The 537441-nt window shown below is 44.3% G+C and overlaps 2 protein-coding genes across 5 annotated transcripts; one reads left to right on the top strand and one right to left on the bottom strand.

The window, feature by feature from the left end:
• Window positions 1–186997: 186997 nt before the first annotated feature.
• Window positions 186998–189464, top strand: HMGB2 (high mobility group box 2). Its single transcript, XM_073577426.1, has 5 exons — window positions 186998–187151; window positions 187775–187931; window positions 188006–188154; window positions 188589–188763; window positions 188895–189464. The coding sequence occupies exons 2-5, from the start codon at window positions 187782–187784 to the stop codon at window positions 189063–189065; spliced, it is 645 nt and encodes a 214-aa protein (XP_073433527.1). The 5' UTR covers window positions 186998–187151; window positions 187775–187781; the 3' UTR covers window positions 189066–189464.
• Window positions 189465–254034: 64570 nt separating this feature from the next.
• On the bottom strand, window positions 254035–516846 carry GALNT7 (polypeptide N-acetylgalactosaminyltransferase 7). 4 transcript variants are annotated; one of them, XM_073577415.1, is made up of 12 exons: window positions 516664–516846; window positions 403285–403742; window positions 328021–328187; window positions 324698–324828; window positions 315383–315462; window positions 309649–309831; window positions 297220–297337; window positions 286631–286753; window positions 283882–284100; window positions 263996–264094; window positions 261396–261524; window positions 254035–259584 (listed from the first exon to the last, which is right to left on the bottom strand). In XM_073577415.1, exons 2-12 carry the CDS (start codon window positions 403548–403550, stop codon window positions 259447–259449), a joined length of 1653 nt encoding a protein of 550 aa, XP_073433516.1. In that variant the 5' UTR covers window positions 403551–403742; window positions 516664–516846; the 3' UTR covers window positions 254035–259446. The 4 variants fall into 4 exon arrangements, with proteins under 4 accessions (XP_073433516.1, XP_073433506.1, XP_073433501.1 ...); XM_073577405.1 differs by lacking the exons at window positions 309649–309831; window positions 516664–516846 and adding exons at window positions 309991–310173; window positions 488119–488432; XM_073577400.1 differs by lacking the exon at window positions 516664–516846 and adding an exon at window positions 488119–488430.
• Between the last annotated feature and the right edge of the window lie 20595 nt (window positions 516847–537441).

Raw genomic sequence — 537441 nt, 5'->3', positions numbered from 1 at the left:
TGACATCAGAGCCGCCGCCGAAATCAGCATAGGAGGAGAGGTGAGAATAGTTTTTTTTTAGTTTATATAGTGAGTACTGGTTGCATGATTATAATACCCTGTATGGGGGGCAGCATGATACCCGTATGAGGGGGCAGCATGATACCCCATATGAGGAGGGGGGCAGCATCATACCCACAAGAGAGAGAAAGGAAGAACAGAGAGAGAGAGAAAGATTAGAGAGAGAAAGATTAGAGAGAGAAAGATTAGAGAGAGAAAGATTAGAGAGAGAAAGATTAGAGAGAGAAAGATTAGAGAGAGAAAGATTAGAGAGAGAAAGATTAGAGAGAGAAAGAAAGAACAGAGAGAGAAAGGAAGAGGGGAAAGAAAGAACAGAGAAAGGAAGAAAGATTTTGTAAAGATACTATAGCAGCCCAGCTCCCATTGTAGTGCCCACCTGAGCCTCCCGGTGCAGGACATATCATGATCCGCTCACATGGCTGACATCCCAGAGTCCAAGGCAATCCCGCTGTCCCCTTTCGTAGGAGACGGTGATGTATCTGAAGTATTCCCTGAGGTGCTTCCATGGCTCCGTCACAATCTCCTTCCGAAATTACCTCATTTCCAGTCAGCTTCCAGCACATCACTTCCGGTGGAATGTCACGTGCAAATTTTAAAGTGCTCCTCGGGGCTCTGCCGTTTACTCCTGTGTCCGCGGGAAAAGTAAGCTTCCGACCAGTGCAGACTCTCTCTCAAAATCGAGAAGGTTGGGAGGTATGAATGCTCCCCACCATACACCTTGTACACGCATTGCTCTGCACACCTCATACACACATGGTTCCGCTTTCTATGCCTCGTACACGAATGGCTCTGCTCCATACACCTCGCACACGGCTCCACTCAGTACACACATGGCTTCACTCCGTAAACCTCGTATACATACGGCTCTGCTCCGTACACCTCGTACACACGCGGTCACGCTCCGTACACCTCGTACACACATGGCTCAGCTCCGTAAACCTCGTACACACGCGGCTTTGCTCCGTACATCTCGTACACACACGGCTCCGCTCCGTACACCTTGTACACACGCAGCTCCACTCCGTACACCACGCACACTTCATACACATGCGGCTCCGCTCCGTACACTTCGTAAACACACGGCTCCGCTCCGTACACCTCGTAAACACGCGGCTCCACTCCGTACACCTCGTACACATGCTGCTCCGCTCCGTACACCTCGTACACACGTGGCTCCGCACCATACACCTCGTACCGACGCGGCTCCGCTCCGTACACCTCGTACACATGTGGCTCCTGTAAGGTAGCGCTTATCATTCAGTTTGGGGATACTCGCTTTGCAGCCAAATAACCAGATCCGGCACAGGTTTTCCATAAAACATCAACAGTCCATGTGGTTTATTCAGGCATCATAAGCCAAAGCAATAGAAAGTTCATATCAAACAGCATAGCTTCCATGACAGAGCTCCACTCTGTTAACCCTGTAGTCACACAGGTTATGCAATGCCCAGTACGCAGGCTCTCTAGCCTCACAGTTATCTCACCCCGTCAGGGTTACCTCGTGGCTGCTTCATACTCCAGACATTCATTCCCTCCCCTGGGAACTGTCAGACACTTGCAGCCATAAAATACAGCGTCCACACGTGCTGTTAGGAAGGCAGCCACATCTTCCAGCGAGACCTTCCATACGGACCAACCGGGTCCAAGCATTCACTCATGTGACCTACCCTGGCCACCTTATATGGTCCATAGCCACGCCCACAGGATCACATTGCTATGACCTCATCACAGGTCCTTCAATCATTCACACACATATACGTTACTATGGCATCCTAGATACCCACCCCTAGGTGGGTTTGTAGGTAGCTGGTATCCGCCCGTCTCACCAGCTACCTGGAAAGCTCTCCCTGACACAGTGTAATGAAAGCTCAGCAGTACCTCTGCTGATCAACACACATATTCAAGCTTCCATCCTAAGGCCACCTACCTTGGAATACATAACGATCATTCAGCACCCTGCCACTCATCCTCTCTCCTGGAACACCCACACAACGCCCCCTGGCGGACACAGTGTTCACTACACCACACTCCGTACACCTCGTACACACGCGGCTCCGCTCTGTACACCTCGTACACACCTGGCTTCGCTCCGTACACCTTGTACACACGTGGCTCAGTACACCTCGTACACACGCGGCTCCGCAAACCTCGTGCACACGTGGCTCTGCTCCGTACCCCTCGTGCACATGCGGCTCCGCTCTGTACACTTCGTGCACACACGGCTCCGCTCCGTACACCTCGTGCACACGCGGCTCCGTACACCTCGTACACACACGGCTCCCCACCGTACATCTTGTACACACGCGACTGCTCCATATACCTCGTACACACATGGCTCTGCTACATTCACCCTGTAAACCCCTCCTGACCCCACACAGAAACTTCCCTTCATCCAGCACCATGGCAACCAGCTAGGCAGAGTCCTGCATACAATGAGAGGCCCCTGATCATGTGACCCCTGAATCCTCCTTTCCTGTGACCTCATCACAGGTCCTGTGGCAGAGAAGAGAACATATGATCGATGATCAGAGATGATCGATTCTCCCTGCCCTGCTGCAGATACAGTTACAGTAACGTAAATCCTGGTGGGCCCCCTCAGAGCGCCGGGTCCGGGGAGCTATGCTACTGCCTAGTACCTTTATATTTTTAATGTTACAGACAATAAAAACACCTTTTTTTAATTCAAAAAGTCCATTTTATGTTTCATAACACCTGGCGAAAGTGACCTCCACATGTGAAATGTTGATCACCTATTTTAAAAAAAAAAAAATTACATAGGTGATCATCAGTTCACAAATAGAGTATGGATGTAAATAATGCACCTCATAGCTTTGGTCACCTGGCCATGTGTTCAAACTATTGTCCTCTGGATGCTGTAAACTATCCTGATGACAATAGTGCTGACACCTGGCATGGTGACCTGACCCCTGACCTTTGTTTTTTTAAAAGAGGATTTTCTCTCATGTTTGTGCTGTTTTGGATACCTCATACCTCCATGAAAGACACAGAAAGCTGCAGAGCAAACAAAGAAAAGTATGAGTACATTTTACCTTTTATCTGACATGGAGATATGAGGTGTCAAAAATCTTTTGTGTATACGGCGCAAAGACCAGTCATTGCTTGGGGGAAAATCAGAACATTTATTTTCACTAATTAACTAGGTGGCTGAAAAAAAGGAGAAACATTTTGGGCAAAGTGGGATTGGAACGGTGGAGATTGGGTTGGGTTGGGTGAAGGAGAGGGGCCAAGTAAGCTGGATGTAAGATCAGGGATAATGGAGGTGGACACATTTGCAGGGGAACATGGGAAGGGAAAGACAAAGTGGGAGGTGATGGTGGAGGAGGTGATGGTGGAGACAGATGGACAGTTCTCCTTTTAGTCCTGTGGCTTTGCTGTCTTTTACGGTTTGTCCACGGCCTGGTGGTGGGTGTGGTCACTGGACCCGGCTTCTGCTCTCTGTGGTGGGCCAGCCGGGTGGTGTTGGACGTCCTCACAGGAGCAGGACCCAGCGTTTGCTCTGTGTGTTGGGCTGGCCTGGTGGTGGTGGACCTCCTCACAGGAGCAGGACTCGGCAGCACGGTTTAGTGGCGGTCCTCAGCACCCGGCATGGTGTAGTGGTGTTTGGCGGCTGTGGTCATGGTGGTGGCCGCACAATGATATGCAGCAGAACGCGGTATGGTTAGCCTTGTCATCTGTGGTATTGGTGGAAATGCAGCCGCTGGTGGTGGCTGCATGAACCGAGTCTGCTGCATAGCATTGACATATGCAGCATTGCAGGCCTGCATCTCAGCAAGCTGGAGTTCCGGTGTTAGGTTTTCCGACATGCCCTTCTCTATGGCACTAAAGAAATGTCTTGCCGGTCTCTGGAGCTCAGCTTCCAGTTTGTCAAGGCGTCGGGTGACATGGGAAAAAACAGTTTACACTCTGTCATCCAGCGCCTTGAAGCAATTCTGGAATACCGTGCTCAAATGTAAAAACTCGGGCATGACTGGCCTGTCCGAGCCCTGCTGGTGGGAAGAGCCAAAAAAAGGAGCGGCAGAGATCTCGGAAAGGGGAAGACTGGACGGACCGGCTGCCGGTTCTCCAGACTGTGCTGCAGGCCTACTTACCGCTTCGCTGTGGGATGGCTGGGACGGATCCGATGGCGTTGCATGAAGGACCGCTCCTGATGCCGGTGCAGGTTCTACGGTGCTGCTATGGGTTCTGTGAAAAGAAAATGAAAACATTGGTATCCAAAAATTTAAATTTTACATTCGCCAACTCCTGTGGAATATAAAAATTCAGATTAGGTAACACAACACAATGGAATACAACAACAAAATACTTATGCTCAGCGTGCAAGGACTGGTCTCAGGAAGCTGAGGAGACGATGATACTTGTACTTGGTTCTTGCAGCAGCAACACTGCTTCGAACCTGGCCCTCCTGCCTCAGGTCCCTATTGAAGCGGTCCTTCATGGAAAGCCATCTAGTTTTGACTTTCTTCACTGTGAAAGGAAAAAAAAACAAAGTTAAAAATTGCACTTTTGGCCGGGATAACACAACCGTGTGTGATGCAAGAAACTCGCAGGAGTTCATCACATCACACACGGTTGTTGATCCCGGCCTACTGTTTCAATGTCCTTTTGACCCCTAGCGCTTTGGCCACCTCGTTCCACAGCAGCCGGATCACCAGTGCGTTGGAATGTTGGGGATCACGGGTGTCCCACAACGGAACTCGCTCTTGGACAGATGTGATGAGGAGGTCGTTATTGACCTCCTCCTCCTTGTCCCGTTGTGGAACCTAGAACTGAAAGAAAGACATTAATGTTTGAAAGATAAAACAGTTAAAAAAAAACAAACAAACTAAAAAAATAATTACACGCCGTGTTGCCACCGCAGCTTGGCCCCGAGCTGCTTGCTCCTTCGGTTCCTCACCACTTGAAGAGCTCTGTGAAGAAAAACAAAAAATTTGACACGTGTGAATACTTATCAACAGTACATAATGTACTCACTTCACTGGGGTGTCCGCTGTGGGAATTCTCACTGGTTGATTCTCCTGTTAATGAATTCTGCAAGAAGAAATACACAAAAAAAAATTACACACTGCAGGGATAAAAAACAGACATCCATTAGCTGGTATACTTACATTACCAAAAGCTGTGCTGTCCTCTCCAGAGTCTGTAGAATAGTGATGTAAACAATGCCCACCCCCAATTTTTATTTATCTTGGTTTGGGGGGTGGTCTAAGGAACTGGTCTAGACAGTTCCTAGACTTGTTTACTCAGACAACGCATGCGCACGCTAACGCAGTCGTGCTCATGTCTCTGCGCACATATGCACTACCATAGACTGTAATGCTTTTTATTGCACAGTCCGTGCTCATGCGCTTTTTTGATGGAAATTCGGCGCCAGAAAAATGCAACATGTTACATTAGCCGCGCCATGTCGCACACACCCAGACGACGCATGCGTTCGATAACGCATGCTAACGCATACAAGCACATGTCCATGCGCCCCCATGTTAAAGATAGGGGTGCATGACGCATGCGCACGTATGTGCCGCAAACGCTGCGCAACAAAACGCCAAAGTGAAACCGGCCTAAAAGAGAGGTGCTGTGCGCCCAGTGACTCTAAGTCTACTTGCACACTTGCGCTCCTTGGAGCTACGTCAGGCTGCGCACGGCCGCCGCTAAGCTCTACCCCCTGGCGTGCCTCCTACGGTTAGCTCCGCCAATGGGCGCATGACGCTGCATGCGACCTGCGTACCCTATCTTTAGCATTGGGTACACAGGCCGTGCGCAGGTATGCATTTGCCGGCGCATGCGACCTTTTGACAGTGCGCCGAGCGCACCAAAATGCGTCAGGGTGCGATTGGCGCAGGTCGATGCACCGTCAAAAGGACGCATGCACTGGCAAACGCATACCTGCGCACGGCCTGCGTACCCAATGCTAAAGATAGGGTATGCAGGTCGCATGCAGCGTCATGCACCCATAGGTGGAGCTAACCGGAGGAGGCGCGGCAGGGGGCGGAGCTTAGTGGCGGTCGTGTGCAACTCCAAGGAACGCAAGTGTGCAAGTAGCCTAAGAGAGAGAGGTGCCATGTGCTCCATGGCTGTAAGAGAGAGAGGTGCCATGCGCCCAGTGACTAAGAGAGAGAAGTGCCTTGTGCCCGGTGACTGTAAAAGAGAGAGGTGCCTTGTGCCCGGTGACAGTAAAAGAGAGGGGTGCCGTGCACCCAGTGACTGTAAGAGAGAGAGGCGCCGTGCGCCCAATTACTGTAAGAGAGAGAGGTGTCATGCTCCCAATGACGGTAAAGGAGAGAGGTGCCGTGTGCCCAATCACTGTAAGGGAGAGAGGTGCCTTGCGCCCGGTGACTGTAAAAGAGAGAGGTGCCTTGTGCTCAGTGACTGTAAGGGAGAGAGGTGCCGTGCGCCCAATGACTGTAAGGGAGAGAGGTGCCATGCACTCAGTGACTGTAAGAGAGAGAGGTGCCATGCACCCAATGACTGTAAGGGAGAGAGGTGCCGTGCGCCCAATGACTGTAAGGGAGAGAGGTGCCATGCGCCCAATGACTGTAAGGGAGAGAGGTGCCGTGTGCTCAATGACTGTAAGGGAGAGAGGTACCGTGCATCTAATGACTGTAAGGGAGAGAGGTACCATGCGCCTAATGACTGTAAGAAAGAGGTGCCGTGTGCCCAGTGACTGTAAGAGACAGAGGTACAGTGCGCTCAGTGACTGTAAGGGAGAGAAGTGCCATGCACCCAGTGACTGTAAAGAAAGAGAGGTGCCGTGTGCCTGGTGACTGTAAGAGAGAGAGGTGCCGTGCGCTCAGTGACTGTAATAGAGAGAGGTGCCGTGCGGCCAATGACTGTAAGAGAGAAAGGTGCTGTGCGCCCAATGACTGTAAGAGAGAGATGTGCCGTGCGCCCAATGACTAAGGGAGAGAGGTGCCGTGCGCCCAATGACTGTAAGGGATAGAGGTGCCGTGCGCCCAATGACTGTAAGGGAGAAAGGTGCCGTGCGCTCAGTGACTGTAAGGGAGAGAGGTGCCATGCGCTCAGTGACTGTAAGGGAGAGAGGTGCCATGCTCTCAGTGACTGCAATGGATAGAGGTGCCTTGCGCTCAGTGACTGTAAGGGAGAGAGGTGCCGTGCGCTCAGTGACTGTAAGAGAGAGAGGTGCCGTGCGCTCACAGACTGTAAGGGAGAGAGGTTCCGTGCGCTCAGTGACTCTAAGCGAGAGAGGTGCCGTGTGCTTGGTTACTGTAAGGTAGAGAGGTGCCATGCACTCGGTGACTGTAAGGGAGAGAGGTGCCGTGCGCTCAGTGAGTGTGAGAGAGAGGTGTCGTGCGCTCAGTGACTGTAAGAGAGAGAGGTGCCGTGCGCTCAATGACTGTAAGGGAGAGAGGTGCCGTGCACTCAGTGACTGTAAAAGAGAGGTCCCATGCACCCAGTGAGTGTGAGAGAGAGGTGCCGTGCGCTCGGTAACAGTAAGGGAGAGGTGCCGTGCGCTCAGTGACTAAGAGAGAGGGGTGCCATGCACTCAGTGACTGTAAGGGAGAGAGGTACCATGCGCTCAGTGACTGTGAGAGAGAGGTGCCGTGTGCCCAATGACTGTCAGAGAGAGAGGTGCCGTGCGCCCAGTGACTGTAAAGGAGAGAGGTGCCATGTGCTCAGTGGCTCTAAGAGAGAGGTGCCATGCGCCAAGTGGCTGTAAGGGAGAGAGGTGCCATGTGCTCAGTGACTGTAAGGGAGAGAGGTGCCGTGCGCTCAGTGACTCTAAGAGAGAGGTGCCATGCGCCCAGTGACTGTAAGGGAGAGAGGTGCCATGCGCCCAGTGGCTGTAAGGCTATGTACACACGTAGATTTCGGACCTGCGGATTTCTCCGCTCGGATTTGGAAAAATCCACAGGTAAATACTGAGGTCAAACGACCTCTACAATGGAGGTGTGAAACCGCAGCGAAAACCGCACAAAGAATTGACATACTGCGGATTTGAAGCCGCAGCAAATCCGCGCGGAAAAATCCACAGCATGTGCACAGCGTTTTTCAGTTTACCATTGAAAACAATGGTACTGTACAACGCACCTAAATCTGCTGCGGATCTGCTGAGTCAGAAACGCTGACGAAAAACTAGCAGATTTTAGTATTATGATTTGCTGGTGTCATGTCACATTGGCAGAGCCCCTGTGGTGCCAAAACAGCAGATACCCCCCCATAAGTGACCACATTTTACAAACAACACCTCTCAATGAATTCATCTAGGGGTGCAGTGATCACATTCGCACCACGGGAGTGTCAGAATTTTATAACATTGAGCAATGAAGAAAGAATTACACTTAGGCTGGGGTCACACTAACCTGCGCAAAATACGGTCAGTATTTTACATGCGTAATACGGATGAATGACCCCTAAATAGTGCTCCGTATGTCATCCGTAATCAAGGTGTGGTCGCGTATTTTGCGCATGTAAGCATCCGTATGTAATCTGTATGGCATCCGTATGGCGAGATTTTCTCGCAGGCTTGCAAAATGGACATATAATGGAGCCCTATGACAGGGTTTATAACAGAAACCAAAGAATAGATATAGACACATAGAATGCATATATTTATATATATATATATATATCCTATGTGTCTATATCTATTCTTTCGTTTCTTTATTAAACCTGTCAGTGTGAGTTTACTGTATAGCGCACTGAATTGCCAGCTTTGGTAAAAGACACCGGGTGCTTATTTCTCACAAGTCAGATGTGTGGTCCGTGTGTAATCCGTATTTTTTGCGCACCCATAGACTTGCATTGGCGTACTACGGGCGTAGTACGCTGACAATCGCAGTATGCTGCGATTGGCACGGACCGTAGAATACGGATGAGAAATATACGGCTGGTGCGAGGGACCCCATAGAGAATCATTGATCCGTGTGTAATGCGTGCTTTTAACGCCTCTCACTCATCCGTATTCCTCGCCAGTGTGATCCCAGGCCTTATACTCCATACGTTGCTGTACACAGGCTCTGACTGGCCCATAGGGGAATCCCCGGTGGGCTCCTGTGCAGACATGGGCCCCCAATCCCACTGTATAGGCAGTACTTGGCATCACGGCTGCCACTAGGAATTTCGGGACCCCATATTGGCAAAATTTTCGGGGCCCCCTTGAGACTCCGCCCAGGCTCCACCCAGTCCCGCCTCCACCTCTCAAACTGTCCACAGCCCCATCACTCTCTCTTGGAAAAACTCCACTTCTCACCTATCACACATTAACAGTTCCCATCACCAGATCACACATGTAGCCAGCAGCTTTTGCTTTGGACAAAAGATTTTTTTTAAGCTGCCACTATAACAGGGTAGACACTTTTGGCCGGGCTCTACTCTACTGTAACCTATTAAATATTTGTTAAAATATGCAATACAATTTAGGTATATTTTTATTTATTTTTCAATTTTTAAAATGACCAATAATACCACATACAAGGAATAAATACCGCCACACCATGACCAGACCACATATTACTACCATAGTGACCAAATAATTTCACATACAAGGAACAAATACCACCGCACCATGACCAGACCACGTATTACCACCACAAAGTGACCAAATAATAGCACATACAAGGGACAAATACCACTGCACCATGCCCAGACCACATATTACCACCATATGGTGACTGAATACTACAATACTGATCATTAATAAAAAAAAAACATAATACTATCACCATAAGTGGCATTATATCCAGGAGATCTGTATTTAGTATGCAGTGTCTGTGTACAGGTAATATAGTGATCAATGACATTATACACAGGAGCTCTGTATATAATGTACAGGTAACACAGTGATCAATTGGTGACATTATACACAGGACCTCTGTACATAGTATACAATGTATAGTGTCAGTGTACAGGTAACACACTAACTCACCAGTGATGTCTCTAGGTGAAGTCCTTCATCCTTGCTTTTCATTCATCCAGCACAGATTGCCATCACGTCTTCCAGCCAGGACTCGTCTCTGCAGGAAATAACACAGTTACCTAGAGCTCCACTTGCAGAACACATTACTTATTTTTTTCCAATTTCTACATTATACCACATGAAGAAAAAAAGGTGACATAGTGTCACTCTACACAGTAACAGGACCTCCCCCCATTTAAAACAGTATCCTCAAAAAATTAAATATATCACTGCAGTAATAATATCCTTTAATTAGCCCCTATGGTAATAATATCCCCCATCCTGACCCCCGTGTGTCTCATTCCTGCCTTTAGCCATATGTTCTCCCATCCCGCCCTCATGAGTATCCATTCTTCCCCATATGATCTCCATCGTATCCGTCCTGCCCCATGATCCTGTGCGATCTGTCTCCAACCCTGCCCCATCTGTCTCCAAGCAAGGCCCGTATCTCCATTCTGCCCAGTGTCTCCAATCATGCCCCATGTCTCGCATTCTGCCCCCATGTCCAGCATTCTGCCCCCATGTCCAGCATTCTGCCCCAGTCTCCATCATTTTGCCCCATGTCCAGCATTTTACCCCATGTCCAGCATTCTTCCCCAGTCTTCAGCATTCTGCCCCATGTCCAGCATTCTGCCCCATGTCCAGCATTCTGCCCCATGTCCAGCATTCTGCCCCATGTCCAACATTCTGCCCCAGTCCAACATTCTGCCCCAGTCCAGCATTCTGCCCCATGTCCAGCATTCTGCCCCATGTCCAGCATTCTGCCCCAGCGTCCAGCATTCTGCCCCATGTCCAGCGTTCTGCCCTAACATCCAGCATTCTGCCCCAGTCTCCAGCATTCTGCCCCAGTCCCCAGCATTCTGCCCCATGTCCAGTATTCTGCCCCGTGTCCAGTATTCTGCCCCGTGTCCAGCATTCTGCCCCATGTCCAGCATTCTGCCCCAGTCTCCAGCATTCTGCCCCAGTCTCCAGCATTCTGCCCCAGTCTCCAGCATTCTGCTCCAGTCTCCAGCATTCAGCCCTAGTCTCTAGAATTCTGCCCCATGTCCAACATTCTGCCCCAGTCTCCAGCATTCTGCCCCATGTCCAGTATTCTGCCCCATGTCCAGTATTCTGCCCCATGTCCAGCATTCTGCCCCAGTCTCCAGCATTCTGCCCCATGTCCAGGATTCTGCCCCATGTCCAGCATTCTGCCCCAGTCTCCAGCATTCTGCCCCATGTCCAGTATTCTGCCCCATGTCCAGTATTCTGCCCCAGTCTCCAGCATTCTGCCCCATGTCCAGTATTCTGCCCCCATGTCCAGCATTCTGCCCCCATGTCCAGCATTCTGCCCCAGTCTCCAGCATTCTGCCCCATGTCCAGCATTCTGCCCCAGTCTCCAGCATTTTGCCCCAGTCTCCAGCATTCTGCCCCGTGTCCAGAATTCTGCCCCATGTCTAGCATTCTGCCCCAGTCTCCAGCATTCTGCCCCATGTCCAGCATTCTGCCGACATGTCGAGTATTCTGCTCCATGTCGAGTATTCTGCCCCATGTCCAGCATTCTGCCCCAGTCTCCAGCATTCTGCCCCAGTCTCCAGCATTCTGCCCCAGTCTCCAGCATTCTGCCCCATGTCCAGCATTCTGCCCCATGTCCAGCATTCTGCCCCATGTCCAGCATTCTGCCCCATGTCCAGTATTCTGCCCCAGTCTCCAGCATTCTGCCCCATGTCCAGTATTCTGCCCCATGTCCAGTATTCTGCCCCATGTCCAGTATTCTGCCCCATGTCCAGTATTCTGCCCCATGTCCAGCATTCTGCCCCAGTCTCCAGCATTCTGCCCCATGTCCAGGATTCTGCCCCATGTCCAGCATTCTGCCCCAGTCTCCAGCATTCTGCCCCATGTCCAGTATTCTGCCCCATGTCCAGTATTCTGCCCCAGTCTCCAGCATTCTGCCCCATGTCCAGTATTCTGCCCCATGTCCAGCATTCTGCCCCCATGTCCAGCATTCTGCCCCAGTCTCCAGCATTCTGCCCCATGTCCAGCATTCTGCCCCAGTCTCCAGCATTTTGCCCCAGTCTCCAGCATTCTGCCCCGTGTCCAGAATTCTGCCCCATGTCTAGCATTCTGCCCCAGTCTCCAGCATTCTGCCCCATGTCCAGCATTCTGCCGACATGTCGAGTATTCTGCTCCATGTCGAGTATTCTGCCCCATGTCCAGCATTCTGCCCCAGTCTCCAGCATTCTGCCCCAGTCTCCAGCATTCTGCCCCATGTCCAGCATTCTGCCCCATGTCCAGCATTCTGCCCCATGTCCAGTATTCTGCCCCATGTCCAGTATTCTGCCCCAGTCTCCAGCATTCTGCCCCATGTCCAGTATTCTGCCCCATGTCCAGTATTCTGCCCCATGTCCAGCATTCTGCCCCCATGTCCAGCATTCTGCCCCAGTCTCCAGCATTCTGCCCCCATGTCCAGCATTCTGCCCCAGTCTCCAGCATTTTGCCCCAGTCTCCAGCATACTGCCCCGTGTCCAGAATTCTGCCCCATGTCTAGCATTCTGCCCCAGTCTCCAGCATTCTGCCCCATGTCCAGCATTCTGCCCCATGTCCAGTATTCTGCTCCATGTCCAGTATTCTGCCCCATGTCTAGCATTCTGCCCCAGTCTCCAGCATTCTGCCCCATGTCCAGTATTCTGCTCCATGCCCAGTATTCTGCCCCATGTCCAGCAATCTGCCCCATGTCCAGCAATCTGCCCCAGTCTCCAGCATTCTGCCCCAGTCTCCAGCATTCTGCCCCAGTCTCCAGCATTCTGCCCCATGTCCAGCATTCTGCCCCAGTCTCCAGCATTCTGCCCCATGTCCAGTATTCTGCCCCATGTCCAGTATTCTGCCCCAGTCTCCAGCATTCTGCCCCATGTCCAGTATTCTGCCCCATGTCCAGCATTCTGCCCCCATGTCCAGCATTCTGCCCCAGTCTCCAGCATTCTGCCCCCATGTCCAGCATTCTGCCCCAGTCTCCAGCATTTTGCCCCAGTCTCCAGCATACTGCCCCGTGTCCAGAATTCTGCCCCATGTCTAGCATTCTGCCCCAGTCTCCAGCATTCTGCCCCAGTCTCCAGCATTCTGCCCCATGTCCAGTATTCTGCTCCATGTCCAGTATTCTGCCCCATGTCCAGCAATCTGCCCCAGTCTCCAGCATTCTGCCCCACGTCCAGCATTCTGCCCCAGTCTCCAGCATTCTGCCCCATGTCCAGCATTCTGCCTCAGTCTCCGGCATTCTGCCCCATGTCCAGCATTCTGCCTCAGTCTCCGGCATTCTGCCCCATGTCCAGTATTCTGCTCTATGTCCAGTATTCTGCTCCATGCCCAGTATTCTGCCCCATGTCCAGCATTCTGCCCCAGTCTCCAGCATTCTGCCCCAGTCTCCAGCATTCTGCCCCAGTCTCCAGCATTCTGCCCCAGACTCCAGCATTCTGCCCCAGACTCCAGCATTCTGCCCCAGACTCCAGCATTCTGCCCCGTGTCCAGCATTCTGCCCCGTGTCCAGCATTCTGCCCCAGTCCAGCATTCTGCCCCAGGCCCCCCGGATCGCCGCTGTAAAAAAAAAAGCAAACAAAAAAAAACAAGTTCTCCTTACCTGGCCGCGCTCCAGCGGCGGGCGAGGCTCGGGCTCATCATTCATTTACCAAACTACCCAGTTTATTATTATACTAGCTGCTGACCCAATTCTAAAGCATCGGTTACTCTAGAATATGGCCAGCGGCAGATTATAATAAAAAATGTGATATACTTACCATCCGACGGCCCCAGGAATCTGTCCCTCCTCTCCATGCTGCTGGCATCTTCCGTTCCCAGTACTGCTTTGCGCCAAACACCGCTGCTGACGTCCTCTTGCGAGAGCGCGACGTCATCGGCGGTATTTCGTGAAAAGCAATACTGGGAACGGAAGACGCCGGCAGCGTGGAGAGGAGGGAGAGATTCCGGGGGCCGTCGGAAGGTGAGTAGATCACTATTTTTTATTCTAATTCTATTTTTTACACGTTTATGGTACCGAGGGTCTGAAGAAGTCTCTTCTCCTCCGGACCCTGGGTACCGGCTAGCGCCGGGTATCTCCGGCTGCGTCGCCGCTGACGCCCGTGCGCCCGGAAATGATCTGCGGCAACCGTCGGGAGATCAGCGGCTAGCGCCGCTGATCTTCCGACGGCACGGTAGCGGTGGCGTGCGTCCTGCTAATCAGCGCAGTGGGATTTCGGTTACAGACAGACATGATAAGGCGTTTATATATATAGATAGAGATATAAGTAAATTTGCTAATGAGGCTAAGGTAATATTTGCATGTAGGTGAAAAGTGGCCCCTCCAAGTCAATGTTACTGGTGGGCCCTTGGCACACCAGTCCAACACTGGCTGTACAGTACTGTTTGCCTACATGGTGAGACTCAGGAGGGACAGAGAGCTATTTTACTCTTGGAGAACAAATATTCATGGAACAGTTTGCGGACTCCATATACAGCACTAATAAATTCCAGAATAGCTGAGTTCCCCCTCAAGTGACCCCATTTTGGAAATTATATCCCTTTCGGAATTTATCTACAGATGTAGTGACGATTTTGACTGCACAGGTGTTTTCCAGAAACAAGTAGCAGTGGATGTTGCTGAGTGAAAATGCAAACTGCCGTTATAGTGCCCATTAAGTTGTAGTGTCAGTACATTATGTCCAGCCCGTGCTTCTGGAGGCATGCACCCATAATTTATGCGGGCTCTTATCTCTACAAAAATGCCAAATGTGGACCCTCTATGTGGTTTAGGCACACTGAGGCTCAGTAGGGAGAGTGCATTTGGATTTGGATGCTCAGAATTTGCTGAATTTCTTTTGAGGGGCGAAGAGCCATTTCACTTTTCCAGATCCTTTGTGCTACCAGTAACATGGAAGCCCCCTATATTTCGATTAACAGATGACAGATCTGAGTGGGAACTTGCATTTTTTTTTGTAGATTGAGTTGAAGCTTTTTTTTGGAAACATTTTACATAAGGTTTGGGATCACAGTTATCCGGCACTCTACGCTGAGCACTTACTTTGGGGTTTTCATCTAAATCACCGAGTGACGTGATTTTGATGAAACCCCTGATGGATCCATTCACTATAATGAGACAGCAGAGTTACTCTGGACTCCGTCTGGCCTCTGTTCAGCGTTGTCCTTCTTTTCAGAGGTGCACAAAACTGTGGCTGATGACACTTTTATGCACACCTAAAAAGACGGACACCACCGGATCACTGGTCAGACGGTGTCCACAGTGTCTCCATCTGCCTCATTATTGGGTATCTTCCATCGATGCTCCGTCTGAATCACGTATTTCAAAGATTTACACCTAGACCCTGTTGTAAGTGCTCAGTATAGAGTGGGGGATAAAGGTGCTCCAAGTCTTACTGCAATCTTTGGGAGGCAGAATGAAAAAATCAACAGCAGGTGAAGAATTGGTTTTATTTATTTTTACGCCATTCCTCTTGTGGTATAAGTGATTAAGCGACTTTATTCTTCGGGTCGGTGCGATTACAGCGATACCAGATTTCAGATATCAGGTTTTTATGCTTGGCTGCTGTCACACTCGAAAAAAAACACTTTGTTTTTCAAAATAAAGTTTTTACATCCCCATATTTTTATAGCTATAATTTTTCCTTATTTCTGCTGACAGAGTCATGTGATGGCTTGCTTTTTGCGGCACGATTTGACGTATTTATTGGTAGCATTTTCAGGCACATGACATTTTTAGATTGCTTTTGTATTCAAATTGTATTTTTATTTTTTTTATGGTAAAACTGATAACACAGCTTTAATCTGGTCAGTATGATTACAGTGATACCACATTTATATCAGTTTTTTATGGTTTGCCTCTTTTACCCAATAAAATTTTTTTTTTTTAGAAAAAATTATTTGGCATCGCTTTATTCTGAGAGCTATAACGTTTTTATTTCTCCACTGATGGAGCTGTATGACGGCTTGTTTTTTGTCAGACGAGATGTTGTTTTTATCGCTACCATCTGCAAAGAGTCACCCTTTGTGTAGGTTTTCCCAAAGACATACTGATAGGGAATTTAGATTATGTGCCCCAATGGGGACAACAATGCTGAAGTCCGTAAAGCGCTACAGAATATGATGGTGCTATACAAGCGAGTAAAATAAATACTCTCCCCACACAGCATGGAAAATGTGACACAAAATCTCCACTTTGACATGGTCAATGAAACGTGTTTCTTAGCGTCATTTTTGGTGATGGCCACAGCCCTGAAAGATAAAAAATCACTGCCCAACAAAAGCACATTGCGCCCAGAATAAGGGTTCATTCAGACAAGCATCTGCACTCTTAGAAAAAAAAATAGGACAGCACATATATCACCATTTGAAACATTGCCATTCAAGTCTATGGGTGTGTGAAAAAAAAAATTTGATTACATATTGATCATTTGTGTCGCATCCAACTTCAAGGACACATTGCCCTGATTAACCTAGGAAACTGGTTTTAGTCATGTATATTTTGAAATGCTGATGATTATTAAAACAGATGTCACTCAGACATAAAAGACAGACACACGGATAACAATATGGAGTTAAAATACGCGGATGACATCGGTGTCCGTGTCACATGACCGCGGGTCACCGATGGGTTGACATGACAACCCGGGGTCTGCAGCATACTCCTCTGGTTGTCATTGCTGGATTGTTATGAGGCCTGAAGCCCTGCTCTATGTAGCGCAAGCAATCTGATGATTGCAGCTTCTAGTCTCCCATGGAGACTGTTGAAGCAAGTGTAAAGTGAAAATAAATGTTTTTAAAAATATGAAAAAAATTAAAAAATTATTAAACCCCCGTTCAAAATGAAACAATTTTATATATATATATATATATATATATATATATATATATATATATATATATATCGCTACATTCAAAATTGCCCGATCTATCAAGCTATGAAAAGAATTAATCAAATAAACGACGTAGCGAAAAAAAGTCAAAACGCCAGAATTACGGTTTTTGATCGCTGCAACATTGCATTAGAATGCAATACCGGGCAATCAAAAGATTGTAACTACACCAAAATGGTATGAATAAAAACGTCAGCCCAATGTGCAAAAAATAAGCCCTCACCTATCCCGAGATCACGAAAAATGGAGACTCTACGGGTATCGAAAAATGTCACCATTTTTTTTTAGTTTCTTTAACAAATTTTAATTTTTTTTTCACCACTTAAATAAAATACTAGCTAGACATGTTTGGTGTCTACGAACTCGTAATAACCTGGAGAATCACAATGGCAGGTCAATTTTAGCATTTGGTGAGAATGGTAAAAAAAAACATTTGTGAAATTGCACTTTTTTTTGCAATTTCACCGCACTTGGAATTTGTTTGCCATTTTCCAGTTAACAATATGGTAAAACCAATGTTGTTGTTCAAAATTACAACTCGTCCTGCAAAAATCAAGCCCTCACATGGCCATATTGACGGAAAAATAAAAACGTTATGGCTTTGGGAAGAAGGGGAGCAACAAACGGAAATGCAAAAACAAAAATGGGCTGCGGCGTGAAGGGGTTAAACAGTGAAAAGCAAAATCACTAAACTGCTATCTGTGTGCCCTCTGAGTTTTTCACTGACAAATAGACTTGCATTTGAGTTTGACCTGACCGACAGTGAAAACGGACATGTCTCCATATTTGTTTAAAAAAGATAAAATGACATATGAATAACCCCATAGACTATTATAAAAATCCTAAGAGCTCATGCACACAACAGACGAGTGCAATCTGATAAAAAAAAGGTATTGCACAAAGTCAAATGTTATTCAATAAGGCAGTGAAGATGAAGTTTTTTTTCTTAGACCTAATTGATGTGCAAGAAAAATCTCACCATGCTCGAACTAAGGCCACGTTCACACATTCAGTATGTGGTCAGTATTTTACCTCAGAATTTGTAAACCAAAACCAAGAGTGGGGCAATCAGAGTAAAATTATAATAGAAACACGTCACCTCTTCTGTATTTATCACCCACTCCTGGTTTTGGCTTACGAACACTGAGATAAAAAAACTGACCAAATAATGAAGGTGTGAACTTGGCCTTACTCTGAAAACCAGAAAACTGAGACTCAGCCATTCCAGTCTACAGGTGTCAGAAAAAGTCAGATGCCTTACAGAGCCATACAGGTCTGCCACTAGGAATTTCGGGGCCCCATACTGGCAACATTTTTGGGGCCCCCTTGAGGCTCCACCCAGACTCCACCCCAGCCCCGTATCCACCCCTCAAACTGTCCACAGTCAAAACATTTTTTAAGCCGCCACCACGACAATGTAGATTCTTTTGGTCTGGCCCTACCCTACTCTTACCTATTAAACATTTGTTAAATTATACAATACAATTTAGGTATATTTTTACTTATTTTTCAATTTTTAAAATGACCAATAATATCACATACAGGGGACAAATACCACCGCACCATGTTCAGACCACAAATTACCACCACATGATGACCAATAATACCACATACAAGAAACAAATACCACCACACCATGACCAATTACCACCACATACAAGGAACAAATACTGGCCGGACAACATATTACCACCACATAGTGATTGAATACTACAATACTGATCAGTAATAAAAAAAAACACAATACTAATATTACCATAAGTGCCATTATACACAGGAGATCTTTATTTAGTATGCAGTGTCTGTGCACAGGTGTCATGATCCATGCTGGATCATGACAGATAAAAGCACATGTAACCTTTTTTTTCCTTAAGCTGTGTGCTTAAGTTTGGTTTTGCCCCCGGTGGCCATTAGGGTCATTGCACAGTGGTGTCTTTTGTTCTAGTTTGCCCCCGTTGGTGGTTAGCGTTATTATACGGGAATCACCAACAGGTGTGATTGCTCTGGCTCTGCTATAAAAGAGTGTCAGGTGTTGCAATCACTGTTGGTGATAGTGTTCATTTCCAACCATCCTTGGTGGAGAAAGGAGCTAGAGAGAGTTCCTTGCAGCACAGTCAGAGTCTGTGTGGAAGGAGTCAGAGGGGATTTCCTTGCAGCTCTGACAGAGCTTGGTGGCAGTTATTCAGGAGGAAAGCTGCATTCTGGTGGTGGACTCTGTTGCTGGGAGGAAGAGCAACAGAGCAAAGCTAAGTGGTGTTTCCCTGTTTATATTTTTCCCTGGTGTGTATTAGTACAGCGGTGGGGCCAGTGCCTGCACCACCCAGCTCCCTAGCAAGGGATAGGTGTAGGGTGTGCTAGGGTCACAGGTTTCGGCTCAGTGACAGGTGAGGAGCCTGTATAGGGAACGTTAGGAGTGTTAGGGACACTGACTCAGGGGAGTGCAGGAGGTCTCCACGTCCCTGTTCCCTATCACAGGGCCCACCATTGTAACTGTTTCCCCTTCCCCCGTGTCTTGTTGTTTTAGTTACTGGCCTGCGGGTCGTGTCACACAGGACAGTTACTCGTGCCGTGTCTTGCTGTTTTAGTCACCGGCCTGCGGGTCATGTCACACAGGACGGGTTCACGCGACAACAGGTAATACAGTGACAACCGGTGACATTATACACAGTAGCTCTGTATATAGTGTATAGTGTAAAGGTAATACAGTGATCACTGGTGACATTGTACACAGGACCGCTGTATATAGTATACAGTGTATAGTGTCAGTGTACATGTAACACACTGACTCACCAGTGACGTCTCTAGATGAAGTCCTTCATCTTCGCTTTTCATCTTCATCCATCACAGACCTCCGTCAGTTCTTCCAGCCAGTGCTCGTCTCTGCAGGAAATAATACAGTTATCTAGAGCTCCGCTTGCAGAACAGATTACTTATTTTTTTCCCAACTTCTAAACTACACCAGATGAAGAAAAAAAGGTGACAGTGCTGCTCTGCACAGTAACAGGACCGCCTCCCCCATTTAAAACAGTATCCTCAAAAAATATAATAAATACATCACTGCAGTAATAATATCCCATAATTTGCCCCTATGGTAATAATATCCCCCATCCTGGCCCCTGTGTGTCTCATTCCTGGCTCCAGCCATATGTGCTCCCATCCTGTCCCTATGTGATGTCCCATCCTGCCCCATATGATCTCCCTATCCTGCCCCATTGGTCCCTTGATCTTGCCCCATCTGTCCCATGATCCTGCCCCATCTGTCTCCATCGTATCCATCCTGTCCCATGCTCCTGCACCATGTGTCTCCATCCTGCCCCATCTGTCTCTATCATGCCCCATGATCCTGCACTGTTTCCATCCTGCCCCGTGTCTCCCATCCTGTCCCCATGTGTCCATTCTGCGCCCTGTTTCCATTCTGCCCCATATCCATTATGTCCCCCGTGTCGCCAATCCTGCCCCCATGTCTCCAATCCTGCCCTGTGTCTCCAATCCTGCCCCGTGTCTCCAATCCTACCCTCGGGTCTCCAATCCTGCCCTGTGTCTCCCATTCTGCCCCTTGTGTCTCCAATCCTGCCCCCGTGTCTCCAATCCTGCCCTGTGTCTCTTTTCTGCCCCGTGTCTTCACTCCTGCCCCTTGTCTCCAATCCTGCCCCTTTGTCTCCTATTCTGCCCCCTGTGTCTCCAATCCTGCCCCCGTGTCTCCAGTCCTGCCCCCATGTCTCCATTCTGCCCCGGGCGGTGGGTGAAACATATTGCGGCTTGCCACTTTCAATAAAAAAACATTTGTCCTGTGGTGATGATCTCTCCAGCCGTTTCAAGCACGCACTCGCCAGCGAATGACAATGATGTCATACACTGGCGATGTGCGCTCTGACATCAGCTGCCAGCCTCTGATTGGCTGGCGGCCCGATCGGCAGAAGAGACCGGGCCTGATGCGGGCCCCCACTGCTGATCGGGCAGAAAACGCCAGTCAGGGCAACAATGCCCTGATGGTGGCCCTGGAGCCACAACATAATGTGATTTTTACAGATATAGTGCAAACTGTAAATGGTCTTGTAAATAATTAATAGCTGTTAAATGTTCCTGTAAATAATTAATAGCTGTTGAGTAAAAAAAACGGATTGTATATGGACTGCACATGGGTGACAAGTAAGAAAAAAATCGTTCCACTTCTCGAAATAAAAATCTGACCCATTTTTTATACTGTCATGTGACCCCAGCCCAATACTGTATCTTTTATACATGTGTTGCATTGTACATTTTGCTCCTAGATTATTCCTGTTGCTCTTCTGAGTAGTCCTTTTTTCTGTGTGTATTTTTTTCACAGTTGCAGATATTTGTCCCTTTTTGTTTAGTGGTCATTTTATGGTCTTTATCAATGGGAAGTGATTCACATAATTCCTTGGGGGCGTGTCTTTAGGCTGCGCTGCATAATTATCCTGTGAGCCACACCCATTTAAAAAAGAACACATAAAAATTAGCACTAAATGAAAAAGCTCATATCTCCAGCATGAATAAAATAAGAACACAAAATGGGCACGTTTACCTGGTGACAGGATCTCGTTAATGGATAGTAAAAATTTGGACATTTTTTTTGCATACAAGAAAAACAGTTTCCACTCTGATGGTAAACGCAGTCGCACTCAATGGCTTACCACCATTGGCAGCAGGTCAAGCTGCCATTATGAGACCCGAGTCCACCCAACCCCCCCTTCTCCGTTCGGCATCTCACTTTCAAATTTATCGGCACTGTGGATAGGATACAATTAAAAGCAATGATGGAAGAGGGAGCATCAGCTGACATTCCCTCCTCCATCATTATCCCTCTGTGCTTGACATCTCAGCGCAACAGGCACGATGATGTCATTACAGTGCAGAGCTGCAGAAGACACGTTGAGGAGACCAGAGGAGCAGCGGAATGACGGAATGAGGAGAGGTGAGTATTTTGTTTATTTTATTTTATTTTTTTAAATCAATGAAATCTTTGTGGGGCCCATTACATTATATGGAAGGTTATGTGGGTCCATTATCCTATAAGGCAATGTAGGGCCCATTATATTATTGTACATGGAAGGTTATGTGGGGCGATTACATTATATGGAAGGCTATGTGGGGCCCACTATATTACTGTATATGGAAGGCAATGTGGGTCTATTACATTATATAGTAGACAATGTGGGGCCAGTACATTATATTATATGGAAGGCAATGTGGGGCCTTTACATTATATAGAAGGCCATGTGGGGCCATTATGTTATATGGAAAGCAATGTGGTGTTCATTATATTATATGGAGGGCTATTTATGGAACATTATATTATATGAAAGACAAGGTGGGGCCCATTATACTATGTGGTAGGCAACATGAGGCACATTATATTATAAGGAAGGCAAATGTGGAGCCCAATATATTAATGGAAGCATATGTGAGGCCATTACATTATATTTAAGGCACTGTGGGACTTATATTATATGGAGGGCTATATGGGCGTCATTATATCATATCGAGGGCTATTTGGGGCCATTATATTATATGGAAAGCTATGTGGGGACCATTGTACTATATGGAAGATGATATGGAGACATTTTACTGTTTGAAGGGCTATGTGGGGGCTATTATACTATTTGCAGGGCTAAGTGGGAGCCATTATAATGCTTGGAGGGCTATGTGGGGGGCATCATACTTTATGGAGGTGATGAAAGGGGAACCTAGGGCTTCAGGAGAGAAATTACTCTGTAAGGGTTACAAAGTTGTTAGCTATGCTCTTTTGTGCCCCATTAAATATATTTTTTGGGGGGTAGCTTCTTATTCATTCCTCAGTGGATTACAACTGGGGCGGTCGCATTAGCACCGCTCCCGGTTGTAAACTATTTAACCCCCAGATATGGATTATGGCGTGGGACTGATCACTGGACAGGTATGGTATATTGTTGTTTTTTTTATTTATTACAGGAGATCAAGGTCATCGTTTGGATTAGCAGAAGAATAAAGATGACAAAACTGTGTGTTCTTTCATTTCATTAAAATACTTTATTCTGCATGTGTTTTTGTGTTTATTTAACCCTTTACAAACTTTAGGATTAGTAATGGATAGATGTCTTATTGATACCTCTCCATTACTAAGCCTGGCTTAATGCCCCCTTCAATACAAAGGTGACATTAACCCCTTATTACCCCATATGCCACCGCTACAGGGCAGTGGGAAAAAAGAAGCTAAATGCCGGAATGAGCGCATCTTACAGATGCACCTTTTCTGGGGTGGCTGGGGGCATATTTTTTTTAGCCAGGGGAGGAGGCAATTACCACGGTCCCTTTCTAGGCTATTAATATAATATCTGCCCTCAGTCACTGGCTTTTTCTCTGGCGTAGAAAATTGTGCGGGAGCCCACGCCAGTTTTTTCCGTGAATACATTCTTTTAGTAAACACGTACAGGTCCCAAATTTTACACACACATACTACTAGCAGTATTCGTCACTGACATCTATAAATCTAACTGTTCTGCATGGGTTTACTGTATGTAAACCATGTCTCCTATCCTGTCAGGTTATATATATATATATATATATATATATATATATGTGTATTCTATGTGTATATATCTATTCTATCTATTCTATTCTAACCTATTCTATACTGTATGTGGCATCTGTCAGCTTTTAATCTATCTATATATATGTTTTGAAGATTATTTGGTTTTAAAAAGATGTGTACATTTGTATTTTGCAATGCGATTTTAACATGAGCTTTTACATACAGAGAACTGCTGTATGTAAAACCTCATGTTAAAATCGCATTGCATACATATTGCATACACATGTCATACGGATGTTCCATAGAAAAAAATCGCATGGAAATCGTATTACACTCGCATAGTGCTCGTCCGTTTTTTCGGTCCTGAAATCGGACTGTTTTTTTCCTCACATATGGGTATGGGCCCTATGAGTGGTAATAACCATGGAAACATAAGCTACTGCAATTATCAAAAGACTGACTGTCACTTACAAACATAATACTGGTCTAAACAGGTGCATACTGAGTAGCCATCTCTATCAGGGCCGCCATCAGGCCATTACTGCCCTGACTGGCGTATGGGGCCCGATCAGCAGAGGGGGCCCGCATCGTTGCCGGCGTCTGACGTCATTGTCAGTCGCCGGCGAGTGCAAACTTTCAGGTTGGGGTACAGATCGCTCGCCGCTGGAGCGCACCAAGGTAAGAGGAAAGGTGTTTTTTTTATTAATATTGAAAGCGGCAAGCCGGCAGAATGGAGACGGGACAGGATGGAAACGGGGCAGGGTTGGAGACACAGGGGGCAGAATTGGAGACACAGGGCAAGGTTGGAGACACAGGGGGCAGGGTTGGAGACAGATGGGGCAGGGTTGGAGACAGATGGGGCAGGATGGGGAGATCATATGGGGCAGAATGGATACTCATGAGGATGGGATGTGAGAACATATGGCTGAAGCCAGGAATGAGACACACAGGGGCCAGGATGGGGGATATTATTACCATAGGGCTTAATTAAGGGATATTATTACTGCAGTGATGTATTATTTTATTTTTTGAGTATACTGTTTTAAATGGGGAGGCGTCCTGTTACTGTGCAGAGTGATACTATGTCGCCTTTTATTCTTCATGTGGTGTAATGTAGAAGTTGGGAAAAAATGAGTAATGTGTTCTGCAAGCGGAGTGTCGAGGTAGCTATTTAGGGAGGGCTAAATTAACCCTTCACGGTTGATCCAGTGATTTCCAAATTATTCCAGTGTTGCTAGCAACTCAAATGACCACACGGAGACTGGGGTCTCTGTACGGGAGAATCGAGGCAGATCACTAAGCCCCTTTATTTTAGTCACTTCTTTTATATCATTTTGCTTAATTATGCAAAGTTCTCATCTACCAATAAAATCATTTCACTTTATAAGCCAATAATATTGCAAGAAAACCGGAAACTACATATATGTCCATACCTAAATAGCGTAGAAAGTAGTATAATGGCATATTCTTCAGAGTTTTACACCCCCGCCTCCCTTATCTTTGTACCTGAGGAGAACAGTCTGGTTTCATGACAGCCCAAGCCAATTATAAAAATTTATTTTACAACAACAAAAATTAAGAAACGAAACCTTCAGAGAATGGACAAAACAAAACTTCAGCTCTGATTTTAGTATTAACCCTTCACATTCCCCCCTAGATAAATTTTTTTAACACATATGCAGCATCAGAGGTGCTATCCCAAGCTAACAGCTTGAGGGGTACTGGTCTTCACATGACTAATGCCGTGTGTTACCAGTCATGGCTGTCGCGGCGCACCTGTCCCCCCTGTATACTGCAGTTCATGAATAACAATTTTTGATGACGGTGGTGGAGAACTTTTGTAGGTAGCCATGCGCTTGGGTTCAACATCAAGTAGCTTTTTGAGATCGGTGGAGAGAAAGGCAGGGGAAACGACACCTTTGGTATCATCATTAGCTGTCTTAGTGCAGAATTTCCTAATACATACAGAAATACACCAAAGAACAAGTTTTAGTATCACATATACAACAAGGATACAGGCAGCAATGTGTTACAAGCTTTGTAAGATCCCAGCTATCCAGCCCCCAATTCCCTTAAATCAATTAGCTGGATTGAGAAAGGAGAAAGTGTCTGACCACCAACTGTCCCTATTACAATCATTGTCTTTATCGTATTGATCTTAGAGTCTTTGAATATCTTCTAACTTTAACTTTAACTTCTACCAATGATAATATGGAAAATGCGAAAAACCAAAACATTATGCCCCCTTATTTGCTATTGGCTCGTTTGACCAGCTTGCAGTGCGATGCGTGAATCCAAGTCGGTCTTCCTTCTAGCTTCACTGATGTAGGGGTGATGAGGAGGACTTGATAGGGACCGTCATACAAGGGTTCTAGTCCGTGCTTCCTGACATGCCTTTTCACGACAACCAAATCACCAGGCTTCAGGTTATGACAAGTGTCGGTTTCTGCTGAATCTGGAATAGAAGAAGAAACTAGAGCATGGGTGTTAGCAAGATTTTTACTAAGCAGAATAACACATTGAACAGCACGGTCAGTTTCTTCTGATAACTACTGAGGCTGGAAATTTGCAACTGGGGGCCTAGTACCAAACAATATCTCATATGGGAATAGGCCATATTTTGCAATAGGGGTTGTACGAATGTGGTATAGTGAAATGGGTAGGAGCTCTGGCCATGGAGCTGTAGTCTCCTGCATCATTTTGGTCAATTGTCCTTTCAGTGTGCCGTTCAGCCTCTCAACTTCACCACTGGATTGTGGGTGGTACGGAGTATGGAGGGCTACAGTGGATCCAAGCATTGTCAGAACTTCTTAGTACACATGAGAAGAAAAGGCCAGGCCTTGATCACTTTCAACAACTTCTGGAACCCCATATCTGCATAAAACTTCAATCACCAGTTTCTTCGCTGTAGTTTTTGCAGTCATGTTGGTAACAGGGAATGCTTCCGGCCAACTGGAGAACCAGGGCCCAGTAGAATTTTTGCACCAGTGCGAGTGCCTGATTCTTTCCTCGATGTGTAGACCCATGTGCCCATGTGGCAATAGCAGGGTACATCCGCTTAGGGAGACACACAAGTTGGTCTTTTTTCCAGAGACCATTATCCATTCGTGCCCCATCAGTCTTCCATTGCTTCACCTCTTCCTTTGGAGACATTCTCTGCATCGTCATTAAGTGGTCTCGCGGGGTCCGACAGAAAACTTCAGTCTGTTGTAGATCATCAGGTTCTTGTAGGGTTAGTGCTTCTTGTAACTGTTTACGCTGAGAGCGTGTGGTCACCATAGTTGGTATGGTTGGTTCAATGGGTAAGAGAGCGGCGGCTTTTGCTTGCATATCCGCAAATATGTTGCTAACAGTCTGTGGACTGGTCCTAGGACCGTGCACCTTATCTTTGATAATAGCCACCTGAGTAGGTAATTTGATCGAGTACATGAGGGTTTTAACAGCTTCAGCATTTTTCACTGGGGTTCCGGCAGTAGTAATAAACCCTTGATTGGCCCATAGAGGACCAAAATCGTGAGCAATACCAAATGCATACCGTGAGTCCGTGTATATATTAGCCCGTCTGTTCTTGGCCAAAGTACATGCAGTAGACAGAGCCTGGAGTTCTGCTTCTTGTGCTGAGTGTGAGGGCGGGAGCGCAGCTGCGTGTACTACAGTGTCCTCTGTGGTAACAGCGTATCCCATGTGGGAACTACCAAACTCGTCAGCATATCTTGAACCATCCGTGTATAACACCAGATCAGGATTTGGTAGTGGATTCTCACTGACATTTGGTGGACTGGCTGTTTCTTCAGTCAGAAGTTGGGAACAGTCATGTTGGAGGTAATCCTCATCACTGCCATCTTTCCTTATAATTCATTATACCATCTTTCAAGGTGTTGTAAAGGGGTTGCATTATGTGGGATGCATCCGGTATCCACTGACAAAAATACTGTAAGTGCATAGTCCAAGAAAACGCTGGAGTTCAGTTTCATCTTTTGGGAAAGGAAGGAAGCTGACAGCTATTTTTCTTTCTTCTGCGAGATATCTGGCACCCTGAAGGAGACAGTGACCCAAGAATATCACTTGACCAAGGCAGAACTGAAGTCTCGAGGCCGAAACCCGATAGTTCAGTGCTGCCAGATGCTTAACGAGGCTAACATTGGCAGAAATGGCAAAAGACACCTGCTCATATTTTTTTTGAAAACTGGTTGGGACTGTTTTGGGCCCCTTGTGACATAACTGTCCATGTTAACTGTAATTCCTGATAAGTGAATGCAAATAGAAACTGGCAGTCTGGGTGTAACGGAATGCTAAAGAAGGCATTGGTAAGATCGATAACTGTAAACCAAGCAGCATCCTGGGGTATTTGGGACAAAAGAGTATGAGGATTAGGCACCAGGTTTGAGAAACACTTTTACTGGTTCTACAGGCATTTTCCCTATATCATTTGGCCCTTTTGACCAGAGTTTAGATGGTATCTCTGAGAGGTATGGGGTGAGTCATTGATCCTCTGGCAATATTGGGGATGGATCTGAGCCTATCAGGGCCATCATAACCGTGAGAAGGGCATGCAAAATACAGATTTCCTCACTGTCTTCATCTACATAGGGATTATATAACAAAAAAAAACATCTGACCATCATCTTGGAATTGTATGTATTCTGGAGCAGAACTGTGATAATAAATCTGTCCCTAATAAATTTACTGGACATGTGGGAGAGATCACGAACTGAGCAGTAACGAGAATTAGCAGGGGGGGTCTGAGGAGCAGGGTTCCCACTAGCTGAAGTCTGAGGGGAGGCGAGAGTTTGCTGTGTGGGCTGAAGGTCACACTGTGTGCTCGCAGCTGCGGTGGGGGCGAAGGGGGATTTGGTGTGGGCTAAGATGGGAGGGGGTACTGAAGCAGCTGCAGCTGCTAGCTTGCTAGTTTGCTCTTTTTTTTCTCTGTCTTCTGAACAGAGCGGGTTAAAGTCTTCTGAAAACTTTTTTTTTTCCTCTGGAGCTGGTAAATGGAAGGGGTGGCTACTCATAACCACTAGCAATAACGGGGACTAAGGCTGGCGGCGGATGATAATAGGTGCCGTCAGCAGAGGTGGAGGCTGCAGCTCTCGGTCTCCTTGTACAATTGTCATCTAGCAGGGAGACCTCTTGTTTCAAATCATCACTTTTAATTATTTCCCTGACACATTAATATCAATCTTAGTTCCTTCTTAACCAATCACATTCTCAATTCTTTCCTGTACCACAACACTTGCTTGAACCACAAAACATCCCGTCCCTGTCATAATAGACAATTTTTCCTTCTTCAACATAGCAGTAACAGAAACAATCAAAATTCACTTGCTGTTCAATTTCCACATAACCTTCATATACAATTTATGTGCCAAGCCACGGAATTCCTCAGCACCTTCAAGTAATCCATCATCAGTCAATCTTCCTTTATTCTTTTTAACTGAATCGAAAATATTTTTCCTGCATTACTGACAAATTTCTTTCCTCATCTTTGAATCATAAGACTAACAGTATCTGATCCTTCACACAATTCTAAACTTTTCTTTTTCTTCCACAGAAACATAATTCTCTCCTTTAGAGCCAAACATCCTGACTTAAATTGTGCACAGATCTGGCGGCCATTTCAGTCTCTGTTCCACTGGGTCTATCCCCCTCTGGGAAGCCCAAAATTCGCAGTACTCAGTGAAAGGAGGAGGGCGTCTCAGACTATCCCTCCGGACACCTCTGGTTATATCTATCTATCTATATATACCTGAGTTACGTATCCTACCCATCTTCGATCACTCACCATGCCAAATTACTAATAATGATCGGGAATTTCAGGATATTTTGTCTATAAAGAGAGCCACAATCACTGGTCAATACGGGGTGTCCGTCCCTTATGAGGTATGGTTCGAGCACTGGGCCCACAACAGGACTTGCACCTCTATATGATTCCACCCATGAATCACCCCACCAGGGGACAAACCTCAGATCCTCTTTGCAGCAACAAGCACAGGAAAACCACACCAACGGTCAGTCTGAACAGTATAACTGCCAACTTACCATGGTTGTCGTGGGGGGGTGATCAGTCCCAATTTTCCAGCACCTGTGTCCGCTCCGAGGGTCCTTTGTCTTGTTGTCCTCCGGGGGCAGAGGCGTCCCTGTTCAGGGCCCCCACGTTGGGCACCACTGTCGAGGTAGCTATTTAGGGAGGGCTAAATTAACATTTCACGGTTGATCCAGTGATTTCCAAATTATTCCAGTGTTGCTAGCAACTCAAATGACCACACGGAGACTGGGGTCTCTGTACGGGAGGATCGAGGCAGATCACTAAGCCCCTTTATTTTAGTCACTTCTTTTATAACATTTTGCTTAATTATGCAAAGTTCTCATCTACCAATAAAATCATTTCACTTTATAAGCCAATAATATTGCAAGAAAACCGGAAACTACATATATGCCCATACCTAAATAGCGTAGAAAGTAGTATAATGGCATATTCTTCAGAGTTTTACATCCCCGCCTCCCTTATCTTTGTACCTGATGAGAACAGTCTGGTTTCATGACAGCCCATGCCAATTATAAAAATTTATCTTACAGCAACAAAAATTAAGAAACGAAACCTTCAGAGAATGGACAAAATGAAACTTCAGCTCTGATTTTAGTATTAACCCTTCACAGGAGCTCTAGATAAATGTGTTATTTCCTGCAGAGATGAGCCCTGGCTGGAAGAAGTGATGGCGGTCTATGCTGGATGAAAGATGAAAAGCGAAGATGAAGGACTTCACCTAGAGACGTCACTGGTGAGTCAGTGTGTTACCTGTACACTGACACTATACACTGTATACTATATAATGTATAATGTCACCAGTGATCACTGTATTAACTATACATTAAATACAGAGCTCCTGTGTATAATGTCATTGATCACTGTATTACCTGTACACAGACACTGTATACTAAGTACATATCTGCTGTGTATAATGGCACTTATGGTGATAGTATTGTTATTTTTATTACTGATCAGTATTGTAGTATTCAGTCACTATGTGGTGGTAATATGTGGTCTGGACATAGTGTTGCAGTAATTGTTCCTTGTATGTGCTATTTGGTCACTTTGTGGTGGTAATATGTGGTCTGGTCATGGTGCGGTGGTATTTGTTCCTTGTAAGTGATATTATTCGGTCACTGTGGTGGTAATATGTGGTGTTGTGAGTTCATTTTTCCCTTCACCAGTGAGGTCTGATGAACTCCCTCTTCTGGCGAAGGAAGGTAGTGAGGCTGATCACCAAACAGCTGAGCAGGTAGATGATGACTGGGTCACAGGAACTGATGACTGGATATAAGGCAGCCGACGCCCTGCTGCCTCGCTGGTGATTTCCTGCTGGATTCTTGGAGACCAGTCTGATTTCTGCTTCTCAAAGCTAAGTTTTGCTCTGACTTTTGTACACTTTAGTTCTGGTTTTGTTTGCCTTGTTTTTTGGAGTTCAGCCATCCCCGGCCGGGGGTGAGCTGAATTCAATTTTTGTCTCTGATCTGTTGATCTCTGGCTCTGGCTTCAGAATATACCTGAGTGCTGATATAGTCTTTTTAAAGCCTAGCGACTTCAGGGCCTGTTTTTCCTATCAGTCTGTTGGTTCATTTTTGGATAGGGTTTTTGCGGATTGCAGACAGCAGCTTTTCTATCCTGTCCTATTTAGTTAGCTTGGGCCCCATCATTTGCTCAACCTATCTTTCTATCTGTGTTAGTGTTTTTCATCTTGCTTCACAGTCATTATATGTTGGGGGCTGCCTATTGCTTTGGGGTCTGCTCTGGGGCAGTTTAGATTTCCCCTTTCTGTCTTTAAGCTAATTTAGCTCTCCAGCTGTGAACGAGGGGTCTAGGGCACCATAGGAACCCCCCACGGCTACTGCTAGTTGTTGTGGATAGGTTCAGAGGTCTGCAATCCGATAGCTTCCAACTTCTCTGGTTTTCGGGACTTAGCTACTATTTTTGTTTTTTCCTCCTTCGGTGACTCATCCATAACATTGTGGTCTGGTCATGGTGTGGTGGTATTCCTTCTATGTGATATTATTCGGTCACTGTGGTGGTAATATGTGGTCTGAACATGGGGTGGCGGTATTTGTTCCTTGTATGTAATATTATTGGTCATCTTAAAAATTGAAAAATAAATAAAAATATACCTAAATTGTATTGCATATTTTAACAAATATTTAATAGGTTACAGTAGAGTAGAGCTCGGCCAAAGTGTCTACCGTGTTGTGGTGGCGACTTAAAAAATCTTTTGGCCAAAACAAGAGCTCCTGGTTATATGTGTGATCTGGTGATAGGAACTGTTAATGTGTGATTGGTGAGAAGTGGAGTTTTTCCAAGAGAGAGTGGTGGGACTGTGGACAGTTTGATTGGTGGAGGGCGGGGCTGGGGTAGAGCCTAGGTTATCTGCATAGATAGACAATTTAACATGATTCCAACCAACCTGAAGGCCCATGATATCTGGAGCATTCCTCAGTGTGATTGCAAGATGCTCCATTGCAATAATATAAAGTAAGGGCGAAAGAGGACACCCCTGGCATGTGCCATTAGCTATTTGTAAGGGGGATGACAAAATACCATTAACTCTAAATCGGGCTGTGGGGCCTTAATATAGTGCAAGAATCTTACCCAGCATGTCAGGTCCCAAACCAAGCTGTGCCAAGGCAGAGCTCATAAAGGTCCATCCTAGACGATCAAACGCCTTTTCTGCATCAATGGACAATAGACATGCTGGAATTTTATGTTTACGCATATGAGAGGCAAGGAGCAATGTTTTTACAGTATTATCTCTAGCCTCCCTGCGTTGTACAAAACCAACCTGATCTGTGTGAATGGAGCTAAGGAGTAGAGGGCTTAGTCTGTTTGCAATTGCTTTGGGGTATACTTTTACATCAACATTAATTAGGGAGATAGGCCGATAATTAGCGCATAATAAGGGGTCCTTTCCTGGCTTGGTAATAACGACAATCGTGGCAGCTAAGGTTTGGGGATCAAAAGGGCAATTCTCAGAGATAGAGTTGAAGAGTTTTATCATCAGTGGAATTACATTTGCTGCAAATAGCTTATAAAAGTTAGCCGGGAATCCATCCGGACCAGGGCTTTTGCCATTTGCCAGAGACCTGACTGTATCCAGTATCTCCTGTTCCGAAAATGGGGTCTCAAGGGCCATTACGTCCTCAGATGGAAGAGGAGGAATCGGAGCGCTATTTACGTAGTTATCCACTCTTTCCTGGAAGTCGGACACAGCCATGTCTGCCAATGGTCCTCTAAGGTTGTAAAGGGAGTTGTAATAACCCCTAAATGAGTCTGCAATCTCCAAGGGGGAGTGGAGAGATTTACCTGACCCTGACTTAATGGTAGGTATATAGGTAGTAGGAATTCGTGGCTTTAAAAATCGTGCTAAGGCCCTACCAGGCTTGTCAGAGTATTCGTATAGGTATCTGCAGAAGCAGTCTCTCTGTCTTGCTGTTGCTGTATCTAGCAATAAGCTTAAGTCAGTTCTAGCTTTCAACAGATCAGTCATGACTTGTGGATTTTGTGACCTTTTGTGTTCCGACTCCAAAGCTTGGATGTGCGTCAACAAATTAGGAATGGCAGAAGCCCTTTCTCTCTTTAATCGTGCCCCCTGTTGGATGAATACTCCCCGTATAACTCCTTTTAAGGCCTCCCACTGATATGGCAAAGCTGTGGGGTCATCTTTGTGAATATTGAGAAAATCTGTGATTGCCATCCTGATTGCCTCCTGACAAGAGGGATTTTTGAGAAGCCCCGGGTGTAGGGACCAAGTCCATTCGCTCAATGTGAGTTCCGGAACCGTCAAGGATAGTAAGACTGGGGCATGGTCCGACCAAATCATCGTGTCAATATGTGTCATCGGGTGAAACGAGAGCAGCCCGTGACTAATTAAAAAATAATTATACGAATCATGTACCGCAGAATAGAAGGTATAGTCACGTGTAGTGGGGTGGATCAGTCTCCAAACATCAACCAGTCTATATTCCGTTAGCTTAGATTTCAGACTCTCCAACTGGGAGGGGGAGACGGCCAACCTACCCGTAGATGAGTCCAGGACTCGATCCAACGTAAAATTGAAGTCTCCTCTGACAATTACCGCACCCTCTGCGAATGCCGAGAGGTCGCGTAGGTAAGCTTTACAAGTTCTGATCTGATCCTGGTTAGGGAAATAAAAATTAGCAATGGTAAATACATCTCTGATAATTTTAATCTTTAAAAACAAATATCTTCCATGCGTATCAGATTTAGAGGCAATTACTTGGGCCTGTAGCGACTTGTGTAAGACAATACTAACTCCTTTGGATTTTGAGTCTGGGTTGCCGCTATGGAACCATTGTGAGTAAAATTTATGGTTAACTGAAGGTATCCAATCTGATCTAAAGTGGGTCTCCTGTAGAAGCAGCACATGAACCCGTTTCTTGTGCACGTGATAAAGAACCTGCGAGCGTTTTTCAGGAGTATTAAACCCTCTTATGTTCAAGGAACAAAGGTTCAAGGTGGCCATCGTAAACTAGTACAAGAATCAGTAGTAGGACTGGGTGGTGGTAGGGGGGGGGGAGAGGTGTTGGGTAAAGAAGTGAAATCACTCAAGAAAAAGGATATAGAAGGAAGTTATGAGAGAAGGATAGAAGAGAGCAGAATATAATGTATGAAAAAATATAGACAGAAATTTCAGACGGAGCAGAATGTCCCACCTTATTAGACCACAGGTAGCTACTCCTATGGGCTAAGAGGTAATCAGAGAAATTCTCTGAAGGAAGTGTCAAAGACACACCCTACCTTGGGAGGTGACTGGACTCTAAAACAGAGCGAACAGCCAGGCCCCCACAGCAAGTTAATTATACATATTAATTGATTTAAACAACCAAACAGATTCAGTGCCCCAGGCCTCAAGGCTATTCTGACTATGTATTGGATCCATACAAATACCCCACAAACACAACATAATACCAGAGGCAACTCGGAGGTGATGAGGATCCCTGTAGACTATTTTTCTAGTTATAGTAAACCACTACAATACATAATAAGGCTCCACCCCGGGGCCACAAGGCCCCCTGCTAGAAATCCACCAATATCCAAGAAAAAGGACAGTGGAGAGAGCAAGTGATTAGTATAGGACAAACTCCACAGTGCTCAGGCGTCACCAGAGCGACCACCGGAATCTCGGCGTAGATTTCTTCTCCTCTTCTTCCCACGTTCCAATGTACTCTCCCACCTCCTCGAGCTCCCCCGAACCAAAAAGAGGAAAAACGGGGCCACTCCCCCAGGATGACTGGTGGCAACCCCGGGCTGATGAGAAATCTAGGAGATCCGACGGGGATCTCAGGATCACCGTGCCAGTATCCCTCCGAGCTTGTAGTTGAAAAGGGTATCCCCACGTGTAGGCAATGTTTTTCACGTGCAGAGCCTCCAAGAGAGGTCGCAGGGCCCTTCTCTTAGCCAAAGTTACAGGGGAGAGGTCTGCTAGAAGTTGAATATTTATGCCTTTAAAGTCTATAGCGTCGTTCTCTCTAGCGTTACGCATAATGTCCTCCTTAATTTGGAAAAAATGGATCCTGCAAATTACATCTCTCGATCTAGATGGGTCAGGTTGCCTCGGGCCCAGGGATCGATGAGCTCTGTCCAATTCGATACATTCATCCGTGGATCTACTCAGCAATGAATTAAAAACATGTTGTAGGGCTGAATTCAGGTCCCGTGGGGCCTCCGACTCTGGGAGACCACGCAGTCTAATGTTGTTTCTCCTGTTTCTGTTTTCAGAGTCTTCTAGCATGTCCACACTAGATCAAAATTCTGTGAATGCTGATCTAAAAGTTGCTGCTGAGTATGAAGCTGGGAAGATAGCTCATCCACTTTAGCCTCTAACACAGTGATGGCAGAATTTATGTTGGAAACGTCCTCTTTGAGGGAGCCAATTTCCCCGTTGCATACTGCTTCCAAACGCTGGCTGTAACCTTCCATGTCAGACTTGGTGGGGATGGCACTTAAATGGGCACATAGTTCCCCTACATTCATAGTCAGGGACGAGGAATCCCCTGAACCCATAGGGGTCTCAGGGCCATCCTGGGTAGCCTCACCCCTGATCCCCACTATGCCAGTGTCAAATGTAAAGGATCTATTAAGTGTACTGTCTGCAGTCCCTGCTCTCCTCAGAGATTCGTCTGAAGCAGAGGAATGAGTTAATTGTTTAGCAGCAGAAGCTGGCCTGGAGGGGGAGGGGAGGGACAGGGAGTCTTCCACTCTCTGAATGTCTGTATTGCTACCGACCTTATCTCCAGTTTTGTTCTGTCCAGCTTCGCACTTTCTGTGGGTTTGTTTTCCCTGTCTGCGTCCTCCATGTGATGATCCGGCTGCAGCATCAGATAAGCGTGCACCCTTCGGCCTCGCACATCAGATCTCTCCTCAGCGGCTGCCATAACTGCACGTGTGGTCTGTTTTCCCGCGCTGCTTGGGGCTGTTAGACACCAAATAATTCCAGGGTCAGCAGGTCCAGAGGAAGGCTCCCGTGGTGCCTGAGAGTGAAGAACAACTTTATCTCTCATGTAGAGGCCGGGGGATTGCCCGTGCTTGCTAAATCTTTGCTGTAAGGGCTCTGGGAAGCAAGAGCTCTCTCTATGTGCATCTGCCCTGCTCCATGACCAGGCCACACCCCCAGTATCAACTTTATTTGTTAGTTAAGATACTGCAATTCCCTGTACTTGGGGTAAGCGACATAGTGAATCAGAAGAACTATACTACATTTCTAATTGGTGGTATTTGCTAATATTATTATTATTATTACACCTACTACATATTGGAATAGCATCTGGAAGATGGCAATACCCCTTTAAACGTTAAAAATCGAAGATGCAGATAAAACTCGGATAAAACATGGATGGCATGTCTGTGCTGTCCATTTTTTTCACTAAACGATTCATTTGAATTTGAATTGGTGATTCTGTTCAGCAAATCCATACAACACTGATTTTCAAACTAAAACATGCAGTCATGTCCATAGACTATAAGGCCATGGTCACACAGCAGTATTTTGGTCAATATTTCACAACAGTATTTGTAAGCCCAAACTAGGAATGGGACAATCAGAGGAAAAGTATAGAAACACGTCACCACTTCTGTATTTTTCACTCATTCCTGGTTTTGGCTTACAGATACTGATGTAATATACTGACCAAATACTGAACTTGTGAATGTGACCTAATGAGAAAGAAAATCAAGAATGGAACACGTATGTGAAACACAGAAATCTGGAAGAGGCCTTACTTGACTGTTTTTAAATGTATTATATGTTACACATGGTCATTGTGAAGTGAGTGGCAGGAGGGTCAGGTACAAAATCGCCTATTTTAAATAGCGGATTCTGTGTTATCAACTGTGTATAAAGGTGTTATCTGTCATTGTAATTATACTTCTGCCCCTACTGATAAGGAAACTGCTGTAAACTCTACCTTAAGGGACAAGAAATGTGGCCTGGATCGATCAAAGCATTTTCACCAGAATTGTGTTGAAAATTGCTTTAGAAAGTCACAATTTTTTTGCCCAAAGCAGAATTGCATAAAAATGTTGCCATTTTTTCATGCTTTCATGCCAGTATCTCTCAGGTCTGCCAAAATTGGTGGACTGGGGAAGAGGGGGGATGGGGGGGCAAGATGCAACCGGTCATTCAAATCATAATGAGCTGTGGCGTTCCCTACACCGGAAATCTTACTTCAGTAAAATTTTTGGTGGGGCGCACGGAAGCGCACACCCCTCATCAGACACTCCTGATTCATGAAAAGTCAAATGCCTCTTCATGAATCAGGAGTGTCTCCTACACAAGCCCTTAAGGAAATTTTGCTCAATCTAGGTCAGTGAGTCTAAAAAATGAGTCTAAAAAAAAGCCCCAATGACCGGTATGAAAATTGCAAGATTACTAATTTATTCATTTTTTTATGAAGATTGTGAAATCAAAAAAAATTGCCCAAATTTTCTAAAAATACATGTAATACAAAAACCTGATTTAAACAATAGGTCATTTTCTGATGACAGCTTCCCCTTGTTAGGCCGGGGTCACACTTGCAACTGTAATGCGAGAAGCTCATGCAAGTCTCTCGCATCAACACCCAGCAGTGCCGCTGGTACTCAGGACCGGAGTGTGCGGCTGCATGTACTTCTATGCCGGCGGCAGTGCCGGCTATTGACGCGCGACTTTCTCTCATTGCAGTTGCAAGTGTGACCCCGACCATAGAGTCTTAGTGAGCTGATGAATTGTCCTGTGCACATTGTGCTGTTTTATTTATTTGGGACAATGTCCTTTATTTTATATACTACATCCATAATAACTTGTAGAGAAATATTAATTCAAGTAGTCTCAATGCAATTTAGTTCATGAACATTTCACACGTCTCTCCTTTTAAACCACCTCAAACACCATGTGTCAGATGTCATTTTTTTGCTGGGGTTCTCACACCATCTGCTCCATCTCTGAACCCAGTCAGTTACTGATATGGCAGTCATGAGCTCTAGCAGTCTACTAGTCGTTGCTGCACGAAGCTTTTGTATGCTGTGATGGTAATGGAGTGTCCTCCTGTCATGGAGGTTACATTCTTTATCCTGCATAATGGCGCTCTTTGTCCTACATGAGAGAGATGATTGTGGTCTAGGCCCAGATTAACCCTGCTACAATGTCCATGACGTGATTTAGTAGCACTATATCAGAATATGGTAAATATTAAAAGTTTATAATTTATTAAATGTAGCAAGTTAACTTTAAATCTAAACAGCAAAAATAAATAATAGAGTGTGATATAGTAATTACATTAAAAACAGAGCTTTAATAGATTGTTTTTTTCGACTTGAAAAATTATTTTAAATGAGCCCAGGTTAGGTTAACAATAAAAAATAAAAATTCTGTACTCACTTTCCAGACTCATGAGGTCAATAATTGGGAAGTGGGGTAGAGAAAGTTAATGGCATACTTAATCCTGTTGTGCTAAGTACACACCTGGGTCCAGGCTCCAACATGTTAATCAGAAAAAATCCAAGTCCAGTGTAATAAAAAATATATAAAACATAAAACTTCACATTTACTGAGTAGGTTTAAAGTACAATGAATCCATTCACAGTAAGAAAGTAATCCACATCTAAACTACTGACCTACGCTTTTCATTGAACAGCCTTTTCCAATCTTAAAAGACTGGATAAGAGTAGGCGGATGTGCAGTACCCAGCCACGGCCACTATCAGACAGAGCAACCCTGCAATTGAGCATTACCAGTTGGCAGCCAACACCTATAACAGCTGATCGACAGGGGTGCCAGGTCTCGGATCCCGACTGATCAAACATTGATGACCTAGGCCTTCAATGATAAAGGAGTTGACAATCTCTTTAACCCCTTACGGACCGCCAATATGCCTTTTAATAGTGGCAGTTAAGGATACTTATTCCGCACCACCTCTTTTTAACTGCGCTGAGAAATAAGGGTATAGCATCCCCGCATGTTGGAAAATCTCAGGGCCGGTTTTCACGATCCCCTGTCACGTGATGCCAAATTTTCATTTTTTTTTCAGAAAATAACGTAAGTTATATCAAAGACATTTTACCACATTCATGAAGTACAATATGTCATAATAAAACAGAATTGGTGAGATCTGTTGAAGCGTTACAGAGTTATTACCTCATAAAGTAACACTGGTCAGAATTGTAACATTTGGCCTGGTCATTAAAGGATTAAAGGGAACCTGTCAGCAGTTTTGGCAGATATAAAATACGACCATCACCTTTCAGGGCTTATACACAGCATTCTATAATGATGCATATCTGTCCCCAACCCAACCTGTAAGAACTGAAAAATAAGTTTTATTATACTCACCTGCAGGGCGGTCCGGTCCGGGGGGTGTCACTGGTCAATGTCTGGGGCCTCCCATCTTCTTATGATCGCCACCCTCCTTCTTGCTTCTTGTGGATGATGCACCCCTACATCATCCCCACAGGCTCTGCGGCATCACGAGCCTGCGCAGGTGTACTTCTCTGTCCTGTTGTGGACAGATCAAAGTACTATAGTGCGCAGGCGCTGGGCTTCTCTGACCTTTCCTGGCGCCTGCGCACCGCAGTACTTTGATCTGTCCTCAACAGGACAGAGAAGTACTCCTGCGCAGGATCGCGATGCCAGGAAGCCTGTGTGGATGATGTAGGGATGCATCATCCACAAGAATCAAGCAGGAGGGACTGCAATCATAAGAAGATGGGAGGTGCCAGATCAAGACTAGCGCCACCCCCCCCGGACCGCCCTGCAGGTGAGTATAATAAAACTTATTTTTCAGTTCTTCCAGGTCGGGTTGGGAGGCTTACAGTAGTGGCCAAAAGTATTGACATCCCTGCAATCCTGTCAGATAATACTCAGTTTCTTCCTGAAAATGATTGCAAACACAAATTCTTTGGTATTATTGTCTTCATTTAATTTGGCTTAAATGAAAAAAACACAAAAGAGAATGAAGCAAAAAGCAAAACATTGATCATTTCACACAAAACTCCAAAAATAGGCCAGACAAAAGTTTTGGCACCCTCAGCCTAATACTTGGCTGCACAAACTTTAGCCAAAATAACTGCAACCAACCGATTCCGGTAACCATCAATGAGTTTCTTACAATGCTCTGCTGGAATTTTAGACCATTCTTCTTTGGCCAACTGCTCCAGGTCCCTGATATTTGAAGGGTGCCTTCTCCAAACTGCCATTTTTAGATCTCTCCACAGGTGTTCTATGGGATTCAGGTCTAGACTCATTGCTGGCCACCTTAGAAGTCTCCACTCTCCAGTGCTTTCTCTCAAACCATTTTCTAGTGCTTTTTGAAGTGTGTTTTGGGTCATTGTCCTGCTGGAAGACCCATGACCTCTGAGGGAGACCCAGCTTTCTCACACTGGGCCCTACATTATGCTGCAAAATTTGTTGGTAGTCTTCTGACTTCATAATGCCATGCACATGGTCAAGCAGTCCAGTGCCTGAGGCAGCATAGCAACTCCAAAACATCAGGGAACCTCCGCCATGTTTGACTGTAGGGACAGTGTTCTTTTCTTTGAATGTCTCTTTTTTTCTGCTGTGAACTCTATGTTGATGCCCTTGCCCAAAAAGCTCTACTTTTGTCTCATCTGACCAGAGAACATTCTTCCAAAACGTTTTAGGCTTTTTCAGGTAAGTTTTGGCAAACTCCAGCCTGGCTATTTTATGTCTCGGGGTAAGAAGTGGGGTCTTCCTGGGTCTCCTACCATACAGTCCCTTTTCATTCAGACGCCGACGGATACTACGGATTGACACTGCTGTACCCTCGGACTGCAGGGCAGCTTGAACTTGTTTGGATGTTAGTCGAGGTTCTTTATCCAACATCCGCACAATCTTGCGTTGAAATTTCTTGTCAATTTTTCTTTTCCGTCCACATCTATGGAGGTTAGCCACAGTGCCATGGGCTTTAAACTTCTTGATGACACTGCGCACGGTAGACACAGGAACATTCAGGTCTTTGGATATGGCCTTGTAGCCTTGAGATTGCTCATGCTTCCTCACAATTTGGTTTCTCAAGTCCTCAGACAGTTCTTTGGTCTTCTTTCTTTTCTCCATGCTCAATGTGGTACACACAAGGACACAGGACAGAGGTTGAGTCAACTTTAATCCATGTCAACTGGCTGCAAGTGTGATTTATCTATTGCCAACACCTGTTAGGTACCACAGGTAAGTTACAGGTGCTGTTAATTACACAAATTAGAGAAGCATCACATGATTTTTCGAACAGTGCCAATACTTTTGTCCACCCTCTTTTTTATGTTTGGTGTGGAATTATATCCAATTTGGCTTTAGGACAATTCTTTTTGTGTTTTTTCATTTAAGCCAAATTAAATGAAGATAATAATACCAAAGAATTTGTGTTTGCAATCATTTTCAGGAAGAAACTGAGTATTATCTGACAGAATTGCAGGGGTGTCAATACTTTTGGCCACAACTGTGTATACAGCCGTAGGCCTCTTTCACACATCCGTGTCTCCAGTACGTGTGGTGACAGTTTTCACACATACCGGAGACACGTACACACGTAGACCCATTCAAATGAATGGGTCTGTGCACATGTTAGTTTGTTTGCACGGACCGTGTGTCCGTAGACAAAACACGCCGACATGTCCGTTTTTTATCGTCAGCACGGATGGCAAAACGTCCTGCACACGTGCACACGGACAACACACATTGATGTCCTCCATGTGATACGCATCGGTGCCGGGGAAGAAGCGCTACAGTAAGCGCTGTTCCCCTATGGCAGGTGCTGAAGTGGGCTCTCATCATTCTTCCCCGCTCTGCTGGCAATCGGCACGAACAGGGGAGAATGATGAGAGTTATATCAAAGTCCGAAAGATGACAGCAGGTGGGGGCTTTTGGGACAATTACTCCCATTATCCGACACTTGCTGCCGCTAATAACAGTGACAGCAGAAGCAGATGATCGGGGTTTTCCTCAGCCTCCGCCTGCGATCCAATGAAATAAATGAATGAAAAACCCAACGTCTGTTCCCCCCTATTTTCTTCAACAAGCCAGGCAAAACTCACATCTGGTTGCAGTTATCAAGAATAGAGGGGTCCCCACATTTTTGCTTTTTTAAAATTATTTAAATAAATAATTTAAAAAAACCGCATGGGGTCTCCCTGTTGGCAGCGGAATGTTCAGGATACTCTCCAAGTGTGTGACAAAAGATCTTCTTTATTCAGGAACAAACAGGAACAATATATGATAAGCTTAACAGATCAGGAATAAATCACTTGTGTGTCTCTATCTATGCAGCATCTGCAGCAGGCTGCTTCTCTGATAGACACAGGAAAAACAGGAAATACAGTCATATGCTATCCTTGTGTGAGCCTCTGGGAGTTTTTTTTTGTTCTAACTTTATCAACAGCATACAAATCTAGCAACTATACACTCATAGACAGGAATGGAGTTGTTGCACCAAACACATTCCAACACCCCCCATTTTTGACAACCAGCCTTGCTAAAGCAGACAACTGGGGGCTGTTATTCTCAGGCTGGTAAAGGGCCATTGATATAGGACCCCCAGCCTAAAAATATCAGCCCGCAGCTGACCAGAGAAGGCGCATCTATTAGATGCGCCATTTCTGGTGCTTTGCCCAGCTCTTCCCACTTGCTCTGTAGCGGTGGCAAGAGGAGTTCATATTTGTGGGGTTGATGTCACCTTTGTACTGTTAGGTGACATCAAGCCCATGGATTAGTAATGGAGAGGTGTCTATAAGACACCTCTCCATTACTAATCCTACAGTTATACAGTGCCTTGCAAAAGTATTCTTTTCAACCTTTTCCCACATATCATGCTTCAAACTTAAAGATACCAAATGTAAATTTTTGGTGAAGAATCAACAAGTGGGACACAATTGTGAAGCTGAACGAAATTTATTGGTTATTTTAAATTTTTGTGGAAATTCAAAAACTGAAAAGTGGGGCGTGCAATATTATCTGGCCCCTTTAACGTAATACTTTGTTGCGCCACCTTTTGCTGCGATTACAGCTGCAATTTGCTTGGGGTATGTCTCTATCAGTTTTGTACATCGAGAGACTGAAGTTCTTGCCCATTCTTCCTTTGCAAACAGCTCGAGCTCAGTGAGGTTTGATGGAGATAGTTTGTGAAGAGCAATTTTCAGCTCTTTCCACAGATTCTCGATTGGATTCCGATCTGGACTTTGACTTGGCCATTCTAACACCTGGATATGTTTATTTGTGAACCATTCCATTGTAGATTTTGCTTTATGTTTGGGATCATTGTCTTGTTGGAAGACAAATCTCCATCCCAGTCTCAGGTCTTTTGCAGACTCCAACAGGTTTTCTTCAAGAATGGTCCTGTATTTGGCTCCATCCATCTTCCCATCAATTTTAACCATCTTTTCTGTCCCTGCTGTAGAAAAGCAGGCCCAAACCATGATGCTGCCACCACCATGTTTGACAGTGGGGATGGTGTGTTCAGGGTGATGAACTGTGTTGCCTTTACGCCAAATATATTGTTTGGTATTGTTGACAAAAAGTTCAATTTTGGTTTTATCTGACCAAAGCACCTTCTTCCACATGTTTGGTGTGTCTCCCAGGTGGCTTGTTGCAAACTTTACACAACACTTTTTATGGACATCTTTGAGAAAAGGCTTTCTTCTTGCCACTCTTCCATAAAGGCCAGATTTGTGCAGTGTACAACTGATTGTTGTCCTATGGACAGACTGTCCCACCTCAGCTGTAGATCTCTGCAGTTCATCCAGAGTGATCATGGGCCTCTTGGCTGGATTTCTGATCAGTCTTCTCCTTGTTTGAGATGAAAGTTTAGAGGGACGGCCGGGTCTTGGTAGATTTACAGTGGTATGATACACCTTCCATTTTAATATGATTGCTTGCACAGTGCTCCTTGGGATGTTTAAAGTTTTGGAAATCATTTTGTATCCAAATCCAGCTTTAAACTTCTCCTCAACAGTATCATGGACCTGCCTGTTGTGTTCTTTGGTCTTCATGATGCTCTCTGTGCTTCAAACAGAACCCTGAGACTATCACAGAGCAGGTGCATTTATACGGAGACATGATTACACACAGGTGGATTATATTTATCATCATTAGGTATTTAGGACATCATTGGATCATTCAGAGATCCACAATGAACTTCTGGAGTGAGTTTGCTGCACTGAAAGTAAAGGGTCCGAATAAAATTGCACGCCCCACTCTTTAGTTTTTGAATTTCCACAAAAATTTAAAATAACCAATAAATTTCGTTCAACTTCACAATTGTGTCTCACTTGTTGATTCTTCAACAAAAATTTCCATTTGGTAGCTTTATGTTTGAAGCATGATATGTGGGAAAAGGTTGAAAAGTTCCAGGGGGGCGAATACTTTTGCAAGGCACAGTATGTTAAATAAAGACACAGCCAGAATAAAGTCCTTTATTTGAAAAAATGACACAGACTCCTTTATTAATCTCAATTAAACCATACTTACTGCATTGCCTAATCCAAGCGAAGCCCTCGATCTCCTGTAATAAAAATCAAATAAAAAACAACAATATACCATACCTGTCTGTGTCCCACGTCGTAAACCATGTCTGGGGGCTAAATAGTTTTCAACGTGGACTGTGCCAAGGCCCTGGCTGAAAACCACTGGTGAATGAGCTGCTGAGAGTGCAGCATCATTCACCAGCCTGAGAAGAACAGCCCCTAGTTGTCTGCTTTAGCAAGGCTGGTTGTTGAAAATGGGTGGACCCCACGCCGGTTGTTTAATTATTTATATAAATAATTTAAAAAAACAGCGTGGAGACACCCTCTATTCTGGATAACCAACCTTGCTGAAGCTGACAGCTGAGGGTTGCAGCCCCCAGCTGTGTTTTGTCTGGTTGGTTAAAGAAAATAGGTGGGAACCCACATTGGATTTTTCATTAATTTATTTAATTAGATCGCAGGTGGCGGCTGAGGAATACCTCGATTATCCGCTCCTGCTGTCACTGTTATTAGCAGCAGCAAGTGTCTGATGATGGGAGTAATTGTCCCAAAAGCCCCCCACCTGCTGTCATCATTCTGTCTTTAATATAATGCTTATCATTCTCCTCTGCTTGCGCCGATTGCCGGTAGAGCAGGGAAGAATGATGAGATCCATCTTCAGCAACTGTCGCCGGGGAACAGCACTTACTGTAGTGCTTCTTCCCGGCGACCGTCCATGTGGTACTGATGCGGCACACGGTTGCCACACATGGACACAGATATCTCCGATACTAGAAATATCAGGACATGTGAACCAGGCTTTATAGAATGCTGTATATCAGCCCTGAAAGGTGATGGCTAGAGTTGAGCGAAATGGGTCGGTCATATTCAAAAGTCGGCGACTTTCGCTGAAGTCGAATTCATGAAACGAAACCTGACCATAGCGTGAGGTCGGCCACGAGGTCGGCGACCAGAGCGCCAAAGTCACATTACAAAAGATGCTTCCAGTGCCCTTTTTGAGCCAATGATGGAGGACGCACACTGTGGGCACCACCATCTTTGAGAAGGGCATACAAGTGATTGGCTGGAGTCACCGGGGCTATAAAAGGGCGTGCACACCGACCGCCATCTTACTTCTGTCAATCTTAGCATTAGGGAGAGGTTGCTGCTGCTGATTCAGAAGAAGGAAGAGCATTAGGCAGGGAAGAAGAACCAAAAAACTGCTTCTGCTGTTAGCGATTTCCACTTACAACACACAACACTTTGTGTGCAGTGACAGGGGAGGCTCTATTTTTGTGCATCAACTCTGTTGGTTATTAGGCTGCCTTATAAGGCTCCCTGATAGCTGCATTGCTGTTTGCACACTGCTGTGCAAACTGCTTTTTTAAAAGCAAAAATACTTTTCTTCTTCTTTTCTGCACAGTTACCAAGCGTTCATTTTTCCACCCTTTTGTGTGTGCAGCAGTCCTGCTTATTAGGATGCCTGCGTCCATACTTGGACTGAGAGCATCATTGTCAGCGTCCTCAAATCTCTAGTGAGATCCAAATTCTCACCAATCCTATAGAAACCCTCCACCTTGTCATACACCATCCAATTTCAGCCTGTTACTTTGAGGTGTAATCTCTCCTGGGCCTGAGAGAATAGTTCAGTGTCCTCAAATCTATAGTGAGATTCAAATTCTCACCAATCCTATAGACACCCTTCACCTTGTCATACACCATCCAATTTCAGTCTGTTACATTGAGGTGTAATCTCTCCTGGGCCTGAGACAATAATTCAGCGTCCTCAAATCTATAGTGAGATTTAAATTCTCACCAATCCTATAGACACCCTTCACCTTGTCAAACACCATCCAATTTCAGCCTGTTACATTGAGGTGTAATCTCTCCTGAGCCTGAGACAATAGTTCAGTGTCCTGAAATCTATAGTGAGATTCAAAATCTCACCAATCCTATAGACACCCTACTCTTTGTCATACACCATCCAATTTCAGCCTGTTAAATTGCGGTGTAATCTCTCCTGGGCCTGAGACAATAGTTCAGTGTCCTGAAATCTATAGTGAGATTCAAATTCTCACCAGTCCTATAGACACCCTACTCCTTGTCATACACCATCCAATTTCAGCCTGTTACATTGAGGTGTAATCTCTCCTGGGCCTGAGACAATAGTTCAGCGTCCTCAAATCTATAGTGAGATTCAAATTCTCACCAATCCAATAGACACCCTACTCCTTGTCATACATCATCCAATTTCAGCCTGTTACATTGAGGTGTAATCTCTACTGGGCCTGAGACAATAGTTCAGCGTCCTCAAATCTATAGTGAGATTCAAATTCTCACCAATCCTATAGACACCCTTCACCTTGTCATACACCATCCAATTTCTGCCTGTTACATTGAGGTGTAATCTCTCCTGGGCCTGAGACAATAGTTCAGCGTCCTCAAATCTATAGTGAGATTCAAATTCTCACCAATCCTATAGACACCCTACTCCTTGTCATACACCATCCAATTTCAGCCTGTTACATTGAGGTGTAATCTCTCCTGGGCCTGAGACAATAGTTCAGCGTCCTCAAATCTATAGTGAGATTCAAATTCTCACCAATCCTATAGACACCCTACTCCTTGTCATACACCATCCAATTTCAGCCTGTTACATTGAGGTGTAATCTCTCCTGGGCCTGAGACAATAGTTCAGCGTCCTCAAATCTATAGTGAGATTCAAAATCTCACCAATCCTATAGACACCCTACTCCATGTCATACACCATCCAATTTCAGCCTGTTACATTGAGGTGTAATCTCTCCTGGGCCTGAGACAATAGTTCAGCGTCCTCAAATCTATAGTGAGATTCAAATTCTCACCAATAGTAGATACACCTTCTACCTTGTTTTACAGTACCATATAGCTGGTGGTATTTTGGGTACATTTTTACAAAAATGAGGAAGTATGGTGGAAGACGCCATGGAAGTGGGCGGGGGTTGCAAGCTGGTCCCGATGGTGGTGGTGGTGCATCTGTTGGTAGTGGCAAAAGCACAATAGCACCTAAGGCAGGTGGTGTTCAGCCTGCGTCATCGTCTGGCTCCACAAAGCCTCGAAGGCTCTCTTTTCTGGGAGTAGGTAAACCACTTTTAAGGCCGGAACTTCAGGAACAAGTTTTGGCTTACATTGCTGACACAGCCTCCAGCTCTGTCGCCTCCTCTTCTGAAGTTTCAAAAAATAAAAGCACTGAGTCGTCAGTAGAGGCTCCTGGTCAGGATCAACACCTTTCCTTGTGTCATTCACCCCTACCAAAAGTGAAGGATGTGGCAGGCCACACTACCGATTACTCCATGGAGCTCTTTTCACATACCATGCCTGGGTTAACAAGTCAAATCGTGAATTCCCCAGTCCAAGTTGAATCTGACATGGAGTGCACTGATGCACAGCCACTGCTAGATTTTTCTGCTGGTACATTCAGTCAGAGCACTACATTGTCCTTGCAGAGTACCGAGGCAGAAGCAGACGCTGATGAACCACCTTACACGGTGACACAGAGGAAGGTGCACATGAAATTGAAGAGGAGGTGATGGATGACCCAGTTGTTGACCCAGATTGGCATCCATTGGGGGAAGAGGGTGCTGCTGCCAATAGCTCAGAAGAGGAGGAGTAGGATCTGCAGCAGGCAATGACATCGCAACAGCTGTTATCTGGCATGACCGTAGCAGTCCAAAAACATGTTACAAAAACCAAAAGAGTTGCAGTAAAGCTTGGCCAGACGGTCAAATTAGCACAGTGTGGAAGGTCTCAAAATGTCTTCCATAGTAGGAAGAGTGCAGTGTGGCACTTTTTTTTAACAAAATCCTAATGATCAGGCAAAAGTTATCTGTAAGAAGTGCTCAAAGACCTTTAGCCGAGGGAAAAATCTGAGAAATCTGAATACCAGTTGCATGCTTAGACATTTAACCACCATGCACTTGCAAGCATGGACGGACTACCAAACCTCACGTACCACATGTGCACCTGCTCCGAATGAAGGTAGTCAGCAACGCTACATCGCTTCCCCCACTGTAAGCCCACCGTTTAGCACACCACCACCAGCAAATGTCGAGGTGTCATCGCAAGGGCAAACCAGTCATTGGAATCACAATGTTATTGCTACGAAAGACTGAATCTAGGCCATCAGCAACACCACCAACAACACCATCGCCATCACCAACCCTCTCTCAGCCCGCCATGTCCACCGCTAGTTCCACCATATGCAGCTCTCAAGTCCAGCTCACCCTACCAGAGACTCTGAGTAGGACAAGAAAGTACTCATCCTCTCATCCACGTACACTGGCTTTGAATGACCACATTGCCAAACTAATCTCGTTAGAGATCATGCCCTACCGGTTGGTTGAAAGCAAAGCTTTCCGCGAGCTCATGGCCTACGCAGTACCACGCTATGACCTACCCAGTCGGCACTTCTTTTCACAAAAAGCCATCCCAGCCCTCCACGTGCATGTGAAAGACCGCATTGTCCATGCACTCAAGCAATCAGAGAGTGGAAAGGTGCACCTCACAACAGATGTATGGTCCAGTAGGCATGGCCAGGGCCGTTACGTGTCCATCACTGCACACTGGGTTAATGTGGTGGATGCAGGGTCCACAGGGGACAGTGGCGGTGGGACAGTGCTGCCTAGCCCACGGTATAGGAAGCAGTTGGCTGTAGGCGTTCGACCCTCCTCCTCCAGAAGCGAAAGCTCGTCCACAGAGCGCAGTCGCATGAGCACTCCATCTGCAGCTGCCAGTGTCGAACACGAGTTGTTCCACTATCGAACAGCTAGTGGCAAGCGTAAGCAGGCTGTGTTGAAGATGATGTGTTTGGGTGACAACAGACACACCGCGGAGGTACTAGCCGACTACTTGCAGTGACAAACTGAGTCATGGCTGGGCAGTCTACATCTTGAGGCAGGCAAGGTAGCTAGTGATAACGGCCGGAATTTTGTGGCAGCCATAGCCCTTTCAAAACTCAGACACATACCTTGCCTGGCTCATACCTTGAAGCTGGTGGTGCAGTGCTTCCTCAATAATTATCCGGAGTTAACACCCCTGCTCCATAAGGTGCGAAGACTGTGCTCGCACATGCGCCGGTCACCCGTACACTCCAGTCGTATGCAGAAGCTGCAGCAATTGCTCCACCTTCCCAAGCACCGCCTAATTATCGACATTGCAACAAGGTGGAACTCCACCCTGCACATGGTTCAGAGCCTGTGCGAACAGAGGCAGGCTGTAATTCATTTGTGGGAGGATACACGGGCAGGCAGTTTAGAGGCAGACATGGAGTTGTCTGGTGTGCAGTGATCGAAGCTGAAAGACCTCTGTGAAGTCCTTCAGTGTTTTGAGGAATGCACACGGCTGGTAAGCGCAGACGACGCCATCATAAGCATGAGAATCCCACTTATGCGTCTGCTCATGCAAACTTTGACGCACATTAAGGAACAGGCATCTGCAGCCGAGGAGGAAGAGGAGGAGGGAAGCATTGATGATAGTCAGCCATTGTCTGCTCAGGGAAGTCTCGAGGACGAGGTGGAGGAAGAAGAGGAGGAGGAGGAGGAAGAAGGGGATCATTATTTTGGGGAGGAGGATGCTTCTCGGGGGGAATTAAAAATGTTGGCGTGGCAAGGTCAGGTACAGGGTTTGTGTGTGACTGGAGGGATGTTGATTTGCCAGAAAGTGCAAATCCACCCTGCACTCGCAGTGCATCATTGACACCTGGAACACTGGCCCACATGTCTGATTATGCCTTGCAGATCCTAAAAAGGGACCCCCGCATTGCCAAAATGATGAATGATGACGACTACTGGTTGGCTAGCATCCTGGATCCATGCTATAAATTCAAATTCCAAAACATCATGCCACAGGAGAACCTATAGCTAATACTGGCTAGCAAACAAGCAACTCTGGTAAACCGTTTGTTTGAGGCATTCCCAGCACACAGCGGCGGTGATGTTTTTACAACGAGCCGTAGGGGGGCGACATGGAAGAGGAGTTCGTGGTGCACACAGTCGAAGTGGCGTTGGACACAGGGGTTTCATGACCATGTTGTGGACTGATTTTTCAAGTACCGCTCACACAAATGGTAATACTGCATCGATCGAAAGTGACAGGAGACAGCAGTTGTCAACTATGGTAACAAACTACTTCTCCTCCCATATCGATGTTCTCCCTCACCGATCATTCCCCTTTGACTATTGGGCCAGTAAACTTGACACCTGGCCTAAATTGGCACAATATGCCTTACAGGAGCTCGCTTGCCCTGCTGCTAGTGTATTATCTGAACGAGTCTTCAGTGTTGCTGGATCAATCCTGACAGGAAAAAGGACCCATCTGTCGACCCAAAATGTTAATGATCTAAGCTTCATTAAAATGAACCATGCATTGGTTTCAAAGGATTTTGTCCCACCCTCCCCTGCTGACACGTAGGTTGCCAGAAAAATGGCTTGCTTTTGTCCTCCTCTTCCGCGGACTTCTCCAATTACTCCATTTGCAGCTGCTGAATGTCCAACATCAACATATGCCATTTTTTCCACCTCCCTAACTGGGCTGCCTCCCCCCACAGGGCCGTTGCTGTTGCCCTGGACAGGTGGGTGGGCACACTCTTTGGCAATGGCACTGGCACAAGGTCCCTCATAGTCGAATCAAGTGTCTCTGACTGTGGGGGTGCACACCCGCCATCAGACACACCGGCGTACTATGAGGGGCCCTGTGCCAGTACCGCCGCCCACGAGTGGGCCCTCTCTGCTTGCTCAGGGCACCAGCACTTGCAATACTTACCTCTCCCTGCTCCACCACTGTGTAGTCTGGCCTGTTAAATACTTCACTGGTACTGCCAATGCAAATTTGGTGAAATGATAGATGATGGTTAAGACGTAGCTATGCCCTCTCCTGCTGGGCTCTATCTTCAGATGATCAATGGCTTCCATTTGTTATGGATGTCGACTCACAATGAGATGCAGTGGTGGTTTATCATCAGCTTTCACGGTCTTCCGACTCACAGACGTGTGAAATTCCTGCCCACATTTTTAAATGTGTCCTCTCATGCCAATCCAATAAAATCGCCTACGGCCTGTGGCTTGTGTCTTTTGCACTCCAAAGTTACCTGACAGATCATGATAGGCAGGGAGGACAATGTCTACATCTGTCCCTGTGATCACAATTTGATGGAGATGAGTAACGGTGATGGGTTCCACGGTACTGCGATACAGCAAATCTTTCTTCACAAGAACTGTTTTCGCTGTCTCCACAGACAAAGTAATTGAGGGTCAACATTGCCTCTGAGAATTTTCCCTGGAGTTTTTACCGTGATGAGTAATTCTAAAATTTCGGCAATCAGTCGACTTTCCTTCTGTACTTGTATCCATCTAGTTTCCTCTTGCGGAGAGTCTGGACTGTCTTACTGAGACTGAAATATATATGAAGATTGAAAAATACCCTAACAGTGTATACTGGTGTACGCTTCGAATACATAACCCTTTTTCTACTTTTTAGATTCTTGTCTAATCCATACTGAGGCTGTGAGTGTCTTTGTCGGACTCCGGAAATATACACGCAGATGTTTAATGTTTAAACTATGCTATATATACCTGCTATCCAGTCATACTGTACCCTTTCTCAACTTTCTACAGTCACGTCGAATCCATACTGGGCCTGAGACCGTCTGAGTCTGCCTCCTGATATATAGACATAGGTTTTTAATGTTTAAACTATGCTATATATCAGTTATTGGCTGATACTGTACCCTTTCTCAACCTTGTACAATCTTGATGAATCCATACTGGGCCTGAGAACATCTGAGTCTGCCTCCTGATTAGAGATGAGTGGTATTTGAGTCGACCTGTTCACCAAGTTAAAATTCAAGCTGTTTTGGGCAGTGTTCGAGCCGTTCGTTGAAGTCGAACACTTTGCTTAAAATTCGGCTGTTCGAGGTTCCATTCGAGAACGGTTCGTTCACCAAAAGCGCAACTTCATTTTCACATTAATAATGGTTTTCAATGTTAATAGACTGTTTCATGTCATAGTAGCGGTGTGTGGTAGCAACGGTGTTGTACACCTGTCAAGGAGCTACACCGTGTGTGTTTCTATTTATTTTTTACCACATCTTGTCCAGAAAATCCTTTTGGGCCTTGTAGCACTGTCTGCTACTCAGCAGAGGAGCCCACCAGTGAACCAAGCTATGCAGCCTGTTTATGTAAGAACTGCGTGCTACTCAGCATAGGAGCCCAGCTGTTAAGCAAGCTACAGCACCTGTGGTTTGGACACTTAATTTTTTCATTTTTTCTGGAATGCCGGTTAGGCCTAATTCCGGAATTCCGGTTGACCTACACTTACTGGGAAATCCTCGTTCGCGGGGAAGAATTGTAATCCCAGATCCCCATCAGTAACAGGGTTCAGCGGATTATCTGCACCTGTAAACGACACACGCTGGACCTTTCAGTGTAGCGCGCATGCAGCCTCTGACATGTAAGGGCATGACAGAACTGTTATTGATCGATCCTGCGTGCCAGAGCCCCGCGTGTCCCTCTAGTAAGCTTGACGCGTACCGCGGGGGGCATGCCGGAGTCTCGTTCGTTAACGGAATTAAGCTGACAAATCGCTAGCACAACTAAAAACGGACATCCACCACCACCCACAGAATCAACAAAGCTTGCAAACTGTCAATCTTTTCTGTAGCTGGCATGGTTGAAGTTTCCCGGGTGGACATTCCTTTAAGGTTCAGCTTTGCAACCATACTGCCCCTGGAAACCAAACACTTTGCCTTCATGGACGCTGTTCGGAGGATCATGGGAATAACGCCGCCCGATCAGCAGTTGGCCTAATTTATGGTGGGAAGTCCGACGGTATATGATCGTCTTCAATTTCAGATTTTTACTGTTTTTTGGTATTTTAAATTTTTATTCCAGCCTTTCTTGACTTCATAAGGGCATGACATGCCTATATCTGTGTCTCCTCCTCCTCCTTTTACTCCTCCATCTTTTTTCTATATGTAGTTGCTGTTTTCCATATGTTATTTTTGTATTCTGAGCATTTTGTCTGCTTTGGGACACCTTTTAAGGTGTTTTGTAATTGTTTTCTATGTGTTTATATGTGTTTGTGTTTTCCTGCCATTGTTTTCAATGGTGTTCGACGTTGTTCGTCGAACGTTCGACAAACATTCGACGAACTTGCCTCGTGTTCGACGAACCAAAACAAACTGGAACACTAGCGGGGTGGCTTAACACTACTCCTGAATATATAGACGTACATTTTTAAAGTTTAAACCATCCTATATATACCTGGCATCTGGTGATACTGTACCCTTTCTGCCAGGAAGTCCTCCTCCACCCACCACTCTAAGTGTATCATTGACACCTGGAACATTGTCCCACATGTGTGATTATTTCTTGCGGATCTTCTTGTTATATTGTGGTGTGATCCATCCTGAGCATGTGACAGTCTGTGGGTTACTCCTGTAATTTAGATGTACATTTAAAAATTACCCCAAAACTAGTGTATACAGCTCTACGCTTGTGATACATTACCCATTTACTGCTTTTTATATTCTGGTCTAATCCAAACTGACCAAGTGAGAGTTATTTTCTGACTGTGGAAATAAATACTGAGATTGACAACAATGACCCCTACACTGTGTACAGCTGTACTCTTCAGATCCATTACCGTTTTACAGCTTTTTATATTGTGTTGTAATCCATACTGAGCCTGAAAGCGTCTGTGTCTGCCTCCTGAAATATCTACGGAGATTTTGAATGTTTAAACTGTAATATATATACCTGCTATCTTATGATACTGTACACTTTTTCTACTTTTTATATTCTTGTCGAATCCATACTGAGCCTGTGAGTGTCTCTGTGTGACTGATGGTATATATAGGGAGATTGACAATCATCCTTTGACTGTATAGAGCTGTACACTTTTGATACAGTACCATATATCTGATGTTATTTTGGGCTCATGTTCTGCAACATTTTGAAGTTTGGTGGAAGAGGCCGCGGATGTGGGCGTGGAGGGGGCAGCTGGTGCTGATGGTGGTGGTGCATCTGCTGGTAGTGGTAAAAGCACAATAGCAGCTAAGGCAGGAGGTGTTGAGCCTGCGTCATGGTCTGGCTCCAGAACGCCTGGAAGGCTACCTTTTCTGGGAGTAGGTTAACCGCTTTTAAAGCCGGAGCATCAGGAACTGGTTTTGGCTTACATTGCCGAAACAGACTCCAGCAAATATGCCCTCCTCTTCTGAAGTTTCAAAAAAATGCAAGCACTGAGTCGTCAAGTGCTGACTCCTGGTCAGGAAGCACCCCTTTCCTTGTGTCCTTCACCCCCACCAAAAGTGAATGATGCAGCAGGCCACACTTCACATTAGTCCATGTAGCTCTTTCTATCATACCATGCCTGGGTTATCAAGTCAAATCGTGAATTCCCCAGTCCAAGATGAATCTGACATGGATTGTGGGTGGCCAGCCAGGGCAGTGGGGTTAATCGGTATCGGGCCGGTGTCTCAGAGGGATGTGTCACGTTGGTGGTGATGACCCGTTCCGTGGCCCTGGGTGTCCATGCAAAGGGGTGAATAACGTTTATAGGTGAATGATACGTGATGTCACCAGTGGTTTCTGATCAGATTGACCCGCGCTGCAGTGTCGCTTCTCTGGGACAGATGTTGTGGTGCAGCTAAGATGTAGAAGCCCTGCACAGGTAGGGCCGTAGTCGCAGGGCTGATGAAAGAGTTGGTAGATGGTGTGCAGTGCAGGATATAGCAGAGCCGTGCGCCAGGCGCAGGAGAAAGATGACAGACACAGTCGTGCAGTTCCTTTACCTGTACTTGGTAAGTGCCGTCCAGGTCCCAGAAGTACAGATAGAGAAGTAGTTGGTCAGCCTGGAAGCAAATTTGGAATTCTCTCTCTGCAGATAGGTAGTGTGGCCTCCGTTCTAGCGCTTATCTGAAGTACTCACAGTACTGAGTTCACTGAAGTTCCCCCTGTTGACTGTCTTTTGGAACTTTCTCATATGGCAGGCAGCCATAGCCTTTTCCTTCTGGCTCACACACGTCGCTGCTGGGGCCTCCGAGTCTTAGTTGGGAACAGAGCATTTACAGCTGCTACTTCCTCCGGTTTCTGCTGCAGGACCGTCAGTGTCCCTACAAACTCGGAGACCGGAAACCAGACCATGCACTCCAGCTAGGAGTGAGCCTTAACTCTGCTCATCCTCCAGTTCCCCTTCTCATGTCCACACACTTCCCCTTCCCTTCACAGACTGCCCTAACTAACCTCCTCCCAACCACAGAGAGCAGCTCCTCAGCAGTCAGGTTCAGAGGTCTCCCTGCTGGCCTGGAGTGGCAACTGTGTTGGTTTAACTGCTAAAAAGATCCTTCGTTGCTCCCAAGCATGACATCACACTCCCTAGGAGGAAGGTAATGCCACTGTGGCGACCATACTCCTGGGGGCGCCACAAGTGCATTGATGCCCAGCCACTGCTAGATGATTCTGCTGGTTCATTGACCCACACCACTACATTCCCCTCGCACTCGACTCAGGTTCCCCTTCTCGCATACTATACCACCTTACACGGTGACAAAGAGGAAGGTGCAGATGAAAGTGCAGGTTCCTTGAGCAGGTGGGGGGGCATACTCATGGGCGACGACACTGGCACAGGGCCCCTCATAGTACGCAAAAATGTCTCTGCCGGTGGGAGGGCTGGGAGGGCACACCCCCACCCCCACCCCCACCCACCGTCAGACACACCGCCGTACTATGAGGGGCCCTGTGCCAATGCTGTCGCCAACGAGTGGGCCCCCCTTGCTTGCTCAGGATCACAGCACTTGCAAAGTTGAAATACTTACCTCTCCCTGCTCCACCGCCGTGACGTCTTCCGACATTGACATTCTGGTCAGAGAGTGCGATGACATCACGTCTGTACGCCCTCTGCCTAAACAGTCCAAGTGCAGTGAGATGGAAGATGGGGACGACGAGGAGTCCAGACTAGTACAGGGATTCCCTAGCTAGGAGACTTATTTAATTGTTTTCAATGTTGGGACAGCTATTTTTGAGGAGCACTATACTCTGGAGAATGATATATGAGGCCCACCATACACTGGAGCATTCCAAAGGTGGACATCAGACACTGGAGCAGCATTTACAGGGCCCATTATGCACTGGAGCATTAGAAATGGGGCCCATTATATATGGAGCATTATTTGGGCCTACAACACAGTGGTGCTTCATCCATGGGGACCAAATACTGTAGCATTATGTGGAGCTCATCATATACTGTTTCAAACATTATATGGGACCAATGATTCTGTATGGAGAAATATATGGGCCTCATTACTCTGTATAGCGCACTATGTGGTGGCCATAATACTGTATGGAGTAATATACTGTCCGTTTTTGGAGCTATTGGAGAATTTAAAATGGATATCAGTCATGAGATGTAAGAAGTGAAGTATTTTTCATTGTAATATACCACTAATTCTCTACAGTATCAAAGGATCATGAATTGTGGCATGTGTTAAAAGATCCCAGTGACACTCTTTGGCCCAGGGCCCACGAAAATCTGGAGCCAGCCCTACCCCCCCACAACTTTAGCCAAATAACCCACAGTTTTCAATGCCTAACTATTATTATAAAGTAAATTAAGGTTGACAAGCTTAAGTAATAAGAATAGAGGTTTTTGGCATTAAAATGGGCACTGTAGGTGTGTTTCCTGTCCAAATAGGCCAAACATTGTGACAGGTTCCCTTTAAGCTTATACCTGTTTTCTGTGGGTGAAAGTGAATAGGTCTTCGCCTGAATTCTTGGCAGCAGCTTATCTCCCACTGTAACAAATGATTTGCCACGTTCTAATCTAACATGCCTGATACTGCTTTCCCCTCACATCTGCTATCAGCGGAGATACATCATACACATTAGACCAGAGGTGTATCTAGGTTTTCTGGCACCTGGGGCATGAATTCCATTTGGCACCCTCTCCCCAAGCACATAGGTGATTTGCACACTTTATTTATTATGCTTTGCTTATATAGTGTTATCTTATTCTGCAGAGCTTTACAGACATCACTGTCCCCAATGGGGCTCACGATATAGATTCCCTATCAGTATGTCTTTGGAGTGTGGGAGGAAACACGCAAACACGGGAAGAACATAGAAACACCTTGCAGATGTTGGTAGGATTTGAACTTAGCGCCGCAAGGCTGCAGTGCTAACCACTGAGCCACCGTGCTGCACTAACTTACAGTCACATGCCGACCAGCTGCTCTCCCTAATTCTCTCAATGTCCAGTGGAAAACTGAAAGAAGCAGGAAGAGAAACTCGTTGTCACATGACCATAAGCATGAAAATTGCATATGAATGAAATGACTGGAACCAGCGAGCAGAGCTAAATCCTGACAGTGAGTATATTACACTCTGTTAGGATTGGCTACAAGGTTTTATTTTATAAATAACAGGATTCAGCTGAAAGTCTGCAGTCACACTAAGGGCCCCATTACAAGCTTCAATGTCCCAGCGATCCCATCAACGATCCGACGTGGATGGGATCGCTGGGACATAGTTAGCTGATCGCTGGTGAGCTGTCACATAGACAGACTCACCAGCAATCTGGACCAGCGAGCAAGCTGGTATCCAAGGTAAACAGCGGGTAACTAAGAGCGGCGTGGCTCTTAGATACCGGCTGTTTACCTTGGATACCAACGTGCACGCTGGTTTCCAGGGTAAACAGCGGGTATCTAAGAGCTACGCGGCCCTTAGATACCCGCTGTTTACGTTGGATACCAGCTCCCAACGTCGCTGATCGTTGGTCTCTCGCTGTCACACGCAGCGATGCATTCTGCCCAGCGGGAGACCAACAATCAAAAAATGGCCCAGGACACTCCTGCACGATCAGCGATACCCGGCGGGGGGGCCGGTCGCTGATGCGTGTCACACACAGCGATTTCGCTGGCGAGATCGCTGTGGCGTCAGAAAATCAGCGATCTCGCTAGCGATCTTGCCTTAAGCAACTGCAGGCTTCTGAATTCTTACAGTGCATGCAATGCACACTTTTAGGGTTCTCCCTTGCCGATGGCAATAGTGGACGGTCATGTGAGCAAATGTATGCGATTTGAATACTTCTGGCCACATTCCAACCAGACTTGTCTGGCCTCGCTCAATTCATTTTCATTAATTAAGGCTAGTTTCACACTAGCGTTTTTTTGCCCTGCGTTTATTTGTAGCATTATTGTGCGCATAACGACCAAAAATCGCAGCGTTTTTATGTGTTTGTAAGCGTTTTTCATGCGTTTGCATTTTTTATGCGCAATAAACTAGAGAAAAAATCCTTGGAAAATTCTTGCAACACACTCAAGCAATGGGAAAGCAGTGGGCGTGTCTTATGGAAATTCTTTATATAGCCCCTTTTTACAGCTGAATTCTTCACATTTGCTTGCATTTGACTTGAGAAACATGGATCTGCGCTGGAAGAGCTTTTATTTTGACTTGGATCTGGACATGAGGATGGCTCAGGCTTATGTCGTTGCTTGCCATGAACAGAGGGAGAGAGAGAGGCAGCGAAGACGGCAGCAGCGGCGTATGTGGATACATCCCATTATTGAACTCAGGGAGAGCCGTGGAGCGTACCACACCCTCTACAGCGAGCTCCAGGCAAACCCCGAGAAATTTTACGGATTATACCCGGATGACCCAAGAAACCTTTCACTATTTGCTTGGTCGGGTAAAAGAAGTCATCCGGAGACAGGACACGCAGCTCCGGCGTGCGATTACTCCTGAGGAACGGCTCCTGGTCACATTAAGGTACGTAGTTTTCATAAACCAATGGCTGCTGATTTTTCTTGGTTGTGACATGTACTCTTCCAAATGTTGCAGAATCACAGTTCTGCCATGTCGTTAACTAATAAAAGCTGTGGTAATTTTTTCATGGCATGTATTGAACCAAAGGCTGCAGAATTTTTTTTGGGGGCGGGGGTTTAATTAAATGTGTGTAAAAAATTTAAGTATACACAAATATTATTGTTTTCTTTGTGTTACAGATTCCTGGCTACTGGAGAGACCCTCTCATCACTGCACATCCAGTACCGGATTGGAATCTCCAGGTTGTCTGGGATTGTAGCGGACACCTGCCGGGCTCTCTGGAACATTCTTTGTCCCGCATTCATGCCCATGCCCACTGCAGCAAAGTGGTTGGAAATCGCAGAAAGATTCTGGACTGTATGCAATTTCCCAAACTGTTTAGGAGCGGTGGATGGGAAACACATCCGGATTATCAAGCCAAAAAGAACTGGCTCTGAGTTCTATAACTACAAAAAGTACTTTTCTACTGTACTGATGGCCATTGCGGATGCAGACTGTAAGTTTATTGCAGTGGACATTGGGGCATTTGGCCATGGGAATGACTCCCAGGCTTTTAAGACATCGGACATGGGCAGGAGGTTATATGGCAACAACTTCGATTTCCCCATGCCATGGCCTCTTCCCAACACTGAAGGTCCACCACAGCCATTTGTAATGGTTGGTGATGAAGCGTTCCAGATGCGCCAAAACCTCCTGAAACCCTACTCCAGCCGGGAATTGGACCTACAAAAAAAAATTTTTAATTACAGGCTGACCAGGCCCAGGAGAACAGTGGAGTGTGCTTTTGGTATACTTGTATCGAGATGGCGCATTCTTGGCACAGCTATTAATCTTAAACTGGAAACAGTGGATGAGGTGGTCAAGGCCTGTGTTGTTCTACATAATTTTGTAATTTCTCGAGAGCACCTGAACTTTGATCTTGATGATGTTGCTCCTAATCCTTTGCCAGAATTTACACAGCACCCTCTCAGGTCATCCGTTGAAGTTGGCCAAATGAGGGACCAATTTGCGGCCTACTTCAACTCAGATGTAGGATGGGTGGAATGGCAAGAGCAAATGTTGTAAAAAAAATTTATTGCATGTTGTCGGTATGTTAATAAAAAAAACTGTTTTGATACCTGTACTGAGTGCATTCTCTGTTTTTACACTCCCAATACCATTAGCAAGTAGCCAGGTGTATCAGTGAATTTATGATGCTGTGTTTTGTGCATCATGAATTCACTAATACTCAAGGTTCCCCAACTTCAGTCCTCAAGGTCCACCAACAGATCATGTTGTAATGAAATAAAAAGAGGATTCCATACAACATGATCTGTTGGTGGCCCATGAGGACTAGAGTTGGGGAACCGTGCAGTATTACAAGAATGTAGAGATTGCTGTGGAAAAGACAAGTCATGTAGATTGGTTTGGTTTTTTTGAAACCAATCTATATGATTTGTCTTTTCCACAGCAGTCTCTAAATTCTTGTATATTGCACAGACTGGATCCACCAGGGTTCCCCAACTCCACTCCTCATGGTCTACCAACAGATCAAGTTGTAATGAAATAAAAAGAGGATTCCATACAACATGATCTGTTGGTGGCCCATGAGGACTGGAGTTGGGGAACCGTGCAATATTACAAGAATGTAGAGATTGCTGTGGAAAAGACAAGTCATGTAGATTTGTTGCGTTGACAACACATACTGTTATCTCCAAGACTGACACAAGAAACATGTCAGTAATGGAGATATCTGGTGGCAAAAATGCTAAGTGTATGGCACAGTGTGTGTACGGCGCAGTGTGTGTAGTTGGCGATAGACACAGAAACCAATCCAGATTTTGTGAAAGCACAAGTGCACATTTATTTTATAACAAACAAACAAAAAAAAATATTTTATTAGGAATGACCTTTGGGGGAAGTTTGGGATACTTTGGGTGTGTGGAGAGACGAGGAACGACTGGAGGTTGAGGAAGGGGTTCTAGGAGAAGGGGCGACGAAAGTACTAGGGGAAGGGAGCTCTGGAATGGACAAGGAGGCATGTTGAGAGACATTAGGAGGAGATTGTGGATAGACGAACAAAGTTTTTTTCTTCTTTTTCTTTGGTGCAGGAATATCCTGCCCGGACCGACTGGCAGCCTGTGAACGCCTTACTTTTGTTGACCGCCTGGTGACGGTGGACTGTGGCGTTGCCCTGTAAAAAAGGGAATGCGGATCCCCACTTTGCTGCTCTGTGGTGGCGGTGGCGGTGCTGCTGGAAGTGGCAGTGGCGGTGCTCCTAGAAGGGGAGAAAGTTGGGTCGGTGCTCCGAGCAGGAGGCTGCCTGTCTGGGATCTCAAGCAAAGTTCTTTGGGGACTCTGAGGAGAAGAATTGGTGGCGGTTATCTTTTGATGAGGAGTGGTGGTGGTGCTCCTTTGATGAGGAGTGGTGGTGGTGCTCCTTTGATGCGGAGTGCTGCCGGTGCTCCTTAGATGAGGAGTGCTGGTGGTGCTCTTTTGCTGATGAGTGCTGGCGGTGCTCTGTTGCTTAGGAGTGCTGGCGGTGCTCTGTTGCTGAGGAGTGCTGGCGGTGCTCTGTTGCTGAGGAGTGCTGGCGGTGCTCTGTTGCTGAGGAGTGCTGGCAGTGCTCTGTTCCTGAGGAGTGCTGCCGGTGCTCCTTAGATGAGGAGTGCTGGTGGTGCTCTTTTGCTGATGAGTGCTGGCGGTGCTCTGTTGCTTAGGAGTGCTGGCGGTGCTCTGTTGCTGAGGAGTGCTGGCGGTGCTCTGTTGCTGAGGAGTGCTGGCGGTGCTCTGTTGCTGAGGAGTGCTGGCGGTGCTCTGTTGCTGAGGAGTGCTGGCGGTGCTCTGTTGCTGAGGAGTGCTGGCAGTGCTCTGTTGCTGAGGAGTGCTGGCGGTGCTCTGTTGCTGAGGAGTGCTGGCAGTGCTCTGTTCCTGAGGAGTGCTGGCGGTGCTCCTTTGGTGTTGACTGTTGGTGTCAGTGGCCCAAGCAGGTTCTGTGGTGGTTTGGCTCCAAGCTGGTGGTGCTTTGGCGGTGGTGGTGCTCCATATAGGAGCAGCGCTTGACATAGTGGTGGTGGCGGAGTGTCCAGCAGCACTCAGACTTGGGGTGGTGTAGTGGTGTCCGGCTTTGCTGGGAATGCGGGTGGCCGTGCAGTGGTATGCAGCAGAAGTCGGTAGTGTGGTAAAGCGAGTCAGCAGTGGAACTGTTGGAAATGACACCACTGACTGCTGAACATACCGATTCTGCTGCATAGCCTGCAAGTAAGCAGTGTTGCAGGCCTGTAACACACTCAGCTGTTGCTCAGGACTAAGGTGTTCCGCCATGCCCTGTTCAATTTTACTGAAAAAATGGTGCGCCGGTCTGTTGAGGTCGGCCTCCAGACGGTCAAGGCGCTGGTCGACAGAGTGGAAGTGGTGTTCCATGTGGTTAAAACCACGTTCCATCAGGGAAAAACCGCTTTCCATTCTGGCGGACAGCATTTTGAGGCTGCCCTTAAAGGCCTCGCTCAAGAGCATGAACTCAGGCATGACTGGCCTGTCCGAAGCCCTCTGCCGCTGGCGTGTAGTGCCCGCATAACCAGTGACAGAGACCTGGGACAGGGGAACACCTGATGGATCAGCTTCATGGTCACCAGCTGTCTGTGTTGCTGACCTGCAAGATGCTTCCTGGCTGTCGGATGGCTGGGACGGGTCCGAGATCGATCGATGAAAAAACGCTCCCGGGACAGGTTGCAGGGTGCTGCTCCAAGTGCTGTGGAAAGAAAGGGAAAACATTAGTATCACGTATTTACAAGAAGCATCACCTGTTGAATTGAAAAGCACATAGTAATAACAAAAAAAAACAAAAAAAAATACTTACGCTCTGCTGGCAAGGACCGATCTCAGGAAAGCCATCTCTCGATAGTAGCGGTACTTTCTTCTGCACCTTGCCGCTGAACCACTCCGTACCTGTCCCTCAGCACAAACATCAATGTTGAAGCGGTCCTTCATCGAGCGCCAACGTGTGCGTATTTTGTTCACTGTTGGGAAAAAAAAATAAAAAAAATTATAAAATGCACTTAAGGCAACTTAATTATCAGCAAACACACAACAGATTGAACTTTTCACTACAATATATCTTGCCAAAAAAACACCAGCACCATCAGGACCACTCCATTAAGGGTTACTTTGACGAGGTGGAGTAGCTTGGTATACATTTTTTTGCAAAAAAACGTATCGACTAAATACCCTGTATTTGTTGCCATCTTTTTACCAGCACTTGCTGACTACTGTCATATTTGTTACTGCAGGGTATTTCTGCACATTTGTCATTCTGTGTATTCTTGTTGTGTTTCACTCAGTGGCCGACTTGTTCACATTTGTGCATGTCACATGTGTTTTTAATCCATAAATCAATATATATCTTGCCAAAAAAACACCAGCACCATCAGGACCATAAATCAATGCAGCAGTTGAAGACCAAAATCAATCAGTGTGCCACATGGCATTGGTGTTTTCAATGCAAGAATATATCTTGCCAAAAAAACACCAGCACCATCAGGACCATAAATCAATGCAGAAGTTGAAGACCAAAATCAATCACAGTGTGCCACATGGCATTGGTGTTTTTCATGCAAGAATATATTTGCCAAAAAAACACCAGCACCATCAGGACCATCAATCAATGCGGCAGTTGAAGACCAAAATAAATCACAGTGTGCCACATGGCATTGGTGTTTTTAAGGCAAGAATATAGCTTGCCAAAAAAACACCAGCACCATCAGGACCATCATTCAATGCGGCAGTTGAAGACCAAAATAAATCACAGTGTGCCACATGGCATTGGTGTTTTTAAGGCAAGAATATATCTTGCCAAAAAAACACCAGCACCATCAGGACCATCAATCAATGCGGCAGTTGAAGACCAAAATCAATCACAGTGTGCCACATGGCATTGGTGTTTTTAAGGCAAGAATGTATCTTGCCAAAAAAACACCAGGACCATCAATCAATGCGGCAGTTGAAGACCAAAATCAATCACAGTGTGCCACATGGCATTGGTGTTTTTAATGCAAGAATATATCTTGCCAAAAAAACGCCAGCACCATCAGGACCATCAATCAATGCAGCAGTTGAAGACCAAAATCAATCACAGTGTGCCACGTGGCATTGGTGTTTTTAATGCAAGAATATATCTTGCCAAAAAAACACCAGCACCATCAGGACCATCAATCAATGCGGCAGTTGAAGACCAAAATCAATCACAGTGTGCCACATGGCATTGGTGTTTTTAAGGCAAGAATATATCTTGCCAAAAAAACACCAGCACCATCAGGACCATAAATAAATGCAGCAGTTGAAGACCAAAATCAATCACAGTGTGCCACGTGGCATTGGTGTTTTTAATGCAAGAATATATCTTGCCAAAAAAACACCAGCACCATCAGGACCATCAATCAATGCGGCAGTTGAAGACCAAAATCAATCACAGTGTGCCACATGGTATTGGTGTTTTTAAGGCAAGAATATATCTTGCCAAAAAAACACCAGCACCATCAGGACCATCAATCAATGCGGCAGTTGAAGACCAAAATCAATCACAGTGTGCCACATGGCATTGGTGTTTTTAAGGCAAGAATATATCTTGCCAAAAAAATACCAGCACCATCAGGACCATCAATTAATGCGGCAGTTGAAGACCAAAATCAATCACAGTGTGCCACATGGCATTGGTGTTTTTAAGGCAAGAATATATCTTGCCAAAAAACACCAGCACCATCAGGACCATCAATCAATGCGGCAGTTGAAGACCAAAATAAATCACAGTGTGCCACATGGCATTGGTGTTTTTAAGGCAAGAATATATCTTGCCAAAAAAACACCAGCACCATCAGGACCATCAATCAATGCGGCAGTTGAAGACCAAAATAAATCACAGTGTGCCACATGGCATTGGTGTTTTTAATGCAAGAATATATCTTGCCAAGAAAACACCAGCACCATCAGGAACAAAAAATGTAACATGTAGCGTTCGGCGCGTCTGGGCGCACACAAGTAAAATGCGCAGCACACGCTAAACACTGATGAGCGCGTACATTCGCAAGACCCTGCGATCACCATGTTAAAGATAGGGGAACATTGCGCGTGCGCCCGATAGCGCACGATGCACTGCGCGATCAAATGCTAGTGTGAAACCAGCCTATGGCTATGCATGTCTTGTCAGCACGTGACTGCATGTATGTAAATCGCCAGCACAAAAGAATCCTGACAGTATTTACTGTGCAGTATGAGAAATCAGAAGTCTTCAGTCATATAGAATGACTGCAGGCTCATCACAAATCTGGACAACCCCTTTAATGTTCCTAACATAAATAAAAAAATAAGAATTAGTATCACAAAAAATTTTTTGACATCCAGGTACCTTTTTAAATGAACGACTCCAGAGACAGTGTCTCTTTCGTTTTATCTTGATTTTGTCCAGACACCATGATGACTCCTCTCCCACAGCTCGTCTCCGCAGACTTCCATCTTCTCTGGTCTTGTGCAGCACATCCTCACACAACGCCCTTAAAGATAACAGTGTCATTATAATGCTCTTAAATAAAAATATCTGCCGTATGCTAAGCCTCTGAATAAATAATTGCCCCTCACTATATTCTGTGCACAAAATATGACCCCCACACTGACCCTTTTATAGTACATGCCCATCACACTGCCCTCTCCTTTCTATATTGGGGTTCCTCTTCACTCTGTGTCTCCCCTTAAGGGCCCAGTCTTTATACTTTGGCCCCTCATCACACCCCCCCTCCATGGCTGTGACCTTACACTTTTCCCTCAAGCCACCCCGCCACACTACTCAATCTTTATTTTGTGCCCACTCACACTCCCTCCCATATTGTCTCCTCACATTATTTTCCTCAATAGTCTACTCATACATTTCCCCTTGCCTCCTCATGCTGTCTTCTCTCACATCCCCCCCTGCTAACCATACTGTCACCTCATAAATCCCTGACTCCCCATACTGTGTCTGCAACCATCACCCTCTTCTGTGTCTGCACCAATCCTCCCACTCCCCATATTGTGTCTGCATCTATCTCTCCCAATTACCTTACTGTGAATGCACCTGGAGTGCCCCGCGGGGCCTGGGGGTACTCGGTACCAGGCCCGTCGACTTCCATGGGGGACGATGTCACAGCGGCGGCGACCCGGTCCATGGCCCAGAGGCGTCCAATAATAAAATAGGGGAAAGTTGTGTGGTATTTATGTGGTAAAAATTAAAATAATGTTATTAGATGGTGAAATACGTGACGCCACCTGTGGTATTCTAGTCAGAGGTGACCAGCGCTGTGGTGTTGCTTCTCTGGGATGGATGTTGGGCTCAGCTATGATGTTGTAGCCCTCCACAGGTAGGGCTGTAGTCCCTTGGCAAAGATGTTAAATAAATAGTAAAAATGACTGTGAACGTTGGGGTGCAGAGAAATGAGAGAAAGACACAGAGAGGTGCAGTTTCTTTACCTTTTACTGGTAATTGGTTGCAGTCAGGAGTACCACATACAGGTGATGGAATGAGTCCGGCTCGCCTGGAGGCATTCAGGGGATCCACCTTGCCAGGTGGGGATTTAGGACCTTCCTTTCTGCGCTATGTGTGTGGGTCTCCGCTGTATATAACTATGCTGCGACCCTCTATTCGTGATGGTTTCACTAACCTGTACGGCTGTCAGCGTGAACCTATTCCACGGGTACCATCCTTTTCACCATCAGCCCCGGGCTCCTTATCCGCTGACATGCCCTCAGGTGTTCAATGTGCACAGGAATTTATAATCCCCTGTACTTTCAGATTCGGCTATCAGGGCGTACATCTCCTGTCAGCCTAAGACTCTGATGTCCCTTTTCTCTTATAGGCACTTCACTCAGGGGTCTGCTATATGCAGTATTTTAGCTTCCCTAGAGTCTCTCAGTCTCTGCTCTTGTCCTTTCCCTCTTCACAGATCAGCTGCCTGTCTTTATCTCCCCTCCGATCAGCTCCCTGTCTTCATCTGACAGGATCTTCTAGAAAGATCTCTTTACCTCACGTCCTCACATTTTAACTGTCATTATCATTTCTCCTCACAGCTCACAGCTGCTTCATTTCCATGACAACCCCCTCAGCTGATTTCTAGCTGACTCACCAACCACCTCTGCTGGCCAGAATTTATAAGGCATCTCCCTTTTCTGACCTGCAGCAGGAAATTGTGATTACATCTATGCTGCCTGGCATGGGGGTCCCTTTTCTGCCTCCAAGCATGACTTTACCCATTAGAGGGAGGTAATGTCACTGTGACAACTGGACTCTGGGGTGTCACATTCCCCCCCAGTTAAGTTCAGTACTCCTGGACTGAGGAAAATATAACAAGAATTGTTAACAACAACAATTAATGAAAATCTACGAAGTCTTAAAATTATAAAAATTATCAAAAACCAGACAAGAAAAAGAAAACAATAGCACAGTTACTGCAGCGACCAGTCCTTACGCTGCTGTCCATTAATTGTCTTTGTGCTTGTACCTGGAGATTAGTTGGTGGGAACCGCCTTAACCCACTTTGTGTGTCTCTCTGGGCGTGGCTACAGGGCACTCTGTAGATGGGCCTGTTTTTCGGCCACGCCGGCGGCTTATTTCAAAGGCCTTTTTGGAGTAACTATTTACAAATACAGTTCTGACCACACGTAGTCCTGTGGCCCAATTGTCCTTTAACTGGTTATTGCGAATACTTTAAAAAAGGTTCTTACAGTAAGTCTCTGTAGGCTCTCATGCTTAACGGTTACTACTATACATTGTTATTACTTTATTTACATTATGTAATCTCTGTAACGGGCAGGGATCTGACCTCTAGTACTACGAGTGGATCTACGCTGTATAGGTATTTCTGATGACCTGACCTGTTCTCTGATGTCTACTGTTGGTACATTAGTCACTACGCTATAAGTAGACTTGTGTAAGATAGGTATTCTAGATTGCCTTCTCTCTACTCCAAGACTCACCATGAGATTGTCAGATTCGCTGTTAGCAAGGGACAGATTTCCGCATTCCTCTGCATATGTGGTATCTGTTACTGGAGCCATTTCATTTAGAGTCTCTTCTTCATCTGGTGCAGTAGGCTGATGAAAGGTTAGTACTGGTACTACTATTGCCTGATTTACTTGTGTCCACGTCCGAGGAAATTCTCCAAGTATAGTTTGAATCTTTTCTTCCACCTCTACTATGGGTTGTGGAGTGTCTTGGACTTCTTTCTTGTCCTTTAATTGATCAGGGCACATCTTTAGATGATCTCTTGAGACTGCTTCGAAGGTTTCTCCTCCATCTTTGCTGATGATACATACTTTGGTGTTATTAAAGTCTGAAGGTATCACGGTGTATGGCTCTGCTTCCCACTGGTCATCTAGTTTGTGAACACGTCTCTTTCTTTTAATACTTGTTCTCCTGGTGTCAAGGGAACTGCAGGGGTGTGTTGGTTGTAATTTCTTTCCTCTCTCTGTCTTGCTTGGGACAAACTTATCTCCACACATTCTTGTACTTTGCGGTATTGTTGCTGCCGCTCTTTATCCCAGTCTGCATCTGGTGATGTTGTCTCAGGTGTTAAGACTCCCATGTCTAAATCAATGGGTAACTTGCCAGGTCATGCTCTCATCAAGTAGGCCGGAGTGCAATTTGTAGAGTTTACCGGTATATGATTATATAGGTCTACCAAATCTGGCAACTTCTCTGGCCACTGGTTTCGTTCTTCCAGAGGTAAGGTCTTCAATAAGTCAATGACCACTTGGTTCATCTTCTCACACATGCCATTTTTCTGTGGATGGTACATCTGCCTCAAAGGCTGGACCTTGGTCAGTGAGCACTTGTTCAGGGTATTTGTGCGGTCGACAAAAGTGCTGCTGAAATGCCTTGGCTGCTGTCTTCGCTGTTTGGTCTTTAACAGGCACAACTACCAAGAACCTTGTGTAATGGTCCACAATGGTCAAAGCATAGGTGTAGCCATTCCTACTCAGAGTTATCTTCACGTAATCCAAGGCTACCAGTTCATGTGGCTGTTTTGTGATGATCGGCTGTAATGGGGCTCGCTGGCTGTTTCGGTCTTTTCTGCGCAGGTTGCATGAGCCACATTCTCGGCACCACTTCTCAATGGAACTCCTCATGCCAACCCAGTAGAATCTTTCACGAAGTAGGACCTCCAACTTCTTCCAACCGAAGTGTCCTGCTCCATTGTGGTACGCCTCTAAGACCATTGGCACATCCCTCTTCGGGACTACCACCTGCCAGACCAGTTCGTGTGTGCGCAAGTTGATGTTCCTCCGACACAGTTTACCCTCATAGATGAACAGCTTGCCTCTCTCCTTCCATAGCTGCTGTGCTTCCTGTGGGTCATCTGGACCAGGGTGTGCATCAGCTTCTGCCAGCCACTCCTTTATGAGGCCAACAGCTGGGTCACTGTCTTGTGTCTCTGCCCACTCATGATGGGGTAATGGATTCAGCGTTACCTCTCGTACAACAAAGCGCTTATTCCTTACTCCTTGAGAGCGCTGGGCTGCAATTGGACGGTGGAAGGCTAGTAACTCGATTTCTTCGAGTTCTTTTGGATCTTCTCCCCCATCTGGTGAATTGGGTGTCCTGGACAACGCATTCACATTAGCATTCTTATGTCCTGCTCGGTACTTGATGGTGAACTCGTAGTTGGACAGCCGGGCCATCCATCGCTGCTCAAGTGCCCCAAGCTTTGCCATTTCAAGGTGGGTTAGCGGACTATTGTCCGTGTAGATGGTGAACTTTGCGGAAGCCAAGTAGTGCTTGAAGCGCTCTGTTACCGCCCAGACTATGGCGAGGAACTCCAGCTTAAAGGAACTGTAGTTGTCGGGGTTCCTCTCAGTGGGACGAAGCTTCCTGCTGGCGTAGGCAATCACTCTCTCTCTGCCTTTCTGTACTTGTGACAGCACTGCTCCCAATCCCATGTTGCTGGCGTCAGTGTAAAGTACAAATGGTTGGTCATAGTCAGGGTAGGCCAGGACCTCATCTCCTGTGAGGGCCAGTTTCAACTTGGTGAAGGACTCTTCTATCCTTTTGTTCCACTCGAACGGAAGATTTTTGTTCTTGGCCTTCTTGGATTGGCCCACCAGAAGATCTTGCAGCGGTGCTGCTATCTTGGTGAAGTCCTTGATAAATCTTCGGTAGTAGCCTACTAACCCAAGAAATTGCCTCACTTCATGGATAGTGCTGGGTCTTTTCCAGTCCCGGATAACGGTGACTTTGTCAGGATCGGGTGCCACACCTTCCGCGCTCACCACATGGCCAAGGTACTGCACCTTGGGTTTCAAAAGGTGACATTTGGATGGTTTTATTTTCAGGCCAAAGTTTGACAGGGCTTCAAATACCTCGGCTAGGTGCTTCAAATGGTCTTCGTAGGTTTTGGAGAAGACGATGATGTCATCCAGGTACAGCAGAACAGTTTCAAAGTTTTTATATCCAAGGCAGCATTCCATTAACCGCTGAAATGTTCCTGGTGCATTGCTGAGCCCGAACGGCATGTACACTGTGTTCCAAATTACTATGCAAATTGGATTTAAGTGTCCTAAAGATGTAATTTTTTGTTTTTCAAATAAACTCATAGATGGTATTGTGTATCAGGGCTCTTTGGATCACTGAAATCAATCTCAAACGCCTGTGATAATTAGTTTACAAGATGAGCTCAATTAAAGGAAAACTACTTAAGAATGATGTTCCACATTATTAAGCAGGGCACAGGTTTCAAGGAATTTAGGAAAGAAAAAGGATCTCTCTGCTGCTGAAAAGCTTCAAATAGTGCAAAGCCTTGGTCAAGAGATGAAAACATTAGATATTTCCCAAAAACTTAAACGTGATCATTGTACTGTTAAGAGATTTGTGGTTGATTCTGAGCACAGACATGTTGTGCTGATAAAGGCAGAATGAGGAAAGTTTCTGCCAGGCAAGTTCATCGGATTAAGAGAGTGGCTGCTAAAAAGCCATTACAAACCAGCAAACAGATATTTAAAGCTGCTGGTGCCTCTAGAGTCCCTCGAGCCTCAAGGTGTAGGATCCTTCAAAGGCTTGCTGTGGTGCATAAATCTACTATTCGGCCACCCCTAAACAGTGCTCACAAGCACAAATGGTTGCAGTGGGCCCAGACATACATGAAGACTAATTTTCAAACGGTCTTGTTTACTGATGAGTGTCGAGCAACCCTGGATGGTCCAGATGGATGGAGTAGTGGATGGTTGGTGGATGGCCACCATGTCCCAACAAAGCTGCGACCTCAGCAAGGAGGTGGAGGAGTCATGTTTTGGGCCGGAATCATGGGGAAACAGCTGGTAGGGCTCTTTAAGGTTCCTGAAGGTGTGAAAATGATCTCTGCAAAGTATATAGAGTTTCTGACTGACAGCTGTCTTCCATGGTATAAAAAGCAGAAACATGCCTTCAGGAACAAAATCCTCTTCATGCATGACCACGCACCATCTCATGCTGCAAAGAATCCCTCCGAGCCATTGACTGCTATGGGCATAAAAGGAGATAAACTCATGGTGTGGCCACCATCTTCCCCTGACCTCAACCCTATGGAGAACCTTTGGAGTATCATCAAGCAAAAGATCTATGCGGGTGGGAGGCAGTTCACATCAAGACAGCAGCTCTGGGAGGCTATTCTGACTTCATGCAAAGAAATACAAGCAGAAACTCTCCAAAAACTCACAATTTCAATGGATGCAAGAATTATGAAGGTGATATCAAAGAAGGGTTCCTATGTTAACATGTAACTTGGCCTGTTAGGAATGTTTTGAAGTTAAATAGCATTTTTGTTCAGTGAATGTGACCTCCTAATGCTGCAAATTCCACAAATGAGCATTTTCAGTTCTTTAAAACATATCAAATGTTTAGAAATTCTAATGTGCCTAATAATTTGGAACAGTGCAATTTGAGTTTTTATTCATTTTGGAGATTATACTGTTATCATTGGGAGGTTTCTTCAATAGAATTTGATGTATACTCTAACTGGTGATGACCTTTATTAGACTGACTGTCATTTGTACCGACTATTAAGGAAAATCAGAGAAAAATATCATTTGCATAATAATTTGGAACGCAATGTAGTTAAACTCGCAGAGGCCCATTGGTGTTGTAAACGCCGTCTTCTCTTTGTCTGCCTCTGTCACAGGAACCTGCCAATACCCACTGGTGAGATCTAAGGTAGAGAAATAATTAGCAGTTCTCAGTGCAGCTAGTTATTACTCAATTCTAGGCAATGGGTACGGGTCTTTATGTGTAATGCTGTTAATCCGCCTGTAGTCTACACACATCCTCATAGTACCATCTTTCTTCTTAACGAGGACTAATGGAACTGCCCAGGGGCTACAACCATCTCTGATTACCCCAGCCTCCTTCATCTCCCGTAACATACTCTTGGCACATTGGAAGTGTGCTGGGGGTACAGGCTGGTGTCTCTCTTTAATGGGTGGATGATCTCCGGTGGGGATATGATGTTGAACCCCTTTTGCCTGCCCAAAATCTAGAGGATGCTTGCTGAAGACCCGTTCAAATTCTCGAGCCACCCGGTAAGCCCCATGCTTTTGGTGTGAAGGGGTGGAGTCAGTGCCTACCTGTAGCTGCTGACACCAATCCTTCTGTTGCCCTTCAGAGCCATTCTCTTCCACCTTGTCAGATGGAAGCAGGGGTACTAGTGTCTCGATTGCATTGTTACTGACGGTGAACAATTTAGCAAGGGTGGCATACCGGGGTAACTGGACCTCTCTCTCCCCACAATTTAAGATGCATATTGGTACTCTCCCCTTGCGGACATCAACTACCCCTCTGGCTGTCAGGATAGTGGGCCTACTATCAGAATACATGGGTTCTACCAAGGCTTGGTAATCTTGACCCCTGAGGCCTATTGCTGCCCGACACCAAATTAACATTTCACTTCTGGGAGGTACTGCAATGGGGAAAGGATCACTTATGCTGACACTGCCGACTTCTCCACCAGACAGCTCTACCTGTTGTCTCTGCATCAGGGCTCTGATCTCCTTTTGCAGAACCCGCTGCTGACTGGAGCTGGCGGTCTCGGCTACGTGTTGTAACAAAGCAATAATTTCTCCAAGCCAATTTTCAATTACATTAGTGCCTAAAGTGATCATAGGATGGCATTCTCGTTTGTCAATATCAACTATAATCAAACCTTGCGATTGCAATTCTACTCGGCCAATGTTGATGGTCACCTCTTTATATCCCATCTGAGGCAAGGGCTGACCATTGCTGGCAAAAATGGCAAGGTCTTTATCTGGGCTATGAGTAATGTCTGAATCTGCCCAGTACTGCTTAAAAAGAACATATGGTATCCTTGTCACCTGGGAGCCAGTGTCCAGTAAAGCGTTCATTGGAAAACCGTCAATCACAAAAGGCAAGACTGGTCGTCCTCCTACGTACTTGTCTCGCCAATTTGGTGGGCCTGGTCATCTTACTCCTGAGGGTTGGCCCTTTGCCCCAGGGGTTGCTTGTTTAAATGACAGTATCTTGCTAGGTGTCCTGCCTTGTTGCAGCGGTAACAGATGGGCTGTCCGTCCTCGTCGTAATGATCACTGTCTCTCCCTCTGGTCGGTGGGATCCTCTTCTGCTGTCGCCATGGGACGTCTTCTGGACTGGAGGCCAGCTGGATCTTCTTCTTTGGAATCACTTGCAGGGACTGCACAGTTTTTGTGAGTGTAGCCACACTTTTAGTTAGTTCCTTGACTTGGAGACGTAAGTCTGCAGCAGAATCATCATCTTGGGACAGCTTGTCAGTCTCAATAGGGGTCTTTGGAAAAGATGCTGCCTCCTGCTTGTATGTAATTGCAGGATGCTGAGAGGGCTCTGTGCTGCTAGGGTTCGGTTCACGCAGCACTCTGATGGCTCTATCCTTAAAGTGTGCAAAGTCCAATTCAGGATTTTGTAGGGCCATTATGCGCAGCTGTGTCCTTTGGTTGTTAGACTGGAGTCCCTCTATGAACTGCTCTGTTAATAATCTATCTTCATCTTGCACGCTCTCAGGATCAACCTGCTTTATAGCCCGTAGTGCCTCCTGAAGATTAAGGGCATAGTCCCGTATACTGTCCTGCACTCTCTGTTTGCACCCAAAAAATCTCATTTTTATCTCTGTTGCAGTACTGGTATCAAAAGTGTCTTTCAGTCTTGCTAAGATTTGTTTGACAGTTCCTTTATCAGTGTCCGGCCAGGACTTTACTTCCCTCTGAGATGCACCAGTTAACTGGCCAATGAGGATACTGACTTTTTGGCTTTCTGACAGGGGGTACACTTTGAACAAAATACATAGTCCTTCTTTAAAATTGCTCAGGGTGTGCGACTCCCCGGAGTACTGAGGTAACCAGGCTGCTCCTGGTATATATGGCATTGATAGCGGCATTATGGAGGCTGCAGCTGCGACCGCCACTGAATCTTCACCCGCATTGGGCATTTTCTTCCTGTTTTTCACTCACAATAGAGCGCAGCTCCAGCTTCACTGGCACGCCCCTCTCTGCTCGCACGCACTGTGTGACGCATGTTATGGCGGTTATTTGAAAGCACATTAAAGTCTTTAGCACACAATTTAATAAAGTCTATGGCACACAGTACCCAGCTTTGCCAGGCTCCTTTTTACCCAGCTTTGCTAGGCTCGCTAAATCCTGTTCGTGATGCCAGTTGCAGCGCCCCGCGGGGCCTGGGGGCACTCGGTACGGGACCGTCGACTTCCATGGGGGACGGTGTCACGGCGGCGGCGACCCGGGCCGTGACCCAGAGGCGTCCAGTAATAAAATAGGGGAAAGTTGTGTGGTATTTATGTGTTAAAAATGAAAATAAAGTTATTAGATGGTGAAATACGTGACGCCACCTGTGGTATTCTGGTCAGAGGTGACCAGCGCTGCGGTGTTGCTTCTCTGGGATGGATGTTGGGCGCAGCTATGATGTTGTAGCCCTCCACAGGTAGGGCTGTAGTCCCAGGGCAAAGATGTTATATAAATAAAAATGACTGTGAACGTTGGGGTGCAGAGAAATGAGAGAAAGACACAGAGAGGTGCAGTTTCTTTACCTTTTACTGGTAATTGGTTGCAGTCAGGAGTACCACATACAGGTGATGGAATGAGTCCGGCTCGCCTGGAGGCATTCAGGGGATCCACCTTGCCAGGTGAGGATTTAGGACCTTCCTTTCTGCGCTACGTGTGTGGGTCTCCACTGTATATAACTATGCTGGGACCCTCTATTCGTGATGGTTTCACTAACCTGTACGGCTGTCAGCGTGAGCCTATTCCATGGGTACCATCCTTTTCACCATCAGCCCCGGGCTCCTTATCCGCTGACGTGCCCTCAGGTGTTCAATGTGCGCAGGAATTTACAATCCCCTGTACTTTCAGATTCGGCTAACAGGACGTACAGCTCCTGTCAGCCTAAGACTCTGAAGTCCCTTTTCTCTTTATTAGCACTTCACTCAGGGGTCGGCTATATGCAGTATTTTAGCCTACCTAGAGTCTCTCAGTCTCTACTCTTGTCCTTTCCCTCTTCACAGATCAGCTCTGCCTTTCGAGCTCCTCTTAGATCAGCTCCCTGTCTTCATCTGACAGAATCCAGAAAGATCTCTTTACCTCACGTCCTCACGTTTTAACTGTCATTATCATTTCTCCTCACAGCTCACAGCTGCTTCATTTCCATGACAACCCCCTCAGCTGATTTCTAGCTGACTCACCAACCCCCTCTGCTGGCCAGAAGTTATAAGGCATCTCCCTTTTCTGACCTGCAGAAGGAAATTGTGATTAAATCTATGCTGCCTGGCATGGGGGTCCCTTTTCTGCCTCCAAGCATGACTTTACCCATTAGAGGGAGGTAATGTCACTGTGACAACCGGACTCTGGGGTGTCACACACCCATCCCCCAAACTGTTTCCTCATACATGTCCCCCATCTCCCCACTGGCTCTGCATATTGTGGTTTCAAATCTTTCCCATTTTCAATATTGTGTCTGCACCTGTCACTCCCTCCCTCGCTCTCCAATCTTGTGTCCTCAAATCTCTCAACCCGTTACACTAAATTATTCCCCCCACAGAATAAATCTTCCTCCCACAGAATAAATCATCCTCACAGAATAAATCCTCCTCAAAAAGTAAATCTTCCCCCCACAGAATCAATCCTCCTCACATAATATATCCTCCTCACAGAAAAAATCCCCCCACAGAATATATCATCCTCACAGAATAAATCACCCCCACAGAATATATCCTCCTCACAGAATAAATCCCCGCACAGAATAAATCCCTCACCCCACTTTATAAATCCCCCCACAGAATATATCCTCCTCACAGAATAAATCCCCCCACAGAATAAATCCCCTCCCCAAAAGAATAAAGTCCCCACCTCCACAGAATAAATCCCCCACCCCCACAGAATAATTCCCCCAACAGAATAAATCCCTCCTCACAGAATAAACCCTCCACCTGTCACGCTGCAGCTATGCAGGTAGCTGCAAGCTCCACTAGATGGCAATAGAGTGGAAGGTGATAGCACATCTGCAAGAGCAAATCTGCAGTGCTGCAGTGAGACTACCACCAGGTGGCAGCAGAGTAGTCAAACAAGCCAAGTCAAAACCTAGACCGTCACGCAGTACAAAGGGAAAAAACAAGCACAGAGTCAGCGGAGCGCCAGAGGGTCAATACCAGTCAAAAAGCAGAAGTACCAGAAGCAAGAGACAAAATCAGGTTAAGGCCAAAGCCAAGTCCAACACCGGGAAATACAAAAACAAAGGGAAACACTAAGACGGGACAGGCAGAGAGGAAGGAACAGACAGAACCAGAGTCAGATACTCACGCCGTAGGCAGAAAATATAACTGACATCACCTGCAGGATGCAGTGAGGAGAAATAGCAGACCTGAAACCAAAAAGAGGCAAGGCAAAGTTAACCCCTGACATGACCAGACTGGGAGAGGGGCAAACAGGACTCAAAACCCGGTCTGGATCATGACACCACCGTAACAGAATAAATCCTCCAAACAGAATAAATCCCCTCACATAGTGAATACCACACCCCCACAAAATAAATCCCCCCAAAGAGTAAATCTTCGCCCACAGAATCCTCCTCACACAATAAATCTCCCCCCACAGAATAAATCCCTCCACATTTAATCTTTGGTGTCTTCAGCTCCAGAGTGGAGCACTTACCACTGATGCTTTTCGCGCTTCTGGGTGCCGGTGACAGAGGTCAGTAGCATGATCGCATGACCTAATCACGCTGCTGGCATCACTCTGACCCGGCGGTCAGAGCCCCAATTGTACTTGTTTCTGTAAGACGCGAGTACAATTGAACACTGGGAGCTGGCACACTGCAGCTCATCTGTGCCAGCTGTCAGCTTGATGGTCGGCACAGAGAGCGGCCAACTCCCAGTCCGGGGAGCAGTAGAATGCAGCTGCCAGGGGAGACACTTTGGACCACCACATTAGGTGGCCCGACTGTGCCCCCCTGTCGGCTACGCCCGTGGCACATGCCCCTGCTGCCCCCCCTAGATACACCTCTGCATTAGGCCGGGATCACACATGCGAGGAATACAGCCAAGTCTCACATGTTAATATCCGGCACTGCTTCTTGCACTTGGGAGCGGAGCGTTCAGCTCTATGTATTGCTATGTGACCGCACGCTTCGCTCCTGAGTGCCAGCGGCAGTGCCAGGTATTAACTTGGCCGTGTTTCTCGCAAGTGTGATCCCGGCCTTAGACAGTCGTTTGGCCATACTAAAATTGTTAGGTTTGTTCTACTAAAGGTGGCAATAAACAGCAGATGAATGTTGGCAGAAACTTTTTGTATAGTAAAATGTATCATATTCATATCTTGTATATTAATTAACTCCAAGGCAAAGGGAAAAAAAAGTATGAACTCTAGGAATCACTGATTTAAAGCACATCCTGAAAGAATACAGGAAGTCTGTAACCAAAAGTCAACATGCAATCTTAAAATATTTGTCTCTGCAAATGGAGTTTCTGGTTTTGCTTCTTATAAGAAGTCATCTGGCAAGATCCTTTAGGTTATGTGCACACGTGCGGAATTGCTGCGGAAATTTCTGCGGCATTTCCGCAACTCCCTGCCTCGGGAAATTCATGGGAAATCCGCATGCGCAATTCCCGCAAATAGCGTTTTGCAAGCGTAATTAGCTTGCAGAATGCTAGCGTTTTCGTAGCATTTCCGTAGCATCGCTTGGAAAACTGACAGGTTAGTCACACTCGTCAAGCATAGTGTTTGACAAGTGAGACCAACTTTTTACTATTGAGGCTGCCTATGCAGCATCAGTAGTAAAAAGATACAATGTTAAAAATAAAAAATCATGCTATTCTCACCTTCCGGCGTCCCCCGCAGCATTCATGATCCTGACGAAGCTCCCGGCAACTCCCGTTCCCAGCGATGCCTTGCAACAATGACCCCAGATGACGTAGCATCGCGAGACTGCTACGTCATCACTGGTCATTGTCGCAAGGCATCACTGGGAACAGGACTTGCTGGGAGCATCGCTGAGGCCTTGGGAACGCTGCTGGGGGCCGCCGGAAGGTGAGAATATCACGATTTTTTATTTTAATTCTTTTTTTAACAGGCTTATGGTACCCAGGGCCTGGAGGAGAGTTTCCTCTCCTCCAGACCGTGGGTACCATCCGCAAATGTTCTGCTTACGTTGCCCATGTTGGGCACAGCCACATGCGGAAAGTAAGCGGAACAATGCATTCCTATCTGTGCGGAATCTCCGCCATTCCGCAAAAAGAATGAGCATGCTGTGTATTTTCCCAAGATGCGATTCCGCCACAGAAAAATACGCAGCATTAGCACAGTATGTGCGGAATGCCAATGAATACAATGGGTTGCTTATTGCATGCGTTTCCGCCGCGGAAAAACGCATAAAATCCTCAACGTGTGCACATAGCCTTAAAGGGTCGATACTGATTTTTAGGATAGCTGGTAACAGTAGGTGGCACCAGGGTTCCAGTCTTCTCTCTCTCTCTCTCTTTCTGAAGAGGATATTTGTATATTTCATTTCCCAGTGGAGCAATGCATTTCTTACAAGTCTCTCTAGCCCAATATGGCGCTCTCCACAAGAAAAATACTTTACCCCTTTGTGACGGATCACACAGGGAAAGGGGTTGTCGACTTCGCTCACCTCGGGGGAGGGGAGAGAAGGACCCAGCAGAGATCGGCTCTCTGGCACCACCACTTGCCCCAGGTCAGTCAGGGAACTGCACAGAGGGCAAATAGTTGCCAGAAAGGCTTCACTTATAGGTACGAGTTATTGAGGCACTCCCAGTGAGGTAGAATATACATCACCAGTCCAGGCTGGGGATATATATAAAAAAAAATCCCGACTGTGACTGTCATGGCTCCTCACTAAGGCTAGTTTCACACTAGGTATGTGTTTTATCATTAAAAAAAACACAAAAACTGATAGACTATGTACCTCAAAATCAGACAAGTGATTACGGTTTGAGAGGCACTGGTAACGCTGTAGTTGTAACTACTGTGTTTCCTGCTGTTGCCAATTTTCATTTTTTTGCGCTTTTGTTTTCCTTCTCTGCCTTAAAGAGCCATAACTTTGTTTTTATCATGGATATATCTAAATGAGGGATTGTTTTTTATGGGCCAAGTTGTCGTTTTGAATTACACCATTTCCTTTCCCATATTATGTGCCGTAAAATGAGAGAAAAACCTATTTGGGGTAATATGTGAAATAATGCAATTCCACCATTGTTGCTTAGATTTTGTCTTCGCATTATTTACGGGGCATTAAAAAAACAAGGGTAATTCACGGCAAGAGCACGTGTTCTTTCTGACCACCTGGCAAACTATCAAGATGTGGAACAGCTCCCCTGTGGATGCCAAATAACTGCTTCTTAACACCTGGAGTTTGTTCGGAGCCATAATACAATCATCTGCAAAAGTCCTCACTCTTCTAGTTCACACAGTTCACCTGTATTATGTTTCTTAGCTGCACATTTGTGCATTTTTATGGCATTTCTGTGCAGTTGTGGAGCAGATCAAAACGGTTGTAAAAGAAGCTATTTCCTGCACTCATTTCTTCATAGTAAAATTCTCTTTGATAACTCCATTTTGAGAAAACTTTTGTGCAACTGAATCAGAGACAAGTAAAGTTTTGTGGTCAGAAATGTAGCAATGAGACTTGTGTTGGTTCACGGGTATAAGCAGGCGGGAGAGGTTCACTGACTGACAATTGAGCTCACAAAGCAGTTGGTGATGAGAGGAAGCAGACTGTTCCTGTTTGCCCTCTGTCTTTAGTATTGTCTGAGCTAGTAGATAATTGAAATTTTTACAAGAAAGTTGAAAAGGAACCATGGAAAAGTCATAAAGGAGCTATTGTGTATGTGAGCTATAGTTCACGTGTCATGTATAGTATCATTATACACTACTGTACTACTTTTCTTTTGATAGAGCAATGGCAGTATAGTTTTCTCCTATTCACACTCAGTAGTTCTTTCCCACCAGGTTTACGTTGGCTTTTAAAGATCAGAATAGAGTAGTGTGCTGCTCAGTTCTATCCGGAAAGAAGGCATAGCTAATGGACCCAATCTACTGAAAATTAGGGACTAAAATCTAGTGGAACACAGCAGATTCTCTATACCTGTAATGATTACTGTAACAACAGAAATTATCATACCAGTGTGATCAGAATCTTATGTAAAAATGGTGAGAACTAACAACCGACACATGCAGAGTATGGCTAGATCTTCCTCAGCCTCTGAAACGGACATCACGGATGATGCTGTGGCACCCCTGAGGGTCCGGTTGCCACAGAAGTACTGCACCTTATCCAGAGGTGTGGTATCCCACCCTCGGGTATGGAGGGATCACCACCCAGGACTCCTAACACTCGCACCCAACACACAATAGTTAGTCAGGGCATCTGGGTGTACCTTTCAGGAGGATGGCCTCATCCCAGACTGGCTAGGAAAGGGTGTTGGGGAGTTAGTGTGGAAGGTAGGTGGAGTGGGAGGAGCTTAGATAGTGGAGTGATTGTGGGCATCCAATCAAAGAGTGAAAGGTGACAGTTGGTGGGTGGAGCTAGTCTGAGGTAGGTAAATAGATCTTTCCAGAAACTAGTCAGTCGGTGACAGGACAGCATAAGAGCAGGATTGCCGTGAGAGGACTGAGGGTCAGAGAAGAAAGAAACATCTTGACCATGCTCCTAAACTGAAGGAAGGGTCCTGGGGGCACGAGGGGTGCGATTAGCCACCCGTGGGGCCCGCATCCCAGAAGGGAAGGACCAGGCCACGGTGGAGGGAGCCAGCCCCTGAAGCTAGTGGAGAACTACAAGGCTCAACTAGGAAGCCGGAGGCTGAGGTACCTTTAAGTGCCTCAGCCACAACCACAAACATTCTGCAAAAAGGCAGCAGTAGGGATAAAGGACCCCAGGGCCTGACCCACGTCGCCCAGTGTGATCTGTGGCTGTCGGCTTGGGACACTGCTTGTGAAGGCGCAGGGCAGAAAGGAAGGGGGTGATCAGCGCAGAGACACGGCCTAGAGAGGAGAACACAAAGAGGAGTCTTGAACAGGTGTTCATGATCTACCTGCAAGTTTGTCGGACCCCTCCCTTGGAGGACACAGTACCAAGCGGGTCATCTTGTGCACAAGACTTGTGAGTAAAAACCCAGAAACTGCACCTAACTGTGTCCATGGAGTCATTTACAACTCGCCTGCCAAACACTGCATACACCACCACCATCACCGGCTCAACTGCCCTGGGACACAGCTCTGCCCGTGGGGAGCTTCACCATCTTGGCTGCTTTAACACCGTCCCAGAGGATCTGCATAGCAGCGTCGGCTACCCTAGCCGAGTACCACTGGTGGCGTCATGTTTCCCCTTTTCCTATTAATCATCCCACCATCTGCCCCTTCATCTAAACTTCCATCTTCTTTATTGGACACCCAGGGCCACGGACCGGGTCACCATCACCACCGTGACACTTTCCCCCTTAAAAGAGCCTGAAAGGCCCGGGACCGAGTTCCCCTGGCCCTGCGGGGCATTCCAATTCCCTCTTTCAGGGTGGTGACTGCAGCGCCAGCCTCCTGATAACTCATTTGAGAATATCCAGTGCATGCCGGAATAAACACATAAAAAGTCATGGTAAGTTAAAAAAAAAAAAAGTTAGGGAACAGTTTTTAATTGAAATATATTAGAAAAGTGGTTACACAAATAGCGTGAAATTCACTGTTAGTTTAGGACAATCCCTTTGAAAGTCCACCAAGGCTGGCTTACAGAAGAAGTTCTGAAAGATTCTAGAGTCACAACATTGCTTGACTTGAATCCCATGGAACAGTTTTGATGGGATTTGAAGAATCAGCTTGCAGTACAGAATCCCAAGAATATTAGTGAATTGAAGTCCATTGCCTATAAAAGATGAGCTATGATTCTTCAGGAACTGTGCAAAAAGCTGGTGTCTGACCATCACGTTAGGAGAGAAGGTAATAACAGTCAAAGATGCCCTACTAAGCACTAAAGACACTTGTCAGGTCGGTGTTGAACTACTTTGAGATTATAGTAGTCATTAAAAGTGAGTTTTAGTCATAAGCTTAGAAAAAAAACACTTGTTATATTAGTTGTGTTGAGGAAATTTACATTGTTCTTGTTTGACTCCTTTAATGCAAACAACATTTGTAAATTTTGCTAATAAACCTAATTTGTAACAAGGGAAGAGGTGAATAATTTTGATTGCAGCTGTAAATATTTTTGTGATAGTTTACCATTCTAAGTGTATATGTAGTACTAGATGGTGGCCCGATTCTAACGCATCGGGTATTCTAGAATATGTATGTAGTTTATTTAAAGGGAATCTGTCACCCCATTTTTGCTCCATAAGCTGGGGCCACCGCCATCAGAGGCTTATCTACAGCATTCTGTAATGCTGTAGATAAGCCCCCAATGAAACCTGAAAAATAAGAAAAGCACGTTAGATTATACTCACCGGGGGGGCGGGGGCGGTGGATGTCGCGGCCCGGCCCGGCGCCTCCCATCTTCATACGAACTATAGCTGAACTTCAAGCTGAGGATCTAAAGAAGAGATTTTTTCCTTCTCAATTATACCATTACATAGAGCCCTATCAATGATAGCATTGAGTTGATCCGTATAGGTCGACAAGGGGTTGAACGAAAGTTTTTTATAGCATGTTTCATGATTAAGTTGGCGAAAGGCCTCTTTTTCATACATGCATGTGGGCCAAATAACTATATTCCCCCCCTTGTTGGCCGGTTTCAGCGCAATATCTTTTAACTCCTGTATGGCTTTGAGGCGCCCACGTTCTCCATTAGTCAAATTATCATGTGGAATCATTCTTGGTATCTGCATCAGATCGTTAGTAACGACCTGAACAAATAACTCAATACTCGCACAGGACGACAGAGGGGGGAATTTCTTGGAGTGTGGTCGAATCGATGAAGGTATCTTACCCTCGATTGGTGTAAGATGTTCAGTGGATAATTCTTCCAAAATCCTCAGAGCGGATTGTTCCTGCTCTGTTGGAAATAAAACATGCGCATTACCATCATGAAAATTTTTTTTAAATAATGAAGAACGAGCAAAAACATATAAATCTTTTATGACAGAAAATGTGTCAGATTTAGCAGACGGTGAAAAGGATAAGCCCTTACCTAACAAAGATAGATCATCATTGGAAAAAACATGGTCACTCAAATTAATAACTCTGTTGTCATTTATAGTTACCTTATTATCTTTTTTAAGATTCTCGGGTCACCTACGCCCGTATCTCCTATACGGATGAAAATTCCTCTCACGTGTTCTCCTATAATTAGCACCAGACCTTGTCATCATAAATATAGATGTTGAATCAGATATATCGCTGGTAGAGGAGGCTGATGTTATAGATGGAGTACGTTTGATATGTGACGGTATAGATTTTTTCCAGAAATATATATTATTTAACTGGTAGTCTCTTATATCACGATTAAGTTTAGATGTTTGAGTTTCATTAATCTTCTTAACTACTGCATCTAAAGTTTTTTCCAATTGTCCTTCATAATTCTTAAATATTTCAGAAGGGCATTGAGTCCTCAGCTAAGGAGGAATCAATGGAAGAATCCAATGATGAAATAGAACTAGAATTCAAATTAATCAAGAGCTGCATCATTGTAAAAGAACAATTGTTGCATGCCTCCTCTCACTGCAAGACAAAGGATTCGTCCTCCACAGGGAAGGCTGGAATGGTGCGAATGCGCAGACCTCTAGGTATATATTTTAAAGATTTATATTTTTCCCGGAATGCGTGATTCCACCAAATCTTTGTTCTCTTCACTAAATTATTTTTCAGAACCGAAAATTGGTTGTCCCAATTAGGATTATTAGACGGCTGGGAGTCAGTGGTGTTTACACCAAACTCTTGTTCAAGTTGGTTCTGCCAAGTTTTTTCTTTGGCTTTGTAGTCCATTGTGTTGAAATGACACGCACCTGTGCAAAACACAGCAGTTAAAGTAAGAAAACAATTCAACACACACACTGATATCATACTTTTAGTAATTTATATATATGGAAAAGTATCCAATAATTATGATATTATAATAATGGGCTAATAGGGACTGATCTTGAATAAGGATAAACACAAAACAAAAGAACGATCCAAAAGTCCAGCAATTGATGTGGAAAATTTATAAAAAGTTCTTTATTATAATAGGAACATAAGGGAAAGGCTTAAAACACCACAAAGTGATTATGGCTGACAAACTAATAACGCTGACTCATCCTGCAAAATTCTCATATATAAAACCAATAGAAGCCCAATAGCATTACATATAAAGACAAAGTAATCTCTCCTGAACCTATTAACATATCATGTGCCAAAGTGTATGTGCCTAAAACAGAAGGCACTCATGTTAGCATAGAAAGTGAACAATCCATGAAATAAACATACCTAAGGTATCCACTAATTGCAAAAGCGGCAGCAGGAGAGGAGAAGTAGAAGCGGTCAGAGTACAAGCGTCTCCCCCGACGTGCGTTTCGGAGCGCTATGCTCCTTCTTCAGGGGGCGTGGTTAAAGGCACAACAGGTGGAACTAAATAGTGCGCACACCGGAAGTCCCATGAGCGCTCCCGCTGTCCATCAAGCGTGGGCCGCGCCTCCACTCCAATGAACACCAGAAACATGCGGGCCCCACATGATCAGGTGTCATTAGGAGGTGGAGAACACAGTCCGAGCGATGCACAGCGCGTGCACACAACAAGGGGATTCCTAGGAAGCCATATTAAAAAAGGGCAAATGGTAGGGAAAACTTACATATATAAAATAATAGCGACAGTGCAATAAAAGTAGGAAAATAACGTCCTGCTTACACAGCCTAAAAGGGCAAGCTGGATATAAAAGTCTCAAACAAAACTGTCACTAAACATGTAACAAAAACAATCAGAAATTATAACTAAACATATAAACCCTATACAGCCCTAGTCCTGACAACCCAAGAGGGAACGTGTTCATATAGAGTGACCAATTATATAGATCTCAAAATGTATCTCATACTAGTGCAAAATGATATATATCTCTCACACATATATTAAAGCGACAAATAACAGTTTCTTGACTAATATACATTGTGAGGTAGCGCTGTCATTCAAGGTTGGGGGACACTCACTTGGCAGCGAATAATCACGCCCGGCACTGGTTTTCATAAAGCAATATCACAGACCATGAGGTTTATTCATTATCATAAACCAAAACGATATGCAACAGTCTTATAGCAGGGTATCTTCACACTGGAGCTCTGCTCCCCTTTAGCCCTCCTAGTCACACAGGCTGTTTCATCTAGCCAGCAGGCTATACAGTCTCTCAGTTGCAGTCCCGTCTCCGGGTTACCTTGCATGCTGCTTTACACTGCTAACATTCATTCCCTCTCCCTGGGAACTTTCAGGCACACTTCGCCATTAGTCACAGCGTCCACACGTGCTGTTAGGCAGACAGACATCTCTTTGCACTAGACCTTCCAAACGGACCAATCGGGTCCCTGCATTCACCACATGTGACCAGACCTCAGGTACCTTATATGGTCCATAACCACACCCACAGGTGATCACATGGCTATGACCTCACCCAAGGTCCTATTACACACAGCCACACACAGGCTTCCCTGACACATTGTAACAGAACGTACTACTCAGCAGTACCTCTGCTGATCATTATGATCTTTCAGTATCCTACACCTATCAGGGCAATGGAAATGCTTATACAGCTGTCCTGGGACACCCACACAGCGCCCCCTAGCGGACACAGCGGACACTGCACCACATACCTCCCCCTATGTTCAAACCTGTGGGGTTGAACACACAGCATAACCCTCGGCTCTCAAGACTGGGCACTCACTACACCTTGCCCACCAGGTCGAGAGAACCGTCTCCATTTGTCATACGGCCTCATCTCTACGTTAGGCCTCCCCCGCTCCCAGCGGTCATAATACCGGTCATTGTCTTTGACCCTCCAGTCACGGTTTGTCTGCGTCATCAGACACGCTCTAGTCTCCACCTGTCTGCAGTACGCTTCGTCACCTGATCTTTCTCTCACTGACCGTCTTTCTCGGTTGGTGCGGTCATAAGTCTTAGTAGAGCCTGCTGTCTGGTCTGAGTCTGACTCAGTCAGCGTCTCACAGGAACTATGATCTTTCAACGTCATCCTGCCAGTCGAACTACCCCTTGCTGACACTCTTCTGCCATCTGCCCTGTCACTTCTTGGAGGAACCGTTCTGGTCCTTACATCTTGGGTTGGAGGCGGCCGCCACCTGTTATTCTGTATTTCTTTATTAATTCACCGACGGTCCAGCCTCAACTGCTTAATTTCTTGCAGGTACTCCACGAGCATCCGAAAGTCTCTCAGGCTTTCCACATAGCCAACCACCATGATGGAAATCCTATCCACTTCCCTGGATACCTGGTCATCATCAGGAGGGATCCTCACACTCACCACACCGGAGATATTCACAAGGTCTTGCATTACCTTCCCGGACCTTCCAATGATTCTCCCAATCAGAGCTTTGGGTACCGGAACCACATCTTTCCTCAAACCCAACCGATCCATAGCCTCTCTTGCTATCTCTAGGCGTCGAGCAGCCTTCATATTACTCTGCCTAACCAATTGTTTGACACGTAGACACTGCAAATGCATCTCTTTCAGGACAGCTACTCGGTTTGATGTATCTTCCCTGGCTGATACTATCACCAACTGCCGAGTCTCAGGTGCCCAGTGCACCTCACACGCTTTGACCGCCTCTTTGAAAGCCTCATGTAGACCTTCCTCTGCACAGGCTTCTTGCATGTCTTCGGGTACCTCGATCACAGATTTGAAGGTCGTGGTCTTGTTCTCTTCCTGAACAGAAGACTCTGGCTTTGCCACGGACACTTCCCTCACTACAGTTGACCCGACCTGGTGACTGTCTTCTTCGGCTCTTTGTTCACACTTTGCCAGGTGGACAGGTGACCTCTGAGCTCCAAGACTTCTTTCTCGATCCCCTCCACCTTGTGCTCGGCCAATTGTCTCAAGATTCTTTCTTGTTTGACATGTTCTTCCACTGTCTCTTTTATTAGTTGTATCTCCTGATCTTGTTCTCTTTTGGCCAGCACGTGTCGCAAAACTAATTCTTTAATTATATCGTCAAAGGGTACCACTGAGTCAGTCCTATCAGTCGAGTGAACCCCCCGGTTACCCTCTGACTGTGTTTCTATTCCCGTTATCTTCTCGATCAGGTTACCACCAGTCCTGTCACGAGTTTCAGTCAGCACAGCATTAGATTCTGTCCTAGTGGTGGCTACTGGCAATAACACGTCACAGTCACACCACACTGTACGGTGAACCCCCAAGACATTCTCTATCCGTGTGTCAGCTCCGCTCTTTTTGTTTACCACACCATTCTCATTCACACTGTGGTACGCTTCAGGTGACGTCAGGTCAGTAAATTCGTCTGACGCAATTCTTTCTCCGGTCGCCCTTACGTCTGGCCTGTCCACGTTAGGAGGTGTCAGCGTCTCAGTGTCTGCTAGCCCTACAGTAGAAACGTCTCTATCGTCCTGCCCCACTCTTTAAAATATGACAAAGTCTCGGCGCCTCTCAAAGGTATGCACTAAGTTTGGTGGCATACTACCACCTTGGCACTCCCCCTTTGTCATCTCAATTAGGACTCTGTCCACCTTATAATTCACAATGACCCCGTGGAGGCAGCGAACTCTGACGTTTTTCTCGGTCAGAGCTAAAACGAGCGGCGTTCCTGTCAGAGTCACCTGACTCTTTGAGTCCAGCATACCAGGGACTCCTTCCCGGTGCAGCACCATGGTACACACCTGTGGCTCGTCGTTATCAGGAAAAGACACACCGCATTCCTCCCAAGACATGCACTAACACTGCGGTTCCACAGACAAACCCACTGAGGCAACCAGTGCTGCTATTTCCTGAACCTTACCACTTTGGGTCACCGCCCCCTTTTGGGCTACCACCCTGATTTGGGTCACCGCCCCCTTTTGGGACTCCACCCCCCTTTTGGGTTACCTCCCCGCTTTGGGTCACCGCCCCCTTTTGGGACTCCACCCCCTTTCGGGACTTCCCCATGTCCGTTAAACCGGTCTTCTCAGACCACAGTTCACCCAACCCAGTTTATGTCTTAACGAGACCACACAAGTCCTTGTCGGCACCACCACAGCTCCTGCTGTCACCGATCACCGACACTACCGGCTGCTCACACACACACAGCGGCTGGAGTCACTGTAGCTCCTGCTGCGCCATCTTCGTGGACCCGCCGATCCACCGGAAGCCGCTTGTCCCCTTCGTAACCCCGCCGGGTTACCGGAAGCCGCTTGTCACCCTCGAAGATAAAAGAAACCACAAAAGCGCGCCCATAGGGCCTTACCAGTGCAGGTATAATGGGTATAAAGAAATAATACAGGGTACTCACCCTTAATAGTTGTGTAAAGCCACAACTACTGAATCCGCTTAGTCACATGCAATAAAGCTGCAGCAGGATGGTGTAGACAGACAGCGTCTGCTACCAATGCTCAAAGAGGAGATCCCAAAAAGAAAAAACACCAGGTCCCTGTGCTGCGAGACCTTCATGACCCCACTGAGCCACAGCAAGCACCTTCAGGTTTTTTTCAGAGGAAAAAGAAAAAACACGCACGAAAAACTCCAAAAAACTCACATATCCTGTCTGTGCGCTATTCAGGACGTACCGTCTCCGCCTGAGACCGTCCAACACACAGGGCACACCGGGTGCTATTCAGGGAGCCGACCCTCCTCCCAGGGTCTCCCAACACACCGGCCTCACCAGGTCCAAGGTCATATCACGCGTTCCAGGGATCCGATTCCCCTCCCAGAACCTCCCAACACTGACCCTCCAGGACCTTGCTCACTGATCCAGGTCAGTACAACAACGAACACCTGTCCGTTACCTGTGTCGGCCACACAGGTCCTCGGGTACCTCTTATCCGCAGAGGCACCCTAGTAATCACCAGTCTCTTTCACTGAGCTGCTGTCAGTATACGGCTTTCACAACAGTCAGCCCTCCTGGCTCAGCATTGCCAGCACTGCAACATGTGCTGTTGGAACAAAGTTTTTTTTTTTGGCAGTCCTTTTCCGTTGCCCCCAGCACCAAGGCTACTATATTGCCCGCATTCTCCACCATTTGTGAGGTAGCGCTGTCATTCAAGGTTGGGGGACACTCGCTTGGCAGCGAATAATCACGCCCGGCACAGGTTTTCATAAAGCAATATCACAGACCATGAGGTTTATTCATTATCATAAACCAAAACGATATGCAACAGTCTTATAGCAGGGTATCTTCACACTGGAGCTCTGCTCCCCTTTAGCCCTCCTAGTCACACAGGCTGTGTTTCATCTAGCCAACAGGCTATACAGTCTCTCAGTTGCAGTCCCGTCTCCGGGTTACCTTGCATGCTGCTTTACACTGCTAATGTTCATTCCCTCTCCCTGGGAACTGTCAGGCACACTTCGCCATTAGTCACAGCGTTCACACGTGCTGTTAGGCAGACAGACATCTCTTTGCACGAGACCTTCCAAACGGACCAATCGGGTCCCTGCATTCACCACATGTGACCAGACCTCAGGTATCTTATATGGTCCATAACCACACCCACAGGTGATCACATGGCTATGACCTCACCCAAGGTCCTATTACACATAGCCACACACAGGCTTCCCTGACACATTGTAACAGAACGTATTACTCAGCAGTACCTCTGCTGATCATTATGATCTTTCAGTATCCTACACCTGTTAGGGCAATGGAAATGCTTATACGGCTGTCCTGGGACACCCACACAGCGCCCCCTAGCGGACACAGCGGTCACTGCACCACAACATATATATTAATATAAATCTTTCTTGTCGCTCCAACAGGCAGAGCTACACATACATGCATATACATCATGAACCACACAAATGTCAGTTAACAACAGTCATTATTACATACAGAGAGATTACATACATGACTGAGTCATGTAAATATATAATAACAGAGGTGTTCAATAATTAACAGGTTCCATCATTGTTTCAACACTCCACGTGCGGTCGGCAGAACTATCATGATGCAGGATGTTAGAACTCCATAGAATAGAGGATAACCACATATAAAACGGAAGAGACTCCAAAAGACTCACCTAAGATAACAAATAAAAATAAAACATAATTAAAAACAAAGCTATTAATCACAGATGGAAATTGACTCTAAAGCCGCCATATATAATCACAGAAATGGAGCAAAACTATTATGCTCATTTAATCCATGTGGATGAAGCGTGTTGAGGGTCCAGATCCAGCGGGATTCTAACTGGGCCAGCCTCCGCGACGTCCCACCACCCCTAGGACTGGCATCAATACAATCAATGCCCCTAACACGGAGAAGGGAGGCATCGCAGGAATGACACAGCCAAAAGTGTTGCGGTATAGTTTTTAGGGAGGATGCATCCCTGTAGTCGACTGCCGCCATAATACCCAAGACGTGTTCTCTCACGCGAACCTTGAAGGGACGCGTGGTTAGACCAACATACAGTAGATAAGTCCACACGGACATGTGGCAAAATAAATGACATTATGAGTACCACACATAATACTCTTCCTTATGTCATATGTCCTTGATCTATCAGCATTAAAAAACGTATTACGCGTACATCTTTCTATATTGGAGCATGCAACACATCGACCACAAGGAAAACACCCTCCCCTAGGACCTGTACCACCATCCAAAAAGGTTGGTTTGGGATTGCCAACGTAGTGACTTCTAACTAGGAAATCATGCAAATTTTTAGCGCGTCTGGTGGAAATGGTTGGTCTTTCAGAAATATACTTAGACAGAACCGGATCGGCTCTTAGTATGGGCCATGACTTGGTAAGAACATCCCTCACCCGAGCCGATTGGGCATGGTAATCCGTGACAAACCTCACTTTGTTATCAGTTTGACATACTGTGGATTTATACAATAACTCATGTCGTGAGGAATGTTTAGCGCGATTATAAGCACATTTGCTTCTCCCTTGGCTCCTGCGCACACGTACTTTATCTGCCCAGTTGAAAGGTCAGAGAGGTCCGGCGCCTGCACACTGCAGTACTCTGCTCTGCCCTCAACAGGGCCGATAAAGTACACATGCGCAGGAGCTGAGAGAGGAAGCAAGGAAGAGGACGTCATCGTATGAAGATGGGAGGTGCCGGACGGGACGGCGACACCCATCGGACCGGACGCCAGGGTGAGTATAATCTAACTATTTTTTCTTATCTTTCAGGTTTCATCGGGAGCTTATCTACAGCATTACAGAATGCTGTAGATAAGCCCCTGATGGCGGTGGCTGCAGCTGATAGGCCAAAAATGGGGTGACAGATCCTCTTTAAATTCCGTGCCAATATAGCTGATTGCGGCAAATCCGTGCGGCAGATGACCCGCGGCAACCGTCGGGAGATCATCAGCTAGATTATATAGTAGATATGCACAAAGCAGCATCAATATATGATTTATAATAATAAATGTCTGCATTCTCACACATTGCTCTCATCCCTACCTAGTAATGATTGTGCTGTGACATACTTTATACCCTTTCTGCTAGTACATTATTTCTGTGATTCCTGAAAGCTTTTGAAATCTGCTCAGTACTGAAGCATTCCTTTACATTGCCAGTAAGACGCTTGGAGGTCACAGCCCAATTAATCTGTACTGAGCAGCAAAAACGCAATGTACTTAGGAGGATTACCTTTTGAAGCTTGCAGCTGATTAAAGGAGAGAATTACATTTTTGTAAGAAGTAGGTCCCCAGGAGTGGTTAATATTTGTATTCACTTATTTTCACCAGCTTCCAAATAGTTTTACATCTAATTCATTTATCATTGTCAATTCAGCTCTGACCTAAAATAGATAAGACATAACCTTTATAACTATGATTTTAGGTATATGTTTCATTTTCTGCTGTACATTTGATAGACTCTACATATCAATGTATAAACAGGAAATATTTAGTTTAATCTAAAATCAGTGCACCTTGTGGTTAGTTTTCCATACCCAGGCTCGGACTGGCCCACAGAGGAACAAGGGAATCCCCCGGTGGGCCCCTATGAAAATCTAGGCCCCATCCTTACTGTATAGGCAGTACTTGTCATAATTAACTTGATTCTCTCTGTACAGAAAAAAGCAGCATCTCATTCATTAACCAAACTACCCAGTTTATTATTATATAGAGATATAGGTAAATTTGTGAACCAGGGTCATGTATGATTTGTATGCAGGTGAAAAGTGGGCCCCAAAAATCAATGTTGCTGGTGGACCCTTGGCACCCCAGTCCGATGCTGTCTATACCCATTACATAAATGGCCGAACACACTGATACTGGCAGGACTCAACAGCTATCTAACCATCTAATGGCTGTGCCAACTCTCCCCTTGCAGCAGATGTTGGTTTTAAAAAAGGGTTGGCATGATAGATTTCTATTTCGCCGAGTCTTGTTCTGTTAAACAGAATCTGTCAGTGGGATCAACCCTCCTAAGCCAACTATATGGGTATGTAGGTCATGGAAAGTTGAATAGAATGATACCTTGATATCTGCAATCCCATGAATGGTTTCTGAGAAATCTACACTTTTCTTATTACGTAAATGAGCTGTTAAGATCTACAGGAGGGTTTTAGATGTCCCCAAGAATTTGCATCAAGAGCTTATATGCAAATGTTTATATATTGCCACTTCTACCTCCTTCTATCTGTATGTGGTAACTGGGTGTTGCTGATTCCCTTATTTTTTATTATGTGATTGATTCATTATAAATTTGCATTTTATCTATTTTTGGATATTAATAAAGTTAGATATTTTATTCATTTGCTCTTGGTTCCATTTTTTTTCTTTTTGGTGTTTCCATAGAGTTGCAGACTGTCTAAGAGAGGACTGGCATTGTTAGGTCCTGGTATGCGGGAATCGCCTTACCGCGACTACCAGGTACAATTAATTGGCCAATTTATGAGCTAAGCATTCTCAATTTTTCATATTTCTAGTGCAGTAATGCAATTCAATTTTCATGTTTCATTTTTACATGCTATAGCGCTGCAGTGTGCTGCCTTGTTTGCTTGATTGCACTGAGGAGAGGCTTCCGTCAGGCCACTCTGCCATGATGGCCTGACTGGTGGAGGGCTGCAGTGATAGTTGACTTTGTGGAACTTTCTCCCATCTCCCTACTGCTTCTCTGGAGCTCAGCCACAGTGATCTTGGGGATTTTCTTTACCTCTCACCAAGGCTCTTCTCCCACGATTGCTCAGTTTGGCAGGACGGCCTGGTCTAGGAAGACTTCTGGCGGTCCCAAACTTCTTCCATTTAAGGATCATGGAGGCCACTGTGCTCTTAGGAACCTTGAGTACTGCAGACATTCTTTTGTAACCTTGGCCAGATCTGTGCCTTGCCACAATTCTGTCTCTGAATACTTTGGCCAGTTCCTTTGATCTCATGAATCTGATTTGGCCTGACATGCTCTGTGAACTGTGATGTCTTATATAGACAGGTGTGTGCCTTTACTAATCAAGTCCTATCAGTTTAATTAAACACAGCCGGACTCCAATGAAGGAGTAGAACCATCTCAAGGAGGATCACAAGGAAATGGACAGCATGTGACTTAGCTTGTCCTCAGAAACCAGGTGATATCATGTTAGGGAAAGGGGCTTTGTTGTCCCTATTTTATTGTATTTGATTTAGTGGTAACATGTTGAGAATTTGATGCATACACATGGCGTTTATTTTGCCTGTGTATCCCTTATGCAATCACAGTGTTTCCCTATAGGACTTGATATGTAGATATTCTGGTATATTTGTATTAACACCATGATATTATGACAATGAATAAGATTGGGATTGTTAACCTGTGGTGTTAGATCCCAGATATTGAAATTCAGTAGATATTTGTTATTTGATTAAATGGTTAATTCTGGGGCCCACAGTATTTAACTGTCTATTAACATGACCCATTGTTTTTGTTTGTCTATGTGTGTCTGTGAGTTCAGACATTTTAATTGTTTTTAAACTAAGTGTTTGCTTGTTGTGTTCACTATAATAAAATTTGATTCTTGATTATATTAGTGTGTGGTGATCCCTATTTATGTGCACATACTTTTCTCTTTATTTGTCACTGCTTTAGCGATATTGCTAGCGATATCACTATGTGTAAAGCCCCCTTTAAATATGATTGTCTGAGCAAAGGGTCTGACTACTTATGACCATGTGATATCTCAGTTTTTCTTTTTAAAAAAATTGCAAAATATTCTACATTTCTGTTTTTTTTCAGTCAAGATGGGGCGCAGAGTGTACATTAATGAGAAAAAAATGAAGTTTTTTGAATTTACCAAATGGCTGCAATGAAACAAAGAGTGAAAAATTTAAAGGGGTCTGAATACTTTCCGTACCCACTGTACATTAACTGGGAGTATAATTGGGAATTAACATATCAGAGAAGGACTTGGATATTCTAATTACAAGTAAGTTGTGCAGCAGTGTCAATGCCAAGCAGCAGCCACAAAAGCAAGCAAGATTTTAGGAAGTATAAAAAGAGAGACAAAATACCTCGATCCCAACATATTGTTAGCCCTTTATAAATCACTGGTGAGGCCACATATAGAATATGGGATCCAGTATTGGACTCCACATTTAAAAAAGGACATTCAGAAATTAGAGTAAGTTCAAAGGCGGGCAACTTGATTATTATAAGGGAAGGAAGGTCTCTCATTTCATGAGAGGTTGGAAAAGTTGGGCTTGTTTAGCTTAGTAAAAAGGCTCCTCAGACGGAATCTCATCTATATGTATAAATATTTGTGTGGTCAGTACAAAGGTTTGGCGCATGGCTTATTCCTTCCAATGACCATACTAAGGATCAGGGGGTAATCATTACGGGTGGAAGAAAGGTTATTATGGCAGCTAAATAGGAAAGGGTTATTTACAGTTAGAGCAGTCAGACTGACCACAAGAGGCAGTAATGGCTGACACTATAACAGCTTTAAAAAGGGCTGGATGATTTCCTCAACACACATAACATTGTGGTTATGTAAGGGGTTAACGAGACTGACCTGTATTGATGTGCATATATTAATGTATTGTTATACAAATGTATATTGTTATATGGTTGGGAAAGCATAGTACCCCAGTTGGTCCACTAGATGGGGGTAGTCTGATGCTCAGCATGTGAATAGTTAAAAGTAGGAGGGGCTAACTGTGGTTAAGTCGGGGAGTATCTGACATTTTAGTCAGTTGGGCTTAGTAGCCCTGGCAGGGCAGGTAAACCCCGTAATGTTTAAGGACATGAGCCCAGCCGTTCAGGGCCTGAGGGCCACAGATGACAGCAGTGCACAACATTGCAGTACCAAGCACTACACTGCAGATGGTAGTGAGACAGTTGGCAGCAGTACAGCAATGCAGATCGCTCATTATGAGGCAGCTTGCTACGTGGGCAGATGCCCTTATGTCTGGTGTGAAACAGACAGGGGAACTCCCAAAGATGGTGAAGCTGGACAGGGAGGATGCTGTGATGCTGACCGGGACGGGACGACATGGGAATTTTCTGGAAGGTGAGAGTGAGAAACTAGGGAAAGTGAAGAGGGCAAATTGTTTTTTTACCTGATGTCAATGCTGTAACTGAAGAGAATGGACAGAGAATACAAAAGAGTAAAGTTTCTTGTTTAAAGTTGGAATTGGCCTGTGTCTTCGTATTTGCCAAAAGAGTTGGAAAAAATGCGCAGCCACCTGGGGAAGGCCCTGAAGGTGAGAATAATGGAGCAACAGGTATGCTGACAGAGAACTGTCATGTCTATTTGAGGGAAGACCAGGGCGTGCCTGAGCTGCTTACCTCAGCCACAACTACCGCCCTGGCCGACCCTTACAGTTATAGCTAATTTAGTGACAATAAAACAATTGGTGGAGAAAAGTTGAACTTGATGGACCTGTGTCTTTTTTCAACCTATGTAATTATGTAGTTATGGATGCATAGCATATGTGAAAAAGACGGGTATACTAATAGATCATAAACTGAACATGAGTCAACAGTGTGATACAGCAGCAAAAAAGGCAAATGCAATTCTGGGATGTATTAACAGAAGTATACAGTCTAGATCACGTCAAGTCATTACTACCCTCTTCTCCTCTCTGGTCAGATCTCATCTGGAATACTGTGTCCAATTTTGGGCACCACATTTTAAAAAAGACATCAACAAACTGGAGCAAGTTCAGAGAAGAGCGACCAGAATGGTGACCGCTCTGCAAACCATGTCCTATAAAAAGGGGGGGGGGGGAATCCAACAACAACCTGAGGTCTATCAATTAAAATTGCTTTATTGTGAAAGGCAGAAAAACAGTAAAAGCTGTCAATAATCATCCAAAAGCATGGAGGGCAAAATGGACCATCGATACCTAAATTGTATAGGGGGTCAAACATTCAGACACCATTTTCAATAAGTCCATAGTATTTATTTTGCTTTTGAGAATTAGTATATTTTTGATTTTTCGATTTATACTTTACATACATTATTTACCCAAATGTTACAATTGCTTATGTTCACCACCCAGTTTATTTGTTAAACCATATCCTATGAAGAATGGTTACAGGATTTGGGAATGTTTAGCTTGCAAAAAAGAAGACTGAGAGGAGACTTAATAGCTGTCTACAAATATCTCAAGGGCTGTCACATTGTAGAAGGATCATCTTTATTCTCATTTGCACAAGGAAAGACTAGAAGCAATGGGATGAAACTGAATGGGAGGAGACACAGATTAGATATTGGAAAAAAAATGTTGACAGTTAGAGTGATCAATGAGTGGAACAGGCTGCCACGGGAGGTGGTGAGTTGTACTTCAATAGAAGTCTTCAATGAAAGGCTGGACAGACATCAGTCTGGGATGATTTAGTGAATCCTGCTTTGAGCAGGGGGTTGGACCAGACGACCCAGGAGGTCCCTTCTAACTCTACCATTCTATGATTCTATGCATTATAATTAGCAAAAACACCAAAAAAAGGAAACAGCACAAGCCATATAACAACCATACTCAATTTTTATGTAATAAATACATACAATAAAATTTAAAAACCATATTAAAAAGAAGGAAACATCAAAGGTAATGAAAAAATGTGGAACAGCTGCCGATAATCGTGGTAGCAGGTATCTTGCCAAGAGGAAAATCTCTGTATACCTTAAATGTAAAAAAACAAGCACAGGTGCATAACAAACAAATAAAGTTGCACTCTGTAATGCTATAGAATGAAAACATGAAATATAGGACATTTGAATAGCATTGTTGAAAATAGCTCCTGGGACATTTTGGAAAAATGGCCATACCACTAGCTCCATGACGCCAAGCTGTGTACATGAAATGAAGGCTAGTGGGGCCTGGCCACTGTACATTATGCAACCTCGCACCATAATCCTGGGAGTAGGATTGGTGTGTCAAGTCCTCTTCATAGTGTTGCCCATATACTGTAGTTCTAGGTAGACTTGCACACAGTTTTTGAAGGAATTCAGTGGGGAGATTGTTCCAAACATAGCGGAGAACTAACCACAGATCATCTGTGGATGTAGGCTTATGCAAATCCTTCCGTCTCATCATGTCATCCCAGACACACTCAATGATGTTGAGATTTGGGCACTATGGGGGCCAAATTATCACTTCCAGGACTCCTTGTTCTTCTTTATGCATAAGATATTTATGAATAAACTTGGTTGAGAATCCTCTTTGCCATAAAAAACAGCCAGACAAAATTTCAGATAGCAAAAGCATTGAATGTTTGTAGAGGCCTCTAGCGCTCCTCCCGTAGATACTGCATCCTGAAGAGGCGCTATCCTTGTGTACAGGTTCCACATCAGCTTCTGTATTTACAATAGGAACATCATTCCCCGCTATCTGCATGTAACACATTTCTGTCTTTTACTTTTCTACTATAGTAATCAGCATTAAATACTTGGATGCAAGAAAAGATCAAATAAGGCCTCCGCCTCCACCTGAGACTGTCTATATCAGCAGATGTTCCTGCCTTTATAAGAACTCATGTGACTATTTTTAATTTTTCTTTATTTTTGTACATCTACAACCAAGTAGACATTGCACAATAAGCAAATTCTACATATATCAATGTATGATTCATCTATTATATTTGACCTTTGGTCTCTTGATTAGAGATGAGCGAATTTGTTTGGATTCGGTTCCGACTATGATTAGAATCAAATATTGTTTTTGCAATATTTGGCGAACACAGCCGAACGTCATTAGAGGTAAACCGGGCCCTTAGCTCGGCGCTGTGGCAGCTAAACGCTATTGACATGCAGGCACGCTGGCCCGCACGTCAATAGTTAACAGCCGCCAGCCAATCGGAGGCTGGTAGCTGACGTCAGCCGCAGCGTGCACATCACAGGCATCTGATGTCACTGTCAGTCGCCAGCAAGTGCACGCTTCAGCTGCGTGAAGGAACGAAGCCTCACCACTGGAGCGCGACCTGGTAAGAAGAACATGTTTTTTTATTTTTTTTTTATTTTTGAGAGCGGCGATCCGGGAAGCCCAGGGCAGACTGTGAGACGGGGCAGAATGCTGGACGCTGGGGCAGAATGCGGACACGGGGGCAGAATGCGGACATGGGGGCAGAAGCAGACACTGGGGTAGAATGCTGGACCCTGGGGCAGGATACTGGACGTTGGGGCAGAATGCTGGACGCTGGGGCAGAATGCAGACATGGGGTAGAATGCTGGAAACTGGGGCAGAATGCTGGACACTGGGGCCGAAGGCAGACAAGGGGGAAGAATGCTGGACACGGGGGTAGAATGCTGGACACTGAGGCAGAATGCTGGACACTGGGGCAGAATGCAGACATTGGGGCAGAATGCAGACACGGGGTAGAATGCTGGACACTGGGGCAGAATGCAGACACGGGGGTAGAATGCTGGACACTGGGGCAGAATGCAGACACGGGGGTAGAATGCGGACACGGGGGCAGAATGCGGACATGGGGGTAGAATGCGGACACGGGGGCAGAATGCGGACATGGGGGCAGAAGCAGACACTGGGGTAGAATGCTGGACCCTGGGGCAGGATACTGGACGCTGGGGCAGAATGCTGGACGCTGGGGCAGAATGCAGACATGGGGTAGAATGCTGGAAACTGGGGCAGAATGCTGGACACTGGGGCCGAAGGCAGACAAGGGGGAAGAATGCTGGACACGGGGGTAGAATGCTGGACACTGAGGCAGAATGCTGGACACTGGGGCAGAATGCAGACATTGGGGCAGAATGCAGACACGGGGTAGAATGCTGGACACTGGGGCAGAATGCAGACACGGGGTAGAATGCTGGACACTGGGGCAGAATGCTGGACACTGGGGCAGAATGCTGGATGCTGGGGACAGAATGCTGGATGCTGGGGACAGAATGCAAGACACGGGGTAGAATGCTGGATACTGGGGCAGAATGCTGGATGCTGGGGCAGAATGCTGACATGGGGCAGAATGCAGACATGGGGACAGAATGCAGACATGGGGCAGAATGCAGGACACTGGAGCAGAATGCAGGACACTGGGGCAGAATGCAGGACACTGGGGCAGAATGCTGGACATGGAGGGCAGAATGCTGGATGATGGGGCAGAATGCAGACATGGGGGCAGAGTGCAGACATGGGGGAAGAATGCTGGACACTGGGGCAGAATGCTGGACGCTGGGGCAGAATGCTGGAAGCTGGGGCAGAATGCGGACGCTGGGGCAGAATGCAGACACGGGGGTAGAATGCTGGACACTGGGGCAGAATGCAAGACATGGGGGCAGAATGCTGGACACTGTGGCAGAATGTAGGACATGGGGCAGAATGTGACAGTGAGACACAGGAGGGGGCAGAATGTGACAGTAAGACACAGGAGGTGGCAGAATGTGAGACATGGGGCAGAATGCGAGACACGGGGCATGATTGGAGACACGGGGCAGAATGGAGATACACGGGGCATGATTGGAGACAGATGGGGCAGGTTTGGAGACAGATCACGCAGGAACCTGGGGCAGGATGGATGCGATGAAGACAGATGGGGCAGGATGGGGAGATCATATGGGGCAGAATGGATACTCATGAGGGTGGGATGGGAGAACATATGGCTGAAGCCAGGAATGAGACACACGGGGGTCAGGATGGGGGATATTATTACCATAGGGGCTAATTAAGGAAATTATTACTGCAGAGATGTTTTTAATTTTTTGAGTATACTGTTTTAAATGGGGGACGGTCCTGTTACTGTGCAGAGCGACACTATGTCACCTTTTTTTCTTCATTTGGTGTAATGTAAAAGTTGGGAAAATAATAAGTAATGTGTTCTGCAAGTGGAGCTCTAGATAACTGTGTTATTTCCTTCAGAGACGAGCCCTGGCTGGAAGACGTGATGGCAATCTGTGCTGGATGAAAGATGAAAAGCAAGGATGAAGGACTTCATCTCGAGACATCACTGGTGAGTTAGTGTGTTACCTATACACTGACACTATACACTGTATACTATATACAGAGATCCTGTGCATAATATCACCAGTGATCACTGTGTTACCTGTACATTATATACAGAGCTCCTGTGTATAATGTCATTGAGCACTATATTACCTATACACAGACACTGCATACTAAGTACAGATCTCCTGTGTATAATGCCACTTATGGTGATAGTATTATGTTTTTTTATTAATGATCAGTATTGTAGTATTCAGTCACCATGTGATAGTAATATGTGGCCTGGGCATGGTGCGGTGGTATTTGTCCCTTGCATGTGCTATTATTTGGTCACTTTGTGGTGGTAATATGTGGTCTGGTCATGGTGAGGTGGTATTTGTTCCTTGTATGTGATATTATTCGGTCACTATGGTAGTAATATGTGGTCTGGTCATGGTGTGGCAGTATTTTTTCCTTGTATGTGGTATTATAGGTCACTATGTGGTGGTAATATGTGGTCTGGACATGGTGTAGCGGTATTTGTTCCTTGTATGTGATATTATTGGTCATTTTAAAAATTAAAAATAAATAAAAATATACCTAACAAATATTTAATAGGTTACAGTAGAGTAGGGTCTAGCCAAAAGTGTCTACACTGTTATGGTGGCGGCTTAAAAAAATCTTTTGGCCAAAGCAAAAGCTGCTGGTTATATGTGTGATCTGATGATGGGAACTGTTAATGTGTGATAGGTGAGAAGTGGAGTTTTTCCAAGAGAGAGCGGTGGGACTGTGGACAGTTCGAGGGGTGGAGGCGGGGATGGATGGAGCCTGGACAGAGTCTGAAGGGGGCCCCGAAAATTTTGCCAGTATGGGGCCCCGAAATTCCTAGTGGCAGCCCTGAGGAATACTATACAGGGAAGTGGCCTTTTCTCTATTCTTTTTCTTCTGTAAAAAGGGACTGTTCAGCTTCTGCTACGTACAGTGTCAATGTAGGATGGAGGAAAAAGTTTAAGCAACAGGGATGGGGGTGACCCGCTTCTTGCCGCAGACAGACACGAGACTGAGACAGAGTTTGTATTCAACAGGTCCCTTTTATTGGCCGTCCTTCTAACGACCACCGCAGCTCATCACAGCAGTTTACACTTCTCTGTGTACAGGCCCGGGTACCTTCACTTCCCTTGCTATTATAATCGTGGCGTCCTCTGTGGCTCTTTTCACTGTGGCTGCCCTAGGCCCATCCACCACAGCACTTCACCAATCTGAGTACACCGTCCATCCAATACCCACAGACCGTCTTTGTCTGCGGCTACCATCCTCTCGGTCACCCCCTCGTGAATGCCTCAACTGTCAGTCCTCTCTGGAGCTTTTCTACTGTCTCTATCTCCGCAGCAGAACCTCCTCTCAAGTGTGCTCCAATCACTGACTGGACTTTCCAGAACATTCCCTCAGCCTTTTATACTCCCAGTCCTGCTAGCTCCGCCCACTATCACCTGACAGTTTCTCTGACCAATGGCAGTTATTCAGTCCCACTCTTACACTCTCCACTGCCCTCTAATGGTCAAACTATAATACGGCACCCTTTCTCTTTATCTCAGCGCTTTCACACCTACACTGCGCTACCCCTCTGCCTCTCACTACAGGCAGATCTGTCCATCAGTCCAACTTCCCAACATCAGCATACCTTATATTTTACAGGATCAATAGAAGTTCCATCAGACATTTATGGCATATCACTCAATGCACCAAGAATGTCTCTGCAAGAAAATCACTTTAAAAGGGAATCTGTTTGCAGGATGTCACACGCTACACTATTTATATGTGCATGAAGCTCTTCCAAAGACAAGCCCAGCAATACATTTACATGGCCAGTCCCTTTGTGAAAAATCAGCGTTTGAATTGATATGCATCTGAGGCTTTAGATCGGAAGTCTCTGTCACTCCAGCTCTATTCAGCGCCCAGCACAAGCTTCTCCTGTTTGACTTGGATGACAATCTATGTACACAGAATGATCTATTAGCGATCATTCTCTGCGCATGCGAAGTATGGTTGGACTATCTAAACAAACTATTAAACAACCACCAAATGGCTTGAATGTAGCCAATCAGGGATTATTTATGGTCATGTGACTGTAATATATAATTATTATTATTATTATTTATTTTTAAAGCACCATTGATTCCATGGTGCTGTACATGAGAAGGGGTTACATACAAAATACAGATATCACTTACAGTAAACAAACTAACAATCACAGACTGATATAGAGGGGAGAGAGGACCCTGCCCTTTCGAGCTTACGGTACATGCAACAGGATGGTGGGGAAGGAGACAGTAGGTTGGGGAGTTGCAGCAGCCCCAGTGATGGTGAGGCAGTAGCTCCAGTAGTGGGGAGGAGGCAGCGGGGATCATTGCAGGCTGTAGGCTTTACTGAAGAGATGGGTGTTCAGGTTTCGGCTGAAGGATCCGAGTGTGGTTGATAGCCGGACGTGTTGGGGCAGGGAATTCCAGAGGATGGGGGCTATTCGGGAGAAGTCTTGGAGGCGGTTGGGTGAGGAGCGAATAAGTGTGGAGGAGAGAAGGAGGTCTTGGGAGGACCGAAGATTACGTGAGGGAAGGTATCGGGAGATTACTTCAGAGATGTATGGAGGAGACAGGTAATAGATGGCCTTGTAGGTCAGTATTAGTAATTTGAATTGGATACGCTGAGGGAATGGGAGCCAGTGAAGGGATTTGCAGAGGGGAGAAGTGGAGGAGTAGTGAGGAGAGACATGAATTAGTCGGGCGGCAGAGTTGAGGATGGACTGGGGAGGTGCAAGGGTGTTAGCAGGGAGGCCACAGAAAAGGATATTGCAATAGTCGAGGCGGGATATATAATACATGTGAAGGTTGTTGGAAGGCTTATGGTTAAAGCATCCCATCAGTACCCCATAATCACATTGCAGAGGTGCATATGGACTAACAGAGGAAGCACTTTTCCTCTGTCAAACTCTATATATGCCACTGCCACCATTGACAGTAGGGATTAATGTCCTGCTATCCATGCTAACTTCAATCCCAGCACATGCAGTAGAAGTTCAGCTGTATATTACAGCTGGCTCCTGCTACACATGTCATGGGAACAATTCCTCTGCCCTTGCTATCTCTAGAATTAATTTACATAGTTAGTTACTAAGGTAAGAAAGGGTTAAGGGGAATCTGTGAACAGGTTTTTGCTAATCTGCAAGCAGCATAATGTAGGAACTGGGAGCAGGGATATGTCACTTGCTCAGCAGCTTGCTGTAATTTCAATATAATGAGTGTCTTATCAGCAGAAACTAAAGGCCCCTTTACATTTAGCGATGCACCAGCGATCCGACCAGCGATCCAACCCGGTCAGGATCGCTGGTGCATCACTAAATGATCGCTAGTGAGCTGTCACACAGGCAGACCTCACAGCGATGCAGCAGCGATGCAGCAGCGACGCAGCGCGCGATACTCACCTTTCACACACAGCGATCCTGACGTCCTCCCGCCCGCGTCCACGCATCGCTCGAGAAATGAGAAATGGAGCCGGACATTCTCGTGCGATCAGCGATGGACAGCGGGGGAGCCGGTCGGAGGTAAGTATCACACATAGCGATATCGCTAGCGATATCGCTATAACGTCACAAAATCGGTGACATTACAGCGACATCGCTAGCGATATCGCTATGTGTAAAACCCCCTTTAGACTAGGGGCCCCGTTACACGTATTAATGTCCCAGCGATCCCACCAACGATCCGATGTGGATGGGATCGCTGGGACATAATTAGCTGATCGCTGGTGAGCTGTCACATAGACAGCCCCTCCAGCGATCAGGACCAGCGAGCAAGTTGGTTTCCAATGTAAACAGCGGGTATCTAGGAGCCGCGCAGCTCTTAGATACCCGCTGTTTACCTTGGAAACCAGCGTCGCTGATCGTTGGTCTCTCGCTGCCACACGCAGCGATGCGCGCTGGCCAGCGGGAGACCAACGATAAAAAAACGGCCCAGGACGATGGAGCGCGATCAGCGATACCCGGCAGGGGGGCCGGTCGCTGATCCATGTCACACACAGCGATAACGCTGGCGAGATCACTGTGGCATCACAAAATAAGCGCTCTCGCTGGCGATATCGCTGTGTGTGACGGGGCCTTAGGTGTCACCTGCAGACCAGTCAGTGTAACCCAGTCTTCACCACTGATTGGCAGCTTGCACAGTGTAGACAAGAAGCTGCTAATCAGGGGTGTGCGTAGGGCTATGCACAGTTCAGAATTCTGACCACTACTACATCTACAACAGAGAAACTTGCTCCAAGCAGTCCAATAAGTGATACATCACTAGAATGAGGGTCTCTGCCCCTACGCCAAAGTTCCAAAGTGAAAAGTCCCTACAATATAGCAGGTCCGCCCACTCAGGATAGTGTCTGGTTCTTTAGGCCTTAGCACAGACCAGCACACAGGAGATCCACACATCTCCAGACACTGAATGAGACACTAGGTCATTTTATCTGCCAAACCACGACCCTGGGGATGGGATATGTGAGCAGTCATTCCCACCCATCTCTTATGACTGCTCGTAAAACCTGGCCCTGGAATGGCCTAATGACTCTCTCAGCACTATATGTGCTGGAGCATGCTTTCTAAGTTCACATCACCGAAGCTACCAACCACAATGATACATATCTCCCCTCAAGGACCCGTCCTGTGGCCTTCTTACAGTATAGAGTAAATAACGATCCAGAGAAGATAATCAGATAAAGATCATATAGACCTTGTTAATGATCAATAAGTGCTTGATTCTTGATATCCTAATCTGTAAATAGTAGTCAAAGAAAGTGCAGATTGCAGAAATATGAATGTAAAGATGTACAATAAGTGCCAGTGCACAATAATTACATGTGTAGGGTCGGTGGGCCGAGCTGGGGGGTGGTCCCTCTCTTACCGTGCAGAGACGTAACAGAGACACGATGGAGGCAAGTGCCGGGTACAACAGGTCCAAGTTTATTTCACTCGCCGTCCGCCTGACGGCCTCAGAAGTACACCGCACTTTACTTCACCTCATGGCCCTCTTTTTCTAGGGCCCGTTATGCACACCGTACTTTCACACCAGGGACGTACATGTACGTACCGTCCCTTCTTCACTTTTTGACGCTCCTGACAGGTCCGTCACTGTGGCCGCCTTAGGCCCGTAAACCAACAGCAATTTTACTGGTCAGTCATCTTCCTTAATACGGTCTGTTTCACCTCTGTGCCTCGTCTATATTGTGGTACCTTGTGTCAGGACCACCCCCTGACTTCCTCTCTACTCAGTCCCCCTGGTTTGGTTTTCCTCACAGTGCACAAACTGTTGTAGTCCTCCTGTCACTGGAGCTCCCCCTGGGGACTGGAACTTTCTGGAACCCTCCTGTCAAATTTATAGCATTCCCGGTTCCCTGTAACTCCGCCCCCCATGACCAACGGTTTCCTAAGCCCTAAGCTGATGTTAAGTCCTTTGCTCACACTCTTCCCTGCCCTCTAATGGTCAACCCATTCTGAAGCTTCACCTACACTCTGTTGTCGGACCAGTTGTTGGGCCAAACCCACTACCCGCGAGGGGCGAAAAAAACTAGTAGCACCAATCTCTGAGCAGCCTACTGCTACTCACCAGCGCGCACGCCACATGACAACGTCTTTCAAATTGGGCTAGGTACACCCATATTCTCTCTATGGCGTGTACCTTCCCCTACTCTCTTCTTCTGTCACCTTCCACTGTCCGGTACGCCAGGATCGAGGTCTCACTCCTACCAAATCATTGCCTGCGTCCATCTTTCTCCTTCAGGGGTGTTCGTGGTATCAGGGACCTGACCTAGGATGGCTGTCTTTCTCACGTCTTCCATCTCTTTTACCTTTCTTTCAGTTACATGTCATGGTCGGCGTCTCGGTCTCCCAGACCTTCTCCACACATAGACCCCTTTCGGATCTCACACTTCCCTGTGGTCACACAGACCTTCCCTTACCCGGACCTGTTGCATTTTTCTTGTGCATATTATACAACAAAACAACTTTATAATAGCACAAATACCCCATTTTCATATTTTTTTTTTTTCTTTTCTATTGCTTCAAAAATCAACATACAACAATAAAAACATCACATGTTCTCCTCCCCCCTTCCTTGGACATGGACACTCTCTCTTCTTGACATCCCCGCTTTGCCAGGCTTAATACCAAAAAGAAAAACCCAAACTTCTATATTAAACTCTTTCTTATTTTTTTTTTAAACGCGGGCGCAAACTGTCCTTGTGATTTGCACAACGGTGAAACGAAATTTTGAAAGTTCAAACCACTTCTTAGAGGCCGGCAGCAAGGGGCCCCACAGCCGTGGAGCTCCCGGGATGTAGGGAGTGTCCGCAACAGTCCTCTTTACGGGGGCTCGTGTTCTTATGGCTCAGCAATCACAGCTACCGCGTAGTAGCCGCGGGGACAGTACTCTTTGTAGTAAGACACATAGTCTCCTTCTTTCAAAGCCCGGCCGTGACGAATGGAAGCCACATTTACATAAACTTTCTGGCCAGTCTCATCCCGAATTAAGCCGTATCCTTGAGCGATGTTGGTATACGCCAGCCGTCCCTTAGACCTCTTAGCCGCCATTCCAGCCTCCTCCCCTGCGTGGAGCTGGTTCCATATCTCCCGCTCCCGGGCCTTCTTCTTCCTTATAACCTCTGCGACCCAAACATAGGGTACACTACAGGCTCAGGAGTACGGTGGGCGGGACTCCGCCGAAGAAGGGAGCGGGACAGAGGCGGCCAATGATGTCAGTGGCTCAGCAGCCGCTGGGGCCGGGTGGCAAATGGGAGCGGCCGTGTTCTTAGGAGATTGGGCCACAGGGCCTGTCACACAGGCCGCAGTCGATTCCAGTGCCGGCATAGCAGCCGCGGCCGCAGGGTAGGCCGCACCTGAAATCTCATCCGGAGCCAAGGCAGCCGCCGCCTTTGAAGATGCGGTCGCTAGCGGCAGAGGGGATGCAACAGCATCGCCTATGGTCAGACTCCGCACCGGCAACACCGGGCGTGGCGCCACCGGGTGGAGTGGTTCGGGACCAGGAGCAGAGGCCCTGCTCAATTCTGCGCATATGGTAGGGCCCTCCTTTGCCGGGCTCTCGGGGACACAGGATGCCGCGCGCTGCGGCCGAATGGTAGGGGCCGCTTGCGGAGCCAGTCGGGGCCGGGGGGAACTCTCACCTTCCCTGGCGCCGTGGCCTCCGTCTCCTCATCACGCGGCTCCTACCGCAGTCTCCGCTCTTCATCCCGCCTTCCGGCGGGGCTAGCCTCCAGGCTCAGGGGCTCCGCAGGGAGGCTCTCCGCTGGTAACTTAAGTGGCCGCTCCCGGTGGTTCTGCACAGGCTCCGCTCCTTCACTCCACATCCAGCTGCCTGCCCGGGGTCCTGAGGAGAACGTTTTCTGGCGTGACTCGACCTCCCGGCGCCACCGCCACTCTAGGCGCCCAATGCCCCGACATCCACAGCGTCTCATATCGTCCGGTGGGCAGCACTCGAATGGCGCCAGACAGCCGCAGCCAAACTTTTTCCTTGTGCCACCCCCTCTGCTGGGTGGGGCGATGGCAGACCTTTCCACCCACTTGTCAGGGTCCAGTACATGGGGGCGCCGGCCTCCTGGTACATATCGCTGGCTCCAGGGGTACGTAGGAGGGGGCCTCAGTCCATTGGGAACAACAGCAAACACCGGGAACTCTCCTCTGCGCTGTAGCAGCACCGCCATCTTGCACCAGTCCTGGTACCTCCCCGGATCTCCTCCAGGCGACGCAGATACGCCACAGCACTTCCAATTTGTAATCCACAGGTGGGTAATTTGTATTCCACAGGTGTTTGTAATCCAAGCAGTGTAGTCCAAGTCTTTAGGGCAGGCCTGCCGCAGAAGATGACGTATTAGCGTTGGCGATCCTGCCGACTACACCAAGTGTAGGGTCAGTGGGCCGAGCTGGGGGGTGGTCCCTCTCTTACCGTGCAGAGACGTAACAGAGACATGATGGAGGCAAGTGCCGGGTACAACAGGTCCAAGTTTATTTCACTCGCCGTCCGCCTGATGGCCTCAGAAGTACACCGCACTTTACTTCACCTCACGGCCCTCTGTTTCTAGGGCCCGTTATGCACACCGTACTTTCACACCAGGGACGTACATGTACGTACCGTCCTTTCTTTACTTTTTGATGCTCCAGACAGGTCCGTCACTGTGGCCGCCTTAGGCCTGTAAACCAACAGCAATTTTACTGGTCAGTCGTCTTCCTTAATACGGTCTGTTTCACCTCTGTGCCTCATCTATATTGCGGTACCTTGTGTCAGGACCACCCCCCTGACTTCCTCTCTACTCAGTCCCCCTGGTTTGGTTTTCCTCACAGTGCACAAACTGTCGTAGTCCTCCTGTCACTGGAGCTCCCCCTGGGGACTGGAACTTTCTGGAACCCTCCTGTCAAATTTATATCATTCCCGATTCCCTGTAACTCCGCCCCCCATGACCAACGGTTTCCTAAGCCCTAAGCTGAAGTCCTTTGCCCACACTCCTCCCTGCCCTCTCATGGTCAACCCAAGGTACTGCACGTCCACTACACTTTCTCAGCTGTTTCCCCACTGTAGTAACTGACACCTGTCTAAACTGTGCAAACCTTCCTTTCTCTATTCTGACAAGTCCGTCTGTCAGGTCACCTTCCCTACACATGCAGCACTTAATTCATAAAAAAATAGAGTTCAAATCATAATGAATGATAGAATACCAAGAATCTGGACACCCGCACTGGCTCAGTGAGCAAGTGCAGTGCGGGGTTCCTGACACATAGACTATAGATCATGTGAAGTTATTATCCCCCCTCTATTACTCCTTGGTCAGACCTCTTCTGGAATACTGTGTCCAGTTCTGGGCACCACATTTAAAAAAAGACATTGAAAAACTGGAGCACGTTCAGAGAAGAGCTACCAGGATGGTGAGCGGAGTGCAAAGTATGTCTTAGGCTAGTTTCACATTTGCGCTTTATAGCGCAGCGACGGCCTGCGCACAGCCGCCGCTAAACCACGCCCCCTGCCGGCTCCCGGCCCGCCCCTTCCGGTCATCGCCGCCTTCTAGCGCACATGGGCGCTTGCGATCTGCGCACCCTATCTTTAGCATAGGGTGCGCAGATCGTGCGCTAGCAGGATTTTGCCGTGCGCTGCGCACTTTTGAAGGTGCGCCGTGCGCGCCGAAATGCAACACGCTGCATTCGGCACACACGGGCGCACCTTCAAAAGTGCACAGCGCACAGCAAAATCCTGCTAGCGCACGGCTAGCGCACGATCTGCGCCCCCTATGCTAAAGATAGGGTGCGCAGATCGCAAGTGCCCATGTGCGCTAGAAGGCGGCGATGACCGGAAGGGGCGGGCCGGGAGCCAGCAGGGGGCGGGGCTTAGCGGCGGCCGTGCGCAGGCCGTCGCTGCGCTATAAAGCGCAAATGTGAAACTAGCCTTACGAGGAATGGTTAAAGGATCTGGCAATGTTTAGCTTACAAAAAAGAAGGCTAAGATGAGACTTAATAGTTGTCTACAAATATTTGAAGGGATGTCACAGTGTAGAGGGATCATCATTATTCTCATTTGCACATGGAAACAAGAGAAGCAATGGAATGAAACTGAAGGGGAGAAGATACAGATTAGATATTAGAAAAAAACTTTTGACATTGGGGGTGATCAATCATGGGAACAGGCTGCCACGAGAGGTGGTGAGTTCTTCAATGGACGTCTTCAAGCAGAGTCTGGACAGACATCTGTCTGAGATAGTTTAGTGAATACTGCATTGAGCAGGAGGTTGGACATGATGACTCTTGAGGACCCTTCCAACTATAACGTTCTATGATTCTACGCGGTTACATATTACATGTCATGGTTTTCATGTTGAATCTATCTTGTTTTATATTTAAATACATTTTTTGTATTTTAAATCAGCATTTAAGAAATGAGGTGGCTCTACACTATGATTCCACAGCCAGCACACATTCAGTTCCATAAGGGACGTATCCTGGATGGTGCTCATGTACATATACATGAAAAAGGATAGTATTCATAGACTGATATCACTGTTAAAAATATATCCAAACATTATTCTTCATTAGTCCATATACAATAAAGACGGATATGGTTAAGACCAGTCAGATAGGCAAAAGCAGTAATCCTTCTCAGTCCTCAGGGGTCCGGTCTAAAATTACACAAATACAAATTTACCCACACAAAACCACAAACCTATAGCAGACATTTACAAACAATAATAGCAGTGTTAGAGTCTTCTAAGAATATATTTAATTAATTTTAATCCGGTCATTAAAAGTGGTTTTCCAGTGCTTTAATATTAATGGCCTATCCTTAGGATTTAAAATTTAATATTTCAGTATTAGACTTTTTCTTTAAACCAAGAAAGGGTCTTATTAGGCATCTTTTAGCCAGTAGAGGGAGCCCATTGAGCTTTCACAATTCTAGAATAGCAATAGAAATCCTTGACTTTTTGTCATTTCATAGTAAAACTTGTCTTTTTATAATACGGTACTTTAATGTTCATTGTCTCTGTTCTCTTACATTTTATTTTATTCATACGCAAAATCTAAGTGACCCTTTATTATTGGAAAACTGGAAAGCTTACTGTACAGCGTCTATAATTAGACTGAGGAATGTATACAGTTCACATGCAGAGAAAACATTGTGAGTAATTTTCTGGCTCTCTTGTAATAATCTTCCATGCTTGTCAGTGATCTATTCTCAAGACAGAGGGAGAACCTTTCTGTCTTTATTTCTGTTTCTCTGTAATGAACACTTCTCAACATTGAAATTGCAACACCAAGAAGAAAAAGTTGTGGAATTATGAAAATCACAGGACTGATAGACATGTTAATGATATGAAAAAGATAAAAAAAATGGAAAACAAACCCAAAACATTTTGATCATTCAGCATTAAGCTTGAACTGGCCCGTAGGAGAACAGGAGAATCCTCCAGTTGACCCCTGTGCAGGAGTGGGCCACCAGCTTCTTATCTGAGCAGTCCTTGGCACAATATTCTTACATCACTGTGCTCGTTATCATATAAATTTGTGATCGAGGATAATGTCACATTTACATGTAGCTGAAAAGTGGGGCCCTGGAGTTGATTACTGGTGGGCACTTCAGGCTGCTCACAATAGAACAACAAACAAGCAGTCTGGTGTCATCATGTTGAAAAATGGCTCCTGGGACACTTGGAGAAATGGCTTTACCACTGGTTCCACCATCCAAACAATTTCAGGGATGATCCGTCCTCTATAAAGTATGGTATGATATGGTATGGTATGTACCTGAGGAAGGGGATAGATCATCCCTGAAACATGTAGTCCATTAAAAGTAATCATATTCCCGGACAGTCTTGTCTCCTCTATTAGAGCAACCGAATGACATTGCATACACTTTTCCTGTTTATTCAATTCTATGATCAACTGTCTGCAGAGGGCATCTGGATTTCGTGGTCAGAGCAGTAGTAATCCAGTGGAGATTATTGTACAACTTCCAGTGTTGTGCCTTTCCAGCACAACCAAGTTGAGCACAACTCACATGTTTCTCCTCTAACTGGCTATATCGATCCACACATGAAGTCCTTTCCTTTTTCAGCTACCACAGGATCAATGTAAGGCTAAGCTATTATGGTATCTGGCATGATAACTAGAGGGGTCTGACTACTATATTATATGCAACCCAACACTATAATTCCAGGAGTAGGACCAGCATGACGTTCCCTCATGAAGACTCTTCATGGCTTAACTACGTGATCACTTCAGATTCAGAAAATGGCACTTTGTGATCAATTCTGTACTGCCAGTTAAATTTGATGTTAAATACCAAGCCTAGTTTGTCAAAGAGTATCTACAGAAATCATCCCAAGGCGTTTGCACAACAAGCTAGACATCTATCTATAGATGTGTAGGTAATAGCTGGTACGCAGGATGCAGTGACAAGACGCGAGACTGAGTTGTACTTTGGGGAGAAACTTTTATAAATTTATGCCGCTAGGGCTATACTAAGCAACCAAAACACAGTAACAGCTATTGTCCTCGCAGGGACTCAGCACAAACAAACACTTTTAAAGAGAACACGACTAACCCGGCAAAGGCCGGTTACTATAGAGCCACGATATGGCCGACTACGGGTCCTTATTTCCTATAGTGTCACTTATCCGTCCTGACGTCCCTCGGCGTCTCTGATGAAGCTGCTTTGGCGTTGCAGCCGCTGGACCCAGCTGCTAAGGATCTGTCATAGTCTTCGGGCGCCCTAGCGTCCAGGAGGAGTTGGGGCACAACAGGCCCTGAGGGAGTCCTTTGATGAGGTAACCCCCTGTAGAAACAGCGGGGTTCTGCTAGTTAGCAAGTTCAATCAGACTCCAGTCCCCAAGCAGGGTTGTGTCACAGTTACTTTTTATATAGCGGGGGTGTCTCAAACCAATGTCAGATATTTAGAGGTAGCAAATTGGTATATCATATACAATAAAACATAACCTTTAATGATTCTTTAAAAACCATACATCAAATCAAAACAAACATGTGCCAAAGTGCAATTGTGCAGTGTTCTATTAAAAACAAACCGTTTTGTACTAAATAAGGTACCATATGGCCCTAGACATTAACGTATTTCTTGTCAGGTGTTTCAAAACCTGGAATCTCCGACCATATGAGCCTTGTATATTTGTAATTGTGTGCCGACCAGGCCTTTATGTCATCAGAATTAATATTATTTAATAGACATATATCCAGCCCGTATATAAATTAGCACATCATATGTACAGCATCGGTCAAATGCATAAGCATAAAATCACCTCATGAGCAAATTGTATCCATTTATGATACCACTATAGAAACTGAGACCGCTGTACTTCAGCTCCCTCTTGGTCTTGCCGATGTATTCAAGGCGTTGGGTGACAAGTCTGGAGATCGGGTCACGATTTTGGGTTTTCAGATGGACCTTACCTGATCATCCGTTCTTTATAGAAGCGTTTAAAGATAAGTACAGCGGTCTCAGTTTCTATAGTGGTATCATAAATGGATACAATTTGCTCATGAGGTGATTTTATGCTTATGCATTTGACCGATGCTGTACATATGATGTGCTAATTTATATACGGGCTGGATATATGTCTATTAAATAATATTAATTCTGATGACATAAAGGCCTGGTCGGCACACAATTACAAATATACAAGGCTCATATGGTCGGAGATTCCAGGTTTTGAAACACCTGACAAGAAATACGTTAATGTCTAGGGCCATATGGTACCTTATTTAGTACAAAACGGTTTGTTTTTAATAGAACACTGCACAATTGCACTTTGGCACATGTTTGTTTTGATTTGATGTATGGTTTTTAAAGAATCATTAAAGGTTATGCCTTGTGTCACAGTTACCAGGAGTGGCGGTTGGCAGGCCACGTGCACGGCCTGGGCCTGGGCAAAGAGTTTCTCCCTAGGCAAGGAGTAGGCCCCAACTGCCGACTGCAGCGGGGTGATGTCAGCTGCGGGCGATGATGAACAGGCTTCAGCTGCGGACTGAAGCGGGGCGGCAGCGGGCAGGCCGCAGCTGCGGGCTGAAGTGAAGCGGCAGCGGTCGCGAGAGGCGGCGGACAGGCCGCAACGGGCTGGAGCACAGCGGCAATGGCTGCGGACGACCGCGGGCAGGTCGTGACCTCGGATTGGAGTGAAGTGGCAGTCTCTTGTCGGTAAGTTCGGCGCTTCCTCTCCGCAGGCCACTGTAAATCTGCCGCTGGTCTCCTCTCTGGTCACCGTCTGTCACTCTGGCCCTCTCAAACTCCCACAGTCTCTTGCTTCGTGTCTGCCGTTCCGCCAACTGACTTCTCTGCGCGCTCCCTGTCCCTTTTATACTCGCCCCTCCCCTTGCTGTCCTGTCACTCCCAGCAGTCCACTCTCCTCCTCCGCTCCCCGGGTACAGTTCCCTTAGGAACCTAGATGGCGGTCCCATTGGTTCCGTCCCAAACACTCTCCGGGGGGCCCTCCTCCCTACGCTCCCCCTTCCTGTATGCTCGCCAGTCCTCGGGCGAGGCCCTCAGTATACTTGGGTTGGTCTGCGGAGATGTCAGTTTTTGTTGCCATATGAACTGGTCCTGTTCGTATCGTTCGGGGGGTTTGCCGGCTGTTGACCGCTCGGAGCGTCTTAGTTCGGCTAGGGTGGAGTCTTCTGGGATGGTGGACGGTGGTGGGCTGGCTGGTTCAAGCAGGCTAATTGTGTCAGTTGGGTTGTCATTGAGTGGAGAGCCCCTGGATATTGTGGGGAAGTCTCCTTCGTCGTCCGGGTCCCAGAACACTGGCAAGGGTTCAGAGACCTGAGGAGTAGGTTCAGGTTGTACCGGGTCGGTGGAAGTACATGGACGTAACATATTATGGTGCACAATGCGAGTGGGCAGCGTTCCGTCTTTCTCGGGTCGTATTTCGTACACAGGTCCTTCAGGGTTTATACGGCGTAGGACTCGATAGGGACTCTCTTCCCAGCGTGGCTCTAATTTGTTTTGGGGGCGTTTGTCTAGTATGAGTACTCGGTCTCCGATTTGGAGGTTGGGAGGTGGGGATAGATTCTTTCCTGGGTGTTCTAAGTCTTGGAGTTTGGTATGTACAATTTGATGGAGAGTTTGCAGCCGGTGCCGGTGATTTCGCACCCATGATGATACCCTGGTCCAGGGCTGGGGTTCCTCTGGGTCCAACTCTACCTCCGTGATCCCTTTGCCTTCTCGTCCGAATAGCAGGGAGTAGGGGGTATAGCCGGTAACTCGGCGCACCCGGTTGTTATAAACCCATACTAGTTCAGGGACATATTCGGGCCAACGAGCCTTCTTGTCACTCTCCAGAGTACGCAACATTTGGATTAATGTCCAATTAAATCATTCGCAGGCCCCGTTTCCCTGCGGGTGGTATGGCGTGGTCCAGGATTTGTCAATACCGTAGAAACGGTGTAGTTCCTCCATAATTTTTCCCAAAAAACATGCTCCTTGGTCGTAATGTATACGTTGAGGGCAGCCGTATACTTGTATGAAGTTTCTACAAATTGCGGAGGCGGCCGACTCCGCGGTCTAGTCTCGGGTGGGAGTGACCGCAGCGAACTTAGTGAAATGGTCTACCATGACAAGGCAGTGTTCGTACCCCTGGAATGCTGCACCTATGGTCAGGTAATCCACCGTCAGAAGCTCGAGGGGCGCTGAGGTCACTATTGTTTGTACTGAGGCTCGCTGTGCGGGCGGTTTGGCTAATTCGCATAGGCGGCAGGCCTGACAAGTCTCGTCCACAACAGCATGCAAGCGTGGATGGTAAATTATCTGTTGCAACCATTGCAAGGTCTTTTGAGCTCCGAAATGAGCCCCATTTTCGTGGGCTTCTCGAGCCAGTTCGTTAAGTTGGACTCCGGGCGCAACTACCTGCCAAATCGTCATAGATGTTGTCCTTGATGTCATTTTACAATACAATAGTCCCTTTCTGATAACCAGCCTCTCCCATTGTCGTAACATCAGCGACATGTCTTGAGTCAAAGTCTGTCTTTGGGAGTCAGTGGGCAGTTTGCCAGCGGCTACCCATTTCTGGAGAAGCCCAATTTCTTCATCTTCTTGCTGCTGTTGGATCCATTTATCACGGGATTGCTCCAGCATGCCCCTTAGGGTCTCCGAGGGGAGTACTTTCTGGGTGGCAGCTGTGACCACGGCAGCGGCGAGGGCGAACGGTATCTCTTCCCCTTCCAGTTCGTCGTCTCGATTCTTCCCTGGGGTTGTATGTCAGATCCTGGAGTGGGCGTCACCGTGTACATTCTCGGCCCCTCTTTTATAGATGATCTTATAGTTGAATTTCAACATCTGAGCCACCACCTTTGTTTCAGAGCCCCCAGTTTGGCGTTCTCCAAATGAGCCAGCGGGTTATTGTCGGTCCGCACCATTACTTCGGAGCCTGCCAGGTACTCTGCGAACCGCTCCGTCATTGCCCACACTACTGCGAGGAGCTCGAGCTTAAAGGAGCTGTAATTGTCAGGGTTGCGCTCGGAATCATGAAGTGAGCGGCTTCCATACGCGATCACTCTCTCCCGGCCGTCTTGAACTTGTGACAACACAGCCCCTAGCCCGTGAAGACTCCCGTCAGTGTGAACGGTTGCGAAAAATCCGCATAAGCTAACACCGGGGCACCCGAGAGTGCAGCCTTAAGGTCTTGGAAGGCCTCTTGTTGGGGTTGTAGCCACTGGATTTTCCATCCATTTGCCCCAGCGGGAGCCCCTTTCAGCAGGTCGTGCAGGGCTCGAGCTCGACATGCAAAATTCTTTACGAAACGATGGTAGTAACCGGCCAACCCCAGGAAGGCCCGCACGTCTTTTATCATCTTGGGGGTAGGCCATCCCTGGATGGCAGCAACCTGTTCCTGGGACGGCCTTACTCCCTCCGCTGAGATGATATGGCCCAGATATTCGATCTGGGTGCGGAATAGGTGGCATTTTTGGGGTTTTACCTTCAACCCGTACTTTTGCAGCCGGCCGAGTACCTGCCCCAACCGCCTCAGGTGGTCCTCAAACGTGGCAGCATAGATGATGATATCGTCTAGGTATATTAACGTGGCCTCGAAGTTGAGATCTCCCTGACACTGCTCCATCAACCGCTGAAAGGTCCTCGGGGCGTTGGCCAGCCCGAACGGCATCTGATTGAACTCAAATAGTCCCATGGGAAGTATGAACGCCATCTTAGCCCTGTCTTCTTCTGACATGGGCATCTGCCAGTACCCACTGGCCAGGTCCAAAGTCAAAAAAATACGTCACCTTCCCCAAGGCGGACAAGGATTCTTCTTCTACGGGGTAGTGGATACGAGTCTTTGATGGTACTAGCATTCAGCTTTCGATAGTCCACGCAGAACCGTAGGGTGCCATCCTTTTTGCGGACCAACACAATGGGAGCCGCCCAGGAGCTTTGGCTTTCTCAGATAACTCCCTTCCATAGCATTTGTGCCAGCAAAGTTTTCAGCTCTTGGTAGAGCTGTGGAGGAATCTGTTGATATTGTTCGCGGATAGGGGCCGCTCCTGCCGTGGGAATTCCATGGGTGATGGCGGTGGTACATCCAAAATCTTCCTCATGACTAGCAAATACCTTGTGGTACTGTCCGAGCAGTGTTTTTATCTGGGAAAGCTGAGCTGAAGTTAGTCCGGGGAGCTCGGCCCACATTTGTTCCAGGATGTCTCGACCCTTCTCCTGAGTTGAGATCTCGGCAGCCTGTAGAGTCCGTATAGTTACTGCCCAAGGGTCCTCGGATTGCACTCTCAATTGAACCGCAGGAGCCGGCAGCACTTCTTCCAAAGGCCTTACTAGCTTGGCCAGTTCGATCAGGGGCTTCAGGACGATGTCTTGGTCTTCAAGGTTCACGCAGCGCACCAGGACGGTCCCATTTTGCACTGTGGTCAGGGATCGAGCCACCAGTTTGCCAGGAGGCAAGCGCTCAGAGTAGCATGGTTCCACCTGCATCTCTACGCCCTCCAAGGGTATCGAGGCTCGAATTGGCAGGGCCATCACCATCTGCCCAGGGGGGCAGTACAAGCAGGGGAGCCACTGGCACGATGACTTTGCCCAGAGCCTCGTCCTCCCGGCAGTCCTGATGTACTCGCGCTTCCCGCACCAACTGCTGGAATACCTGTCCTTGGGCCGTGCGGGAACCCCACTGCTTCAGGATCTCATGCGTGGGATCATTGAGGAGCAGATTGCTGAATTCCCGTAGTATGTTCGTGCCCAGAATGATTGGATGCTGCTTGTCGGTTTCCCCTTGGGTCAGAACCACTCCTCTGCGGCCGAGGGATTTACCGCACAGCGTCACTTGTACTCATACCACCCTGGCAACAGGGACAAGTAGTTGATTGGCGGCTACCAGTCTGATCATGGGTCCCCACTGGGGTCTCACTGCCTTGGGGAAATTCTGCCAGAAATAAGCTGCAGGCATAGTGGTCACTTGTGACCCCGTGTCCACTAGGCACCAGACGGCACGGCCCTCTACTTCTGCCCATACCACCGGACATTTTGCGACCAAATCTTCGGGACTTCCACCACCCCTAATTGTGGTTTCTGGCTCCGAGCGGCGTCCCCCCAGCCCGGAGCTCTCTAGTTTAATGGCCGCCGAGGTGGGTATATCCCACGCCCCGGACACTCTCGGGCGAAGTGGCCCGGCTCCCCGCACTCATAGCACCGGGTCTGCAAAGACTGACCACCCCAGGTGGAGCGGGGCCCCCAGGGGCCAGGATTGAAACTAGGCCGTCCAGTCCCGGACTCAGTCCTTCTTTTCACTTCGACCAACTCGCCCTTGATGTTCTTCAATTCTTGTTTCATCTCCTCCACCCATTGAGGCTCTTCAACTGCGTTCACGGAAGCCTCCACACTCCGGACCTTCCCCACGGGGACCGCCATCCCCTGCTCCTGCTCTTAAGTGCGTGCTTGACTTCCCACCTCTGAAAAGTCCATACGTGGATTCATTCTGACCTGCTCCCGTAATGCCTGCTTTATTAACGGGGCCCGCAGTCCAGTCACCAACAGGTCACGTAGTGTAATGTCAATAGGTCCCACCCCTACGCGGTCCTTCCTTTCGATGGCCGTGTGCAACTCTTGAAGGACATTCATATACTGGGTGATGGTCTCCCCCTCCCCCTGCATCCGACTGAACAACCGGGTCCTTAACTCTCCCACATTGGTTGGGTCCCCATGGGCCTGTTCTAAAATCTGTAAAACTTTATCAAAGGTGTTGCGATGTCCCGGGGGCTTCAACATTACTGAATTCCAAGCCTCCCCGTCTAACGCCATGAGAGCTACTTTGGCTTCCAGGTCAGGAGTCATCGGGAGCATCCGAAAGAGCCCCCACATCCGTTCTGTCCATCTCCATAGCATGGTATTAGAGCCGGAAAACCTAGGCATGTTGCTCAGCATAGCCCCCAACGAAATGCTGGAACGGGGGCCCTCATTATCTGTCGAGTTCACTGCCCTGCCCTGGTCTGGGGCGTCGTTGTCCGCGCTCGGAGACTGCAAACTGCCGACTGCGCCAAATGTAGGTAATAGCAGGTACGCAGGATGCAGTGACGAGACGCGAGACTGAGTTGTACTTTGGGGAGAAACTTTTATAAATTGAATCCGCTAGGGCTATACTAAACAACCAAAACAAAGTAACAGCTATTGTCCTCACAGGGACTCAGCACAAACAAACACTTTTAAAGAGAACATGACTAACCCAGCAAAGGCCGGTTTCTATAGGGCCACGATATGGCCGACTACGGGTCCTTATTTCCTATAGTGTCACTTATCCGTCCTGACGTCCCTCGGCGTCTCTGATGAAGCTGCTTTGGCGTCGCAGCCGCTGGGCCCAGCTGCTGAAGATCTGTCGTAGTCTTCAGGCGCCCTAGCCCCCAGGAGGAGTTGGGGCACAACAGGCCCTGAGGGAGTCCTTTGATGAGGTAACCCCCTGTAGACACAGCGGGGTTCCGCTAGTTAGCGAGTTCAATCAGACTCCAGGCCCAAGCAGGGTTGTGTCACAGTTGCCAGGAGCGGCGGTTGGCAGGCCACGTGCACGGCCCGGGCCTGGGCAAAGAGTTTCTCCGTAGGCAAGGAGTAGGCCCCAACTGCCGACTGCAGCGGGGTGATGTCAGCTGTGGGCGATGATGAGCTGGAGTGAAGCAGCGGCCGCGAGAGGCAGCGGACAGGCCGCAACGGGATGGAGCACAGTGGCAATGGCTGCGGACAACCGCGGGCAGCTCATGACCCCGGATTGGAGTGAAGCGGCAGTCTCTTGTCGGTAAGTTCGGCGCTTCCTCTCCGCAGGCCACTGTATATCTCACCTCTGCCGCTGGTCTCCTCTCTGGTCACCGTCTGTCACTCTGGCCCTCTCAAACTCCCACAGTCTCTTGCTTCGTGTCTGCCGTTCCGCCAACTGACTCCTCTGCGCGCTCCCTGTCCCTTTTATACTCGCCCCTCCCCTTGCTGTCCTGTCACTCCCAGCAGTCCACTCTCCTCCTCCGTTCCCCGGGTACAGTTCCCTTAGGAACCTAGACGGCGGTCCCTTTGGTTCCGCCCCGAACACTGTGCAGGGGGCCCTCCTCCCTACATATGTTTCATTGCCCTCATGCCACTGTTCTCAAAGACTATGGTGGTGTAGAGCAAGTTCACAATGGAGGCTGGAACTGAGGCCTATCATCTTCATCAATAAGTTCTGTTTTTATCTTGGACGCAATGATAGCTGTATATTGGTCTGGAAACCATGTGGGAAAAGCCATAAAGAGGACTTCCCAATGGAACATGAAAGGAGCTGTTTTTCAACATGAAGCCAGGCCACATAGTGTTTGTGCTATTATGATCAGCCTGTGTGGTCTAATCATGCTACCATTGCCTGCAGTGTCTCTGCAGTGTCTCCTAGCAAGAACATTTGGGATGTCAATGGTCAGCAATTGCAAAAGGAGCTGCAAGCAGTATATCTTGATGATATGCATGCATAAGTGAATTCAGTGTGGCAGAATATCATTCAGTCAACCATTAATATCTTCAGTAATAGGATGCCAAGGCGTTCAAGTGTGGGCATTTCTGCTCGTGGAAGATGCTTTGAAAATGTTGTTGCCATTTTTTCATCATTTGCATATCATTACATGTTTATCAATCCTATGATTTTCATGAATCCACAACTTTTCTTTCTTGGGTTTGCAATTTCAAGGTTTAAAGGTGTATTATAAAATGTTTCTAAGACACATACAATTATGTCTACATTAAGTCATGTGCACAAATGACAAATTTTGTGAAAATTTAATTTGCATTTTCTCTAACAAAGTACTGTGTCGTACATGAAAATGGAGTTTGAAAATATTTTCAGCATACTTTTATTATGGCTTTCATCCACTACTATGGAAAAGGAGAAATCCTCTGAAATATCGGTATGTTTTTCATATTTTCCATGAATTTCAGACCCTCTTGGCAGTATATTTGCTGTGTGCCTTTTGGTACCCAGGCACCTTAGTTATAGTGGGTACGGAAAGTATTCAGACCCCTTTAAATTTTTCACTCTTTGTTTCATTGCAGCAATTTGGTAAATTCAAAAAAGTTCATTTTTTCTCATTAATTTACACTCTGCACCCCATCTTGACTGAAAAAAACAGAAATTTTTGCAAATTTATTAAAAAAGAAAAACTGAAAACTCATATAGTCATAAGTATTCAGACCCTTTGCTCAGAAACTCATATTTAAGTTACATGCTGTCCATTTCTTTGTGATCCTCCTTGAGATGGTTCTACTCCTTCATTGGAGTCCAGCTATGTTTAAGTAAACTGATAGGACTTGATTTGAAAAGGCACACATCTGTTTATATAAGACCTCACAGCTCACAGTGCATGTCAGACCAAATGAGAATCATGAGGTCCAAGGAACTGGCCAAGGACCTCAGAGACAGAATTGTGGCAAGGCACACATCTGGCCAAGGTTACAAAAGAATTTCTGCAGTAATCAAGATTCCTAAGAGCACAGTGAACTCCATAATCCTTACATGGAAAAATTTTGGGACCACCAGAAGTCTTCCTAGACCTGACCATCCAGCCAAACTGAGCAATCATGGGAGAAGAGCCTTGGTGAGAGAGGTAAAGAAGAACCCCAAGAGCGCTGTGGCTGAGCTACAGAGATGCAGTAGGAAGATGGGAGAAAGTTCCATAAAGTCAACTATCACTGCAGCCCTCCACCAGTCAGGCCTTTATGGCAGAGTGGCCCAACGGAAGCCTCTCCTCAGTGCCAGACATGAAAGTCTGCATAGAGTTTGCTAAAAAACATATGGAGGACTCCCAGACTATGAGAAATAAGATTCTCTGGTCTGATGAGATAAAGATAGAACTTTATGGTGATAATTCTAAGCGGTATGTGTGGAGAAAACCAGGCACTGCTCATCACTTGCCCAATACAATCCCAACAGTGAAACATGGTGGTGGCAGCATCATGCTATGGGGGTGTTTTTCAGCTACAGGGACAGGACGACTGGCTGCAATTAAAGGAAACATGAGTGTGGCCAAGTACAGAGATATCCTTGATGAAAACCACTTCCAGAGTGCTCTGGACCTCAGACTTGGCCGAAGGCTCACCTTCCAACAAGACAATGACCCTAAGCACACAGCTAAAATAACAAAGGAGTGGATTCAGAACAACTCTGTGACCATTGTTGACTGGCCCAGCCAGAGCCCTGACCTTAACCCAATTGAGCATCTCTGGAGACTGAGACCTGAAAATGGCTGTCCACCAACGTGCACCATCCAACCTGACGGAACTGGAGACGATCTGCAGGGAAAAATGGCAGAGGATCCCGAAATCCAGGTGTGAAAAACGTGTTGCTTCATTCACAAGAAGACTCATGGCTGTACTAGCTCAAAAAGGTGCTTCTACTCAATACTGAGCAAAGGGTCAGAATACTTTTTCAGTCAAGATGGGGTGGAGAGTGTGCAATAATGAGAAAAAAAATGAGCTTTTTTAAATTTACCAAATGGCTGCAATGAAACAAAGAGTGAAAAATTTAAAGGGGTCTGAATACTTTCCGTACCCACTGTAAATGTCAGGCTAGTGCTCATTTAGCTGACAGCTATTTGATGCGACTTACCCAGCAGAGTTCCCCTTGGCCCATCAGGTATGTTTTTTAATGGAGTTAGTAGAGTAAGCCATTGACAGATACCTCTGTGGACAGAAACCTATCTGGTATGAGAACAAAAAAATTGGGAGCTGAAATTCCTCATTGGTAGTGTCTGACTTTTCCCTATTTTGTAGGACTTTAGATATTAAGCAAAAATAGTATGAAAACTCATATAGGAGCCTATAGAAATGCACAGATTTCATAATGCCATTTTTTTAATGCCACATTTACAATCATACAGATGAAGAAAAACTCAGTCTGATTAAGCACAGTCTATGCATCATGAACTTAAAGGGCCCATTTTTGGAGCTCCTGTCTCACCAACCCATGACTGACCAGAATTTAAGGAGACTATAAAGTAATCCTAGCATTTTCCTGGAATACCATACCTCATAGATCTTTTATAATCGGGATGTCAAACTCAAATACAAAAAGGGACAAAATTAAAAGCTTGGACAAAAATTGAGGGCCAACCTTGGTGTTTATTAAAAAAAAGTCTACAATTGAGGAAGGTTATCTTTATTATCAAATATAACAATATTGCAAACAAAAGTGCTCCCATACACAGTATTCTAACCCCACAGCGAATCATATTACCCTACCCACGTTATGATGACCCTACTATACCCCCCTCCCTTAATCCCTCTGGACATAGAATGGTGACCCCATCACAGTATGATTCTCCAATCCCCACATAGTGCTCCATACAGTTTAATGGCCACAAAAAGTGCTCATACAGTATAACGGGCCCCACATAGTCCTCCATACAGCATATTGGGCACTGCATTGCTTTCCATACAGTATAATGCCTCAAAAAAGTTCCATACAGTATAATGGGTCCCATATAGTGTTCAATACAGTATAATGGCCACAAAAAGGGCACCATACAGTGTAATGGGCTCCACATAGTCCTCCATACCCTATAAAGGGGCCCTGCATTGCCTTTCATACAGTAAAATGGCCCCACATAATGCTCCATGCAGTATAATGGTTCCACATAGTGCTCCATACAGTATAATGGTCACAAAGTGCTTCATACAGTATAATGGCCCCACATAGTGCTCTATACAGTATAATGACCCCCCATAGTGCTTCATACAGTATAATGGCCCCACATAGTGCTCCATACAGTATAATGGCCCCACATAGTGCTCCATACAGTAAAATGGCCTCACATTGTGCTCCATAAAGTATGAAGGGCCCTTCATAGTGCGCCATACAGTATTATAGGCTCCACATTAAAAAAAATTAATACCAACCTCTGCACACTCCCTCACTGCGCTGGTCTCTAATTGGTGTCTTCAAATCCTCTGCATATCTTGGCATAGCCGGCACGTTGTAATGACGTCATCACATCTGTTGCACTGAGATGTCAGACGCAGAGGGGGAATGATCAGAGAGGGAGTGTCAGCTGAGCTCCCTCCTCCATTATTCCTTTAAACAGTATCCGCATTTAGGATGCCTACTGTATATAGTTGAAAGGGCAGTGTAGGGTGAAAGTACGATGCTGAGTGGGGCACCCGCCTGGTGTCACGGGCCAAATAAACTTGTGGGACCCGCCTGTTCTCGCAAATCAAATATTCTCACCCTGCAGGCCAGAATTTGACATATGTGTTTTATACCAAAGGGATGTAACCACTCACTGACTATATATATTGCTAGGGCTTTCTCACGCAATCGTAGAGTTTCTCATGCGAGAAAATCGGATTGATGATGCTAATGACTCTCAGCAAAAACTCGCAACAGAGTTTATTGTGATCCGATTCTCCCGCATGAAAGGATCGGAGCATGGGTGTGGAGGAGATGGTGAACAATATTTCTCCATATTCTCCATTATCTGAGTCTGGCTATCGGACTATCAGACTATTTCACATGCCCCTGTAGATTTAAATGGGTATGCATGATCCGAATTCCGGAGGCTTTCACAGCATGATGCGATTTTTTTCCACAGACCAATTAGAAAACAATTGCAGATCTGCACTGCCCCATAGTATAACATTGGTCACTTGGACATGTTATGCGCTCATGTGAGCGAGCACTTACATGACAGTTCCAAATTAATTTCTAGTTAGTGGAGTTGATAGAAAAGCCAAAAGAAATTAACTGGAGTATAATTTGTATACATGTAACGTGCAGGAGCATGTTCACACTGGCCATTAAACAGACAAAACCTAACATGTGAGCTCCGACCAAGTATTGAGTGCATTTACTGAACGTACATTTCAGTAGGCTAACATTTCGGATTTTAAAATCATTTTTCCATCTGGTGTTATAAAGTATTCTAATTTACTGAGATAATGACTTTTGGGTTTTCATTGGCTGTAAGCCATAATCATCAACATTAACAGAAATAAGCACTTGAAATAGATCACTTGGTTTGTGGAAACTCAAATTACAGATTCATCCAACTTCAGTGGAAATGCCTCAAGACAAGGAAATTATGCTCAATAGTGTGTGTGGCCTCTTCACGTGCCTGTATGACCTCCCTACGCCTGGGCATGCTCCTGATGAGGCGGTGGATGGTCTCCTGAGGGATCTCCTCCCAGACCTGGACTAAAGCTTCCGCTAACTCCTGGACAGTCTGTGGTGCAATGTGACGTTGGTGGATGGAGCGAGACATGATGTCCCAGATGTGCTCAATCGGATTCAGGTCAGGGGAACAGACTGGCTAGTCCATAGCTTCAATGCCTTCATCGTGCAGTAACTGCTGACACACTCCAGCATCATGAAGTCTGGCGTTGTCCTGCATTAGGAGGAACCCAGGGCCAACCACACCAGCATATGGTCTCATACTGGGTCTGAGGATCTCATCTCGGTACCTAATGGCAGTCAGGCTACCTCTGGCGAGCATTCAAAGAAATGCTACCCCACATCATTACTGACCCACTGCCAAACTCGTCATGCTGAAGGATGTTGCAGGCAGCAGATCGCTCTCCACAGCGCCTCCAGAGTCTGTCACGAATGTGACATGTGCTCAGTGTGAACCTGCTTTCATCTGTGAAGAGCACAGGGCGCCAGTGGCGAATTTGCCAATCCTTGTGTTCTGTGGAAAATGCCAAGCGTCCATCAAGGTGTTGGGCTGTGAGCACAACCCCCGTCTGTGGACGTCGGGTACTCAGACCATCCTCATGGAGTCTGTTTTTAACCGTTTGCGCAGACACATGCACATTTGTGGCCTGCTGGAGGTCATTTTGCAGGGCTCTGGCAGTGCTCTTCCTGTTTCTCCTTGCACAAAGGCTAAGGTAGCGGTCCTGCTGCTTGGTTGTTGCCCTCCTACGGCCCCCTCCACATCTCTTGGTGTACTGTCCTGTCTCCTGGTAGCCCCTCCAGCCTCTGGACACTAAGCTGACAGACACAGCAAACCTTCTTGCCACAGCTCGCATTGATGTGCTATCCTGGATGAGCTGCACTACCTGAGCCACTTAAGTGGGTTGTAGAGTCTGTCTCATGCTACCACAAGTATGAAAGCACAACCAACATTCAAAAGTAACCAAAACATCAGCCAAAAAGCATTGGTACTGAGATGTGGTCTGTGGTCCCCACCTGCACAACCACTACTTTATTGAGTGTGTCTTGATAATGGCCAATAATTTCCATCTGTTGTCTATTCTATTTGCACAACAGCATGTGAAATTGATTGTCAATCAGTGTTGCTTCCTAAGTGAACAGTTTGATTTCACAGAAGTTTGATTTACTTGGAGTTATATTCTGTTCCTTTTATTTTTTTGAGCAGTGTATATCCTTTGTTGGCAATGACAGAGGTCAAACATTCTCTGTAAGTCTTCACAAGGTTGGCACACACTGTTGCTGGTATGTTGGCCCATTCCTCCATGCAGATCTCCTCTAGAGCAGTGATGTTTTGGGCCTATCGCTGGACAACACGGACTTTCAAATCCCTCCAGGTTTTCTATAGGGTTGAGATCTGGAGACTGACTAGGCCACTCCAGGACCTTCATATGCTTCTTACGAAGCCACTCCTTCGTTGCCCTGGCGGTGTGCTTGGGATCATTATGCTGAAAGACCCCATCCATGTTTCATCTTCAGTGCCCTTGCTGATGGAAGGAGGTTTTCCCACAAAATCTCACGATACATGGCCCCATTCATTCATTCATGTACACGGATCAGTTGAAACAGACCCAAAGCATGATGTTGCCTCCACCATGCTTCACAGTAGGTATGGTGTTCTTTGGATACAACGCAGCATTCTGTCTCCTCTAAACACAACGAGTTTTGTTTCTACAAAACAGTTCTACTTTGATTTCATAAGACCATATGACATGACGTAAGGGGTACACGTGATTCATGAGGGCCTTTCTTACCAATCTCCCATCTACTCCTTAGTTTCTTTGAAAGATTATCTCTTAACCGATAACCTCCCCCTTTTTCACAGAAAACACAAGACACCAAATGGATTAAATGGCCACTGCAGCCTTTTATTAAACATAAATTACAAACAGTTCAATAGCCTCCCAGGAGGGGTGGTCCTCGAAGCCTGAAGTATCTCAACTGCAGATATGTAAATTCCACTTTGGCCTCCAGGATTAGTTTTACACCCAGCTGCTATGCACCAGTTCGGAGGCAAATAGTAACCAAACCAGGCCAAATCCAACCACTTAACAAGCCCCGTAATCATCCCAATCCACGGTATTAATTGCCCCATCCACTTAAAATCACACAGGGGGAGTCCAGGACCAATTGAGATCCCCTCATCCTCCAGTCCGCCATTCCCCAATTCCACCAACTTCGAGGACCTCCCCCCACGCCCCACTGCCATGACAGATTATACATGACATGCGTAAATTTTTGTACCACAGACCACTATACCAACAAAAATGGAGGTTGGGTGGTCGCTTCTTAGTGTCGCAGGGATCCACGTGGAATGGTTGGCCCTGCAATATGGCTGATCCCCTATGTAGTGCCCCTGTGCCCCACCTCTGACCCCTCTACTCTCATGAGCTAACAGCCTTACAACACCCTTGCTTTTATATTAACCCCGAATGCCTCATAAACCCATAATGTTCCCTATATTCCCACGTTAACCCCGTCATGACGGCCTCCCTTGAAGGCCAGGGGCCCCGTACGGCCTCTATTGACGTAAGGGGTATACGTGATTGATGCGGGTATTTCTTACCAATCTCCCATCTACTCCTTAGTTTCTTTGAAAGATTATCTCTTAACCAATAACTTCCCCCTTTTTCACAGAAAACACAACACACCAAATGGATTAAATGGCCACAGCAGCATTTTATTAAACATAAATTACAAACAGTTTAACTTGAAACTCGGGCAAAAATTGACTCCAGACCATCCCGCGTTTACCGATCCAACGCAGAATCGCCGTCTCCCGAGGGATACCCAACTTACGTCCGTCCGGACGAACCGCGGCCCGTATCGCATCCCAGAAAACAAATGAATGTCCCATTATCCAAATAAGCCATTGACCGTCGCCTGAAACAAAATTGACAACACATTCTGTAAACCACAGGAATAACCAGAGACCGCATCCTTAAACTAAATTCGGGCGGATATACAACCTAAACCTTGCCGATTCCCACCGCTCAATCCTCTTCACCATCTCCTCCCCTAAACCCCTCCTGGCCACCTCCGTGGCCGCATCGATCCTAAAGGAGTGTTTACTGTAATCCTTTACTGATATTCCACCCAATTCCAAACCACGTTTAAATACTGCTACAAATTGAAAACGTGATAAAAATGAGCCGTCCTCATGTACTAAAAATGGGTTATCCAACCGGCCACCCCGCTTCATAAAGTCATTGACACAAACTACTGGACACAAAGGTGAACCAATAACCCCAAACACCACCTTACATTCCTTTCCCTCCACATCTGTTTCGGAAGACCGAATAAACACCACGACTATCACTATAAACATCCAAATCTTCCCTCAACAAGCCCCCTTTTTTAAATTTGGATGGGCTAACCAACTCCCCCAAACGAAAAGGTCCAAAAAAGGCCAATGCAAAAGCCACCCTAAATAAATCCACCTCCCACTGCGACGAACACACTACTAGCAGCTGACTACTCAAAACTAATAATACCTCATACGAAACTGGCCGTCTCTTATCTTCTACTCTCCAAAGGACTAGTCACATCTCTAAGACCTCTGACCTTGAAACCAAAAGCAAGACCCGCTAACATCTTATTCAGTTTAGGCACTGATCAACCCGATTCCTTGCAATGTCCTATCAATAACAGCAATCTGCCTTCATCATCCATTCCCTCACCTAAAGAAACCCTCCAACTCTTCCAAATACTCCAAGCCTGACCGTATTGCCTCCATGACCTATCCGATAAGGACTTTGAAAACAAATGCCCTACTGCACGCAAGGAAGATTCCACAACTCCAATGGACTTTCCATGCCCTATGAATCCACTTGAGGTGCCAGCTCCCGAAAGTGTTCCCACTGTAAATAAGAAAGAGCATCAATGACAGGATTAAAAACTTCCAACTTGACCTCCGCCACAACCCATATAATTTGGCAGCACATGGGGGGCAACTTACTTGTTAACATGTGAAGATCAATGTTCTTGTAAGGAAAGGATTTGTTGTGCAATTACCCCAACATGCAATGTATCTACTAATTCAAAAAAAAAAATATATTAGCACCATATCTTGTTGACTATCTGGCAGATTATTTCAGGACCATATCTTGTTGATTACGTTTAAAGACATATATTGGCACTAATGGAGCTGGCTACAATTTTTGTTTTTTAAAATGATGAGCCAGCTGTCAGTCAGTGCCTGCCAGGGCCAGGACAAAGTATTTTGGAGCCTAAGGAAGATGAAGCCACTGGTCCCCCCTTCATCCCAAAGTAAAGGAATGGCTCAGAGACTAAGGTAACAGGACCCCTAATGCACATCCCCCTTCCCCTCCGATAGGTTAGGTAGCAAACTCTGATGACCACTTCCACCAGAATGGTTACCTTTTTCACAAAAAAGTTAACAAAAGCAAAAAAGAGTGGTGTATTTAGGGATGTGACTTAGCAGTGAGTGCAATTTCAAAGTTAGATACAGAATCAATCATTTTTTGCTGACCATTTACACAATACAGGGAAAAAATAACGATATTCATCCCTGATGTCCTATATTTTAAATGTAGAACTCAAAGATAGTTATGGAAACTAATAAAACATAACTATGATTGGGGCTATTTGGTTTCAGTAAGGCTATGGGCCCAAGTAGCATTTTAAAACGCACAGTGAAAACCGGACTCCTTCCCAGAAATCGCGCGTTTTTTTCCCGCGCGATTTCACCGCGATTCTGTTCGCGATTTTCTCAAGCACTTTCTAAGCGTTTGAAGCATCGCTTGGAAAGTGATTGACAGGTTGGTCACACTCGTCAAACATAGTGTTTGACAAGTGTGACCAGCTTTTTACTATTGAGGCCACCTATGCGGCATCAATAGTAAAAGATAGAATGTTAAAAATGATAAAAAAATTAAAAAAATTGGGGTATATTTACCTTCCGACGTCCCGCGCTGCCATCCCGGGCCTCAGCGTTCCCAGCGATGCCTTGCAAGACCTGTGATGACGTTGGCCTCGCGTTACTATAGCGATCTCGCGAGAACGCTAGAGTCACGCGAGACTACGTCATCACAGGACCTTGCCGCAAGGCATTACTGGGAACGCTGAGGCCCGGGATGGCAGCGCGGGACGTCGGAAGGTAAATATACCCCGATTTTTTATTTTTTATTCTTTTTTTTACAGGGGTATGGTACCCAGGGCATGGAGGACAGTCTCCTCTCCTCCACACCGTGGGTACCAACCGCACATGAGACGCTTAACTTCCCGCATGGTGGGCATAGCCACATGCGGGAAGTAAGCGATTCTCATGCATTCCTATGGGTGCGGAATCGTGGCAAATTCTGACTCATCTTTCATCGTTTTTAAGAAATCTCAATATGGAAGAGGCCAGGAGCCATTTGGTGAGCTGCATTTCTTGCTACATGTTGATAGACTTACCAGTGGAAAAGCCAAACTTCACATGCCACAAATGCAAGCTTGTGTCCCTGTTGGAGGAAAAGTTGCAAAATCTCGAAGAGAGGTTAGCTACATTGAAGATCATTAAGGAAGGTGAAGAGTTCTTGGACAGAGCAGAATTATCTCTTCATGTTACAGAAAGAGAAGAAATTCGAAGTGCACCTGAAGAAACAGAGGAATGGAGACATGTGACCCAGAGAAGCAGGAGGATCAGGAGGCAGTCAGCACCCATACTGCTCAGGAACCAGTACCAGGCTCTCACGCAGGAAAACGATGAAGAAATACATCAGGATAAGACTTTGCCAACAAACAGCAACCTTGTACGCCTTCAGAGTCCTCCTGGATGGAGAAAGAAAAATGTTGTGAAGAAGAAACGGAGAGTGGTGGTCATGGGGGATTCCCTGTTGAGAGGAACAGAGGCCGCTATCTGCAGAACGGATATAACTTCAAGATAAATGTGCTGTCTTCCAGGTGCAAAAATTAAAGATGTGTCTGACAGGATATCAGGACTCTTCAGACCTACAGATGACTACCCATTCCTGCTACTACATGTGGGGACAAATGACACCGCAAGAAATGACCTGGAAACCATCTGCAGAGACTTTGAAGACTTAGGCAAGAAAGTGAAAGAACTGGGAGCGCAGGTGGTCTTCTCTTCCATCCTCCCAGTGGATGGCCATGGAACAAGGTGGTGGAATAAGATTCTGCAGGTGAACAACTGGCTACGTCGATGGTGCCGTCAGCAAAGATTTGGATTTCTGGATCACGGAGTGAATTACTTATACGATGGACTACTTGCTAGAGAAGGGGTGCATCTTACGAAGACTGGAAAACATGTATTTGGAAGTCGCCTTGCTACACTTGTAAGGAGAGCTTTAAACTAGAACAACATGGGAAGGGAAGCAAAAGACCAGAAAAAGCCATACACCTGACAAATGCTATTGAGAACTCTGCTATTAGAAGTGGAAAGGAAGAACAAAGACAAAAGAATCTAATTAATAAAAATATTGGAGAAAGAGAAACCTATCACAAACTAAAATGTTTCTATACTATTGCACAAAGCATGGGCAACAAACAAGGAGAATTGGAACAACTAACACAGGAAAAGAAACATGATGTCATTGGAATCACTGAAACTTGGTGGGACAATACACATGATTGGAATACAAGACTAGAAGGATACAACTTATTTGCAAGAAACAGACTTGATAAACGAGGAGGGGGTGTCGCATTGTATGTTAGAAACGCGTATATCTGCACAGAGATTGAAGCTTCAGAGACTGGGAGTTCTGTGGAAACTGTTTGGGTAAGAATACAAGGACAGAACAATGGAAAGGACACCATTGTAGGCATTTACTACAGGCCGCCTGTGCAAGCTGAAGACATGGATGAACTCTTTATGCATCAAATGGCCAAGTTCTCCAAAAATATGACATAGTTGTCATGGGAGATTTCAACTATCCAGACATTTGTTGGGAATCTCTCTCAGGCAAAACTAACAGGTCAAGGAAATTCTTATCCTCTCTTGCTGACAACTTTATCTTCCCAAAGGTAGGGGAGAAAACAAGGGGAACTGCTACCTTGGATCTAATCCTTATAAACAGGGAGGAAATGGTTGAGGAGGTAAAAGTGGCTGGATACCCTTAAAGACAAAAATATCCAGGAAGGATGGGAAATCTTGAAAAATGAAATTCTCAAAGCACAGTTGTTAACAATTCCGAAAAGAGGGAAGAATAGGAAGCATTTAAGGAAACCAGGATGGATGAACACAGAACTTAAGCACATGCTAAAAAGGAAGACAAAAAATGTTTATAAAATGGAAAGAGGGAGGCATATCTAAAGAAGAATATAATGCTGTCTGCAGAACCTGCAGGGCACAAATCAGATTATCTAAAGCTGAAAATGAATTGAGGCTTGCAAGAGATGTCAAAAGCAATAATAAAGGATTTTGGGGATATGTCAAAAGTAAAAGAAAAGTCAAAGATGCTATAGGATTTTTACAGGATGAAAATGATGAAATGGTAAGACAGGATGTTGAGAAGGCTGAACTTTTAAATTCCTATTTTGCATCTGTTTTCTCTCAGAAAGGAAATGTAACATCAACTGTTCTTCACTGTCCTATTAAGGGAATAGAAGAATCCAGGATATCTATAAACAGAAAGATAGTGAGGAAACACTTAACTAACCTAAATTAATTCAAGTCTCCAGGTCCAGATGAATTACACCCCAGAGTACTGAAGGAGATAGCAGAAGAAATTTTTGAACCCCTCTCCATAATCTTTGAAAATTCTTGGAGAACAGGAGAAGTGCCAGAAGACTGGAGAAGAGTAAATGTTGTTCCCATCTTCAAAAAGGGGAAGAAGGTGGACCCAGGCAACTATAGGCCGGTGAGTCTGACTTCTATACCAGGAAAGATCTTTGAACAAATTATTAAACAACATGTATGTAAGTACCTGGATAAGAATGAAGTGATTAAACAGAGTCAGCATGGGTTTGTAACTAATAAGTCATGTCAGACTAACTTAATTTCCTTCTATGACGGAATCACTGATTGGGTGGATCAAGGAAATGCTGTAGATATAGTATATCTTGACTTCAGCAAGGCATTTGACAAAGTATCTCATACAATCCTTATTGAAAAAATGACCAAGTATGGAATGGACAAGGCAACTGTTAGGTGGATTCATAACTGGCTTAGTGATCGGACCCAAAGAGTGGTCGTAAATGGCTGCACATCCAGTTGGAAGAATGTCTCAAGTGGGGTACCACAGGGCTCTGTCCTGGGCCCTGTATTGTTAAACATCTTTATCAACGATTTAGATGAAGGAATTGAGGGTAAACTGATTAAATTTGCTGATGACACAAAGCTAGGAGGGATAGCTAATACTAGAGAAGAGAGAGAGAGGATTCAAAAAGATATAAATAAACTGGAGAAGTGGGCAGCAACTAACAGAATGGTTTTTAACAGGGAGAAATGCAAAGTACTACATCTGGGCAATAAAAATGAAAAAAGCATATACAGAATGGGAGGAATAGGGCTAAGAGACAGCACATGTGAAAAAGACTTGGGTATACTAATAGATCACAGACTGAATATGAGTCAACAGTGTGATGCAGCAGCAAAAAAGGCAAATGCAATTCTAGGATGTATTAACAGAAGCATACAGTCTAGATCACGTGAAGTCATTATTTCCCTCTACTCCTCTATGGTCAGACCTCATCTGGAATATTGTGTCCAGTTTTGGGCACCACATTTTAAAAAAGACATCAACAAACTGGAGCAAGTTCAGAAAAGAGCGACCAGAATGGTGACCGGTCTGCAAACCCTGTCTTATGAAGAAAGGTTGCAGGATTTGGGAATGTTTAGTTTACAAAAGAGAAGACTGAGAGGAGACTTAATAGCTGTCTACAAATATCTAAAGGGCTGTCACATTGTAGAAGGATCAACTTTATTCTCATTTGCACAAGGAAAGACTAGAAGCAATGGGATGAAACCGAATGGGAGGAGACACAGATTAGATATTAGAAAAAACTTTTTGACAGTTAGAGTGATCAATGAGTGGAACAGGCTGCCATGAGAAGTGGCGAGTTCTCCTTCAATGGAAGTCTTCAAAGAGGCTGGACAGACATCTGACTGGGATGATTTAGCGAATCCTGCTTTGAGCAAGGGGTTGGACCAGATGGCCCAGGAGGTCCCTTCCAACTCTACAATTCTATGATTCTACAAAAGAATGATCATGCTGCGATTTTTTTCCGCGATGCGATTCCGCCGCGGAACAAAGCATAGCATTAGCACAGCATGTGCGGAATGCCATAGGAATGCACGGGGGCGTTCTGTACACGATTTTTAAACGTTTTCGCTCCGAAAATCGCGGCAAAAACGCTTAAAAATCGCATCGTGGGCACACAGCCTTAAGGTGTCCAGCATTTAACAAATACTCTAATGGAAAATAAATAGACCCCAATTATAAATAAAGAGATACATATGATGGTTTTTGCGTCCGTCATGCGACAAATACAGCTTGCACAAAACTGATGGTGGTTCTAGTGATTTATTCTGGTTCTGGGACATATTCATGTAGTGATGGTTGTTTTGGTGATGTATTCATGTAGTGATGATGGAAGCTCATGGAAGAGATCTATAGTAGCTATAACACATGGTCCACCTACATTTTTAGGTGAGGAATAAAGGCGTGATACGTCAGCTAAATGTAAGAAGGTGAGTGGAAGGAAATAAGGGTCCCGTTACATTTAGCGATGCACCAGTGATCCCGACAACGATAAGACCCTGTCAGGATCGCTGGTGCATCGCTAAATGGTCGCTAGTGAGCTGCCAAATGGGCAGATCTCTGCAGTGACGCAGCAGCGATACGTCGGGGGTAGCTGTTACCTGTTACATTGCAGCGATTCTGACGACTTCCGCCTGCGTCCATGTGTTCTGCGATGTCGCTAGTCGGCGCCGAACACTGCGATGCATGCCAGCGGGACGCCAATGATCAGAAAATGGCCTGGGACATTCGAGCACCATCAGCGATATCCAGCGGGGGGGGGGGCGGTCACAGGTACGTGTCACACAAAGCGAGATTTCTGGCGATATCGCTGTTGCGTCACAAAATCGGTGACGCTTTAGTGATATCGCTAGCGATTTCGCTATGTGAGAAAGGCCCTTAAGCATGTGAGTAACAGCAAAACATCTACAACAAAGTACAGTAATGACACAAGTGGTTTCTTGATGTATTTTCACACCATGTGTATATTGTGCATATCAAAAGGGCAAGGAAAGTTTTACATGAAGAAGGTATTTTCTCAGTGTTTTTAAATGATAATATAAAAAATTGGAATCCGGCTCAATAGGCCTGGGTTTTCATTTCCCCTAATTTTTCAAAAGAAATCATAGTGCATACAAAAGAAAAATGTACATGGTCGACATGATCCAGTCGACGAGTTTCGACTGCACTAAGCAGTCTTACTCATGACTCATGAGTAAGACTGCTTAGACTTTTCATGTTGACATATACATTTTTCTTTTGTATGCACTATGATTTCTTTTGAAAAATGGGGGGAAAGGGAAAATCCAGTACTGTTGAGAAGGACTACAATTTTTCCTAGTGTCCTTGATGTGAGGCTGAGGCGGGGCTGGTGTCTGAGCCCCAGGTGGATGAGCATGGAGCAACTGGGTGAGCTGGAATTAATATTTCAGAATTTTTAAATGATACTCCCTTTGAGCTTGCAGACCAATGCAAATTGGTTTTCATGTCCTTCCAGATATGGGGCATGGAATAATACTTGTGCTCCCACCCCAAACATGAGATCAGATTGCTTGAAGGTTTGACTGACAATACTCTAGGGCTTAACGTGCACCTAATGGATGGCTGCACATCAGAGTGTATCAGGCATCCTTTTTTCAGTTGAAAGGTTAGTCATTGCTGAAAGGGTTTTCTAGGACTCCCAAATTGCAGGCATATGTTCCAGCATTGTGAATGCTGAAATTGTTTTACACATCCTGCTGCAATTTGGTCCCTGAGCTAAGATCTTAGAGACTGTGCCATATGGTGTTGCCAAGTTTTTAACACATGATGGGCATAACGTAATGGAATTGTGCGAAGCTCCAACTATACGATGTTACGAAAATCCAATTGATAGTATGAATGGAAATGTTAAAAAATTATGAAAAATTATGGAAAACATAGAAACGCGGTTTACCCTGTAACAACTGTTAAAAGCCACATAAACAACCAATCTCTTCATGAACAGTAAAAAGCAATCACTCCAGTTAATAGCAAGAACAAAATGAAAAAAAATCAGGAAGGTAAAAATATGATTTTAACTTAAATTAAAGAATGCTTTAGGGCAAAGCCATGTAGCTGCTGAAGTTTGTCCAAAATGGCAAACGCTGATACAGTAAACTATTGTGGTTTTTGATGGTTTGTTTATTATCTATGCTGTTTCATAATAAAAAAAAAATCAGACTGACATAAGCGAGCATTGGAAAACCTCAGATTTGTGGTTAAATCTCCATAAAGGTGAGACTTTCAGCTGCTGTGTGTGGCCTGAGCTCAGAAGTTGAGGTTGCAGGCTACCTGAAATGTCGCCAACTTGGTGATTGGTTTGATTTTCACATGAAATACATCTAGAAGCAATGTGACGTAACAGCGGTGCTGCTGTGCACTGCCATTAAGCTGCAAAACTACGTGACCATTAACTTTTAGGTGCAATCAATTTGAAAAACGAGCGTTTTCACATGGTGTTCCTGTGACATGCGATCCCACTTTATGCCTCCTTCACATGTTCATGTTTCAAATACATGTTGTATTCATTTTTTATGGATACCACACGCACCCATTATAAATTATGCTGCTGTGCACATGTCCGTGTTTTTACGTGGAACGTATATCCATGCAAAACACACAGAGATATGTCTGTTTTTTTCTAGCAGCATGGGTGGGTGACAAAGGCCAATACAAGTCTATGGTTCCATGAAAAACACATAAAGTACACGGATAGCATCCTTGTGCCATCCAAGCGCTATCCGTGTACTGTACATGTTAAACATTGCAAGTATAGGAGAAACTTTCTTTATGCATACCAGAAAAACACTGATGAGTGATGGTTAAACAGACACACGGATGACACATTGATGGAAAATACTGATGACACTGGTACCGAGTTTTCACGTACGTTTTTATACGGACGTTTGAAGGGGGGTTTAGTGCAATCTACATCCCAAATACAGACTACAATAACTTGCTACCAAGGGGCAGAGGGGGTGGTTTCCCAGGGCCCTGTGCTCAAAGAGGCCACCAAGACCTACGTTACCCTTAAAGGGAATCTGTCACCTCATTTTTGCCCTACGAGATGTGGCTACCGCCATCAGGGGCTTATCCACAGCATTCTGTAATGCTGTAGATAAGCCCCCGATGTAACCTGAAAGATAAGAAAAATGAGTTAGATTATACTCACCCAGGAGTCCGGTCCGATGGGCGTCGCGGTCCGGTGCCTCCCATCTTCTAGTGATGACTTCCTCCTCCTTACTACTGCCACGGCTCCTGCGCAGGCGTACTTTATCTGCCCTACTGAGGGCAGAGCAGAGTACTGCAGTGGGCAGACACCGGGAAAGGTCAGAGAGGTCCGGTGCCTGCGCACTGCAGTACTTTACTCTGCCCTCAATAGGGCAGATATAGTACGCCTGCGCAGGAGCTGTGGCAGAAGTAAGAAGGAGGACGTCATCGCTAGAAGATGGGAGGCGCCGGACCGCGAGGCCCATTGGACCGGACCGGACCCCTGGGTGAGTATAATCTCTCGTTTTTCTTATCTTTCAGGTTACATCGGGGGCTTATCTACAGCATTACAGAATGCAGAAGAGTTGGCGCAAGTGTGGGGAGTTAGAGTCCTGGTGCAGTGACGTCATGCCTCCCTACCCAGACTCTGATGTCAAGAGGCAGCGCTTTGCAGGAGAACTTTTCAGGATTAGGTGAGTATATGTTTTTTTATTTTAATTAAAATGTGGGGTGGAACTGTAGGGGCATCGAAGTATGTGGACCCCTCATATTGTAGGGACTATTGGGGGGCCTCCTACCAGTGTGGGGCCCAGTACATAGCATGATAGCTAATGTAGAGGCCATCGAAAGGTTTGGAGTCATTATACTGTGTAGAGGGGGAGCAGTGAGCCCATCATATTGTCACACACACAAAGAAAAAAAGGTCTTAAAAGGAACCTATCACCAAAATCACCATCACCAAAATAAACGCTGCTAATCAGTCCACACACACTCTGGTCACTTGACATTATATAAATTACTGTATATACTCGGGTATAAGGCGAGTTTTTTCAGCAAATTTTAATGCTGAAAAAGCTCCCCTTAGCTCATACTCAAGTCAGGGTCCCACAAAACAAAGGGGGAGCGGCGGAGCAGTGGGTCACCTGTGCCTGCTGTTAAAGAGAAATGAATATTCACTGCGCTCACAGTGAATCTTCATTTCTCTTTAATAGCGGGTACAGTAGTCACAGCGCATAGACGTGGAGAGCAGTGAATATTCATTCCCTTTAGTAGCAGGCACACGTGATCGCCTGGCCACTGCAGCAAGTCAGTGGCTGAGGTTACTGTGCTCGCTATTAAAGGGCAATGAATATTCACTGCTCTCCACTCACACAGTCCTGGCGTGTAGAGCAGCTGTCCTCTGCTTGTAATCAGCGAATGACATCACTGCCATGTGCTGCTTACAAGCATAAATCAGCTGCTGGCATCGGAACAAGATGCTGCGAGGGAACGCAGGGAAGGTTAGTAGGTTTTTTTTTTTTTTTTTAATCTTTAAGGATGAGGAATTTGTGCAGGTTGGCGATAGATGAGGACGGCGTTGTAAATGTGAGAAGTCAGATGTGTCTTTGTTGTAATCTCTGCAGCCGAGTCGTGGCTGGAGAAGTCGTCATGTCAGTCTGAGCCAGATGGAAAAGACAAGAAAAGTGACTGACTCCATGAGAAAGAATGTCAGCTGTAAGTCACCATCTATAACTGTGCTGTAATCTCTTATATGTTCTGCAGCACTGGTATCTACCAGTATATGTCACTATATGGCGATAATATCAGTGTTGGTCTTTGCATACAGATTTTCAGCAATAACCCAATCATCTGCTGATGTTCCTCTAAGGCTGGCTAGCGATTAAATCGGACGAATGAATGCGATAAAAAAAACAAACAAACAAAAAAAAAAACCCATTGCATTCGTCCCAATGTTATTCTATGGGGCAGCTCCCATCATCCGATTTTTTTTCTGAACGTTTTCTCAGACTGAGACAATCGCAGATTTTCGGATCAGACTCGCCAATGCAAGTCTATGGCGGCGATAAAAAATGTTAATTTAAGGGGTTAATTCGTTGTAAAAAATTGCGGGGAATTCCGCTGACATCACTGAGGCTGCAGGGAGTTCCCGCAATTTTTTAAAACGAATTAACCCCTTAAATTAACACCTACAACTCCAAAATTTTACACAAAAACCCTCATCTAATTACTAGTGATAGACATAAAAAAAAATGAAATGAAATTGTTAACTATATGTAAACCATGTGTCATTTCATGTCGGGAAGGGGAATGAATTTACAGAAGCCGGCAAATGTTACAGTGGCTATTCTGCTATGAAGAACTGCATGAATTATATATATGTATTCTATGTGTCTATATCTATTCTTTCCTTTGTGTTTGAAAACCTGTCATAGGGCTCCATTAGATGTCCATTTTGCAAGTCTGCGAGAAAATCTCGCCAGATGGATGTCAAACGGATGATTACATGCGAATAAAATCGGTTCTACGCTGGAAAATCGTGCGATTTCGGACAGTTAAAATCGGACTGATTTTTTAATCGTTGTGTGTGACTCCAGCCTAAATACACTAATAGGGTGCGCCACCACAGTTGTAATCAGGGTTACCTGCAGGGTCTTACTGGCTCACAGGAGAACCGAAGGATTGGTGGGCCCAGGCACTGACACCTGCTGGCATATTGGTTAGCAGCTGTCTAGGGCCCCCACTGCTTCAGGGGCCCTGCAGCCAGTAGCTTGTCGCTAATAGCAGCACACACAGCTACTATGGTGCCCCTGAGTCAAGGTGGGCCCTCCTGGTGCCAGAGAGCAGCAGATGGAGACAGGAACCTGTCCCAGCTGCTAAAGAGAAATGAATATTCACACTTCCCCATGCCCCCATGGGCGTGGAGAGGAGTGAATACCATTTCACTTTAATAGCGGGCAGCGTTAGCCGCTGTCACGATCCATTTTTGGATCTGTCAGATTATCGATTCTCTTTTATAAACTTTTTTCCTCTCTGGCCCTCGGGGGTCAATATGGGTTTTTGCCCTGGTGGCCGCTGGTGTTACTACAACTGTAGTTGGTCGGCTGCTGGGTTTCCTCCCCCCCGGTGGCCGCTGGTGCTCTCTACCTCTACCCTCACCACATGCTAACCCTGGGTGTCGGAGTCCTCTTAGGAGGAGGGGTCAGAGGAGGGTGGTGACTCCTTCTGAGCATTGTGGGGGTGTGAGTGTGACGACACAGGGGAACGCCTCTGTTGTCGGTGCTGTGAAGAGTTCACCATCTTGTGGCAAACGTGTTCGTGGCAATAAACGTTCAGGTCCGGACCTGTGTGTGAATGAGTACGTATGTCTGTCCACCAAAAACATCCGGTGGAGATGTGCGGCTGGGATCTGGAGTACTCGGGTGATCGGTCCATTTCGGGTGTCGGCCATTCTCGGCCCGGGGACTTACCAGCTGGAGCTACCCCCAATAATGCCCATACACAACTCATTCCCCAGATCGGCACTCTGGAGATTTGTGGTGCCTTCGGAGCATGCATTGCCACTTCCATCTGCCCACGTTTGCCATAAACCTGCGAGTCAGGTGGTTGCTGAGGTGAACTCTGGTGAGTCTAGGTGTCCTCACCGTAGGTGTTTTTCTGGTGAGAGCAGTGTTGAGGGTCCAGAGGCCCCTCATTGAAGGAGGGGTACTGTCACCATCCATTTTTGGATCTGTCAGATTCTGGATTCTCTTTTATAAATTTTTTTCCTCTCTGGCGGGTTCCTCCCCCCCGGTGGCCACTGGTGTTACTACAACTGTAGTTGGTCGGCTGCTGGGTTCCCCCCCCCGGTGGCCGCTGGTGTTACTACATGTTTAGTTAGTCAGCAGGTGGTGACTACTCCCACTTCCCTTTATAAGGCCACCTGGTGCTGCAATTCACTGTCGGTAATACTGGCCATTTGCTAACCAACTTGGTGAAGACTGGACCTACCTGGTGCAGAGGGGGTTCAGCTTATTTGGAGCAGTGGTGATGCTTCTGGATGCTGATTGGGTGCCGTACTCTGCTGCTGGGAGTATTAGCAGCAAATAAAGCTAAATTTTGGTTTTTAGCTGCTTTAACCCCGTGGTGTCTGTTTTATGTTTCCTTTGGTTTGCGGTGCAGTTCTCTTTATTCCTTGTCTCTCCTCCTGGGGAGGGGGTTGGGGTTTAGCTCAGGGCTAAACAGGAGATAGGGACAGGTCGGGGCTTTGGGCCTCACTACCATTAAGTGTACCCTGTTGTGAGTTCATTTTCCCCTTTGTCACTGAGGTCTGGTGAACTCCCTATTCTGGTGAAGGAAGGTAGTGAGCCTGATTATCAGGCACCTGGGACTAATGATGACTGGCTGAGTGGAGTCACTGACTGGATATAAGGCTGCCGACGCCCTTCTGCCCTGTGGGTGATTTCTCTGTGGACTCCTAGGACACCAGTCTGATTCCTGCTTCCCTAAAGCTAAGTTTTCTGCTTTGCCTTTTGCATTTATGTTTTGTTTTTGTTTTCCTTGTTTTTCTGGATTCTGCCATTCCCTGCTGGGGTGAGCTGAATCTCCTTTTGCCTGTTGCTCTGTCTTCAAAATATTCCTGAGTACGGACATAGCTTTTTTGAAGCCTAGCGTCTTCAGGGCCTTTTTCACTGTCAGTCTGTTGGCTTTTATTTTCATAGGGTTTTTCACGGATTGCAGACAGCAGCCTTCCTGTCCTTTCCTATCTAGGTAGTTTGGGCCCCGTCTTTGCTCAGTCTATCTTTCTGTCTGTGTTAGTGTTTTCATCTTGCTTCACCGTCATTATATGTTGGGGGCTGCCTATTGCTTTGGGGTCTGCTCTGGGGCAGTTTAGATTTCCCTTTTCTTTCTGTAGGCCTATTTAATTCTCCGGCTGTGATCGAGGGGTCTAGGGCATCGTAGGAACCCCCCATGGCTACTGTTAGTTGTTGTGATAGGATCAGGGGTCTGCAATCCGATAGCTGCCAACTGCTCTGGTTTTCTGGACTTAGCTAGCATTTCTGTTTTTGCCTCCTACGGTGACTCAATCATAACAGTACCCCCAAGTTAAGGAAAGTCAGGGCCCTCCTTAGCCTGAGGGGTATTTCAGGGGCCCAGGTTCCTCTTCCCCTGTTTTCCCCACTAATGCCCTGTGACAGCCGCAGGCTGAGGCTAACACTGCCTGCCAGTGGTGCTGAATCGGGGCCCCAGAGGTGGGCCCCTAAAGGGTGGCAAACCCTGATTGCGATCCCTGCTGCTTGGGACCGGAGCGGCAGGGATCCGACGCCGTCCTCCTTCCTGCCCGCCTGCCCGGCAAGTCCTGTCTGACTCAGCATGGCTGGAGGCTGGATGACGTCATCATTCAGAGCAGCTGTTTCAGAGAGGAAACAGCCGGGATGTGCTGCAGCTGCGGGGAACCTGCAGAGAGGCGAGTGGGTGCTGTGTTTGTGTCTGCAAGCCTGTCTGTCTGTGTGTGTGTGTGAGAGTGGTGCTGGATGTGTGATAGTGGTGTCGTGTGTGTATTGGAGATATTGGAGATTGGCAATGATGTGGGTGTTGGAGAGAGCAGTGATGGGATGGTGGGGGAGAAGGCAATGTTGGTGGTGAAAAGGACAATGGGGGTGGTGGGTGAGGAAGCAGTGATGGAGGTGATGGGGAGAAGGCAATGATGGTGGTGGGGAAAGACAATGAGGATGGTGGGGGGGAGGCAATGATGGAGGTGGTGGAATGGGCAATGATGGGGTGGTTGGGGAGAAGGCAATGATGGTGGTGGGGGAGACAATGATGAGGGTGGTGGAATGGGCAATGATGGGGTGGTGGAAAGGACAATTTATGATGGTGTTGGAATGGGCCATGATGGGAGTGGTGGGGGGAGAAAGCAATGATGGTTGTGGTGTAAAGGACAATGATGGTAGTGGTGGAAAGGACAATTGTGGTGGGGGAGAAGGCAACGATGGAGGTGGTGATGAGGACAATGATGGGAGTGGAGGTGGAGAACAATGATGGAGGTGGAGGGGATGTATTATATCCTTTCAGGGGGGCTGCATTATACCCTATGAGGGGGCTAGATTATATTCTGTGAGGGGCTGCATTATTCTCTCAGGGGGCTACATCATACTCTATGAGGGGAGCTGCATTATGCCCTATGAGGGGGCTACAATATATACTATGGGGGGCTGCCTTATGAGGGGGTTGTATTATACTGAGGGGGATACATTGTATTCTGTGGAGGGGCTGCATTATACTATATGAGGGGGGATGCATTATTCTCTCAGGGGGTTACATCATACTATAGCTCATAGAATCTCATGGCTTTCAGTATCATCTCTATGCTGATGACACACAGATCTACATCTCTGGACCAGATATCACCTCCCTACTAAACAGAATCCCTCAATGTCTGTCTGCTATTTCATCCTTCTTCTCTGCTAGATTTCTAAAACTTAATGTGGACAAAACAGAATTAATCATCTTTCCCCCATCTCACGTGACCCTCCCAATGGACCTATCCATTAAAGTAAACGGCTGCCCACTCTCTCCAGTCCCACAAGCTAGGTGCCTCGGGGTTATCCTTGACCCTGATCTCTCTTTCAAACCTCATATCCAAGCCCTTCCACTTCCTGCTGACTTCAACTCAAAAATATTTCACGAATCCGTACATTCCTCAACCAAGAATCTGCAAAAACCCTAGTCCATGCCCTCATCATCTCCCGCCTTGACTACTGGAACCTCCTGCTCTGTGGTCTCCCCTCTAACACTCTCACACCCCTCCAATCTATTCTAAACTCTGCTGCCCGACTAATCCACCTGTCCCCCTGCTATTCCCTGGCCTCTCCCCTCTGTCAATCCCTGCACTGGCTCCCCACTACCCAAAGACTCCAGTTCAAAACCATAACCATGATATGCAAAGCCATCCAAAACCTGAGTCCTCCATACATCTGTGACCTCGTCTCCTGGTACTTACCTGCACGAAACCTTCGATCCTCACAAGATCTCCTTCTCTACTCCCCTCTTATTTCCTCTTCCCACAATAGCATACAAGATTTCTCCCGCGCATGCCCCCTACTCTGGAACTCTCTACCACAACATATCAGATTCTCGCCTACCATGGAAACCTTCAAAAAGAACCTGAAGACCTACCTCTTCCGACAAGCCTACAACCTGCAGTAACCACCGATCCACCAAACCGCTGCACAACCAGCTCTTTCCTCGCCTACTGTATCCTCACCCATGCCATGTAGATTGTGAGCCCTAGTGGGCAGGGTCCTCCCTCCTCCTGTACCAGTTGTGACTTGTATTGTTTAAGATTACTGTACTTGTATGTACTATGTATACCCCCTCACATGTAAAGCGCCATGGAATAAATGGCGCTATAATAAATAATACTATATGAGGGGAGCTGCATTATGCCCTATGAGGGAGCTACAGTAAATTCTGTGGGGGCTGCCTTATGAGGGGGTTGCATTATACTCTGAGGGGGCTACATTATATTCTGTGAAGGGGCTGCATTATACTATATGAGGGGCTCTGCATTATGCCATATGAGGGTGCTACATTATATTCTATGGGGGGCTGCATTATACCTTATGAGGGGGTTGTATTATATTTTGTGGGGTGCTGTATTACCTATGAGGGGGCTGCATTATATTCTATGAGCGAGGCTACATTATATTCTGAGGGGGCTACTTTATATTCTAAGAGGGGGCTGTCCCAACCTCTGCTACATAATTAAGACGTGTACTACCTTATATTATTCCCTGATATTAGCGCGTTTTACCACACAATTGGTGGTCTTGAATTTATTTCTATGTAGCTACATAATGGGCCCCAAGAATCATTTTCTCTGGTGGGCCCAAGGTGCTCCACTCTGACGCTGGTTACCTGGTTAGGGGCTCACTCAGATGTTTCACCCACCCCTCCAGCCAAACCCCTAGCTACACCTTTGCTTTCTGACCATGACCTCATTATTGAGACTAGGGACAGCTACAAATATAGAATCATTTTTCTATTGCTGGCAGCCCAAATGATCCTGTTTACAACATGTATTAGTGAATTGCTGTTCACCTAGTATACAGATCCATTCTGAGAGTTGATTTAAGTCAATTAGTGTTGATCAAATGTATACAAGTCGATCAGTGCTCATTATCATTACCATTCCAAGTTATACCTATTTCCTGAGTTTTGTTCAAGTTTAAAACTCGGATCTACAGTATGCATCTCTGTAAGGCTACTTTCACACTTCAGGTTTTTGCCGTTAGGCCGGCGTCACACTAGCGAATAAATCGGACGAATGCAATGCGATAAAATAAGAAAAAAAAAAAATATCGCATTGCATTCGTCCCAGTGTTATTCTATGGTGTAGCTCCCATCATCCGATTTTTTTGTCGGATTTTTTCCTCGGACCGAGACAATTCCAGCATGCTGCGATTGTCACTGATTTTCGGATCGGACTCGCCAATGCAAGTCTATGGGTGCGATAAAAAAATCGGATTACAAATGGACCACATGTGTGACTTGCGATAAAATCGCAACACTTCTCCAGGTCACAGGAAAGAGCATCAGACATTTGTAGGAAGCTTTGGCATGCAAATTTCACTTGCACAATAAAAAAAAAACCAGGAAGAACGCCTCCACGGATTCCTCCATCATGTCCACGCAAGTAAATGTAGAAATGCTGATAGTTCTGGTCCAGGAGAGGCCAGAACTATGGGACCAGAGAGATCCCCACTATGTTGACCGGGCACGCAAGGAGGCAGCGTGGAGAAGAATCTGTTCCCAGATGTTCAGTGGTTATGCGGCCAGACCTCGGGAGGAGCAGGAGCAAATTAGTAAGTTAAATATTCCCCCAAAAATTCAATTGCACTGTAAAAATGTGGACACAATTAAAAAGGCAAATATAATATGCTCAATGTAAGTTACAATATGTGGCCTCCTTGGCCAAATAGCTTTCAGAAATTACTACGCCAATAATGTCTGCATATTATCCCAATCTAAATTACACATCCCTGACTGGTGGCCCCATTAATATTTTCGGACAAATATTGCAATCCTTAGCTAATTGTTCTTCCACCAAATGCAGTGCTCTCCTTGTTTTTTGGTCCCTATCTTAGCCAGTATATATCTCTTTTTTTTATTCAAAAAAATAATAGATGCTTGCATCCATACATCATTACTACAGGTTTTTCTACATTTTGGTTTAAAGTAGGTTGGTTATAAGGTCCTTTGCAGTAGGCCTGAACCCGTTACTCATTTTTGGTGTAGAGCCATCAGAAATCGAATTCATATAAGTTTAAATATGGTTGCCTAAGCATATTTAAGCCGTTGATAACATAGCCATATGTGTGGTCTTAAATCCTGTGTTTTGCTTTACATTGTAGTGACTGATGTGACGAGGCGTTGGCGCAGCTGTAGGGACACATATAGGAGGGAGAGACAGCTGAGGGCCCGTAGTGGAGCAGCCGGAACCACCAAGAGGAAATACCTCTACTTCGACCGCGTACATTTCCTTGCTGCTGTGATGGATCTCAGACCGTAAGTGCAGGGTTAAATTTTGGAATTTTTATTTTTTCAATGCAAAATATTAATGTATTTTTTTTTTAACATTGTAGCACTGAGACAAACCTTACAGAGAGGGAGATGGGTTCTGACTCTGAGGTGGTGATAGATCCAGTGTCTGATGTTGCTGCAGGGTCAGGTCCATCTGCAGAACTTCCCAGAGCCACACCCCCACCACCAAGATCACCACCACCACCACCACCACCAGAATCTGGTATCCAGGCAGCACAAAATGAGGACCAGGGCAACAGTAGCAGCCCCACCATGCCACTGGATACCTCTCCACAGCCTTCCGCCCTACCACGATGAGGCCGGCGCAGGAGAGAAGGAGCAGCTTCAGGAAGAAGGAGGCAGGTTGACCGAGGTGTATTGGACTACTTGTCCACAGCTGCTCATGATGATGGGGAGGAGACTTATGGGCGCATTCTTGCACAGTACTTGAGGGCAATTCCCCGTGGGTACATGCTGTGTACCAGAGGGGCTCTACAAATAGTTCTGGATGCCAGCACACCACCAAATAATCCCCGCATTCTGTTTCAATTTTTGGAAAGGTGGCAGCTGTCGGAGGAAGATCAAATAGATAGGCTGGTTGGACTTGAAGTGGCAAGTCAACCATCCTTGGAACCTCTTCCTCCTCCTCCTCCGCAACGGGTGCCAACACCTCCACCATGGGTGCCTCCGCCTCAGCCTGCACACATCCAGAATGTGGATCCACAGGCCCAATATATGGGCCAGGACGCACATGCACAATATGGCCACTTTAACTTACCCAATGTTGGAGGGTGGCCCCAACATGGGTATGTTGGACATGGCCATATTGGGGGATATGGGCAATTTGGGCAGCCCTACCATCAGGACTACCCCCAGCAATTTCCTAATTACCCCTACCCAAACCCCCAAATTGATCCTGCCAGGATGCAACAGATACCAGAGCCAACTGGCAGCGCACAGGGGGACAGTGATTTGGCCCAGCAACCAAGGCCAAATGTCCAAGCAGGACCCCCACCTTCACCACCCCCAACCTACCATGACTTGTAGGTTTTCCTTTGGTACTCATTTTTTTTTGCTTTTTTTATACAGTATGTATATTATTTGCGCAAACTTTTGACATCATAATGTGCTGCTAACATTATGCCATATACTTATATGGGTATTTTCTTTTGGCATTACCAAAAAAAAAAAAAAACAAGTAATAAACTTGTTAATTCACAATGTGTGCTTGTTCATGTTCGGATATGTTCTGTAATGTGTTAGATACATCTAAAACATTAAACTGGTCACAAAAACACACAAAAGGGCAAGCAAAACATCTTTATGACAACACAACGAAAACACTACTTACAGTTGTGGCCAAAAGTATTAACACCCCTCCAATTTTGTCAGATAATACTCAGTTTCTTCCTGAAAATGATTGCAAACACAAATTCTTTGGTATTATTATCTTCATTTAATTTGTCTTAAATGAAAAAACACAAAAAGAATTGTCCTAAAGCCAAATTGGATATAATTCCACACCAAACATAAAAAAAGAGAGTGGACAAAAGTATTGGCACTGTTCGAAAAATCATGTGATCATAGAATCATAGAATCGTAGAGTTGGAAGGGACCTCCTGGGCCATCTGGTCCAACCCCCTGCTCAAAGCAGGATTCGCTAAATCATCCCAGTCAGATGTCTGTCCAGCCTCTGTTTGAAGACTTCCATTGAAGGAGAACTCACCACTTCTCGTGGCAGCCTGTTCCACTCATTGATCACTCTAACTGTCAAAAAGTTTTTTCTAATATCTAATCTGTGTCTCTTCCCATTCAGTTTCATCCCATTGCTTCTAGTCTTTCCTTGTGCAAATGAGAATAAAGTTGATCCTTCTACAATGTGACAGCCCTTTAGATATTTGTAGACAGCTATTAAGTCTCCTCTCAGTCTTCTCTTTTGCAAACTAAACATTCCCAAATCCTGCAACCTTTCCTCATAAGACAGGGTTTGCAGACCGGTCACCATTCTGGTCGCTCTTTTCTGAACTTGCTCCAGTTTGTTGATGTCTTTTTTAAAATGTGGTGCCCAAAACTGGACACAATATTCCAGATGAGGTCTGACCAAAGAGGAGTAGAGGGAAATAATGACTTCACGTGATCTAGACTGTATGCTTCTGTTAATACATCCTAGAATTGCATTTGCCTTTTTTGCTGCTGCATCACACTGTTGACTCATATTCAGTCTGTGATCTATTAGTATACCCAAGTCTTTTTCACATGTGCTGTCACTTAGCCCTATTCCTCCCATTCTATATATGCTTTTTTCATTTTTATTGCCCAGATGTAGTACTTTGCATTTCTCCCTGTTAAAAACCATTCTGTTAGTTGCTGCCCACTTCTCCAGTTTCTTTAAATCTTTTTGAATCCTCTCTCTCTCTTCTCTAGTATTAGCTATCCCTCCTAGCTTTGTGTCATCAGCAAATTTAATCAGTTTACCCTCAATTCCTTCATCTAAATCATTGATAAAGATGTTGAACAATACAGGGCCCAGGACAGAGCCCTGTGGTACCCCACTTGAGACATTCTTCCAACTGGATGTGCAGCCATTTACGACCACTCTTTGGGTCCGATCACTAAGCCAGTTATGAATCCACCTAACAGTTGCCTTGTCCATTCCATACTTAGTCATTTTTTCAATAAGGATTGTATGAGAGACTTTGTCAAATGCTTTGCTGAAGTCAAGATATACTATATCTACAGCATTTCCTTGATCCACCCAATCAGTGATACCGTCATAGAAGGAAATTAAGTTAGTCAGACATGACTTATTAGTTACAAACCCATGCTGACTCTCTTTAATCACTTCATTCTTATCCAGGTATTGACATACATGTTGTTTAATAATTTGTTCAAAGATCTTTCCTGGTATAGAAGTCAGACTCACCGGCCTATAGTTGCCTGGGTCCACCTTCTTCCCCTTTTTGAAGATAGGAACAACATTTGCTCTTCTCCAGTCTTCTGGCACTTCTCCTGTTCTCCAAGAATTTTCAAAGATTATGGAGAGGGGTTCAAAAATTTCTTCTGCTATCTCCTTCAGTACTCTGGGGTGTAATTCATCTGGACCTGGAGACTTGAATTCATTTAGGTTAGCTAAGTGTTTCCTCACTATCTTTCTGTTTATAGATATCCTGGATTCTTCTATTCCCTTAATAGGACAGTGAATAACAGTTGATGTTGCATTTCCTTTCTGAGAGAAAACAGATGCAAAATAGGAATTTAAAAGTTCAGCCTTCTCAACATCCTGTCTTACCATTTCATCATTTTCATCCTGTAAAAATCCTATAGCATCTTTGACTTTTCTTTTACTTTTGACATATCCCCAAAATCCTTTATTATTGCTTTTGACATCTCTTGCAAGCCTCAGTTCATTTTCAGCTTTAGCTAATCTGATTTGTGCCCTGCAGGTTCTGCAGACAGCATTATATTCTTCTTTAGATATGCCTCCCTCTTTCCATTTTATAAACATTTTTTTCTTCCTTTTTAGCATGTGCTTAAGTTCTGTGTTCATCCATCCTGGTTTCCTTAAATGCTTCCTATTCTTCCCTCTTTTCGGAATTGTTAACAACTGTGCTTTGAGAATTTCATTTTTCAAGATTTCCCATCCTTCCTGGACATTTTTGTCTTTAAGGATATCCAGCCATTGGATCCCTCCAATTCTCTTTCTGAATCCCTTAAAATCTGCCTTTCTGAAATCTAACCTTGACGTCTGAGTCTTCACAGGTCTTCCACCTCTAGTAATCCAAAATTCTAAAATAGCATGGTCGCTACCTCCTAGGGTCCCAGCCACTTTTACCTCCTCAACCATTTCCTCCCTGTTTATAAGGATTAGATCCAAGGTAGCAGTTCCCCTTGTTTTCTCCCTTACCTTTTGGAAGATAAAGTTGTCAGCAAGAGAGGATAAGAATTTCCTTGACCTGTTAGTTTTGCCTGAGAGAGATTCCCAACAAATGTCTGGATAGTTGAAATCTCCCATGACAATTATGTCATATTTTTTGGAGAACTTGGCCATCTGATGCATAAAGAGTTCATCTATATATTCGGCTTGCACAGGCGGCCTGTAGTAAATGCCTACAATGGTGTCCTTTCCATTGTTCTGTCCTTGTATTCTTACCCAAACAGTTTCCACAGAACTCCCAGTCTCTGAAGCTTCAATCTCTGTGCAGATATACGCGTTTCGAACATACAATGCGACACCCCCTCCTCGTTTATCAAGTCTGTTTCTTGCAAATAAGTTGTATCCTTCTAGTCTTGTATTCCAATCATGTGTATTGTCCCACCAAGTTTCAGTGATTCCAATGACATCATGTTTCTGTTCCTGTGTTAGTAGTTCCAATTCTCCTTGTTTGTTGCCCATGCTTTGTGCATTAGTATAGAAACATTTTAGTTTGTGATTGGTTTCTCTTTCTCCAATATTTTTATTAATTAGATTCTTTCGTCTTTGTTCTTCCTTTCCACTTCTAATAGCAGAGTTCTCAATAGCATTTGTCAGGTGTATGGCTTTTTCTGGTCTTTTGCTTCCCTTCCCATGTTGTTCTAGTTTAAAGCTCTCCTTACAAGTGTAGCAAGGCGACTTCCAAATACATGCTTTCCAGTCTTCGTAAGGTGCACCCCATCTCTAGCAAGTAGTCCATCGTATAAGTAGTTCACTCCGTGATCCAGAAATCCAAATCGTTGCTGACGGCACCATCGACGTAGCCAGTTGTTCACCTGCAGAATCTTATTCCACCTCCTTGTTCCATGGCCATCCACTGGGAGGATGGAAGAGAAGACCACCTGCGCTCCCAGTTCTTTCACTTTCTTGCCTAAGTCTTCAAAGTCTCTGCAGATGATTTCCAGGTCGTTTCTTGCGGTGTCATTTGTCCCCACATGTAGTAGCAGGAATGGGTAGTCATCTGTAGGTCTGAAGAGTCCTGATATCCTGTCAGACACATCTTTAATTTTTGCACCTGGAAGACAGCACATTTCTCTTGTAGTTATATCCGGTCTGCAGATAGCGGCCTCTGTTCCTCTCAGCAGGGAATCCCCCATGACCACCACTCTCCGTTTCTTCTTCACAACATTTTTCTTTCTCCATCCAGGAGGACTCTGAGGGCGTACAAGGTTGCTGTTTGTTGGCAAAGTCTTATCCTGATGTATTTCTTCATCGTTTTCCTGCGTGAGAGCCTGGTACTGGTTTCTGAGCAGTATGGGTGCTGACTGCCTCCTGATCCTCCTGCTTCTCTGGGTCACATGTCTCCATTCCTCTGTTTCTTCAGGTGCACTTCGAATTTCTTCTCTTTCTGTAACATGAAGAGATAATTCTGCTCTGTCCAAGAACTCTTCACCTTCCTTAATGATCTTCAACGTAGCTAACCTCTCTTCGAGATTTTGCAACTTTTCCTCCAACAGGGACACAAGCTTGCATTTGTGGCATGTGAAGTTTGGCTTTTCCACTGGTAAATCTGTGAACATGTAGCAAGAAATGCAGCTCACCAAATGGCTCCTGGACTCTTCCATCTTGAGATTTCTTAAAAACGATGAAAGATGAGCCAAATTTCGCGCGCCTATCGGCGCGCGGTTTTTCCGATTTCCTCTTTTCAGCTGCAACCGCCAAAACCCAGTGATCGTTGAGCTCGCGGAGACTCTTCACTTATCCCAGAAGGCACTGGGAATATGCAAACGATCTCCTCAAGACTCTTCCCCTGGTTTTCCGATTTCCTCTTTTCAGCTGCAACCGCCAAAACCCAGTGATCGTTGAGCTCGCGGAGACTCTTCACTTATCCCAGAAGGCACTGGGAATATGCAAATGATCTCCTCAAGACTCTTCCCCTTCTCTAATTTGTGTAATTAACAGCACCTGTAACTTACCTGTGGCACCTAATAGGTGTTGGCAATAACTAAATCACACTCGCAGCCAGTTGACATGGATCAAAGTTGACTTAACCTCTGTCCTGTGTCCTTGTGTGTACCACATTGAGCATGGAGAAAAGAAAGAAGACCAAAGAACTGTCTGAGGACTTGAGAAACCAAATTGTGAGGAAGCATAGCTCAAGGCTACAAGTCAATCTCTAAAGACCTGAATGTTCCTGTGTCTACCGTGCACAGTGTCATCAAGAAGTTTAAAGCCCATGGCACTGTGGCTAACCTCCCTAGATGTGGACGGAAAAGAAAAATTGACAAGAGATTTCAACGCAAGATTGTGCGGCTGTTGGATAAAGAACCTCGACTAACATCCAAACAAGTTCAAGCTGCCCTGCAGTCAGAGGGTACAACAGTGTCAACCCGTACTATCCGTCGGCGTCTGAATGAAAAGGGACTGTATGGAAGGAGACCCAGGAAGACCCCACTTCTTACCCCGAGACATAAAAAAGCCAGGCTGGAGTTTGCCAAAACTTACCTGAAAAAGCCTAAAACGTTTTGGAAGAATGCTCTCTGGTCAGATGAGACAAAAGTAGAGCTTTTTGGGCAAAGGCATCAACATAGAGTTTACAGGAGAAAAAAGAGGCATTCAAAGAAAAAAAACACGGTCCATACAGTCAAACATGGTGGAGGTTCTCTGATGTTTTGGGGTTGCTTTGCTGCCTCTGGCACTGGACTGCTTGACCGTGTGCATGGTATTATGAAGTCTGAAGACTACCAACAAATTTTGCAGCATAATGTAGGGCCCAGTGTGAGAAAGCTGGGTCTCCCTCAGAGGTCATGGGTCTTCCAGCAGGACAATGACCCAAAACACACTTCAAAAAGCACTAGAAAATGGTTTGAGAGAAAGCACTGGAGACTTCTAATGTGGCCAGCAATGAGTCCAGACCTGAATCCCATAGAACAGCTGTGGAGAGATCTAAAAATGGCAGTTTGGAGAAGGCACCCTTCAAATATCAGGGACCTGGAACAGTTTGCCAAAGAAGAATGGTCTAAAATTCCAGCAGAGCATTGTAAGAAACTCATTGATGGTTACCGGAAGCGGTTGGTCGCAGTTATTTTGGCTAAAGTTTGTGCAACCAAGTATTGGGCTGAGGGTGCCAATACTTTTGTCTGGCCCATTTTTGGAGTTTTGTGTGAAATGATCAATGTTTTGCTTTATTCTCTTATGTGTTTTTTCATTTAAGACAAGTTAAATGAAGATAATAATACCAAAGAATTTGTGATTGCAATCATTTTCAGGAAGAAACTGAGTATTATCTGACAGAATAGCAGGGGTGTCAATACTTTTGGCCACAACTGTAGATAAGGCATCATCTTGCCAGGGAGTAGCACCCTGAGGTGTAAGAAAATAAGTAGTGAACACATCACGTACTTTGAGTCCCGAGATTGGACGGGTGGGATTACATGTGTTCTAGGCCAGACACATTGCCAGACTCAACTTGAGCATCATCATGTGAGGGGCAATCATAGAATCATAGAATCATAGAATCGTAGAGTTGGAAGGGACCTCCTGGGCCATCTGGTCCAACCCCCTGCTCAAAGCAGGATTCGCTAAATCATCCCAGTCAGATGTCTGTCCAGCCTCTGTTTGAAGACTTCCATTGAAGGAGAACTCACCACTTCTCGTGGCAGCCTGTTCCACTCATTGATCACTCTAACTGTCAAAAAGTTTTTTCTAATATCTAATCTGTGTCTCCTCCCATTCAGTTTCATCCCATTGCTTCTAGTCTTTCCTTGTGCAAATGAGAATAAAGTTGATCCTTCTACAATGTGACAGCCCTTTAGATATTTGTAGACAGCTATTAAGTCTCCTCTCAGTCTTCTCTTTTGCAAACTAAACATTCCCAAATCCTGCAACCTTTCCTCATAAGACAGGGTTTGCAGACCGGTCACCATTCTGGTCGCTCTTTTCTGAACTTGCTCCAGTTTGTTGATGTCTTTTTTAAAATGTGGTGCCCAAAACTGGACACAATATTCCAGATGAGGTCTGACCAAAGAGGAGTAGAGGGAAATAATGACTTCACGTGATCTAGACTGTATGCTTCTGTTAATACATCCTAGAATTGCATTTGCCTTTTTTGCTGCTGCATCACACTGTTGACTCATATTCAGTCTGTGATCTATTAGTATACCCAAGTCTTTTTCACATGTGCTGTCACTTAGCCCTATTCCTCCCATTCTATATATGTTTTTTCCATTTTTATTGCCCAGATGTAGTACTTTGCATTTCTCCCTGTTAAAAACCATTCTGTTAGTTGCTGCCCACTTCTCCAGTTTATTTAAATCTTTTTGAATCCTCTCTCTCTCTTCTCTAGTATTAGCTATCCCTCCTAGCTTTGTGTCATCAGCAAATTTAATCAGTTTACCCTCAATTCCTTCATCTAAATCGTTGATAAAGATGTTGAACAATACAGGGCCCAGGACAGAGCCCTGTGGTACCCCACTTGAGACATTCTTCCAACTGGATGTGCAGCCATTTACGACCACTCTTTGGGTCCGATCACTAAGCCAGTTATGAATCCACCTAACAGTTGCCTTGTCCATTCCATACTTAATCATTTTTTCAATAAGGATTGTATGAGAGACTTTGTCAAATGCTTTGCTGAAGTCAAGATATACTATATCTACAGCATTTCCTTGATCCACCCAATCAGTGATACCGTCATAGAAGGAAATTAAGTTAGTCTGACATGACTTATTAGTTACAAACCCATGTTGACTCTGTTTAATCACTTCATTCTTATCCAGGTATTGACATACATGTTGTTTAATAATTTGTTCAAAGATCTTTCCTGGTATAGAAGTCAGACTCACCGGCCTATAGTTACCTGGGTCCACCTTCTTCCCCTTTTTGAAGATAGGAACAACATTTGCTCTTCTCCAGTCTTCTGGCACTTCTCCTGTTCTCCAAGAATTTTCAAAGATTATAGAGAGGGGTTCAAAAATTTCTTCTGCTATCTCCTTCAGTACTCTGGGGTGTAATTCATCTGGACCTGGAGACTTGAATTCATTTAGGCTAGCTAAGTGTTTCCTCACTATCTTTCTGTTTATAGATATCCTGGATTCTTCTATTCCCTTAATAGGACAGTGAATAACAGTTGATGTTACATTTCTTTGCTGAGAGAAAACAGATGCAAAATAGGAATTTAAAAGTTCAGCCTTCTCAACATCCTGTCTTACCATTTCATCATTTTCATCCTGTAAAAATCCTATAGCATCTTTGACTTTTCTTTTACTTTTGACATATCCCCAAAATCCTTTATTATTGCTTTTGACATCTCTTGCAAGCCTCAATTCATTTTCAGCTTTAGATAATCTGATTTGTGCCCTGCAGGTTCTGCAGACAGCATTATATTCTTCTTTAGATATGCCTCCCTCTTTCCATTTTATAAACATTTTTTTCTTCCTTTTTAGCATGTGCTTAAGTTCTGTGTTCATCCATCCTGGTTTCCTTAACTGCTTCCTATTCTTCCCTCTTTTCGGAATTGTTAACAACTGTGCTTTGAGAATTTCATTTTTCAAGATTTCCCATCCTTCCTGGACATTTTTGTCTTTAAGGATATCCAGCCATTGGATCCCTCCAATTCTCTTTCTGAATCCCTTAAAATCTGCCTTTCTGAAATCTAACCTTGATGTCTGAGTCTTCACAGGTCTTCCGCCTCTAGTTATCCAAAATTCTAAAATAGCATGGTCGCTACCTCCTAGGGTCCCAGCCACTTTTACCTCCTCAACCATTTCCTCCCTGTTTATAAGGATTAGATCCAAGGTAGCAGTTCCCCTTGTTTTCTCCCTTACCTTTTGGAAGATAAAGTTGTCAGCAAGAGAGGATAAGAATTTCCTTGACCTGTTAGTTTTGCCTGAGAGAGATTCCCAACAAATGTCTGGATAGTTGAAATCTCCCATGACAACTATGTCATATTTTTTGGAGAACTTGGCCATTTGATGCATAAAGAGTTCATCCATAGCTTCAGCTTGCACAGGCGGCCTGTAGTAAATGCCTACAATGGTGTCCTTTCCATTGTTCTGTCCTTGTATTCTTACCCAAACAGTTTCCACAGAACTCCCAGTCTCTGAAGCTTCAATCACTGTGCAGATATACGCGTTTCGAACATACAATGCGACACCCCCTCCTCGTTTATCAAGTCTGTTTCTTGCAAATAAGTTGTATCCTTCTAGTCTTGTATTCCAATCATGTGTATTGTCCCACCAAGTTTCAGTGATTCCAATGACATCATATTTCTTTTCCTGTGTTAGTAGTTCCAATTCTCCTTGTTTGTTGCCCATGCTTTGTGCATTAGTATAGAAACATTTTAGTTTGTGATTGGTTTCTCTTTCTCCAATATTTTTATTAATTAGATTCTTTTGTCTTTGTTCTTCCTTTCCACTTCTAATAGCAGAGTTCTCAATAGCATTTGTCAGGTGTATGGCTTTTTCTGGTCTTTTGCTTCCCTTCCCATGTTGTTCTAGTTTAAAGCTCTCCTTACAAGTGTAGCAAGGCGACTTCCAAATACATGTTTTCCAGTCTTCGTAAGGTGCACCCCATCTCTAGCAAGTAGTCCATCGTATAAGTAGTTCACTCCGTGATCCAGAAATCCAAATCGTTGCTGACGGCACCATCGACGTAGCCAGTTGTTCACCTGCAGAATCTTATTCCACCTCCTTGTTCCATGGCCATCCACTGGGAGGATGGAAGAGAAGACCACCTGCGCTCCCAGTTCTTTCACTTTCTTGCCTAAGTCTTCAAAGTCTCTGCAGATGGTTTCCAGGTCGTTTCTTGCAGTGTCATTTGTCCCCACATGTAGTAGCAGGAATGGGTGGTCATCTGTAGGTCTGAAGAGTCCTGATATCCTGTCAGACACATCTTTAATTTTTGCACCTGGAAGACAACACATTTCTCTTGAAGTTATATCCGGTCTGCAGATAGCGGCCTAAGTTCCTCTCAACAGGGAATCCCCCATGACCACCACTCTCCGTTTCTTCTTCACAACATTTTTCTTTCTCCATCCAGGAGGACTCTGAAGGCGTACAAGGTTGCTGCTTGTTGGCAAAGTCTTATCCTGATGTATTTCTTTATCGTTTTCCTGCGTGAGAGCCTGGTACTGGTTTCTGAGCAGTATGGGTGCTGACTGCCTCCTGATCCTCCTGCTTCTCTGGGTCACATGTCTCCATTCCTCTGTTTCTTCAGGTGCACTTCGAATTTCTTCTCTTTCTGTAACATGAAGAGATAATTCTGCTCTGTCCAAGAACTCTTCACCTTCCTTAATGATCTTCAACGTAGCTAACCTCTCTTCGAGATTTTCCAACTTTTCCTCCAACAGGGACACAAGCTTGCATTTGTGGCATGTGAAGTTTGGCTTTTCCACTGGTAAGTCTGTGAACATGTAGCAAGAAATGCAGCTCACCAAATGGCTCCTGGCCTCTTCCATCTTGAGATTTCTTAAAAACGATGAAAGATGAGCCCAAATTCGGCGCGCGGTTTTTCCGATTTCCTCTTTTCAGCTGCAACGGCCAAAACCCAGTGATCGTTGAGCTCGCGGAGACTCTTCACTTATCCCAGAAGGCACTGGGAATATGCAAACGATCTCCTCAAGACTCTTCCCCTGGTTTTCCGATTTCCTCTTTTCAGCTGCAACGGCCAAAACCCAGTGATCGTTGAGCTCGCGGAGACTCTTCACTTATCCCAGAAGGCACTGGGAATATGCAAACGATCTCCTCAAGACTCTTCCCCTGGTTTTCCGATTTCCTCTTTTCAGCTGCAACGGCCAAAACCCAGTGATCGTTGAGCTCGCGGAGACTCTTCACTTATCCCAGAAGGCACTGGGAATATGCAAACGATCTCCTCAAGACTCTTCCCCTGGTTTTCCGATTTCCTCTTTTCAGCTGCAACGGCCAAAACCCAGTGATCGTTGAGCTCGCGGAGACTTCACTTATCCCAGAAGGCACTGGGAATATGCAAACGATCTCCTCAAGACTCTTCCCCTGGTTTTCCGATTTCCTCTTTTCAGCTGCAACGGCCAAAACCCAGTGATCGTTGAGCTCGCGGAGACTCTTCACTTATCCCAGAAGGCACTGGGAATATGCAAACGATCTCCTCAAGACTCTTCCCCTGGTTTTCCGATTTCCTCTTTTCAGCTGCAACGGCCAAAACCCAGTGATCGTTGAGCTCGCGGAGACTCTTCACTTATCCCAGAAGGCACTGGGAATATGCAAACGATCTCCTCAAGACTCTTCCCCTGGTTTTCCGATTTCCTCTTTTCAGCTGCAACGGCCAAAACCCAGTGATCGTTGAGCTCGCGGAGACTCTTCACTTATCCCAGAAGGCACTGGGAATATGCAAACGATCTCCTCAAGACTCTTCCCCTGGTTTTCCGATTTCCTCTTTTCAGCTGCAACGGCCAAAACCCAGTGATCGTTGAGCTCGCGGAGACTCTTCACTTATCCCAGAAGGCACTGGGAATATGCAAACGATCTCCTCAAGACTCTTCCCCTGGTTTTCCGATTTCCTCTTTTCAGCTGCAACGGCCAAAACCCAGTGATCGTTGAGCTCGCGGAGACTCTTCACTTATCCCAGAAGGCACTGGGAATATGCAAACGATCTCCTCAAGACTCTTCCCCTGGTTTTCCGATTTCCTCTTTTCAGCTGCAACGGCCAAAACCCAGTGATCGTTGAGCTCGCGGAGACTCTTCACTTATCCCAGAAGGCACTGGGAATATGCAAACGATCTCCTCAAGACTCTTCCCCTGGTTTTCCGATTTCCTCTTTTCAGCTGCAACGGCCAAAACCCAGTGATCGTTGAGCTCGCGGAGACTCTTCACTTATCCCAGAAGGCACTGGGAATATGCAAACGATCTCCTCAAGACTCTTCCCCTGGTTTTCCGATTTCCTCTTTTCAGCTGCAACGGCCAAAACCCAGTGATCGTTGAGCTCGCGGAGACTCTTCACTTATCCCAGAAGGCACTGGGAATATGCAAACGATCTCCTCAAGACTCTTCCCCTGGTTTTCCGATTTCCTCTTTTCAGCTGCAACGGCCAAAACCCAGTGATCGTTGAGCTCGCGGAGACTCTTCACTTATCCCAGAAGGCACTGGGAATATGCAAACGATCTCCTCAAGACTCTTCCCCTGGTTTTCCGATTTCCTCTTTTCAGCTGCAACGGCCAAAACCCAGTGATCGTTGAGCTCGCGGAGACTCTTCACTTATCCCAGAAGGCACTGGGAATATGCAAACGATCTCCTCAAGACTCTTCCCCTGGTTTTCCGATTTCCTCTTTTCAGCTGCAACGGCCAAAACCCAGTGATCGTTGAGCTCGCGGAGACTCTTCACTTATCCCAGAAGGCACTGGGAATATGCAAACGATCTCCTCAAGACTCTTCCCCTGGTTTTCCGATTTCCTCTTTTCAGCTGCAACGGCCAAAACCCAGTGATCGTTGAGCTCGCGGAGACTCTTCACTTATCCCAGAAGGCACTGGGAATATGCAAACGATCTCCTCAAGACTCTTCCCCTGGTTTTCCGATTTCCTCTTTTCAGCTGCAACGGCCAAAACCCAGTGATCGTTGAGCTCGCGGAGACTCTTCACTTATCCCAGAAGGCACTGGGAATATGCAAACGATCTCCTCAAGACTCTTCCCCTGGTTTTCCGATTTCCTCTTTTCAGCTGCAACGGCCAAAACCCAGTGATCGTTGAGCTCACGGAGACTCTTCACTTATCCCAGAAGGCACTGGGAATATGCAAACGATCTCCTCAAGACTCTTCCCCTGGTTTTCCGATTTCCTCTTTTCAGCTGCAACGGCCAAAACCCAGTGATCGTTGAGCTCGCGGAGACTCTTCACTTATCCCAGAAGGCACTGGGAATATGCAAACGATCTCCTCAAGACTCTTCCCCTGGTTTTCCGATTTCCTCTTTTCAGCTGCAACGGCCAAAACCCAGTGATCGTTGAGCTCGCGGAGACTCTTCACTTATCCCAGAAGGCACTGGGAATATGCAAACGATCTCCTCAAGACTCTTCCCCTGGTTTTCCGATTTCCTCTTTTCAGCTGCAACGGCCAAAACCCAGTGATCGTTGAGCTCGCGGAGACTCTTCACTTATCCCAGAAGGCACTGGGAATATGCAAACGATCTCCTCAAGACTCTTCCCCTGGTTTTCCGATTTCCTCTTTTCAGCTGCAACGGCCAAAACCCAGTGATCGTTGAGCTCGCGGAGACTCTTCACTTATCCCAGAAGGCACTGGGAATATGCAAACGATCTCCTCAAGACTCTTCCCCTGGTTTTCCGATTTCCTCTTTTCAGCTGCAACGGCCAAAACCCAGTGATCGTTGAGCTCGCGGAGACTCTTCACTTATCCCAGAAGGCACTGGGAATATGCAAACGATCTCCTCAAGACTCTTCCCCTGGTTTTCCGATTTCCTCTTTTCAGCTGCAACGGCCAAAACCCAGTGATCGTTGAGCTCGCGGAGACTCTTCACTTATCCCAGAAGGCACTGGGAATATGCAAACGATCTCCTCAAGACTCTTCCCCAATCATGAATTTGTGTGAAGTTATGTAGGACCACACAGGCTTTAATAACTTCATTTACATTAGCTTCACTCAGCTGATTGGCGGACTGTAAGACCCTCCATTTGGCCAAAAGAATACCAAAGGCACACTCCATCAGTCGCCAAGCACGTGATAGGCGCGAGTTAAATATTCAACTTCGGTGGTCAAGGTTTCTTCTTGGATATGGCCTCATGACATGTCAGCTCAATTGAAACGCCTCATCTGCTACAAGAACATAACGCATCGGTTCAAGATTTGAGTCTGGAAGCTGACGTGGTGGTGGTAGGTCAAGATGATTATTACGCAGCCGCCGACCCATAATGGAAGAATTGAAGACTCTGGAGTCTCCAGTTCTTCCATAGGCCCCAATATCTACAATTATAAACCTGTAGTGAGTGTCGACCAGGGCCAAGAATACTACTGAAAAATATTGTTTATAATTATAGAATTGGGACCCTGAGTTCGGCAGCTTACGCACACGGATGTGCTTTCCCATCCAGGGCTCCAATACATTGTGGAAACTGGCACGTGGCCTCAAATCCAAGGGAGATATGCAACCAGTCTGCCATTTGGGCTCTGGCATTACCACATGATGGAGTCTAGACCAGATTTCTGAACAGGTAGACCGGACAATGCCAGAGATTGTTGATTTCCCAATTAAAAATTCTAAATGCAGACCAGCATATGAAAGGCCAGTTGAAAGGAAGCTAAAAAAAAACCAAAACACATGAGTACACAGCCCAACAAACAACAGATAAAGCTTAAATCAAATTTATAGTCTATCAATTCTAAAGTACGCATGGTCAACATTAAATTAAATGCCATGGCTTTGTTCAGTAAAACACAAGCATATCATGCATCTTGGGAAATGTGCTTGTAAATATATATTACATGCCAAAAATCTATAAGATTCAAGGTCTGGAAATGAAATATGCTGCATCATCAACATATTGCTTTAATACATACCGTAAGGTGAGGAGAAGCGGCTCCTCTGCAGAAATAGCTTTGCGCATCCTTGTGTCCTGAAACGTGATCCCAGGGCGAACAATATCCAGCAAAAGATCAAATGTAGCAAGGCTCATCCGACAATATTGAAAGAACGTCTCCGGATGGCTACGCAGAGATGTATAGAGACGGTGGAAATGGCCTTTAGATATCCTGCGCAACAAAAGCGGATGGACCCACATTCATCTACGCCTCCTCGGATCAATAATCACAGGGTATGGCTCACCAAAACGTCGGGATATAACCCAAAAGAAAAGAACACACTCGTTGTTAAAAGTCAGCCTGTCTGTCATGTTTAGCACAAAGCAGAGATAAAAAAAATCCAAGCACTGACTCTATGGCAAAGGTAGCAGGCTCCCACCTGTTGGAGAGCCCATAAATATAGGGCTGTATGATGATTTAAATTAGTTTCAGGCCTAAAAACCATCGTTTGTCCATTTTGCAAGCCTCAGAGAAAATATCGCCAGATGTCAAACGGATGCTTAGATGAGAATAAAATCGGATCATCGCAGGAAATTCGGATGACAGACAGATCCCTGGTCAAGAAACCTTTGTGCGATTTCGGTCCGTAAAAATCAGACCGATTTTTTTATCGTTGTGTGTGACTCCGGCCTTAGTTGCAAAGCGGCAGAGTGTGAAAAAACAGATCCGTTTCCTTTTTGCAACAACCTGATGCAACCGGATCCGCTTTTTGGACGGATACGGCGCACTAGAAATTTAAAGGAACAGTGATACGGAGAGAGAGAGAGGCTACTTCGCAATTCCTGCTTTTTTAATCCGGCACCCCGCAACGAAAATTTGCAAAACTGGATCCGGCGATATGTGGTGCCGGATTCGGGTTTTTCCCCATTGACATACATTAGTGCTGCATTGCGTCGCATGGATACGCGCCGCGTCCGGCTTTTGCCGGATACGACAAAAAGTGATGGTGCGGCGTCATGAAAAAACGTTCCATGCAACCTTTTTTCCGCTTTTTTCCACTGCGCATGCTCGGCAAATTTACTCTGGCATGAATGTTAACTCTGGGGCGGAAAAATCTCTCTCTCTCTCACTCTCTTCCTTTAAATTTCTAGTGCGCCGTATCCGTTCAAAAAACGGATCCGGTTGCATCAGGTTGTTTGCAAGAAGGAAACGGATCCGTTTTTTCACACTCTGCCGGTTTGCAATTGACGGCAAAAACCTGAAGTGTGAAAGTAGCCTAACCTTCCAACACTCAAGAAGTACATAAATGTACACACCTATGACATACATGATTTCATGGCTGTGGATGTAGAAACGCTACGTGCTGTGTGCAGATTGCTTTTCATTGTGTCTCTGGAGTGGAAACTACAGAAGGTCTCTCCTGGAGACAATGCACAGCAGGAGACTCAGAACACTGAGAAAAGAAGGGTGTGTTTGGTAGGTGTGGGCAGGAGGATGCAGCTCAATGAAAATGTAAAGATAAAAAGCTGGAATGCTAAAAAGGCTCAAGGTGAGATGCAATTAAATTCTCTATAGTGAGTCCAAACAAGCAGATTATATAGGTAGGCTAGTTTTTCTGGCAGCAAAAGATTTTAAAAGGCAAAATTTGCAGACAAATGTATGTGATAAAAAATAATGTATGCAGCTACAGAACAGCTACTGGTCCTGTTTCCTTACAAGCTATGCTCAGATGTATGAGGAATGTGCACATGTTCAGTGCATCCGTCCTGTTTGTCTAAAACCATGTCACTAAGGCTGAGTTCACACGTGGCGTTTTTTTCGCGTTTCCGCGGCGGTTTTAACCGCGCGATTTTGCCGCGAAAATGTGAAAAATAAGCATCCCATGCATTCCTATGGGATTCCGCAATGCTGTGCTAATGCTGCGGTTTTTACCGCGGCGGAATCGCTTTGCGGTAAAAGCCGCAGCATGCTCATTAATTTGCGGAATCGTGGCGATCCCGCACCCATAGGAATGCATTGTTCCGCTTACATCCCGCATGTGGCTGTGCACACCATCCGGAAAGTAAGCAGAACATTTGCGGATGGTACCCCTGGTCCGGAGGAGAGGAGACTGTCCTCCGAGCTTTGGGTACCATATCCCTGTAAAAAATAGAATTTAAAATAAAAAATATTGTTATTCTTACCTTCCGACGTCCCACGCAGCCTTCCCGCCTCTCTCCACGCTCCCGGTCCCAGTAATCCTTTGCGAAAATGCCCGCGATGGAGTCCGTTCTCGCGGGATCGCGAAGTCTCGCGGTCATTCTCGCGACGTCATCGCGAATTACCGTGAGACATCGCGATCCCGCGAGAACGGACGTCATCGCGGGCATTTTCGCAAAGGATTACTGGGAACGCCTGCGCGGGATGCCGGAAGGTAAGAATAACACCATTTTTTTTTTTTTTTTACATTTTATCTTTTACTACTGATGCTGCATAGGCGGCCTCAGTAGTAAAAAGTTGGTCACACTTGTCAAACACTATGTTTGACGAGTGTGACCAACCTGTCAATCAGTTCTCCAAGCGATGCTACAGATCGCTTGGAAAACGCTAGCATTCTGCAACCTAATTACGCTTGCAAAATGCTAGTTTTTTTTCCCCGGGAATTTAAAATGCGATTTTCCCGCGGAATGGAATTCCGGAATTCTCGCGGTAATTTCCGCGAGAGTTCCGGTACGTGTGCACTTAGCCTAAATGGTGAAATAAGAAGTCTGCTGAGTGCAGAGGATCAGGATATGCCAAAGTATGTGATAGGTTGGTGTCTCCTCCCTGGAGACCCCCACTTATGGAGCCAGTAGGGGTCTCCTATCATAAACCTGTCTCCTGCACCTACTAACATTACCTTGTAGACTTGTCTTAAGCCCCCCGTCACACACAGCAAGATCGCTAGCGAGATCGCTGCTGCGTCACAAGTTTTGTGACGCAGCAGCGATATCGCTGTGTGTGACACTTATTAGCGACCGGCCCCCCTGCCGGGTATCGCTGATCGTGCTCAAATGGCCTGGACATTTTTTGATCTTTAGTCTCCCGCTGGCCAGCACGCATCGCTGCATGTGGCAGGCGGGAGATCAACGATCAGCGAGCTGGTAACCAAGGTACACATCGGCGCTTACAAACCCGATGTGTACGTTAGATACCAGCGCGCTGGTGCAGGGAGCTGGTAACCAAGGTAAACAGCGGGTTTCTAAGTGCCGCGCGACGCTTAGAAAGCCGATGTTTACCTTGGTTACCAGATCCCTGCACCAGCGCGCTGGTATCTTAACGTACACTGCAGGTAACTAAGTGACGTGCGTCGCTTGTTACCTGCGTCGTCACTGTCCTGATCACTGCTGAGATCTGCCTGTTTGGCAGCTCACCAGCGATCATATAGCGACACACCAGCGATCCTGACAAGGTCATATCATTGTCGGGATCGCTGGTGAGTCGCCATGTGTGACGGGGCCCTTAGAGAAACAGATTCCTTCAGTAAATTTAGTTTCTAGTTTCAAAACTTTCTGATTCCCGCAATCAGAAACTCAACTTGGCACATTTCTTAAAACCAAACTGTACATTAATTCCATAACACTTACAATTAAAGGAATATACCTTATTCTCTATCCCTCTAAATGTTACACCGCCATCTACATGCCAAGCAATAATCTTGGTTATGCTTTTGGACTTAATGTTTCTAGAGAAATTAGAACATTTTAATTGCAGAAGAAGGCTCGAGCTTTCCAAATGCAAAGTGGGAAATGAAGTTAAAAGCTCATCCAAACGTATAGTTCTGTCTGGTGCTAACCTGCGTAGACTTAGGTCATGCATTCTATACAAGTAGGTACAAGCTTAGCTCCCTTCTGTGCAAGGAAGGTGATGGGATTGAATTAAAATGAATGAAACACTGTCTTTTTTCCCTTCTTTGAAAGACGTGTGGATTTTTCTGTATACCAGTAACAGAAGTGACTTGCATAAAACCAACTCCCTGTTTGTGTCTATGGACATGAGTGAGCAGGAAATGTGCTGGGTTTCAGTTTACACAATTGTAAGTCAATGAAGAGAGTAACAGAAGCCTGGGGGGAGGAGTAAGGAACAAAGAAACAGGAAAAGCAGCTGTGAGCTCCACATTGGAGACATTCCCAGAGTTTGCAAACATCTTCACTAAAGTCGGGGCAAGATTTTATCAAATAAAGTCTTTTACTAGTACAACAATAAATTATAGCTGGAATGACACATAGAACAAGAGCTCATGAAGGTAACTATAGATCTGATCTGTTTCATGTCCCACTAGTTTCCCTTCTTTTACTACTACACCTAGAGGGAGTGTTCCCAATAACAATATTACAATTATATTACATAGAATATCAGAGAGGATTGCAGAATATTAAGGGTGAGTGCACACAGTGCGGATTCAGCTGCGGATTTGCAGGTAAAACCACAGGTAAAGTGACCTGCGGTTTATCTGTGGATTTGCCTGCGGTTTGACACCTGGACAATGGAACAGGTGTCCAACTGCTGCGGAATCCGCAGGAAGAATTGATATGCTGCGGATTTAAAACCGCAGCAAATCAGCCCAGAAAAATCCACAGCATGTGCACTGCGGTTTTGAAAACCCATTGCTTTGCATTGTACTGTACAATGCCTGCGGATCTGCTGCGGATCCGCAGGGCCAAATCCGCTGCGGATCCGCAGCAGTATCCGCAACGTGTGCACATACCCTTAGAGTTAAGAGTCCTCAGTGGTTGATACCTGTTAATGGCTAACTGAAAAGATGGTAACAAATTGCAAGCTTTCCAGATTACTCAGGTCTCTTCATCAGGCTAGACTAATACAAAATCTGAAGAGTCACATATTTATGCACAATACAGCACAGAAATAATGCAATAGAAAAGACAAGTGATGTGAAGCAGAATTATCATTATGGGAGAGGGATAAGCATAAATATTGGAACAATTCATAGATAAGCAGTGTGAAGGTTTTATTGCCCTCTGATTGGGGTCTGGTTCTGTGTTGTGTAATGACCCCAGAAGGTCTGAAGAGCAAATTCCTTAATTGATGTAAAAAGACATAAATCCATGAGACACATTCATTCCTGCAATGAGAGTGTCAAGTTTTCATAAATTTTTACTCAGAAACTCTTCTGTCTCACTGAGACTTGAAGTTACCTTTTAATACAAGTAATTTAATGTCCATCATGCTATTACCAGGGATACAAAAATGTTTTGCCACAGGTAGATCCATTCTTTTTTCTCTTAGGCTATGTGCCCACATAGTGTTTTAAACCGGACACTCAAAACCAGACTCCTTCCCAGAAAACGCGCGTTTTTTTCACGCGATTTTACCACGATTATGTTCGCAATTTTCGCGTGCGAAATTCAAGCACTTTCCAAGCGATTTGAAGCATCGCTTGGAAAGTGATTGACAGGTTGGTCACACTCGTCAAACATAGTGTTTGACAAGTGTGACTAGCTTTTTACTATTGCGGCATCAATAGTAAAAGATAGAATATTAAAAATGATAAAAAAATAAAAAATCGGGGTATATTTACCTTCCGACGTCCCGCGCAGTCTCAGCGACGCTCCCGTTCCCAGCGATGCCTTGCGAGACCTGTGATGACGTTGGTCTTGCGTTGCTATAGTGATCTCACGAGACCACTAGAGTAACGCAAGACTACGTCATCACAGGCCCTTGCCGCAAGGCATTACTGGGAACGCTGAGGCCCGGGAAGGCTGCGCGTGACACCGGAAGGTAAATATACCCCGATTTTTTATTCTTTTTTTTTTACAGGGGTATGGTACCAAGGGCCTGGAGGACAGTCTCCTCTCCTCCACACCGTGGGTACCAACCGCACATGAGACGCTTAACTTTGCGCATGGTGGGCATAGCCACATGCGGGAAGTAAGTGGTTCTCATGCATTCCTATGGGTGTGGAATCATGGCAATTCTTTGCGATTCCGCAAAAAGAATGAGCATGCTGCGTTTTTTTCCGCGATGCAATTCCGCCGCGGAAAAAAGCGCAGCATTAGTACAGCATGTGCAGAATGCCATAGGAATGCATGGGGTGCGTTCTGTACGAGTTTTTTAAACGTTTTCACAGCGTTTTCACGCTAAAAATCGTGGCACAAACGCTTAAAAATCGCATCGTGGGCACACAGCCTTATTGTGTGACGATGAGAATTCATCCTTGTTCTCAGTTTTTGCCCTGTCTCCCCCACATACAGACCCCCAGTTGGACATTTAGTACAAATGATTAGGTACACCACATTAGATGTGATGCAGCTGAAACTGCCAGGGATCTTGTAGTCCTGATGTGAATTGGGGAGTGCCTGGGATCTTGTAGTCCTGATGTGAATTGGGGATCTTTATCTTGTCCGTGGTCATTATAAATGGACAGGTTTTACATTTTTTCTGGTTGCAAGGAAAGGTTCCTGCCTCTGTTGGGGAGGACAGGGAGCTTCTAACAATGATACTTCTTATATTAGGGGGCTGCCTAAAACACAGTAGTGGGGGGTCAGGAAATATGGATTGTAATCGGGCATCTTTTTGTAGAAAAGGTTGTAATTTCCGTGCAGCTCCCCTTAGCACCTTCAGATTTGGATTGTAGGATTGCACCGTTTTGTGCCCTGTCTGCTCACAGCAGGCGCGGCCATCCGTTTATGTCCATATGGAATGCAAATGCACTGCATGAGGCCCACACAGCCTCCCCATATACAGCATGAGCCCCACACAGCCTCCCCATGTACAGCATGAGCCCCACACAGCCTCCCCATGTACAGCATGAGCCCCACACAGCCTCCCCGTGTACTGCATGAGCATCAGTTTCCCCATATATACTGCATGAGGCCCCACACAGTCTCCCCATATATTGCATGAGCCCCACACAGCCTTCTTATATACAGCATGAGGTCTACAGTCTCTCCACACACCGAATGAGGCCCCACACAGCCTCCCATATACTGCATGAGGCCAAAACAGCCTCCCTATATACTGCATGAGCCCCACACAGCCTTCCCATATACTGCATGACAGTATAGAGCCTTCCCATAGCCTCCCCATGTGCAGAACGTCACCCCCATAGAATCCCCCATGTGCTGCATATCACCCCCATAGAATCCCCCCATGTGCTGTACGTCACCCCCATAGAATCCCCCATGTGCTGTACGTCACCCCCATGGAATCCCCATGTGCTGTACGTCACCCCCATAGAATCCCCATGTGCTGTACGTCACCCCCATAGAGTCCCCATGTGCTGAACGTCACCCCATAGAATCCCCATGTGCTGTACGTCACCCCCATAGAATCCCCATGTCAACCTGCATAAAATCCCCATGTTACCCCTATAGAATCCCCATTCTCGCATGTGTGATTCCGGCCTTAAATAAACACACACACGAAATCTGCGTTAGGCCGGGGGTCACACTTACAAGAAACTCGCATGAGTCTCGCACCTCAATACCCACAAGGCAGTCGGGACCCGAGTGTGCGGCTGCATGTATTGAGGTGCAAGACTTGTGCGAGTTTCTTGCAAGTGTGATCCCGGCCTTAAATGCAATATCTGTTTAATTTTTTAAAAAAAATGGCGTGGGCTCCCGTACAATTTTCTGCACCAGACAGGCAAAGCCGGCGACTGGGAGCCGATGTTTATAGCCTGGGAAGTGGGTAATACTCATGGCTCTTCTTAGGCTATGAATATAAGCCTGCAGCTGTCTGCATAGCCTTTACTGGCTATTAAAATAGGGAGGCCCCCCAAAAAATGAAATGGTGTCTCCCTATAATAGCCAGAAAAGGCTATGCAGACAGCTGCGGGCTGATATTCATAGCCTAGGAAGAGGCCATGGATATTGGCCACCGCCTGGCTACAAACACCAGCCCGCAGCCACCCCAGAAATGGTTCATCTCTAAGATGCGCCAATTCCAGCACTAAGGCCGGTTTCACATTAGCGCTTTTTAAGCGCACGCACGGCCGGGGGTAGCTCCGCCCCCCAGCCGGCTCTGCCCGGCGTGCCCGCCCCTTGCTTGTAGCGCCGCCTACTAGCGGACAGCGGCGCCTGCGATCGGCGCACCCTATCTTTAGCATAGGGTGCGCAGATCGTGCGCAGGCCGTGCGCTAGTTGCGCTTTGACCTGCGCTGCGCACTTTTGACGGTGCGCCGTGCGCGCCAAAATCAAACTTTTCGGATTTTGGCGCGCACGGCGCACCGTCAAAAGTGCGCAGCGCAGGTCAAAGCGCAACTAGCGCACGGCCTGCGCACCCTATGCTAAAGATAGGGTGCGCCGATCGCAGGCGCCGCTGTCCGCTAGTAGGCGGCGCTACAAGCAAGGGGCGGGCACGCCGGGCAGAGAGCCGGCTCGGGGGCGGAGCTACCCCCGGCCGTGCGTGCGCTTAAAAAGCGCTAATGTGAAACCGGCCTTAGCCTCTCTCTTCCCACTGCCGTGTAGCAGTGGCATATGGGGTAATAAGGGGTTAATGTCACCTTTGTATTGTAAGGTGACATTAAGCTCGGTTAGTAATGGATAGGTGTAAGTAAGACACCTATCCATTACTAATCCTAAAGTTTGTAAAGGTTAAAACACACACAGGCAGAATAAAGTATTTTAATGAAATAAAACACCACAGTTTTCCCATTTTATTATACTCCTAATCCATGCAAAGCCCTCGATCTCCTGAAAAAAATAAAAATAAACACAAATCCTTCATGTCCGACATAATCTAATTAATAACGAGTGTCCCACGACGAGTCCAGCTCTGCTACATTTGGATGCATGACATCCAGACATAGCAGAGCTTGTAGATGACCACCGGAGATCTCCGGCGATCACCTACACTCTAGTTCTCGCGGTCAACTGACCAGGAGAACTAGCCAAGTGTGACCGGAGATAACCCCCGGTCACGTGCATGGCAGTTCTCGCGATAAGCTAAGTTATTGTGAGAACTGCAGTGGACACGGACTTCTGTCGGTGGGACAGGTAAGAACTTATGTAAATTAGTAGACATGCATAGTAAGCTGCGCTTTCGCAGTTATTACGCATGTGACTAATCATTAGATGTGGTTTTACTGCATCTAATGATAGTCTATGGGAAATTTATGCTGCGGGGACGGCACGTCTCCGCATTGTAAATAGATATGCTGCATTCTAAAAAGACGCGCCGCATATCCGGATACGCGGGTCTGCCGCCTGCGTCTCTGAACGCATAGTGGAGATGGGATTTGACACTGCGGATGTATGCGATCTCAGCGCTGCGAGCTCATCTCCCGAGATCTTGGTGCCGAGATCTCCATCTGCGCATGTGCCGCTCCCGGTAGCCATTTTACCGGAGTCCACCGCACAGTAAACCATGTAAGTGCAGCGGCTCTGGGCTTTCACAAATTGTCGGCAGAGCCCCCGCACCACTGAACACCAGCAGTGGCGCACATCGGAATACCCCCTCATCCCAGCCTGAGGCCTGCAGCAACGCTTCACTCTTGCCTCCTCCAGCAGCGACCCCGGGACTCTGTTCCACCGTGACTGATAAGGTATATCCGCATAGCGTAACAATATTGTATCTTACAGTTATTAGGTTCTTTACAAGGATGTAGATCTGGGGATTTATTCTGACGGAATACAGGCTGAACTGGATGGACAAATGTCTTTTTTCTGCCTTGCTAATTATGTTACTATGGTATTATAAGACGCGCCCCCACCCCCCCAAAAAAAAGTGCATCTTGTAATCCGAAAAATACGGTATTTCTTACATTACATAAGTGATATTTATTGTAATTTCTCCAAAAGCTCAGAAACCGTTGAATCCTTGCAGCGCATAATGCGTGCCCTGGGGGAATTCAAAAGTTTTAATTTTAGAACAGACAGTATAGTCCTCCATACAGTATTATGGACACCACGTTGTCCTCTATACAATATAATGGGCCCGATATAGTGCTTCATAAAGAATAATAGGCCTCATATAATGCTCCATACAGACTAATGGGCCCGATATAATTCTCCATACAGAATAATGAACAACATATATTGCTCCATACAGAATAATGGGCCTCATAATACTCCATACAGAATAATGGGCCCCATATAGTGCTCTATACAAACTAATGAGCCCCATATAATGCTCTATGCAGAATAATGGACCCCATATAATTTTCCAATACGGAATAATGGACCCCATATATTGCTCCATACAGAATAATGGATCCCATATAATGCTACATATAGAATAATGAACCCCATATAATGTTCCATACAGAAAAAAGGACCCCATATTATGCAGCATAGAAAATAATGGGCCCAATATAATGCTGCATACAAAATAATGATGTAATTGCGCCCTCTGCCCTGATACGTCACAGAGTCAGAAGACGTGGAAGAGGCTGGACCTGCAGCCAGCAGGAATGAGGGAGGAAATGGGTCGCCCTTTACACCCAGGGCAGCGGGGTACTCAGTACCGGGCCGGTGTCAGGGGGAATGTGTGTCACAGCAGCGGCGACCCGGTCCGTGGCCCTGGGCGCACAACATCAATGGCGGTGATGTTAATGGTGTAATAGTTTATTTGGATAGTTTGTGACACCACCCGTGGTGTTTGGCAAGTAAGATGTTGAGCCAACGCTGCATGCAGATCCACTGGGACTGATGGTGTGGTGCAGCAAAGATGGTGTAGCTCCCCACAGGTGGAGCTGTAGTCCCAGGGCAGTGTAGGAGCAATTGATGAGGAGAGGCGCAGAATGGTATAGATGCTGGTACTCAGGTGTAATAATTGGAGGACACCAGAGTATGCGGTTCCAAAGCTTTACGCACTGTTTGCAGTTCACACAAATGCCTGCCTCCGCACTGTGTTCTTCAGGTCAGGGCCCCAGCCAGCCTCCAGGCAGGATAGAATTCTCCCCCCCACACTCCGCCAATATGTACCTTACTGAATGACTCCTCCAATGCGCCTTTAGGTGTGAAGCACTCCAGTACTTAGTTACCCTGGAATGCCTCTCTCTAGGTGTTCCTAGTCTCTACTTGTATGACAGACAGCTGTAGCCTGCTTCGGGGACTCCTCTCTGCGTCCCGGCTCACTATCCAGTTGCTGTTGTGTCCCAAGTCTATGATGGGAGTAAGGCGTTAGTGGCTCATTACTCCTCCGGTGTCTGTTGCCGGACATAAAGATCCAATCAACCTCGGGGACCGGGCCCCGGCCTTTGCGCTCTGGACTAGAAGGGTTCTCTCTCTTTCTCAACCTGCTTCCCACCGTCCTTCTATTCTCCTTCGTTCCGATCTGTTCTACCTCTCTTATGGAATCTGTAGTCTCCAGTCTACGTCTCCTTCCTTCTGTTCCTTTCCAGTGCCAGCTGGCTCAGGTCACTGAGGCAGCTGCAGCACTCCTTCCTCTATCCCTCTTCCAGGGAGCCACACTCCTGTCTGTGACTTCCTTTCTCTATCACCCTCTGTCAGACTGACCTGAAATCCTATACCTTCCCTCTCTTTTACATCTAACTCCACCCGCCTCCCCAGCACCTCCCGTGTTACGAAGCCAGGGACCACAAAAGGCATCCTATGACCTTTCCAGCATAAAGCATGGATGGGTCCCTGCTGAACTATCCTGTGTGTGGGGTGCAGGTGTTGGAATGTGAAAGGGAGTTCCCACCCTACCTGGATGGTGGGGTACCACACCTTAGGAGAAGGTGCAGTACCTCTGTGGCGACTGAAGCCTCAAGGGCGCCACAGAAAGTATTTCAAACAGCTTAAGCATGGAGGGGCCCGGTGCCAGTGCCCACGCTGGCACCAGGCCTCGTTGACTCACGGGCCCCAGAGCTTGACAGTGTTCCTGACTATGAGTGGGCCCCCCACTTGCCCAGGGCCCTAGTATTTGGCCAGGTGTGTTGGATGGTGACACCAGTCCTGCCTCAGACAATACAAGCTGGACATTTCTGCAGGCGTCCTTTTCTATCATCAGCAAAGTAATAAATGAACTGAAAACCTCAAACTCTAACTCTAAATTAAGCAATCAAAACCTCTCCAAATATAATCACATTTGAAGAAAAATGCCATGAAAAGCAGCATATAAATCTAGCTCTTCAAGGGCAGCGGTATCAGATATCCACTGGGAATCACAATGTAACGATTCTTATGGAGTACAAAAGTGCAATTAGGCTGGAATCACAAGAGTGTATAGCATCGGAAGTGATAGCTAATGACACTTGGCCCCTCTGTAAGTATCAGCTGAGTGTCAGTGCACTGTGATCTGATCCTCTTGTGTGAATCGAAGCACAGATGCGGAGGACACAGAGAAAGTAATATCTCCATCTCCTTGATTGCTAGCATCTGCAGGAATCGCACTGCACTCCTATGATATCTGAGTGCAATGTGTTGTTTCACACGTACCCATAGACTTGTATGGGTGAATGCGATCTGATTCTCACAGCATGCTGATTGTTTTCACATGCCAAATTGGCATGAGAATATAATCGCAGAAGTGGACTGACGCATAGTATAACATTGGGCTGAGTCCAATCTGATTTTTTTGTAGGATGGCACCGATCCGATTTCGCTCATCGGAATGAGCCCTTAGGATCTTATCTGGTTTAAATTTAAAAGGTTAAAAAGGTTTTTTCTAAACATGTAGAGCTGTGTTCACACAACAAAATAGAGGCATAGAAATACAGTGGGTACAGAAAGTATACAGACCCCTTTAAATTTTTCACTCTGTTTCATTGCAGCCATTTGGTAAATTCAAAAAAGTTCATTTTTTTTCTCATTATTGTACACTCTGCACCCCATCTTGACTGAAAAAAAACAGAAATGTAGAATTTTTTGCAAATTTATTAAAAAAGAAAAACTGAAATATCACATGGTCATAAGTATTCAGTCCCTTTGCTCAGTATTGCGTACAAGCACCCTTTTGAGCTAGTACAGCCATGAGTCTTCTTGGGAATGATGCAACAAGTTTTTCACACCTGGATTTGGGGATCCTCTGCCATTCTTCCTTGCAGATCCTGTCCAGCTCAATCAGGTTGGTGGACAGCCATTTTCAGGTCTCTCCAGAGATGCTCAATTGGGTTTACGTCAGGGCTCTGGCTGGGCCAGTCAAGAATGGTCACAGAGTTGTTCTGAAGCCACTCCTTTGTTATTTTAGCTTTGTGCTTAGGGTCATTGTCTTGTTGGAAGGTGAACCTTTGGCCAAGTCTGAGGTCCAGAGCACTCTGGAAGAGGTTTTCTTCCAGGATATCTCTGTACTTGGCCGCATTCATGTTTTCTTCAATTGCAACCAGTCGTCCTGTCTCTGCAGCTGAAAAACACCCCCATAGCATGATGCTGCCACCACCATGTTTCACTGTTGGGCTTATATTGGGCAGGTGATGAGCAGTCCCTGGTTTTCTCCACACATACCACTTAGAATTATCACCAAAAAGTAATATCTTCGTCTCATCAGACCAGAGAATATTATTTCCTATAGACTAGGAGTCCTTCATGTGTTATTTAGCAAACTCTATGCAGGCTTTCATATGTCTTGCACTGAGTAGAGGCTTCCGTCGGGCCACTCTGCCGTAAAGGCCAGACCAGTGCAGGGCTGCAGTGATAGTTGACTTTGTGGAACTTTCTCCCATCTCCCTACTGCATCTGTGGAGCTCAGCCACAGTGATCTTGAGGTTTTTCTTTACCTCTCACACCAAAGCTCTTCTTCCACGATTGCTCAGTTTGGCTGGCAGCCAGGTCTAGGAAGACTTCTGGTGGTCCCAAACTTCTTCCATTTAAGGATTATGGAATCCACTATGCTCTTAGGAACCTTGAGTCCTGCAGATAATCTTTTGTAACCTTGCCCAGATGTGTTCCTTGCCACAATTCTGTCTCTGAGCGCCTTGGCCATTTCCTTTGACCTCTTGATTCTCATTTGGTCTGACATGCACAGTGAGCTGTAGGGTCTTGTATAGACAGGTGTGTACCTTTAGAAATCAAGTCCTCTCAGTCCACACAGCTGGACTCCAATGAAGGAAGGAACCATCTGATTGAGGATCCCAAGAAAATGGACAGCATGTGACTTAATTATGAGTGTCTGAGAAAAGGGTCTGAAAACTTATGACCATGTGATATTTCAGTTTTTCTTATTTAATAAGTTTGCAAAAATTTCTACATTTCTGTTTTTTCTTCAGTCAAGATGGGGTACAGAGTGTACATTAATGAGAAAAAAATAACTCTTTTGAATTTACCAAATGGCTGCAATTAAACAAAGAGTGAAAAATTTAAAGACGTCTGAATACTTTCCGTACCCACTGTAGAAAGGCTGCAGGTCCACGGGTCATCTGATCCATAAAGGAATAAATGTGGATATTTCGTGCTGCTGATAGGTAGAAATGTAGATTGAGGATAAACAATAGTATGATTGAGATTTGTATTAGTCGATGTGTTTTGAAGTTTTCATTCTTCTCCCTCAGGACATAACCATATTTTTAATGTTTGAACAGCTGGTTATGTCCTGATGAAAACATATGAAAACTAATGTATGGACTAATAAAAACTGCAATCATACTCTTGCTTATCCTGGATCTGCATGTCTACCTACCAGGAGTGATGATTGTCCACGTTTATTCCTTTATTCAAGATTCTTATGGTAGCAATGGGAATAGGAAACTGTCAAATGCCCCTAAAAATGCCCAAGGAGGGGTTCAAATGAAATACAAATCTCCATACCACATAAACAAAAATATAGCTATCACCCCATACCAATTCTCCCATTCACTTCCAAACTCCTTGAGCAGCAAGTTCACGCTGAACTTTCCTTGCACCTTTCATCTAACTCGCTCTTCGACAACTTACAATCTGGCTACCGTCCCCACCATTCCACTGAAACTGCCCTGACCAAAATTACGAAAGACTTATTTACAGCCAAAGCAAATTCTCTATACTCATTCTTCTAGACCTGTCCTCTGCCTTCAACACAGTTGACCACTCCCTCCTACTATAGATCCTCTCTTCGTTTAGCGTCAAAGACCTTGCCGTATCCTGGATCTCCTCATATCATTCCAACCGCACATTTAGGGTCTTCCACTCCCACACTACCTCCTCATTACGCCTTCTCTCTGTTGGAGTCCATCAAGGCACCTTCTCTTCTCCATCTATATACTTGGCCTGGGACAACTTATAAAGTCCCTTGGCTTTCAGTTCCACCTATATTGATAACACTAAAGGGGGTTTTACACTAAGCGATATCGCTAGCAATATCGCTAAAACGTCACTGGTTTTGTGACGTTATAGCGATATTGCTAGCGATATCGCTATGTGTGATACTTACCAGCGACCGGCTCCCCCGCTGTCCATCGCTGATCGCGCGAGAATGTCCGGCTCCATTTCTCGTCGGGCGCTTCCTGCTGGGCTTCCTGCTGTGACGTCCAGCGACGCGTGGAGGCGGGCGGGAGGACGTCTGGATCGCTGTGTGTAAATGGTAAGTATCGTGCGCTGCGTCGCTGCTGCATCGCTGTGAGGTCTTTCTGTATGAAAGCTCACTAGCGATCATTTAGCGATGCACCAGCGATCCTGACCGGGTCGGATCGCTGGTGCATCCCTAAATGTAAAAGGGCCTTAAGATCTACCTCTCTGGCCCAGACGTCACCTCTCTGCTATCCAGAATTCCAGAGTGTCTATCAGCCATATCCTCCTTCTCATCTCGCTTCCGCAAACTCAATCTGAACAAGTCTAAACTCATTTTCTTTTCTCCATCCGTATCTTCCCTACCTGACCTATCCATCAGAATAAATTATATCACACTTTCCCCTGTACCGGAAATCTGCTACCTCGGAGTAATCCTTGACTCTGCCTTGTACTTCAAACAGCACATTCAAGCTCTCTCCATCTCCTGTTGCATCCAGTTCAAAAATATTTCCAGAACCCATTCCTTCCTCAATCTACCAAAATGCTTGTGCATGCCCTCATCATCTCCCGCCTCAACTACTGTAACATCCTCCTCTGTGGCCTGCTAACACTCTTGCACCTCTCCAGTCTGTCCTTAACTCTGCTGCCCGACTATTTCATATCTCTCTTCATTAATCCTCCGCTTTTCCCCTTTGCAAATCCCTTCATTGGCTCCCAATTCCCCATCGTATCCAGTTCAAACTACTAACATTGATCTTCAAAGCCGTTCATAACCTGTCTCCTTCGTACATCTGAGAACTAATCTCCTCAGTTATACGCTCAGTTATGTCAAAAAAGGAAACTCGGTAATACAAATTACCAAATAGCATAATAATATGGTTAAACATACAGTAGATACACTGATTGGATGTGTGCTGAGCCGCTGACATCATGAAGTCAGTGTCGCAACTAATTCCAGACCAGGGAGCAGTGGAGGAGACCCACGAATGGGGATGGGGAGTACCGTGGGGTTTGTATCTATAATCACCTGCAGCCGGGGACATTCATTTGCTGAAAAGAAAAAGCCCTTTAATCTATGCTAGTCTTCAAAAACCTTCTCTTCTACAAAGGATTGAGCACACACACCAGACCTCCTGCTACCAGATGAGCAAATCTGTAAATTCACATTGCTGACAACTTGGCAAATTCCCTTTTATAGACATGCATCTGCTGTAAGGACGCCAGATCCAAATTTTATCCTCCATTGGTTTTGGGTGCATTTGTGGCGCCCCAGAGGGTTCAGTCGCCACAGAGGTACTGCACCTTCTCCTGAGGTGTAGTATCCCACTCTCCAGGTAGATAAGCCTCCCATGTAACCTGAAAGAGAAGAAAAACACATTATATTATACTCATGGAGGTGGGCGGTCAGGTTCGATGGGTGTGGCGGTCCGGTCCGGCGCCTCCCTTCTTCATGCGATGACGTCCTCTTCTCCCGTCCTGAAATGGCTCCGGCGCAGGCGCATTGCTCTGCCCTGTTGAATCTGTGCTGCAATTTATGTACATGCTCAGTAGTGAGGAAGAGCTGTGGAGTCATAGCTGAGATGAATCTTTGCTGCACTTTATGTACATGCACAGTAGTGACCAGTGCTGTGGAGTCGAAGCTGAGATGAATCTGTGCTGCACTTTATGTACATGCTCAATAGAGAGGCAGTGTTGTGGAGTCGGAGCTGAGATGAATCTGTGCTGCACTTTATTTACATGCTCAATAGTGAGGCAGTGCTGTGGAGTCGTAGCTGAGATGAATCTGTGCTGCACTTTATGTACATGCTCAGTAGTGACCAGTGCTGTGGAGTCGAAGCTGAGATGAATCTGTGCTGCACTTTATGTACATGCTCAGTAGTGACCAGTGCTGTGGAGTCGAAGCTGAGATGAATCTGTGCTGCACTTTATGTACATGCTCAGTAGAGAGGCAGTGTTGTGGAGTCGGAGCTGAGATGAATCTGTGCTGCACTTTATGTACATGCTCAGTAGTGAGGCCGTGCTGTGGAGTCATAGCTGAGATAACTCTGGTCATCAGCAGAACAGAGAGCACGGGTAGGATGGTATACTGAAACAAGGGAGATGTAGGGTGGTGCTGAGCCATGAAGAGCTTTGTGGGTGAAGGTAATAAGTTTGTACTGGATGAGTCTGTGCTGCACTTTATATACATGCTGTGCATGTCAGATTTCTGACTCTGCACAGGAATCCAGAGCTGTACATCCAGCAGTCTCCCATTCCTCTCTGACCGCTCAGGGTTCTGCTCAGCAATCTCAGCAATCCAGGCGTCCTGCTCAGACCCGCTCTATGAGTCTGGATGTTGCTGCCACCTCTGGTGCAGCAAAGATAGCGCAACCTGCTTTGCAGGGAACCGCTCCAGAGTCTAAGTCCTCTCGCCGTGCTACTGGGCATGCCCGCAAGATGACCTCTCAGTGGAGAGCAGGGGTCACATGCTCAGGTCCTGTGTCAGATCTGATTGGTCCTTCCCAGAGTACTGGAAGGTCCCGGAAGCGCATGGCTATAAAAAGCCCGCATGGCGGCTCGGCCATGTGCTAGTGTAGACTTATTATGCTATGTGTGAATGGTGATGGGTGCACGTGTCTGGTGACTGACTTATTTGAAACCCCTACCCTCGGATATTACAAATGGTGACAGAGTGTTGGTTTAGTCAGCGCCAGGTAGTGGCTAGCTTTGCGCCACTGAGCTACCATACCATACTCTAGTGTCCGTCAGTGACCGCTTCCCCGGCACTGACGTTAAGCGGCCTCAGTTTACGCCGCGCTGCAGTCAGCAGCATCTCTTGGCGTTCGCGGCTGCGGCGCCACACGCCGGCAGCCTGTGAGGTTAACAGGTCCGGCGCTTACGCCTTATTTCCTCTAGGGCGTCTCTGTGCCTGTAACAGAGCCGCGCCTAGCACCTCGGGTGACGCTAACCCGAGTGTAGTGCGCCGTCTCCTAGCTAGTCTGTCATTGTCCAGCAGCGGTCTTCTCACCTACCGCACGGTGGACCACGGGCGGCGAACGCACCTATTATTTATATTTGGTGCGTTCTGCTGTCCATAACATTACACTAGTGCCAGGGTCTGGCTGGTAATGGCAGACCTGCAGCAGCTGCAGCGCTACATTCGGCAGCTGGAGAGCAGGTTGGCGGCTATTGAGAGCGCCAACTCAGCTGCGAATGCTGCGCTAGATGCTGCCCAGACAGTCGCTGAGGCTGTCTCACGTGTGCCCGCACTTTTGCCCACGCTGACAATCTCTCGCCTCCCGCTTCCCGACAAGTTTTTGGGTGACAGCGCCACCTGTAGGGGATTCGTGAGCCAGTGCTCCATTCAGCTGGAGTTGCTGGCAGCGCGGTTCCCTACAGAGCGGGCTAAGGTGGGGTTTATCGTCTCATTGCTGTCTGGCAGGGCATTACAGTGGGCTACACCATTGTGGGAACGTGATGATCCCGTGGTTCAGGGTGCTGCGCAGTTCCTCACGGCCCTCAAGCAGGTCTTTTTGGGATCATGCACGATACCTCACTCCAGTTATCCCTGACACAGGGGTCGCTCTTGGTTAGCCATTTTGCCGTCCGGTTCCGGACATTGGCTTCCGAACTAGAGTGGCCGGACAAAGCATTAGTCCCAGTGTTCTGGAGTGGGTTAGCTGAGCACGTCAAGGATGCTCTAGCTACCAGGGAGGTTCCCACAAGTCTGGAGGAATTGATTGCCGTCTCCACCCGCATAGACCTCCGGTTTACGGAGCGCGGGTTGGAACGGGCACAGTCCAGACGTAGGGTAAATTTGGCTTCCACCTTTTCTGAGCCGCTAAAATATCCCGCACAGGAGCTCTCACCCTCCGAACCGATGGAGGTGTCTCGCACCGACACTAAGCCACGTCCGATGCGAAGCTCCATACGTTGCTATCACTGCCGACAGCTTGGTCATTCGGCTAGCACTTGTCCACAGCGGTCGAAAAGACGACCACGTCCAGTGGCCGTAGGTGGTGGTCAGTCCAATATGCAGCCCTTATCCCCTAAACCGGTATTCCAGGGCACCTTAGATAGTGGGGCTTCCACCTGGCAGGCAGAGGTTACCGTGGATTCCGGGGCCGAAGGAAACTTTATGTCCTCGACCTTCGCCCAGAAACCTGCTAATCCACTGGTGTTACTGCTCCAACCTCTGCCCATCAGGGTGGTTAATGGTGCACCTTTACCATCGCAGGTGACCCACCAGACCGCTCCACTCGGGCTCTCTATCTCACCCTTCCATCGTGAGATCTTGTCCTTGCTCATTCTACCAGATGGTATCGACCAGGTGCTTCTCGGGGTACCCTAGCTGCATTGCCATTCCCCTCATATTGATTGGGCTTCAGGAAACATACTGGGTTGGAGCAAAGACTGTGAGGGAAGGTGCCTGCGGGGCAGTGTTCAGGTGGCTTCCACCAAGGTGCCTGCGGATCTCTCCACGCTACCTAAACCCTACCACCAGTATGCGGACGTCTTTTCTAAAAAGTCTGCGGAGACGCTCCCGCTGCATCGTCCTTACGATTGCCCGATAGACCTCCTGCCAGGCACAGAACCTCCTAGAGGCTGTGTGTATCCGCTATCACTCCCTGAGACAGAGGCGAGATGAATCTGTGCTGCACTTTATGTACATGCTCAGTAGTGAGGCAGGTCTGTGAAGTCAGAACTGAGATGAATCTGTGCTGCACTTTATGTACATGCTCAGTAGTGAAGCAGTGCAGTGGAGTTGGATGCTTTGTTTACCGACTCAACAGTCTTGCACTCAAGATCGCTTTTTCTTTTTTTTTCAGTTTTCATGTGCAAAGGACCACACATGGACCAATAGTGACCTATGTGCTGACACTGGTACACATGGGCAATTTTCTTCATGGACTTCAGGTCTGAGTGGGGAAAAGAAACCCACAGCATGCTCTAGACTGGTTTTATGTACAGACCAAACTAGTGAACAGAGCACTCAGGGCCAGTCATGTCCGCAATTTGTGAATGTGACCGGCCAACAAAGATCAGTGCTCATCGGAACCTTGTCTTAAAGGGCTTGTTCCCTTTTACCTAATGTTCAGCCCGGCTGCAGTTTGATAAAAACAAATAGTACTGTACTCCCCTTCCTCTGGTCCATTGACACGTCACTGCCATTACTCCCAGTGTCTGGCACTGGCTGTAATGCTGACCTTACATTGACTAAGCATTAGCCAATCAGTGAGTTCCGCAGCTCTCACCCGTGTAGACGGTACGTTAGGGCAGAGACACACTGGCGAATTTTTCGTCCGAGGCCGGCACCTCTCCTGACCTGAGCATAACAGCGTGATGGATTACTATGCAGCTGTCAAGTTCAGGTCAGGAGACGTGCCGGCCAGGGCAAGTTTTACGATACGATTCTCGGACGAAAAATTTGCCAGTGTGTCTCTTCCCTTACTGTCAGAGCTGCTGAGCTCTCTGATTGACTGCTGTGCTGTTGGCGTGATGTCAGCACTGCAGCCAATGCCAGATACAGAGGATTTTTTTTTAACCATCTCAGCCAGAGTCAACCATCATCTGAAAGTAAACATCCCCTTTCTATGTGCACACGTTGCGGATTGTAAGCGTTTTTGCCACGATTTTTCCGCTACGAAAACGCATACCATTAAATTCAATGGCATTCCGCATTGCTGTGCTAATGCTGCGTATTTTTCTGCAGCGGATTCGCATAGCGGAAAAATACGCATGTTCATTCTTTGCATTGGAACGCTCACTTTCAACAGGGGGCTATGCTATGCATAGGCAGCATCAATAGTAAAAAGTTCGTCACACTTGTCAATCACCTTTACAAAGCGATGCTTCAAATAGCTTGGAAAGCGCAAGCATTTTACCCATGGTGGGAGTTGTAGAAATGCTGTGGACTTTTCTGCACCATTTCTGCAACGTGGGCACATAGCCTTAAAGATCTTATACACACTACACAGCCACCAGACGAGCCATTATTTGGCCGACCGCTATCTCGCCACTCTCCCATAGGGCAGTTTCACACGTCAGTGTCTCCGGTATGTGTAGTGACAGTTTTCTCACGTACCGGAGACACTGACATACGTAGACACATTCGAATGTGTCTGTGCAGATGTCAGCGTGTTTTCACGGACCGTGTGTCTGTGTGCAAAACACGCTGACATGTCCGTTTTTGTGCAACAGCACGGATCACACGGACCCATGCAAGTCAATGGGTCCATGTAAACACGTACCGCACACGGATGCTGTCCGTGTGCGTTTATAAAAGTCAAAGGGTTAACACTGAAAATAATTTTTCAAAAACACAGACAGGAACAGCACACGGATGGTACACAAGGACATACGCATAGCACACGGATGGCATAAGTATGCACACGGACAGCTCCGGTACCAGAATTATCTGGATGTGTGAAACTGCCCATAGACAGCACGTGTTCTACTGTGTTCTCTACAAGAGAGCGGCTGCCAGATCTCTCTGGCCTATCTGTAGGGAGCAAAAGCATAGGCAGTCTGAAACCAGACATCCCGAATCCCTGCCTGTTGTATGTATGGGTCACCAGCCACATAAGGCCTGCACGACATACGTGAAAACCATATACACTTCATGGATAAATCATTTGCTCAGATAAATACAGCTAGAATGAAGATGCAATCACTTATTACCATTGTAAAAGCTGGAGCAAAGAGATGTATGAAAATAGGACAATATTGAGAAAGTCGCACTGAAAACTAAATAGAAGGAAAAAACAAACGACCAAAAATCTCACAAAAGAATAATACAAAATATAATTTATTGAACAATCAATAAGACCAGAACATGTGAGGAACACAGTGACATGGAAAATCCAAGTCTGCTTGTGCATGCAGAAAAAACACCAAAGGACACACATATGTCAGGAAGGAGGAAGCATGCCTGGTGATGTGGATTCCATGAGGCTCAGTGTGGGATGTGCAATTTTGCTATGAGCTAGTATAATTAGATTTATCTCTGCTAACAGGCACTACATATGTGCTTTATGCTTCCTCCTTCCTGACATATATGTGTGTGCTTTGGTGTTTTTTCTGCATGCACAAGCAGACTTGGATTTTCCATGTCACTGTGTTCCTCACATGTTCTGGTCTTATTGATTGTTCAATAAATTATATTTTGTATTATTATATTCTTTTGTGAGATTTTTGGTCGTTTGTTTTTTCCTTATATACGTGAAAACCAGCAGCGGTGTTTTGGATGAGTGTGTCAGTTTTTACCGTGTCTTTTTACAGTATGGATAAAGAATGAAATGACAAAGCGCCGCCATACGCAGGCAGCAGATATACAGCACAGGTACACTGCCATCAGCGCGCTCTACACGGCCCCACAGACCTGTACTGGCATTCATGCTGCCAGAAATAACGGGGACACGGCTTCTGAGAAAAAACCATCCACCACGGGTACTGGAAACACGGAGGTGTGAAGGAGGCCGTGGACTGCTGGCCGGACCGGGCACTCTCCGCCGGTGTGTGGCCTGCAGGCTCTGGGACCAGGGTTTCTCATGGTGAGGAATTCCCACAGCTAGCTCCCGTGTAGTGACGGCCAGGCAGTGGGCCGTGTGCACACGGATACATTGCTAGCCCCTCCCCGTGCGGCGGCTGTCCGCGGGTGACCCGGGCTCGCAGCACAGGGCAGGAGGCGCCGGGCCGCGGCTCATTCTCTTTGTTTCTCCACAGCTTTTATCGCTTGTAGTTTTTCGAAAAGCGCGGCTGGGCACGGCTACAGCCAATCATCGATCGGTTCCCCGACGACGTCCAATCAGCGCCGCACCCGCGAATATTTAAACCTCAGCTCTAAGCCAATCAGATGCAGGGAGCCCGCCCCAAGCTCCCTTTAACCGGTTCTAACTAGAGAAGACTGCGGCCGTTTCTACTCCTCCTACGGATAAAGGATGTGGGCGGGATTAGCAGTGAAACATGCTAGCACTTAGAAGCCAGCCTTCTCGGTGACGCATTAAACATTATCAGCCACTAGTCTTTGAGGGGCGTATCTAACATGCTTCCGATACGAGCCGCCCGTCCAATCCGCTTGCAGGGGCGGCAGTAATTGCTGGGCTCATCAGGTTGGTGTGAGAGGCGCAAGTGTGGAAAACAAGAGGCGGTATTGCGTCCTAGTCATAGCATTTCATTGCAGGCGCACACCAGGAGCGGTCACCCTCTACTGCCTCACAGCTCAGGTAAGCGGCCGCGCTCTCCCCTCAGGTTCTACCCCGGGAATCCCCGTCTACTCTCAGGTGGAACTTTATTCCAGCATTGACGTTCCCGCGTTCTCTTCGTAACCGCCTCATTTACTGTAAGGTCGTGTTATTTGGGGTTTTCCGTGCTTTCCCTGCCCGCCCTGGGCTGAGCTCCGTGTGACTTTCTATGCGGGCTTTATATACCACCCGGGGACGCTGCTGGGCCTTTGCCTCAGCGCAGTGAGGTTGCAGGGCGACTATGGGGTCCAACCTCTGCCTGCTGTGCGGAGGCAATGGCGGCAGCCGGTGGAGGGTTGTGTCATCGTCTCCTCGGAGCAGGGACTACTTTTATGTCACGAGACGGTAGGGAGGAGGGGCGGTCACGTGTCCGTCGTTGAGCCGCGGCCTGCTGTAACTTCCGCGTCCGGGGCACGGTGCCCTGTCCTCAGCGAGCAGCTGAATGGCGTCAGTGGCTCGTAATTTGGGCGGGAAGCCAGTTCGCCGAGTGCGCGCGCCTGTAGCGGGTCGGCCACGCCCCTCGCAGTGACTTCCTCGTTAAGGCCCCGCCCCGCCATTTTCCCGGGTTTTCTGCTCTCGCTGAGCTTTGCTGTTCCTTTCTTCAGGTACATCATGGGTAAAGGAGATCCCAACAAGCCTCGGGGGAAGATGTCCTCCTATGCCTACTTCGTGCAGACGTGCAGGGAGGAGCACAAGAAGAAGCACCCCGACTCCTCTGTCAACTTCGCAGAGTTCTCTAAGAAGTGCTCTGAGAGGTGGAAGGTGAGGGCTCCCCCGTGCAGCGTTAGGGCCAGGTGTGCTCTGGTCACTCTATAATGTGGTGTTTTTTATTTCAGACAATGTCTGCTAAAGAAAAGGGCAAATTTGAAGACATGGCGAAGGGCGACAAGGCTCGCTACGAGAGGGAAATGAAAAACTACGTGCCATCCAAGACTGAGAAGGGCGGCAAGAAGAAGAAGGATCCCAATGCACCAAAAAGACCACCGTGAGTATCCCATCCAACCTAGACCACCTGGCGTCGATGAGGTGTAGTTATAAAGAAGCTATTGTTTTCTGGTAGCGGCCATCTTGGAATGTCACTGGGATTGAGTCCTGAGGAATCTGCAGTGTGGCCACTTGTCAGCACGGAGACATCTGTTACACTGGGGCATGGTTACAGCTGCTGTTATTGCTCTACATGACTTGCTATAGGTTTATTTTACTCATTTATATAGTGCCATTAATTCCACAGCACTTTACAGATATTATTGGCACTGTCCCCGATGGAGCTCACAATCTAGAATATCGTTATGTCTTTGGAGTGTGGGAGGAAACCCACGCAAACACGGAGAAGAACATACAAACTTGCAGACGTTCTTGTAGCTGTGATGTGTGGTCAGGGTCTTATAATTATGTGGGATTTTTTTTTCCGTCCTGCAGCTCTGCCTTCTTCCTATTCTGTTCCGAGCATCGACCTCAGATAAAAAGTGAAAATCCCGGTTTGTCAATTGGTGACGCTGCTAAGAAACTGGGAGAGATGTGGTCTGAACAGTCACCGAAAGACAAGCAGCCGTTTGAGCAGAAGGCTGCAAAACTAAAGGAGAAATATGAGAAGGTAGGTTGTTTTCTCTCAAACCCCATGGTATATCATTAGTTAAATTCGCTTTGTGCAACCTTGATTCTGACAAAATGTGACACAGTATAAACCTGAAGCGTTACATTATTTTTACTTTTTTTTTTTTTTAGGATGTTGCTGCATATCGGGCAAAAGGCAGCAGTGATGCTGGAAAGAAAGCACCTACTAGCAGGTCAGCAGGGTCCAAAAAGAAGCCTGAACCAGAAGATGATGATGAAGATGACGAGGAGGAAGAAGATGAAGACGAAGATGAGGAGGAAGATGATGACGATGATGAGTGAATGCTTTGCGCGCTGTATAAATTTTGTTTGAAGCTTTGTGTTTTGTGTTTTGTTTTTTTTTTTTTTTTGTTTTGTTTTTTTGCTAAGAATGTGAACTCAAGTGCAGCTCATTTTGTTAGCTTGGTTATAAGAAAAAAAAAAACTGTACAGAATTGTGTATAGGTAATGTGATTCTTTAGGGGAAAACCTATATTTTTAATATAAGGAGTAGTTGGAGGGCTGTTAAGAGTTTAAAGCTTCTTATGTGGGATGTTTCTGCATATTTAATGGATTCTAAGGTTAGCCCAATATTAGTTATGACACCCTATATACTTTAGTCCTGTAGACCTCTGGTGCATTGTACTTTTTTCTAACTTTTTTAGCAACTTTTTTTTTTTGTAATAAAACTATATAATTATGTTTTCTGTGTGTATTTTTGGTGGGTGGAGCTACACATTGCTCCTAGTATTTGTAGAAATCTAAAGAACCCAGTAATGAAGCGTGGTGTTGGAGGCATACCCAGATTGTCCAAACTACAGCTGAATACTGCAGGTAATGCACATGGCACTTCCCACAGCCAAATCTATACAAGGTTATTCATTACAGAGAAATGGCAAGCAAGGCAGAACATTAGCTGCTCTTGCAGTTAATTGCTGCAGTGGCCTATCATCATAATGGTCTTTAAAAAGGCCATGGTCACACTTAGTATTTAGTCAGTATTTTTACCTCCGTATTTGTAAGCTGAAACTAGAGTGGATGACAAGTTTTTATTATACTTTTCCTCTGTTCCACTTCTGGTTTTAGCTTACAAATACTTGTGTAAAATACTGACCAAATATTGAATATGTAAACGGGGCCTAAAATATATTTTCTAACCATTACAGATGTTCAGTAGTGAGACAATTCCTTTACCATTGAAAGTGGAGTAGACCGGTATGTCTTTTATACTCCTTGTATGCAATGCATTGTCCATGAGAAGTTCAAATAAAGGGCCCATATTGCTTTATCTTGGTTAAAAAAAAAAAAAACAGTGCCAGCTAAGTGGATATTTTAAGTGTCTTTAAAATGTATTGGATGGATTTTTGAAATATTACTGCAAATGATTTCCCTAGCTGTTGCAAAATGCAGTTACACAAGCTGTGTTTTTGCTGTTTTGAATTACGTGACTATTTAACAACTAAGGACACCTATGTCTGTATTTGGTCTGTTTGGCTAGGTACACACTGGTGGGTTAATATACTGCACCAGCAATGACATTACTCTGGTTTCCAAATTGACTGCATCTAAAAGGCCATGTGTAGTGGCTTGTGTGACCATTAACTATCTATTATGGCAAGTTTTAACAATCCTACTTGCTTTGTACACTCAGCCTAAATGTTCCCTTTTCTTATTAAATTTCCTACCTAGCTGCAGTTTATATTAAAACAACTACTACCTTGCCATATCAGGCAATTTTCTGCTTCTAGTGTCTGTCACCTTCAGGGTGTGTGCACGCGCTGCGGATCCACAGTGGTTATGGCCCTGCGGAACCGCAGCAGTTTCTGCTGCGGTGTACAGTAGCATTATAATCTGTGGAAAATGAACACTGCAGTGCAGATTTTTCCGCACGGTTTTCAATCCACAGAAAGAAATGACATGTAAATTCTTTCTGCGGATTCCGCTGCAGTTTGCCATCTGCTCCATTGTAGAGATGATAAACCGCAGGTCTAATGACCTGCGGATTTTACTAAATCCGCACGGACGTATCCGCAGAGCATTCTGCAGCGTGTGCACATACCCTGAGGGTATGTTTTGCTGTCATTTTGGTGCCAAAACTTGATGAAGTTGTAGTACACAGACTATTTTTTTCATGCACAACGATAAAAAAGTTGTAAAAATAGCCAAAAACTAGAAGTGTTTGTAAGGGCTCATTCACATGGTATTCAATTTTTTTTTTTTTTTTTTTTTTTTTTTTTCTCCCCCTCACAGATGACACTTGTACCCATGTCTGTCTATGGAGCTGTTCTTATATCAGATTTTTGGTGGTCTGTCAAAAATCATTAGATATGTCTGATGTTGATCCAATTGTCACTAAAATCAGGAATGCAAATTTATGGGTGAGAAAAATCTCAGCATTTGAATACCATCTGACTGCTGTCCATTTTTCACAAACTTACAGGTGAAGGGAGAGAAACTTATCTGTGGAAAAAAACAAGAATTTGGCAATACGCTTGATTTTAAATCTGTTGAACATCACAAATGAAGCCCAGTCTGGTTTTCCCCTCATATAGTAAAAAAAAAAGTCTGCATGAGACCTAAGGGTATGTGCACACACTGCAGATTCACCTGTGGGTTTTTACCTGCGGTTTCACACCTTTACTATGTTAAAGGTGTGAAACTGCAGCAGAATCCGCAGAAACAATTGACATGCTGCGGAAAAAAAAACCGCAGCTTTTCCGCAGGTAAAAAAATGCAGCGTGAGCACTGCGGTTTTGAAAACCCATAGGCTAACATGGTAAAGTACCATGTCTGTGGAAATGCTGCAGTTCTGCAGGGGCAAAACTGCAGCGTGTGCACATGGCCTTATAGTTGCCTTGTGTAAGTTGCGGTCTCCAGAATGTTGCCAAAATGTCAAATGTGTTCTCTGGTGGGGGCGGCAAGCTGTTTTTTTATATTATGTGGTGGTAAGAGTTCATGTTGAGGTTCTATTGGTCGTGTTAGCACAGGAGAAAAAAACAAGGAACACAAACAGTCCAGAACTAACATACACACCAACAAATTCATTATTTAACTCCTTCCCGACACACGCAATAGTATGGCGCTGTGGGAGCTGAGCTCCCGCAAACTGTCGTACATATACTTCCTGAATATTGCGCCGCGATCAAGTGTGGGTGTCTGCGCTATATGAGTGGACACCCTGCAGCAACGCCCATGAATGGTGCTTTCACCGATCAGAGTCATTTAACTCCTGATGTTGCTGTCCATAGTGACGGACTTGGATCGCAGAGGCAGGAAGGTGCCTCTGCTCCCATCGGCACAACTCGATTGCGATCACGTTCTGATCATTTTCCTAGTGACCGAAAGATGCAGGAGCGGACACACCTCACCGTGCAATATGCTGATCTAATGTCCTGCAATGCATTGCAGAGTATTAAACCTGAGTGGAAAGTTGATTTCCCATACTGGGACGGTAAAACAAAAATTTTTTTTTTTAATAAAATTGTAAATATTTTAGAAAATGACAAACCACAAAAAAATTAAAAATATTAGTCCAATAAATACATTCATTGCGAAAACAAAAAAGTACATATATTTGGTATCGCCGCGTCCAAAACCACCCAACCTATAAAACTAGTTAACCCCTTCAGGGAACACCGTACAAAAAGACCCTCAAAAAAACGAAGCCACACATCAGCAGCTCTCAGACGTTTTCCTTCTGCAGCTCTGCCTAACGGTTTGTTCCTAAGGCCTCTTTCACACTTCAGTTTTTTGCATCAGTTATAATCCGCCAAAAAGGCGGACAAGCGGATCCGTTGTCAACTGATGTGAGAGAGAGAGAGAGAGAGAGAATTTTTTTTTTTTTTTTTTTTTTGTCCGGCACCCAGAAAGAATTTCGGGTTAAATCAGTGTCTGGAGGATCCGCCACAGAAAAAAAACCTTACAAGCTCCGTTTTCAAATCTTTGAGGATGGTGACGGACAGCAACTTTTGGCGGATCCTCAAAAAAAACGGATGCAACGGACAGCAATCCGTCACAATCCGCCATTAATGCAAGTCAATGGGGAATAAAACGGATCCTCAAAAAAAAAATTGAGGATCCGTTTTTTTTCAAAACCTGGCGGATTGTGACTGATTGTAAAAAACGGAAGTGTGAAAGAGGCCTAACCAGGTTCCAGGTCTCTTAAAGGGAATATGTCACCCTTTTTTTCCCCTATTGGCTGCTGGCATAGACATTGGGGGCTTAGCTACAGCATTCTGTAATGCTGTAGATAAGCCCTCGATGTAACCTGAAAGAAGAAAAACGTTATACTCACCGAGGTGGGCGGTCCAGTCCAGCGCCTCCCTTCATGCGATGGCGTCCTCTTCCATCCTGAAATGGCTCCTGCGCAGGTGCACTTCTCTGCCCTGTTGAGGGCAGAGCAGAATTCTGCAGTGCGCAGGCGCCAGACCTCTCCTGACGCCTGCGCACTGCAGGACTCTGCCCTCAACAGGGCAGAGCAGTGCGCCGGAGCCATTACAGGACGGGAGAAGAGGACGTCATCGCATGAAGAAGGGAGGCGCTGTACCGCCCACCTCGGTGAGTATAATATAACGTGTTTTTCTTCTCTTTCAGGTTACATCGGAGGCTTATCTACAGCATTACAGAATGCTGTAGATAAGCCCCCAATGTCTATGCCGGCAGCTGAAAGCCCAAAAAAAGGGTGACAGATTCCCTTTAAGCTCTGTCACTGGGGGGTCGGCTCTCATCCCTGGCAGCTTAGGGAGCCTCACTCCCATCCTACTCCCATTGTACTACACTTCGATTGTTCATCCTGTAACAAGAAGTTACCCTCTGATCAGATCTCATCTCTTCCATAATTGCAGACCATCTAATATGTCTTCCCAGGAGCCACCCACTGCTTGGCGAGAGTGCGCCCTTTCCTGAGTGAGTGACATCTCTATTTCAGTTGGTAGCTGACCTAACCAAGGTGTCTCGGTTTTGGAGCGGCTTTCTAATCCTGCCCCTGCTAGCGGGTCTCTGTTACCCCTCTCGGATGCATCGGCTGTTAACTCCTTGGCATACCCAAAGGGATTCCCCTCGCAGGAAGTCTAGAATGCCAAAGAAACGTGCCCATATTAGCTCACTGTCCAGCTCATCTCCATCACCACCTTTCAGGACTCCAGCTCTCTCCCTGTCTCCATCTGACGCTCCAGAGGCGCTAGAGTCTGACCTACGTTCTGAGTCAGATTCAGATCTGGACTCGGCACAGGTCTCTAAACTGCGCGACACGGTGGATAGCTTGATTGTTGCTATTAATGAGACTCTTAACATTAAAGACTCTTGAGTTTTCTCCCTCTGAACAGACTGTTTTTCTGGAAAAATAAGCGCACTCCCCGTGCCTTTGCCAAACGCGACGAGCTCAAGAGGATCTTCACAGTGGAATGGCAGCACCCAGGCAATCATTTCCAGAGAAGAAAATGCATGAGCATCCTGTATCCTTTTGAGCCTGAGCTGCTTAACAAAGAACCCTCTGACAGACACATCGAATCTCTAGCCAAGTCCGCCTTCGAGGCCGCGGGCACTTCCCTCTGCCCGTCTTTCGCGGCTACCTGGGTGGCCAAGGATGTTTCTGCCTGGGCGATCCATCTCCGTCAAGGTATCGTCGCTGGTGCCTCGACTTACGAGATGGCAGATCTGACGGACCAGATTGGCTACGAGGGTAAATACCTCCTGTCTGCAGCCCTCAATGCAGCCGCCTGTTCAACTCTAGCAGCCGGCAACTTCGTCACTATCCGCAGGGTCCTGTGGCTAAAAGCCTGGAACGCGGACTCCGCATCAAAAAAAGTCCCTCACAGGTCTACCCTTCCACGGCTCTCGTTGCTTCAGAGAAGAGCTGGACAAGATCATTTCCAACGCCACGGGAGGAAAAAGTACACTTCTACCACAACAGAGGGTCAAGCATACACCACGTCGCACAGTTCCTTTTCGCTCCTTTCGGAGGTTTCAACAACATAGTGTAACCCCCGACAGGACAAGATCCCAGTGTGCCAACAAAGGAAAGGACCCTCCTTTAAGCCAGCACCGTCCTGGCGCTCAAGATCCACTCAACACCGGCCTACCACATTTGGCACCAACAGATTCTCCTCAGCTTGACGGGCCGCCCCCACCTGGGAAGTCTCAGGGTTAGCGGTTGTCTCTTTCAGTTTCGCGATGAGTGGCTATCCGTAGTTGACGGTGTCTGGGTTCGAGATGTGTCCTACGGTTACAAGATAGAGTTTTCTTCTCTCCCTCGATTTCGTTTTTTCGAGTCCCATCCACCGAAAAATGCCTCTCATTCCAGGTTTTTTCAAGGCTATCGACTCCATCCTCAAGGCCTGTGTCATTGTCTCCATTCCCACACGAGAGCGCTTCTCAGGTTTTTATTCCAACCTGTTTGTGGTCCCCAAAAAGGACAGCTCAGATCGCCCCATTCTGGACCTCAAATTGCTGAATAGATATGTACGCATGCGTCACTTCAAGATGGAGTCCCTTTGATCCGTGATAGCCTCCATGGAGCCAGAGGAACATTCAGAATGCCTACCTGCACATTCCCATTTTTCCCCCCCGCACCAGAGATTCCTTCTATTCACCATTCAGGGCCTTCACTTCCAAATTACAGCACTGCCCTTTGGCTTAGCCACAGCCCTCAGAGTCTTTACGAAAGTAATGGCAACAGCGATGGCCATTCTACGCAGCAGGGGGCATCCTCGTCCCGATCTAGACATCCTCATCAAGGTGGCAACCCCCTCAGCGTGCCAGGAGAGTCTGCAGATCACCCTGGATATGCTGGGCAGGATTGTCAACACCGCAAATTCCTCTCTGATCCCGATCCAAACTCTCGTTTTTCTGGGAATGCTCTTCGTCACCGCCCAAGCAAAGATCTTCCTACTCAAGGAGAAATCTCTAGCACTCGGGCACGGAGTTTGGTCTCTCAGAAATTACTCCCCTCGCTCCCTCCGCTTCTGCATGTGCGTACTAGGCAAGATGGTTGCTTCAGTGGAAGCAGTTCTGTTCGCTCAGTTTCACACACGTCCTCTCCAATTCTAGCGAGATGGGACAAGTTGATGCGTTCTCTTGATCGGGTGGTCTCTATTCCCCCGCGGATAAAGCAGTCCCTGAAATAGTGGGAGTGTTCCCAGTCGATCCATCTCGGGAGGTCGTTCCTCCCCATTCATTGGAAGATAGTAACAACGGACGCCAGCCTTCTCGACTGGGGATCAGTGTTCCAAGACTTGACGGTACAGGGTCAGTGGTCAGCTCAGGAATAGCTGTTGAAGCCACGGTTTTGAGATCGGCTGGTTTCTCCGACCAGGTTTAAATGTTTTTAACAATTTGTATGTGGTGTTTACAATAAAAATTGTTATTTTTGAACCAAATTATTAATGTGGTGATCCCAATTCTTTGATGCATTTACTTTTATCTGGTTTGATTTTTTTTCCCGCTACGTCGTTTAGCGATCAGATTAATCCTTTTTGTTATTGATAGATCGGGCGATTCTGAACGCGGCGATACCTAATATGTGTATGTGTTTTTTTATTGTTTTAGGCTAGTTTCACACTAGCGTTTTTGAGCGCAGCGACGGCCTGTGCACGGCCGCCGCTAAGCCCCGCCCCCTGCTGCGCCTCCGCCGGTAGCTCCGCCTACCGGCCTATGAAGCATGCGCCCTGCGTCCCCTATCTTTATCACTGGGGGCGCAGGCCGTGCGCAGTATGCGTTTGGCGGCGCATGCGTCCTTTTGACGGTGCGCCGACCTGCGCCAAACGCAACCTGCTGCAGTTTGGTTGCGCCGGCGCACCGTCAAAAAGGCGCATGCGCCGCCAAACGCATATTGCGCACGGCCTGCGCCCCCAGTGATAAAGATAGGGGACGCAGGACGCATGCAGCGTCATGCGCCGGTAGGCGGAGCTACCGGCGGAGGCGCGGCAGGGGACGGGGCTAGGCGGCGGCCGTGCGCAGGCCGTCACTGCGCTCAAAAGCGCTAGTGTGAAACTAGCCTTACTTTGAATGGGGCGAAGAGGTGATTTAAACTTTTATATTTTTTTTAAATTTTTTTCATATTTTTTAAAACTTTTTTTTTTAATTTCGGCATGCTTCAATAGCCTCCATGGGAGGCTAGAAGCATCCACAACTTGATCGGCTCTGCTACATATAGGCGATGAGCAGATCGCCTATATGTAGCAGAATTACAGCATTGCTATGAGCGCTGACAACCGGGTGGCGCTCATAACAATGCCTCATCAACAACCATAGAGGTCTCGAGTAGACCTCTGGTTGTGATGGCAACTAGAGTTGAGCGAATTTGGTCGGATCGGGTTTCGTGAAACCCGAATGAAACAAAATTTGATTCGGATGAAACAGGTCCGACTAGGGCAAAAAAAGTCGGAGTTTCGTCCGAAACCCGACCCCAATGCAAATCAATGGGGAATAAAAGTCGGCATTGAGTGGATGAATGTCATCCGAAACTCCCGACTTTTTTGCCCTAGTCGGACCAGTTTCATCCGAATCAAATTTTGTTTCATTCGGGTTTCACGAAACCCGATCCGACCAAAGTCGCTCAACTCTAATGGCAACGCTTCGCTGAACCACTGATCACGTGACGGTTCAGCGATGCCTATTGAGTGCACATCAAAATTTGAGAAAAACAGCCGCACTCAATCAAAACATGAAAATTGCTTTTATTCATGCGTTCAAACATGCTCACCGCCGGAGCCCTCATCAAAGTGGGGGATCTGACTTTGGACGTACTATTGCGTCTAAGGTCAGAAAGGGGTTAAAGCAAGGAAGCCCTCATATTCCTTCATGAACATGGAAGGCATTTTTCTGCTGGTGTGAGACTCACCAAATCGCTCCAATGATTTTTCACCTCCCATCCGTCTTGTCTTTTTTGCAGTCGGGTCTGGAGTGAGGACTGTCCGTTAGTTCTATTAAGGGACAAGTTTAGTCTCTGTCCATTCTATTCCAAAGGAATTTGGCAGTTCGCCGACAGCTCAAAACGATCATCCAGGGAATTTCTCACTTCGTTCCCCCCTACCAGCCTCCAGTGGATCCCTGGGATCTTAATTTGGTACTCGACGTCTTACAGGAATCTCCGTTTGAACCACTGCATGAGATCTCTTACACTTTCCTTCCCTGAAAGATGGCTTTCCTGGTTGCGATCACTTCAATCAGACGGGTTTCAGAGCTAGCAGCGCTCTGTTGTCGGTCTCCTTATCTGGTCTTTCACAAGGACGAGGTGGTCCTACGTGTCCGGTTCCATTCTTTCTTCCCAAGGTGGTTTCCAGTTTTCATCTGAATGAGGACATTGTACTTCCATCTTTTTGTCTGTCTCCTTCCCATCCCCAGAGCAGTCACTACACAATTTGGACTTAGTGAGAGCTCTGCGTGTTTATCTGTCCAAGACCGAGCTTTTACGGTGCTCAGATTCTCTGTTCATCATCCCAGAGGGTCCACGAAAGGGTCTCCCTGCGTCCAGATCTACCATTGCTCGATGGATCCGTTCTACCATTCTGGAAGCTTACCATCTAAGAGGTAGAGCACGCCCATCGAGGATCACAGCACATTTCACACGTTCGGTGGGGGCCTCCTGGGCAGTTCGCCATCAGACGTCAGCCTCACAGCTCTGCAAAGCTGCTACATGGGCTTCCATTCATACTTTCACCAAGTTCTACAGGGTTCACATTTATGCTTCATCGGATGCGAACCTTAGTAGAAAGGTCCTGCAAGTAGCAGTGGCCTGAGCTCTGACCTGAGGATAATATACTTTTTCCCACCCTTGGGACTACTTTGGGACATCCCATGGTTTCCTGTGTCCCCAATGAAGTGAGAGTGAAACCAAGATTTTGGGTTCTCATGGTAAAATTTTTTTCTCAGAGCCTTCATTGGGAGACAGCACCCTCCCTCGTTTATTGTTGTATCAGGTTCTGTTGTTATCTGTTACATTCATTCTGTTATGCTCTCTACTTCTACTGCTTTCTCACTGATTAGCTTTCTGCCAGTTGGTGGGTATACACTGTTGGGGAGGAGCTAACCCTTTTTTTTGCATAGTGTGAACCTCCTAGTGGCCGCAGCATACCATTGTTTCCTGTGTCCTCCAATGAATGCTCCGAGAAAAAGATTTTACGGTGAGTACCCAAAATGTTGGTATTAGTTGTGCATAAAAGCACAGTCGACAAGTTTTGTGCACTCCTGAAAAAGCATAACATAAAAATCTTGCTAAATCAGACAAAGTGATTTTCTGGATTTGTTTTCTCATTTTGACTCTCATAGTTGTGGTCTACCTATGATGTTAATTTCAGACCTCTCATATTTTTAAGTGGGAGAACTTGCACAATTGGTGGCTGCCTAAATCCCTTTTTTCCCCACTGTATATACACATGTGCTTGTTTAGCTTATATTATGTGTATTAGTGCTGGTTAGCTGATATGATTAGGTATAATTACAATTGTATATCTGCATTTATTTTATTCATATTGTCCCTTTTTATTATATTTGAAAAGTAGCATGGATGCATATTGTGCACTCAAATAGCATGCTTTATACATTAAAGCTTCTCATTGTTTATATCCATAAAACTAACAATATTGTGTTTACCATTGAATCATGTATATCACTATGATATTCATGCAATGCATTGGCCCCCTACTTGCCTCTGGGGAATATTTTCCATCTTTGAGATTGTATATACTTGTTAGTATTGATGACATCACACATGTATAAGTACATAGCATACCAACATTTATTTTTTGTAATCCTTTTTCTTATTACATGTTCCTAGGCAATGATTCTGTGTGCAAGTATTTTTGTGCAAGTGCTGTTCACAAAAGACATGGGCAGTATTCTTATTTTCTCATTTGCTGACACACAGACATGCACAGTCAGAGTAAGTTCATTGTGAGGCTTGTAACAGACCTGCTGTGACTATTTATAGCCACGTTGACCCAGAACTTCCATCTATTTCTGGATACCATCAGGCACATGAGATGTCATGCAACAGTATGTTTAGTAAATCTTTTACTCTATCCTTGTGTACAGATTAATATTTATTTTTTTACTCTTTCCATGGGATATATATTTTGTGCTTAAAGGGGTATTCCCATCTTCAAGATGTAACAATAATAATATTAGCAAATACCTCCAATTGGAAATATAGTATTGCAGGACCTTAGGTATCCATGATTATGAAAACTAACAACTGACTAATTAACTGTGACTATATGAGTAGTCATAACCATGGATACCTAAGCTACTGCAATGCCCTGGAAATGTCGCAAGCGACAGCGAATCATTCTAATTGGAGGTATTTTCTAATAATATTACACTATTATATATTGGGATTAGATCTTGGAGATGGGAATAACCCTTTAACGGTGATAATCTCACCCTTGATGAAGTTGTGATTGCAACAATATGCATGTATGCATGGTGCTTCTTTCTGCCCTAAGTGTTTCCTTCTACCCCACGCTAGCCTTTTACTTATATTGATAAGTAAATCTTTTGGGTAGGTGAACATGCAAATCCCATTAAAAAATACAGTTTAATTCAATATTTTGTCAAAAAACACCTTCCCAGTGCAAAAAAGACCTGGCAAATGGTTGAGGAGGTAAAAGTGGCTGGGACCCTAGGAGGTAGCGACCATGCTATTTTAGAATTTTGGATAACTAGAGGCGGAAGACCTGTGAAGACTCAGACGTCAAGGTTAGATTTCAGAAAGGCAGATTTTAAGGGATTCAGAAAGAGAATTGGAGGGATCCAATGGCTGGATATCCTAAAAGACAAAAATGTCCAGGAGGGATGGGAAATCTTGAAAAATGAAATTCTCAAAGCACAGTTGTTAACAATTCCGAAAAGAGGGAAGAATAGGAAGCATTTAAGGAAACCAGGATGGATGAACACAGAACTTAAGCACATGCTAAAAAGGAAGAAAAAAATGTTTATAAAATGGAAAGAGGGAGGCATATCTAAAGAAGAATATAATGCTGTCTGCAGAACCTGCAGGGCACAAATCAGATTATCTAAAGCTGAAAATGAATTGATGAATTGAGGCTTGCAAGAGATGTCAAAAGCAATAATAAAGGATTTTGGGGATATGTCAAAAGTAAAAGAAAAGTCAAAGATGCTATAGGATTTTTACAGGATGAAAATGATGAAATGGTAAGACAGGATGTTGAGAAGGCTGAACTTTTAAATTCCTATTTTGCATCTGTTTTCTCTCAGAAAGGAAATGTAACATCAACTGTTATTCACTGTCCTATTAAGGGAATAGAAGAATCCAGGATATCTATAAACAGAAAGATTGTGAGGAAACACTTAGCTAACCTAAATGAATTCAAGTCTCCAGGTCCAGATGAATTACACCCCAGAGTACTGAAGGAGATAGCAGAAGAAATTTTTGAACCCCTCTCCATAATCTTTGAAAATTCTTGGAGAACAGGAGAAGTGCCAGAAGACTGGAGAAGAGCAAATGTTGTTCCTATCTTCAAAAAGGGGAAGAAGGTGGACCCAGGCAACTATAGGCCGGTGAGTCTGACTTCTATACCAGGAAAGATCTTTGAACAAATTATTAAACAACATGTATGTCAATACCTGGATAAGAATGAAGTGATTAAACAGAGTCAGCATGGGTTTGTAACTAATAAGTCATGTCAGACTAACTTAATTTCCTTCTATGACGGTATCACTGATTGGGTGGATCAAGGAAATGCTGTAGATATAGTATATCTTGACTTCAGCAAAGCATTTGACAAAGTCTCTCATACAATCCTTATTGAAAAAATGACTAAGTATGGAATGGACAAGGCAACTGTTAGGTGGATTCATAACTGGCTTAGTGATCGGACCCAAAGAGTGGTTGTAAATGGCTGCACATCCAGTTGGAAGAATGTCTCAAGTGGGGTACCACAGGGCTCTGTCCTGGGCCCTGTATTGTTCAACATCTTTATCAACGATTTAGATGAAGGAATTGAGGGTAAACTGATTAAATTTGCTGATGACACAAAGCTAGGAGGGATAGCTAATACTAGAGAAGAGAGAGAGAGGATTCAAAAAGATATAAATAAACTGGAGAAGTGGGCAGCAACAAACAGAATGGTTTTTAACAGGGAAAAATGCAAAGTACTACATCTGGGCAATAAAAATGAAAAAAGCATATATAGAATGGGAGGAATAGGGCTAAGTGACAGCACATGTGAAAAAGACTTGGGAATACTAATAGATCACAGACTGAATATGAGTCAACAGTGTGATGCAGCAGCAAAAAAGGCAAATGCAATTCTAGGATGTATTAACAGAAGCATACAGTCTAGATCACGTGAAGTCATTATTTCCCTCTACTCCTCTTTGGTCAGACCTCATCTGGAATATTGTGTCCAGTTTTGGGCACCACATTTTAAAAAAGACATCAACAAACTGGAGCAAGTTCAGAAAAGAGCGACCAGAATGGTGACCGGTCTGCAAACCCTGTCTTATGAGGAAAGGTTGCAGGATTTGGGAATGTTTAGTTTGCAAAAGAGAAGACTGAGAGGAGACTTAATAGCTGTCTACAAATATCTAAAGGGCTGTCACATTGTAGAAGGATCAACTTTATTCTCATTTGCACAAGGAAAGACTAGAAGCAATGGGATGAAACTGAATGGGAGGAGACACAGATTAGATATTAGAAAAAACTTTTTGACAGTTAGAGTGATCAATGAGTGGAACAGGCTGCCACGAGAAGTGGTGAGTTCTCCTTCAATGGAAGTCTTCAAACAGAGGCTGGACAGACATCTGACTGGGATGATTTAGCGAATCCTGCTTTGAGCAGGGGGTTGGACCAGATGGCCCAGGAGGTCCCTTCCAACTCTACGATTCTATGATTCTATGATTCAAATGCCAAAAAAAAATTGAAAAAAGACCTTGTCTAAAGTGCTGCACAGCCCTATATTAGGCCTCACTGATACCTTCCTAGCCGTGGAGGTTGGCACCCTAAATAGTATGATATTGGCGCCCCCACTCAACGAGGACTGTCCCTCACTTCCCTAACAGTCCCTGATATCACAGGAAGGAAAACAATATATCAAATAGTGCAGAGATGAAGACAACAAAATGCCCTAGAGCTAATGCAGACAAAAATATAATAGTAAAAATTCCATATCATGATACTAAATGACATAAATACCCTAACATGGCAAGGTACATTGTTCTTCCCGCTAAAGGGGATACAGGCAGTAAATTACAAAGATTGGTCACTTCTCATGTTTATAAAGACCCCTCATAATAAAGGTACATATATCAATGTGACACAAAAAATCTTCACATGGTAAGGTACATAATAACCTCCACTCAGTGAGATATAAATGATCAGATACACTATAAAGACTGTTATCGTCCTTTCTTATGCCCAAAGAACCCTCACTCGGGGATATAAACAATCAGATACATTATAAAGATTGGTCACTTATCATGTCTATGGAGAACCCTCAACGCGTTTCCCCGCCGTGGCGGTTCATCAGGAGGTATAACCAATGCTTTCACCGATATCATTGAGGGGTCTTTATAAACATGTGGCCTTATAGACTAGGCCTGTCGATCTGCAATTTTCAAAATCTCTAATATAGCTTCCATTATCAAGATATCAGGCATGGAGCAGCAACAATATCGGTGAAAGCATTGGTTATACCTCCTGATGAACCGCCACGGCGGGGAAATGCGTTGAGGGTTCTCCATAGACATGATAAGTGACCAATCTTTATAATGTATCTGATTGTTTATATCCCCCTGAGTGAGGGTTCTTTATGGGCATAAGAAGGGACGATAACAGTCTTTATAGTGTATCTGATCATTTATATCTCACTGAGTGGAGGTTATTATGTACCTTACCATGTGAAGATTTTTTGTGTCACATTGATATATGTACGTTTATTATGAGGGGTCTTTATAAACATGAGAAGTGACCAATCTTTGTAATTTACTGCCTGTATCCCCTTTAGCGGGAAGAACAATGTACCTTGTCATGTTAGGGTATTTATGTCATTTAGTATCATGATATGGAATTTTTACTATTATATTTTTGTCTGCATTAGCTCTAGGGCATTTTGTTGTCTTCATCTCTGCACTATTTGATATATTGTTTTCCTTCCTGTGATATCAGGGACTGTTAGGGAAGTGAGGGACAGTCCTCGTTGAGTGGGGGCGCCAATATCGTACTATTTAGGGTGCCAACCTCCACGGCTAGGAAGGTATCAGTGAGGCCTAATATAGGGCTGTGCAGCACTTTAGACAAGGTCTTTTTTCAATCTTTTTTTGGCATTTGCCAGGTCTTTTTTGCACTGGGAAGGTGTTTTTTAACAAAATATTGAATTAAACTGTATTTTTTAATGGGATTTGCATGTTCACCTACTTCTTATTCAAATCTCTTTGAATTTTGATTTTTTTCTTTAAGTAAATCTTTTGGCATTTTTACATTATTTTTCCTGTAACAATTTATTCCTTATATTTTCATCTATTTTTCTTTTAGGGTGGTGTTACACTATTAGTGGATTGCCGTAATAGTCTATAGGACTGGCAGTTTGGAAACAACCTTTTTTGCCTGATATTCAAGGTTCAATACATGGTTTTAGTTTTTTTTTTTAAATCGGTGAATGTTTTTGCATGGTTTATGTTTTCATGCATGTTTATGCATGTAGTTTATTTTTTCTTCCAATTCTAAACAAGCAGTGTTCTTGTGCATACATTTAGATAATCTCCAAGTCAAGTTTTTTGTTCAGTTTCAAAAATCTCAATAAAAGCAAGTTTTGATAGTTTGCTTGTTTTCAAATATCTAAATACAAATATCTAAAGGGCTGTCACATTGTAGAAGGATCAACTTTATTCTCATTTGCACAAGGAAAGACTAGAAGCAATGGGATGAAACTGAATGGGAGGAGACACAGATTAGATATTAGAAAAAACTTTTTGACAGTTAGAGTGATCAATGAGTGGAACAGGCTGCCACGAGAAGTGGTGAGTTCTCCTTCAATGGAAGTCTTCAAACAGAGGCTGGACAGACATCTGACTGGGATGATTTAGCGAATCCTGCTTTGAGCAGGGGGTTGGACCAGATGGCCCAGGAGGTCCCTTCCAACTCTACGATTCTATGATTCTATGAAACATTGGAGATCTATCAAAGGCCCCTTGGTTTCACTAAGTAACCACTAGCCATTTTTGATGCTTCCAAACAAAAAGGACCTGTTGTTTTATGGCAGCTACTATTTTTTCCGGTGTATAAGACGACTGAGTGTATTAGACAACCCCCAACTTTTCCAGATAAAGTATAGCGTTTGGGATATACTCACTGTATAAGACTACCCCTCTTCCAACGCACATACGTTAAAAATTAAAAAAACATCAGATTTGATTTCAATATGGTACTTTTAATTCAAATGCTTATGACATGCAGGTACTTAGCAGGAAAACTGTCACTTATAAACATAAGGCTGTTTCTTATCAAACATGTAAACATAAAACAGTACAAGTGGATTAAACTTTTCCTAATTCACTCTAAATCTGAAAGGAAGGGTGAGACAATAAACCCATGGGAGCTGCCATGCTGTTTGTTTTCTAAGCTGTCAACCAAACTGGAACTGATGATGATAGGAGGAAAATAAACAATAGAGAGCAAGTGCCGGGCAAGTCCTTGGCGAGATAGCAACGCCCATCATAACTGCAAGCTATGGTATCTTTACAGGTTTTGCCTGCGTGACAGTTTCTCTTTAAAAGCCTTCAAAATCCTCCTGTTTGTCATCTGATATCATAAGTACATCAATGACATCTTGTGATACATTTGTAAGGCAGTCATCGTATGGATCGAATTCCGCATCAGATGGTGTGGTCTCAGCTTCGGCTTCCTCTTCATCTTGCCACAAGTAGTCGTCCGCCATACCATCTAAAGAATTTTATATGCCACACTTCTTGAAAGACTTGATTACTATTTCTGCATCAATATAATTCCAGACTTTTATGACAAATCTGCACAAATCATCCAACTGTGGAGCACGCATGTTTCCTCCTTTTGTGAATGACTTCGCCGCTAACCACATTCCACTGTTCTTGAATGCGATCTTTAAATGGCTTGTTTAGGCACACATCCAGTGGCTGTACCAATGATGTCATTCCTGCAGGAATAACTGCCACATGTGTGTTTAGTCTTGCAAGCCTTTGCTTGGTGCTGGGAGTTCAATGAGTTCTGAACATATCCCACACCAGTCGACTACATTTTTTAATAAGTCCACCTGGTCGCCTGCTCCATACATTATCAAGCCATAGCTTTACCCCTTCTTCATCCATCCGGGCTTTTTCATACACATGTACAAAACAACCAACAGGGAACTTGAGTTTCGGCATTGTTTTTCTTTTAAAAATAATCATTGGTCTCAGTTTGGCGCCATCAGCTGTGCATCCTAATACCACTGTAAAACTGGACTTCTCATGCCCCGTTGTTTTAATTAAAATTGATTTTTTCACCTTTTTATGGACAGTTTTATTTCCAACCGTATATAAAATTCATTGGTGTTTCATCCATATTTCCAATACTACTTAACGGATAGCCATGTTTAGTGCGCTGTTGTATTACGTATCGATGGAAACTATTTACTTTGCTATCAAGATTTGCGGGTAATTTTTGGGCAATTTTCATCTTATGCCTCAGTACCATATTATGCCTTGCCATGAACCTAGTACACCAGGATACAGTGGCCTTAAATCTGTTGCTGTTATCTGGGTTATATTTGGCCCACTGAAGTGCAAACAAACATTTTATTTCGTGTCACTACATAACCGTTTTGGCAATGCTCATTCACCATGTCTGCAGCATATTTTTTGAGTTCTGGCCAATGTAGGGTGCCTTTTCTTAATGCACACTTACCCCTTGGCATACTCTTTAGGCTGTGTGCCCACGTTGCGCTTTTTAAGCGTTTTCGCCGCGTTTTTCCCGCAGTGGAAACGCTTAAAAAATTCATTGCCATGCAATCCTATGGGATTCCACAGTTGCTGTGCCCATGCTGCGGATTTTCCCGCTGTGGAATCGCATAGGGGTAAAATCCGCAGCATGTCCATTACTTCTGCAGAATAGTGGCAATTCCGCCGCCATAGGATTGCATTGAAACACTCACTTTATGCATGTGGCTATGCCCACCATGCGAAAAGAGAGCGCTTCATGTGCGGATGGTACCCAGGGTCTGGAGGAGAGGAGACTCTCCTCCATGCCCTGGGTACCATAATCCTGTAAAAAATAGAATTAAAATAAAAAATAATGATATACTCACCCTCTGACAGCCCGCGGAGCCTTCCCGCCTCAGTCACGCTGCCAGCATCTTCCGTTCCCTGGGATGCATTGCGCGAATCACCTGAAATGACGTTGCGGTCTCGCGAGCGTGACGTCACAAAGGTCCTTCGCGCAAAGCATCCCTGGGAACGGAACGTACCGGAAGCGCCGCTGAGGACTCCGGGGGCTGTCAGAAGGCGAGAATAACCATATTTTTTATTTTTTTTTACCATTCTATCTTTTACTATTGTTGCAGCATAGGCAGCATCAATAGTAAAAAGTTGGTCACACTTGTCAAGCACTATAATTGACAAATGTGACCAACCTGTCAATCACTTTTCCAAGCGATGCTTCAAATAGCTTGGAAAAGTGCAAGCATTCTGCAAGCTAAAAACACTTGCAAAACGCTTGTGTTTTGTGGGAAAACGCATGCGAATTCCGCATGCGTTTTACCCGCTGCAGGGAGTTGCGGAAATGCGTACATTTCTGCAGCATTTCTGCAATGTGGGCACTTAGCCTTAATGCTTTTTCATTTGCTTTCCAGTCCTGAACCATCTTTTCTGTTACTCCATATTGGCTTGCAGCAGCGCAGTTATTATGTTCCATGGCAAGGTTTACAGTCATGGCCAAAAGTTTTGAGAATGACACAAATATTATATTTTCACATGATCTGCTGGCCTCTGGTTTTTATGTGTGTTTATCAGATGTTTTTATCACATACAGAAATATAATTGCAATCATATTATGAGTAGCAAAAGGTTATATTGACAGTTAGAATGAGTTAATGCAGCAAGTCAATATTTGCAGTGTTGACCCTTCTTCTTCAGGACCTCAGCAATTCTCCCTGGCATGATCTCAATCAACTTCTGGATCAAATCCTGACTGATAGCAGTCCATTCTTGCAAAATCAATGCTTTTATTTTGTCTGAATTTGAAGGTTTTTGCTTGTCCACCCGTCTCTTGATGATTGACCACAAGTTCTCAATGGGATTAAGATCTGGGGAATTTCCAGGCCATGGTCCCAAAATCTCTATGTTTTGTTCCCTGAGCCATTTAGTTATCACCTTTGCTTTATGGCAAGGTGCTCCATCATGTTGAAAAAGGCATTGTTGATCGCCAAACTGCTCTTGGACAGCTGGGAGAAGTTGCTCTTGGAGGACATTCTGGTACCATTCTTTATTCATGGCTGTGTTTTTAGGCAAGACTGAGAGAGAGCCCATTCCCTTGGCTGAGAAGCAACCCCACACATGAATGGTTTCAGGATGCTTGACAGTTGGCATGAGACAAGACTGGTGGTAGCGCTCACCTGGTCTTCTCCGAATAAGCCGTTTTCCAGATGTCCCAAACAATCGAAAAGGGGATTCATCAGAGAAAATGACTTTACCCCAGTCCTCAGCAGTCCACTCCCTGTACCTCTTGCAGAATATCAGCCTGTCCATAATGTTTTTCCTGGAGAGAAGTGGCTTCTTTGCTGCCCTCCTTGAGACCAGGCCTTGCTCCAAGAGTCTCCGCCTCACAGTGCGTGCAGATGCACTCACACCTGCCTGCTGCCATTCCTGAGCAAGCTCTGCACTGCTGGTAGCCCGATCCCGCAGCTGAAACACTTTTAAGAGACGGTCCTGGCGCTTGCTGGTCTTTCTTGGGCACCCTGGAGCCTTTTTGGCAATACGGGAACCTCTCTCCTTGAAGTTCTTGATGATGCGATAGATTGTTGACTGAGGTGCAATCTTTCTAGCAGCGATACTCTTCCCTGTTAGGCCATTTTTGTGCAGTGCAATGATGACTGCACTAGTTTCTTTAGAGATAACCATGGTTAACAGAAGAGAAACAATGATGCCAAGCACCAGCCTCCTTTTAAAGTGTCCAGAGGTGTCATTCTTACTTAATCATGACAGATTGATCTCCAGCCCTGTCCTCATCAACACCCACACCTGTGTTAATGGAGCAATCACTGAAACGATGTTAGCTGGTCCTTTTAAGGCAGGGCTGCAATGATGTTGAAATGTGTTTTGGGGGATAAAGTTCATTTTCTAGGCAAATATTGATTTTGCAAGTAATTGCTGTTAAGCTGATCACTCTTTATAACATTCTGGAGTATATGCAAATTGCCATTAGAAAAAATGAAGCAGTAGACGTTGTAAAAATTAATATTTGTGTCATTCTCAAAACTTTTGGCCATGACTGTACAACTTTAAGTTTGAAACTGGATTCATATTTCTTTCTTCTTGCTGGTGGAGCCATGATGTGGTTTTGACTGTTGGGCATTTGTATACTCTACTGTATGTACTGGTGGTTCTATACTGTATGAACAGGTACAGATACTGGTGATGTACTGTATGTGGTGCCCATTGTACAATAACCAGCCAAAAATGACAAGCGATGTAACTTACCGGCGATTGGCTGGTTGTTGTAAACAAATCCTGCTTGGATTGGTCAGTTCTCCCTGCCTGCCAGCCCTCCCTGCCTTCATGACTATCAGAGCGGTAGCGCATCCCTCTGGCCCACCCTTGTATCCTATTATCGGTGCCTCCTTCTCTGCCTCTCAGATCTCATTCCTGAGGACTGCAGTGACAAGGTGAGGGGCGCCTCACCAGGAAGGTGTGAGTGAAGCAAGCTGCAGGTGTCCGGGATGCCCGGAGTATGGAAAAAAGATTGGCACTGTGCCCAGAAAAACACTCCTCTTTCACCCATCTGGCCCACCCTTGTATCCTATTACCTCCTTCTCTGCCTCTGAGATCTCACTCCTGAGGACTGCAGTGAAGCGCCGCAGGCACGCATGTGTGAGATCTGAAAGGCAAACAAGGAGGTAATAGGATACAAGGACAGGTCAGACGAGTGAAATAGGCATGTTTTTCTGGGCACAGCACCACTCTTTTTTCCATACCTCGGGTGTCCCGGACGCCTGCAGCTTGCTTCTCTTACAATTTCCTGGTGAGGCACCCCCTCACCTCATTATTGGGACTGCTGCCCCCACTATATACGGCAACCGCAGATTGCTCCGCACCCGCCCTATAGGACGACACCCAATGTATAAGGCGACCCCCGACTTTTGAGAAGATTTTCAGGGGTTAAAAAGTCTTATATGCCGGGAAATACGGTAGTTTTGCTACAACATTTGAGTATTTAGACTGACGACAAAAAAGGTGCCATTTTAGCTTGAAAGAGTTTTTTAAAGGACTTTTGAAGACTTTTAACCAACCTAAAGATCCTGCTACAAATATGGGTGCATTCACACTTCGGTTTAAACACAGGCTTGAAGAAATTGGTACCGGTGTCATTAGTATTTTTCATTGAAGGATAAATGACAATGCTCATTCTGTGTAATGTTCAATATGGCCAGCACATGGACCATATACATATATGTATATATGTATATACAGTGGGGCAAAAAAGTATTTAGTCAGTCAGCAATAGTGCAAGTTCCACCACTTAAAAAGATGAGTGGCATCTGTAATTTACATCATAGGTAGACCTCAACTATGGGAGACAAACTGAGAAAAAAAAATCCAGAAAATCACATTGTCTGTTTTTTTTCCTTTTATTTGCATATTATGGTGGAAAATAAGTATTTGGTCAGAAACAAGCAATCAAGATTTCTGGCTCTCACAGACCTGTAACTTCTTCTTTAAGAGTCTCCTCTTTCCTCCACTCATTACCTGTAGTAATGGCACCTATTTAAACTTGTTATCAGTATAAAAAGACACCTGTGCACACCCTCAAACAGTCTGACTCCAAACTCCACTATGGTGAAGACCAAAGAGCTGTCAAAGGACACCAGAAACAAAATTGTAGCCCTGCACCAGGCTGGGAAGACTGAATCTGCAATAGCCAACCAGCTTGGAGTGAAGAAATCAACTGTGGGAGCAATAATTAGAAAATGGAAGACATACAAGACCACTGATAATCTCCCTCGATCTGGTGCTCCACGCAAAATCCCACCCCGTGGGGTCAGAATGATCACAAGAACGGTGAGCAAAAATCCCAGAACCATGCGGGGGTACCTAGTGAGTGAACTGCAGAGAGCTGGGACCAATGTAACAAGGCCTACCATAAGTAACACACTACGCCACCATGGACTCAGATCCTGCAGTGCCAGACGTGTCCCACTGCTTAAGCCTGTACATGTCCGGGCCCGTCTGAAATTTGCTAGAGAGCATTTGGATGATCCAGAGGAGTTTTCGGAGAATGTCCTATGGTCTGATGAAACCAAACTGGAACTGTTTGGTAGAAACACAACTTGTCGTGTTTGGAGGAAAAAGAATACTGAGTTGCATCCATCAAACACCATACCTACTGTAAAGCATGGTGGTGGAAACATCATGCTTTGGGGCTGTTTCTCTGCAAAGGGGCCAGGACGACTGATCCGGGTACATGAAAGAATGAATGGGGCCATGTATCGTGAGATTTTGAGTGCAAACCTCCTTCCATCAGCAAGGGCATTGAATATGAAACGGCTGGGTCTTTCAACATGACAATGATGCAAAGCACACCGCCAGGGCAACGAAGGAGTGGCTTCGTAAGAAGCATTTCAAGGTCCTGGAGTGGCCTAGCCAGTCTCCAGATCTCAACCCTATAGAAAACCTTTGGAGGGAGTTGAAAGTCCGTGTTGCCAAGCGAAAAGCCAAAAACATCACTGCTCTAGAGGAGATCTGCATGGAGGAATGGGCCAACATACCAACAACAGTGTGTGGCAACCTTGTGAAGACTTACAGAAAACGTTTGACCTCTGTCATTGCCAACAAAGGATATATCACAAAGTATTGAGATGAAATTTTGTTTCTGACCAAATACTTATTTTCCACCATAATATGCAAATAAAATGAAAAAAAAACAGACAATGTGATTTTCTGGATTTTTTTTTCTCAGTTTGTCTCCCATAGTTGAGGTCTACCTATGATGTAAATTACAGACGCCTCTCATCTTTTTAAGTGGTGGAACTTGCACTATTGCTGACTGACTAAATACTTTTTTGCCCCACTGTATATATATGTATATATACATATATATATATATATATATATATATATATACTGTATATATATATATTTCACGGACGTATAGACATGTATTGGCATTTTTCATCCCTGATACTTGAGAAAATTGGACACGTCTTTGTGAGTTTTGCACGACCAAATGGTCCGTGAAAAAACACGGCATATGAATAAGCACCATAGATTATATGTATCTGTGAAAAAAGTGGATAGAACATGGACGTCTGATTGAGGCCTAAGATATAATCCAGACTAAAGTTTATTTTTGTGAAATGGTACAATTTCCATAATTTTGTTCCTGACCTTCATCTTTTTTCAGCCTTGGAGTTTTTCCAAGGATTTGAAATAGGCCTTAGTCCTTCCACACTTAGGGTGTAGCTTGCAGTCCTTCCATTGTGTTTTGGGATTACTTTTTGTTCTGATCCTCTAGTTAAAAGCTTTCTTTTAAAGCAATTTTCATATTAAGACCCAATATATTGCTTTGGTAGTTTCTTGGGATCTTCCACTGCGTCTTGGGGATCTATCTGGTTCTCTCTTAGTACCTTTAGAGAGTTATCGTCAGATTTTTTTTCTCAAAAAGTATCTTCAGCCAAAATAATTGTGTATACAAAAGCTTTAGGTTCTCATGAACCATACTTTCTTCTCAATAAAGTTTCAGGTTCCTTCCTCAGTTCAGACATAAGATTCCCTTAACCCCTTCCCTACCGCCCATGGTAGATAAATGTTGATGCTTGTTGGGCTCTGTGCAGCGCCGACATTTATAAGTGGTCAGTGGTCTCGCAGTTCTCAGGACCTCCATGGTCCTGGAAGCGCTGCTATTCCTGTGCTGCTGTCTCTAGAGTGGAGCTTTTTCTAGGTTCGATTCCTGTGCAGAGCGGTAGCTGACAGGTGACATTGGGACCTGATTAGATCAGATCCTAACGATGTTAACTCTTTGCTATCTTCTAGATGCTGCTATCTCAGCTTTTAGAAGATAGCAGAGGGAGACCACAGCTATACTCAATTCTCCGATACCCCCCCCCCATGATGAGATCTGATCACATCACGGGGGACCCCGCACTGTCCCGGCATTTGGAGGTCATGTGATGGCTTCCAGGGCTGCCAGTTCTCCTGCTATTGATTTTTTTCATTCTGCCTCCCAAAGATCACAGTAAGTCTCGGAGCACATTTATTCTGTGCTTAGTGTTTACATCGGGGTTTCTGTGTAAATCTCTGAAATATGTGATTCAGACGGAACCCCCAGCAGAGGATTCTCTATAATGAGGCCAATGGAGGCACTGTGGACGCCATAAGACTTGTGATTAGGCGGTACCGTCTTTTTAGTCATACAAAAATGCGCAGTCCGCCAGTTTTGTGCACCTCTGAAAAGAAGAATACTGCTGAACAGAGGCCAGACGGAGTCCTGTGTAAAGCTACTGCCTCATTATAGTGAATTGGGGGTTTCGTTTGAATCACATCAGAGATTTAGATGGAAATCCCAAAGTAAGTGCTCAGCGTAAGGCTCTGGATAAATGTGATCCCTAACGTTATGCAAAATGTTCACAATTAAAGCTTCAACTCAATCCACAAAAAAAAGTCATTACTCAGGTCCATCATCTGTTAACGGATATATAGGGGGCTTGCACGTTACTGCTAGTACAAAGGCTCTGGAAAAGCGTTATGGCTCCTCACCCCCCTAAAAGAAATTCTGCGCTCCCAAGTTCAAAAGCCCCCTTCCCTTTTGAGCCCCAGTGTGTCTTAGGCTGGTTTCACACTTGCGTTTTTTTGCGCTGGATTTTAGCGCTAAAAAACGCATGCTTTTTTTCCCTATATTTTGCATGGGATGCGCTTATGTGCGCATACACATGCGTTTGTATGCGTTTTTCCACGCATGCGTTTTTTTGTGGTGTGCGCTCAGGTGCAAAAAATGCATCCTGTTGCATTTTTTGGGCGGCCGACTTGCCTCAAAAAAACGCATGCGCGCGCAATGCGTTTTTTTACAGCAAGACACCCATTATAAGTCTATGGGTGCGCATATGTGCGCATTGCCATGCTCATGTATGCGTTTTTTTGCGCATGCGTTTTTTTGTTGACCATTAGTTAGACAATGTAATTTAGGGGTTTGGGTTATAGTTAGGGTTAGTTAAGGGGTTAGGGTTTAGGGTTAGTTAGGGGTTAGGTTTTGGGTAGGGTTTGGTTAAGGGTTAGGGTTATGGTTTGGTTAAGGGTTAGGGTATGGTTTGGTTAAGGGTTAGGGTCAGGGTTAGTAAAGCCATGGTTTGGGTTAGTGTGAGGGGCCAACTAATGTTGGAAAGAAACGCAAACGCGGTAAAAACGCACTAAAAACGCATACAAACGCATAAAAACGCTGCGTTTTTTTCATGCATGCTCATAAAAATGCTTGAAAAAAACGCAGCATTTGTATGCGTTTTTTTGCGGGAAAAACGCGCTGCAAAAAAAAGCAAGTGTGAAAGTAGCCTAAACCACATATAGTGTCCACATGTTTGGCATTTCTGCAGTGATGAGAGCCCGCCTAATTTACGGGTGCATGTCCCTAGAAACGTGCACTGGGCATAACATATTGGTGACTGCAACGTACTGGTCACTACAACGGCAGTTTGCAATTTTCACTTCGCAACATCCACTGCTGCTTGTTTCTGGAAAACACTTATGGAGTCAAAATCATCACTACACCTGTAGATAAATTCCCAAAGGGGTGTAATTTCCAAATTGATATTAATAGAAAAAAGCCAAGCGCATTGCCATACATGAATATAAATATACAGGGGTGCAAAACCAGTAGTGAATAGGGGAAAAAAACTAAAAGGAAAAGACACTACTGTAAAATATGCACACCACAAAAATTCATAATAATAGACAAAACAATTTTATTGGTACACAAAAAAAACATGATAAAAACAATTAAAAACCATGAAATTGTACCCACGCAGAGTAAATAACACAATAGCATGAAAAACAAATTGCACAAAAAAGAAAAATATATACATAAATCAATATCCAAAAACCTGCTTCCCCACTCAGGGCCCTGATTCTCGGGATTTGTCCATGCATATGATTCTTCTTGGGTAAAATACCTTACTATGGTTTGGGCTCCTATGGGATGCATAATAAATAATATACCGTAATAAATTATAAGACCAATGCAAATACATATAGTGTGCCATATAATGAAAATGGCTAAAACATCATATAATGCCTGTTACAACACACCCTATATACTGTATGATGGTGTATGGATATGGCAGTATAATGGTAATGTGATTATTTATGCACTTTATTGATTAACTTTTTCACTTTCATTTATACACTTTCTATCTAGTTTAGCACTTTTCTTTAATACTTTTGAAACAATATTAGATCTGTACAGTGCTGTGCAAATTAATTGGGACAAAGCATTTTTTAAGTAAAATCGTAAGTTGGTTACCAGTCAGTGATTCAAACCAGTTTTAACTGCTTTGAACAGGCACTCACACCAACTTAAGATTTTACTTAAAAGAATGCTTTGTCCCAATTAATTTGCACAGCACTGTACTTATATGGTGTGTTGTAACAGGCGTTATATGGTGTTTTAGCCATGTTCAATTTATGGCACACTATCTGTATTTGCATTAGTCTTATAATTTATTATGCATAGTATTTCACAATATTAGGAGCTTTATATATTGTTATAAATGTGTTAATTTTTTTGTGGGCACTTTTTCACTTTGCACTTTTTATAAAAATATATATTTTTTTGTAAAAAATGTATTTCTCTTTCATGATATAGTTTATAGCACCACAAATTAGTGCTCATATTTATTTTTTCTTTATTGGCTTTATCATCCCGTTTACAGTTTTTAATAAGTGAGTCCGGTTATGGGATGATGCGCATGCGCGTCTAGTCATCACTCCGTGCACTTCCGACAGCGTTAATAAAATGAACTGCATACGTTCCACCATGCGGTTCATGTAGCGTGTGTCAGGAAGTGCTTTCACTATGCAGGAGGAGTTTGACAGGCGCATGCGCCTTAGAATCTCTTTCGAACTTAGATGTATACTCTTTCAGTTTTTGCACTACGCACTTTCGGAAGTGAGCTCCGGGGGAGGGGCTCACGTCGTCTTCACAGTGTTACGTCACATGACAGCAGATTCAGCGTATCTATTGGCCCGATGTACATATAAGAACACGTCCGTAGCCTGTTAGGACACGCCCCTGGAAGAAGCTAGAGGGCGAAACGTGTATTGGGGCGTGGGGTTTTCTGCAGCAGACCATGGGCACTATTTTAGTCCTGAGAAGGTAATTATGGTTTATACCTCTGTTAAATTTCTCTATTCTTACAATGTTCCTATTATAGGCGTTTTTGATATATAATCAAACCACTTAAGTTAATTTGAGCACATGTACTTTATGTATAAAATACTTTGGTTTGGTTGATCATTATACCCAGAATTTTTTAGGGACACTGAATTATAGCTGAGAATAGTTGTTCAGTCAGGTGGGTTTATAGGAGATTGCGGTTTACAATATATTAATATTAATGACACTTTTGTGCATATATATTTGAATATTTTTCTGGATTGAAACCCTCCTTTCTTGGTCTGCTGTATATTCCTCTTTGGGGTATGTTATTGGTGTAATAATGATATGTAGCCATTTTTACAAATTTTTTTATTTTTGAATAAAATTATATGGTTTTAGTATACGTCATCGCGCCCTCTGCTGAACGTCACAGCAGGAGGACACGGAGACAAAGCAATGCACGGCGATGTAACGAGGACAGGTGAATATTGCTCTGCCCCCATCATACTCACCCCCTCCTGGTGCATGGTCTTCTCTGCAGCCCCTGCTTCTCGGTCGTCTTCCTGTGTTCAGCGGTCACGTGGTACCGCTCATTAAACTCATGAATACATGCATATTCATGAGCTTAATGAGCGGTACCACGTGACCGCTGAACACAGGAAGAAGACGACCGAAGAAGCAGGGGCTGCAGAGACATGCCATGAGGGGGTGAGTATGGTCTCTGACACCCCTGCTCCCCCTCCTCCCGCCCACCCCCGGTATATGACTCGCGTATAAGCCGAGAGGGGGGACTTTCAGCCAAAAAAAATGGGCTGAAAATCTCAGCTTATACGCGAGTATATACGGTAATTTTGGTTCGCTTCTTTTTGGGTAATTAAGGAAACATTCTTTGCCCTCAAGTGTGTACTTATGTTTGGAAGTGCCAATTGAAATATTTTGGACATAATTGTGGTCCGAATCTCATACAGTCTGATTTCACTCAGCCTTTTATTGTAGAAGTTGACTCGTCTGAAGTGGGGGTGGGGGCTGTATTGTCACAGGGTGCGTCTCCTGGTAAATGGCATCCATGTGCATACTTTTCTAAAAAAACTCATCTGCGGAGAGAAATTTTGACATCGGTAACAGGGAACTATTGACAATCAAGTGGGACTTTGAAGAGTGGCATCATTTTCTGGAGGGAGCAGTTCATCCGGTTGTGATAATCACAGAACATAAGAATCTCGTATATCTAGAGTCTGCGAAATGTCTAATGCCTTGACAGGCAAGATGGGCATTGTTCTTCACCAGGTTTAACGTTTTGGTTACATTTAGGCCGAGGAACAAGAACATTCAGGAGGATACCTAATCTTGTTTTCCAGGGGGGTGGAGATAATTGTGAACCGATTCCTATACTACAAATAGTGGTGGTTATTGTGTCTATATGCTCTGTTCTTAAAAAAAGAGGTTGTTGACGCTCAGGAGGATACCCCTGCCGTCTGTCCATTAGGTAAACTGTTTGTGCCTGTGAATCTCCATCTAAGAGTTCTTAGTAAATATCATGATTCGGTCTTGGCTGGGCATCTCGGTAATAAAGCCACCACAGATCTTCTTACTCTGCATGTCCACAGCTTCTTTTGGTATCTTGTTGATTTCAGTATGTTTCAATAATTATAATATGGAGTAGGGGAAAGAGGGTGTCAGAAGAGGCTACAAATAGTATTGTAAAACTAGTAATTTCCACAAAAGACATCTCCCAAGAAATTTTATAGGTAATTGATCCCATTTTTTTTACGTTTACCACACATTCTCAAATATGTGATGATAGCTTAAGATTTAAAGTTTGCCCACTTTGATATGCAAGTAAGCAATATATTTGTCCACCGGTCTTATGCCCAGCACCCACCCTTCCCAGATCTCAGTATTTATCTTTCATTTCTCAGTTCCTAAAGATCACTTTTGTATCTGGAAAGCTTTCTAAAATACTTTATAAACCTGAAGACTGGTTTTGGATGTTCCAGTGGATTGTACGTAAACTATGTTGTTTGAACACATGGCTAATCTAGTAAACTTCTCCCACCTTAATTCTGAGGTAAAGTTCAGAGTCCTCTATATTCTTGGCCAGAGACTGACTACAGTGTCAAGTTATAAAGCAATGTAAATTGTGGGCAGCCTTGCCACATGCCCTTGTTGAGGCAAACCGGGATGACAGAAAGCATGGAGTGTAGAGTCTTGCTGTCAAGTCATATTATATGATCATGTATAGTCTCTGAATAGTCCATAATCATACTGTTCAGCACTGCGCACAGCCAGCCCCACCACATTCTGACAAATGCTTTTTCAGTATCTGATGACAACAAAATGGGTTTTTCCCTTGGCGTGGGTGACTGTCAATAGTAATGTTTACAATCTTAATACCTCCTTCACATTAACTTTTTTTTGTCATTTCATTTGCAGTACCCATAAGATTTCGGTAGAGGCGAATTGTAGAACAGTACATGGTAAAAAAGCATCAAGTAAACAATTTGCTATAATGTAAAATGTTTTGTCCGACTTGTCCATCATTCGATTATTTAGGAGCTTTAAAGCAGCCTTGTTTTTTATACCTGTTCTCTGCTGGGACAAAGGGATTTATAATCTAAATCTTAGCCATTCTCTTTGATTTATAGGCATGCGACTGGATACTTTAGCTATGAAAGTTTCCTGCCACCAGAGAAGATATTTGCCATTCATTCTGCGCAAAATCATTTCAATAAAAAATGTTATGAGAGTCTTAGGTCTCCTGACGGCCTCAATAAATCCTGTGCCAAAACCGATATCGGGACCTTTCTCTGGAATGTAAGTTGTATGTATTACTAAATTCCCTGCCTAAACAGCCCTTTATAATGATATTCACTTAAATTCATGTTTTAAGAAAGTATTTATAACCTCCATTTTTCTTTTGCTAATTAGACCTTTGACTAGTTGATGGGACGTTAGTTTCCCTGGATTATTCTGAACTCTCCACGTATTATCATGCCCCTGTGGGGCGCATGCTCGCGACTCCTTTTGTCAGCTGGTGAGCTGGCATCGTCTTTGAGTCTCTGAAACCAGGTGTACACTTCCCGGCTTCAGAGGTACACTGAGCATAACTGGAAGTGCAGTAGACGGCTCACCTACATTGTCTTCACTATCAGTCATGTGCAGAGCACCTCTGAAGCAGGGATGCTTGCACTTTAACCCCCTAAATGATGCGATCGCAGCATTTAGCGAGCAGGCAGAGGGAAGGAAGCCCCTCTGCCCTTGGGTCGCCGACCCAACGATGTCATTACATGGTCCCGATCGTTGCCATGGTGACCCGATGTCTTCATGACGACATCAGGGTCACCACGCACTAGCAAGTTAGTTAGGTCATGCATAGTGCACGATCTAACTAACTTGTGTTGGCAGGGCTGACAGGCTACAAGGTATAGCAATGCTCCTGCGATCAAAATGCAGAAAGTGAAAGTTCTATAGTAGAACTAAGTAAAAAAAAAAAAAGGGAAGACAAGTTTTAAAAATGTAAAAAAAAAAATCACAAGGTAAAAATAAAATATATATATATATTGTACGCTTAAATAAATATTATTCTGAAAAAGCCCAAAACAATAAATGTACAGATATTTGGTATCACCACATCCGGAACAGCCCATCCTATAAAATTGTATCACTAATCAACCCCTTTAGCGAACACTCTGAAAATGTAAATACAAAAAGAAGCAAAAAACTATGCTTTATCATCATAGCTCTGAACAAAAAGTGAAATTAAACGTGATCAAAAAGATGAATGTAATTAAAAATGGTATTTCTGAAAACGTCATCTTGTCTTGCAAAAGACAAGCCATCATACAGCTCTGTCAGCCAAAAAATAAAAACATTAATGGCCCTCAGAATAAAACTGTACAAAAATGTTTTCTATAAACATTTTTTTGTGTAAAAGCACCAAAACATAAAAAAAAGATATAATTGGGTTATCAGTGTAATCGTACTGACTCGAAGAATAAAGCTGCTTATCAATTTTACCATACGCGGGGAGGTATTTGTTTTTTCTGCCTCCCAAAAATCGGAATAGAAAGCCAAAATTAAGCACATGACTCTTTCAAACGAAATATGAAAAAATTGTAGCCATCAATATATGGTGATGCAAAAATTAGGCTTTTTTTTTTTTTTTTTTTAAAAAAAAGCATCTTTTAGTGTGTGACAGCAGCAGCTTGGAGGATTCCATTTCAAAATAAAACATAACCTTTAATAATTCATTAAAACCTGAGACATCACATAAATAACACAACACATAAACAGACATAATAGTGCCCAGGTATTACTCCTGCCCTGACAAGGACAGGCCCCAAGAAGGGGTATTTGCTGCCTACACGTTTCCTCCCCAATAACGGGGATTCATCAGGGAAGTTACACAAATAGATATAAGGGGGTTTAAATATATTTGTCAATGAAGAAAAAAAAAAAGGGGACTTACTTTTTGGCAGTGATATGGACAGTCACTCTTGCTAGTTGAGGCCCCCAGACGCCTTCTTTTTTTTTTTTTCTTTATGGACAAATATATGTAAACCCCCTTATATCTTTTGTATAACTCCCCTGATGAATCCCCGTTATTGGGGAGGAAACACGTAGGGAGTAAATACCCCTTCTGACGACTGGGGGTGACACTATAGGGTCCATTTGGGGCCTGTCCTTGTAAGGGCAGGAGTAATACCTGGGGACGACAGGGAGGATAGGGAAAACTGCACACCTGTAACCGTTTAACCTACTTTTCCACATGCTGTCTTGTGCTGCTATATGGACCTGAATACCCGGCAGGAGACCTCTGAAAAATACGCTGGGGCGTCTATGTCCATGAGTAATGGTGAGACCGAACCATTTTTTAAATGAGCACTGATACGCACGAGCACTATTATGTCTGTTTATTTGTTGTTTATGTGATGTCTCAGGTTTTAATGAATTATTAAAGGTTATGTTTTATTTTGAATGGGAATCCTCCAAGCTACTGACATTTAACCCCTGAGGGTTGTACATGTGGTATTAGGCATTCTTGCCACAGCTGATCTTGTGTGACAGCAGCCAAACATTAAAGAAGGTATAAATCCAGTATCGCTGTAACTACACCAAACCAAAGAATAAAGTCATCTAATCACTTATACTGCAGGAGGAATAACAAAAAATAAATCAAACCAATTCTTCACCTGCTGTTAATTTGTTCATTTTGCCTCCCAAAGATCGCAGTACAGCTCGGCGCATATTTATCCTGCGCGCTACATTGAGCTCTTACACCGGGGTTTCCTTGTAAATCTCTGAAATACGTGATTCAGACGGAACCTCTGGCGGAAAATTCCCTATGATGAGGCAGATGGAGGCACTGCTGAACAGAGGCCAGATGAAGTCCAGAGTAACTCTATGCCTCATTATAGTGAATGGATTTCTCTGGGGTTCCATCTGAATTACGTCATTCGGAGATTTAAAAGGGAAACCCAGATGTAAGCGCTCAGCCTAGAGCACCGGATAAATGTGATCCAAAATGTTATGTAAAATGTTTCCAATAAAAGCTTCAACTCAGTCCATTAAAAAAAAAAACAGGTCGCCACTCTGGTCTATGATCTGTTAACGGAAATATAGGGGGCTTCCACGTTACTGGTAGCACAAAGGCTCTGGAAAAGTGAAATGGCCCACGCCCTCAAAAGAAAATTCAGCAAAGTCTGTACTCCCAAATCTAAATGCCCCACAGTGTGCCTAAACCCCAGTTAGTGTCTATATGTTTGGCATTCCTAAAGCGATGAGATCCCCCCCTAATTTACGGGTGCATGAGCTGATCACAATGTACAGGCACCACAACGGCAGTTTGCAATTTTCACTCAGCAACATCCACTGCTGCTTGTTTCTATAAAACCCATGTAGACAAAATCACCACTACACTTGTAGATAAATTTCTAAAGGGGTATACTTTCCAAAATGCGGTCACTTGAATGAGGATTCTGCTCTTATAGCACTTAGGGGCTCTGTATATGAAGTCCACAAGCTATTATAGAAAATTCTGCACTCCAGGGTGCCTCCTGTATAACAATAACACTCCATCCCTCCCGAGTCTTGCCATATGGCTTAGGCCTGTTTCCCATTTCAGTTGTTTGACGTCAGTCAAAATCCGCCGTTTTGCAAAAAAAACGGATCCTCCATTTTTTTGGCAGATCTGTTTTTTTCCCATTGACTTGCATTAGCGGCGGATTTTGATGGATGGTTATCCATTGCATCCGTTTTTTGACAGGTCCGTCATAATTTTGGCGTCCTCTGTCTGGAGTAGTCAGACAATGAAACGTTTTTTGTCTGCGTTAAAACAGCGGATAGCAACGGATCCTTCGTGTTATAATGGACGCCCATGAGCGACGGATCCGGTGCCAATCGTTAACTGACGGATTCCGCCAACAGATCCGCCTTTTTATACTGAGCATGCCCGGAAGAATTTCCTTTCATACTATTTAACCCCAAAACCAGTTGTGGCAGCAAAAAAATCTCTCTCTCCCTCTCGCTCTCTTTTTCCAGAGTCCTAACCTTTTCAAGAGTCCTATTGCTTTAAATTTCATTCATTGGTGGCTAAAACGGATCCGTCAAAAAACGGATCCGATGCATCCGTTTGTTGTCAAACGGAAACTGGTCCGTTTTTTTAATCCTTGGCGGATTTCAACTGACGTAAAAAAACTGAAGTGTTAAACAGGCATTAGCAGTACTGTACAGCTACATATGAGGTTTTTCTACATTCAACACAAATTGTGGGACACATTTTGGTGCCATTTTTATCCATTTCCCAGGGTGAAAATTTAAAATCCGGGGCTGAAACAAAATTTTGGTGGTAAAAATGTAATTTTTGTCTTCATTGCCCAATGCTATAAAATTATGTGACTATATGACCCACCTGTGGTGTCAATATGATCACTGCACCCCTAGGTGAATTCATTGACAGGTGTAGTTTGTAAAATGGGGTCTCTTATCGGGGGTTCTGCTGTTCGGGTACCTCAGGGGCTCTGCCAATGTGACATGGCATGCTTAAATCTGTCCAACAAAATGTGAACTGCAATATGACGCTTCTCTTCTGAGCTTTGCTCTGTGCCTCAGAATAGTTTTCGACCACATATGGGGTATTAGCGCATTCAGGAGAAATTGCACAACAAATTTTGAGGTCTATTTTCTCCTGCTATCCTTGAGAAAATAAAAAAATGGGGCTAAAATAAAATTTTTGTGGGAAAAATTAGATTGTTTTTATTTTCACGACTCTACGTTATAAACTTCTGTAAAGCAGCTGGGGTTTCGAGGTGTTCACCACACACCTAGATACATTCTTTGAGGGGTCTAGTTTCCAAAATGGTATAAAATAAATTTTTGGCACTCAACTTGAAATGATTGGTAGAATTTTATTCGCAGTCATAATAGACGTTTCGGTCAATTCATTCTGACCTTTCTCAATATACTGCAACGGTACAGAAGTTGAAAAGAATATATAATAACAATAAATCAAAACTATGAACAATAATGTATGATCATCACATCAAGAAATAAAGACATCAAAATCATGTGCATGAGTGGTGGGAAGACCTAGATATAAAATGTGAACAAGAGGTAAAAGTCACAGAAAACGAAAAAAAGGAGGGGGGGGAAATAAAGTATGAAACATACCCGACTGCTCTTGAGATGTAGAGAAAAATTGTGTGGCAGATATCTAGATTCAAATATATGTTCATGTCAGTCAAAACAAGAAACCGGGGTGAGGTAAATATGTTCAGTATATGGGATCACTTACATAAAAGGTATAACAGGGAGCAAAAGGGTCCGTGAATCAATTGCCTACGGTCCGAATGAGGCCTAAGTCGATATGAAAAAATAAGCCTTGTTATATGTTGACTATGGTAGGATCATCGGTTTAAATATATATAGCAATCTGTGTATGAGGAAAATGACCAACCTGTGGTATATCATACAAAATTTCGTATGTCCTGCGACATGGGTCACTGGTATAAATGTACCTAGGCAATAAATAAGGTGTAGATAGATCTCTCCAGATCATACATTGATTGTTGAAGAAAATATATATACAGAGGATATATAATGAAAACCGTACCATATATGTCTCTATATGCAGGGTGATGGGACCCGGACCATAAATACACTAGAGATAAGTCTGTATGTCCCTGATCATGATATCCTTGTAAGTACTCGTCAATTCAAATCTGTATTGCCCCGTAATTTCCTTTTTCTATCTGAAACCATGATCAAAAAATACGTCTTAGATGTCTGGCTTTCAGCCAGAATAAGTCATAAATATCTGACATCCAGCGTAAGAGAGCATGTCCCAAGAAAAATGTGTACCCACCATCAATGAACTTGGTAATGAGGCCCGGGTCCAGAACTCTGATTACCAATGCGGTCTATATAAGAGAATGTGGGTCAAAAATGCGTCCCTACCGAAGGAATGACAGTATATGAAAAGGTAAACTAGTGAGGTCCCTTACCAGTAGTAGATAGTAGTGTCTCCTGCCACAATGTAACTCGGCATCCACCGCTTGTTCATGGGCAAGGTGACAGTGGAAGGCGCTCATTTTTAAACATTAGGGGCGGGACTAACAATCCGGCCGTAAAACCGGAAGTAAGTCACCGGAAGTGACGTCGCGCTATATGATAGTGTCAAATGACACTCGAAAGGGAATGTAAACATGAGATCCCTCATGATAAGTAGTGTACATGGCACAATGGCACAAACACAGACATAGGAGTGTATGAGAAATGTTATTTATTGGGAAGAATACGATATTTAGAGCAAACTATAATGTATATATAAGGCAGCGGGTAAGGAGATAGGAGAAATAGGAAAACGAGATGAGGAGAGGTCAGGGATCCAGAAGGAAGGGTCGGGAGGTGACAAATTGCATGTTGTCTATTCAATAGCGACGGCTCTGTAAAAGACAAAACTGTATGTCAATGAACATATATAAAAAAAGGATATGTATAAATGACTACATAGTAGTAGTATATCAGTGTTTCCAATGTATAATATATATGCTGCAGAATATACCTGGTAAAACACAAAACTATGCATTACCCATGAGTTAAGTATCTATAACGTCCTCACATCGGTGAAATAAGTCCGTTAGGGATTTGCAAATAATGAAGATACCCCATTGTTATAAGTTCAAATAAAGGACAAAAGATCGTATTCCCTATTGAGACCCCTTGGAGATAGGGTCTCCAGCTCGTGTATCCAGTAAGCCTCTCTCTTTTTAAGAGTCTGGATCCGGTTGCCCCCTCGTCTTGGCAATGGGATCTGTTCAATAACCTGGAATTTCAATTGGGGTATCGTATGTCCTGCACTAATGAAGTGATGGGGTAGAGGTAATAATGTGTTGCTGCATCTTATGGTGGACTTGTGTTTACTTATGTGGTCTTTTATGGATTGTGTGGTTTAACCAATATAAAGGAGACCACATGGGCACTTGATCAAATATACCACGTATGACGTTTCGCAGGTGGAATAGTCCTTAAACTTATAGCGTTTACCTGAATGTGGATGATGGAAGTAATTCCCCTTGAGGACATTGCTGCATTGATTACAATGTAAACATGGGTAAGTACCGGTTCTTGGTTGTGATAAGAACCTCTGTGTGGAGGTGCGTGGTCCAGATCCTATATCAGCTTTGATCAGAGTGTCACGTATGTTACGAGGACGTTTGTAACACGGTAGGAAATCTTGTTGAAATTCTGGTATATCAGGATGTGCTTCCCTTAAGAGATTCCAATGTTTCCTAATCGTATGGTGGAGGATGTGAACATAGGGATGGAACGTGTGAACAAAGGGTATGCGCCCAGTAACGGGTTGTTTGAGTGATGGTGAGGGTTGTAAAGCTTGATGTAATACATTAGGGGGATAGCCTCTCCCTAAATTTCTGAAACATCTCCTCCCTTCTCACATCATTAGTAACTGGATCCGTGACAATGCGTTCTAATCTTTTGAATTGAGAACGTGGTATGGATTTCTTTGTGGATGGTGGGTGAAGACTCTGGAAATGAAGTAGACTGTTACGGTCTGTAGGTTTTATATATAGATCTGTACTAAGTACCCCCTCTCCATCCTTGATAATCATGGTATCAAGAAAACTGACTCTGTATGAGTCCATAGTAATAGTGAATCTAAGGCCCGGCCAGGCTTGATTCAGTGGGGCAAAGAAATCTTCCAATGTGTCAGGTGGACCTGTCCAAATACAGAACACGTCATCAATGAATTGTTTCCACATAATGCAATGTGTCATATAGCGGGGATCAGGATACACCACCTCATCTTCGAAGGTGGCCATGTATATGTTAGCATATGGGGGCGCTACGTTAGACCCCATTGCGGTCCCTTTCGCCTGTAGGTAGAATGTCTCCTCAAAAAGAAAGTGGTTTTTGGTGAGAACCACTGTGAGTAATTCGAGGCACATATCGATCATATCAGGGTGAAGACCCGACCGTGTCAGCAATTGTCTTACACATTGAATTCCCTGGTTATGGGGAATGGACGTGTAAAGATCTTTGACGTCAAAAGAGACCAAAATGGACTCTTTGGGTATGGTACCAATGTCCTTAATAGTGTCGAGAAAATCACCCGTATCAAGTAGAAAGGATTGTGCTTTCCGTGTCAATGGGGTTAATATCTTCTCCAAGAAGATTGATATGGGAGATAAGATCGATTCAGAAGACGCTACAATGGGTCGGCCCGGGGGGCATTCTAAACTCTTGTGTACCTTCGGAAGCATGTAAAATACCGGTATAATAGGATGTGTTTTTATCAGGTATTCTTTTGTTTTGGAGTCTATGGGAATACGATCTTTTGTCCTTTATTTGAACTTATAACAATGGGGTATCTTCATTATTTGCAAATCCCTAACGGACTTATTTCACCGATGTGAGGACGTTATAGATACTTAACTCATGGGTAATGCATAGTTTTGTGTTTTACCAGGTATATTCTGCAGCATATATATTATACATTGGAAACACTGATATACTACTACTATGTAGTCATTTATACATATCCTTTTTTTATATATGTTCATTGACATACAGTTTTGTCTTTTATAGAGCCGTCGCTATTGAATAGACAACATGCAATTTGTCACCTCCCGACCCTTCCTTCTGGATCCCTGACCTCTCCTCATCTCGTTTTCCTATTTCTCCTATCTCCTTACCCGCTGCCTTATATATACATTATAGTTTGCTCTAAATATCGTATTCTTCCCAATAAATAACATTTCTCATACACTCCTATGTCTGTGTTTGTGCCATTGTGCCATGTACACTACTTATCATGAGGGATCTCATGTTTACATTCCCTTTCGAGTGTCATTTGACACTATCATATAGCGTGACGTACTTCCGGTTTTACGGCCGGATTGTTAGTCCCGCCCCTAATGTTTAAAAATGAGCGCCTTCCACTGTCACCTTGCCCATGAACAAGCGGTGGATGCCGAGTTACATTGTGGCAGGAGACACTACTATCTACTACTGGTAAGGGACCTCACTAGTTTACCTTTTCATATATTGTCATTCCTTCGGTAGGGACGCATTTTTGACCCACATTCTCTTATATAGACCGCATTGGTAATCAGAGTTCTGGACCCGGGCCTCATTACCAAGTTCATTGATGGTGGGTACACATTTTTCTTGGGACATGCTCTCTTACGCTGGATGTCAGATATTTATGACTTATTCTGGCTGAAAGCCAGACATCTAAGACGTATTTTTTGATCATGGTTTCAGATAGAAAAAGGAAATTACGGGGCAATACAGATTTGAATTGACGAGTACTTACAAGGATATCATGATCAGGGACATACAGACTTATCTCTAGTGTATTTATGGTCCGGGTCCCATCACCCTGCATATAGAGACATATATGGTACGGTTTTCATTATATATCCTCTATATATATTTTCTTCAACAATCAATCAATGTATGATCTGGAGAGATCTATCTACACCTTATTTATTGCCTAGGTACATTTATACCAGTGACCCATGTCGCAGGACATACGAAATTTTGTATGATATACCACAGGTTGGTCATTTTCCTCATACACAGATTGCTATATATATTTAAACCGATGCTCCTACCATAGTCAACATATAACAAGGCTTATTTTTTCATATCGACTTAGGCCTCATTCGGACCGTAGGCAATTGATTCACGGACCCTTTTTCTCCCTGTTATACCTGTTATACACCAATTTGTTGTGCAATTTCTCCTGAGTACGCCAATACCCCATATGTGGGGGAATACTACTTTTGAGACACAGTGCAAAACTCAGAAGGCAAGAGGGGCCATATTGGAGTTCAGATTTTGCTGGACTGGTTTGAGGGTGCCATGTCACACTGGCAGAACCCCATATCTGTGAACTAATTTTACAAACTACTCTCCCCAATGAATTCATCTAGTGGTGCAGTGATCATGTTGACACCACATGTGCCTCACAGAATTTTATACCATTGAGCGGTAAAGAAAGAATAAATTACAGTTTTTTTAACCACTAAAATGTTGGCTTATCCCCAAGTTTTTATTTTTTCTAAGGGCTAATAGGACATATTAAACTGAGGTCCATTTTTTCCTGAGTCCGCCAATATCCTACAAGTAACTGCAAAATATTTTTCAGGCACAGTGCAAAGCTCAGAAGGCAAGGAGCGCCATACTATAGTACAGATTTTATTGTTATGGTTTGTGGGTGACATGACCCACTGCGAGAGCCCATGAGGCGCCAGAACAGCAGAACCACCCATAAGTGACCTCATTTTACAAACTACACCTCTCAATGAATTCAGGGGTGCAGGGATCATATTGACATCACTGGTGTGTCACAGAATTTTATACCAATGGGCAGTGAAAAAAAAATGTTATAGAAAAAAATAATTATTTTGCATCGCTTTATTCTGAGAGCTATAACATTTTTTACTTTTCGGCTGATAAGTCGTCATACAGCTCTGTTTTTTGTGGGACGAGATGATGTTTTCAGAAGTATCTGTCTTTTTGATTGAGTTTTATTACAGTGTTTGTTCGGTGGTATGAAGATTAAGCATTATTTTTTGCGGTTTAATTTTTTTTATAGTGTTCACTAGTGATGAGTGAGCATGCTTGTCACTACTCAGTGCTCATTCGAGCATCGCAGTGCTCCAGATGCTGGGAGCTCGCTGAATAATCCCAGGGTTGCTCGGTGGGAGCTCGGGTCCCCGCCCTGCATGTTTGGCTCTCTTTAGGGAGCCAATGAGCATGCAGGGATTGTCTGCCACACACTGTAGTGCCGCAGTCATGTTGGTGGTGGCATTACAGTGATTGGCTGGCCGCACATCATCATTAGGTCTATAGCAGACCGGGCGGCGCCATGCTCGGCACATTCTGCTCGGGACTCAGGCAGTGTAGGGAGAGTTGCTGCTTAGCTAGGGAGAGATTTGGTTGTTTATTAGTAAGTGTGGGTATACCATCTCTAATTCACAAATCCATCTCAACCAACAGTCCTTCTGAGGACTAATAAAGATGCATAGAGATCAGTGGTAGGCAGGCAGAGTAAGTGGCATACTTCATTGCATACAGCAAGAGGTCCCATTCCAGTCCTGTCAGATGCTGCTGCCTGTTACAGATATTTATAGACATAGCCCCCGGTATCAGGGGCCAGGAAGAATTTTTTTATTGGATCTTAATCCTGATTATTTGCTTTAAAAGCAGTCTAGAGAACACTGTTTTTCTGCTCCATTTGCTTTTTGGCACGGCAGAATACAGACAGATCTTTTCTATATTATAGTGTAAAACTCCAGCTATTTTAAACGGGTTTGTCCGTCACATGGATCACATCTCAGTGTGCTAAAAATTGTGCCATTTCAGGTCTCAATTTCATAGAATAGTAGAGTTGGAAGGGACCTCCTGGGCCATTTGGTCCAACCCCCTGCTCAAAGCAGGATTCACCAAGTCATCCCAGACAGATGTCTGTCCAGCCTCTTAAAACAATGAAATTGTTTTGGCAGAGTTTTAGGCAAGTTATTGAGACCAGTTTTCTAAAAAAAAAAAAAAAAAAAAGTTACCTACAGGCCAGATATTTCAAACTAGTTTGCCAACACACAGATCACATAAGTTCGCTCCAAATTCAGCCATTTGTAGTGTGAACATGGAAAATATTGTCCTCCATTTAAAATGGGCAAGGCGCGTGGCAAGGGACAGGGAACTGGATGTGATGGTGATGGTGCATGCAGAGGCCAAGGCCATGGGCAAGCTGAAATTGTGCCACAATAAATACCAACATCTTCTCGCCCGACCTTCCTGTCCCAATTACTAGGGGACCGCAGCAGCACACCACTATTGTAGCCAGAGCAGTGTCAAAAGGTTGTTGGTTGAATAGCGGATAATGCTTCCAGTCAGTTTGCAACCACATCCACCACCCTGCCTTCCACACTGTCAAGTCTCAGTAGCCGTGAGTCTGGACAGTTTATTCCTCACCCTCATCCTCCTTCCTCCCACCATGCTGAGTGCCAGGAGACAACTGATCCCACACTTGGACACTCCGAAGAGCTGTTCACTTTTCCATTTATAGATTCGGGCTTCTTGCCCGGTCCACTTGAAGCCACGATCACACGAAGGAGACAGTGGGAACGCGTCACAAGAGGTGGACGATGAGGAGAAACAATTGCCAGAAAGTTAGGGGGAGGACCAGGATGCGGACGTGGAAGACGAAATGGCGGATGATATAGTAACTGACCCAACCTGGCAGGAGGACATGCAGAATGAGGACAGCAGCACACAGGGGGAGGGAGGCATAGCACCCCAACAGGCAGGAAGAAGTAGTGTGGTGACCACAGACAGAAGGCGGGCAACCGTTTCCCATAACACCAGCATAACGGAAGTTGCTAGTATAACTTAGGTCTTACAGAGTCTGGTTGTTTTTTAAATATATAAAGAAACTCGGCACTCCACTTAATATGATCAAATGGCAAATTTGTGTCCACAACGTAGTGAACAGAAACGTTTCGGTCTAAAGCAAAACCTTCATCAGTCACTACAAAATAAGTTAAAAAAAATTATAAATTCAAAATTAAATTCAAAATAAACATAAACAAAGTATATACAATAAATATGGTTATTTTCTATAAGATCCATTATTCAAACCAACCATATTTATTGTATATTCTTTGTTTATGTTTATTTTGAATTTAATTTTGAATTTATGATTTTTTTTGAACTTATTGTGTAGAGACTGATGAAGGTCTTGCTTTAGACCGAAACGTTTCTGTTTACTACATTTTAGACACAATTAAATTTGCCATTTGATCACATTAAGTTGAGTGCCGAGTTTCTTTTTATATACTCGTGGTGTGGGAACCTACTCTGGCACCCTTTATTTGTCGTGCACACGTCATTTCATTCTCTGGTTGTTTTTAAAAACTCTGCCGATAACTCCAAAAATGCCATTTGCACCACCTGCCAGGCCAGCATCAACAGGGGTAGCATAACTGCCAGCATGACCACCACCAGCATGATCAGGCACATGACAGCACAGCACCCGACTTTGTGGGCCAAACCCCAGGGTCCAGGAACAGTGTCTGCGGATGATGCTACTGCTTCTTCCGCTGTTGTGCGTGCAAGCCCATCCCCTGTCCATGGTGCATGCAAAAATTACTCCTGCCCTGTTACTTGTTGTTGCACACATTCAACTAGTACCATCATCAAGTACGTCCATGTCCTTGTCACAGCGCAACGTTCAGTTGTCCATACCCCAGTCCTTGGAACGCAAGCGCACGTTTTGTGACTGCTTGCGCTCAAAATGTTGCCCTTTAGGCTTGTGGAGACGGAAGCTTTCCGCAACTTGATGGCAGCAACCATCCCTCTGTACTTGGTCCCCAGCAGCCACTCTTTCTCCTGGTGTGCTGTCCATGCATTACACAAGCACGTGTCCCACATTAGCCGCGCCCTCAACATTGCAGTTACTGGGAAAGTCCAGCTAACCACGGACACAATGACAAGTGCTTGTGGGCAGAGATGGTACATCTCGCTGACGGCGGCACAATGGGTTAAAATAGTGGAAGCCAGGACCCAGTTGGACCTTGGGATGAAACAAGTCCTCCAACGCCGGGGATTGCGGGCACTAGGTCAACCAGGGTTGCCCCCACAGTCTACAGCTCCAGCACCTCCTCCTTTTCAGCCTCCATCTCTGAAATGACCACATAAGTCACAAGTTGGAAGCACTGCAGTACTGCCTCAGCCAAGAGGTAACAGGCTGTGCTAAAGCCAATATGCTTAGGTGACAAACCGCACAATGCTGAAGAGTTGTGGACCACTCTGAAAGAGCAGGCAGATCTGTGGCTGACACCGCTAAACCTACAGCCAGGCATGGTCGTGTGTGACAATGGCCGGAACCTGGTGGCGGCTCTGAGGCAAGGCGAGCTCACACGTACCATGCCCGGACCATGTGTTTAACCTCATGGTTCAGCGGTTTCTCAAAATCTACCTGGAGCTGCTGGATCAGCTTGTCAAAGTTTGCTGCCTATGTGCCCATTTTAGAAAGTCAGCTACAGCTTCCACCGCCCTTGCCATGCTTCGGCAGCGTTTGCAGCTTCCGGCTCACTGACTGGTGTGTGATGTCCTTACGCGTTCGAACTCTACACTGCAGATGTTGGGAAGGATTTGTGAGCAAAAGAGGACAATTGTTAACTACCAGCATCAACAAGGCCATCAGTATTCAGTTCAGACTCCACACATAAGACCTCAAAAGTGGATATGGATGTCAGACATATGTACCGTCCTCCAAAACTTTGAGGACTCCACCAAGATGGTGAGCGGCAATGACGCCATAATTAGGGTCACCATCCCGCTTCTCTGTCTTCTGAAATGCTGTCTGCTCACAAAGAGGATTCATTGCAGGTGGAGCACGATGAGATGGAGCAAGGAACCATACAGGGTTATTACACACAGCCCAGCCTCATCGCCTCCCAATGTGGATTGGGTGACAATGAGGAAAAGGAGGAGGAAGAACAGGAGCTAGTTTCAGGCGCTATAGACGGTACTACCTGCACAAGTGTCATACCGTCTGTTCAGCGTGGATGGCCTGAGGACAGGGAGTAGCAGAGCATGGTCAGTCGTCCTCTTGGTGAGGACACGGAAGTCTTGCCTGTTTCAGTCTGGCAGGCATGGCTGAGTTTATGTTACGCTGCCTTGACCGTGACCCTCGCGTTCTCAAAATTTTGGGTGACAGTCATTACTAGTTGGTATGCAAATTGCCTCTTCAGAGAAAAATAGGAGTTGAACTCTATAGCGCCACCTGTTGGTAGTAGCGATCCTAAAAGTCAAAATCAACCCTTTAACGAGTCTTGTAATATGACTCAGGATAAAAGCCAAATCAGAATCTCAATTTGCAGACACAGTGTTTCGGGCTATTGGCCCTTGTCAGTGCAAAGTTTGAGAACTGATTTGGCTAGGTGAGAGGCTCTGGACTGAGGTCTAAGGGGTAAAGTTTCTCCTTGTGGAGAGTGACATGCCAGCTCTGGCTTGTCAAGGTAAGAAGGCTTATTCGCCGTGCAATGCTCCTCTGGGAAAATTAATATGCAAATTGCCTCTTCAGAGAAAAAGAGGACTTGAACTACTAGTTGGTGACACTTCTAGACCCACACTACAAGGAGAACTTTCTATCACTTATTCCCGAGGAGGACAGGTCTACTAAAATGGGGCAGTCCCAGAAGGCCCTTGTTGCAGAATTATTAAAGAAAATTCCCATTTGAAAATGCTGGCGGCAGTGGTCACAGTTTTGGACAACCAAGGAGTACAGACGAGAAAGACAACTCCAATACATCAGAGGCAGGGGAATACTGTCAAAGTTCTGGAAGAGTTTTCTCAGACCCTCCCATAGGCACAGGCCCTGAGGTGTGGGATACCCTCACAAGGAGTGCAAAGTTTGGGAAGATGGTGAGGGAGTACATTGCTGACCATACCAATGTCCTCCATGATTCCTCTGTGCCTTATAATTATTGGGTCCAAGCTGGACACATGGCATGAACTGGCTCTCTACTCCTTGGAGGTCCTGGCCTGCCCTGCCGCTAGCGTTTTGTCAGAGCGGATTTTTAGTGCAGCTGGTGGAATTATAACTAATAAGTGCATTCGCCTGTCAACTGAAAATGTTGACAGGCTAACTCTTACAAAAATGAACAAGGGCTGGATTGGGCCAGACTCCTCTATACCACTGAATAATAGCAGCGTAACAAACTCAAATCCAGTGTCGTTTTTTTGGGAGGTCTATTCCCATGCACCTCTTCACACCCACACATGGGTATACGCCTCCTGATTTTGGCTATTTGCCGTTGTCCTCCTCCTTCTCCTCATCCACCACCACTATATCACCAGGGTGACCATGGTCCGTGATGCAACTCCCACATAATTTTTTTAAAGGGTGTTTATGATGCCCGTAACAAAAATTTTTATACAATATGTTCATGTATACCCCCCAGGGGTAATTGTTTGGAGCTCATACACTTAGTGTATGGGCATTACAAGTATAGGAAACTCACTCCTTTCTAATGGGAACATTTTTTAATGAGGCCCTCCTCCATGTCTCCACCAAGGGACATTGTAGTGCCTCCAAATTTTTGGCAGCCCTTGCATTCACTGCATAGGCAAACATTATGGGAGACTTGCTCCTTTCTGATGGAAACAGATCCTTGGAGAGGAACTGCAAGGAAGAATGGCAGAGCTTCTCCAAATCTAGGTGTGAAAAACTTGTTGCATCATTCCCAAGAAGACTCATGGCTGTAGTAGCTCAAAAGGATACTTCTACTTAATACTGAGCAAAGGGTCTGAATACTTATGACCATGTGATATTTCACTTTTTCTTTTTTAATAAATTTGCAAAAATTTCTACATTGTTTTTTTCAGTCAAGATGGGGTGCAGAGTGTACATTAATGAGAAAAAAATATGAACTTTTTCAAATTTACCAAATGGCTGCAATGAAACAAAGAGTATAAAATTTAAAGGGGTCTGAATACTTTCCGTACCCACTGTATCTCTATTGCATCTATAGGCCGTGATACTACACCACTGTATCCTTATATAGAATACAACAGCTTCTACATGGCATATTTTAGGCAATACCCAGCGTTTATGGTAGAGGGGTTTGTTTATAATTATTTGATACCCTTAACTCATTTTTATCTAGTGATATTCATACAAGATATCTATTACTCATCACTAGCTAGGTGTGTGTTTTATTGTTATTTACAGAGACACTTGATCCATCACATGGGTCTTAGTGCATCTATATTTTTGTTGTGTTTCTGTGTATATACAAGTGCTTCACACTAAATCACCTCCTTGGCATGCTGCATTAATTGATGTAAAAGGAGCCCCGACCTAGTATTGAGTGCATTTACTGAACATACATTCCAGTAGGCCAATATTTTAAAATCCCAAATCATTTTTATAGCTGGTGTTATAAAGTATTCTAATTTACTGAGATAATGATTTTTGGGTTTTCATTGACTGTAAGTCATAATCATCAACAGAAATAAACACTTGAAACAGATCACTCTGTTTGTAATGATTCTATATAATATATGAGTTTCACTTTTTGCAATGAAGAACTGAAATAAATTAACTTTTTGATGATATTGTAATTTTGTGAGAAGTGCTTGTATGTACATTTATAGGGATTGAAGGGACAGTTGTGGAATGGGGGCGCCACATTGCAAAATTAGGGAGCCAACTGTGATGCTTTGGGGAACTGCAGTGTCCAAGAGTGGACCCTCTGGGTCAGGGAATTAAGGCCCCCGAGAGCGAGCGCACCAGGTGGAGCCGACCCCTATACAGGGATCGTTAGGGGCAGGCCCGCGGGGGTTAGAAACCGCGACAGCTGGAACCAAGAGGGGCGGCTCAAGGGACCGGGTATCCTAATGGCTGATGTATGCCAGACAGGGCACAGAACACAGACCAATAGGCACAGGAGTACAGGAAAAGGAGTAAGACTGGCACGGTACAGGAAAACCGGAACACAGGGCAGGACAGAGCACAGGATAGAGGAACCCGGACAAGGAGCAGGACGGACACAGGGCATGGTAACCAGGGCAAGGATCAGGACGGAGCACAGTACGGGAAAATACAACTTATACGGAGAACCACTATAAGGCGGCCAGGATTAGCACCGGAAGTGCACATGATAATCAGGCGTCTCCAACAAGTTGGAGACGCCTGATATACCCTGCGCCGGCGGTTGATTGGCCGGCCATAGCCTCTGGACAGACGCTGCAGTGTTAAGAATCCTGCAGAGCGCACGCCCGCGGCCTAAGGTGCATGTGCAGGACCGCAGCTGGCCGGGAGGAAGGAGACAGGCGGGACCGCGCAAGTGAGGAGAGCGGCACGGCAGGACGCGGCCCGGTGAGAAGTGGCGGCGGGCACAGCCACCGACGTGACACAACCTCCGCTGTCTAACACTCGCGCCCTGACTGGTTGGTGCTAGTGTGGGATTGTGGCTCCACTGTGCCACAAACCAGACTACCCTGGAAGGGGCATGACTAAGCAGCTACCTTGGTGTTCACTGGAGCCTAACATGGTGAGGTCAGGCTTGTGTGGCAGGTAGCTACCAGATACCACTCCAGGGCGGTGTTTGGCTGTAGCAGCTGATCCCACTGAGGGACTGAGCACTGATAGCAGATGCGAGCAAGTAGACAGGCACAACTGGTACTCTCGCAGGACAGGCGGGCAGGGCTGGCACTCTGGCAGGACAGGCGGGCACGGCTGGCACTATGGCAGGACAGGTACTGACTCGGTAGGGACAGGAACACGGGCAGGTATGAGTGATATTTGGGGACAGGTAGGGACCTGTTTAGACAGGAGGAACTGGAACTGCTTCAGGAAGGACAGGTACACAGACAGGTATGAATAGTGTGTGAGAACAGGTAGGAGCCAGTCCAGTCAAGAGGGACAGGAACTGTTAATAGTTCAGACAGGAGGGATAAAGACCCGCAGGATGTGCAACGGAAGCAGAGCAGGACTGCAAGATTGCAGTGCAAAGAGCAGAACCGCAGAGCAAAAACAGCAAAGAGCAGAACAGCAGAGCGAGAGCAGGGCAGACGGGTAAACACAAGGATACACACAGCAGGGAAAGGAAGCCACAGACAAGGATACAAACAGCTACAGGTTAGGACTGCGTTCAGACAAGGTCAGGTACAGGATCTAGGATACAAACCCGAGTATGAAGCCCTCAGGAAGGCAGGAAACAAGATACTTAAAGTAACAGAAACAGGTCTGGGTATGCAGCCCCCAGAGAAGGCGGAAACAGGACAGGACCTGGCACCTCAGTAGCAAGACACTGACTGAGAGAAATAGTTGCACAGGCATCCTCCTCACTTGGGTGTTTATTTGTGCACTCGTTTTTGTCCTTATTGTAATATTAATAACATTTGTTATTTTATGGGGGTTTTTGCTCTGTTTAGGTTTTTAGCATCATTTACTCCCATTTTGGTTATTCATATTGGTTTTACTGATTGCTTGTATCGCTTGCAGCAGCATCCCTATGCTATGCAATTTGTCAGCTCTGCACTGACAGACAAAAGTTGCTGATCATGCACTGCACATGAACAGTAACTTTTCCTAGCTCTGGTGACCCGGATTTCACCATGGCAACTATTGGGACCCTGCTTGACGCCGTGGGTCTCCAATCCAAGGACAGAGGGGCTCTCATCCCTCTGCCTGCTCCCAATATGCAGTGATTGATTTCGATTGCAGCATTTAGGGGGTTAAAGTGCCGGGATCAGTGCGTGACCATTCCTGGCACTTAGTGCCAGGTGTCAGCTCTCAGAATCAGCTGACACCCGATGGTGATCGCACTCTCACAGCGTGTGAACGCGCGATCCCAGAGATGTATCATATGGCACAGGTCAATAAGACCCAGGTTACAAGGAAGTATGAGGTATGTCGAGTGGAAAAAGAGTTAATAAAGAGGTTAAAAAAAATCAGTCCTAGCACAGATCCATGCGGTCCCCACTGCTGACTATCCCATTTCGAGAATGTACCATTTATCATAACTTTGTTTCCTGTCATTTAGTCAGTTCCTTACCCATTTGCATGTAGTTTCCTCTAGTCCCTGCTTATGGAGCTTCAGTATAAGTCTGTTATGTGGTACAGTATCAAATGTCTTTGCAAAGTCCAAGTAAATCACATGAGCTGCATTACCAATATGCAGATTTGCACTTACCTCATAGAAACCCAACATGTTAGTTAGACATGACTTATTCTTCGTGAATCCATGCTGGTTGTCAGTTATTATATTACTATTTACAAAATATATTTTTGCAGGTCATCTCTTATAATTCCCTCAAAAATTTTGCATACTACTAATGGCTTACCGGACGGTAGCTGCCTGGATGCACCTTCCTACCTTTCATAAATATTGGTACCACGAGTCATCCTACAATCCCGTGGCCCCACCCCTGTTACAAGAGAGTCTAAGAATCTGAGCTACAGCAGTCTGTCAATTATTGAGCTCAATTCCCTCCGTATCCATGAATGAATGTCCATCTGGGATTTAGGATTTGTCAGTGTTTAAGCTTTGATTTTTGCCTTGTTGAATTATCCTTGTAAGAGACAGTTCATTGGTGAACACAGATGAAAAGTGCCTGTTTAATATCCCATCTCAGAAGAAATTGCATAACAAATTGTATGGTGCAATTTCTCCTGTTACCCTTGTGAAAATGCAAAATACGGGGTAATAATCATTTTTGTGGGGAAAATGTGATTTTTTTTTTTCACGGCTCAATGCTATAAATTTCTGTGAAGCACTTGCGGGTTCAAGGTGCACAGCACACATCTAGATAAGTTCCGTGAGGAGCTTAGTTTCCAAAATGGTGTCACTTGTAGGGGTTTTCACTGTTTAGGCACAGCAGGGGCTCTCCAAATGAGACATGGCATCCGCTAATTATTCCAGCAAATTTTGCACTCAAAATGTCAAATGGCGCTCCTTCCCTACCAAGCCATGCTGTGTGCCCAGTACTCAGGAGAAATTGCACAACAAATTGTGGGGTCCTTTTCTTCATGTTACCCTTGAAAAAAATAAAAAAAAATAGGGATTTAAAGTAAAATTTTTGTGACAAAAAGTTAAATCCTTCCACATTCCAAAAATTCATGCGAAGCACCTGAAGGATTAATACACTTCTTGAATGTAGTTTTGGGCACCTGGAGGGATGCAGTTTATAGAATGGTGACATTTTTGGCTATTTTCTGTCATATAGGCCCCTTAAAGTCACTTCAATGTGATGAGGTCCCTAAGAAAATTGTTTTGTAAATTTTGTTATAAAAATGAGAAATCACTGGTCAAGTTTTATCCCTTATAACTTCCTAACAAAAAATAATTATGTTTCAAAAATTATGCTGATGTAATGTCAACAAGTGGAAAATGTAATTTATTAACTATTTTGTGTGTTATAACTCTGATTTGAGGCCATAAGAATTCAAAGTTTGAAAATTGCTAAATTTTCACCAAATTTACATTTTTTCACAAATAAACAGAAGTCATATCGAAGAAGTACAATATGTCACGAAAAAAAAATCTCTCTCAGAATCAGTAAGATCCATTGAAGTGTTCTAGAGTCATTACCTCATAAAGTGATAGTGGTCAGAATTGTAAAAATTATCCTGGTCATTAATGGCCTGTACCGTACAAGAAACGGCATAAAAAAATAAATAGAACCAATTCTTGACCTGCTGTTGATTTGTTCAATCTGTCTCCCAAAGATCGCAGTGAGGCTTGGCTCATATTTATCCTGTGCTCTACGCTGAGTGCTTACACCCTTTGTTTTCGTGTAAGCCTGTGAAATATGTGATTCAGACGGAACCCCTGCGAAAGACTACCTATAATGAGGCAAATGGAGACACTGTGGCATACAGTACTGTTCAAATAATAGCAGTCCAATATGACTAACTAGATTAATCACTGTTTTGGTATAAATTACATTACCAAATGTTAAACAACTTACCAGTTTGTGCATGATTTACGATGATCTGCATGTTTAGGAGTCTATGTATTAGAATAATTAATTAAAAGGGGGTGTGTTAAAAATAATAGCAGTGTGGAGTGTAATTAGTGAGGTCAATTATTCTGTGAAGAAACAGTTGTGAATCAGGTGGCCCTTACTTAAGAGTGAAGCCAGGACATGATGTACATGCATTTTTACTTGAAAACCTGAGAAATGTAGGTTGTTTGAGACATTGTTCAGAAGAACAGCGTACTTTGATTAAAAAGTTGATTAGAGAGGGTAAAACTTACCGAATATACTCGTGTATAAGCCAACCCCCCTAATTTTGCCACAAAAAACTGGGAAAACTTATTGACTCGCGTATAAGCCTAGGGTGGAAAATGCAGCAGCTACTGGTAAATTTCAAAAATAAAATTAGATACCAATAAAAGTAAAATTAATTGAGGCATAATCTATGGAGCATTTTAGGGGGGCATAATCTATGAAGCCTCCTTTGGGGGAATAATCTATGGAGCATCTTATGGGGCATATTCTATGGAGCATCTTATGGGACCATAACCTTTATGGAGCATTATATGGGGCATATTATTCTATGGAGCATCTTATGGGGGCATTATTAACCTTTGTGCAGCATTATATGGGGTGTATTTTGTATGGAGCATCTTATGGGGCCATCACGAACTGTATGGAGCATTATATGGTGCTCCTGATTCGATATGGATATTCAAAAGCATTTAACCTACTGATGTCTCAATTAATTTTACTTTTATTGGTATCTATTTTTATGTTTGAAACTTACCAGTAGCTGCTGCATTTTCCACCCTAGGCTTATACGCAACTCAATAAGTTTTCCCAGTTTTTTGTGGCAAAATTGGGGGGGGGGGGGTCAGCTTATACACGAGTATATACAGTAATTATTTTTTCTTTACTGCCCATTGGTATACAATTCTGTGAAATACCTGTCTTGTCAATATGATCACTGCACCCTTTGATGAATTCTTTGGTAGATGTAGTTTGAAAATTGGGGTCACATAGGGGTGGGTTCTGCTGTTCTGGCACCTCAGGCGCTTTGCTAATGTGACAATGAACCCTCAAACCATTCCAGAAAAATCTAAACTCCAATATTGAGCTTATTCCTTTATGAGCTTTGCACTGTGCCTCAAAAGTAGTTTTTGACCACACATGGGGAATTAGCATAATCAGGATAAACTGCGTAACAAATTGTACCATTTATTTTCTTCGATTATCCCTTTTGAAAATTGAAAACTTGGGGCTAAAGTAACATTTTAGTGGAAATAATGGTAATTTTGCATTTACTCAGCCTAATGTTGTACAATTCTGTGAATTGCCTGAAGATTAAAAATGCTTGTGATACCCCTAGATGAATTTCTCGAGAGTTGTAGTGGCGCTTCTTTCCTTCCGAGCCCTGCCGTGTGCCCTAACAGTAGTTTTCCATCACATATGGGTTATCTGTGTAGGAGAAATTGCACAACAAATTGTAATTTTTCATTATCTATTTCCCCATGCCCCTGTGAAAAAAATTTGGGACAAATCCAGCATTTTTGCAGAAAAAAAAAAATGTATTCTTTCATTTTTACGACTCAACACTATAAAATTCTGTGAAGCACCTATACTCACCACACCTCTAGATAATTCCTTGTGGGGTGTAGTTTTCAAAGTGGCATCACTTATTGGGAATTTCCACTGTCTAGGCAAATCAGGAGCTCTGCAAATAGAACTGTCACGCTGCTGCGATGCAGTTAGATGCAAGCTCCACTAGATGGCAATAGAGTGGAGGGAAGACTGCACACAGCAAGAGCAGACCTGCAGTGCAGCAGCGAAGCTGCCACCAGGAGGCAGCAGAATAGTCAAACAAGCCAAGTCAATATTAGTCTGTAGCGCAGTACCAAAGGAATAAACAGTCAGAAGCAAGCCAAATGGGTCAGTACCAGTCAGGAGCAGATATGCCAAAGACAAGAGACAAACAGCAGGTCAGGGTCCAAGCCAAGTCAGATACCAGGGAGTCCTAAACATGAAAGGGAGGAAACACTGAGTCGGGACGGGGAATGGGGGCAAACAGACGGGAAAAGTCAGCAACAGCAGGAGGACAAGTCAGGGTACTATCAGAGTCAGATACTCACACCGTAGGCAGAAAATATAACTGACATGGCCTGCAGGACGCAGCAGGAAGAAATAGCAAACCTGAATCCAAAATGATGCCAGGCAAAGTTCACCTTGACATGATGAGCCCGGGAAAAGGGCAGACAGGACTCAAAACCCAGACTGGATCATGATAGCAACTCAAATGGTGCTCTCCTACCCTTCAAAGCTCTAGTGTGCCAAAACATTAGTTTTCCACCATATTTTCTCCTGTTACGCTTGTGAAAATGAAAACTGAGGCGAAATCAACATTTTTGAGGGAAAAAGTAAAATTTTCATTTTTTTCTTCCACATTGTTCTAATTTCTGTGAAGCACCTGAAGGGTTAATAAACTTATTGAATGTGGTTTTGAGCACTTTGAGGGGTGTAATTTTTAAAATGGTATCACTTGGGTATTTTCTGTCATATACGGCTCTCAAAGTAACTTTGAATGTTATGTGGTCCTTTAAAAAATTGGTTTTGTAAATTTTGTTGGAAAATTAATGATCAACTTTTAACTATTCTGTCTTCCAAACAAAATAAAATTATATTTAAAAAATTATGGTTATGTAGACATCTAGTACATGTTATTTGTGAACTATGTTGTGTGATATAACTATCTGGTTTAAGAGCAGAAAATTAATAGTTTAAAAAAAATTTTGAAAATTTTGGCCTATTTTCCAATATCACAATTAAACGTAAAAAAACATTGTCCTAAATTTACCAATAAGATGAAGTACAATGTGTCACTAAAACAGTCTCAGAATCACTGGGATACAGTGAAGCGTTCCAAAGTTATTAACACAAAAAGTGACACTGGTCACAACTGTAAAATTTGGCCTGGTCAGGAAGGTGAAAACAGACTGGGGTGCAAAGGGGTTAGGGCTGGGTTCATATTGCATTAAGGGGGTGCGTTTAAGGCATCAGTTACATAGCGGCATTAACGCTATGTAACGGATGCATTAACGCACCCATAGACTGCTATAGACGAGCCCATCGCTAACGCATGTCATAATCGGCATGCGTTAGCGATGTGCCGTTATTCTATGACGGACCCTCGGACGCGGTCTACAGCGTCCGAGGGTCCGTCAAAGCTAGCGCAGATGATGCATCTGTGCTAGCGGGATCGCATAACTATTGCGTTAACGCAGTCTGTCAACGCTATGCGTTGAACGGACTGCATTAACGCTATATGAACCTGGCCTTAGCATCACAGAGATTGACTACATCAGGGGTCCCCAACCACCGGTCCGCGGCCCAGCACCGGGCCGTTGCAGTGCCCTTGCCGGTCCGTGGACAGGAGGGGAGCCGGCGGCAGTGCAGCAGCTGATACTCACCCTGCATCCCGCGGCGGCTTCATCCAGCGCTGAGCGGTCAGGTGTACCGCTCATTTAAGGTCATGAATATGGACGCCACTCCTCTCCCATAGGCGTGGCGTCCATATTCATGGACCTTAATGAGCGGTAGCACGTGACCGCTCCACACAGGAGCTGAAGCGCCGCGAGATGCAGGGAGGGAAGTTCAGCGACAGGAAGGAAGGTCAGCGATGTGAGGGTAAGTATGATGGGGGAGGATGGGGGAGCCAAGCGGAGCCCTATATATAAGGGAGGCCGGGAGACTGGGAGCAGAGCCATAGATACAAGGGAGGCCGGGAGACTGGGAGCGGAGCCGTATATACAAGGGAGGCCGGGAGACTGGGAGCGGAGCCATATATACAAGGGAGGGAGAGTGGAAGCAGAACCATATATATAAGGGAGGGAGAGTGGAAGCAGAGCCATATATACAAGGGAGGCCGGGAGAGTGGGGGCGGAGCCATATATACAAGTGAGGCCGGGAGAGTGGGAGCGGAGCCGTATATACACGGGAGACTGGGAGCGGAGCCATATATACAAGGGAGGGAGAGTGGAAGCAGAGCCATATATACAAGGGAGGCCGGGAGACTGGGAGCGGAGCCATATATACAAGGGAGGGAGAGTGGAAGCAGAGCCATTTATACAAGGGAGGCCGGGAGAGTGGGAGCGGAGCCATATATACAAGGGAGGCCGGGAGAGTGGGAGCGGAGCCATATATACAAGGGAGGCCGGGAGAGTGGGAGCGGAGCCATATATACAAGGGAGGCCGGGAGAGTGGGAGCAGAGCCATATATACAAGGGAGGCCGGGAGAGTGGGAGCGGAGCCATATATACAAGGGAGGCCGGGAGAGTGGGAGCGGAGCCATATATACAAGGGAGGCCGGGAGAGTGGGAGCGGAGCCATGTATACAAGGGAGGCCGGGAGAGTGGGAGCGGAGCCATGCATACAGGGGAGAGAGAGTGGGAGCGGAGCCATGTATACAGGATGGGACAGGGGAGCCATGTATACAGGATAGAAGAGTGGGAGCAGAGCCATGCATACAGGATGGGAGCGGAGCCATGTATACAAGGATGGGAGGGTGGGAGCGGAGCCATGTATACAAGGATGGGAGGATGGGCGCAGAGCCATGCATACAAGGATGGGACAGGGGAGCCATGCATACAACAGGGGGAACCACACAAAGCTGGACAGGACGGGGGGGGACCACACATACATTTTCTGATGATTAGAAAATAATCAGCATGTACAGTACTCCAGTACAATATTTCTTAAGTGTTCAATGCTCCATTTCCTTGTAGGTTCCAATCATCATTAGCAGTGACGGTCATCAGTAGAAGTAGCCGGTGCTCCCACTGAAACAGAGAAACAAGCCAGGTGCTCCCACTCATTCAAAACCTATGGTGAGTTGAGTCACATTAAAAATGTTATAATTAAATGATAAGTATGCACTGCTAAACTACAACCGTGTCCATAGCCCTGCCCCCTTATGACCAAAGCCCCGCCCCTGTCACACCTCCATCCCCGCCCTGCTGGGCCATGGAAGAATGGTCTTGGTTCAAGCCGGTCCCTGGTGCAAAAAAGGTTGGGGACCACTGGACTACATCATCTACAATTTTTGGGTTGACACAGACACATTTTAGTAATTCTGCCTTTTCTTGATCCTTCAGTGACCCAACTCACCATTACCTAGGGGAACCTTTTGTGTGAAAGTTGGCTTTTTTTGTATATATTTTGAGAATTTGTAAGGATTTATCTTGCTTTACTTGGTTATCTGCTGTTAATTTGGTGCTTCAGTTTTATTTTACAGATTCTGTTTAACTCTTAACTAGAACTGACCCCTCAAAGATTTATATATTGTGAATTTCTATGTGCCCTTTTTTTCATTAACCTCTTTACACACACTGCCATACATACTGTGCCTTCTCTATACAGGGTAGATGATGACTATATTATACATAGCGGGCTTCTGCCCATCACAGCAATTAGTGTTATGGGTCAATCAGCAATCAGTGTTTAAATGAATGTCAATTACTGACAGAGGCATTTAAATAGCATAATCCTTGGTGTGTGTGCTCAGTCATTGTGTTATCATGGCAGCAGGAGGCTTGTCGAAGGCCCCATTGCTGCCATCTTGGTACTTCCCTGAAGTTTCTCTATAGAATGACTTTCAAAGGAGATTGTGATTTAAACTACATACTGCAATACTGGTCGGTACGTCTCCTTACACAGGCTTGGCAATCTCCATAAGGAGAGACATTACCTCTTAGAACCCTGTCAGATGCTTCTCATTCTACCAACTCTACCCCCCAGCAGTGCAAACCAAGAGGTCTTAACACCCCAACATGTGTCAGCAAATAGAGCGTCTGGTGTGGCTTCAGCCCCAAGTAATGTGCTAAGTAAGGCTTGATATTGACTGTTAAGATTGCTAAAAGTTGTCTTCCTCTCAGTCAAGATTTGGCCCAGAGCCGATATCTTAGCATGCCAGGGCAAAAATAAAATTCACACAGCAAATATCGAGTCCATAAACTTGATGTATATGTAATTAAAACATTTTAACCCCTTTACCCCCAAGGGTGGTTTGCATGTTAATGACCAGACCAATTTTTACAATTCTGACCACTGTCCCTTTACGAGGTAATAACTCTGAAATGCTTCCATGGATCCTGGTGATTCTGACATTGTTTTCTCGTGACATATTGAACTTCATGATAGTGGTAAAATTTCTTTGAAATGACTTGCGTTTATTTGTAAACAAAAAATTTTCCAACTTTGAATTTTTATGCCATTAAATCAGATATGTCACACAAAATACTTAATATGTAACATTTCCCGCATGTCGACATTACATCAGCACAATTTTTTTCTTTTAGGAAGTTAAGGGTTAAAAGTTGACCAGCGATTTCTCATTTTTACAACAAAATTTACAAAACCATTTTTTTTAGGGACCACATCACATTTAAGATAAGATAATCCTTTAATTGTCCCACCATGGGGAAAATACCCAAAAGTGACACCATTCTAAAAACTGCACCCCTCAAGGTGCTCAAAACCACATTCAAGAAGTTTATTAACCCTTCAGCTGTGTCACAGGAATTTTTACAATGGTTAAAAAAAGGAACATTTAACTTTTTTCACAAAATTTACTTCAGATCAAATTTGTTTTATTTTACCAAGGGTAACAGGAGAAACCCCAAAAGTTGTTGTACAATTTGTCCTGACTACGCTGATATCCCATATATGCAGGTAAATCACTGTTTGGGCGCATGGCAGAGCTCGGAAGGGAAGGGGCGCCGTTTGACTTTTCAATGCAAATTTGACTGGAATTGAGATCTAACGCCATGTCGTGTTTGAGAGCCCCTGATGTGCCTAAACAGTGGAAACCCCCCTTAAGTGCCACCATTTTGGAAAGTAGACCCCCTAAGGAACTTATCTAGATGTGTGGTGAGCACTTTGAACCCCCAAGTGCTTCACAGAAGTTTATAATGTAGAGCCGTAAAAATAAAAAATCAGTTTTTTCACAAAAATGATCTTTTCACCCCCAATTTATTTTTCCAAGGGTAACAGGAGAAATTGGACCCCAAAAGTTTTTGTGCAATTTGTCCTGAGTATGCTGATACCCTATACGTGGGGGTAAACCACTGTTTGGGCGCATGGCAGAGCTGGGAAGGGAAGGAGCTCCGTTTGACTTTTCAATGCAAAATTGGCTGGAATTGAGATCAGACGCCATGTCGTGTTTGGAGAGCTCCTGATGTGCCCAAATAGTGGAAACCTCCCAATTCTAACTCCAACCCTAACCCCAACACACCCCTAACCCTAATCCCAACCATAATCGTAATCCTAACTTTAGCCCTAACCCTAGCTCTAATGGGAAAATGGAAATAATTATTTTTTTTCATTTTATTATTTTTCCCTAACTAAGCGGGTGGATAAAGGAGGGTTTGATTTACTCTTTATAGCGGGTTTTTATGTTTGGCAGCTGTCACACACTAAAAGACGCTTTTTATTGCAAAAAATAGTTTTTGCATCACCAAATTTTGAGCTATAATTTTTCCATATTTTGGCCCACAGAGTCATGTGAGGTCTTGTTTTTTGCGGGACGAGTTGACGTTTTGATTGGTAACATTTTCGGGCACAAGGCATTTTTGATCGCTTTTTTTGAGGCAGAATGAGTAAAAACCAGCAATTCATTTCTTTTTTTTTGGGGGGGGGCGTTTATACTGTTCCGCGTGTGGTAAAATTGATAAACCAGTTTTATTCTTCAGGTCAGTACGATCACAGCGATACCTCATTTATATCATTTTGTTATGCTTCGGCGCTTTTATACAATAAAAACTATTTTATGTAAAAAATTATTTTTGCATCCCTTTATTCTAAGAGCTATAACTTTTTTATTTCTCAGGTGATGGAGCTATATGGCAGCTTGTTTTTTGTGGAACAAGATGACATTTTCAGCGGTACCACGTTTATTTATATCCGTCTTTTTGATCGTGTGTTATTCCACTTTTTGTTCGGCGGTATGATAAAGCTTTTTTTTTTATGGTGTTCACTAAAGGGGTTAACTAGTGGGACAGTTTTATAGGTCAGGGTTGTTACAGGCACGGCGATACTAAATGTGTACTTTTATTGTTTAGATTTTTTTATTTAAATATTTATTTATTGATGGAATAAATAGATTTTTTTTAAACTATTTTTTAAAATATTTTTACAATTATTTAATTTTTTTTTAAATTTAGTTCTTACTTTTCCACTGTGTCCCACTATGGGACACTCGTTTTGTGCAGGCTGATCGCTAATATAGCTTGCAGATCTGCATGGCATAGAAGCTGTCAGCGCTGCAGCTTCTATAACACTAACCTGAGACTTCCTGACATGCACTGCGCATGACAGGAAGAGTCTCTCAGCTCTGGAGACTTGGATGTCGGACAACATCGGGTCTCCATGGCAGTGATCGGGACCCTGCGTCATGACGCAGGGTCTCCAATCCAAAGTCAGCTCTGACAGCCCCTCTGCCTGCTCCCGGAACGCTGCAATCATATTTGATCGCAGTGTTCCAGGGGTTAGGCTGCATTCACACGTGGCGTTTTTTTCGCGCTTCTGCGGCGGTTTTAACCATGCGATTTTGCCGCAAAAACTAAGCATCCCATGCATTCCTATGGGATTCCGCAATGCTGTGCTAATGCTGCGGTTTTTACCGCGGCGGAATTGCTTCGCGGTATAAAACGCAGCATGCTCATTAATTTCGCGGAATCGCGGCGATCCCGCACCCATAGGAATGCATTGTTCTGCTTTTTTTCCGCATGTGGCTGTGCACACCATGCGAAAATTAAGCAGAAAATTTGCGAGACGTTGCGATCCCGCGAGAACGGACGTCATCGCAGTAATTGTCGCAACGGTTTACTGGGACCGGGAGCGTGGAGAGAGGCGGGAAGGCTGCGCGGGACGTCGGAAGGTGAGAATAACAATATATTTTTTTTTTATTATTATTTACATTCTTTTACTATTGAGGCTGCATAGGCGGCCTCAATAGTAAAAAGTTGATCACACTCGTCAAACACTGTTTGACGCATGTGACCAACCTGTCAATCAGTTCTCCAAGCAATGCTACAGATCGCTTGGAAAACGCTAGCAATTCTGCAAGCTAATTACGCTTGCAAAATGCTAGTTTTTCTGCGGGAAAATTGCGGGAATTTAAAATGCGATTTTCCCGCAGAATGGAATTCTGGAATTCTCGCGCTAATTTCCGCAAGAGTTCTGCTACGTGTGAACCCAGCCTTAAAGTGCCAGGAGCGGTCCGTGACCACTCCTGGCACTTAGTGCCGGGCGTCAGCTGTGAGAATCAGCTGATCGCACATGATGTACTATACCGTCCATGGGCTTTAAAGCCCAGGGCACATGGATGGTATAGTACGTCAAATGTCGTGAAGGGGATAAAAACCATATGATATGCTTTTAATTGTACTTCAGTAACTATACAAACATCAAAAAGTTCTTAAAACACAAAAATAGCAAACTTTGTGAAAACGAACATTTGTGTCAAGTTAATGACCAGTCCAATGTTTACAATTCTGACCAGTGTCACTTTATGGAGATAACTCTGGAACGCTTCAGCGAATCCCACTGATTGAGATTTTTTTTCCATGAGATATTGAACTTCATGATAGTGGTAAGATTTCTTCAATATAACTTGCATTTATTTGTGAAAAAAAGGAAATTTTGGAAAATTATTCGATTTTCAAACATTGAAATTCTTATGCCCTTAAATCAGAGAGATGTTAATAAACAACATTTCCCATAAGTCTACTTTACATTAGCACAATTTTGTTAGCAAGTTATAAGGGTTAAAGTTGCCCAGCGATTTCTCTTTTTCCAACAAAATTTACAAAACCATTTTTTTTTTTAGGGACCACCTCACATTTGAGGTGATAGAAAGTACCCAGAAAGTACCCAAAAGTGACAACATTCAAGGTGTTCAAAAACCACATTCAAGTTTATTAACCCTTCAGGTGCTTCATAGGAATTTTTGGAATGTGAAAAAAACTTAACTTTTTTTTTTTTTTTTTCACAAAAAAATTACTTAGACAGATTTTTTTTTATTTTCACAAGGGTAACAAGAAAAATGGACCCCAAAATTTGTTTAGCAATTTTTCCTGAGCATGCCAATACCCCATAAGCGCAGGGAAACCACTGTTTAGGCACACAACAGAGCTCAGAAGGGAAGGAGTGCCATTTGACTTTTTGAATGCAAAATTTGCTGGAACAATTATCAAATGGTAGCTCTTGGAGTCCCTCTTAACTTATGCTTGTGGATTTATAACTTCCTGACAGCCAGGATACAGAGTGTAAAAGTTGGACCATTCACTTCGGACACCTTGGTCACAAACATCGGGGCACCTCAGGGGTGTGTTTTGTCCCCGTTACTGTTTTCTCTCTATACGAATGATTGCATCTCTTCAGCAGACTCAGTAAAAATCTTGAAATTTGCCGATGATATGACACTGATTGGTCTCATCAGGGGAAATGCTGAAGACTTGTATCGGAGTGAGGTGGAAAGAATATGTGACTGGTGTAAAGCCAATAATCTTGTACTCAACACTAAAAAAAACTGCTGAGATGGTTGTGGATTTTAGGAAAGATCAACATGAGATACTTCCAATCTACATCCATGACGAAGTGGTTCTTAGGGTCACAGAGACCAAATTCCTTGGTGTTATCTCTCATGATCTTAAATGGGGGAAAAACGTGGATGCTGTTATAAGAAAAGCACAACAGAGGATGTTCTTCCTGCGTCAGCTGAAAAGATATGGTTTGTCTAAGAATCTGCTGATCTTATTCTTTAATGCTGTCATCAGATCTGTGATTTGTTCCTCTCTGATAGTCTGGTATGGGGGAGCCACTGCGCATGACAAACTCCGCTTACAAAGGACTTTCAGAACAGCAGAGAGAATTATAGGTTCCCCCCTGCCTAAAATCCAGGATCTTTATGATAAGAGTATTCGATCCCACGCATTGAAAATTTCATCCGATCCCTCTCACCTGGGACACTCCTCATTCCAACTACTCCCTTCAGGACGTCGCTTCAGAGTCCCCAAATGCAGCACCAACCGCCATATGAACAGCTTCTATCCACTCTCTGTTCAACAATTAAATCGTCATGTGTAGACTATATACTGTATCTGTCTTGTTAGATGTTACTTGTTGTATCTGTTATATATTATGTTGCCTCTTTGCCACAAAGAATTCCTTGTATATATGTAACATGTACTTGGCGATAAGTTTGATTTGATTGATTTTGATTGATACACTATGTCGCATTTGAAGAGACCCTGATGTACCTAAACAGTGAAAATCCCCCACAAGTGACAACAATTTGGAAACTAGACCCCTCAGGGAACTGGATAAGGCTAGTTTCACACTAGCGTTTTTGAGCGCAGCGACGGCCTGCGCACGGTCGCCGCTAAGCCCCGCCCCCTGCCGCACCTCCGCCGGTAGCTCCGCCTACCAGCGCAAGACGACGCATGTGTCCTGCGTCCTCTATCTTTATCACTGGGGGGCAGGCCGTGCACAGTCTGCTTTTGGCGGCGCATGCGTCCTTTTGACGGTGCGCTGAGCGCAACCAAACTGCAGGAGCTACCGGCGGAGGCGCGGCGCTTAGCGGCGGCCGTGCGCAGGCCGTCGCTGCGCTCAAAAACGCTAGTGTGAAACTAGCCTTAGTGATGAGCGAGTATACTAGTTATTTGAGATTTCCAGAGCATGCTCGGGTGATCTCTGAGTATTTGGATGTGCTCGGATGGTTTCTGTCGCCGTAGCTGCTTGATTTGCGGCTGCTAGACAGCCTGAATACATGTTGGGATTTCCTGAAAAAGGGTCAATCCCCTCACGTATTCAGGCTGCTGGCTAGCAGCCGCAAATCATGCAGCTACGGCGACAGAAACTAAATCTCAGAGCACATCCAAATACTAGGAGATCACCCGAGCATGGAAAATCTCGAGTAATGAGTCTATTCGCTTATCACTAATCTTGATGTGTGGTGAGCACATTGAACCCTTAGGTGCTTCAGAGAAGTTTATAATGTTGAGCCGTGAAAATAAAAAAAAAATCTAATTTTCCCCACAAAAATGTTTTTTAGTCTCAAATTTTGCATTTTCACAAGGATAACAGGAGAACGTGCACCATACAATTTGTAGTGCAATTTCTCCTGAGTACACCAATACCCCATATGATGGAGAAAACTACTGGTTGGGCACACGGCAAGGCTTGGAAGGAACGTCATTTGACTTTTTGGATGTAAAATTTTCTTTAGCAGACACACCATGTCCCATTTGGAGCGCCCCTTATGTTCCTAAACAATGGAAACCCTCCACAAGTGACCCAGTTTTGGAAACTAGACTCCTCAAGGAATGTATTTAGGTCTGTGAAGAACCTGGGGGTTCAAGGTGCTCACCACATAAGTCCAATTACAGCAATACCTTATTTATATATTTTTTATGTTATGGTGCTTTTCCACAACAAAAACTTTTATAGAAAACATAATAATTTTTGCATCGTTTTATTCTGAGAGCCATAACTTTTTTATTTTTATACTGATGGAGCTGTATGGTGGCTTGTTCTTTACGGGACAAGATGGCATTTTCATCAGTACCATGTTTATTTATATTTGTATTTTGGATCGCATTGTATTCCATTTTTTGTTTGGCGGTATGATCATAAAGCATTCTTTTGCCTTGTTTTTTATTTTTTATGGTGTTCACTAAAGGGGTTAACTAGTGGGACAGTTTCATAGGTTGGGTTGTTCCAGGCACAGCGATACCAAATATGTGTACTTTTATTGTTTGTATATTTTTTTTCCTTAAAAATATTTATTAGTATTTTAAAAAAAAAAAAAAAATTTTTTAACGTTTTTTAACTAGCGCCTATGGGACTTTTATTTTTTGCAGGCTGGTTAATGTTGTCACTATTCTATCGGACAGCAGACATAGCCGGATGGGACTAGTAGTCCCATCAGACGATGCCTGCCTACACACAGACCGCACGCACACACACAGCCGCGGACACACCCGCAGACACATGTACACACACACAGATACACAGACACCAGCACATCTTCTCCGCCCACACATTCTTCCTCCCTATCTGCAGCGTATTTCGCACGCAACTCCGCAGCAAAAACGCAGATCTTTTTAAACCTGTGGTTTTGCTGCAGATTTGACTGACTCAATGGAAGTCAATGGGTGCAGAAATGCTGCAGATCCGCAAAAAGAATTGACATGCTGCGGAAAATAAAACGCTGCGAATCCGAGCGGATTTTTCCCATTGATTAACTTTGGTTGTGCACTACACTGCGGATCCACATCAAAATCCGCAACGTGTGCACATAGCCTAAAAGTCGGAAAAAAAATTAGGCCCATACAGAAAATATTGAGCCTTTGACCAAACTTGATGTATCTTTCAATAAAAAAAGTAAAAGCTTATGATTTGCTTACAATTGTAATTCAGTAACCATAGAAAAAATGACTTAAAGATCTAACCACTGAAGCAGTAAACTTTGTGAAAATCAACATTTGTGTTAGTCTTAGAACGCTTGGCCACAACTGTATGCCTATGAGGTTGTTGCGTTTGGGCGAGGAGAACTGCCCATTGCGGTCTGTTCTTGGACCACGTATGTTGGACGTGTAAAACTGGACTTTTAAAGGAAGATATTATTTAATATGTATATAGAAAACAATGACAAAAAATTAAAATATTTATTCTTGCACCTAGAAAAACAAGCAACCCCCAAATTAACAGGAACACCCCAATACCCATAGTAAAATGCATCGGTATCTGTACAATTTCTACAGAAACATACAGTGTATCAAAAATCTGCATAAATCAAACTAAACCAATGAAGAAAATGCATAGTGGTGTTATCATATAACGCAAAAAGCATGAGATTTCTTATAGACAACAGAACAGAAAGCAGAGGTCTGCAACCTGGGAGGCTCCAGTTTTTGTGAAACGTCACACACATACGTTGTCTGGACATGCTGATTACTGTAGTTTCACAAATATGGGCTGTGGGTGGCAGACCACTGTGATACACAATTCACTCACTGTGGATTTATGAGATGCTGGACTGTCTCAATATACCCAATAATTTCACAGATCGCTGTAATTGCACTCAATACCCAAGTTACATACAAACTACCTGCACAATGTTTTCCTTCCATAATCCGTGAACGTATAGTGCATGGGTTATACAAAAAATACTATTTTGTTTATAGCCTGATCTCTTAGATTTTCCTCAATTGTTATGTAATGCGTATACTAGGACACTGTCAATCTCTCACGCCTGTTCACACTGGTCCCTTACAAGCTCCAGCTACGTGCTGTATTTTCGGGTGTACTGCGGAGCTTAGGCCGGGGTCACACTTGCGAGTGCAATGCGAGAAACTAACGCGAGTCTCTCACATCAATATCCGGCACTGCCGTGGGCACTCACACCGAAGCGTTTAGCCGGTGGCAGTACTGGGTATTGAGGAGAGAGACTCGCGCAAATTTCTCGCGTTGCACTCGGCCTTACTCTTGAAATTAGCTTGTGGTGTAAACTGCTCCAATCCACTGGGACTTGCATACTTGAGGACTACTGAGCCGCATACATATGGAAACTCCATTTTAGGTTGCAATAATATTTAGTGGTCACTAATCATGCAAGATTTGAATGACACAGTCATTAATAAATGAACCCAGCACAGACAGGGGCACTTATAGAAGTAGCCGTTATATAAAACATTTCCATCCGACAAGATAGCTATGAGAGAATCTCACCCGTTAAGCAGTTGCAATTAACATCTTTGGTTTTCTTGTTTGACATTAAGAATTGTATTGCTTTCAACTATGTTGTTTACCTTGTTTAACCCACTATATTCGGGGTAAGGTAGTAGTCCTGTCTATGCTTTATGATCTAGTATGTATTAAAAGTTTCCGCATCCCATGTCTCCTTTCAATAAGTTCCTGTATTGATTAAAAAGACAAATTGAGTCTACAACATTTTTAAAATGACATTGTCAACAGATAATGCTTTTAACTCACAATGTAAAGACAACCTGTCATCAGTATTTTATACCCCTAACTAATGGCATCTATGTAGAGGTGCTTTAGAGCTATGAAAATCCTGATCTTTCTCCTAGAAATCCTTTTTACTGCTTTAGAGAAATCCATTGTTGAGATTGTATGCTAATGAGTTGGACGTGCAGTGGGCGGGCCCTGCAGCGCTCCCTACTCCCCAGCTGCAGCCTCCTGTCTGTGAATGACTGGACATTGAAACATGAAGGACAGGAGTCAGGCAGCGGGTGGTGAATAGGGACAGAGGCAGGAGAGCTGTAGGTGCAGGGCCCGCCCACTGCACTTCAAACTCATTAGCATACAATCTCAACAGTGGATTTCTCTAAAGCAGTAAAAAGAATTTCTACAAGAAAGATCAGGATAATACTCAGACACAATCTATACGCCAGGCGATTCATGACTGCTTCCAATTTACAGATTGGTACATGAGAGAGCAGATTGATGGCAGAACTCCGGTTAAGCTGGATTAAAGTTATTTTTTGAAAATGCGGATGTGTGCCCTGGGGTGGGGGGAATTGGTTATAGTTATAAAACACTGTCTAATAGTCAAAGTACTGTAAAATTTTTACTTATCAGATGTTTTTCTGATGCTTTTATTTTATGTCTATTGCTCAATAAAGACGGTTTAAAAAAAAAAAAAAAAAAAAAAAGATCAGGATTTTCTCAGCATTAAAGCACCTCTACATACACGCCATTAGATTGGGGTATAAAATCCTGTTCACGGGTTCTCTTTGAGTTCACCTCCAAGCACAAGCTGAAATCATTTAGACTGAAGTTCCATTCATTATTTTTTTTTTTGTATATTTAGTTCAAATGTCAAAGAAAGCGTTTGACATATGCGGTAAATGTGTTTATAGGGGTATTTAGTCAGAGCCCAGAACAAGTCTTGTTGGCCTTCATCTGATTGGAATTTATAAATATCACAAAAAACAACTGTATAATGCGATATGCTTTTTTGCTGGTTTTTTTTTTTTTAAGATGATAGCTAATGGGGACTGATGGCATTGTGTGGCATCTAGTAAATATATACATGAGTGTCTCGTTACATATCTGTTAAATGGATAATGTAAATGGATAATGTAAAAGTGTATTGGTAATGGATGCCTTCCAGTGGCACCCGACAACAAAAGGCTACAACGGCTTTCATTCATTAGATAAGTCATAAGCAATGATTTATATGTTAAACAGACGCCATTATAATCTATAAAGTGACGGCCACTACAGTCTCTTTATACTGTATATGTAAGAAGCCTTTCCTCGTGCATCTGCTCATAGGAACCAAATCAGTTCTAGATTACATACCTGCTCAAAGAGGTTTGTTCTGACTGGAGATACACCTTCACAGTTCACCATGAATGTTATTTTCTTCATTAAATGGGTGTACATTTGCATGTCAGGTGGTGTGAATGGGCTTACAACATAAGAGACTTGTGGTGACGTCATAGAGAAGAGCAGCGAGACTGCGCTGGATCCAGAGAGTGACAGTAGCCGAGTATATTAATACATTCACTACATTACATGCACACACATTTAATGGAAAAAAAAATGTTCATGGGAGTGCTTCTTTAAGACTAATGTGGCTATATAGCCAATTTTGCAATCGTTGGCGTTTTCAGGGATCACTTTGTAGAACCTGTACATTTTATATTACCAGCTTAACAAGTGTGAAACAGATTATGGTGTCTTCTAATGTGCCCATCAATAAATAAATAAATTACAAGCACAATATCTTCCCATGGATATGTACCTACATAGAGGTAACTTGTGACTTTCTACTAATTTACAGGATTAAAAATTGTGTACTTAACAAATTAACAATTTTGGGTCGTACCGTTTATTCTGCCAGTCATGTAATAATGTTGGCACACGGTGTGAGAATTGAGCTGTAATGGCCATATTGAGGACATCCATCAGCATTCTGTTATAGGGAGAGCACAAAGACCACCAGTGGTCATGAATGACAGTAGGGTAGAAGGTGCACACCGATAAAGGGTCAGCTGCAAGAGGTGTCTGTATTTTAGCATTTGTGCAAATATTCTGAGTTATCCAGTAAGGGCTCATGCAGCCGTGCATGGATCTTGGACCGCAATGCATGGACTGGCCGCGGGTCTCCTGACTAGAGAGTGACCGCTTCATAAGAACTATATCAAGCTGTCATGTTCCAGTTGGGAGACCTGTGGCCAGTCCGTGCATTGTAGTCAGTCATCAGACCGAGAACCACACAGGTCTGCAAAAGCTCTTAGACCGATCAAAGCCACAATCAATTTATTTCATTAGCTCGTACGGATATAATTATCCTGTTATTTGTGCCATGAAACAGTTATATGATACTCAAGAAAAACGTTTTATGTACCGACAGTGTACATTACTTGTCAATCATCAGTTGTGTTGAGACAACGCAGCTGGTAACAGGCGCATTGTATAAAGAAGTGCATATTACAAAAGGTGAAGCAGGGATGATAACTCAGATAAAGCATCATAGTACAAGATTAATGAACAATCACCTCCGTCAACACATCAGTTGTAATACAAAATAAAATATTGGCCTGGAATTAAAAAAGATAAAAATAAAAACTGCAAGAATATGTTTTGTGAGATTCATAATAGCATAAAAAGAAAATTCACAGGTGAGAACACGCTTTACTGAAATATCTCCCACATTCAAACAACGGCTGTATATCATTGTAGTGGTAGCATCTTGGAATCCAAGAGTTACAGCTTACTTTTCTTTCTAGCACAACCTTCAAGAATTTGTCATAAACTAATAGTAGCATCTGCTTCTCAAGCATCCGTGTATTTATATGTCCATCTAGGTTACAGCTTTAGTCCCTCCGTCAGTTATCAGCGGCCTCCTGTACTTGGGGTCTTTATACCTGTGCCTTCAAGATGCATTGAGCAGCTTCCAATGCGTTTCCATCCCACGGAAACTTCAGAAAGGATGTGACCTGAACAAGAGAACCAGTCTCCAACTGAAAGGGGGGAAAGCTATCTACGGTCTGTAACAGCATGACTATCTGTATGGTTCACATGCCACCAGTATGTGTCATTTCAGGAGGAGGACCCGAGCTCACAACGTATCATGATGAAGTAGTTTCTGTACAGACCATTTCAATGATTAGTCATGTGTTACTCATGTAGGAGACCGTTTAACCTGAGATTAGCTGAAGCCTATATCCTCAACTTTTCCAGTGTCATAAAACACCACAATGGGAAAATGATGTTCTGTCACTATCGGAACATTGTGCAATATCTGGTACCGGTACTACATGGAGTGTAAAGACACGTGGAGTGTGGGTAGTAGACTTAAAAAGGACTAGACAATTTACACAGATAAAGTGCACGTTTAGAGGATGTCAATGATTTACAGGTCTGCCATGACTTATCCCAACTAAAAGAACAGTATAAATGCATGTATGTGCGTCGCATGAAGAATTATGGCCTTGTTATGTGGCTAGGGCACCAAGTCAATAGAATGTTCCCTTGAACTGTCTATGCATCCTTATATTCAAAACATTCATCAGTCACCTATTGGCTTCCACCAGAAATATCATATAAATCTACTATCCGAAAAAAATAAGAGGCACTAAGATTTTTCAGATTTTCCCATTCAAAACAGCAGCACGGACAAAGGCCACCATTGCTAAAACAAATTGCGGCAGTGCTTTGGAAAATAAAATTAAAATAAAATGGAAATCTAGTTAATCACTGAGACACAAATGATTTTCAAGTTTGTTTTAAAAACTACCTTCCAGCCCCTGAGTATAATCCCAAAAAATTATTGTCTTTATAGCTGTGTTCCTACAAACAGAGCTAGAAGCACTTTTACAGACATTATCTTGAATCAAGATGATGTAAACGTGTAAAAAGTTTAAGGTAAAAGCAGTCTTGTAAACATTAACTGCAGGAACACCCCGTCCCAATCCTGCAGATCTTCGTTCTCCTTCATTATGTGTTGAAGGCTCTTTGCTGCACACAATTCGTAGCTGCAGCAGTTCCAGGATATCTTCTGCCAAGTTCACTGTGCATTGGTCTTCCACTCTATACACTAAGGATGTTATTCATCTCCCACTTCTGTGATGATTTGCTGGAGTCACAGTCTGACAAGAACACTTTGTGAAGAACCTCAGAGCGATCCAAGCATTTTCCAGATGGGATATGGGTGAATCTGTTTATGTTCTAGGGGACAAAAAGATTTATTTTCAGAGCTTCCTACTTTGTCAAAACATATTTGATAACATTTCTCTTGTCCTAGCAGGAAATTTGTTTTAGTATTAGATCAACATTTTGGGACATCTAAAAAAAATAAATTGAAGACTAGGCACTGGCAAAGGTGGTGCATGGATTGCGGCAATCATTTTTGATACTGTTGTGGAAATATATTAATTAGTTACTGCCACATTTAGTTACTTTTTACACTCATTTCACAACTATGCCTTCATAAAAGATCACGCTGCTCCACCCTTCTGCTCTAAATCCAATGTCAGTAAAGCCCCCGTTACACACTGCGATATCGCTAGCAATATCGCTGTAAAGTCACCGATTTTGTGACGTAGCAGCGATATCGCTATGTCTGATACTTTCCTCCGACCGGCTCCCCCGCTGACTATCGCTGGTCGCGCGAGAAGGTCCTGGATCATTTCTCATCGTCAGCTTCCTGCTGGGCTTCCTGTGGTGCCGACGAGCGATGCGTGGACGCGGGCGGGAGGGCGTCTGACAGGTAAGTAGCGACCCCCGACCCCAGCGATGTCGCTGGTGAGATCTGCCTGTGTGGCAGCTCACTAGCGACCACTTAGCGATGCACCAGCGATCCATATCGTTGTCGGGATCGCTGGTTCATCGCTAAGTGTAACAGTACCCTAAGTGTGTGAGACCCACAACAGTTTGGTCAAGACATTTTATAGAGGAAACAAACAAGAGAACAGTTGTAGACAATTGAAGATCGTTTGATCCTTAATCTAAGGTCTCCTCGTAGACTGTCCTCTACAATTTAGCCATTGCGGTTTATTATTAATTGGATGAAGCAGAACACATTTTGGAAATGTATCAAGCTAAATGGGCCAGAAGTCTGGTACTATATTTATTAGGAATGTTAGACATTTTCTGAGCCTTGTTCAAGAAGGGAGTGTGGCTGAGAAGGAAAGGGTTACCCTAACATGTAATGCTATGGGAATGGGACAAATTGGCACAAATTTCTGGCAGAAATTAAGGTATTTATAGAAGATTTCCATGACTTATTATTTTCTCATATGGGGCAAAGAACTAACAAGCAGGTAGTTTCTAGTGATCTATCTGTGCTGTCCGGCGCTGACTTCTACCGGCTCAGAACAGTCACAGACTGCTCCTACTGGAGATTTCCCAGACGTTATGTTGACAGAGCAAAGTCTTCTTTTGGTCTGCTCTAATGAAGAGGCATCTCTGCCGATGTCATGCCGATTGTCAGCCAGCTCCCCAATGCATAACTGTAGGCTGTCAATCAGCATGACATATGCAGTGACGCCCTGTTGACAGAGCAGACTACAAGAGGAGGAGCTAGTCTGTTGACAGCGTTGAAATGAAGCAGGGTAATTATCGGAAGAGATTGTCCTTGTGCAGAACAGGTAGATAGTTAGTACCTACCTGTCTGTTAGTTCTTTCACCCATACAGAAAATAATAAAAATCCAGGATAACACCTTTAAAAAGAGGCATACACTTAGAAAAGACAGCCTAAAGAAAAACCAGATTTATCAAATAGCATGAACCATGGTGATACATATGGTTGTAGTCTAGACAGTCTTAAGAATACCTTGTCCAAGGCTGCACTAAGAACTAATATTGATCAATCTGCCCCGCTATTGCATTGTTGGCCTCAATAAGAAAAAGTTTTTAAATCTGGTCCATGTTGGTTAGAGTTAAACTCTACCATCAGGGCTTACTTAACTTAGGGCAAAAACTGATGAAGAATATTAATGGACTGTAATAAAGTATTTTGATTTTGTCATTCACTTACCTTAAAATATTGCCATTCCTTGTATTCATTCAAATTACAGTGCGTGATCATCACTGCTGTGCCGTCCTGCCCTTTAGTCAGACACTGATCATACTGCATCAACTGATTAGCTTCATTGATACGGAAAAGCTGATTGAGCAAAACAACATGTTTCAGTATCTGGTGCTCAATAAAAAAAATGTAGTGCTACACCTATCTACTAAATACAGTATAATGCTTTCCTAGTATGCCTCCATACAACTACTCCATGATGAGATGGGTCACGTGCATTTCCTCTGTCTAAAGCAATGAAGAAGGAAGCCTATTGCAATATACTTCAGTCTTTGTTCTTGTCTTGATTTGCACTATAGTAGAAACAGTAATACATTCCCCATGTAATTGACTTCAATAAAGATCTGGCATATTGCGATTTGGAAAGTTACACCGCAGGCCGTGTGATTCATGCAGCTCTGCGCTCCGTACTGTGAAGTGGATGTCGCTTATTGAAGCGAGGTACATGCACATCTAATTCTATCAGGTTATAAGATTTCTGCAGGAAGGACACATTATGTCACACTGATAGCTACATTTTTAGGATAAGCAACTTGGCAGTACAGAAAATATGGCTCAATATATAAGCTTATATACGCTTGATACAAGTCTGGTATACACAGATGTGACCACTCAATTTTTCTTGAATTTCAAACATTTATACAATTAGTGATTGTACTAATTCAATACCATCACACTCCATCCATTAAAAACTATAGACTATGGGGCCGATTCAAAGCTTTTACACTTGTCTTGATGGTGCCCAATATGTTCTTTCATGTTTGTGTAAAGTGGTTTCTCATGAACAAAGTTCATTTTAACCACTAGATTTTGTAGTAATAATAATAAGTTTTACAACTGGAAATGTATAAATAAAATGTTCCTGTGCTGGGATAATCTTATACATGTGCCCCTGCTGTGTACTGTGTAATGGCCGTGTCTGACCCTACAGGGACATGGTCTGATCATACCACAGCTCCTGGGCAGGGAGGGGAGCAAAAGAGTATACAGACATTACAAGACCACAAATAATTCTTTCTGTTGGGTAAAACATTTCCCTGTTTGTAAAAAAAAAAAAATAATTTAAAAATATATTTTTTTTATAAGTTCAAATCACTCCCCTTTCGCCCCATTCAAAATAAAACTTAAAAAAATAAATAATCACATGTACACATTCACAATCGCCTGATCAATAGAAAAAAAGAAGGATTAACCCGATTGCTAAACGACGTAGCGAGAAAAAAAGTAAAAACAGAATTATGTTTTTTTGGTCGCCACAACATTGCATTAAAGTGCAACAACGGTCGATCAAAAGATCGTATCTGCACCAAAATGGTATAATTAAAAATATCAGCTCGGCGCGCAAAAAATAAGCCTTCACCCAACCTGAGACCACGAAAAATGGAGACGCTACAGGTATCGGAAAATGGCACAATTTTCTTTTAACAAAGTTTGGAAATTTTTTTCACCACTTAGATAAAAAAGAAGCTAGACATGTTTGGTGTCCATGAACTCATAATGACCTGGAAAATCATAATGGTTTTAGCATTTAGTGAACCTACTAAAAAGCCAAATAAAAAACAAATGTGGGATTGCACTTTTTTTTGCATCTTCACCCATTTGCTAGTACACGACATGTTAAAACCAATGGTGTTGTTCAAAAGTACAAAAACAAGCTATCACACGGCCATATTGACGGAAAAATAAAAAGGTTATGGCTCTGAGAAAAAGGGGAGCAAAAAATGAAAACGCAAGACCAAAAAAAAGCTCATGGGGTTAAGGGGTTAAACAATATTTTACCTCAAAGAAACAATCATTTGCGATCCTGTCCTGCAATGTCTGTATCCTCTCTTTTGCTTCCTCCCCTGCCCAGGAGCTGTGGTATGATCAGACCATGTCCCTGTACGGTCAGACACGGCCATTACACAGTAGGGGCACATTCATAAGATTATCACATTTTTTTTTTTAATACATCCAATTGTGGAACTTATTAGAAGATCTATTGATTAAAATGAACATTGTTCATGGAACAACGCTGGAAACGTCTTGGGATATATCAGGTTTAATGGGAAACTGTCAGGTGACACATGCTGCCCATAGATGCTGCAGCATATTTCAGCCACTGGCTGTAAGATCACAGCCAGTCATGTGTGACTCTGAAAGGCTAAAGTGTTTCAGACAAAAAACACTTTTTTTTAATAGACACCAAAGACCAAGCTGCACTGTGCACTAGTCGTACAGTTGGGTTCCTGGCGGCTTGCCCTACCAGCTGACAATCACTGACAAATCTCTGCTTATTCGCATACGTAGGTAGATGCGGGGAGGAGTCGCCGGGGACCAGGCTGTACGACTAGTGCACAGTGCAGCTTGGTCCTTTGGTGCATTAAAAGTATGTTGGGTTTTTTTTGTGGAAACACCGTAGCCTTTCAGAGTCAAACATGACTGGCTGTGATCTTATAGCCAGTGGCTGAAATATGCTGCCCACGGTTTGGGCCTCATGTGTCACCTGACAGCTTCCCTTTAAAGGCAAGTTATGCAGAACGTATCTGAACTTCACAGATTTATCTCACCTGGTTGCCACCCATTCTATGGCAGGGGCCAAGTTCCAACACTCCTCCATTTGTATGACCCATGCTGTCAATGCAATAGCTGGAATCTAGACCTCTTATCTATAAGGAAATATATAAAGCTTTACATGATATAAACAATTATACATGATTCAGCATTAGGAAAAGTGACCTAGCAGCACGCGTACAGCGCAAGATATTCTGGATGTCATGATGTTTTGGTGTATTCTATTGTACAGTCTATTACCGCTCACTCTACACAATAAACATCATGCAAGCATGGCTCTATACAGGGACAGCCATACTATCTGCTGCAGTATCGCTTCCTATTGCAGGCAATTTATATGAAATGGACATTAATATGAAGATCGAATACAATGTGGCCATACAGCTAGAGAAAGGCAGGCAGAACCTGATGATACCAGAGGAATGCGCCAATGTTAAGTGGACCAAGTGCATATGGGAATATATGGGGTTAGTAAACACTGGATGCTCCCATACCCTCCAACAATCCTTCTATATCCACTTGGTGTTTGTAAATCTGTTTCATGATGCTGTATATTGTGGGAAGGGAATAACTTACATACATCCTGCCTGTGTCTGATTGACAGCTCTAATACCCTGCAATGCAAAGCATTAGAGAGTGTTAGATTAGTGATCTAAGCAGGGAAAGTTGATGTTCCATACTGGGGACTAAGCAAAAAAAAAAAAAAAGTTTCAAAACTATGAAAAAAAAAGAAGTTTGTAAAAATGTGAAAAACTGAAAGGGAAAGTCCGAAAAAAAAGTGAAAAAATATTTGCAAGTAAAAATACAATTTTTCTGTAAAAACTAAAGTAAAGAAAAAAAATTACATATTTGGTATCCCCGCGTCCAGAACTAACCAACCTTTAAAATGGTCATATTGTTTAACCAGTTTTGTGAACACCATTAAAAAAATAAATATGCTAAAAATATAACTGTCGTCATACTGACATACAAAACATGGAAAAAAAATCGTGATCACATAAAAAAAATAGTATCAATAAAAATGTAATCTTGTCCCTTTTTAAAGCTCCGTTGACAAAAATAAAAAAAGTTACAGCTATAAGAATATGACAATTGAGAAAACAAAGAAAACAAATAGTTTATAAAAAAGAGTTTTATGTGCAAAAGTAGCAAATGTAAAAAAACCAAACACACACACACACACACACACATACAGTATATATATATATTTATTATTACTAAGATCGTAATCACCCAAAGAATAAAAGTTATCTGATCCCTTTTACCACGCGGTGAATGGTGTGAAAAAAAAGAATACTGAATCATTTTTGAATTTCTGGTTTTCGTCCACTCTGCCACAAAAAAAGCGGAAAAAAAAGCAATAAAGTATGTAGTCCAAAATGGTACAAAAAAAGTTAACTCATCCCACAGAAAACAAGGCCCACCACAGCTTGTTCAGCAGAAAAATAAGAATATGGCGAAGCAATAACAAATCCTTTTGTTTTTTGCAAATCTGAGTTTTAGTGTGCAAAAATAGAAAATTATACAAATACATGGCGTTGCTCTAATTGCAGTGACCTGAAGAATAAAGTTGTCTAACCACGTCTACCGCACGGTGAGCAGTGTAAAATGGCGCACAAAAAATAAAGACAATTGCTAAATAGTTTTTGTTCATTTGGTTTCTCAAAAATTAAAATAAAAATCCAATAAAAAAAAGTTATGTCCTCTCAAATGGCACCAATAAAAACTTCATCTCATCCTTCAGAAAACAAGCCTTTACTCAGATTCATCGTCTTTCAACGGAAATAGAGAGTTTGTCCAAGTTCCTAGTAGTTCAGAGGTGCTGTAAAAGTGACATGGCTCCCCCCAAAAAAATCAATCCAGTAAAATTCATGCCCGGAAAGTCAAATGTTCTTCTCTTCCGATCCCCGCACTGTGCCCAAACCACACTTAACATCAGACGGTATGGCACGGCTGAAGACACGAGAACACACTTAATGGGGTTCTCTGGATCTAAGCATTGAAGATCTGTCTGCTGGACAACTCCAGTATATGATCGGTGGGGATCAGACAACAGCACACCCAACTATGAGCTGAAAATTACTCCGGCAGCTGCAGGATTGAAGTGATGTACAGGTTGAACACAGCAGCCCCAAATATTTCTTGGTAGAAGAGTACGGAGCTTCATCTCCCATTGAAGCGAATGTACTGCAATATTCAAGAAGCGGCCAACAAGCTATGTACGGGATTGCCTGTACATCGCTTAGATTAGATGCACACTATCCGGAGATTCCCATGCTGTCATCTGTGTGACAGCGCAGGAAACACCATCTCTGATCGGCGGTAACCTTACACATTATGGTCGGTCTCAGCGCTGCGGTTCCCACACTGTCAGACAGCAGCTATGACTGGCAGTGAAAAAGATACCGCCGGTTAGGCGGTACTGAGTACTACTCATCAGTGTATGCCTGGTCTCGGTGATAGCAATAAAATGTCAGTGAGATAATTAGTGCCGTGTGTGTGTATTTTAATGTACATGTATCTAATAAGAAAAAAATGGCGTGGTGGTCCCCTTAAATTTTACTAACCACTTGAAGGAAAGTGGACAGCTGGGGCTGGTGTTATTATTCTGGAAAGGGGCCAATACTCACGAAGCTTCCCAGGCTATTATTATCAGCTCACATCTGTCTGCGCAGCCTTTACAGTTATTAAAATTGGGTACCCCAAAAAAATGATGTGGGGGTCCCGCTATATTTAATAACCAGCAAAGGCTAAACAGACAGCTGTGGGTTGATATTTATAGGCTGGTAAGGGACCATGGATATTGGCCCCCTCCCAGACTAAAAACAAACAGCCGTCAGTCGCCCCAGAAATGGCGCATCTATTAGATGCACCAATTTTGGTGCTTAACCTAAGCTCTTCCCGCTTGCCCTGGTGCGTTGGCAAGTGGGGTAATGGTTTTTGGGTTGATGTCAGATGTTTTATGTCCGATGACATCAAAACCTAGGGGTTAGTAATGGGAAGGCATCTATCAGACACCCCCATTAGTAACCCCGTAATCAAAAGTAAGAAATACACACACAGAAAAAAGTGCTTTAATTGAACAAAACACTACCTGACAATTACCCTCTTTTACCCAGTTATTAAACTAATAACTTAATAGCAATCTCAATTGTAAAAACACTATACATACAACTTTGAAAAGTTTTGTTTCATAAATCAATTTCTTTTTTAATAAGTGTGTTTAAGCACGGTCATATACTGTAGAGGAGAATCTCCTGTGGTGTTACTAATGGGTGATTAAACAAGCATTTCATGCAATAGAAGAAAATGAAGACGGAGAATACCCCAAGGAATAACGCTACAATTTGAGCGTTTTTTTTTTCCTTTAAAAAAAAAAAAAAAAAGCTATCCCTATACGGTACATGTGTAAGGTTTGTTTAAAAAAGTATGATTGTCCCATTCATCTAAATATGGTTCACATAAATTCATGGACATTCTGCAGAAATAACCAAATTCATAAGAATATATATTTTTTAATAAATCTTTCACAGGTGAATATACCATAACTTAAGAGATATGCTCTCGCAGAGGATATATGATAATCTCTTCCAAGTACTCGTGAAGGGCATGTGGATAATATATTCCACTAGAGGTCAGAGTTAGAAAAGCCTCTCAGAAGGATTTCAGCAAAGTGAACTGCATATGTATGCCATTCTCAGGTGAAGAGATAAATTGGTACTTAAACCAGTTAATTGAAAGCTGGGACTAAGCCAAAATAACTACTCATATCTAGATGTAGAAAAAGGGGTAAATGCCAAATGTCCAATTTCTTCTATGTAAAACGGTGGATCATAGAAAGGTTCAACACTAATGATGCTGGGAAAATATGGGGCAAAGGGATAAAATTGAGAATTTATGCAAGAAAAAAAATGCAGTGAAACCTCTTTAACACATAATCCTGACAGTGAAAATCCAGCACAGATCTTTAGCCTGTAGTATAAATCAGAAATTTTGCAACACCAGAAGAGGAATAGGCTGTGATCACTGAATCTTTCAATAGTTCCATGTCACGATTCCATCACTCACGGTGTCAAATCTGGCCAGGCCTGTGGGGTTTCCTCCAGCTGTAGTCTTCCACAGATCCATGGTAAAGGAGTTTGTCCCTTCAATTTTATCTCACTCACCTCTGCCTCCTCCAGTTTCTGTCGATTGCAGTTTAGAGTACCGAGGTATAGAGACTCGTGGATTCTCGGGAGGTCCAAAATTTCCTCCAGTACCTAATTCACTGGAAGGGATAAGGACAGGAAAAGAGATCCTGGGGTCCAGCCGGATTCATGAAGGCTGATCGTCTGGTCAGAGCCTTCCATTCTAGGTTTGCTGGGAAAGCTGGGAGTTTGGTGGGCCCCCTAGAAGAGGGGGTATTGCCACAATTCCACCACTCATGGTGTCCTAAGGAAGCTGAGAGTGACAGCTAAACTGCCATATGGGATCAAGGGCATGCTGGGCTGTCAAGTATTGTGAGTAACAGCCCAGCTGTCCAAACTGTCTGGGCTTGTGGGGTTTCCTCCAGGTGTCACCTGTTCAGGGTAATTACCTTGCTATTTAGCTGACTGGCAATAGTTAGACCAAAGCCAGTTGTAGCCTTGCTCAGTGGTGCGTTAGTTCTGTGTTCTGATAATATGATTTTTGTTGCTGGACCTTCGTTACTTGACCCTGGACTGTGCCTCTATCAGTTTGTCTTATCCATTTGTCTTTGGCGTATCCTCTAGGCATTTGACTTCGGCCTCCTTAACTTCCCTGCCTCATGGCTTGGCCGTGAGAAGTGAATAAGCATCACGTAACAACTGGCCATATACAATTTTTTTCCGCCAGTAAGGATCCTATTCACACGCTTTGTTATCAGGTGATTAATCTGACGCAAATGATTCAGGAACTAGCTAAAGCGCACCATAATATTGAATCAGCCAGTTCCAGGCTCAGGTGTTTAGCTTTATGAAAGCCCCCTATAGCTCTTCACTGCCAGCAGTGACTCACATCTGTACCTTCAAACGTGCAGTTCACCTCTTCCGAACCTGCAGGGGCCCCTCCTAATCAATTTTCAGGAAAGAAGAATCAGTTTAGAGCATTCATCGAGAGCTGTAAGTTATTTTTTTACCCTGCAACCTAGGTCTTCAGGTGAGGAGTCCCGGCGAGTAGGAATAATGTCTCTCCAGCGAGGAGGCCCTCAGACTTGAGTTTTTACTGTGCCCACAAGTCTCAGATCAAGTTTCTGTTGACGCCTTAGGGTTAAATTTATTACAAACCTGACAAAATCCAGGTTACTGAGGCTATGATCATGAGCCTGAAATAGGGAAGCCGCACTGCTGAGGACTATTGTAGCGAATTCCAACAATGGTCCACTGAAATTCAGTGGAACGATTTGGCCCTAAAGTGTCAATTGCATAGAGGTCTGCCCAAATCATTTAAGGACGATCTGGCCCTTGTTCTTTGGTGGAGGCAATAACCTAGGCCATGTGGTTGACCGCAGAATTCCAGAGAGGCGTGGTGGACAGCATGGTCCTTGTATACTCCCGTGAAGCATGTCAATTTACCTAAGGTGAAGCTAATGGAGGTCAGAGTTGCCAGTTATAGAGCTGTGGAGAAAAAAAATGTAGACAACATCTTTGGACTGTCTACACTGTGGTCCTGCAGGACATTTTTTTTTTTTTTTTTTTTTTTTAAAAGGACTGTCCAACTCACCTTCAAGCAAGCAGTTGAGAAAACGCCTAAGTCTGGGTGACCGTCTAGCGGGTCACCCAGACTTCCAGGGACCCTTTCTCTCCTCAGATAAAGTACTGCTTAAAACGGTTTTGTCCTTCCAAGAACCAGGTATTGCTAGCACTGGCTTTCATTGACTGTGGGTCTGCAGCTCACTTTATTGTTTTGGGACTGGTTCTGTTATTAGGATTTGGGACAGTTAGTCTGGAAAAACCCATTCAAATTTTTGCTACTGATAAAACACCGCTACTTCAGAACTTTGGCAAAAGGGTAACAGAGTAATTCAAGCTTCTAGTGGGAGCACTTCACTCTGAATCCATTTCCTGTCTTATCTTGGATAATTTATCTGCTAGGGTGGCACTGGAGCTTCCATGGCTGCTTATTCACAATCCTGTTATTGATTGGTGTCAGAAGGAGATTGCCAAGTGGAGCTTCAATTATCATAAGAAATGTTCAATTTCTGTAAAAATATTCTCTGCTAGTCTGGTGGGGTACCTGAAAGACTTCGGAGATGAGATTTTAAAAAAAAGAGGTGGAGACATCATCTCTGCATCGTCTCTATGATTGTGCTTTTATTCTTATTCCTAATGCCAAATTACATAAAGCTTGCCTTTATTAATTGACTGTACAACCATAAGAATCATGTGAACAAAAGTTTATGGATTGGTCATATAGATCTTTCCTCCTTCCCTGTAACTGCTGTATTTTTCTTTGCAAAAAAAAAAAAAGCCAAAAGATAGTGGCCTCCGTCCTTTCCTTAATTTCCGAGAACTTAACAAAATCATGGTTAATAATACATACCCACTTCTCATCCCCGACCTTTATAATCAGCTAATGGGAGATAAGTGGTTTTTAAACTAGACCTTAAAGGGGCTTACAATTTGATATGCATTAAAAAGAGTGATGAGTGAAGAACTGCATTTTTAACGTCTGAGGGTTTATTTTAATCTTGTCATGCCATTTGGGTTAACCAATGTGCCAGCAGAATTTCAAAACTTTATAAATGTTATTTTTTATGATTGCATTGGGAGATTTATTGTGATTTACCTTGATGATATTTTAATTTTTCCATTGATTTGGATTCTCACCAGGAACATATCAGTGTCGTATTATAAAGGTTAAGGCCTCTTTCACACATCAGGTTTTCGCCGTCAGGCGCGATCCGGCGCTTTTGACAGAAACCGGATCCGGCGAAATGCAATGCCGGATCCGGTTTCCCCCCCCAATTGACTTGCATTTGCGCCGGATCGCGCCGGATGGCCATGCGTTTCATCCGGTTTTCGCCGGATCCGGCAATGTGTCGCGATCCGGCGTCTGGAAAAAACGGTGACTGTAACGTTTTTTGTCTCCGGCGAAAGAGCCGGACACGCCGGATCCGGCGAGTCCGGCTTTTTCACACAATGAAAGCCTATGAGCGCCGCAATGCGCCGGATCCGGCGAAAGCCGGATCCGTCGGCCGGATCCGGTTTTTTGGTCTGAGCATGCTCAGTAGCTCTGCCCACAAGACATATATAAAAGCAAGACAGTGGGACCCACAGCCACACCCAACATGCCACCCAAGACAGCAACCAGGCGCAGGAGAAGGCAGGAGACCACTGCAGCACCATCCGCACCACCACCACCCCAAATGGAGCAGCAAATAGAACATGCTGAGGAGGGGAGGCCAGCAGCAGATGAGAGACGGTAATTATCAAATAACCCATTCCTCCAAACTAGGGCTATTGAATATCAAGCTATTCATTGGCCCTTTGTTTCTCTTTATTCAACAGCCGCCCAATAGATGCAGCAGCAGCAGCAATGGCAGCAGCTGGAACACCACCCACAGGCATGGAGTGAGGCCACCAGGAAGACAGCACATCATCTTCTGGGAGCCCTCCCTCGCATCGTCAGCGTTTGACGGTAAGTTTTTATTTCCAAAATCCATCTTCTCTGTAATATATGTCTATTCATTGCCTTTTATTTCAAAACAGGAATCACAAGATGAAGAGGAGCTCCCAGAAGAAGAAGGAAGGGGTGGACAGACACCTGGAGTGGGCTCACAATTGGTAAGTTTTTTGCATCAAACGCAGAAACACAACATCACACTACACACAACACATAGAAAACAATGTTCTGCAGACCACACACAGCAAACAAATGCCTACATCCAAAGACATAACATTTTTTGTTTTCTTCTCTAGTCTTCCCAATCTGGTGCTTGGCCAAGAGGTCCTCGCAGTGCCTCCCAGGGTCGTCGGCGACAGCAACGCGGCGGTCACCAGCGTGTAAGTATAAATATTTTTGCTTTGTTTTTTTGCACTTTTTATTTCATTTCTTTTGTGGAGGCTAATTATGTTATTTTTGTCTTTTTCTTTAACAGCCTTCACAGCGTGCTCCCGACTCTGACGGTGAGGATGGAGGGATTGATGTGGACCGCCTCATCGATCTCGTCAGAGAAAGGGAGCCGCTCTGGAATATGGCTGACCGCCGCCACGCTGACCTGATCGTTACCCGACGACTCTGGGAGGAAATCTGTTCGCTCCTTGTTGGCCGCTGGGAGGACCTCGAAGCTCGGGCCCAGATTAAAGAGCGTAAGTATATACAGTACCGGTTGCTTGATGTAAACCAGTGTTTCCCGAACTCCAGTCCTCGTGGTCCCCACGGATCATGTGTTCAGGATTTCTATTTACTATAGAAATCCTGAAAACATGACCCCTGGGGACCATGAGGACTGGAGTTTGGGAAACACTGATGTTGTATACTAACCACTCCTTTCTCGTTTCAGGGAACAGAATTGTGAATCGGTGGCGGTCTGTGAGAGATCGTTTCAAGAAGGAGTTCAATAAAGAGATGCGGGCCCCGAGTGGATCTGGAGGACGCAGGAGCAAGTACAAGTACGCAGAAGCCCTGTCGTTCCTCCGGGAAACAATGGTCACCAGAAGGTAAATATTACACACCACATGTGAAAAAAAATGTTATATGTAAATTTTTTTTTCAGCCAGGGCCATACCATGTCAGTATTTTAATTGTTTTTTTTTCTCTTTATTCCACAGCACGGTGAGCAGCACTCGGGAGCCGGCACGATTGGACCCTTCTGAGGCGATCCCTGAGGAGACCGGCACCGAGGGACACTTCGACCGCCCCGGTACATCTGCACCTTCCCAGCCTTCCCACACATTCGACCCATCTGTCCCATCCACCAGCACAGGAGCATCGTGGCCGCCTACATTACATGAAGCTGCTGGTGAGGAGATCGCTTTCCCTTTACCCCACCCTTCTGCCCCTGCCACCTCTAGTACACCTGCGGGTACTGGGCGGCAGCGGCAGAGGGGTCAGGAAAAGACTTATGCGCCAGAGTTCTTGCATCTGAATGCATCTTTCCAGAACTGTCTAAAAGTCTTGTCAGAGCAAATCTCCGCAGGCTATCAGCAGATCAACTCCAGCATTCTGGAGGTGAAGACACTTCTGCAAACCATGCATTCAGAAGCAAGATCTTCGCCAAACCACACCTTTTTCAGGTCTGTTGTGGAGCGCATGGAAACGCTCTCTCCTGCCCAGCAGATGCATGTAATGCATTCATGCCACGCTGCTCTCCAGCAAGTTACCTCCCAACCTCCTCCTCCTCCCACCACAGTAGTTCCTCCACCTGCACCCCCTCCAGCCACTTTCCATCCTCCCCCTCCTATTACATCTACACCCCCTCCAGCCACTTTCCATCCTCCCCCTCCTATTACATCTACACCCCCTCCAGCCACTTTCCATCCTCCCCCTCCTATTACATACCATCCACCTCCAGCCACTTTCCATCCTCCCCCTCCTATTACATACCATCCACCTCCCCAGCACCAGCAACCTCCCCAGCACCAGCAACCTCCCCAGCACCAGCAACCTCCCCAGCACCAGCAACCTCCCCAGCACCAGCAACCTCCCCAGCACCAGCAACCTCCCCAGTACCAGCAACCTCCCCAGTACCAGACATCTCCCCAGCACCAGCAACCTCCCCAGCACCAGCAACCTCCCCAGCACCAGCAACCTCCCCAGTACCAGCAACCTCCCCAGTACCAGACATCTCCCCACTTCCAGCAACCTGCCCCATACCAGACATCTCCCCACTTCCAGCAACCTGCCCCGTACCAGACATCTCCCCACTTCCAGCAACCTGCCCCGTACCAAACTCCTTCCCCATACAACTTGCCATCAACATCATCTGCTCCTACAGTCCCTGCCCAACCCTCCACTCCACCACCCACCACCTCTTCTGCTTCTCACATGTCCACCCATTCTGTAGTTTTTTCCACACCTTCACCTCTAACTGTTCCTTCCCCACCACGATCCCAGTCCTCTCTCCACACTCCCAGTGTCGAAGTGTCCCGCAGCCCCTACAGCAGTATTTCCACCACACACTACACAGAATTATAATGTGTGTATTTAAATAAAAATGACCAGTTTTATGGTTTCAGTTTTATAGTTTCAAAGTTTTATTAAACAAGTTTATTAAAATTTTAAAAAAGTTTACTAAAAAAAACATTTTTCAATAAAAGTTAAATTATTTTACACTGGTTGTCTGTCATTTCTTTCTGCGGCGAAAAAGGTTAAATACAGGGTATTTAAAAGGTGAAATGGTATTCAAAACTAGGTATATAACTGTGGGTAAATTTTAGCTTTTTGCCACAGTTGTGTTCCTGGTTGTGTTTGAAGCAAAGTATTTCACCTAAAAAGTTGTGTTTATTGTTGGTGATTTCCTAACAATGTACACAACTTTTGTTAAAAGGTGAAATACTTTGCATAAAACACAACCAGGTACACACCTGTGGCCTAAAGCTAAAAATAGAGACCATGACAAGATAGCCAACTTTGGTTGGCAAAGGTATATACTGTTGGTACAGAAGGTACACAAGTTTGGTTAGGGCACAAATCTTTCACACTCTGTCATCCTGCCAGTGTACTCTGCCTTGAGGTGACATAAAGTATAGTGCAAAATTGTCCCTCATTACTGAAACCGTCACAGAACTTCTAGTGGTAATGTCATGGTAATCTTGCAAGGTGGTTTCTTCAGAGGTGTCCTCAATGGAAATGGGTTCCTTGCAGATAACAAAATTGTGGAGTACCACGCACGCTTTGATCACCTCGTCCACAGTTTCTGTCTTGAGGTTGATCGCAGTCAATAGGACCCGCCATTTGGCTGTCAGAATACCAAAGGTACATTCAACCATTCTTCTTGCTCTTGTGAGGCGGTAATTAAAAATGCGTTTTGGTCTTGTCAATCCTCTGCTAGAGTACGGTTTCAAAAGGTGTTCTGACAGCTGGAAGGCTTCATCCCCTACACAGACAAATGGCATAGGTGGACCAGATGTTTGCAGCAGCGGTCTAGGTGGTGGGAACTGGAAGGTGTTTCCATACAGTTTACGCCCCATGGCAGACAGTCTGAAAACTTGAGAGTCATTGGAGCGGCCATAGGCCCCAATATCAACCGCAATAAATTTGTATTCCGCGTCAGCGATGGCCATGAGGACAATTGAAAAATATTTCTTGTAATTGAAATATTCCGATCCCGATCCAGCTGGCTTTACAATGCGGATATGTTTCCCGTCCACAGCGCCCAAGCAGTTTGGAAACTGACATATCTGTTGAAACTTGTCAGCAATTTCAATCCACCTCTCTGTTGTGGGCTCTGGTAAAAACTCTTCAGCTAAGGAGTCCCACAGTGCACGGCATGTGTACTTCACAATTCCAGATATGGTGGAAATCCCGAGTCTGTACTGGAAATGCAGTGACGAAAGGGATTCTCCAGTTGCAAGAAATCTGTGGGGAATTAAAAAACAATAAATTAGTTTTAAATCACAGCATTACATACCAAAACTGACCTATAACACTTGGAGATACAAATTACCACCAACAAGATTGCAGTGAAAGTGTGCTCTGATGCGATCATATCCAATAAATGTGGCTTACCTTAAAGTCACCATCAGACGCTCTGCGGGTGAAACAGAGAAGCGGCAATAGGTGTCCGCTTTTCTTATGAGGTGTGCAATGCGCTCCACCAAGTAATCAAAATTCTCCATTTTCATCCTAACATATCCAAAAAATTTATCCGGGTTTCGTCGAAGGTCCATGCATAGTGTAGAATAGACCCCACGCGTCATTCTCTTGGCTGTGATGGGGTGGATCCACAAACGTCGTCTACGATGCCTGATGCGCTGCTGTCTCGCTCTCTCCTTCTCCAGAACAATCACCCTCAAACGATTTGCCTCCGCTGTAAAATCCGCCAAGTTCTTCAAAATATTTCCAATGACAACATCCATCTTCGCCAGTAACTTGCTCTTCTCTCCAACCTGCACTTTCTCCTCTACAACCTGTCAAAGAAGGGCTGTAGGAACACGCTATATATAGTTTTCCAGTAGCGAATCCCGTTCGGAAGGCCACAAGGGTCAATTTTAAAAACCGGATCCGGCGTAATCCGTCGAAAAAACGGATAGAAAAACGGATGAACCGGATGAGACGGATCCGGTTTTGTCTGTCCAGAAAAAGACGGATCCGGCAGAAAACCGGATCCGTCACATCCGGTTTTAAGAAACATTTGCCGGATCCGGCGTTCCGGCACGACGCCGGATCGCGCCTGACGCCGAAAACCTGATGTGTGAAAGTAGCCTTAGAGAGAATTCATTGTCTGTTAAAATTCAGAAATTAATTTTTTTCTGTTCTGGAAAGATTTCATTCCTGTGGTTTACTTTATCAGCTGATGGGTTTAAGAATAATCCTGTGAAGGTGCAAGTCATAGTAGATTGGGTTCAACATATCAACCGGGGTCAAAGAATATGAAGGCTGACTCATTAACACGCAGTCTTAATTCAGTCTCTCCACGAGAACCTCCATTCTCCCTAAGGGCATTGTGATTTCTGTGGTATCCTCCAAGTTGGAACTAAAAATCCGTAAAGTCTAGTCATTGTCTCCTTCCGCCACTCCATGGTCCAAATTACTTGTACCTGTGTACTTAAGATTGCGTCTATTGCAGGAGTTTCAGGAATTCCGTCTTGAGTGGTCATATGGAGGTCTCAGCTATGCAGAAAACTATTACTAGAGTCTTTGGGGGGCTGTATTTGAATAATGATCTTAAACATTTTGCATCAGATTGTGAAGTTTGTGTACGAGTTAAAGTCTGTTATAACCGGCCGACCGGGGAATTTGGCTCCATTGCCAATTCCAGAAAGACCATGGACTCATCTGGGCTTGGATTTCATCACAGATTTGCCTCTGTCTGGTGGGAAAACTGTTATTTGGGTGGTGGTTGACAGACTCATTTTGTTCTTTTGTCAAGGTTACCTAATGCAGAGACACTCTCCATGATGTTTATTTGTCATGTGAGATTGCATGGAATTCCTCTTAACATTGAATCTGATAGGGGAGTGCAATTTGCCTCCAAATTCTGAATTGCTTTTTGTAAGAAACTGGGGATTGACTTGTCATTTTCCTCTGCCTAACAACCTGAAACCAATGGTCAGACAGAAAAGACAAATCAATCTTTGGAACAAATTTTAAGGTGTTTTTTGAGGTTCGGGAGTAGAATTTTTCTTCATTATTATCTCTTGCCAAGTTTGCCTTTAACCCCTTCACCCCCAAGGGTGGTTTGCACGTTCATGACCGGGCCAATTTTTACAATTCTGACCACTGTACCTTTATGAGGTCATAACTCTGGAACGCTTCCATGGATCCCGGTGATTCTGACATTGTTTTCTCGTGACATATTGTACTTCATGTTAGTGGTAAAATTTCATTCAAATAACTTGCGTTTATTTGTGAGAAAAACGGAAATTTGGCGAAAATTTTGAAAATTTCGCAATTTTCCAACTTTGAATTTTTATGCCCTTAAATCACAGAGATACGGCACACAAAAAACTTGATAACTAACATTTCCCACATGTTTACTTTACATCAGCACAATTTTGGAACCAAAATTTTTTTTTGTTAGGAAATTATAAGGGTTAAAAGTTGACCAGCGATTTCTCATTTTTACAACACCATTTTATTTTTAGGACCACATCACATTTGAAGCCACTTTGAGGGGTGTATATGATAGAAAATACCCAAAAGTGACACCATTCTAAAAACTGCACCCCTTAAAGTGCTCAAAACCACATTCATTGTGCAATTTGTCCTGAGTACGCAGATACCTGATATGTGGGGGGGAACCACTGTTTCGGTGCATGGCAGAGCTCAGAATGGAAGGAGCGCCGTTTGACTTTTTCAATGCAAAATTGGTTGGAATTCAGATTGGACGCCATGTCACGTTTGGAGAGTCCCTGATGTACCTAAACAGTGGAAACCCCCTACAAGTGACCCCATTTTGGAAAGTAGACCCCCCCAAGGAACTTATCTAGATATGTGGTGAGAACTTTGAACCCACAAGGGCTTTACAGAAGTTTATAACGTACAGCGGTACAATTAAAAAATCATATTTTTTCCACAAAAATGATCTTTTCACCCCAATTTTTATTTTCCCAAGGGTAACAGGACCCTAAAAGTTATTGTGCAATTTGTCCTGAGTACGCTGATACCCCACATGTGGGGGTAAACCACTATTTGGGCGCATGGCAGAGCTCGGAAGGGAAGCAGCGCCATTTGACGTTTTTGGCTGGAATTGAGATCGGACACCAAGTCGCGTTTGGAAAACCCCTGATGTACCAAAACAGTGGAAACCCCCCACAAATGACACCATTTTGGAAACTAGACCCCCTAAGGAACTTATCTAGATGTGCAGTGAGAACTTTGAACCCCCATGGGCTTCACAGAAGTGTATAACATAAAGCCATACAATTAAAAAAATCATATTTTTTCCACAAAAATGATCTTTTCACCCTCAATTCTTATTTTTCCAAGGCTAACAGGGCCCTAAAAGTTATTGTGCAATTTGTCCTGAGTACGCTGATACCCCACATGTGGGGGTAAACCACTATTTGGGCGCATGGCAGAGCTCGGAAGGGAAGCAGCGCCATTTGACTTTTTGGCTGGAATTGAGATCGGACACCATGTCGCGTTTGGAAAACCCCTGATGTACCAAAACAGTGTAAACCCCCCACAAATGACACCATTTTGGAAACTAGACCCCCTAAGGAACTTATCTAGATGTGTGGTGAGCACTTTGACCCCCCCAGTGCTTCACAGAAGTTTATAATGCCCGGGCGTGAAAATAAAAAATTCGTATTTTTTCCACAAACATGATCTTTTAGTCACCATTTTTTTATTTTCCCAAGGGTACCAGGAGAAATTGGACCCCAAAAGTTGTTGTCCAATTTGTCCTGAGTATGCTGATACCCCATATGTGAGAGAAAACTACTGTATGGGCACACGTCGGGGCTCGGAAGGGAAGTAGTGACGTTTTGGAATGCAGACTTTGATGGAATGGTCTGCGGGTGTCATGTTGCCTTTGGAGAGCCCCCGATGTACCTAAATTATTGAAACTCCCTACAAGTGACCCCATTTTGGACACTAGACCCCCCACGGAACTTATCTAGATGTGTGGTGAGCACTTTGAACCCCCAAGTGCTTCACAGAAGTTTATAACACTCGGACGTGAAAATAAAAAAATCATTTTTTTTCCACAAAAATGATATTTTTGCCCCCAATTTTTTATTTTCCTAAGGGTAACAGGAGAAATTGGACCCCAAAAATTGTTTTGCAATTTGTCCTGAGTAGGCTGATACCCTACATGTGGGGGTAAAACACAGTTTGGGTGCATGGCAGAGCTTGGAAGGGAAGGAGCACCATTTGACTTTTTCAACTCAGAATTGGCTGGAATTGAGATCAGACGCCATGTTGCATTTGGAGAGCCCCTGATGTGCCCAAACAGTGGAAACCCCCCAATTATAACTCCAACCCTAACCCCAACACACCCCTAACCCTAATCTGAGCCCTAACCCTAGCCCTAACCCTAGCCCTAACGGGAAAATGGAGATAAATACTTTCTTTTTTAATTTTATTATTTTTCCCTAACTAAGGGGGTGATATCGGGGGGTTTGATTTACTATTTATGGCGGTTTTTATATTTGGCAGCTGTCGCACGCTAAAAGACGCTTTTTATTGTAAAAATAGTTTTTGCATCACCACATATTGAGAGCTATAATTTTTCCGGATTTTGACCCACCGAGTCATGTGAGGTCTTATTTTTTGCGGGACAAGTTGACGTTTTTATTGGTACCATTTTCGGGCACGTGACATTTTTTGATCGCTTTTCCTATTTTTGGGACGCAGAATGAACAAAAACCAGCGTTTCATGAATTTCTTTTGGGGGTGCGTTTACACCGTTCCGCGTGCGGTAAAATTGATAAAGCGGTTTTATTCTTCGGGTCAGTACGGTTACAGCGATACCTCATTTAGGTCGTTTTTTTATGTTTTTGTCGGTTTTATGCAATGAAAACTATTTTATATAAAAAATAATTATTTTTGCATCGCTTTATTCTGCGAGCTATAACTTTTTTATTTTTTCGCTGATGATGCTGTGTGGCGGCTCGTTTTTTGCGGGACAAGATGACGTTTTCAGCGGTACCATGGATATTTATATGCGTCTTTTTGATCGCGCGTTATTACACTTTTTGTTTGGCGGTATGATAATAAATCATTATTTTTTGCTTCGTTTTTTATTTTTATTTGTTAAGGGGTTCGCTAAAGGGGTTAACTAATGGGACAGTTTTATAGGGCGGGTCATTACGGACGCGGCGATACCTAATATGTGTACTTTTATTGTTTTTTTTTTTATTATTTCCAAAATATGGATTTATTGGGGGAATGTTTTTTATTTTTTTCTAATTTATTTGGCGATTTATTTTTAAATTATTTTAACACTTTTTATTTTTTTTTTTACTTTATTAAATAGTCCCAGGTGGGACATCACTGTCCTGTGACAGATCGCTGATCTGTCACATCACAGATCACTGTGACAGATCAGCGATCTGACACAGGCACTGCAGAAGGCTTCCTCATGCCTGCGCTTTGCAGGCACTGAGGAAGCCAGCTTCCTCAGGCCCCCGTCGCCATCTTGGATTCGGGGGCCTGGAGGAAAGGAGCCCCCCGCAGCAGCGCTGCACATTGCGCTGCCGTGGGGGGCTCAGGGAAGCACGGAGGGAGCCCCCTCCCTGCCGATGCTTCCCTTTAACCCCCGGTACACCGCGATCGTGTTTGATCGCGGTGTGCAAGGGGTTAACGTGTCGGGGGGCGGTCCGTGACCGCCCCTGACACATTGTGCCGGGTGTCAGCTGTGATAATCAGCTGACACCCGGCCGCGATCAGCGGCGCTCACCACGTGGGCGCCGCTGATCGCGCCAACGTACTATCCCGTCCATGGGCATAGGGGCCCAGGTCCCATGGACGGGATAGTACGTCGGATGGCAGAAAGGGGTTAACATTAGTCCACTCAAACCTTGAAGTTTTTTGTAATTATAGTTTTCATCCTCATTTAGGTGAATTTTTTAGGTTAAGTTTTAAATGTCCTGTGGTGGAGGTCGCCAAACAGAAACTTGGGGATGTGTGGAGGGAGGTTCAATAGAACATTGGGGCTGCTCACATTTTCCAAAAATAGAAGGTTGACTGAAAATATTCCGCCTGTCCAGGACGTTATGTAAAACAAGAAATGTGCCTAAAAACAAACAGGCAGATAACTGCAACTTACCCGCCTGCTGTGCATGGCGCCGTTCTTCCCTGACACAGCTGGGGATTCAACTGCCTCTGTTGACGTGACTTCGGACGTCATTCTGATTGACAGCCGGCTCCCTCAGTTAGGCAGTGGGGATCACTCAGTAATTGACAATGGAAAGGATTTTGAATAAGAAGTACACTACAAAGTTACTTGTTGAACAAGGACTTTGCATTTTTACCTATTTACAGATGTTGTGACAACCCCTTTTAAAGGGAATCTGTCACCACTTTTTTCGCATATCATGTAAAAATATCATTCAATTCAGTGTCAACTATGCATTAACAGTACTTTTGATACCTCTTGACTCGCCACCTTCGATCAATAAATGCTGTTTATATTCTTCCAACGGTGTATAAATCTGCTCGGTTCCGTGGGCAGGGCTTATTGTCCAAATCTCCAATCCCTCCTCTCTTGCTTTACGCATTTCTTTCTTGTAATTCCTGCGTTCGTGTACTGTTACCACGCGTGCGCATTCAAATGATCCCTCGAGCTTGCGCAGTATCATTATTGCACATGCGCCGGCATACGCGATTGCGTTCTATGGCATCGGAAGTATACTTGTATACTTTCGGTCCATAGAAAGCCATGGCGTATGCCGATGCATGCGCAATAATTTTTTCGGCTGTGCCCACAGTTGGGCAAAGCATACTGCGCACGCGCGAGGGACCATTTGAATGCACAATCGCAGTAGTTGTGCGCCATCTGTGATATTGACAGAAACGAATACGTACAGCAAGATGAGGCAGGGGGTGGAGACGGACAATAAGCCCTGCCCATCAGACCGGACCGAGCAAATTCACATACACCGCGGGAGAAATAAAAACAGTATTTATGTATCATTAGTGGGCAGTCAAGGGGGTTTAAAAAGTACTTGTAAAATGCAGTGCTGACGCTAAATTGAATGATATTTTTACATGATATGCCAAAAAATGGTGACAGATTCCCTTTAAGTCCTTCCTGACATATGCTGCACAATTACATTGCATGTTCTTAAAGCAGGTTCAGAAGCTGAGCCTGCATTACTGTCGGCTGGAGATGGCTGTGTAATTTCACCATTTGCCTTCCTCTAACAGCGGCGGGTGAGGAGGAGATCAACCCGCTGTTAACTCCTTAAATGCCGCTGCCAATCTCTGGGGTGGCGATTGATTGTTTATGCGTTTCTTGTATATCGTCATCATAGTCCACAGCATTTTTCAGACATTATCTTCACTGTCCCTACTGAGGCTCACAGTTTACAACCTAAATCTCCTATCAGTATGTCTTTGGAGTATGGGGAGGAAACCCACGCAAAACACAGGGAGAACATACAAATTCCTTGCAGATGTTGTCCAGGACCCAAGTTCCCAGTGCTGCAAAGTAACAGTGCTAACCACTGAGCCACCGTGCTGACAGTAGTGGGGAACGTACAGTTCTAAGCGTCCATTAGCCTTACCGCACCATAATCGCAGGGTGTGAATGGGCTGCCACAGCAGCTGAAGACCACCTATGAAGTCCAGCTGGTGTTATTAGGAGACTGTAACTTTCAATATATACTGAAAATATTGCCGCATATAGCATAATCTTAGGTTCACGTCCGCTACAGAATACTCACAAACTAAAGCAATTTAAAAAATTACAATTTATTTGCCATTGAAATAATATGTATATATATTTAGTATTGATGTAACCATACTGACCTTTAAAGAAATATTTTTATCCCACAAACGCCATAAAAACAAAACCGCAAAAACTATTGCGGAATTGAGTTTGTTTTTTATCATTTCAGAACACTTAGATTTTTTTTCCCCTAGTTTCCAGTACAATAAACAGCAAAATGAATCATGTCTTTCAAAATGGTAACTCGTCCCACAAAAAAATAAAAAAACAAAAAAAAAAACCCTCACATGACTATGTGAACCAAAAAATAAAATAGTAATGGCTCTGGAAGAAGGGGAGGATAAAACCGAACATACAAAAATGGAAGATTGCCTGGTCGGGAAGGGGTTATATGACACATGAACCGTAATGTTGATTTGTAACAGAATTACATCCCAGATAGTTCACTATATCTTGCTGGAAAATAGGTCTACATCATACTCCATTCTGAATATGGTTCCCATGTCCTTAAATTGAATAAAGCAGCAGTTGTGCACACCACTACCGCCATGTTCTGTCTATGGGTATGGGACTGATGAAGATGGCTGAGAACTGTGCATGGCTATCTCCCCTACACCCATAGACTTGGAATTGAGCAACGGTCCATTCACACGAGGATGTTGAAATCTTTTGATCAATGGGGGTCCAATGGTAAGCCCCTAGGGATCAGATCTGTGGCTAGGTTCTCAGTGTTGGAAAAACAGACAGTATTAGGCTATATACTTTATCTGGTGAGACGATCCCGCTGAAGGTTTGGACAACTTTTCTGTAAAGTTGAGCAGATAAGGTAGCGGTATAGTCTAAGCTTTCCAAACATACACTAAGAAATGATAATGGACTCACCTCTCCCCAGTCCACATTTTTAGGTGGCAGTGGATAGTGTGCAGTGATATCATATGCGATCTCTTCCATGAACCATTTAAAGCTTTTGCAGTTGTGGTCCTCTCTAAATCTTTTCAGCTCACTTATGTCTCCATAAGCCAGAGCTTTTGTTTCAGGACGGCTGGCATAGAAATAGTCTCTGTACTCATCCCACCAAACTTCTACAACTCTAACGTAGTTCTGAAAGACAAAGTACATTATTGTAAAGGTGGCTAATGTACAAAAAGTATTACTGGAAGAAAAAAAAAAAAACATTAAATAGGTATAATTTGTACACCGCTACATTCCTGGCAAATCAGTTTCAGCTGGGCCATTGGGTTATTAGAACGTTTCCCACATTGGGTTTTTGACCCTGTGTATTTTTGCTGACCAACAACACAGATTCTTACAGATCGAGCAGAGTGGATGAGAGTTATAGAAATTGTCTGCCCACTCTGGGTTTTATTAGCCTTTATAAACTGACCTGCATTGCCTTTTAAAAATTCGCAACATGTCAATATGACTTGTGGGTACACTCAGTTTTATGAGCAGATTTCCACATAGGCCAGGGTCTAATCACGAGCGTTGGTTCTCTCATTGGAGAGAATAGGATCCATTAAGCTAATGACACACGGCTCAAACTCTGCACCGAGAAATCCACAGCACAGGTGTGGAGAAGATGGAGGACTTAATTTCTCCGTTGTCCGAGTCCGTGGATGCCGGATTGCACTCTGAAGACATCCGAGAGCAATCTGATGTTTTACATGTACCCCCAGACTTGTATGGGTGTGCGTGATCCAAATTCCGGAGCCACTCACAGCTTGCTGCATTTTTTTTCCATAGACCGATTCAGTCTGTAGAAGAAAAAAAAAAAATCGCAGATCTGTACTGCCCCATAGGATATCATTGTCCTGAATGCTACCCGATATAACATAGTGTTCGGCCATGTTATACTCTCATGAGTGAACCCTTAGAATTTTATTAGATCCGGAAAATCTGCAGCGTTTCTGCTGCAGCAAAAAATGCATCTAATCCACACAGAACTATCAAAGTTTAGTCAATTTAAAACATAGCAAAAAGAGAGAAAAAAAGAAAATTGAAGCATCAAAAACGAGATAAAAATGTATTTAAAAAGTGTAATCAAAAAAGGAATGAAATAAAAGGTGCAAAAATGCTGTGGAAAATTTGCGACATTGAAAACCAAAATACCTATAGTTGGTATGCAGCCTTAGGGTGCTTTCACACTGCATTTTGGCACCCGTTCGATGATCTATTTGGGGCTTATGTCTGAATTCCCCTGCAAAACAGGATTCGGGCGTATGCACGGACAGTGCCATTGAATATAATGGTGCCGAAAGAGTGAACATGCGCTCTATTGTGCATCATTTTCGGCCGTGTACGCCTACTGAGGGTCGACACTCAAATAGTAGACTGCGTCAGAGTGTCTAGCTCCAGTTGGCGTATACACCCGAAAGCGATGCACAACAGAGCGCACATTCCCTCTGTGGCACCATTATAGTCTGTGGCTTTATTGGCGCATATGCCCGAATCCTGTTTTGAGGAAGGTTCGGAGGTAAGCCCTATGGGACCAACAAGTGGCTGCCAAAATGCAGTGTGAAAGCCCCCTCATACTTCCTACCTATACGCAATGCAACATTTTTGGTGAATAAGAAAGTAACAACCCCCAGTTCAGAGTGGTTGTTATGATGGATATTTGATATGCCAGGTTTTAGTGATTGGGGGGAAATTACAATTGGCCATGCCGGTTCTACCATGGACAATTCTTTATTCAGCCCCTGCTACGTGTTATTGCTTTCTCTACTAATTAACAAATATGCAAAATCCATTGACCCGAATTATTTCATGTTTATAGGAAGGCCTTAAGAATCAAGGCTGGGAAAAGAAGGACAGATTTTTCGTTAATGTACAGCAAGACCCATTAGACTTGCCAGCAGGTTAATGGGACCATCATTTTGATTGATTTTGCAAAATGTTGAAAAATAATGTTATAAATCGACTAAAGAAATGTAGGAAAAAACACGTCCAGAGCTCAGTCTCCAACCAGGCCAGAATCTGGAATCTCGGCATATATGTGCATAGCCCTCTAAAATATCATTTGGCTTGTTCGGCTCTCTGGAGTGACACGCACAACGTGCAGAGCGGACTGATGAACAGAGCACTTTACTGCCATACAACGCCTCCTACATCCTGAAAACGCTATGACACTAAGTGCACGGGCTACAGCAAGAGCGTTTGATGTTTTTGTAGGATTTTATATTAATCCAGTATAGTGGAGAGTCTACACAATTACGCATGATATCTTCTCCTTGGAATGACAGGCTGTGGCAGGATAACTACCTCTGGCTCCTGCTTTCATAGCAGATAAATATGGATTAAAAGTGATGTCCAATTATCCTGCCACAGCCTGCCATGTTCCTTAAAACCATCTTTACTTTAATAAATTATAAGTCGGATGTACAGAAACCAGTAAACATCAGGATATGCAATTTAGTGCTTTATACTTCCCCAAAAAGGGACAGCTAAATAAATCTATCAATCTAATGCCAAAAACATATGACCAATTAATGCAAATGAATGGGATAAAGACGTAATTCCTGATGTTTATGGTATTTCCATGTTGCTGTTCACCTAAATAAGACAGTTATGTTCCTGACTGATGGCGGAGATGGCTGCAGTACCCACAAGCGACGTAAGTGTAAACTAAATTTACCTTTAGTGTTGGTGAGGATCCCACATAAACTGGGGGAGGGTTTCCTTGCCATCCATGTAGACGGTAAATGTGACCTACCCGCGAACAAGGTGTAAATAATAACTTTCCTCCACACTGCCATATCTACAAGGAAAAGGCAACATCTTTTATTATCCAGTAATCACCATGACATAAAATTACAATAGTGAAGAAAATAGCATGATCTGAACAGCAAAACATGAATACTTATATATAGAGTTTAGGTCCAGAAATATTTGGACAGTGACAAGTTTTGGCATTTTAGCCGTTTACCAAACATATTCAATATACAGATAGATTATCAATATGGGCTTAAAGTGCAGACTCTCAGCTTTAGGCCACCATCACACTTTCAGTATTTGACATCAGTATTTGTAAGCCAAAGGTGTGGGTGATAAATGCAGAAGTGGTGACGTGTTTCTATTATATTTGTCCTCTGATTATTCCACTCCTGGTTTTGGCTTACAAATACTGATCTAAAATACTGACCAAATACTGAACATGGCCTTAATTTGAGGGTTTTCACATCATAATTGGAGTAAGGGTTTAGGAATTACAGTTCTTTAATATCTAGCTGCCTCTTTATATTGGGGGACCAAAAGTAATTTAACTAAAGCTGTTTAATGGGCTATTCCCTCTTTAATCCATCATCAATTAAGCATGAAAAAGGTCTGGAGTTGACTCCAGGTGTGGCATTTGCATTTGGAAGCTGCTGCTGCAATCACACACCATGAGGTCAAAGGAGCTCTCAACGGAAAAAAAAAAATTAGAAGAGAAAAGCAAGGCCAGTTTCTTTAAAAGCATTTTTTTTGACAGATGACATTAAGATCAAACGGTATCAGAATGATGGTAAGAAGAAAGTATGGAGAAGGCTTGGAAAGGCTCAAAGCACACCACATCCCCTGTAAAATATGGTGGAGGCGATGTGATGGCATGGGCATGTATAACTTTCAAAGGGACTGGGTCACTAGTGTTTATTGATGATGTGACCGAAGACTGAAGCAGCCGGATGAATTCTGAAGTGCACAGGGCTATACTCGCTGCTCAGACTCAACCTAATGCAGCAAGGATGAATGAACGACGCTTCATAGTATAGATGGATAATGACCCAAAACATACTGCAAAAGCAATCCAGGAGTATTAAATCTAAATAAGGAAAGTATTCTCCAATGGCTGAGTCAATCACCAGATCTCAACCCAATCAAGCATACACTTCACATGCGTCAGACAAAACTTAAGGCAGAAAGTCTTACAAACAAGCAATAACTGAAGTCAGATGCAGTATAGGCCTGGCAAACATCAAAAAGGAGGAAACCCAGCGTTTGGCAATGTCCGTGGCTTCTAAACTTCAGACAGTTATTGCAAAAGTATTAAAAAGGAACATTATATTTATGGTAAACTTAATTTGTCCAATTACTTTTGAGCCCCTGAAATAAGGAGGCTTTGTAGAAAAATGGTTGCAGTTCTTAAATGCTTCACAAGACATTTTTATTCAACCCCTTTTGTGAAGCCTGAAAGTTTGCACTTCAATTACATTTCAGTTGTTTCATTGTAAATAAAGAATTTTGGCCTGCAGACCCCAAATCATGAACATTTGGTCACTGTCCAAGTATTTCTGGACCTAACTGTATTTTATCTGTATTACCACATTCACTCATTGGGGAACATTTACCAATACTGTGATCTTCAGACAGTACAAATTTAGACTATACAGTTTCAAAATTCATCAGCTTTATCAAAGTGGTTTACAGTGACTGTCAGCACAGAATGACTGTTCAAACTAAGTACCGCCATTCGGTGCTTCACGGCGCGGCCAATCATTTATATATACCTTTCCACCTTCTTGTTTTCCATCTATCTCCATCCTTCGCTGGCTCTGAGAAGCCAGAGCTGTCAGTCACAGAACAGCGGGATGGAGATAGAGGGACAACAAGCAGGTGGAAAGGTGTATATAAATGATTGGCCCCACCGTGATGCCCCGAGATGTGGGACTTTGTTTAATCAGTCCTTCGGTGCTGACAGAGACCCTTTAACCAGATTCATAAATGTGGTGACTCTTCAGACAATATAGTCTAAGTTTACTCCTACTAGATGGCTTACTTGGGCAAGAAATTTGCACCAAAATTTTGGTTCACTATGTCACATTAGGTCATGGCCCTATCCCTGTAAACCATACCCGCTTCACAAAACAAAGTATGGTGCAAGTCATGAAAAACAGGTTTTTTTGCCACACTCAGATTGATAAATGCGAACCAGTGTCTTATTTTTGTTATTTTTGTGTAATGAAGTACAAAACAAGTGAAAGGAGTTTTATAAATGGCACAGATATGAGGTCGCACTGCACTATCTGCATCATGCATTTCTGTTGTATATTTCACTTATATTGATAAATTCAGATTTTAAAGGGCTTATTTTACAGGACAATCCCTTTACCCACTAGAGCAGATGGACTTCGGAAAGAAAATGAAGTCATAGCGTGTCAAATGGAATAATGTAAGTGCTACTCCACTGGCAAGGTCAAGACCAGTCATGAATAAGAAAATCCTATAGATTCCCCATCTGCAGCCAGTTTCTTTTATTATAATCCTCACTTTCTCTACTTCATTAAAAGGATTGTCCAATATTTGGGTATTGATGATCTATTATTATTTATTATGCTCTGCTTATATAGTGCCATCATATTCCGCAGCACTTTAAAGATCTATCTGCATGAAAGGTCATGAATACAAGATCGGTGCAGGTCTGACATCTGGCAGCCCAGCCAATCAGCGCCGGTGACAGCTGGCTGTACACAGTATATGGAGCAGAACACGGCGGCTCTATACACTGTTTAGTGGTCGTTGCCATATACTGCAGATTAGCCCCTACTGAAAAACTATAAATTAACAAAGAAAAAAAACAATATTTAATATTTTACAAACTAAAAAAAATACCCCATCTTGTTTATAATCTTCACATTAAAGCTCAGTCACTGACTAACAACAGTATAAGCCGACTTCAATAAACTATGTAAAACAAGCAGTCTTGCTTAGCGCTGCCGTTTTGTCCATTTTGTATGAATGACACGCTTCACAGCACTTTCTTGTTACAAGTGTAGTCTTGGATTTAACTGATAAGTAACACAAGCAAGACCATTACACGATCGTTTTCATGCCTCGCTGACACTCAGAACTGAGAGTCTAAGGGTACCGTTACACCTAGCGATGCACCAGCGATCCCGACCGGCGATATGACGCGGTCAGGATCGCTGGTGCATCGCTAGGTGGTCGCTAGTGAGCTGCCACACAGGCAGATCTCACCAGCGACATCGCTGGGGACGGGGATCGCTACTTACCTGTCAGACGCGGCGATCCTGCGTCCTCCCGCCCGGCTCCACGCGTCGCTCGTCTTCACAGCAGGAAGCCCAGCAGGAAGTGCCCGACGAGAAATGATCCAGCAGCTTCTCGCGCGATCAGCGATAACCAGCGGGGGAGCCGGTCGGAGGTAAGTATCACATGCAGCGATATCGCTAGCAATATCGCAGTGTGCAACGGGGGCTTTAAAAACAAAATCACTAACCCAGCTATAAAAAATATACCATAGTATGACCCTATATGCTCACCCTCACCCCCCTGACACATACAACTGTAATACATACATGCAAGCTGAAACCATTTCCTCTCTCTTTGATAGTGCTAGAGACTCTTTGTTAACACCACAATTATAGGTGGTCATAGTGACTGAGCGTAATGACTGTGGGTGCAGGGGATGGTGGAAAAAAAAAGTCAATGGAGCCTACGGGGGCCCAAATGGTCTCTTTATGAGAATGCCAATACTATTAAGAACCTGTGATAGTTTGGGGCTCTGTTGGAGATTTCTTGAATGCCTAGGGCGGCCATGAGCTTCAAGTTATGCAACTGTATGGAGACATAAGTAATAGCAACTCTCCAGAGGCAATATGAGGGAAGTGGTCAATATGGACCTCTGTAATATATATCTATTATTCATACAAAGTATAGTGGCAAGAGACATGTCAATATTAGTCTCCCCATTAATATTCCGCTTATAGAAGGTGGGCTACTACATAATACAACCTACATACAGTACGAATACAAAGTACGGTATTCATGAAAACCACTCACAAAATATAAAATTTAAAGTTGTTTTATTAAACAAAAAATATTTATAAACACAAACCATACAATAGATGATGCATGTAAAGAGGATTCAGAAAAGAAGATAGATCAAGTGTAGATAAAGGAGGTGGTGAGTCAGGTCTGGTCACGGGTATACTAATAATTGTTGTGTAATGCCAAACAGATAATACTGGCCAGACTCCCGATAATTGTATAATTTAGATCGATTTAACTAAAACCGGCTAGGCAAAATTAAATTGCTTACCCATGTTAAGATCAGCAGACCGAGAGTGCTTGCCATGACCGCCCCAGCGCGCGTTTCGCACTATTGCTTGCTCAAGTGGAACGTGTCAATATATATAATATGTGCACAACAGATGACGCCACTCACTAGCATCAGCCCACCAACTCCATTCAGAAGCCAAAACAGCAGACATGGGGTAAAACAGAGGAGAGGTATTTTATATTTTAGTTCTCACTAGTGCACCACTTCCATAATGTGGGATAATATTTTACTGGTTTTAAGTCAAGTAAGATCGTAACCTTTACTTTTATAGCAGTTGTTACGAGCAAGAAAATGGCTACAGGACACATAGTAAAAATGTCACAAATAGAGGGCAACATTTATTTCTTAGTATTGCATTTCAGCTCCCAGATTAACGGACTTTCAGGGTAAATACACAAAGAGCAGCATTGCACAATGTATTACGGTACAATACAATACACATGGTGGATGAGATTATAACAACCCTTATCCACATGCAGAGGAGAACTTCGTGTGGAAAGTGATCTGCATTGCAAATTTTTAAACCTGGAGTGAAATTTGTATCATAATCTGGTCGTTACAATGAGAATTTTGCTCTGCCGGATGGTGCTAGAATGAAATGATGCAAGGAGAAGAAAAGAGCAAACGGGTGAATGAAGTAAAAAATTCATCATTTTTATTAATTTAGTACATACAAGTATAATAACAAGTAATAATAATAGATAAGATCATAGAAACGACAGTACCGCAGGATGAGAGAACAGAAGCCACCCAGGCAAATAACAGCCACCAAGTGTGGAATGGCATACAAGTGCATACAATTAAGTTATAAATGCCACCACACTACATCCACCTGTATATCACTACACCGCAATGTGTAAATGTGATGCACTAAGGGCGCTAAATGTGCCAAGTATGGAAAGCAGTATCTTACCAGGGATGGAAGCAGAAGCTGGAAAAGCCCGGGGCCAGGTAGGGGAAAGCCCGACGCACGTTTCGCGTGTCTAAACACACGCTTTCTCAAGGGAAGTATCGCGGAGAAGGGTAAAGGACCTTCTTATGCCGACGTGGAGAGCCTGTACACATGCATTGAACATACTGATGGCATGAATGCGGTCCGCCTCTTCTTGGGCGCCTCCGACCTGGACGGCCCCTTGTGTGGGCTTATCCTCGAGCTGTTGCACTTTATCCTTACCCACAACTTTACTTTTAAAGATCAATTTTTCTTGCAGCGACGCGGCACAGCCATGGGCGCGGCCTGTGCGCCCGCGTACGCTAATCTCTTCCTCGGTTCGTGGGAGAGATTCCTCTTTGGCGACGTGGGCGTGCCGGCCGCTTCCCATGTGCTGTGCTGGCATAGATATATAGATGACATTTTCTTTTTGTGGGATGGATCGGTGCAGCAGCTCGGGGACTTTATGGAGACGCTGAACCATAATCATTTGAATATTCATTTGACTTATTCATTTGACGCTGTCAAAATTAATTTCCTGGATGTTACTATGTGTGTTGATCACACTGGCCGCATCCAGACGGATGTTTATCGTAAACCAACATCAGTGAATTCTTTGGTTCACGCGTCCTCCGCCCACAATCCTTCCACCATAGGGGCCGTCCCGGTCGGACAGTTCTTATGGATGAGGCGGATCTGTTCATCAGATCAAAAGCATATGTACATATTGCTTTTGGAGTGGGTGTTGTTGGCTCTTTGCTTAAAGGGGGGCTGTTAATTCAGCCTTACCTTCTTCTTGACATTTTGATTATGTCACTGGGGTCTATATGCTTAATAGAATGAAATGATGTGGTTGCACCTACTCCTCTGTAAGTCAACACTGGGCAGAAATGCTGCAGACTTGTAAGTAAACTCCACAGCAGGTTTCAGTGCCAGAAATTTATAGTTTCATCATCATCATCATGTTGTTTATAACCCTGAAAATGTTAGACAATTAATGCTGTAACATATATAGTTGGAACTCCAAATCCTCAGCTAAGAAAAAGTTTTAGAAAAAAAAAGCGAATTGCCATCAGCCACCGATGGACGACATCATACACTGCACATAGCGCCTCACTTCCCTCAATGATAGCTTTGTGCAGCCACAGAACTATTTCTTTAATCTGTATCTCTACAAAGAATATGGAGCTTCTGTATCAAAAATAAAGAGCTTCATTGCTATAAAAGGTATATAAAGAACTAATCAACAACATGAGGGTGTTCACTCACTCACGGTATGGTTTTATAAGCTTTTGTTGGGATGTTTCATAATTCAAATAATTGGATAATCTAGCATTTCTCGGGCCTCAACAATGGAGTTTATTGCAAATTGCATGTAAATTATATAGCGTTCTGCCTTTCCTGGATCTACGCAAGATCTTACAATAAAAGGTGTAAATGATTGCTTTGCTTCTGAATTTTCACTCCTTCCTGCTGCCTGCTATGGCGTTCCGTTACATGCCCCTTGTGAGCTGTGGGGATACAGACAATACAGCAGCTTGCTACAATTTACATACAGAAGACTTATTGTTAACTGCCGTAATTATAACTCAGAGCTACGAGATGTTGAAGATTTCTATTTTTTACCACAAAAAAACACCAAATAATTTGCTTTTAAAAAAAGGATGAGCAACTAGCGAAAGAGACAGCCACTAGAATTCCTGTCGGAAAAGCGTAATCCACACTAGCGGTCCTACTCGCATTAAAATGACATCGGCACAGCTCTGACACTTGCCCGATCTTCAGCATTTACAGAAAGTTTACAAAAGCCTTGTTTTCTGTCAGTTACAGCCACTATGTTGGCGCTTTGGTCAATCAATGTGTGAAAAGATATGTGTGGTCACACTGGACCAGACCTTGGCGCTCAGCCCAAGAATCCAAACTATTCCAGTGTTCAAAGTCAGTAAAAGCAGGTGAAGAGATCTGAATCAGAGATTCTGGCTGCACACAGAGCAATATACACTGCTCAAAAAAAGAAAGGGAACACTCAAATAACACACACTAGATCTGAATGACTGAAATATTCTCATTGAATACCTTGTTCTGTACAAAGTTGAATGTGCGGACAACACTCACAAAAATCATCAATGGAAATCAAATTTATTAACAAATGGAGGCCTGGATTTGGAGTCGCACACAAAATTAAAGTGGAATGTAATGTGTTATGATTGAGTCACCGTAGGAGGCAGACACAAAAATAGAAGCTACGTCCAGAAAACCAGAGAAGTTGGCAACTATCAGATTGCAGACCCCTGAACCTATCAACACAACTAGCAGTAGCCGTGGGGGGTTCCTACGATGCCCTAGACCTCTCGATCACAGCCGGAGAGATAAATAGCCTAAAGACAGAAAAGGAAATCTAAACTGCCCCAGAGCAGACCCCAAAGTAAAAGGCAGCCCCCAACATATAATGACGGTGAAGCAAGATGAAAAAACACTCACACAGATAGAAAGATAGGCTGAGCAAACAATGGGGCCCAAGCTAACTAAACAGAACAGGAAAGGAAGGTTGCTGTCTGCAATCTGCCAAAACCCTATCAAAGACATAAGCCAACAAGCTGATATGGAAAAAGACCCAGAAGCAGCTAGGCTTCAAAAACTAAATCAGCACTCAGGTATTTTCAGAAGACAGAGCTAAAGGAATTCAGCACACCCCAGCAGGGAATGGCAGAAATCCAGAAAAACAAAGCAAAACAAAGTCAAAGCACTAATGCAAAAAGCCGAGCAGAAAACTTAGCTTTAGAAGAGCAGGAATTCAGACTGGTCTCAAAGGATCCCACAGAGAAATCACCCGCAGGGCAGAAGGGCGTCGGCAGCCTTATATCCAGTCAGTAACTCCACTCAGCCAGTCATCATCATCAGGTTCAGGTGTTTGATAATCAGGCTCACTACCTTTCTTTACCAGAAGAGGGAGTTCCTCGGGCCTCAGTAGTGAAGGGGAAAATGAACTCACAACAGTAATGTCCTTAAAACAAGTCAAAATGAGGCTCAGTATTTTGTGTGGCCTCCACGTGCCTGTATAACCTCCCTACTGTACAAAGCCTGGGCATGCTCCTGATGAGGCGGCGGATGGTCTCCTGAGGGATCTCCTCCCAGACCTGGACTAAAGCATCCACCAACTCCTTTACAGTCTGTGGTGCAAAATGACGTTGGTGGGTGGAGCGAGACATGATGTCCCAGATGTGCTCAATCGGATTCAGGTCTGGGGAACGGGCAGGCCAGTCCATAGCTTCAATGCCTTCATCTTGCAGGAACTGCTGACACACTTCAGCCACATGAGGTCTGGCATTGTCTTGCATTAGGAGGAATCCAGGGCCAACCGCACCAGCATATGGTCTCACAAGGGGTCTGAGGATCTCATCTCGGTACCTAATGGCAGTCAGGCTACCTCTGGCGAGCACATGGAGGGCTATGCGGCCCTCCAAAGAAATGCCACTCCTCACCATTACTGACCCACTGCCAAACCGGTCATGCTGAAAGATGTTGCAAGCAGATCGCTCTCCACAGCGCCTCCAGACTCTGTCACGACTGTCACATGTGCTCAGTGTGAACCTGCTTTCATCTGTGAAGAGCACTGGGCGCCAGTGGCGAATTTGCCAATCCTTGTGTTCTGTGGAAAATGCCAAGCGTCCTACACAGTGTTGGGCTGTGAGCACAACACCCATCTGTGGACGTCGGGCACTCAGACCATCCTCATGGAGTCGGTTTCTAACCATTTGTGCAGACACATGCACATTTGTGGCCTGCTGGAGGTCATTTTGCAGAGCTCTGGCAGTGCTCCTCCTGTTCCTCCTTGCACAAAGGCTGAGGTGGCGGTCCTGCTGCTGGGTTGCTGCCCTCCTACAGCCACCTCCATGTCTCCTGGTGTACTGACCTGTCTCTTGGTAGCGCCTCCAGCCTCTGGACACTACGCTGACAGACACAGCAAACCTTCTTGCCACAGCTCGCATTGATGTGCCATCCTGGATGAGCTGCACTACCTGAGCCACTTGTGTGGGTTGTAGAGTCCGTCTCATGCTACCACGAGTGTGAAAGCACAACCAACATTCAAAAGTGACCAAAATATCAGCCAGAAAGCATTGGTACTGAAATGTGGTCTGTGATCCCCACCTGCAGAACCACTCCTTTATTGAGTGTGTCTTGATAATTGCCAATAATTTCCATCTGTTGTCTATTCCATTTGCACAACAACATGTGAAATCGATTGTCAATCAGTGTTGCTTCCTAAGTGGACAGTTTGATTTCACAGAAGTTTGATTTACTTGGAGTTTATTTTTTTGAGAAGTGTATATAGCTGTATATTTCTAGACACACAGCTTATAATCTATATCAAACATACTTTTGCACATTCTTTATTATCTAGTAATTTGGATGCCTAAATGCCTTATGTATGTGGCCTTTAGAGGAGTTCTTTATCGGTTTAATGATGAAGAACGGTATCGTGCAATATCCATACAAAGGTTCCTTCCTCACTGAGCTGTATATGCAAACCTGATTTTTCAGCTTTTGCTTTATTTCCACTGGGAAAATCATCATCCATAAAGAATCCGATGGAGCATGTGTCACAGAGAGGGTACCAAGCCCCATAGCAGGACATCAGCACTGTATTACGGATCAGTACATCACTGCACTAGCTTACTTGACAGTTCAGTCTTCTAAAATTGAAGCCACAAACAACAAGTTGAACATTCATTTGTCTGTTATACTTGGAAAAAATATAAATCCTCAAAGTTGTATTTATCTGTGAAGAATAAAGTGACATTGTGTAATACGTTTGTAATGGGTGATGCTGCGATAGATGGGTGTTGAGACTTCCACACTTTAGGTAAAAGTCAGCCCAGCCTGAAGATTTCAGAGTGATCGGCTAACCATCTAATGTGCATGGAAGGAACACCCGATGTTACCCCTAACTATGGCTTCAGAGAAGAGAAGGATCCAGCCATTGGAATTTCAACAGCCATACCTTTCAATCAATGTGTAGATAAGCCATTGCTGCTGGCCCGAACGTCCTTATGTATGGAGGCATCGGGAGAGATGGCCGTCAGCCAAACGACTGTTCGGTCAACAAATAACTATAGTGTGTTTGGCTGGGCGTCCTGCTGACACTTCAGGGGATATACTATACTGTACACACCATCAGTACCATTACGAAGTAGGCTGCTTACATATCCATAAACTAAGCTTCTTAAGTCTATGGTACCTTGTAGGAAATTTCAAAGTTCTCTCCTCCCCAGATCTGAAGACCCGGGTCATAAAGACCCAACTCGAAGAAGAACTCTCTTTCGATGGCAAACAATCCTCCGGCCATAGCGGGAGACCTAAATGAGAAATGCATTTAATAAGCTTTTGACTTGGGTTATAATAATGTGAAAATGATTAAAATAGGAAGCCAATTAATAACAAGACAAAATAATTAAAGCAAGAGAGTGGAGAATATCCATAAGAGTGAAGCGAAGAATGCTGAGGAAGACAGAGCGGCAAGCCATAAGACAAAGAGGAAGGCGGAAGCAATGGGAGCTATTCTAGTGGAATGATTCCTAACCTATAATGACCCTTGCTAATCTTTATATTAAATCCTGATCCTTTTGGTTTCTTTTTTAAATAAAAATCACTGAGCATTAAATGTACTATGTTTGCCCATCATTGACAACAATTATATAACTTTTTCTATTTCTGGTAACATTTTTGAGAATGACATGGAACTATGTGGTGAGCTAAAGGTTGAATTAACGTCTAATGAATACATTACAAGAAAAAAGCAGTGTGTGTTACATTGGCTCTCTTCAGTCTACTCTGTTCCATTAGACGTCTTCTTTTTACCCCAGACCCAGCCAGGCTACTGAAAGACTCGATTTATGGTGCACAACTGCGATAAGGACTCTTCCCTAGCTATACAGTCTTCACATATGCAACGGTTACGGCTGGAATATGTTTTTGTGGAATCACTTTGTAGTGACAAGATATGGCCAATGCAATCAGCAAAAAACCACCATGGTTACTTACCAGTAGCCGTTTTTTCCGGAACCCATGACAGCACACCTGAGAGAGGGATCCGCCCCGCCAGGACAGGAACCTACTGAGATATAAGGGGCGGCACCTCTCCCCCGCTTCAGTTGGTTACAGAGCATTGAGAGGACTTCCCGGTTAGTTACATGATAATCCAACACCACATCACCCAAATGCACCCTACTTAATCGTACACACCATACGGTGAAAAAGGGGGGGGATATACGGGTGCTGTTATGGGTTCCGGAAAAACCGGCTACTGGTAAGTAACTATGGTGGTTTTCCCTTCACCCATGACAGCACACCTGAGAGATTTTTTGGAGACTTCGAAACACCTTAGGGAGGGACCACCGCTTGCAGCACCCTTCTACCAAAGGTTAAGTCAGCAGAGGAAGATAGATTTAATCTATAGTGCTTAAAGAAGGTTGAAGGTGAGGCCCAGGTAGCGGCCTTACAAATCTGTTCAATCGATACCTCTGCCTTTTTTAGCCCAGGAGGTCGCCACAGCTCTGGTGGAATGAGCCTTAATGCCATCAGGAATCGGAACACCATTAGCTGAGTAGGCTACACTAATGGCCTCCCTAATCCATCTAGCAATGGTCCCTTTTGAAACCCCATAGCCTTTCCTGGCACCCTGAAAAGCTACGAATAGGCACTGGGACCTCCTCCACTGGCTAGTGACTGTTATGTATTCTAACAGAGCTCTCTTGACATCCAAACTATGGAATTTTTCCTCCCCCAAATTTTTTGGATTCTCGCAGAAGGATGGGAGGACAATCTCCTGACCCCGATGGAAATCTGATGCTACCTTAGGCAGATAAGCAGGGTCTGTTCTTAACACCACCCTATCCTGAAAAACTTGTGTATAGGGTGGATTTACCGAGAGAGCCTGCAAATCGCTTATTCTACGGGCCGATGTAAGGGCCACTAAAATGATCGTCTTTAGAGTCAGAAACTTTAGGGGTAGCTGATGTAACGGCTCATACGGTTCCTTTGTAAGGGCCTCTAGTACTAGTTTTAAATCCCAGGGTGCTATTCTGGGTATTGGGATAGGCCTAGCCCTATGGCAGGATTTAATGAACCTGGCTACCCATCTATTTGCTGCCAAGTTGCAGTTGTAGAGCGCCCCTAGTGCAGACACCTGAACTTTAAGAGTGTTTACCGCTAACCCCAGCTGCAACCCTGATTGTAAAAACTCCAAGATGGCACTAATCGGGGGTTCTTGTTCTAACGGCTTACCTAGGAACTTTTTCCATGTTCTGCCGTAGATGTTAGTCGTCACCGATTTCCTACTTTTAAGCAGGGTGGCCACCAACCCGGGGGAGAACCTTCTATCTATTAAAAGCGACCTTTCAAATTCCATGCCGTCAGATGGAATCCTTTGACCTGAGTGTGGAATATTGGGCCTTGAGCTAGTAGGTTCGAGATTTCCAGCAGAACCCATGGATCGGAGAGGGACATTCTTTATAGTAGAGAAAACCAGGGCCTTTTCGGCCAAAATGGGGCTATTAGAGTCACCCTGGCTTGATCGTTTCTGATCTTCTTGACAACTGTTGGGATCAGAGCCACTGGGGGGGGGAACGCATAAGCTAGCCTGAAGTTCCACTGAATGTGCAATGAGTCCACTGCCCAACGCTTTTCCCTTGGGTTTAGAGAGCAAAACCTGTTTGCCTGGGTGTGCTTGTTGGCAAAGAGGTCTATCACTGGTTTCCCCCAAAGCTGCGTTATTTTTTGAAAAAAGGACCGATTTAGCGCCCAGTCTCCTTGCCTCAGAGTATTGCGGCTCAGGAAATCTGCCTCTATGTTTTCTGCCCCCTTTATGTGCAAGGCTGTTAAGGAGAGTAGATGTTGCTCTGCTCAGAATGTCGCTCGCCGCTTTCATTAGGGAGTGTGATCTCGTCCCTCCTTGGTGGTTGATGTGCGCCACTGTTACTTTGTTGTCCGACATGATGCGGACATTGCGACCCTTGAGTAGCGGAATGAAGTGACTTAGAGCTTTGTTTCCTGCCCACAGTTCTCTCAGGTTGGAAGATGCCCCCATTTCTTGAGGCGTCCAGGAGCCCTGGCCTACATGACCCCCTAGGTGTGCCTCCCACCCCGAGGAGCTTGCATCTGTTAGAATCACATCTGTCGTCTGTCTTTCCCAAGGTATTCCTGAGGCCAGGTTTGTACCGTCCAGCCACCAGTTGAGAGAGTCTCTGGTTTGTAAGGAAAGCTCCAGCTTTCCTTCTAAATGCCCTCTTAGCGATCTTTGTGCTGATAGCATCTCTCCCTGGAGTTGTCAGGTGTGAAATTGAGCCCATCTGACCGCCGGAATACAGGACGTCAGGGTACATAGTAGAGACATCGCCTTTCTCAATGTCATATATGGTTGATTTCGGGCAGCCAAAGCCAGATTCTGTACCTTCTCTATTTTGGTATCTGGGAGTAGACACGCCTGCCGTTCTGAATCCTGGATAAATCCCAGGAAGGTCTGTTTTTTTAGGGGTTGTAGTTTTGACTTTTTGAAATTTATTATCCACCCTAATTCTTGTAAGGTGTCGGTCACCCAGCTCAACTGTGCCGTGCAGTGGTCCTCTGAGCTGCCCACTATAAGGAAATCGTCCAAGTATGGTATTATGACCGCATCGTGAATCCGGAGGCAGGCTGTCACCTCCCCTATGACTTTGGTGAAAACCCTCGGGGCTATGGATATGCCAAATGGAAGAGCTCTGAATTGGAAATGCCTCAGTACGCCTTGGATATAAAGAGCTACCCTCAAGTATTTTTGGTAATCTGGAGAGATAGGGATGTGATAATATGCATCCTTTAAATCGACTACGGCCATAAAACAATCTTGATGTAGTAGCTTTACGGCCGTAGCCACTGACTCCATCTTGAAGGTTTGGTTTTTTATCCACCAATTGAGCAGTCTGAGGTTTATAATCGTCCTGAAAGATTGATCCGGTTTCTTTATCAGAAAAAGGGGGGAATAGAACCCACTTCCTTCCTGTGTGTTTGGGACTTCGTAAAGTACCCGCTTGTCTATCAGGTTCAGTATCTCTGCTTCCAAGGCCAACTGTTCTTCGGTTACCTTCCTGATAGGTGTAATGACAAACACGGCTTTTGGCCGGCGAACAAAGGGGATTCTCAGGCCTTCTCTTAAGATGCCCAGGATCCTGGTATTGGAGGAGATCTTTTCCCAGGCCTGGAAAAAGAGCGCCAATTTCCCCCCCACTGGAACACTGGCATCATTGTGGCGATTGGCGATTTCTTAGAGGTGGAGGTGCCCCCACCAAACATAAATCCCGACTCTTTTTTCCTTTTATCCTCCCATCTTCTCCTGTCAGCCGGAGGACGCCCTCTATTGAATCTTCCCCTCCGAAAGGGCTGTCTTCTTTGTTCCGTCGGGAACCTGGGGAAGCCTTTCTTCCTATCGCTTGCCTTCTCCAGGATATCGTCTAAGTTCTTGCCGAATAAGAACCGACCATCGCAGGGGAGAGAGCACATTTTAGCTTTAGACTGCAGGTCACCCGGACAGCCTTTAAGCCATAACGCGCGTCTGGCAGCATTTGATAATCCTGCTGCCCTAGCTGTCAACCTCATAGAGTCCGCCGAGGAATCTGCCAAAAAAGCTGCTGCCCCATGCAAGAGATACATATCTGCTAATATCTTCTCTCTTGGGACCTTAGATGCTAGCTTTTCTTCTAACTGCTGCAGCCAGATCATGAGGGAGCGTGCCGGGCAGGTGCCCGCTATCGCTGGCTTTAATCCGCCTGCTGTCGCTTTCCACGTGTGTCTCAAATATGAGTCCGCCTTTTTGTCCAGCGGGTCTCTAAGAACCCCTGAGTCTTCCAGGGGCAGGGTCGATTTTTTTTGAAGACCTGGATACTGCTGCATCTATTTTTGGGACTTTGTCCCATATCTCTGCATCCTTGTGCTCAAAGGGGTATCGTCTCTTAGAGGTGGAGGGAAGGGCCCCTGATCTTTCGGGTTTCCTCCACTCTCTCTCAATAAGCGCCTGGACCTTTTCATTTACTGGAAAGGTCCGTTTTTTCCTTTCTTGCAGCCCCCCAAACATAACATCCTCTAGGGTTTTAGCCGCCTTCCCTTCCTGTAGGCCCATTGTGGTTCTAATGGCCTTCAGGAGAGCATCCACGTCTTCAACAGGGAAACATGGCATACCTCCTGTGTCACTGTCTGAGGAGGATGCCTGTTCCGCTTGAGACAAGGCTGATGAGGAATATGAGGGAGAACTAGGGGGATTTTTCCTACTTTTCCTCCCTTTTTTCAATAGGGTCTTAATTGAACCCTCCATTTCTGACCTAAGGGCCGATATCAAATTGGCTGCGAAACTAGGCGCTTCCTCCGCCATGGTCCGCTGAATGCAAGTGGCGCAGAGATCTTTCTGCCAGTCTCTTGCTAGGGGAGTTTTACATATAGCACAGTCCCTATTATTCTTCTTGCTTCCCGCTTTTTTGGGCCTTTTCTACGGGGTAAAACATACAACAGAGAATCCCTATTAACATAAATGCTAGCATTCACGAAGATCACTCACCACCCGTAATCAAGGGTACCGGACTCGGAGGCTGCGTCGGAGCACGTGACCTGTGCTCTCTGGACCTTGAGGATTCCATGTTTGCGGCCCGAGGGTTGTGAGGGAGGCAGAGACAAGGACCTCTCCTGCTCTGACTCCATTTTCCACCGTCTCCCCTGCCACTGGTCCTTGTTTATATGCAGCATCTGTCCTGGTGGTGTCTCCTCCCCTCCCCCCTGCGACCGCCGGCCGACCGCTTCAGAAAAGCCGGCTGGCGTCGCACCCGGCGCCATGACACTGTCACCTTCTGCTGACGTCAGCCGGCGCACCCATAATCCACTGCGCTGCTGACATCAGCGGCCGGAAAAAGCCTGCGTCTCTCCCCTGCCTCGGGGATCGATATGCGGCACGCGCGAGGGCAGGGCGGCGCGGGCTCCCCGAGCCACTGGGATCCCACCTGTGCCCACACGAACCCGGAGCCCAGGGGAACACCGGGGACTATGCCTCCAGCACCCAACCTGTTCTTCCCACGCCGGGACGGGCCTGGGTCCCTTTTTTTTTTTTTCTTCCTTTTCGCCCTTGACAGGCACCGCCAACAGTGGGATTACTTCCAGGACAGGAACCCAACTGAAGCGGGGGAGAGGTGCCGCCCCTTATATCTCAGTAGGTTCCTGTTCTGGCAGGGCGGATCCCTCTCTCAGGTGTGCTGTCATGGGTGAAGGGAAAAGAGGAGTTGATATAGAAGTCTGGATCTGTTAAAGGGAATCTGTCAGCATGTTTTTGCTATATAATCTGAGGACAGCATACGCTACCAGATAGGACACTGACTTCAAGGATGCGTCACTTTACTTGCTGTGTGCTGTTTACTTACAATGAAAGTTTTAATCACTAGGAGATAATCACTGCCTAGACTACAGTAACGTGTGAGCCCTGGTCCGACCACGGCCTCTCCTCTGATAAACAGCTCGCTGTCAATAGACAATGTACATAGAGAGCCTGGTGTGGGCGAGGACTGCTTTCTGAGCTCTGCTATATGCTGCATCTAAGAACTCTTGATTGTGTACTACGGCTGCACACAGTAAACTAAGTGATACATCGCTGCAATCAGGCTCACTTGCCATATATTATGCTCTCAGATTAAATAGCAAAAAACTGCTGACAGATTCCCTTTAAGTGATCACCCTGGATTGCACCAGAAGGGGGAAGATGCTTATACTACTGGTATTATTCATGCTGTTACTGAACAGAGCAACATACAGGGCCGGACTGGTCATGGGCTGCCTTGTCTGCTACGTTAGCAGAATCACTATTCTCAAGACACCCATACTGTTAAGAGTTGTGACAAAGCACAAAGTCATAGACTGACACATACGCCAAGAGGCCACGGGTATCATTTGAAATATTGTTCTTGTAGTAAATCTTCCTTTCCTCCATCCACGGTAATATTAGCAGTATCATATCCCATCTGGTGCTTGGGGATGGGGACAGCATGGGCCTGTGTGATTTTAAATGCCAAGGCTCATTTTCAGCCCCAGTCCGTACCTGGCAACATATATATTTAGACATTGGGCACAAGACAAGTCTTGTACTTAACTCCTTTCCTGAGGCTTGCACCTTGCCTTCGCATCTATACTTCTCTGGTTTTCATGTGCATCACGCCCCCGCTCCCCAGGTTTTGTGTCTGTCAGACGACACCTTTCCTTTTTTGCGGTCCCAGACGGAGTTGAAGTCATCTTTCTATATCGGTATTTAATGCTGCCTGTTTGCTCTTTGATGAAATATCTAAAAATAAAGATTTACTCCTCAACTAAAATCTAAAACAACCACCAAGTTTAAGGCTTCTTTTATTTTTGCTGGTCATTTTTACAGCCTCAATGCATTTCTATGGGGCAGCAAAAACTGGCCGCAAAAATTAGTAGGAGTGCCGTGCTCTGTATGGCCCTATTTGCGGCCGTGAAAAAATATCGAGCTTGCTCGTCATTTTTCATGGCTTACGGACACGGCCGCAATGCATTTCAATGGTGCAGCAAAAACAACGGTAGCTTTTTATGGTACCCCGTATTTGCTGATCACCGTTTTTTTCCCTGCTATTTGTTATAACACGTAAAAACGGTGACCCGATAAGGTTTCTTGCAGCCCGTTTTTGCGAGAGACAGCAAAAATCACAGCAATACGGCCCGCAAAAAACCTGACATGTGTAAAAGTAGCCTAAGGCTATGTGCCCAGGTTGCAGAAATGCTGCAGAATTTTCCGCAGCATTTCTGCAACTCCCTGCCGCGGGTAAAACGCATGCGGAATTCGCATGCGTTTTCCCGTAAACCACTAGCGTTTTGCAAGCGTTTTTAGCTTGCAGAATGCTAGCGCTTTCCAGGCGATTTGTAGCATCGCTTGGAAATGTGATTGACAGGTTGCTCACACTTGTCAAGCAAAGTGCTTGACAAGTGTGACCAACTTTTTACTACTGATGCTGCCTATGCAGCATTAATAGTAAAAGATAGGATGTAAAAAATAATAAAAGAAAAAATAAAATAAAAAATAAAATAAAAAAAAAAAAAAAAAAAATCGGGATATACTCACCTTTTGTTGGCCCCCGAAGTTGTCCTGCCTCTCAGCGACTCTGCCGGCAAGCTCCGTTCCCAGGAATGCATCGAGAGAATCACCTCAGATGACGTAGCGGTCACGCGACCGTGACGTTATCTGGGGTGATTTGTGCAATGCATCCCTGGGACCGGAAGATGCTGGTAGCGTGACAGAGGCAGGATGGACTCCGGGGGCCGACAGAAGGTGAGTATATCCCGATTTTTTATTTTAATTCGATTTTTTATAGGAATATGGTACCCAGGGCATGGAGGAGAGTCTCCTCTCCTCCAGACCCTGGGTACCATCCATACATGAAGTGCTCACTTGATGGTGGGCATCAATGCAATCCTATGGCGGCAGAATCGCCGCGATTCCGCAGAAATAATGAACATGCTGCGATTCCGCAGCGGTAGAATCCGCAGCATGGGCACAGCAACTGCGGAACCCCATAGGATTGCATGGGGATGCTATTAGCGGTTTTTAAGCGCTTCCGCTGCAGCAAAAACGCAGCGGAAATGCATAAAAAACGCAACGTGGGCACACAGCTCAAGTGGTAACCGCACCATGTGGCCTCTCTGCCTGGACCCGTTATACTCAGTGTAGTGTACAGTACTGATCTAGTCTTTACAAATGTCTTCACAATATTTACTACTATTACCTCAATAGAAATAGCGGGATATAGCGGCATGATGCAAATGGAATATGGATGGTCATTCATTCTGTAGTCTCCTAAAACCTCTTTAACCATTTCACCAGCTAGGATATATGTAACACGTCTTACTTACCATGGATAAAATATAAGAACTATAGCTAGTGTGATATTAAAGCCCAAATTCTAGGTTTCCCAATACCAGCAGACCCATTACTTCAGTTGCAATATTTAAGGCTCGCTCCCACTGGCATACAACACGGCTGATGTTTTATCAGATAGCACTCAGCCCAATGTTATACTATGGGGCAGAGCAGATCTGATTTTTTTTTTTCTCATGACGAATTGTCATGAGAAAACAACTTCGGCATGCTGCAATAATTAGATCATGCGCACCTATTCAAGTCAATGGGTGTGAGTATAACATCGGACTGCACTCTAATGTCATCCGAGTGCAGTCTGATGTTCACGGACAGAAACAATGGAGAAGTTGGAAAATTAAAGATCTCCACTCCTGTGATGCGATTCGCTCATGCGAGAAAATCAGATTACACTAACATGACACTCAGATCAAACTCTGCCGGAGGTAGATCCGAGTGACATTAGGCCAATCGCCAGATTCTCTCGAGTGTGAGAAAACTCATAGGGTGTAAAAATGTGCACTGGAATATAGATGATTGAGATTTTTGGTCTGTTTAGTTCAGGGGAGTATATGTGCAGGTACACATGGCCATAAGTGGCAGGTCTTATTTTTTGGGGATGTGTTGGGACCTTTTTCCTTTGCATGTGTGAGGGTGCAATCAGGCGGCCGTATAAATCGGACCGACACTTCCATGATTTTCATTTGAAGTATGTGCAGTAAATCATTGTACTATATCTCTCCTTTTTCTCGAGTCACAGTGACATTTGCTTCCACGGGAAAATGGAAGAAACAATTTGCATATTTATCATAAAGGCAACAGGTAGGCAGAGCAGTCAGAAGCTGAAAGGAGGGAAGATCTACTCTGCTAGGCTGGAATCACACTCGGCATTTTTGATGCAGTTTTTGAGCCAAAGTCCAGAGTGGATTAAAGTGAATGGGTAATAAAAAGTACGGATTTCTCCTTCCACCTAAATCTACTTCCGGTCTAGGATCAAACACTGGTTGTGTGACTCCAGCCTGAGGCAGTAAACCAGTAGAAGGAAGCCACTAGTCACCAATAGTCTGCGACTGGCAAAGAGAACTTGCAGTGGCCGAGGTTCACTGCTAGCAACCTTGCCAGGAAGGGGAAGCAACTAGACCCACTTAGCCAGAAATAAATGCATATGAAATTAGTATATGCATCATATAGAAATCATTTCACCTCAAAACACACTTTATCAGGTTACCAGATCTCCCAATACAATCTGTATACTTTATTAAATAGATGTCTTAGACCAGATAAGGCTGATGTACTTGCTTTGAAAATCCATGCGAAAATGGTTGCATAATGCTTGGTAAAAGTTTCCAGTCTTAATAATAAAATGAGCTGTTTCGCTCATTTTAATATAAAGATTATACAGCCATTCTGACAGATTTTCAGAGAAAGTACACCAACCTCAACAGGTCTAAGAGATCTATTTAAAGGGAATCTGTCAGGTCCCTCATGCCTTCCAACCCAGCAGCATTCACTTATTTCTGAGTAAATTCCCTGCCTTACCAGCTCTGTATAATGATTTTCTGTAAAAACTAGGTTTTAAAAAAGCATTTACCATATACTGTCCCCGATGGCTATGCGAATACTGGATTTGACTATTCATTGGGGTGTTAGTTGCCCTCTTTCCATGTTATCACGCCCCTGTGGGCCTCGTCACATCATTTGCAGAGCAGTCATCGCCAGTTCCTACAAATCTTGCGCATGTGTGCAGCACATTTTGGCAGCGTCACTGCACCTGGATGTGAGCTTCCCGACCTCAGAGGCGCACTGCGCATGACCAGAAGCCATCTTCTGAACCTTCAGTCACTGGCATTGCACCTTTGAAGCCGGAGAACCATACACCCAGCTTCTGAGGTGCACCGCGCATGACTGAAGGTTCAGAAGATGGCTTCTGTGATGCTGCCGAAATGAGCAGCGCACGTGCGCGAGATTTGTAGGAGCTGGCGAGGACGACCAGGGAATTTACTCAAACATGTGAATGCTGCTGGGTTGGAGGGCATGGGGGGGGACATGACAGGTTCCCTTTTACAGTATGGGAGGTTTGTGCTGTGAAATCTGGTGACAGATCTGCTGTTAATAGTGCAGATATATTAACTCTTTACATGACATTATTAGAGGATTTGTCTGGTACTGCTCACGTCAGCTTCAGGAGTAGCGTGGTTCCGATGAGCTCACGTCTACAGATGCCTGCTGGAACATTTGCACCATTGGTAGGTAGGGGTGAGTAGGCTAGGTACACGATACCTGATCACGCTCGTGCCACGCCAGGTATCTGTAGACCTGACGTCATCAGTGTTTTTCCTGATACAGATGTGAGTGGCACAGGAGTCACCTTCTCATTATCTACACAGAATGCAGATAAGGAAATATCAGAATGTTTGATTATTCTTAGAATTTCCATTAGGTCATGTTAGCATATTATGTTGCACAGACTAGGATACATGGTGATGCAAGAGACATAGGAAAGAACAATGTTTCATTTCCTATTACATGTAATTTAACATCAATATATTAACATTAAAGAAGAAGTGCACTTATAGGGGCAGTCCCAGACTTCGCTATTGATAGCCTATCCTTAAAATGGGTCATCAATGTCAGATTGATGGGAGCTGAGCGGCTGTGCTTGTGAACGGTGGTCACTTTGCAGTGTACTGAACTGTGGCAGCCACCACTTTTCTAACAATAGACCACCGACATCTAAGTGCTGGACAACCCCTTTAAGTTCACCTTGTGACATGTGATATAAAACATCCAGTCGATGACACTGGTGATGGTCTGGAAATAAAACCTGGCTTGAGCGTTTTACCTCTCACCAATGTATCCACTGACATTCTTATATGACATTTTTATACATTTCCACTTTAATGCTCAATTCCCAGAAAATGAAAATTTCCAGTAATGTAAGTCCTTAGGTGGCTCCATTGTTTAAAGTTTTTTTCCTTCCATTCAGCCATGTCTTTGAGAATGTCCCCAATGGGTAAGAGCCACTAATAAGATGTGTAAAGTGGCTGTAATGGAGGGCATTAGTGATTTTCACCTGTTATGATGGCCTCAGACATAATGTAGCTTTCAGTCACCAATTGTTCAGGTGACCGCTGTCAAATTGGGCAAGAAGCTCCTGGCAATACGCTTATCTCCCAGAAACATATACTGTAGTATATTAAAATCGGAGATGTCTACTCCCTTTTTTTTTTTTGTCTCTGATGGGTGCAAACGTCAGACCGTGAGTGTGAAATGCGTGGGTTCACCCACTGTTTGCACCATGTTTGACTCTTAAGTCCAGAGGTATAGCTGGAAATAATTCCTGCATCTAATGCCTTAAATCGCACATAGTGCCTCAAAAAAGAATGTTTTCTTGCAAAAACTCAATGCATAAAAGATCAATAGGTAACACTTGTCTATACAAATGAGGCCATATGGATACATCTGGTTTATGTGCCAGGAGCGCTTTCACTGCATACACCAAACGGGGAGGAAAAACAATGTGAACAGAGTCTTACCTATGTAGGAGAGCAAAATAACTGAAAATGGCTGAAAAGAGCAGAAAAAAACCTTCAAACAAAGAGTAACTCAAGAACCCATCCTATTAATTTGGGTTATATTCAGTGTAATAAAAGAATGGCGGCTAAGTGGAACTAAAGCAGAAGGCTGATAGATGGAATTAGACATACTGTAACTCAGCGGATCAGTACATTATATTACCGATAAGGTTCAGATTTTGTTTTTCTCATATCCTTTTCTTTTTGGGTCAAAGGCACCCGCTTCCATAGCATACTCCAATCCCATGCTCCTCTAGCATACCCATCTTCATCACCTCCCCCTTGTGGTATTAAATGATAAGTGTTGCCATCTATGACATCTATCAGTGGTACAGTGCATGCGGTTCTGCGGAGTGAGGTTGATGATGGATGAAGAATTGACACGAAGCAAACACACGCGAACAGAACGAGAATGGAGGAAAATCGGTGGGGGAAAAAAAGGGACAAAAACAGAAAACTTTTTTTAGACAAACATAAACATAATAGATAAAATCACATTCTTTACCAATACGGTTCAGTTCTATGCTTGCGTTTGGCCTTTTCTCTGTCGCTCAATGGAATTCGTTTCCATAACATGCTCCAATCCCAGGCCCCTCGAGCAAAACCATCGCTATCCCCACCTTGCTGTGGCTCAATGGTATAAACACTGCCATCAATGTAATCTATTAATGGAACAGTACAAGCAGTTCTGCCAGGATTCCAGGAGGGAAAACCAATTCACAACAAGAAAAGACACGCAAAATTAGACATAAAACAAGGAAAGCAAATTCATTAGACAATAGCAAAGGCTATAAAGAAACACAAATCTCAAAAACTAAGTTTTGTGCATACATTGTGCATGTTAAAACGCAGGGATATTATTGAATGGCTTGACATTTGGAAAAAATATCATGAAAGTCACAGTTATGATCAAAATAGACCTGGAAAAATAACATTGTTGCAATCAATTAACATTTTATTGCATAAAAAAATATGAGTGTATCCAGCTGCGATTTGTAATGTGGTAATGTTTGATACATTTACCACTATACCCCCTTGACTTAGATGCAATTGAGCAAAGATTCGCAGGACCCTGGCCACACTGGTAGTCTGTGGTCAATGGGCCAGAGGGCTGTGAACCTCCTACAACTTACTGGCATCCTTCGGTGCCTTTTCTGCTTAGTAGACTCAATTTATGGGATGCTATGTAATGATGTCCCAAGGTCTACTATTCAGAAGAATCTCCATGGAAGTCGGTAGGCAGGAGGAGGTTAGCAGGGTCAAGGATCAGTGGCCACGGGCATCATTACATTGCATGAGGTCACACCGGGCCTACCAACCAGAAGAGGCGTCAGGGATGTTTGCAGGGAAGTACAAGGTTTGCAGGGCTCTGGTTAAGGCAGCAGAGACTACTGGTGTGGCCACTGGACTAGGAATTTATGATTCTTTTTGTCTAACCCTAGGATACCATCATGAGTGACTAACAAGACTGTATTATTTTTTACCTAATAGTTTTTACATAAAAGTCTACTTAAAACAAAATGTCAGACTGTGTTGGGAATATGTGTACAAATAAAAACACATGGGCATCAAAGATTGGACATAACGAGATTAGTTCTGAGTGCCACCTATCAAGCTTGAAGACACCCATACACATTAGATTACAGTTGAACACACTGTTATTGGTGTCTGATCATGTAACATGCTATGGAGGCTTCCAGACTCTCTCCCGACCAATGATGTCACAGGAGAAAGATTGGGAAGCTTGAAGTTTGATGTGTGATGACGGCAGAGAAGCTTCCACCCAAGGCACATGGCTGCAGTGTACTCCACTGAAAAGAAAATAAATTATTCTATGGAAAATCTAGCTTCCTAGGGAATATGCACATCCGGGACAGTCCGATGCGCTTCCTAGAGACAATGCACATCCGGGACAGTCCACCTGCGCTTCCTAGAGACAATGCACATCCGGGACAGTCCGCCTGCGCTTCCTAGACAATGCACAACCGGGACAGTCCGCCTGCGCTTCCTAGAGACAATGCACATCTGGGACAGTCCGCCTGCGCTTCCTAGAGACAATGCACATCTGGGACAGTCCGCCTGCGCTTCCTAGAGACAATGCACATCTGGGACAGTCCGCCTGTGCTTCCTAGAGACAATGAACATCTGGGAGAGTCTGCCTGTGCTTCCTAGACAATGCACAACCGGGACAGTCCACCTGCGCTTCCTAGAGACAATGCACATCCGGGACAGTCCGCCTGCGCTTCCTAGAGACAATGCACATCTGGGACAGTCCGCCTGTGCTTCCTAGAGACAATGAACATCTGGGAGAGTCTGCCTGTGCTTCCTAGACAATGCACAACCGGGACAGTCCACCTGCGCTTCCTAGAGACAATGCACATCCGGGACAGTCCGCCTGCGCTTCCTAGAGATAATGCACATCCGGGACAGTCCGCCTGCGCTTCGTAGACAATGCACATCCGGGACAGTCCGCCTGCGCTTCCTAGAGACAATGCACTTCCGGGACAGTCCACCTGTGCTTCCTAGAGACAATGCACATCCAGGACAGTCCGCCTGCGCTTCCTAGAGACAATGCACAACTGGGACAGTCCGCCTGCCCACATACCTGCTAGATTGTCAGCATATGACTTTTTTGTGGGCTGTGAATTGCATTTAGTAGCACCTTCATATACCACATAAATAACAACCATAGGGCCCCCAAGTTGTGCCACACTTAGGGGTCTCTTTTCTTGTGTAGATGACCGGTACATTGTATGACACAAGCGCTCAATGCAGTACAGTCCTTTCAGCACAATATCGGTGCAGAAAATAAACAGCGATTTCTGCGGCCTTTCAGTCAATCAAATGGCACAACCGTGCAGGAAAATTAACCGCTATACAAATCTCAGCAAAGAATGAATGTTCAACAATAAATGAGAAAAGTAATCAGAGCACATCCATGAAAATAGAACATTCCCAAGAAATCTACATCCCACACTATCGGTAATCAAATGTTGCTTCCAAAAACTCAAAATGAAATTTCCGAGCTTTAACAGGAGTGCCGCGAATCCTATTCCGGGACTATTTTCATTTCTCTTTTGATTTGATTTAAATCTATTCTCTGTCACTGTATAATATGCACATTAAGAAAGCGTTCTTTATGTCGGCAATCAGAACTCAGCACATGATGAATGCCTATTACTTATCTGAGCAGAATATCATCAGTGTTACCAACTCAGCTGAACAGCATGTATCACAGGCCAGGAATGAGCCATGAAAACCAACACACAACCAGTGGTGGAGAAGTCCCCAACACCACTTGTTACCGTATCACCCACCAAGGGCAGGGCAAAATGTATGACGTTGTTCGGTAAACTATGGTTGCAATTTTCAATAGTCCGTCAGCTGGGGGAAGCTGGACAGAGTGGATTGGAGCTGGAGTAAGAGTCAAGCCAGAATCTCTCTCTGAGAAGAGACTGCACAGGCCGTGTGCACCAAACTGCGGGTATCACTGGTTGCCATGCAAAATAGCTGTTGCATTTGCCAGAATTGGGGCTAACTCAGCAGTGTACGAGTAGCCAGGTTCTATTTGGTTTAGTTAGAATGTGGACCAGGCCAGGAATTTTGTGTTTGTGTGTACGGTTTGGTATTGGCACTGTGAATCCAGTGAAAATATATGGCACATTCTTTTGACCCAAGAATCCAGGGTCGGTGTAAATGCTACCTAATGCCTACTTAGAATCATAGAATCGTAGAGTTGGAAGGGACCTCCTGGGCCATCTGGTCCAACCCCCTTCTCAAAGCAGGATTCGCTAAATCATCCCAGTCAGATGTCTGTCCAGCCTCTGTTTGAAGACTTCCATTGAAGGAGAACTCACCACTTCTCGTGGCAGCCTGTTCCACTCATTGATCACTCTAAGTGTCAAAAAGTTTTTTCTAATATCTAATCGGTGTCTCTTCCCATTCAGTTTCATCCCATTGCTTCTAGTCTTTCCTTGTGCAAATGAGAATAAAGTTGATCCTTCTACAATGTGACAGCCCTTTAGATATTTGTAGACAGCTATTAAGTCTCCTCTCAGTCTTCTCTTTTGCAAACTAAACATTCCCAAATCCTGCAACCTTTCCTCATAAGACTTTACCTCTTCAATCGCCAAATCACACCTCTGCTCTGATGTTCCTGTCTACTTCCACAGCAATCGCACGCCATAAATCCTTCACAAGCAGCCATTCACTAGTCTCAGCGGCCGAGTGCCTTATATACCGGCACCATCAATGAGGTCAAAGTCTGGGTGCAGCAGTAAGAGGGCAAATGTTTGGCGAAGATCATCAGAGTGGTCACAACAGAGAGGGGCTTGAAGAGGGGATTATAGTGCTGGTATAGTGTAATGGTTAAGTGAATGGGAGACTGGGGTTTCCCTACGGAAAGAAAAAATTAAATTATATACCAAGGCCGCTAAAACTATAATACCCACTTAGGTGTCTGTTATAGCATAGTGGGTAAAGTGCACAACCACCAATGTGGGAGACTTGGGTTCATATCCTGGCTCTGCACTGTTGAAATAATATACCAGTAGTGGTCCTTGGGCATGACTACTAACACTATAGTGCCTACCTCAATTAAAAAAAAAAAAAAAAAACACGAGCGTGTCACGAACAAAGAGAATCATACCGGCTCGGACGTCGCCTGGATTAACAAGGTCCCCCGTCAGATGTCGAGGAACCAGGGCAATCTGATGATAAATGGGCTACTGGAACAAACCATACATGGACAAGGCAAGATAACCTGGATCTGATGAACTGCTACTATAACTGCAGACCAAATCAGAGAATGAGAGAGGATATATGAAACATATGGGGAAATTCTGAATGTCCTCTAACTGAAAAACAATTAGACACCCAACGTTTCAATGTCATAACGAGAAAGCTATTATCACAACTTGAGATGGAACAACTGCACTGCAGATACACCCCACATGAAGACCTCGAAGAACAACACGTGCAGCCACCTGGAAATCGTGATCCAATCCTGCAACTAGGGAGCACAGCAGCTGATCTGAAACAGAAGATCTTAGATAAACCAAATACCACCAAACCCAAGGAGATCGACAAAACATCACCAGACAGTATGGTAGAAGATGCCAATAGAGCACTTGCATCAATACCTACCACCACCATAACTCAACCTAATAACCTGATCTATGCTACTGCCTCAGCCATCATGGAATTGCTTGGCTATACAACCAGCGAAAACAGAAGTATGTGCCCTCCTTGGAAAAGGAGACAAAGATCAAGGTGACACAAAGGGAAGTCAGCCAACTACAAAGATCAAGAATAAGACCAAATACAAAGCCGTGACCCCAACTAAAGCCCTAGAGACTGCTAAACAAAGGCTCACAGCACTCGCTGCAAGACTAGGGAGAAACACTAGAGAAGCTGAGGCCAAGAAGATAAATGCCTTGTTCTCCAAAGAACCATCCAAGGTGTATTCCCAATTACAGTAACAGCACAAAGGCAGCAACTCCACCAATAGCAGAGATTGAACAACACTGGAGGGACAAATGGGAGAAGGAAAAAACGCACAACAAAAGTGCAATGTGGCTGCAAGATCTGAGAAAGAAACACAGCAACCACCTAGAGCAAGAACCAGTCACCATTACAGGAGCAGACATCCAACAGCGGGTCAAGAACATGAAGAACTGGACAGCACCTGGCATGGTTGTCCACATGTCAGACACACCGTACAATGGCTGATTGCAGCAGCAGCGTGTGCTGCACATTAATGTGTTAGCACTGTAATGCAACCCCTTTAAATATTGTGTAAATTAATGTTTCGTTGTAGCCCAGAATCTGTAACATTTGAAGGTGATGTGCACCCCAGGATTAGAAATATTTTATGTTACAAACAGAGTATACATTACCTGTCTTTGGCTATGGGGGCTATTAGAGGAGCATACCAATTAATTCCCACTTCACAGTGCGCATCGAGATAAATTAAAACCTACAAGAGATCAATATTATATTACAGATGAGAAAATTAATGTAAAGCACTGATGATAAATAAGTGACAAACAAGTAATGTTTGGACATGTTTGTGTTAATAATGTCGGCTCTGAAGAAGAAATACTGCAGTGGTAAATACCGATATTTTGCTGTAGAGAGTGATGTGGTTGGTTAAGCCGCACATTAGGTCTTTACATACTGGGAGGATATACCAGAAAATGGATGCATAGAAATCACACTAGACAAATGATCAAAACTGTCTAATTCTTAGACAGTGCTAAATTAGATTACGCAGTCTTAACATGGGCCAATTTATCAAAGTGGCTCTCACGGCTTTATTAATCTAACTCTCATTTTAATACTGTGTAGTCTAAGTTTACACCACCTATTACTTCACTTTGTGCCTGAAACGTGAGACACAATTTTGGCACATTTTTGTGCAATGTGTCGCCCGATAGACCACGCTGCTCTATGACAAACCACATCCATATGACCACGCCCCCTTGTCAGCCAAGTTGTTAAGTGTGTAAAGCAAATAATTGTAGGTGTTTTTTTTTGCGCAAATGACACTAAAATTGGCTTAATAAATACGCCCCAATGATAACATAATGGAAAGCTAAAAATGTTTAATTGTCTCATCAGTATAAAGATTCTTTTCGCTGTGGTGAATGGAGAAATTTTTTTTTTTTTGTAATTCTTTATTTATGGATTTTTAGAGAAACACTACAAATTATGATTACTGACTAGAGTTGAGCGATACCGTCCGATACTTCAAAGTATCGTATCGGATGGTATCGGCCGATCTTTAAAAAAAGTATCGGTATCGCCGATTCCGATACCGGAAGTCCCATTCAAGTCTATGGGACTTCCGGTATCGGAATAAGAAAAACCCTTTCCTGCCCTTGTACAGCCTCTCTGGGGTCTGTACGGGCCTTTCGGGGGGCTGTGCCGGCCTGCCAGGGGGTCTGTGCAGGCTCCGGTGGTCTGTGCCGGCCTGCCGGGGGGCTGTGCCGGCCTGCCGGTGGTCTGTGCAGGCTCCGGTGGGCTGTGCCGGCCTGCCGGGGGGCTGTGCCGGCCTGCCGGGGGGCTGTGCAGGCTCCGGGGGGCTGTGCCGGCCTGCCGGGGGGCTGTGCCGGCCTGCCGGTGGTCTGTGCAGGCTTCGGGGGTCTGTGCAGGCATCGTCCGATGGGACTACAAGTCCCATCGGGCGATGCCTGCTACCATGACAGTGATTGACACATTAGCCAATGATGGGACAGTAATAGTCCTATCATCCGGCTAATGTGTTGAATGTAAAAAAAAAAAAAAAAAATTACATGCTACATACATACAACATGCATACTACATACATGCTACATTCATACTACATACTACATACATGCTACATACATGCTACATTCATACTACATATATACTACATACATACTACATATATACTACATGCATGCTACATACATACTGCATGCTACATACATACTACATGCTACATACATACTACATGCTACATACATACTACATGCTACATACATACTACATGCTACATACATACTACATGCTACATACATACTACATGCTACATACATACCACATATATACTACATACATACTACATACATACTACATACATACTACATGCATGCTACATGCTACATACATAACACATATATACTACATGCATGCTACATACATAGTACATGCTACATGCATGCTACATACATACTACATGCTACATACTACATATATACTACATGCATGCTACATACATACTACATGCTACATACTACATATATACTACATGCATGCTATATACTACATGCATGCTACATACATACTACATGCTACATACATACTACATATATACTACATGCATGCTACATACATACTACATGCTACATACATACTACATATATACTACATGCATGCTACATACATACTACATGCTACATACATACTACGTATATACTACATGCATGCTACATACATACTACATGCTACATACATACCACATACATACTACATACATGCTACATATATACTACATATATACTACATGCATGCTACATACATACTACATGCTACATACATACTACATATATACTACATACATACTACATGCTACATACATACTACATATATACTACATGCATGCTACATACATACTACATGCTACATACATACCACATACATACTACATACATGCTACATATATACTACATGCATGCTACATACATACTGCATGCTACATACATACTACATACATACTACATGCTACATACATACCACATATATACTACATACATACCACATATATACTACATACATACAATACATTCATACAATACATACATAGACATACAGTACATATAACATAGAGTAACATACTTACCAATACTTGTCACATTGTTCCCCGAAGCCATTGTCTTTTCCGGAATAAATATTAACATAATAAACCACAAAAATACTCACCCACGATCCGAAGCAGTCCACGAGTGTGTCCCACGACGATCTTGGGTAGAGAACTGCAGCATCAGCTGATGCTGCCGTTCTCTACGGGCTGCAGGAATCCAATGACGGAAGGTAGGTATCCTTCCGCACTGTATTCCTCCGCCACTTAAAAAAAAAAAAAGTCCCTAGTCTCACTTTATGCCATTGCTGTGTGGGAACCACACAGCAATGGCATAAAGTGAGACTAGGGACTTTTTTTTTTTTTTTTAAGTGGCGGAGGAATACAGTGCGGAAGGATACCTACCTTCCGTCATTGGATTCCTGCAGCCCGTAGAGAACGGCAGCATCAGCTGATGCTGCAGTTCTCTACCCAAGATCGTCGTGGGACACACTCGTGGACTGCTTCGGATCGTGGGTGAGTATTTTTGTGGTTTGTTATGTTAATATTTATTCCGGAAAAGACAATGGCTTCGGGGAACAATGTGACAAGTATTGGTAAGTATGTTACTCTATGTTATATGTACTGTATGTCTATGTATGTATTGTATGAATGTATTGTATGTATGTAGTATATATGTGGTATGTATGTAGCATGTAGTATGTATGTAGTATGTATGTAGCATGCATGTAGCATGCAGTATGTATGTAGCATGCATGTAGTATATATGTAGTATGTATGTAGCATGCATGTAGTATGCATGTGGTATGTATGTAGCATGTAGTATGTATGTAGCATGCATGTAGTATATGTAGTATGTATGTAGCATGTAGTATGTATGTAGTATGTATGTAGTATGTATGTAGTATGTATGTAGTATGCATGTAGTATGCATGTAGTATGCATGTAGTATGCATGTAGTATGTATGTAGTATGTATGTAGTATGTATGTAGTATGTATGTAGTATATATGTAGCATGTATGTGGTATGTATGTAGCATGTAGTATGTATGTAGCATGTAGTACGTATGTAGCATGCATGTAGTATATATGTAGTATGTATGTAGTATGTATGTGGTATGTATGTAGCATGCATGTAGTATGTATGTAGCATGCATGTAGTATGTATGTAGTATGCATGTAGTATGCATGTAGTATGCATGTAGTATGCATGTAGTATGCATGTAGTATGCATGTAGTATATATGTAGTATGTATGTAGCATGTATGTGGTATGTATGTAGCATGTAGTATGTATGTAGCATGCATGTAGTATATATGTAGTATGTAGTATGTATGTAGTATGTATGTGGTATGTATGTAGCATGTAGTATGTATGTAGCATGCATGTAGTATGTATGTAGCATGCATGTAGCATGCATGTAGCATGCATGTAGCATGCATGTAGTATGTATGTAGTATGTATGTAGCATGCATGTAGCATGTATGTAGCATGTATGTAGCATGTATGTAGCATGTATGTAGCATATATGTAGTATGTATGTAGCATGTAGTATGTATGTAGCATGCATGTAGTATGTATGTAGTATTTTTTTTTTTTTTTAACATTTAACACATTAGCCGGATGATGGGACTACTACTGTCCCATCATTGGCTAATGTGTCAATCACTGTCATGGTAGCAGGCATCGCCAGATGGGACTTGTAGTCCCATCGGACGATGCTTGCACAGACCCCCGGACATCAGCACAGCCCCCCGGCAGGCCGGCACAGCCCCCCGGCAGGCCGGTACAGACCCCCAAAGGGTGCACAGACCACCGGCAGGCCGGCACAGCCCCCCGGCAGGCCGGTACAGACCCCCACAGGGTGCACAGACCACCGGCAGGCCGGCACAGCCCCCCGGCAGGCCGGTACAGACCCCCACAGGGTGCACAGACCACCGGCAGGCCGGTACAGACCCCGGGCAGTCCACACAGCCCCCCGGCAGGCCGGCACAGCCCCCCCGGCAGGCCGGCAGAGACCCCCGGAAGGCCCGAAATGACGGCGCATCATGATGCGCACACACCGCGCATCATGATGACGTCAGGCTGTCAATCAACTGAACTTCCGATTCCGATGCCGAATTCCGATATTGAAAAAATATCGGAAGTAGGTATCGGAATTCCGATACAGCAAGTATCGGCCGATACCCGATACTTGCGGTATCGGAATGCTCAACACTATTACTGACACATAAATCATATATAGTAAAAGTCCTTAAGTACCTGTGGGATAGATAAGACATAAAATTTGCAGTGTCGAGTTTACATAAATGAAAATAATATTTTTAAAGAAACGGAATAACAAAGTAACGTTTAGGTGCAACTAACTGGAACAGACTGGCGACATGTCGAATTATGCGTAATATGAACGAAATTGGTTTTCTACCTAGAGAATAGAAAAAATTCAAGACTGAAAAGCTTCTATGTTTTTTAGCTCAATGGGGCTCGAAGGAGCCCGACCACCGTGAACCCCCAAGACATTGCAGAAAAAAATCAGAACCTGGAATCTAGTTTCTGCCATTCCATTTAATCCAGGGATCCCAAATCTTCAGAAATCGGTCGTGGGAACAGGTTTCCCAGCTCGAGAGTTCCTCTAGTCGAAAGATCTCTCCGACTTTCACTAACCAGTCCCTGTGTGTTGGTGGAGATTTTTGCTTCCATCTTAAAGCTTTTAAAGAGTTTTGCGGCACCCAGCAACAAGGATAGATGATCATGTTTTTTAGGTTTGAAATTGGTGGAGGGGAGAGATAAAAGCACCTCAGAGGCAACAAGATCCAAATGCAACACTCCCAAGGCCTTCAAGACATCATGGATATCCCGCCAGAATTTAAAGACTTTTTGGCAGGTCCAAAAAATGTGAGTAATAGTACCTCTCGATTTTTCGCATCTCCAACACATCGGAGAATCAGATAGGCCTAAATGAAAAAGCCTCTCTGGGCTGTAATACCACCTTGATAAAATTTTGTATGCCGATTCCTGTAACAGGATGCATCTCGAGAAGGCATGGGAGTTAGAACAAATCGATTGCTTCTCTTTTGGTGACAGAGTAATGTTAAGTTCTCGTTCCCAGGAATAGAGAAATAATGGGATGTAGTTGTTTTTAGATTGAAGGAGATTATCATATATTTTAGAGGTCAGTCTTGAAATAGGTGGTTTTATTTTCGTCAGTAAGTCTAACCAGTGCCAATTAGGTGAGGGAGTGGTTACTTTTCTGATTTGTTTCATATAGTGGGAGACATGGATCTGTTGAAGGAAATTATTTGGGTGCTTTTTGACTTCTTGAGGCCAGAAGTTTTTACAGAGAATCTTCTTATTCAAAAGGTGGGAGATTGGTTTATTTGGTAGAGATTCCCATAAGTCATAGGGATCCGTAAAGTCTGGGTTGTAAGTATATGGGATTATCCCTATTGGCATTTTATTGATAAAATGCCAATCTGGCGGGAGGTTTGGGACCAACAAACGCCTGGTCAAAATGGACGTTAGAAGAATGTCATCAAAATTAATTTTTGAGGTGGGGTAATTTGCCCATATTAGTTTTTTCGCATCTGTACCCAATAATTGTAAATCGATGTGAGGTTGGGAATCCTGATCTATCAGATGGATTAGTTTTATCCATCTGGTCAAGTGTATGGCTTGATAATAAGACATCAAATCTGGTAAACCCAACCCCCCCCGCCCGTCTCAGTAAGATCAAAGTCCTAAAAGGGAGCCAAGCTTTTTTGGATTCCCAGACAAATCTGGCTATAATTTGATTTAGCGATTTGAAGAAAGATTTCGGTAGGGATACTGGGACCATATTCATCACACAGAAAATTTTAGGTAAAACATATGATTTAATTACGTTGACTCTACCCATCCAGGAAATAAAGGGAAGGTCCATAGGAACTAAGGAGGTTTTTGATTTTCCCCAGTAAGGGGGTGATGGGGAAATTTTTATTTAAAGTGCCGCTATCATCAGAAAATACCCGCTTGTTTAACCCCTTCATGATGGAGGCATTTTCGTTTTTTTTTTTTCGTTTTCGTAGTTTTGCTCCCCTTCTTCCCAAAGCCATAACTTGTTTACTTTTCTATCAATATGGCCGTGTGGGAGCTTGTTTTTTGTGGAGCGAGTTGTACTTTTGAATGACACCATTGATTTTACATTGTTGTGCACTAGAAAACGGGAAAAAATTCCAAGTTCGGTGAAATTGCAAAAAAAAGTGCAATCCCACACTTGTTTTTTGTTTGGCTTTTTTACTACTTTCACTAAATGCTAAAACTGACCTGCCATTATGATTCTCCAGATCATTACGAGTTCATAGACACCAAACATGTCTAGGCTCTTTTTTTATCTAATTGGTGGAAAAAAAAATTCCAAGCTTTGTTTTTTTTAAAAAAAAAAAAATGGACCATATTTCAATACCCGTAGCTTCTTCATTTTTCATAATCTCGGGTTGGGTGCGGGCTTATTTTTTGTGTGCCGAGCTGACGTTTTTAATGATACCATTTTGGTGCAGATATGATTTTTTGATCACCCGTTATTGCATTTTAATACAATGTCGCAGCGATCAAAAAAAAAAAAACTTAATTCTGACTTTTTTTCTCGCTACGCTGTTTAGCGATCAGGTTAATCCTTTTTTTAATGACAGATCGGGCGATTCTGAACACGGTGATACCAAATATGTGTATGTTTGTTTTTTTATTGCTTTATTTTGAATGGGGAAAGAGGGGTGATTTGAACTTTTTTTTTTTTTTTTACTTTTGACATGCTTCAATAGTCTTTATGGGAGACTAGAAGCTTCCACTACCCGATCAGCTCTGCTACATAGAGGCAATGATCAGATCACCTCTATGTAGTAGAATTACTCCCTTGCTATGAGCGCCGACCACCAGGTGCCGCTCACAGCAAGCCGGCACTGACAACCATAGAAGTCTCCAGGGGACCTCTGGTTATCATGTCAATGAACCAGTGACCCACGATCACGTGACGGGGGTGACCGGTGAGCAGATTTCCGGCCCGATGGTCGGAAACACGAGTTAAATGCCGCTCGACAGCGGAATGTAATGAGTTAATAGCCACGGGTGGATTGCAATTGCACCCACGGCTATCCCGGGCACATGTCAGCTGATCAAAACAGCTGATATGTCCAGGGAAAGATGTGGGCTCAGCGCTGGAGCCCACATCAAAGGGAGGGAGTCCGACGTCGGCGTACTATTATTCCTGACGTCGAAATGGGGTTAAATCAAGTTTTTCTTATAATTTTTTTCCACTATGTTGGCATTTTGCAATTTGTATTAAAATGATAAAAATAGAAATCTTGTAATTTTCACACTGAAATTTTTCGACTCCAATTTCCATTGTTTTTTTTTTCTTATTTATTTAGGAAACACCACATGTACATAGCCACAATGGTCAGATCCCCAACTCTATCTTTTGCATTGAATTGTCTAATGAGCATGTGCAAAGGTCATTGTGAAAGAAGGGGGAGCAGGATGTGACGTCACTTATTGGGATTGGTGGACCCTGTATTATCAGCAGTGTGTTGCCAAGCATTCTAATCCTGCCTGAAAACTACATGAAAGGATCAAAGGTATCATCCAAAAAAAAAAAAAAAAAAAAAAAAAAAAACCCACAAACCTGTGGCTAATATGAAATTGCACGATCAATATTTTTTTTTATTAAATATTGCCAAAAAAGAAAATCTTTGCTATAGGCATCTTCAATGCTCAGGGAACATTACTGACCGAGGGATTCATAAATACTAGTTTGCTTTTTTTGTGTGTGAGAAGAGTTGTAGTTTTGAATCGCACATTAATTTTACCCATAAGATGCACCTGAACACAGGGAAGAAAAATCCAAGTGCGGAGGAATAGTGAAAAAAAATAAAAAATAATGCAATTCTGCCATTTTCTTTAGTATTGTTTTAGTAGTGTCCACTGTATGGTAAAAGTAAAAGTAACATGACAAAATGATGCTACAAATTATAGAGATTAGTGATGCCACATGTTAGAGTTTGATTCACTGAAGTGGTAGGAAAAAAAATTCAGAAATTTGTAAAATTGTATGCCGTATTTTGCGGATTATAAGACGCACCCCAAATTTTGAGGAGAAAAATAGCACTTTTTTTTTTTTACATAAAATGGTGGTGCTTCTTATAATCCATGCATTTTATTGCTTACCGGGGCCGGTGACTCCTGGGTTCCCGGGGTCTCTGCTGGAGGAGGCAAGAGTGGAGCGTTGCTGCAGGCCGGAGGCTGGTATGAGGGGGTGTTCCGATATGAGACGCTGCGGATGTTCTGCCAACATTTTGTGAAAGCCCAGAACCCCCCCACACTTACATGGTTTACTGTGCGGTGGACTCCGGGAAAATAGCTGCCGGGGCATGCGCAGACAGCGATCTCGGCACCAAGATCTCGAGAGAGGAGATCTCGGCTCTGGGCTTTAACAAAATGTCGGCTCCCACACCACTGAACATCCACAGAGTCGCACATCGGAACCCCCCCCCCCTCATCCCAGCCTGTGGCCTGCAGCAGCGCTCCACTCTTGCCTCCTCCATTAGCGATCCTGGGACTCTGCTCCACCACAGCCGGCAAGGTATATCCGCATTATAAAACACACCCCCAATTTCCCCCAAAATTTTTGGGGAAAAAATTGCATCTTATAATCCAAAAATATACAGTAATTGCTTGGATATCACACAATTCAGAAATCTGTAACATTTATTTCTATCTCGATAGAGCTGTTTGGTTGCTTGTGTTTCGCATTGTTTTATTGGTGCCATTGTGAATTCCTGTTTGTTTGTTGATCGCTTTGTGTGTGCAGAAAGACCCCAAATGTAATTGTGACAATGGGTACCATTTCCCCACTTACCTGTCCTAGTTTCGATTTCTGGGCGCCAATGCTTCTTGCTTGTATAAGCCCTTCTCTACGCTCATTTCTAAACACCTTCACCAACCCGTTCCATTGCTTGATATAATCTTCCAGCCTTCCCTTTAAATGTTCTAGAAGGAAAACAAAAACAGAATCATAACAATACCACAGCAGCCTAGATCCGAAGCATCATATCTGTTTCTGCAGACAGAAGTCACAAGCATAGATGCGGGCGCATGGATGGCTCAGTAAATGCTTGAGTGCGTTTCATCTGTGATGCCATTTGGGCTGAACACTGAACACATAATGCATCTGATGGCTTATTCCTGGCAGCTAGGAGAATTTACATAATCCTCACAGGATGCTTTAATAGCCATCGACAACTGTATTCATTTCACAAGTGATATGTCAACTGTGGTTTGACCATGATAAAGAATGGTTGAATAGTTTCTATTTTGCTGGACTGCAAAGGAGCAAATAAAAAACCTGTCCACCAGCCTCAGTCGCACACAGCTGTCGGGTCACAAGCTGGTAACAAGTAACTGTGCCACCTCAGGATCAGCTGCCGAGAGCACCCCCAAACAGTCTGTGAGACCCCTGCCTGCCGCAGTAAGAAGCCAGCAACCCCAACGGAGACATTAGAGCATGACAAGTAGAAAAAAGCTTCAGAGACATTGACAACTGGTACAAACACACATCTTATCTATATTCTGTTTCCAATGACATCATTCTATTTTGGGGAAGTTTTTCTAAAACAAAAGTTTGCTCATTTCCATACACAGATATTAATGTTTTTTTTTTTTTTTTTTTTCTTTTTAACAGACGCTGTTGAAGTTGTTCACAATCTAAAGCTGGCCATATACATTAATGGGAACCTGTCATCACGATTTAGCATGGTAAAGGTATGGTCACTTTTATACTGATTTAATAGCTACCTGTAGGGAAGAAATCCACATCCTGGTTCTTGTCTAATTCACGTTAGAAGTTTTGGTGCAATATCCTCTTCGTGCGTCGTGGAGTGGCTTTGGGTACTGTGGGTAGGGTTTTCGGCTCTGCCACAGCCCCTCTGCGTTTGTACAAGCCTCCTATTTTAAAGTTCGCGCTAGCACCACCCTTGCTGCTGGCCGCGTTTGCACACATTTGTCTCCAAGTGGTCTTCAGTAAAATGGTGCAGAGGAGGAGGGTGGGGCGGTGGAAGCGCAGATTCAGATCTCGGCTCAATGACAAGCCAAGATCTCAATCTGCGCATGTGCCAACCCCGACAACATTTTTACAAAGACTTTCGAATGTTAATTACCCCTGGAGCCATTTTGCTGGACTACTGGAAGATGAAAGTGTGTTAGCGCGAGATTTAAAATAGCAGGCTCATACAAACACATAGGGACCGCGGCAGAGCCAAAACCCATACAATGTTTCAACTGATCATTCAGCTGGCAGCCATCTTGCGCAGCTAGCCGAGCATTCTCGTGTTCTCTATGAAAAAGTTGCTACCTGACATTTATAGTGTAAGCTTAAAGAGGTTGTCGAATACTAGACAACACCTTCTTAAACTAAATGTTCAACCCCGATAAAAGAATAAAGCTTATACTTGTCTCCAGTGCCGGCTCCGTTCGAGTGGTGTCGGCACTTGCTCTTCCCTGGGCTGTGATGCTCGGCACGCAATCAGCGCTAGCATCACTGTCTCCGCCTTCATACAAACTTAACAAGGATTAGTCATCCGGGATACAGCTCATCCTGGACTTCCTCTTCTTGTTCAGTTTGCCGGAAGGCTGAGACAGCGACGCCAGCGCTGATTTGGTGCCGGGCATCACATGTCATTCCACCGCATCACAGCCCAAGGACAACGAGTGCTGACACTGCTGGAATGGAGCTGGCAGGGGAGGGGAGTATAGGCTTTATGATTTTATCGGGGCTGAACATTTAGTTTAAGACTGGGGTTGTCCTTGTAGTGGACAACCCCTTCAAAAGGGATTAGTAGTCTGAAATCAGACATGGTGGATCCTTATTTCCCTAATCATCTGTTGGGGGTCCCCATATATATTAGACTATTGACTGAACATATCCATAGTACCGGTTTTGGGTGACATCAAATGTGTATGGGGGCCTTTAAGCTGTGTGTTCAGATTTTTGTCTGATGTTGGAGAACAGTTGTGTTCCTCGTACTCATTCAATGTCAGCTGTATCAGATTAGTTAAGGTTACTATTCACACTGCGCTCCCTCTGTCTGTTGCATGTGGCAGGAAAGCTCCCAGTGTATATGTGAAACAAATCCATAGGCCTCACATTGACCCAACCGCCTAAAGCAGTATCCCCTTTAACCTCTGTTGGGCACCACATGTCAGCATACCTCTTTTTTACTGTAGAAAATAGTGCAGTCTGCTGTACTAGCTATATATATATATATATATATATATATATATATATATATATATATATATATATTATAATTTAAAAAAAAAAAAAAAAGCTGTGTGTGCTGCCATTGTTTCTTGTGTATGACTTGATCTGTGTAAAATGAACATGTCACTTATTTATTATATTTAATGTAACATGTATAGAATTTTTTGTTTTACCAATTTGCACAAAAACAGCCAACAAAGAAAGATGACACTGCATTTTAAGAGTTATAACTTATGCATTAATTTTTCTTAAAAACAAAAGACAATACTGTATATGAAAGCATTATTTCCTGTCAGTGTAAACCAGCCTGATCATGGCAGTCCTGGGGGCCTTTACTGGACCACTGTCTGACATGGCAGACTTGGATGCCTTTGTTAGATCTCCATCTCCAATAGCCGCTGACTGGCACTCCATAATGGTGTTGTGGGGCTTCTATATGGTGACAGAGAAAGCTTCTCTCTACTTTATCCCCTACAGTAGATGCTGTGATTGCTATTGACTGGAGATACAAAGGACTGACAAAATGGTGGCATCATACAGGGTGTGTCCTGTGGCCACTGCGGTATTGTACAGCACCGTTCACAAGGTGAAGGAGCAGCAGAATACGGGAACATAGAGAGGCTCCAACACATAATATAATTCAGTGGTCCCCAACTGGGTAATACGGGCACCGATACCCCTTGACGTATACCACCGAAGTACAATGTAAACATAACATGAATTGACACTATTGTGTACGGCCATTAAGAAGAAGGTATGAAATAAAAGCCATCAAGCTATCTGTTCGAGGTTAGGAACGTCATAAGTAGACGTACGCTGTGATGACAGATGGTGATGGGGTGCAGACGGGTGGTGGTAGATCTCACGTCTAGGATCAGCGTTCCTGACCCACACTGACACCAGAATTTTCCAGCAGAACTCACCTTTGTTACTGTAATCATCTATCATGACAATCTCAGCCAGGTATTTTCTAGGGGTCCTCTTGATAACGCTGTGAACGGTCCTCATAAGTGTTGACCAGCCTTCATTATGGAAAACGATGATCACACTGGACGTGAGCAGGTTCTCATCATAATTCCAGTACTTGCACCTAGAAATGACAAGTATGACCAGTTAGTAACAGTTACATGTCTTCTGATTATAACAAGAGGTCGAATAATAAATTAGGTTTCCTTTATACAGTTAGGCTATGTGTGTGCTGTCCCATCTAAAGTTTTGATTACATGTTTATATAGATTGTGTTATTTTCCATGCTGTGTAGTCTTGCATTTGGTCTGCTGCCACCTGCTGTCCTTTTTCTGTATAGCAGACTGCAGCTAATTATTTCTAGTACATGCCTTCCACTTCCTGGTTAAGGTCACTGCTTCTCTTCCTGTCAGCTGCCATTATTAGTTTCATTTTCTCTTGGGAGAGACTTGCCTGTACGGGCTGTGAAAGGCATCAGTTTTTTGACCACTTCGTTGCTCACACAATTTGCTGCATCATCTTGCTGTACCACCTGGATTGTTACACCTGCATTTCTGGAGAAGTACTGCATTACCAATCATACGCTGTATGTCCAGATTTCCAATAAACAAGTCTGGACTTCACAATATCTGGTGTGTATCATCTCTCCAGACGCATGAAGAGCAAAAACAGCAACAATGGTCCTGTCTGCTCTGCATTGAGGAAACGGAAGGTAGGAATCATTCCCAGCCCCAATCAGCTACACCTCCATTCTCATGTGGGGACAGAACAATGTGCACACATTACGGAATTGCTGCGGAAATTTCCGCGGGAATTCCTGAATTCCATTCCGCGGGAAATATGCGAGCAAATCGCATTTTAATTTCCCGCGGAAAAGCTAGCGGATTTGCAAGCGTAATTAGCCTGCAGAATGCTAGCGTTTTCCAAGTGATCTGGAGCATCGCTTGGAGAACTGATTGACAGGTTGGTCACATTCGTCAAGCACAGTGTTTGACAAGTGTGACCAACTTTTTACTATTGAGGCTGCCTATGCGGCTTCAGTAGTAAAAAGATCTAATGTTTGATGTCGCGGTCTCGCGAGACCGCGACGTCATCAAAGGTCATTGTCGCAATGCATCACTGGGAACGGGACCTGCCGGGAGCAGCACGATGATCGAGGATACTGTGCGGGACGCCGGAAGGTAAGAAAAACACGATTTTTTTTATTTTAATTCTATTTTTTACAGGGCTATGGTACTCACAGCCTGGAGGACAGTCTTCTCTCCTCCGGACCGTGGGTACCACCCACAAATGTTCTGCTTACTTTTCGCATGGTGGGCATAGCCACATGCGGAAAGTAAGCAGAACAATGCATTCCTATGTGAGTGGAATCGCCGCGATTCTGCAAAATTAATGAGCATGCTGAATATTTTTCCGCGATGTGATTCCGCTGCGGAAAAATTCACATCATTAGCACAGCATTGCGGAATCCCATAGGATTGCATGGGATGCTTTTTTTTTTTTTTTGCGTTTTCACGGAAAAATCTTGCGTTTAAAAACGCAGAGAAAACGCAAAAAACTCTACGTGTGAATACAGCCTTACTGAGAAACAAACTTAGTATGGCTAAAGCTGGTCAGAAGCCAGAGTTATAGGAGGACCAATGATAGCCATCAGCCCAACGGCACCACAAAAATTCCCCTTTCAGTTCACTTCATTGGCGGGAACAGGGGAGGGGGATATGCAGCTGCCAGGCAAATCTTGAGTCGCTAATCTCTTGACAGGTTAAAGGGAACTTATGAATCAGATCCTGGCATCTAATTGGACTGGAGCCAGACCCGGCAGGTTTCTTTCCCCACCATCCTAGTTGATTGACCGGTCTCTCCAGATGCACACAGGCTCTCCAGATGTACACACCAGAGACCTGTCCCTCAGGAATTGACCAACAGCTTCCCTTTAAGACTTATTAACAATGAAAAAGAAGCCTGGAGATCCCTAATGATCCGATCAGGTCCCTGGATTTTGCAATGGACTTTATTTTGTACACAATGATATCTGGTATTTTATGGTGCTCGTTTCTGCCTCCAGATAATTTGCAGGTTTTTTAATTAAGGACAATTCTCTGGATCTGACTGAGGTAGAAAGGACTACCTCAGCCACAGCAAAATGCAAGTACAAATAAGCCCTCACCCCGACACAGTGATTCGAGGACTGCACAGCAGAGATACCTGCTCATAGAGCAGAAGGAGCAGGCAGCACACAAGTATCTCGTGGCACTTTCTCACTGTTCCTAGTCTTATGTCAGTCACTGCATTAAAGGACAATTTTAAGTACATGATTTTCCCATATGAGAAGCCTAAAATAAAAAATGAAGAGTGAATATAACAGGTCTCTGTAAATAAAATGTGATATTACAGATGTCAGCATTCGTTATGGATGTGATTTGCCAGCCTTGAAGCACTGGTTTTCCCTTCTGTGCCCTTTACACGAGGACAATGGGCGGCATTTATGGCGTAGGATAATGTAGGCTAAAGTTGCAGTACTAGAAGCTGCGTGTCCTCCTAAGCTCCACAGGGTGCTGTCCATGGACACTATGGGGTACGCAAGTGCTAGTTTCTAAAGTATGGACCTGTATCTAAATACCAGATCCAAGAGGTCTCCAAAAATACAGCATTTGGAGATTCTGTGACAATACATAAAACACATTTTAACCCCTTCCTGACTGGGTAAACTTTATTTTTTGGTTGTTTGTTTGTTTTTTCCTCCTCATTTTCCATGAGCCATCATTTTTTATTTTTTTTTTCCATTAACATAGCTGCATAAGAATTTGGGTTTTAACAGGACACGTAATTTTGAATGACGGAATTCACTTTAAAATATGATGCACTGAAAAATGAGAAAAAAAATTCTAAGTAGTGGGGTGAAATTGTCAAAAAAGGCCCACGGCTATCATGGCAACCTATCGGCAACTGAACAGACTCCCACCCAGGAATGCATCACATATGTCGCTGTCAGGAGCAGATACTGACATTTAAATGTTTAAGCAGCACATTAAAAGCAAGTGCCAGGAGTATTCACCGCTGTCACCCATCATGTATGGAACCGCGTCAGACCATAAGCCGGCCCCATACTCCCAAGCGCTACGTACTAGTATGTCCAATGTCAGGAAGGGATTAAAGATTGTGAAGAAAAATATCATTCAAGTGAATCAGAGCAGCCACTAAACAGTGCTGTCTGGGCTCTGCACACTATTTAAATCCAGTCGCCGCAGATAGCTGATTGGTGGGGGAGCGGGACCCCTACTGACCTGATATTGAAAAGCTATCCTCAGCATAGGACATCAGTATCACAGCGAAGTGAAAGGTTTCTCTTCATGACTCGCGGGATGCAGAGCTCCAGACACTTCTTTTTGTGCATAGAATGAACATTTAGAATAAGGTGAAGAAAATCCCAAACACCTTACAAGTCAGTGATCTGCATATAGTGCAGGTAAAGATGCAGGCTCCAAGAACGGGAGCGACAACTCAGATACAAGAAATGAATCCAGTGACTGCTCTTACAGATTCATTAATATAATGCAAGAGCTAGGAGTAACTACTGGTACTGACATGGAAGTAAGGGAAGTACGTCCGTATCATAAGGGATAAGAGATCTCTAAAAAAATGGATGTAGAATGTTTTATGAATCTGGTTACTGAGCCATTGTAATGATTTAAAGGGTTATGAAAACATTAACGTAAAACCAAGTCATCACCCATAATTGGCTGATCAGTGGATGATTGGCATAATGGGGCATTTTTTATCCCTTTTACAATGGAGTGCTTGCTGGGAGACACCAATTTCAGATGGTATACGGATTGTAACGGAGGCTGGTTTTTTTAGCAGAATTGGAATTTTTCTCCCCATTACAAAATGTAGCATAGTCACACAGCTACATTTACTCTCTATGGGGCTGGCGGGAAAAGGCAGAGAGCAGCGCAGGACATGGTCTCATGGGGATCTGTGGTCGAGCATGTGCACCGATGCTCTATTCTAAGGGCGCTGTCAGACGGCTATATAAATTGGACCACAATGCATGGACTGGTCCTGTCTCTCCGACCCAAGCGTGACAACTTTATTAAATGTAATCTACGTAGATGTCACACTCTGGTAGGGAGAGCCAGGGCCAGTCTGAGCATTCCGGTCCGATCTCTGTCCGATTTATGCAGCTGCATCACTACAGCCTAAAGGGCATAAAAGTTTCTCTGCCAATCGGTGTGGGTCCCAGTGGTCAGACCACCACCAATAAACCAATGGTCACCTATTCACATGAGAACAGCAGACAATCCCTGCACTAACGGCACTACTATATATTCAGTTCTGCTACACATGTATCATCACAATATGGAAGGTTAGTGTGACCGCACAGCTAAGGCCAGGGGTATAGGTGGTGACATACGCTGGTACTTGTTGTTCTTTGACAGTTGGTGAGACACAAACAATATATCAAATGACTACAAGACACAAAAATAATCTCACTTAGCACAGCAAAAAAATCTGCAGTCGATGAGCAGCAACAAGAAATGTATCAGAGTAAAAACAAAACTGCATATAAATAACTCCAGATTTAGAAATCCATTACTGGTAATCTCACAGAGGCCGTTACAACTGAGAACAGTGACTCAAAGCATGCTCGTACATTGCAAAAACACTGACAAAGAGCAGAAAACATCTGCTCCACTTTGTGTTTGTGAGGAGGGAGGAAGGGCGGAAAGGCCTTGAAGAAAAGGAGAAAAAGGGAGAAAAAAAACAGCCGATAGAGAAGACAGACAGCAACAAATGTTTGATTCTTATAGTATAGCAGCCATAAAAGACGCCCATTGAAAATGAACCTGGAAGCATTGGAAAGCGATCTACTCGTCCATTTCTAACTCGATGGTTCTTGAGAAAGCTTTTAGTAGCCATAAAGCAACCGAGGAGAACAGCCCATCAAATTACATGTACTGCAGTGTTACAGATCCTGAAGGGACAAGCCCTTACAAAATGCAAATTGAACAGCAGAAAAATGTTCTGCATTTCCCAGTAGAAGCTAAATGTAATGCACATGACAGATCTCCGCACAGTCGCGGCTTCTTTCTGGGCTTTCCATGTCATTTAAAATTCAGCGGAGACGGAGGCCGCAGATGATTCGAGAAGAGTCAAAGAAAGCGACATCAAAATAAAGCTCAAGAAAATATTTTCTGTCTGATACAACAGAAGTCTGTACGGTAGAGTGAGACGCCGATGATGATGAGACGGCAACGCAATTAATCTGGTCTGAAACAACTCCTAAGGCCGCATTCAGATATCTGCTGATTTCCAGATATTTCACGTGTGTTTGGTCAGGGTTTCTATTTTTTGCCATCAGTGACATAATTTGTCAAAATAAATTAATAAATCAAATAAAATTCCAAAACTTTTGTCATCCATCACAATGTTAAAAACACAGTTCATGGAAGACACCTTGATCAAAAATGGTCAGCAAAAAACATGGACATGTGAACAGCACCATGAATTTTAATGGGCACATTTACTATCCTTGAAAATCACGGACAGAACACACGTGAAAAATGGATGTGTGAGCGAGGACTCGGCCTGTGCTTAAAAAGTTACAAGATCCAATGGACATTTCTGTGAAATCACTCCAGCATTTTTGAAGTTCCATTATAGTTGCATACGAGTTCTAGGTTTATTTTTTTTTTTTAGACTGAAACTAGTAGACATAAGCTATATGTTGAACTTTCTAGACTTAACAAGTTTTTCCAGAGGAAGGTAAAACCCCATTAGGCAGACCTTAATTACCATATATTAGGGGAATAATTCCGTCCTGACTCCACATATGGCAATCAGACCATTTCCCTGGATCAACGCCCATCACAAAATCTAATGGCCATAGACTAATATTATATTTCTCAAGATAGGAAGAGAGATATCCAGGCCCTCCTTGTACTATTGTAGTGAATCAACCATTACATCATCACGTGGCTGACAGTTCCATAGTCACACTGCTCTTACAGTAGAGAATCACCATCTGTGATGGTGAAGAAACCTTCTTTCTTCTAGACACAGATCTCTGTACAGTCCCCCTCATATTTGTACATTGCAATTAGATCACCCCTAAACCTTTGTAAATGACCTCACATTTGATAACGTCTTGGAATTGCAGATCACCCATCCCCTCAATAACCGTGGTCGCTCTTGTTGTAAATGGTGAATATTTTCATTATTTACTGATATCATTAACGATAAGCGCTATGATCAGTTAGAAGCTAAAGAATCTGTGCAAAGCATTTCATGTCAACTAAACCACAGATCCATCTGTAAACACTGTTTTGGGGTCTTTGCCTCAAATTTTGGGGGCAAAAACCAGTACGAGATGCCTAGACGTTGCTCAGGACGTCGCTACTGGCCCTCATTGAAGAGATCCAGCTCCGTATGGAGCCTTTTTTGAAGCAATGCCACTTGAGGAGAAAAAGTCTAATATACATACATATTATAATGCTAAGTAGTGGTCCATCTGTGGACAGCACCATTTCCATTTTTGGATCCTCATCACTTGTATATAGAAAAACCCCTGAAACAGCGCCGTCTATAAAGGGGTCTTCTGCTATGGCCGATATGAGTTTCCTTCCATATATTTTTCCCATGGAGCACTGCCATGAAAATAAGCCTCCATATGGAGTTGGTTCTCCTCAGTGAGGGACAGTGTTCGCCCTAAACTAAAGAATCTCAACAATTTTTGAGGAGCGAAAACAAGTTTAAAATTGGGAATATTTAATGAGAAACTATGAGGGGATACAGCCAATACGGACTACGAAAGGGCCAATGGTGCTTGTGTCAGCAAGAGGATCAGACTGAGAAAGGAAAGGACAAGGTACGAAATATACATGTGGAGCTTCAAAAACTAAGTACTAGAGACTGAGCAACCGTGAACCCTGACAGAGAGGATATTGGACTCCTAAGGCCAGTTTCACACTTCCGTTTTTTCCCCTTCAGTCAAAATCCGCCAATTTTTTAAAAAAAAACGGATCCGCCAAAAGAGGGGCGGATCCGTTTTTTTCTCCCATAGACTTACATTATTGGCGGATCTTGACTGACGGTCGTCCGTCCCACCCGATTTTGTACGGATCCGCCAAGATTTTAGCGGCTCCCGGGTGGATGAGACGGACAATGCAACGTTTTTTGTCTTTGACGGTCCGCTCTTTTGAACCGCGCATGCCCGGAATCTTAACTCCGGGATGCACTTTAACCCATAAATGCCGTTACGGGAGCCGCTAAAATCTCTCTCTCTCTCCTTTAAAATTCAACCTTCGCCGGACCCGTCAAAACAACGGTCTGGTGCCACACGTTGCTGTCATTCCGCCGACGGATCTGTTTTCCGCCATTTTCGCAGATTACAACTACAGGCCTAAGGAAGAGCACAAGGTTAAGGCTAGACATGGCTGCACGGTTTTGTGGGTAAAGTAGCAGTGTCCATGCAAAATCAAAACATTGTTTGATAGGCAATCTGAGAAAGACAGTGGTACCTGGTCACTGCGGTCCTAGGCCGCGAGCGCCATATCTGGCCTTACCCTTAGGGCTTGTTCTGAGGAGCGTATTGTACTGACATGTGCTGTCTGAATAACCATCCTGCAGCACACTGATCAAAGTTGTTATAATTGGGTTGTTCTGATGAGTATTTTCACACGAACTGACTGTCCATGTGAAAAAAATTGCAGCATGCACTATTCTCTTCTGAGTATTGGATGAGAATCGTCTATACAAGTCTAAGTGCGCAAAAAAAAAGTCGATCCCACACAGATCATCTGTTTAGTATTAGATAGTTGCAGACACATTGTGATTAATAACCTAGGGATCGGTATTTCATCATGTTCATTTTACAATATTGATGTATGAAAACGAAAAACACACAAACGTAAAAAACGTAAGAGATGGACACACCGATAACAATATGGATGAAAAGCTTCCAATTTATCTAAATACAACTCAGATGACTTTTCATACGCTCATCTGACTCCGGCCTTGGTATCGATGGGGACGATCACAGGAGCAGAATGTAAAGGTAGGAAGGGGAACATAGCTCAGACAGGGTCATAGAAGATAGTGATCAAACTCAGAGCCACAAAAAGGAGAACGCCAGGGCAGATTGTTCACAAGTAATGACCTTAAAATGAAGCAGCGAGAATCTCATTAGCATCTCGGCTGGGCTCTTCGTGTGTCCATCATATACATTTCACAACAAAATGAACAGTATCAGCAAGACATTTCGTATGATTCCAAGCAGTGTATCTACCATTGTCACTTTCACAGCAGAGTATACGGGCCAATGTCTCTGCACATACACTTAGATTAGGCTAAGCACTGGAAGGTATGAAGAGATCAGTAGTGAACGCTATAGATGTAATGTGTAAACTGTGCCCGTTATGTCCTGGTGATACTTCTACCCAATTCTGCACTAGATGCCCACTGGTATACCAGTACCGTCTGATAATGTGACCCACCCAGCACTGAGAGCAGCTTGGTATACGGTGCTTTAGCTATTGGTACACAGCTCCTAGTGGACCCCCATAACAGCAGGAATGTTAGTGCTACAGGCTCAGCAGAAATCTGGTTCGATAAACCCGAAGGCAGAGAAAATTATCTCTGAGACAGGATGGCTTTTTCCTAGTCACACACAAGTCATTTACATTACGGGTCTGTGCGCACATCTGAAAACGAATAAGTCAAAATAAGCACAAATTTTCTAAAATAGATACTGAAGACATGACTTCAATCCAAAGACTAAGGCATAGTGCCTATCAAAAAGTGGAAAAAATGGAAATGCTCCCACTATGAATTTAATAAGCAGAGAAAAAACGGAGTAAAAAAAACACCATCCAATAAAAAGCAATAAATACTTTATTGAATCGCATAGGTAAAATTTTATATATATATATATATATATGGGAGAAATACTGCAGTCAATACAGGGGTACACATGATAGCACTGCGACCAAAAATCATAAATGTGCACATCAGCATTACAATGTAACAGGGCAAGTCCTTAGCAATATCTCTGTACAAAGGAATGAGCAAGTATACAATAACATAGTACAATAGTCAGATCAATATGCCCATGCATAATATTAATATTAAGAGTACCGCTTACCCATAGACGCTGGTGCGTCAGAGTACATCCCTGCAACCCCGACGCGCGTTTCGCGTTAGGTGCTTTCTCAAAAGGGGTACAGACAACATCGTAGTTTTATCAGTTTTTTTTTCAGCACAGATCTGTTATAAAACCTGAAGGATTTCCTAACGCCGGCAGATTTAAATGTGCTGCATGTCAATTCTTTCAGCAGGAAAAATCTGCACCAAAAATGCAAGTAGAAAACATGTCAAGAATGCAGCAAAAATGATGCCTATTTTTGGAGCGTTTTTCCTGCAAAGAGATGCAAAAATTTCTGCTCAAATACTTACGAGTGCTCATACCCTAAAGCTTCAGCTTTTACAGAGAGGGGTGCCGGGCAGGGAGCACTCATGTTAGGTAATCAGTACCCTTTACTCATTTCTTACAATGTTGAAGATCTACTGAAAATAACAATGTGTAGAGGTGTACTATCAGTATTATGTAAGGTGTTATACAGCAGTCCTCCAACTTGTATGACAACCTACAAAGAGGGGTCCTCATATTCCCCTGATCCCACCCTCAAAACCAGCATGTTTTTCCATTGTCATTGTTGCAGCAGTGTTACGCTACAGCACAAACGTGGGGTAACCTCTCTCATGATTCCCGATATGAGGGCTACCCAAAATTGCTCATTCGTTGTGTTCCAACTATTCAGAAGGTAGGAATCTCTCCTTCGACCTTTCAAGTATTATCTGGCCGCCATTCAGGTGAGCCATGTACTGCACTTACAGAACCATAGCGTCCGGCGGATAGACGGCATCCCAGGTAGGTAACCACTGTCTCTGACATCCGTATACCCCGACATATCTTGGCCAGTAAAATAGTGAAGACCTGATGCGCCTCTATAAGTCACTGGGATCTTTAGTTTCTAGTATATACCGGATCAGATGGATTCATCAAAAAGCCTCTAAAAAAAATAAACTTTTGCTTTAATCTCCTCGCAGAATGTTCTATTGTGCAGTAACCTACATATGAGAAATACCAGGAACAGCGGCAGTGATCGCCACTAGTCAGGGTACACGTGTTTACGAGTCTGGTAACTAGTACTGGAGATGTACGGACATGAAAACTTATTTTAAAGGTGGCAAAAAAAATTTGAAATGTGAAATAGCAATCCGGTGTGATTCATGAATACAAAAAGATTTCTATACCAGTTGCATACTTCAGATCACTGACACCAAGGCAAGCAGTGAACACCACACCATGTGTCACAGCACAGGAAACACGGTGCACACTGCTGCATGTTGCCATCTAGTGGCAGTATGTGTAGCTACACCACCACATACTGGATTCAAAAATGATGGGCAAACAGCGCAAGACACTGATAATCAGCAGAATAAAGCCCACGTTTCTTCACCTTACATGATCTGATATAGAATCTAAAATGTAACATATCTAAAGAAAGCCAGGATGTGCGGTGTATTTCAGATGTTTGGTACAGGTGCAGAATAGGATGCACTGATATTAATGAGCAGATTTGTCAATGGTATGATACCAGAATGTGAAAATAACATTCCTAGAGGCAAGACTGGTTTGAAGGTGGCAAACGCTTTTGAAATGTTAATAGTCTTTGATCATTGGATGGTTTTGGTGCTCGGAGACACGAGCTTTCAAAGCCAGACCTGGGGATTGTTGATTTTAATAAGTGTATGCGTCTGAAGGCAGAAGGCGCTGCTGTGTGCAGTCCACTACTGATGGTAGGATGATATGTGACAGCTGGCGGGCTGTCATGGAATGGTAGAGTTGGAAGGGACCCCGAGGATCATAGTGTCCATCCCCCTGCTCAGAGCAGGAGTCACTAAACTATCTCAGACAGATGTCTGTCCAGGGGGCTCTAACACTGCGTCTAAACCCGGGTTCCCCAACTCCAGTCCTCAAGGCCCACCAACACATCAAGTTTTCAGGATTTCCTTAGTATTGCTCAGGTGATAATTGCTTCACCTGTGCAATACAAAGGAAGTCCTGAAAACATGATCTGTTGGTGGGCCTTGAGGACTGGAGTTGGGGAACCCGGGTTTAGACAACCATTCAGTGGCCCCGTCGGGGCTTACGTCCAAACCCCCCCCCCCCCCCCCCCCCCGGAAAAGAGGATTCGGGCGTATGAGCCTATGGGGACACAGATGATAATGGTGCCAACAGAGTGAATGTGTACTCGGCCATGCATCATTTCGGGGCGTATACGCCTACTGGAGGTGGAGTAACACTTCTGGAGGGGTGTGTGGAGACGCGCATCACTGATGAGATGAGTCGAAGTCATTAGGTGGTGTGCGTCTCCTAACAAAAGTGGTGCAACTTCTCCGTAAACATCCTTCATTCAGACCGATGTACAAAATTACAGTATTACTGACTCGAGACCATAGTGGATGTCCGGCTTTTCAAACTCTGTTTTCTCAGATTGGTCAATACACAAATAGCTGCATTAACGCACCAATGTCTGATTCCTGCCGCCTGTGGTTCGGGCAGCACTAATCTGCTGCAGGTTCCCTGTATTGCTACTTATCTACAAGTGCCAAGCTTTACATGTTCACACGGCATTATCTATTCAATGCTGCAGCAGGATAGTTTTTTCTATGATCTGTCATTTCAGCTTTGTGTACTGGTAGCGGGCGTACGTGTGCGCCACTTTTGGTGCCAACTGGTGCATGGGCAGAAAAATGCAGCCGGGTCCGACACCTGCCTCTCACTACAACCCTTTTCTCATGCTTCAGACAGGAAGAAGCTAGCATGGTCAGTCTGGAAGCTTTTCCCTCAAGAATCATTGAGCGCTAATCTGAGAAATTGTATGAAGAATAAACTAGGTCACAATCATTGCAGATTCATGTCCTGAGCGTGAAACGAGCACAAGAGAAGAGTCTGTCAGGATTACTGCTCCGATGCCACGTCCTGCAGGTGTTTGCGGAAAATGCACATTTTTGATGGTCATAATTTTTCCATTCATTTGAATGACTGAAAATGTTGCAAAAATGCTGAAAAAAATGACATATTGCAGAAACTGCATCAAATCAGCAAGGAAAACAGTGAGTAACATGTGCATGAGAGTTCAGATATCACATTCACTTTGCTGGAACTGTCAAAGCCTGCGGGGGGGGGGGGGGGGGGTTTCCAGCAGTAAAAATGCAGTGTGTGAACAAGCCCTAACAGTATTGTGTAACCAAAGGAAATGTATGCCTAAATTTGTGCAAAGCATGGGTTAGACCAGTGGTGGCAAACTTATGGCATAGATTACTTGTCAGCTCCTCCATGTCACATAAGTGAGCCGGATTACTGCATAACTACCGGAGAGAACATCTTTACCATCAGACCACTATTACTTATAGGACTTTGCCTGGTATGCTTTCATAGCTATTGAGCTATGTAGCAAATGTCTGTTCCAAATGTGCTACAAGTCCCTTCTGTACCTAGTGTGTCCCTGTGTGGGGTGACGGATGGTTCCAGTCACTGCTCTTCCTCCCCCCAAACAGCTGTTTGCAACAAATGGCAAAAACATTTGTGCCATCATCACAACCAAACAAGGTGCCCATTGTCATTTGGAGACACATGCATTCGGCGTGCTGCGAGTAGCCCCCTCCCCTATATTGACCAAACAGACTTATAAAAGGAATAAGAACGGGAGTTGCACAAGCACAACCCTATCCTTGGAGAGACTGGCTTATTAAGAGAGGCTCACAAGTTCTGGCTGCACTGACAGGTGGCAGAGTCCTGCTATAATCACCAGATCCATCATAAGCCTCAACCTTCTAACAAAACAAGGACTAGCACAAATTGTCATCCTCATGTCCCATAGGATTATATGCAACGAACATTCAGTCAATATTCTTCCGATCTCATTCCTTTATGTGGGTGCAGCCATCTATACATAGTAATTACTGTGACCTGAAATCCTGAGAGGAAGATTAATGGTGCTAATTACACATAATGCCTCATATTCCTTGACCTACATTAATACAAATATCATTACAGTGAATAACCCTCTTACCCTGCCAGGGAAAGTGTGCAGCCGTATAATGCCATCCTCCCATGCGAGTCTGCAAGCATTGATGGATGGACAGGGTGACCTTGATTTTATCTGCAGTAAATTCACCATTACATAAAAAAAATCCTCCTACTTTATAGATGTTTAATAGATTAACCCACATATTGGATGTTTTATCCATCTAAAACCTGACTAAAGCTCAGAGCTCAAGTCCTGCCAGTCAGGTGAATACTACGATGGATCCTGCATCATTATTTACTGGGCTCAGATCTAGAGAATTTTCTTTTCCTTCAAACAAAATCAGGTCTCCTCTTGGTGTAAATCAGCACCCCGCCAATTCTTTTGCCTATAAGTGCAGCAGAAGGCATTAAAGAGTAATGTTGACGCTTTTGTGTAGGCGGTGTATAATTGTGTCAGTTAATGTGCCATTTCTGGGGTTTCTGCCATGGCGATTCCTTCTCCCCTTTGATTCTAATCATTCAGCCTATATTTTCCATTATGTCTAAGCTTCTGCAGAGGGAGTGCAGTCTTATCACACAGCACTTGCTCAGCTCCATGTTTTATCTATTTAAAGGCAGATCCATAACATAGAACTGCTGTCCCCGAATTCACAATAGTCTTATTGTATTCTATGTGATGCAGCTTCAGCACGTCTCCCCTGCCTCCTGCTTGTGATACATTACTCCCTGTCATCTAATACAAGCAATAGTCACAGCACCAATCGGAGAAGGTACTGGGCAGATGCGTTTCAGACCGTCATGTCTTTAATCGTTGTAATAATTAAAGAACTGATGGGATGAAATGCATCTGGCCAGTAACTTCCCCGTTTGGGGATGTGACTATTATGCTGCTGTTCAATTCTTTTTTTTCTTTTAATACAACTTCAATAAATTTTCTACATTTTATATGGAACTTCCGAAGGTGGATTCACGCTTTTCTACTATCCATAGTAGATAGGGTCCTACAATAACAAACTTCGCTATCACGGGCAAATCCTTCAAATTTACGGTAAATGGAATATGTAACCAGGGTTTTGCCACTATGTGAGAGTAGCATAGAACAGAAACAGAGACCCTGATTCCAGATATGTCACTAAAGCCCCCGTTACACACTGCGATATCGCTAGCAATATCGCTGTAAAGTCACCGATTTTGTGACACAGCAGCGATATCGCTACATGTGATACTTACCTCCAACCGGCTCCCCCCGCTGATTATCGCTGGTCGCGCGAGAAGGTCCTGGATCATTTCTCGTCGGGCGCTTCATGTGGTGCCGACGAGCGACGCGTGGACGCAGGCAGGAGGACGTCAGGATCGCCGCGTCTGACAGGTAAGTAGCGACCCCCGACTGCTGCTATGTCGCTGGTGAGATCTGCCTGTGTGGCAGCTCACTAGCGACCACTTAGCGATGCACCAGCGATCCATATCGTTGTCGGGATCGCTGGTGCATCGCTAAGTGTAACGGTACCCTTACTCTGTAGTCTTGATAAAATGACTGTTGTATCAGATCACTAGAGGATTAGTAAACCTGCTGCCAGGTAGTCCTCCATAGTCATCAACTCTGTATAACCCCATCTCTAGCACTGATTGATAAGCTTTCTGTTAATAGGCAAGAAGCTGTCAATCACTGATGTGGGCGGGGTTATACAGAGTGATTTTATCAAATCAGCAGCAAGCCACCCAATAAGTAATTCATTGCTGGAATCAGGATCTCTGCCCCGTCATCATGCTGCTCTCAGATGAGGTTGAAAAAAACCTGGTAACAGATTCCCCTCAAAAGGTCAGACTGGCTCTAAAGGCCCCTTTACATTTAGCGATGCACCAGCGATCCCGACCACAATATGACCCGGTCAGGATCGCTGGTGCATCGCTAAATGGTCGCTAGTGAGCTGCCAAACAGGCAGACCTCACAGCGATGCAGCAGTGATAGAGCGGTCGTTACTTACCTTTCAGACGCGGCAATCCTGACGTCCTCCCATCCACGCGTCGCTCGTCTGCGCCAGCAGGAAGCGCCCGACGGGAAATGGAGCTGCGCGATCAGCGACAGACAGTGGGGGAGCCGGTCGGAGGTAAGTATCACACATAGCGATATCGCTGCTGCTTCACCTAATCTGTGATGATGTAGCGACATTGCTAGCGATATCGCTATGTGTAAAACCCCCTTAACACTAATTGAAAACAGCCTTGGCCAGATGGAAAGAGCTCTGGGCCAAATATGGAGGCAATGTTGGCATATCACAGCAGCATTCAGGGTAAATGTGCACATAGCAGAAACGGTGCAGAATTTCTGCTTGGATTTGCAGAAACTCTGAGCAGATTACAGTACCTGTCATTTGAATGAGATTGGTACAAATCTCGTCCATGTGGGGTGTCATTTTTCAAAATGAATGTTTAACAGATATTTAGTTTTAAAAATGACAACATTTGGAATTCTATTATGGACTTCTACTAAAGATTTTAACACTTTTAATGAAGGGGAGATGCAGCAAATCCTCAAGTATTTTTGGCAGATTTTTCTGCTGCATGTGCAGCTACCCTAAGAGTCAGTGCAGAGATGCTGTGGGTTTTTGAGCAGATTTCACCATATGTGCAGAAAATCTGTGGTCTCTTTTGCAATGTAATGCATGCTCATACTTCACACTCCCCTATCCAGTGGCCAGGTGCCAAAGGTTATTGGTGAGGTTACAACACCTGCACAGGCACTGTCATCACTGGCATTAACAGTCCCTTAAAGGGAACCTGTCACCATGAAAATGCCATCCAATCTGCAGCCATCATGTTATAGAGCTGGAGGAGCTGAGCATGTTGATACTGTATTCAGTTTTGTGAGAAAACATTTAGTACAATCAGCATTTTCATAATTTACACCTCTGCTCTTTCCGGGATTTTCGGTCCAGTGGTCCCATCAGTGACTGACAGCTTCTTTGTATAAGTGTGCATGCAGCGGTAGCTGTCAATCACTGATAGGACTGCCCACTGGACCAAAAAACCCAGAATGAGCCGAGGTGTAAATGATGAAACCGCAGATTACATGGAATTATTTCTCAGAAAACTATATATCAGTCTGCTCAGCTCCCCCTGCTCTATAACATGGTGCCTGCAGATTGGTCGGCATTCTCATGGTGACAGGTTCCCTTTAAGCAACAGTTCCTGTGCAGGAGGCCACCATGACTCCGCTGAATGGACTAACACAACCATTACACCACAGAATGACGGAGCCATATCTACGTCCATAACTTTTATTCTATGGGACGTTGTCTATTGCCTTTACTGGAATATGCAAGTATCATCCATGACACCGAGTCACTCGACCACCATAGACTTTGCCTGTGCTGTTAATAGTAATTGTTCGGACTGAGAATATAATGTATCCAAGCTGTGAAAAATGTATTTTTTTCATGTATATCTGATATATGAAAACCAGCTCTAGTAAACAAAAATGATCAAACAAACAAGAAAAGAAATCAGGGAAAGCCCGATTGTAGTGTGAAGTTCTCCTTTAAGCAATATCTAATGCTGCTTTCTCTGACACAACAGTTTGTTTTGCGCAGAAGTACCGGCCAGGCCTCCAAGGGTGTACGGAGGAGGCTGCTGGTGACATGGACTATAAACAGAGCAGAAAATAGCTAACCAGTCACCCGGCAGTAATTATAAGATGGCATTATGCATTGGTAGAGGGGTACATTAACCGTTACAATGCTGTACACATGGGTGCTACCACAAAGACATAACCTCTACTTATAATTAAAAAAAAAGAAGATATAAAATGAGTTGGTACGGAGGATGAATGGTATTTATTAGGCGTGTGGTGCTGATCCAGCTATAAATAGGTAAGGCAGCATAAGGGCACGCTGTGGATTCAGCTTGGAGGCAGGCGGCCACCAGTGACTGGAGAGCTCTCACACTGGAGTATAATACGGAGGCGTGCAATGCGAGGAAACATCACACTGTGCTCTGACCAATGTTAGTAAATGAGTTGATGCTCATCTGCGAGTTATCCTAGCTCGGATTGGACTGAAAAAAAAAAAAATTGCAGCATGCAGCAATTGCGAGAATCGGATAGATCTCATGGATGCAAGTCGATGGGTGCACAAAAAAAAAAAAAAAAAAAAAAATCGCATGGCACACAGACCATGGGTGTGCCATTTGATTTTTAAGCACACATATAAAAAAATCAAAAAAAACATGAAATTTCATCAGCCAAGTAGAGTAAATTCACAGCCCCAACTGTCAAAATAAATAGATTGAATAGATATAGAATACTGCAGATAGATGTATTATTGCAATTTAATGTCACAAGCCCCCTACATATAATAAACTAACACCCTTTAGTGCCTTTCATGTAACACTAAAGGGTGATTAGCCTTATTTCACGTATTAAATATAAAAACGACGTGCAATTCCTCAGATCTCCCCAACTGCCATGGTACATTGACAATCGTGGTAATGGGTTTGTGGGGTTGATGTCAGCAGCTGTTGCTGACATCAAGCCCAGGGGTTAGAAATTAAGAGGCGTCTGTCAGACAGCCCCATTACTAACCCCGTAGTCAAAAGAAATAAAGGACTTTTCTGTCTGTGTGCTCATTTGTAAAACTCACTCCCTCGACAATTTCCTCCTTTTACTCATTTATTTAAAATAAAAAAATAAAATCCTTACCAGTCCTCCCTAATCCAAAAAAATGGAGGTCCCACAAAGATCCCAGTCTTCTTCGTCCAGTGTATAGAGCGCTGTTCAGAGAATGAAGCTCCATAGACTGGAGCAGCAGCCAATGCCAGTTCTCGCGCTGCACTCCGTGAGAACCTGGCTGTTCTGACGAGCAGTAACGTTAGTAAGGTTACTATAGTTCACAACTGCTGGGTCACAGAGGACAATAAGAGAGTCGGAATGATGATCAGTGACGTTAACACTCATCATGGCAGCTCTTGGGATGCGCAGTGCAAGACCTGGCAGCTATGAACTGTGGTAACCTTACTGATATCCCTGCTCGCGGCGTGAGAACTTACTGCCGTTTCTCACTCTGCATGTGTTGACGTCAGTAAGATTACCACAGTTCAAAGGCTGTGAACTGCAGTAACATCTGATGTCACGGAGCGCAGAGTGAGAACCGTCAGTGGTTGTTCCTCCAGTCTATGAAGCTTTGTTCTATGAACGGGGCTCTATACACTAGAAAAATTAGACAGGGATCGTTTAGGGACCATCATTTTTTGGATTACAGCGGACTGGTGTGGATTATAATTTTTTAATAAATGGGTTAAAGAGGAAAATTGTTCGGGAGTGATTATTACAAATAAAAGGACTTTTCTGTATGTTTATTTCTTTTGACTATGGGATTAGTAATTGGGGCGTCTGACAGACACCTCTCCATTTCTAAAGCCCCCGTTACACACTGCGATATCGTTAGCAATATCGCTGTAAAGTCACCAATTTTGTGACGTTGCAGCGATATTGCTAGCGATATCGCTACATGTGATACTTACCTCCGACCGGCTCCCCCGCTGCTCATCGTTGGTCGCGCGAGAAGGTCCTGGCCATTTCTCGTCGTCAGCTTCCTGTGGCGCCGACGAGCGACTCGTGGAGCCGGGCGGGAGGACGCAGGATCGCCTCGTCTGACAGGTAAGTAGCGATCCCCGTCCCCAGCGATGTCGCTGGTGAGATCTGCCTGTATGGCAGCTCACTAGCGACCACCTAGCGATGCACCAGCGATCCTGACCGCATCATATCGATGGTCGGGATCACTGGTGCATCGCTAGGTGTAACGGTACCCTAACCTGTGGGCTTGATGTGCATATATTGTCCCACAAACCTGGGAAACCTGAGAATCTGTTAACCCTCCGTCAGGCGCAATAGATCTGACAGGCACACAGTAATTAGTTTCACTTCTCTCTCCTTGCCCACTTATCAGAAAACCCCACCCCTCCTAGTTATCTCCTGACTCTACAGGCTCTGTGAAACCTGATATCACAGTGACTCCGCAGACCTTCTAGTGAGCAGATATCAACACTTTGGCTTCTCAGGCACATTGCGCCTGATTTCAACACAAATTGAAAGGTTAGTATTTTCTTTTTTTATTCATCACGATTGTGTATTTAGCTTGTTTTATGAAGGATTAATGCTAAGTTAGTGTACATAAGTACTGTTTTCTTAGACAAAAGGAGGGTGGCTTCTAAGGCACATTGCGCCCTAACACATACTCTTTCTCTCTTGCTTCAGATTTTCTGCTGCAATGGCCAGAAAACAGTATGATTCATCTAAACCCCTTCATTTAGAAGAAATGAAGATTTTTTTGTTAGAAGATGATGAGGAAGAACCAGCAGTAACTGAGGATTTAGAGGAATCTAGTGACATTTCATCTGAAGATGAGGTAGCAGAATGTAACACTGATTCTGGAACAGAGCAGGATGGTGATGACACTGATACAGAGGAAACAGACACAGATCTAGCTTATTATTTGGGCAAAGATAAAAATACAAAGGACGTCCCAAGGACGTTCCAGAACAAACACCGACTCTACCACCTTCTAAAAGACGCAGTTGTACTACCTGCTCATTTGTATCTGGTTTCAGAAGGCTTTCTTAGGGTATGTGCACACGTAGTTTTTAGTCTCTGCGGATTTTGTAGAGAAAACCGCAGGAAATCCGCAGGACAAAGTGCTGCGGTTTTTCTGCGGTTTATCTGCGGATTATCTGCGTTTTTTCTGCGGTTTTGCCCTGCGGTTTTACACCTCATAATGGATGAGGTGTAAAACCGCAGCGTTTCTGCACCAAACAATTGACATGCTGCGGATTGTAAACCGCAGCAAAACCGCGCGGAAAAAAACGCAGCATGTGCACAGCTTTTTTTTATTTCCATAGGAAATAAAGGTACTGTACAACGCAGCAAAATCTGCTGCGTTTCTGCAGAGCCAAAAACGCTGCGGAAACGCAGCAGAATCCGCAGCGTGTGCACATACCCTAAATATGACTGCAAAATATGTAAAGAATCAATCTGCCTTTCCCATGCAACTTTCGCCTGCCAGCCTTGCTTTTCTAAGTGTACCTGTGCTGCTTCTGCTGCAATTGAAACCACTGAAGATGAGTAGAAAATAATTAAGTAACATCTAAGTGCAATATCCTTTAAGTTTTTTTTCCATAATTTTATATTTAAGCAATAGTTAAGTAAAGATAACTGGAGCCTATTTGGCGGTACTACCGAAAAGTGGTACTTTTAGTTAATAAGTTTATGGTTAATAAATGGTTTTTTTTGCATCTGATTTGGTGTAATCTCTTTTAATACATTCCTATGAAGGTCACTGACTACTTCTATAGTCCTGAAATTGAAATATGTTGCTACTATAGGTGGTTTTCTGACCTGTGCTTGTCAGGCACATTGCACATGAACTGAGGAGAATCTATATTGCGCCTGACGGAGGGTTAAGCAGGTAACCCAGAGGCTGAGGAATTGTGAACTGATGGGTGTCAGGTATTGACCTGTGCGAATGTAACCGCAAATTAAATGAACTAATATGTCAGATACGTGTCTTTAAAGTGTGCAGATGTATCCTCTAAGAAAATGGACTATATGTCGGGTCTGTGATATTCACATGGCCCATCGTGGTGTAATAAACCAGGAATGGACATATGTAAAGGAAGAAACGGTTGCGGTTTGTTTAAATGTCGCCGGCAAGAGTGTACTCCAACCGGCGTAGTGATCGCTACGTCACAATAAACAAAATTTCTCTATTAGTTGGAAAGCTCGCACAGAGAAATTACATCTATGCAAATTACATAGAGAATTACAGTATGCAAAAGATAATGTTAAAATCGCATTGAATACGGATTGCATAAGCATTTCATACGGATGCTAGTTGAGAAAAATCGAATTGTAAACGCATGACACTCATCCTACTTTTGAGGATCAACATCGGACCGATTTTTTTATACACTAGTGTGACTCCAGCATATGAAAATGTAAGGGTACAGCTCGCTTTTTTAAAGAACTAAAAAAAAAGGAAAAAAAACAAAGAGGGGTCCCTTCTATTTTTAATAACCAGCTATCGTAAAACAGACAGCTGGGAGGGCTGATCTTCTCAGGATGGGAATATCCATGAATATTTGCCCCTCCACAGCATAAAAAATATCAACTCACAGCCGCTCCAGAGAAGGCGCATTCATTAGATGTGCCAATTCAGGAGGTTTGCCTGGCTTTTCCCACTTGCCATTGTGCGTTGACAAGTGGGGTAATGGTTTTGGGGTTGATGTCAGCTATGTAATGTCTGCTGATATCAAGCCTAGGGGTTAGTAATGGAGATAAGACACCCCTATTACTGACCCAATAGTCAAAAGAAACACACACACAGAAACGTCATTTTAAATGGAAAAAGCACTCCCGACCCTCTTTTAGGCTAGTTTCACACTAGTGTTTTTGAGCGCAGCGACGGCCTGCTCACGGCCGCCGCTAAGCCCCGCCCCCTGCCGCGCCTCCGCCGGTAGCTCCGCCTACCGGCGCATGACGCTGCATGCGCCCTGCGTCCCCTATCTTTATCACTGGGGGCGCAGGCCGTGCACAGTATGCGTTTGGCGGCGCATGCGCCTTTTTGACGGTGCGCCGGCGCAACCAAACTGCAGCAGGTTGCGTTTGGCGCAGGTCGGCGCACCGTCAACAGGACGCATGCGCCGCCAAACGCATACTGCGCACGGCCTGCGCCCCCAGTGATAAAGATAGGGGACGCAGGGCGCATGCAGCGTCATGCGCCGGTAGGCGGAGCTACCGGCGGAGGCGCGGCAGGGGGCGGGGCTTAGCGGCGGCCGTGCGCAGGCCGTCGCTGCGCTCAAAAACGCTAGTGTGAAACTAGCCTTACCCATTTATTACTCAGCTGCATTCACTGAACTGTCAAATGATGAAAATTACAGTCAATATTCTGTATGTTTTTTTCAGCTTAAATAAAAATGATCAGTGTAAAAATTATTATTTTTATTAACAGGGCAAAAAGTGTCCTATTGTTACAGATGATTCTGGAATTTCTGGTCGGTTGGCAACCTTTAGGCTGTGTTCACACACTGCGTTTTTTAGCGGTTTTTACAACGGTTTTCACTATAAAACCGCTAAAAATAAGCTTCCCAGTCATTTCTATGCATTTTGCACTTTTTGTGCACATTGATGCGTTTTTCTACCGCGAAAAAAACGCATCGCGGTAAAAAACGCAGCATGCTTATTAATTTTGCGGATTTTTCCGCGGTTTTGGCTTCTTCCATGCGTTTTGAAACCGCTGCGGAAAAAACCGCATCAAAACCTCGCAAAAAACGCTGCGGAAAAATAGGTGCGGTTTCTGGGAAGGGAGTCAGGTTTTCAAGCAGAAATTTTCTGCTACGTGTGCACCTAGCCTTACAGAACAGCCCCAACAACTATTTCTTACATGGTATTAAAGGGATGCCGATGTATCCGGAACGGAGAGTATGGATCTGTAAAAAGCTCGAAAACCACTCAGACATCATATGGCAGAGGTCACTGAGCACTTGTGTAGTAATCCCCCTCACAAATTGCTTCATACATATTTAGTGAGCAGAAGTGAATGGCTCCGTGTCATTACTATTCCTGTACTTTCACACAAATTGTCCCGCATTCATGAAAGAAACATGAACATTTATTTACAATGCTCCGTGCATACCGCCATCTTCCATATCCACCGGCCTGAAGGAGCAAACTCTCAGACTTTGATCTGTAAATATCAGACCTTGTCTGGTTGGAGATCTTCTGATCTGCCAGCTCCCGGGCAGGCTAGCTGTCATTACAGCCCCCACAGTCTATTCAATACTGCTGAATGACAAGTCTGCCCAGTTCTGCAGCAGTAAGAACAGAAGGATACAGACCCACAGAAATGAAGGGCAGCTGCAATGATCGCGTTGACGTCACCATTGATGTTGCTCATTATGTCAACGCAATAGGTGGTGGCATGCTGGGATAATAATTTTTCTCAGTTCTGTAATTATTTGCTAGTGACAAACTATTTGGCATACCTCTCAGACTCTGGGTCAGTAATAATGTGTTAAATGTACCATCATGGAGGGAGTCACATGGGTGTGACAGTATGCCTTCCAGCAAGGCACACCCTTCAAGTGTCAGGTTTGTCATCTGGTTGGTATTTGATGACCTGCCTAAAGAAACTGGAACTGATTTACAGAGATGAAAAAGATGTGATTTTGCTTCTAGAAAATACTCAAACAACAAGATGGGCCAAAAGGGAAAGTTATGAAACAGAATACACAATGTCAGAACAGCAAGGAGATGTATTACCAGCAGCTCACAGCCAGGTGCCAGGGCGGAATGGAATACAAATAGAAAACCTATAGATACAAAGAAGTAAGGTTTCTCCTTGCGGAGAGTGACATGCCAGCTGTGGCTTGTCAAGGTAAGGAGGCTTATTCGCCTCCTTACCTTGACAAGCCACAGCTGGCATGTCACTCTCCGCAAGGAGAAACCTTACTTCTTAGACCCTAGTCCAGAGACTCTCACCTAGCCAAATCAGATCTCATACTTTGCACTGACGAGAGCCAACAGCTCGAAACACCGTGTCTGCAAATTGAGATTCTGATTTGGCTTGTATCCTAAGTCATACTTCAAGACTCGTTAAAGGGTTGATTGTGACTTGTAGGATCGCTACTACCAATAGGTGGCGCTGTAGAGTAAAAGTCCTCTTTCTTTCTGAAGAGGCAATTTGCATATAGATACAAATACATTTGATAAGTAGATATGACCTGCACCCACTCAAATAATAATAAAAAATATCAATGCAAATGTTTGTTGTTTTTGCTAATAAAACCTAAGGCAATGTGCAAATGGTGCGGTTTTGTGGCATTTTTTCAGCGCATAAGGAGTCTAAAAAACGCTAGGGAATCCTTATGCCAGCTAATTTAATAAGAATCCTGAAGTGCTGTGCACATGATCAGTAATTTTCCTTGAGTATCCACAGTGCATTTTTTTCTGCAGCATGTCAATTCTTTATGCGGATTTTTAGTGTTTTCCACACACTGACTTCAAGTGAGTCAGTCAAATCCGCAAGAAAAACGCAGGTATAAAAAAAGTGTTTGCGGAGATTTTGTTTGCGTTTTTACGAGCTTCCCATGGTGCTTCCCGAGCTGTCATCTGTGTGACAGCGTGGGAAACATCGCCACCGCGATAACGTTACTGTGGTTAAGATCGCACTGCTGTCAGAGAGCTGCGGGGTCATGCTGTCAGATGTTAGCGTTCCCCCACAGAGATACTGTAAAAAGCTTACAGGTCAGCAGGCGTGCACTGATGAGAGACTACTACTCTCATCAGGCTACGTCTGCTGCCACTAATAACAGGAGCCACTCATGAGAGTAGTCTCTCGTCAGCAGATGCCTGTGATCAAACTAAAAAAAAGAGAAGAAAAAAAGTAAAATAATTGAATACATATTCAAATAATAAAAAACAAATTATACTAACACCAAATCCCCAATGCCCTTGTCTTCTATTTAAAATGTAAAATAAAAATACAACATATACTCACATTAATGCCTAATCTCCGATGCCTATATCTCCTAGAAAAAAAAAAAACAAATAAACCACTATATACTTTCCTGTCCGCCGTAGTCCACATAATCCAGAGTGTTCCACGGCGATCTCATGTGTTGAACAGTCACATCGGGAGATGTGACTGCTCTAACCAGCCGTCGGCCCGCTCTAGCTGGCAGACAGGTGAGGAATATTGTGGTTTATTTTATTTTTGCTGTAGGAGACGTTGGCTGCAGTGGATTGTTTAATTTAGATTCAATAGAAGTAGTGTGTGTAATTATTTCAAATAAAGGACCTTATTCTTGGTGTGTGTGTGTGTTTTCTTATAATATCACTATGAGGTTAGTAATTGGGGCATCTTATAGATGCCTCTCCATCACTAACCTGTGGGCTTGATGTCACCTGACAATACAAAGGTGACATCAACCCTCCTAACCATTACCCCACTTGCCACCGCTACAGGGCAAGTGGAAGAGCGAGGCTAAGCGCCAGATTTGGGGCATCTTATAGAGATGTGCTTTTTCTCGGCCGGCTGAGAGCTGATGTTTTCAGTCTCGGAGGGGGCCAATATCCATGGACCCTTCCTAGGCCATTAATATCAGACCGCAGCTGTCTGCCTAGCCTTTGGTGGTTAGGTTTTATAGGAGGACCCTATGTCAATTTTTTTTCTGGGGTCCCCCTGTAAACTGGTCAGTAAATGCTAAGTTGACAGCTGTGAGCTGATGTTAATAGCCTGGGAACCTTTACCTCTATTGGCTCCTTCCCAGAATATTAACATCAACCCTTGGCTTTTTTTTATTTTTGTTATAAATTAACAGTTGCTATTTGGTTACAGCCTATGTAGGTACATTCTGTCAACGCTCCTACATAGGCTGCTTACAGTGTGTGTTTACTTACCGACAGTAATGAGGGTGTCTGGCTGACACCTTTTCATTACTGAACCTTGGGCTTGGTGTCAATGATAGCTGCTGAGACCAAGCCCCAATCTCATTACTCTGATACTACTGCATCAGAATGAGAAAGGTGGTGTTGAAACAAGAAATTACATCACAAAACTTTAAATAATCTTTATTTAGCTCAAAAAAGCCTTCATTGCTGTAGAAAAACGCATGCAAAAACGGCATTAAAACTAACAGCAACAAATGAGCGTTCTTGCTGCCAAAAGATATGCAGAAACCTTGCAGAAATTTCTGCAAGCAAATACTTAACATGCACACATACCCTAAGTGGATGTTCTACTACTGGATAACCCCCTTATTAATTATTAGCCCAGGGAGGTAAGAAGAAGAAGAAAAAAAAAACAAAAAACAATAGTTATGGCAGTTTTCTTCACAAGTGTGCTGGGATCAAAATCCAGCGAGTACACCATGAGAGCCCATCAGTGGCAACTGGTTAGTTGTTGCATTCTTATTTTGATCCTAGCAGACTGGTATCGCTTACAACAGGGGAGTGGCGCCACTCAAGGCGGTGATTATCAATTTTTTTTTCCCTCACCTCCATGGCCCCATTAATGGCAATGTCCAATAGTGGACAGATCCTTTAAATCCTTTTATAAATGTGTTCACATAATTTTCCTCTATGTTTGGAATGACTCAACCGATGCCTTGTACCAAACTAGCCGGGAGATTTATGCCGCTGCTGGTGGTGTACTTCGCTCTCAGAGCATTGCCTGTACTGGGTACATCTGAATCCACTTCACAGCAAGGAACATGAATGGATGGGTTTGAAGCCTGTAAATTGAAAGTAATGCATCATAAAATGTATGCACAGTAAGTTACAGAAATTTTCATCTGTATTACTTACATAAAACTGGAAAAAAAAAACCCTCCTGTTCTGCTCCTGTTGTAATACGTGTTTTCTGGAGGTTTGTGTGAAAAATGGGGCCTGATCCTTTCCTTTGTTAACAGGTTGGCTACTTTCCCTTGGGAATAGTTGTGCCACGTAAATGCATATTAATAGGTGGTTATTCTGTCGCCAATACATTGCATGCCTAACTGCACTTTGGCATCAATATTCACCACGTATTCTTCTAATACAAAGCCGCTCGCAGCCACAGCCGGTGACGAGCCTGAGGAGAGGGAATTCCAGGCAGGAAGGCTCTGCTGCCTAGTAGCCAGGGACTCCGATAGCAGCAGTAATTACCGCCAGCTTATTTTATTAAGCAGTATCAGACATGCAATTAATGTAGTGATGTAATTAAACAACTCATCATATTGCTGCTGAAAGCACAAGCTCTACGGTCGAGCTGTTCTGGGCAATCTTCTTAGCCAAGACATGATTGACTGAAATATTAAAACTTCTGCATTGAAGAGATAGAATTCAATTTATGGACTTAACAAGGGATGGGCCTAATGGAAAAGCCAAAAGAAAACATTTGCTACAATCGGTGCAAAGGAAAGCACTATTACTATTTCTAAGGAGTCTGCCCAAGGACAGAAGTGTGCGTCAGTCTGTACTGCGGCATCCAGGAGTCCTGACGTTCCATACTCTATGGGTACCGTTACACCTAGCGATGCACCAGCGATCCCGACCAGCGATATGACGCAGTCAGGATCGCTGGTGCATCGCTAGTGAGCTGCCACACAGGCAGATCTCACCAGTGACATCGCAAGGGTCGGGGATCGCTACTTACCTGTCAGACGCGGCGATCCTGCGTCCTCCCGCCCGGCTCCACGCGTCGCTCGTCGGCGCCACAGGAAGCGCCCGACGAGAAATGGTCCAGGAGCTTCTCACGCGATCAGCGTTAACCAGCGGGGGAGCCGGTCGGAGGTAAGTATCAGACACAGCGATATCGCTAGCAATATCACTGCAACGTCACAAAATCGGTGACTTTACAGCGATATTGCTAGCGATATTGCAGTGTGTAACGGGGGCTTAAGCCACACAGCAGAAGCACTCCTTGTGTACTGCTTACATCTAGGGAGGAAGACTCCATTCACATGCCATATATTAGCTTTTGGCCATGTTCACACATTCAGCATTTTACCTCAGTATTTGTAAGCCAAAACCAAGAGTGGGCAGTCAGAGGAAAAGTATAACAGAAACACGGCACCACCATTTATCACTCACTCCTGGTTTTGGCTTACAAATACTGAGGTAAAAAACTCACCAAATTCTGAACTTGTGAACGTGGCTTTACTTTTTGTTGAATTTATGACAGGAAAAAATTCTCCATATGTAATTAAGAACTTATCGAGGGTCCTTTACACGTGTTGGAGCACTATCACGACTGCACAACACAAAACATAAAATGGCCATACGTACAGGAATTTAGGTAATCAGGATGAAGTGTAACATGTGAAGGATACGTCTTCTGTAAGGCAACCATTAGTTGTTTTTTGTTTTCCGAGTGACCAGAGGGGAGGTGGGAATGTCTGCAGCCAGGAAGATGGCACAGCAGTGGCAATCTCTGTGAGGGGTGAACAATGTGTTTGTACATAATGACACAGTAAGGAATGAACACATGACGCCTCTTTCAGGCACATCTTCACCAAAATCCACCTAAAAAAAGTGCTTAAAAAAATGGCAAGAAAAATTAACATATGCACTGCAATGTAAAAATGACTTCTAGTTCATATGTTTAATGATTTGATGTTCTGTAAACTATTTCAGGCTAAGAAAATCTGTGAAGCAATTAATAAGCGTGACCTGTCTATTTGTCAGGCTGCTAAATATTTTACACATGATGTAAAAAAAATAAAAAATCACAGGTGACAAAACCGCAGCAATAAAAACATCACAGATGTCGGCAAAAATATGTTTTATAAATAACACTGCTGGCATTTTCCTGAAATGTCTTCTTGAATCAAAAAACAGCAGGTATGCCACCATCTAAAACAGGTCACATGAACACACCATACCCTAAGGATACTCTCAGATGCATGTCATTTTGGTCTGTCGAATTTTCCAAACGGAAAGACAGAATAAATACCTACAGTGAGGAAAAGCCGGATTACTTACCGGTAATGCTCTTTTAATGAGTCCACGACAGCACCCACTGGAGGTATCGGATCCGCCCCATTTGGAACAGGAAACCCTACAGGAAAGATAAAAGGGGCGGTCCGCCTTTCCTCCTCAGTTTTGCATTTCAGAGTACCAGGAGGACCGCCAAGGATTAGGCAATGTCTTGTACTTGTAACTTTACTTATCCAACTTTAGCAGATATACTTTTAATATTGATATTTCTAGCAGGGAGGGAAGTGAGCGGGTGCTGTCGTGGACTCATTAAAAGAGCATTACCGGTAAGTAATCCGGCTTTTTACCCTTCGCTACGACAGCACCCACTGGAGAGATTCCAGAGACCATCACCTGGGTGGGACCACCGTGCTAAGGACAGTCCTGCCAAAGCTTAGGTCAGAAGTAGACGAAAGGTCAAGTCTATAGTGTCTATAGAAGGTAGAAGGGGATGACCAAATTGCCGCCTTACATATGGTTTCAATTGGAACGTCTCCCCTCTCCGCCCAGGAGGCCGCCATTGCTCTGGTGGAATGTGCTCTGATGTCGTCCGGAGGTTCTTCCTTTTTTGCAGAGTAGGCTAAACGAATGGCATCCCTGATCCATCGGGAAATGGTGCTCTTTGTGACTCCATACTCTTTTTTACAGCCCTGAAAAGAAATAGAGAGCCCTACACTGCCTCCAGCTCTCGGACCTTTCAATATACTTTAGGACAGTTCTTCTGACGTCCAAAGTGTGGAATTTCTGCTCTTCCGGAGTGGAGGGATCTTCAAAGAAGGTTGGGAGGAGTATCTCCTGAGACCTATGGTACTTTGTTGATACCTTAGGCAGGTATGAGGGGTCTGGCTTTAATATTAATCTATCCCGGTATACCTGCAAAAAGGGTGGATCTATGGACAGGGCCTGGATATCACCCACTCTCCTAGCGGATGTCAGTGCTACCAAGAGGGCCGTCTTAAATGATAAATATTTAAGGGATATCGTATCTATCGGTTCAAAAGGTTCTTCTGTCAGGGCGTCTAATACCAAGTTTAAGTCCCATGTAGGGATTGTAGGTATGTGAACCGGAGTTATTCTTTCACATGCTGTAATGAATCGTGATATCCACTTATTCCCTGCTATATTATGGCCATACAGCGCCCCCAACGCAGACACCTGTACTTTCAGTGTGTTTACTGACAAGCCCAATTCCTTCCCTTTTTGTAAGAATTCTAAGATAGGAACTATCGGGACTTCTGCTGTATGAGATGCTGTATGAAACTGTAAGAATTTCTTCCATATTCTTTTATAAATTTGGGTTGTGGACTGCTTCCTGCTCTGTAGGAGCGTAGTAATTAATGATTCCGAAAAACCTCTTGATCTTAATAGGTGCCTTTCAAGTTCCACGCCGTCAAGTGTAAGTTGTCCACTTGAGGGTGGAAGAAAGGGCCTTGGGAGAGTAGGTTGGGGTTTGAGGGAAGAACCCAAGGATCTGTCACTGACATAATTCGTAGCCACGAGAACCACGGTCTCGGGCCAGAATGGTGCTCCTTTTCCTCTCTGATTTTCCGAATCACTTGTGGTAGGAGAATCAATGGAGGGAAGGCGTATGCCAGCTTGAATTTCCATGAGGCCTGGAGGGCATCCAGTATGTCTGGGTGATCTGCTGGAGACAGGGAAGCAAAGGTCTTTGTTTGTCTGTTCTCCCTTGTGGCGAAGAGGTCCACTTGAGGATGCCCCCATAGAGCTACTATGTCCTGGAAGATTTGGCGATTGAGGCACCACTCCCCTTGCCGAAGTGTGTGTCGGCTTAAGAAATCTGCTTCTTGGTTGTCCTCTCCTCTGATATGAAGAGCTGAGAGGGACAACAAATTGCTTTCGGCTAAGCTTAAGATTCTTGCTGCAGAAGACATCAGAGTCTCTGATCGAGTACCTCCTTGTCTGTTTATGTAGGCCACTGTGGTGGTGTTGTCCGACAGGATCCTGACATGTTTCTGTTGGAGCTGTGGAAGGAAATGATGTAGAGCATAGTATACTGCTGTCAGTTCTTTTAAATTAGACGAGTATTCTCTTTCCGCTCTATTCCATCTTCCTTGACAAAAGCTATTCCCCATATGGGCTCCCCAGCCTTGGGGGCTAGCGTCGGTGGTTAGGATACCAGATGGTACTATGACCCATGGGACTCCTGAGGATAGATGGTCATCATCTAACCACTATTCCAGAGAAGTCAAGACCTCCTGAGTTAGAGTTATCTTGCTCTCGAGGTGACCACCATGTCGCCTCTCCTCCTGGAGGATCTGATGCTGAAGTGTGCGGACATGATAATGGGCCCACCAGACTGCAGGGGCACAGGAATCTAGCGACCCCAATAGCGACATTGCCCCTCTCAGAGACATGCGTGGTCTATCTATGGCTGCCTCTACTTTCTCTTTTGTTAGTGCAATCTTTACCTGAGGAAGTAGACATTTCTGGGTTATGGAGTTCAATTGGAACCCCAAAAACATCTGGAGGGATTGCGGAACGAGCCTGGACTTCTGTATATTGATGATCCAGGCTAGGTCCTGCAAAGATGAGATTGCATCAGCCACTCGTTCGGTACATTGGGTATCCGAGTTCCCGATTATTAGGAAGTCGTCTAAGTAAGGTACGATTAAAGTATCTTTTTGACGAAGATAGGCCATCACCTCTGCCATCACCTTGGTGAAGATTCTTGGCGCTGTAGAGAGGCCAAAAGGCATGGCTGTGTACTGAAAATGATGGACCTTGCCATCGAACACCACTGCGACCCTTAGATATTTTTGGTATCTATTATGGATAGGAAGATGATAGTAAGCATCTTTTAAGTCAATCCCCGCCATCACACAATTTGGAAAGAGAAGCTTTATGGTGGATCTGATTGATTCCATCTTAAACTTATAATTTTTTATAAACGTATTAAGCTTCCTTAAATTAATAATTGTTCTAAACGTACCATCTGGTTTGGAAATTAAAAATAAAGGAGAGTAGAAGCCTCTACCTTCCTGTCCCTCTGGGACCTCCACTAAAACCCCCTTGCATAGTAGGCTCCGAATTTCTTCTTCGAGGGCCTTTTGTTGGGCCATAGAGTTAAGGCGGGTTAGGATAAAGAAATCATAAGGGTTTTGAAGGAATTCTATTTTCATTCCTTCTTTAATAATACCCAAGATCCATGGGTTTGAGGATATTTGTTCCCATTTTGGATAAAAGAAACGTAATCTACCCCCTACAGGTGGGTCTGATTTTTTAATTTCTATTTTCCCTTCGGAATGTTGGCCCTGCCGTCCCCCCGGAAGTTGCTCCTCCTCCCTGGGATCACCGCGCGCATGCTCCGACGCGCTCTCAGCCATCCCGCCCCGGAAGTTCAACCATTACTTCCGGGGGGTCAGGAGACTCTGCGCCGGCCGGCTACCGCGCCGCTTTGATGTGCGGCCCCTGCTCTCCATGCGGTCCCCCTCTCTATGCACCGCCACCGTTGCTGTGCGCTTTTTATTTCAAAAGAAAACCTTTTTTTTTTTCTGCGCCACTGGCGCTCTTACCACTCCCAGTAGCGGTGCGTCCCGGTGCCTACCGGCGCTCTCCTGGGTGAGACAGGGCGGCCCTCCCCGGACCCCGTCATCACCCTTCGTTCACCAGAGGGGGGAGCAGTCTAGCGGAATCTCCCCCGACGCTGCCTCCGGACCGCAGCCCCTGCCGTTCACATGGAGACTGCACAGGCGGCATGCCTGGCCCAGGTATTCTTTCCTGAAGGATATTGTGGCTCCGTTTGGAACAGGAAACCAAAACTGAGGAGGAAAGGCGGACCGCCCCTTTTATCTTTCCTGTAGGGTTTCCTGTTCCAAATGGGGCGGATCCGATACCTCCAGTGGGTGCTGTCGTGGCGAAGGGTAAAAATAAGTATTTGATACACTGCCTATTTTGCAAGTTTTCACACCTACAAAGAATGGAGAGGTCAGTAATTTTTATCATAGGCAAACTTCAACCATGAGAGAATCTAAAAAAAAAAAAAAAATCCAGAAAATAACATTGTATGATTTTTATGTAATTAATTTGCATTTTATTGCATGAAATAAGTATTTGACACAATAGAAAAACAGAACTTAATATTTGGTACAGAAACCTTTATTTGCAATTACAGAGCTCAGACATTTCCTGTAGTTCTTGATCAAGTTTGCACATGCTGCAGCAGGGATTTTGTCTCACTCCTTTAGGCCGGTTTCACACGTCAGTGGCTCTGGTACGTGTAGTGACAGTTTCCTCACGTACCGGAGACACTGACACACGTAGACACATTCAAATTAACGGGTCTACACATATGTCAGCGTGTTTTCACGGACCGTGTGCCATGTGCAAAACACGCTGACATGTCAGTGGTTGTGGGAGTGCACGGTCTGCAAAACGTGCTTAACACGTGCACACGGAGAACAGTTCACACTGTCCTCCGTGTTCACAGACGGCTGCCGGGGAAGAAGCACTAGTGTAAGCGCTGTTCAATCGCTTCGATATGGGATTAGGAGTATAATAAAGATATTAAAACTGTGTAGTGTATTCTTTCATTAAAATACTTTGCTCTTATTGTGTGTGTGTGTTTATTTAACCCTTGAATAACTCTAGGATTAGTAATGGAGAGGTGTCTTATTGACACCTCTCCATTACTAAGCCGAGCTTAATGTCACCTTACAATAGCAAGGTGACATTAACCCCTTATTAACCCCCACTTGCCACTGCTACAGGGCAAGTGGGAAAAACTTAACCAAGCTCCAGAATAGGCGCATCTAATAGATGTACCTTTTCTGTGCAGCTGCGGGCTGCTGTTTTTAGGCTGGTGGGGGGGAAAGATCAATGGCCCTTTACCAGCCTGAGAATAGCAGCCCCCAGCTGTGAGTTTTGCCGGGTTAGTTCACAAAAAGAGGGGGACCCCACGTCGGGTTTTCATTCATTCTTTCTCTGCTGTTGCCGGCAGAGCAGGAGAGAAGAATGACAGCGGTGTTCAGCACCAGCCACCAGGGAACAGCGACTTACTGTAGCACTTCTTCCCTGGCAGCCATCCGTGTGGTCCTCATGCGGCACACGTGTGCCACATGGATGTACCACATATCCACACAGACACGGATAGTCCCGGTACAGTTTTTTCCGGTGCCGGAATTATCTGGACGTGTGAGACTGCCCTTATGCAGATATTCTCCAGATCTTTCAGGTTTCGGGGCTGTCGCTGGGGGACATGGAGTTTCCTCCTTCAAAGATTTTCTATTGGCCTCAAGTTCGGAAACTGGTTAAGACACTCCAGGACCTTGAAATGCTTCTTACGGAGCAACTCCTTAGTTGCCCTGGCTGTTTGTTTCAGGCCATCGTCATGCTGGAAGACCCAGCCACAACCCATCTCTTCAGTGCTCTTACTGAGGGAAGGAGGTTGCTGTCCAAAATCTCGCTATACATGACCACATCATTCTCCCTTCAACACTGTGCAGTTGCCTTGTCCCCTTTGCAGAAAAGCACCCCCAAAGTATGATTGTTTCTCCCAACATGTACTCCTCCTTGTTTCTCCAAATACAGCGAATGAAGTTGATACCAAAATGTTCTATTTTGGTCTTATATGACTACATAACCTTCTCCCATGCCTTCTTTGGATCATACAGATGGTCATTGGCGAACTTCAAACGGGCCTGGACATGTGCTGGCATGAGCATGGCATCTGCAGGATTTTAATCTATGACGGCGCAGTGTGTTACTAAGGTCTAATGTTAGGGACTGTGGTTCCATCTCTTTTCAGGTCATTGACCAGGTCCTCCCATGCACTTGCTTACCTTTCTCAGAATCATCCTTACCCAAAGGTGCAAGACTTTACACGGAGCCCCAGACCAAGGAAGATTGACAGTCATCTTGCGTTTATTCCATTTTCTAATAACTGCCAACAGCAGGGATTTTCTCATTTTGTCTTTTGTAGGTGTTGTATGCTTCATGGCCAATGTGAACATGCATTTATATGCTGCATGTATGTAGGGAAGGTGACCGGATGGACAGACTTGTCAGAATAGAGAAAGGAAGGTTTGCACAGTTTAGACAGGTGTCAGTTACTACAGTGGGAAAACAGCTGAGAAATTTAGTGGACGTGCAGTACCTTGGGTTGACCATTAGAGTGCAGGGAGGAGTGTAAGCAAAGGACTTGACATCAGCTTAGGGCTTAGGAAACCGTTGGCCATGGGGGGCGGAGTTACAGGGAAACGGGAAAGATATAAATTTGACAGGAGGGTTCCAGAAAGTTCCAGTCCCCAGGGGGAGCTCCAGTGACAGGAGGACTACGACAGTTTGTGCACTGTGAGGAAAACAAAACCAGGGGGACTGAGGAGAGAGAAAGTCAGGGGGGTGGTCCTGACACAAGAGTAACGCAGTATAGACAAGGCACTGAGGTAAAGCATACCGTACTGAGGGAGAGACGACTGTTTAGTAAAAGTACTGTTGGTTTACGGGCCTAAGGCGGCCACAGTAATGGATCTGACAGGAGCGTCGAAGAGTGAAGAGGGGGACGGTGCATATATGTACGTCCCCGGTGTAAAGTACAGTGTGCGGGAAGCGGCCCTGGAAACGGAGGGCCGATAAGTGAAGTGAATTGAAGTGCGGTGTACTTCGGAGGCCGTCAGGCGGACGGCAAGAGAATAAACTTGGACCTGTTGTACCCGAAACCTGCCTCATATTGTGTCTGTACGTTACTGCGTGGTATATCGAGGGACCACCCCCCAGTCCGGCCCACTGCCCCTACATGTATACCAACTCAAACCAAGTTCAATTTTTGTGTTTTTTTTCTTATTATTCTTGCATTCTGTACAAGCCGGGGGGGGGGGGCTCCCTCTCCTGAGCTGGAAATTGTATTTAAAGGCTACCCCTGACTGGCGTTCACTGGTTGGAACCCGGTCCTTTTGTCTGCCCTTATTCACACACTGACGTCAACTTTGACACATAAGGTTGTTAATATTAGACAGTGTAGGACCGCCCCGATCACAGTCACCTTGTCAACGGTGGGATGGCTTTTATGCTATATTTGATTAAATACAGTGTTACTAAGAATTATTTAAGATGCACTTTTGATTTTTCTTTAATTACAGCAGGGGTTTTCTCATTTTGTCTTTTGTAGGTTTTGTGTGCCAACAGTTGTTGCCTTCTAACAAAGCTTCTTACCTATTGTCCTTTAGTCCATCCCAACCTTGTGTAGGTCTACAATTTTGTCCCTGATGCTCTTAGACAGCTGTTATGTCTTGGCCATGGTGGAGAGGTTTTAATGTGATTGATTGCTTATGTGGACAGGTGTCTTTTATACAGGTAACAAATTCAAACAGGTGCAATTACCTATAATTATTGCAGTGTAGGAGGACTTCTTAAAGAAAAACTAACAGGTCTCTAAGGCCTGGATCACACTTCCATTTTTAAAATCCGTCTTAGGCTAGTTTCACATTAACCTTTTTTTTGCGCAGCGCATCGTGCGCATAAAAAACGCAAAGAAAAACGCAAAACAAACGCGCGTTTTTTTAACATTATGCGCACGCTGATGTGTCAAAAAAACGCAGCGTTGCTTGCGTTTTACATGCGTTTTTGCATGCGTTTGCGTTTTTTTATGCACATGCGTTTTTAGGTGTGACGTTTTTTCCATTGTCTAGAGAACATTCTAGACTTGTTTCACTCAAAAACGCATGCGCAAAAAAACGCAACCGTGCGCAAGACCATGCGCACGCATGCGTTCCCATAGACTTCAATGTGTTGTTTTTGCGCATTCCGTGCGCAAGCGTGCGCATGCGTTTTTTTGCCGAGACAGGGCGCACCAAAAAATCCAACATGTTGCGTCTGGCGCGCCTGGCGCAAAAGACAAAAAAACGCATGCGCACGAAAACGCAAGTGTGCGCAAGACCATGCGCACGTCATGTTAAACATAGGTGCGCAGTGCGCATGCGCACGGGTGCGCACGATGCGCAGCGCACAAAAGCGCAAATGTGAAACCAGCCTTAATCCGTTCTTTTCCGTTAAAAAAACGGATCCGCCATTTTTTTTTTGAGGATCCGTTTTTTTTTGTCCCATAGACTTCCATTAGCAGCTACCACGGATCCGTCAAAAAAAGGATCCGTTTGCGGCAAAACGGAAACGGATCCGTTTTTTCACACTTTGACGGATGCATGCGGATGCCAAAAAATAGATGTGTGAAACAGGCCTAAGAGGCAGAATTCTTGCTGGTTGGTAGGTGATGAAATACTTATTTCATGCAATAAAATGCAAATTAATTATTTAGAACTCATACAATGTGATTTTCTGTGTTTTGTTTTTTTTTTTATTTTTAGATTCTCTCACAGTTGAAGTGTACCTACAATAAAAATTACAGACCTCTCCATTCTTTGTAGGTAGGAAAACTTGTAAATTCAGCAGTGTATCAAATACTTGTTTTCCCTACTGTACATGTACTGGTCTTGTACATTTTGAAGCTAAAGGCCCCGTTACATATAACGATGTCCCAGCGATCCCAACAACGATCCGACATGGATGGGATCGCGGGGACATTGTTAGGCTGATGACTGGTGAGCTGTCACAGACAGCCCCCTCCAGCGATTAGGACCAGCGAGCAAGCTGCTTTCCAATGTAAACAGCGAGTATCTAAGAGCCACGCGGCTCTTGGTTACCTGCTGTTTACCATGGAAACCAGCGTCACTGATCGCTGGTCTCTCGCTGCCACACGCAGCGATGCGCGCTGCCCAGCGGGAGATCAATTATCAAAAACTGGCCCAGGACGATCCTGCACGATCAGCGATACCCGGCAGAGGGGCCGGTCGCTGATCCATGTCACATACAGCGATGTCGCTGGCGAGATCGCTGTGGTGTCACAAAATCAGCGATCTCGCTGGCGATATCGCTGTGTGTGACGGGGCCTTAAGACAGTACTAGTTTTTATTGTTACAAAATACCTAAAGAGATGAACTGGAATATAAGTTGATGTGCATGCAGTGTGTGAACGCATATTTACATTGGACATTAAATAGGCAAAACTCAAGATAAAAACATAATAACAAAACACCCTGCAGTAAATAAACAGCAATAGTGCATGAAACTAATACTGTATAGGGTGTTTAGTAACATAATTTTGATAAAAAAAATGTAAGCGCCATCCCACTGTGTCATGGTGTCAAGGTCTCAGTCCTTCTCAGCACTTATCCACATGCATGTCACTTGACACATGGTAAGGTTTTAATGTTAGAGGTTAAAACCGTCCCAAATAGAGTCACCATGACGTGGTGGGATGGCTTTTCATTTTTTTTTTTTTAGATCAGTTTCAGCAGACTCTCACATACACTGGAGCGCTTGCCCAGCTGAGCGCCTCTTTGTTCTGTATGAGAAAGACGTCGGCTCACACATCGGTAGGTGTCTTATCTCTGGCAGATTAATGCGATCAGCAGTCAGAAATCAGACATGTCAAATCGACCATTAGTCAGCCGGCACCCACATACCTTCTTGATTAATTTTCAGAGGGAGTATATAAATACTAGATGGAGGCCCGATACTATTGCATCGGGAGGGCGGTAATGTCACGATGGGGGCAGGCTTTGCAGCGTTAAGAATCTCTCCCCCTCATGTGCTCACCCACCTATCCACTCGCTCTTTCCCCATGTGCTGACTTCTCCCATCTGTGCTCTCTTCTTTGACCTGTCTACCCCATGTGCTATCCCCCTTGTCTGCTGTCTCTCTCCTTCCACTGTGTTCTCCCCTTATGTACTGTCCCGTTTGAGCTGTCTCCTCCCTGTGCTCTGGCTCTCTCACCCGTGTCTGACCGTGTACAGAACATACCACAGCTCCTGGGCAGGGGAGGAAGCATAAGACAATACTGACATTACAGCAGCAGATCGCAGAGGATACATTTTGTAAGGTAAAATATTGTTTAAAAACAGTCAGTGAAATATTTTACCTCACAAAATGAATCCTCTGTGATCCCCTGCTGTAATGTCAGTATTGTCTTTTGCTTCCTCCCCTGCCCAGGAGATGTGGTATGCTCCGTACACGGTCAGACACAGACAATTTTTAAAATGAACTTTTGTTCGTGGGAAAACCCCTTTAATATGACCGGCTTCCTCTGCCTGTAGACACGTCGCACATCTGCCACCGGGATCAGCCGAATGATTCACTGCGCCTGCATGGAAATCACGCAGGCGCAGTGCAGTGGTATTCCGCTGGTGGTATCGCGCAAGAGGCTGCGTGAGTGTGTGACTGAGTGTGTGATTGAGTGAGTTGCGTACGGCGTATAGTGTGTGTGTTGCGACGGTGTTCCACGCAATAGGTTGGTACCAGCAGCAGTTTCCATATTGAGACACCCATCACTTGGGTGTCCCAATATGGTGGTGGGTGAACTTCCTAAGCTAGGAATTCTGGGATACGGTTACATCTGGACAGAAAAGGAAATTAAAACATTACAAGGCAATTATATAAATAGACTAGAAATAGGCCCGATGCTATCGCATCGGGAGTGCGGTGAAATTAACATCTGTGTATGCTTAGTGGTGCTGCCAGGAGCAGCGGACATGTCTCACACCGTTTGCGCTTTCCAACATATCTGTTCTATATCATCCCTCTGCATTTTTATATTGTATGTGTTGGGTCATTTGACCTCTTTCACCCCTTGTGCACTGTTTCTTCCTTGTTGTGTGCTGTATTTTGGTAGCTGGTGTAGTGTTTCTTGAGCTGCACAAGTAAAACAAACGTCACCGCTATTCCCTATGCAGGCGCAGTAACAGCCGCGTCGTTATCACACATGCGCGAGTAGAGTGGGTAGAGCACGCAATTGTGGCTGTTATTGCGCATGTGCCGGAATAGCGGCGACATGAATGTCACTTACGTAAGCGGAGTATGAACTGCGCCTGCGCAAGTGACCTACACGTCACCGCTATTCCACGCATGCATAGTAACGACGCGGTTGCGCAAGTGACACTGCCGCGGTACCTTATGGGATTTGAGGACAGCGGCCAGAAATCCCAACTGGCGATTATATATGTAGATATTTTAAACAGACAATACATTTTTTTCTGATCTGCTGATATGAGAGCCATTTTCCTTCTACTGTATGCGGGCTCATATGCCAGTACGAGGTGCCTACGTGACTGGTCTGTGAGTTACCATGTTTTTTACTGACTGTAGAGATAAAAAAAAAAAAAAAAAAAAGAAAAAAGATATACAGATCTAACAGATGGCCATCAGTTAGGTTTTCATAGTAACACAGGTGTCCATTTTGTACTACTTTGACACATTTATGACACTAACACGGATTGTTTTTATTCTGGGTGTTGTATATGTCTTATAACATAGCAGCGTTCAACCATTGTCCTGATCTGTGAGCCTTATAATGTTCAGAGAAGAGTTACAGTGGACACATGCAGAGATCAAATTATTCGGTTCAGTGACTGAATTACTAGATCTGCTAAAATGTCAGTAGGAAATAGTAAAAAGCTGTCTGCACCGACTCCAGCAGCCTATTCTTATAGTGACCCATTATTGTCATTAACCCTTACCCCAATATGGTGTCCTGTATGCTCATCTTCAGAACTTACACTGATACCAGTCATTACGTTATTTTTTCCTCTAAGTAACTATTCATTGAAGTGGGAGCATCCAAGTATCATTGTACCCAAACCAGGCCCAGGTCAGCAGGAATATTGTGCTTACGTGACAAATATATTAATAAACTCTCCTAAATACTAACAACGTACAAGGTTTTCTTCTTAAACACAAAATGACAAATTTACAAAAATACTCTGCAGTAAAAATTATGACAATAATCAGCAAGTGCTGGATAACAAATACAGGGTATTTAGTCGATACGGTTTTTGCAAAAAATGTATGCCAAGCTGCTCCACCTCGTCACGGTAACCCTTCACGGAGCAGTCCCTATCTAATGTATTTAAAACCTGAACATGTGAACAGTGTCTAAATGGACAGGTTACAGACAGGCACCTCCTAGTATGGGCTCGTGGTGTAAGACAGCTCATTTATGTGCATGTCACACAAGAGAGGGGTAGGGTCTCCCAAACCATGCTAAGCAAGGAAAAAACGGATTAAAAACATATGTGACATGCACAAATGTGAACAAGTCGGTTGGACAGTGCTCACACCACCCAATGAATGAAACACAACAAGAAAACACAAAATGACAAATTTGCAAAAATACTCTGCAATAAAAATTATGACAATAATCAGCAAGTGCTGTCTTACACCACGAGCCCATACCAGGAGGCGCCTGTCTGTATCCTGTCCATTTAGACACTGTTCACATGTTCAGGTTTTAAATACATTAGATAAGGACTGCTCCGTGAAGGGTTACTGTGACGAGGTGGAGAAGCTTGGCAAACATTTTTTGCAAAAAACGTATCGACTAAATACCCTGTATTTGTTATCCAGCACTTGCTGATTATTGTCATAATTTTTACTGCAGAGTATTTATGCAAATTTGTAATATTGTGTTTTCTTGTTGTGTTTCAGTCATTGGGTGGTGTGAGCACTGTCCGACCGACTTGTTCACATTTGTGCATGTCACATATGTTTTTAATAAGGTTTTCTTCTTGTTGCACTATGTCATTTCAGGATTATATTGATAGCTTTAAAACTAGAGTTGAGCGAAACGGGTCGAAAAAATTCAAAAGTCGCCGACTTTTGGCAAAGTCGGGTTTCATGAAACGAAACCCGACCCTAGGATGAGGTCGGCCACGAGGTCGGCGACTTACGCGCCAAAGTCGCGTTTCAAAAGTTTGTTTTGCGCTCTTTTTCAGCCAATCAGGATCCACGGACACTGTGGGCAACGTGATGACCTAGGCACGGGTCACCACCATCTTTCAGAAGGGCATGCAAGTGATTGGCTTGCTTTGGTGGGCGTCACAGGGGGTATAAAAGGGCGTGCACGCCGACCGCCATCTTACTTCTGCCGATCTTAGTATAGGGAGAGGTTGCTGCTGATTCTGTAGGGAGAGCGTTAGGCAGGGAAGAAGACAAAAGAACTGCTTCTGCTGCTAGCGATTTGGCCTGCACAACACACAAGTCACTGTGTGTGCAGTGCAAGGGGAGGCTATATAGTGGTGTATCAGTGGTGTTGGTTGTTGGGCTGCCTTTTAAGGCTTCCTGACACACTGGCATTGCTGTTTACCCACTGCTCCGCAAACTGCTTTTTTAAAAGCAATCCAATCTCCCTTATCCTCTAGTCACTTTTGTCACAGCTGTGCCATCGAGCGTGTCACATAGCGCTCAGATATCAGTGGGCCTCACACAATCCACAAGTGTCCAGTGTCCAAAAGTGTGCGCAGAGATTCAAAATCTCCATTATCCTCTCGTCACTTTGGTCACAGGCAGCTGTGCCATCGAGCCTGTCACATAGCGCTCAGATATCAGTGGGCCTCACACAATCCACAAGTGTCCAGTGTCCAAAAGTGTGCGCAGAGATTCAAAATCTCCATTATCCTCTCGTCACTTTGGTCACAGGCAGCTGTGCCATCGAGCGTGTCACATAGCGCTCAGATATCAGTGGGCCTCACACAATCCACAAGTGTCCAGTGTCCAAAAGTGTGCGCAGAGATTCAAAATCTCCATTATCCTCTCGTCACTTTGGTCACAGGCAGCTGTGCCATCGAGCCTGTCACATAGCGCTCAGATATCAGTGGGCCTCACACAATCCAAAAGTGTCCACTGTCCACAAGTGTGTGCAGAAATTCTAAATCTCCCCTGTCCTATAGACACCTTGTACCTTGTTTTACATTACTATATAGTTTGTTGGATTTTGTCTACATTTCTACCAAAAATGAGGAAGGCTGGTGGAAGAGGCCGTGGAATTGGGCGGGGGTTGGCAGCTGGTAATGATGGTGTTGGTGGTGGATCTGATGGTAGTGGCAAGAGCAAAATAGGACCGAATGCAGGAGGTGCTGACCCTGCGTCATCGTCTGTCTACATAAGGCCTCGAACGCTTAGTTTTCTAGGAGTTGGCAAACCGCTTTTAAAGGCAGAGCATCAGGAAAAAGTTTTGTCTTACATTGCTGACTCAGCCTCCAGCTCTATCGCCTCCTCTTCTTCAGTTGTAAAAAGTAAAAGCACTGAGTCGTCATTGGAGGCTCATGTTCATGAACCACACCTTTCCTTGTGTCCTTCACCCCAACCAAGATTGAAGGATGACGCAGGCCATACTACTGATTACTCCATGGAGCTGTTTTCACATACCATGCCTGGATTATCAAGTCAAATGGTGAATTACCCAGGCCAAGATGAATCTGACATGGAGTGCACTGATGCACAGCCGCTGATGGATGATTCTGCTGGTACATTCACTCAGAGCACTACATTGTCCTCGCAGTGTAGAGCCAGATTTTGACCCTGATGAGACTCAGGTGCCCCTTCCCGCACACTATACCACCATACACGGTGACACAGAGAAAGGTGCACATGACATAGAAGAGGAGGTGATGGATGACCCAGTTGTTGACCCAGATTGGCATCCATTGGGGGAAGAGGGTGCTGCTTCCAATAGCTCAGATGAGGAGCATCCACAGCAGACATCGACATCGCAACAGCTGTTATCTGGCAGGCCCGGAGCACTCCAAAGGACAGGTTCCAAACATCAAAAGAGTTGCTGGACAGCTTGTCCAGAGGGTCAAAAGATCACAGCGTGCTAGGCCGCAAAATGTCTGCCAAAGTAGGAAGAGTGCAGTGTGGCACTTTTTTGAACAAAATCCTCATGATCAGGCCAAGGTTATCTGTAAGAAGTGCGCAAAGACCTTTAGCCGAGGGAAAAATCTGAAAAATTTGAATACCAGTTGCATGCTTAGACATTTAACCAGCATGCACTTGCAAGCGTGGACACAACACCAAACCTCAAGTGCCACATGTGCAACTGATCACAACGAAGGTAGTCAGCAACGCTACATTGTTTCCCCCACTGTAAGCCCACCGGTTAGCACAGCAGCAAATGTTGAGGTGTCGTTGCAAGGCCACAGCAGTCAGGGAATCCCACTGTTATATCAACGAAAGACTGATTCTAGGCCATCAGAAAGAACACCAACTCCATCACCATCATCAACCCTCTCTCAGTCCGCCCTGTCCACCGCTACTTCCACCATATGCAGCTCTCAAGTCCAGCTCACCCTCCCAAACACTATGAGTAGGTCAAGAAAGTACTCAGTCTCTCATCCGCGTACACTGGGTTTGAACGCCCACATTGCCAAACTAATCTCGTTTGAGATGATGCCCTTTCGGTTGGTGGAAAGCACAGCTTTCCGCGAACTCATGGCCTATGCAGTACCACGCTATGACCTACCCAGTCGCCACTTCTTCTCTCGCAAAGCCATCCCAGCCCTCCACCATCATGTGAAAGACCGCATTGTCCATGCACTCAAGCAGTCAGTGAGCGGAAAGGTGCACCTCACAACTGATGCATGGTCCAGTCGGCATGGCCAGGGCCGTTACGTGTCCATCACTGCGCACTGGGTTAATGTGGTGGATGCAGGGTCCACAGGGGACAGCGGTGGTGGGACAGTGCTGCCTAGCCCACGGTATAGGAAACAGTTGGCTGTAGGCGTTCGACCCTCCTCCTCCTCCTCCTCCTCCTCCTCCAGAAGCGAAAGCTCGTCCACAGAGCGCAGTCGTACGAGCACTCCATCTGCAGCTGCCACTGTTGCACACGATGTGTCCCCCTATCGAGCAGCTAGTGGAAAGCGCCAGCAGGCTGTGTTGCAGATGATGTGTTGGGGCGACAGACACACCGCCGAGGTGCTGGCCGAGTACTTGAAGCGACAAACTGAGTCATGGCTGGGCAGTGTACATCTTGAGGCAGGCAAGGTAGTTAGTGATAACGGGCGTAATTTTGTGGCAGCCATAGCCCTTTCAAAACTCAGCCACATACCTTGCTTGGCTCACACCTTGAACCTGGTGGTGCAGTGCTTCCTCAAAAATTATCCGGAGTTAACAGCCCTGCTCCAGAAGGTGCGAAGACTGTGCGCGCACATCCGCCGGTCGCCTGTACACTCCGTTCGTATGCAGAAGCTGCAGCGATTGCTCCACCTTCCCAACCACCGCCTCATTATCGACATTGCAACAAGGTGGAACTCCACCCTGCACATGGTGGAGCGGCTGTGCGAGCAGAGGCAGGCCATAATGCATTTGTGGGAGGATACACGGCCAGGCACTTTGAGAGCAGACATGGAGTTGACAGGCGTGCAGTGGTCGAACCTGAAAGACCTTTGTAAAGTCCTTCAGTGTTTTGAGGAATGCACACGGCTGGTAAGCGCAGACGACGCCATCCTAAGCATGAGCATCCCACTTATGCGTCTGCTCATGCAAACTTTGACGCACCTTAAGGAGCAGGCGTCTGCAGCCAATGTTGATGAAGAGGAGGAGGGAATCCTTGATGACATTCAGCCATTGTCTGCTCAGGGACCTCTCCTGGACGAGGTGGAGGAAGAAGAGGAGGAGGAGGAGGATGATGGGGATGATTACTTAGGGGAGGAGGATGCATCTCGTGGGGCAAGTGAAAATGTTGGCGTGGCAAGGTCTGGTACAGGGTTTGTGCGTGACTGGAGGGATGTGGATTTGCCAGAAAGTGCTCCTCCACCCAGCACTCGCAGTGCATCATTGACACCGGGAACATTGGCCCACATGTCAGATTATGCCTTGCGGATCCTAAAAAGGGACCCCCGCATTGCCAAAATGATGAACGATGACGACTACTGGTTGGCCAGCATCCTGGATCCACGCTATAAAGGCAAATTACAAAACATCATGCCACAGGAGAACCTTGACCTAATATTGGCTAATAAACAAGCAACTCTGGTAAATCGGTTGCTTGAGGCATTCCCAGCACACAGCAGCGGTGATGGTTCTCACACGAGCCGTACGGGCCGGGGACAGCTTGGCAGAGGTGTTCGTGGTGCACACAGCAGAAGTGGCGTTGGAGACAGGGGTTTCATGACAATGTTGTGGACTGATTTTTCAAATACCGCTCACACAACTGGTAATACTGCATCGATGGAAAGTGACAGGAGACAGCAGTTGTCAACTATGGTTACAAACTACTTTTCCTCCCATATCGATGTTCTCCCACACAGGTCATTCCCCTTTGACTATTGGGCCGCTAAACTGGACACCTGGCCTGAATTGGCCCAATATGCCTTACAGGAGCTCGCTTACCCAGCTGCAAGTGTGCTATCGGAAAGAGAGTCTTCAGTGCAGCTGGATCAATCCTGACAGAAAAAAGGACCCATCTGTCAACCCAAAATGTGGATGCTCTAACCTTCATTAAAATGAACCACGCATGGGTTTCAAAGGATTTTGTCCCACCTTCCCCTGATGACACATAGGGTGACAGAAAAATGGCTTGCATTGGTCCACCTCTTCCTGGTACTTCACCTATTTCGCCTTTTGCATCAGCTGAATGTCCAACATCAACATATGCCACTTTCTAAAACTCCCTAACTGTGCTGCTTCCCCCCCATGGCCGGGGTCACCACCTAGCGCACGACACCGTGCGAGTGCCGTTGCCCTGGACAGGTGGGTAGGCCGACTCTTGGGCGCGGGCACTGGCACAGGGTCCCTCATAGTGCAATTAAGTGTCTCTGACGGTGGTGGTGCACACCCGCCGTCAGACACACCGCTGTACTATGAGGGGCCCAGTGCCAGTACCGACGCCCACGAGTGGGCCCCCCTTGCTTGGGCAGGGCCCCAGCATTTGCAATCTTTACCTCTCCCTGCTCCTCCGCTGTGTAATCTGGGCCGTCAAATCCATACTGTGCCTGACACCGTCTGAGCCTGCCTCCTGAGACATATATTTTGAATGTGTACGCTATCCATACATGTTGTCCGGGGATACGGTACCCTTTCTAACCTTTGTGCAATCACGTGCAATCCATACTGGGCCTAACACCGTCTGAGCCTGCCTCCTGAGACATATATTTTGAATGTGTACGCTATCCATACATGTTATCCGGGGATACGGTACCCTTTCTAACCTTTGTGCAATCACGTGCAATCCATACTGGGCCTAACACCGTCTGAGCCTGCCTCCTGAGACATATTTTGAATGTGTACGCTATCCATACATGTTATCCGGGGATACGGTACCCTTTCTAACCTTTGTGCAATCACGTGCAATCCATACTGTGCCTGACACCGTCTGAGCCTGCCTCCTGAGACATATATTTTGAATGTGTACGCTATCCATACATGTTATCCAGGGATACGGTACCCTTTCTAACCTTTGTGCAATCACGTGCAATCCATACTGGGCCTGACACCGTCTGAGCCTGCCTCCTGAGACATATATTTTGAATGTGTACGCTATCCATACATGTTATCCAGGGATACGGTACCCTTTCTAACCTTTGTGCAATCACGTGCAATCCATACTGGGCGTGAGAACGGCTGGCGAGCTGTTAAGCAAGCTACAGCACCTGTCCAGACAAGTACAGGGATTCCCTAGCGAGGAGACTTATTTGATTGTTTTCAATGTTGGGACAGCAATTTTTGGGGAGCACTATACTCTGGAGAATGATAGATGGGGCCCACCATACACTGGAACATTCCAAAGGTGGACATCAGACACTGGAGCAGCATTTACAGGGCCCATTATACACTAGAGCATTAGAAATGGGGCCCATTATGTTTGGAGCATTATTTGGGCCCATAAGACAGTGGAGCTTCATCCATGGGGACCAACATATACTGTAGCATTATGTGGAGCTCATCATATACTGTTTCAAACATTATATGGGACCAATGATTCTGTATGGAGAAATAGATGGGCCTCGTCATGAGATGTAAAAAGTGAGGTATTTTTCATTGTACTATACCGCTATTTATCTGCCGTATCGGAGCATGATGAGTTGTGGTATGTGTTAAAGGGGCGCTCTTTCGCCCAGGGCACATGAAAACCTGCAGCCAGCCCTCCCCCCCCCCACAACTTTAGCCAAATAACCCCCATTTTTCAGTGCGTAACTTATATTATGAAGTTAATTAAGGTTGACAAGCTTAAGTAAGAAGAATTGATGCTTTTGGCATTCAAATGGGCACTGTAGGTGTGTTTCCTGTCCTCCTCTCACTGCCGACTTTTATTCCCCATTGACTTACATTGGGTTTCGTGTTTCGGGACGACCCCGACTTTTCCCTATAATCGGACGATCTTGCTCGACCCGACTTTTGGAAAAGTCGGGTTTCACGAAACGAAACGCGACCCTAAAAAAACAAAAGTCGCTCAACTCTATTTATAACCGATTCATAAAAGAGAAAACATACAGTTCAAGGTAACAAGGCAGGACATACTGTAATCTGTAAAGAATAAAAAGCAGCAATGTAAGAACTGAATGATATTACAGTGGGAACAAGATGGGGCCATAAACAATTGAAATAGAAAAGTGGGTATGAAAAGTATTCAGACTCCTTTAATTTTTCACTCTTTGTTTCACTGCAGCCATTTGGTAAATTCAAAAAAGTTCATTTTTGTTCCCATTAATACTCTGCACCCCATGTTGACTGAAAAAAAACAAAATGTAGAAATTTTTGCAAATTCATTAAAAAAAAAAACCTGAAATATCACATGGTCATAAGTACTTAGTATTGAGTAGAAGCAACCTTTTGAGTTAGTACAGCCATGAGCTTTCTTGGGAATGATGCCACAAGTTTTTCACACCTGGATTTGGGGATCCTCTGCCATTCCTCCTTGCAGATCCATACAATGATTAGCTCCAGTTACATCTCTTCTACCCTCCTCAAACTGTTTTGGCTGTCTTGACTATTTGAAAGTGCTGCATGCAGAATCTCCAGTGTATTCGAGGAGATTTAGCTTCAGTCTGTATCCCTGCCACCTGCTTGAAAGATCCAGATAAAACCCATCACAGGCAGGAGGCAGAGGAGACGAACTGAAACTGCATCACAAATCACTTTATCTCTGCAGGGTACAGAGGTTCTATAATCACAGAATGATCACTGGCTGTCATTGAAGAGGTTGCCTCATCTTTTTTCAGGACTCTTAGCTTATAATAATAAATTTATAATAAATTTTATTTTTATAGCGCCGACATATTCCGCAGCACTTTACATTTCAGAGGGGATTTGTACAGACAATAGACATTACAGCATAACAATAATCACATACAGTAGATTATAACAAATACCAAGAGGAGTGAGGGCCCTGCTCGCAAGCTTACAGTCTATGAGGAAAGAGGTAGACACGAAAGGTGGGTGGTAACAGTTGCCCTGATTGTATGGACCAGCCATAATGTTAAGTGTGTAACAGTACAGACACAGAGGGCTAATGGATGCATAAAGCATGTGGGAACATGATGCTGGGAACCTGGTTATGGTAAAATTTTTGGCTCTGCCACACAGGGATAGGTTAGGTTAATGTGTTGAGGCGATAGGCCAGTCTGAATAAATGCGTTTTCAGGACACGCTTAAAATTGTGGGGATTGGGGACTAATCGTATTGACCTGGGAAGTGCATTCCAAAGAATTGGCGCGGCACGTGTTAAGTCTTGGAGACGGGAGTGGGAGGTTCTGACTATTGAGGATACTAACCTCAGGTCATCAGCAGAACGGAGGGCGCGGGTAGGGTGGTATACTGAAACAAGGGAGGAGATGTAGGGTGGTGCTGAGCCATGGAGGGCTTTGTGGGTGAGGGTAATAAGTTTATACTGAATTCTGGAGTGGATGGGTAGCCAGTGTAATGACTGGCACAAGGTAGAGGCATCGGTGTAACGATTGGTGAGGAATATGATCCTGGCTGCAGCATTCAAGACAGATTGGAGAGGGGAGAGTTTTGTAAGAGGGAGACCGATTAGAAGAGAGTTACAATAGTCGAGACGAGAATGAATAAGAGAAACAGTAAGAGTTTTTGCAGAGTCAAAAGTAAGAAAAGGTCGAATTCTAGAAATGTTTTTGAGGTGCAGATGACAAGAGCGAGCCAGTGATCGAATGTGGGGGGCAAAGGAAAGCTCGGAATCAAGTATGACCCCAAGACAGCGGGCATGTTGCTGGGGAGTAATAGTGGAACCACAGACGGAAATGGCAATGTCGGGTGTAGGTACATTAGTAGCGGGAGGAAACACAAGGAGTTCAGTCTTTGACAGGTTCAGTTTCAGGTATAGTGAGGACATGATATTAGACACAGCGTTTAGACAATCGCCAGTGTTTTCTAGAAAGGCTGGCGTGATGTCAGGAGAAGAAGCGTATAATTGGGTGTCATCAGCATAGAGATGGTACTGGAAACCAAATCTACTGATTGTTTGACCAATAGGGGCAGTGTACAAGGAGAAGAGGAGGGGGCCTAGAACCGATCCTTGAGGAACCCCAACAGTAAGGGGAAGGTGAGAGGAGGAGGAACCGGCAAAAGAAACAGTAAAGGAGCGGTCGGAGAGATAGGAGGAGAACCAGGAGAGAACGGTGTCCTTGAGGCCAATGGAATGGAGCATAGTGAGGAGGAGCTGATGATCCACAGTGTCGAATGCTGCAGAGAGATCCAAGAGAATTAGCATGGAGTAATGACCATTTGATTTAGCTGTTAGCAGATCATTAGAGACTTTAGTGAGGGCAGTTTCAGTGGAGTGTAAAGAGCGGAAACCGGATTGGAGAGGGTCGAGAACAGAGTTTTCTGAGAGATAGCGGATAAGACGGGAGTGGACCAGGCGTTCCAGGAGTTTAGAGATGAAGGGAAGATTAGAGACAGGTCTATAGTTAGCGGCACAGTTTTGGTCGAGGGATGGTTTTTTAAGTAGTGGATGTATGATGGCATGCTTAAATGAGGAGGGAAAAATACCAGAAGAGAGAGAGAGGTTAAATATTTTAGTTAGGTGAGGGGTGACAGCAGGGGAAAGGGACTGGAGGAGATGTGACGGAAATGGGTCACTGGTGCAAGTAGTTGGGCGAGAAGATGCAAGGAGCCTGCTTACTTCTTCTTCTGTGACTGGTTCAAAATCAGAGAGTGAGTTAGATGCAGTGGGGGAGGGAGGACAGTGCATGGTATGAGGGGATTTGGAGATAATTTCCTGTCGGATCTGGTCAATTTTTTTCTTTGAAGTAATTGGCCAGATCGTCAGCTCGGAGCTCAGTGGTTGGGGCCTGTACTCTTGGATTGAGTAGAGAATGAAAAGAGTCAAAGAGATGTTTCGGGTTATTGGACAGTGAGATGATGAGGGTGTTGAAATAGGTTTGTTTGGAGAGGTGAAGGGCAGTGTTAGCTTCCTACTTACTAGGAAAAACAATGTCAGGGGTGTGGGGTGGGTAGGAAGTTTCCTGACTGACAGTTTTAGATTGGACCTGTGGTATGTTTAAAGGGAACCTGTCACCCACCCCCAGGGCATTTTTCATTTATAGAGCCACCTTCAGCAGCACTAAGGCTGCATTCTGTGAAGGTGGCTCTTATTTTTCTGACCCCTAGTAACGCTGAAATATCGACTTTTATAACTAGCTCCTCATACCTGTAATGTGTCCCATAGGTATGGCGTGTCCCCCTGTATCAGCCGCCTACCATCTGTCCATCATGCCTGTCCGGTGAATCGGCGCCGCCCACCATCCGTCCATCATGATGTCCTTGTGCGTCGCTGCATCCTCCTGATTTGAATGCCTGTGCTGTGACAAGAGTTCTCGGGCATGCGCAGTGCACGCTGCCCAAGAATGACATCAGGCTATTGCACCTGCGTGTTGTGGAGGCCCCAGATCCCACCCCTCAGTGTGTTATGATGTATTCACACTGCGGGGCTGGGGCCTCCGCAACACGCAGGTGCAATAGCCTGATGTCGGTTCTAGGGCAGCACGCACTGCGCATGCCCGATAACTATTGTCACAGCGCAGGCGCCGGCATTCAAATCAGGAGGATGCAGCGACGCACAGGGGCATCATGACACACAGATGGTGGGCGGCGCCGAGACACCGGACAGGCATGATGGACGGATGGTAGGCGGCTGATACAGGGGGACACACCATACCTATGGGACACATTACAGGTATGAGGAGCTAGTTAAAAAAGTCGATATTTCAGCGTTACTAGGGGTCAGAAAAAGAAGAGCCACCTTCACAGAATGCAGCCTTAGTGCTGCTGAAGATGGCTCTTTAAATGAAAAATGCCCTGGGGGGGGGCAGTTCAGCCACTGGCCTGAACTGATGCATTGTGCCCCTCTGATACCACGTGCTCTCTGTTATAGGCTGAATAGAAAAGATCTTGAAAACACTGCGCTCCTTGCATAGTCTAGGCACTAGGTCATAAACAATCTTATACAAAAAATCACTTCATCCTTGAGAAAGCTGAGGGTTTTTAAAAATAAGGAAATTGCAAAGTTGTTTCTTTTTACAAGATCTTTGAATTTTTGCCCATTTCATATAAGAAGATCAATCCTTTCTCCCTGATCACATGCACTGTGATGAGACTATGCCCTCATGGTCTTTGCAAAGACATCATGGGCAAAGAAGGCTACATTAGGGTAACCATATCGGGGAGTGGAGAGGAGAGAATCAACATGGCAGACAACCCAGAAATGGAACATGAACTAAAACAGATACACATAAGGTATTCACAAGACCCTAATGGTGAGTTAAAGCATTGCCGGGTTTTGGAGGTAAAATAAAAGGGCCATACATATGCATCAAGTTTATACTGTCTTGCTTGCTTGAAACTGATCTAATATTTGGTAAGTTTAATTCTCTCAATGTATTAAAATAAAGCAAGATGGAATTCTAAAATAGACAGGTGCTTCTCACAAAATTAGAATGTCATCAAAAAGTTAATTTATTTCAGTTCAATACAAAAAGTGAAACTCATACACCGTATTTTTCGGATCATAAGACGCACTTTTCCCCCCAAATTTAGGGGAAAATGGGGGTGCGTCTTATAATGCGGATATACCTTACCAGCCGCGGCGGCGAAGGGTCCCAGGGTCGCTGCTGGAGGAGGCAAGAATGGCATGTTGCTGCAGGCCACAGGCTGGGATAAGGGGGTGTTCCGATGTGCACCGCTGCAGGTGAAAATGCCTTCGGTGTTCTGTGGTGCAGGGGGGCTCCGCTGGCATTTTTGAAAGCCGAGAGCCCCACGCATATCTATTACTGCAATGCGGTGGACTCCGGGAAAATGGCCGCCGGGGGGCAACGCATGCTCAGATTGAAACCTGAGCATGCTCCCCCCTCCTCTGCCCCTTCAATCTGAAGGGGCATGCTCTGCCCCCTAAAATTGAAGGCTCCATAAGGCTTTCACAAAATGCCGGTGGAGTCTTCCCCCCTGCATCACAGATGACTGCAGCGGAACACCCCGCTCATCCCAACCTGCGGCCTGCAGCAACGCGCCACTCTAGCCTCCTCCAGCAGCGACCCTGGGACCCTGCTCAACCGCAGCCACCAGCACCGGCAAGCAATAAGATGCATGGATTATAAGAGGCACCATTTTATTAAAAAAAAATAAATAAAATAACATTTTTTCCTATTTTTCTCCTCAAAATTTGGGGTGCGTCTTATAATCCGAACAAACAGTTATCTATTTAAGCGTTTAATTCAGCTTATGTTGATGATTATGGCTTACAACCAATGAAAACCTAACTCATTATCTCAGTAAATTAGAATGAACAAAAAACATCTGCAAAGACTTCCTAAGGGTTTTAAAAGGTCCTTTATTCTGTTTCAGAAAGCTCCACAATCATGGCGAAGATTACTGACTTGACAGATGTGGAACTTAATAAAGAAGAAAACCTTTCAAGTTTCTCCCTTTCCTTTGCGCTCCCCTGCGATCGGGTTACCCTGCTTCCCAGAAAGCAGTCAATGACACACTCCACAAAAGGTCATTGCTAAAGAAGCTGGCTGCTCAGAGAGCTGTATCCAAGCATATTAATGGAAAGTTGAGTGCAAGGAAAGTGTGGTAGGTGGACAAGCTACCAGGATAACTGCAGCCTGGAAGGGATTGTTAAGAAAAGGCCATTCAAAAATTTGGGGGAGATTCACAAGGAGTGGACTGCTGCTGGGGTCATTTATTCAAGAGCCACCACATATAGACGTATCCAGGACATGGGTTACAAATGTTGCATTCCTTGTGTCAAGCCACTCATGACCAATAGACAAGGCCAGAAGCATCTTACCAGGGCCAAGGAGAAAAATTACTGGACTGTTGGTCAATGGTCCAAGGTGTTTTCAGATGAAAGTAAATTTTGCATTTCATTTGGAAATCAAGACCCCAGAGTCTGGAGGAAGAGTGGAGAGGCCACAATCCAAGCTGCTTAAGGTCTAGAGTGAAGTTTCCACAATCAGTGATGGTTTGGGAAGCTATGTCATCTGCTGATGTTTTACTCCACTGTGTTTTATCAAGACCAAAGTCAGCGCAGCCGTCTACCATGAAATTTTAGATACTTCATGCTTCCCTCTGCCGACAAGGAGATGGAAATTTCATTCTCCAGCAGGACTTGGCACCTGTCCACACTGCCAAAAGTACCAATACCTGGTTTATAAACAGTATCACTGTGCTTGATTGGCCAGCAAACTCGCCTGACATTAACCCCATAGAGAATCAACAATGAAGAAGAGCTGACGGCTGCTATCAAAGCAACCTGGGCTTCCATAACACCTCAGCAGTGCCACAAGCTGATCGCCTCCATGCCACGCCGTATTGATGCAGTAATTGATGCAAAAGGAGCCCCGACCAAGTACTGAGTGCATTTACTGAGCATACATTTCAGTAGGCCAACATTTCAGATTTTAAAATAATTTTTCAAGCTGGTGTTATATCGTACTAGCTGAAGTGCCCGGTGCTGCCCGGGCATAGTAACTAACTGTGGTTAGTTATAACAAATTATAATTATCTTCCATCCAATAGCCCCGTGCCCATATACCCATCATACATATCCACCATCCCATAATCGAGTGCCCATATAGCCATCACACATCCTTCATCTCATAGTCCCATGCCCATATACCCATCATACATATCCTCCATCCCATAGGCCAGTGCCCATATACCCATCACACATCCTTCATCCCATAGTCCCGTGCCCATATACCCATTATGACATCATCATCATGGCAACCGTTATGACATAACCGTCACTATTGCAACCTATTAAGACATCGTCACCATGGCAACCATTGTGACAGCATCTTCACCATTGCAACCTATTATGACATTAGCGTCGCCATGGCAACCATTATGACATGATAATGAGGGACGGGGCTTGCAGCCTATGACGACATCAGCGTCGCCATGGCAACCATTATGACATCATAATGAGGGGCGGGGCTTGATACACTTTTTCCCCATTATGTAGATAGGGGCAAAATTGTTTGGTGAGTTGGAACGCGTGGGGTTAAAATTTTGCCTCACAACATAGCCTATGACGCTCTCGGGGTCCAAACGTGTGACTGTGCCAAATTTTGTGGCTGTAGCTGCGACGGTACAGATGCCAATCCCGGACATACACACATACAAACATACACACATACACCCACATTGTTAATAAAGATTATTATTATTATTTTTATATAGCGCTAACATATTCCGCAGCGCTTTACAGTTTGCACACATTTTCATCATTGTCCCCGATGGGGCTCACAATCTAAATTCCCTATCAGTATGTCTTTGGTATATAAAGTATTCTAATTTACCTAGATAATGACTTTTGGGTTTTCATAGGCTGTAAGCCACAATCATCAACATTAACAGAAATAAATCACTTTTTGTAACGACTCTAATATAAGAGTTTCACTTTTCGTACTGAAGAACTAAAATAAATTAACTTTTTGATGATAATCTAATTTTGTGAGAAGCACCTGTATTTCTATGTACAGGGCCTTATAAATCCCAGCATGAAAAAAAAAACCAAAATAGAGGAGTCCAAGATATTGCCTAAAAATATGGTAAATCATCCAAAGATCACAAACAAAATCTAATAAAGGAGGATGACAATGAATGATTTTCCTAACAATAAAGTAATCTTCTACTCTCGGGTGCAGCTCATATAAATCCTCCACATACACATTTGTTACTGGGATTTGCTACAGTTTGCCTCCATTTAATTACTAGAATTGGCACACTTACAAAATTGGATTCTAACCTGGCAAATCGCAGAGATTAGCTCTGGCATTTTCATTCTTACACAAAAAAATCAATCATAACCTGTGAGCAGATTTTCCCCTAAAATCCTAGCCTGCACAACTCTTGCCAAAATGTAGCAAAGCAGAGCGATAAAGGAATTCCTGCGTTGTACTAATTGACTTTACCGACACAGGATTGCCCTAAATTTAGAGGCCCCGGAGTCTGTATGTTAATATTACTGTGATGCCACAATCACAGGCTCCCAGGACTATCCAGAGATGATCATCCCACAACTCTCAGGGACTGCAGCGATTTACATGTTCCGCAACATGCAAATCCACACAACTCAATTGCTATGTACTGTAAATCCAGCAGCGCGGGAGAGGAGGGGATTAGGGGGATTTAAAGCGAACCTTCTCTTCTAGTTTTCTTCATAAATCAGGAGTCAGACGGCAGCTGCAGGAAATCTTATTTTTTGTGTCTGTTTGACTAAAATTAAGATTTTAATTATAGAGGAAAACAGGACTGAGTCAAGTAGCTTTATATCAGCATGTGACCTGCGCACGCACAATTGATTATTACCGCATATTATATGCTCTTACTGGCTCTGAAAGCTTTCTTAGCAGTGTCTGAAGAGGAAATCCAGTCAAAACTATTTTTTTGCTATGTCATAAGTATATGTGCAAAGATCACACTGAATCTAATGCAACATCCTAAACTGCCAGAGATTTCCGGTAAGCCTCTATTCACATCTAAACTTTTCCATGTATCTGTTCCATCATAAAAGCACAATGGCGAAAATTATGGCAGCGCCGTGTCCATCCAATCGGTGCATGCTATGTACACAGGCAGATCCCACTGATAACAATGGATCCCGCAAGGATTCCTTCACATTTTCTGCATTTTTACTAGAAAAAACAATATGGCGTGCTCCACTACTTTCAATCTTTTGACTGCACTTTGTGGAGTATCCAACGCCAACGAAGATCCGAAGAAAACTTTTGATTTTCAGGAGATTATTTTAATTTGACCCCTCAAATACCCATGACGTGACACGGGATCCATTTCATTGGATTTCTCCTAAAAGTTATGTTCACACTAAATGTTTTCAGGAGTTTTTGGATGAGAAATTCTCCAATCAAAATTTATGGATTCTCAACTTATGATTTTTGGAGAGTTTCTGCTTCACAAAAAAATCCTGAAAAAAACCCCTCAGTGTAAACATAGCTAAGGGAATGTGCATGCAGTTTTTTGCAGAGTCTGCTTTAAATAATAATTGCCTCAAACTCACTTGGAACATTCCTCCTATACACTTCTATTGCAAAGCCATGTTGCTTTTCACATGTGCAATCTTCAGCGTCTTTTGGTCACTTCATTGAAGGGGCTCCTGGTGGAATCCGCTCTAAACTAGGCGGCACAGTCCAATCAGAAGGCTGGAAAATCACTTCAAGGCTATGTACAAAACCGCCACAATGTAAGAAAATCTCTTTGCTGTGCACACATTCAGTCCTTTGTCACTTCTTTCAACAGGTCAGGGTATGGGAACTGTGAAGTGGGTAAAAAAGCTCAGATTGCTCACTCTTAGGGTACCGTCACACTTGGCGACGCACCAGCGATCCAGACAACGATGCGACCTATAGGGATCGCTGGCGAGTCTCTACGAGGTCGCTGGTGAGATGTCAAACAGATCTCAACAGCGACGCAGAAACGATCCGGAACAATACGACGGTCGTTGGGTCTCTCAGACCTGTAGTACGGAGGTCGTTCGTCGTTGTCCCTGTCAAACACGGCGATGCATGCTGGCCAGAGGGACACCAGCGATCAAAAAATGGCCCAAGACATTCGACCATAATCAGCGACATCGCAGCAGGGGCCTGATCGCTGCTATGTGTCACACGTAGCAAAATCGCAGGCGAGATCACTGTTGCGTCACATCGGTGACGCAACAGCGATCTCGCTATGTGAGGCGGGGGCTTTAAGGTCTCGCTGCGCGTGGCACGCATCGGCGACCCCCCCCGGTATCGCTGATCATGCAGGAATGTTCTGGGCCGCTTTTTGATCGTTGGTCTCCCGCTGGCCAGTGTCATTATTCTTTATATATACACAATTGAGGTGCTCCTTTATGTATGGGCATGATCTTTTTTCTTGCTTTTCTATCTCCTGCTGGCCAGCACGCATCGCTGCATGTGGCAGCGGGAGACCATCGATCAGCGAGCTCCCAGCGCTGTAAGCAGACGCTGGGAGCTGGTATCCAAGGTAGATATCAGGTAACTAAGTGCATGTGTCGCTTAATTACCCGCTGTGTACCTTGGATACCAGCATGCTCGCACTGGGAGCTGGTATCCAAGGTAAACAGCGGGTAACTAAGTGCCGCGTGCTTAGTTACCCGATATTTACCTGGGTTACTAGCTCCCAGCATAAGCACGCTGGTATCCAAGGTACACAGCGGGTAACTAAGCGATGCGCAAGCTTAGTTACCCGATATTTACCTTGGATACCAGCATCCTCGCTGGTGAGATCTGCCTGTTTGGCAGCTCACCAGCAATCATGTAGCGATGCACCAGCGATCCTGACCAGGTCGTATCGTTGTCGGGATCGCTGGTGCATCGTTTGGTGTGACGGGACCCTTAGGGCTCATGCACATGACAGTATTTTCGGTCCAAGTGCAATCCGACAAAACATCAGATCGCACTCGGACCAATGTGAATCGATGAGGCCGAGCACATGTCTGATATTTATAGTCAGTCTGTGGAAATAAATAGCAGCATGCCACAGTTGGATCATAATATCAGTCTTTACTCGACCATCCAAGTCTGACAAAATTGAGAAGATGGAGAATTTTTTATTTCTAAATCCGAGAAAACTGGATCATGCCGTGATCAAATTCTGATCAGTGTGTGATTAGCATAATCGGCCGTATTCTCTCAGATAAAATACTGTTGTGGCCAACACTAGGAAGCCACCGACTAGCTGCCAACTGCCAGAGAAGCCTCTTCAGGAAGAGGCCCGCAGTCTTTTTCTTGAAGTGGCTCCACTTAGGAAAACCATGGTAGGATAGGCATCAGCGTCCTAAAACTGATGTGTACACACATCCAAAAAGTACTTCAGGAAATAAAAAATTCCTCCATAAACTCACCAGGTCCTCGCATAGACGCCAGCGTATTTGCATAGTTTTTGCTGATGACTGGGTGTTTCCCAACTCGTCTCTTCTGATGGAATGTGCACCGCAAGTCCGTTCCACATTGCAGTGCATATTTTCATTCTTTTTCATGTTTTTTTAGCACTTTTTTTTTTTTAAGGAGGCTTCTAGGAGGAATCTGCCTGAAAAAGATGTGTGCAGGTATCTAAAGAAAAAGCATTTCCTGAAGTAGTTTTCACTAGAAAACTCAATTATGAGCATCTTAAAAGAACTGTGTGAACATACTCCAAAGCTAAATTCACACGGCCATGTCAAATTTTGCTTCAGTAACAACGAACAGCACATGGACAGCTTCGGTCTGCATTCAGTCATTTCTTGCTTCCATAAATGTGAATGGCTGAATGAGAAGAAGCTAAATAGAGCTTTTCTCAGATCAGGCACAAATGTTAAAGCAAAAAAAAAGTGTAATTAGCCCTATTGATTTCTTTTGGTCAGATTAATCGGAGGTGTGTAGTTGGGATGAGATTAAAAAAAAAAAAACCTGCCATGTGAATAAGGCCAAGTGAAGAAGAGGCAAAACTCCAACATTTATAGCTCAGTTGTGCCATCATTTATTGATCTTCAGAAGTTCATAAAGCGGACAAGAACAACTGCAGCGAAGTTCAGCAGAAAGATGGACAGCACTACGTACAGTAGCTAAGGTTTGTGCCAGCATGATGTGTTCATATATCATGTTACAGACCCCAAAAATCTAAGCACAGGGTCCATAAAATAAATAGGGATGTATCTGGTTTTCCGGTCTACAAACATGTAGCTATAATGTTATTTTTAATAAATTATGATTTTCTTTGGGAACCTTTTCTTGCTCATTTCAGTATGCGTTCATTAATGATTTTCATTTGTCACGTCAATGACAAGCTTTCATGTTTTGTATGCACAGTACTAATTTTGGCCATTTTTGTACAGTAACCACTACTTTACATAACAAAGTGACCTCACAGTGTAGAATTACATCCAAAGGCAAAAACAGAAACTTTAAAAGATAAAGCTTCCAGCAGAAACCAGACAAGCAGTATTCCCATCTGTCCCCCCAGGAGGACATGGTCAGCCACCAGAAACAATGTGACTGATGGAGTCTGCAAGTGTTCTCACAGGAAAAGCTCCATCGGAACACAGAAATGCAGTCACACGTTATCTCTGGAGCCCACCAGACTACACACATGTTCCAGTAATGTCAGCAAGATTAAATGACAAACCGGTTAAAGACAGAGGACAGCTTCTCCTTGATATCTAAAAAAAAAAAAAAAAAAAAAAATACACCCGCAGAAGAAAAGAAAACTATACTGACACCATCCTCCACGTCAGCAGCTTCTATGGACCATGCACAGTCATGAGATTGTCAGATGTAGCAATGGTAAAAATAAAATACATAACCGTTAACCGGACAATAATAATGCCCATACTCGGGATTATGTGGTCATCTAACCATTAGGCCTAATGGCACCGATACGAATGGTGGCACTACAAGGCCAAAAAAGCAATACTTCTATGGACTGATACCTCAGTAATTTGGGGGGAGTCCAGCATGCCTAAGCTGTTCTAAGAGTCCATGTAAAAAATCAGGTACACAGAGGTATTACGGGTGTCTATACACTTGTGTATGAGGTATTCGGATGGGTTAAAAATGGGGGACAGTAATACAGAAGGCGGCTCTCCAAGAAAATACGTTATTAATTTACTAACAGACAAGTTTGATGCAATTGTGTTCTCATCGTGTATTAAGTACAAGACTGCTGACAGACCATTTACTGTGTGGGGGACAGTCTCCTCTAAGGACTCAAGTACATGTCTCTATTACAGCATACTACAAAACGCAGAGAAGTAGATATGGCAATTATTGCTCCTCTGTGCCCCATCAGATACCTTAAGTACAAAGCAAAGAATCCTTATTATGGAAGGTTAAAGGAGTGGTCAGAACCACTAGCCGGGATTTAATCCGAAATGTTTATTTAATGTAATAATCTAATCTCTTTTCAAATATACTTCAATTAAATTCTCTACAGTTCTCTCTCTACTTTTAAGTGCTTTATTTTATTTTTTTTTAGCAACTTCCTGTTTGATATTTCCTTTGAGAATTTCCAGTGCATGCTGGGATAGTCAAACAAGATGTTATATGGGGGGAGTCTACAGTCACTGCCGCAGCCTATGTCCCCACCTTGACACGAAGCATCATCAGTGACTTCAGGGGCTGGGCTAGTCCCTCCTCTACTGAGTACACAAGTTGCGGCTGTCAATTCCGACATATGCTGAGTAGGATCTTGTCACTGTGCAGTATTCTCTTTAATTTCCAGTGACAGTGTGCGCTCTCGCAGTCAGAAGTGATGAGCCTGCCAGAGAGCACACCGTCAGTGCGCATTGTAAGGAGAAAACTGGCAAGCAGGAAAAGCAGAGACCAGCCCCGCCACCCCAAAAGTGATATCGGTTTTGAAGACAGAGCTGGCATCTGTTATCGCTGCTTGTTTGGTTCTCTCTTTAAAATGCACACTGACAGTACGCTCTTTTTCAGACTCATCACTTCTCATCATAGTCGTTGAGGGAGCGCACAGTCACTGTTCATTAAAAATATTGCATGGTGACAAGATCCTACTAAGCATACGTCGGAATGAACAACCGAAACATGCTCAGTAGAGCTGAAACTGGCCCCAGAAACGGACATCACTGATGACACTTAAATTCAGAGTGGGGACATAGGCTGAAACAACTCTGTTGCCAGAATACCTTATGCCAGGGGCTCCTTCCCTTTTCCTAATGCTAGGGGCACCCTAGCTATCCCTGCACCCCGCATTCCTTCTGATAATGAAGATGCCAGGGCCACAAACCTTGCTGACCTACTGAATCAGCTCTATATCTGTCCCCCACCCAGGGAAGTGGAGAGTAATAGTGTATGTATATACCCAAACCAGATTAACAAGAGAGGACGCACAAGGATAATTGAAAATACCAAACATACAAATATGCACTTATAGACAACATAGAGGAACACCAGGGAGAAAAAGAAGGTAAACAAAATAAGAAATGATGAGGAATTCCACACAACAGAAACGCCACGCAATAATCACAGATTACACTCCTAACGCCTCTACCTACAACCGACACCTCATCTCCACAACATGCAACAAAAGACTGACTAACACTGGCAATGCAGATTGCAAGAGGCAAGAATATATAGGCGAGAGGAGTGGCCAATACTGAACAGTTGAGCGCATCCAAGCAGGAAAGCTACAGAGACTGTAAGCTGAACAATTTAACCCCTGCACTGCCAACATATATCTGAACCATTCAATATGATGGGGAAATGCTTCTAATCAGTCAAGGAGTACATAAAATCAGACCAGGTCTTCTGGCCCCTCTTTGTCTTGATAAACCTGTGACATAGGCTTCATTTCAGGGTGGGGACAGTGACCGCAGCCTCTGCCCCTTCATGATGTCTCGTTTGAGTATCCCAGCATGCACTGGGGATTCACAAACAAATTTTCACTAAACAGGAAGATGGTAAAAAAAATAAAATAAAGCCGTTAGATCAGAAAGGGAAAAGTAGGGATTTATTAATTAAAGCATATTACTAAAGCAATTAGATTAATAGTGTGAGTTTCTGACCACCCTTTTAACTTCATTCATAAGGCACCCAGTGGAGTAAAGCAGTAAATTTAGTCACACAGTTTGCATATGGTCATGCAGGACTCTGTGGCCCCTGATTCATCATTTGCGATATACTGAAGTCACTTTTGTCTGTGTTGTGGCATTCCTGCCTTATTTTTGTGTCAAATTCCTTGAAATGGCGCAGGGGGTTCATGAATTTGGTATCTAATAAAAAAATGCTTTTTTGCTTTTGAAAGTTATTTGCAATTTTTAGTACAAAAAAAAAAAAAAAAAAAAAATCACAAATCCTTTAAAAAGATGCACTTTTTTCTTAACTGTCTGGATGAGGAAGTTTTCAACAAAAAATAATAATTCAAAATAAAATAAAAAAATCAAATTAAAAATTGCTGTAAATCTTGTAAAGAATAGGGCGCAGATAATAAAGCCACGAAAAAAAAAAAATTACTCCAAAAACTGGAGAAACTACACTGATGAATCGGGGCCAGAGTCTGTATGTAAAGTCTGCCTGAGCATTTATAGATATACTAGATGGAGGCCTGATACTATTGCATCGGGAGGGCGATAATGTCACGATGGGAGCAGGCTTTGCAGCGTTGAGAATCTCTCCCCCCATGTGCTCACCCACCTATCCACTCGCTCTTTCCCCATGTGCTGACTTCTCCCGTCTGTGCTCTCTTCTTTGACCTGTCTACCCCATGTGCTATCCCTCTTGCCTGCTGTATCTCTCCTTCCTGTGCTGTGTTCTCCCCTCATGTGCTGGCCTGTTTGAGCTGTCTCCCCCGGTGCTCTCCTTCACCTGTGTCTGACCATGTACAGCAGGGTTCCCCAACTCAAGTCCTCAAGACCCACCAACAGATCATGTTTTCAGGATTTCCTTTGTATTTCACAGGTGAAGTAATTATTACCTGAAAACATGATCTGTTGGTGGGCCTTGAGGACTGGAGTTTGGGAACCCTGGTGTACAGAACATACCACAGCTCCTGGGCAGGGGAGGAAGCAAAAGACAATACTGACATTACAGCAGGAGATCACAGAGGATACATTATGTGAGGTAAAATATTGTTTAAAAACAGTCAGTCAAATATTTTACCTCACAAAATGAATTCTCTGTGATCCCTTGCTGTAATGTCAGTATTGTCTTTTGCTTCCTCCCCTGCCCAAGAGATGTGGTATGCTCCGTACACGGTCAGACACAGACAGTTTTTAAAATGAACTTTCGTTCGTGGGAAAACCCCTTTAATATGACCGGCTTCCTCTGCCTGTAGACACATCGCGCATCTGCCGGCAGGATTAGCCAAATTATTCACTGCGCCCGCGCTGAATTCGCGCAAGCGCAGTGCGACGGTATTCCACTGGTGGTACCGCGCAAGAGGCTGCGTGAGTGTGTGCGCGTGAGTCAGAGTGCGCGAGTGTGTGTTGCGACGGTGTTCCGCTGGTGGTGCCGCACAATAGGTTGGTACCAGCAGCAGTTTCCATATTGAGACACACATCACTTGGGTGTCCCAATATGACGGTCGGTGAACTTCCTCCATTTGGAATTCTGGGATAGAGTGACATCTGGACAGAACAGGAAATGAAAACATTACAAGGCCATTATATTAATAGATTTGCACAATATTTCGGAGTGAACCATAGCATTTATTTAAGGGGATGAAACTTTGGACTCGATTTTACGTGGTAGACTGGCAAAAAAAATGGGAGAAAAACAGTAAAATGCAATTAGGAAGTGGGTCCATTTTGTTGAAGTCTGTGGATATACACGGCACATTTGGATAGTTTTGGGTATTCAAATGTAACTCCTCAGAATGATTGCTCAGTGTACGGAATTAAAGGGAACCTGTCAGCAGGATTGCGCACAGTAACCTACAGATAGTGTCAGGTCGGTGATGTTATACTGAATAAAATGATACCTTGGTTGATGAAATCCGTCTTGTGGTTGTTGTTCAATTGTTCAATCTTTATTTTCAGTTTTGAGTTAATGATAAGCTCGTGCTCTGGGGCGGCCTGTGGGGGTCTTCATGTGGTGCTCTACTTACGTATTCATAATGAAGACTGATGACAGGTCACTGATCGCTCACTGACCTGCCCCCTAGTTTACATAATGAATATTAAAAAAAAATCCACTTGAAGATGGCGCCCACCATGCAGCAGCAGCTATCAGTTTACGTAGAGGTGATCCAATAGCGGCTATTGTGCAGGTGGCACCATCTTGGAGGAGTAATTTATTTTCTCGCTAGCGCCAATGCCTGCACAGTAGCAGTTATTGGAACACCACTATATACACCAATAGCTGCTGAGCAGGCACAGCGGGTGCCATTTTCAAGATTTATTTTATTTTTTTAATATCAGGATAACCTCAACCACATTAATTATACACACAGTACATACAGTCATGGCCAAAAGTATTGACACCCCTGCAATTCTGTCAGATAATACTCAGTTTCTTCCTGAAAATGATTGCAAACACAAATTCTTTGGCATTATTATCTTCATTTAATTTGTCTTAAATGAAAAAACACAAAAGAGAATGAAGCAAAAAGCAAAACATTGATCATTTCACACAAAACTCCAAAAATGGGCCGGACAAAAAGTATTGGCACCCTCAGCCTAATACTTGGTTGCACAACCTTTAGCCAAAATAACTGCGACCAACCGCTTCCGGTAACCATCAATGAGTTTCTTACAATGCTCTGCTGGAGTTTTAGACCATTCTTCTTTGGCAAACTACTCCAGGTCCCTGATACTTGAAGGGTGCCTTCTCCAAACTGCCATTTTTAGATCTCTCCACAGGTGTTCTATGGGATTCAGGTCTGGACTCACTGCTGGCCACCTTAGAAGTCTCCAGTGCTTTCTCTCAAACCATTTTCTAGTGCTTTTTGAAGTGTGTTTTGGGTTATTGTCCTGCTGGAAGACCCATGACCTCTGAGGTAGACCCAGCTTTCTCACACTGGGCCCTTAATTATGCTGCAAAATTTGTTGGTAGTCTTCTGACTTCATAACGCCATGCACACGGTCAAGCAGTCCAGTGCCAGAGGCAGCAAAGCAACCCCAAAACATCAGGGAACCTCCGCCATGTTTGACTGTAGGGACCGTGTACTTTTCTTTGAATGCCTCTTTTTTCTCCTGTAAACTCTATGTTGATGCTTTTGCCCTAAAAGCTCTACTTTTGTCTCATCTGACCAGAGAACATTCTTCCAAAATGTTTTAGGCTTTTTCAGGTAAGTTTTGGCAAACTCCAGCCTGGCTTTTTTATGTCTCAGGGTAAGAAGTGGGGTCTTCCTGGGTCTCCTACCATACAGTCCCTTTTCATTCAGACACCGACGGATAGTACGGGTTGACAATGTTGTACCCTTGGACTGCAGGGCAGATTGAACTTGTTTGGATGTTAGTCAAGGTTCTTTATCCAACATCCGCACAATCTTGCGTTGAAATCTCTTGTGAATTTTTCTTTTCCGTCCACATCTAGGGAGGTTAGCCACAGTGCCATGGGCTTTACACTTCTTGATGACACTGCGCACGGTAGACACAGGAACATTCAGGTCTTTGGAGATGGACTTGTAGCCTTGAGATTGCTCATGCTTCCTCACAATTTGGTTTCTCAAGTCCTCAGACAGTTCTTTGGTCTTCTTTCTTTTCTCCATGCTCAATGTGGTACACACAAGGACACAGGACAGACGTTGAGTCAACTTTAATCCATGTCAACTGGTTGCAAGTGTGATTTAGTTATTGCCAACACCTGTTAGGTGCCACAGGTAAGTTATAGGTGCTGTTAATTACACAAATTAGAGAAGCATCACATGATTTTTCGAACAGTGCCAATACTTTTGTCCACCCTCTTTTTTATGTTTGGTGTGGAATTATATCCAATTTGGCTTTAGGACAATTCTTTTTGTGTTTTTTCATTTAAGACAAATTAAATGAACATAATAATACCAAAGAATTTGTGTTTGCAATAATTTTCAGGAAGAAACTGAGTATTATCTGACAGAATTGCAGGGGTGTCAATACTTTTGGCCATGACTGTATGCGATTATGCTGTAGCGCAGGTGCCATGGCTGTTTCTTTTTTCAGTATGTAAATATAATATTCATTATGTAAACTAGGGGGCAGGTCAGTGAGGGACTAGTGACCTGTCAGCAGTCTGCATTATGAATACCTAATCAGAGCACCACATGAAGACCCCCACAGGCCGCCCCGGAGCACAATAAAATCTAACTGAAAATAAAGATTAAACAACCACAAGATGGATTTCATCACCCAGGTATCAATGTAATCAGTATAACGTCGCCAATCTGACACTGTCTGTAGGTTACTGTGCACAATCCTGCTGACAGGTTCCCTGTAATGCCATGTAAATGCCGCTTTATGGTGTCTTTTAATGACAAACAATTTGATTAACTGTTACTGATTGATCATCGGTTCCTATGCTTAATGCTGGTTAGAAAAATTGCTGTGTTGTGGCTGTCCTCACTGCTGATACAAATGGTCACCGACATGCAGACAGCATAAATTTAAATCTTTTCATGTCATACAGCACTTCCCATTTTAAGTACATTTTATACAAATTATTGAAACATGAAAAGCTCGCTTCCATTATAAAACAACCTTTCATGATGAGGTTCCACACTTTCTCATCTAACCACAGGATAAAGAATGAGTATGATTTCTGTGGATCTTACTGTGAATACTCCACTATTCCTGGGAACAGGGGTCCCAAAGTGCCCTGTAACAAGCGAGTATTGATCATGCATGCACACTATGGTTCCATTTACACTGTGGTAATAAATTTGATACTTAACCTGTGATTCAATTATCCAGGGAAAAACCCCTGTAAAGCGGTGGTCTTATTTTATAATGTTATGGCATATCACTAGGATATACAGTGACATTATGATTGGTGGTCAACTAGAAAGCAGAAAAAATTGCTAAATTTTGTATTTAAAGGGAATTGGTCAGCAGGCTTTTACAATGTAATTTGAGAGCAGCAAGATGTAGGACAGAGACTCTGATTCCAGCGATGTGTCACTTACTGGACTGCTTGTTATTGTTTCCATAAAATCGATGTGTTTTCACTACAGGACTAGTTGTCTCGTGCCATATAGTCCCCCTGCTCTGTATAACCCCACCCTCACAACGGATTGGTCGCTTTTTGACAACGTACAGTGTACACAGGGAGCCGCCAATCAGTGGTGCATAGATCTCAGCATTCACAGAACTAGCAATTCTGCAACAGATAACAGTGATTTTATCAGAACTGCAGCAAACACCTGGTGACAGACTCCCTTTAAGAATCAGACTTACTTGCTTGTTGAAATTATAGTTATGAGTAACTAGCTTGGGCCGTGCAAAATTTTCGCACATTGATCGTCGGGGGCGCAGGCAATTTCAGAAAAAGCAAGCTGGTCAAATGTAAATGTATTTCATGAGCTGATGAACACAGACAGGTATTTATATATGTAGATTGGTAATACAATAAATTGTTTTGTTAAGTAGAGGCCAAGAAATGTCTTCCGGTTGAGATGCCACCTGCAGGTCATTGTGTCTCTCTGCAGGTTAATGAAAATGAATGTTTAAACTGTATTTTGTGATCAAATTGTGGATGTGTGGTTTGTTTGCCTATTGTCTTGCCGAAGGGGGCAAGTTTACCTTTCAAATGGTGTATCATGTGTGCGTGTGGGTGCAGTATGAACGGGGATGCAAAGGAATCACCAAAAAAAACAGTGTTTAGAAATAATAGAGTAGGTGTCATGGCTTCTTTCTATAATGGGAGCCAATAAAGAGATGATTGATCAGTTTTCTAATCTTGAGGGATCCCATTAAATTATAAGGTCTATCAGGCCTGTTTAGTTTGTTTTTCTTGAGCAGCAGTTTTCTTGCCATCATAAAGAACAGAATGCCACGAGAGAGGAGACCAGCGCCAGTGTGAACAGAGACAGCCAACGCTTCATATCTCTGGCTGCAGTTATACTTTTTTCCGTTCTGGTTTCTCATTGATTAAGTCACTCGTTTCCTTTGTGAACATCTCTTTCTAAGCGACTTTTGTGTTTGACTATGTACAAAACAAATAACACAGTACTTTCGCAAGTACTACACACGGGTTTTAAAGGGAATCTGTCATTTTGAGATATCAAATAATGATATCATTCAATTGTGTGTCACATAAGGATTCTCTTAGTACTTTTGCTTCCCTCTGACCCCGCACCTTTCATGCATAAATACCTTTTTTATATCGGTTCAGATGTATGTAAACTGCCGCTGTCCGGTCCAATGGGCGGGGCTTATTCACCTGCTCCCCCCTCCCTGTCTTGCTGTACACAAGAAGAAATGCGTAGAGCAAGACAGGGAGGGGGGGGGGAGCAGGTGAATAAGCCCCGCCCAGCGGACGGGACTGCGGCAGCTTACACACATCAGAACCGATATAAAAAAGGTATTTATGCATGAAAGGTGCGGGGTCAGAGGGAAGCAAAAGTACTAAGAGAATCCTTATGTGACACACAACTGAATGATATCATTATATGATATCTCAAAAAAGGGGTGACAGATTCCCTTTAAGGTGAGGCGAGAGGGTGCTCAGGGCAGAGTGCTCTCACAATGCACAGCGCGCCCGGCCGGGAGAAGAGGGAGCTTCCTTGCTGTAGTATATGATGAGAAGTGTGGATTTCTGTGTACCCATCTATTCTGCATTGTCTGATGGCAGCCGCTTTGATTTCTAACTCTTGCAGTCTATTATTCCAATGCAGCTGGTTCCCAGCTAAAGAGATGTTACAGTTTCTTTTGTAAATCATAAATCATGCAGCCATTGATCTGACTGCTTCCGACAGTGGCTGTATGATAAACTTGTAACAAAAATATTTCCCAATGCAAAAAAGTATTTATTCAATGTGAAATATTGCCAGCGCCTATTTCTGTGCAACAAATAGAATACGGTAAGTGCAGTTACATATGCCATAGAGAGGTAGTACCTGGGGGCTCAGTACTACCAGGATCACTCATTAGGAAACACTAGTGGATCACTTCTCTTCCAGCTTACTTATGTTTTGGTGCACCTCTTTCCTCCACATCTCATTCATTTCCCTGTATTTTAAATAGAGAGGAATAAATGGGATAATAAGCTTCCGGGAAATGTGCCGATTTAATATTTCATGTGCATATCCTATTAATAGCACTGTTACACTGAGCCGCATCCCCCCGCTGCTGTCCCCAGCATTGCACCAGTCCCCCTCACAGAACAGTCCTGTGTCTTCTCCCAAGTCTTATGCTTTAAAGCTTCTTGTTACCCTTCCCTGGTATATTACCACATCATTATCACTGTGGACACTTAAAATCCACCGGTATCACAGTGGTGGGCCATTTCCATTATCCTCTTGAGGCTGTGTACCCACATAAGCGGTTTTTTCGCGTTTAAGCGTTTTTACCAGCAAAAACGCTTACAAGAAGCATCCCATTCATTTTAATGAATTCCGCACTTTGTGCATATTGATGCGTTTTTTTTCCCGCAAAAAAACGCATTGCGGTAAAAAACGCAGCATGCTCATTAATTTCGTGGAAAAATCCGCATTTCTAACTATATTCTATGAGACTGGGGATGCTCCGGAAAAAAAGCATAATAAACGCACAAAAATCGTGTAATAAAACGCGTGTTTCCTGGGAAGGAGTCCGGTTTTTAGTCAGGAATTTTCTGCATATATGGGTACATAGCCTTAGAGATTACATACAGCAGTGGAGGCCACAGGCAGAAAAGGGTCCCTGTGCAAAAGCAATATATGGGCCCTTTGTAGTCCAATAGCTCATGAAAATGCACAATTCCACCTGCTTTGTAGGTGGAATGGGCCCCACACACCTCTTGGGCCCTAGTGGTGGCATCCATATTATGGCTACCGCTGACATACAGAACAGCTATTCAAGGTCAGAAGCAACTGAAGTCAGATTTCCATTCGAGACCCTCACCAGAAGAGCAGCAAGTCCAGGGCTGTGGAGTCGGAGTCGTGGAGTCGAAGTTAGTTTTGGTTGGAGTCAGAGTCGGTAGAGATGTACCGACTCCAGCTTTAAAAAAAATGTATTAATATTTCATAATTGAACTTTCATATGAATTTTATAAATGTTACTCAAATATATATGTTCTATCAAACTATGAACAACAGTGATAAGCAGTTCTGCTGGAGATAGAGACATTTCTTACTTCTTGTGTGTCACTGTTCTCCACTGCCCTTATCTAATCTTATACTTGGTTAACCTCATGCTGCCCCAACCCCCCTACTTACAATGTATGAAGCTGAAAGTGAAAATGTGTTGCAAATTCTTAGTAGTAAAGCTCCTCCTCTAGACTAGATCATACTAGGTGTGCGTCTTCCAAGCATCTCACAGCTGCCTGCTACTCAGAAGAGGAAGACTAAGAAGTATTATCCTTTCAACAAACTTTGCATCAGTTAACTGTGAGTACATGAGGAATAATAACAGTATTACTGACCACTATATCAGTTGTACGACCTGGCAATAATTTTGTACAATTGTTTTTAGGAAAAACATTTCACCATCACTCAAGATAGAAAACATTATGTCTGTCAGTGTATGACAAATGATCCAGACGAAAACAAATGCTGTGAAGCCAAGATGAGTGCATATTCAGGCAAAGTTAAAAATGCTCCTACCAGAGCTTCTAATCTAAAGAGACATTTACAGTGCTTTCATCAAGAAGTACTGAAAGCAGTGGTTGAGAAAGACTGCATCCAAACCAATGAACCAGTGCCCAGCTCTTCCAGCCAAACAAAGGAGCAGAGAACTTTGCAGCCATCAGTTGCAAGATATTTTGTCAGTGCAAAGTTACTGTGACAATGACAGTAGATACATTTAAAAAACATCATAGAGCTTGTTGTAAAGGATAGTGTGCCTATTTCATTATTTTCACGACCAGCTTTTATGTGTCTGAATGGGGAAATGGCCCGCAAGCTTGGTGTTTCTCTGGAGAGAGAGAGTATTAGAAAATTAGTAATCGAAGAAGCTTTTAAACAAAAGGAAGAACTTAAACTCTCAAGGGACGCTTTCTGTTTCTTAAAATGGATGCCTGCACACGTCACAGAGTGAACTATTTTGCCATCAATGTCCGATTTGTTTGTGACAAAAATGAAATAGTTACCAAGACATTGGCAGTAAAAGACACCAAAGCTCATCACACCAGTGAGTTTCTCCAGGTCTTGGTGGAAAAGGTTCTGCAAGACTATGAACTTAAAAAAGAGCAAGTTCTTTCTGTCGTAATTGACAATGCTTCAAATATGATAAGTACTATTAAGCTAATGAATGAGAGTAATGATGGTGACCAGCAGCTAGAAGAACATTCTGGGTCCACAGACACAGAAATGTTTGAAATAGAGGAACACAGTATTGTAACTGAGGAGCAAACTGAAGTTGCTTCAGATAAACAGCAACATGATAGTTTAGATGATCTTGTTGAAACTGTGTCAATATGTTCTTTCATTCATCACATGCGCTGTGTTGTGCATACGCTACAGCTGGCTATAAGAGACAGTCTGCAAGAAGGACATGCTGCTGCACTGATTGGCAAAGTGAGAAAATTGGCTACTGTTGCCAGAACCCCTAAAGTTGACTCAATTTTGAAGAGACGTGCTGGAAAAGGGGCAATTGATCAAGCCACACGATGGGGCAGTACTTACTTAATGATTCAGCGCTTGGTTGAACTGAAAACCTTTCTTGTAGACATGGCTAACCCTCAACTGACGCTAAATGAAAGTCAGTGGAATCAGGTGACTGAGCTGGAAAAATTGCTAGAGCACCCATTTACAGTGACTAAAAAATTACAAGCAGAGGACTTAACTCCAGGTATTTTCTTAAAGGAGTGGAAGAACCTGATGTTTCGCCTGTCCCAAAGAGGAGGGTTTATTGCAAGTGGCATTGCTACATCAATGAAACGGAGAGAGGAGCTACTATTACAAAATAACATTCTTTTGGCAGCTGTTTATATAGACCCAATGCATCGGAATCTTCTAGATGATCAACAGCTAAGGAAAAGAAGCTCTGTTTGAAATAGCAGTAAGGATGAAATGGTTGCAGAACAGTCAGGAGGAACAAGAAGAATTTGGTTGTCCTGCCACATCTTCACCCTCATCATCAACTGATGAAGAATTTAATTTCGAAAAATATTTGGATCACAAGGACCGTGCAAAGCGTTCCCGCATAGAAGAAGAGTCATCCCCATCAAGGAACACAGCCAGTACATTTCAGCAGAATTTTTCATGTGCACTAAAAGAAATTGAGAAATTTGACCGTTCATCAAAAATAACAGTGCAACAAGCGATTCCTCTGTATCCTGACATTGTCAGAGATGTTGCCCGAGTGGTTACTGCTTTGCCACCAACACAAGTTAGTGTAGAGAGGTTGTTTTCTGCTCTCAAAATAATTAGATCAGATTTGAGGGCATCCATGAAGGAGGATCTGACAGAGGCAATACTTTTTCTGAGGACAAATTTATAGATTTCTTCTTATTAACTGCATAAAAGTGTTTATTGCATATTTACTTACAGTTTAGAAAAGTTTATAAAAGTTATTTGCTATATTCTAATTGTATTCTAATAAATGTAGTTTTTGCTCTAAGTGGTCTGATTACTTATATGATGGTGAGAAACTGAATAAGCACGATGTTTAATATTTTACAACAGTAAATTTGTTGTTATGAATTGGCCATTTATGAAGGAGTCGGAGCCGGAGTCGGAGTCGGAGCCTGATAAAATCCAGGAGTCGGAGTCGCAACTTTGGCTTACCGACTCCACAGCCCTGGCAGCAACACCACACGGTCCATCACATGTGACCGATTTTTTTCCCTTTCACCTTTACCCTACAATTTGGAGAGGTTTTAACAAGAGGTCCCCATACACATCAAATGAGCCATCTGATGTGCACAGAGATCCCCCGAATATCCCCCCAAACTATAATGTGGCTCATTTCGTTTCATTCACAGTCTGTCATTTCACCGGACAATAGAGAGGCACATGCTGCACTATTCTGCCTGGGATTTTTGGCTGGATCTGCAATGTAGCCATCAACTCAGGAGTAAACAGAGCTCTGTTCCATCTATCAGCTATTCCTTTCCATTCCCTCACCTCCTAGCATGCATTGCTTCTGCTGATAACCAATGGCATGCTTGCCCTGAATTGAAAGCCCGCCACTATGTTATGTTTGTATTCAGCTTGACAGACAGGAGGCCGGGAGCAGAGAGATAAGACCAATACTTCATGTAATCTGTCTCCATGTCTGCTCCTTGTGACGGATTACACATGATGAAAGGCAATGGACCACCAGTTAAACAGATGTGGGACGCTTAGTGACCAGCACAAAGGAATGATCTTTTTTTTTTTCTCTCTTTTTAAGGCAGGTCAACAACATTTTTAAATTAATTGATTTACAGATTAACTGTACAGTAAAATATCTATCAAATGTGATCAAGATCTTAGATAGTAAAGTGACCATTTATAGGGGTTTTTCCACGAACAAAAGTACATTTTAATTACCGTAATAGATTTTTTAAAAATAAGGAGTTTCACAATCGGAGGTGTTACAAAAAAATGTTCCTGTTTCGAGATACCGTAATGTTATGAATGTGCCCCTGCTGTGTGCTGTGTAATGGCCGTTTCTGACCGTACAGGAAGATGATCTAATCATACCACAGCTCCTGGGCAGGGGAGGATACAGACATTACATAAGGGGATCACAGCTGATTCTGTGAGGCAAAACATTTCCATGCCTTTTTTAAACAAATGTTTTATCTCACAGAAAGAATCCACTGCGACCCCCTGCTGTAATGTCTGTATACTCTTTTGCGTCCTCCTCTACCCAGGAGCTGTGATCAGTCCATGTTCCCGTACGGTCAGACACGGCCATTACACAGTACACAGCAGGGGCACATTCATAAGATTATCTCAGCACAGGAACATTTTTTTAAACACATTAAATTGTTAAAACTTGTTAGTACTCAAAGATGTATTAATTAAAATGTTGATTAAAGTTTACTTTGATCGTGTTAAACCCCTTTAATTCTCTTAATTCACTTCAGCGGAGCAAAACTGCAACAGCAGACACCCCCCATGGGTAAAAGAGGCATGGCTGATGAAGGAAACAAAATAAATAAAAAGCGAGACCCCTTTTCCAACCCTGGACAACTACACAAGAGTGTATATTAGAAAGGTTCCCGGCTTAACCTAGCTGTATGGAGGCCTCTGTCACTCTATTACATGCAAGTCATATGTGCACACGAAATAAAGCAGCTTTACAAATAAACCAGTGGCGTTTTTCCTGAAGCGGCTTTGCTGTTCTTACAGTGGCATCAATTTGCTACAATGTAAACTATAACTATTGAAGAATGAACAAGCTGCTCCTGTTCACCACTTCACAGTCTGAAAAAGACTTTGTATGCATTGATCCGTAAGTGGATACCATTAAGAATAAATATCTATGGGTATGGCTCCGGTTACAGGCAAAAATGATACTTCATGAGCTTTTTCTACACCTTTCATGAATTTTTATATTATCGGGTAAACCGATGGGAAGCATCCATTGAACGGCGCCTCAGAGAGGCATCTGGCACCTAAAGGCTGGAATCGTACCGGTTTAATGGAGGTCACATGACATACAGAAATTCTATGACGGACACTGTTCGGCATCGGTTACCACCTCCATTTAACATACATTCCGGGAGTCCCTCCTGGCGTTTATGTTAAACGTTGGCCATTAATGCAATGTAAACATCAGAACTTTGTAGGTTAAAAAGAACAGAAAATACTTACTCTTCATGACGCAAGTCATTAATTGTTCGGTCTAATGAGATCATATCACTGGCGACCATGTTAAATCCAAATTCCTTAATGCTTGCCTGGACTGATTCTTTATAGTCAGCACCCAAGATGTATGGCTTTCCTTCTTCACCCGGTCCACCTACCACACCCTGGGGCTCTGGTTCTTTCGGTTCGAAATTTCCTAGCACTCCTTGGCGAAGCACTGGATCTGAATACACATGCGTCTGGGGCTTAAAAGTCAGAAACTGGCGTTGCATCACATTTTGCTGATTGTTAACCTTCCCATCCAGGCGGTCTTGATCATTTTGGACCTTGTTCTTCCTGCGTATCGACTCAAGGTCTACTTCTACGCCCTCAACACGAGGCCAGGGCACAACAGGCTGGAATTCATTTTTGGGGGCTAGGTTATTTTCTAATTTCCCAGCCTGAGGGAGATTTGCATTATCTTCCTGCAAATGAAAATAATTAAACAAGGATCAAGATCAGGTATGAAAAAAGAAATCTTCAACAAAACAATTCTGCACATGGCAAGAAGTTTCAGCTTTCAAAAATATACGAGAACATATAACATACATCCAGGTATGTTTACTGTGTGAGACTAGTTAAGAAGTTACGTCACATGGATTTTATGAAGCTTTCCAGGAATTAAAAGTCATAAACTGAAGAGGAGGCGGCACATTAGAGATACTAAGAAACGGCACAATTAGGTGCACATGAATATGTGGTTTTCAGAGCTGCATGCACGCTTTACTATTGGGAGCCATTTGTAACATGCATTGTTAACATGAATTTCCTACACTACCAGGGAGCAAGGAGCCATCATCAAAATACAAATATCTCTGTGGTCACGGGTCATTGCGTAGCCAATCGGAATAGTAGAACAGCCTGGGGGGTCCGATTCAAATTGTTTTTACCAAAAATCTCACATAACTATCTGAAAGCAAGAAAGTGCGACCGAGCCTTGGTATTAAATTCACAAAAGTAGTGTAGTGCTGGTGCTGTAAAGTCAAAGTTGTGCAGTCGGAAAGCCAAACAACTGATTCCTCAATGTCACCGCCACAGCCCTGCCTCACTACTGAGCATGTACATAAAGTGCAGCACAGATTCATCTCAGTTCCGACTCCGCAACACTGCCTCTCTACTGAGCATGTACATAAAGTGCAGCACAGATTCACCTCAGCTATGACTCCACAGCACTGATCACTACTGAGCATGTACATAAAGTGCAGCACAGATTCATCTCATCTACGACTCCACAGCCCTGCCTCACTACTGAGCATGTACATAAAGTGTAGCAGACTCATCTCAGCTCCGACCCCACAGCACTGCTTCACTACTAAGTATATACATAAAGTGCAGCAAAGATTCATCTCAGCTATGACTCCACAGCCCTGCCTCACTACTGAGCATGTGCATAAAGTGCAGCACAGATTCATCTCAGGTATAACTCCACAGCCCTGCCCCACTACTGAGCATGTACATAAACTGCAGCACAGATTCATCTCAGCTACGACTCCACAGCCCTGCCTCACTACTGAGCATGTACATAAAGTGCAGCACAGATTCATCTCAGCTACGACTCCTCAGCACTGGTCACTACTGAGCATTTACATAAAGTGCAGCACAGATTCATCTCAGCTCCGACTCCACAGCACTGGTCACTACTGAGCATGTACATAAACTGCAGCACAGATTCATCTCAGCTACGACTCCACAGCACTGGTCACTACTGAGCATTTACATAAAGTGCAGCACAGATTCATCTCAGCTCCGACTCCACAGCACTGGTCACTACTGAGCATGTACATAAACTGTAGCACAGATTCATCTCAGCTACGACTCCACAGCCCTGCCTCACTACTGAGCATGTACATAAAGTGCAGCACAGATTCATCTCATCTATGACTCCACAACCCTGCCTCACTACTGAGCATGTACATAAAGTGCAGCACAGATTCATCTCAGCTACAACTCCACAGCACTGGTCACTACTGAGCATGTACATAACGTGCAGAGCAGACTCATCTCAGCTACGACTCCACAGCCCTGCCTCACTACTGAGCATGTACATAAAGAGCAGCACAGCTTCATCTCAGCTCCGACTCCACAGCCCTGCCTCACTACTGAGCATGTACATAAAGTGCAGCACAGATTCATCTCAGCTACGACTCCACAGCCCTGGTCACTACTGAGCATATACATAAAAAGTGCAGCCCAGATTCATCTCAGCTAAAAGCAGAGATCCTTAGATCAGGAACAGACATTTATAGGACATTTTATAACTTTCCCAAATTCTTATGAAAACATCTACAGCACTTCCTGCACTGAACCCAATTTTTTTTAAGAGTCGGTCCCTTTTATACCGACTTCAACTCCGACTACAGCAAAATGGACACAGATTCAGACTCCATGATTCAGACTTCATAGTTCTGTGTAAAATGCGTGAATTTTTCTGCAAGTAAATAAGCAGCATAAAATCCACTGCATTACACTGGGGAACAATTTGAAAAAAATGTTCTGTTGAGTTAGGTTTTTGAGCTGATTTATACTAAAATTGGCATGCTGATTCCAAAAATGTTGTCAGTTTTTTTCTATCACGTCAAGTTTTTCCTCCTCAACTTACCTGCCATAGAAGCACAATTGCACTGATTTCTGTAATAAGACTTGTTATCTGAGTACAATTCGACTCATATAGAGCTACGTGGCAACTTGTAAGAGTAGTCACAACTGAGACAGTGTGGTGAGAGGTGTGTACAGCTCCCAATACGTCATAATTATCAATATCTTTACACAAAAAATGTATCATAGTGGGAATAAATAGGATTTGTGATAGCTTTTCTCTTTACATTGGGCGCTTAGTTGTAATTTATATATCTTTTATGATTTTTTTCTTTGTTAGTTTTCAAAGCTTGTAACTTTCCATCTCAGTGTTTTATTTACTTATGTACATATTTTCTTTGTTTCAGATCATGTCTGCTCCTTCTTCCTCTCGTCGTAAATGCCTAAACAACCCTGACTCCTTCTGCTATATTTGTGGTGTTTTCACCATTCCAGTTCAAAGGGCAAACATCAGTGCATTTGTCAAACAAGCATATTTTGCACATTTTAAAGTAAAACTCGGTGATCAAGATAAGCCATGGGCCCCTCACATAGTGTGCAAGCAGTGTGTCGAGAGTTTACGGATGTGGACCAAAGGAACACGTGAAAAGTTGGCATTTGGTATCCCCATGGTGTGGAGAGAGCAAAAAAGTCATTCCACAGACTGTTACTTCTGTTTAGTGAAAACATCAGGATTTAACAGGAAAAATAAAAGTAAAATAGGATATCCAAATCTACCGTCAGCTATCAGACCAATGCCTCATTCAGCTGAAATTCCAGTGCCAGTTTTATCATTAGATCTTTTTACTACTGATGCTGCATAGGCAGCCTCAATAGTAAAAAGTTGGTCACACTAGCCAAACACTGTTTGACCAGTGTGACCAACCTGTCAATCAGTTCTCCAAGCGATGCTACAGATCGCTTGGAAAATGCTAGCATTCTAATTACGCTTGCAAATCGCTAGTTTTTCCGCGGGAAAATCACGGGAATTTAAAATGAGATTCCGGAATTCCTGCGGTAACTTCTGCGGGAGTACTGCAACGTGTGCACATAGCCTTAATCATAGAGCCTAGTAGCGAAGCCTAAGGGAAAGAGCTAGTCCCGAGAATCTAAGGTGGTCTATAACCTAGGTAACAAGATCTACTCTAAAATTGAAAATATCTCCATCTTGAAAACAGTGGGTTATTCATAAATGGGCAATTGCAAAGTTGCATGTTTTTATAAGCACATTCTAATTTTAACCATTTAAAAACTTGGCAACCCCTTTAACTTATTGAAACACATACAAGGTAATATGTTCTGTGAAGCACCATACTAAAACAAATAATGAGATTTAAAATAGTGATGACTTTCTTATGTCCGATGTAAAACTGAAACTTGTAAAGCTGAAAAAAATCAAATCCCCAGAAGTACAAGGTTCTTAGGCCTCTTTCACACTCAGTCTTTTGGCGTCAGTCAAAATCCATCGCTTTGAGAAAAAAACGGATCCAGCAAATTTGCCCGCTGGATCCATTTTTTCTCATAGACTTGTACTAGCGACGGATTGTCGTCCGTTTCATCCGTCATTTGACGGATCAGTCATAAAATTCTTTGTCCGTCAGCCGGAGACAACGGACAAAGTAACGTTTTTTGTGTAGGTCAAAAAGTCAGACAGCGACGGATCCAGCGCCATCCGCTGTTGGATATAACGGAAGCCTATGATAAGAGGATCCGTCGCTGTCCGTCAAAAGACGGAATCCATCGCTGGATTCCATTTTTTCAAACTGAGCATGCCCGGAACAATTTGCCTTCCTTGAATTTAACCCCCACAGCCTTTCTGACAAATAAAAATTCTCTCTCTCTGGAATTCTGTTCCTTTAACCCCTTCCTGACATGAGACGTACTATCCCGTCCACGGTACCCGGGCCCGTATGACCGGGGACGGGATAGTACGTCTACCGCGATCAGCGGCGCCCACGTGGTGAGCGCCGCTGATCGCGGCCGGGTGTCAGCTGATTATCACAGCTGACACCCGGCACAATGTGTCAGGGGCGCTCACGGACCGCCCCCGACACATTAACCCCTTGCACACCGCGATCAAACGCGATCGCGGTGTACCGGGAGTTAAAGGGAAGCATCGGCAGGGAGGGGGCTCCCTCCGTGCTTCCCTGAGCCCCCCACGGCAGCGCAATGTGCAGCGCTGCTGCGGGGGACTCCTATCCTCCAGGCCCCCGAATCCAAGATGGCGACGGGGGCCTTCGGGGGCCTGGGGAAGCTGGCTTCCTCAGTGCCTGCAAAGCGCAGGCATGAGGAAGCCTTGTGCACTGCCTGTGACAGATTGCTGATCTGTCACAGTGATCTGTGATGTGACAGATCAGCGATCTGTCACAGGACAGTGATGTCCCACCTGGGACTATGTAATAAAGTAAAAAAAAATTAAAAAAAAAGTGTAAAAATAAATTAAAAAAAATCGCCAAATAAATTAGTAAAAAAAAAAAAAAAAATATTCCCCAATAAATTCATTTTTTTAAAATAATAAAAAAAAAAAAACAATAAATGTACACATATTAGGTATCGCCGCGTCCGTAACGACCTGCCCTATAAAACTGTCCCATTAGTTAACCCCTTTAGCGAACCCCTTAAAAAATAAAAATAAAAAACGAAGCAAAAAATAATGATTTATTATCATACCGCCAAACAAAAAGTGCAATAACGCGAGATCAAAAAGACGCATATAAATATCCATGGTACCGCTGAAAACGTCATCTTGTCCCGCAAAAAACAAGCCGCCACACAGCATCATCAGCAAAAAAATAAAAAAGTTATAACTCGCAGAATAAAGCGATGCAAAAATAATTATTTTTTATATAAAATAGTTTTCATTGCATAAAACCGACAAAAACATAAAAAAACGACCTAAATGAGGTATCGCTGTAACCGTACCGACCCGAAGAATAAAAGCGCTTTATCAATTTTACCGCACGCGGAACGGTGTAAACGCACCCCCCCCAAAAGAAATTCATGAAACGCTGGTTTTTGTTCATTCTGCGTCCCAAAAATCGGAATAAAAAGCGATCAAAAAATTTCACGTGCCCGAAAATGGTACCAATAAAAACGTCAACTCGTCCCGCAAAAAATAAGACCTCACATGACTCGGTGGGTCAAAATACGGAAAAATTATAGCTCTCAATATGTGGTGATGCAAAAACTATTTTTACAATAAAAAGCGTCTTTTAGCGTGCGACAGCCGCCAAACATAAAAACCGCCATAAATAGTAAATCAAACCCCCCGTTATCACCCCTTTAGTTAGGGAAAAATAATAAAATAAAAAAAATGTATTTATTTCCATTTTTCCATTAGGGTTAGGGCTAGGGTTAGGGCTAGGGGTGTGTTGGGGTAGGGTTAGGTTAGGGTTAGGGCTAGGGTTAGGGTTAGGGCTAGGGCTAGGGCTAGGGTTAGGGCTAGGGTTAGGGCTAGGGCTAGGGTTAGGGCTAGGGTTAGGGCTAGGGTTAGGGCTAGGGTTAGGGGCGTGTTGGGGTTCGGGTTGGAGTTAGAATTGGGGGTTTCCACTGTTTGGGCACATCAGGGGCTCTCCAAATGCAACATGGCGTCTGATCTCAATTCCAGCCAATTCTGAGTTGAAAAAGTCAAATGGTGCTCCTTCCCTTCCAAGCTCTGCTATGCGCCCAAACAGTGTTTTACCCCCTCATGTAGGGTATCAGCCTACTCAGGACAAATTGCAAAACAATTTTTGGGGTCCAATTTCTCCTGTTACCCTTAGGAAAATAAAAAATTGGGGGCAAAAATATCATTTTTGTGGAAAAAAAATGATTTTTTTATTTTCACGTCCGAGTGTTATAAACTTCTGTGAAGCACTTGGGGGTTCAAAGTGCTCACCACACATCTAGATAAGTTCCGTGGGGGGTCTAGTGTCCAAAATGGGGTCACTTGTGGGGAGTTTCAATAGTTTAGGTACATCAGGGGCTCTCCAAAGGCAACATGACACCCGCAGACCATTCCATCAAAGTCTGCATTCCAAAACGTCACTACTTCCCTTCCGAGCCCTGACGTGTGCCCATACAGTAGTTTTCTCCCACATATGGGGTAGCAGCGTACTCAGGACAAATTGGAAAACAACTTTTGGGGTCCAATTTCTCCTGGTACCCTTGGGAAAATAAAAAAATGGTGACTAAAAGATCATGTTTGTGGAAAAAATACGAATTTTTTATTTTCACGCCCGGGCGTTGTAAACTTCTGTGAAGCACTGGGGGGGTCAAAGTGCTCACCACACATCTAGATAAGTTCCTTGGGGGGTCTAGTTTACAAAATGGTGTCATTTGTGGGGGGTTTCCACTGTTTAGGTACATTAGGGGCTCTCCAAAGGCAATATCACACCCGCAGACCATTCCATCAAAGTCTGCATTCCAAAACGTCACTACTTCCCTTCCGAGCCCCGACGTGTGCCCATACAGTAGTTTTCTCCCACATATGGGGTATCAGCATACTCAGGACAAATTGGACAACAACTTTTGGGGTCCAATTTCTCCTGGTACCCTTGGGAAAATAAAAAAATGGTGACTAAAAGATCATGTTTGTGGAAAAAATACGAATTTTTTATTTTCACGCCCGGGCGTTGTAAACTTCTGTGAAGCACTGGGGGGGTCAAAGTGCTCACCACACATCTAGATAAGTTCCTTAGGGGGTCTAGTTTCCAAAATGGTGTCATTTGTGGGGGGTTTCCACTGTTTTGGTACATCAGGGGTTTTCCAAACGCGACATGGTGTCCGATCTCAATTCCAGCCAAAAACGTCAAATGGCGCTGCTTCCCTTCCGAGCTCTGCCATGCGCCCAAATAGTGGTTTACCCCCACATGTGGGGTATCAGCGTACTCAGGACAAATTGCACAATAACTTTTAGGGTCCCGTTACCCTTGGAAAAATAAGAATTGAGGGTGAAAAGATCATTTTTGTTTAAAAAATATGATTTTTTAATTGTATGGCTTTATGTTATAAACTTCTGTGAAGCCCATGGGGGTTCAAAGTTCTCACCACACATCTAGATAAGTTCCTTAGGGGGTCTAGTTTCCAAAATGGTGTCATTTGTGGGGGGTTTCCACTGTTTTGGTACATCAGGAGTTTTCCAAACGCGACATGGTGTCCGATCTCAATTCCAGCCAAAAACATCAAATGGCGCTGCTTCCCTTCCGAGCTCTGCCATGCCCCCAAATAGTGGTTTACCCCCACATGTGGGGTATCAGCGTACTCAGGACAAATTGCACAATAACTTTTAGGGTCCTGTTACCCTTGGAAAAATAAGAATTGAGGGTGAAAAGATCATTTTTGTGGAAAAAATATGATTTTTTAATTGTATGGCTTTATGTTATAAACTTCTGTGAAGCCCATGGGGGTTCAAAGTTCTCACCACACATCTAGATAAGTTCCTTAGGGTGTCTAGTTTCCAAAATGGTGTCATTTGTGGGGGGTTTCCACTGTTTTGGTACATCAGGGGTTTTCCAAACGCGACATGGTGTCCGATCTCAATTCCAGCCAAAAACGTCAAATGGCGCTGCTTCCCTTCCGAGCTCTGCCATGCGCCCAAATAGTGGTTTACCCCCACATGTGGGGTATCAGCGTACTCAGGACAAATTGCACAATAACTTTTAGGGTCCTGTTACCCTTGGGAAAATAAAAATTGGGGTGAAAAGATCATTTTTGTGGAAAAAATATGATTTTTTAATTGTACCGCTGTACGTTATAAACTTCTGTAAAGCCCTTGTGGGTTCAAAGTTCTCACCACATATCTAGATAAGTTCCTTGGGGGGTCTAGTTTCCAAAATGGGGTCACTTGTAGGGGGTTTCCACTGTTTAGGTACATCAGGGACTCTCCAAACGTGACATGGCGTCCAATCTGAATTCCAGCCAATTTTGCATTGAAAAAGTCAAACGGCGCTCCTTCCATTCTGAGCTCTGCCATGCGCCGAAACAGTCGTTCCCCCCCACATATCAGGTATCTGCGTACTCAGGACAAATTGCACAATAACTTTTGCAGTTCAATTTCTCCTGTTACCCTTGGTAAAATAAAAAAAATTGAACCTGAAGTATTTTTTTTATGAAAAAAAAGTTAGATGTTCATTTTTTTTTTAAATATTCAAAAAAATTCCTGTGACGCACCTAAAGGGTTAATAAACTTCTTGAATGTGGTTTTGAGCACCTTAAGGGGTGCAGTTTTTAGAATGGTGTCACTTTTGTGTATTTTCTATCATATAGACCCCTCAAAGTGGCTTCAAATGTGATGTGGTCCTAAAAATAAAATGGTGTTGTAAAAATGAGAAATCGCTGGTCAACTTTTAACCCTTATAACTTCCTAACAAAAAAAAATTTTGGTTCCAAAATTGTGCTGATGTAAAGTAAACATGTGGGAAATGTTAGTTATCAAGTTTTTTGTGTGCCTTATCTCTGTGATTTAAGGGCATAAAAATTCAAAGTTGGAAAATTGCGAAATTTTCAAAATTTTCGCCAAATTTCCGTTTTTCTCACAAATAAACGCAAGTTATTTGAATGAAATTTTACCACTAACATGAAGTACAATATGTCACGAGAAAACAATGTCAGAATCACCGGGATCCATGGAAGCGTTCGAGAGTTATGACCTCATAAAGGTACAGTGGTCAGAATTGTAAAAATTGGCCCGGTCATGAACGTGCAAACCACCCTTGGGGGTGAAGGGGTTAAATTTACTACAACTCCTGCTTCAACAAATCCGTCAAAAAAATGGATCCGGTGCAGTTTTTTGTGATCTGCACAGGATCCGTTTTTTAACACTTTGACGGATTGTGACTGATTCTAAGAGACTGAAGTGCAAAAGAGGCCTTAGAGGCGCCTTCATAGCAACAACAAATAACACATGTAAACCATCCTATGGGGAATGAGGCATGGTTAATGGCTGACACTGACCCTGAACAACAGGTGATAGAATGACGGGTGTCAGCGCAGAATAGTGATACCAGGCCGGTAATGCTGTAAAACACACCCAACTGTGCAATCATAGGGAATGTTTTAACAGCTCGAGTATAGTGAAGCACAAAGCAATTGATCTGAGCACCTTAAAGAGGAGGCGGACAAAGTGCAATTATTTCCGGATAGTAGCAAGTCTCTGAAATTTACTCTTTGCTCATCAAAAGTCACTCATTAAAAGGTACTTGATTCTGCAGTGGCCATGATTAGTATTAGTCCTGACTGGAATACATACATACACATTAATATAATATATATATATATATTTATATATATATATATATATATATATATATATATATATATATATATATATATATATATATATATATATACACATACATACATACATACACACATATATACATACACACACACACACACACCTTAATTCAAGTAGACTCCTAGTTTCCCATTAAATAGAATACTAAATTGGTAAATGAATATTGGAATTAAAAGGAACCAGTCATCACAAAATATTGGAGTAGTTGTACAGGCACTTATCCCCAAATAAAAAATTAAACTTCTTTTCATAGAGAACTTCTGATCAGTAACCTCAATAAAGCAAAAGACAATTTCTGTCAAAACTGACACAATTAAAATCTCACCCCAAAAAAAATATATATAAAGCAATTGGTGGAATTAAAACGTAACTTTTAATATATAAATTAAAAGGACTAAATAATGTGTCACCCAAGTGTGATTTCGGATATCAATAAAAAATGCTAAGTTGGTGGTTAAACTCTCAAAAGAAAGGAAACCACCTAAATGCATCAAACAGGATGTAAAATGTTACCTAATGGTATATAACAGGCAACAGATTATCCAAAGGATACAGCATTAGTTAACAGATCAGCACATAATGCCGTAGCCAATTGCACACATATATTCATACCTAGACCAAGAAAAAAAACATTTATGGCCACAAAAATGACAATAGGTGAGATATGAATAAAAAAGGAACAATCTCACCAGATTAGATGAAGGGCCGGGAGTCTCCAAGGATTCTCTGTATAATCACAGGAAGGTAGCGATGGGAAGACAATACCCTGTCAAATCCCTAAAAGGCTAACCATTATCTGTTCCCCAAACTCCCGCCCTGACAAGGGCAGTCCCCAGCTCACCCTATATTGCACATGCCCTGCACTTTCCCTTAGGGGGGTGTCCCAACGCGTTTCATCCAAGTAACTCTTCAGGGGACTAACTTGTTATAAAGTGCCATAGTGCTATAACTCGAGAGACATGAATCCTCCTACTCTCAATGCTGTCTGATCAGCAACATCTAATGACCGGCTGGTGCAATCCTTAAAGCGATTGTCCACAACTTCGACAGAGGACTTACCATTAGAATGGGTCACAAATATGAAAAACAGCATCCGAAGATGAAACAAGTACTACATCGCTAACCCTACGTAAGTGTATGGGAGTTGAGCTGAGTACCCGTTAATGGCCACTGAGCAGTGAATGGCCATGCTGTTCAGGGTTTAACATAGTGTTTGCAGGGCGCTGCCATAGCTGGTAAAAGCTTATAGTGGGTATGCTGGGTGCAGGCCAGCCACTAGAGATGGGCAGATCCCTGGATGTTCGGGTCCGGCCGAACAGTTACAAACAGTTTGGGTTCGGGTACCAGAACTCAAACCTGGACCCCATTCTCTTCAATGGGGGCTCCGAACATCCAGTGTTTGCCACGCTGTCATGTGCATGACAGCACGGCAAACACCACTTCTGATCGGTGGTGAAATCATCCTTGCCGGTCAGAGAGCCACGGTTCCCCCGCTGTCAAAAGACAGGGTGAGTGCTCAGCTGCTATCGGAGGTATAAAGTTTACCTCTGGTCACTCATGGTTCTAGCGAGGATCTCACCTAAGTCACTGCAGTTCAGCCGGGCAGGGAACAGAGCATCATTGACCGGAGGTAACCTCAATGACGTCACCACCGGTCACTTAGGCTGCGCCCCTCAGTCACCAGTGGTTCTCAGCCCAGATGGTTGCATCTTGGCACAGTCCTGGTTGAAAACTGTTTATCCCCCAGACATGGATTACGGTATGGAATAGAACGACAAACAGGTGAGGGATATTGATTTTTATTTTATTTTTATTACAGGAGAATGAGGGCTTCGGTGGAATAGGCATTTGGTGAGTATAACTGTGTTTGTTATTTTTTTTCTTTGTAAGAAAAGACTTCATTCTGGCTGTGTATTTACCATACCACTATAGGATTAGTAATGGATAGGTGTCTTATAGACGCCTCTCCATTACTAAGCCGTGGGCTTGATGTCACCTAACAATACAAAGGTGATATCAAACCCACAAATATGAACCCCACTTACTGCTACAGGGCAAATGGGGAGAGATGGGTAAAGCGCCAAAGCGCCAGAATTGGCTCATCTAATAGATTTGCCTTTTCTGGGCAGCTGTGGGCTGCTATTAGGCTGGGGAGGGCCAATGTCCATGGCACCATGCCAACCCCCAGCTGTCTGCTTTAGCAAGGCTGGTTGTGAAAAATGGGGGGGGCCCACACCGTTTTTTTACATTTCTATATTTTATTAAAAAAACAGGGTGGGGACCCCACAATTCTTGATAACCAGCCTTGTTGAAACTGACAGCTGAGGGTTGCAGCTCCCAGCAGTGAGTTTTGCCTGGCTAGTTATCAAAAATACAGGTGAACCCACGCTTTTTTTATTCAATTTATTTACAGCGCAGGAGCGGCTGATGAATACTCGCATTCGCAGCTCTTGCTCTCACTGTTATTAGTGGCAGCAGTTGTCGGATGATGAGATCAGTAGTCCCATCAGCTTACGCCAGTGACCTGAAGTAAACTTTGACCTCCGATCACAGCTGAGCGCTCATGCTGTCTTTTGACAGTGTGGGAACCGTGGCTCTCCGACTAGCGGGGATGATTTCACCGCCGATCAGAAGCGTTGTTTGCCGCTAAACACATGACAGCGTGACAAACATCAGGTGTTTCGGGCAACCGAACCCAACCAGTAACATGGACTTCCTGGTGAAGTCCATGTTCAATGAACGTGCCAGAACAGTAGGTGTTCGGTACGGACGCCGAACTTTACTGTTCGGGTTCGCCCATCTCTACCAGCCACCAATCTAATATTGATGTCAATCTCAATAATAGGTCTTCAATAGATCAGTCCTGGACAGCCCTTTATCAATCATATTGTCCTACAATAGACAGGCCAGAGGAGAGATTTTTAGCTGTGGACAGTATGGAGGATGGGGACAGAACTTAGCTCCTGAGGCACTGAAGATTTTTTTAACCAAATACAGCTACTTGACACCTAGGCTGGTTTTACAGGTAACATAAGAAAATTCCCGAAAGAACTAGCCTCAGTTGAAAAAACAACAAAAAAAAAAAAAACGCTGTTCCATGACATCAGGCAACCATAAGAGAAATGCAGCGTACTATAAAGCTGGTCATACAATTAAAATAGTTATCAGCAGGCAGCATTTCAACCTGACTCTATATGCTCAACTGAAAAGATAGGGCACATTGACATCCAACATGCTTAAACGTCTTTCCCCCTATTATCTGCCATCAGTAGTCTGCCTGAAAGCCCTTAGGCGGATTAATCAGGTTCATATTAACCCGTGGTCACGCGAAACATGCATCTGTGCGTTTCACCACAACATGGTCTGTATGGATATTCTGATTACCATTTTGTATTTCTGATTGCTTTGCTAGCATTATACTGGCTGACTATATTGAGTGACAGGTAATTTGTGTATACTGTTTCGGATCTGATAAAGGGCTCACTACTTAGCATATAGAGCACTACCCTGGTTATTTGCATGTTTTACCCCACTAATTTGCATAGGTAACAACTTTAGTGATATGTGTACATAGTACATGACCTGCATAGTCAGGCGTAGTTTGCAATGTAATTTCATCTTCTGTACATGCATTATTTATCTTTGTGTAATAAAATCACTACATGAAATTGGGATTATTAATATTTATTAATAAAGATAAACACCAATTTATATGGATTTTTGTTATTTGAATTGTTTTTTGGTCTAGCATCACCTTAATCAAGTGGCCTTTTTATCTAATGTTTGTGGTCAATTTATGGACCTGTGACTACTCCTGTGCTTCTAGGGTAGACTATATGTACAATATATGGAAAGTATCAGAGTTTTGCCCACAATTGTCAAATCCAAAAACATTTAGATTATTTATTTCAGCAAATTACTATATTATCCATTTAAAGAAAAGGGCCAACGCTGAAGAACTGCCAGCTACCGGTGGGAATAAGCTACACCTATCAAATATTTGGGAAAGTCTGGCTAGAAGTGGTCTTCAAAGAAGAAATGTGGACAAATACCATACATTCGACATGGGAAGGAAGCCAAGTGACTCGACAAGCATGAAGCCATAAGAAGTGCGGTGAAGAAAAATGGCAGCAGGTGCTCTGAACTGAGGAGTCAAAATGTGAAATATTTATTTGCAAACGGAGAGCAGTTTTTTCTCCGAATTACTGGAGAATGGTACAATACTGAATGTATACAAGCAAAAAGAGAAGCATCGACGAGGTTCATTGCAAGTTTCATTAAATGAAGCTGGGAATTTGTTCAAGATAAATAGAGTACTCAGTGCAGATATCCCAATTTATTTCGCAGCAGGACAACGATCGCAAACATCATACCAATGTCATCAAGAATCAGCTTCAGTTTAAAGAAGAGCAAGAGGTCTTGAATGTAATGACATGGCCCCGAGAGAGCCCAGGAAGGTCTCAGGTAAGCTCTCCAAGATGTTTGCAGCAATCTACCCACCAAGTTCCAATTTAGATTTCTCTGTTGTTCATTCACATTGCATTTTGTTAATTGATAAAAATAAACTATTCAAACTTTTATTTGTGAAACCAAGCTTACTTTAGAAAAGTTGCAAGCAGTTGGGGGAAAAATGCTTCACGGTACTGTATATCATACACACACATGTTCGTAGTACAGTCAAAGTGTATTGCACTTGTACATTCATTTCATACTGTAGGTAATTTTGGCTAATTTCTATCACTTCAGCATTTTAGATGAATATTTTTCCTATTCCAATCTTTTTGCTATTTAAAGGTTAAAGAGAAAATTAGGTTGTATTTAAAGGAAATCTGTCACCAAGTGTTTGCTACCTCATCTGAACAGCATTATGTAGGAAAAGACACCCTGATTCCAGCGATTCCACATAGTTTACTGGGTGCAGGGGTTGTGACACTGAGTTTTTAGATGTAGCATGCAGCAGAGCTCAGAATGCTAACCCCACCCACACCTCAGCTTTCTATGTACATTGTTTATTGAGCTGCTAATCAGAGGAGGGGGCATAATCCAGCCACTTGAAAAGTGGCTAGCCAGGCAATGGTTATCTCCTGGTGATAAAACACTCACTGTAAGGAAACAACAGCGCAGTTTTTTAGGGATGTGTCACTTATGGTGTGTCTCAGCACCTACCTTATGCTGTCCTAGGATTACACAGCAGAAACCTGCTGACAGGTCCCCTTTAAAAACAACCTGAGACATATAAATTGTCCTGGACACAAGGTTGCATACTCTACAGTTTTACAACTTTTTATATCAAGGCAAATAATATTAAAGCAGATTTGTGAGAACTAAATGTACAGATGAATGATGTTTCATGGCATAAAAGTAGGCAGTCAAAAGTTTTAAAATGTGAAGCAATTTGCCTTTTACGCTTTAAGAAATCTGTCCAGAACAATTTTACTAGCGCCTGCGTGCACAAAAAGCTTCCATATATTCTTCCACCTGCATTGTTCCATTTATAGGTTTCACGGAAAACATTTTATTGCAGAGAATAATAAAGACCAACTGCAGCGAGTGGGAGGAGGGATGCAAGACGCAGACTAGGTCGCTATCGGGCATCTTCACAGTGAAAGGAACACATCCTTAATTAAACTTAAGGGAAATTAAATCTTACAATAAAAACCCAGAATAATCAATATTTAAAAGTAAAGTCGGAGCAGGCTGCAATGCTAACACAAGATGGTAATTTTTTATTTAAATAGCTTATTAATTATGAACATTCATATTAATTAGGGGAGACTGCAGTTTCTTTTCATTAAGCTAATTACAGCCGTCATGCAAACAAGTATTCCAGTGATTCCACCTAGGTCACCTTCTGAAATGTCTAACTTTAGAAAAGTAACAAAACGTGTCTGATGATGTTGCAGCGCTCTATTTGTCTGTATGAGTTTAGATTTATTGTGTTTGGACAAGGAGAAAGAACGGACAGCGGAGCGCTAGGAACACAAGGACAGACAATTGTTTCTTCTTTAGCCCACAACGCGTTTCGACAGTAACCCCGTCTTCATCAGGTGGAAACTGCCACCTGATGGAGACGGGGTTACCGTCAAAACGTGTTGTGGGCTAAAGAAGAAACAATTGTCTGTCCTTGTGTTCCTAGCGCTCGGCTGACCGTTCAGTCTCTTTGTCCAAGTTTACTATCCTCCATTGGAGGTGTACGGCTGGAGCTGCAGTAGATCATTCCCCACGCCACTTACTTTACTGGCGCTCCCCAGTGACCGCTACCCCTATTGACATCTAAGTGTACTGTGTAGCCGACATGACCCCATTTTTCTTTGTAAACCAAACCTCCAGGAGAGAGTATGGCCTAATTCATACGTTATTTTTCTCATGCTGAAATATGTAACCATTTTTCCTCCTATTTTGGTCATTTATACCATACTGGTGGCATCCGCAAAAAATTGATGGCAGTATCTCACGCTTCTCCGAGCATTAGTCGATGACAAATGGACAAGCCCTATATTGCAACTTTCTTTTTTGTGGACCTATTCATTTGAATGGGCGAGTTTAAGCTATAAATGGAACATGTTCTAGCTTCAATGAAAACAACAACAAAAAAAAGGCGGATCAAAAACGTACATGAAACACTAATACATGAGTGAGGCTGGAGGATTAGTGGCAGGAAGTTCGGAAGAGTGTCCGAATTAAAATCACCGCTTTATCTTACATATGTCGACTCCTGAGATCCTTCGGAAAAATTTAAGAACATAGAGGAGTTATATTAATGACATTATTGTAGGGTTTTACTCAAAAACTTTCCAACCTTTGCACTTTAGCTTTAATACCTAGCTAGACCCAAATTCATAACCAAGTTCTCTGGCAAAAAACTATTTGAAATGTCGCAGTTTTTAAGAACAACTTGAAACTGTGCAAAAAAGTTGTAACATTTCTGGTAGTTCCACCAACTTTTTGAAAAGTGGGCGAAATTTGGGTGGGATGGTGCGTGGCCAACATAGTCATCATAATTCCCGCCACAATAGTGGCATCAATTACATAAATGTATGCGAGCCCCCGACTGACATACATTTAAGGCAATAGTACACAACAGTTGAAAGATGCATCAAATTTTCATGTGGACAATAGAGAGAAGCAAATAAATTTAAGTGGAATTGAACTCTACAAAAATCTTCATTAGCCAAAATGCGGATTCTTTTGTAATTCACTAAAGTGCAGACTCAGCAGAATGATGGTTGCTTGCCGGCCACCAAAATAAATAATGATAATAATCCTCACTACTTACCTATCTGGCCCCTCCATATCACCTGACTTGTCCTCGCTACATCTTCAGATTGCTTCAGCTCACACAGAAATCCACAGGCCTCTCACTGGAGATTTCTATACAACTGCGCAAAAGGTCACAACATCAGGCATGTGCTATGATGTTCCGCGTGTACGCAGAACACGCCCCGGCCCCATCAAAGCCGGAAGCCCTGGCCTCGGGATTTTAGCACAAGTAGTGGTGATCTGACAATGCAGTAAGCACCGGGTGATGGTGAGGAGTAGGGGAGCCGGAGAGTTTAGTATAAGTATTCTGAAACTTTTTACATTTTATAATGGTCTGAGGTATGGAAAAACTCCAAACCATAATAAGGCACATTAAATTCATGGAGAACAACTGTCCTACAAATCAAATATCAGGAGAAAAAATTAGCCAACAGGTGAATTTTGTCTTATTTGCGCATCTGTAGTGCACATTTAACCCTTTCTAGACCTTGTACGTGAGGATATGTCCTGGCGATTTTGTGAGCACAGAAGCTGTACGAGATTCATCTCCGCCGGGGCATTCACCGAATTTGGAGCCAAGGTAACACTTTGTCTAAAAAAGTAAAAATGTTCATTTTTTTCCCTCCACACTGCATTAATTCCTGCGAAGCTCCTGAAGGGTCAATAAACTAATTGAATGCCATTTTGAGCACGTTGAGGTCTGCAGATTTTAGAATGGTGTCACTTTTGGGTTCTGTCATATAGGCTCCCCAAAGTCACTTCAAATGTAATGTAGTCCCTAAAAAAAAGGTTTAGTAAGTTTTGTTGGAAAAATGACAAGTCGTGGGGTCAACTTTTAATCCTTCTAACTTAAAAATAAATATTTAAAAAATTATGCAGATGTAAAGTAGACATGTGGGAACTATTATTTATTTTGTGTGACATAACTGATTTAAGGGCATAAGAAGTCAAAGTTTGAAAATGGCTAAATTGTCACCAAATTTCCAATATTTTCACAAATAAACGCGAGTCATATCTAAAATATTTTATCATTGTCATGAAGTACAATATGTCAACACACAGTCTCAGAATCAATAGGATCCATTGGGATTCCAGCGTTATTTCCTCATAAAGGGGCACTGGTCAGAATTGTAAAATGTGGCCTGGTCAGGACGGTGAAAACAGGCTTAGGGGGTGAAGGAGTTAAAGGAATTGGTGCATCTCACATTTCATCAAGACTGGAGTGAAAGACAACAGTCTTCATAATTTGGGGCCTTAAGGTACTGTCACACATAGCGATGCACCAGCGATCCCGACAACGATATGGATCGCTGGTGCATCGCTAAGTGGTCGCTAGTGAGCTGCCACACAGGCAGATCTCACCAGCGACATCGCTGGGGACGGGGATCGCTACTTACCTGTCAGACGCAGCGATCCTGATGTCCTCCCGCCCGCGTCCACGCGTCGCTCGTTGGCGCCACAGAAAGCCCAGCAGGAAGCGCCTGACGAGAAATGATCCAGGACGTTCTCGCACGATCAGCGATAACCAGCGGGGGAGCCGGTCGGAGGTATCACACATAGTGATATCGCTAGCAATATCGCTGCTACGTCACAAAACCAGTGACGTTACAGCGATATTGCTAGCGATATCGCTTAGTGTGACGGGTCCTTTAAAGCGTAAGGCCAGGGTCCCATTAGCGTATGGCATCCGATGATTCTTGGGTGCGATATGCTAATGACACTCGGCTCCAGCTCTGTTGCCAGCGTGAGCCAAGTGTCAGTGCTCTGATGCTCTCGCATGAGAGGATCAGAGCACAGCTGAGGAAAAGACGGAGAAAGTTATTTTTCTGTCTCCTCTGCTGACGGCGGGAATCGCACTGCACTTGGGCGATAGTTTCACATGCACCCATAGACTTATATGGGTGTGTGAGATCCGATTCTCGGGTGCAATTGCAGCGTGCTGGGAAGTTTTTTCGTATGCCGAATCTGCATGAGAAAATAATCGCAGATGTGAGCTGCACCATAGAGAAACACTCATTGCATTGCCAGTGGGAATGAGCCGGAACTGTAATTTCAGGAGAACTTACAGCTGAATGTCCACATTTGCCTCTTCTGGAGGAAGAGGACTAGAACACTAGCACCACCTATTGAAAGTAACAATCCTAAAAGTCACTACGGACCCTTTAATGCACCTTCCTTTATGACATGGTGCCTCGGAGTGCAAAGCATAAGATCTGATTTGGCTACATAAGAGGTTGTGATTGGGTTCTAAGGGGTAACGTTTCCCCTTGTGGAGAGTGACATGCCAGTGTGAGGAGGCTTCTAGGCCTTGCAATAATCCTTGGGGAAATTAAATATGCAAATTGCCTCTTCAGAGAGGAAGAGCACTAGGACTCTAGTGCCATTTATTGTAAGTAGCCATCCTAAAAGCTAATATTGACCCTTTAACGAGCCTTGCCATATGAAGTAGGATAAGAAACCAGAATCTCAATTTGCAGACATGGCCTCTGTCGAGCACCTACATTCCCACCACCCCACTCTTCTCCATAGAAATTTTTGGGCAGCAATTGGTGTCTCTTGCTTGAGTAAGCTGTAAATCAGTGATCACTGAAGACAGGTTTGTCCACTGAATTGAGAATAATTGTATCAGTGCAGGAGGAGAAAGGCATTTTTTTCTTAAAACAAGTATTAAAATGCGTATTTTTACTTGGGCTATTGATTTATAAGAAACAAATTTAATGCAAAGGTTACTCTGTAAATAAGGACCATGCTCCAGAGGGATAATGATCTTCTAGCTCTTCCAATGTCTTTGACAAGCATTTGTATCGCTATCAGAACACCCAAGCCGGGCTATTTTATCTCCTAACAAAGTAACTCTTGACAAGACTTTATGGCATCAGCAACAGAAATAAATCAAAGAAGCCAATACTGGGATCAAATCTGTAAAGCACCAGATATAAAAGAAACATCAGAGCGCTCAAACATGTTTATCTGTAAATGCAGCAGATCTCCAGAAAGTCTGACTCTGCTGGAGACCCCGAGCAGCCGAGCACATTTCAAAGTCGCATTCAGCAGAAATCGCGATGTGGCCGAGAGGATCCTTGGCTGATTGTGTATCCACAAATTACCGTCACCTGTATGCTCATTATCACCCATCAATACTGAGCTCTTCACTAATATACTGTGAATACGACACATATTAAAGCTCAACTCATACCGGGATGGGCAATTTTGCACTTACATTGAAGGGAACTTGTCATGTGAAATAACGCTATTAGCCCGCAGACATAGGGTTAATGTGCAGGTTAATAATGTTATGAAACTGCTCAACGCCCACACTTAGATCTCCACTGAAGGAACAAAATTAACTGAATTCCTCCCGGTAACATCCGGTTTTCAGGCACAGAGGCAGTGCCGGCGCAGCTTTAGTCACCGCTCCGTGTATAGTGAGCAGCAACTGTAAGGGTGTGTTCAGACATTCAAGATTTGGTGCATTTTTTCTTTGCAGATTTTCTAGGTAAACTTGAAGCAATCCTTATGCTAGCTAAGTGAGAAACCTGAAGCATCAGGCACACGTTGCTTATTTTTGACTTGCAGACTTGATGCAGATATTAATCAGCAACGAGTCAATTCTCTGTGCATGATTTCTCTACGCTTCTCACCATTGACTTCACTCAAATCAGTCAAAAACGTGCGATTTTGCTGTTACGTTTTTCCTGCAAAGAGCTGCAGAAATTTAACTCAACATGTGCAAATAGCATAACTGTGCCCCCAACAAATAAAGTTGATCTTGTAGCGCTATATATAGCATAAAAACCATGAAATATGAATTGGCCAATTCACATGTACCCAGCAGCCATGATAAGACGATTCTCGTTGTTGGGAACCTATCTAATGTGAATCCTCTCCTAGGTTAAAGTCTGCATTTCCGTGGGTAGATAGGATCATGCTATGATTACAACTGCCAGAAACTGAGGGGTGGAGTGCGCAGAGAACTTACGTATACAAATAACAAAACACTGACAATCACTTCCAAACAAAAGACAGGTGTGTACAGGTACAAACTAAGAGTAGCCCTCTCCATATATAACCAACAAATGAAGTTGCACTCTGTAGTGCTATATTTGTCAGTTATATATGGAGATGGCTACTCTTAGTTTGCACCTGTACACACTGGTTTTCTGCTTGGAAGCTGGACCTAGGGAGGGCAAGTAATGCTCTGTTATACTTTGTTTTTCACACATTAAGTATATCAGAAAAGTTTGTTGAAAGGGGGGGAACTTTTTTTTTTTTTTTTGAAGTGTTGGATAAAGTGGTCTGGTTAATTGTCTGCCTGATCAAAGACCCTAAATGGTACTAAAACACAAAACTTTCAGAGTGTGCTTTGAAAAGGTTTTCCCTAGTATTGATACATCTAGTATTTGCACTGTTTATGTGTTTAAAAGGGACCCGGTCTCAATTCATGCTGCCCAATCCATGGTCAGCACGAATCTGATCCTGACTACATGAATGCAGACTGCTGATTGGCTGCATCAGTCATATGACGCAACATCACATCACCCGCCGGGAACAGAAGCAGCAACATCATTAAACGGCACTGGTATGGGAGGTTAGTATGCATAGTTTTTATTTCAATATTAGCTGAAAAGCCCGAGCATAGTAACTAATTGCCGTCCCGCTCTCTCTCCGCAGCCCCGCTCTTCACTCACAGTCCCACCTCTCCCTCCAAAGCCCAGCTCTCCACCCACCGCCCCACATTCTTCCTCCGAGGCCCTGCTCTCCATCCACCGTCCCGCTCTCGCCCTCCGCAGCCCGTCTCCACTGGCTGTCCCGCTTTCTTCCTCAGCAGCCCCGCTTTCGATCCGCAGCCCACTGTCTCCCTCTGTAGCCCAGCTCTCCATCCTCCGTCACGCTCTATCCTTCCGCAGCCCCACACTCCAATCGCCATCCCGCATTCTCCCTCCACAGCTTTGATATTTACCTCAGCAGCCCGTCTCCACTAGCCATCTCGCCCTCTCCTTCTGCAGCCTGTTTTCACTGGCAGTCCCGCTCTCTCCCTCAGCAGCCCAGCTTCTCCACCTGCGTCCCGCTCTCAAGCTCTCTCCTTCTGTCCCGCTCCCCACCCGCTGTCCCGCTCTCTGCCTCTGCAACCCCGCTCTCCATGTGCCATCACGTTCTACCTCCACAGCCCTGCTCTCTACACACTATCCCGCTCTCTCCCTCGCAGCTCCACTCTCCACCCGCGTCCCACACTTTCTGCAACCCCGATCTCATCCGCCAGTGGGTGGAGCTATGTGGAGTGAGCGTGGCTTGATACATACACTCAGCATAAATAATATATATATATATATATATATATATATATATATATATATATATATATATATATATATATACACATACATACACACACAGTCGAAAACTGATCAAGCAGGAGTTGTCAGTAGAGGACAACCCCTTTAATAAAAGTGCTATGGCTAAAATCTCTCTTCAAAACTCAGCAGAGATACACACTTATTTTATTGAAGAGAGGGGAATCAACAGTCCCTCATTTCACGGCATCCAATTTCTTAGCTCGTCTACTCTGCCCCTTAAAGGAAATCTGTTACCAGGCTTTGCTCCCACATCGAAGATAAACATGATGTTGGAACAGAGACCTTGATTCCAGATATGTATCAATAACTAGGCCGCTTGCTGTCATTTTGATAAAATCATTATTTTATCTGCTGCAGTTCTCTGAGCCCTGTATAACTGAGGGCTGTGGAGTTGGAGTCATTATAAAATGGACTGACAGACTTCTAAAATATATAATAAATTCTGTATGGTAGTTCAGTGCAGGAAGTGCTGTAGATGTTGTTTCCATAAGAATTTGGGAAAGTTATAAAATGTCCTATTAATGTTTGTTCTGTTCCTGATTGAAGGATCTCTGCTTTTAGCAGAGGAATCTGTGCTGCACTTTATGTACATGCTCAGTAGTGAGGCAGTGCTGTTGGGTTGGAGTCAGGGACATCGAGGAGTCAGGAGTCTGTGGTTTGGCTTACCGACTCCACAGCCCTTGTATAACCTCAGCCACAACAGTGATTGGATATTTTCTGCCTATGCAGTTTACACAGCAAGCTGCTGATCAGTGGTGCTAGCGGTATTACAGACCTCATGAAAATGTTTGACTACCTGGCAGCAGGTTTACTAGTCCTCTAATGATGAAATCACTGTTTTATCAGCAGTAAATTATCAAACCTACAGCAAGCAGCCCAGTAAGTGACATCACTGGAATCAGAGTCTATGTTTCTACAGTAAGCTGCTCTCAGATTAGGTGGCAAAAACACTAGATGTTCAGCTTTTCCCACCAAAATGAGAGGGTTGTGCCAACTTCAATGTGTATGGTAAGCAGTGAATGACTTTATACGGTAGGTACAGTCTGACAGTACATATGAGAAAAGTCCTACAAGACTAATTAGAAGTCTCCTGATAGCATCATTTCATCTTGAAAACAAATGTAAATTAGTATCAGCAACTATGACCCTTAATGGAATTATTAGAAAATGGGTGAAGTGCATTCTCACGACTGTTCATTACATTTCCACAATTAATTTTTTTTTTTTATATTGCAGATTTCCTGTACGCACTGGTTAAATAAGGTTACTTACATTTTTCAGTGTTTCTTTATATGGGTTTTTATCACGTGAAGCTGTGGTTTTTGTCTCTTTTTGGTTGTCATGTTTTAAATAAAGCTGCTTTGCTTTTGATTCTTCCTGGTATTTGGCTTTGACATAAGTTTATTGATATAGTCATAAGTAGATTAAATACATTTTAGTGTGCTTCTGCAATAGAAGTGTACTAAAAACACATAAGTACTATTTTACCTAAGAAAAAAAAAAAATAGCACTGGGCATGAGATTTCTATAAATCCCACCCACTTTGCTGGACCTATAAGATATCGATCGTATCTTCGGCAAAGCAAACAATACAGTGTGAAAATCTAATCGTGGTGACTCGGGAGCCGAAGTCTCAGTCTGCGCATGTGCCGTCTCCGGCGGCCATTTTCCCACAGTCCGCCACAATAAAAAGGATGGAAAGTGCAGGGACTCGCGACGTTTTGCAAAAGCCGGAACACCCACCCCCTCCCTGCCCGGGGCGCACAGCTTCCAGCACTCCACTGCCCTGCCTCCTGGACCTCGTTTCACCACAGCCACCCCCCAATTGAGCTACATTCGGATTATACAATACACCCCCATTCCCCCCCCCCCACATTTTTTTCGAGAAAAAAATGTGTCTTACAATCCGAAAAATACGGCAATCTTAATGTTCAAACAGCAAGTCTATCAGTGCTGAGCAGCAGATGATTGGGTTCTTCCAAAAACCCATCCCAGATATTTTTAGAGTTTATTAAACTTTATGATGCAAAATTAGGCAGATTCCGATTACAACATACATAGACAAACAAGTTCTGCAAGAGCGACGGGTGCCGCGTGGCAAACCACACCTAAACAGGAGGAGAAATAGTGAGCAATGTTCCTCCCTTGCTGCTTGACTCACTGTCCCACTAATGCCCAACATATTACTTATCTTAGTGCGGTGAATGTGAGAAAAATGGACATTGGATATGAATGTGCTCTCCTCATTCCTTATGGATGTATACATTCACACGGCTTCTGTACACAGCACTAATCTAATATCATAGAAATAGGTGGTATATTAAAATTAACTGGAGCACTGCGTGATAACAAGCCGCAATATCCCTCTTCAACCGCCTTATCAATCTGCATATTCATACGTCTCTTGATTCACAGCCAGAATCAGCGATATCGCGCCCAGAACATTCACACACTCAGGAGCAATTATACCGTTCACATATTATAGAAATGTCTCACTCAACATACTGGCCACTCCAAGAGCGGCACCGTACAGCGACAGATATACTGGTTTCACTAGTCTGCCATTAACCAGAAATGTGCGGGTCTCTCAATGCATTTGGATAGGTGCTCCAAAAATTGCAGCGCTCACTGACCGCAACGAGTGAAGGGGCCCTGTCCTTGGCATATATACTAGAAGGACATTGGGATTGGGACTCACCGGAATTATGGTCTTCCATTTACTCCCATTGCCAAGTGTATAAAATCCTGTCCCCCGCCACACACTCTGCCTTCACTAACATTTGTGAAAGAATGGTGCGTGCTAAAGAGCTCACTGATACCAGTACAGTCCTATTATAGGATGTCATCATTGGAACAAGGCAAATCATTACACGTCTTCCCTCCGAAATATTTCAGGATCAGCTGCGAGTGGTATTAATGAAAGGTGTAAGTGTTTAGGAACGCCAGTAACTTGGCCACAAAGGGAAGACTTACAGAGCCAACACGTATAGTGAATAAAAATATCTAACCCTCTGCTGACTCAATAACCGCAGAGACCAAACCTCCTCTGGCAGTAACACCAGCACAGATATCAAGCTCTGAGAACTTCATGGCAGCTTCCATGGCTGAGCAGATGCATGAAAGCGTTACATCACCAAGCACAATGCCAAGAGTCTTAGTGGTGTGAAGTGACTAATCAAACTTATATACCTGGTGTTACACATCTGTCTCAGGTCCAGGCTCTCCTCCCCTTGGTTTGCGGATATGTGTGCTCCACATAAGACTTTGCAGGCTGGTAGGCATCATCTCCCTAGGCCTTTTAAGGCCCATTAAGATACACAAGTGGCTTTGGATTGTTGTCCTAAACTTTAATTCTGTTTCCTCCACTGTCTGTGCACATCGTGCTTTACGTGTTTCCATTCCTGAATACTGCTCATCTGTCCTGCTGCTCCCCATGTGCCATCCTGAAAGCTAGACTGATGCCTGGTGCTCATGTACCCACCTGGGCCTGGGGTTTGTGGGCTTTCTTCACAAGGTGAGCCTTACACATGGCTGTCTGATGGATTATCTAAGTTTGGTGAGTGCTAGGAGAGTGTGACCTGCCTGGCTGCATTGTGCAAACTGTAAGCTTTGGCGGAGTCATGATAATACCATGTGGCGGTTTCTTCAGGGTCGGCCTAGGCCCTTTAGTTCCAGTAAAGAGAAATGTTAATGCTTCAGCATATCAAGGTCCTTGAAGGCATAATCAGGCAATTCCGACGTGGAAGAACATGACCAGCCCACACAGAGGCATGACCTCAATCCCATCAAACGCAAGAATGGAAATTGAGAGCCACAGCCTCTTGTTCAACAATATTGTTCCAACTCCCAAATTTTATTCTGAATAAATGGACACAAATTCCCCAAAACAACCCAAAATCTTAATTCCTTCCCAAAAGATTGGAAGCTGTTTTAACTTCAAATGGTAACATAGTTATTAAGGTTGAAGGGAGACTAAGTCCATCTAGTTCAACCCATATCCTATCCTAACTTGCCCTAAACATGTTGATCCAGAGGAAGGCAAAAAAAAAAACCATGTGGCAAACAGTAGGCTTCACATTGGGGAAAAAAATTCCTTCCCGACTTCACATACGGCAATCAGACTAGCTCCCTGGATCAACGCAATATTAAGGAGACTAGTGTATATACCCTGTAATATTATACTTTTCAAGAAAGGCATCCAGTCCCTTCTTAAATTTTATTAGGGAATCACTCATTACAACATCATATGGCAGAGAGTTCCATAGTCTCACTGCTCTTACAGTAAAGAATCCGCGTCTGACTATGCTTAAACCTTCTTTCCTCCAGACGTAGAGGATGCCCCCTTGTCCCCTCACAGGTCTAAGAGTAAAAAGATCATTAGAAAGGTCTTTGTACTGTCCCCGCATATATTTATACATTGTAATAAGATCACCCCTAAGCCTTCGATTCTCCAAACAAAATAACCCCAAGTGTAATAACCTGTCTTGGTATTGCACACCCCCTAGTTCCCTAATAACCTTGGTCGCTCTTCTCTGCACCCGCTACAGTTCAGCAATGTCTTTCATATACACCCGAGACCAGAACTGCACGCAGTATTCCAAGTGTGGTCGCATTAGTGACTTATATAGAGGCAAAATTATGTTCTCATGAGCATCTATGCCTCTTTTAATGCATCCCATTATTTTATTTGCCTTCGCAGCAGCTGCCTGACACTGGCCACTAAATGTGAGTTTGTCGTCCACCCATACACCCAGGTCTTTTTCAGTGACAGTTTTGCCCAGTGTTTTACAATTAAGCACATAATTATACATCTTGTTCGTTCTATCCAAGTGCATGACCTTACAATTGTCCCCATTAAAGCTCATTTTCCATTTATCAGCCCAAGCTTCTAGTTTACATAAATCCTCCTGTAATATAAAATTGTCCTCCTCTGTATTGATTACCCTGCAGAGTTTAGTGTCATCTGCAAATATTGAAATTCTACTCTCTATGCCCCCTACATGGTCATTAATAAATTTGTTAAAAAGAAGCGGGCCCAAAACTGACCCCTGTGGTACCCCACTGCTAACCGTGACCCAGTCCGAGTGTGCTCCATTAATAACCACCCTTTGTTTCCTATCCCTGAGCCAGTTCTTAACCCACCTACACATATTTTCCCCTATCCCCATTGTTCTCATTTTATGTATCAACCTTTTGTGTGGCACCGTATCAAAAGCTTTTGAAAAGTCCATGTACACCACGTCCACTGCATTCCCTTGGTCCAGTCCGGAACTTACCTCTTCATAAAAGCTTATCAGATTAGTCTGACAGGAACGGTCCCTTGTAAACCCATGTTGATATTGGGTCATGAGGTTATTCTTCTCCAGATACTCCAGTATAGTATCTCTTAGAAAACCCTCCAGGATTTTACCCACAGTTGAGGTTAAACTTACTGGCCTATAATTTCCGAGTTCAGTTTTTGTCCCCTTTTTGAATATTGGCACCACATTTGCTATACGTCATTCCTGTGGTACAGACCCTGTAATTATGGAATCTTTAAAGATTAAAAATAATGGTCTATCTATGACTGTGCTTAATTCTTGCAGTACTCAGGGGTGTATCCCATCCGGGCCCGGGGATTTGTCAATTTTAGTGATTTTTAGACGCCGCCGTACTTCCTGCTGGGTTAAGCAGGTGACATTTAATGGAGAATTTTTATCCCTGATCATGTTATCAGTCATGGGATTTTCTTGTGTAAACACTGTTGAAAAAAAGTCATTTAGCATATTGGCTTTTTCCTCATCCACCATTTCACCCAGACTAATTTTTAAGGGGGCCAACACTATCATTTTTTAGTTTCTTACTATTTATGTAGTTAAAGAATATTTTGGGATTATTTTTACTTTCTCTGGCAATGAGTGTCTCTGTCTCAATCTTTGTTGTCTTGATTTGTTTTTTACAGAATTTATTTAATCTTCTGTATTTATTTAATGCCTCATCACTACCTACTTGCTTTAATTCTCTAAATGCTTTATTTTTATCTCTTATTGCGCCCCTTACAGCTCTATTTAGCCATAGTGGTTTCCTCCTATTTCTCGCATGTTTATTCCCGTACGGTATATATTGTGCACAGGTCCTATTCAGGATGGTAATAAATGTCTCCCATTTTCTTTGTGTATTTTTATGTCTGGACCAGATCCATAGTAAAGATATATTCATACGTTGCTCTTTTGCTTTTTTTTCCTGCAGCCAAAACCTGATTTCTTGGCAGTAAAAAAGCTGCAAACAAAGCAGGTTTTGCTGGTGTCAGGAACCCCGCACTGCACTTGCTCACTGAGCCAGTGCGTGTGTCCTGAGTACAAAAACAGTGCTCAAAGATACCTGTGGAGCAGGGCAGCAGCCGTGACGATGCGTGCATCAGAGTATGAGGACCTGAAGCATGTGACTACTGGGGGCGTGGCCTAAGCTCCACAGAGCTAGGAGCTGCAAGGAAACTCCTAGAAAGGCAACTACAGGACATTGTTACCAAGGGGCATAGACAGAGACAGAAACCAGATGAAGCCAGGGTCAAAGCACAAGATAGAAATACAGTACCAAAGGGTTAGACAGAATGGATAGTCAGGACGAAACAATAGATCAGAAAACCAGAACGGGCAATAGACGGTACAATAGGGACAAACTATAACGGAGTAACGATAGCCAAGCGGTCAGAACCGGAAAAGACAATAATACCAAAACGAGAGACGGAGTACAGAGTGAGGGGACAGACTGGGTCATACACGGGAAGCAAACAAGCAACGCAGAATACACGCACACCAGGGGTCAGACACACCAGAACAACAGTATAGCTGACAGAGAACCCTGGTAAAGAGTGAGTATAAATACCCCTCCCAGATCCAGAAAGAGGCCACGAGCACTTAACCCTCTGAGTGCAGGGCAAGAACCCTGTTCAAACCATGACAGCTGGCTTTTTTACTGCGTTTTTCAGAATTGCAAAGTTCAGTATTGCTTCCCCCAAACAAGCATGAACAATCCAAGGTTTGGTCACCAAAGCAAAACATGTGTGAAGCCATAAAACATTTTTGGGAAAAATGGTAAATTGATCAACTCACTTAGTGAAAAAAGATTTATGTCTGAAAAAATAATGACTATTCTGAGCAAAAAAAGTTCATGAGTTCATGGAAAAATACAGTACATAATTACAAACGTAAAAGTGTGTGTGTGTGTGTGTGTGTGTGTGTGTGTGTGTGTGTGTGTGTGTGTGTGTGTGGAGGGGGGGGGCGGGGGGAGATGAACTGGTCTGGAAAGATTTACCTGAGACATTGGCAGTGTTTTAGTAGGGCGGACATCATTTACTTTTACACAATCATTGGCCATTGAGTTCGCAGGTATTGTTCAATTTCACGCCTTGGTCAACCAATGATTAGTTTCCCACCTTAGTCGGCCAATGTTTACTTTTACACATATCACTTATTTAATTAAACTGTATTAATCCCAACTGCCTTGCTATTATGAGGACACTAAGACATTTTGGTTGAAAATCACAAAAATACATACATGTTTCACATTCTTCTGTACATGCTTTTTATTTCAATTGAGGCCACGTGTCCACAATCAGGAATAGCAGCGTTTGGAAGATGCATATTTTTGCTGCCTCGAAAACTCTGCATTCTAATCATGCAGTAAAATCCGCATATCCTTAGTTAATAGTACCAAAATCAGCCAAATCCAACCTAAATAATGCTCTCAAAGCAATCAATAGAAACACCCAAAATCAACCTCCCTTTGGAAGTTCAAATCAGAAACAGAGCATTTAAATGGTAAAACCTCATTTATTTTATTAATGCAAGTATCAAAAAAGTTTTTTTTTAAAAAGACATTTCATGTTCACAAAATTAGTGCAAGAAAAAAGGGACAAACAACTCCCATTATAGTATATTGTGCTGCATTGTAATTGGCCCTCATAGCTTCACAAGTATAAGACCCATAACATCTTGGATTCAATTTATTCACTCTGGTAAAGATCTATGCTAAAGTATCTGCTATTCAGTATGGAACTTGCAAAGTGCAACCATTACATAGCTAGTACTCATAGACTGCAAAATCAGCTAGCCTAAGCTGCCTAAAATGCATCCAAGTTGTGCTGGGAACTGCAACTAACTAATCTAAACAATTAAATATATACAATGTCCAATTAGCGCTGAAGCTACTGAGGCCATTACCTGGATCCTAGCAGCGTTCCCCGAAGTCCCTGGGAGATACTTCCCTCCACCCCTGGAAGTATCTCCCAGGGACTTCGGGGAACGCTGCTAGGATCCAGGTAATGGCCTCAGTAGCTTCAGCGCTAATTGGACATTGTATATATTTAATTGTTTAGATTAGTTAGTTGCAGTTCCCAGCACAACTTGGATGCATTTTAGGCAGCTTAGGCTAGCTGATTTTGCAGTCTATGAGTACTAGCTATGTAATGGTTGCACTTTGCAAGTTCCATACTGAATAGCAGATACTTTAGCATAGATCTCTACCAGAGTGAATAAATTGAATCCAAGATGTTATGGGTCTTATACTTGTGAAGCTATGAGGGCCAATTACAATGCAGCACAATATACTATAATGGGAGTTGTTTGTCCCTTTTTTCTTGCACTAATTTTGTGAACATGAAATGTCTTTTTTAAAAAAAACTTTGATACTTGCATTAATAAAATAAATGAGGTTTTACCATTTAAATGCTCTGTTTCTGATTTGAACTTCCAAAGGGAGGTTGATTTTGGGTGTTTTTATATCCTTAGTTAACTATGCAGGTTTAACGCATCTAATGAATGGCTATGGGGGAAAACTACGCAGACTAGCCTCTCTGCTACTAAAATTAACATGCTGAGGCTCATAAACCCGCACCACGGGCAAATATACGCAGCAGTAAATAGACGCACAGTGGGCATGGGATTTCTATACATCTCATCCACTATATTTCTAATGTAGAATGCTGCTTTATTGCACTTGCTCATTGCTTTCTATGGGTGAAAAAACGCTGCAAAAAATGCTGAAAGTGACATGCTGCAATTTTAAAAAAAAAGGAAGTTTTCCAATTCAGTCAGGAAAAAAATGTGTATGCATGAGATTTCTGAAATCTCATAGCTTTTACTGGCACTGTAAAACACAGCTTTTAATCTGCATAAAAACGCAGCAAAAATGCAACATAGAAAAATACAATAAAACGTGTAAAAATACTCTGTTGTAAAAAAGTAACAGTAAACAGCAAGTGCTAGTAAAAAGACAACAAAACAGGGTATTTGATTGATAAGTTTTTTGCAAAAATACATAATAAGCCGCTCTACCAAACATCAAGGCAACCTGTATCAAAGCAGTCCCTAACCGATGTATTTAAAAACCTGATCATGGGTATAATACCTATAAGAGCAGGATTCAGAAAGGTAATGTCCGATGTGGACACGCAGCAGAGAACTGCGGATATGTGCGCGGACCACAAGGGAGGCGTGGAAAGCCTCCCTAATCTTGTAAAAACAAGTGGTGGTGTGAACACTGTCCTACAGACTTGTTCACTGTGTGCATGTATTTAACGTGTGAACATGGCCTAATGCCCATGGATTTAGAATAGGATGCCATAAAAGCTTCAGTCGGTGTAATATGCAGGCGTCCCAAAATTTTTGCCATACATTGTATGTATTTATCATATATTTAAAATATATGCGGAGCATATGTCATAAGTGTGAATGATGAGGGCAACACCACGGTCGCACACTGCCAGAGCTGCAGAACGATGTCCGATGATATGGATGACCGACGTCTCGCAACGCACAGTAGTATAGAGAAAGCGGTCAGTATCTGAAGAGTGGAGGGGGAACCCTGGTCCCGAATAGCAATTCACTGAAAGTAAATAAAATACATGTATCAGGCATGTGAACCGACCAAATGAAAAACCCCATCAATGCAACCCTGATTTAAATTTCAGTCAAAATCATGAAACAAATCTTATAGGCAATTCTATTATTCTATTTTACAAGTCTTCAAATCCCTCATTCAAACCAAGCATTTAGCACACAAAGGAAAATGTCTAGCCTTTATATGGCCTACATGCCCGCTGTCCCAGTGGAGCTTCTGCCATTCACTAGCTTGGTTCATTTTGCTGTGATCAGAAGCCTTTTATTCTCAAGCTGAAAAGTGACACATACGTGAATATTTGCTCAAAGAACTGTTACATTAAAGTCCTCGCCCTCAACGTTAATTTCTATTCAAGTAGTGTGACTTAACATAAAAAAATAAGTGTTAAAGATTGCAACATTTACTCTACACATTCAGAAATAGTATGGCAAGGTTTATGAATTAAAGAAGCACTCCTCCCATCAAAGTTTTTATTATCCTCTTAATATAATGCAATCATGTTATACAGCACTGTGCAGTTACAATTGCTCATTTTGCCTTTCTGCCCAGCTAATTCTTCTCTTTTCTCTGTTCTATGTAGAAACAGGAAATTTCTTGCCCCTGCATTTATCATTCCCCTCTTCAACTCCTGATCCAGGTGTTCCTCCGCCCCACCAGGGACTTTTGCAGCGACTCATACAAGGAAAATTGACCTCCTCTTCCTACATAGAGATTAGAAAGATTCAGCTAATCAGTTTGTAATCACGTGATGTCATAGAACTAATGAAAAAATAATTGACTGGATAGAAAGGCAAAATGAGCAATTGTAAGTACACAGTGAATAGAATGATTGCCATCACAGCAGGAATTCGCACATATTCACATAGAGGCATAAATATATGGGATTAAATAACTAAAAATTGGCATATGCATATGTATTCACCCCTTTTGCTATGAAGCATCTAAAACAAATTTCTGGTACAAGTAAATACCTCCTTCATAAGTCACATGAAAGGAATCCTGCTGACAGGCTCCCTTTAATCCATTTGATAATCTGTGGTCAGACTTGAAGATTGCTGTTCACCAGAGGAAATTATCTAACATGAAGGAGCTGGAGCAGTTTTGCTTTGAGGAATGGGCAAAAATACAGTGGCAAGATGTGAAAAACTCAGAGACCTATCCAAAGTGACTGGCAGCTGTAATTGCTGCAAAAGGAGGCTCTACAAAGCACTGACTTTATGGGGGTGAATAGTTATGCACACTTAAGTTTATGGTTATTTTGTCCGTTTGTTCTTTGCTTCACAATAAAAAGAAAATCAAATGATCACAGTTGTAGGCATGTTCTTAACATGAACTGATGCAAACCCTCAAAAAAAAAAAAAAAAAAAAAAATCCAGGTTGTGAGGTGGCAAAACAAAAAATTCTAAAAGGAGGGTGAATACTTTCACAAGCCACTGTATATTCAGACTCTTAAGTATAACCTTCTAAAATAATCTGCAGCGCAATAACAAATCAATAGAAAGACTTCTGTTTTTATTTTAAAGGTGATGTCCTGTTGACAGCAGGATTTCTCTCCAAACTATTTATATGCACATGAAGTCCAGAAATATCTTTAGCCAGCCAGACCATTCCTCAACTGAGAAATCAGAAACTGAATTGATATGAAAAATGGTTATGGTAGCTCTAAGGCCACGTGCACACGCTGCGGATTCTGCTGCAGATTTGCAGCAGTTCCGCAGACAGTGTACAGCACAATGTAAGTCTATGTGACTTACAATCCGCTGTGCACATGCTGCGGTTTTGAATCTGCAGAAAGAATTGACATGTCAATTCTTTCCGCGGATTCCGCTGCGGTTTGCCACCTATTCCATTGTCCAGGTGGCAAACCGCAGGGGAAAACTGCTGACCAATCCGCAGGTCATTTTACCTGCGGATCCGCAGATACAAATCCGCGGGTGAATCCGCAGCGTGTGCACATAGCCTAAAGCCTCAGTCACTCCAGCTCTATTGCCCGCACACCACCGCCTCCTCCTGCTTGAGTGACAGCTTCTATGCATCTGTGACCATTTTTTGAGACTTGCAACTTATCTTTCTTTCAATGGAGCTTTATGAATGTTGGCTACTTTTTTTTTTTTTTTTTTGCAGAGATGTGGTTTTTAACAGTACTACTTGGACAACCCCTACTCATTCCTCATGTTTGGCCAAGGTAAAATAAAAACACCTATGCTCACCTATGGTACCAGCGTTGTTTAGGCGGAGTCAGCACTCGAGTTCCCGAGGCTCACATGAGGTTGTTCTGGCACGTGAGCCCAATCAGCGCTGGCGTCACTGTCCTGGCCTCCGGACAAACCATAATTCAAGAGGAAGTCAGAACAGCCGCAGCCCTCACTTCCTGTTGATGTTCAATATGTCTGAAGGGGAGGACAGTGAAGCCGGCGCTGGGCTTGTGTGACGTAATCATTTCACATGCGTCCCGGGGATAGGAGTGCTGACACAGGAGGTTAGTATAGGTGTTTTTACTTTAACAAGGCCGAACATGAGGAATGAGAAGAGGTGTCCTAGTAGTGGATAACCATTTTAAGACTGCCATTTGTCAAACAAATGAACATGAATGATACAGAAAATCTCTTTCATTTTCTCTGTATGACGGCCTCTGAAGAGCATCTCTGTGGAACAATCAGACTGTTTCTTTCATCATGACGTCAAAAGTAAAATATTCAGAATTGAGAGTCCTCAGTAGTTGATACCTTTTAATGGCTAACTGAAAAGATGGTAACACATTGCAAGCTTTCGAGACTACTCAGGTCTCTTCATCAGGCTAGACTAATACAAAATCTGAAGAGTCACATATTTATGCACAATACAGCCTAGAAAAAATGCAATAGATAAGCCAAGTGACGTGAAGCAGAACTATCAATATGGGAGAGGGAGAAACATAAATATAAACATTGGACCAGTTCATAGATAAGGAGTCCGGATGTTTTATGGTCCTCTGATTGGGGTCTAGTTCTGTGTTGTGATGCCCCCACAAGGTTTTAAAAGGAAATTCCTTAATTGATGTAAAAAGACATAAATCCATGCGACACATTCATTCCAGCACTGAGAGTGTCAAAGTTCGTCATAAATTTGTACTCCCAAACTCGTCTCTCTCTCTGAGAATTGAAGTTACCTTTCAATACCAGTAATTTCATATCCACGCTGCTGTGATCAGGGATACAGAAATGTTTTGCCACAGGTAGATCCATTTTGACGTCAAAAGTAATGTCACAAGATCCATATATCTACATCTCAGATTAATAGCAGTTTTATACAACACCACACCGCATCTCTTTGACATCACTAATAAATCAGCCTCAGGGACAATTGATACAAGTTTTGTAGGTCAATGTGCCAAGGCCCATATAAGACACATGAAATGCTACAATGGATAGATTTCATTTCCTATGGAGATCAGACCTCCTACACCAGTTTTCTATGAGCAGATGCTGCCGGTCTTCATAGTGCCCGTTTCCAGTGACTGACACACGCAGAGTGCTTATTCTTCTTAGAACATGCAAAGACTGACACAAATGGCTCGTGAGTAGTATTCTTGCTTGCAGCGATATCAGATACATACAAAAAGCAAATTGTCAGATCTCTCCATTACACCCTGAAAAGCAATGTTGCTCCACATCTGGCTTTCTTATGTACTCTAAGCCTTAGAGCAACCACCAGATCCTGACAGTAGGATATGCTTTCTAATATAAACCAGGGATAGGCAGATTACAGCTAAACTCCGGGAGTCACTTTGATTTTTACGTAAGAAATAAAACCTCCTGTGGTTATCAACAGAAAAAAACCGTGAGACCCTGGTAGCAAAGAGATTTCTGTAACCCTGATATAAATCATCACACCAGCACAAGATTATAAAAAGAGCAGCCTCTTAATTTGGGTTCAGTTTGCTGGAATTCACGGTCCGAACTAACCACAATGCCCGTATTGAGCGCGGGTCTCCTGACCTGACCCAACAGCCACATACAGTTAGGTCCATATATATTTGGACAGAGACAGACATTTTTCTAATTTTGGTTCTAGACATTACCACAATAAATTTTAAACAAAACAATTCAGATGCAGTTGAAGTTCAGACTTTCAGCTTTCATTTGAGGGTATCCACATTAAAATTGGATGAAGGGTTTAGGAGTTTCAGCTCCTTAACATGTGCCACTGTTTTTAAAGGGACCAAAAGTAATTGGACAATTGACTCCAAGGCTATTTCATGTACAAATGTGGGCAATCCCTTCGTTATGTCATTCTCAATTAAGCAGATAAAAGGCCTGGAGTTGAGTTGATTTGAGGTGTGGTGCTTGCATTTGGAAGGTTTTACTATGAAGGAAACATGCGGTCAAAGGAGCTCTCCATGCAGGTGCAACAAGCCATCCTTAAGCTGCAAAAACAGAAAAAAAACCATCCGCGAAATTGCTACAACATTAGGAGTGGCAAAATCTACAGTTTGGTACATCCTGAGAAAGAAAGAAAGCACTGGTGAACTCATCAATGCAAAAAGACCTGGGCGCCCACGGAAGACAACAGAGGTGGATGATAGCAGAATAATCTCCATGGTGAAGAGAAACCCCTTCACAACAGCCAACCAAGTGAACAACACTCTCCAGGAGGTAGGCGTATCAATATCCAAATCTACCATAAAGAGAAGACTGCATGAAAGTAAATACAGAGGGTTCACTGCATGGTGCAAGCCACTCATAAGCATCAAGAATAAAAAGGCTAGACTGGACGCTGCTAAAAAACATCTAAAAAAGCCAGCACATTTCTGGAAGAACATTCTTTGGACAGATGAAACCAAGATCAACCTCTACCAGAATGATGGAAAGAGAAAAGTATGGCCAAGGTGTGGTACAGCTCATGATCCAAAGCATACCACATCATCTGTAAAACACGGCGGAGGCAGTGTGATGGCTTGGGCATGCATGACTGCCAGTGGCACTGGGTCACTAGTGTTTATTGATGATGTGACACAGGACAGAAGCAGCCGAATGAATTCTGAGGTATTCAGAGCCATAATGTGTGCTCAGATCCAGCCAAATGCAGCCAAACTGATTGGTCATCATTTCATACTATAAATGGACAATGACCCAAAACATAAAGCCAAAGCAACCCAGGAGTTTATTAAAGCAAAGAAGTGGAATATTCTTGAATGGCCAAGTCAGTCACCTGATCTCAACCCAATTGAGCATGTATTTCACTTGTTAAAGACTAAACTTCAGACAGAAAGGCCCACAAACAAACAGCAACTGCAAACCACCGCAGTGAAGGCCTGGCAGAGCATCTGGTGATGTCCATGAGTTCAAGACTTCAGGCAGTCATTGCCAACAAAGGGTTTTCAACCAAGTACTAGAAATGAACATTTTATTTACAATTATTTAATCTGTCCAATTACTTTTGGTCCCTTTAAAAACAGGGTGGCACATGTTAAGGAGCTGAAACTCCTAAACCCTTCATCCAATTTTAATGTGGATACCCTCAAATGAAAGCTGAAAGTCTGAACTTCAACTGCATCTGAATTGTTTTGTTTAAAATTCATTGTGGCAATGTCTAGAACCAAAATTAGAAAAATGTTGTCTCTGTCCAAATATATATGGACCTAACTGTATATGCCCTCAGAGGCATAATTCACCAAATTAGCAGTCAGTCAAAGTACTGTTCTGTACATGGACCACAAACATGGATGTGGTTTGTACAGCGACCGTGAACCCCGCTTTAACTCCTTAATGACCAGAGGCATTTTTGGTTTTGCATTTTCATTTTTTGCCCCCCTTCTTCCCAGAGCCATAACGTTTTGATTTTTTTGGTCAAAATGGCCATGTGAGGGCTTGTTTTTTGCAGGACGAGTTGTACTTTTGAACACCACCATTGGTTTTGTCATGCTGTGTACTCGAAAATGAGAAAAAATTCCAAGTGTGGTGAAATTGCAAAAAAAAGTGCAATCCCACAGTTGTTTTTTTTTCACCATGTTCACTAAATCCTAAAACTAACCTGACATTGTGATTCTCCAGGTAATTACGAGTTCATAGACACCAAACATATATAGGTTCTTTTTTGTTCAAGAGGTGACAAAAAAAAAATTTGCGCCATTTTTCAGATTCCCGTAGCATCTCCATTTTTCGTGATCTCGGGTTGGGTGAGGGGTTATTTTTTTGTGTGGCAAGCTGACGTTTTTAAATTACTGTATACTATAATGGTGCAGTAGATAGCGAAGAAAATCAAATATATGTGCCATAAAAAAAAATACATTTTATTAAAAATGGTAGATTAAAAGACAAATTTCACTTGAATAATCACAAAGGCTGCAATACCAATTATGATGGAAGGATAAGATAAGGTGCTGGTCTGCAGTGTGCATATAGAGTATGTAAGGAGAAAACAAAGTAAACACTTACATTGGTAACCCAGTTGTGACGCAGGTGCTCCCGCCACCCCAACGCACGTTTTGTGTGGTCACTTCCTCACCATACAATCCATCTAAAACAAATTACCCTTAATTCATCAATACTGGCCGCATGGCTTTGATGTCGGGTTGGTGTAGTCAATTCATGAAGAGGTCCAAGCCTTTGCATGAATATGGTGTATCTGAAGATTGGCATGCAATACACCAAAAATCATATTCCAGTCCATGGTAAAATTACTTTGATAAAAATGGGGCCATAACGCCCAGAGCCAGCACATGGATGACAACCGTGAATGTTTGAGTAAGGGCTCATACTCACTTGCGAGAGACTCGCATGAAAACCTGGCACTCGGACCGGAGTGTGAGGCTACATGTATTTCTATGCAGCCGCACGCTCCGGTCCGAGTGCCAGGTTTTCATGTGAGAGACTCGCATGATTCTCGTGCGAGTGTCTCGCAAGTCAGTATGACCCCAAGACCTCAAATTTATTGTATAATGATGCTTTACTGGGAATGGCTGTTATGCAATGGTCGCAAGTATTTTTTGACATGCATCTTCTTTTTGTTAGTGTTATTCAGAATTTCTGCTTTGTGAACAGCGATAACATGGAAAACCTTGAACATATGACTTGCTTGTAAATGATTCTGACGTTCCCACCTGGGAAAATATATTCATCTGTTCGACTCAGAACTGCATGGGTCCATAGGCATTAGATGAAAACCAAGTTCTAAAATCCAAGTATCAATCATTCAGATGAAAGTATGGATGGTTCAGGCAACGTGCTGCACATACAATGATACAAAGCCCGTTCAACGCACAGATCCTATTTCAGCTGCACTCAGTTTCAGCGACCCCAGAAGGGGCAGCCACATTTGATTGGTTAAAGTGAAATGAGAATGACTGTATCACTCATGTAAGTGTCTGCAGGGCTACGAAATGGATTAAAATGAAGACACATTTCCTCACATAGGGGAGAATTATAGGGAAAAACAAACCAGGCGTATTGGTAATGTGCTCACACTCTTTGCTGCACTTGTAGCGAGCAGAGGAGACCCAGGTCCCCTGTAAAGATAAAGGCTGGTTTGCAGAGTAACTTTAAAATCTGTTAGAATTAATTAAAAGAAACTGGACTGGAGCGGTGTGATTAATAGATCAGTAAGCAGAGAGTGGTGAGAGCAGCTTATAACAGCAGAATCCCCACCATAAATCTAGCGGAGATCCTGCAATCTATGGGCAAATGAAGGGCAAATGAGGTTAAGAGTCGGATTCTCAATCTCCGTGAAGTTTCATTACCACAGTTACTCAGCAGAGAATTCACTAAAGACAAGAAAAGCAGATATGTAAACATTGCAAGAAAATGCTTTATGTTCAGCCGGTTTAATCCATCAGCCACGCTTAACCTTTACATCATTGATAATCCATAGCCAGATGCCGATCATTCATTCTGGAAGAAAGCCTGATGAGTATGATGCTACACTTTGTAAGGTAAAGGCTATCACTGCGATCCATGTTCCACATACAGCCCAGCAATTGAAACAAGTTACCCATTTATTCTGGTCACCGTGTCCAGGGCCATGTACGTAAAAGGTCACGAATATGGAGCGCCTGACGAGCAGCGTGCGCCCTGATGCACCATGTCAAAAATCTCATTCTAAATTTGATGGTAGATAATTGGCCAACGAGTCTTCATAGGAAAGGTGTATTCCCAATTATTGGATCAAGTAAACACGGTGGTGAACACTAGACAAATGAGCAATATGCTCAAGCATTGGGTGATCAGATCATCTAATCTGTCAGCAGGTTTCTGCTATGGAATCTGTCAGTTGCATGATGTAGTGACAGATACCCCAATTTCAGCGATGTGTCACTTACTGCGATGGCTTGGGACAGTTCTGATAGAATCCCCACTTTCTCTGCTGCAGATGTAGCAGTGCTCAGAATGCTGAGCAGTGTATAACCCCGCCCACACTTCTTATTGGAAAATTCCTGTGTACAGAATACATTGTCAGCAATCTGTCAATCAGTGGTGGGGGGGGGATTAAACAGATTAACCTGACTGCCTGACATGGGACACCTAGTCCTGCAGTGATCATCTCTTGCTCATAAAACACTGTTTGTATTGAAAGTGTGGCAAGTTGATGAGCAGGTAACGCAGCCCTGAAATGAGGCCCTCTCTCCCTATCTCTTCCTGCTGACCAGTTGTCTTTAAGGCAGAAATACTGCAAACAGATATTTTTGCGTGAAATCGTGCAAGACGGCCCTTCAGGTTAGTAATATTCTGGGGTTCCGATATATTAACACAACAATATAGTCTGGGAGGAAGGTGTATTGTAACCAGTGCAAACAGACAAGAGGCTTCTGCAGCAAGCCATACAGCTGGAGGCACAGAGGCTGATGTCAGTGCTGAAGACCTCAGGAGAAATATATACACACAGATAAATACAGGGGTAGTGCAGGACAAAGTATCAGACAAGCCACCTGCTGATGACCCCAACGTATCACAAAAAAAAAAAAATACATTGATATATTTGCTATTTAAACAGGTTTTAGAAAATTGAACAAAAGTGCCAACATATTCAGCTAATATACTATTATGATGAGGCCATCCAACTCCTCGCCAACAGCTGAGATCCGGGGAAACAATAAGGCTAGGTTCCCACAATGAGTATTTGGTGAGTATTTCATGCTGTAGAAGTCCTGCGCCTATGTAAATTAGGTTACTTGCAATTTTTTAATGTATTTGAGTGCGCTTGTTTACGCACATTTTTTTTCTATTTTTGATATGCCACGTTTTAAATAAAGCTGCTTTTCTTTTTGATATTTGGCTTTGACAAATCCTTATTGATACAGTCACGTGTGGATTACATGCGCTCATTTCCACAGCAGAAAAACACTGATGTGCATTTACCTGTGGATTTTCTGCAACTAACGCAATTTTAAGGGGAAAATTTGCACATATAACTTAGCGTATCCACAAGAGAGATAGACATAGGGATTTGAAACATGCACCACAGGTCAGTTTACGATGCATAAAATAAAAACACAGTGGGCATGAACTTTCTAGAAATGCCATCCACTTTGCTGGAACGATAAGAAGTTGCGTTTTTGCAGCTTTCCTTGCCGGGCTTTTTTATGCTGTATTTTACAGGACCAGCAAAGTCTATGAGATTTCAGAAGTCCCATGGACACACCTTGGCTTTATTTTCCACTGATGAGTAGGGGTTGGGTGTAGTAACAGCTTAATTCCTCCTGAAATTAAGAAAGAAAACAAAACAGAAAACATATGGTTTTGGGGGGGTGCAAGAAAGGCCGCTGATTAATAGAAGAGAATAAGGCTGAGGTGTTTTTTTCGCGTTTCCGCGGCGGTTTTAACCGCGCGATTTTGCCGCAAAAACGCGAAAAATAAGCATCCCATGCATTCCTATGGGATTCCGCAATGCTCTGCTAATGCTGCGGTTTTTACCACGGCGGCATCGCTTCGCGGTAAAAACCGCAGCATGCTCATTAATTTGCGGAATCGCGGCGATCCCGCACCCATAGGAATGCATTGTTCCGCTTACTTCCCGCATGTGGCTGTGCACACCATGCGGAAAGTAAGCCGAACATTTGCGGATGGTACCCACGGTCCGGAGGAGAGGAGACTGTCCTCCGGGCTTTGGGTACCATATCCCTGTAAAAAATAGAATTTAAAAATAAAAAATATTGTTATTCTTACCTTCCGGCGTCCCGCGCAGTCTTTCCGCCTCTCTTCACGCTCCCGTTCCCAGTAGTCCTTTGCGAAAATGCCCGCGATGGCGTCCGTTCTCGCGGTCATTCGCGCGACATCGTGATCCCGTGAGAACGTACGTCATCGCGGGCATTTTCACAAAGGATTACTGGGAACGGATGCACGGGACATCGGAAGGTGAGAATAACACCATTTTTTATTTTTTTTTTTACATTCTTTTACTATTGATGCTGCATAGGCGGCCTCAGTAGTAAAAAGTTGGTCACACTCGTCAAACACTGTTTGACGAGTGTGACCAATCTGTCAATCAGTTCTCCCAGCGATGCTACAGATCGCTTGGAGAACGCTAGCATTTTGCAAGCGAAATACGCTTGCAAAATGCTAGTTTTTCCGCAGGAAAATCACGGGAATTTAAAATACGGTTTTCCTGCGGACTGGAATTCCGGAACTCTCGCGGTAATTTCCGCGAGAGTTCCACTACGTGTGCACTTACCCTTAGGCTATGTGCACACAGTTTTTAGGTTGAAAAATCCACAGGTAAATCCGCAGGACAAAAGTCCTGAGGTTTATCTGCGGATTAGCCTGCGGTTTTGCCCTGCGGTTTCACACCTCATAATGGATAAGGTGTGAAACCGCAGCGGAATACGCACAAAGAATTGACATGCAGCAGATTGTAACCCGCAGCAAATCCGCGCGGAAAAATCAGCAGCATGTGCACTGCGTTTTTTTTATTTCCATAGGAAATAAAGGTACTGTACAACGCAGCAGAATCTGCTGCGGACCTGCAGGGCTGGATCCACAGCATGTGCACATACCCTAAGATAGTGGCAGACATGAAATAATAAGACATCAAACAAGACTCAGGAAGTACATAGCCATAAAATAAATAGCCTTTATTAAAGTATAGTGACAAAACATTTAAAATACATAAAAGGAGATATATGTGTCATGCCCGCCATGTCTGTTGTGCCGCATGACCCTTGGAGCAGTGTGCACGTGTACTGAATTCTCATGCCCATTATGTCTCATGCTGCAAGATCCCTGGAAGCAATGTGCTGCGTGCACACGCACTTCGTGACTGTTGTGCAGCAAGATGCCTGGAGCAGTGTGCACGCGCGCCTTACCTCATGGCTGCACGCCGTTGCTAGGTAACCATCCATCTCTGTTCTGATTCTGCAATTCTCTCTGTATTCCTGGAGGCCCTGATCATGTGACCTTCTCTATGGTCCAGCCCAGTTTGATCTAGCAACGCTCTCTATGATCATGGAGGATCTGAACCGGAAGTTCTCCCCTGGTCCTGACCTGGAAGTGCAGGTGCTAATGCCCTATATCAGACCGCCCCTTCCTATGGTCGGGGCCTGAGTATCGTGTTGCTTCCCTGCATGCCTGCTTGGTTGCTATCTGTATTCTGTGCACCTGCACTCTGCCCTGTAGTGCGTCTCTGCACACTCTCTGTGCTTGTACTCTGCCTCTTGTCCCGTGCCTTGTCTTGTGTTGTCCTTTGTGCCATGCTTTTTCTCTGTCATGCTTGGACTTGTAGTCCTTCCTGTGCTCTCTGCTTTGCCATGTCTTGCCTTTGCTATGCTTTGCCTTGTGGTCCTTCCTATGTTCTCTGTCTTTGCTTGTTCTTCCTTGCTCTTACTTATGGTGCTCTGTTGTGCCTCCTGGCACACGCAGCATTCCTCCTCCCTTACCTTTTGTGCTCTCTGGCACATTCCAGGGCTAGTCTCAAGGTCTCCCCCTTGACCCGGCTTTGGGCTTCGGCCTACGCTCCGCTGCTAGCTCTGTTCTCGTTCTGACCTGACTCTGTGGTTCTGCTCCTTGCCCTGTACCTTGTCTTACCTTGTTTCTAGCCTCGCTTTGCCTTGTTTCTTCGTGTGCCCTTTGCATGCGCCTGGCCTTCCTAGCCTCCTGTTTGTGCCTCAGCCATGCTCGTCGGCCAGTGACAGCTGTGTCGCCTGTTATGCTCCAGCCGGGTTCGCTGGAGTCTTGCCCGCCTGTCTGTGCTGCAGCCCGACCAGCTAGCCAGTGCCCCAGCCGTGCTCTCTGTGCGTCCTTGCACCCACGCTGTCTCTGCACTGTGTTTGCGTGCTCCTCTATTAGCACGCGCAGGCCCTCGCCTGCCCCGTGGCATACCTCCCCGTGCATCTGTAAAAGTACGCGCAGGTCTTTCCATGTACCCTGTCGTGCCCTCTAGCACGCACAGGTCCTAGCCTATACCCTGGCGTGCCCCTCTGCACGCGCAGGACTCTGCCTTGAACCCTGACCCTGGCGTGCCCCTCTGCACGCGCAGGACTCTGCCTTGAACCTTGACCCTGGCGTGCCCCTCTGCACGCGCAGGACTCTGCCTTGAACCTTGACCCTGGCGTGCCCCTCGGCACGCGCAGGACCTTGCCTTGTACCCTGACCCTGGCATGTCCCTCGGCACGCGCAGGACCTTACCTTGGAATTTGAACCCTGGCATGTCTCTACACACGCACCCTGTCTCGTATGTTGAACTTTGAACCCTGGCGTGTCCCCTACACACGCACCGTACTTTGCACGTTGAACCTTGCGTGTCCCCTACACACGCACCTTGTCCTGTACCGTGGTTTGCCTGCTGGATTCCCGGAACCTGCCATCACTGCCAGAGATCGTAAGCATTAAGACTGCGGCCTGATGTCCGGAGCTGGTGTCCGCAGCCTGATGCCCTGATCCTTGCCAGCTGTCCGGAGTCCGATGCCATCGTGTCCTTGCCGGTAACCGGGCTTACCTTCTGGCACGTACCATGCCATGGACCTTGGAGCGCCACGCACGCACCTTGCTGTGTTTGCCTGTCATCACGTTTTGCACTTAATGTTATCCTGAATTTGCCTTAATGAAGATACCTTGAATTCACGTATTGTCTTGTCTTGTTTCCTGCACGTCCTTTGTCGTCAGACACTCGTACCTAGTGTCTACTTGAGCCGGCCATCTGATTCCAGCAGTCGTGGTGGCTCACCCCCTTGGTCTTGCCCCTGAGACTCCCTGTATAGGGGGTGGTTCCTCACAAGGTCAGCTCGCCCTAGGTGGGTGGGTGCCACGACCCAGAGGGCCCACTCTAAAGAAATCGACTCAGCGTAAGCTGACCTCGTCACAATACGTCCAATATGCTTACACAAGGTACGTATGCAAATATAAATATACATATGTACATATAGTGCCTAAACATTTATCAAAAAGCATAAGAATTGCCCATATAGTAAAGAGGCATATAAGCACAGTATCCAGACAAATGTCTATTATGAAAAAACACATATGTGCCTAATGTGTACTCTGCAAAATCAACCCTGAATGTAATAAAATGCAAATAGTGAATACTGATAATCAAAGAGTATCCGAATAACCTGAGAGGAGGAGTTTGCAAAATAATGTGCGTAACCTCAGCAATTATAAAGTGAGCCAGTGCCCATTATAAATAAATATGGCATATGGTAACCACCAAAAATACACGCAAATCAGTTCATACATAGGGCCAATACATAATACAAGGATCAAAAATTACCAATGGAGATATGACCAAAGGGCAATCTCTGTATGACTATGTAGCCACCATATCACGCGCCGCAATGCAATCATAAAAAGACCCATACCGGTCAAGTCACCACTGCTTCCATAGAAAATATGAATTGCAGAGTAAAACAGAAGGCAAGCATACAACCTTGTGAAGAGTTCGTCTTTATAGACGTTCCTGTTGGCATTTATCCTCTATTTCAATATAACGTATGTTTTAGGCTAAGATTCCCGTATTCATAAACTATGTTCACACAGATTTTTGCAGTGTGAAAAAGGAAAAAAAAAAAAAAAAAAAGAACACAAGTTTGGCCATGTGCTCACAAAGCGTATATCTTTCAGGGTTTTTTTTGTTCAGAAAATTAGCTGCACCTCACTGTACAAGCCAAGAGGATGTGGTTTCATAAAAACGCCTGCCCATTCTAGGTTTCTCTCTATTTACATTTATGGGGGGGGAAAAGTGCAGGATCAAAGGCTTACTGTACAAGAAAACCCCAAAAAAGAATCAAGAATGCCGTTTCAAATGAGCTCTGAAAATAAATTTAAAAAAAGAAAAAAAAAAAAAAAAAAAAAGGGGAAAACGCATAAAATATACACAGTGAAAAATGCAACAATCACATTTTGCATTGCTTATTTTGGTGCGAATACCTGCAGAAAATATACAGAGAAAATGTAAAATAAAGAAAAAAGAAGAAGGGGCATTTTCGCTACGTGTGAACACAGCCTTTCTAAATGGGAAACTGTCTTTTTTGGGAAGATCTTACAAGAGAATTTATCCCCCTTAAGGTATTTCCTGAAGAAGTTTTGATGATTTTTTTGATTTTGATTTGACAGTAGGCAGTATTACGTATTCTAAGCATCTCCAAACCTTTCATTTAGTGCAAGCACCGTACGCTATGAAACATTATCCCATCTTTTGGTTATTCAATTTGTGTTTGCAGTGTGACCTTGTTAGATGGAGCCGGGTTGTGATTTTTATTATATCATTATTAAACTAATATACAACATAAAATCATTAGAAGCAACTAAAAATGTATATCTGAAGCCATTTTTTGGAAAATAGATGATAGCACTTTACTTACCAAGAGGGCCGCCGTCTAGCAAACACCATTCTCATTCACTCCGGCTAATGTATTATGCATTGATGCAGCCCAAGAAACAAATCACATGAATGGTAGAGACAGGGTCTCATTACGGAGAACAGATGTAGTATTGTACCAATTCCTGTATTATTTGTATCTCTCACAACAGGCCGGCAATATCAGCGGATGCGCGGATGGTAGGTTTTGGTTTATGGCACTTGATTGGGAGCAGGAGTGACCACCAGACACCCACAGGGGCACAAGTAGCTTACAAAAATCCAAAATATTCCCCAACAAACGTATGTTTGTGCTATAAAATGTGTATATTACGTTAGAAAAGGCAAAGAACCTGTGCAGCTAGGATTTTATTTTAATGTTTTTTTTCTGACCTCTAAAATCAATTAAAAATTTCAAAAAAAAAAACTCAAATACTACAATCCTCAATATTGAAATTGAAGGAAAAGTGGTAGAATACGATAGACATTCGCTATATGCAAATGATGAAAGAAACGTAAACAATTTTCAAAACATGTCAATTTTTTCAGTATGTAAATACCCACACATATTGTCTGCCATTAATTAGGTTATTAACCCCTTACCTACAATGGACGTAATATTCCATCCATGTGACCCTGGACCTAATTACCATGTACGGAATATTACGTCCCAGCGATCAGCGGCGCCCACGTGGTGAGCGCCGCTGATCGCGGCCGGGTGTCAGCTGATTATCACAGCTGACACCCGGCACAATGTGTCAGGGGCGGTCACGTTAACCCCTTGTACACCGCGATCAAACGCGATCGCGGTGTACCGGGGGTTAAAGGGAAGCATCGGCAGGGAGGGGGCTCCCTCCGTGCTTCCCTGAGCCCCCCACAGCAGCGCAATGTGCAGCACTGCTGCGGGGGTCTCTTTCCCTACAGGCCCCCGGATCCAAGATGGCGACGGGGGCCTTCGGGGGCCTGTAGGGAGCTGACTTCCTCACTGCCTGCAAAGCGCAAGCATGAGTAAGTCTGCAGAACTGCCTGTGACAGATCGCTGATCTGTCACAGTGATCTGTGATGTGACAGATCAGCAATCTGTCAAAGGACAGTGATGTCCCACCTGGGACAAGGTAATAAAGTAGTTTAAAAAAAAAAAAAAAAAAAAAAAAGTGTTAAACATAAATTAAAAAAAAAAAAAAAAAAAAAGTACACATATTTGGTATCGCCGCGTCCGTAGCGACCCGCCCTATAAAACTGTCCCATTAGTTAACCCCTTTAGCGAACCCCTTAAAAAATAAAAATAAAAAACGAAGCAAAAAATAATGATTTATTATCACACCACCGAACAAAAAGTGTAATAACGCGCGATCAAAAAGACGCATATAAATATCCATGGTACCGCTGAAAACGTCATCTTGTCCCGCAAAAAACGAGCCGCCACACAGCGTCATCCGCAAAAAAATAAAAAGAGTTATAGCTCACAGAATAAAGCGATACAAAAATAATTTTTTTATATAAAATTGTTTTTATTGCAAAAAACCGACAAAAACATAAAAAAAGACCTAAATTAGGTATCGCTGTAATCGTACTGACCCGAAGAATAAAACCGCTTTATCAATTTAACCGCACGTGGAACGGTGTAAACGCACCCCCCCCAAAAGAAATTCATGAAACGCTGGTTTTAGTTCATTCTGCGTCCCAAAAATCGGAATAAAAAGCAATCAAAAAATGTCACGTGCCTGAAAATGGTACCGATAAACTAGACCCCAATCAGAGGACCATAAAACATCCGGACTCCTTATCTATGAACTGGTCCAATGTTTATATTTATGTTTTTCCCTCTCTCATATTGATAGTTCTGCTTCACGTCACTTGTCTTATCTATTGCATTTTTTCTAGGCTGTATTGTGCATAAATATGTGACTTCAGATTTTGTATTAGTCTAGCCTGATGAAGAGACCTGAGTAGTCTCGAAAGCATGCAATGTGTTACCATCTTTTCAGTTAGCCATTAAAAGGTATCAACCACTGAGGACTCTCAATTCTGAATATTTTTCTGACTTTCATTTGTTCATTTTCATAGATTTTTGATTTATTACTTTTGTCAGATTCAAGTTATTTATGTCACCATTGTGGGTTTTTCTGTCATTAAACGAGGGGTACCAACAATTTTGACCACATGTATATGAGGGAGTCAAGAGTCAGAGTCAGGGAAATTGAGGAGTCGGAGGTTTGGCTTACCGACTCCACAGCCCTGTCTACAGGTACAGAAAACATTTACCCAAGTTTCAGAATTATAGAGTGACTTTCTGTATTTTAAAGAATTCTTACTCTAAAATTAACATATGAATTTGTTGTTTGATGTTACAGATTATCACAACCCTAAGTGTCCATGCACCCACCTTATATTTAGCAATCTATCTTTAGAACTTAGTGTGATGATAGTCACAACCCACGGCTAGGCCATGAATAAGTGCAGTCAGACGTTCCGGGGTCAATTCAAAAAGATCATCAATGGAAAATACGAAGTCGAAAATCAGGTCACGTGCCAGGGTCAGAATGCCAGAGAAACAGTGGATAAGCAAAGGGGCAATAACAAATGGGTAGTCTGAACACAGTCCAAAGGTCAGCAGCAGAATATCAAATGCAAAGGGGCAATATCAAACGGGTAGTCTGAACAGAGTCCAAAGGTCAGCAGTGGAAGAAGATCAGAACTTACAGCACAGGGTACAGGCGAACACACCAGAGAGCATCAGCTTAGAACAAGTTTTTGATTGCAATGATCTGGGCCAAACAGCTCACCTAAATAACAGGGCAATTACCAAGAGCATGGAGCACTTGTGGAAATCTCTGCACCTTCCAGTCAGATAGGTCAACCGAGCTGTCAATCAAAGCACCGACAGCTCAGTACGTCCCAGCACAGGCTAGGATGCCAGAGCTGTCCATTACTGAGTCCCAGACACTCTGAGGAGAGAAATTGTGACACTTAGTAAGGGAAAGCCTCACTATGTAGCTTTAGGTAGAGCAGTCATAGTGGTACAATAATAAGCTGGGGGTCTCCTCAACTTTCAGGAACACACTTTTGAGGGACTTGGAAAAAGACTGAATTGTCATGCTTGCCTAAAACAAAATCACCAATGCATAGTCCAATGTATAACTATAACTAGAGCAATTTCTGAGACCAACTTTTTACCACCTTTATATTCCCATGTGGCTTTCAATATGTACATTTTGAATTTACTTTTATTTTTTCTCACTACTGTACAATAATTGCTCTACTAACATCTATCCTTTTCTACAGCTTTCTAAAGACAATGTCCACAGAGAATCCAAAATCTTGGCAAAGACCATAAAAATTTGCACTAAATAAACGGCCCATATCTCTAACTATATGGCAGGTTTAAAAAACAAACAAAACAAAACACACGATTACTGGCCCTCTCTGACCAGATGACAGGTCCCTCTTCAAAGTCTGACTTTTTCTGGCCAACACAGAGAGCTCTGAAATGGAGTAGTCCATTTCTTAACCCATTTGGCCTCTCTATAGGCTGAAAAAAAGTGCTTCCATTCACTGGCAGCAAATAAGCTACTTGAAAAGTATACAGAAGTATAAAGTAAATTACAAATTTTAACTCATTATGCAATGTCTTAATAAATCACGAAACTGAGGCATGTTTTTCCCTTAACCGTTTGCTGTAATGTTCCTTTGTAATTTCTTCTGTAAAAGTATGAATAAATTGACAAATAAGAACCTATCACCTTGTCACTAGGGTGCGTCAAGTGTGAACAAGGACAATGCCAGCAAAGATTAGATAGTGTCAAAGTGTGTAAAGACACACCCAAATTACAAGGAAAATGGCAACATCACTTTATTCATACATTTCCAGGATCACAATTATAGGAATTGGTCAAAGTACAATTGTAAGAAAACGCACTCTAGAATTGCTGTTTTAATCATACATGTAGAGGGGATGGTAATAGAGTGGTATGGTAGTTCCACTTTAAAGGGAATCTGTCACCCTTTTTTTGGCCTTTCACCTGCCGGCATAGACATCGGGGGCTTATCTACAGCATTCCTGTAAGCCTAGGACTTTGATGTCTCTATTAGCGCTTCCCTCAGGGGTCTGCTATATGCAGTATTTTAGCTTCCTTAGAGTCTCTCAGTCTCTGCTCTTGTCTTTTCCCTCTTCACAGATCAGCTCTTCCTATTGAGCTCCTCACAGATCAGCTCCCTGTCTTGAACTGACAGGATCTTCCAGAAAGATCCTTTTACCTCACGTCCTCACGTTTAACTGACATTATCATTTCTCCTCACAGCTGTTTCGTTTCCATGACAACTCCCTCAGCTGACTCCTGACTCACCAACCCCCTCTGCTGGCCAGAATTTATACGGCATCTCCCTTTTCTGACCTACAGCAGGAAATTGTTATTTTTAATCTATGCTGCCTGGCATGGGGGTCCCTTTTCTGCCTCCAAGCATGACTTTACCCATTAGAGGGAGGTAATGTCACTGTGACAACCAGACTCTGGGGTGTCACAGAAACACGTACAACACTTTTGTATTTTTCATCCATTCCTGATTTTGGCTTACAAATGGGGATGAGCGGACCCGTTACCAGAGCTATATCCCAACTTGAATCAGAACCCCACTAAAAACAATGGGGACTCAAACTTTTGAGCTGAATATTCATTAATTCTCTTTTGGTTGGTCTTCTACAGGCCCAAAGCTTGGATCAAAAGTATACCAAGAGCTTTGTGCGCTTCCAGCCTTACATTTTTGACTGTTAAAGTGGACATGAATCTTCTATAGCTGCCGGATGAGTATTTGTGTATTCTAAAATGAGGGGGAGACATTGCGACAAAATGATAAACATGAAAACGAATGGCAAGTTTGGCAGTCATCAGCCCAACACATATGGCAACCTTTAACGAAATATCTGGGGAAATCCAGAACCGCTCACTTCCGCACTGTAAGTAAATGGTGCCAATGATGCCAAGAGCACACACGCCAGTGGAGATGCTTGCACGGTTGGCATGCACTCTGCACATGTTCGGTTCTAATGACTAGGACACATGTATGACACTTGTAAATATTGCCAGAGAATATGGGAAGCAAGATGTGCCACAGTCCGCGCTGCTGAATCCACAAAATCACCTGGGATGCAAGATGTAGTAACAAAGTACTTCTTTATTCCTTCCTACGCGTTTCGGTGCCCTTCTTGGCACCTTCCTCAGGAATTCCTGAGGAAGGTGCCAGGAAGGGCGCCGAAACGCGTAGGAAAGAATAAAGAAGTACTTTTTTACTACATCTTGCATCCCAGGTGATTTTGTGGATTCAGCAGCGCGGACTGTGGCACATCTTGCTTCCCATATTCTCTGGCAGTTTTTCCATTTTGGAGTGGTCGGTGGAGGTCCTGCAGCAGCTGATACTGTGTTATGTCGTCAAGCCAGTTGTGGGTCACACAACTGGAATAGGTGAATGGAACTGCATTACACCACTCACATCGTAGTGTCACTAGTGATAGGGCACTATTGCGCCTCTTGTTCCCCCACCCTTTTTGTATTGATACCAGGGCTGTGGAGTCGGTAAGCCACAGTTGCGACTCCGACTCCTGGATTTTATCAGGCTCCGACTCAGACTCCGGCTCCGACTCCTTCATAAATGGCCAATTCATAACAACAAATTTACTGTTGTAAAATATTAAACATCGTGCTTATTCAGTTTCTCACCATCATTTAAGTAATCAGACCACTTAGAGCAAAAACTACATTTATTAGAATACAATTAGAATATAGCAAATAACTTTTATAAACTTTTCTAAACTGTAAGTAAATATGCAATAAACACTTTTATGCAGTTAAGAAGAAGAAATCTATAAATTTGTCCTCAGAAAAAAGTATTGCCTCTGTCAGATCCTCCTTCATGGATGCCCTCAAATCTGATCTAATTATTTTGAGAGCAGAGAACAACCTCTCTACACTAACTTGTGTTGGTGGCAAAGCAGTAACCACTCGGGCAACATCTCTGACAATGTCAGGATACAGAGGAATCGCTTGTTGCACTGTTATTTTTGATGAACGGTCAAATTTCTCAATTTCTTTTAGTGCACATGAAAAATTCTGCTGAAATGTACTGGCTGTGTTCCTTGATGGGGATGACTCTTCTTCTATGCGGGAACGCTTTGCACGGTCCTTGTGATCCAAATATTTTTCGAAATTAAATTCTTCATCAGTTGATGATGAGGGTGAAGATGTGGCAGGACGACCAAATTCTTCTTGTTCCTCCTGACTGTTCTGCAACCCTTTCATCCTTACTGCTATTTCAAACAGAGCTTCTTTTCCTTTACTTAGCTGTTGATCATCTAGAAGAATCCGATGCATTGGGTCTACATAAACAGCTGCCAAAAGAATGTTATTTTGTAATAGTAGCTCCTCTCTCCGTTTCATTGATGTAGCAATGCCACTTGCAATTAACCCTCCTCTTTGGGACAGGCGAAACGTCAGGTTCTTCCACTCCTTTAAGAAAATACCTGGAGTTAAGTCCTCTGCTTGTAATTTTTTAGTCACTGTAAATGGGTGCTCTAGCAATTTTTCCAGCTCAGTCACCTGATTCCACTGACTTTCATTTAGCGTCAGTTGAGGGTTAGCCATGTCTACAAGAAAGGTTTTCAGTTCAACCAAGCGCTGAATCATTAAGTAAGTACTGCCCCATCGTGTGGCTTGATCAATTGCCCCTTTTCCAGCACGTCTCTTCGAAATTGAGTCAACTTTAGGGGTTCTGGCAACAGTAGCCAATTTTCTCACTTTGCCAATCAGTGCAGCAGCATGTCCTTCTTGCAGACTGTCTCTTATAGCCAGCTGTAGCGTATGCACAACACAGCGCATGTGATGAATGAAAGAACATATTGACACATTTTCAACAAGATCATCTAAACTATTATGTTGCTGTTCATCTGAAGCAACTTCAGTTTGCTCCTCAGTTACAATACTGTGTTCCTCTATTTCAAACATTTCTGTGTCTGTGGACCCAGAATGTTCTTCTAGCTGCTGGTCACCATTACACTCATTCATTAGCTTAGTAGTACTTATAATATTTGAAGCACTGTCCGTTACGACAGAAAGAACTTGCTCTTTTTTACGTTCATCGTCTTGCAGAACCTTTTCCACCAAGACCTGGAGAAACTCACTGGTGTGATGAGCTTTGGTGTCTTTTACTGCCAATGTCTTGGTAACTATTTCATTTTTGTCACAAACAAATTGGACATTGATGGCAAAATAGTTCACTCTGTGACGTGTGCAGGCATCCATTTTAAGAAACAGAAAGCGTCCCTTGAGATATTTTTTAAGTTCTTCCTTTTGTTTAAAAGCTTCTTCGATTACTAATTTTCTAATTCTCTCTCTCTCTCCAGAGAAACACCAAGCTTGCGGGCCATTTCCCCATTCAGACACATAAAAGCTGGTCGTGAAAATAATGAAATAGGCACACTATCCTTTACAACAAGCTCTATGATCTGTTTTTTAAATGTATCTACTGTCATTGTCACAGTAACTTTGTCACTGACAAAATATCTTGCAACTGATGGCTGCAAAGTTCTCTGCTCCTTTGTTTGGCTGGAAGAGCTGGGCACTGGTTCATTGGTTTGGATGCAGTCTTTCTCATCCACTGCTTTCAGTACTTCTGGATGAAAGCGCTGTAAATGTCTCTTTAGATTAGAAGCTCTGGTAGGAGCATTTTTATCTTTGCCTGAATATGCACTCATCTTGGCTTCACAGCATTTGTTTTCGTCTGGATCATTTGTCATACACTGACAGACATAATGTTTTCTATCTTGAGTGATGGTGAAATGTTCAAATACAGCTGATTTAATGTGATGCTTCTTTGACATTCTCAGGTTTTTAATTCTGCATTCACAATCCAAATGACAATTGTTTTTCCTAAAAACAATTGTACAAAATTATTGCCAGGTCGTACAACTGATATAGTGGTCAGTAATACTGTTATTATTCCTCATGTACTCACAGTTAACTGATGCAAAGTTTGTTGAAAGGATAATACTTCTTACAGTCTTCCTCTTCTGAGTAGCAGGCAGCTGTGAGATGCTTGGAAGACTATGATCTAGTCTAGAGGAGGAGCTACACTACTAAGAATTTGCAACACATTTTCACTTTCAGTTTCATACATTGTAAGTAGGGGGGTTGGGGCAGCATGAGGTTAACCAAGTATAAGATTAGATAAGGGCAGTGGAGAACAGTGACACACAAGAAGTAAGAAATGTCTCTATCTCCAGCAGAACTGCTTATCACTGTTCATAGTTTGATAGGACATATATATTTGAGTAACATTTATAAAATTCATATGAAAGTTCAATTATGAAATATTAATACATTTTTTTAAAGCTGGAGTCTGAGTCGGTACATTTCTACCGACTCCGACCAAAACTAACTCCGACTCCACGACTCTGACTCCACAGCCCTGATTGATACTTGTCAATATTGCACGGCGTGCTGGCTGTGTCATCGACTCTTCTCACTTCCGGCTATGGATGGCATGGGATAGGGCTATGACATCGGTTCTTCTCACTTCCAGCTATGGACGGCATGGGATAGGGCTATGACATCGGTTCTTCTCACTTCCAGCTATGGACGGCATGGGATAACTTCGATAAGTCTTCACGATAACATTCTATCATATTTTCTAAACATCATTTTCTCAAAAGGTTATACACGCTTACTGCAACATTTTCATTAGAAAGCATCTCAACTCAAGTGCACATGGAGCAGCAAAGCAAACTCAGCTTTTTGGGGCATTTAGAGGTAATTTTGTGCAAGGACATCAGTTTGTTTTAAAAGAGGAATATTCTATAAACAGATACCCAACTGTCCAGCGATTGTATTCATTTTTTAACTGGTTCCTACTAATGCAGGATCACAGTTCTGCTTCCCTGGGTGCTATGCCTGCCAATTTCACATTTACCATTGTTAAAGTTTAATTAATGCTTCCTTTGGCTGACTACAGTGTGGATGACCCCTGGAGGCAAGGACTATATTACAACACATCTGATGATTAAATTACAAGGAGTATAAGCTATAAATTTACAATAAAGACTCATTATGGGTATATTTCGAAAGAACAAGGAGTTTCGCTATCCGTGACCGATGTTCCTTATTTACTTAGCGATACCTGTTAGACAGTGGCCCTTTTTACCAACTATAGATTCTATCAAGGTAATAACAATCTTCTTAAAAGGGGAAGTACATGAGAATTAAAAGATACAAGATTACTTTGGGTGAACCATCATTCTTTATAGTAATGGTCCCCAACATGTTTTACCTTGAGTCCCACATTCAGGACTGAGAGATGGTCGAGATACAGACCGTATCCCTCTTTCTCACCATAGTGACACCCATAGTCTCCCATTACTGATGTGCCCCCAGAGTCTCCCATTACTCATACGCCCCCTACCTTATATTCAGTATACTTCTAACCAGGGGTTCCCACTTAACCTTACTCAGTATTCTTGGGTCAAACACTGCTAACACACTATTGCACCCAGCTTCACGTACCCATTTAACTGACAGCATCATCCGCCTATCTCCAGTTTACGATATCTCTCCCCCAACCCATCAGGAGACAATCTTTTGATAGCTGTTTGCTAGAACAAGTGCTAATGCACCTAGCTGGCAGACAGCCGTGAGCCACAAATCATGGGCCCACGAACCGCATGTGGCTTCCGGGCCACAGGTTGGGAACTCCTGCTTTATTAGAATCCTGACGAACTCAATCTAATGGCACTTTTAATTTCTGTTACACAATAGATCCAACAGATAATTATGGCATTTGCTTTAACCACTTAGCGACCGCCGATACGCATTAAAACAGTGGCCACTAAGGGTACGCATTCCCTCATTGATCGGGAAATAGGCTGTAGCACCCCCCAGAGTCGGAAAATCTCTGGGGACTCGGCTACTGGGGTTAGCTGAAACCCTCGGAGAACATGATCATGACAGGATTTTCCGATATCCGATCACATGATCGCCGTTATCCACTGAAAAAAAAAAGTGTGCTGACTTTTTCAATGATTTCTCTCTCTTCTGACAGGATATACATATCAGAAGAGTGAGAAAAAATGTCCCCCCCCCCCCCCCCCCCAACGAGACCACCCCCGTCACCCAGCCCAGCGTCATATTCCTGGAAAAAATAAAAAATCTGGTCGAGTTCTGCCAGCCAGTACCCGGCAACAATTGGAAGTTTTTTCTTATTAGTTCCTTTTGATCATTGCGATTGAGATAGAGTCTATGACCAAAATAAAAAAAAAAAAATAGTAAATTAAACCCTCCTTTATAACCCCCTTAGTTGGATAAAAATGTTAAAAAACATTTTACTTTTTATTTTTTCCATTCTTTGCAGTTAGGGTTGGGGTTAGGGGTGTGTTACAGTTAGACTTGGGGATTTTTCAAAAGTAAAAAACAAAAAAAAGGACAAAAAAACCCCCACACACAATATGAAGGTTAGTGTTAAGCGCAAGTGCTCGCTATTCGAGTTTGCATCCGTTGGTCTGGTATGCATGAAGGATCGCGGATCCCCACATGATTTTTTTGGGTGTATAACAGCTGCAAAACATACGAGGCATGGACTCGAGCATGTTACTCGATCACCCGCAACCGATGCAAATTGAAGTAGCGAGCATTTGCGCTCAACACTAATGACGACATATTCAATATGACGACCTAATGTAATCACCTTCTGTGTCGTACCTCTGGTTTCAAAATGCTCATTATATCCCTGCATGGGTGGTGTTTCCAGAATGGTGTCACTTGTGGGAGGTTTCCATGGTTTAGGCACATCAAGAGCTCTGCAAACGCAACATGCTAATTATTCCAGCAAATTTTACATTCAAAAAAATCAAATGGCGCTCCTTCTCTTCTGAGCCCTGCTGTGCGCCCAAGCAATAGATTTCCCCCACAAATAAGGTATCAGCGTATTCAGGAGAAATTGTACGACAAATTTTGGGGTCCAATTTCTTGTGTTACCCATGTGAAAATAATAAAAAGTTTAAATCCAAAGTAAATATTTTATGAAAAAAAAATTAAATGTTAATTTTTTTCCTTCCACATTGCTTCAGCTCCGGTGGGTTAAAAAAACTTCATGACTGGTTTTGAACACCTTGAGGGGAGCAGTTTTTTTAATGGTTTCACTTTTGGGTATTTGTCATATAGACCCCTCAAAGTCACTTCAAATGTGAGGCGGTCCCTAGAAAAAAAAAATGGTTTTGTAAATTTAAACAAAAAAAAAAAAAATTGTTTCCAAAATTATACTGATGTAAAATAGACATGTGGGTAATGTTATTTATTAACTATTTTATGTGACATAACTCTCTGATTTAAAGGCATAAGAGTTAAATTGTGAAATTTTTGCCAAATTTTGTTTTTTTTCACACAAACGCAAGTCATATCAAAGAAATGTTACCACTATCATTGTGACGAACAGCCCACCGCCGTTCGTCTACTTACGGGCGACACTAACGGGGATCCCGCTGCCACCAAAACGCGACGGATAGCGGACCCTGTGTCACCACTATGTCACAATCCCACCACTGACACGGGTGTATCAGCGGACGGAGGGACGTGACACAATGCCGGCACACGGCTATCACAGGCACCGTTGGGGCTTATCTTAGTTATCCCACCACCGGCACCATGTGACAAAAATATCCAGCAAGCTAATCTCGCTCTACAATTTGCCGCAGGGGGAGTTTAATTTGGATGCCCCACCACTGCTATCAATCTTCCAAGTACTGCGGGGATTTATGTATATCCCACTTTCTCAGTTCCACTTTGGAACTCGCAGCTCTCCGGCGCCCCCCTTACCCTCAGTTCAGTCAGGGAACTGCACCTAGGATAATTAGTCGCCGGACGGGCTGCCTGTTGTGAACCGGCAATTAGGCTTCTGCAGTAAGGGAATTATCAATGCTGTGGCCGCAGACCCTTATTCAGCAATATAAGACCCTTCTAGACTGCCAGCAAGCCGCAATAGCCGTGCACAACGCGCTGCCACCAGTCACGGTTACTTAATTCACAGTGTTAAATTAAGAGGGTCCGTGGCAAACCCTTTGAATTAGTAGCGATTATCTAACAAAGGCGTATAGTTCGATTCTTAGAGCATGGAGACAGATCTAAATAATTTCATTTATTTTCCGAAAGAGGACAGTGATTACAGATAAAAGTTGCTATAAAATTGAGACATAAAATATGTACAGTACAGGTATAAAATAAAAGTGGAGAAAACAAAGAGATTACACTCACAGTTCCATATTGTTCCTTAGGCAGACCATGTGGCTTTAAGGTGGGTGGAGGCGGAGCTGCACTTCTCCGCTCATCTGAGTTCTTGTCAGCACGGACTCTGCAGCTGTTCTGTGCTGGTTTGCCCAGGAAATGCCTTATAGACTTTCCTATGTGACATCACAGAGAGGTGCATTCTGGGCTGATCCCACCTCTCTTATCCGAGTTATGTTTTGGCTACAAAACTTAGATTAGCTATAACTTTATGGGAGAAGCTGGTATGGACTCATCAGTGGTATCATGTTACCCAGCGTAATGAGCCTATCAAGAAAACATCAAACATCTATGCGATATGACCGTCCATTTGGGCGCAAATCATATCTCAGGTTCTGGACATCCGAGAGTTTTGCAACAGGCACCACAGCGAAGCTGGGTCTGCTCGGATCGCAGAAATATGATTTTCATATCTCTACTTGGTACGGTTTTCACAGGGCAGGCTCTTAAAGTTTTTATTTCAAACAAAGACCTTTTTCCCGCATTTTTCTCTTTCAGCTGAGAGAAGCCAAATGGTGTGAGGAAGATGGTCTAGCTAATTAACATTCCTGCTCTTCCAGAGGAAGTGGCAGGGTTGATAAAACCTGGGGGGGAAGGAATTCCTACTACTGACAGTTTACAATGTCCTAGGATGGAGGATTTGTTAGCACATTGCAACAGAAAATATATCTTGCAGACATTGTACATCACAATCATGAAGTACAATATGTCAGGAAAAATCAACCTCAGTATCAGTTGGATATGTTGAAGCGCTCCAGAGTTATAACCTCAAAGTGACAGCAGCCAGAATTGGAAATTGTCTCGGTCATTAAGGTGTGAAATGACAACAACACTGATATGAGCAGAGACCAAAGACGATTTTGACGCAACAGCGATATCGCCTGCGTTCTCGCTACGTGTGACACACAGCATTGATCGGGCCCCTGCTGCGATGTCGCTGATCGTGCTCGAATGTCCTGGGCCATTTTTTGATAGCTGGTGTCCGGCTGGCCAGCATGCATCGCTGTGTTTGACAGGGACAACGACGAACGACCTGAGAGACAGGGTCCCAACGACCGTCGTATCGTTCTGTATCGCTGCTGCGTCGCTGTTGAGATCTGACTGTTGACATCTCACCAGCGACCTCGCAGCGACTCACCAGCGATCCTTCCCAGGTCGCATCGTTGTCGGGATCGCTGGTGCGTCGCCAAGTGTGACAGTACCCTACGAGCCCCTTTAGAAAAGGCAAAAATCTGGAAGTGTGCTTTCCTGAGAGCTGGATCCCAACTACTTGTCTGGGTAAAAAGGCCGGAAATAACCAATGAGATGATTTTTAAGTTGGCTTAAAAATCATTGCTCTAGGAAGTACATCGATCGCCCTATGTAAACTGTTGATGCACGGTGGATAACATGATATTCTATGAGCACGGAACAATCGCACTAAGAGAATGTTCTTCAGCCAGCCCAAACAGGACAGTTGCCAGATGCCAATCGGCATGCATACAGCTTTAAGGGACTATTACAGCTGAGCTAGAATATGGTAAACCTACAAGCAACTAAACAACCAGTGAGATAAAGACATCAGATATTTGACATATACATTGGAGGACATGACCCTTGCTACAGGGTGATCCTAAAGATAAAGTTTCACATCTCATAACACTATAGATCATCACAGGGGTGAACATTTTCCAGAACCAAAACACTTTTTTTTTTTTTTTTTTTACACAAATACGGACACTAAAAATGCTGGATGAGATCAGAGTAAAAGCCACATAACGTTATTTTAATTCGCTGCAGATTTGTTCTACGTTGCCCATCGGGTTAGCAGCTTAATTGGCCACCATTGTGAAGGAAAGTCAGCCATGCGAAACAGACCGAAGTCTAAGTGGCATACAGGGAGATATACAGACAAGCAAATCCAGCTCGGAGAAGAAGACGGTTTGTGACCTGGTATTTCAAAAGAAAGAAACCCTTCATTAAAAAGTCACTTTAAATTGATAAAGTGTGCATGAATTCCAGCAAGGTCTGTTTAGATTTAATGTGTACAGTCTAAAAATATCCAACAACCACCTTCAAGCTGAACTATTCCATTTCTACAAATTAAAGCAGGGGGTCTCAAACTCAGCCGGATAAACGGGACGCTCATAGAAAAAACTATTTGAATATGAAGGGCCACATTCTTTGCGGGAGAAGATTACATTTTCAGTGATACAATTTTTCTTTCTATATGACTTCTTAAATTTTTTTGGGAGTGCTTTTATTCTCTTTAATGGTGTTTATCATTTGGGTTGTTTTTTTGTTTTGTTTTTTTATCCCCAATAAGCTCCACAGAGTAATATACACTGCTCAAAAAAAAAAATTGAGGGAACATTAAAATATCACATCCTAGATATTACTGAATGAAATTCCAGTTACACATCTTTATTCATTACATAATGGAATGCGTTGAGAACATAAAAATGATCAATGTAAATAAAAATTAATATTCCATGGAGGTCTGGATTTGGAATGATACTCAAAATCAAAGTGGAAAATAAAATTACAGACTGATCCAACTTCAGTGGAAATGTCTCAAGACAAGGAAATGATGCTCAGTAGTGTGTGTGGCCTCCACATGCTTGTATGACCTCCATACAATGCGTGAACATGCACCTGATGAGGATGCGGATGTTCTTCTGAGGGATCTTCTCCCAGACTTGGATTAAAGCATCAGTCAACTCATGGACAGTCTGTGGTGCAACGTGGCGTTGGTGGATGGAACGAGACATGATGTCCCAGATGTATTTGATTGGATTCAGGTCTGTGGAACGGGCAAGCGAGTCCACAGCATAAATGCCTTTACCTTGCAGGAACTGCAGTCAGGGTACCTGTGGCTAGCACATTGAGGACTGTGCAGCCCTCCAAAGAATTGTCTCCCCACACCATTACTGACCCACTACCAAATCATATATAAAGTGTTCTCAGTGAGAGAAACAAAATAGGAATCTTGTGGGTATGATACCTTTTAACAGCTAACAAATAGTAAATGATGATACAAAGCAAGCTTTCGGGACTGCTTACGTCCCTTCATCAGGCTAATATAACAAAATATTTGAAGAAACCTTATTTATATACAGTTTAAAGCAGAGGTAGTCACCAGAAATGGTCTTCCAACAGTCTTGAAGGAGTTCCCAGAGATACTTAGCATTTGTTGAACCTTTTGCCTTCACTCTGCGGTCCAGCTCACCCCAGCCATCTCGATTGAATTCAGGTCTGGTGACTGTGGAGGCCAGGCCATCTGGCGTAGCACCCAGTCACTCTCCTTCTTGGTCAAATAGCCCTTACACAGCCTGGAGGTGTGTTTGAGGTCATTGTCCTGTTGAAAAATAAATGATGGTCCAACTAAACGCAAACCGGATGGAATAGCATGCCGCTGCAAGATGCTGTGGTAGCCATGCTGGTTCAGTATGCCTTCAATTTTGAATAAACCTCCAACAGTGTCACCAGTAAAGCACCCCCACACCATCACACCTCCTCCTCCATGCTTCACGGTGGGAACCAGGCATGTAGAGTCCATCCGTTCACCTGTTCTGTGTCGCACAAAGACATGATGGTTGGAACCAAAGATCTCAAATTTGGACTCATCAGACCAAAGCACAGATTTCCACTGGTCTAATGTCCATTCCTTGTGTTCTTTAGCCCAAACAAGTCTCCTCTGCTTGTTGCCTGTCCTTAGCAGTGGTTTCCTAGCAGCTATTTTACCATGAAGGCCTGCTGCACAAAGTCTCCTCTTAACAGTTGTTGTAGAGATGTGTCTGCCGCTAGAACTCTGTGTGGCATTGACCGGGACTCTAATCTGAGCTGCGATTAACCAGCGATTTCTGAGGCTGGTGACTCGGATGAACTTATCCTCCCCGCAGCAGAGGTGACTCATGGTCTTCCTTTCCAGGGGCGGTCCTCATGTGAGCCAGTTTCTTTGTAGTGCTTGATGGTTTTTGCCACTGCACTTGGGGATACTTTCAAAGTTTTCCCAATTTTCCGGACTGCCTGACCTTCATTTCTTAAAGTAAAGATGGCCACTCGTTTTTCTTAGAATTTGTATTATGGCAAGAAAAAAGCAGCTAACAGTCAATTCAGTAGGACTATCAGCTGTGTATCCATCAGACTTCTGCACAACACAACTTATAGTCCCAACCCCATTTATAAGGCAAGAAATCCCACTTATTAAACCTGACAGGGCACACCTGTGAAGTGAAAACCATTTCCGGTGACTATTTCTTGAAGCTCATCAAGAGAATGCCAAGAGTGTGCAAAGCAGTAATCAAAGCAATAGGTGGCTACTTTGAAGAACCTAGAATATAAGACATATTTTCAGTTGTTTCACACTTTTTTGTTAATTATATAATTCCACATGTTATTCATAGTTTTGATGCCTTCAGGGTGAATCTACAATTTTCATAGTCATGAAAATAAAGAAAACTCTTTGAATGAGAAGGTGTCTCCAAACCTTTGGTCTGTATTGAGATATATATATATATACAGTGGGGCAAAAAAGTATTTAGTCAGTCAGCAATAGTGCAAGTTCCACCACTTAAAAAGATGAGAGGCGTCTGTAATTTACATCATAAGTAGACCTCAACTATGGGAGACAAACTGAGAAAAAAAAATCCAGAAAATCACATTGTCTGTTTTTTTTTTCATTTTATTTGCATATTATGGTGGAAAATAAGTATTTGGTCAGAAACAAGCAATCAAGATTTCTGGCTCTCACAGACCTGTAACTTCTTCTTTAAGAGTCTCCTCTTTCCTCCACTCATTACCTGTAGTAATGGCACCTGTTTAAACTTGTTATCAGTATAAAAAGACACCTGTGCACACCCTCAAACAGTCTGACTCCAAACTCCACTATGGTGAAGACCAAAGAGCTGTCAAAGGACACCAGAAACAAAATTGTAGCCCTGCACCAGGCTGGGAAGACTGAATCTGCAATAGCCAACCAGCTTGGAGTGAAGAAATCAACTGTGGGAGCAATAATTAGAAAATGGAAGACGTACAAGACCACTGATAATCTCCCTCGATCTGGTGCTCCACGCAAAATCCCACCCCGTGGGGTCAGAATGATCACAAGAACGGTGAGCAAAAATCCCAGAACCACGCGGGGGGACCTAGTGAATGAACTGCAGAGAGCTGAGACCAATGTAACAAGGCCTACCATAAGTAACACACTACGCCACCATGGACTCAGATCCTGCAGTGCCAGACATGTCCCACTGCTTAAGCCTGTACATGTCCGGGCCCGTCTGAAGTTTGCTAGAGAGCATTTGGATGATCCAGAGGAGTTTTGGGAGAATGTCCTATGGTCTGATGAAACCAAACTGGAACTGTTTGGTAGAAACACAACTTGTCGTGTTTGGAGGAAAAAGAATACTGAGTTGCATCCATCAAACACCATACCTACTGTAAAGCATGGTGGTGGAAACATCATGCTTTGGGGCTGTTTCTCTGCAAAGGGGCCAGGACGACTGATCCGGGTACATGAAAGAATGAATGGGGCCATGTATCGTGAGATTTTGAGTGCAAACCTCCTTCCATCAGCAAGGGCATTGAATATGAAACGTGGCTGGGTCTTTTAACATGACAATGATCCAAAGCACACCGCCAGGGCAACGAAGGAGTGGCTTCGTAAGAAGCATTTCAAGGTCCTGGAGTGGCCTAGCCAGTCTCCAGATCTCAACCCTATAGAAAACCTTTGGAGGGAGTTGAAAGTCCGTGTTGCCAAGCAAAAAGCCAAAAACATCACTGCTCTAGAGGAGATCTGCATGGAGGAATGGGCCAACATACCAACAACAGTGTGTGGCAACCTTGTGAAGACTTACAGAAAACGTTTGACCTCTGTCATTGCCAACAAATGATATATCACAAAGTATTGAGATGAAATTTTGTTTCTGACCAAATACTTATTTTCCACCATAATATGCAAATAAAATGAAAAAAAAACAGACAATGTGATTTTCTGGATTTTTTTTTCTCAGTTTGTCTCCCATAGTTGAGGTCTACCTATGATGTAAATTACAGACGCCTCTCATCTTTTTAAGTGGTGGAACTTGCACTATTGCTGACTGACTAAATACTTTTTTGCCCCACTGTATATATATATATATATACACACACACACACACACACACACACACACACACACACTGACATACCTCAGCCAAGACAAGGCCTAGATCCTCAGGCTACATTCACACCATGGGCGTAGCCAGGATCAAACCTAGCGGGGGGAGGGGGGGGGGGGGCGGCAGAACCTCAAACTGTTCCGCAGAACCTCATACTGCACACCTCAGCTGCTGCAGAACCTCATACTGCACACCCCTACACTTGGAAATAAAGCCTGCACCTTAAGAAGATGTGGTGATGAATGCAGTCTATTTATTCCAACTATCAATTGATGTTGATGTGTTACTGAAGACGAGCAATGCCTGTCCTGGGCGTCCTTTTGGGCAGCTATGAGGTGTACCTGACTGGTGCTAAAAAAAAAGGAGTGTTAGTCTGTGTGCTATCCGGCTTTCATTCTTTTTGGTACAGATATGATATGGATAGACAGATATGGATAGATAGGGCAGATTTCTTATCTGCTTTTGCTATTGAAAACATTATCTATGAGCTCAAAAACCTTTCAGGTGATGCGGTTTTTTAAAGAGCTGATCTGCTTTTGCAGCTGAAAAACATATCCTCAAAAAACGCAGGAAAAACGCTGTGTGTGAATGTAGCCTTAGATCAGGAATAGAACAGCCATTTATAGGACATTTCATAACTTTCCCAAATTCCTATGAAAAAATATTCAGCATTGAACTACTGTACCCAATTTATTATATATTTTAGGAGTCTGAGTCGGTCCATTTTATACCGACTCCACCAAAATGAGCTCCGACTGACCCCGACTCCACAGCCCTGATTTATACAATAAAATAATGTTGTTGAAAGTTCTATTTTAGGTTGGAAGGTGTTTGGAGGTAACATGCAAAATATAAAATGCCAAAGTACGCATGATTGTAGCGTCGATTAAAAACGTTCAAACCCTCTTAGGTCTTATGACACACAAAAAAGTTAAACTTACAAAACTTTCATGAAAGTTTCAAACTTTAAAATACTGCTTTCCTCCGAAATGACAGGGATTCAAATACCGCCTACAACATAATTTATAGCATTGTGAGTGATAGAAAAGAAAAAAAAACGACAAGAATGGCAAGAGTGGGTGCTGAGGACTCGTGAGATAGTGGTGTATTTAAAAATGACATTTGTAAGATGCTTATAAAAGGGTTAAAGAGGAATACCTTTCTTTAGAAGTAATGACATTTTGCTAGCCATCAATTCATGACTGTGGTTACTTTGTGATCACAATGAGATGACCTGTCCACCCACGCACAATGCAGGGAACAGCAACAAAACCTCCGAAAAAAAGGGGAAAAAAAAAAAAGTGACTAACAGTGATAAAGTGTTCGCGGCATCAATGATTGGAGGAGAGCACCCCAAAACTTTGATGTCCCACTGTGTCATTAAAGTGACGCCTCAAAATTTCAGAAATTGTATTTTTCGAAAAGCTTGGCCCAAATGCAGAGTCTGAATAGATGTAAAGACAAAGCTCGCATGAACATATATCCGACTACTCCACACAATGGCCAGGGTTTCTCCACCACCACAAATCTGCAGCACAGCCACGCTTTAGGCTGGGTTCACACGTAGGGGAACTCTCGCGGAAATTACCGCGAGAGATCCGGAATTCCATTCCGTGGGAAAATCGCATTTTAAATTCCCGTGATTTTCCCACAGAAAAACTAGCATTTTGCAAGCGTAATTAGCTTGCAAAATGCTAGCGTTTTCCAAGCGATCTGTAGCATCGCTTGGAGAACTGATTGACAGGTTGGTCACACTCGTCAAACAGTGTTTGACAAGTGTGACCAACTTTTTACTACTGAGGCCGCCTATGCAGCATCAGTAGTAAAAGATAGAATGAAAAAAATGAAAAATGGTGTTATTCTTACCTTCCGACGTCCCGCGCAGCCTTCCCGCCGCTCTCCACGCTCCCGTTCCTAGTAATCCTTTGCGAAAATGCCCGCGATGACGTCCGTTCTCGCGGGATCGCAACGTTTCGCGGTAATACACCACGTGTGAACTCAGCCTTACAGGGAAAAAGTCTGTGAATGGGTCGCAACAAAAAAGGAAGGCTACAGATTTTAAAAACTATGCTTTTTTGGTTTACATGAATTTTACTGTAAATGGTTACAGATTTTATGAGCAGAATCAGCAAACATCTGGCCAAGTAGAGATACAAACCAGATCTGCGCGGCTAAATAATATCTAATCTGTTCCTGAAAAGAAACTGAAGGACATTTGTAAATAAATTTTTGCCACAAACAAGTATAAAGTCACAAAATTATAGCGGATGCCATTTGTACATCATAATTTGTGACTTATTAAGCCTTCACCTCCACATTTTAGAAAAATAGCAGGGGGTAAGTCCAATCGACAAATCTACTGCAGCACATGTTTATTTCTGGTGCACGTACTGCACATGATGTGCTGATTTATTAGAAGGCATGTGCCTTTAATAGAGAATCTGTCACTACGTTTTTGCTACCCCATCTGAGAGCAGCATAATGTAGCAGCAGAGACCCTGATTCCAGCATTGTGTCACTTACTGGGATGAGAAGTGTAGGCTTGATAAAAATCACAAATTTTATCTGCTGTTCTCTGAATGCGGACTTTTGTATAACCCCGCCCATGCCACTGATTAAAAATGTACACAGAAAGCTGTTAAGAGACAAAGCCAAGGCCGCCATCAGAGAATTACTTCCCTGACTGGCGTATGCGGCCCGGTGGGCAGAGGGGGCCCACAACGGGCCCCGTCTCCTCTGCTCACCGGGCCCCTACCGGCAAGCTAAACCGGGCCCTTAGCGGCGCTGCGGGCCCGCATGTCAATAATTAACAGCCGCCAGCCAATCGGACACTGGCAGCTGACGTCAGCCGCGCAGCGCGCCCGTCACGGACGTCTGACGTCACGTTCAGTCGCCGGCGAGTGTGCGCTTCAGCAGCATGGAGGGAGCACGAGCGTCGCCGCTGGAGCGCGGCCAGGTAAGAAAGAACTTTTTTTAATTTTTTTTTTTAATTGAAAGCGGCGGGGGGGGCAGAATGCTGGCCATGATGGGGGCAGATTGCTGGCCATGATGGGGGCAGAATGCAAGACATGATGGGGCAGAATGTGACAGTGAGACACAGGAGGGGGCAGAATGGACACGGGGCAGAATGTGACAGTGAGACACAGGAGGGGGCAGAATGTGGCAGTAAGACACAGGAGGGGTGCAGGATAATGGGGCAGGATGGATACGATGGAGACAGATGGGAAGATCAAATGGGGCACAATGGATACTCAAGAGGGCGGGATGGGAGAACATATGGCTGAAGTCAGGAATGAGACACACGGGAGCCAGGATGGGGAATATTATTCCCATAAGGGCTAATTAAGGCATATTATTACTGCAGTGATGTCTTTATTTTAGTTTGAGTATACTGTTTTAAATGGGGGGGATGGTCCTGTTACTGTGTAGAGTAACACTATGTCGCCTTTTTTTCTTCATGTGATGTAATGTAGAAGTTGGGAAAAAAATAAGTAATGTGTTCTGCAAGCGGAGCTCTAGATAACTGTGTTATTTCCAGCAGAGACGAGTCCTGGCTGGAAGACGTGGCGGTCTGTGCTGGATGAAAGATGAAAAGCAAAGATGAAGGACTTCACCTATATGCATCACTGGTGAGTTAGTGTGTTACCTATACACTGACACTATATACTGTATACAGAGGTCTTGTGTATAATGTCACCAGTGATCACTGTATTACCTGTACATTATATACAGAGCTCCTGTGTATAATGTCATTGATCACTGTATTACCTGTACACAGACACTGCATACTAAGTACAGATCTCCTGTGTATAATGGCACTTATGGTGATGGTATTGTGCTTTTTTTTTTTTTTTTTATTACTGATCAGCATTGTAGTATTCAGTCACTATGTGGTGGTAATATGTGGTCTGGTCATGGTGTTGCGGTATTTGTCCCTGGTATGCGCTATTATTTGGTCACTTTGTGGTGGTAATATGTGGTCTGGTCATGGTGCGGTGGTATTTGTTCCTTGTATGTGATATTATTCGGTCACTATGGTAGTAATATGTGGTCTGGTCATGGTGTGGCGGTATTTGTTCCTTGTATGTGGTATTATAGGTCGCTATGTGGTGGTAATATGTGGTCTGGACATGGTGCGATGGTATTTGTCCCTTGTATGTGATATTATTGGTCATTTTAAAAATTGAAAAATAAATAAAAATATACTGTACCTAAATTGTATTGCATATTTTAACAAATATTTAATAGGTTACAGTAGAGTAGGGCTCGGCCAAAAGAGTCTACAGTGTTGTGATGGCGGCTTAAAAAAATCTTTTGTCCAAAGCAAAAGCTGCCGGCTATATGTGTGATCTGGTGATGGGAACTGTTAATGTGATTGGTGAGAAGTGGAGTTTTTCCAAGAGAGCGGTGGGACTGTGGACAGTTTGAAGAGTGGAGGTGGGGCTGGGGTGGAGCCTGGGCGGAGTCTAAAGGGGGCCCCGAAGATTTTGCCAGTATGGGGCCCCGAAATTCCTAGCGGCAGCCCTGCATAAAGCTGTGAATCAGTGGTGAGGGCAAGGTTACACAGAGCTTATGAATGTGCTGGACTACCTAGCACTAAGTTTACTAGTTCTCTAATGATAATATGCTACAAACAGTGATTTTATTACATCTACAGCAAGAAGCCCAGTAAGTGATACATCGTTGGAATCAGGGCCTATGTCTCTACATTATGCTGCTCTTGGACAAAAACATGTTGACAATTTCCCTTTAATAAATCAGACTCCTTTCAAAAATGTGATTTTTATTAAGACTGACAGTCCACTTTCTCTTACCAAATCTTTCCCAATATCTTTTGAGTGAAGACAATATAAATTGCCAAAGAGAACTTTGTGGTGCATTTATAGCTGCCGACAATCCATAATCAGCAGCCCAATCTCCCATTTACACACAAGGCTGTGCTGCCATGTACAGTATATTCCAGTCACCAACAGAACAAGCAATTTATTGTTGTTTGGGTGATTGCCAGCACATTTAAACAAGCCGCAAATCGGCAAATGAGCATTATAAGGCAAAACTATCAATTCCTCAAAATAGGCCTTAACATGGTTTAAGACTAAATAAGAGTATAATTTCAAAGCTTTGTATACACAAACCAAATTAAAAATTAGAACCCGATAATAGCTCTCCTAACTGAAACCTGCCTAATATAATGTAAATATAGATGTAATGATCCAAAGTAATAGTATAAGTTCACACGTAGCGGAATTCCCGCAGAAGTTACCACGAGAATGCCAGAATTCCATTCCGCGGGGGGGGGGGGGGGGGGAGGAAAAAAAAAAATTGCATTTTAAAATTCTCGTGATTTTCCCACGGAAAAACTAGCGATTTGCAAGCGTAATTAGCTTGCAGAATTCTAGCGTTTTCCAAGCGATCTGTAGCATTGCTTGGAGAACTGATTGACAGGTTGGTCACACTCGTCAAACATAGTGTTTGATGAGTGTGACCAACTTTTTTCTATTGAGGCTGCCTATGCAGCATCAGTAGTAAATAGATCTAATATGTTACAAATAATCGGGTTATATTCACCTTCCGATGTCCGGCGCAGCATCCCCAAGCCTCCGCGATGCTCCGACAGGTCCCGTTCCCAGTGATGCATTGCAGCAATGACCTTTGAGGACGTCGCGGTCTCGCGAGATGCAACGTCAGCAAATGTCATTATCGCAATGCATTACTGGGAACGGGAGCTGCCGCGTGTATCGCTGAAGCCTGTGGATGCTGCGTGGGACGTCGGAAGGTGAATATAACCCGATTTTTTTTAATTCTGTTTTTTACAGGGATATGGTACCCAGAGCCCGGAGAATAGTCTTCTCTCCTCCGGACCGTGGGTACCATCCGCAAATGTTGTGCTTACTTTTCTCATGGTGGGCACAGCCACATGCGGAAAGTAAGCAGAACAATGCATTCCTATGTGGGCAGAATCGCCGTGATTTCGCAAATTAATGAGCATGCTGCAGATTTTTTCACGATGCGATTCCGCTGCAGGAAAATCCGCAGCATTAGCACAGCATTGAGGAATCCCATAGGAATGCATGGGATGCTGGGTTTTTTTGCGTTTTCGGGGCAAAATCATGCGGTGAAAACACGAAAAAACCTGAACGTGTGAACGCAGCCTAAATGCTTATCTAGTGCTAACTCAAACATATGTTTATACAAGAACTTGTCCTAAGTAATAGTACAGGCATTTATATAGCGTGAGAACAAACATTAATAAACAGTAAATTAGATAAAACTATGTCGGGATGAGGGATGAGAAACTCCTGAACAGCTAGAAGAATGGGGAACTTTTCCCCCCTTTCTGGGAAAAAATGATGCATCCATAATTTTTTTTTGAAGCTGGAGAAACATACTGTATGCAGATTATGAAAGTAATTAAAAGTAATCTGCAACCATCTGCTATGTTAACGGCCGTGAGTGGACCGCGATTCCACTGGTGGTTGTTGGGGACACATGACAACTAATCAAATCAGCTGTCATGTGCTAGAAAACAAGCGGGCTCAGCGCCGGAGCATGTATCAAAGGTGGATACACAACCTATTACGTACATCTGTGTCCAGATGAGACCAAAATCGAACTTTTTGGCCACCAATGTAAAAGCTATCTGACACCAAACCAACACAGCTCATCACCTGTAGAACACCATCCCCACAGTAAAACATGGCGGTGGCAGCAGCATCATACTGTGTGGATGTTTTTCAGCAGCAGGAAGAGGGAAAAAAGGTTGGTGCAAAATACAGGGATATTCTTGAGCAAAACCGGTTTCAGTATGTCAGTGATTTGAGACTGGGATGGAGGGTCACCTTTCAAGACAAAGACCCAAAGCATACTGCTAAAGAAACACATGAGTGGTATAAGAGGAAACATGTAAATGTTTTGGAGTGGCCTAGTCAAAGCTCAGACCATAATCAAACTGAGAATCTGTGGTCAGACTTGAAGATTGCTGTTTACCAGAGGAAACCATCTAACTTTAAGGAGCTGGAGCAGTTTTGCCTTGCGCAATGGGCAAAAATCCCAGGGGCAAGAAGTGGAAAGCGCAAAGAGACTTAAAGCCCCGTCACACACAGTGAGATCGCTGATTTTGTGATGCCATAGCGATCTCGCCAGCGATATCGCTGTGTGTGACATGGATCAGCGACCGGCCCCCCTGCCAGGTATCGCTGATCGCGCTGGAACGTCCTGGGCCATTTTTTCATCGTTGGTCTCTCGCTGGCCAGCGCGCATCGCTGCGTGTGGCAGCGAGAGACCAGCGATCAGCGGGGCTCTTAGATACCTGCTGTTTACATTGGAAACCAGCTTGCTCGCTTGTCCTGATTGCTGATGGGTCTGTCTATGTGACCGCTCACCAGCCATCAGTTAACTATGTCCCAGCGATCCCATCCACGTTGGATCGTTGGTGGGATCGCTGGGACATTGATACGTGTAACGGGGCCCTTATCCAAGGTGACTTTAAACTGTAATTTGTCGCTATAAAGTACTGACTTTAGGGGGTAAATAGTTTTGCACACTGAAGTTTTCAGTTATTTTGTTCTATTTGTGGTTTGCTTCACAATAAAAAGAAAACCAAATGTTCACAGTTGTAGGCACGTTCTTTAAATGAACTGATGCAAAACTTTTTTAAAAATAAACAGTCAAATTCCAGGTTGTGAGGTAGTAAAACATGAAAAATGCCAAGGGAGGGGAATACTGTTGCAAGCCACTGTACATGTACATATGAATTGTTTAGGGTGCAATCCTGCTGATAAGGTAATCTAATCTAGGTTACTTCAAATTCCATTCTCCAGTTGCATATAGGCGTTTTTTCTTTTCTTACAAGCACTGGTTAACGCCAGAAAGCTTAAATCATACTTACAGCAGTGAATAATGGCAACAGGAAATGATGTGGACTTGAGGAAAGCATATTTGCATTACACGTGTACCACACCAACACCGCAGTTTGGGTAGGTTAATTGCTATTAACTATACGAAAACCAGAAAATAAAAATCCTTTCTTCACTACTTCTGACATGCACATTATACACGTCACTGCCACAAGTAGCGATGAGCGACGGCATGCGCAGGGCCGCCGCTAAGCCCCGCCCCCTGCCGCGCCCCCTCCGGGCTTATGACGCTGCATGCGTCCCCTATCTTTATCACTGAGGACGCAGGCCGTGAGCAGTATGCGTTTTGGCAGCGCCTGCGTCCTTTTGACGGTGTGCCGACCAGCGCCAAACGCAACCTGTTGCAATTTGGTTGCGCTTGGCGCACCGTCAAAAGGACGCAGGCACCGCCAAACGCATACTGTGCACGGCCTGCGTCCTCAGTGATAAAGATTGGGGACGCATGGCGCATGCAGCGTCATGCGCCCGGAGGCGGAGCTATCGGAGGGGCGCGGCAGGGGCGGGGCTTAGCGGCGGCCGTGCGCAGGCCGTCGCTGGGCCCTGAAACGCAAATGTGAAACTAGCCTAAGGCGCTATTCGAGCATGCTCATGTGCTGACCTAGTGTCTTCAGCGCGCTCGAATATGTTCCGAATCCCCACTCCTGTACTTCTCACGTCTGTTAGGCCCCTTTCACATATCAGTTTTTTGCTGTCAGTCACAATCCGTCGTTTTTTGAGAAAAAAAACGGATCTGGTGACTGATGCCGCTGGATCCGTTTTTTTCTCAAAGACTAGTACTAGCGACGGATTGCGACAAATGGCCTCTTTGTACGTCGGCCGGAGACAACGGACATAGGAATGTTTTTTGTCTACGTCGAAAAATCAGACAGCAACGGCATCGGTCCAGGAGCTGCGGTATGATCAGACCATGTTCCTACACGATCAGACACGGCCATTACACAGCAGGGACACATGTATAAGATTATCTCAGCACAGGAACATTTTATTTAAACACAGCCAATTGTGGAAATTATTATTTCAAAACCTATTGATTAAAATTAACTTTTCTTTGTGGGAAAACCTCTTTAAACTATGTTTTTTTTTATGTTCGCCATTGGGAATGGAGTTCAGGGTTTCCAGATATTTTTGCCCCATTCACCATTTGTGACTTTTTGAAAACTCAAGTCACCCTTTGCCGTGATATTATTTACACCAGATATTTTTTGGGAGCAATTTCTGTGCGATTTTACATTAAAGTGTTGCTAAACAAAGACAGTTCTTTACTTTTGCGCAAAATTCGTAAACTGCATTCGCCATTGTGAAAAATTTAGTGCAAAAAAACAAAAAAAAAACAAAAAAAAAACCAGCAACAAACACAAGCAAAAAAAGAAAAAAAAAAGGAACAAACAAAAGCTGAGCAAATGATGGGGCCTGAATTCAGAAAATGAAAATTCCATTTATCCATAAATGTTAAAACTACTTCAAAATATTTATCTTTACAATTTCAAGTCACAGTTCCCAGATGAAAATAGCATACAAAAATCAGTCCACAGCATAAAATATTTGCTGAAATCGCCCAAAATGTTATTCAAGCATCTGACAATATCACAAGACCGGCTCACTAGCCCCAGAGCAGTGCTGAGTCAGCAGAGCCATGCACAGAAGCTTAACATAACACCATTGCTGTTAACGTGTCGCTATATATATATATATATATATATATATATATATATATATATATATATATATATATATTCCCCAAAGGAATCAAGGGTCTGATAATCATTCCCCACATTGAAAATGATAAAATAATTGATAATCCCATAATAATGTGAATCTTATTAAGGAGCACCTTACAGGTTATGATGTCCAGAAGGCCGGAATACAGTTAGTTATTTTTTAGATTACATCATATCCCGACATACAAATCCTAAGTAACACAGAACCGGTTTCAAATAAGGGACCATCAAGTAAATTTACATGTTCTCTTCCATAACATTTAGGCTGAGTTCACACATGGCGTTTTTTTTCGCGTTTCCGCGGCGGTTTTAACCGTGCGATTTTGCCGCGAAAAATAAGCATCCCATGCATTCCTATGGGATTCCGCAATGCTGTGCTAATGCTGCGGTTTTTACCGCGGCGGAATCGCTTTGCGGTAAAAACCGCAGCATGCTCATTAATTTGCGGAATCGCGGCGATCCCGCACCCATAGGAATGCATTGTTCCGCTTACTTTCCGCATGTGGCTGTGCACACCATGCGGAAAGTAAGCAGAACAATTGCGGATGGTACCCACGGACCGGAGGAGAGGAGACTGTCCTCCGGGCTTTGGGTACCATATCCCTGTAAAAAATAGAATTTAAAATAAAAAATATTGTTATTCTCACCCTCCGACGTCCCGCGCAGCCTTCCCGCCTCTCTCCACGCTCTCGTTCCCAGTAGTCCTTTGCGAAAATGCTCGCGATGACGTCCCTTCTCGCGGTCATCGCGAATTACCGCGGGACGTCATCGCGGGCATTTTCGCAAAGGACTACTGGGAACGGCTGCGCGGGACGTCGGAGGGTGAGAATAACAGTATTTTTTTTTTTTTTTTTTTTACATTCTATCTTTTACTACTGATGCTGCATAGGCGGCCTCAGTAGTAAAAAGTTGGTCACACTCGTCAAACACTATGTTTGACGAGTGTGACCAATCTGTCAATCAGTTCTCCAAGCGATGCTCCAGATCGCTTGGAGAACGCTAGCATTTTGCAAGCCAATTACGCTTGCAAAATGCTAGTTTTTCCGCGGGAAAATCGCGGGAATTTAAAATGCGATTTTGCCGCGGACTGGAATTCCGGAATTCTCGCGGTAATTTCCGCGAGAGTTCCGGTACGTGTGCACTTAGCCTTATTGTTTATTACCATTGCATTTGTTGATTTTTTTTAGTTTATCTTATAAAGAGATTAATATTCTGCATTTCATATATTTGGATGTGTTTTGAGGCTCCTATACTAAATAATCGCTTCTTTCCTCATAGATTGTAAGCTTGTTAGCAGGGCCCTCACTCTTGGTATCTGTTGATCTGTGATTATTGTTATTCTGTAATGTATTTTATTGTCTGTAGAAGTCCCCTCTAAAATGTAAAGTGCTGCGGAATGTGTTGGTGCTATAGATATACATTATTATTGCTGTGGTAACCCCTTCTCTACCTACCTTGTGGTACTGGCCTGTCTGCCCTATGGGGCACCATCCCACTACCACGATATGGCTTTTCAATGTTACCCATTATGAGCTGTATCCTATTGTGGACACAGATCATGCTATTTAGTATATTTTATACTTTTTTTGTGTTTGGTCTATGCATTATTTTGCATTAGATTTTCCAATGAAGGAAACCACCTGGCTGTGGAGTCTTTAAGCCAAACCTGCGACTCCGACTCCTCAATTTCCCTTAAACCGTCTCCACGACTCCGACTCCCACATATATTGCTTATATTTAAGTGAAAAACTTATTGTAGTACAATGTGAACATCAGACATTTAATCATTTCTATGATCCAATAATCAAGATATTTAGATAGAACATCATATCTATTTATTGGAATACAACTTTAGAACACAAAAAACTGTAATAAATTGTAAATATGTAATACACTGTATACATGTATACGGTACAGACCAAAGTTTGGACACACCTTCTCATTCAAAGAGTTTTCTTTATTTTCATGACTATGAAAATTGTAGATTCACTCTGAAGGCATCAAAACTATGAATTAACATGTGGAATTATAACACAAAAAAGTGTGACACAACTGAAAATATGTCTTATATTGTAGGTTCTTCAAAGTAGCCACCTTTTGCTTTGATTTCTGCTTTGCACACTCTTGGCATTCTCTTGATGAGCTTCAAGAGGTAGTCACCGGAAATGGTCTTCCAACAGTCTTGAAGGAGTTCCCAGAGATGTTTAGCACTTGTTGGCCCTTTTGCCTTCACTCTGCGGTCCAGCTCACCCCAAACCATCTCGATTGGGTTCAGGTCTGGTGACTGTGGAGGCCAGGTCATCTGGCGTAGCACCCCATCACTCTCCTTCTTGGTCAAATAGCCCTTACACAGCCTGGATTTTCAGTTGTTCCACACTTTATTGTTAATTATATAATTCATAGTTTTGATGCCTTCAGAGTGAATCTACAATTTTCATAGTCATGAAAATAAAAACGCTTTGATTGAGAAGGTGTGTCCAAACTTTTGGTCTGTACTAATATATATATATATATATATATATATATATATATATATATATATATATATATATATATATATATATACACACACATACATACATACATACACACACACACATACATACATACATACATATACATACACACTATGACTTATCTCAGCTAAGATAAAGCCTAGATCCTCAGGCTACATTCACTCTATGAGCGTAGCTAGGATCAAACCTGGGGGGGGGCAGAACCTCATACTGCACACCCCTACACTTGAAAATAAAGCCTGCACCTTAAGAAGATGTGGTGGTGAATGCAGTCTATTTATTCCAACTATCAATTGATGTTGATGTGTTACTGAAGATGAGCAATGCCTGTCCTTGGCGTCCTTTTGGGCAGCTATGAGGTGTACCTGACTGGTGCTTAAAAAAAAGGAGTGTTAGTCTGTGTGCTATCCGGCTTTCATTCTTTTTGGTACAGATATGATATGGATAGACAGATATGGATATATAGATAGAGCAGATTTCTAATCTGCTTTTGCTATTGAAAACATTAGCTATGAGATCAAAAACCTTTCAGGTAACATAGTAACATAGTTATTAAGATTGAAGGGAGACTTTAAGTCCATCTAGTTCAACCCATGATGCCGTTTTTTAAAAAGCTGATCTGCTTTTGCAACTGAAAAACGTATACTCAAAAAAACACTGTTAATGTAGCCTTAGATCAGGAATAGAACAGTTATTTATAGGACATTTTATAACTTTCCCAAATTCCTATGAAAAAATATTCAGCACATTCTGCATTGAACTACTGTACCAAATTTATTATATATTTTAGGAGTCGGTCCATTTTATACCGACTCCAACTCCACCAAAATGAGCTCCGACTCCACAGCCCTGCCACCTATGCCAAAACAAGGTATCCATCTACAGACAGCTGTTTCGGGGTATTGCCCCTCATCAGTGTGGAGTAGAAAACTGGCTAGTAGGAGCAATGCCTAGTGGAAGACTGTGAAAAATGAGGATGAATGAACTTACGGAGATCAACATCCAACACTGCGGAGACACCATCACATGTTTCTCAACGCAGTGATTCTAGAGCAATCCCCCATCCCTTATGGGAAATATGCAAAAACATGCAAAACACAAGCCGCGGAGACACCATCACATGTTTCTCAACGCAAGCAATGACTAGCTAGGTCTTTCCCTGGGAAGGAACAACCATGGGAAGGGCAGTCTCCAATGAAGGAAACCACCTATGCCAAAACATGGTATCCATCCACAGACAGCTGCTTCAGGGTATTGCCCCTCATCAGTGTGGAGTTTTTGAATATTTCCCATAAGGGATGGGGGCATTGCTCTAGAATCACTGCGTTGAGAAACGTGATGGTGTCTCCGCAGTGTTGGATGTTGATCTCCATGAGTTCATTCATCCTCATTTTTCACATTTTCTAAGTAAGGGGGACGACATCCTGCACTAACCGCCAGCCAGCCATTCCAGAATGTGCACTGAGTTGTAACTTGCATAGCATAACTATCAATGTAATAGTGGCCATGGCCAGAGACTGCACATCTTCCCTCTACTGATTGAATAGAGGGCAGATGTGCAGTACCTGGCTGTGGCCACTATTCCACTGAGGGAGCTATGCAACTCAGCACATTTGACCGCCGCCAACATCTGATCGGCAGGGAGTTCCAGATGACGCATCTTCATCGATCAGACACTGATGACCTATCCTAAGGCCATCAATATAAAGGTCCTGGATAACTCCTTTTAAATTACTTTTATTAGGGCAGGATCACACATGTGAGGAATACTGCCGAGTCTTGCATGTTATTACCCGATACTCAGGAGCGGAGCGTGCGGCTCCATGTATTGCTATGCAGCCACACGCTCCGATCCGAGTGCCGGCGGCAGTGCCGGCTATTAACATGCTAGACTCAGCCGTATGTAGAGCGAGCTTTGTGCCAATCAACTACAGCCTGACAATGTTTTCATTTTCTTCAAATAGGTACGTTTCAAGAGGTTCTGCAGCAACTGCATGATGTAAATCCCAGCTAGACTAGAGAATCTATTTCAGAGAGGGGGCTTCATGCCAATCAGCCAGATACAGCATTTCCCTTGACCTTACAAAGGGTTTTTACAGCAAATAACACAATTGTATGCTATTAGGTAGACAATCCATTCTGTAGCAGAAAGCAAGGAGACTGCAGAGTATTTATGAGACATTGCCTCCTGACATGTACAATCGTGTTATTATCAGAGTGACCAGCACCAAATAGAATTGCCTACAATATCAATTAATTTCACTGTATGCCACTTTAGAAAGAAGAGATATTTTCCCCCTCCGTACATTTTTAAACCTGTGCAGTCTTCTGCAAGTACAGCAAAGCTTTTGTCAGGGAGTAATGGTGTGTTTAATTAAACAAGCAAGGGTGAACACACAAGACAGAATACCGTCTGCAGATTTGTAATGTCCCCTTCCTAGTGATGAGGGCTTATATCAGGGATGGACTACATGTACCAGCAGACTAGTGTCACAAATGATGGCAGCGGTAAAGATAAGATTAGGGCAGGCCTTATAATCAGATGTGACCTGTGCAGCAGACACTGATCTCCGTTCTCCATGTGGGGGGCCTGGGTCTAGCCAAAGCACCAGCAGCAGACTTGTCAAGAAGGCCATGGACAAACTATTTCTTTCATGATCGTCAAACCTGTCCTACAAGAAGTCCCAACATTAGAAGACATTCACATACGCAGATCAACATGGTAAAGGGACAAAAAAAGATTTCCATAAATGCAAATTTTGGGAGCGTCACCTTCCGTCCAATCCCTTTTGAAAAACAATCTTTTCTGCACAACGCCTCTTAGAACTGTCAAACAGGCTGTCAATTGATCTGACCACGTCACCGGAGCTCTGCAGCAGTACGACAGCATGACACAACCTTATTCTCCTGCATACTGTCTACAGCTTCCTGCATCACAAGTGTGTCCCCAGTACAAGAGATGAGTGTTCTAACTGGGGTTCGGTTGTGTCCATTGTGACTATAGCCAAGTCCTGATAACTTGCTATCTAGCCATCAGCTCACTCAGGGTGGACAAACCCCAGACACTTATAGCCAACATGTCTAGAAACGTGCTCCATACAAATCATTTTTTTTTTCCACTGATGTCTATAGATCATACGAAACAGCAAATCAAGTTCAATAAGATCTCCATTTACGGCACAGCCATACAACCAATTGTGTTCAGATCCACAGATATAAAGCTGCCGCTATATAAGGAAAATGGGAGCGAAATGTCCAAAAGATCATAAAAATTGTATAAGTTCATTACAGAAAATCATATTCACATAAACACTAAAATTATTTCATATCATTAAATTTTACAGACAGTACAAGAGACACTCAAAGATGGAGATTGGGTGGATGGTGGCATGTACACCCGAACACGTCAGACACTTACGTGCATAGTGCAATTTTAGAAGGGTCTACTGGGGCAGTGGGACAATAAACATTGTTACAAGATGCAAGTAAAGTGCAAAGTACATACCACCCCAAAACCATATGAACATCCCATGCCCTCAAAGTTCTTACCCATGGTCCGATGCCTAAAGTGCCATGACGCAAAGCTCAAAAGCGCGTTTCGCGTTGGCTTCCTCAGGGGGAAGCATTGGCTGCAGCAGTGCTGTCCTGGTACAACACATCACCACTAGTCTATACACAAAGGTCAGCAAGAGACTACCAAATGAGCAGCACCAGAGGATTGAAGAAGTGAATTTTTTTTTTTTTTGATGGGGGGGGGGGGGATTTTAGTACATGTGTTGCTTGTTTACAACTCAATGACAACTAATTTAGATTCAAGATCAGTGTCACAATTCATTTGATCAATGGCACATCGGCTCATTCCCATATGGTCAACATGCCTGGTCCTACATATAGTCGGAACCCACGCGAGTGACATTGGATCCCTACAGAGTCCATGAGCTGAACACCCCCAAATCAAGTGTCCAATCTATAATGCTTCCATACACTTTTGGTGCCAAATGAGAGATTTCTGAAAGTGGAAAATTCTGACCAAACATCCTAAACAAAGAACCATTCAATTCAATGGCGTGTTGCCTGGAATTGTTTGTCAGAGACTCCAAGAACCAGACACAGCAGAGCAGTCATATAGGGGAACAAAGACCACTGGAATAGCTATGCGTCAGGTGATCGGACTCAGTGCTGGTGTAGCAGCACAATCCGTCAAGCAGCAACGCAGTGCGGTACCTGCCCCATCAATAAAACAGGAGGGTAGCAATTCATCTGCAATGCCAGAAAGTCATAACTTAATAATTGTCCAGATATCCGGTTATAACAACTAAACTGGTCATGAGAAGACTCCCTTTGAAGTCTCATGCAAACATTGCTTATTTTTTCCTTGCTTATTTGCAGCAAATTCAAATCTGCATATAGTCAATTCTTCCAATGTATTTCACCGGAACTAAAAGGGGAAAATAAGTAACAAAAGCATGGCAAAAACTATGACAAAAAATAAATGTGTTGTAAGCCGCGTCCTTCCTGACGACACATTAGGACATGCAGCAGAATTTTCTCCTGCAAATCCTGAATGTGTGCACATAGCCTAAAGCCCCCGTCACACACAGCGATCTCGCTAGCGAGATCGCTGCTGAGTCACGTTTTGTTACGCAACAGCAATCTCACCAGCGAGATCGCTGTGTGTGACACTTACCAGTGACCAGCCCCCCTGCCGGGTATTGCTGATAGTCCTCGAATGGCCAGGACATTTTTTTGATCGCTGGTCTCCCGCTGGCCAGCACGCATCGCTGCGTGTGACAGGCGGGAGACCAGCGATCAGCGAGCTGCCGCTGATAACTAAGGTACACGTCGGGTTTCTAAGTGTCGCGCCGCTTAAAAACCCGATGTGTACCTTGGTTACCAGCTCCCTGCACCAGCGCTCTGGTAACCAAGGTACACAGTGGGTACTCCCGTGTGTCGCTGATCACTGGTGAAGCTGCCTGTTTGGCAGCTCACCAGCGATCCTGACAATGTCATATCATTGTTGGGATCGCTGGTGCGTCGCCATGTGTGACGGGGCCCTTACAGTCATTTCTACACCATTATAGATAACATATCAATGACCTACCTCTTCCGACAAGCCTACAGCCTGCAGTAACCACCGATCCACCAAACCGCTGCACGACCTGCTCTACACTCACCCATCCCTTGTAGATTGTGAGCCCTCGCAGGGAGGATCCTCTCTCCTCCTGTACCAGTCGTGACTTGTACGAAGATTACTGTACTTGTATTATATACACCCCTCCTCACATGTAAAACACCATAGAATAAATGGCATTATAATAAATAAGAATAATATAAACATATACTGTACATATATTTCTTTTTCACAAATTAGCTCAGGTTTGGTTGAGACTTCCGATTGTGTTTCAATTAGGGGAACTCGTGTGCAAAACTTATCCAAGGTATAACTGTAGGCAGAAGCAAAGGGACCCCACTAGTCAACGAGGTCCTCGGGGGTCCGTTATGTGGAGAAGGCGCATCATACAGAAATTTTTCTCCTGTTCTAAAAACCTCAAACAGAAACCAGATGGATCCCATAATAATCAACAGATCCCGTCTACACCCAGGTGCATCAGTAATAATGTCGCCGATCCCCCCCTCCAGAGATAACATAACCCAGGCCCGGTAGGGGCAGACATGGCCCTGATTCATGCAAGGGTTTAACCATGAAAAGTCGCACAGATGGTTTTACTACTCCAGCTTCGGATCGCCCCACCACAGTGGGCAGAGCTGGGGTGGGCTGTGGCTACAACACCTAGGAAACTCCTGGAAGTGGCCATGTTTCTTACTCCAGAAATGTTACCGCAGTGTGCGCCTGATGGAACCATTCTGGCGAGGAGCACGCCACTGACGACGTGTGCCAAATCTCATGAGTGTCACGTGCCTCCTAATGAATTTGGTGCCCCATATTCCTGCACTCCCCTAGCACCTAATACCAGTCTTAAAGGGAATCTGTCACCCCTTTTTTTGACTATGAGCTGCCGGCATTGACATCAGGGGCTTATCTACAGCATTCTGTAATGCTGTAGATAAGCCCCCGATGTAACCTGAAAGATAAGAAAAACCAGTTATATTATACTCACCGGAGGGGGCGGTTCGGCTCCTCCCATCTTCATACAATGCCGTCCTCTTCTTCCCTTCCTGTCGTGGCCCCTGCGCAGACGCACTGCTCTGTTTGAGCCAGAGCAGAGTCCTGCAGTGCGCAGGTGCCGGGAGAGGTCCGAGAGGTCCGGCGCCTGCGCACTGCAGTATTCTACTCTGCCTTCAACAGAACAGTGCGCCTGCGCAGGGGCCACGACAGGAAGGGAAGAAGAGGACAGCATCGTATGAAGATGGGAGACGCCAGACCGGACCGCCGCCCCGGGTTTGTATAATCTAGCGTGTTTTTCTTATCTTTCAGGTTACATCGCGGGCTTATCTACAGCATTACAGAATGCTGTAGATAAGCCCCTGATGTCAATGCCGGCAGCTCATAGTCCAAAAAGAGGGGTGATAGATTCCCTTTAATGAATAGGGCCACAGAGTGCCCACTATGAAGGCAGACAGAGCAAGCAGGCCACCAGGCAGAGACGGCAGCAACTTGGGGCACACACAGACCACTACACACCCACCAGAAGAACACTATGGCGGATGAATACACACATTGCAGGGTACAGCGCTGCCTAGAGGTCTACGGGCGGAGCGATATCCCAGCGGATTTCGGTTCGGTTCTCAGCGTTTATGAGAGCCGCACATTGCCTCACAGTAGACGGACGCCAGCAATGGCCGCGCCTCCCCTCACTCCCGGCCACTGGGGAGGATCAGTCCGTTGGGGGGCACCAATTACCCAGAACCCCACGGGGCAGCCTCCCTCCCCGGACACAGTGCACGTACAGCCGGGCCGGGGATGCGCAGTACGGCGCTGAGCTGCTCGCGGCACCTCGCACCATTAAGGCGATTAGTAAAATTAATGAATCCACCTCCAGACGGAGGGAGCCGGCCTGACAGAGCACCAGGCCCCTCTGGTAATGGAGGAAGGACGGCGCACACAGCCGGACACATGAGCCGCTACTCACCCGGGCCAGCTGGGAGTGCGGGGTCTCTGGCCGGCCGGAGGGCAGGGAGGACCAGAGGAGGAGCAGAGCCAGGAAAGTGGCCAGCACCAGCAGGCTGCGCAGGAGGAAGCCGGGCTTCAGCCTCATGGTTGTGCCGGCAGCAGAGAGGAGCGATCACCGTGCAGTCACTGGAGAAAGTGAGGCGAGCGCTGTGCACCGACTGATCACACGGCGCCTGGAGCCGGGGCTGAGGGCTCCTTCACGAGGCGGCACATCCTCCCGCACAGGTGTGAGCTCCTCTCCGCTCACACAGCACCAGTGTGGCCTCTATTCTCCTCCTCCCTCCCTGACACTGTCCCGCTGCTGCCCCCTGCCTCACCCCGCCTCTGCCAGACAGCAAACTTTCCTGCCGTCCTGAGGTGAGGCCCCAGCACCATTGTGTATGCCCAGACCCCCCATATGTGGTGGAGGGGGGCAGTACCACAGTCTGAATAGGTCTGTGCAGAAAGGCGACCACTCATGGTCATGGGGGTCCAGTATGGGCGCGTGGCCCCAATTCACACAGATCTCCACACAATCGTGTGCGTCTCTCTTAAAGCCCCCATACACATTACTGTATCAGCCGCTATCTAATGTGTATGGGGTGCCTGCCTACTGATCGTCGGGGCAAAGGTCTGGTGGTGGCTTACTCGTAGAGAACACGGTAGGACTCGACCATACGAACGCCTGTGTGTACAGGAGAGGTGGCGTCAGACGAATGATCGGCTGCAGCATTGTCAGGCGGACAGCCATCTAATGTGTTTTCCTAACATAAGGGTGAATTCAGTCAATCGGTGATCCGATAGCGCCTACTGCGGAGGCGCCGCCAACTTGGAGGAATAATAAAAAAGAACTTGGCACTCAACTTATGGTAAGGAAGTCCAGATTTTTAATATGCAGTCAAAATAACAGGACGTTTCAGTCTCAGTTGGACCTTCATCAGCCCGACTGCTGTGAGAAGCGGAATGGAAGGCTATGTGTGCCTGGAGTATGAGGAGAGCCCAATGTGGGCGACAGTATTGGATAGAGTCCTGCAGTTACAGTTGATCAGGGGGTAAGGTATGGAGGCAGGCGCTGTGCCACGTCTCTCCTACATTGACTTGGCGTCCACCGTTTGTTCTGTCAGTGTAGGAGAGACGTGGCACAGCGCCTGCCTCCATACCTTACCTCCTGGTCAACCTGACCCATACATTTTTGCTGTAACTGTAGGACTATATCCAATACTGTCGCCCACATTGGGCTCTCCTTATACTCCAGGCACATATAGCCTTCCATTACGTTTCTCACAGCAGTCGGGTTGATGAAGGTCCAACTGAGACCGAAACGTCCTGTTATTTTGACTGCATATTAAAAATTTGGACTTCCTTACCATAAGGTTAGTGCCAAGTTCTTTATTATTTCTCTGGCTTGGGAACCTACTTGAGCACCTTCACAGTAAAGTAGTGCTACAATTTATTTCGCCATCTTGGAGGAGGCAGTTTTCTTTCTCTAAGAGCAAGACGGTGCCACCAGCGCTTACGCAGTAGCCGCTATCAGATTGCCGATATCTGCTACTGCGCAGCCACGGCTGGCGTCATTTTCAGACTGATTATTTTTTTTCATTTATGTATTCCATCAAAAACAATAAATGCACATTATAGAGGTGAACATGCTACAGCGCAGGCACCACCGCAGGTCTGCAGAAGGTGATTTTTTCAAATATATATAATATTCCTTATGTAAAGTAGGGGGCAGTGACCTGTCAGAAGCCATACTGGTGAATATCTAATCAGAGCACCACATGAAGACCCCTGGACATATCGTTGAGGCCTCTTTCACACATCCGTTTATTTCCAGTACTGGAAAAACTGGTACCGGAGATATCCTTGTGTGTACTATGTGTGGCAACCGTGTGCCGCATCAGTGTAAGGAGGTTTACCGGACCACGGGTACCTGCATGTCTGGTCCGGAACTAAAAAGGCTGCATCCTCTGTTTCCGGGGGGAAGCCTGAGAGAGGCGGACCTTCCCCTGCTGCAGGAAGGAAGGAGGAGAGAGATGGAGCTTCCTGTTGACAGGAGGGGGCGGGGAGAGCCTAGAAAGAGCGCACAGCCACAGAAGTATAAGAAGGATAACCGTGCGCTGCAGGAGGAATTGGCGCCAATTAAGTGCAGCGCGCAGGGTGGTGAGCAGTGCGCTCTGCTTCGGTCACCTGAGAGTTCTGGGCCTGTGACACGCTGTGCTGCTGCTGTCCAGGATAGGAGCTGGGGGGCGATTAGCTGTGCCAGCAGAGCGGACCTAAGCGGGCTGCAGTACACTATGAGACAGTGAGTACCACACGCGCTGCCCAAGAGTGACTGCATCCTTGAAAGACCCCTTACATATAGGTCCACTGAAGGTGGACAACAGACAGCGTACCGTCACACCAGGAGGTGACTCAACTTAGTAGAGAGAGACTAACACGCACAGCGCAGTGAGGAGCAGGTGACTAGGCCATAGCCGAGGGCTTGTATACACCGCGGAGCGACGTTCCAGCGGTCCCTCACACTGGACTCAGTACTGTGCTAGACACTTTTAAGCACGAAAAATCTCTCTGCCTCTCAGAGACCACCGAGACGTCAGGTGCCGCTGGTGCCGGTGCCACTGTTGAAACCTCGAGGAGCTGCATCCAAGAAGACTACAGACTGATAAGTTTCACCTCTTTATTACTGAACTTTCGTTCATCTCTGACCTACCCTGCCACTCTGCCAGATCTGCCCCATTCCTTACCATCACCCCTACAATCCCTCACTCCCTGAGTGGAGTACATTCCCTGTTTAATAAATACTTTAACTCTTGGTCTGTCTCCTGTCCGTGGCGAAATCTCACGTTTCTGCAAAATTCTTCATCAGTACCACATGGACAGCTGCTGGGGAAGAAGCGCTACAGTAAGCGCTGTTCCCCGGCGGCAGGTGCTGAAGCCGGCTGTCATCATTATCCCCTTCTCTGCCAGCGAGCAGAGGAGAATGATGAGCTTTATATTAAAGTTCGAATGACAGCAGGTGGGGGCTGTGGAATCCCCCGATCATCCGCACCTACTGTACAGTCACTGTTATTATAAGCAGCAGGTGTCGGATGATGGGGTTAAGAGTCCCAAAAGCCCCACCTGCTGTCGTTCGGACTTTAATATAACGCTCATCATTCTCCGCTGCTCACTGGCAGAGCAGGGGAGAATGCGAGCCGTCTTCAGCACCTGCCGCTGAGGAAGAGCACTTCCTGTAGTGCTTCTTCCCGGTGCCGATGCGTGAAACACAGAGGACATCAATGTGTGTGGGACATTTTGCCGTCCATGCTGATGGCAAAAAAACGGACAAATCAGCGTGTTTTGCCCATGGACATAGTCCGTTGAAACACACTGACGTGCACAGACCCATTCAAATCTATGTGAGTACGTGTGAAAACTCACCACACGTACCCGAGACACGGACGTGTGAAAGAGGCCTAATTGAAAACTGAAAATAAAGATTAAACAGCAACCACAAGACGGATTTCATCACCAGTTATCAATTTAATCAATATAAGGGCTCATGCTCACATGCGAGAAACTCGGGCGAGTCTCACACGTCAATACTCGGCACTGCCAGCGGCACTCGGATGGGAGCGTTCAGCTGCATAGAAATACATGCAGCTGAACGCTCCGATCCAAGTGCTGGGGCAGTGCCGAGTATTGACGTGTGAGACTCGCCCGAGTTTCTCGCATGTGAGTATGAGCCTTAACAGCGCAAATCTGACACTGTAGGTTACTCTGCACAATCCTGAAGACAGGTTCCCTTTAATCAGTGCCGGGGCCATGGTTGAATTACCAGGCAGGAGTTTGGTTGTCCTGTAGTGATAATCTGCTTCTAAAACACTGTGTTGAAACAGCCTAGTAAGTGACATCACTGAAACAAGGGTCTCACCCCCTAGATCACGGTGCTCTCACAATACATAGCAAAAACCTGATGACAAATTATCTTTAAATGGAACCTGTCACCTGTTTTTGCCGCTATAAGATGAGGCCACCGCTTTTCAGGGCTTATCTACAGCATTCTATAATGCTGTAGATAAGCCCCTGGTCAACATGAAAGATAAGAAAAATAAGTTTTATTATACTCACCCGGGAGGCGAGCCAATCCGGTCCGATGGGTGTTGCAGGTCTGGGTCTGGCTCCTCCCATCTTCCTGCGACGCTGCCCTCCTGCTTGCTTCCTCGCTCCCGCCATCGCACTTCTGCGCAGGCGTACTTCTCTGCCCTGTTGAGGGCAGAGCAAAGTACTGCAGTGCGTAGGCGCCGGGAAAGGTCGGAGAGGCCCAGCGCCTGTGCACTGCAGTACTTTGCTGTAGTCCAGCCCCACCTCTGGCTCGCTCTTTCTAGGCCCAACTGCATGTGATTGACAGGTCTCTTGAATAGCGACAGACCATTCAATCATGTCTAACCGCTCTGGCAAGAGCCACACCTCTAAAGTTCAGTGGGTACGGAAAGTATTCAGACCCAGTTAAATTTCATTGTTTCATTGCAGCCATTTGGTAAATTCAAAAAAGTTCATTTTTTTTTCCTCATTAATGACACTCTGCACCCCATCTTGACCAAAAAAAAGGTAGAAATTTTTGCAAATTTATTAAAAAAGAAAAACTGAAATATCACATGGTCATAAGTATTCAGACCCTTTGCTCTGTATTGAGTAGAAGCACCCTTTTGAGTTCGTACAGCCATGAGTCTTCTTGGGAATGATGTCACAAGTTTTTCACTCCTGGATTTGGGGATCCTCTGCCATTCTGCCTTGCAGATCCTCTCCAGTTCCATCAGGTTGGATGGTGAACTTTGGTGGACAGCCATTTTCACGTCTCAAGAGATGCTCAATTGGGTTTAGGTCAGGGCTCTGGCTGGTCCAGTCAAGAGTGGTCACAGAGTTGTTCTGAAGCCACTACTTTGTTATTTTAGCTGTGTGCTTAGGGTCATTGTCTTGTTGGAAGGTGAACCTTTGGCCAAGTCTGAGGTCCAGAACACTCTGGAAGAGGTTTTCATCCAAGTCTGAGGTCCAGAACATTCTGGAAGAGGTTTTCATCCAGGATATCTCTGTACTTGGCCGCATTCATGTTTCCTTCAATTGCAACCAGTCATCCTGTCCCTGTAGCTGAAACCCCCCCCCCCCCCAGCATGATGCTGCCACCACCATGTTGGGATTGTATTGGGCAGGTGATGAGCCAGTGCCTCGTTTTCTCCACACATACCACTTAGAAGTATCACCGAAAAGTTCCATCTTCATCTCATCAGACCAGAGAATCTTATTTCTCATAGTCTGGGAGTCCTTCATGTGTTTTTAGCAAACTCTGTGCGGCTTTCATATGTCTGGCCCTGATGAGAGTTTTCTATTGGGCCACTCTGCCATAAAGGCCCGACTGGTGGAGGGCTGCAGTGATAGTTGACTTTGCGGAACTTTCTCCCATCTCCCTAATGCATCTGTGGAGCTCAGCCACAGTGATCTTGGGGTTCTTTACCTGTCTCACCAAGGCTCTTCTCCCACGATTGCTCAGTTTGGTTTGACGGCCAGGTCTAGGAAGACTTCTGGTGGTCCCAAACTTCTTACATTTATGGATTAAGGAGGCCACTGTGCTTTTAGGAACCTTGAGTACTGTAGAAATTCTTTTGTAACCTTGGCATCTGGCCTTGCCAAAATGCTGTCTGAGCTTCTTGGCCAGTTCCTTTGACTTCATGATTCTCATTTGGTCTGACATGCACTGTGAGCTGTGAGGTCTTATATAGACAGGTGTGTGCCTTTCCAAATCAAGTCCTATCAGTCTCCAATGAAGGAGTAGAACCATCTCAAGGAGGATCACAAGGAAATGGACAACATGTGGCTTAAATATGAGTGTCTGAGCAAAGGGTCTTAACACTTTTGACCATGTGATATTTCAATTTTTCTTTATAAATACATTTGCAAACATTTCTACATTTGTTTTTTTCTGTCAAGATGGGGAGCAGAGTGTACATTAGTGAGAAAAAAAAAACTTTTTTGAATTTCCCAAAAGGCTGCTGTGACAGTCACTGGCAGAGTGGTAGAAGGGAAATATGTGTCACTGCGCTTAACGGCATGAGTGACAGTGGCGTCAGTGATATAAAAACAGAGCATTTTTTTCTCCAGCACACTACGTGTTAAGAGGGATAAGTTGCATAAAAGGGGTGCTGGTTTTATGTGGACCCCCACAGAGCGGGTCCACTTTATCTCCCAGACAGACCTGCAAGGACCTGCGTGAGGTCATGATCATGTGATCAATCACATCATGGGAATCACAGGCTTAGGTTTAAATAACCGTCGAGGTCACGTGTGCCTCAAGTGACTGCTGCTGGTATGAGACGCTGTGAGGACCAAACTATCCTACGCGTTTTGGAAATCAGCTGTTTCCTTTTTCAGGGATCCCTGACCTGACCTCAACATCACACAGGTCCTGCCAGCATTGGCCGCCATCCACATACAGGAACTGACCTTAGGAGCAAGCACTTCCACGATTGCCTGGTAGAGTCACAGGGAGTGCTGGTCACCGGCCAGGACAGCGCTCCTCTGCCTCTGCTTCATTCACTTCGCAGGAGCACTTGGCAACATCATCCTCCTGAAGCTCTGACATTGGCACGGTACCCATACCCGACGAAAGAAAAGGTAACATCCTCTCTCTCTCAGCCTCACCAGTGCAACTAAATAACCAAGGGCTCTCCTAGCTCCCTCCAATCAAAATTCTCTGTGTCCTCTTTAGCTGCATATAGACACTTCTCCAGCGGGGCTACTTACAGACGTACCAGAGCTTAGAGTATCCATACCGGTGTATGGTGTTCTTTAATCCTCTCCTTGGGATGCTTTGCTGGCTGTGACCCTCTCTTGCTCTAAGCTCACACCTGCTGGAAGGTGTTCCTAAAAAGTACTAACAGTTATTACACCTCATTTCAATTAGCACCTTTGCGTTCTCTAGAGGTCTGTTAAGGCCCTGTCACACTAAGCGATATTGCTAGCAATATCGCTATAACTTGTGACGTTATAGTGATATTGCTAGCGATATCGCTGTGTCTGATACTTACCTACAACCCACTCCCCCACTGGTTATCGCTGATCGCGCGAGAATGTCCTGGACTGTTTCTCGTCGTCAGCTTCCTGCGGCGCTTCCTGTGGAGAGATGAGCGACGAGCGTGGAGCCGGGCGGGAGGATGCAGGACCGCCTAGTGTGACAGGTAAGTAACGACCCCGTCCCCAGCGATGTCGCTGGTGAGATCTGCCTGTGTGGCAGCTCACTAGCGACCACTTAGCGATGTACCAGCGATCCTGACCGCGTCATATCGCTGGTCGGGATCGCTGGTACATCGCTAAGTGTGACAGTACCTTTAGTAACATCCCCTTTCATTTTTAGGTACACTCTCCTGCCAGATTACATCCCGCACAGCCCTCATTATCCATCCTCCACCCCTGGGTAAGATTTTAGCTCAAAATTATTGTTCACTTTATATGTTGATTACCTACACTGACACCAGGGTGCTTGTTGTCTAGATTTTGCAGCTTTAATCTGCCCTAGTGGTCACTAGCACCTTCTATTTGATAGGTTCTTTATTCACTGATAATAAACCACCAAGGACTTGAAGAGACGGTGTACCCAGTTTTTCCTACCTCTCTGTGCCGCCATGTGAGTGACATACCACACTGCAATGAAATAAAGAGTGAAAAATTTAAAGGGGTCTGAATACTTTCCGTACCCACTGTATATTTTCTCTGAAACAATGCATTTCAGAGAAAAATATATGTAGCTGCAATCATCCACCTAGGCTGATTCATGCTGCCCGTGGTTTGGTCAGCATGATTCAGATCACCTGTTTCTTTTAGGGTGTGTGCACACGTAAGCGTTTTTTTCGCGTTTTTACTGGCAAAAACGCTTAAAAAATGCTTTCAAGAAGCATCCCATTCATTTTAATGAATTCCGCACTTTTTGTGCATTTTGATGCATTTTTTTCCGCAAAAAAAACATTGCAGTTAAAAACACAGCATGCTCATTAATTTCACAAAAAATCCGCATTTCTAACTATATTCTATGAGACTGGGGATGCTCCGGAAAAAAATGCATAAACACCACGTGTTTCCTGGGAAGGAGTCCGGTTTTTAGTCAGGAATTTTCTGCATACGTGGGTACATAGCCTTAATGTCTCATTCAGATGTGTGTGAATTCCATGTGTTCTGTACATGATTTTCACAGATCACGTACCCAGTATAATCTATTGAGCTGTTCTCAAAGTCTACATCTTTCTGCAGGCTATGTCCTCAAACAAATTACAGATGGCACAATTGCGGCACACCTACCATAAGGTGCTCAAGTAGGGTCCCAAATTGCAGTGGGGTTTTACAGATGCAGATGTTGTGGTCAGTAAAGACCTTCATCAGTGTTCTTCGGCACATGGAAGAACCAGCAGTGGATACCGCGTTCAGGTCGCAGTCACACACCTAACACTAAGGAACTTTGATGGTACATGGCCGGACACTGTGTCCCTTGCTCCACTTTCTTAAAGCAGTGTGTACACTCATGAAGGTCTTTCCTGACTGAAACGTTTGCATCTGTACTACTCCATTGCAGTTAAGGCAATCTAAAGTTTCTATGTCCGTCTGAGTGCCCAGTTTATCTAATGTGCTCAAACAAATTACATACAACCATTTATTGTCTGAGTCTCGGATCAAAATTACCCCAAAGATTCTATGGGTCCAGTGAAATCATGGAACAGCACACAGAGGACATCCATATGTTAGCCAATTTTGACGTATACATATTGTGGTGTAGTTACCACTATGTCAGCTAGGGGGCGCTGTGTGGGTGTCCCAGGACGGGTGTACAGGCACATTCAGTGTGGTAACAGGAGCAGGGTCCTAAATGACCATTATGGGTCTCAAGGTGGGTGGCCTTGGGATGCAGGCTCCAGGGTGTATTGATCAGCAGAGGTACTGCTGATCTTTCTGTTACACTGTGTCAGGGAAGCCTGTGTGTGTCTATACAACCTTTAGTGATGTCATAGCCATGTGATCACCTGTGGGTGTGGTTACAGGGCTATGTAATTGAGGTGTTTGGCACATGTGAGTGTGTGAGAGTGAGTCTGTCTGAGTGTGGACAGACTTCCATGTGTCCAGGTGGGACACTACAGAGAGCGTATATGGGGAGGACTACAGCTCCCAGCATGTGCTGAGACTCTCAGTCCGAGTCTGAAGCCACGGACATTTCTGTTCCTTTGCCTGAAGTGAAGGTTACATTTCAGTGTTATGCTGTCTATGGTTTATGGAGTAATAAACCTGGTGAAATTTTAAAGGAACGTGCCTCATGTTTGTCTCCCGCTGCACCTAAGCGAGTCGAATCCCTACAATATGTATAATATACATATCTACTATATAATTGTCTAATTCTGTCTGTGTCTAATGGAAATCCCGCCTCGCTGATTGGTCGTGGCAGTTAGGCCGCGACCAATCAGCGACAGTTGCTTATTCGTCGCGGCAACACGGCTGCATCGCTTATTGTACAGGCACATTACAGCTGTTAAAGGCATCACTGCTGCGTCTCTCATTACACAGGCACAGTCCTGTACATATTCTGGAGTACAATACATTAAGTAACAGCAGAACAGTGACTGCAGCTCTGGGTGTAAGTTGCATACAATACATTAGGTATGTTCTGAACAGTGGCAGCAGCTCTGGGTGTAATAGGAGTATAATACATTAGGTAAGAGCAGAACTGTGACTTCTGCTCTGGGTGTAACTTGCGTACAATACATTAGATAACAGCAGAACAGTGAAAGCAGCTCTGGGTGTAACTGGAGTACAATACATTAGGTAAGATCTGAACAGTGACTGCAGCTCTGGCTGTAACAGGAGTATAATACATTAGGTAAGAGCAGAACAGTGAAAGCAGCTCTGGGTGTAACTGGAGTACAATACATTAGGTAAGATCTGAACTGTGACTGCAGATATGGCTGTAACAGGAGTATAATACATTAGGTAACAGCAAAACAGTGACTGCAGATCTGGCTGTAACAGGAGTATAACACATTAGGTAACAGCAAAACAGTGACTGCAGCTCTGGGTGTAACTTGCGTACAATACATTAGGTAAGAGCAGAACAGTGACTGCAGCTCTGGGTGTAACTGGAGTACAATACATTAGGTTACAGCAGAACAGTGACTGCAGCTCTGCCTGTAACAGAAGTACAATACTTTAGGTAACAGCAGAACAGTGACTGCAGCTCCGGGTGTAACAGGAGTATAATACACTAGATGGTGGCCCGATTCTATCACATCGGGTATTCTAGAGTCTCTGTTAAAATAAAAAATAGTTATATACTCACCTTCCGACGGCCCCCGGACTCTGTCCAGCCTCTCATCACGCTCCCTGCATCTTCCGGTCCCAGTAATGCTTAGCGAGAAGGGCCGGAGATGACATCGCGCTCACGTCAGCAGTGTTTTGCGCAAAGCATTACTGGGACCGGAAGATGCCGGGAGCATGGAGAGGAGAGAAAGAGTTCGGGGGCCGTCGGAAGGTGAGTATATAACTATTTTTTATTTTAACAGAGACTCTAGAATACCCGATGCGATAGAATCGGGCCACCATCTAGTGTATAATAAGCTCATCTGAACAAACCCTAAAGGGAAACATCAGGGATATTTTTCAAACAATTACATACACATGCGAATCACTGTCTGAAAAAACAGATTTATCCCCAGGGGACATTTGCAGCGCAGACCTCCTTGAATGTTACCCTTTCTTGATCTCTACAGCATATACTGGCATACACAAATTCTACATTTGCAGCACTGGTCATTTTATGCTGTCAGCCTTACACTGCGTATGTAAAATTACATTTCATGGAATCTCATTTACAACGCTGTTACCACAATGCAAAACAAATTTCTGCAAGTAAATATGCAGTGGAAAATCTGCTGCGTCTATGCCCCATGCACCTCACTGTCATATTAACCCCTAGCTAAACACAGTCACAAAACTGAGACAATATTGCCCCGTGTGAACTGGGCTTTACAATGTGTCTAGAATGCTGCAGAAGCCTAATCGTTTTACAATGGTAAATGCAATCCGTGTAGATTTTGACGCAGAAAGTTCAGCAATAGTCCCATTTATCAGAAGCAACCTGTTCAGATGAAAGGAACGGATTTCCAGTTAATTTCTGCACCAAAATCTACAATATGGGAATTGAACCTGAGAACTGCTGATCAACTCTGGGGAACCAAGCAGATGCTTTACTGATTTGCCTCTAATTACTGAGTAGGCATCTCTCTCTAGCTTTACGGTAGACTTGCTGTGGAGGAATCGTTGCTTTTTTTTTTTGTTTCTTCACAACTACGTGTCATTCACTTATCATAAGTGAAGGAACCAGGATATGTACCAGGAAGTCCACATACTGGATATCTACGTGGCTGCTAGATCTCAAAATACGTTTTCCAGCCGCAACTGCCCCACCCTCTCAGGTGAAAGAGCAAATGCTGGCATGCTCTTTACATAAGTAGCCTTGTACAGAATTCCTCTGAAGAAACAGGTGCGCTGGTCACACGTTTGCGGGTTTCTAATATTTTTCATTGTGGTTCCCTTTTCTTATAGAGTTAGGCGATTTTTAGAGTTATAACTGTAAATATTTGGAATTACTACATTTTTTTTTTTATCTACGGCCTCATGCACATTGCATAAACAATCTCTATTGGTCTGTGTTACTCACAATCATTAAAATACACCTTCCCAACTGCTTGTCGTCACTATCGCCACTGTCTCCTTATTTGATTGACAGTTCTGGCTCCGTAGAGCCAGGGAAGGGTGGAGATAGATGGAAACTAAGCAGTTAGCAAGGTGTATATAAATGATTGCCTCGGTATAGTTTGAACAGTCATCTTGTGCCGACAGAGTCCCTTTAATGACCCTAATAGAATAACCAGCGTTTTGCTTATTGGCTGCATTTTTACGTGGACTAGTGATTGAGAAGGAGCATTCTTATGAGCGAATATTCATCATCAGTTGTTGTTGTGGAAGGATCCTAACTCCAGCATGTCATTGCTTGATATAGTTGCTTCCAGCCAAATTGTTATTTTGATATCTATTTGCTATTTTTCATGTAGAGAAATGCTGACCGTGAATTTCTTCTTCAGAAAGAAATTCTGTGAATTCCATACAAAGCTTACAGTCAGTTTAGCTCTTCTTGGCGGAGAATGCTGCAGTCTTCTGTTGCTGCATTTGTGCAAGGCTTTATGTGCTTAAAAGGCACTTCCTAAACTTTCCTGATATGAAAGATGACAGGTGTCATATATGACTAAGAAAGACTCCAGACCACCACTTGTCCCTCCTAAAACGTTATTATGCCCTGCACTATATTATTGAGGAGAATTAGAACCTACTGTCCATTTACTTTTTATTGACCTTCTCTGAGCGTGGAAAGGTTGAGAGCCGTGCTGCAGAGCAGACATGAATACTAACATCTTTTACAGCCAAACTGTTCTAAGGCTGCAATAAACAATACATCCCCCTCGTAGATTGTTGTGTTTTCCATCTATCTGTATTGGTAACATCTTCAGTGCAAGAGGGACCAACATTCTGAAGAATAAACATAAGTTGCTGACTTTTCTGGCTCTAACTGAATGTTGGTTTTTGATATTTCCAGTAAGAGAAAGAGAACTCTCTATTGTGTATTTAGATGTGCTTGGACTCCTGCCAGAGTTGCATATGATAGATTGTGCAAGGCAAAGAGTAATGAAAATCATTTTTAACACACAGAAGTTGGTAAATAATAAATTTTACAGTCAAAATCCTATATTCTGTTTTGAGTTTCATTTACCTAAATTTGCATAACTGTCATTATTCACCCTGATTGTTCCTCTGAGCACTGGCTAATAATCATTCCACCCTTGCTGATGTAGAGATCTTTTCCCCATTGCTCTGGCTTCTTTCTTCCTTGTGCATATTTAGCAGCCAATATGAGCAAGCAGGGAGTGAATGTAAAGTAAGGAGGAAGGACTGAGCAGAAGCTGGATTATTCAGAAAAGACACCTTAAACTCAACTGGCAACGCAGTTACTTACAAAAGTAGTATCATAATCAAGATCAGCTACAAATTAGCTCGTCTTATTAGATTTTTGAGTAAGTGTATAAGAAATCAATATGTCAGGGTATGCATTACCATGCCAAATATTTTCATCATTTAATTCAGATATATACATTCAGATCAGTTTTTGTCATGGTTTCATAAGACTGTGGCCCAGTGATGCCTTGAGTGACAGTTCAGCTGCCCTATGGCATCTGAAGTGTGGTGGACTGTCTGTTCCATGAGTGACGGTCTAGTCATCCAATCAAATCCTGGGTCGTGCTCAGCTTTTTGATTGACAGCCCTGCTGCTCAGTCTGGGCTATCTTGCAGGTGTTTCCTCAGGTGCCTCCCATCTTTAATTATTTGCAAGCTATTTAGCTGGGTTTCTGTCTGCAGTCAAGTGTCTATTGTAGCTTTGCTTAGTTAGGTGTGTATGTATGCTTGCTCTTTGTCTGACTTATTGATCTTGTTGCTGACCTCAGAATTGTTGTGACTATTCGTGTTGATTATCCTCTCTGACTTCTGGTATCTGACACCGGACTTGGCCTCTGACTATCCATTTGTTGTACTCCCTAGTCTTGTCGTACTCTCCTGGCATTTAACCTCGGACTGTTACCTGACCGAGCCTTAGTCTAAGCCCTCTGTACTACCAGCTCTCCTGGTATCTGACCTCGGACCTCTTCCTGAATACCCTGTCTCACAGATTGCCAGTGAGGGTTGACTCAGCGTCACAGTTTTAACACTTTGGTGGGCCTATTGCCTTATGAATATTTACTAGTCATTGGAGACTGTTCCTTTCCTTTTTTCTCACTATTCACCTAGATCAAATAAAAACTTCTTCCAGTCAAAAATTGTCTTTTCATAGTTTTTCAAAGGCTCTGTTCACATGCAGCTTTTTGTAGTGTTTTTTTCTATACAAATTAAAGCTGATTTTTACAGTACCAACAAAATGGAGATTTTAAAAATCTCATTTTTTTTCTCTCCTGACTTAATTTGAGAACTGCATCGTTTTTTAAAATCTGCAGCCTGTGAAATCTTTCGTCTTTGCCGCGTTCTTTCACCCACGTAAAGCAATTAGAAGGTAAAAAATCCTGCAAAAAAATAAAAGCATTTTTGCATATTTTAACAGCATTTTTGAAGCAGCTTTGGTGAATAAAACTATTAAGTGACAAAGCACACATGTAATCTGCACCCAAAGAGCTGCAAAAAAACATGACAAAAATTCAGCAGAAAACAATGCTTTATCATCATACCACCGAACAAAAAGTGGAATAACTCACGATCAAAAAGACGAATATAAATAAACTTGGTACCACTGAAAACATCCTTTTGTCCTGCAAAAAACAAGCTGCCATATAGCTTCATCACCGGAATAAAAAAGTTCTAGCTCTCAGAATAAAGCGATGCAAAAATAATGAATTTTTCTATAAAATAATTTTTATTGTATAAATGTGCCAAAACATTAAAAATTTTTATAAATGAGGTATCACTGTCATCATACTGACCCGAAGAATAAAACTGCTTTATCAATTTTACCACACGCAGAACTGTATAAACATGCCCCCCAAAAGAAATTAATGAATTGCTTGTTTTTGTTCATGCTTCCTCTCATATAAAGCGATCAAAAAATGTCATGTCATGTGCCCGAAAATGGTACCAATAGAAATGTCAACTTGTCCCGCAAAAAAGCAAGACCTCACATGACTCTGTGGGCCAAAATATGGAAAAATTATAGCTCTCAAAATGTGATGACGCAAAAACTACTTTTTGCAATAAAAAGCGTCTTTTAGTGTGTGACAGCTGCCAAACATAAAAGTCTGCTATAAAACCCACTATAAATAGTATATCAACCCCCCCTTTATCACCCCCTTAGTTAGGGAAAACTAATAAAAAAATGTATTTAATTCCATTTTCCCGTTAGGGTTGGGGATAGGGTTAAGGTTAGGGTTAGGGCTGTAGCTAAAGTTAGGGTTAGGGTTGGGGCTAAAGTTAGGGTTAGGCCCAAAGATGAGGGGGGCTGGCACTCCCAAGTACATAGATTTATTATCTAATAGCTCCGAGCCAACAGCTGAGGGTATGGAGAGAGGCAGAGGGCAGGGGTTCGAGGTGGCGGATATTGACTCAGATGCTGGGGAGAGACTCATTGGTTCAAGGACTGGAGGCAGGTAGTTTTAGGAAACTGGGACTGTCATGCCCCACTCTGGCCCTGGTACACAAGGTGTGGGAGAAGATTAAAAGGATTAGGGGAGTGGAGGCCCTGGCGAATTATTCCCCTATATGGCAAAATGAAAAACTGCTGGAGTTTGACAAAATGGGGTAATTTAAAAACTGGACAAGGAAAGGAAATCAATACATGGCCCAATTACAGGACTCACAAGGACTAGTGACTTTTGAGAAACTACAGGAGGAATATGAGTTATCTGAGATCTGTGGGTTCCAGTATAGGAAGCTCTGCCATGCTTCATAGCGCAGAGTAAGACGGTTTCTATGAGGGTCCAAAAAGACATATTGGTGGACTATGTGTGTAGTGATGGGGGAACAAAAGGAGTTTTATCAGGTATTTATAAGGACTTAATGCACACCTTTTTAACTAATTACCCGATTAAGGCAAAAGAGAAGTGGGAAGATGAATTGGGGCCGATAAAAGAGGATAAGTGGCAGGCGATTATGGAATATATAACCTAATTGTCACTGAGCCAAGTAGACTCTCACAAATATATGTGCTCCATAGAGTATATAGGACACCTGAAAGATTATTTAGGGCAGGACTGAGACAGACTTCTGGATGCCCTCGTTGTCAGGCTGATGGGGCCAGGATCTCACATGTTGTGGCAGTGCTCCAGATTGGATTCATACTGGACAGCGGTTATTAACACTATAGAGGGAGTGTATGACTGTAGAATTGAGAGGGATCCTGTGGTTTGTATTTTGGGTTATGTGTAGGAGATTCAGATTCAAAATCAGTTCTAATTGGCGATAGCTAGTTTGCTATACATTGCACATAAATTAATAGCTAGGCACTGAATAAATGAAAAACCGCAGACAATACAAGAATTTATTAGACAGACTTTATTGTAAATATGGAAAAAGGTATTTATGCCAAAAGAAAAAGGGAAAAAATGTTCAATTCATTGTGGACACCGTGGGTGGAGAGACGATGATTCCGAAAGGAGGACATACTTCTGAGTATATGTTGCTGTTTTTTCTATAATGGGGGGAGGGCGAGGGGATGCGCTGTAATTGAAAATATGTGACCTTGTTGGACATTGTAATGTCTGAACTTTGTTCTCTGTTTGAATTTCGTTAATAAAAATTTATCTGATTAAAAAAAAACCACTTAGGGTTAGGGTTGGGATTAGGGTTAGGGTGTGTTAGGGTTAGGTTTGTGGTTAGGGTTATGGTTAGGGTTGGGATTAGGGTTAGGGGTGGAGTTAGAATTGGGGGGTTTCCACTGTTTAGGCACATCAGGTGCTCTCCAAACGCGACATATGTCTGATCTCAATTCCAGCCAATTCTGTGTTGAAAAAATCAAATGGTGCTCCTTCCCTTCCGAGCTCTGCCATGCGCCCAAACAGTGCTTTACCTCCATATATGGGATATCAGCATACTCAGGACAAAATTGCACAACAACATTTTTTTCGTCCAATTTCTCCTGTTACCCTTGGGAAAATAAATTAGGGGCAAAAAGATTATTTTTGTGAAAAAAAATAAGATTTTTTTAATTTTACAGCTCTACATTATAAACTTCTGTGAAGCACTTGGGGGTTCAAAGTGCTCACCACACATCCAGATAAGTTCCTTAGGGGATTTACTTTCCAAAATGGTGTCACTTGGGGTTTCCACTGTTTAGGCACATCAGGGGCTTTTCAAATGTGATATGGCATCTGATCTCAATTCCAGCCAATTTTCGTTGTTTTGACGCATTCTGTGCGCAAGCGTACGCATTCGTTTTTTTTTTACGTCTCTGGATGGACCCAAAAATTCAACATGTTGCGTCCGGTGCGTCTAGAAGCACACCTAGAAAAAAAAAACGTGTACGAAAACGCAGACGAACGCATGCAAATGCAAGACCATGCGTACGCCATGTTAAACATAGGTACGCATGACGTATGCGCACAATGCGCTGCGCACAAAAACGCTAATGTGAAACCAGCCTTAGAGAGACTGGCAGAAGCTAAGGGGTCCTATGGTAAAATGCCCCTTCATACATTGCATCTTACATGTTATTTTCATTGCATGTATTAGTTAAAAAGATCTTTCATTTTTAATGGCAAAGTTGAAAATGAAAGAGAATCTGTCACCAGGTTTTTGCTACCCCATCTGAGAGCAGCATGAGGTAGGGGCAGAGAGCCTTATTCCAGTGATGTATCACTTAGTTTAGTGGGTGCAGCAGTTTTGATAATCATTGTTTCTCTTCTGCAGATATAGTATTGCTCAGAAAACTGATCTGTGAACAGCGCCGCCCCCACCACTGATTGACAGCTTTCTGTGCACTGGCAGAAAGCTGCCAATCAGTGATTACACAGAGTAGGTCTAGCAATCAGTTGAGTAGTGATCATCTCCTTTTGATTTTATTGAACCTACAGCAAAAAGCCCAGTAAATGAAACCTCTCTGGAATCAGGGGCTCTGCCCCTACATCATGCTGCTCTAACATTGCACAGCCAATATATTCCTTTTAAAGAAGCAATCAAGTTCAAGTGGACAATGTTGATGCTTTTCATGCACAAGGTCCACAGTATATAAGACTTGTTAAACAGGCAGTGTGCCAGGTATTTAAGTATATATTATCCCGCCTAACACTGTGTCATCCATTTCACTGAAGCACAGACATTAAAGCAGACTTATTTATAGTTCTATAGCAATGTTTTATACCCCAGATAAGTGTCCTGAAGCCTGGTGATATTTATTTTACTGAATATCTGATGTTTGTACTGCAATTTACCTCCACATGTATATCCCTGCAATCTGTAATCATTGCTGCCAGTTTTTAAAGATCATTGAATATTCCTGTGCAAAATGCTGTTTACAATTTTTACGGATCTATAAGCATAAGAAATGTATTAATCTGTGGGCATCTTTATTTATTTAACTAAAAGTCTGACATTTATGGAACAGGTATTATGTTCTGGCTTTTACGGTATAATGTATAATTTGTAAGACATACTGCTGTTACCTTCCACACTCCAAAGATAGAGTGATATGTCAATCGGTGACTTCTCAAATGGCCCTTAGCTTGGGCGTGTTTGAAATAGGGAAATTAGATTACAAGTTGTGCTTTATTCAGGAACTGATGGGAGCTGCACATTATGTCAGCACTAAATAAATAGCAGGAAAAGAGCAAAATACTTTACAAGGTAATGTCATGTCATAACAATATGAAAATGACTAGGCACAACTTCTGTAATGTTAAGGTTATGTTATAGCAGCTGTTCAGTGATAAATTACCCATCTTTTGGCTCAGAAGTGTCGAGACTCTATATGAAATGCTCAAGTACATTGACAAAATATTATCATTCACTCTAAAGGGAATCTCTTAGGCTAGTTTCACACTAGCGCTTTGGAGCGCAGCGACGGCCTGCGCACGGCCGCCGCTAAGCCCCGCCCCTGCCGTGCCTCTGCCGGTAGCTCCGCCTACCGGCGCATAACGCTGCATGCGTCCCCTATCTTTATCACTGGGGGCGCAGGCCGTGCTGCCGTTTGGTTGCGCCGGCGCACCGTCAAAAAGGCGCATGCGCCGCCAAACGCATACTGCGCACGGCCTGCGCCCCCAGTGATAAAGATAGGGGACGCAGGATGCATGCAGCGTCATGCGCCGGTAGGCGAAGCTACCGGCGGAGACGCGGCAGGGGGCGGGGCTTAGTGGCGGCCGTGAGCAGGCCGTCGCTGCGCTCCAAAGCCTTAGGCTGGTTTCACATTAGCATTTTTGTGTGCAGCCATGCGTCATGCGTACCTATGTTTAACATGGCATACGCATGGTCTTGCGTTTGCATGTGTTCGTCTGTGTTTTCGTGCGCATGCGTTTTTTCCAGTTGTGCGTCTAGACGCACCGGACGCAACATGTTACATTTTTGGGTCTGCCCAAAGGTGTAAAAAAAAGCATTCGTACGCTAGCTCACAGAATGTGTCAAAACAACGCATTACAGTCTATGGGAACGCAGGCGTGCGCATGGACATGCGTACGCCTGCGTTTTAGGAGTAAACATTTCTAGACACTGGTTTAAACCACCCCCTACACAAAGAAACATTGTTTGAAATGTGAGTATAAAAACCTAACGTCTGAGTACTTTTTTTCTCAATTTATATTATGTACTCTTGTCTCTTTTTTTATTGCAGCGTGTCTTCTTCATCAGCAGCAAAATCTGAAGAATTCAGCTGTAACAGGATCTATATAAAGAATTCCCATGACACTCGCCCACTGGTGTCCCATTGGTGGAGTCTGTTTCAAGGATTTTCCTTCAGTGAAATGTGACACCTAGAAAACGCATGCGCATAAAAAACGCAAACGCATGCGCGTTTTTGCATGCTTTTTTTCTTGCGCACGATGCACTGCGCACAAAGACGTAAATGTCAAACTAGCCTTAGCATTATCGTCCCCCTACACAGTCTATATGGGCATTCGGGTCATAGGAAGCTGAATAAAATGATAACTTAATATTTGTCATCCAATGTTATACTGTATGTCTGAGAGTCTGCCGCCAGAGATTATTTTTAATGAAAGGAGGCATTACCCCTGTGAGACATGTAATGACTGACACAGTGCTCTCATAATTGCACACAGCTCTGCACTGAGATCAGAGCTGACAGTACAGCAGAGCCAACACCATGAAGCGAGCACCTGCAGCTGCAAATGTGTTTGTAATGAGACAAAGTTCACTTCTGCTGTACTGGTGTCATGTTATTTAACTTTTTATTGCCTTATGGTACTTTATTTTATTGAAGATATTTTCACCCAGTGGCGTGAATGCGAAAAACTGTTAACATGCAGGGTTTTGTTTTTTTTTCCATTTTGCTACTGTATGCTTTTCGCTACTGCAGATTTTTTCCTGTATGACCCTGCTTAATGAAAACTTGCACATAATTAAATTGCAGATAGATTTCAAGCTTTGATGGTGTGACTGGTTTTGTTCCTGAAACTCAGCCCAGCTGTAGTAGCTAATAGTTGGGCGATTTGGGGCAGATTTTCCGCAACGTGTCCAGCCATTGTTTTCATCCTTAGGCACAAACCTATTTTTAATTTGTATTCTGTCTGTGTGGAAAATGGATCACACAACGATCAAATGTTAGCCTATGTGTTGGCGTACACAGGTTATAGGTCTGTGTGGAAAAAAGGGTCTCCTGCTAGTCTGGCATGGCTCGCATACTAGACAAGTGCATGTACCGTAAATGCTAGAAACTTCTGAAACCATCTGCTATGCAGACTAATGCATGGAGCTGCACAGTCACTTTCACAGTTTGTGACCGTGTGACAGAAGTCAGCATTACGAGTGCTAACATGGTTGCCGGTAGTAACTGACAGTCAGTTACTTCCTGTCCTAACGAGTAAGGGTATAAAAGTGTGCAAGTTACTGACTGTGAGCACAAGAAACACTGTATGTAGTCTGATAACTATGGATTCAGAAGTGCAGCCATTTTCTAATATGGATGAAGGTGTTTTTGATTGCAAGAAAGGTATTGTTTTTTAAATGTATAATAAATTAACTTGATAATGTACTATATTTATTAAACTTACCATTTATCTTCACATTTATGCATCCTCCCTTAGGTCCCGGGAAGTCTCGACCTGCGCCAAACGCAACCTGCTGCAGTTTGGTTGCGTTGGCGCACCGTCAAAAAGGCGCATGCGCCGCCAAACGCATACTGCGCACAGCCTGCGCCCCCAGTGATAAAGATAGGGGACGCAGGGCGCATGCAGCGTCATGCGCCGGTGGGCGGAGCTACCGGCGGAGGCGCGACAGGGGCGGGGCTTAGCGGCGGCCGTGCGCAGGCCGTCGCTGCGCTCATAAACGCTAGTGTGAAACTAGCCTAACTCATAACACCTCCTTCACCCCTCTGTGTCAATGAAATGCTAAAGAGGGACTCTCTCTCTGACTGCAGTACATTAGCTAAGCCAGCCCCCTTCTATCACACTTGTTAGAAACAGTGAAGAGGGCTAAACATCGGAGCAAGACAGTCGGCGGTTGACTCCTTTAAGGATGATAGCAACAAGTGGCATAACTACAAAGTTATGGGCTCCGGTGCAAACTTTCAAATGGGTCCCCCCATGCCACACATCTCCGCTCCGCATACCTCATACACGTGCAGCCCTGCTCCACTCTGTACACCTCGTACACACACGGCTCCGCTCACCTCGTACACACGGCTCCGCTCCACACACACTTCGTACACACGCGACTCCACTCCGTACACACACGGCTCCGCTCCACACGAGACTCCACTCCGTACACCTCGTACACACACGGCTCCGCTCCACACACTTCGTACACACGCGACTCTGCTCCGTACACCTCGTACACACACGGCTCTGCTACATCCACCCTGTAAACCCCTCCTGACCCCACACAAACTTAGTCTCATCCATCACCATGACAACCAGCACAGCATAGTCCTGCATACACGGAGGCTCCCGATAATGTGACCCTTCACTCCTCCCCTCCTGTGACCTCATCACAGGTCCTGTGCACACAGATCATCGCGTCAGGCCAATTGCAGCCTAGCAGCCAATCAAAGCACGGAGCTGCACAGCCAATGAGCGGCTGCAGCTCCCAGAGGCTTCCACTCCCCTGACAGTCCCACTACACAGCTCATCTTCAAAGTGAAAACTCTCGATCGGGCCCCTAACCACTCCGGGCCCCATCGCAACTGCGAACGCGGTAGTTACGCCCCTGATAGCAACACAAAGAGCAGGGAAAGCTCTCTGCTTTTGTTGGAATAACAGTGGAGCTTCTGAGACTATTAGGCTATGTGCGCACATTGCTGATTTGCCGTGGAATTTTCTTTGCAGATTCTTCCTCTCTTGGCAGAAATTACAGGTAAAATTAAGCAAGTTTTTTTTGCATTTTTGATGCGGATTTTCATGCGTTTTTTCCATGCGGATTTGTATGCGTTTTTGTAAGCTAAAGATCTATTATTTAACAAAAAAAAAATAAAAAAAAAATGTGATGTCATTTCTTTGTCCAACCTCTTATTTTACATACTTCATTGAAGAATATTGTTTACACACAGATGGATATAGATATATTGATAAATAGATGGATAGATTTATCTATAGACAGATGGAAAGATCTATAGATTGCTGCAAAGGGAGCATTCTTTGACAAAAGCAAAGTTTGAAGGAGAAAATTATTATTTCAAATAAAAATATTTTTTTCTAACCTTGTTAATGTCTGGACTAGATTTTAAATTCATTTGGCAACTCATTTGATTAATAAAAGTATGAGTTTTCATGGTGACCCCAAACTTTTGAATGGTAGTGTCTATAGATAGACAGATCTATAGATAGTAATTCAAAAATGAAGGCAGCACTCCATGACATATGTTGAAAAAGGTGATGAATTTATTCAGACCCACAAGCCGTGGGTGTTACTTAGGTGCTTATTTATAGACCTAGTTAACAATCTTCAAATGGTGCCAATCATTTTACATAATACAATATAATATATACATTAAAGTGCATAACATCTTTCACTTTTCAAATATCTCATATATTCAATATAACTGCTTATCTGTGCAAATAGTGCCAAAGTGCTCCATGCTTTATAAAAATATTGATGCTTTACATCATTAGTTACATAATATTCTCACTCAGCGCTTATATTTACCAATCTACAGTATCTAACATCTCCCCTTTAGTTTACATACCGCCACATGGAGGACGCCATGAATGCTGTTTCCAGCATCCTTGTTATTCTACTGCGCATACTCCAGCGCGTCATCACTGTTGTCATAGACTATCAGCCAATAGTTAATGCTGTGTGGCGTTCTCTTCATGCGCAGGCGCACAATGACATTGTCAACTCTCAAACGCCATCTTGGATGTGTATAAATGCAGCTAAAATAAGAGATTTGAAAATATATAGATATATCTATCTATAGATCTATCTCTATAGAAAGATAGATATATCTGTAGATAGATATATCGATGAGGTAGATGGATAAATATATCTGTCCATTTCTCTATAGCTATATCTATCCATCTATAGATATATATTTAGATCTTTCTATCTATAGAAAGAGATATGGATAGATATATCTGTAGATAGATGGATATATCTACAGATACATCTATCCATATATCTGTCTTTCTATAGATAGATATATCTATCCATCTATTTATAGATATATCTATATAATGATATATCTATCTATATCTATCCATGTATCTATCGATCTATATTTAGATGGATAGATACATCTATAGATAGTGCCTTGCGAAAGTATTCGGCCCCTGGACCTTTTCCCACATATCATGCTTCAAACATAAAGATACCAAATGTAAATTTTTGGTGAATAATCAACAAGTGGGACACAATTGTGAAGTTTAGCGAAATTTTAGTTATTTTAAATTTTTGTGGAAATTCAAAAACTGAAAAGTGGGGTGTGCAATATTATTCGGCCCCTTTACTTTCAGTGCAGCAAACTCACTCCAGAAGTCCATTGTGGATCTCTGAATGATCCAATGTTGTCCTAAATGACTAATGATGATAAATATAATCCACCTGTGTGTAAACAAGTCTCGGTATAAATGCACCTTCTCTGTGATAGTCTCAGGGTTCTGTTTGAAGCACAGAGAGCATCATGAAGACCAAGGAACACTACAGGCACTGCCGCAACTCGGACCGGAGTGTGTGGCTGTATAGAAATACATGCAGCCCCACACTCTGGTCCCGAGTGCCAGAAACAATGCCAGGTATTGAGGTGCGAGACTCGTGCAAGTTTTTTGCAAGTGTGACGCCTGCCTTAAACGCAAACTCTGTTTAATTGAAAAAAATGGAAGTAAAAAATGGTGTGGGGTCCCGCACAATTTTTTGCTCCAGAGAAGGAAAGCCAACGACTGGGGGCCAATGTTTATAGCCTGGCTAGCGGGTAATACCCATGGATCTTCCGAGTCTATGAATATCGACCAGCAGCTGTATATTTAGCCTTTATTGGCTATGAAAATAGAGGGACCCCAAAAAAAATGACGTGGGATGCCCCTATAATAGCCAGAAAGGCTATGCAGACAGCTGCGGGCTGATATTCATAGCCTAGGATGGGGCCAATATTGGCCTCTCCGGCTACAAACACCAGCTCACAGCCACCCCATGTAACAACTCTGCTGGCATCGCTGCATGGCCTCCCATTCCCCACTCACCAACTTGCTCACTGCTCCAGGCCATGCTGTGAATTATGTTTACTGCCTGCTCCTTGCCTTGTCTCCTGTCTGCTGTGTTCATGTTTCCTGACTGTGTGTATAGGGGGGCTGCACCTGGACTCTCTGCTTCTTATTGCGTTAGGGTGCACCTGGCTAATGTGTCCCTGACCAATTACCTAGAGCCCTCTACTATTTAGAGCTGCCCCACCCACTGAACCTTGCTTGAGCTATGTCTAAACTCAGTTAATATCTTGTTACTGAGCCTGCCAGGTCCTCTCCTGTGCATCTTCTTCTCTGGAGGTTTTTCCCCTTGCCTTGCTTGGTACTCTGTCTGCCCTCCAGGAGGCAGAATATCCTGGTCTCTGTGCCTTGTCCTTGCCCTGTCTCTGTACTTAGCCTAGTAATTCTCTGTCCGCCCTCCAGGAGGCAGAATATCCTGGTCCCGGTTCCATTATTCCTTGTCTTGGTCCAGCCTTGCTTTGTAGCTGTCTCCTTAGTCCTACACCTTGCCTCATACCTATGCCTTGTCTGAACTCTGTCCTACCTCTGTCAGTCTTCTTGTCTGTGGTTCCTTTCCCTGCTGTGTCTTTCCTGGTGTCCTCCCTGTCTGCTTGTGCTCCGTACTCCAGCGGTTCTGCTCTGTTCTGCCTGTGCTCCGCTTCTGCTGCTGCAGAACCTCTTGCTGCAGCTTCTCTCCACAGACCTTGTGGTTCAGCTTTGCTCCGCTCCTGCTGTTGCAGAACCTCTTCCTGCAGCTCTTGCGGCTCCACCTATTCCGCACTCCTGCAGCTCTGCCTATTCCGCACTCCCGCGGCTCTGCCTATTCCGCACTCCCGCCTGTATCTGTACCTCCTGTGTGAACAGGTCCAAACCTGTTCCTTTATATTCCACTCCTTCCTGTCTGTATCTATACCTGCATCTTTTGTGTGAACAGGTCCAAAACCTGTTACTCGTATACCACTCCTGCCTGACTGTGTCTCGAAGCCGTGCCCGCTTGCCAGTGTCTCAAAGCCGTGCCCGCTTGCCAGTGTCTCAAAGCCGTGCCCGCTTGCCAGTGTCTCAAAGCCGTGCCCGCTTGCCAGTGTCTCGAGCCTTGCCCGCTTGCCAGTGTCTCGAGCCGTGCCAACCTGCCCTGTGTCTCGAGCCGTGCCAACCTGCCCTGTGTCTCAAGCCGTGCCAACCTGCCCTGTGTCTCAAGCCGTGCCAACCTGCCCTGTGTCTCAAGCCGTGCCAACCTGCCCTGTGTCTCAAGCCGTGCCAACCTGCCCTGTGTCTCAAGCCGTGCCAACCTGCCCTGTGTCTCAAGCCGTGCCAACCTGCCCTGTGTCTCAAGCCGTGCCAACCTGCCCTGTGTCTCAAGCCGTGCCAACCTGCCCTGTGTCTCAAGCCGTGCCAACCTGCCCTGTGTCTCAAGCCGTGCCAACCTGCCCTGTGTCTCAAGCCGTGCCAACCTGCCCTGTGTCTCAAGCCGTGCCAACCTGCCCTGTGTCTCAAGCCGTGCCAACCTGCCCTGTGTCTCAAGCCGTGCCAACCTGGGTACCAGCAGTGCCTGCCTGTCGCACCTGTCTAAGTGCCTTGTCCCCGAGTGGGATCAGCAGCCACAGCCAGACACCACCCTGGAGTGGCACCTGGCAGCTACCTGCCGCACAAGCCTGACCTCACCATCAGAGGCTCCAGTGAAGACCGAGGTAGCTGTCATAGTCACGCCCCTTCCAGGGTAGTCTAGTTTGTGACACAGTGGGGCCACAACCCCCGGCTCACGCCAACCTGCCAAGGTGCGAGTATGACATCCCAGAAATGGCGCATCTTAGAGATTCTGGCACTTAGAATCTCTTTCAAACTGCCATGTAGCGATGGCATATGGGGTATTAGGGGGTTGGTGTCACCTTTGCATTGTAAGGCAACATTAAGCCCAGTTAGTAATGGAGAGTTGTCAATAAGATACCTATCCATTACTAATTCTATAGTTGGTAATAGGTTAAAAAAAAGACACAGCCAGAAAAAAGTATTTTCATGAAATAAAACACCATACACAGTTTTCCCATCTTTATTATACACTTAATACACAAATACTCCCTGTCCGACGTAATCCAATTAATAACGAGTGTCCCACAACGATCTCCCCTGTAGAACAGTGACATCAGGTGATGTCACTGCTCTACAGGGCCTCCCGCGATGCACTGACAGGATATAATGGCTCCTGCAGTGCATCACTGAAGAGGTTACCTTAGTTCAGGCTCTCATTTTACGGCAATGCTGGATGAGAATTTTCTCACACAGCGTTGCCGGTGAGAGAATGAACTAAGGTGGCCTCTCTCCCGGCAGCGGAGGGATACAACGCAGAGGATTATATCCACCTGTCAGTGCATTACAGGAGGACAATGTCAGTGTTCTGCATGGGAGATTGTCGTGGAACACTCGTTATTAACTGGAATACGGCGGAAAGGTATGTATAGGTTGGTTTATTTTATTTTTATTACAGGAGATCGAGGGCATCAAGAACTAGGTGATTGATGAGTATGTACTGTATGTTATGCTTTATGTACTGTATGTTTTTTTTTTTTATTTTACAATTGAACACAGCCATCGTCTGATGGGACTACTTTCCCATCATTGGCTAATGCGGTCACTGTCATGTGACAGCATTCATAGCCGGATGGGAGCAGTATTCCCATCAGACAATGGCTGCCTACACACACCCAGACCTGCACACACACACGCACACAGTCACCTCCCACACTCTCTTCCTCCTCCCGATCTTCAGCGTTTCTCACATCCGCAAATCTTTTTACACCTGCGGTTTTGCTGCGGATGTGCCTGACTCAATGGAAGTCAATGGGTGCAGAAACGCTGCAGATCCACCAAAGCAATTGACATGCTGCGGAAGCTAAAACTCTGAAAATCTGCGTGGATTTTTCCGCAGCATAAGTGCACCAATTCTTAATTTCACATAGATTAACATTGGCTGTGCACTACACTGCGAATTTTATGCAATTCCGCACATCTAAAAACGCTGCAGAAACGCATCAAAATCCGCAACGTGTGCGCATAGCCTGAGAAGGAATATGAAACAGGATGTTCCATGGTTTGTGTCATAATGTATATTAGTACATTTAATTATTTTATAGCTGTAGGGAAATCCTTCTAATCACTTGCCACTCTACTGGAAGGTTGCTGGGATAGCTAGCAACCACAATGCTATCATAGTCTAGTTTATGCAATAAACATTTATTTTATTCTAAAGAAACAAACTACAATATGTTGGAATTCTCAACCCTCTTTTGTTCATTAGCAGCTCAGTTAGATTCATATGTTCTTACATCAATTTTGCAAAGCAGAAGCAAAACTATAAAGCAAGAAAAACAAGCAAAGACTCAAAATGAAAGCAGAAAATTATTAAATGTATGATTCCAATTAGTTCACATTACCAGTAGCCTGAGATTAGTACATTTGTGTAATAAGTAGCAGCTTATTCTGAGCTGTGCAACAAAACTATCTGTTCATTTCCCAACAGTATACCAGTTTATGAGGCTATCATTTAAGTTGGGACTAATTATTATCCCAAAATTCGGGTCTAGGTGCACATTGTGAATAAAAGAAATTATGTCCTGTCACAAACCTTTATATTTAACATCACCAGTTGCTATTTACCAGGAAATGTTATAAGTGACGGTATGAGAGCAAAGCATTTATAAATCCTGTACTAACACAAGAGCTTTCACTGCATTATTTTGTAGGCTCATCTATCATGAATAGGATTATGTGTAACACTATCAGAGACAGCAAGCAAGAGCCAAGGGAGAATGAAATATAATACATAGTTTTTAAAACAGTGGTACAGTACGACATCTTTTCCGTGAATGTGCTTCATGGTTTCTGTAGTTTTTTTGCGTTATTTGGAATTACTGAAAACTTAAAACAAGTACAATTCACTAGGTTTAAGCTCTAAGATATACGAATCAATGAATCATCATTTTAGATAAGCATTCTTTAAAATGGGAAAGGAAGTGCTAAAAAAACAATTAAAAAAGGGTTTACATTTCTTCCATTGACTATATTTTATGCAGGGTAAAGCAAACAAAAAGATAGCCTCACCGTGTCCTGTATTATGATTCAGTCAGTCTTGCAATGTAATGGGTCTCCAGTCAATAGTCGTGACTTGCGGCTTATCATAGGAAAGAAATTTTGGCGAGTCCCAAAAATAGATAAAATCCTCAGATTTATTTCAAATAATTTAAAAGCTCATACAGGTTGGCAAAATCCCTTATTCACTGAGATCCAGATTCCTTATCATACATGGTATAAAAACAAATGGTAACCAACCGTTGATCAATGAACACACATGTTAACAATCAATCACATTTGAGAATAATTTGCCTAATCTCCAAGCTAGATCCCAAAAAGAAAAAAAACAAAAAAACATAAACCCATTGTCAAACCACTGGAATTTAATATAGATAAAAAGTATCATTTCTATAGTTCATACCATTGGGGCATTTTGTATCAAGTTTAATGATCCAAAACAGTTCTCTTAGGAGGAGTTTTTTCTTCCAGTCACTGCCTCTAATAGGATTATCTACTTTTTCTATCCCATAGAATGAAAAATTATTTAATTCCCCTTAATGTCTCTCTACAAAATGTTTGCATGCTCCTGAATAGGATGCATTTTTATTTCTGATGTTAGTAACATGTTCTGCCATCCTTTTCTTTAATTTACGTATTGTGCAGCCAATGTATTTCATTTTACATTCTTTGCAGAATATGCAATATGCAACATAGTTTGTATTACAATTGATGACTCTTTTAATGTCATTGGCTGCATCAATCTTTTGAGTTTGCAGTGTATATTGACACATAGTGTATTTGGGACATGCACATTTAAAAAAAAAAACTTTTGCAGCTTAGCCAAGTTTTTTTTATCACTTTTTGGAGGCATGTATAGACTTGGGGAAAGAGTAGCACCTATTGATCTCCCTTTTCTCGGCACACATACTAATCCATTTTCCAGGATTTTATATAAGGCCGGTTTCACACGTCAGTGGCTCCGGTACGTGTAGTGACAGTTTCCTCACGTACCGGAGACACTGACACAAGTAGACACATTCTAATGAATGTGTCTATGCAGATGTCAGCGTGTTTTCACGGACCGTGTTTCCGTGTGCAAAATACGCTGACACGACCGTTTTTGTGCAACTGCACGGATCACATGTACCCATACAAGTCAATGGGTCCGTGTAAACACGTACCACACACGGATGGCGTCCGTGTGCCATCCGTATGCGTTTTTAGAAGTCATAGGGTTAACATTGAAACCAATTTTTTCAATACACGGACACGGACAGCACACGGATCACACACAGATGGTACACACGGACATACGGATAGTACACGGATCACACACGGATGGCCTACGTATCCACACGGACACAGATAGCTCCGGTACCGGTTTTTCCGGTACCGGAATTATCTGGACGTGTGAAACTGGTCTTGATCTTGGAATAATATAGGGACATATCTATGTACAATATTTTTTATTTCCTGAAATTGGCAACTATATGGGGTACTAAAAATGGTTTCATTTTTCATTTTGTTAAATTTTGTTGTTGTCGGTTTCTTATTGTTTTTTATACCATCATCTCGAGTGTTTGGCCGGGGTCACACTAACCGACGCAAAATACGGTCAGTATTTTACATGCGTAATACGGATGAATGGCCCCTAAATAGTGCTCCGTATGTCATCCGTAATCAAGGTGTGGTCGCGTATTTTGCGCATGTGAGCATCCGTATGTAATCCGCATGGCATCCGTATGGCGAGATTTTCTCTCAGGCTGGCAAAATTGACATATAATGGAGCCCTATGACAGGGTTTCTAACAGAAACCAAAGAATAGATATAGACACATAGAATGCAAATATACTGTATATATTTATCTATAATAATAAATGCCCTAAGCAGCTTCCGGTTGTAACAACTTCCGTCCAGTTGTAACCGGTGACGCACACCTCTTTCCATGTTAACCCTCAACACACCACTCCTCCTCAACACACACACTCCTCTCACCTTTCACCATCTCCACTCACGTCCACTCACTCTTTCACTCCACATACGACCCTTTCTCTCACTCCGTCTCTCATACTCACGCCGTCATCGCCGCTGATCCACGATCCCCGACATCTTCTTCTGCCGGTGCCATCCTGGATCCAGACGTCCTCCACGCCGGCGACATGTTCTTGCGGCGACGCCATCTTGATTATCGCGGGATTTCACGATACTCAAGATGGCGTCGCCGCAAGAACATGTCGCCGGCGTGGAGGACGTCGGGATCCAAAATGGCGTCGGCGAAATCTCGCGAGATTTCGCCGACGCCATTTTGGATCCCGACCGCATCCACGCCGGCGACATGTTCCTGCGGCGACGCTATTTTGGATCAGCGAAATCCTGCGATACTCAAGATGGCGTCGCCGCAAGAACATGTCGCCGGCGAGGATGACGTCGGGATCCAAAATGGCGTCGGCGAAAACTCGCGAGATTTCGCCGACGCCATTTTGGATCCCGACGTCGTCCACGCCGGCGACATGTTCTTGCGGCGACGCCATCTTGATTATCGCGGGATTTCACGATACTCAAGATGGCGTCGCCGCAAGAACATGTCGCCGGCGTGGACAACGTCTGGATCCAGGATGGCGCCGGCGGAAGAAGATGTCGGGGATCGTGGAGCAGCGGCGATGACGGCGTGAGTATGAGAGACGGAGTGGGAGAAGGGGTCATATGTGGAGTGAAAGAGTGAGTGGAGATGGTGAAAGGTGAGTGGAGTGTGTGTGTTGAGGGTTAACATGGCAAGAGGTGTGATGCTATCGCATCCTCCCGATGCGATAGCATCGGGCCATAATCTAGTATATATATATATATATATATATATATATGTATTCTATGTGTCTATATCTATTCTTTTGTTTGTGTTATTAAACCTGTCAGTGTGAGTTTACTGTATAGCGCACTGAATTGCCGGCTTTGCTAAAAGACACCGGGTGCGTATTTCTCGCAAGTCACATGTGTGGTCCGTGTGTAATCCGTATTTTTTGCGCACCCATAGACTTGCATTGGCGTACTACGGCCGTAGTACGCTGACAATCGCAGCATGCTGCAATTGGCACGGAGCCTAGAATACGGATGAGAAATATACGGCTGGTTCGAGGGACCCCATAGAGAATCATTGGTCCGTGTCTAATGCGTGCTTTTAGCGCCTCTCACTCGGCCGTATTCCTCGCCAGTGTGACCCCGGCCTTTCTTACAAGAACTTTTTTTTACTGCTGTATCAATTTGTTTTTTCCTATATCCCCTTTCCATTAGTCTCGATGTCGCTATCTCTGCTTGTTCATTAAATAGTGTGATATCAGAACGGTTTCTATCGATTCTATTTCATTCAACATAAGGGATTGAATTCACAGTGTGTGCAGGGTGGCAGCTGTCTGCTCTAAGTGTGGTGTTCCCACTAATAGGTTTTCTATAGTTCTGATATCCAACTTTTTGTTGTTTTACATCTCCCATAAGAAACAATCCAAGAAACTGATTTTATCCTGCGGTTCGGAATGCGTAAATTTTAAATTTACATCATTGGCATTGATATAGGATAAAAAAAGTGGGGTTTTCTTCACTTGCCCTACCCATATTGGTAAAACATCATCCAAATATCTCACATATAATGTCATTTTTAAAGAGATTTTTGTCTGTAAAAATAATGTTTTCTTCCCACCACGATACAAAAAGTACTGCTAAAGATGGAGAGAAACATGAGCCCATTGGGCAACCTTTGATTTGGAAATAATATTCCTCATTGAACATAAAAAAATTATGCTCCAAAAGATATTCAATGCTACGGATAATAATTTCCTTTGCTACTTCCCTTTTTATTATTCCTACTCTTTCTGCTGAGAAGTATTATCTTCTCCTCCATGGAGTCACGGAAGGATAAACTACAAGAGGTATTTGGTAAGGCTATGTGCACACGTTGCGGATTCAGCTGCGGATCCGCAGCGTTTCTGGCCCTGCGGGTCCGCGGTAGTTTCTGCTGCGTTGTACAGTACCATTCTTTGCAATGGTAAAACCAAAAACGCAGTGCACATGCTGCGGATTTTTCTGCGGGTTACAATCCGCAGCATGTCAATTCTTTGTGCGGATTCCGTTGCGGTTTCACACCTTCACCATTGTGAGGTGTGAAACCGCAGGCTAATCCGCAGGTAAACTGCAGGTATTTTGACCTGCAGATTTTTCAAACTCCGCAGCACTTCCGACTACGTGTGCACATAGCCTTATTCAGAATGGAATACTGACCCGAAGCCTGAAAGAGTTAATGCATAAGCTGGAGAAAATCTCTCATCAAGAGTTGAGAACATGGTGGGATCGCAGTACCCTGAGCACGTATGTGGAAAAACTGATGATTCCAAGAGGACTGCGAATTAAAACGGTACCCACATATATTTTCTCTGATACATTTCTAAAACAGTGGAATGACATTTTTATCTCAATGCTCAAATGACCTCATGAAGTTGATTATCTCTGAGGAGGAAAAAAAATTATTGCACAGATAAAATCCTCACTTGTCAGTTTTAATAAAACCCAGGAGTATGAATTGTTGCATTCTAAAATGAATTTTTTTTTGGATAAAATGGAAAATAACATCATGACAATAAAAAAAGAAAAAATTCCAAAGAAATTGTTTGGACTATAAGCATGATAAAGTTTATGACTGGAAGAGGAATAAAGGATTTGTTAGCACGGCTGGTCAGGAGACAAATCTCCAGGAGTGGACCATGGCACCGAGGGGCCCCGGGCGTGCTGCCGGATGGAGCCGACCCCTATACAGGGAGCAGGCCCAGGGGTTCGGGTACCACGATAGCCGGTACTGAGAGGGGCGGCTCAGGACGGACTGGAGTGCGGGACTGAAGCGTAGACAACAGAGCGGGATCACTGGAGACTAGACCGGAGTAGGACTGCAGGACTGGAGCATAGACAACAGGACGGAGCAGGAAACAGGAGGCAGGACTGGAGTAGGACTGGAGTGTGGATAGCAGGATGGAGCAGGAACACTGGAGGCAGGACTGGAGTAGGACTGATGGACTGGCGTGTGGATATCTGAATGGAGCAGGAACACCAGAGGCAGGACTGGAGTAGGACGGAAGGACTGGGGTGTGGATAGCAGGATGGAGCAGGAACAACGGGGGCAGGACTGGAGTAGGACTGAAGGACTGGAGTGAGGATAGCAGGGTGGAGCAGGAACACCGGAGGCAGAACTGGGATGTAGATAGCTGGGCCCACGGAGCACCGGACTGCGGGGCTACTGCAGGGACCACGGAAGGCTTGACTGCACGAGACTGCAGAGAGCACACGATGAAACATGGCCCAGTGTGCTAGCAAACACAACAATCAGGTGCCTCCCTCAGGGGGGAGCGGCCTGATATGGCCCTGTCAGATCTGCCATTGGTCCGTAGGTGCTTCCGGGTCAGGGCATTGCCGGAGCACAAGTAACAGGAGGGAGGCGCGGCCTATGGCGCATGCGCATTGCATGCAGAGACCCCGTCGGCCGTGAGCCTGTCAGAAGGGACCGCCATGGCTGTCGGGTGGCGGGGGGCTGCGGCATGGGAGCGGAGGCCGGGTGAGTTTGCGGAGGCGGCGTGACAGTACGCCCTCCCCTAAGCCGCCCTCCCCTGAGATTAGCAATAAATCTCTTGAGGATATGGGGAGCATTGATATTCTCCCAAGGTTCCCAGGATCTCTCCTTAGGATCAAAGCCCTTCCAGTCAGTAAGAAAAAGAGTCCTACCTCTAACCTTCTTCATGGCGATGATGTCCTCCACCTTAAAGACATCATCGGCACCAACCGGCTGAGAACCAGGATCAGACACGGAATGGAAGCGATTCAGTACCACAGGTTTCAGGAGAGAGACGTGGAAGGTGTTCGGGACCCGGAGCGATGCAGGCAACCTCAATTTGTAGGCGACTTCGTTGATATGTCCAAGAATTTCAAACGGACCGATGTAACGTGGACCCAACTTGTAAGAAGGCAGTTTCAACCGGATAGATTTGGACGAGAGCCAGACTTTGTCCCCGACACGATACGGCGGGGAATCTAATCTCTTCTTGTCGGCATAATTCTTCATCCGATCAGCGGCCCTCTTGAGTGACGTGTTGATCTCAGCCCAGATCTTGGAAAATTCAGAGGACAAGGCGTTGGCCACAGGTACCACGGAGGCAGGGGTTATCGGAAGGGGAACATCAGGATGTCTGCCAAACACAATGAAAACGGAGACTTGGCCGAGGACTCGCCAGCATGGTGTCACGCCGCGCTCACCTGTGGGCGGGACCTTGGTCCCGACGTCATCTCTTCTGGAGCCGCGGTCACTCCGGGGGTCCCGCCAGATGCGCACGCGCACCTCTCATACTTAGGTCCCTGTCTACTCCATGTTATGTCTGCACTTGCGTGCTTTTTTTCAGTTCAGTCTCCAGGTCAGTCCTCTCTATGGTACTGGAGGACTTGACCCGGAAGCTCTCGTGATCATGTGCTATATCAGGCCACCTCTTCCTAGGGGAGGTGCCTGATTATTGTTGTGCTTCCTGGCTTGGTCTGCTGTGTCCCTGCCTGGCTGCGCGCTGTATTCGGGTCCTCTGCCTTGTACTCTGTTGTGCCTCTTGGCACATGCTCTGAACCAGTGCTCTGTCTTATACTCAGTTGTGCCTCCTGGCACACACTCTGATCCTGTGCTTTGTCTTATGCTCAGTTGTGCCTCCTGGCACACGCTCTGACCCTGTGCTCTTGCTTATACTCTGTTGTGCCTCCTGGCACACGCTCCAATCCTGTGCTCTGTCTTATACTCAGTTGTGCCTCCTGGCACACACTCTGATCCTGTGCTTTGTCTCATACTCAGTTGTGCCTCCTGGCACATGCTCCAATCCTGTACTCTGTCTTATGCTCAGTTGTGCCCTCTGTCACACACCCTACTCCCGTACTCTGTTACACCTCCTGGCACACCTGCTGCCTAACTCAATACTCTGACGTGCTCCTTTGCATGCATCCTACTTTGCTCGCACCCGGACGTACTAGTCGCTGCACACCATACGTGCGTCCGTGTACACGCCTTGTGTTCCCGAGTACACCCAGTACCGTCCTGTACCCCACGTGTTCCTATGCCCATGCTTTATACGTTCCTACAGACACACTCGTGTCTCCTGTGAGCCGGCCACCTGTTGCCAGCAGTCGTGGTACCTCACCCCCTGGGTCTTGCCCCTGACACTCCCTGTATAGGAGGTGGTCCTCAATAGGTCAGCTCGCCCTAGGAAGGTTGGTGCCACGACCCAGAGGGTCCACTCCAGGAGTCGTCACACATGGTTGTTATAGGCGAACTCTGCCCAGGGGAGTAAGTCAACCCAGTTGTTCTGGTGGGCGTTGGAGAAATGACATAGGTACCCAGTCAATGTCTGGTTGGTACGCTCCACCTGCCCATTGGACTGTGGATGGTGGGCAGAGGAGAAGTCGAGGGAAACGTTCATGAGCTTGCAAAGTGCCCGCCAGAACTTGGAGGTGAACTGAAACCCTCGGTCAGACACAATGCGTTGAGGTAGTCCATGGAGTCTGAAGATCTGATGGATGAAAACTTTGGCCAACTCAGGAGCTGAGGGGAGACCGGGCAGAGGGACGAAGTGGGCCATCTTGGAGAAACGATCCACCACCACCAAGATGACTGTACAGCCAGAAGAACGAGGTAGGTCAGTGATGAAATCCATAGCAATGTTTTCCCAAGGAACTGCAGGGATGGGCAACAGAAGCAACAAGCCGGACGGAGGTCGTCGTGACACTTTGTTTTTTGCACAGGAGGGACAAGAGGCCACGAAATTGAGCACATCTTGGTGAAGCGTGGGCCACCAGTAGTGACGCATGATAAGGGCAAGGGTCTTCTTAGTTCCGGCATGGCCGGCCAGTCTGGAGGAGTGCCCCCATTGAAGGACCTTTAGCTTGAGGTTTTTGGGCACAAGAGTCTTGCCAGGAGGTGGAGGAAGCCAGTTCACTGGAGCCACTGTGATGATTCTAGTGGGGTCAATGATATGCGAAGGTTCCTCCACTGTTTTGTGTGGCTGGAAGACCCTGGACATAGTGTCGGCTTTGGTATTCTTGTTACCGGGGCGAAAACGGAGCTCGAAGTCAAATCGGACAAAAAAAAAGGACCATCTGGCCTGATGAGGGTTGAGTCTCTGGGCAGACTGAAGATAGGCCAGATTCTTGTGATCCGAGAATATTACAAAGGGATGGACAGCCCCCTCCAGGACGCCATTCTTCTAAGGCCAGCTTTATGGCCAGGAGTTCCCGGTCACCGATCGAGTAGTTACACTCGGATGGAGAGAAGGCCTTAGCGAAGAAGCCACAGGGGTGCAGACGACCAGAGGCGGATCTCTGGGACAATACTGCCCCGGCACCTGTCGAGGAAGCGTCCACTTCGAGTACAAAGGGTCGGTTGCTCTCGGAACGATGCAGCACCGGGGCCGTGGAGAAAGCCCGTTTTAGGGTCTGAAAGGCCTCCTCCACCTCAGGAGTCCAATCATTGGGAGTAGTCCCTTTATGGGTGAGAGCAGACGTACTTCCGGACGTACTCGGACATGGCTACGGTCTCTGCGGAGACAGGGGGTAGATTCTGCCCCTGGGGGGTTGAACCGGGGAATAGTTCAATTAGGCAGTCAAAAGGCCGGTGTGAAGGAAGAACCTCTGCTTCCTTCTTATCAAAGACATCAGCGTAGGAACTGTAGGCTGAAGGAAGGCCTGGAAGGTCTGGGGGTGGCCAAGGAGCGTCCGCTAGACGGACAGGAGTCAGACAGCGAGCTTGACATGGGTGCCCCCAGCGGAGTATCTCCCCTGAAGACCAGTCGAGGACAGGCTGATGAGTCCTTCACCATGGAAGACCAAGTAGGATCGCATGGGAGAGCATGGGCAGAACGTAAAAGGCTATCTTCTCTCGATGTAAGGCTCCGACTTGCAACTCCACTTCCTCAGTGACCAAGGTGATGGTCTCCTGTAGCGGTTTGCCATCCACTGTGGCAATCAGGCGAGGATTACATAGGGTAACCACGGGAATCTGGTATTTGTCCACCTCTTCACGCCGGATGAAGTTACCTGTCGAGCCCGAATTCACATAGGCCACCTCGGACTCACGTCTCTCCCCTGAAACCAAAATAACAGATATAGTAAGAGGTTGAGAGGAATCATTAGCACCTAGGGAGGCCTCTCTTACCTGACCTAGGTGGAGGAGTTTCCCTGTTTCTCAGGACAGGTACGGACAAAGTGTGACGAGCCTCAGCAATAGAGGCATAGACGTTGTGCCCGCCTCTCTCTTCGACGCAACTCGGCCAACTTGAGGCAATCTACCTGCATGGATTCGACTGAGGAGGGAGACGAGGACCCGGCAGGACGGGGACTGACAGACCGGATGGAAATGGACGCTGGCCTGGTGGACCTCCTGTCTCTTGCTGTCTCCCGGGCACGCTCCTGGAAGCGTAGGTCAATGCGGATAGCCAGCGAGATAAGGTCCTCTAAGGTGGACGGGATATCTCGACCTGCGAGTTCATCTTTTATTCTGCCTGAAATACCGCGCCAGAATGCCTCTACCAAAGCCGCGTTGTTCCAGCCGAGCTCAGAGGCGAGAGTGCGAAAGCGGATCGCATAATGCCCAACCGTGAGAGAACCCTGATGTAGGTTAAAAAGAGACTCGGTGAGAGAGGCTAACCGTCCCATCTCGTCGAAAACCCTGCGAAAAGTATCCAAGGAGACTGGAAGACTCGAGACAACGGGATCGTCACATTCCCAGAGAGGATTCAGCCAAGGAATAATCCCTAAAAATTAACTTTTAATTCAATCACTAAAAAGCATATAATGGTAAAATTACCCAAATACACAGGGGGTCAAGGATGCAAGTCAAATCCAGACAGTACAATAATTCACAAGATAAAGGGCAAAAAAAGCTACTTCACCCTAGTAAGCCCTAATAAAGCTCTTCCTGACTGCGGAGTGGGCGGAGATCAGATTACCTTTTAGGATGTCAACATTTCCATCTCCAAAGATGGTTCCTTAAAGACTTGTCTCCATCGGAAACCGACCTCAACAAATAGTCTCCTGAGATGGGAGAGCTATCATCCCCCACCCCTGAAACGTGGGATTCCAAGGGGACAGTTCCTTAGAGTACGGAGGAACTGTTCAGAGTGGGGTGACTTTGAGTCACAGTCAAGAGACCTATGGGATTAAAATAAAATAACTCAAGGAAAGTGCAGTATAAAATTCACCTAAATATTAGACAGGAAGGAGTATAAATAGGGCAGACTGTCCAATGAGAGCGGGGGGCGTGTATGGTGACGCACGCTAGCATCATGGGTAACCAGGCAACCCCACGCCATCGGCCCACGTGTCTCCCCGATCGTCGCAAAGTGATGATGCGGCGAAGAGGGACGCAAGCACGGCGGGCGGGACTCCCGGAACCCGATGCCAAAGTGCGTACAACACTGACCGCTATCATTGGACGCCATATAGCACGTGGTACATAAAATCATTGGGTGCTCTACGATAGGATGAATTAGCCACATGACACAAAGGTCCTGAGCACACACAACATAAACATGGAAGTCACATGGTACAAAGGTCCTATTGAATTCAGTATAGAAAAAGACAAATCAATAATAAATTCGAATAAAGTATAAATAATTGGTATAAATAATAATAAAGTAATAATTAATAATAATATACAAACATATATAACATAAAGAGGATGACAATAACAAGATATTTATAGACATAAATAAACAAATACTAAATTCATGTCCAATCAAATTCACATGTATATTTTGACGAAACAATTCTCATTCTTTGTCCTCTTTCTTTCTCTTCTTTTTCATATATATATCAGCAGAGAGACGCCGGCATCAGCATCAATCAACTCCAGAACCACCACTTAATAGGTGACACAAAATAATTGCTGATATAAAGTAAGAACTAAAAAATAAAATAAATAAAGATTATATTAACATTATATATGAATACATATTAATAAAACCATGTGAATAAATAATCAATAATAAATATATCACATGCCCAATAAATAATAAATAATATAAAAATATAAAAAAAAAAAATATAAAAAAAATATATAAAATATATATAACAATTATATATAGAAAAATATAAAAGCTGGATGACTAGGTGGTCATAAAAAGGGGACATAACTGATATTCTCATTTAAACCTAAGGGGGATGTGGTTTTAAGAGTCCATATCCATCTTGTCTCCATTTGTGCTAATTTCTGACTAATTTGGCCTCCACATATAGAAAACGGAATTGTGTCTATTCCTCTTACACGAAACTTGCTTGAATCACAGTCATGAAATTGTTTAAAATGCCTCGGAATGGTTTTCAAGGCAGAAATGTCACTCTCAGTTTTTGCTCCATTGATTCCAATTACATGCTCTCTTATTCTTACTTTCAATTGTCTTATGGTAAGGCCAACATAGATCTTTGAACAAGGGCATGTGGCGTAATAAATTACTGCCTTGGTCTCACAGTTAATGTAATGTTTAATAGAATAGTTTCTTGAACCAGAGGAGTCCATAAACGTGTCACTTCTGTCCATATTTTGGCAAGCAATACAATGACCACATGGATATGAACCATTCCTTTTTGAAATCTGTGTAAAAAAGGATTTCTGTTCATTCTGATAATGGCTCCTTACAAGCGAGTCTCGCAAATTCCTAGAACGACGAAAGGTAATACTTGGTTGCTTCGTTAGATAGTTAGATAAAGTCTGATCAGCCAATAAAATATGCCATGATTGACTTAATACTTCTCTTAGTCTTTGATTAGCAGTGTTATAGTTCGTAATGAAACGAACTGATGATGAAGATACAGGTTTCGATCTAGAATATAATAAATCATTTCTAGTTGAATGTTTAGCTCTATTGAAAGCTTGCTTGACACATCGATTGCTATAACCACGATTTAAGAACCGTATTTTAAGTTCTTCAGACCTCTTCTCAAAGTCTATATCATTAGAACATATTCTTCTTAGTCTTAAAAATTGACCTATGGGAATTGATCGAACAAGAGATGCTGGATGGGAAGAGGATGCATGTAAAAGAGAATTTGTTGCTGACTGTTTTCTAAAAATATCAGTTTGTAGAATATTATTAGAATCACGTTTTACCAATACATCAAGGAATTCAATATTATTTTTATCATAGTGATGCGTCAACCGAATATTCAAAGAATTATTATTTAAATGAGAAATAAATAATTCGAGAGACTCAACAGAGCCTTGCCAAATAAAGAAAATGTCATCAATGTACCGTGTCCACAATAGGACACGGCACATTGAATGACAATCATCAGATAAAAAGAGGTCCCTCTCCCACAGCCCCAGGAACAGATTTGCATATGCAGGTGCATAAGACGCTCCCATTGCTGTACCCTGGAGCTGCAGGTAAAAGGACCCCTTAAAAATAAAAAAATTGTGTGATAAACTGAATTCCAAAATCTCTGTAATAAAATTTATCATGGAAAGAGAATAATTCGACATAGATAAAAAATATCTAGTAGCTTGCACACCATCTAGATGTTTTATATTGGTATATAGTGATTCAACATCACAAGTAACCAGCAATGCATCATCATCTATGTATAACCCATCAATCTTCCTCAAAAAGTCATTGGTATCACGTATGAAAGACGGGAGACATTCAACCAAAGGTTGAAGCTTTGAATCAATGTATTTACCCACGTTCTCTAAAAAATTGGAATTACCCGACACAATAGGTCTTCCAGGTGGTAGTGTTAGATTTTTATGAATCTTCGGTAAAAGATAAAATGTGGGTATACATGGTTCCCTTATCTGTAACACCTGACTCAATTCTTTTGTTATAAAGCCAGCACCAGTAGCTTCATTCAAGATTGAATTCAATTCTGATGTAAAAGCTAATAGAGGATTAAATGTAAGCTTCTTGTAACAGACTTTATTCCTTAATTGTCTAAAAACCTCTGTTTCATACATCGAAGAAGGCCAAATGACTATATTCCCGCCTTTGTCGGCGGGTTTGATAACTACATCAGATAAATTTTTTAATTTTTCTAAACTTTTCCGCTCTTCAAAATTCAAATTTCCATTAGAAATATTCTGGGGAATCTTTTTAAACTCCTCACTGACTATTTTAACAAATAAATCAATGTTTGGACACGAAGAGAAAGATGGAAATTTCTTAGAGTGTGGTAAAATACATGAAGGAATCTTACCCCCTTCAAAAGATGAATGTTCATGGGAAAGCTCATTCAAGATCTGTAATGCTTCCTGCTCCGTGTCTGTTGGAAACAGATTTTGTAATGTTTCATCATGGAAATGTTTTTTGAACATTAAAGCTCTAGCAAACATGTGCAGATCTTTAGTAGCAGAAAAAATATCGAAACGTGCATCTGGACAAAAAGTGAGACCCTTGCCAAGAACCCTTAAATCTGTTTCAGAGAGACAATGTTCACTCAAATTAATTACCTGAAGATGATTACTGTCAGGTGAACGAACATTCCTTCTTCCATATGGAGAATTACGTAGATTCCGTTTTCGTTTAATGGTATTCTTATATGATAAAGAGGAAGAAGCTGAAACATCAGAATATTCGCTCGTCGAAAGCACCGAAGATGTAGATGTAAGGCGAGTGCGATCAGTGGACATAGAAGATCTCTTCCAGTTATATATCTTGTTCATTTGTCGATCCTTCATATCTCTCATTAATTTCTTGGCATGGTTTTCTTGGATTTCTTTAACCCATACTTCAACTTCCTTCTCCATTGATGTATTAATGGACTGAAAATTTTCTGCCGTCAATTGGTTCTTAGCTGATATATAAGTATTTTCTAATTGTAAATCAATATTAGCTAGATTCTTAGTATTAAGATTAACCAATAATTCCATGAATTTTTTTGAGGTATTATTGCAAATCTCTTCCCAATTTTGTATAAATTCAACATCTTCAATAGGAAAAGAGGGAATCACTCTTACACGTAAACCCCTAGGGATCAAATCCTTATTAATATAATTTTGAAGAAAAGCCCTATTCCACCATAAGCGTGTCCGCTTATATGACAAATTTTTAATAGTGGAAGAAAAATCAATTAGTCCTTGACCACCAGAGCCATTAGCATTGGACCCACCATTACCGAATAATTGGTTAATTCGGTTAAGCCAGGACTGTTCCTTGGCCTTAAAATCCATGTCCAAAGAGAAAGACCTGTGCAAAACACAGTATAAACAATTAAAATAAAATAACTCAAGGAAAGTGCAGTATAAAATTCACCTAAACATCATAGTTATGCACCCATGGAAAATATTAAAAGACAACTCGGACAAATAAGATAAAACAAACGAAAAAACCGAGGAAAATGTCCAATAATTAAAATTTCTTTATTTTATTATTTAACAAACAAATGTATACATTATATATATAATTAAAATAAATTAATAAGGGGAGGTCAATGCCAAAATGAAGGCACAGCCAGGGGACAGCTGTAAATACTTAGTAAAAATGCACCCACAATAATGTCATACAAAATCTAGTGAAAACAAAAATGTATAATTAATGTATAATATATAAATATATAAACATATATATCAAGTGCAAAACTACAGATGATAAGTGCAAGCAAGAAAGAACTGTGTAAAAAAATATATATATATTAAAAAATGTAATATAAAAATAAAATAAATATACAATAAAAAAGATTAATTAATAATAAATAATAAATATATTACCACAAATAAAGTGCAATGTGTTGAAAAAAAGTGAATAAAAAAGTGTACAAAAAATCCCTGTATAAATATATATATATATACACATATATTTAAGACCAAGTGCTGAAATAATTAATAATAAATAAAAAATAAATAAATAAACTAATAAGCTGCCGCACATAAAGTGCGATGTGCTGCGGTGATGAGGTGATGCGGTAAATCAGCGCTTATAGTAAAAAATAAATAATAAAAGAAGTGAGCACAGTGTGGATACCTTTCTGCTGCTTCTGTCCCCAGGATGTGCCAGCCCCGACGCGCGTTTCGGCGTACCTTCGTCTATGGGGCAGATTTAGAAACACCCTGTGAAGGTGATTGAACCTGCGTATAAATATGCTAAACAAAGCAGGAGGACGTCCCTCTTGGTCCCGAGGGTAAAAGAGGACTCAAATATGGTAACTAGGTTGATAGGGACTTATGATGACCAATCTAGTAGAGTGATGGATATTCTTAAGAAATATTGGTCGATTCTTAAGACCGATGGAGACATATGTAACTGTATCACCCCAGGACCGTCTGTCACATACAGGAAGGGTAAGTCAATTAAAGATCGGGTGGTAAGGAGCCATCTGGAACCTCAGAGGAGAGAAGGTACATGGCTGCAGAATAGAGGAATTGGCACATATAGATGCGGACACTGTAGCTTTTGTAAATTTGTATGTCCATCGCAAACTTTTTGCAGTGCCTACACCAAAAGGTTTTATCAAATGAGAGACTTTGCAAACTGTAAAACAACAGGGGTGGTTTATCTGTGTACCTGTTAGTGCCCCCTTGACTACGTGGGAAAAACTAAGCGTGAATTACGTGTACGTATGTGCATTTGGGAGACATTAGACACGAGGGATACTACCCTTGCGCGTCATGTTAGCTCAGTACACAGGGGGATGAGAAACAGATCAGTTTTAGCGTTATTGAGAGAGTTCAGCCCGCAGTTAGGCAGGGGGATTGGGACAGGAAGATCCTACAGCGTGAAACACGCTGGATCTTCTGGCTTGAATCACAAAGCCCGAATGGCATTAACGAACAGTTATATTTCACCCGTTATCTATAATTAATGGGTTCCTGCATTTCTCAGTATACTTATTTGGCTTGTATAAAGCCTTTTAGGACAATTGTGTCGTGATATTTTTATTGTTATATATTTTCGTTATCTATTGGACACAAAAAACCGTGTTTGCTCCAGAATTTAGGGGGTTTAAATCATGGACATTGTCACTGAGTATAGAATTGAGTACTAGATTTATACTTCTAATGATATGCATGTCTTATTATATCACTTAATATGTTATCAAATATTCCCCATTGATCAATCAATAAGTGTTTATTTGGGATCATTTACATGTGCTTCTTTTTGTCTGCGTCTTTTGTGACCTAGTGCAGTGACATATAGCTTGTTTTAATACTTCTCATTAAGCGGCCTGATTATATTTGGGTATGAGCATATATCATTATAACATCAGTAAACATACACCCGGAATTATTTAATATAAGAAGCGCCCTTCCGCGCTATATTGGGTGGATGTACGCCCTTATTTATCTGTGTTTAAGTTAGATTATGCTAGCAATCATTTCACATATGAGCAGTTCCAGCACGTTTTATTAGGTGGATCTATACCCCTAAGTCACGTGGCTATGAGTTGGACTACGTAACACTCATTGTCTTTCTCTTATGCTAGGAACCATTTTACATAGGAGTAGTTTCAGCGCGCGACACTAGGTGGATGGACTCCACTAAGACACATGGTGTCATGATCCAAGGTGGATCTGACAAGTAAATGGACAAAGTGAACTTTTTTCCCTTTGGCTTGGTGCCAAAGTGGGTTGATTGCCCCCGGTGGCCATTAGAATTATTACACCTGGTTTCGTTTGTTCTAAGTTGCCCCAGTGGTGGTGAGTGGTATCGCACTTTAGTTCTTTGGTTTAATGTGCACGTAATTACAAATCAGGTGTGATGCTCTATAAAAGAGTGTCAGGTGTGTTGATCAGTGTTGGTGATAGTTAGTCATTTACAAGGAAGCCTGGGTGAAAGATGGAGCTGAGCAAGAGTCCTGGGCAGCCCAGCCAGAGGGGACGAATGGCAGCTTTGGAGTTTGCAAGGAGTGCTGGCATGGATTGGTGGAGTCCAACGATGTGGTCTGCAAGAAGGGCTGGCATGGCGTGGTGGAGTCGCAGTTTATGGTGTCAGCAGGAAGTGCTTGCATGGCTTGGTGGAGTGGCGACTATGGTGAGAGTTGCACTCAGCATGCTGGACTTGGTTGCTGAAAACTGGATTCAAGCATGCTGGACTTTTTGGCAGAAGCTGGACTGATCTTTGGGACTCTGTTTACTGGGCAGCTGCAACTGGTGGTGGACTCTGCTCCAAGGGTGCACTATGGTGATGGATCCAGTTATGGTGATGGATCCGGTTGGAGGAGAAGATGCACGCAGGTGGTGGGCTCTGTTGCTAGGAGCGTACGCAACAGAGCAAAGCTAAGTGGTGTTCCCCCTGTATTGTCATTTTCCCTTGTGTGTGTTTAGTGCAGTGGTGGGATTAGTTTCCGCACCGACCAATTCCCTAGTGAGGGTTTAGTGTCAGGGCGAGTCAGGGTTTTAAGGTTCCTGTGCGACGCCCGGTGCGGAACCGGCATAGGGAACGTTAGGAGGCAGGGACTCTGGCTCAGGGGAGTGCAGGAGGTCTCCACTTCCCTATTCCCTATCGCAGGGCCCACCATTGTTAATGTTACCCAGGTTCCCCTATATTATTTAAATTCGCCTTACTGGAGGCGGGGTTTAAAGACTATTGTATAAATATGTGTAATTCCTAAATTCGCCAGTTGGAGGCGGTGTATCCAGCTGCACGTCTTATTATTTAAATTCGCCCCACTGGAGGCGGTGTATCCAGGGTCACGTGTGTCATATGGGTTCGCCTTGCAATACTCGCTGCGTCCAGACACACGTGACCGTGACATATGGCTATGAGTGAGACTGCATAATACTCAGTGTCCCTCCCCCTAACCACTTCCTTCCGGCTGGTGGAAGGCAGCCTGCGTGGCAGATGAACATCATACTGGATTACTGCATACCGGAAGTGGGCGTTATTACATTCAGGCTGAATCTTTAAATGACGGCGTTCTCAGCGCCCGGAGCAAGCCGCACACTGCATTGTCACTTCGGCCAGGGGTATTGAGTCCCCACTTTTTGACCCCTGATGAACCCTCACTAACGCAGAGGGGGAAACGCGTCGGGTTCCTGTCTGCATCTATGGCTGATAAGTATACGCTGCACACTATGCTGTTGACAGACTTCATGTGCCTTTTCTTGTAATGAACAATGTTAACCCTTTGAGACGGAGATACCTCTGATTTATGCTGAGCACTGTTGTGTTATTTCATACATGCATTTTCATGGTCTCCCGTACTATTATTATTAGTATTTTCAGCACAGTCCGTCCTTATAATATGCTGGCATTCTGGAAAGGGCAATTGCATTGTGCTATTGTTTCTTGCCACATGAGTAATTAAGGCTTACTGAGGGGATGTAAAACCTCATGAAGGATTACCTTATATATATACGCTGCTGCTAGATTACTGTTTACATTGCTATCATATGCACGCTTGATGAGGTGGACTGAGCCTCAGGAATATAGTAGGCGGATTAAAAGCTTTGTGCATGTGCAAACAGCTGCTTTACAGACAGTATTTTTCTGTCATTCTACTGTGCAGTGTCTACATCATTCTTTCTGCTGGTCCTTAATTGTGGACAAATATTTGTGTATTTTTGTGTACTGTTGACTATAGACATTAATCTCTCTGTAGACGGTTTTCTTCAACATTTTTCTTTTTTTTTTATCTGGGTTTGTTTCATTATTATTGCAGGCTAGCATTTTTGACTACGAGATAAGTCTTATTTGACCTGCGGAAAACCCATATTTTGAAAAATATATTTGATTGTAAGAGACTTTTTAGACTACGAGATAAGTTTACAGCACTTAGCACTTTTTTGCACGAGACACTAGTTGTCTCCTCTTTTTCGGTATTTTGGGTGTGAGTGTGGTTATTTTTTGTGTCCCCTATTTTTGTATACATAGGGTGGTCTAGGGCGTTATCAGGGACGCCGACGTTGAGCGGGGGGCGCCACATCGTCAACAGCTAGGGTGCCAAGCTCCGCGGTCAGGAAGGGCTTTATTAGGGTGTACTAGGGCGAAGTAGCTTTTTTTGCCCTTTATCTTGTGAATTATTGTACTGTCTGGATTTGACTTGCATCCTTGACCCCCTGTGTATTTGGGTAATTTTACCATTATATGCTTTTTAGTGATTGAATTAAAAGTTAATTTTTAGGGATTATTCCTTTTCTGGTTCTTCGTAGACTATATAATCCTTTATACTTAGCTCTTGGAGGTTTTGTAGGATTCAGCCAAGACAGGGCCTCTCCCTCCAGATGGGACATAATAAAGGCCACTTTGGCCCGGTCAGAGGGATATTGCTGAGGCAACCATTCAAAATGGAGGCTACACTGATTTAAGAACCCTCTGCAGAGTTTGGGATCACCAGTAAACCGCGTCGGCTTGGTGAGGCGGGGCGCCGGGAGAGCTGTAGACACGGGGGGGGAGGAGTCGGGATCGCGGTGGCAGACTGGAGGACAGACAAGCGGCTATCAAAGGAGGCCATGTAACTCAGAATATGGGCTTGAGTATCTCGTTGCTGACCCAGCTCCTGTTGAAGACTGGCTGTCACGTCACCGTCAGACGCGAGGCCTGCTGTTCCGCCCTCAGCCACTAGGAGGCGACGGACTGTCACGCCGCCCTCGGGCTCGGGGCATACTGTCCAGGCCTCGGCCACCAGGAGGCGCCGGACTGACACATCGCCGTCGAACTCGGGGTCTGCTGTTCCTGCCTCGGTCACTGGGAGGCGCCGTGGTTCACGCCCGAGTGATGGCGGCAACAGTGAAAGGGCTTCTGCGCAGACGTCTAGTGGACGCAGACTCCGCTCCAATGTCAGTCATGAAGGAATTGGTGCATCATCATCGGGTCTGGTCCTGGGGGCGGTCCTGATGACATCAGCAGGCCAGGAGCCTGTGAGAGATGACCTGATCCCTCAAATACTTTGGGACTGGGCTTGCAAGCCGCCGGATATATTCTTGGTTCCCCTGCGTGCTACTTTGTGATTCTATAATTAACTCTGACCTCAGCCTGGATTCTGACTATTCTATTGCCTGCAGTTTTCGTACCTTTGCCTTACTCCCGACTACTGACGCTGACCTTGGCTTGGATTCCCTGACCTCTCTTCTGCCTGCTGATTCTGTACCTCTGCTTTTCTCCCGGTTTGTGACCTTGGCCTGAATATTTGACTCTGCTACCGCCTGCCGTTTTTGCACCTCTACCGCTCGCCTGGTTTCTGACTACGTTTTTGGCTCCCCTCCTGCTTTTCTATTGGCGACCGTCCTGCTCTGGCGCACTGCTCCTATTCCGACAGCGCCTCCTGGGCTCTGCTGTAAATCGAGATCCCTGTATAGGGGTAAACGGTATCGGGGTTACTCGGGGCGCTGTCTTTTCGCTGCCCAGACTTGCAGACGGACGTTACATTATATCCGGCCCAAATAAAACTGCTTCTTGTATATATACCCAACATATATAAAAGCAGTTTCCCTGAACTTTCTTTTTTTCTCTTCCTCTGCCCGAGCTGATTACTAGCCTAAAAACACCTGTTACTAGCTTCAGTGCACAGCCTGGAAGATCATTCTCACCTTCCTGCTCAAGCATGCTGCAGTCAGGAGACTCCAAGCACAAAGCTGAACGTCAGAGATCCATACCCCGGGAACATCGGCCTCTGGGCAGCTCCTGCTATGGATGCCCAGAGGCTCAGGTACTGCCCGCAGATGCGGCTAAAGTTTTATTACCTATTTCTCTGTATTTTGGTCAGAAATCTCTGTGTTTAAAAGCCTATGTGGATAGCGGGTCTGAAGGGAATTTTATGGACTCTTTGACTGCTAAAAATCTTAGTGTTCCATTACTAAAACTTAATGTCCCAATTAAAACCACGGCT

This window comes from Dendrobates tinctorius, unplaced genomic scaffold (genome assembly GCF_039654945.1).
Source record: "Dendrobates tinctorius isolate UK_male_01 unplaced genomic scaffold, ASM3965494v1 ptg000008l, whole genome shotgun sequence".
Taxonomy (NCBI): Eukaryota; Metazoa; Chordata; class Amphibia; order Anura; family Dendrobatidae; genus Dendrobates; species Dendrobates tinctorius.
The sequence above is the reverse complement of the archived record's forward strand: the minus strand, read 5'-3'. Positions and strand labels throughout refer to the sequence as shown.

What these genes read in the sequence shown, in the direction of transcription:
- HMGB2 (XM_073577426.1), top strand. Translation starts at nt 187,782, where the DNA reads ATGGGTAAAGGAGATCCCAACAAGCCTCGGGGGAAGATGTCCTCCTAT. An exon ending in AGTGCTCTGAGAGGTGGAAG is followed by an intron (nt 187,932 to 188,005) that starts GTGAGGGCTCCC and finishes TTTTTATTTCAG; the next exon opens with ACAATGTCTGCTAAAGAAAA. An exon ending in TAAAGGAGAAATATGAGAAG is followed by an intron (nt 188,764 to 188,894) that starts GTAGGTTGTTTT and finishes TTTTTTTTTTAG; the next exon opens with GATGTTGCTGCATATCGGGC.
- GALNT7 (XM_073577405.1), bottom strand. Translation starts at nt 488,244, where the DNA reads ATGAGGCTGAAGCCCGGCTTCCTCCTGCGCAGCCTGCTGGTGCTGGCC. An exon ending in AATGACTTGCGTCATGAAGA is followed by an intron (nt 328,188 to 403,284) that starts GTAAGTATTTTC and finishes TGTCATTTCTAG; the next exon opens with GTGCAAGTACTGGAATTATG. An exon ending in ACTTTGAAATTTCCTACAAG is followed by an intron (nt 286,754 to 297,219) that starts GTACCATAGACT and finishes TTTTCCTTGTAG; the next exon opens with ATATGGCAGTGTGGAGGAAA.